The 576,716-nt window shown below is 39.7% G+C and overlaps 2 pseudogenes; both read right to left on the minus strand.

Annotated features, from left to right (window-relative positions):
• Positions 1-15,846: 15,846 nt before the first annotated feature.
• LOC148773172 (chromodomain Y-like protein pseudogene) lies at positions 15,847-17,485 on the minus strand (annotated as a pseudogene).
• Positions 17,486-524,467: 506,982 nt separating this feature from the next.
• Positions 524,468-526,240, minus strand: LOC129557935 (serine/threonine-protein phosphatase 2A 65 kDa regulatory subunit A beta isoform pseudogene; annotated as a pseudogene).
• Positions 526,241-576,716: the final 50,476 nt, after the last annotated feature.

The raw sequence follows: 576,716 nt of genomic DNA on the forward strand, positions 1-576,716 counted from the left end.
TGAGAAATTCTACTCAGCAGGCAGCATCAGCTTATGCTACAGAGCCATCAGGCTCCCAAACCTTACATAAAGGAAAGATATGCCTGGTCCTGTGGCTGAAAGAGTACTGCTGCATTTGAGAAAGACAGAAAGCTCTTTGTAGGGCCTCTGCATACCCCATCTCTTTGCTTTGTAATCTGGACCATTTTGTTTCTTGGCTGCTTTGCATCTCCCTCAATGGCCCTGAGTGCTCTCTTCTCACCACTCTGTCATCCTTGGGCTTGATTCCCTGGCTTCAAACTGCCAGCCAGGCCAGTTCTAGCAGTTTGCATGCACTTTTGGGCCAGTGACTGCAGACACAGAAACAGATACACCCAACACTAAAAGGAAATTTTCACAGATGCAGAACTATACCTTTACTTGTCCAGGATAATGGACTTGGGTAAGGACATCTCATTTTCTCTGGTGGTTTTCTTCCATTTACTTGTAAATCAAGTTAGTGTCCACTTCTATCTATACCATTCATTCTGGAAGGTTAAAAAATGTTGGGATATGTTCATGAGGAGGACTGACCTGCAAAGAGTTGGGTGGGCTAGAAGTGCTCGTGGTGAATAGCTGAATGAGTGGTGTTATTCTGTATTCCTCCATCATATTGACTTGTTCACAGTGCCAGTCACACTGGCATGATTCCATTCCATGCACTTACCTTCCAGCAATCACACCAGTATACCATGGGTCTTCGGACTGCACTGACTTTGAGCACCCCATCTCAGCAAGCTCTCTAAAAATCATTGTTTGTCAACGCCATGCACTTATGGCTGGCCCAGTACCCATTCAGGCCTAAGACCTTCTGAGAGAGGTGCCCCTGTGCCACCTAATTGTGTAATAGTCTGTTTGGAGATATTTTTACTCCCCCTCCCCCTATGGTTATCTCCCTGTAGCAGGGAAAGGCCAAATTGGGGCCTTCAAAAGGCCAAAGAGAATGTGACAGGACTGTGTCTGAAGCAATATCATGAAGAAGGTACATATGGATAAAAAGGACATCTGCTGAAACAAGTCACCGAACATGAAGCCCAAAAGGTCAGGTGGCTTCCCTTTTTGGCAACACCATAGTTTACTTCTACCCACACATACACAGAATCCCCACACAGACCACACCCTGGGGAGCCTACCTGCCCTGGGCCCACAACTCATGGCTTCATTGTGCAGAAATTGTCATTCCTCTCCCAAATGTTCCAAGAGGGCATGATTCCAGACCAGGCTTCCCTAACTTGCTAAATGCCAAGACTCTCTTTCTGTTGCCCTCATGAGGCTGTGGTAGATCTTGCTATAGCTCAGGATCCCTTCCAGGCTACTAGCCTATGGAGTTCATGAACCATGAATTCAGCTAAAGTTTTGGCTGGGGGACAACCAGATGCCCGCTTAAATTCCAGTGTCCTTGTGAGTCTCATGTTGCACTCAGGATTACCGTAACAAAATCAGAGATTGTCCTCCAGTGAGACTTTCAGAACCATCCCTCAAGTGTAGAGAGACATTTTCCCTCTCTGCCATCCACAGCCAAGGATGAGATCCCAGAGAAAGAAAGGAATATATGTCAGGATTTTTGGCCAAGAAGTGGAACATCTTTGTGACGACTGCTATTCCCTTCTCCCTAAGCCTGAAAACGTGAAGGCTCAGAACTGCTTTCAGGGACATCAAAGTCTCCCACTGTCCTAGGATCCCTTGATGCAAACAGCCCACAAACATTCAGTTCAAGTTATTTCTGTCCCTCATTCATCCTACATTTTGTGACCCCATCAACTGAAGCATGCCAGGCTTACCTGTGCATCAAAAACTCCCAGAGCTTGCTCAAATACATCTCCATCAAGTGGTGATGCAATATCTCTCTTGCTATTCTTTGGAAAACGGTGATGCCATCCAACCTTCCCATTTTTTGCCATACAATTCTCCCTCTGTCATCAGTCTTTCCAAGTATCAGAGTGTTTTACAGTGTCTGTTCTTCACATCAAGTGGCTAAAATACTGAATACTGTCCGAATACTCATGACCAAGTTCTTTTAGGATTCACTCGTTTCTTCTACATGCAGTGCAAATCTCAATCGTCTTTTCCAATACAATCGATCAAAATATCAGTTCTTTGGTAGTCAGCTTTAAGGTCCAAATCTCACATTGATACCTGACTGCTGGGAAAACCATAGCTTTGAATAGATGGACTTTTTTCAGCAAAGTAATATCTCTGCTTTTTAATACGCTGTCTATATATGTCATAGCTTTTATGGCCGCAGTCACCATCTACAGTGATTTTGAAGTCCAGGATAGGAAAGTCTGTCATGGTTTCCACTGTTTCCCCATCTATTTGCCGTGAAAAATTGGGACCAAATGCCATGAACTTCATTCACTGAATGTTCAGGTTGAAACCAAAATTTTCACTCTCCAAATTCACTTTCATTAAGAGATTTCTTAGTTTCTCTTCACTTTCTGTCGTAATGGTGGTGTCGGCGTATATCTGTGTTTGTTGCTCTTTCCCCTGGCAAACTGGATCCCAGTTTGTTCTTCATGCAGCTTGGCATTTCACATGACGCAGTCTGAAAAACTAAACAGGTTGACAACATACAGCCTTGAGTTATTACTTTGCCCAACTATGGAACCAGTCCATTGTTCCCCGGCCATGATAACTGTTGCTTCATTATCTTCACAGAAGTTTCTCAGGAGTCAGGTCAGGTGGTATGATATTCCCATCTCTTGAAGAATTTTCCACACTTTTTGTGTTCCACAAGCCAGGTTTTCACATAGTCAATAAAACAGTGGATGTTTTTCTGGAAATTGCTTGCTTTTTTGAGCATACAGTGGGTATGGGCAATTTGATCTCCAGTTCCTCTGCCTTTTCTAAATGCAGCTTTAACCTCTGGAAATTCTTCTTTTATATATTGTTGAAAAATTCCTTGGAGAATTCCATGAATTACTTTTTGCTTTATGTGAAATGAGTGCAATTGTGTGTTAGTTCAAAGACTCTGACATTGTCTTTCTTTGGGAATGCGATGAAAAGTGATCATTTTCAGTCCTGTGGCCACTGCTGAGTTCTCCAAATTTGCCTTCATATTGAGTGCAGCACTTTCACAGCATCATATTTTAGGATTTTAAATATCTCAACGGGATAGACATCACCTCCACCAGATTTGTTCTCACTAGTTTCCTAAAGCCTTCTTGACTATGCATTCTAGGATATCTGGGTCTAGGTGAGTAATGATACCATTGTGCTTTTCAGGGTTGAACATTTTTTTGTGTAGTTCTTCTGTGTATTTTTGTCACCTCTTCTCATATTTCTGCTTGTCTTTGTTCTCTAATATGTGTGCCCTTTATTATGCCCTTCATTGCATAAAACATTCCCCTGGTATATTTAATTTTCTTGAGGAGATCTCTAGTCTTTCTTATTCTATTGTTTCCTCTATTTCTTGGCATAGATCAATGAGGAAGATTTTCTTATAAGCCATAGCTATTCTTCAAAACTCTGCATTTAGCTGGGTGTAACTTTCCTGTTATTGTTTTCCTTCAACTTCTTTCTCTCTTTCTCTCTCTCTCTTTTTTTTTTCCTTATCCTCAGCTGTTTTTAAGGCTTCTTCAGGTAACCATTTTCCCTTTTGCATTTCTTTCTTCTGGGGATATTCTTCATTGTTTCATTTTGTACAATGTCACAAACTTCTGTACAAAGTTCTTTCTCAGATCCAATTCCTTGAATCAATTCGCATTTCAATTACAATCAAATGAGATTTTATTTAGGTTATACCTGAATGATCAAGGGGTTTTCCCTACTTTCTTCAGTATAAGTATGATTTTTTTCAATGTGTGTTGCTGATCTGAGCCACAGTCAACTCCAAGTATTGTATTGACTGACTGTATAGAGACTTCAGCAATAAGTGAACTGTGAACTTCCAGATGTTCAAGCTTCTTTTGGAAAAGACAGAGGAAACAGAGGTCATATTGCCAACATCCTCTCAATCATCAAAAAAACAAGAGTGTTCCAGAAAACAAATCTATTTCTGCTTTATTGACTATGCCAAAGCATTTGACTCTGTGGATCACAATAAATTGTGGAAAATTCTGAAAGAGATGGGAATTGCAGACCACCTGACCTAACTCTTGAGAAACATATATACAGGTCAGGAATCAACAGTTAAAACTGGACATGGAACAACAGACTGGTTCCACATAGGGAAAAGAGTGTGTCAGAGCTGTATATTTTCACCCTTCTTATTTAACTTAAATGCAGAGTACATCATGAGAAACACTGGGCTGGAAGAAGAAGCTGGAATCAAGATTGCTGGGAGAAATATCAATAACCTGATGTATGCAAATGACACCACCCAAATGGCACAGAGTGAAGAGGAACTGAAAATCCTCTTGATGAAAGTGAAAGAGGAGAGTGAAAAAGTTGGCTTAAAGCTCAACTTTCAGAGAACTAAGATTATGGTATTTGGTCCCATCACTTCATGTAAATGGATGTGGAAACAGTGGAAACAGTGTCAGGCTTTACTTTGGCGGGCTCCAAAATCACTGAAGATGGTGATTATGGGCATGAACGTAAAAGACGTTTACTCCTTATAAGGAAAGTGATGACTAACCTAGATATTATATTAAAAAGCAAAGACATCACTTTGCCAACAAAGGTCCATCTAGTCAGGGCTATTGTTTTTCTGGTGGTCATGTATGGATGTGAGAGTTAGATGGTGAAGAATGTTGACTGCCAAACTATTGATGCTTTTGAACTGTGGTTTTGGAGAAGACTCTTGAGAGTCCCTTGGACTGTAAGGAAATCCAACCAGTCCTAAGGAATGATTCTAAAGGAGATCAGTGTTTTGTGATCTTTGAAAGGACTGATGCTAAAGATGAAGCTCTAACACTTTGGCCACTTCATGAGAAGAGTTGACTCGATAGACAATACCCTGATGCTGGGAGGGATTGGGGGTAGGAGGAGAAGGGGACGATAGAGGATGAAATGGTTGGATGGCATCACCCACGCAATGGACATGAGTTTGAGTAACTCTAGGAGCTGGTGATTGATAGGGAGGCCTGTTATGCTTCAGTTCATGGTGTGGTAAAGAGTTGGGCACAACTCAGAAACTGAACTGAACTGAACTGAACTGAAAGAGATTCTGTATCCTCAGATACATAGTATATTATCAGTTTGAATTCGGTATTGATCATCTGATGATGTATATGTGGAGTCACGTCTTGTGTTGTTGGAAGAGGATGTATCCAATGACCGTTACTTGTCTTGGGAAAACTGTTAGGTTTTGCCCTGGTTTATTTTGTACCCGAAGGCCAAACATGTCTGTTACTTTAGGTAGTTCTTAATTTCCTACTTTTCCATTCCAGTCCCGTATGATGAAAATAGTGCCTTATTTTGTGTGTGTAAGTCCTACAATGTCCTACTGGTAATCACAGACCTACTCAACCTCAGCTTCACCCTGGCCTTCAGCTCAACTTCCACTTTAACATTCCTGGTCATGACATAGACTTGGATTACAGTACTACTGAATGGTTAGCTTTGAAAATAAGCAGAGATATTTCATTTTTATATTGAAATCAAGTACTACATTTCACTCTTTTTATTGATGAGGGTACCTTCTTCCATTTCTTCTCTAGGGATTCTTGCCCACTTTAGAAGATAAAATGGTCATCTGAATTAAATTTGTCCATTCCACTCAATGAACAAATGGATTGCTGAAACTTTGATCTTCACATTTGTCATCTCCTGTTTGACCACTTAAATTTTACCTTCATCATGGACCTTACTTTGTAGGTTCCTATGAAATATCATTCTTTAGAGCATCAAATTTTACTTTTATCACCACTTATATCCACAACTTGGTGTTGTTCCTCCTTTGGCTCCATCTCTTCATTTTCTCTGGAGTTACTTCCTCACTGAGTTCCAGAAGTATATAGGACACCTACCCACCTGGAGAGTTCATCTTTCCGTGTCCTATCTTGTTGGCTTTCCATATCATTCATGGGGTTTTCAAAGCAAGGATACTTAAGTGGTTTTCCATTCCCTTCTCAAGCTGACCACATTTTGCCAGAATTCTCCACCATGTCCAATCCATTCTGGGTGGCCCTACATGGCATGTCTCATAGTTTCATTGAGGTAGACAAGGCTGTGATCATTTGAACAGTTTGATTTGTTTTCTGTGATTGTGCTTTTCATTCTCTCTGCCCTCTGATGGATAAAGATAAGAGGCTTATGAAAACTTCCTGATGGGAGAAACAGACTGAGTGAGCCTCGATCTGGCTCTGATATATGGGGTCATATTCAGTGAATCTTTAATCCAATTTACTCTTGATGGGTGTGACTGTGTTCAGGCCTTGTTGTTTGAACTGAGCCCAAACTAACTTATGGGAAACGAAAATCATTAGGACCTCCTTCAAAAGGATTTGAGCAAGCAATCTTGTATTCAGTGCCCGTGACCCCTCTGCATCCCACTCTCTGCCGGAGACTCCTGGACACTCACAAGCAAGTCTGGCTCAGTCTCTTTTGGGGACACTGCTCCTTATTATTGACTCCTCGTGCATGCAAGGTTTTGTGTATGACCTCCAACAGTCTATTTCATTCCCGTGGAAGTTGTATATTCAAATCCCACTGGCCTCCAAAGTCAAATTCCCTGGGGTTCTCAGTCCGTTTGCCAGATCCCCAGGTTGAGAAAACTGTAGGAGTCCTAGAACTTCCTTAAATGTACAAAACTTTCTTTGGAAATATTATCCTTCAACTTGTGCATTGTGTGCTACGTGGCTTTATGTTAGCTTGAAAGGTGACCTCGTCTGAGAGAGCTTATGTCACAAACTGCATGACCAGGTCTGTAGCAGCCAGAGCCTCTCTTCCCTGTCAGGCCATTGCTGACCCATGCTCTTCAGGAGATCCTCAGTCACCCAAATGCAGTTCTGAATCTGTCTCTGTGCGGTCCTTCGGTATAGGTGCACAAAATATTTTATTGATCACATGAGGCATCGCTGGTATGTATTGATTCTAAATGCAAAATCACTGCTCCTACATTCTTGTTAGGAGTCTTCCTTTGCCCTTGGACATCTGTTGTTGTTGTTGTTGATTGTGGGACCCAACATTCTCCTGTTAAAGGCCCTTCAGAAACGAGCTGTAATTCTGGAGTTCTCACAGGGAAACTTGCGTTCACATCGTTCTACTTTCCCATCTTCTCTCCCTCACGGGCACACACTGCCAAAGGGGTAAATGCCTCCATCCCACGTCTGCACTTTCTTCACCTTTCTGAGCTTTCAGATAGGCTGGAAGTGACTGGACAGGGCCAAGGTCACCCTGTGTTTTCTAGGATGTGTGTGGTTTCACAATGAAGGATCTTACCTTTTCATGTCATTTGTCTCACATAATGCTATTGTTGGTCACTCATAAACAGAGAGTGTGATACCTCATTGGCTGAACGGAGGCAGCACTCTCCCAGGGCTTTCCTCTAATTTGAAAAAAATTCTGCAGTGCACTAGGTTTTCTTTCTGTTCCTCCTCCTTTCAGTTCCTACTATTTTCTGAAGGGTCTTCACCTCTTCATACTCTTATTTCAAGGTACAGCCGTGTCCACCATTTCCACAGGCCAGTCCACTTCCCCCAGACTGAAGAGACCACAGGCTATTTTTTCCAAGCCCCACACCACTGGAGTTATACTGGATGAATCTTCAAGCGTTCCACATCCTCTTCCTGGTACAAACACACATGACCACAGCAGAAACTGTGAGATTCTTGATGTCTCTTGATGTAAACTCAGATTTGTGAACGCACAGTCCTGAGTTGTCACTGGTCATCCTTTCCTCAGTCCTGTCTTGAGCAGGCAGGACCACCTCAGAGATGCATGGACCAGTCTCTCCCAGTCTGTGGATGCCTGGTGCCTCTTTCCGTTTGCTCCATATCATGTGGTCTGTAAATTTCATCTCTGTGTCAACTGTGATTGGATGAACATCCACACAGGAAAACACACAAACACGGGAAACAAGCCTACGTGGCTAGACACAAACAAATGTGCAAGGCACGTTGAATCATAGGCAAACAGGGTACATAAGTGTTTCTGCAACTGAGGAACCAGTGCTTCATATGAAATATAGAGATTTCCTTATTTCTTATAAGAAAATATCCATTCTGAACTAAAATATAAAGTGTTCAGTTCAGTTCAGTTGCTCAGTCTTGTCCGACTCTCTGCGACCCCATGAATCACAGCACGCCAGGCCTCCCTGTCTATCAGCAACTCCCGGAGTTCACTCAAACTCATGTCCTCAGAGTCGGTGATGAAATTCAGCCATCTCATTCTTGGTCGTCCCCTTCTCCTCCCGCCCCCAACCTTTCCCAGCATCAGAGTCTTTCCCAGTGAGTCAACTCGTCGCATAACGTAGCCAAAGTATTGCAGTTTCAGCTTCAGCATCTGTCCTTCCAATGAACACCCACATTTGATCTCCTTCAGAACAGACTGGTTGGATTTCCTTGCAGTCCAAGGGACTCTCAAGAGTCTTCTCCAGCACCACAGTTCAAAAGCATCAATTCTTTGGCAAACAGCTTTCTTCACAGTCCAACTCTCACATCCATACATGACCACAGGTAAAACCATAGCCTTGACTAGACGGATCTTTGTTGGTAAAGTAATGTCTCTGCTTTTTAATATAATATCTAGGTTTGTCATAACTTTCCTTCCAAGGAGTAAGCCTCTTTTAATTTCCTGGCTTCAATCAGCATCTGCAGTGATTTTGGAGCCCCAAAAAATAAAGTCTGACACTGTTTCCACTGTTTTTCCATTTATTTCACATGAAGTGATGGAACCAGGTGCCATGATCTTTGTTTTCTGAATGTTCAGCTTCAAGCCAACCTTTTCACTCTCCTCTTTCACTTTCATCAAGAGGCTTTTGAGTTCCTCTTCATTTTCTGCCATAAGGGTGGTGTCATCTGCATATCTCGGGTTATTGATATTTCTCCCGGCAATCTTGATTCCAGCTTGTGCTTCTTCCAGCCCAGCGTTCCTCATGATATACTCTGCATAGAAGATAAATAAGCATGGTGACAATATACAGTCTTGATGGACTCCTGTTCCTATTTGGAACCAGTCTGTTTTTCCATGTACGGTTCTGACTCTTGCTTCCTGACCTCCATACATATTTCTCAAGAGGCAGGTCAGGTGGCCTGGTATTCCCATCTCTTTCAGAACTTTCCACAGTTTGAAGTGTAGAGAAGTCCAAATTCCATGACGGAGTCTTCTCCCCAGGTTTTGATACAGTAAATACAAGCCATTTCCCACTTCAGGGAATCCATTCTTTGTTTTGGGATAAGCTTTCAAAAATACAACAAACTCTCTACTTCATGAAGAAACAGTGGTGCCCATATTTTCACTTGTGCACTAGAGATAGTTCCAATTTAATACTGGTTTTCCATGTCTTCAAAAAGCAGTGCTAAGATTTTCATGTGTGAAATTTCCAGAACTTCACACTTAATAGTAGAGAACCACCACCCATATTCATGTATGAGGTGTAGACTAGTCTACATTTCACACTAAAAAAAAAAAAAAAAAAGCTTCCAGATTTTCTTAAAATGAAGAACAAAATTCAGTATATCATGGAGTAAAACAAGCATCACCATATTTGCACGTTAAAATGTAGGTAATTCTCCATTTGAGTTCAATTCAGTCCAGTCTCCTAGTCATGTTCAACTTTTGCGACCCCATGAACTACAGCTTGTCTTGCTTCCCTGTCAATCACCAACTCCCAGAGATTACTCAAACTCATGTCCATCGAGTCGGTGACGCCATCTAACCATCTCATCTTCTGTCATCCTCTTCTCTTATTGCCTTCAATGTTTCCCAGAATCAGGGTCTTTTCCAATGAGTCAGTTCTTTGCATCAGGGATCCGGATTATTGGAATTTGTGCTTCAGCATCAGTGCTTCCAATGTATATTCTGGACTGCTTTCCTTTAGCCTCCTTGCAGTCCAAGAGACTTTCAAGGGTCATCATCAATGCCTCATTTTAAAGGCATCAATTATTCCATGCTCAGTTGTCTTTACAGTCTAAATCTCATATCCATACATTACTGCAGGAGAAAACATCGTTTTGACCAGGTGGACTTTTGCTGACAAGCAATGTCTCTGCTTTTCAATAGGCTGTCTAGGTAGTTCATAGCTATTAATCTAAGTACCAAGTGCCTTTTAATTTTATGGCTGAAGTCACTATCTGCAAATATTTTGTAGCCCCCCAAAATAAAGTCTATCAGTATTTGCGTTGTTTCTCCACCCATATTTTAAGCAGGGATGGGACCATATATCATGATCTTAGTTTTCTGAATGTTGAACATTAATTGAAAAATTTCACTCTCCTCTTTCATTTTCATCAAGAGGTTCTTTATATCTACTTTATTTTCTGCCATAAGAGTGATTTCATTTGAGGCTGTTGATATTTCTTGTAGCAATTTTTATTCATGCTTGTGCTTCTTAAAGTCTGGCATTTGGCATGTTGTACACTACATATGAACTGTGGATGGAGGTTTGTGACATTCTACAGGAGACAGGAACCAAGACCATCCCCAAGAAAATGAAAAGCAAAAAAGGAAATAGCTGTCTGAGAAAACCTTACAATGTTCTGTGAAAAAAAAGGAAGCCAAAAGCAAAGGAGAAAAGGAATGATTTATCCATTTGAATCTGAGGTGCAAAGAATAGCAAGGAGAGTTAATAAAGTCTTCCTGAGTGATCAATACAAAGAAATAGATAGGAAAAATACAATGAGAAAGACGAGAGACACTTTAAGAAAATTTGAGATACCAAGGGACTTTTTCATGCAAAGAAGGGCTCAATAAAGAACTGAAATGGTATGGAGATAATGAAGCGGAAATACTAAGAAGAGCTGCAACAAATACTCAGAACTGTTCAGAAAAGATCTTTTCCACCTATATAATCACAACGGTGTGATCACTTAACGCTCACCTAGGGCCAGACATCCTGGAACGGGAATTCAAGTGGGCTTTAGGAAATATCACTATGAACAAAGCCAGTGGAAGTGACAGATTTTCAGTTGAGCTATTTCAAATCCTAAAAGATGATGCTGTGAAAATGTTGCCCTCCACATGTCAGCAAACTGGGAAAACTCAGCAGTGACAACAGGACTGGAAATGGTCAGCTTTCATTCCAATCCCAAAGAAAGGCAATGTCAAAGAATGCTCCAAACTACCGCAAAATTCCACTCATCTCACGCGCTAGAAAATAATGTTCAATATTCTCCAAGCCAGGATTCAAAAAATGGGTGAGCTGTGGACTTCCAGAAGTTCAAGGTGATTTTAGAAAAGGCAGAGGAACCAGAGATCAAACAGCTAATATCTTCTGGATCATCGAAGAAGCAAAAGAGTTTCATAAAAACATCTCTTTCTTCTTTATTCCCTATGCAAAAACCTTTGACTGTGTGGATCTCAATAAATTATGGAAAATTCTGAAAGAGATCGGAATACCAGACCACCTGACTTGTCCCTTGAGAAACTTGTAAGAGGTCAGGAATCAATAGATAGTACTGGACATGGAACAACGTCCTGGTTCCAAATAGGAAAATGAGTATGTCAAGGCTGTATTTTCACCCCCCTTATTTAACTTTTATGCAGAGTACATCATGAGAAACGCTGGGCTGAAGGAAGCACAAACTGGAATCAAGATAGCTAGGAGAAATATCAACAACCTCAGATATGCAGGTGACACCACAATTATGACAGAAAGTGAAGAACAACTAAAGAGTTTCTTGATTAACATAATGAGTAGAATAAAAACCTTGGCTTAAAGTTCAACTTTTATCAACTCAGATTATGGCCTCCAGTCCCATCACTTCTGGCAAATAGGTGGGGAAAGACTGGCTGTCAATATTTTTTTTTTTTCAGGGGGAGGCTCAAAAATCATTGCAGATGGTGATTGTAGCCATGAAATTAAAAATGCCTACTCCTTGGAAGGAAAGCTGTGATCATCCTAGACAGCATAATAATAAGCAGAGACCTGATTTGCCAATAAAGCTCTGTTTAGTCAAGCTGTTGTTTTTCCAGTAGTCATATTTGGATGTGTTATTTGGACTATAAAGAAAGCTGGGTGCCAAGAATTGATGATTTTGAACCATGGTGTTGGAGAAGACTCTTGAGTGTCCATTGGAATCCAAGGTTATCCAAGCAGCCAATCCTAAAGGAGATCAGTCCTGGATGTTCACTGGAATGACTGATGTTGAAGTTGAAACTCCAATACTTTGGCCACCCGATGCAAACAACTGATTCAATGGAAAAGATCCTCACAATGTGAAAGATTGAGGGTAGGAAGAGAAAGGGATGACAGAGAATGAGGTGATTGGACAGTATCACCAATTCAATGAACATGAGTTTGGGTATACTCAAGGGGTTGATAACGGACAAGCAGGTCTGGCGTTCTTCAGTTCATGGGGTCACAAATAGTCGGACATGACTGAATGACTGAAGTGATTATTCCATTTACAATTTAAATAAGCACGGTGACAATATGGACAGCACGATGTGGGTGAAGCTGTCCTGCTTCCAAACCACGGTATCTCGGTACCTGTAGGGGCTCTCAGTCTGCTACACGCTGAAGCACAGCTACTTGTCAAAGGGCTGGTCTTGCCTGTCCTTGATGAACTTCCTCTTGCAGGTTGTGACGCCCCTGACAAACGTCTGCAGGGTGGTGGTCCCAATGGCCGTCAGCGTGTCCATGAACAGGGAATTGCCTTTCCTGTTCACATTCAGCCCCATACTCATGCCTGAATTTAAGGGCCAGAAACCTGTGGCACCAGTCGGTGTATCAGGGGCTGGTGCCCCCATCTGCGCCCGTTCATCCCCTGGACCCAGGAGGTCCCCGACCAGATTCTTGGATGATGCCTCCAGGGCCGGGGAGTTCTCCCGTCCCTACTCCACGGGGTCCGGCTTCTCAGGGCTCTCGTCCTGAAAGCCGTCCACCCAACTCCTGCTCTTGATGGAGCACTTGGGCACGAGCATCTTGATGCCTGACCGGGCCGGGTTCATGTTTTTCTCAGGGGTCCAGGCCCTGCACGGGGATCTTTTGAACATCAGGCTGGCGGCAAACAGGGGTCTACTCTTGGCCTCATGCCCCTTGCCGACAACTAGTGCTCTGGGGGTGACCTTGAGAAGCTGCTCTTGCTGCATCTGGAGATATGCTTCTGGGCATGGTTCAGGGAGGTCTGGTTACTTCTGCCGAAACTGCCCTACTTCTGTTTCTTGATGTGGCACCATTTGAGGTCATGAATGTGATACTTGCAGTACACCAGGTGCTGCTCAAGAGGCCCTGAGCAACCCTATATGTCCCCCTCCCCACGGAGCCACACCCTTATTCTTTTTTCTTTTTTGAAAGAGTTAAAAAATCTTAGTATTATGAAACCTGTTTTCACAGCTGAGTACTTATTCTATAAAAAGTTAACAGATTGTTCAGTTTACATATATATTTGAAACTACAGAACGAAAAAAGTGGGCCCGACAGGTCCAAAAATACTGCATTGACCAAGCCACATAAAGGCAGATTTGCACTCTGTAAGATCTCCAAGAGGCCAGGAGGTGGTCGGTTCAAAGTAGAAACTTCAAAACTGTACAAAAATATGGTTTTGATTTCATTTCACTCTTCATACATTCAATATGATTGCAAGCTCAGAAGCCTGCCAGGGGGACAAGCTTCTGGAATCGTCTCCACCCCTGGCAGCAATGCGGATGTCTAGGTACACAGGACAATCTTGGACAGCATCCACTACTTGGTATATTATGGAGACGTGAAAGCTGAGACCAAGAATATGAAATACTGATATAATATGGCAGTTCTCTTAAAAAGGAGGTTCTGCATTTAACAGTGTGCCAACAGAATTTTAACTTATTAAATAAAATATATTCTAAGTGAACCTAAATGTAACACTTTATACACATAAAAGTACATCTTATTTGTGGTGCAAGTAGGAAACCAAAACTGTATATAAAGTAGGAGTTTTCACACAGCAACCAGAAGTACTTAAATAGTTATTTTTCAAAGGGTCAGAAAAACTCATGATAAACCTGCTAACTTGTAACTTAAGATACCATACTGAAGCTAGCCGGTGATTCACTGATACTGCAAAACAAGCTTTGCCCTGGAGAGAGTGGTTTCCTCCTGCTAACTGGGTAAGAATCAGACCTTTCCAAAAGAGCGAAGAATCAGTTGATATCTCAGCATAAATCCTAGGCTTCCTTTATTTTGGGGATATGTCCATCAGTGGCTGTTTAGCCAGAAATATTTATCATAAAAGATAATTCTTCCATTCGATTTAGAATTTTCTATCTCTGAGGCTTTGGATCTCTTAGAGATAAGGCACACCACAGATCTTACCATTTGTCTCTGTTTGGGGCGGGGATGTCGAGGTTCACTAACACCTCTTTTTTTTCTTCTAGAAGGAAATGAAACAAGGGAAACAAACATTATGTGAGACTCTTCTCACATCAAATCTAAGAAACGACAATTTTCTCTAGAGTACTAGCCGGAAATAACCAAAATCTCGAGCTTCAAAGAACAGCCCAGAGCTCACTGTTACACTTTTGTGTGTATTAAGAATAAAATAATGATGCTTGGACAGAGAACTTTTGTACTTATTTATTTTAAGGTTACAGTACTTAAGAACGACTGTGTCGATCACAATAAACTGTGGAACATTCTGATAGAGATGGGAATCCCAGACCACCTGACCTGCCTCTTGAGAAGCCTGTATGCAGGTCAGGAAGCAACAGTTAGAACTGGACATGGAACAACAGACTGGTTCCAAAAAGGAAAAGGTGTACGTCAAGGGTGTATATTGTCACCTTGCTTATTTAACTTATATGCAGAGTAAATCATGAGGAACGCTGGGCTGGAAGAAGCACAAGCTGGAATCAAAATTGCTGGGAGAAATATCAATAACCTCAGATATGCAGATGACACTACCCTTATGGCAGAAAGTGAAGAGGAACTCAAAAGCCTCTTGATGAAAGTGAAAGAGGAAAGTGGAAAGGTTGGCTTGAAGCTCAACATTCAGAAAACAAAGATCATGGCATCTGGTCCCATCACTTCATGGGAAAAGATGGAAAAACAGTGGAAACAGTGTCAGACTTTGTTTTTTGGGGCTCCAAAATCACTGCAGATGCTGATCGCAGCCATGAAATTAAAAGACGCTTGCTCCTTGGAAGGAAAGTTATGACCAACCTTGATAGTATATTAAAAAGCAGAGACATTACTTTGCCAACCAAGGTCCGTCTAGTCAAGACAATGGTTTTTCCCATGGTCATGTATGGATGTGAGAGTTGGACTGTGAAGAAGGCTGATCTCTGAAGAATCGATGCTTTTGAACTGTGGTGTTGGAGAAGACTCTTGAGAGTCCTTTATACTGCAAGGAGATCCAACCAGTCCATTCTAAAGGAGATTGATCCTGGATGTTCATTGGAGGGACTGATGCTAAAGCTGAAGCTGCAATACTTTGGCCACCTCATGCGACGAGTTGACTCACTGGAAAAGACTCTGATGCTGGGAAAGGTTGGCGGCGGGAGGAGAAGGGGATGACGGAGAATGAGATGGCTGGATGGCATCACCGACTCTGTGGACATGAGTTTGAGTGTACTCCGGGAATTGGTGATGGACAGGGAGGGCTGGTGTGCTGTGGTTCATGGGGTCGCGGAGAGTCGGACACGACTGAGCGACTGAACTGAACTGAACTGAACTTAAAAACGGCTTGACAATAAATAGCTTGGCTGTTCTCAATTCCTGCTTCCCAGCGGGAGCTCCGGGAAAGCCTGGCCCAGGCTGTGAGGTCTGGCACGGTGCAGGCCTGGGGAGGTCGTGCGGCCCAGACATCAGAACTCATCGATCTTCCTCTGCAGACACTTGAGCATGGAATCCATGCCATGTGCCAAGCCCCAGATCTTCTTCACCACTTCGCATTCCCGTTTGTTGGCCTGCTCCAGCTCCAGCCTGATGTGGCAGCGCACAAGGGCCTTGGATTCCTCAAGCACGACGGGGTTGCAGGAGGCGAGCTCTTTGATGCGGACCGTGACCTCCTGGGGGAAAGTCACAGGCCTGAACACCTGGGAGACCAGTCCTTTGCCGCAGGCCTCCTGGGACTTTAGCTTCCACCTACTGAGCAGCATTTCATTCGCGGATGCTCCTCCCATAATCTTGGGGAACGTGACCGTGGATCAGCCACCTGGACTCTGTCCGAGGGTGGTATAGGGCGTCTGGAACCACACCTTGTCGTTGGCCCAGGCCATATCACAGAGAGGCAGGATGGATGCTCGTAGCCCAATGGCCGGGCCATTCACAGCTATGATAATTGGTTTCTTGAACTGAATGATGGTGTTCACGAAATTTCTGATGGCCTGGACCATCCTGGTGCTCTCCCTCTTGTGGTCATCCGTCAGGCACCATTTGAAGTAGCTGAAGTCCAGGCTGCAGCAGAAGACGCTTCCCATGGCGCTGAGCAGTACCAGCTTGCTGTCTTCCGCCATGGCCCTTCTCAGCGCGCACTGCAGCTGCTGCATCACCTATGGGTTGAGCGAGTTGTTTGCGGACGACTTGGTGGACAGCACAATGTGGGTGAAGCCGTCCTGCTTCCGCTCCAGGATATCCCGGTACCTGTAGGCGCTCTCCCTCTGCCACATGCTGAAGCGCAGCCGCTTGTCAAAGGGCTGGTCTCGGCTGTCCTCGCTGAACTCCCTCTTTCTGGCCGTCATGCCCCTGGCCGATGTCTGCAGGGTGGTGGTCCTGTTGGCCATCATCGCGTCCCTGAATGGGGAGGTGCCTTTGCCATTCACGGCCAGCCCCTTGACCATGGCCTCCATCACGGGCCGGACTCCTGCGGCAACAGCCAGTGTATCAGGGGTCGGCTCCCAATCCGCACCCACTCAGCCCCTGGGTCCAGTAGGGCCCTGACCGGCTTCTTGGCAGCTGCCTCCACCGCAGGAGAGTCCTCCGTCCCCTGCTCACGGGGTCCGGCTTCTCGGAGCTCTGGTCCTGAAAGCCGTCCACTGCGCTCCTGCTCTTGATGGGGCTCTTGGGCACAAGCATCTTGATGCCCGACAGGGCCAGGTCCATGTTCTTGCGGGGGGCCAGGCCCTGCACGGAGCTCTTCCGGAATTTCTTGCTGGTGGCAAACAGTGGGCTGCTCTTGGCCTCGTGCTCCTTGCCCGCTAATAGTGCTCAGGTGGGGGAGGGGGGCTTGGAGAAACTGTTCTTGTTGCATCTGGACATCTGCTTCCGGGCACTGTTTGGGGAGGTCCCATTGGTTCTGGTGAAGCTGCCCTCCTTCAGTTTCTCCCTGTGGCGCCAGTTGAAATGGTGGATGTACTCTTTGCAGTTCACCAGGTGCTGCTCTGGCTCCCAGGTGTCGTCCTCGCTGTCTTACCGTATACACCGAACCAAGTATTCTGTCTTCCCTTTTTTGGTTTTCCTTTTGTCAAGGATGCTTTCAGCATCTTACTGCTCCTCTGAGGCCATGGCGGGGAGCGGGGAGCGCAGTGTGGTGCAGGGCCGGCGGCGAGGCGCTGGTCAGACGGTGGCCCATACTTTGCTCCAGTCGGGTCCGGGGAAGCTGCTCTTCCTGCTCTGCACGCCGCTGCGCAGGGTGGGTGGGCTGGCGGGCGCTCATTCCCGCCATTGCGGGATGCTGCCCACATCGGTGCAGGCGCAGCTACAGGGCAGCGCCCTCCGAGGCACACTCTTCAAAGAACCTTGAAGACCATTTCATTCTGGACCACCTATCAGTAGACTTCCATCCCACATCTTTTTCTCAGTGTTCATGTAGCTCTCATCAGTGTTCTAGGTTCCAGTGTGCAACACCTGTCTTCAGACATTGAGAATAAACTGTATAAACGTGTCCTTGTTCCACTTGGAGCTAACTTTTTCGAATTTTTAGACACACTGTGATTTGCTTCAGAGGCCCTGAGCAGCCCTATATATCCTCCTCCCCAGGGGGACATACCCTTATGATTTATGATGTCGGCAAGTCACTTCCCCAGGCAGTGGTGGCCCAGGTGGAGCATTGACAGCAAACAGCCCTAACCTGACACCTCTAGGAGATGATGGGTAGAAATTCAGATGGTTGGGTGGGATCAAAGAGGCATTTTGATACCGCTGATGAGACCTGAAAGCTCACCTGCCATCCGCACCACCCCCGCACTCACTCAACACGGACGTGTCACATGTCGGGGGTAGTGCATCTCCTCCAAACCTGGCTTCACAGCCACGTTATTCAGGCTTTTATTCTTTTCTCTATCACAATTCACCATTATCTCATTTTTAAAATCTCACCTAAACTCCCTCTTTGCAAAGCAGGATGTACAAAGTGTCTGTGAAAATGAGAATCATTTCTCTTTCTTTGGAAAATCTGGTATTAAGGGACATTTTCAACCATTTAATTCCTTGCCACCTACACGAAAACTTCCATCCCATCACATTTTGGCAATCTTCAGGTAGCTCGCCTCAGTATTTTCATTTCTAGTCTGAAATCCCTGTCTTTGGGCTGTGAGAATGCACTGTATACATTTGTCCTTGCTCCACTTGGAGCTGTCTTTTCTCATTTTGATAAGGTGCAGTGTTCTGCTCCAGAGGCCCTGAGCACTCCTATATATATAGCTCTCCAGGGAGCCACGCTGTATGAGGTCAATAAGACAGGTCCAAAGCCAGTGGTGGCCCTGGCTGAGGCTTGACATCAAAAATCCCTATGGTGACAACACTATGGGAGGTTGTGGAGAATTTCAGATTGTTTGCTGGGATGAGGCATTTTCCATGTCCCTTTAGAGCCTGCCTTCCTCATCTCTCTCTAACTCCACACTGTTGTGTCACATGGCAGGTGTAGTGTGTCTCCTCAAGCCTGGGTTCACAGCCACACTAGTCAGGCTTTCATTCTGTTCTCACTAACCATTCACTACTATCTAGATTTTAAGAACTTGCCTAAAATCCCACCTTGATAGTATGTTGTACTCAAGTTTCTGTGGAAAGCTACACTTGGAGCAGGATTTTGCCAGTTTGAAGGTTCCAGAGTTCTGCTCAAGAGGCCCTGAGCAATCCTATATATGCCCCTCCCCACGGGGCCACACCTTTTTTCTTTTTACTTTTCTGAAAGAGTTAAAAAATCTTAGTTTTATTCAAGATGCTTTCACAGCTGAGTATTTATTCTAAAGGTTACAGATTGTAGTTTCCATATATTTGAAACCACAGAATGAAAAAAGTGGGCCCCACAGGTCCAAAAGTACTGCATCGACCAAGGCAAGTAAAGGCAGATTTGAACTCTGTAAGCTTTCCGTGAGGCCAGGAGGTGGTCGGTTCGAAGTAGAAACTTCAAAACTGTACTAAAGTACGGTTTGGATTTTATTTCACTCTTCATAAATCCAATATGATTGCAAGCTCAGAAGCCTGCCAGGGGGACAGGCTTCTGGAATCGTCCCCACCCCTGGCCGCAATGCATTCGTCTAGGTACACAGGGCACTCTCGGACAGCACCTGCTACTGAGTATATTGTGGAGACGTGAAAGCTGAGACCAAGAATATGAAACGTCGATATAACATGGTAGTTCTCTTAAAAAGGATGTTCTGCATTTAACAGTGTGCCAACAGAATTTTAACTTATTAAATAAAATATATTCTAAGTGAACCTAAAAATTATACTTTATAGACATAAAAATACTTCTTATTTGTGGTGTAATACATTGATCATATCTGCAAGTAGGAAATCGAAACTGTACATAAAGTAGAAATCTCACCTAGCAACAAGAAGTACTTATATAGTTATTTTTCAAATGGTCAGAAAAACTGATTATAAACCTACTAACTTATAACTTAAGATACCATACTGAAGCTAGCCGGTAATTCACTGATACTTCAAAACAAGTTTTGCCCTAGAGAGAGTGGTTTCCTCCTGCTAACTGGGTAAGAATCAGACATTTCCAAAAGAGCAAAGAATCAGTTGATATCTCAGCATGTATCCTAGGCGTCGTTTACTTTGGGGGTATGTCCATCAGTAGCTGATTAGCCAGAAATATTTACCCTAAAAGATAAGTCTTCCATTTGATTTAGTATTTTCTATCTCTGAGGCTTTGGACCTCTTAGAGATAAGGCATACCACAGATCTTACCATTTGTCTCTGTTCGGGGCAGGGATGCCGAGGTTCACTAACACCGCCTTCTTTTCTTCTAGAAGGAAACGAAACAAGGAAAACAAACATTATGTGAGACGTTTCTGACATCCAATCTAAGAAAAGACACTTTTCTCTAGAGTACTAGCCAAAGACAACAAAATTCTCGAGACTCGAAGAGCAGCCCAGAGCTCACCTTTATACTTTTATACTTTTGGGTGTATTAGGTATAAAATAATGATGCTTGGACAAAGGAGTTTTGTACTTATTTATTTTAAGGTTACAGTACTTAAAAACTGCTTGGCAATAAATAACTTGGCTGTTCTCAGTCATGCTTTCCAGCGGGAGCTCCGGGCGAGACTGGCCCGGGCTGTGAGGTCTGGCACCATGCAGCCCTGATGAGGTCGGGCGGCCCCGCCATCAAAACTGTTAGCCTTTGATTGGATTCCTTTTTTATTTGAATCCCAAGTTTATTTGTTACTCAGGTATCTCTTGACTCTAAATTTGCATTCCATTCCTCTATTATGAAAAGGACATCTTTTTGGGGGTGTTAATTCTAAACCATCTTGTAAGTCTTCATGGAAATATTCCTCTTCAGCTTCTTCAGCATAACTGGTCAGGATACAGACTTGGATTACTACCATTTTAAATGGCTTGTCTTGGAAATGAACAAAGATCCTTCTGCCTGTAAGCGGTCTCTTGATCTGTCACCTTCATCTCTTCATCAGCTGTGGAAATACAAACGCAAAAGCACAGGCCACAAACTCACACTTGTAGACACATGCAAATGTTCATGGCACAGGGAAACAGGAAAATTAGAAACACAGGTGTTCAGTAGCTCAAGAACCAGTGCTTCATATGAAATGGAGAGATTTCCATGTTTTTATAGGAAAATATCAATTCTGATAAAAATGCGAAATATAGAGAAGTCCAACATCCACCATGGAAAATGAGCACATAGCTTTTAATACAGTAAATACAGAACATTGCACATTTCTGGAAGAAACTCTTTCTTTTGCTATATGATTGAGAAATGTAAAGATTCTCTAAGTTATGAAGAAACAATGGTGTCCAGATTTTCATTTGTGCAATTCAGAAAATTGAAATTTCATACTGCTTCTCCTTATCTCCAGAAAGCCAGTGTCAAGATTTTCATACGCGAAGTATACATACTTCCACATTGAATGGTAAAGAAACACCACCCAGGTTTTCATACATGAGCTGTAGAAAATTCCATATTTCACCTAAAAAAAACTGCTTCCATATATTCATGAATGACCAAGAAATTGAAATATACCCTGTATTAAAACTAGCATCACTATATTCACATGTAAAAATGTAGGTGATTCTACCTTTAGTAGAATTTAGTTCAATTTAGTCTCTGGATCATGTCCAACTCTTTGCGACCCCATGGACTGCAGTACGCCACGCTTCCCTGTCCATCACCAACTCCCAGAGCATACACAAACTCATGTCCATCGAGTCGGTGATTCCTTCCACGCATCTCATCGTCTGTCGTCCTCTTCTGCTTCAGTCGTCAATGTTTCCAACCATTAAGGTCTTTTCAAATAAGTCAGTTATTCTCATCAGGTGGCCAAATTATTGGAGTTTCACCTTCAGAATCAGTCCTTCCAATGAATATTCATGATTGATTTCTTTTAGCCTCCTGAAGGCCAAGAGACACTTACAGTCTTCAGCAAAACAGTTTTAAAGCATCAATAATTCGGCACTCAGCTATCTTTAGAGTCCAACTCTCACATCCATACATGACGGCTGGAAAAAACATAGCTTTGACTATGTGGATATTTGTTGGCAAAGCAAAGTTTCCACTTTTCAATATGCTGTCTAGTTTGGCCATTGCTTTGTTCCAAAGAGTTCAACTTTTAATTTCGTGGTGCAGTCAACATCAGCAGTAATTTTAGAGCCCCCAAAAGAGTGTCTTTTGTCCTTTCCATTGTTTCTCCCTCTGCTAAGTATTGATTGGATTAGATGTCATGATGTTAGTTCTCTGAATGCTGAGCTTTTAAGCCAAAGTTTTCACTCTCCTCTTTCATTTTCATCAAGAGATTCTTTCGTTCTTCTTCAATTTCTACCATAAAAGATATGTAATTTACTTCACAGAGGTTATTTGTATTTCTGCCAGCAGTATTAATTCAAGGTTGTGCATCATCCAGCTTGGCATTTCGCAAGTTTTACACTGCATAAAGGTTAATTAAGCAGGCTGGAAATATGCAGCCTTGGCACAATCTTTTCCTGATTTGGAAGCAGCCTGTCGTCCCATATCCTGTTGCTTCTTGACCTGGATATAGATTTCTCAAGAGGCAGGTCAGGTGGTCTGGTTTTCCCACCATTTTATTATTATCATTTTTAGTTAGCCATTTGTTGTTATCCCCACAGTCACAGGTTTTGTCATAACAATGAAGCAGAAGTAGAGGTTTCAGTTTTTCTTTTTTTTGTAGATCTCTTGCTTTTCCGATGATTCCCATGGATGTTGGCAATTTGATCTTTCATTCCCTACCCTTGTCTAAATCCAACTTGAACATTTGGAAGTTCATAGTTCATGTACTGTTGAATCTGGAAGGGAGAATTTTGAGCATTACTTTTCTACCCCTTGACATGGGGGAAAATGTGTGGTATTGTGAACATTCTTTGGGATTTGGCCTTTCTTTGGGATTGGACTGAAAACGGAACTTTTCCAATCTTGTGGCAATTTCTGAGTTTTCAAATTTGCTGGCATATTGAGTGTATCACTTTCACAGAATCATCTTTTAGCATGTGAAATAACTCTACTGGAATTGCGTCAGCTCCACTAGTTTGCTCCATGTGATGCTTCATAAGGATTACTTGACTTCACATTCCAAGATGTCTGAGTCTAGGTGAATGATCTCATCATGGTTATCTGGGTATTGAAGATCTTTTCTGTATAGTTTCTCTGTGTATTCTTGACACCTCTTTTTGATATATTCTGCTTCTGTTAGGTCCGTACCATGTCTGTTCTTGATTTTGACCATCTTGGCATGAAATGTTCCCTTGGTGTCTTTAATTATCTTGAAGAGATCTCGTCTTTTCCATTCCATTTTCCCCCTCTATTTCTTTGCATGGTTCACTGAGGTAGACTTTCTTATCTCTCCTTCCTTTTTTTTGAACTCTGCATACACGAATATATCTTTCTTTTTCTCCTTTGTTTGAGCTTCTCTTCCTTTCTTAGCAATCTGTAAGGTATATCCAGATACCCCTTTTGCCTTTTTGCATTTCTTTTTCTTGAGGATGGTCTTGATCACTGCCTTTTGTACAATTTCACAAACCTCTGTCCGTAGGTAGTCAGGAACTCTTTCTATCAGATCTAATCTCTTGGATCTATTTGTCACTTTCACTGTCTAATCATAAGGGAAATGATTTAGGTCCCACCTGAATAGTTTAGTGGTTTCCCTACTATTTGAAATTTAAATCTGAATTTGGCAATAAGGAGTTCATGATCTGAGCCACAATAGATCCCAGTCTTATTTTTACTTACTGTATATAATTTCTCCATCTTTGGCTGCAAAGAAAAGAATCAATCTGGTTTCAGTTTTGACCATCTGGTGATGTCCATGCATAGAGTCTTGCCTTGTGTTGCTGGAAATGAGTGCTTTCTGTGAGCAGTGCGTTCCCTTGGCAAAGCTCTGTTTCTTTAGACTGGCTTCGTTTTGTCCTCCAAAGTCAAATTTGCCTGTTACATCAGGTATCTCTGGATTTCCTAATTTTGCATTCCATTCCCCTATGATGAAAAGGATATCTTTTATGGGTGTAAGTTCTAAAAGTTCTTGTAGGTCTTCACAAAGCTGTCAACCTAACCTTCCAGGTTCCTATGCAATATTACTCTTTACAGCATCAGAATTCATTCCATCACCAGTCACATCTGCAACTGGCTTCTGTTTTTACTCTGGCTCCATGTCTTCATTCTTTCTGTCGTTTCCTTTCCACTGATCTTCCATAGCATATTTGTCAATGACCAACCATGGGAGTTCCTCTTTCTGTATGCTATATTTTGGATTACATGTTGCTCATGGGTTTCTCAAGGCCGAAATACTGAAGCGGTTTTCTATTCCCTTCTCCAAGGACCACATTTTGTTAGAAACTTTCACTATGACCCATCCATCTTGGGTGGACCTACATGCCTGGCTCATAATTTCATTGATTTAGACAAGGCTATGGACCAGGTGATCAGTTTGGTGAGTTTTCTGTTATTATGATTCTCATTCTGTCTTCCCTCTGATGGACAAAGATAAGAGGCTTGTGGAAGCTCCCTGATGGGAGAGACTAACTGAGGGGAAAACTGGTTCTTATTCAGATGGACAGGACCATATTCAGTTGATGTCAGTTTTGTGGCTCAGTCATGTTCAAATCTTTGAATCTTTGTAAACTGCAGCATGTCAGGCCTCCTTATCCATCACCAACTCACTGAGTTCACTCAAACTCATTTCCATTTATTCGGTATGCCCTCCAACTATATTGTTGCCCTTCTTGCAAGGAATATTCAGGACTGATATCCTTTAGGATAGTCTGGTTGGATTTCTCCTAGGCATCCAAGAGACTCTCAAGTGTCTTCTCCAACACCACAGTTCAAAAGCATTAATTTTCCTGCTCAGCTTTCTTTATAGTCCAACTTTCACATCCATACATAATTTCTGTATAAACAGCTTTAACTAGATGCAAATTTCATGTAACATTTTCATATCTGAAATAAGTACAGTTCATCACTTCTAAGACAATGTGTATCCTGGTTTTCACGTGTGAAAAAACAAAAATCCCACCTTTCCATGTCCAAAATTCCTCAGCACTTTTTCTTATGTCAAATATAGAGAATTCATTACCGCATATCAGAGACTCTGCTTACAAATTTAAATATATGAGCTATACAGTATTCCCTACTTCAGTTCGAAACATCTACATCTAGATGATGAAATATAAAATATACAGAATACCATGCTTTGAGCAATTTTCTTAGTTTATTTATATTTAACTTAGGAATAATTATTTTACAGAATTTTGCTTTCTATTAAACTTTAGCTTTCACTTGAGAATACTGTATTTCATGGAAGAAAATATGTGCCTTGATTTTTACACATGAAATAACATGCATTCCATAATTTATGTAAGATTTTCTAGTACCCACCTTATGTATGAGTTCTACATATTCTGTCTATTATACTGGAAAATCTAAAACCAGATTTCCAAAAGGGAAATAAAAACAATTACATATTTCATGTAACAAATACTGTGCTCAGGTTTAGGTCTCGGAAATACTGAGAATGTCATATTTAATGTAGGAAATAGACACCCAGATTTTCTAATGACATGTTTACAGAATTTCAGAACATCATGTAGTAAAATCTGCATGCAGAAATTCATAAGTGAACTCCCTGTTTCACGGAGGTAAAAATGGCATCCAGATTTCCATATGTGAAATATGCAGATCTTATATTTCATGTGGGAACATCGCAACCTAGACATCCAGATTTTACTGCAGTGATTTACCTGTTTCATGTGGAAATATTGGCACCCACATTTTCAAAAGTAAACAGATTTTTTTTCATATATCATGTAGGGATATCTTCACCCAGCCTTTCAAAATTTGATATAGAGAATACTAAATTTAAGTAGGGAATTATGTGGCCACATTTTCTTACAGGAAACATACATGTATGTACATTGCCTGTTTGGCACAGATCTAAATTTCCGAATCATGGAATATTGCAAAAAATTATGTATGAAAATCTGACACAAATTTCCTTATGTGAATAAGAGAATTCATATTCCATATTAGACTCTTGTCCCAAATTTTCAAATCCAAAATATACAGTATTCCATATTTCACGGAAGAAGGTCTTTCTTCAAATTATCTTTGCTGAAATAAAAAGAAATTCATAGCTTAAGCGATTTTTCTATATAATACATAAAATTCCATATATATTGTAGGGAAATAGATGCCTGATTTACATTTATTTATGTTACCTATTTATTGAAGGAATGTTAGCACACAGATTTTCAAATGAGAAATATAAAAATTTCCACTACTCAGGTTGAAAATCGGTGACGGTACTTTGAGACATGAAATAGAAATTTTCATATTTCCCGAATACAACTGTGCATTCAGAATTTCATAACTGCAATATAAAAAATTGTATATTTCATTCAACAAAATCTTCATATATGACACACCAAGAATTCTCATGTTGGAAACTTGGTCCCCAGATTTTCAAATATGAATTATAAAGACTTTCATAATTCATGTCTTAAAATCTGCACCTAGACTTTCATATGTGAAACTGAGAATTTCCTCTTTGCTGAAAGACTGTCTGCTGTCAAACTTCAACAACAAGAAACAGAAAATTCAACAGTGTGCCCATAATCATATGTGAAATATATCACATAAGTACATACATACTCTGATTTTCACATTTGAAATGGAAATACTACATATTATATGTAAACATACTTTTATTAAAATTTGGGTGCCTCAGAAATTGAATCCCTCATAGTTTAAGAAGTAAAATATCCTACCAGACTTTCATAAATGAAATAGAGAGACGTCCATCATTCATAAAGAAGCATGTAATTTTTCTAAAGGCATATACAGAATTCCATATTTCAGGTTCGAAAATCTATTGATTGACAAATGTGAAACCGAGTTGTTGCTGTTTTTCAGTTGATCAGTCATATCCAACTCTGCAACACCGTGGACAGCAGTACACCAGTGTTCCCTGACCTTCCGTGTCTCCAATACTTTGCACAGACTCATGTTTGTTGGATCGAGATATTACCATCTCTTGAAGAATTTTCCACAGTTTACTGTGATCCAGAGAGTCAAAGGCTTTGGCATAGTAAATAAAGCACAAATAGATGTTTTCTGGAACTCTCTTGTATTTTCAGAGATCCAGCGGATATTTGCAATTTGATATCTGATTCCTTTGCCCTTTTCCAAAACCAGCTTGAATATCTGGAAGTTCACGGTTTACATATTGTTGAATCCTGCCTCGGAGAATTTTGAGCATTATTTTACCAGCACGTGAGATGAAGCTCTTTGTTTAGTAGTTTGAGTATTCTTTGGTATTGCCTTTCACTGGAATTGGAATGAAAACTGACCTTTTCCATTCCTTGGCCATTGCGGAATTTTCCAAATTTGTTGGAGCTGCGAGTTGTGGCTGTGTGGCACCGGAACAGCCAGCAGTCAAGAGGAGATATCCGACACCCAATGTAAGAAGCAGAGGTTGTGTTTTGCTGTAGGAGCAGTGAAGAGATACTCCCTGTCCAAAGGAAAAGAAACCCCAGTAAGATGGTACGTGCTGAGAGAGGGCTTTTGAGGGCAAAAGACTGAAACCACCATCACAGGAACCTAACAGATCCATCATATGGACCACCACCTTGTCTTACTCAGTGAAAATAAGACATGCTGTGTAGGGCCACACATGAGAGGCAAACATACATATCCACTGGGAAAGAACCTAGCTTTACCTATATGGACCTTTGTTGACAAAGTGATGTCTCTGCTTCTCAGTACATTGTGTTTAGGTTTGTCATAGCTTTTCTTCCTGGGGGCAAGAGTCTTATATTTTCATGGCTGTAATCTGTCCCCAGTGATTTTGGAGCCCAAGAACACTGTCTGTCACTGTTTTCATTTTTAACCTTTCTATTTGGAAAATTCTGCCTTTAACCTTTGTTCTGCATAATTTTTTACCCCAAGTCCAAACTTGCCTGTTACTCCACGTATCGCTTGACTTCCTGTTTTTACGTCGCAGAGTACATCATGAGGAACGCTGGGCTGGAAGAAGCACAAGCTGGAATCAAGATTGCTGGGAGAAATATCAATAACCTCAGATATGCAGATGACACTACCCTTATGGCAGAAAGTGAAGAGGAACTCAAAAGCCTCTTGAGGAAAGTGAAAGAGGAGAGTGAAAAGGTTGGCTTGAAGCTCAACATTCAGAAAACAAAGATCATGGCATCTGGTCCCATCACTTCATGGGAAATAGATGGAAAAACAGTGGAAACAGTGTCAGACTTTGTTTTTTTGGGCTCCAAAATCACTGCAGATGCTGATTGCAGCCATGAAATTAAAAGACGCTTGCTCCTTGGAAGGAAAGTTATGACCAACCTTGATAGTATATTAAAAAGCAGAGACATTACTTTGCCGACCAAGGTCCGTCTAGTCAAGACAATGGTTTTTCCCGTGGTCATGTATGGATGTGAGAGTTGGACTGTGAAGAAAGCTGATCGCCGAAGAATCGATGCTTTTGAACTGTGGTGTTGGAGAAGACTCTTGAGAGTCCCTTATACTGCAAGGAGATCCAACCAGTCCATTCTAAAGGAGATCAATCCTGGATGTTCATTGGAGGGACTGATGCTAAAGCTGAAACTCCAATACTTTGGCCACCTCATGAGACGAGTTGACTCACTGGAAAAGACTCTGATGCTGGGAAAGGTTGGGGGCGGGAGGAGAAGGGGACGACGGAGAATGAGATAGCTGGATGGCATCACCGACTCTGTGGACATGAGTTTGAGTGTACTCCGGGAGTTGGTGATGGACAGGGAGGCCTGGCGTGCTGTGATTCATGGGGTCGCGGAGAGTCGGACACGACTGAGCGACTGAACTGAACTGAAGTGAACTAGCTATGATGAAATGGACATCCCTTTTTGGTTTTAATTTTATAAAATCTTGGAGGTTTTCCTTAATCTATTAAAGTTCCCTGGTAGCTTTGATGATAAAGAATTGAAATAAAGAAACTTGCATTCTTCTTTTACAAAGATCTACACCCAGATTTTCATACAAAATAAGTGAATTTCACATTAGCAGTACGAAATATAACCATCCTGCATTTCAAATGTGAATTATAGAGAATTCCAACTTTCAAAAAGAACTGACACCTAGATTTTCATATGTGAAATTTAAGAGAATCATATAGGAAAATATACACCAAGATACTTATATGTGAAATATTGAAAATTTATATTTTGTTTGGAAATACTGCCCTTGATTTTCATATTTGAAATACAAGAATTCCATATTTCAAGTAGTAAGTCAACACCTGGATAATCAGTGAAATACAAAATTTCGTATTACATGGAAGAAATTTATGTATCTAGATTTCATTTATTCATAATTTTTAGTATTTATTAATCAGCTGCACTGAGTCTTCATTGCTGTGCATAAAGTTTTTCTAGTTGCAGCAGTTGGGGACTACTCTTCATTGCAATGAGCTAGCTTCTCATGGCAGTGTCTTCTCTTCCGGCACACAAGCTCTAGGGCTCTCAGGTTCAGCATTTGGGGGCACACAGGTTTATCTACTTTGGTAGTATGTGTGGTCTCCTCAGACCAAGGATCAAACCCATGTCCCCTGCATTGACAAGCAAATTCTTAAGCCACTGGATCACTGGTGAAGACCCACAGGCTTTTTTTTTTTTTGGTACATTTTTTTAAAAACTTTTATTTAATTGGGGGCTAGTTGTAATATTGAGTGGGATTTCCATACATTGACATGAATCAGCCATGTGTTTACAATTGTTCTTCATGTGAACATTCCTTCCACCTCACTCCCATCCCAAACCTCCAGGTCATCCCAGGGCACCAGCCCTGAGCACCTTGTCTCATGTATCGAACCTGAACTGGTTATCTGTTTCACATATGATCATACACATGTTTCAATGCTATCCTCTCAAATCCACCCACTCTCACCTTCTCCCACAGAGTCCTAAAGACTGTTCTATACATTTGTGTCTCTATTGCCATCTCGTTATAGTGTCATTGATATCATATTTTGAAATTCCATTATATGCATTAGTGTACTGTAGTGGTGTTTTTTGTTCTGACTTATTTCTGTCTGTGTAATAGGCTTCAGTTTCATCCACCTCATTAGAACTGATTCAAATTAAATCTTTTTATGACTGGATAATATTCCTTTGTGTATATGTACCAAAGATTTCTTATCCATTCTTCTGCCAGTGGACATCTAGTTTACTTCCATATCCTGGCAATTATAAACAGTGCTGTGATGAACATTGGGGTACACGTGTCTCGTTCAGTTCTGGTTTCCGTGGTGTTTATGTCAGGCAGTGGGATCACTAGGTCATATAGCAGTACTGTTGCCAATTTTTTACCTAATCTCCATAATGTTCTCCATAGTGCCTGTACTAGTTTGCTGTTCCACCAACAGTGTAAGGGGGTTCTCCTTTCCCCACACCACTCCAGAATTTCTTTTGTGTAGACTTTTGGGTAGTATCCATTCTGTCCAGCATGAGGTGTTACCTCTTTGCTGGTGTCATTCTTTTACATGTGGATGACCAGTTTTCCTAGCGCCACTTGTTTAAGAGACTTTTTTTTTTTTTTTTTCCGTTGTAGATACTTGCCTCCCTTTTCAAAGAGAAGTTGTCCATAGGTGTGTGGCTTCATTCCTGGGCTTTCTATTTGTTCCAATGATCTATATTTTATCTTTGTGTCAGTATCATACTGTCTTGATGATTACAGCTTCGTAGTATAGCCTGAAGTCAAGCAGGTTCATTCCTCCAGGTCCATTCTTCCTTCTCAAGATTGCTTTGGTTATTCGAGGTTTTTGGTATTTCCATACAAATTGTGACATTACTTGTTTATAATTCTATGAAAACTACCGTTTGTAGCTTGATAAGGATTGCATTGAATCAATAGATTGCTTTAGGTGGTATACTCATTTTCACTATTTTGATACTTCCAATCCATAAACATGATATATTTATCCATCTATTTATGTCCTTTTTGATTTCTTTCATCAGTGTTTTTTTTTTTTTTTTTAGTTTTTTATATATAGGTCTTTTGTTTCTTTAGGTAGATTTATTTTTAAGTATTTTATAATTTTAATTTCATTGGTGAATGATAATGTTTCCTTAATTTGTCTTTCTGTTTTCTAATTGTTAGTAAATAGGCATATAGGGAATTTCTGGGTGTTAACTTCACATCCTGCAACTTTACTATATTTATTGCTTCAGTTCAGTTCAGTTCAGTTCAGCCACTCACTCGTGTCTGACTCCTTGCAACCCCATGAATCACAGCACTCCAGGCCTCCGTGTCCAACACCAACTCCCGGAGTTCACTCAAACTCATGTCCATCAAGTCGGTGATGCCATCCATCCATCTGATTCTCTGTCGTTCCCTTCTCCTTCCGCTCCCAATTCTTCCCAGCATCAGAGTCTTTTCCCTTGAGTCAACTCATCACATGCAGTGGCCAAAGTATTGAAGTTTCATCTTTAGCGTCAGTCCTTCCAATGAACACCGAGGATTTATCTCCTTTAGAATGGATGGTTGGATATCCTTGCAGTCTAAGGGACTCTCAGCGCTAGTCATTTTCTGGTGGCGTCTTCAGTGTTTTCTACGTAGAGGATGATGATATAGGCCAAGAGCCACAGTTTTAATTCTTCTTTTCCAATAGGGATTCCATTTATTTCCTTTTCCTCTCTGATTGCCTGGTTAAAACTTCTAAATCTGTGTTTAATAGTAGCAGTGAGAGTGGGCATTCTTGTCTTCTTCCTTACTTTAGGGGGAATGCTTTCAATTTTTCACCATTGAGTATTGTCTTTGCTGTGGGTTTGTCATATATAGCTTTTATTATGTTGTGGTATGTTCCTTCTAGTCCTTCTTTCTGGAGCTTTTATATTTTTTGTCATAAATGAATGTTGAATTAGGTCGAAGACCTCTATATCTATTGAGATAATCATATGCTTTTTTTCATTCAATTTTTATCGTGGTGTATTACATTGATTGATTTGCAGATATTAAAGAATCCTTGGATCCCTGAAATAAAGCCCACTTGGTCATGATGTATGATCTTTTTGAAATGCTGTTGGATTCTGTTTGTTAGGATTTTGTTAAGGATTTTTGCATCTATGTCCATCAGTGTTATTGGCGTGTAGTTTTCTTTTCTTGTGGCATATTTGTCAGAGTGAGAGTGGCCTCATAGAATGAGTTTGGAAATTTTACTTACTCTGCAAATTTCTGGAAGAATTTGAGTAGAATAAGTGTTCAGTTCAGTTCAGTTCTGTTCATTTCAGTCACTCAGTCGTGTTCGACTCTTTGTGACCCAATGAATCACAGCACTGCAGGCCTCCCTGTCCATCACCAACTCTCGGAGTTCACTCAAACTCACCCCTATCAAGTGGTTGAGGCCATTCAGCAATCTTTCTTTGTCATCCCCGTTTCCTTGGCCCCCAGTCCCTCCCAGCATCAGAGTCATTTCCAGTGAGTCAACTTGCCGCATGAGGTGGCCAAAGTATTGGAGTTTCAGCTTTAGCATCAGTCCATCCAATGAACACCCAGGATTGATCTCCTTTAAAATGGACTGGTTGGATCTCCTTACAGTCCAATGGACTCTCAAGAGTCTTCTGCAACACCACAGATCAAAAGCATCAATTCTTCAGCGATCAGCTTTCTTCACAGTCTAATTCTCACATCCATACATGACCACTGGAAAAAGCATAGCCTTGACTAGAAAGACCTTGGATGGCAAAGTACTCTCCCTGCTTTTTAATATGCTATCTAGTTAAGTCATGACTTTGCTCCCAAGGAGTAATCATCTTTTAATTTCATGGCTGCAGTCAATATCCGCAGTGATTTTGGAGCCCAAAAAATGAAGTCCGACACTGTTTCCACTGTTTCCCAATCTGTTTCCCATTAAGGGATGGAACCAGATTCCATGATCTTTGTTTTCTGAAAGTTGAGGTTCAAGCCAACTTTTTTCACTCTCCTCTTTCACTTTAATCAAGAGGCTTTTGAGTTCCTCTTCACTTTCTGCCATAAGGGTGGTGTCATCTGCATATCTGAGGTTATTGATATTTCTCCCGGCAATCTTGATTCCAGTTTGTGCTTCTTCCAGCTTAGTGTTCCTCATGATGTACTCTGTATATAACGTCAATAAGCAGGGTGTCAATATACAACCTTGACGTACTCCTTTTCCTATTTGGAACCAGTCTGTTTTTCCATGTCCAGTTCTAACCGTTGCTTCCTGACCTGCATACCAGTTTCTCAAGAGGCAGGTCAGGTGGCCTGGTATTTCCATTTCTTTCAGAATTTTCCACAGTTTGATGTGATCCACAGAGTCAAAGGCTTTCACATAATCAATGAAGAATAAATGTTAGCTCTTGTCAAATTTTTTTTTTTTTTTTTTTTTTTTAAGAATTCAACTGTGAAGCCACCTGGTTCTGGTCTTTTGTTTGCTGGAAGAATTATGGCTACAGTTTCTATTTCCGTGCTTGTGACATGTCTGTTGAGTGCTTCTATTTCCTCCTGCTTCAGTTTTGGAAAGTTATACTGCACTAAAAGTTTGTTCATTTCTTCACAGATATACATTTTATTGGCATATAGTTACTAATAGTAGTCTCTTATGATCCTTTGTATTTTTGTATTGTTTGTTGTAGTTTCTCGAGTTTCATTTCTAATTCCTTGATTGATTTTTCTTCCTTTGTTTCTTGATGACTCTGGATAATGTTTTGATTTTTTTTTCCAATTTTATTTTTCGTCTCATTGATCCAGCTTTTATATTTGTTGATTTCTGCTATGTTCTCGTTTGTTTCTTTTGAATTTGCTTCTCTCCTAATTTTTGCAATTTCTTTCCTTCTACTAGCCATGGCCTTTGTCATTTCCTCCTCCAGGTGGGGAAACATTCCTGTTTATTTTGTCACCCTAACCCTGTGGGGTCAGGTGCAACAGGAGAATAAACCAAAACCATCCTTTGTAGAATCCTGATACCCAAGCCAAGATTTAATAGACTAGTTCTGGAAGGCAGAGAGCCTGATGAACTATGAATGTAGGTTCGTGACATTATACAGGACAGAGATCAAGACTATCTCCAAGATAAAGAAATTCAAAACAGTTAAATGCATGTAGGGAGTGTTTACAAATTGTTGTGAAAAGACGGGAAGTAAAAAGCAAAGGTGAAAAGGAAATGTATACCCATTTGAATGCAGAGTTGTAAAGAATTGCTGTGAGAGATTAGATAGCCTTCCTCAGCGATCAATGGAAAGAAAGAGAGGAAAATAATAGAATGGGAAAGGCTAGAGATCCCTTCAAGCAAATTAGAAAACCCAAGGAAACATTTCATGCAAAGAAGGGCTCAGTAAAAGACAGAAATGGTAGAGACACATCAGAAGCAGAAGATAATAAGAAGAGGTGGCAAGAATACACAGAAGAACTGTACAAAAAAGATCTTCATGACACAGATAATCACGAAGGTGTGATCACTCACTTAGAACCAGACATCCTGGAAATTGAAGTCAAGTGGGTCTCAGTAAGCATCACTATGAACAAAGCTAGTGGATGCGATGGAATTCCAGTTGAGCTATTTCAAATCCTGTAAGATGATGCTGTGAAAGTTCTACATTCAGTATGCTAGCAGATATGGAAAATTCAGCCATGGTCACAGGACTGGAAAAGGTCAGTTTTCATTCCAATCCCAAAGAGAGTCAATGCCAAATAATTCTGCTCTCTATGGGGTCTCAAAGAATCACCCCAAGGACATGACTTGGTGACTGAACCACAAAACTCATCTGATTTTAAAAGCCGTTCCAAATTTCCACAGGATGTGTTTTCATCCATGCAGAGACCCTTGAATGAGACCTTTCAGGCAGTGATGCCAGTATCCACACTATCCACTCTTCTTGCATTTTGTGGAGTCATCTGTGGCCAGCAACTTTAGAATGAAAAGTATTCGTGTCATTTATGAGCAGCAACACTCTCATTATAAGCAATGTAATGTCGCTGGAGGTTTGCTTCATTCTCCTTGCCCTCAGGCTTCTCTCTTGTTAAGGATAGTACTTTAGGCTCACCCAATTGGCTGAAATTGCCTTTGTTCACCTAGTCCTTAGGGATGCCACAACAAAATGGGTTCTTAAAAAATCTACACATTCACAGATTCCTATGCTGTGGCCAATGCCCGCCCCCCGTCACCCTCCACCCCCCGTAGATTGATTTCACCGGCCCACTGCTCCTTTCTCCTGGGGATTCAGACACTGCTGCCACAATCACTAATACTCACACAAGATTCCTACCCAAGACAGGTAATTGCTTCCCTTAATTAATTTATTCTTGATTCCTTGGAATCAATAGATATCACGGACTCTGGTCAGTGAAACCACTCCAACTCTCAGAAAACTCAACAGCGGACACTTCAACAAATTTTTTTTTTCATATTTTCAATGCAAAGGACTTTGCTTATTGAATGCCATAGGAAGCTTCTTAAAGAGACACTCCGAAAAGTGATTCCAGCCGTGAATTCCCAGAAATGGATAGAAAAGAAGCTCTTCGTCCTCATCTTGTTGAACTCTTACACCTTGAGTCTTCTTCCGCACATAGACATTCTTATATTCTCCCCAGAATCCACGTTAGGTCTTTTTCAGGCAATAATCAAGTTTTTACACTATATGACAATGTTATAATTTGTCCTATGATTCTACTTCCCCAGTTCAGTTCATCTGAGTTCAGTCACTCAGTCCTGTCCGAATCTCCGCGACCCCATGAATCATAGAACGCCAGGACTCCCTGTCCATCACCAACTCCCGGAACTCACTCAAACTCATGTCCACAGAGTCGGTGATGCCATCCAGCCATCTCATTCTCGGTCGTCCCCTTTTTCTGCTGCCCCCAACTCTTCCCAGCATCAGAGTCTTTTCCAGTGAGTCAACTCGTCGCATGAGGTGGCCAAAGCATTGCAGTTTCAGCTTCAGCATCAGTCCCTCCAATGAACACCCAGGATCGATCTCCCCTAGAATGGACTGGTTGGATCTCCCTGCGGTACAAGGGACTCTCAAGAGTCTTCTCCAATACCACAGTTCAGAAGCATAAATTCTTCGGGGCTCAGCTTTCTTCACAGTCCAACTCTCATATCCATACATGACAAAGGGAAAAACCATAGCCTTGACTAGAAGGACCTTGGTTGGCAAAGTAATGTCTCTGCTTTTGAATATACAAGCAAGGTTGGTCAAAACTTTCCTTCCAAGGAGTAAGCGTCTTTTAATTTCATGGCTACAATCAGCATCCGCAATGATTTTGGAGCCCAAAAAAATAAAGTCTGACACTGTTCCCACTGTTTTTCCATCTTTTCCCATGAAGTGATGGGACCAGATGCCATGATCTTTGTTTTCTGAATGTTCAGCTTCAAGCCAACCTTTTCACGCTCCTATTTCACTTTCCTCAAGAGGCTTTTGAGTTCTTCTTCACTTTCTGCCATAAGGGTAGTGTCATCTGCATATCTGAGATTATTGATATTTCTCCGAGAAATCTTGATTTCAGCTTGTGCTTCGTCCAGCCCAGTGTTCCTCATAATGTACTCTGCATATAAGTTAAATAAGCAAGGTGACAATATACAGCCTTGACGCACTCTTTTTCCTATTTGGAACCAGTCTGTTGTTCCATGTAAAGTTCTGACTGTTACTTCCTGACCTGCATACAGGTTTCTCAAGAGGCAGGTCAGGTGGTCTGGTATTCCCGTCTCTTTCAGAATGTTCCACAGTTTATTGTGATCCACGCAGTCAAAGGCTTTGGCACAGTCAATGAATAAGAAATAGATGCTCTTCTGGAACTCTCTTGCTTTCTCCATGATCCAGCGGATGTTGGCAATTTGATCCCTGGTGCCTCTGCCTTTTCTAAAACCTGCTTGAGCATCTGGGAGTTCACGGTTCACATATTGCTGACGCCTGGCTTGGAGAATTTTGAGCATGACTTTACTAGCATGTGAGATGAGTGCAATTGTGCTTTAGTTTGAGCATTCTTTGGCATTCCCTTTCTTTGGGATTGGAATGAAGACTGACCTTTTCCAGTCCTGTGGCCATTGCTGAGTTTTCCAAATTTGCTGGCATATTGAGTGCAGCACTGTCACAGCATCATCTTTCAAGATTTGAAATAGCTCAACTGAAATTCCATCACCTCCACTAGCTTGGTTCCTAGTAATGCTTTATAAGGCCCACTTGACTTCACATTCTAAGATGTCTGGCTCTAGGTCAGTGATCATATTATCGTAACTATCTTGGTTGTGAAGATCTTTTTTGTACAATTCTTCTCTGTATTCTTGCCACGTCTTCTTAATATTTTTTGCTTCTGTTAGGTCCATACCATTTCTGCCCTTTATCGAGCCCATCTTTGCATGAAATGTTCCCTTGATATCTCTAATTTTCTTGAAGAGATCTCTTGTTTTTTTCCATTCTGTTGTTTTCCTCTATTTCTTTGCATTGATCACTGAGGAAGGCTTTCTTATCTCTCCTTACTATTCTCTGGAACTCTGCATTCAGATACTTATGTCTTTCCTTTTCTCCTTTGCTTTTTGCTTCTCTTTTCACAGCTATTTGTAAGGCCTCCTCAGAGAGCCATTTTGCTTTTTTTGCATTTCTTTTCCATGGGCATGGTCTTGGTCCCTGTCTCCTGTACAATGTCACGAACCTCCATCCAGAATTCATCAGGCACTCTATCAGATCTAGTCCCTTCAATCTATTTCTCACTTCCACTGTATAATCATAAGGGATTTGATTTAGATCATATCTGAATGGTCTAGTGGTTTTCCCTACTTTCTTTAATTTCAGTCTGAATTTGGCAATAAGGAGTTCATGATCTGAGCCACAGTCAGCTCCTGGTCTTGTTTTTGCTAACTGTATAGAGCTTCTCCATCTTTGACTGCAAATAATATAATCAATCTGATTTCTGTGTTCTACTTCCCCAGTCTGCTATAATTTTGGAATCACTTCACTATGCACTACTTGGGTACACCCTCAAAAATGACAGAATGACCTTAGTTCATTTCCAAGGCAAGCCACTCAAAATCACAGTAATGTTAGTCTCTGCCCTGAATTCTGATCCTGAAGAAGTTTAGATTCATCAGTTCTGTGAAGACCAAGAACACCTCCTTAAATTAACACCAAGTGAAAGATGTCCTTATCATTGTAAGGGATTGGAATGTGAAAGGAGAAACTCGAGAGATACCTGGAATAGCAGACAAGTTTGGCCTTGGAATAAAAGATTAAGCAGAAAAAATACTAATCAAACTCTGTCAAGAGAATGTACTGGTAACAGCAAAGATCCTTTGACAACAACACAAGAGATGGCTTTACACATGGACATCACCAAATGTTTCCTAATGGTATCAGCCTGACTATATAATCAGAGGGAGAAGTGTATAAGGTTAGGGGAAAAAAAATCTGGAGCCCACAATGGATCAGATCATCAGTAACAATCTGCCAAATTCAGAAATTAAGGTGCACAACTACTAGGCCAGCCAAGGACTAAAAAATCAAACCCTCTATGAATATGTAGTGAAGATTGCAAAGAGATTCCAGGGTTTATATCTAGTAAACAGAGTGCCTCAAAAACTACGGAAGGAGGTGCAAAATATTGTACAGCAAACAGTTAGTGAAGCAATGCCAAATAAAAAGAAAATCATGGAGGAGGACGTACGAATAGCCGAGGAAAGAAGAGCAGCAGAAAACAAGTGGAAAAGACAAAGGTACCCAAACAAAGTTCAGATTTCCAGAGAAGAGAAAGGAGATGTAAAGCATTCCTGCAGTACACAGTGCAAATATATAGAATAAATTAAAAGTAGGGGAAAGAATAGTGATCTCTTAAAAAAATCTGAATAATAAATGCAACATTTCATCCACAGGTGGGCTCAGTAAAGGACAGAAAGTTTAAAGGCCTAAAAGAAGGGAAAGAGATCAAGACAAGATGGAAAGCATTCAAAGAACTTTAGGAAAAAAAGATCTTACTGACCCAGATAACCAGGACACTGTGATGAATCCCACAGAGCCAGCCATTCTGGAGTGTGAAGTCAAGTGGGCCTTACAAAGCACTTCTGTCAACAAAGCTAATGTAGGTGATGGAATTATGTCAATGCTGCATAAAATTCCAAAAGTTTATGCTATGAAAGTGAGACACTCAATATGTCAGCAAATGTGGAAAACTTAGCAGTGGTCACAGGACTAGATAAAGGAAATCCTTACCCCAGGCCTCAAGAAAGACAGTACTAAAGAATGATAAAAAACCACTGCACAACTTCACTTGTCTTCCAAGCAGGTAAAGTTGTGCTCAAAATATGCTAAGCTTCTCTTCATCATTACATGAACTGAGGACCTCCAGATGTTCAAGCTGAGTCAGACACATCAAAGGAATAAGAATTGAAATGGTCACCATTTGTTGGATTTTAGAAGTCATAGAAGTACTAAATTTCGTTGATCACTCTCACCAAATTTGGAAACTCAGCAGTGGCCACAGGAGTGGAAATGGTCAACATTCATTTCAATTCCAAAAAAAAGGCAATGCCAAAGAATTCGGAAACTACCACACAAATGCACTCATCTCACACGCTAGTAAAGCAATGCTTAAAATTCTCTTAGCCAAGCTTCAGCAATATGTGAACCATGAACTTCTAGACGTTCAAGCTGGTTTTAGAAGAGGTAGATGAACCAGAGATGAAATTGCTAATATCTGCTCGTTCATCAAAAAAGAAAGAGACTTCCATAGAAACATCTATTTCTGCTTTACTGACTATGCCAAAGCTTCTGACTGTGTGGATCACAATAAACTATGGAAAATTCTAAAGGGAATGGGAATACGAGGCCACCTGATCTGCCCCTTGAGAAATCTGTGTGAAGGTCAGGAAGCAACATGTTAGAACAGGACATGAACAACAGTCTGCTTCCAAATAGGAAACGGGGTACATCAAGGCTGTATGTTGTCACCCTACTTATTTAACTTATAGGCAGAGTACATCATGAGAAATGCTGGGATAGAGGAAGCACAAAATGGAAGCAACAATCCTGGGAGATATTTCACTAACCTCAGATATGTACATGACACCACCTTTATGACAGAAAGTGAAGAAGAAGTAAACAACCTCTTGATGAAAGTGAAAGAGGAGAGTGAAAAAGTTGGCTTAAAGCTAAACATTCTGAAAACTAAGATCATGGCATCCGGTCCTATAACTTCATGGCAAATAGAAGGGAAAAAATGGAGATCAGTGACGTATTTTATCTTCTTGGGCTCTAAAATCACTCCAGATGGTGACTTTGGCCTTCATATTAGAGAACAATTATTTCTTGTCAGAAAAGCTGTGGGAAATAGAGACATGTGTGAAAAAGAAAAGATACTAGTTCGTTCACAGACTTTCGTATAGTCAAGTCTATGGTCTTTGTGGTATTCACATAGAGTTGATTGAGCAGGACCACAAAAGTGGCAAAATCCTGAAGAATTGATGCTTTTGATTTCTGGTATTGGAGAAGATTCTTGAGTTCCTTGGACAGCAAGGAGATCAAATTAGTCAATCATCAAGAAAATCAGCCCAAAATAGCCATTGGATGAACTGCTAGTGAAGCTGAAGCTCTAATACTTTGTTCATCTAATGCAAAGAGCCAACACATTGGAAAAGACCCTGATAATGGGAAGGACTGAAGGTAGAAGGAGAAGGGTGTGACAAGAATGAGTGTGTTGGATGGCATCACTGCCAATGTAATAGATATGAACTTGGGCAAGTTCTGGGAGATGGTGGTGCATATTGAGGCTTGCCTGATGCAGTCCATGACATCACAAGGAGTCAGATATGACTTGGCCACTAAACAACAAAAGGGAGAGTCCTAATTGCACTTTCATCTTTATCTCTTAAGATATTCCAGCAGCACCTATAAAGGATAATATATCTCTCCATTGTATATTGTTGCCTCCTTTGCATAGATTAGGTAAGCATTTGGACAAGAGATTATTTCAGGGTCTTCTATCTGTTCCATTGGCCTGTATTCCTTTTTCTTTTTTCTTTTTTGAAAGTTTCATGCTTTGTGGATTACTACAGCTTTGTATTACAGGCTGAAAGCAGGAAATCTGATTCCTCCAGGTCTGTTTATTTTTCTCATGATAGCATGGCTATTCAAGGTCTTTTACATTTCCCAACAAGTTTTAAAAAAAATTATCTAGTTCTGTGAAAAATGTCATTGGTTATTTCAAAGCAATTGCTTTGAACATGTAAACTGCTTTTTGTCGCACAGCCATTTTCACAGTATTGATTCTCCAAGTCAAAGAGAATGTAATATCTCTCCATTTATTTTGTCACCCTTGATTTATTTCTTTCATGTCTTTGTCTATTAGCACACAAATCTTCTCCCAGGTTTATTTTCGGGAATATTATTCTTCTTGCAGTGGTGACTGGGATTTCTTTCTTAGTTTGTTTTTGATGTCAGTGTTTAGGAATGCCAGAGATATCTTTGTGTTAATTTTATAGCCAGACATGTCCCTGAATTCATGGAGTACTGCTAGCAATTATCTGGTTGTATGGTAGGATTCTCTGTGCATAGTATCATATCATCAGCAAACAGTGACAGTTTTACCTCTTCCTTTTCATTTGAAACTTTTTTTCCTTCTTCCTCTTCTCTGATTGCAGTAACTAGGTGTCCCAAGACTGTTGAGTAGCCATGGTGAATAGGAAGCATCTTTCTCTTATTCATGAATTAGGAGTCATGGTTTCAGATTTTTACTATAGAGAACGCTGTTTGTGGTGAGTTTACCCATAAATGGCTTTTATTAGGTTAAAGAAGATTCCCTTTATTCCCTCTTCGTCTACAGGTTTAATCATCAGTTCAGTTCAGTTCAGTAGCTCAGTCGTGTCCAACTCTCCGCTACCCCATGAATCACATCACGCCAGGCCTCCCTGTCCATCACCAACTCCCGGAGTTCACTCAAACTCATGTCCACAGAGTCGGTGATGTCATCCAGCCATCAAATTCTCGGTTGTCCCCTTCTCCTCCTGCCCCCAACCTTTCCCAGCATCAGAGTCTTTCCCAGTGAGTTAACTCATCGCATGAAGTGGCCAAAGTATTGCAGGTTCAGCTTTAGCATCAGTCCTTCCAATGAACACCCAGTATTAATGGTTTAATCATAAATAGGTGTTAAATTTTGTCAGAAGCTTTTTCTGAATTTATATCCTAAACAGATTCAACACCTCTCCTTGGAATACTTAAGTATCTTTCTGTTTCTTTGTTTGTTTTTCCTCCTTTGGCCACATGATACAAGGAGCTGACACATTAGATAGTGTCCTGATGCTTGGAATGATTGAAGGTAAAGGAGAAGTGGGTAGCCAATGATGGGATGGTTAGATAATATTACTGATTCTATGGACGGAAATCTGAACAAATTGTGGGAGACAGTGAAGGGAAGCCTGGCAAGCTAAAAGTGCCAGAGCTGACTTACTGACTGAATAACAACAAATATTCTCCTTTTGTTCTTGACAGGAGTAATTTTTTTTTTTTTTAACTTCTTCAGTTTCTATCCCACCTCACTCTGTCTAGATTCTACTTATGTTACATTGGCTCCTTATCATGTTGATATTCAACCACATTTTGCTGTTTCTATTGCTACCCACTTGGCTCAACAGTTGTGTGATTTTTAACTCCACATGTTTCAGTCGTTTCCTAACCACCAGCATCCTGATATTTTCCTCAGACACACTTATGTTCTGTTCATCTCCGTCTCACTCTGTGTGCATATGCCATTTTTCTGTTTCCCTTGATTTTTCTTTGCTGTGAATGTATATGAGACCTTATTTTGAATTCCTAATAAAGATTCTTTTTCCTTTTTTTTTGCACATTCTTATGTGATTACTATTCCAGATTGACCTGTTTGATGTTATTTGATATGATATGTTCTCCAGTTGAAATAAACAATCATATCATATGACTATTTCTATTTATGATTTACTCATTGCTGTTCAGGATTAGAGGCCTGTATTTGAAAAATACAGCTTAAATAATGAAACGAATAAGAAACAAAACTTAAAAATAGAAATCTTAATAAATTCTAGATTTGAAAAGAAAATTATCTCCAAGAAAGGAGTATATTATTTTCAAGTTAAACCTGCCAACTTTGTATATTCACCCCTAGATGAGCCAAATGGAGATTCCTTAAAAAATAAAATTGTAATAGAACTGCCATATGACCCAGATTACACTGACTGGCATACACACCAAGGAAACCAGAATTGAAAGAGAAAGGTGTACTCCAATCTTCATTGCATCACTGTTTATCATAGACAGGGTATGCAAGCAACCTAGATGTCCAGTCATTGAAGACGAATCGATAAGAAAGCTGTGATGCATATACACACTGGAATATTCACTTCAGTTCAGTTCAGTAGTTCAGTAGTATCCGACTCTTTGCACCCCATGAGTCTCACCACGCCAGGCATCCCTGTCCATCACCAACTCCCAGAATTTTCACAAACTCATGTCCATAGAGTCAGTGATGCTATCCATCCATCTCATCCTCTGTCGTCCCCTTCTCCTCCTGCCCCCAATCTCTCCCAGCATCAGAGTCTTTTGCAATGAATCAACTCTTCATAGGACGTGCTCAAAATATGGGAGTTTCAGATTCAGCATCAGTCCTTTCAATGAACACCCAGAACTGATCTCCTTTACGATGGACTGGTTGGATCTCCTTGCAGTCCAAGGGACTCTCAAGAGTCTTCTCCAACACCGCACTTCAAAAGCATCAATTCTTCAGCACTCAGCTTTCTTCAAGTTTAACTCTCACATCCATACCTGACCACTGGTAAAACCAGAGCCTTGACTGGACAGAAATTTGTTGGCCAATTAATGTCTCATTTTTTAATATATGCTGTCTAGGATGATCATCACTTTCCTTTCAAGTAGTAAGTGTCTTAATTTCATGCTGCAATCCCCATCTGCAGTGATTTTGGAGCCCAGAAAAATTAAGTCCGACACTGTTTCCACTGTTTCCCCATCTATTTCCCATGAAGTGATGGGACCAGATGCCATTATCTTAGTTATTTGAATGTTGAGCTTTCAGCCAACTTTTCCACTCTCCTCTTTCGCTTGCATCAAGAGGCTTTTTAGTTCTTCTTCACTTTCGGCCATAAGCGTGATGTCATCTGCATATCTGAGGTTATTGATATTTCTACCAGGAATCGTGATCCCAGCTTGTACTTCTTTCCGCCCAGTGTTTCTCATGATGTACTCTGCATAACTTAAATAAGCAGGCTGACAATATATAGCCTTGACGTACTCTTTTTCGTATTTGGAACCAGGCTGTTGTTCCAGTAGTAGAATATTACTCAGCCATTAAAATCAGTTCTAATGAGGTGGGTGAAACCAGAGCCTTACTTACAGAGTGAAGTAAGCCAGAAAAAAAAACACCAATAGCGTGTACTAATGCATATTTGTGGAATTTAGAAAAATGGTAATGGTAACTCTGTATGCGAGACAGCAAAAGAGACACAGATGTAAAGAACAGTCTTAGGACACTGTGGGAGAGGGCAAGAGATGATATGGGAAAATGACATTGAAACATTTAAATTATCACATGTGAAAGAAATTTCCAGTCCATTTTCCATGCATGATACTGAGTGCTCAGGGCTGGTGCACGGGGATAACCCAGAGAGATGGGATGGGAAGGAAGGTGGGAAGGAATTTAAGGATGGGGAACTCATGTACACTCATGGGGGATTCATGTCAATACATGGCAAAACCAATACACTACTGTAAAATTAAAAAGAAAAAAGAAAACTGCAAATAAAAAAGGATAAGAACATATAAAAGCAAACAAACAAAACGAAATTCAGAATTCTACATCAGGAGTGCTAAATAACAACAGACAGGGGCATTTCTACTTTAGAGAAATTGTGGTTAGAATAAAAATATTTTTCACTTTCCTTTTCTTGGTGAATGGTATTTGCTCCTCTCTAGTGGGAATGTTTTCATCAATATCCCTTAAATCAAGGTACATGATTGCTTCTCAAGTGATTTATTGCTGAGGATTTCAGGGAGAAATGGAAAGAAGAGGGAACCAAGATATATCAGATGGAGTACAAAATCTAATATTAAGTGTAGAACAAATTGCAGTACTTTGTATATAAATTTTTCAAAAGTTTTTCTCACTTTAAATTAAGCCATTTGCTTCCAAGTCACTCACTGTTTAAGTTTTACCCATGGAAATGAGATCTTCTCCTATTACACGAGGAGTCTTTCATGTGAACAAAGGAAATTCCTTTCAGACTAGGGAGCTTTTTAAACAGATTAGTGGCCAGGGCTTGTAGAACTTGAAGGGTGCCTATGAAAGAGACCTAGGTGGGGCAATGTAAAAGACGGATAGTCTGGACACAGTCTCCCCAGCTTGCCACACTTCATATCTCTTTAAAAATTGGTCTTTTTATTTATTGTACCCCTGAAATAGAGGATACCACTGATCTTTGGACCACTACATATGGGAAGAAAGCCTGGTAAGGAGCAAAATAACCAAGTGGTTGGTATTGAAAATACCTAAATATTAAAGAGCTTAGCAGTTCCAAGGAAATGGCTTGATTATGAAGATTATGAGAAAAATAAAAATTAGAAGACAGAGCTTTGCAGGCCCACATTCATTCCATAGTTCCACCTCAAACAGTTTACATTTTATCTACTCTATGCAACATACTCTGAGGAAGAAATTGTTAAAGTTTAGAGTTTGGCGGCTGCTAATCTGAAAAATATCTTAAGTATTTAGAAGACATAGACATATAAGGGGAGTTGCTTTTTCAAGTCCAGAAAGTTCTTAGTATGAGGTTTCCTCAGGAACTCTCCACTTGATGAAATTGTAGTAGATTCTCAAGTTACTGTTAGACTCACATTTCCCTAAGGTTGGACAAGGGACTACACCGAGCAACCTGATACTCTGTGCAAGCCACTATTAAGAGTATCATCATTTCCCATATTTCCATGGTATTGTTCTAATCAACCTTCGGAGAAGGCAACGGCAACCCACTGCAGTACTCTTGCCTGGACAATCCCATCGACAGAGGTGCCTGGTAGTCTGTAACCCATGCGGTCGCGAAGAGTCGACATGACTGAGCGAATTCACTTTCGCTCTTCACTTTCATACATTGGAAAAGGAAATGGTAACCCACTCCAGTGTCCTTGCCTGGAGAATCCCTGGGATGGAGTTGCCTGGTAGTTTGCCATCTGTGGGGTCACACAGAGTAGGACACGATTAAAGTGACTTAGCAGCAGTAGCTCTAGTGCAAATGTTTCTGCTCATGTTAAGTTTTGAAGGAGAAATTTCTTTTATATATTATTCTAGAGCTATAAAAATCTAGCTGTGACTCTCTTTGATGAGTGTCTTAACGATGAGCAATATTAAAGCTATCTGTCATGCTTGTGGCCCTGTCTATGGCTATTCATCAGAAAGTGTCTGTGTTTAACTATGTTAGGAATTTATAAGCTATATGTATAGATGTGCTAAAGCGCAACTTATATTATTTAAACCTTAGTCTAAAGAGAAGATAGAGCCAAAAATGATGGTATTGAATGTGAGGAATTCATATTAATGCATAGACTTTGGACAGACTAGAGGTACTGATATATTTGTGGAAGCTTCTTGGTGTTTCTGGGAGCTTTTGAAGATTAAAATACGTCTGATCTAGGCCTTCAAATAATGACGAGGTTTCGGTAGGAGACATTTGGAAAGAAGGGAAGGACACCTCTGGCAAAAGGAACATTGACAAGACCCTGAATAGGAAAATAATAAAGCAAGGAGTTTAAGTGTACCTGAATGACAGATTTGCCTGTTACTCCAGGTGTTTCCTGACTTCCTACTTTTGCATTCCAGTCCCATATAATGAAAAGGACATCGTTTTTGGCTGTTCTAAAAGGTCTTGTAAGTCTTCATAGAACCGTTGAACTTCAGCTTCTTCAGTGTTACTGGTTGGGGCATAGGCTTGGATTACTGTAATATTGAATGGTTTGCCTTGGAAACAAACAGAGATCATTCTGTCTTAGATTGCATACAAGTATTGCATTTCAGACTCTTTTGTTGACCATGATAGCTACTCCATTTCTTTTAAGGGATTCCTGTCCACAGTAGTGGATATAATGGTCATCTGAGTTAAATTCACCCATTCCAGTCCATTTGAGTTCATTGATTCCCAGAATGTCGATGTTCACACTTTCCATCTCCTATTTGACCACTTCCAATTTGTCATGATTCATGGACCTAACATTCCAGGTACCTAAGCAATATTGCTCTTTACAGCACTGGATCTTGCTTCTATCACTAGCCACATCCACAAGACTGTTTTGTTTTGCTTTGGCTCCATCCCTTCAGTCTTTCTGGATTTATTTCTCCATGATCTCCAGTAGCATATTGGGCACCTACCAACCTGGAGAGTTCCTCATTCAGTATCCTATCATTGTGCCTTTTGATATTGTTCATGGGGTTCTCAAGGCAAGTATACTGAAGTGGTTTGCCATTCCCTTCTGCAGTGAACCACACTGAGTTAGACAAGGCTGTGGTCTGTGTGATCAGATCGACAGGTTTTATGTGATTATGATTTCACTGTGTCTGCCTTCTGATGCCGTCTCGCAATACCTACCATCTTACTTGGGTTTCTCTTACCTTGGTTGTGGGGTATCTCTTCAAGGTTGCTCCAGCAAAGCACAGCCACTGCTCCTTACCATGGACAAGGGGTATCTCTTAAATACCGCCCATCCTGACCTTGAACGTGGAGTAGCTCGTCTCGGTCCTTCTGCACCTGCCAGTCGCCTCCAGTTAGACATGGGGTTTCTCCTCGCAGCCACAACCCAGAGCTCGTGCGAGGGGTAGCTCCTCTCAGCCATGCTTCTAGGCGGTCCGTCGCACAGCCAGCATTGCTTCTGCATGGTCTGTCATGCAGTTTTGCCAAGAAAACGCACTGGTCATAGCAAAAACCCTCTTTCAACACCATAAGAGAAGACTCTACACAAGGACATCACCAAATGGTCAACACCGAAATCAGGTTGATTATATTCTTTGCAGCCAAAGATGGAGAAGCTCTATACAGTTAGCAAAAACAAGACCAGGAGCTGACTGTGGCTCAGATCATGAATGCCTTATTGCCAAATTCAGACTTAAATTGAAGAAAATAAGGAAAACCACTAGATCATTCAGATATGACCTAAGTCAAATTCCTTATGATTATACAGACGAAGTTAGAAATAGATTTAAGGGAATAGATCTGATTGACAGAGAGCCTGACGATCTATAGACCAAAGTTCGTGACACTGTACAGGAGACAGGGATCAAGACCATCCCCATGGAAAAGAAATGCACAAAAGCTAAATCACTGTCTGGGGAGGCCTTACAAATAGCTGTTAAAAGAGGAGAAGTAAAAAGCAAAGGGGAAAAGGAAACATATAAGCATGTGAATGTAGAGTTCCAAAGAATAACAAGGAGAGAAAAGAAAGCCTTGCTCAGGGACCAATGCAAAGAAATAGAGAAAAACAACAGAATAGGAAAGACTAGAGATATCTTCAAGAAAATTAGAGATACCAAGGGAACATTTCATGCAAAGATGGACTCGATAAAGAACAGAAATATTATGTGTTTAATAGAAGCAGGAGAAATGAAGAAGTGGCAAGAACACATAACTGTTTAAAAAAAAAAAAATGTTTTCTCCGACCAAGAGAATCATGATGGTGTGATCACTCACCTAGAGCCAGACATCTTGGACTGTGAAGTCAAGTAGGCCTTAGAAAACATCACTAGGAACAAAGCGAGTGGAGGTGATAGAATTCCAATTGAGCTGTTTCAAATCCTGAAAAATTATGCTGTGACAGTGCTGCCCTCAATATGCCAGTAAATTTGGAAAACTCAGCAGTGGCCACAGGACTGGAAAAGGTCCATTTTCATTCCAGTCCCAAAGAAAGGCAATGGCAAAGAATGATCAAACGACCGCACAATTGCTCTCATCTCACACGCTAGTAAAGTCATGCTCAAAATACTCCAAGCCATTCTTCAGCAATACGTGAACCGTGAAGTCCCAGATGTTCAAGCTGGTTTTAGAATAGGCAGAGGAACCAGAGATCAAATTGCCAACGTCCCCTGGATCATGGAAAAAGCAAGAGAGTTCCATAAAAACATGTATTTCTGCTTTATTAGCCCATTTCTTTTTTCAGTCATTTGTTACTTAGGCATTGAACTTCATGAGCTGCTTCTGTAGTGTAGGGATTAATTATTTGTCAGTGACTTTTTTTCCTGTTATTTTCTCCATTTCATAAGGTGCCTTTTCATGTTGCTTATAGTCTCCTACTGATAGCTATAGTAAAAGAGCGGATATCAAACGAAGTCATAAGTAATCCTGTCAGTCAAGTAAGGAAGAAGTTGTAATGTGCGGTTTAAATATCAGAGGAAGCTGGTTCATCACCTGTAAGCAGTGTATGTGATGAGGGGAGAGACTTGATGAGACTTCAGTGGGAGAAAAATGGATTTCTTGATATCTACGACAAATAAGATATGTATAAGGATTGCCGATTTCTCATCAGAGCTTCTTCCACACTATTATGTCAATCAGTAGTCTAATGGTCTATTTTCCATGGTCTTTCTTTATTTCTAACACTTCTCAGGAGCTTGGCTTCATTTGCTGTTATTTTCTCCCTTTCAAAGGGTGCCTTTTCACATTTCTTATAGGTTTCTTCATTGTACAAAAGCTTTTAAATTCAATTATATCCCATATGTTTGTTTGAGCTTTATTTCCATTTCTCTGGGAGGTGGGTCAGAGAGCCTCTTGCTGTGATTTATGTCAAAGTGTGTCCTGACTACGTTTTCCTCTAAGAGTTTTATAGTTTCTAGTCTTATATTTAGATCTTTAATCCACTTTGAGTTTAGTTTTGCATATGGTGTTAGGAAAGGTTATGGTTTCATTCTTTTACAACTGGTTGATCATTTTTCCCTCAGCACCACTTGTTAAAGAGATGATCATTTCTCCATTGTATATTATTTCCTCCTTCGTCAAAATTAAGATGCCCATGGATGTGTGGACTTATGTCTAGGCTTTCTATTTTGTTCCACTGATCTAGATCTCTGTCTTTGTGCTACTGTCTGATAACTGTAATTTTGTAGTATAGTCTGAAGTCAAGCAGGTTGATTTCTCCATTTCCATTCTTTCTCAGGATTGCTTGTGCTTTTAGAGGTTTCCCTGTGTTTCTATATTTACTGTGAAAGTATAAATACTGTGAAAATATTTGTTCTAGTTTTGTGAAGACTACTATTCCTTACTTGATAAGAGTTGCATTGAACCTATAGATGGCTTTGCTTTGTGTACTTATTTTCACTATATTATTTCTTCAAGTCCATTAACCTGGTATAATTCTCTGTCTCATCTTTCTTTCATCATTGTTTTATAGTTTTCTATATATGCATTTGTCTTTTTGTTTCTTTATGTAAATTTACCTCTAAGTATGTACGTCAAGGTTGTATATTGTCACCTTGCTTATTTAACTTATATGCAGAGTACATCATGAGGAACGCTGGGCTGGAAGAAGCACAAGCTGGAATCAAGATTGGCGGGAGAAATATCAATAACCTCAGATATGCAGATGACACTACCCTTATGGCAGAAAGTGAAGAGGAACTCAAAAGCCTCTTGATGAAAGTGAAAGAGGAGAGTGAAAAGGTTGGCTTGAAGCTCAACATTCAGAAAACTAAGATCATGGCATCTGGTCCCATCACTTCATGGGAAATAGATGGAAAAACAGTGGAAACAGTGTCAGACTTTGTTTTTTTGGGCTCCAAAATCACTGCAGATGCTGATTGCAGCCATGAAATTAAAAGACGCTTGCTCCTTGGAAGGAAAGTTATGACCAACCTTGATAGTATATTAAAAAGCAGAGACATTACTTTGCCAACCAAGGTCCGTCTAGTCAAGGCAATGGTTTTTCCCGTGGTCATGTATGGATGTGAGAGTTGGACTGTGAAGAAGGCTGACCGCCGAAGAATCGATGCTTTTGAACTGTGGTGTTGGAGAAGACTCTTGAGAGTCCCTTATACTGCAAGGAGATCCAACCAGTCCATTCTAGAGGAGATCAATCCTGGATGTTCATTGGAGGGACTGATGCTAAAGCTGAAACTGCAGTACCTTGGCCACCTCATGTGGCGATTGACTCACTGGAAAAGACTCTGATGCTGGGAAAGGTTGGGGGCGGGAGGAGAAGGGGACGACGGAGAATGAGATGGCTGGATGGCATCACCGACTCTGTGGACATGAGTTTGAGTGAACTCCGGGAGTTGGTGATGGACAGGGAGGCCTGGCGTGCTGTAATTCATGGGGTCGCGGAGAGTCGGACACGACTGAGCGACTGAACTGAACTGAACTAATGATATTTTTTTCACTGCAATGCTGAACAGGATTATTTCTTTTTCTATTTATTCATTGTTCATATATAGCAATGCAAGGGGCTTCTGGGTAATAATTTATAACCTGCAACATTTTGATATTCATCAGTTAGCTCTAGTAATAGTCTTGTGGTGTCTTTAGGGCTTTCTATGTAGAGGATCATGTCATCTGCAAATTGTGAGAGTTCCCTTTTTTTTTTTTCTTTTTTTAACCAACCTGGATTCCTTTTTATTTCATTTTCTTCTCTGACTGTTGTAGCTAGCACTTCCAAATCAATGTTGAATAGTTGTGGTGAGAGTGAGCACCCTTGGCTTGCTCCTGATTTTATAGGAGATCCTTTCAATTTTTCACCATTGAGGATACTGTTTGTCGTGGGTTTCTCATATATGGCTTTTATTTTGTTGAGATATGTTCCTCTTACACTTGCTTTCTGGAGAGTTATCATAAGGAGATGTTGACTTTTGTGAAAGAATTTCTCTACATCTATTGAGATAATCATATTGTTTTTAATCTTTCAGTTTAATATGGTGTATCAGATTGATTTGCAAATATTAAGGAATCCTTGCATCCCTGGGATGATGCTCACGTGCTTCTAAGGTAATGATGTATGACCTTTGTGATATGTTTTTGGATTCTGTTTGCTAGAAGTTGCAGGAAAATTTCTGCACCTATGTTTACCAATATGTTTAGTGACATTAGCCTGTAGTTTTCTTTCTTTGTTGCATCTTTGTCTGGTTTCGGTATTAGGGTGATGGTGGCCTCATAGAATGAGTTGGGGAGTTTATCAGCCTCTGCAATTTTCTGAAACAGTTTGAGTTGGTTAAAGCTTTGTTCTTCCATAAACCATTTTTTGATAAATTCAAATAAAAATGTATTATTCACCTGTGAAACCATCTGGTCCTGGTCTTTTGATCGTTGAAAGATTTTTGATTACAGGTTTTATTTCCGTGATTCTGATTCTTCTATAAGATTTTCTACTTGCTCGTCCATTTATGGACAGTTATTCTTTTCTAAGATTTTTTTTTTTCCATTTCTTCAATGTTGTTCATTTTTGTGACATATAATTTGTCACAGCAATCTCTTATGACCTTTGGTATGTCTGTGTTTTCTGTTGTGATTGCTCTATTTTCATTTCTAATTTTATTATTTGAATTCTTCTTCACCACCCCACCACCACGACCCTTTTTTTTTTTTCCTTTTTTCCTTGATCACTCTGGCTAATGCTTTGTCTTTGATTTATGTTCTCAAAGAACAAGATTTTCATTTTATTGAGTTTTGGCGTAGTCACCTTTGTTTCTTTTTCACTTTTTCTGCTCTAATTTTTACGATTCTATTCATTCTACTAACTTGGGGATTCTTCTTTTCGTGTTTGCTTTAGTAAAGGTAGCCTCTTTCTTTGATGTTCCTCTTCTTCCTTGAGGCAGATTTACATGCTATGAAACTCCTTCTTAACTCTGCTTGTTAATGAATCCCAAAGATTTGGGGTTGTCGTGTTTTAATTTTCTTTTTGTAATTTTATTTATTTTATGGAGGCTAATTAGTTTACATTATTGTATTGGTTTTACCATACATTAACATGAATCTGCCCCAGGTGTACATGTGTTTTAATTTTCATTTGATTGAATTTAAATTTGATTTTCTTTTTGATTCTTTTCTGTGATCTGTTGCTTATTCAGATGTCTGTTATTTAGCCTCCATATGTTTGGAGATTTATTTAATTTTTCTTCTGTGTTTGACACCTATTCTTACTTCATTGTGATTGTAATAGATGCGCGAAATTCTTTCACTTTTCTTTTCTCTCTTTCTTTTATTTTTTTGGTTTGAATTTGACAAGGGTAGGTTTATGGACCGGGATTGATCTTTCCAGGAAACTGTTCCATGTGCACTTGAGGAAAGGTGTATCCATTACTAATGAGTTTAATGCAATTAGGTGTAATTAGACCATTGTGCCCTTTAGGAGAACCTCAATATGTAAGGTAAATGGAAGCAGGTAGAAAAGTGGAAATTAACAGTAACACAATTATAATGGGGGCTTTTATATCCCACTCACACCTATGAACACTTCAACTGAAAAGAAAATAAGCAAATAATCATGAGCTGTAAATGTGCTTTTGTAGGTTGTCTGTTTTTACACTTATTGTAGTGCCTTCGGTACAGGAGGAGGAAATACTCTAAAGCTGGCAATATTTAGAAGTGGCAGGAAGTTACCCAGCACAATTGGTAGAGTTGGAAAATTAATAGAAAAGTCCTAATACAAAGATGTGACTTCCAAGCTGGTGTTATCTTCCATTTTTATGAGTCAAGAAGTACTCACCAAGAAAGTGAAATCCCTCATATGAGGGTATATGATCTCAAAATTGAAATATGCCTAAGAGAACAGTCTACATGCATATAAATGAGTCCTGGCTCGAGCCCTATTAATTATGCTAAGTGTTAGAACATGTCTGATAGACCACATCTCCTGCAAGTCTCACACAACCTCCCCTAAATTACTATCTGCTGCATTTCTAAGCTATGGCACTGTACTTGGTATAGTATCATAGGCTGAGGCTTTAAGATTGTAAAAGCTCTTTGAGGACAGAGACCACATTAATTTATTACATTCGGAAATATCTCCCCAAGGCCTGAAGACAAGTCTGGTATAGCTGCCACCACCTAAAATGCCAGATGCTAACTCTGAAATCTGCCCTTCATTCTCCTCTCTAACTTCCTCCATCTTATCACCATCCAGTGGTGTCTTTTGTCCCTTGCCCTGGAAAGATTCTTTGTTCTTACAGTCTTCATCATCGTCCAGGGGTGACTACCCATTGTCTGTCATTGCAAATTCTCTGCTGATTGAATGAACGTAATTTAGGAATGGAAACCAGAGGCTGCAGACAGTCCTGTACAGAAGCTTCTGAAGTTACACAGCGGGAATCTGCACTGACATGTAGCTACGTTGAATGTTATTAGTGACTGGAATACTATCAACTGGGTTATCTGGGAGATGTACATTTTCTCTGTGAAACTGTACAAAAGGATTTCTGTATGACTTCCTTTGGGTGCGTGCCTTCTCTCTAGTCTCCTATACCTGGTACTGTTCCCTCCAAATATTCCCAGTTGAACATACCTTGGCCTGATGTGCACACAGTCTGTCCTTTAGGCTTGGCTAAGACAGGAGGTTCAGAGGTCTTGTTGGCCCAATTTCTCAAGTTGATAGAGGACTTACAATCTACACTCTTTATCAATAACTGGGGCATGTCCCTTGAAGGGCTGCAGGTGTTAACAATGAGCTTGCCTGGAGCTGTGGTTTTGCTGTTCTAATGGCCCTTCTTAGGGCTGAGGAACATGTGATTATCCATAGGCCCTTCAGTTTGGACTGGTATTATTTTTTTGTTTATTTATTTTTATCAGTTGTGCACTTTGCAAACTAGAATCGTGGTCTTTTGGGGTTCTCACAAATCCAGAGCACTGGCAGTAGGACTGGGGGGGCCATAGAGGAGAACTTTTAAAAAGGGACTTCATCACACCTGGCAAACTCTCTGTGGGAAAGGCCCAGGTGGGTCCAACAAATCGTGGGAGATCTTGTGAACCTCTAATCTCCCCAAAGGCTACTGTCACCTATTGTCTTGGTTAGGGGAGGTTAAGCACTCATCTCACACGCTAGTAAAGTCATGCTCAAAATTCTCCAAGCCAGGCGTCAGCGATATGTGAACCGTGAACTCCCAGATGTTCAAGCAGGGTTTAGAAAAGGCAGAGGTACCAGAGATCAAATTGCCAACATTCACTGGATCATGGAGTAAGCAAGAGAGTTTCAGAAAAACATCTATTTCTGCTTCATTGACTATGCCAAAGCCTTTGACTGTGTGGATCACAATAAATTGTGGAACATTCTGAAAGAGATGGGAATACCAGACCACCTGACCTGCCTCTTGAGAAACCTGTATGCAGGTCAGGAAGCAACAGTCAGAACTTTACATGGAACAACAGACTGATTCCAAATAGGAAAGGGAGTGCGTCAAGGCTGTATATTGCCACCTTGTTTATTTAAATTATATGCAAAGTACATCATGAGGAACGCTGGGCTGGAAGAAGCACAAGCTGGAATCAAGATTGCTGGGAGAAATATCAATAATCTCAGATATGCAGATGACACTACCCTTATGGCAGAAAGTGAAGAGGAACTCAAAAGTCTCTTGATGAAAGTAAAAGAGGAGAGTGAAAAGGTTGGCTTGAAGCTGAACATTCAGAAAACAAAGATCATGGCATCTGGTCCAATCACTTCATGGGAAATAAATGGGAAAACAGTGGAAACAGTGTCAGACTTTATTATTTTGGGCTCCAAAATCACTGCAGATGCTGATTGCAGCCATAAAATTAAAAGACGCTTGCTCCTTGGAAGGAAAGTTATGATCAACCTTGATAATATATTAAAAAGCAGAGACACTACTTTGCCAACCAAGGTTCGTCTAGTCAAGGCTATAGTTTTTCCCTTTGTCATGTATGGATATGAGAGTTGGACTGTGAAGAAAGCTGATTTCCAAAGAATTGATGCTTTTGAACTGAGGTGTTGGAGAAGACTCTTGAGAGTCCCTTGAACCGCAAGGAGATCCAACCAGTCCATTCTAAGGGGGATCGATCCTGGGTGTTCATTGGAAGGACTGATGCTAAAGCTGAAACTGCAATTCTTTGTCCACCTCATGCGATGAGTTGACTCACTTGAAAAGCCTCTGATGCTGGGAAGGATTGGGGGCGGGAGGAGAAGGGGACGACCGAGAATTAGATGGCTGGATGGCATCACCGACTCTGTGGACATGAGTTTGAGTGAACTCCGTGAGTTGGTGATGGACAGGGAGGCCTCTCGTGCTGTGATCCATGGGGTCGTGGAGAGTCGGACACGACTGAGGGACTGAACTGAACTGAACTGAACTGAACGGAAGTGTGATTACCATGATGGGCTTGCTTAGTGTCATCACTAAAGCAATAGACAGCAATGCCTTGGTCACTGCCATTTGCAATGACCAGTCTTCAGGATTGGTCAGGTCTTATCCTCGGGATTTAGAAGGGAATCAGTGGGAAGGATTAAAGGAGAGTTCTATATGTTGTTGACCAGGTCATGCTGCCTTCCTGATGTACTTACTTTCTTCTATCACTTTCTCTAAATTATGCCCCTTCTATTGTTTCCTAGGAGATCTTACCCATTTAATAGAATGTTCATCCCAGCTGAATCTCTGAAGAAACAGTGAAAACACTTAGGGAGCATTAGAAATCTTTGAGGATTATCAGTTGATGTGTAAGAGAGTTCTTTACCACTTTCCTTTCCCTGAGAACCTAAGTAAGTAAGGTGAATCATGTCCAGCTCTTTCTGACCCCATGGATTGCAGCCTGCCAAGCTTCCCCATTCATCAGCAACACATAGAGCCTGATCAAACCCATGCCCATTGAGTCAGTGATTCCATCCGAGCATTTCGTCTTCTGTCTTCGCCCTCTCCTCCAGCTTTCAATCTTTCTCACCATCAGGGTCTTTTCCAGTGAGTCAGTCCTTCACCTAAGGTGGCCAACAAATTCAAGTTCCAGTTTCAGCATCAAGCCTTCCAATCAATATCCAGGACTGCTTTCCCTTAGAATTGACCTCTTTTGATCTCCTTGCACTCAAAGGGACTCTCAAGAGTTTTCTCCAACACCACAATTCAATAGCATCGATTCTTTGGAGGTCAACTTTCTTTTTAGTCCAATTCTCACTGCTACCTGACTCTGTACATAGATTTGACTAGACCGACCTTTGTCTGCTTTATGATATGTTGTCTAGCCTGGTCATAACTTTCCTTCTAAGGAGAAAGTGTATTTTAATTTCATGGCCAGAGTCACCATCTGCAGTGATTTTGGAGCCCCCCCCCCCACACACACACTCACAAATAAACTTTCTTATTGTTTCCATTGTTTCCCCATCTTTATGACATGAAGTGAAGAGACCAGATGCTATGATTCTCATTTTGGATGTGGAGTTTTAAGTCATCTTTTTCACTCTCTTTCACTTTCCTCAAGAGACTCTTTAGTTCTTTTCAAGTTGTGCCATGTGAATCGTGTCATCTGCATATCTGAGGTTATTGATATTTCTCCAGCAACCTTGATTTCAAAAACTGTTTTATCCAGCCTGGCCTTTTGTATGATGAACTCTACATGTAAGTTCAATAAAGAGGGTGACAATATACAGCTTTGACATGCTCCTTTCCCAACTCAGAATCATTCTGTTTTTCCATGTCCTGTTCTAACTGTTGCTTCTAGTCCTCCATACAGTTTACTAGGGAGGCATATAACATGGTCTAGTAGTCCCATCTTTTGTCGAATTTCCCATTTTGCTATGATCTACCCAATCAAAGTCTTTAGCATCATCAAATAAGAGTAGATGCTTTCCTGATGTTCTCTTGCTTTTTACATTCCCAGCAGGTGTTGGCAATTTGTTCTCGGGTTCGTTTGTCCTTTTTAAATCCAGCTTGAACATGTGGAAGCTCATGGTTCACATTCTGTTGAAGCCTGGTTGGGGAATTTAGAGCAGTACTTTGCGAGCGTGTGAAATGTGTGCAATTAAGCCATAACATGAACATTCTTTGGATTGCCTTTTTTGCAGTTGGAATGAAAACTGACATTTTCCAGTCCTCTGGCCAGAGTTGAGTCTTCCAAATTTGCTAGTATATGGATGGCAGCACATTCCTAGCATCATCTTTGAGAATTTGAAACAGCTCAACTGAATTCTATCACCTCCACGAGCTTTTCTTGTAATTATGTTTCCTAAATCCCACTTGACTTCACATTCCATGATGTCTGACTCTAGGTGAGTGATCACAGCATTGTGCTTAACTAGGTCGTGAAGAACTTTTGTGTATTGTTCATCTGTGTATTCTTGCCACCTCTTCTAAATAGCTTCTGCTTCTGTTACATCTGTACCATTTCTGTCCTTTAATGTGCCCCTCTTTGAATGCAATTTTCCCTTGGTATCTCTGATTTTATTGGAGGGATCTGAAGTCTTTTCCATTCTCTTTATTTCCTCTGTTTATTGGTATTGATAACCGAGGAAAGTTTTATCTCTCTTTGCTATTCTTTGGGACTCTGCATTCAAATGTGTATAGTTTTCCTTTTCTCATTTTCGTTTAGCTTGACTACTCTTCTCAGCTCTTTGTAAGGCCACATCACTTTGTCTTTTTGCATTTCTTTTTCATGGGGATTGTCTCGATCCCTGCTTCCTGTATAATGTCACAAATCTCCACCCATAGGTCTTCAGGCAATCGATCAGATATAATCCCCTGATTCTCTTTAACACCTCCACTGTATAATCATAAGGGCTTTGATTTTACATGTGTAAAATATATTAATTCCCTGTTTCATGTAGGGACATCTTCACCCAGGCTTTCATCTAAGAAATACAGAGAACTCTATATGGTAATAGGGAAATACATGAAATATAGCTGTTCAATGTTTGACTGTTTAGCACAGGTGGTAGTTTCTGAATCATTGAAACTTCTCTATTTTAAGTTTACAAATCTGGGAAAAGTTTTCATAAGTGAATAATTGAGATTTCATATGAGAACCTTTCTCCCCATATTTTCAAATGTGAAATACACAGAATTCCAAATCTCCTATAAGAAGACCTTCATTCAAAATTTCTGGATGGAAATACAGATAATTTCATAGCTCAAGCATCAAAATCTGTGGGCAAATTCTATATGTTAAGTAGGAAAATTAGTGCAAGTTTTTCACATATTAAATAGACAGTATTCAGTATTTCATGAAGGAAAGGCAACACAAAGATTTTCAAATGAGAAATATGAAAATAATCCCATATTTCATGTTAGAAAATCTGTGACCATGTTTTGATATGTGAAATGGACATTTTCATATCTCCTTTAAAAGAATCTGCATCCAGATTTTCATAGCTCTAACGTGAAGAATTCCAGATTTTATGCAGAAAATTCTGTGTCCATACTTTCATGTGTGATGTACAGAGAATTCCATGATTCAAATTGGAAAAACTGTCCCCAGATTTGTTTATGTGAATAATAGATAATTCTTTATTTCATATACTGAAAACTGCATCTAGACTTTCATATGTGAAACTTAGAATTTCATCTTTTATGTAGGACTATCTCCTTTCAGATGTCTATGCTTGAAACAGAAAATGCCTTCATCAAGAGGCTCCTTGGTTCCTATTGTTCTGTCATTTGGGTGTTGTCACTGGGATAACTAAGGTTATTCGTATCTCCCACATACATTTTGTTTCTAGCTTGAGCTTCATCTAGGATTTTATTTTTCATGATGTTCTCAGAAACAGAAGTTAAATAAGTACGGTAACAATAAACAGCTTTGACATAGTCCTTTCCTGATTTTGAACGAGTTTATTGTCCCGTGTCCAGTTCTAACTGTTGCACCTTTACTAGCACGCACATTTCCCAGGAAACAGGTAAGAAGTTCTGGTATTCTTATCGCTAGGAATTTTCCACATTTTTCCTTTGTTTAGGTTTGTGTGTGATTCACAGTGTCCTAGTCATGAGCAGAGACAATTAAGCAGATATAGATGATTGTATGGTATCCCCTTTCTTTTTCTATGATCTAAATATCAAGTAATGTATACCTCTTATGATTAAATCACTAACTACACATTCCTGTTTTGCTTGTTTAGTATTTTAATTTTATTTTTTGGTCATTGTTGCTATTGTGGTTTTCTCTCTTTTGCAAGTATTCAAGTAGGAACTGGTAATTCCCTGTGTTTGCCTTCTTCTTCTGCATGAATTAAGTTATGACCACAGCAGTCTCTGACCTTTGACACCCAGTGCATGGAGTTAAGTTTTGAGATCCAAAGTCAGATATCTGTGCTATGGGAAAACTTCAGGAATGTTAAAAAAAAAAAAAAGGTAGATATATTCAAGTGCTGACTTTTTGAGCTCAATTTTGCTGTTGTATTTTACGTGGAAAGTTCTGAATTTCATCATGCTGATGAAAATTTTTCATTAAGAGTAATTTCCAAGGGGGAAAGAAAAGCAGTACCAACAACAAAATGCACTTGATTGCATTTGGAAATCAAAGTAGTACCAGTTATGTGTGTATGTATGCAACCTCCCACCAAACAGAGTAATTCATGTTAAGTAACGTTTCATGTTTTGCTGTAAAGGATAAAAGAATAATAGAGCTTGCCAGGAAAAACAGAAGTTCCAAGAAGACAAAAATGTAGCTGGAAGTGAAATGCAACTCTCTCAAAGAATGGATCACAAATACTACTTCTACAATGACAACAGTTCTCCCAGGGCATCCGATAAATACTAGCAGAAGACCCTGGTCACCAGAGTGGGTTTCAGACATACCGGGGTGGAAAGGAATTAAGATGGAAGAAGGAGGGTAAGAGGAAGCAAGACAAAACCTTTGCCTTGGGGTGGGAGATGGAGAAGCAGGGAGGAGATTTCCAGAACGAGGCAAGCCCCTTCACTAAAGTGTACATTACTTGGGCTGAAAGGAAGCAAGGAGGAACAGCTAATGAAATATAAATTGTATAGAGCAAGAGTCACACAGACAATGTGTGTCATGGCCCTAAAGGGCCCAAACTGCAATGCAGCTCAACCAATGTGCATGGGGCCTGGCAGCTGGAACACTGGATTTAGAGAGCCATCCTGGGAGAGGACTGCTGTTGACTATGTGGAGATGGCCTTATGGAGCAGGTACGAGTAGTTATGTATCAGGGAATGCATTTTGAGTATTCCCAAACTATCAAAGAGGCAGGACCTTACTGCTGTGTCACACTCAGCAGGTAGAGACACTTTTGTAGCCCCTCCTCTTCCCACCTGTTAACACCGACTGCAAGGCAATAGAGAAAGACCAGCCAGAAGTACCACTCATTCCAAATCTCTTATGCCCATGGCTGCTGACTCCTATTCATAATTAGTAACAACAGGGTTCCAGCATTCCAAGCAGCTGTACCACCTCCTGTGCTCACCAAGGCAGACCCCAGTGCTCCAAAAGTGTCTCAGGGAAGACTCCTTTGGTGACCACAGGAGAAGGAAAGATGGAATTTACATCTTAGACCCAGGGACAGAGACACTAAGGAAGAAGATTGGAAATCTTCCAACCAGTTGAGCATGCCACAGATTAAATACACGCTATTAATGACATAGACCCTGTATCTACAGAATAGATCAAAAGATGATAAGACCTCAAGCAAAAGAAAATGACCAGACTCAGGCAGCTGTAAGAATGCACAGGAATTATAGCAGTTTTAAGTATGAGCTGTCCTTGGAGAGATTCAGAGTCCAGTTTCCTCCATCGTTGGACAGCTTCCCAAAGACGTATAGTTGTCCTCTGACTCATCTTGGGGACTAGGACACTGACAGATGAGACACTAGGAAATATGCATCATTTTGATGCATTGCATTGTTGTGTTGTTGGTGCACTATTTTGCTCAGTTGTAGGCTTCTTTGTTATTGCACATTTCTTTGGCCCTTTAAGATTATTTCAACCATATTTTTATTTCTTCTATAGCTATTTCTACTTTTACTTTGGCTACCTATTTTCTGTGTCTTTAGTTGCTGTTGCATCTCTTCCTTTTTAAAATGTATGCATTTCTATATTAATTTTGATTTTCTGTTATTCTGTGAGGGCTGTATCTGATCTTGTCAGATTTGCTTTCTTTATTCTTTAGTTAACACTGTTCTGGTGTTGTTTTTTGGCTTGAGATTTATTCGATTGGTTTCCTTTATGAATCTGTTTTCTTCTCTGTTGTGTTTATTGCTTGTTCTCCTTTTAATTTTTTTTTCTTTTTGCCATTTACCTGTGTTACTTTTTTAAATCTCCTCAATCTCTTCCTATGGTATCATGCTTCTCTGAGCATAAGTTGGGCCTGATCTTCTTGGGTGTCAGCACTGAAACCTGGATCATGGGACACCAGAGAATTCCTGTCTACAGTGAATATTAACTGGTGACAGTCTCCATGAAGGCCTCCTTCTTAATCTAAGGTGCACTCCAACCAACGACCTGTGCAACCCAGGGCTGATGCCTCACACCACACAACAAGCAAGACAGAAACACAAACCAAATCATCAGCAGATAGACTGGCTAATGTCAGAATAATCCCATAGACACCTGCAAATGACATGAACAGACATGGTCCCACCATTAGTGAGAGAAGTCTCAGCTGCAGACTCAAGAACATAGTAACCAGTCACTCCCACTCCAAATCCCACACTAGTCACCCAACCATCTTTATCGACTTGGAGTGGGGATGAGGAGCAAAAACTATAACCCAGCAGTCTGAGAAGAAATGACCATTAATACAGAAAGTAGGGAAATATGAAGACAGAGAAATATGTTGTGGGCAAAGGAATGTGGTAAAAACTCAAAACACAATGAAAGAAAAAACTGGCGGCTCCCTACAAAATACTTGGAAGTAATGATAGTAAAGGTGAGAAAAGCATTCCTGAGACAGAATGGAGAAAAGACGAGAAACATTTTTGAAGGGCCTAGAAAAACGAATAAGTAAAATGGACAGGGAAGCCTGGCATGCCGTGATTCATGGGGTCGTGGAGAGTCGGACACGACTGAGCCACTGAACTGAACTGAACTGAACTGAACAACAAATAATTAACAACGGACGTTAATGAAAACGGACATTGGTCTCCTATAGGCTAACACACACTGTTGTACTGCTGAAGCCAACACAACTTTGGGAAGCAATTATCCTCCAATTAAAAAAATGAAGTTTAAAAAGAAACACAACCGTTCAATGGCTAAAGACACCTGACAAAGTTAAATGATACATATAGGACATTTCCACCAAACAGAGAAGAATATGCATTTTTATAAAGTGAAATGAAATGTCTCCAGGATACATCACAAACTGACTCTCAAATCAAGCCTCAGTAATTTTAAGGTAATGGTAATTGTATCATTTTTTTTAAAAACCACAATGCTATGATTTACATACCAGATATGTGGGCAGAGAACGTAAAAATCACGAATCCATGTAGTTCAACAAATACACCTCTACATGGCCAAGAGATCACTGATGAAATCAGAGAGAAATTAAAAGAAACAATTTTAGAAGAAACTAATATTAAAAGCATGATTGAGATGCGAGAGGAGACGCCCGGCTCCAGCGGTGCAGACGTGAGAGGAGACGCCCGGCTCCAGCAGTGCATACACGAGAGGAGACGCCCGGCTCGGGCGGCGCAGATCCGAGAGATGCCCGGCTCCGGCACAACTGACCACGTGCAGATTCGTGGCTGAGAATAGCTGCCCCACGCCCAGGGTTCGGGCGGTGGCTAAGAGGAGCTGTACCACGTCCAGGAGGCGGTGGCAGCTTGGGCACTGGAGGGCCGAGAGGAGCTGATCCACATTCAAAGCAGGAGGGGTGGCCTTGAGGTGATACCCCTCGTCCAAGGTACAGCGGTTGCACCATGCTGGAGCAGCTGTGAAGAGATACTCCACGACCAAGGGGGATATAAGAATCCAGTGTTCTGGGGAGGAAGGAACAAGATGGCGGAGGGATAAGACGGCGAGACCACTCTCTCCCTCACAAATTCATCAAAAGAACATTTGAACACGGAGTAAAGTCCACAAAACAACTTCTGAATACTGGCAGAGGACATCAGGCACCCAGAAAAGCAGCCCATTGTCTTCTAAAGGAGAGAGAAGAAATCCAGCTCCACCCACCAGAACACCAACACATGCTTCCCTAACCAGGGAACCCGAACAAGTCACCTGTCCAACCCCACACACACTGAAGAAACTACATAATAAACAGAACTCCACAAACTGCAAGAAGAGGGAAAGGCCACCCCAAGCAAAGGAATATAAACAAGATGAAGAGGCAGAGAAATACCCAGCAAGTAAAGGAACAAGATAATTGCCCACCAACACAAACAAAAGAAGAAGATATAGAGAATTAACCTGATAAAGAATTTCAAATTTTGATGGTGAAAATGATTCAAAATTTTGAAAGCAAAATGGAGTTACAGACAAATAACCTGGAGAAAAGGATTGAGAAGATGGAAGAAAGATTTAATAAGGACTTAGAAGAAATAAAAAAAGAGTCAATATACAATGAATAATGCAATAGATGAGATTAGAAACACTCTGGAGGGAACAAACAGTAGAATAACAGAGGCAGAAGACAGGATAAGCGAACTAGAAGATAGAACTGTAGAAATAAATGAAACAGAGAGGAAAAAAGAAAAACGAATTAAAAGAAATGAGGACAATATTAGAGACCACTGGGACAATGTTAAACGCTCCAACATTTGAATCATAGGAGTCCCAGAAAAAGAGGACAAAAAGAAAGACCACGAGAGAATACTTGAGGAGATAATAGTTGAAAACTTCCCTAAAATAGGGAAAGAAATAATCACCCAAGTCCAAGAAATCCAGAGAGTCCCCAACAGGATAAACCCAAGGCGAAATACTCCAAGACACATTTTAATCAAATTAACAAAGATCAAACACAAAGAACAAATATTAAAAGCGGCAAGGGAAAAGCAGCAAATAACACATAAGGGGATTCCCATAAGGATAACAGCTGATCTTTCAACAGAAACTCTTCAGGCCAGAAGGGAGTGGCAAGACATACTTAAAGTGATGAAAGAAAATAACCTACAGCCCAGATTACTATCCCTAGCAAGGATCTCATTCAAATAGGAAGGAGAAATCAAAAGCTTTACAGACAAGCAAAAGCTGAGGGAATTCAGCATCACCAAACCAGCTCTCTAACAAATGCTAAAGGATCTTCTATAGACAGGAAACACAGAAAGAGTGTATAAACTTGAACCCAAAGCAATAAAGAAAATGGCTACGGGATCGTACTTATCAATAATTACCTTAAACGTAAATGGGTTGAATGCCCCAACCAAAAGACAAAGGCTGGCTGAATGGATACAAAAACAAAACCCCCATATATGTTGTCTACAAGAGACCCACCTCAAAACGAGGGACGCATACAGACTGAAAGTGAAGGGCTGGAAAAAGATATTCCATGCAAATAGAGACCAAAAGAAAGCAGGAGTAGCAATACTCATATCAGATAAAATAGACTTAAAACAAAGGCTGTGAAAAGAGACAAAGAAAGAAACTATATAATGATCAAAGGATCAATCCAAGATGAAGATATAACAATTATAAATATTTATGCACCCAACATAGAAGCACCGCAATATGTAAGAAAATTACTAACAAGTATGACAGGGGAAATTAACAATAACACAATAATAGTGGGAGATTTTAACACCCCACTTACATCTATGGATAAATCAACTAAACAGAAAATTAACAAGGAAACACAATCTTTAAATGATACAATAGCCCAGTTAGACCTAGTAGATATCTATAGGACCTTTCACCCCAAAACAATGAATTTCACCTTTTTCTCAAGTGCACACAGAACCTTTTCCAGGAAAGATCACATCCTGCATCACAAATCTAGCCTAGGTAATTTCAAAAAAAATTGAAATCATTCCAAGCATCTTTTCTGACCACAATGCAGTAAGATTAGATCTCCATTTTAGGAGAATAATTATTAAAAATGCCAACATATGGAGACTGAACAACACGCTGCTGAATAATGAACAAATAAGAGAAGAAATCAAAAGAGACATCAAAATATGCATAGAAATGAATGAAAATGAAAACACAACCACCCAAAACCTCTGGAACACTGTAAAAACAGTGCTAAGGGGGAAGTTCATAGCAATAAAGGCACACCTCAAGAAACAAGAAAATAGTCAGCTAAATAACCTAACTCTACATCTAAAGCAACTAGAAAAGGAAGAAATGAAGAACCCCAGGGTCAGTAGAAGGAAAGAAATCATAAAAATTAGGGCAGAGATAAATGCAAAAGAAACAAAAGAGACCATAGCAAAAATCAACAAAGCAAAAAGCTGGTTCTTTGAGAAGGTAAATAAAATTGACAAACCACTAGCCAGACTCATCAGGAAACAAAGGGAGAAGAACCAAATCAATAAAATTAGAAATGAAAATGGAGAGATCACAACTAACAGCACAGAAATACAAAGGATTATTAGAGAATACCATCAGCAATCATATGGCAATAAAATGAATAACCTGGAAGAAATGGACAAATTCCTAGAAAAGCACAACTTTCTAAAACTGAACCAGGAAGAAATAGAAAATCTGAACAAACTCATCACAAGAACGGAAATTGAAACTGTAATAAAAAATCTCCCAGCAAACAAAAGCCCAGGTCCAGACGGCTTCACAGCTGAATTCTACCAAAAATTTAGAGAAGAGCTAACACCTATTCTACTCAAACTCTTCAAAAAATAGCTGAGGAAGGGAAACTTCCAAACGCATCCTATGAGGCCACCATCACCTTAATCCCAAAACCTGGTAAAGACCCCACAAAAAAACAAAACTACAGGCCAATATCACTGATGAACATAGATGCAAAAACCCTTAACAAAATTCTAGCAATCAGAATGCAAGAACACATTAAGAAGATCATACATCATGACCAAGTGGGCTTTATCCCAGGAATGCAAGGATTCTTCAATATCCGCAAATCAATCAATATAATACACCACATTAACAAACTGAAAAATAAAAATCATATGATTATCTCAATAGATGCAGAGAAAGCCTTCGACAAAATTCAACATCCATTTATGATAAAAACCCTCCAGAAAGTTGGAATAGAAGGGACATACCTCAACATAATAAATGCCATACATGACAAACCCACAGCAAACATTATCCTCAATGGTGAAAAACTGAAAGCATTTCCCCTAAAATCAGGAACAAGACAAGGGTGCCCACTCTCACTACTACTATTCAACATAGTTTTGGAAGTTTTGGCCACAGCAATCAGAGCAGAAAAAGACATAAAAGGAATACAAATTGGAAAAGAAGAAGTAAAACTTTCACTCTTCGCTGATGACATGATCCTCTGCACAGAAAACCCTAAAGAATCTACCAGAAAACTACTAGAGCTAATCAATGATTACAGTAAAGTTGCAGGATATAAAATCAACACCCAGAAATCCCTTGCATTCCTATACACTAATAATGAGAAAATAAAAAGAGAAATTAAGGAAATTATTCCATTCACTGTTGCAACGAAAAGAATTAAATACTTAGGAATATATCCACCTAAGGAAACAAAAGACTTGTACATAGAAAACTATAAAACACTAGTGAAAGTAATCAAAGAGGACAATAATAGATGGAGAAATATACCGTGTTCGTGGATTGGAAGAATAACTATTGTAAAAATGAGTATACTAACCAAAGTAATTTATACATTCAATGCAATCCCTATCAAGCTACCAACAATATTTTTCACAGAACTAGAACAAATCTCACAATTTCTATGGAAATACAAAAAACCTTGAATAGCCAAAGCAATCTTGAGGAAGAAGAATGGAACTGGCGGAATTAACCAGCCAGACTTCAGGCTCTACTACAAAGCCACAGTCATCAAGACAGTATGGTACTGGCATAAAGACAGAAATATAGATCAATGGAACAAAATAGAAAGCCCAGAGATAAATCCACTCACCTATGGACACCTTATCTTTGAAAAAGGAGGCAAGAATGTACAATGGAGAAAAGACAGTCTCTTTAACAAGTGGTGCTGGGAAAACTGGTCAGCCACTTATAAAAGAATGAAACTAGAACACTTCTTAGCAGCATCCACCAAAATAAACTCAAAATGGATTAGAGAGCTAAATGTAATACCAGAAACTATAAAACTCCTAGAGGAGAACGTAGGCAAAACACTCTCCGACATAAATCACATCAGGATCCTCCAAGACCCACCTCCCAGAATATTGGAAATAAAAGCAAAAATAAACGAATGGGACCTAATTAAAATCAAAAGCTTCTGCACAGCAAAGGAAACTATAAGTAAGGTGAAAAGACAGCCTTCAGAATGGGAGAAAATAATAACAAATGAAGCAACTGATAAAGGATTAATCTCCAAAATATATAAGCAGTTATTGCAGCTCAATTCCAGAAAAATAAATGACCCAATCAAAAAATGGGCCAAAGAACTAAGCAGACATTTCTCCAAAGAAGACATAAAGATGGCTAATAAACACAGGAAAAAATTCTCAACATCCCTCATAATCAGAGAAATGCAAATCAAAACCACAATGAGATACCATTTCACACCAGTCAGAATAGCTGCTATCCAAAAGTCTACATGCAGTAAATGCTGGAGAGGGTGTGGAGAGAAGGGAACCCTCTTACACTGTTGCTGGGAATGCAAACTAGAACAGCCACTATGGAGAACAGTGTGGATATTCCTCAAAAACCTGTAAATAGAACTGCCATAAGATCCAGCAATCGCACTTCTGGGCATACATACCGAGGAAACCAGAATTGAAAGAGACACATGTACTCCAATGTTCATCGCAGCACTGTTTATAATAGCCAGGACATGGAAGCAACCTAGATGTCCAACTGCAGACGAATGGATAAGAAAACTTTGGTACATATACACAATGGAGTATTACTCAGCCATTAAAAAGAATGCATTTGAATGAGGTCTCATGAGGTGGATGAAACTGGAGCCTATTATACAGAGTGAAGTAAGACAGAGAGAAACGCACCAATACAGTATACTAACACATATATATGGAATTTAGGAAGATGGAAATATAACCCTGTATACGAGACAGCAAAAGAGATACAGTTGTATCGAACAGTTTTTGGGACTTTGTGGGAGAGGGTGAGGGTGGGATGATTTGAGAGAATGACATTGAAACATGTATGTTGACATATGTGAAACGAATCACTAGTTCAGGGTCAATGCATGTTACAGGATACTCGGGGCTTGTATGCGGGGATGACCCAGAGGGAGGATAAAGGGAGGAGGGAGTTGAGAGGGGGGTTCAGGAGGGGGAACTCATGTACACGTGGGGCGAATTCATGTCAATGTAGGGCAAAACCAATCAATATAATATTGTAAAATAAATAAATTAAAAAAATAAAAGCATGATTATCTGAAAGTTGTGGAGCATGCTAAAGCAGTGAGAGTGAAGTTGATAAATACTACACATCTAAAGTAATTAACATAATCTTAAATCTAAAGCATTTAGAGAAAGAAGAAAAAGGAGACAAAATTCCCCAAAATGAATTCAAGGGGCAAAAATGATAAAAATCAGAGCAGAAATTAAAGAAAATACATGATGAAAAAATAGCCAAAATCAATATCTTTAAAAGGGTTCTCTTGGAGAGGAGAGACAAAATAGATAACTCATGGTCTACACTTATCAAGAAAAAAGGGACAAACACTTAAATCAATCAAATTTGACAGGACAAAGGATGGCATTATAACGGATACGACAAAAATAACAAAGAATCGTAAGAGACTACAGCAAACTACTGTAAGTCAACAAAATTGAGGGTCTTGAATCCATGGATAAATGCTCAGAAATTTAACGAAGAAGAAACAGAGAATATTAACCCAACAATGATAAGCACTAATATTGAAACTGTGATGAAAATTTTCCAGTTGATAAAATTAAGGCAGATGGCTTCACATGGAAATTTTACAAACCAGTCAGAAAACTGCTAACACATGGACTTCTGAAACATTTCTAAAATTCTAGAGTGGAAGAAAACCCCACAAACTCTCCTACAAGTTCACCATCACTCCGATGCCAACACCAACATAACAGAGAAAAAGAGACCTATATCACATAGATGAACAGAGGAAAATATCCTTAGATATATACTAGCAAAAAAATCCACCAATACCTTAAAATGACTGAACACCATTACTAATTGGGGGGGGTATATCACAGATACAGAAACATCTTCAGAAACTGCATATCAATGGATCAGTTCAGTTCACTTCAGTCTCTCATTCATATCCGACTCTTTGCTACGCTATGAATGAGAGCCTGCTAGGCTTCCCTGTCCATCACAGCTCCCGGAGATCACCCAACTCATGTCCATGGAGTTGATGATGCCATCCAGTCATCTCATTCTCTGTCTCCCCTTATCCCCTGGACCCCAACCCCTCACAGCATCAGGGTCTTTTTCTATGAGTCAGCTCTTCCCAGCAGGTGGCCAAAGCATTGGAGTTTCAGCTTCAGCATCAGTCCTTCCAATGAACACCGAGGATTGATCTCTTTTAGAATATGTACTGCAAGGAGATCCAACCTTTCCACTCTAAAGGAGATCGATCCTGGGTGTTCATTGGAAGGATTAATGCTAAAGCTGAAACTGCAATACTTTGGCCACCTCATATGATGAGTTGACTCACTGGACAAGACTCTGATGCTGGGAAAGATTGGAGGCGGGAGGAGACGGAGACGACAGAGAACGAGATGGCTGGATGTCATCACCGACTCTGTGGACATGAGTTTGAGTGAACTCTGGGAGTCGGTGATGGACAGGGAGGCCTCACGTGCGTGATTCATGGGGTCGCGGAGAGTCGGACAGGACTGAGCGACTGAACTGAACTGAACTGAACCTATATACATCAGGATAATAAATGTAAACTTTCGACATATACATATGCATGTATATGTTTAGCTATATATATATGGCTGTCTAGGTTGCACTAGTAGTAAGTACCCTGCCTTCTAACGCAGAAGTCATAAGAGATTCAGGTTCGATCCAAGTGTTGGGACAATCTCCTGGAACTAAGCGTGAAAACCCTTTCCTATTTCCTCACCTTGAGAATTCAGTGGATTGAGAATACATGATGGGCGACAGTCTGTGTGATGCAGAGTGTCGGACAGGAATGTAGTGATTTAATTCAGGAACTATCACTTTAACGTGTTACAATATATATAAACAATTATGTTAATAATGCATAATAGTATATATTGTATGTTATTATATCATTTATATATATTATATATGATATAATAGTATAATATAATATATATATGTGTGTGTGTACATGTATAGTACACGTGTTCCTTTCATTTACAACGAATGACACGCTCAGGTTCTCCGGGCTTATTTAGAAACAGTCGGGTAACCAATTCTCCCTCTTTTTTTAATGAATCTGTTTATTTCTTTCAAGTTTTTAAAATTGTTTTAGTATCTTAGTTATTCTAGCAATTTGATTGCTTCACATAGTTTGAAAATTTGTTGACAGAAATACCTGTCCTAAATTCCTAAAATTCCTGTTTATTTAGTATGTTTAATAGAACTGACATCTTATTCACCCTCATTCCAGTACTTAAATCTTCTCTTTTTGTTTGTTTAGTTTACCCATTATTCTTTTTACTAATTTTGTTTTTTGTTCAATTTTCTCTATTGTTTTATTATCTATATTATCTTATTCCCCTACCAATATTTGCTGATTTCCTCTTTCTCCTTAATTAAGATTTTTGTTTTCAGCTTCTGAAGAAGGCATCAGCTTCTTCCCAGGATGGGAGAGCTTTCATTTTATGTAAGCTTAAATAAATGTGGGTTTCCATTTAGATGACCAGCTACCTTTTGTTTCATTTTGAATCACCTCAGAATATGTTCTTATTTCCCTGTGAGTTATTCTTTGCCTCATCGAGCCCTTCGGAATGTGTTGTTTAATTTTCCTCACATTACATTTCTCAAATTTTCCTCCCATTGTTGATTTCAATTTACATGTTTGGGATGCCAGATACTATATTTGGTATGATTTACATAATTAATGGAAATTCCATGGCTTAATATAAACCCAATTATCAGGAATGTTCTGGAGATTATTCCATGTGCAGTTGAGACAGATGTGTATTTTTCTGTTCTTTTGGAAAGGAATGCTCTGCACATCTGTGTTGAGTCCACTTGTTTGTATTGTCGTTTAGGTTTTCTCTTCCCTTAGGGTTCTTATCTTCTTCTTGAATGATTTGAATATTTATTGCTGGATGTTTATTCTTGGACTATAATCCTTGCTCATGTTTTGCAAGTTTTACACTTCATGTTAGCCTAAAGGATTCAAATATTAGGTAACTGTAACTCTTTGATGATGTGAACTTATGAGTGTGTGTGTGTGATATACCAATATATCATTAATATAAAGATAATATGAAAATATAAAATTAGAAGTAGTAGAAGATGGCAGAGGAATAAGATGGGGCGACCACTTTCTCCCCTGAAAAATCAGCAAAAGAACATTTGAACGCTGAGTAAATCCCACAAAACAACTTCTGAATACTGGCAGAGTACATCAGGCACCCAGGAAAACAGCCCATAGTCTTCTAAAGGAGGTGGGAAATAGTATAAAATATAAAAAGAGAGGCAAAAGAGGGAGGGACGGGGCTCCGTTCCAGGAAGGGAGGCCTAAAAAAGAAAGAGAGAGAGAGAGAGAAGTTTCCAAACACCTGGAAACACTCACGGGCGAGTCTGTGGTGAGCTTTGGAACCACAGAGGCCACATAACTGGGAGAAAAAGAAATAAATAATTAAAACCCACAGACTAAGTTCCCAGATGAAACTCTCAGTGGAGAGGCAGCACAGACGCCTGCACCCCCAGTAGCAGGCAGGGGCTGCGCAGGGAGGTGCGGCGGCGATGCTTAGAGAGAGGACTGGGCCTGAACACCCCAAGGGCACTCTGAGGGCACCTACAGGAAATAGCTAAGTGACTGTGCAGCTAAAAGGCGAAAAGCCTGTGAAAAGGCAAGAAGCCCCAACATAAGACTCCGACAGCCCCACTAACAGAACAAAGGACTGAACAGAGCAAGCTGGCTGTGGTTGGCCCATCCCCCATCCCCCACGGGGTCTGGCAGGGAGGGCTGCCAACACCGGAAGGGGCAGCCGCATCCCCAGATAGGCACCCATATCAAGCTGCAGGCAGGCTTCATTGCTAACCAAGACTTCTTGGGTTTGTGTCGATCGATATCCAGCTGAGAAGGTGTGCCAGTTGTACACCCAGAAAACTGAGAGGCAGGGACTGTGGAGGCGATAAGTTACAGTGACTGCGCTCGCCAAACACCTGGTCACCTGAACTGCTCGGACCAGGGAAGGCACAAAATGCAGGCCCAAACAAGTCTGCGACTTTGTGGAGTACCTGAGGACCTGAACCTGAGCTGCTCTGACTGTGAAGTGCATGCAACCCAGTGCCTGCCGTGGACAGCTCGTGGCATAGCAACCTAGAGCCTGAGCAGCATAGACAGGGAAAACACACATGCCACAAGCAGGAGCAATCCCATTGTAGCTGAGACACTACAAGCACTCACCACAGATGCCAGTGATATTTGTTAGCAGTGTTCCTCCCTCCCCACAGCAGGGCTGGACAGGTGCGCTGGAAAAAAAGTGTCCACCACTGCCCCCTGGTGTCAGGACGGGAATTAGACACTGAAGAGACAAGCAAACAGAAGAGCTTTAACATAAGGAACTGCCTTGCAAGTCTTGAGCTTACTGCAAGAATAAGACTGAAAACCAGAGGGAGAGGCTTAAGTCCAAATCCTGAAAACACCAGAGATCTCCTGTTCCAGGGAACATTAATTGATAGGTGCTCATCAAATGCCTCCATGCATACACTGAAACCAGGCACTACCGAAGGGTCAACAATTTTCAGTGAAAGACATACGACGTAAATTCTCCAGCAACATAAGAGAATAGCCCTGAGCTTAAATATACAGGCTGCCCAAAGCCACTCCAAAAGCACTGACATCTCAAACTCATTGCTGCTGCAGCTGCTAAGTCACTTCAGTCGTGTCCGACTCTGTGCGACCCCATAGATGGCAGCCGACCAGGCTCCGCTGTCCCTGGGATTCTCCAGGCAAGAACACTGGAGTGGGTTGCCATTTCCTTCTCCAATGTGTGAAAGTGAAAAGTGAAAATTCAATCGCTCGGTCGTGTCCGAAATAGTAGACACCTCATGAACTGCATCCCACCAGGCTCCTCTGTCCATGCGATTTTCTAGGCAAGATTATTGGAGTGGCTTGCCATTGTCTTCTCCACTCAAACTCATTACTGGACACTTTATTGCACTCCAGAGAGAAGAAATCTGGTTCCACCCACCAGAACACCGATACAAGCTTCCCTAAAGAGGGAACCTTGACAAGTCACCCGTCCAACCCCACAAACAATGAGGTAACTACATAATACAGAGAACTCCACAAACTGCCAGAAGATGGAAAGGTCACCCCAAGCACAGCAATATAAGCAAAATGAAGAGGCAGAGAAATACCGAGTAAGTAAAGGAACACGATAAATGTCCACCAACACAAACAAAAGAGGAAGATATAGGGAACCTACCTGATAAAGAATTTCAAATTTTAATTGTGAAAATGACTCAAAATCTGGAAAGCAAAATGGAGCTACACATAAATAACCTGGAGAAAAGGATTGAGAAGATGCAAGAAATGTTCAATAAGGAATTAGAGGAAATAAAAAAGAGTCAATATACAATGAAAAATGCAATAGATGAGATCAGAAACACTCTGGAGGGAACAAACAGTAGAATAATGAAGGCGGACGACAGGATAAGCGAGCTAGAAGATAGAATTGTAGAAATGAATGAAACAGAGACAGAAATTGAAAAACGAATTAAAAGAAATGAGGAAAATATTAGAGACATCTGGGACAATGTGAAATGCCCCAACATTCGAATCATATGAGTCCCCGAAGAAGAAGACAAAAATAAAGACCATGAGAGAATACTTGAGGAGATAATAGTTGAAAATTTCCCTTAAATGGGGAAGGAAAAATCACCCAAGTCCAAGAAACCCAGAGAGTCCCCAACAGGATAAACCCAAGGCGAAATACTCCAAGACACATATTAGTCAAATTAACAAAGATCAAACACAAAGAACAAATATTAAAAGCAGCAAGGGAAAAACAACAAATAACACACAAGGGGATTCCCATAAGGATAACAGCTGATCTTTCAACAGAAACTCTTCAGGCCAGAAGGGAGTGGCAAGACATACTTAAAGTGATGAAAGAAAATAACCTACAGCCCAGATTACTGCAGCCAGCAAGGATCTCATTCAAATATGAAGGAGGAATAAAAAGCTTTACAGACAAGTAAAAGATGAAAGAATTCAGCATCACCAAACCAGCTCTCCGATAAATAGTAAAGGATCTTCTCTAGACAGGAAACACAGAAAGGGTGTATAAACTCGAACCCATAATAATAAAGAAAATGGCAACGGGATCATACTTATCATTAATTATTTTAAACGTAAATGGGTTGAATGCCCCAACCAAAAGACAAAGGCTAGTTAAATGGATACAAAAACAAGACACCCATATATGTTGTCGACAAGAGACCCACCTCAAAACGAGGGACACACACAGACTGAAAGTGAGGCCTGGAAAAAGATATTCCACACAAAAAGAAACCAAAAGAAAGCAGGTGTAGCAATACTCATATCAGATAAAATAGACTAAAACAAAGGCTGTGAAAAGAGACAAAGATGGAAACTACATTATGTTCAAAGGATCAATCCAAGAAGAAGATATAAAAATTATAAATATTTATGCACCCAACATAGGAGAACCGCAATATGTAAGACAATTACTAACAAGTATGCAAGGGGAAATTAACAACAACACAATAATAGTGGGAGACATTAACACCCCACTCACACATATGGATAGATCAACTAAACAGAAAATTAACAAGGAAACACAAACTTTAAATGATACAATAGACCAGTTAGACCTAATAGACCTCTATAGGACATTTCACACCAAAACAATGAATTTCACTTTTTTCTCAAGCACACTTGGAAACTTTTTCAGGATCGATTACCTCCTGGGCCATAGATCTAGCCTGAGTAAATTCAAAAAAATTGAAATCATATCAAGCATCTTTTCTGACCACAATGCAGTAATAGTAGATCTCAATGGCAGGAGAAAAACTATTAAAAATGCCAACTTATGGAGGTTGAACAATGCACTGCTGAATAATGATTAAATCATAGAAAAAATCAAAAGAGAAATAATAATATGCATAGAAATGAATGAAAATGAAAACAAAACAACCCAAAACCTCTGGGACACTGTAAAAACAGTGCTAAGGAGAAAGTTCTTAGCAATAAAGGCACACCTCAAGAAACAGGAAAAGAGACAACTAAATAACCTAAATCTACATCTAAAGAAACTAGAAAAGGAAGAAATGAAGAACCCCAGGGTTAGTAGAAGGAAAGAAATTGTAAAAATTGGGGCAGAAGTAAATGCAAAAGAAACAAAAAAGAGACCATAGCAAAAATCAACAAAGCCAAAAGCTGGTTCTTTGAGAAGGTCAATAAAATTGACATACCACTAGCCAGACTCATGAAGAAACAAAGGAAGGAGGACCAAATCAATAAAATTAGAAATGAAAATGGAGGGATCACGACTGACAACACAGAAATACAAAGGATTATAAGAGAATACTATCAGCAATCATATGGCAATAAAATGAATTAATTGGAAGAAATGGACAAATTCTTAGAAAAGTACAACTTTCCAGACTGAACCAGGAAGAAATAGAAAATCTTAATAGACCCATCACGACCATGGAAATAGAGTCTGTAATCAGAAATCTTCCAGAAAAAAAAAAAAAAAAGCCAAGGTCGAGACGGATTCAAAGCTGAATTCTACCAAAAATTTAGAGGAGAGCTAACACCTATCCTACTCAAACTCTTCCAGAAAATTCCTGAGGAAGGGAAACTTCCAAACTCATTCTATGAGACCACCATCACCCTAATTCAAAACCTGGTAAAGATCCCACAGGAAAAAAAAAAAAAAGAAAGAAAGAAACAACAGGCCAATATCACTGATGAACATAGATGCAAAAATCCTTAACAAAGGTCTAGCAATCAGAATCCAACAACATATTAAGAAGATCATATATCATGACCAAGTGGGCTTTATCCCAGGAATGCAAGGATTCTTCAATAACCACAGATCAACATAATATACCACATTAAAAAACTGAAAGATAAAAATCATATGACTATCTCAATAGTCGCAGAGAAAGCCTTCGACAAAATTCAACATGCATTTATGATAAAAACCCTTCAGGAAGTGGGAATAGAAGGGACGTACCTCAACATAATAAATCTATATATGACAAACCCACAGCAAACATTATCCTCAATGGTGAAAAACTGAAAGCATTTCCCCTAAAGTCAGGAAAAAGACAAGGGTGCCCACTCTCACTACTACTATTCAACTTAGTTCTGGAAATTTTGGCCACAGCAATCAGAGCAGAAAACGACATAAAATGAATCAGTTCAGTTCAGTTCAGTTCAGTCGCTCAGTCGTGTCCGACTCTCCGCGACCCCATGAATCACAGCACGCCAGGCCTCCCTGTCCATCACCAACTCCCGGAGTACACTCAAACACATGTCCACAGAGTCGGTGATGCCATCCAGCCATCTCATTCTCCGTCGTCCCCTTCTCCTCCCGCCCCCAACCTTTCCCAGCATCAGAGTCTTTTCCAGTGAGTCAACTCGTCTCATGAGGTGGCCAAAGTATTGGAGTTTCAGCTTTAGCATCAGTCCCTCCAATGAACATCCAGGATTGATCTCCTTTAGAATGGACTGGTTGGATCTCCTTGCAGTATAAGGGACTCTCAAGAGTCTTCTCCAACACCACAGTTCAAAAGCATCGATTCTTCGGCGATCAGCTTTCTTCACAGTCCAACTCTCACATCCATACATGACCACGGGAAAAACCATTGCCTTGACTAGACGGACCTTGGTCGGCAAAGTAATGTCTCTGCTTTTAATATACTATCAAGGTTGGTCATAACTTTCCTTCCAAGGAGCAAGCGTCTTTTAATTTCATGGCTGCAATCAGCATCTGCAGTGATTTTGGAGCCCAAAAAAACAAAGTCTGACACTGTTTCCACTGTTTTTCCATCTATTTCCCATGAAGTGATGGGACCAGATGCCATGATCTTTGTTTTCTGAATGTTGAGCTTCAAGCCAACCTTTTCACTCTCCTCTTTCACTTTCATCAAGAGGCTTTTGAGTTCCTCTTCACTTTCTGCCATAAGGGTAGTGTCATCTGCATATCTGAGGCCGCACAATTGCACTCATCTCACACGCGAGTAAAGTCATGCTCAAAATTCTCCAAGCCAGGCTTCAGCAGTATGTAAACCGTGAACTCCCAGATGTTCAAGCAGGTTTTAGAAAAGGCAGAGGCACCAGAGATCAAATTGCCAACATCCGCTGGATCATAGAGAAAGCAAGAGAGTTTCAGAAAAACATCTATTTCTGCTTCATTGACTATGCCAAAGCCTTTGACTGTGTGGATCACAATAAACTGTGGAACATTCTGAAAGAGATGGGAATCCCAGACCACCTGACCTGCCTCTTGAGAAACCTGTATGCAGGTCAGGAAGCAACAGTTAGAACCGGTCATGGAACAACAGACTGGTTCCAAATAGGAAAAGGAGTGCGTCAAGGTTGTATATTGTCACCTTGCTTATTTAACTTATATGCAGAGTACATCATGAGGAACGCTGGGCTGGAAGAAGCACAAGCTGGAATCAAGATTGCTGGGAGAAATATCAATAAAATGAATACATATTGGAAAATAAGTAAAACATTCACTGTTCGCTGATGACATGATCCTCTACACAGAAAACCCTAAAGACTCTACCAGAAAACTACTAGAGTTAATCAATGAATACAGAAAAGTTGCAGGATATAAAATCAACACCCAGAAATCCCTTGCATTCCTATACACTAATAATGGGAAAATAGAAAGAGAAATTAAGGAAACTATTCCATTCACTGTTGCAACGAAAAGAATTAAATACTTAGGAATATATCCACCTAAGGAAACAAAAGACTTGTACATAGAAAACTATAAAACACTAGTGAAAGTAATCAAAGAGGACACTAATAGATGGAGAAATATACCGTGTTCGTGGATTGGAAGATTAAATATTGTGAAAAAGAGTATACTACCCAAAGTAATTTATACATTCAATGCAACTCCCATCAAGCTACCAACGATATTTTTCAGAGAACTAGAACAAATAATCTCATAATTTGTATGAAAATACAAAAAACCTCGAATAGCCAAAGCAATCTTGAGGAAGAAGAATGGAACTGGGTGAATTAACCTGCTGGATTTCAGGCTCTACTGCAAAGCCACAGTGATCAAGACAGTATGGTACTGGCATAAAGGCAGAAATATAGATCAATGAAACAAAATAGAAAGCCTAGAGATGAACCCATGCAGCTATGGATACCTTATCTTTGACAAAGGAGACAAGAATATTCAGTGGAGAAAAGACAATCTCTTTAACAAGTGGTGCTGGGAAAATTGTAAGCCACTTGTAAAAGAATGGAGCTAGAACACTTCCTAACCGCATACACCAAAATAAACTCAAAATGGATTAGAAAGCTAAATGTAAGACCAGAAACTATAAAACTCCTAGAGGAGAAGATAGGCAAAGCAATCTCTGACATAAATCACAGCAGGATCCTCCAAGACCCATCTCCCAGAATATTGGAAATAAAAGCGAAAATAAACGAATGGGACCTAATTAAAATCAAAAGCTTCTGCAAACCAAAGGAAACTGTAAGCAAGGTGAAAAGACAGCCTTCAGAATGGGAGAAAATAATAGCAAATGAAAAAACTGACAAAGAATTAATCTCCAAAATATACAAGCAGCTCCTGCAGCTCAATTCCAGAAAAATAAACGACCTAATCAATGGGCCAACGAACTAAACAGATATTTCTCCAAAGAAGACATACCGATGGCTAACAAACACATGAAAAAATGCTCAACATCCCTCATAATCAGAGAAATGCAAATCAAAACCACAATGAGATACCATTTCACACCAGTCAGAATGGCTGCTATCCAAAAGTCTACATGCAGTAAATGCTGGAGAGGGTATGGAGAAAAGGGAACCCTCTTACACTGTTGGTGGGAATGCAAACTAGTACAGCCACTATGGAGAACAGTGTGGATATTCCTCAAAAAACTGGAAATAGAACTGCCATATGATCCGGCAATCGCACTCCTGGGCATATGCACCGAGGAAACCAGAATTGAAAGAAACACATGTACTCCAATGTTCATTGCAGCACTGTTTATAATAGTGAGTTCATGGAAGAAACCTAGACGTCCATCTGCAGATGAACGGATAAGAAAGCTTTGGTACATATACACAATGGAGTATTTTTCAGCCATCAAAAAGAATGCATTTGAGTCAGTTAAAATGAGGTGGATGAAACTGGAGCTTATTATGCAGAGTGAAGTAAGCCAGAAAGAAAAATATCAATACAGTATACTAACGTATATATATGGAATTTAGAAAGACGGTAACCTTAACCCAGTATACGAAACAGCAAGAGAGACATAGGTATATAGAGCAGTCTATGCGACTCTGTGGGAGAGGTTGAAAGTGGGATGATTTGGGGAATAGCATTGAAGAATGTATATTGTCATATGTGAAACGAATCACCAGTCCATGTTCGACGTATGATTCAGGATGCTCGGGGCTGGTCCACGGGGATGACCTGGAGGGAGCGTATGGGGAGGAGGGAGATGGGAGAATTGTTCAAGAAGGGGAACACATATACACCCAGGGCGGATTCTTGTTGATCTATGGCAAAACCAACCAATATATTAATGTAAAAAATAATGTAAAATAATTAGCCTCCAATAAAATAATAAAAAAATGCAATATCCAAGGAAAAAAAGATAGAAAATGCATAATTAATATAATCATTGGAATGACTGATGCTGAAGCTGCGACTCTGATATTTGGCTACCTGATGTGAAGAACTGACTCATTTGGAAAATCTCTGTTGCTGGGAAAGTTTGAAAGCAAGAGGAGAAGGGGGCAACAGAGGATGTATGGTTGGATGGCATTACCAACTTAATGGACAGGAGTTTGAGAAAACACCGAGAGTTGGTTTTGGACAGGGAGGCCTGGGATGCTGCAATCCGTGGGGCGGCAGAATCAGATATGACTGTGTTACTAAGCTTGAACATATGTAATGCCATTTGTTTCATATTAGTTTTTATTTAAAGTCTGTTTTGTCTACTATTAGTACAGTAACTATGTAAGATTTGTCTCTTTGACAAACTCTGACTTCAATCCTGAACTAGAGAAGTGAATGTATTTTCAGCCTGCAGAAGTTTAAGTGTGACATTCATACTAAAGCGTTCTACCATCCAAATAGTTGCTGATACAAGTGTCCTAACTTGAAATTATTTCTCTTCTCCATCATTAATGTCAGTTAGACCACAGGAGCATACTGTGATACATCAACCTGCTGTTTCACTCATTGTTTTTTTGTTTTTTTTTTTTTAATTGAAGGGTAACTGTTTCACAGAATTTTGCTGTATTCTGTCAGAACTCAAATCAGGCATAAATATACATATATCCCGTCCAGTTTGGAACACCCTCCCATCTCCCTCTCCATCCCACAATCTAGGTGGAGCGAGCATTGTTCACGGGGTTTCACCTAGCAGCTGCTCTAAATCAAATGGCTCCAATGAAAAATTGGCAGCTATGTCTACTTCTATTTTGCAGTACCACATCGTGTCTCCATTATGCGACAGCTATTTTGGACTAGGGGTCGACCCTTCTACCTTTGCAGGAGTGTATGGTAATGTGTCAGCCCATGTACAAACCTTTTCCTAAACTAAAACAGGCAGGCCATTCATGTTTCCCAGTGCCAAAGGTCCCTGATACATTGTTGTCTCTCTTTCTAGGTCAATACGTCGATCATCTTCATTATTTGAAAATCATCCTAATACAACTGGTGTACCAAATAGGTGTCAGATTATGCAGGATACTGAAGATTAAAATTAATGTTGGGAGATGTCAACAAATTCCTACATTTCTCTCCTTTGAAGAATAAAGGTATATGTTCATTTTCATAATGTCAATTTCGATTTTGAAATAATTAACGGTAAAATGAGTATTTCAGTTCCTGGATATTTTGCTCTGCTTTAATATAAAATCTTCTGTTCAAGGAAACATTCAATATGCATCCTAGGTACATTACACCTAATGAATTGTTTGAAAAAATAGAAAATATGAACAAAGTGAAAAGGCAAAATGTAAATAAATTGACTTCTGAAATTATCCAGGCTGAACTGATTAGGTGTCTAAGTTAGGATGGTATGGGAGAAGGAACAGATACAAATCAAATTTAGAAAAAGCAAATGAACAGTATTTACTTTAAAGCTTTCTCAGTTTTATTACATTATGCCAGTTATTGGAAAGAAAGCTAAGAGGTTAGACAGAAGGTTGTCTTCATTAACATATATATGTGTGTGTGTGTGTGTGTGTGTGAGTGTGTGTGTGCGTTTCACTTGAAAATGTAGATGTAGGATCACTATCATACCATGACTGGGATATCAATGATAACATGACATATTCAAAGATTGCACCACAGTCAGCAAAAAAAATAGGCATTTTACAAGTGGCATTATAAAGGTTCATTCTTGCTCTGCTCTCTTTATGACACATCTTTATTTCCTCCTGCCAAGACACCACCCTATACTTCCTAATGAATATTTTGATGTTCCTTTCCTGTTCCTACAAAGAGAGACTTAAATTCTTGTGGTGAATGCAGCATCTCAGCAAGGTAATCGGTTCTTGGAAGACATGATATGTCTTTTCCTTAGTAGCTTCATTATCTATCTGTTTCACAGAATTACTAGAGCTACAGTCAGGCAACATGTTTTCAATCACAATAAGCCACATTTCACAACTTTCCTAAACACTTGCTTGGGATTGGAAAGAACCTATCTTCCTTCCTACCAAGTTAACCACAGATATCCAATTCTTCTGTATGTTCCATGTCTCCCGAAGTTACCTTATGTATCTTGCACATCAGCTAAGACATAGTGCCTACCAAATGAAGCATTTTAAGTATTTTGAATTAGCAATAAAAAGATGCTAAATAAATTAGCAGTCAGAAGTTATATACATTACTCAACAACATCCCAAGGCCTACACTATTTCCGTCATTGACGTTTATTTTTTATGGAGAATTTAGTAAGGTGGTGTGTTTTCTTTTTAATGCAATGTCTAGGTTTTACATAGCTTTTCCATCCAAAAGCAAGTGATATTTAACTTGATGTCTGCAGTCACTATTCTTAGTAATTTTGGAGCCAAAAATATGAAGCTGGTCACTGTTTCCACATATTTCAGTTTAGGTCAGTACAGTGTCTCAGTCGTGTCCTACTCTTTGCTATCCCATGAATTACAGCACTTCAGACCTCCCTGTCCATCACCAACTCCCACAGTTCACTCAACCTCATATCCGTTGTATCAGTGATGCCATCCAGCCATCTCATTCTCTGTCGCCCCCTTCTCCTCCTGCCCCCAATCCCTCCCAGAATCAGAGTCTTTTCCAGTGAGTCAACTCTTCGCATCACGTGGCCAAAGTATCAGAGTTTCAGCCTCAGCATCAGTCCTTTCAATGAACACCCAGGACTGATCTCCTGTAGAATGGATTGGTTGAATCTCCTTGAAGTCCAAGGGACTCTAAGGGTCTTCTCCAATTCCACAGTTCAGAAGCATCAATTCTTCCACGCTCAACTTTCTTCACAGTCCAACTCTCACATCCATACATGACCACTGGAATATACATAGTCTTGACCAGACCGACCTTGGTTGGCAAAGTGATGTCTCTAGTTTTTAATATACTATCTAAGTTGGTCATAATTTTCCTTCCAAGACGTAAGCGTCTTTTAATTTAATGGCTGCAATCAGCATCTACAGTGATTTTGGAGCTGAAAGAAACAAAATCTGACACTGTTTCCCATGTTTCTCCATCTAGTTCTCATGAAGTGATGAGAACAGATGCCATGATCTTAGTTTTCTGAATGTTGAACTTTAAGCCAACATTTTCACTCTCCTCTTTCCCTTTCATCAAGAGGTTTTTAAATTCTTCTTCCCTCTCTGCCATAAGGGTGGTGTCATCTGCGTATTTGAGGTTATTGATATTTCTCCCAGCAATCTTGAATCCTGCTTGTGCTTCTTCCAGTCCAGCCTTTATCATAATATGCTCATCATATAAGGTAAATAAGCAGGGTGACAATATACAGCCTTGACTTACTCCTCTTCCTATTTGGAACCAGTCTGTTGTTCCATGTCCAGCACTAACTGCTGCTTCCTGACCTGCATACAGTTTTCTCAAGAGACAGGTCAGACCGTCTTGTATTCCCATCTCTTCCAAAATTTTCCACCATTTATTTTGATCCACACAGTCAAAGGCTTTGCATAGTCAGTAGAGGAGAAATAAATGTTTTTCTGGAACTCTCTTGCTTTTTCCATGATCCATCGAATGTTGGCAATTTGTTCTTTCTTTCCTCTGCCTTTTGTAAAACCAACTGGAACATCTGGAAGTTCACATGTTTACCCCTTCTATTTGCAGAAAAGTGATGGGACCAGATGTCCTTATCTTTGTTTTTATGAATGTTGAGTTGTCAGCATGGTTTTGCACTCTTCTCATTCACCCTCATCGAAAGACTCTTTATTTCCTCTTCACTTTCTATTTGTTTCAGTGTTGCCATCTGTATATCTGAGGTTGTTGCTGTTGCTCCCAAACCTTAATGCCAGCTTGTGATATACTCATCTGGTATTTTAATAGTATACTCTTCTTAAGATTCACATAAGCAGAGTGACAATATAGAGATCTGTCACTCTTTTTTCCCAGTTTTGAACATTCAATTGTTCCATGTCTGGTCCCAATTCTTGCGTCTTGACTCTTTTAAGGGTGATTTCAGTTTTTACTTCCTCAAGAATTTTCCAAGTACCCCAGCCCTTTTTGTTTTGGTGTTCTCCATTGAGACACCTATGATTTTGATCGTCTTTACTCTCATTAGTCTGAATTCGTTTCCAGGAAAATTCCTAACTCCTCTTCTTTTCTTTGTTTTTGTGGGTTTTATCATTTACCTTCAACAGCTGCATATTTCTTTCCCTTTTCATTTTGTTTCGATTACTGTGATTTGGGTCCCCTTTCTGCAGGCCTGAGGGTTACAGCTCCACTATGTTGTGGAACCTACCTTTTGTGGGTGGGATTGGACCAATGACTTCTCAAAGTTTAATGCTTTGGATAATTTGTGTCTGTGCACTGGCAGGCAGATCTGTATCTCTTCTCTCTGAAGTGCAATGAATTGTCCATGGACTGTGCTTTGGGGTGTTTGTGGGTTTGGTATGGCTTAGTGCACCCCCGTTTTATAATATTCACTGATGTGTTTCTGTTTTGCTGGAAAATAGCTGTGGGTTCTCTTGTACTGAACTTACTGACTCAAGTGTGGAGATTGCTTTCCATGTAGACACGGAAATTCTGGGATGTGAGCTTGTCCTTTAATGTTCCTTGAGGTAAGGAGTTCGATGTTGATGTAAAGTTCTGGAATTGACGTCCTGGCCTCTGGATTTCTGTCCCCAGGGTACAGTAGCATCAAAAATTGACATCCACACAATACACAAAATAAAACCCCAGGTTAATGGTGACACAACTCTCCTCATTCAGAAAGAATCAAAGGGATTCACAGAATTTCAGACAGCAAAGGGAGGAGGGAGAAAGAGGTGCCTAGGAGGAGACAGGGGAGAGTGGTGCTGGAGAAGACTCTTTGATTACTTTCACAAGTGTTTTATAGTTTTCTACGTAAAAGTCTTTTGTTTCCTTAGGTAGATATATTCCTAAGTATTTAATTATTTTCATTGCAACAGTGAATGGAATAGTTTCCTTAATTTCTCTTTCTATTTTCTCATTATTAGTGTATAGGAATGCACTAATGCAAGGGATTTCTTGGTGTTGATTTTATATCCTGAAACTTTACTGTATTCATTGATTAGCTCTAGCAGTCTTTAGGTTTTTCTGTGTTGAGGATCAGGTCATCAGCAAATAGTGAAAGTTTTACTTTTTCTTTTCCAATTTGTATTCCTTTCATGTCTTTTTCTGCTCTGATTCCTGTAGCCAAAACTTCCAGAACTATGTTCAATAGTAGTGGTGAGAGTGGATACCCTAGATACGTAAATGTATTCCTATATTTCAAATATGAAAATCAAGGGCAATATTTCTAAACATATAAGAACCTAGTTGTAGATTTTCCTACATAATTCTCTAAATTTCACATATGAAAACCTAGGTGTCAATTCTCTTTGAAAGTTGGAATTCTCTATAATTCTCATTTGAAATTCAGGATGGTTATGTTTGCTACTGCGAATGTGGAATTCCCTAATTTTGTATGAAAATCTGGGTGTAGATTTTGTAGAGGAAGAATACAAGTTTCTGTGTTTCAATTCTTTAGCCACAAAGCCACCAGAGAACTTTCATACATTTAGGAAAACCTCCAATAATTTATAAAATTAACACCAAAAATAGATGTCCTTTTCATTATAGCTGACTGTGATGTAAAAACAGGAAGTCAAGCTATATGTGGAGTAACAGAGAAGTTTGGATTTGGGGTACAAAATGATGCAGAACAAAGGCTAAAGGTAGAGTTTTAAAAATAGAAAGCTTAAAAATGGAAACAGCGACAGTGTTCTTGGTCTCCAAAATCACTGGGGACAGTGATTACAGCCATGAAAATAAAAGACTCTCACTCCCAGGAAGAAAAGCTTTGACAAACCTAGACACAATATATTTAGAAGCAGAGACATCACTTTGTCGACAAAGGTCCATATACACAAAACAGGTTTTTTCCGCAGTGAATATGTATGGATGCCTTTCATGTGTGGCTCTACACAGCATGTCTTAATTTCACTGAGTTAGACAAGGCAGTGGTCCATGTGATGGAATGGTTAGGTTTCTGTGATGGTGTTTTCCGTCCTTCTGACCTTGAATGCCCTCTCTCAGCACCTACCATCTACTGGGGATTATCTTACTTTGGTCGTGGAATATCTCTTCACTGCTCCTACAGCAAAGAACAGCCTCTGCTCCTTATGTTGGATGTGGGGTATCTCCTCTTGACAGCTGGCTGCTCCAGTGCCACACAGCCACAGCTCGCTGTTCCAGCAAATTTGGAAAACTCAGCAATGGCCAAGGATTGGAAAAGGTCAATTTTCATTCCAATCCCAATGAGAGGAAATGTCAAAGTACACTCAAACTATTACACAATTGCCTTCATCTCAGTGCTAATAAAGTAATGCTCAAAATTCTCCAAGGCAGGGTTCAACAATATGTGAACTGTGAACTTATAGATGTTCAAGCTGGTTTTGGAAAAGGCAGAGGAATCAGAGAACTGCAGACATCTGCTAGATCTCTGAGAAAACTAGAGAGCTCCAGAAATCATCTATTTCTGCTTTATTGACTATGCCAAAGCCTTTGACACTCTGGATCACAATAAACTGTGGAAAATTCTTCAAGAGATGAGAATATGAGACCACCTGACTTGTCTCTTAAGAAACCTGTATGCAGGTCAGAAAACAACAGTTAGAACAAGGCATGGAAGTAGGTCAAAGCTGTATTGTCACCCTACTTATTTAACTATATGCAGAACACATCACGGAGAATATGAGTTGTATGAAGCAGAAGCTGGAATCAAGATTGCACGGAAAATATCAATAACAGCAAAGATGCAGATGATACCATTTTCTCTCTTAAGATGAGGAAAATCTAAAGCCTCTTATTTCACATAGGAAAATCAATGCCTATATGCCTATTTGAAATATCAATTCTCTACTGTTTACATATGAAAACTTGGTGAAATTTTTTTCCTACATTGCATATAGAATTTTCTACACTTCAGAGATGAAAATCAGGAGAGTTATTTTTCCTACAAGGAATGAGGAGTTCTCCTTCTTGAACATGAACATCTGGGTGCAGAATTTCCTACCTGAAAAATGGAAGTCTCTGCTTTTCAATCCTTCATCATCTAAGTTACCACGGAGCTTGAATGGATTTAGGAAGACCTGCAAGTCTTTCTAGAAATAACACCGAGTAAAGATGTCCATTTAATTATAGGGTTCTGGAATGTAAAACAGAGAATCAAGAGATACCTGGTGCAATGTGGATGGTTGGCCTTGGTGAATGACATGAGGCAGGACAAAACTAGTAGTGTTTTGGCAAATAGAAAGGGTAAACATTAAAATAGTGACAGACAGTTTTCTTCAGCTGCAAAATCTCTGGGGCAGTGATTACAACCATGAAATTAAAAACCCCTGCTCCTGGGAAGAAAAGCTATCATAAGCCTAGACATAATGCACTGAAAAGCAGAGGCATCTCTGTCAGAGCTATGGTTTTACCCGTAGACATGTACGGATGTACTAGTTTCACTATAAAGAAGGCTGAGTACGAAATAATCAAGATTTTGCAACTGGGTGCTAAAGATGGATCTTGAAAGACCTTTGTCCAGCAAGGAGATCGATCTCATCAATCCTAAAGGAAGCTAACCCTAAACATCCATTGGAAAGATTGATGTTTAAGCTGAAATTCCAATACTTTGGCTACCCTGGTGTGAAGAAATATTACATGGGAAAAGATTGAGGTTATGCCTTGTCACTAAAAAATAATAATTATTATTGGCTCTGATATGAGTAGATGGAGGACAGGAGGAGAAGTGGGCGACAGGGCGTGAGATCGTTGGACAGCATCACTTGACTCAGTGAACATGAGTCTTGGCAAAGTGTTGGAGACAGTAAAGTATAGGGAAGTCTGGAGCACTGCTGTCCATGGTATTGCAACGTGTTGGACGTGACTGAGTGACAGAATATCACCAGTAACTGTATTTCACATATATCAATTGGAATAAAATTTTTGAACTTGAAACATTGAAATCTGTTTATGTCTATAGAAAAATTAGATATTCCTGCATAAACTATGGAATTTTCTCTAGTTCATTAATGAAACTCTTGGTACAGAATTTTCCTCTGAAACTTTGACAGTTTCAATATTTAATGCATCCAAATCTGTACTAAAATATTTTGACCTAGGATATGGACATGAAAAATGACATGAAATATTTTATGTTTCAAATATTAAAATCTAGGGATACATTTTCTTATGTGAAATAACATGTGATTATTGAAGCACTATCGAAATTTCTGTTTCATATATTAAAATCACATCAGATAGTCCTACTTGAACGATAAAATTCTGTTTCACATATGAAAATCTAGGTGAAGATTTTAGGACATGAAATATGAAGCTGTCTATAATTCACATATGAAAATCTGGGGACAGATTTTTCAATTAAAAGTAGTGAATTTTCTATATATCTTATGAAAGTATGGACACAGAATTTTCTGCATGAAATAGGAAAATCTTGATTTTAATTTCAAATTTCACATTTGAAAATCCATGTGCCGCTTTCCTTCATGAAATACAGAATGCTGTATATTTCGTATTTGAAAAATGGCATTGATTTTGCTACAAGAAATATGGAATCTTCTATTTCATTTAAGAAAATATGAGTTTCATGATTGAGCAATAGACTTCTCTATATTTCACTGAAACAATCTTCCGGAACGAAATATGGAATCTGATATATTTCACATTTGAAAACCTGAGGACAGTTTTGCTCATATGAATTACAAAGCCTCTATTATTCATATTTGAAAACCTGTGTCCTATTTTTCGCACATATAACATGGAATTGTCCGTGATTCAGAACTGAGTCATTTGAAAAGAACCTGATGTTGGGAAAGATTGAAGGCAGGAGAAGGGGATGACAGAGAATGAGATGGTTAGATGGCATCACGGACTCAATGGACATAAGTCTAGTTAGACTCTGGGAGTTGGTGATGGACAGGGAGGCCTGGCGTTCTGTGGATCATGGGGTCGCTAAGAGTCGGACACAACTAAGCAACCAAATTGAACTGATGATTCAGAAACTAAGATCTGGGTTGAGCAGTCAAGCAAAGAATCGACTTATTTCTTGTCTGACTGTCTGGTACCTTACTTCCCTATTGAAATTTAGAATTCTCTGTATTTCATTTATGAAAGTCCATGTGAAGTTTTCCAGACATGAAATACAGAATAAATTTTGTCACATGAATGTCTGGGTGCCAATATTTCTACATGGAAATGTGTACATCTCTACAGTAACATGTGAATTTCTAGATTTTGGATTTCCCACAAGAACTATGGAAATATGTATATTTCAGATATCAAAATCTGGATATCATTGTCTCTGCATGTCCCTATTTCTTTTATGGATAAAGTGGGTGAAAATTTTCACACATGGAATACGGAACCTCAGCAATTAATTCATGAACATACGAGTGCAGATAGTCTCACGTGCACTTTGGACTTCTCTAAATTTCACATATAAAACCAAGGCACATTCTTTCTGACATAAAATATAGTATTTTACATATATTGTTTTCAACCATCTAGGTGAAATATTTCCAGCTGATATATGGAGTTCTCTGTATATCACTATTTAGAACTGATAGCAGATTAACCTGCATGTAGTATGGAATTCTCTATATCTGACATATAAAAATCTGATGAGTACATTTTGATATGAAATAAGGATTTTTGTTCAAGCAAGTTTTAAAAAGACAGAGGCAACAGAGATCAAATTGCCAACGTCCGCTGGATCATGGAGAAAACACGAGAGTTCCAGAAAAACATCTACTTCTGCTTCATTGACTATGCCATAGCCTTTGATTGTGTGGATCACAATAAACTGTGGAAAATTCTGAAAGAGATGGGAATACCAGACCACCTGACATGCCTCTTGAGAAACCTGTATGCAGGTCAGGAAGCAACAGTCAGAACTAGACATGGAACAACAGACTGGTTCCAAATAGGAAAAGGAGTACGTCAAGGCTGTATATTGTCACCCTGCTTATTTAACTTATATACAGAGTACATCATGAGGAACGCTGGGCTGGAGGAAGCACAAGCTGGAATCAAGATTGCTGGGAGAAATATCAGTAATCGCAGATATGCAGATGACACCACCCTTATGGCAGAAAGTGAAGAGGAACTAAAAAGTCTCTTGATGAAAGTGAAAGAGGAGAGTGAAAAGGTTGGCTTGAAACTCAACATTCAGAAAACAAAGATCATGGCATCTGGTCCCATCACTTCATGGAAAAAGATGGAAAAACAGTGGAAATAGTGTCAGACTTTATAATTTTGGACTCCAAAATCATTGCAGATGCTGATTGCAGCCATGAAATTAAAAGACGCTTACTCTTTGGAAGGAAAATTATGACCAACCTTGATAGTATATTTAAAAGCAGAGACATCACTTTGCCAACAAAAGTCCATCTAGTCAAGGCTATGGTTTTTCCCGTGGTCATGTATGGATGTGAGAGTTAGACTATGAAGAAAGCTGATTGCTGACAAATTGATGCTTTTGAACTGTGGTGTTGGAGGAGACTCTTGAGAGTCCCTTGTACTCCAAGGAGAGCCAACCAGTCCATTCTAAAGGAGATCAATCCTGGGTGTTCATTGGAAGGACTGATGCTAAAGGTGAAACTGCAATACTTTGGCCACCTCATGCGATGAGTTGATTCACTGGAAAAGACTCTGATGCTGGGAAAGGTTGGGGGAAGGAGGAGAAGGGGACGACCGAGAATGAGATGGCTGGATGACATCACCGACTCTGTGGACATGAGTTTGAGTGAAGTCCGGGAGGTGGTGATGGACAGGGAGGCCTGGCGTGCTGTGATTCATGGGATCACAGAGAGTCAGACACGACTGAGCGACCTAACTGAACTGGAATGAACTGAAGGATTTCTTTTCATTTCACATGAAAAACCAGTGTGCAGATTTTCTGACAAGACATATGAACTGTATATAATTCAGATGTTGTCAAGTTGATTTCTGATTCCTCTGCCTTTACTAAAATTCTGAAAGAGATGGAAATACCAGACAACCTGACCTGCCTCTTGAGAAACCGATATGCAGGTCAGGAAGCAACAGTTAGAACTGGACATGGACAGACAGACTGGTTCCAAATAGAAAAAGGCGGAATACTTGTCACCTGGCTTATTTAACTTATATGTGGAGCAGGTCATGAGAAATACTGGGCTGGAGGAAACACAAGCTGGAATCAAGATTGCAGGGAGAAATTTCAATAACCTCATATATGCAGATGGCAGAACCCTTATGGCAGATAGTGAAGAGGAACTAAAAAACCTCTTGATGAAAGTGAAAGAGGAGAGTGAAATAGTTGGCTTAAAGCTCAAATTTCAGAGAATTAAGATAATGGCTTCTGGTCCCATCACTTCATGGAAACAAATGAGGAAACACTGTCAGACTTTACTTTTCTGGGATCCAAAATCACTACAGATCGTGATTGCAGGCATGAAATTAAAAGAGGCTTACTCCTTGGAAGAAACGTTATGACCAACCTAAGTAGCATATTAAAAAGCAGAGTCATTACTTTGCCAACAAAGGTTCGTCCAGTCAAGGCTATTTTTTATCCAATAGTCATGAATGGACGGAGAAGGCACTGGCAAGCCACTCCAGTACTCTTGCCTAGAAAATCCCATGGATGGAGGAGCCTGGTAGGCTGAGTCCATGGGGTCACTCAGTCGGACACGACTAAGAGACCTCACTTTCACTTTTCACTTTCACGCATTGGAGAAGGAAATGGCAACCCACTCCAGTGTTCTTGCCTGGAGAATCCCAGGGACGGGGGAACCTGGTGGGCTGCCGTCTTTGGGGTCGCACAGAGTCGGACACAACTGAAGCGACTTAGCAGCAGCAGCAGCAGCATGAATGGATGTGACAATTGGACTATGAAGAAAGCTGAGTGCTGAAGAATTGATGCTTTTGAACTGTGTTGTTTGATAAGACTCTTGAAAGTTCATCCAGTCCATCCTAGAGGAAATCAGTCCTGGGTATTCATTGGAAGGACTAATGTGGAAGCTGAAACTCCAATATTTTTGCCACTTCATGCGAAAAGTTGACTCATTAGAACAGACCCAGAAGCTGGAAGGGATAGAGGAGGAGGAGAAGGGGATGAAAGGATCAGATGGCTGAACGGCATCACCAACTTAATGGACATGAGTTTCGGCTAACTCCAGGAATTGTTGACGGACAGGGAGCCTTGGCCTGTTGCATTTCATGGGGTCACAAAGAGTCAGACACCACTGAGTGAATGAACTGAACTGATAGCTCAGATATGTAAACTTGAGTGCAGCTTTTATGCATGATATGGGATTTTCTATGTTTCAAATAGAGAAATCTTAGCTCAGATATTCTTATATAAAATCTTTATATTTCATTTATGAAATCTGGATACTGATCTTTCTCCACCATTTGCTACATGTCACCTATGAAAAGCTGGTGTAGATTTTCCTACATTAAAAAAGGATTTCTCTGTACTACCCTTATCAAAATACGAGCACGTTTACTTTCTGAAATATGAGGTTATTTATGGTTCACATTTGAAATTATGAGTGCTGTTATTTTAAGTAAAAATGTAATGAGATGGAATTCTCTAAATATCTTATTTGAAATTCCAGGTACAAATTTTCTTGCATGAAATGTGGAATTAGGTACATAGTGGAAAGAAACACTGGACTGCTTACGTTACATTTTGAATATTTCTGTGCCTATTTTCATACATGATATACGTAAATATTTGTGTTGCTGTTGGAAATAGGGGCATTCATATTTCTACATACAATATTGAATTCCCTATACTTCACATAATTAAATATTAGCAAGTGTTTTCTAGGCATATATTTTCAAATGCTAAATATGGAACTCGATATGTTTCACATGTGGAAATCAAAGTTCAGATTTTCGTAAAATATGTGCGGAAAGATGTATATTTTACAGATGACAATCAGAATATACATATATATATATATATATATATATATATATATACAATCATACATATATATATATTCACATATATATATACACAATATTTATACACATATATATTTATATATATAAATATTTATTTATATATATAATATAAATATATATATTTCTTGACTGAATATTTATATTTATATTTAAATATATATAAAAATAAATGTAAATGTATAAAATAAATATAAATATTTAAATATTTATATATATATAAATATAAATAAATAACAGTTCGATTCAGTTCAGTCATTCAGTCGTGTCCAACTCTTTGTGATCCCATGAATCACAGCACGCCAGGCCTTCCTGTCCATCACCAACTCCCAGAGTTCACTCAAACGCGTGTCCATCAAGTCGGTGATACCATCCAGCTATCTCATTCTCTGCCGTCCCCGTCTCCTCCCACCCCCAATCCCTCCCATCATCAGACTCTTTTCCAGTGAGTCAACTCGTCTCATGAGGTGGCCAAAGTATTGGAGTTTCAGCTTTAGCATCAGTCCTTCCAAAGAACACCCAGGACTGATCTCCTTTACAATGGACTGGTTGGATCTCCTTATATATATTTAAATATATCTATAAATATATTTAAATAAATATAAATATTTATATATATTATATATATTTATTTTAATATATTATATATATATATTTCTTGACTTAACTGAACTGATATGAAATTCTGAATGTTTCATTATCAAAAATCTGTATTAATTTTTTCCAACATATATATGCAATTTTCTGGAAATCACATATAGACATGTGGGAACAGGTTCTCCTAATGAAATAGAAAATGTCTCCTTAGAGAAATATAGAAATCTGTGAATAGCTTTTCCTATGCTATATGAAAATTTTCATGTATCATATATGAAAATCGTGGCCAAGATATTTTGTAACAAATATGGAAAATGTTATCTCTATTTCATATACTAAAAAACCCACAAAATACGGAAATCTCTACATTTCTCATTTAAAATCTGGTCACACATTATCACATGAAATATAGCACACTCTCAATATCACAATCAAAAATTCCTGCTGAAATTTTCATACATCAAGTACTGAAACTTATATGCATCACCTATGAAAGCATTCCCCACACAAAATCTTTGATTTGGTATATTTGAGACACCAAAATATGTTCAGCGATAACATTACATAAAATATGGAATTCTGTTTATTTCAGATCTGATTATTTTAGTGCATTAAATATCAAACTCTGTATGTATTACTTATGAAAATCTCCTTGTTGATTTTAACCCATGATAAATTGAATTTGGGTTATTTCACTTTATAAGAATCATGAAAATCTGAGTGGTAACTTTCTTCAATGAAATACGGAATTTTCTATATTTCACATACGAAAATGTTGGCATTGGTTTTCTTAAGATACAGAAAATAGTTATGGAATTGGGATCATCTCTGTTTTAAAAAAAAAATCTGTGTAATGCACTGCAGTTTCATCCACCCCTTTAGAACTGATTCAAATGTATTCTTTGTATTTGCTGAGTAATACTCCTTTGTGTAAATGTACCACAGCATTCTTATCCATTTGTCTGAAGATGGACATCTATGTTGCTTCCATGTTCCCAGGAGTGGGATTCCTGCGTCATATGGCCGTTCTATTTCCACTTTTTCAAGGAATCTCCACACTGTTCTCCATAGTGGTTGTACTAGTTTGCATTCCCACCAATAGTGTAAGAGGGTTCCCTTTCCTCCACACCCTCTTCAGCATTGATTGCTTGTAGACGGTTGTATAGCAGACATTCTGACTGGAATGAAATGGTACCTCATTCTGGTTTTGATTTACATTTCTCTGATTATGAGTGATGTTGAGCATTTTTTCACGTGTTTGTTAGCCATCTGTATGTCTTCGTTGGAGAAATGTCTGTTTAGTTCTTTGGCCCATTTTTTGATTGCGTCATTTGTCTTTCTAGAATTGAGCTGCAGGAGCTGCTTGTATATTTTTGAGATTAACTCTTTGTCAGTTGCTTCATTTGCTATTATTTTCTCCCAATCTGAAGGCTGTCTTTTCACCTTGCTTATAGTTTCCTTTGATGTACAGTAGCTTTTGATTTTAATTAGGTCCCATTTGTTTATTTTTCCTTTTATTTACAATATTGTGCGATGTGGGTCATGGAGGATCCTGCTGTGATTTATGTCGGAGAGTGTTTTGCCTATGTTTTCCTCTAGGAGTTTTATAGTTTCTGGTCTTACATTTATTTTTTTTTTCACATTAGCCATCATTTCATCTTTATTCCAGTTCTGTCCAGATAAAAATACTATTCTCTTCAATATACATATCTTTAATAAAAATTATATTTTACATTAAAAATATGTAAAAGATTTCACATGTAAGATAATTTTTTAAATCTTTTTTTAAAAAATTTTAGTGGAGGCAAATTATTTACATTAATATATTGGTTGGTTTTGCCATACATTGACACAAATTAGCCCCGGATATACACATATTCCCCCTCTTGAATGCCTCTCCCACCTCCCTTGTCCCCATATCCTCCGTCCAGTTCATCCCCATGCACCAGCCCCAAGCATCCTGTATCATGTCTCGAATCTGGACTAGAGATTCAGTTCACATATGATAATATACATGCTATTCTGCCATTCTCCCATATCATCCCACCTTCACCCTCTCCCACAGAGTCCCAAAGACTGTTCTAAATACTACACCTATGACTCTTTTGCTGTCTCAAATACAGGGTTATCATTACTGTCTTTCTAAATTCCATATACATGCGTTAGTATACTGTATTGATATTTTTCTTTCAGGCTGACTTCACTCTGTATAATAGGCTCCAATTTCATCCACCTCATTAGAACTGACTCAAATGCCGTCTTTTTGATGGCTGAAAAATACTCCATTGTGTATATGTACCAAAGCTTTCTTATCCATTCATCTGCATATGGACATCTAGGTTGCTTCCACGTCCTCATTATTATAAGGAGTGCTGCAATGAACATTGGAGTACATGTGTTTCTTTCAATTCTAGTTTCCTCGTTGTGAATGCCCAGGAGTTCGATTGCTGGATCATATGACAGTTCTATTTCCAATTTTTTGAGGAATCTCCACACTGTTCTATATAGTGACTGTACTAGTTTGTATTTCCACCAAGAGTGTAAGAGGGTTCCCTTCTCTTCACACCCTCTCCAGCATTTATTGCATGGAGGCTTGTGGATAGCAGCCTTTCTGACTGGTGTGAAATGGTATCTCATTGTGGTTTTGATGTGCATTTCTCTGATTATGAGGGATGTTGAGCATTTTTCATGGGTTTTTAGCCATCTGTATGTCTTCTTTTGAGAAATGTCTGTTTAACTCTTTTGCCCATTTTTTTTATTGGGTCGTTTATTTTTCTGGAATGGAGCTGCAGGAGCTGCTTATATATTTTGGAGATTAAATCTTTGTCATTTGTTTCATTTGCTATTAATATCTCCCATTCTGAAGACTGTCTTTTCACATTGCTTATAGTTTCCTTTGCTGTGCAGAAGCTTTTCATTTTAATTAGGTCCCATTTGTTTACTTTTGCTTTTATTTCCAATATTATGGGAGGTGGATCTTGGAGGATCCTGCTGTGATTTATGTCTGTGAGTCTTTTGCCTATGTTCTCCTCTAGGAGTTTTATAGTTTCTGGTTTTACATTTAGCTCTCTAATCCATTTTGAGTTTATTTTGGTTCATGGTGTTAGGTAGTGTTCTAGTTTCATTCTTTTACAAGTGGCTGACCAGTTTTCCCAGCACCACTTGTTGAAGAGACTGTCTTTTCTCCATTTTATATTCTTGCATTCTTTGTCAAAGATAAGGTGTCCATAGGTGCGTGAATTTATCTCTAGGCTTTCTATTTTGTTACCTTGATCTATATTTCTGTGTTTAAGCCAGTACCATACTGTCTTGATGACTCTGGTAGTAGAGCCTGAAGTCCGGCAGGTTAATTCCGCCAGTTCCATTCTTCTTCCTCAAGATTGCTTTGGCTATTCAAGGTTTTTTGTATTTCCATACAAATTGTGAGATTATTCTAGTTCTTTGAAAAAATATCGTTGGTAGCTTGATAGGAATTGCATTGAATGTATAAATTACTTTGGATAGTATACACATTTTTACAATATTTATTCTTCCAATCCACAAACAAGGTATATTTCCCCATCTATGAATGTCCTCTTTGATTACTTTCAGTAGTGCTTTATAGTTTCCTACGTTCAAGTCTTTTGTTTCCTTCAGTTCAGTTCAGTTCAGTCGCACAGTCGTGTCTGACTCTCCGCGACCCCATGAATCACAGCACGCCAGGCCTCCCTGTCCATCACCAACTGCTGGAGTTCACTCAAACTCATGTCCATAGAGTCAGTGATGCCATCCAGCCACCTCATTCTCTGTCGTCCCCATCTCCTCCTACCCCCAATCGCTCCCAGAATCAGAGTCTTTTCCAGTGAGTCAACTCGTCGCATGAGGTGGCCAAAGTATTGGAGTTTCAGCTTTAGCATCAATGCTTCCAATGAACACCCAGGATCGATCTCCCTTAGAATGGACTGGTTGGATCTCCTTGCAGTCCAAGGGACTCTCAAGAGTCTTCTCCAGCACCACAGTTCAAAAGCGTCAATTCTTTGGTGATCAGCTTTCTTCACAGTCCAACTCTCACATCCATACATGACCACAGGAGAAACCATAGCCTTGACTAGACGGACCTTGGTTGGCAAAGTAATGTCTCTGCTTTTTAATATGCTATCTAGGCTGGTCATAACTTTCCTTCCAAGGAGTAAGCGTCTTTTAATTTCATGGCTGCAATCAGCATCCGAAGTGATTTTGGAGCCCCCCAAAATAAAGTCTGACACTGTTTTGACTGTTTCCCCATCTATTTCCCAAGAATTGATGGGACCAGATGCCATGATCTTCGTTTTCTGAATGTTAAGCTTCAAGCCTTAGGTAGATATATTCCTTAGTATTTAATTCTTTTCATTGCAACAGTGAATGGAATAGTTTCCTTAATTTCTCTTTCCATTTTCTCATTATTAGTGTATAGGAATGCAAGGGATTTCTGGGTGTTGATTTTATATCCTGCAACTTTACTGTATTCATTGATTATCTCTATTAGTTTTCTGGTAGAGTCTTTAGGGTTTTCTGTGTAGAGGATCAGGTCATCAGCGAACAGTGAAAGTTTTACTTCTTTTCCAATTTGTATTCCTTTTATATCTTTTCTGCTCTGATTGCTGTGGCCAAAACTTGGCCACCCATGTCTTGTTCCTGACTTTAGGGGAAATGTTTTCAGTTTTTCACCATTGAGAATAATGTTTGCTGTGGGTTAGTCATATACAGCTTTCATTACGCTGAGATATGTCCCTTCTATTCTCACTTTATGGAGAGTTTTTATCATAAATGGATGTTGAATTTTGTCGAAGGCTTTCTCTGCATCTATTGAGATAATCATATGATTTTTATTTTTCAGTTTGTTAATGTGGTCTATTACGTTGATTGAATTGTGGATATTGAAGAGTCCTTGCATTACTGGGATAAAGCCCACGTGGTCATGATGTATGCGGTTAATGTGTTGTTGGATTCTGATTTCTAGAATTTTGTTAAGGATTTTTGCATCTATGTTCATCAGTGATATTGGCCTGTAGTTTTCATTTTTTGTGGGATCTTTACCAGGTTTTGGGATAGGGTGATGGTAGCCTTATAGAATGTGTTTGGAATTTTCCCTTCCTAAGCGATTTTCTGGAAGAGTTTGAGTAGAATAGGTGGTAGTTCTTCTCTAAATTTTTTGTAGAATTCAGCTGTGAAGCTGTCTGGACCGGGGTGTTTTTTTCCTGGAAGATTTCTAATTACAGTCTCTAATTCTGTGATTGTGATGGGTCTGTTACGATTTTCTCTTTTTTCTGGTTCAATTTGGGAAAGTTCTACTTTTCTAAGGATTTTTCCATTTCTTCCAAGTTATTCATTTTATTTTATTGCCATATAATTGCTGATAGTATTCTCTAATAATCCTTTGTATTTCTGTGTTTTCGGTTGTGATCCCTCCATTTTCATTTCTAATTTTATTGATTTGTTTCTTCTTCCTTTGTTTCTTGATAAGTCTGGCTAGTGGCTTGTCAATTTTATTTACCTTCTCAAAGTACCAGCTTTTGGCTTTGTTGATTTTTGCTATGGTTTCTTTTGTTTCTTTTGCATTTATATCTGCCCTAATTTTTATGATTTCTTTCCTTCTACTAACCCTGGGGTTTCACATTTCTTCCTTTTATAGTTTCTTTAGATGTAGATTTAGGTTATTTAGTTGATTTTTTCTTGTTTCTTGAGGTGTGCCTGTATTGCTCTGAACTTTCCCCTTAACACTCATTTTACAATGTCCCAGAGGTCTTGGGTTGTTTTGTTTTCATTTTCATTCATTTCTATGCCTTTTTTTATTTCTCTTTTGATTTCTTCTATGATTTGTTCATTATTCAGCAACGTGTTTGTCAGCCTCCATATGTTGGCATTTTTAATAGTTTTTCTCCCATAATTGAGACCTAGTCTTACCTCATTGTTGTCAGAAAAGATGCTTGGGATTATTTCATCTTTTTGAATTTACCCAGGCTAGATTTATGGCCCAGGATGTGATCTATCCTGGAAAAGGTTCAGTGTGCACTTGAGAAATAGGTGAAATTCATTGTTTTGGGATGAAATGGCCTATAGAGATCTATTAGTTCTAACTGGTCTACTGTATCATTTAAAGTTTTTGTTTCCTTGTTCATTTTCTGTTTAGTTGGTGTGAATGGGGTATTAAAGTCTTCCACTATTATTGTGTTGTTGTTAATTTCCCGTTTCATACTTGTTAGTAATTGTCTTACATATTGTGGTGCTCCTATGTTGGATGGATAAATATTTATAATTGTTATATATTCTTCTTTGATTGATCCTTTTTCATTATGTAGTTTCCTTCTTTGTCTCTTTTCACAGCCTTTGTTTTGAAATCTACTTTATCTGATATGAGTATTGCTACTCCTGCTATCTTTAGGTCTCTATTTTCATGGAATGTCTTTTTCACTTCCAGTTTGTATGTGTCACTCGTTTTGAAGTGGGTCTCTTGTAGACAACATATATAGGGGTCTTGTTTTTGTATCCATTCAGCCAGCCTTGGTCTTTTGGTTGGGACATTCAACCCATTTACGTTTAAGGTGATTATTGATAAGTATGATCCCGTTGCCATTTTCTTTATTGTTTGGGTTCGAGTTTATATACCCTTTCTGTGTTTCTTGTCTAGAGAAGATCCTTTTTTACTTGTGGAGAGCTGGTTTGGTGATGCTGAATTCCCTCAGCTTTTGCTTGTCTGTAAAGCTTTTGATTTCTCCTTCATATTTGAATGAGATCCTTGCTCAGTATAGTAATCTGGGCTGTAGGTTATTTTCTTTCATCATTTTAAGTATGTCTTGCCATTCCATCCTGGCCTGAAGAGTTTCTGTTGAAAGATCAGCTGTTATCATTATGGGGATCCCCTTGTGTGTTATTTGTTGGTTTTCCATTGCTGCTTTTAATATTTGTTCTTTGTGTTTGATCTTTGCTAGTTTGACTAATGTTTGTCTTGGAGTATTTCGCCTTGGGTTTATCCTGTTAGGAACTTTCTTGGTTTCTTGGACTAGGGTGATTATTTCCTTCCCCATTTTAGGGAAAATTTCAGCTATTATCTCCTCCAGTATTCTCTCATGATCTTTCTTTTGGTCTTCTTCTTCTGGGACTCCTATGATTCGAATGTTGGGGCTTTTCACATTGTCCCAGAGGTCTCTAATATTGTCCTTATTTCTTTTAATTCGTTTTTCTTTTCCATCTCTGTTTCATTTATTTCTACAATTCTATCTTCTAGCTCGCTTATCCTGTCTTCTGCCTCTGTTATTCTACTCTTTGTTCCCTCGACAGTGTTTCTGATCTCATCTATTGCATTATTCATTGTATATTGACTCTTTTTTATTTCCTCTAAATTCTTATTGAACATTTCTCGCATCTTCTCAATCCTTTTCTCTACTTTATTTATCTGTAACTCCATTTTGTTTCCAGATTTTGAATCATTTTCACAATTAAAATTGGAAATTCTTTATCAGGTAGGTTCCCTATATCTTCCTCTTTTGTTTGTGTTGGTGGGCATTTATCCTGTTCCTTTACTTGCTGGGTATTTCTTTGCCTCTTCATCTTGCTTATATTGCTCTGCTTGGGGTGGCCTTTCTGTCCTCTGGCAGTTTGTGGAGTTCTCTTTATTATGTAGTTACTTCATTGTGTGTGGGGTTGGATGGGTGACTTGTCCAATTTCCCTGGTTTGGAAAGCTTTTGTCGGTGTTCTAGTGGGTGGAGCTGGATTTCTTCTTTCTGGAGTGCAGTTAAGTGTCCAATAATGAGTTTGAGATGTCAATGGTTTGGGGTGGCTTTGGGCAGCCTGTATGTTGAAGGTCAGGGCTATTCTCCTGTGTTGCTGGAGAATTTGCGTGGTATGTCTTTCACTGAAACTTGTTGACCCTTGGGTGTTGCCTGGTTTCAGTGTATGTATGAAGGCATTTGATGAGCACCTATCAATTAATGTTCCCTGGAACAGGGGATCTCTGGTGTTCTCAGGGTTTGGACTTAAGCGTCTGCTTGTTCTTTTCTGTCTTATTCTTGCAGTAGTCTCAAGACTTCTCCCTCTGTTACTTCCAAGGCAGTTTCTTCTTTTGTAAAAGCACTTCCATTTGCTGATCTCTTCAGTGTCTAATTTCCATCCTGACACCGGGGTGGGGGGGAGGGGTGGTGGACAGTTTTTTGTTTTTGTTTTTTGTCTTTTTTCGCAGGCTCACCTGTTCATTCGAGCTGTGGGAAGGGAGGAACGCTGGTAACAAATATCACTGGCATCTGTGGGGAGTGCTCACAGTGTCTCGACTACTCTGGGAATGCTCCCGCTCATGGCGTGTGTGTTTTCCCTGTTTATGCTGCTCAAATTCTGGGTTGCTCTGCAGGGAGCTGTCTGTGGCTGGTGCTGGTTTGCATGCACTTCCCAGGTATAAGCAGCTCCGGTTCAGGTCCTGGAATACTCCACAAAGGTGCAGACTTGGCCTGGGCCTGCTTTTTGTGCCTTCCCCGGCCCGAGCAGCTCAGTTGACCAGACGTTTGGTGAGCACAGTCGCTGCCACTTATTGCCTCCCCGGTCCCTGGCTGCTCGGTTTTCTTGGTGTACAACTGACACACATTCTAAGGTGGATATCAACTGTCCTGAACAAGAGAAGTCTTTGTTAGCAAGGAAGCCTGCCTGCAGCTTGGTATGGGAAGCCTCTCTGGGATCTAGGCTGCCCCTTCTGGTGCTGGCAGCCCTCCCTGCTAGTCCCGGTGGGGGTTGGGGGCTTGGCCACCCGCAGACGGCTCTCTCTGTTCTGTCCTTTGTTCTGTGAGTGGGGTTGGCAGAGTCTTAAGTTGGGACTTTTCGCTGCACAGTCTGGTTAGCTGCCTCCCGTTTGCGCCCTCAACTTGCCCTCAGGGTGATCATGCCCAGCCCCTTCTCTAAGCTGTGCTGCTCTACCTCCCTACCCAGCCCCCACCTGCTAGTGGGGGATGCTGGCATCTGCACTGCTTCTCCGCTGAGAGTTTCCTCTGGGCACTTAGTCTGTGGGTTTTAATTATTTATGTCTTTTTTCTCCCAGTTATGTGGCCCTCTGAGATTCCAAGACTGTCCACCACAGACTCACCCGTGTTTCCAGGTGTTTGGAAAATTCTCCCCCCCCCTTTTTTTTTTTAAGCCTCCCTTCCCGGAATGGAGATCCGTCCCTCCCTCTTTTGTGTCTCTTTTTATCTTTTATACTATTTTCTACCTCCTTTCGAAGATTATGGGCTGCTTTTCTGGATGCCTGATGTCCTCTGCCGGTATTTAGAAGTTGTTTTGTGGGATTTACTCAGCGTTCAACTGTTCTTTAGCTGATTTTGTGGGGGAGAACGTGGTCACCCCATCCTATTCCTCCGCCTTCTTCAAGTGCTTCCTCCTACAGTTAGATCTTTATTCCATTTTGAGTTTATTTTCATGTATGGTGATAGGGAGTGTTGTAGATTCATTCTTTTGCAAGTTTGCCCAGCACCACTTTTTAAGGAGATTGTCTTTTCTCCATTGAATATTCTTGCCTCCCTTGTCAAAGATAAGGTGTCCATAGGTGCATGGATTTATCTCTTGGCTTTGAATTTTGTTCCATTGATCTATATTTCTGTCTCTAGGGCAGTACCATACTGTTTTGATGACTGTGGCTTTGTAGTAGAGCCTGCAGTCCGGCAGGTTGATTCCCCCAGTTCCATTCTTCTATCTCAATTTTGCTTTGGCTATTCAAGGAATTTTGTATTTCCATACTAACTGTGAAATTATTTGTTCTAGCTCTGTGAAAAACACCGTTGGTAGACTGATAGGGATTGCATTGAACTTATAAATTACTTTGGGTAATATATTTATTTTCTAAATATTTATTCTTCCAATCCATGAACACGGTATATTTCTCCAACTATTAGTGTCCTCTCTCATTTTTTTCAACAGTGTTTTATAGTTTTCTATATATAGGTCTTTTGTTTCTTAAGGTAGATATAGACCTAAGTATTTTATTCTTTTTGTTGCAAAGGTGAATAGAATTGTTTCCATAATTTCTCTTTCTATTTTCTCATTATTAGTGTATAGGAATGTAAGGAGTTTCTGTGTGTTGATTTTATATCCTACAACTTTACTATATTCATTGATTAGCTCTATAATTTTCTGGTAGAGTCTTTATGGTTTTCTGTAGATGATCATGTCATCTGAAAACATGAGAGTCTTACTTCTTCTTTTCCAGTTTGAATTCCTTTTTTGTCTTTTTCTGCTCTGATTGCTGTGGCCAAAACTTCCAAAGCTATGTTGAATAGTAGTGGTGAGAGTGGGCACCCTTGACTTGCTCCTGACTTTAGGGGAAACACTTTCAATTTTTCATCATTGAGGATAATATTTGCTGTTGGTTTGCCATATATAGTTTTTATTATGTTGAGGAATCTTCCTTCTATTCCCGCCTTCTGGAGGGATTTGATCATAAATGAATGTTGAATTTTGTCAAAGGCTTTCTCTGCATCTATTGAGATAATCATATGGTTTTTATTTTTCATTTTGTTACTGTGGTGTATTACATTGATTGATTTGTAGATATTGAAGAATTCTTGCATCCCTGGGATGAAGTCCACTTGGTCATGATGTATAATCTTTTTAATGTATTGTTGGATTCTGAATGCTAGAATTTTGTTAAGGATTTTTACATCTACGTTCATCAGTGATATTGGTCTGTAGTTCTCTTTTTGTGGCATCTTTGACGGGTTTTGGTATTAGGGTGATGGTGGCCTCATAGAATGAGTTTGGAAATTTACCTTCCTCTACAATTTTCTGTAAGAGTTTGAGTAGGATAGGTGTTAGTTCTTCTCTAAATTTTTGGTAAAATTCAGCTGTGAAACCGTCTGGACCTGGGCTTTTTTTTTTTTTTTTCCCCCACTGGAAGATTTCTGATTACAGTTATAATTTCTGTGCTTGTGATGGGTTTGTTAAGATTTTCTATTTCTTTCTGGTTCAGTTTTGAAAGTTGCACTTTTCTAAGAATTTGTCCATTTCTTCCATGTTGTCCATTTTATTTGCATATAATTGCTGATATCAGTCTTATGATCCTTTTTATTTCTGTGTTGTCTATTGTGATCTCTCCCTTTTCATTTCTAATTTTATTGATTTGGTTTTTCTCCCTTTGTTTCTTGATGAGTTTGGCATTTTTTTGTCAATTTTATTTATCGTCTCAAAGAACTAGCTTTTGGCTTTGTTGATATTTGCTATTGTCTCTTTTGTTTCTTTTGCATTTATTACTGCCATAATTTTTAAGATTTCTTTTCTTCTACTAACCCTGGGGTTCTTCATTTCTTCCTTTTCTAGTTTCTTTTGGGGTAGAGTTAGGTTACTTAGTTGACTTTTTTCTTATTTCTTGAGATACGCCTGTATTGCTATGAAACTTCCCCTTAGCACTGATTTTACAGTGTCCCACAGGTTTTGGGTTGTTGTGCTTTTATTTTCACTCATTTCTATGCATATTTTGATTTCTTTATTGATTTCTTCTATGATTTGTTGGTTATTCAGCAGGGTGTTGTTCAGCCTCCATATGTTGGAATTTTTAAGAGGTTTTCTCCTGTAATTGAAATCTACTATTACTGCATTGTGGTCAGAAAAGTTCTTGGAATGGTTTCAATTTTTTTTTTTTTTTTTGAATTTACTAAGGCTAGATTTATGACCTATTATACACAGTGAAGTCAGCCTGAAAGAAAAACACCAATACAGTATGCTAACTCATATATATCGAATTTAGAAAGATGATAACAATAACCCTGTATTGAGACAGCAAAACAGAGACAGATGTATAGAACAGTCTTTTGGACTCTGTGAGAGAGGGCGAGGGTGGGATGGCTTGGAAGAATGGCATCAAAACATGTACATTATCATATGTGAAACGAATCGCCACTCCAAGTTCAATGCATCAAACAGATTGCTCAGGGCTGGTGTACTGGGATGACCCAGAGGGATGGGATGGGGAGGGAGATGGGAGGGGCTTTCAAGACGGGGACCATATGTACACCCAGGGCAGATTAATGTCATGGCAAAACCAATACAATAATGTAAAGAAATTAGCCCTCAATTAAAATAAATAAAAAAAGAAAATCTGTCCACCGCTCTTTCTTCAAGAAATATGATTCTTTGTATTTCTCAAACATATATCAAGAGAACCATTTTCCACCATGAAATACTGTATTTTCTGTATTTCCTGTATCAAAATCTTGATCTTAATTCTCCTTCATGGAAGTAGGGCTTCTCTAGATTTCACATTTGGAGATCATCATGGAGGTTTTCCTGTAAGAAATATGGAAACCTCTTATATTTCAAAAGAACCACTGATTCTTCAGGTACTGAGAGACCTGCTTCCACCAATGCACTTTTGCACTGTTGCTTTTGAAAATAGCTTCCATAGAGGGCAGACATTGTGTTGATCAGTGATTGACAGCTGGTTCACTGCTGTCAGAGTGCTCCGAATTCCAAGGGGCATGCCCCCGAGGAAATGCCTTTAGACTCCATGATTGGTTCCTGATATATTTTGAAAGTCAGCATGTAGAATTCAAGCCTCCTGCCCCCCACCAAAGTACTACACTTAGGTGACTAGACAAGGATCCGCATGTGTGTCTCAACTTCCCCTCTCCTAGACTGTAGGCAATCAACCAGTTTGTGGAGGGTGACTGAAACCTGTGCGCCGCTGTGCCAGTCAGCGGCTTTGCGTTGGGGTCCACTTCGTTTGTGAACTTGGGCCATGGCCAGGGCCACAAGGAAAGGGAGACTGGAGAAAGGCTGGAGTGCCCCTGGCTCCCTGCATCTTCTTAGTTGTGAGGCTGGCTTTCAGGTCGCAGGGGCCCTGTGACCTGCCAGCACAGTGGGACCATCGTGGCAGTTATGGACAGCAGGTGGCGGGGGTTACCAGGCAAGGAGGGCACCCTCTTCAGGATGGAGGCATTGGAGGAAGGCAACGCTCTGCACGAAGGATAGGTGGTGGGATTCCGGCAAGACTTCCATCTGCTGGTGGAAGACATCATGGAAGAGATGGCGGTGGTGGAGACAGAGGAGGAATAGGAGCTGGTGTCCTCACAAGAGTGGCAGGAGAAACCTGAGGCGCAGGATCAGGGACACCCAAGGCCTGGAGCCCCGAATGATTGGCCTCCACTACCCTCACTTTGGACTCTGGAGGCTTGGCTGCGCTGCATGTGGAATGGGGCTACGGGAATGAACAATAACACGGGGGCTACTTTTGCCTCAGGTGGAAGAACCATCAAAGGAGAAACATCATCACTTGTCTCAGAGAAGCACCATCATCCAGGGCATTCTTGGCTTCTGGGGTGAAGTTCTTATCCTTTCTACTGCTTCTTAGGATCAGTTGTTCAGAAGTATAGAAAGAGCAGGAACAGAATGACAGGTGTGCAAGAGGGCACAGGCAAGTCCATGGGCCCAGGGGAAGTGAGGGCTGGGAGAAGGGGCTAGCTCCAAAGGAACAGTGCCAGTATGCCCTGGGCATGGCTCCATTTGTGTTGTTTGAGCAATAATTCTGGGTGACTCATTTTGGCCTGCCTCTGAACGGAAGCGGTATGCTGGGGGTGGAACTCTACTTTACCAAAGACAGTAGGCCAGAATAGCATTCTCAAAGACGTACTATTGTAATTGTAAATTATTTGGGAAAGCGTCAGAGATATTTGGAGTCCCATAACCATCTCAGTCAGTCAGGTCCCTGTCATTGTTCTACTAGTGCAGTGTAAATGCAGGACGTTATACACTCACCTAAGGGGGAGTTGGAAGAGGTGACAGCTTTCGTCCCTAGTTAGAGTCAGACTGCTCCAGACACATCCATAATGCCCTTTCAGGAGCAGTTCAGACTCTCAGGGATGTCTAAACACACACACACACACACACACACACACACACACAGTAACACACAGCACACACTTGCTTGCAAGAACACATGCCACAGGGACTGCAGATTCTGACGGTTTAAGAAGTGACATGCCACTACCCTGAACACAGAGATGAGGCAGAGAGCAGAATATGTAAGAAACCAAACCTCCATTGGTGGATACAGAGAGGGGACCTAGAGGACCATGGGGGACCGTGAGGCATGAGAATGTTTGATAGTATGTATGGTCTGGGGATGTCAGTGGGATGGCCCAGCAAGCAGGAATGCCCATATCCCTTGAAGATGCCTGTTTCAGTGTCCTTGTTCTTGTACTTTCACTGGCTCCTTGGCCTACGGCTGATTATGAACCACCCACAAATGTGTCTCAGGATCAGTGACTAAGGTAGAGACTTGCTTATGTACTTGATTGATTTGATGTGAGTGAGGAGGCTGAGGACAAGTGGATGGGGGAAATGGGCAGGGAAGTTGGGAGGGGGGTGTATGATATTATCCATGCATGTGCATTGTGAGTGTTTGGAGAATAGAAGTAGAGGTTGTTGCTGCCTACCTAGCATGCAAGCTGAGGAATCTAGAAGCTTACACCTTTTCCCTCCTCCTGGTCCTGGCAGGTGCAATAAGTAGGCCATGCCTGGTCCAACTGTAAGTTGACATTTTCCTTTCATGACAACCCCTACTTCTGGAACACAGTCATCACGAAGGAGTACTACCATGACACCACTGGTGTGATCTGGCTCCCTGTCACTGTAGGTGGGTGCTGTAGGGAGTGCACACTCCTTCTTCGTGATCCTTCACTATCCCCCTGGTCTTCCTCCAGGGAATATAGAAAATCGTTCCACTCGAGTCCACTGGCTCTGGGAATATAAATGGTGTGCCATTAATTTATTTGTTGTAAATTATTTTATTTATTTTAGTTGGTGACTAATTACTTTAAGTATTGTAGTGGTTTTTGCCACGCAGTCACATGAATCAGTCATGTGTGTACATATGTCCCCATCCTGAACCCACATTCAACCTCCATCCCAAACCTATCTCTCAGGTTTTTCCGAGTGCACCAGTCATGAGCGCCCTGTTTCATCATCAAACCTGGATTGACAATCTGTTTCACATATGGTGATATACAGTGTTTGATGCTATTATCTCAATCATCCCTCCCTCATCTTTTTCCATAGAGTCCAAAAGTCTATTTTTGTACATCTGTGTCTCTTTGACTGCCTCACATACAGGGTAATTGTTTCCATCTTCCTTAATTACATTTTTATGTGTTTTTATACTGTATTGATGCTTTACTCTCTGACTCACTGCACTGCATATAATAGGCCCCATTTTCATTCGCCTCATTAGACATGATTTAAATGAGTTCTTTTTAATACATGAATAATATTCCATTTTGTATATATATCACTGCTTTCTTATCAATTCATCTGCTGATGGTCATCTAGGTTGCGTCCATGTCCTGGCTATTGTAAACAGTGCTGCGATGAACATTGGCATAAATGTGTCTCTTTGAATTCTGGTTTCCTTGCTGTGTATGAACAGCAGTGAAATTGCTGGGTTGTACAGCAGTTCTATTTCAAGTTTCTTTAAGGAATTTCCACACCATCATCCATAGTGGATATGCTAGTTTGCATTCCCCTCAACAGTGTAAGAAGATTCCATTTTCTCTCCACCATCTCTGGCATCTATTGTTTGTAGACATTTTGAGAGGAGCCATTCTGACTGGCATGAGATGGTACCTCATTGTGATTTTGATTTACATTTTCCTGATAGTAAGAGATGTTGAGCACCTTATGTTTGTTAGCCATCTGTATGTTTTCTTTGGCGAAATGACTGTTTAGTTCTTTGGCCCATTTTTTTTATTGGGTTGTTTATTTTTCTAGACTTGAGCTGCATGAACTGCTAATATGTTTTTCAGATTAATTATTTGTCAGTTGCTTTGCTTTCTTTTCTCCCACTCAGGGCTGTCTTTGCAAGTTGCTTATAGTCTCCTTCATTCTGTGAAAGCTTTAAATGTTAATTAGATCCCATTTGTTTACATTTGCTTTTATTTCCATTACTCTGTGTGATGAATCATAGATTCACATTCTGTAATTTATGTCAAAGAGTGATTTTCCTATGATTTCCTCTAGGAGTTTTGCCGTTTCTGGTCTTACATTGAGTTTTTAATCCATTTTGAGTTCATTTTTGTGTGTGGTGTTAGAAAGTGCCCGAGTTCATTTTTCTGCAAGTGATTGAGTAGATTTCCCAGCACCACTTGTTAAAGAGATTTTGTTATATCCATTGTGTATTCTTGCCTTCTTGTCAAAGATAAGGTGTCCATAGATGTGTGGATTTATCTCCGGACATTCTCTTTGGTTCCATTGATCAATATTTCTGTCTTTGTGCCAGTACCATACTATCTTGATGACTGTAGCTTTGTGGTATAGTCTGAAGTCAGGCAGGTTGATTCCCCCAGTTCCATTCCTCTTTCTCAAGACTTCTTTGGCTATTGTATGGAAATTGTATGGAAATACAAAATGTGTCCTTTGACTATTTGAGGTTATTTGTATTTCTATACAAATTGTGAAATAATTTGTTCTAGGTCTCTGAAAAATGCTGTTCATAGCTTGATAGAGACTGCACTGAATCCATAGATTGCATTAGGTACTATACTTATTTTCACTAAATTGATTCTCCTGATCCATGAACATGGTATATTTCTCAATCTATTTGTGTCATCTTTGATTTCTTTCAAGGAAATCCAACCAGTCCATCGTAAAGGAGATCAGTCCCGGGTGTTCTTTGGAAGGACTGATGCTAAAGCTGAAACTACAGTACTTTGGCCATCTCATGAGAAGAGTTGACTTATTGGAAAAACCCTGATGCTGGGAGGGATTGGTGGCAGGAGAAGGGGACGACAGAGGATGAGATGGCTGGTTGGCATCACCGATTCAATGGACGTGAGTTTGGGTAAATTCTGGGAATTGGTGATGGAGAGGGAGGCCTGGTGTGCTGTGGTTAATAGGGTGGCAAAGAGTCTAACATGACCTAGTGACTGAACTGATGGAATTTGGCATGCAGTAACGACGAGTCTTTAGCAAAAAGAGACACAGATGTAAAACAGCTTTTTGATTATGAGGGAGTAGGCGAGGGTAAGACAATATGAGGGAACCGCGTTGAAACATGTTTATTTCCATATGTCAAATAGATGATCAGTGCAAACTCAATACATGCAGCAAGACATTCAATACTACTTTTCGTAAACTGTGCAGAGGAACGGGTGAGGATTGAGGTGGAAATGGAGTCAGGTGTTGTGGGATATATACACCCAAGGCTGATTCATATCAATATAAGGCAGAAAAACCCAACAAAATTGTAAAGTAAGTAGCCACCGATTAAAACAAATTAATTAAATTAATGAAAATAACATATTATTCATATTTTATACATGAACAGTAGGCAAGTAATGTAGACTGTGTAAAACTGATTTCTGGCACCTTGGTTCATCAAGAGGAAAGAAAAAAATTAGTCCATTTAGGCATAAGCAAGCTTCCGATGTTAACTACGCAAATATTTTAGGAGATCATTTATCTCACACAGTCCGAGTGTGTACCACACTATGTGAGTGAGTGTACTGACTGATGGACTGATGCTAGGCAACACACTAGGCAAAATGTTCCCCTGTATGTTTCTCACATATGTGGAATGTTTCTCCAGTGCAGCAGGCTCACCGTCTGGCCTTCCTTCTCCTAGACTGTACACTTTTTCAAAGAACTTTGGCCTCTTCTAAACCGTAGATCCTACTACCATGACCTCCATTTCCACAGGCCAGTACATGTCTCAAAGACTGATGGGCCCACAAGTAGTGGTTTAAAAGCCCCACCATACTTGACTTACATTGGGTGACGCTTCAAACTCTCCAACCCCATTTCCAAGTACAAACACATCCCACAACAGAGCAGTGATGTTGAGCATTTTTATGTCTCTTAGGTAATTACAGATTTGTGGAGCCATCTTCCACTTATCAATGACCATCATTTCCTCATTCCTCTCTGGAACTGTGGTACCACAGAGATACATTGACCATTCTCCCCAAGTCTGTGGCCATCTCCTTTTTTAGTTGCTTCACATCTCACATCCTTGGTCTTCATCTATGTGTCTTAAGTGGACTGGACATTCACACACAGATAAGCAGGCACAAATACAGTTGACACAAACACATGCAACACATCTACACAACATATGCAATGCACAGGGACACAAAAGTAAACAGGAAACGCTCACGTTTCAGGAGTTGAAGATGCTGTGTCCTGCAATGTGGGAGATAACATCAGCAGGCACAAAGGCTTGCCCTTTTGAGATACCTGTCCATTTCCTCCAACATCTGTTCAGTAGTATCTCCAACCAGCCTGAATCCAGGTCAACAATGCCTGTGTGGCGGTAGAGAAAGGTTAAGAAGTGAATATGAAAATTAGCAGAATACACAAGCGTCAACATAAAAGAGCAGTGGGACACCAGAGAGAAACCCCTTCCAACTGACAGGACTTCCCAGGATGAGGGTTGGGAGTGAGGAGCCCAGGTGATTTCAAACTGATTGAGCAGCAGGATGTCTGGTGACGGCAGGACTCAGGGAAGGATGATTACAACAAATGTGTCTTTGCCTTCCTCAGAGTCACCAAGGACTCTCAGGGTGTAACCACAGCTCCTTTGAGTGAGGCTTGGACACATTAAGTCCCCAAGACTCAAGTCTCAACCTGTCAGCTGCTAGCTGCATGACCCGAATCCAAGCTCTTCAGTCGGCCTGCATGAGCCTGAGTTTTCCCATTTAGGAAAGGAGAGTGTCCTGGCCTCCATTCTTCAGGTCTCACCTCCTGACCCCCTTACAACCCGTGATTCTCTCAGTTACCTTGAGGTAGTACTGCAAGGAATCAAACCACAGATCTTCACCAATGGACTTCTTGCAACACGAGCATGGTCATCATGGGCCTGGTCAGACCCCAAAGTCTTCCAGGAGTAGCCAACAATTCCAACATCAATTGTCAATTCTACGGAGTCCCTGTGCAACCCCACCTCAGAAATCGTGAGTCAACTGATAACCTTTTGGAATTCCCTTATGTACTTTCTTTTCCCTTATTCCATTCCATTTTCTTTTCAACTTTCCATTTAATTTGGATGTGTCTTAATTTCAGTCTCTGTTCAACTTTCTGGAACTCTCTGTTCTTTATCTCACTAGATTTCTAAGTTTCTTTCTTTCTTCAGGTTTTGGAACCTATCAGCCATAATTTTATGTATATAATATCAACTGCTTTCTATTTCTTCCTTTCTGAAACCCGAAATATCGCAATGCTGCTATTTTTTATATTGTCAAAGAGATTCTTTAGACTGGTCTTTATTTGTAAATTGGCTCATCTATTTGCAGTTCTGCTTTGGTGTTTTTCATTAAAGAATCTTCCAGATAATATACACATTCTTCTGTGTCAATTTTTCTCTATTATTTCCTTCTAATGTGTTTTCTATTTCATTATTTTATTCTTCATGAGCGTTTTTTTCCCCTATTATTTCTCATTTCTTGTTAAAATGTTTACTTTGTCCATCCACTTCTTTCCCTATCTGATTTTGCAGTCTTGTTACTCAGGCTTCAAACTGTATCTGTTAAATGATTTCTCTATTTCATGTGTGATATATTCCTTTTTTTGTTTGTTTGTTTGTTTTTCTTTCTCTTTTTCTTTCATTGGAATCAAACACACAAGACTTCTCAATTTATCTTTCTCCTTGTGAAAAAGGTGAAATGAAACAATGACTGTCATGGTAAAGGTGGTGTCCTTATGTGTGGCCAGTCTGTGTAATATACATTTGCCTGTGGCTTTGGTTTGAGAGCTGGACATGATAAGAGGGGCGTCCTGTGACACCCCAGTGTGTTCTGGCACTGTTCACATAGGTAGGACACGGGGTTGGAGATGGAGGGCGTAGTTCCACTGACAGGTTTTATGGTGCTATTCTTCTCTGTGTCCAATAACACGACTTGAGGTTGGGATTTTCTCCCAGGTTTCAGGAACGGAACTCAAGAAGGCTGACTCTGAACTGATTCTGTTTGTCCTGAGTTCATTCTCTTCCCTGCCTCAGGAATGGCAAATTTACCCCAGATGGGAGCAGCTATAGAGTAAGAAGAACTTGAGTATGTGTTGAGTGCTGTTTGGGGTATGGGATACACATTGTGATGGTCCTGGGAACTGGCCATCATTCTGAGGAGATTCACTCCGATTCTTCTGCCTTGTTTCAGAAACAAATAGATGTGTTCAAGTTCTTCACTAGTGGAATTCAAGTTTCTTAGAGTCCTACCCTTCATTATAAACCAGCTTCATTCCAAGCTTTCAAACCAGCTGAGTGGACTCATCTTCCTGATGTCAGACCCCAGGCATAGGGTCCCATTATACACTCTGAATGTGTCACACTGTGGTGATTCTCTAACTCCATAATATCCATTTCCTTATATGTGTTCTTTCTTTTGGCTCAGGTAGCAACCTGATTGCTTATCCTCCCTTGTTTCCTGACTCTATGCACATGTTTATTACAGCATTTGTTGTACGGTGTCTTTCAGCTAAAAATTTAGCTATGTCCTGTTAGTTTTCAGTCAGTGGCTCTAAATGTACAGGCAGTTTTAATGGTGCTGATTGGGCCTTCGCCTATTCCACCAGCTTCTACTTTCCAAAGAATTTGGCTGTTCTAGACAGCACTTCTAAGTATTCTATTAAGGGAGAGCAGCATTTTAGAGGTTCTTCCATTATAAAGCCTCATTGTTTTTGAGGGTTTCGAAAGAATGATCTTGCACTAAAATGGAAAGCTTTTGGCCAGTTGTTCTATGCACTTCCCTTGTCAAATGGAATCATGAAGCAATCATAATGGACTGTCATTCTATGATTTGGTGAGCAGGTGGTAGTAGTTAGTGCAATGATTCCTAGGAGAAAATAGAAAGAAAACTGTCTTAGAGTGTAAAAGCTTGAGGACTGCCAAAGAGAACCAGAATGAATTTTGAGGCTAGGGTAATAATTTGTATATGAGGATTAAGACTCAGTATGTGAGAGTTCAGCCATGGGAGGGCATGGAGCTTTATTCCCATCCATTTTGGAGACTCCTTGGCTGGTAGCACTTTAAACTGTATCTCTATGAGAAGGTGATTATAATACTCTTGTAATCTAGCTGCATTGGATTGAAATCTCCAAAGAGTATTTGTTAAAGAGGCCCCAGTTGAGTTTTCTGAGAGTTAAAGAGCTTTCACAGTTCAGAATCATTGATATCTGTTAATTGCAGGGAAATGGTGTTTATGTGTCTTGAAGAGGAATCGTGTAAAGGTCAATGATTATGGCGTTAGAGTTGGAAGGCCCAGCAGAAGGGAGCAGTGGGCAGATGAAGGCATTCTAAAAGGGTGATCATTAGAAACAACCTAGGAATCTGTCAATGAGCATATATTTGCAAGACCCCTTTTTGTCACCTTCTTAAGGACTAAGAGCTTCTTGACGTGAACATGCTTAGCCAATTAGATTGTACTGTCTTTTACTACAGAGATGCCTGAGTCCAGGTAGAATACAATAAACCTCCAGGAAGATTGCAATGTTTATCATGATGGTGCTGCTATTTGCAAATGACGTTGGTACGTGTCATTCTGAATCTGTTGGTCCCAAATGACTCAACAAAGCACAAGAAACGGGGGAAGTAAGTTATTCTTCCTTTCTAAGTAAGGGAACCTAAAGATCCTCCAGGGTCTGAGCATGGGGGAAAACATGTCAGGCTGAATTTTTCAAAGGCTTTTACTGTCAGGTAGTTGTTGTGTCTCAGCTGCCAAGTCATGTCCTTGTCATCACAGTTTGCCTCCCTAGGGACTACAGCATGCTATATTTCCCTTTCCCACACTATCTCCTGTAGTTTGTTCAAAATATGAGTTTAGGCTTCTCCTAAAGCTACCATTTCAATTTTTTCAGCATAGTATTCCAGTCGGTCTGGGCATCTATACCACTTGACTTTGTAGGAGTGGTGTACAGAGAAATAGTACTGGGTGTGGGCTGGTTAGTGCCTTGAAGTCTGGATAAAACGGAGAAACACACAGAATGCCTCTATTGCCTTTTTCTTTACATGGAGACATTGTATTCTTAACACAATGGTATTTCACTTGTCCTGTTTAATCTTGGCACTGCACATTGACTTTGTTTTTACCACTAGAGATCTCTGTTTTCCTTATATGAAAATATATTTTCCTCATATTTACAGCTTATACCATGACAGCGATATGAAGAAGAGGTGGCAAGAATACCAAGAACTGTACCAAAAAGATCTTCACGATTCAGATAATCACGATGGTGTGATAACTCACCTAGACACTGACACCCTAGAATGTGAATTCAAGTGTGCCTTAGGAAGTCTCATTAGATACCAAGCTAGTGGGCATGATGGAATTTCACTTGAGCTGTTCTAAATCTTAAAAGATGATGCTGTGAAAGTGCTACATTCAATGTAAAAGCAAATTTGGAAAAATCAGCAGTGGCCATAGGACTGGAAAATGTCAGTTTTAATTCCAATTCCAAAGAAAAGCAATGCCAAAGAATGTTCAAACTACCACACAATTGCATTCATCTCACAAGCCAGTAAAGTAATGCTCAAAAATCTCCAAGCCAGACTTCAACAATACATGAACTGTGAACTTCAACTTGGTTTTAGAAAAGGTAGGGGAACAAGAGATCAAATTGCCAACATCTTCTGGATCATTGAAACAGAAAGCGATTTCAGAAAAAAAAAAAAAAAAAGGAAAGAAAAAAAAAAAAACGTATTTCAGCTTTATTAACTGTGCCAAAGCCTTTGTGTATATCACAATAAACTGTGGTCAACTGTTCAAGAGATGGAAATACCAGGTCACCTTACCTACCTTTTGAGAAATCTGTATGCTGCTCAGGAATTAACAGTTAGAACTGGACATGGAAAAACAGACTGGTTCAAAGTAGGAAAAGGAGCATGTCAACGCGGTATTGTCACCCTGATTATTTAACTTATATGCAGAGAACATCAAGAGAAATGCTGGACTGGATGAAGAACTAGCTGGAATCAAGATTGTTGAGAGAAATATTGATAACCTCAGAGATGCAGATGACACTACCCTTATGGCAGAAAGTGAAGAAGATCTAAAAACTCTCTTGATGAAAATGATAAAGAAGAGTGAATGTGCTGGCTTAAAGCTAAACATTCAGAAAACTAAGATCATGGCACATGATCCCATATCTTCACGAAGATAGATGTGGAAACAGTGGAGACAGTAGATGAGTTAATTTTGGAGGGTCTCCAAATTCACTACAGATGGTGACTGCAGCCATGAATCTATTTATTTATTTAATTTATTTATTTTACCTGGAGGCTTATTATGTATATGGTTTTTGTCCTACACTTTCATGAATCAGCCGTCGGTGTACATGTGTTCCTAATGCTGAAACCCCTTCACCTCCTTTCCCATTCACCCCTCAGGTTCCTCCCAGTACAGGAGCCCTGAGCACCCTGTCTCATGCATCACACCTGGACTGTTGATCTCTTCCAAATATGATAATATGTATGTTTCAATGTTGTTTTCTCAATTGATCCCACCCTCACCTTCTCCCACAGAGTTCAAAAGACTGTTCTATACATCTGTGTCTCTTTTGCTGTCTTGCATATAGGGTCATTGTTACCATCTTTCTAAATTCCATAACACGCATCAGTATACTCTGTTATTTTTTTTCGTTCTGACATACCTCACTGTGTATAATATACTCCAGTTTCATTCACCTCATTATAACTGGTTCAAATGTATTCTTTTTAATGGCTGAATGATATTCCATTGTATATGTGTACTACAGGTCTCTTATCCATTCATCTGCTAATGGACATCTAGGTTGCTTCCATGTCCTGGCTTTTATAGACATGGGCAGCCAAGAAATTAAGAGACACTCCATGGGAGGAAAGTTATGGCCAACCAAGAAAGCATCTTTAAAAGCAGAGATATTACTCTGCCAACAAAGGTCCACCTAGTCAAGGCTATGGTTATTTCGGTAGTCATGTGTGGATGTGAGAGTTGGACTATAAAGAAAGCTGAGTGAAGAAGAATTGATGCTTTTGAACTGTGGTGTTGGTGCGGACGCTTGGGAATCCCTTGGATGCAAGGAGATCCAACCAATACATCCTAAAGGAGATCAGTCCTGAGTGTGCATTTTAAGGACTAATGCTGAAGCTGAAACTCAAATACTTTGGCCATCTGATGAGAAGAGCTTACTCATTTGAAAAGACTTTGATACTGAGAATGACTTAAGGCAGGTGATAAGGGTACACAGGATGAAGTTTTTGGATGGCTTCACCGACTCAATGGACATGAGTTTGAGTAAACTTAAAGAGTTGGTGACGGACACGGAGGCTTGGTTTGCTGCAGTTCATGGTGTCACAAAAAGTCAGACACGACTGACAAACTGAACTGAACATAACTGACAGCCTTTCCTTAGGGAGTAATGTTAGCCTTGGGACCCAATCCACTCTTCTTAAAAATCATTTGCCTTGAAGTGTGGAGAGACATCACACACACACACACACACACACACACACTAATAGGCCATTTAGACCTTTATAACTATCTGTCCAACCCTCTCATTCAACAATATGGCTCTCAGACTGCTACTCTGTGGAACACATTGACTTGTTATTGCCCTAGTGTCACCCATAGCAGTGACATTAGTCCTGCAGCACCATGCTCGCTTCCTGGTCATTGTTACCACCTGAGAAAGCTAAATACTTAGTCAATTTCACTTAAAGCATATTCTCCTGGGGTTATTTCTAGGATGTCATGAAGTCTTCTTGATTATCCATTGTTTAGGATCATTCCTAGCCCTTTCACTGAGGGAATACTTGCTCGAATCCTGAGGCATTAACTTTTCCTCTACTTCTTGCTTTAAGTTTTCACAACGTTTTCCCAGCAGAGACAGTGGAGCATTCCTTGTCATTTTTATTATAATTTCGAGACATACCTTATTATCAAACAGTAACAAGCACTTCAAAACCAAGCTTTCTTACTCTCAGATACTAGAGAATATCACAGCACATCTATGAGTATAAGCAAACTTGACAGAAAAGAAATAACATGGACCTGGAGTTCAGCATTTTCTTTGTCCTGATGTGGAGTACCACAGGTTATGATGTTTTCCATTCTGTTACTGAATTAAAAAAAAAAAAGAGGCAAATTAAAATAATAGAATTAAAATGAGGGGAGAAAGGAGCATGTTCCTTCAAAATGTTCCTTACCTAGGTCAGCCAGGACTTTCTAAACAGGGTAATTGATGAGTGAGGTGACATGGCTGTTTTACCAAGTTGTATAGTTTATTCGTATAGTTGTATATTTGACATCACCAGTTAGTCGACGCCAAAATCAGATTGATTGTATTCAGTTCAGTTCAGTTCAGTTCAGTTTATTTCAATCACTCAATCGTGTCCGACTCTTTGCGACCCCATGAATCACAGCATGCCAGGCCTCCCTGTCCATCACCAACTCCCATAGTTCACTCAAACTCATGTCCATCGAGTCGGTGATGCCATCCAGCCCTCTCATTCTCTGTCGTTCCCGTCTCCTCCCACCCCCAATCCCTCCCAGCATCAGACTCTTTTCCAGTGAGTCAACTTGTCGCATGAGGTGGTTAAAGTATTGTCGACGTTCACTCTTATCATCTCCTATTTGACCACTTCTAATTTGCCTTGATTCATGGACCTAAATTTCCAGGTTCCTGTGCAATATTGCTCTTTACAGCATCAAACTTTGCTTCTATCACCAGTCACATCCACAACTGGGTATCTGTTTCGCTTTGGCTCCGTCCCTTCATTCTTTCTGGAGTTATTTCTCCTCTTATCTACAGTATTATTTGCAGCCAAAGATGGAGAAGTACTATACAGTCAGCAAAAACAAGACTGGGAGTTGACATGGCTCATATAATGAACTCCTTATTGCCAAATTCAGTCTGAAACTGAAGAAAGTGGAGAAAACAACAAGACCATTCTGGTATGACCTAAGTCATATCCCTTATGACTATACAGTGGAAGTGAGAAACAGGTTTAAGGGACTAGATCTGACAGAAAGTTTACCTTATGATCTATGGACAGAGTTTCATGACAGTGTATTGGAGACAGAGTTAAAGACTATCTGCAAGAAAAAGAAATCAAAAAAAGCAAAATGGCTGTATATGGAGGCCTTAAAAATAGCTGTGAAAAGACAGGAAGCAAAAAGCAAGTGGGAAAAGGAAAGATAGACCTATTTCAATTCAGAGTTCCAAAGAAAAACAAGGAGAGATAAGAAAGCCTTCCAGATTGATTAGTGAAAAGAAAGAGAAAAAACAATAGAATGGGAAAGAATAGAGATACCTTCAAGAAAACTAGAGATAACTAGGGAAATTTTATGCAAAGATGGTCTCAAGAAAAGACAGGAATGGTAGGGACCTAACAGAGCAGAAGAGATTAAGAAGAGCTGTCAAGAATACACAGAAGGGCTGTACAAAAACAAACAAACAAACAAACACTTCATGACCCAGATAATCACGAAATTACTCGAATTCCGTTTGAACTATTTCAATTCCGGAAAAATGAAGCTGTGAAAGTGATGAATGCAATATGCTGGCAAACTTTCAAAACTCATCAGTGGATACAGTGCTGGAAAAGATCAGATTTCACTCCAATCTCAAAGAAAAGCAATGGCAAAAAATGCTGAACTACAACACAATTGCACTCAATTCACACTCTACTAAAGTGTTCCTTAAAATTTTCCAAGCCAGGAATCAGTAACATGGGAACCATGAACTTCCAGATGTTCAAGGTGGATTTAGAAAAGGCAGAGGAACTAGAGATCAAATGGCCAACATCTACTCGGTTTTCAGAAAAACAAGAGAATTCCAGGAAATCATCTCTTTCTGCTTTATTGACTATGCCAAAGCCTTTGAATTGTGGATCACAATGAACTGTGGAAATCTGTTTAAAATATGGGAATATCTGACCAACTGATCTGTATATGGAGAAACTTGTATGAAGGTCAGGAAGCAATTTATAGAACTGGACATGGAAGAACAGATTGGTTCCAAATAGGAAAAGGAGTAAGTCAAAGCTATTTACTGTCATCCTGCTTATTTAACTTATATGCAAATTACATAATGAGAAACATTGGGCTGTAGGAAACACAAGCTTGAGTCAAGATTGCAGGGAGAAATATCAATAACCTCAGATATGCAGATGACACCACCCTTAAGGCAGAAAGTGAAGAATTAATAACCTCTTAATGAAAGTGAAAAGGAGAATGAAAAAGTTGGCTTAAAGCACAACATTCAGAAACTTGTCCCATCACTTCATGGCAAATAGATGAGGAAACAGTGGAAACAGAGGCTTACTTTAGTTTTCTGGGCTCCAAAATCACTGCAGAAGGTGATTACACTCATGAAATTAAAAGACGCTTACTCCTTGGAAGGAAAGTTATGACCAAACTAGACAGAATATTAAAAAGCAGAGAATTACTTTGCCAACAAAGGTCTGTCTAGTCAAGGCTATGGTTTTTCCAGTATTCATGCATGGATCTCAGAGTTGGAATATAAAGAAAGCTGAGTGAAGAAGAATTGATGCTTTCGAACTGTGTTGTTAGAGAAGATTATTGAGAGTCCCTTGGACTTCAAGGAAATCCAGCCAGTCCTTCCTAAAGGAGATCTGTCCTGATTGTGCATTTTAAGGACTGATGTTAAAGCGTTAATTTAACTGCAGTACTTTCGCCTTCAGATGCGAAGAGCTGACTCATTTGAAAAGCCCCAGATGCTGGGGAAGATTGAGAGCAGGAAGAGAAGGGGACGACAGAGGGTTAGATGGTGGAATAGATGGTTGGAGAGGATCATCGACTCGGTGGACATCGGTTTGGGTGGACTGCAGGTGTTGGTGATTGACAGGGAGGCTAGGCGTGCTTCCATTCATGGGGTCGCAAAGAGTCGGACACGATTAAGCGACTGAACTGAACTCAAGTGATAGTTGATTGGAGAAAGATACCTTTAAACTGGATGCCTTAAAAAAATTCCGATTTTCTTGTACCTACAGCCATCATGGGAATGTAATTCAACATATCAATATAATCAATTAAAGATTTTGTAAAGCTTAAATTCCTGTGAATGAAGAACTATTGTTTTTAAAATAAATAAGTAAAGGAGATTTAAAAGAGCACGTAGACTGACATTCAACCATAATATATGATAACATGTAAAAGACGTTGTGTGACAAATATAATGAACATTTTAAAGAATAATACAATAGAATTAAATACAAAAAAATATTAAAACACTATAATATATAAAATGCACAAGTACATCGCATGGGTCAAATAGACAGAGTTGTTCATAGTTCTGTCCCAACTCTTTTAAGGTAATTTTTCTTTCGGGGAAAATTTTTCAACCTTTAGACATGCACATATGCAGCAAAGTATAATGTACACTCAGTTTTATTTTTATTGCTGCTTTCTTAATAAGTGTGTTATGAATTTGGATGTAGTAGTCCATTCACATTTCATTTGTCATTAAAGTGTACACATTTACAGTTCTACTTTTCACTTCCAAGATAATGTGAGATTCATTAAGAATAATGATGTTTATAAAAAAGTTAATATGCTTTTTTAAATTTATTTTTTATTGGAGGATAATTATTTTACAATATCATATTGGTTGGTTTTGCCATACATTGACATGAATCCTCCCTAGGTGTACATGAGTTTCCCCTCCTGAACCCCCTTCCCACCTCCCTCCTCCCTTTATGCTCCCTCTGTGTCATCCCCCCTCACCAGCCCCGAGCATCCTGTAACATCCATCGACCCTGAACTGGTGATTCCTTTCACATATGACAATATACATGTTTCAATGCCATTCTCCCAAATCATCCCACCCTCATCCTCTCCCACAGAGTCCCAAAGACTGTTCTATACATCTGTGTCTCTCTTGCTGTCTCATATACAGGATTATCATTTGCATCTTTCTAAATTCCATATATATGGGTTAGTATACTGTATTGGTGTTTTTCTTTCTGGCTTACTTCACTCTGTATAATAGGCTCCAGTTTCATCCACCTCATTAGAACTGATTCAAATGTATTCTATTTAATGGCTGAATAATACTCCATTGTGTATATGTACCAAAGCTTTCTTATCCATTCATCTACAGATGGACAACTAGGTTGCTTCCATGTCCTGGCTAATATAAACCGTGCTACAATGAACATTGGAGTACATGTGTCTCTTTCAATTATGGTTTCCTCAGTGTGTATGCCCAGGAGTGCGATTGCTGGATCATATGGCAGTTTTATTTCCAGTTTTTTGAGGAATCTCCACACTGAAATCCATAGTGGCTGTACTAGTTTGCATTCCCACCAACAGTGTAAGAGAGTTCCCCTCTCTCCACACCATCTCCAGCATTTATTGCATGTAGACTTTTGGATAGCATCCATTCTGACTGGTGTGAAATGGTATCTCACTGTGGTTTTGATTTGCATTTCCCTGATTATGAGGGATGTTGAGCACTTTTTCCTATATTTGTTAGCCATCTGTATGTCTTCTTTGGAGAAATGTCTGTTTATTTCTTTGGCCCATTTTTTGATTGGGTCATTTATCTTTCTGGAATGGAGCTGCAGTACCTGCTTGTATATTTTGGAGATTAATGCTTTATCTGTTGCTTCATTTGCTATTATTTTCTCCCATTCTGAAGGCTATCTTTTCACCTTGCTTAAGTTTCCTCTGCTGTGCAGAAGCTTTTGATTTTAATTATGTCCCATTTGTTTATTTTTGCTTTTATTTCCAATATTCTGGGAGGTGGGTCTTGGAGGATCCTGCTGTGATTTATGTCACAGAGTGTTTTGCCTACATTCTTCTCTAGGAGTTTTATAGTTTCTGGTCTTACATTTAGCTCTCTAACTCCTTTTGAGTTTATTTTTGTGTATGGTGTTAGGAAGTGTTCTAGTTTCATTCTTTTACAAGTGGCTGACCAGTTTTTCCAGCACCACTTGTTGAAGAGACTGTTTTTCTCCATTTTATATTCTTGCGTCCTTTATCAAAGATAAGGTGTCCATAGGTGCGTGAATTTATCTCTGGGCTTTCTATTTTGTTCCCTTGATCTATATTTCTGTCTTTATGCCAGTATCATACTGTCTTGATGACTGTGGCTTTGTAGAAGAGCCTGAAGTCCAGCAGGTTAATTCCGCCAGTTCCATTCTTCTTCCTCAAGATTGCTTTGGCTATTCGAGGTTTTTTGTATTTCCATACAAATTGTGAGATTATTTGTTCTAGTTCTGTGAAAAATATCGTTGGTAGCTTGATAGGGATTGCATTGAATGTATAAATTACTTTGGGTAGTATACTTATTTTTACAATATTTATTCTTTCAATCCATGAACACGGTATATTTCTCCATCTATTAGTGTCCTCTTTGATTACTTTCAGTAGTGTTTTATTGTTTCCTACGTACAAGTCTTTTGTTTAATTAGGTAGATATATTCCTAGTATTTAATACTTTTCGTTGCAACAGTGAATATAATAGTTTCCTTAATTTCTCTTTCTATATTCTCATTATTAGTGTATAGGAATGCGAGGGATTTCTGGGTGTTGATTTTATATCCTGCAACTTTACTGTAATTATTGATTAGCTTTAGTAGTTTTCTGCTAGAGTCTTTAGGGTTTTCTGTGTAGAGGATCATGTCATCAGCGAACAGTGAAAGTTTTACTTCTTCTTTTCCAATTTGTATTCCTTTTATGTCTTTTTCTGCTATGATTGCTGTGGCCAAAACTTCCAGAACTATGTTGAATAGTAGTGGTGAGAGTGGGCACCCTTGTCTTGTTCCAGACTTTAGGGGAAATGCTTTCAGTTTTTCACCATTGAGGATAATGTTTGCTGTGGGTTAGTCATATATAGCTTTTATTATTTTGAGGTATGCCCCTTCTATTCCCACTTTCTGGAGGATTCTTATAATAAATGGATGTTGAATTATGTTGAAGGCTTTCTCTGCATTTATTGAGATAATCATATGATTTTTATTTTTCAGTTTGTTAATGTGGTGTATTATGTTGATTGATTTTCAGATATTGAAGAATCCTTGCATTCCTGGGATAAAGCCCACTTGGTCATGATGTATGATCTTCTTAATATGTTGTTGGATTCTGATTGCTAGAATTTTGTTAAGGATTTTTGCATCTATGTTCATCAGTGATATTGGCCTGTAGTTTTCTTTTTTTGTGGGGTCTTTACCAGGTTTTGGGATTAGGGTGATGGTGGCTTCATAGAATGAGTCTGGAAGTTTCAATTCCTCAGCAATTTTCTAGACGTGTTTGAGTAGAATAGGTGTTAGCTCTTCTCTAAATTTTTGGCAGAATTCAGCTGTGAAGCCATCTGGACCTGGGCTTTTGTTTGCTGGAAGATTCTTGATTACAGCCTCTAGTTCCGTGCTTGTGATGGGTCTGTTCAATATTTCTATTTCTTCCTGGTTTAGTTTTGGAAAGTTGTACTTTTCTAGGAATTTGTCCATTTATTCCAGGTTATTCATTTTATTGCCATATAATTGCTGATAGTATTCTCTAATAATCCTTTGTATTTCTGTGTTGTATTTGTGATCTCTCCATTTTCATTTCTAATTTTATTGATTTGGTTCTTCTCGCTTTGTTTCTTGATGAGTCTGGCTAGTGGTTTGTCAATTTTATTTGCCTTCTCAAAGAACCAGCTTTGGTTTTGTTGATTTTTGCTATGGTCTCTTTTCTTTCTTTTGCATTTATTTCTGCCCTAATTTTTACTATTTCTTTCCTTCTACTGACCCTGGGGTTCTTCATTTCTTCCTTTTCTAGTTGCCTTAGATGTAGAGTTAGATTATTTAGTTGACTTTTTCTTATTTCTTGAGGTGTGCCTGTATTGTTATGAACTTCCCCCTTAACACTGCTTTTACAGTGTCCCAGAGGATTTGGGTTGTTGTGTTTTCATTTTCATTCATTTCTATGCATATTTTGACTTCTCTTTTGATTTCTTCTATGATTTGTTCATTATTCAGCAGCGTGTTGTTCAGTCTCCATATATTGGCATTTTTAAAAGTTTTTCTCCCGTAATTGAGATCTAATCTTTCTGCATTGTGGCTGGAAAAAATGTTTGGAATTATTTCAATTTTTTTGAAATTACCAAGGCTAGATTTATGGCCCAGTATGTGATCAATCCTGGAAAAGGTTCCTTTTGCGCTTGAGACAAAGGTGAAATTCATTGTTTTGGGATGAAATGTCCTATGGAGATATATTAGGTCCACCTGGTCTATTGTATCATTTAAAGTTTGTGTTTCCTTGTTAATTTTCTGTTTTGTTGATGTATCCATCGATGAAAGTGGGGTATTAAAATCTCCCACTATTATTGCATTGTTGTTAATTTCCCCTTTCATACTTGTTAGTAATTATCTTACATATTGCGGTTCTCCTATGTTGGGTGCATACATATTTATAATTGTAATATCTTCATCTTGGATTGATACTTTGATCATTATGTAGTTTCCTTCTTTGTCTCTTTTCACAGCCTTTGTTTTAAAGTCTATTTTATCTGATATGAGTATTTCTACTCCTGCCCTCTTTTGGTCTCTATTTGCATAGAATATATTTTCCAGCACTTCACTTTCATTTTGTATGTGTCTTTTAAAACTTAATTTTTTTGGAGTATACGATTATTTTGTTAGTTTCTCCCCTAAAGCAAAATTAGGGAATGCTGCAGTCCTTCACGTCATAAAGACTAGTAAACGAGATAGTGACTAAACAGCAACCATACATCTATATCCATGTTTTTTGCTTCTTTGTAAATATGGTCACCACAGTGCATTAAGACTTCCCTGTGCTGTGCATACAGATCAGAAGTATATGTGTGTCTGTTGTAATCTCCTAATTCCTACCACCACCAGGCATTACATCCTTGATAACCGTATATTTCTTCTTCATTCCTGTGTTCCTATTTATGCTTCTCATAGAGAATCATCTATTCCAGTTTTACCTAGATCTGATATATTTGTGTTAATATGTGATATTTATTTTCCTCTTTTGTCTTAACTTCATTGTATCTGACACTGTCTCTGTCCTTCTACATCTATGAAATTTACCTGATTTCATTCCATCTTAAGACTCTGGTATGTATGTACCAATTCATTTTATCCATTCCTCTCTAGATGAATGGATATTTCTGTTGCTTCCATGTACTGCTATTGAAAATATTGCTGCCATCAATATTGAGGTTGTACATTTTTTGGAAGTATGATTTTCCTCATGAAAATTGTTGACAATTATTGGGATTTCTTGAACATATGGTAGCTTTATTCTTATTTTTAAATATCCCCTATATTCTTATCCTTCGTAATCTATCAATGTGCATTCCTAACATCAGTACAGGATTGTTCTGTTTACTTAGAACCCTCTCTTAGCACTTTTTGTGTGGATTTTTTTTATTTTGATAATGGTTATTCAGACATATGTGAGTTGATACCACCACTGAAGATTTATTTCCCTTTCTCTCACAGTTAGTGATGCTGAACATTTTTACAAATATTATTGGTCATCTTTTAGGAAACGTGTCTATTTCATCACCTATTCATTTGTTCCAGTTGGGTTGTTCATTTGGCTGTTATTGAGCCACATGAGTTGCTTCCATATTTTGGAGATTCTTCTGTTGTCATTATCTTCAGTTGCAAAAGTTTTTCGCATAATGAGACTTTATTTCTGTCTTGCTTATTGGTTTCCTGTGCAAAATATTTAAGTTTAATTAAGTCTCTTATTGTATTTTTGGTTTTATTTTCATTTCACAAGGAGGTAGTTCAAATAAAAATGTTGCTACTGCATTTTATGTCACAATGTATTCTACCTATGCTTTCCTCAAATATCATTGATTTACAGTTTCTGGCCTTATAAGTAGGTCTTTAATTCATCTTGAATTTGTCTTTTTCTATGGTGCTAAGAAGTGACTAAATGTGATCTACTGGAGCAGGGAATGGCACACCACACCATTATACTTGCTATGGCACCTCTATAAACTGTATAAAAAGGCAACAAGGTGTGATACCAAAAAATGAGTCTCCCAGGATGGTAGGTGCCTAATATGCTACTTGAGAGGAGCAGAGGTTAATAACTAACGTTTACAGAAAGCGGTAAGTGGTTGCCCCCAAATGGAAATAAGTCTCATTGTATATATGCCTGGAGATGAAAGTAAAATGGAATGCTGTAAAGAACATTATTGCAGAGCAACCTAGAATGTTAAATTCATGAACAATTTAAATTGAATGAGGTATAACAGGAGATGGCAACAGCCAATTCGTTGAAAAAGACCCTGGTTCTGGGAAAGATTGAAGGGAGCAGGAGAAGGGGGAAACAAAAATGAGATGATTGGATGGCATCACCTATGCAATTGATATGAACTCGGGCAGACTCCAAGAAGTCGTGAGGGAAGGGAAAGACTGGCATGCTGCAGTTCATGGCATCCTGAAAAGTCAGACACAATTTGGCCACAGAAGAATAACCAGGATGTGTTCTAACTGTATTCTAATACGTTTAGCTGTCCGGATTTTCCAGCTTAACTTGTCAAATATATTATCTTCTTGCCATTGAATATTGTTGCCTCCTTAGTCAAAGTTTAGGTGATCATTTTCAAAAGAGATTATCTTAGGGTTTTTTATCTGTTCCATTGGCTTTAATCCCAATATTGTGTTAATTACATGCCATTTTCAAAACTATACGTTTTTTGTATAGACTGAAGTGAGTAAACCTGAGTCCTGTAGCTCAATTTTTCTTTCTCAAGTTTGCATGTTTATTCAAATCTTTGTGTTTCCATCAAGTTGTAAAGAATTTTTTTGGTTCTATTCTGTAAAATATGTCATTGGTAATTTAATAGGGATGACACTGAATTTGTAAACTGATTTTTGTAGCGTAGCCATTTTCACATATTGATTTTTAAAGCCGCAAAAATAGTATAGCTCTTATTCCATTTCTGTCACCTTTCTTAAAAAAATTATTTTAATTGGAGGCTAATTACAATATTTTAGTGGTTTTTGCCATACATTGACATGAATCAACCATGGGTGTACATGTGTTCCCCATCCTGAACCCCCTCCCACTTCCCTCTTTATTCCATCCCTCAGGGTCATTCCAGTACACCAGCCCTGAGAACCCTGTCTCATGCATCAAACTTGGACTTGTAATCTATTTCACGTATGGTAATATACATATTTCAATGATATTCTCTCAAATGATCCCACCCTCGCTGCTCCCACAGAGTCTAAAAGTCTGTTTTTTACATCTGTGTCTCTTTTGCAGTTTCAAATACAGGGTCATTGCTACCATTTTTCTAAATTCTATTTGTGTTAATATTCTGTATTGTTGTTTTCCTCTCTGACTTAATTCACTCTGTATAATATGCTCTAGTTTCATTCACCTCATTAGAACTGATTCAAACGCATTGTTTTTAATAGCTGAGTAATATTTCTTTTTTTTTTTCAAGTGAGTCAACTCGTTGCATGAGGTGGCCAAAGTATTCCAGTTTCAGCTTTAGCATCAGTCCTTCCAATGTACACCCAGGATTGCTCTCCTTTAGAATGGACTGGTTGGATCTCCTTTCAGTAGAAGGGAATCTCAAGAGTCTTCTCCAACACCACAGTTCAAAAGCATCAGTTCTTCGGCGATCAGTTTTCTTCACAGTCCAACTTTCACATCCATACATGACCACAGGAAAAACCATAGCCTTGACTAGATGGGCCTTGAGTGAACTCCGGGAGTTGGTGATGGACAGGGAGGCCTGGCGCGCTGTGATTCATGGGGTTGCGGACAGTCGGACACGACTTAGCAGCTGAACTGAACTGAACTGAATATTCCATTGTGTATATGTACCGCGGCTTTCTTATTCATTTGTCTTCCGATGGCTATCTCAGTTGTTTCCATGTCCTGGCGGTTGTAAGCAGTGTTGCAATGAACATTGGGGTACACATCTCTTTCTTAATTCTGGTTTCCTCAGTGTGTATCCCCAGCAGTGAGATTGCTCTGCCATATGGCAGTCCTACTTTTCAGTTTTCAAAGAATCTCCACCCTGTTCTCCACAGTGGCTGTACTAGTTTGCATTCCCACCAACAGTGTAAGAGGGTTCCCTTTTCTCTGCACCCTCTCCAAAGGGCTTATCATCTTTTATTTGTCTCATCCATACCTTATTGTTTCTGGCACGAAAGTCATTTTTCAGGTTAGGCAGGATTATTCCCAAGTATTTCATTTTTCCTGTTACAATGGTGAATAAGATTATTTCCTTAAATTTTGTTTTTGGTTTTCTCTTGTTATTTATAGGAATGCAGGGGATTTCTTCCTGGTTATTTATTTTTTTTTATCCAACAACTTTCCTAAAGTCACTGTTATTAATTTTCTGGTGCCATCTTAGGATTCTCTGACATAATAACTTATGTCAAAAAACAGTGACAATTTTATCTTTTCTTTTTCAGTTTGCTGTTAATTTTTTTTCTTCTTCTTCTTCAAACTTGATCTTTCTCATGACCTTAGGGAACATATATTCAGTTTTCACCTAGCAGAAGCATTTTAGTGGTGCGTTTATCCATACATGGCCTTTATTAAATTGAAGATGATCCTCTCTGTTCCCACTTCCTGTACAGGGTTTTTCATAAATAACTTTAATTTTGTCCAAGGTGCTTTCTGCATCTGTGTCTTAGATATGTTCAAGACCTCTCCTTGGAAACATTTATTATCTTTAATTGTTCTTTTCTCCCCTGGCCACCTGATGCAAAGTGCTGTCACATTAGCGAATGCTCTGATACTGGGAATCAGTTCAGTTCAGTTCAGTCGCTCAGTCGTGTCTGACTCTCCACGACCCCATGAATCACAGCATGCCAGGCCTCCCTGTCCATCACCAACTCCAGGAGTTCACATAAACTCATGTCCACAGAGTCGGCAATGCCATCCAGCCATCTCATTCTCTGTCGTCCCCTTCTCCTCACGCCCCCAAACTTTCCGAGCATCAGAGTCTTTTCCAGTGAATCAACTTGTCGCGTGAGGTGGCCAAAGTATTGCTATAGTTTCAGCTTTAGCATCAGTCCTTCCAATGAAAACCTAGGATTGATCTCCTTTAGAATGGACAGGTTGGATCTCCTTGCAGTCCAAGGGACTCCCAAGAGTCTTCTCCAGCACCACACTTCAAAAGCATGAATTCTTCAGCGATCAGTTTTCTTCACAGTCCAAATCTCATATCCATACATGATCATGGGAAAAGCCATAGCCTTGACTAGACGGACCTTTGTGGGCATAGTAATGTCTCTGCTTTTTAATATACTATCTAGGTTCGTCATAACTTTCCTTCAAAGGAGTAATTCCATGGCTGCAATCAGCATCTACAGTGATTTTGGAGCCCAAAAATATAGTCTGACACTGTTTCCACTGTTTTTCCATCTATTTCCCATGAAGTGATGGAATTGAAGGTTAAAAGAGAAGTGGGTAGCAGATAATGAGAGGGTTAGATAGCATCATAAACCCTATGGACATGAGTCTGAACAAATTCTGGGAGATAGGGAAGGTCAGACTGATGGGACGCATTCCATCGGGTGGCAAAGGATGGGCATGAATAACTGACTTAACAACAATAGCAAAACATTCTTTCCCTTTATTGACAGTAATAGTTATCCGTGACTACTTCATTTTCTATCCCACTATACACTACCTATACCTCAGTTGTACTAATTTTACCACGTATCATGGAAAGATTCAGCCATGTTTGCTGTCATTATTGTCCCCATGTGGTCCAAAATTTATGCGATTTTTCAACTACACATGATCCAATGGTCTCCTAACCATTCTCCAGCATCCATTTATTTTCCTTAGAAATCTCTACCTTGCTATAGACAGAGAAAATTGTCTCTCACTAGCGAAGCTATGGGATAGAAAGCAAGTTCTTGAGAATAAATACCCTTTCAGGATTCTGTATTCTAACTTTGTCTCAGTCTTCACATTGTTCTTTTAAGTCTCATTTCCTCAGTCATGCTGAAGTTTCAGTCTGTGTTCTCTTCTTCTCAGTCTCACTGTCTGTGCAGACACTGTTCTGTTTTCCTTGATTTTCCTTTTTCATTAATGTCTATGAGATGTTATTTTAAATTCCTCTGGAAAATTTTTTTTTTTAATTTGCAGATAATTTTGAGATTTTAATTTTCAGTTCAGTTCAGTTCAGTTCAGTCGCTCAGTCGTGTCCGACTCTCCGCGACCCCATGAATCACAGCACGCCAGGCCTCCCTGTCCATCACCAACTCCCGGAGTACGCTCAAACTCATGTCCACAGAGTCGGTGATGCCATCCAGCCATCTCATTCTCCGTCGTCCCCTTCTCCTCCCGCCCCCAACCTTTCCCAGCATCAGAGTCTTTTCCAGTGAGTCAACTCGTCGCATGAGGTGGCCAAAGTATTGCAGTTTCAGCTTTAGCATCAGTCCCTCCAATGAACATCCAGGATTGATCTCCTTTAGAATGGACTGGTTGGATCTCCTTGCAGTATAAGGGACTCTCAAGAGTCTTCTCCAACACCACAGTTCAAAAGCATCGATTCTTCGGCGATCAGCTTTCTTCACAGTCCAACTCTCACATCCATACATGACCATGGGAAAAACCATAGCCTTGACTAGACGGACCTTGGTTGGCAAAGTAATGTCTCTGCTTTTTAATATACTATCAAGGTTGGTCATAACTTTCCTTCCAAGGAGCAAGCGTCTTTTAATTTCATGGCTGCAATCAACATCTGCAGTGATTTTGGAGCCCAAAAAAACAAAGTCTGACACTGTTTCCACTGTTTTTCCATCTATTTCCCATGAAGTGATGGGACCAGATGCCATGATCTTTGTTTTCTCAATGTTGAGCTTCAAGCCAACCTTTTCACTCTCCTCTTTAACTTTCATCAATAGGCCTTTGAGTTCTTAGATTAACCTAATTGATGTGTTTTGATAGACTGTCTTCTCCAAAAGAATAAATTTTGATAACCCACATCTATTTCAGTTTGTGATTTACTCACCTGTATTCAGGAGTAAATGACTGTATTTGAATAATATAACCTGAATGGGTGTGCAACTTAGTCGCTGAGTCATGCCCAACTCTGCAACCTCATGGACTGCAGCCCAAATGAATCTTCAATCCATGGGCTTTTCCAGTAAAGATACTGGAGTGGTTTGCATTTCCTTCTCCAGGACAACATGAACAGTGGAAATAAGAGATGAAAATTTTAACGTATAAAATTTAATAAATTCTGAACTTGAAGAGTTAATTCCCTCTAAAGAATAAAAGTATTTTGATTGCAAGTTAAAATCACCAACTTTTGTTGTCTATCCCTCAATCAGGTATGGAAAAAATCATCAGCTTCTCTGAAAGGCATATTTTTCAATCATTAATATGGCTAAGGTATATAAAAAAAGGCAAAAAGAAATCTCAGAGATCTATATTATAGATAGTAAATAAAGGCAAATAATGGCATTTCTATTCAAGAGAAATTGAGGCTATAATATGAATCTTTCTCACTTTCTTTTTCTTGGTGAATGTTATTTGGCATTCCTAGTGGTAAATTTTCATCAAGCTCCCTTAAATCAGGGTCCATACTTGCCTTTCAGGTGAATTATTGGTGAGGATTTCTGGGAGAAATGGAATGAGGGAAGCAAGACACAGCAGAGTGAAACTAAATCTAATCTCAAGTGAAGGCAAAATTGCACTGGGTGTAGAATTTCTACTTCAAATGTGTCAGTTCAGTTCAGGTCAGTTCAGTCGCTCAGTCATGTCCGACTCTTTGTGACCCCATGAATCACAGCTCGACAGGCCTCCTGGTCCATCACCAACATATGTGGAATTATGTATATTTTACGTATGAGCATACTAGTGAAGATTTTCATCTTCATTATGAAATTCTTGAAATATCAAAAATGAAAATCTGAATGAATGTTTTCTGACAATACATGAAACTTTGCATAATTGGAATAAGAAAGGCTGGTGATCTTTTTTACCTGAAATATGAACTGTGAATTTCACATATAGCATTATAGGTTCAATGTTGGGACTTGAAATACAGTTTTGTGGTTTGTTTTTTTTTTTTTAAATAGAACATGTGGATACATTTTCAAAAATGCAATTAGAAAGTCTGAATGCTTATAAGCAGGACTGCACAAAGATATTCATACGGATGTTATGGACCTTTGATATTTTGTATATGAAAATATCACTTCATATTTTCAAGCTTGAAGTGTGACTTTCCTATATTTTTAATTTGGTAATCTGAGTGTAGAGGGCATGTTATTCTAAAGAATTATTGAATAAACACTATTTCACATTTGAAAAACTGAACACAACATTTAATTATAGAAATTTGGAATTTTCTGTGCTTGATATATGAACAACTGAGCTGCAATTTTAACACGGGATACTGAATTCTCTACATTTCAAATATGAATAACTGGCTACCAGACATACTACCTGAGACGTAGAATACTGTATATTTCAAATATGAAATTTTGAACACATTTTTGCTTACATGAAATATGCAGACTTTTCAACATGACAGATGAAAAGCTGCACTCTGATTTTCCTACATGAAATATGGAAATTTCCGTGTTCAGCATGAAAAAACCTGGACACAAATTACCTTATAAAAAATAGAGACTTCTCTATGCTTTGCATGAGAAAATCTGGAGACAGATTCTCAACTGAAACATGACATTTTCTACATTTAATATATTAATTTCTGGGCATAGTATTTTTGTTGAACAAGAAATATAGCATCCTTGTGTGTAACTAACATGTGGGAATCTGGACACACCTTATCCTACATGAAAAATGGAATACTCTTTCACATTTAAAAAGTGGGTTAGATTTTCTTTTCCTCCATGACCTATAACATTCTTGGTATTTCACACATGAAAATTTAGGCAAAAAATAAAAATTTAGATGAAATTTGGAAATGTTTATATTTCACAGGCAAAACTCTAAAATCAGTCATCCCAAATGCAATTCTGTGTATTTTACATATAGCATGACATTTTTTTCTATATTTTTACTTACAAAATTTTATGTTGATATTCACATAAGAAAAGCAACCAACTTGTTCTCCTGTATGATGTTGTGTAAAAATATTCCATTATGAAATGTATAAATTTTTGTAATCCACAGAAGAAAATCTTGGTGCTGATTTTCCGAAATGAAAGGAAGAATCCTTATATTTCACACTTGGAAACCTGGGAATGATTAGTGGTCCCTGGATAATGGAATTTTCTATGTTAATGTATGTTAATCTAAGTTCAATAATTCCTATATGAAATACGATATTCTTTCTGCTACACAGATGAAGATCTTGGTGTGGCATGTTATGAAAAATGGTTTTCTCTGAATATCACATATGGCAATGCAATCACAGATTTTCTTAAGTGAAATTGGGAAGCATCTACATTTCATATTGAAAATGGAGTCTCATAATTTCCATAATGAATTATAGAATAGTCTGTATTTCACATATGAAAATCTGCGAGCATATATTCCAACATGTAATGTGGAATTTTGTATATTTCATAGGCCCACATCTTGGCACCAATTTTCTAACGTGAAATATGGATTTTTCATTATTACACATTTGGAAATATGACTATTGGAATACACTACATTTCTTTTTTTTAAATTTTTTGCTTTATATTATTGTATTGGTTTTGCCATATATTGCCTTGAATCTGCCCCTGGTGTGCATGTATTCCCCATCTTGAACCCTCCTCCCACATCCCTCCACATCCCATCCCTCTGGTTCATCCCAGTGTACCAGCCCTGAGCATCCTGTATCATTCATCGAACCTGGATTGAAGATTCATTTCACATATGATAATATACATGTTTCAATGTAATTCCCCCAAATCATCCCACCATTGCCTTCTCCCACAGAGTCCAAAAGACTGTTCTATGTATCTGTGTCTTTTTTGCTGTCTTGTATACAGGGTTATCATTATCATTTTTATAAATTCCATATATATGCCTTAGTATACTGTAATGATGCTTTTCATTCTGGTTTACTTCGCTGTGTATAATAGGCTCCAGTTTCATCCACTTCATTAGAACTCATTCAAATGCATTCTATTTAATGGCTGAGTAATATTTCATAGTGTATATGTACCACAGCTTTCTGATCCATTCGTCTGCAGATGGATATCCAGGTTGCCTCCATGTTCTGGCTTTTATAAACAGTACTGCGATCAACATTGGAGTGCATGTGTCTCTTTCAATTCTGGTTTCCTCGGTGTATATTCCCAGCAGTGGGATTGCTGGGTCGTATGGCAGTTCTATTTCCAATTTTTAAGGAATCTCCACACTGTTCTCCATAGTGGTTGTACGAGTTCGCGTTCCCACCAACAGTGTAAGGTGGTTCCCTTTTCTCCACACCCTCTGCAGAATTTTTTGCTTGTAGACTTTTGGATAGCAGCCATTCTGACTGGTGTGAAATGGTACCTCACTGTTGTTTTGAATTGCATTTTTCTGAGCGATGTTGAGCAACTTTTCATGTGTTTGTTAGCCATCTGTATGTCTTCTTTGGCGAAATCTCTGTTTAGTTCTCTGGCCCATATTTTGTTTGGGTAATTTATTTTTTCTGAAATTGAGTTCAGGACCTGCTTGTATATGTTTCAGATTAATTCTTTGTCAGTTGCTTCATTTGCTATTATTTTCTTCCATTCTGAAGGCTGTCATTTCACCTTGCTTATAGTTTTCTTTGTTGTGAAGAAGCTTTTAATTTTAATTAGGTCCCATTTGTTTATTTTTACTTTTATTTCCAATATTCTGGGAGGTGGATAATGGAGGATCCTGCTGTGATTTACGTTAGAGAGGGTTTTGCCTATGTTCTCCTCTAAGAGTGTTATAGTTTCTGGTCTTACATTTAGATCTTTATTCCATTTTGAGTTTATTTTTGTATATGGTGTTAGGGAGTGTTCTAGTTTTATTCTTTTACAAGTGGTTGACCTGTATTCCAAGCAACACTTGTTAGGGAGATTGTCTTTTCTCCTTTGAATGTTCTTGCCTCCTTTGTCAAAGATAAGGTGTCATAGGTGCATAGATTTATCTCTGGGCTTTCTATTTTGTTCCATTAATCTATATTTCTGTCTTTATACCGGTACCAAACTGTCTTGATGACTGTGGCTTTGTAGTAGAGCCTGAAGTCCAGCTTGTTGATTCCGCCAGTTCCATTCTTCTTTCTCAATATTGCTTTGGCTATTCGAGGTTTTTTTTTGTTTTTCCATACTAATTGTGAAATTATTTTTTCTAGCTCTGTGAAAAATACTATTGGTAGCTTGATAGGGATTGCATTAAACCTATAAATTACTTTGGGTAATATATTCATTTTCACAATATTTATTCTTCCAATCCATGAACAGGAAATATTTCTCCATCTATTAGTGTCCTGTCTGATTTCTTTCACCAGTGTTTTATAGTTCTCTATATATAGTTTTTTCTGTTTGTTTGTTTGTTTCTTTAGGTAGACACATTCCTAAGTGTTTTATTCTTTCCATTGCAATGGTGAAAGGAATTATCTCCTTAATTTCTCTATTATCTCATTATTAGTGTATAGGAATACAAGAGATTTCTGTGTGTTGAATTTATATCCTCAACTTTACTGTATTCATTGATTACTTCTAATGATTTTCTGGTAAAGATTTTAGGGTTTTCTGTGTAGAGGATCATGTCTTCTGCAGACAGTGAGAGTTTTATTTCTTTTCCAATTTGGATTCCTTTTATGTCTTTTACTGCCCTGATTGCTGTGGCCAAAACTTCAAAAATTATGCTGAATAGTAGTGGTGAGAGTGGTACCCTTGTCTTGTTCCTGACTTTAGAGGAAACGATTTCAATTTTTCACCATTGAGGATAATGTTTGCTGTGGGTTTCTCGTATGTAGCTTTTATAGTGTTGAGGAATGTTCCTTCTATTCCCGCCTTCTGGAAGTTTTTTTTACCATAAATGGATGCTGAATTTTGTCAAAAGCTTTCTCTGCATCTATTGAGATAATCATATGATTTTTATTTTTCATTTTTTTAATGTAGGTATTCAGTTCAGTTCAGTTCAGTTCATTTCGGTTGCTCAGTCGTGTCCGACTCTCCGCGACCCCATGAATCACAGCACGCCAGGCCTCCCTGTCCATCACCAACTCCCAGAGTTCACTCAAACTCATGTCCACAGAGTCGGTGATGCCATCCAGCCATCTCATTCTCCGTCGTCCCCTTCTCCTCCCGCCCCCAACCTTTCCCAGCATCAGAGTCTTTTCCAGTGAGTCAACTCGTCGCATGAGGTGGCCAAAGTATTGCAGTTTCAGCTTTAGCATCAGTCCCTCCAATGAACATCCAGGATTGATCTCCTTTAGAATGGACTGGTTGGATCTCCTTGCAGTATAAGGGACTCTCAAGAGTCTTCTCCAACACCACAGTTCAAAAGCATCGATTATTCGGCGGTCAGCCTTCTTCACAGTCCAACTCTCACATCCATACATGCCCACGGGAAAAACCATTGCCTTGACTAGACGGACCTTGGTTGGCAAAGTAATGTCTCTGCTTTTTAATATACTATCAAGGTTGGTCATAACTTTCCTTCCAAGGAGCAAGCGTCTTTTAATTTCATGGCTGCAATCAGCATCTGTAGTGATTTTGGAGCCCAAAAAAATAAAATCTGACACTGTTTCCACTGTTTTTCCATCTATTTCCCATGAAGTGATGGGACCAGATGCCATGATCTTTGTTTTCTGAATGTTGAGCTTCAAGCCAACCTTTTCACTCTCCTCTTTCACTTTCATCAAGAGGCTTTTGAGTTCCTCTTCACTTTCTGCCATAAGGGTAGTGTCATCTGCATATCTGAGGTTATTGATATTTCTCCCAGCAATCTTGATTCCAGCTTGTGCTTCTTCCAGCCCAGCGTTCCTCATGATGTACTCTGCATAGAAGTTAAATAAGCAAGGTGACAATATACAACCTTGACGTACACCTTTTCCTATTTGGAACCAGTCTGTTGTTCCATGTCCAGTTCTAACAGTTGCTTCCTGACCTGCATACAGGTTTCTCAAGAGGCAGATCAGGTGGTCTGGGATTCCCATCTCTTTCAGAAAAAGCCTTTGACTGTGTGGATCACAATAAACTGTGGATCACAATGTAGGTATTACATTGATTAATTTGTGAATATTGAAGAATCCTTGCATTCCAAATATGCAAAGTTTCAGATGTTGTCAGAAAACTTTCACTCAGATTTTCATACATAATATATTGAGATTTCCATATATGAGGATGAAAATCTGCACTAAGACATTCATATGTAAAATATACACAATTACACATTTGATGTAGAAAATTCTGCACCCAGTGGGATTTCGCATCCACTTGAGATTGGATTCAGTTTCACTCTGCTGTATCTTGCTTCCCTCATTTCATTTTTCCTGAAAGTCCTCACCAATAATTCCCTAGAAAAACAAGTATGGACCCTGACTGAAGGGATCCTGATGAAAAACTACGACCGGGAATGCCAAATAACATTGACCAAGAAAAAGAAAGTGAGAAATATTCATATTCTAGCCTCAATTTCTCTTGAAGAGAAATGCCATTTATGCCTGTATTTACTAACCATGATATAGATCTCTGAGATTTCTTTTTGCTTTTTAAAAAAATATTCCTTAGTCATATTAATAATTGAAAAATATGCTTTTCAGATATGCTAATGATTTTTTAACCTGATTGTGGTTAAACAACTTTTGACAACAAAAGTTGATGATTTTAACTTGCAATCAAGATACTCTTTTTCTTTGGTGTGAATTCTCTCTGTAAATTCAGAATTTATTAAGATTTATAAGCTGAAAAAAATTATATTTCTTAATAGTTCCACTATTCTTGCTGCCCTGGAGAAGGAAATGGCAATCCACTCCAATATCTTTGCCTGGAATGTCCATGGGCAGACGAGTTTGTTGGGCTGCAGTCCATGAGCTTGCAGAGTTGGGCATAACTCAGTGACTATGATGCACACCCATTCAGGTTGTATTACTCAAATAAAATCCTTTAATCCTGAATAGAGGCGAGTAGAATCACAAGCTAAAATAGGTGTGGGTTGTCATAATTTATTTCTTTTGGAGAGGACATTCTATCAAAGCTCATCAAAAAGGTTAATCTAAAATTAAAATCTCAAAATGATCTGTAAAGTGAAAAATAGTTTCCTGAGGAATTTAAAATAAGATCTCATAGACATTAATTAAAAAGAAAAATCAAGGAAAACGGAACAGTGTCTGCACAGACAGTGAGACTGAGAAGAACAGAACACAATGAAACTTCAGTGTGATTGAAGAAATGAGACTTAAGCGAACAATGTGAAGACCGACACAAAGGTAGAAAACAGAATCCTAAAAGGGTATTTATTCTCAAGAACTTGCTTTCTATCGCATGGCTTAGCTAATGAGTGACAATTTTCTCTGTCTATAGCAAGGTAGAGAGATTCTGAGGAACATAAATGGATGCTGGAGAATGGTTAGGAGACCATTGGATCATGTGTAGTTGAGAAATCCCATATATTTTGGTCCATTTGGGGGACAGTAATGACAACAAACATGGCTGAATCTTTGCAAGACACATGGTGAAATTAGTGCAACTGAGTTATAGATGGGGTATGGTGGGATAGAAAATGAAGTAGCCATGGATAACTACTACTGTCAATAACAGGAAAGAATGTTTTGCTATCGTTGTTCAGTCAGTTATTCATGCCCATCCCTTTGCCACCCCGTGGACTGTGTCCCATCAGTCTGACCTTCCCTGTCTCCCAAATTTGTTCAGACTCATGTCCATAGGGTTTGTGATTCTATCTAACCCTCTCATCATCGGTTACCCACTTCTCTTTTTACCTTCAATTATTCCCAGTATCAGAGCATTCTCTAATGAGACAGCACTTTGCATCAGGTGGTCAGAGAAGAAAAGACCAATGAAAGATAATAAACGTTTCCAAGGAGAGGTCTTGAACACATCTAAGATACAATGCAGAAAACACTTTTGACAAAATTAAAGACTCATTTATGATAAAAGCTGTACAGGAAGTAGGAACAGAGAGGATCATCTTCAATTTAATAAAGGCCATGTATGAATAAACCCAGCACTACGATGTTTCTCAGAGGTGGAATCTGAAAGCATGTTGCCTAAGGTTGTGAAAAAGACAAAGTTTACCAGTCTCACCGCTGTTATTCAACATAATCTTGGGACTCCTAGCTACATCAATTAGTGAAGTAAAAAAAAAAAAAAATACCAGCAAACTGATACACAAGACTTAAAAATGTCACTGTTTGCTGAAAAATGTTACATTTCAGAGACTTCTAAGATTGCACCAGAAAATTAATATGGAAGTTGTTGGGTAAAGAAATAAACAGGAAGAAATCACCTGCATTCCTATAAATAACAAGAGAAAACAAAAAACAAAAATTAAGGAAACAATCTGATTCACCATTGTAACAAGAAAAATAAAATCCTTGAGAATGAGGCTGCCTAGCCAGAGAAAAGACTTGTGGCCCAAAAAGAGTAAGGTATGCATGAGACAAATCAGGGATGACACAAATGGAATGAGAGATATACTATTATTTGGACTATCAAAATCAATATGTGAAAATAGCTACTCCATAAAAACGAGTTTACAGATTCAATATCATCCGTATTAAATTACCAATGACATTTTTCACAGAAATAGAACAACAACAACAAAAAAACTCTTCACTACTTGATGGAAACACAAAGACTTTGAATAACCATGCAAACTGAACAGAGAAAAATTGATCTGCAGGCTCAGGTTTCCTCACTTCAGTCTAAACAAAAACCTATAGTTTTCAACCTGGTATGCAATTGGCACAATATTGTGATTAAAGCCAATGGAACAGATAGAAAACCCTAAGATAATCTCTTTCCCAAATGATCACCTAATCTATGACAAAGAAGGCAACAATATGTAATGGCAAGAAGATAATATATCTGACAAGTTAAGCTGGAAAATCTGGACAGCTAAAAGTAAAAGATTACAGTTAGAACAGTACCTGGTTATTCTTCTGTGACCTAGTTGTGTCTGACTTTTTGGGATGCCATGAACTGTAGCGTGCCAGTCCTTCCTTTCCCTCACCACCTCTTGGAGTTTGCCCGAGTTCATATGCATTGCATAGGTGATGCCATCCAATCATTTCATCCTTCTTTTCCCCTTCTCCTGTTGCCTTCGATCTTTCCCAGAATCAGGGTCTTTTGTAATGTGTTGGCTATTGCTGTCTCCTATTATACCACATTCAAATTGTTCATGGATCTAACATTCCCGGTTGCCCTGAAATAATGTTCTTTACAGCTTTCCGTTTTACTTTCATTTCCAGACACATAAACAATGAGGTTTATTACCACTTTGGGGCAACCATTTATTGCTTTCTGATAACATTAGTTATTATCCTCTGCTCCTCCCAAGCAGCATATTTGACACCTACCATCCTGCGAGACTCATGGTTCGCCCTTCACTCCTCCAGTGGATCAACTTTAGTCACTCCTTTCAGTGCAGTTCAGTTCAGTCACTCCTTAGAACTGTAGAAAAAGACAAATTCAAGATGGATTAAAGACCTACATATAAAGCCAGAAACTGTAAATCAATAATATTTGAGGAAAGAATAGGTAGAATACATTGTGACATGAAACGCAGCAGCAACATTTTTTTTTTTTTTACCTACCTCCTTGGGAAATGAAAATAAAACCAAAATTAAATAAAGAGACCTAATTAAACTTAAACATTTTGCATAGCCAACCCATAAGCAAGATAAAAATGAAGTCTCATTATGGGAAAAACATTTGCAACTGTAGATAATGACAACAGATGAATCACCAAAATATGGAAACATCTAATGTGGCTCAATAATAGCAAAACAAACAACCGAATTGGAACAAATGAATAGATGATAAAATAGACATTTCTCGTGAGAAGACATACACATGTCCAGCAATATTGGAAAAGATGCTCAGCATCACTAATTGTAAGAGTTAGTGAAATAAAGTCTTCAATGAGGGTATCAACTTACATTTGTCTGAATATTCACATAAAAAAAATCCACACAAAACAAATTCTGGAGAGGGTGTGGAGTAAACAGAACAACCCTGGTCTGTTGCTAGGAAGGCACAATGATCAATTAAAATGGAGAATAGAACAGGGTTCATTTAGAAATAAGAATGAAGCTTATGATCAAGAAATCCCAATAATTGCCAACAATTTTCATGAGGAAAATCATAATTCCAAAGATGCACAACCTCAATATTGATGGCAGCAATATTTGCAATATCAGGACATGGAAGCAACAGAAATATCCTTCCATCTAGAGAGGAATGGATAAAATGAGTTGGTACATACATATCAGAGTCTTAAGATGGAATGAAATCAGGTAAATTGCATAGATGTAGAAGAATAGAGACAATGTCAGATACAGTGAAGCTAAGACAAAAGAGGAAAGAAATATCACATATTAACACAAATATATGGGATCTAGGTAAAACTGGAATAGATGATTCTCTATGAGAAGCATAGATAGGGACACAGCAACGAAGAAATATATGGTTATCAAGGATGTAATGCCTGGTGGTGGTTGCAATGAGGAGATTGCAACAGAAACATATATATTTTTGATCTATATGTACAGCACAGGGAAGTCTACTTAAGGCACAGTGGTGACCAGATTTGCTCAAACTACCGCACAGTTGCACTCATCTCACACGCTAGTAAAGTCATGCTCAAAATTCTCCAAGCCAGGCTTCAGCAGTATGTAAACCATGAACTCCCAGATGTTCAAGCAGGTTTTAGAAAAGGCAGAGGCACCAGAGATCAAATTGCCAACATCCGCTGGATCATGGAGAAAGCAAGAGAGTTCCAGAAAAACATCTATTTCTGCTTCATTGACTATGCCAAAGCCTTTGACTGTGTCGATCACAATAAACTGTGGAACATTCTGAAAGAGATGGGAATCCCAGACCACCTGACCTGCCTCTTGAGAAACCTGTATGCAGGTCAGGAAGCAACAGTTAGAACTGGACATGGAACAACAGACTGGTTCCAAACAGGAAAAGGAGTACGTCAAGGTTGCATATTGTCACCTTGCTTACTTAACTTATATGCAGAGTACATCATGAGGAACGCTGGGCTGGAAGAAGCACAAGCTGGAATCAAGATTGGCGGGAGAAATATCAATAACCTCAGATATGCAGATGACACTACCCTTATGGCAGAAAGTGAAGAGGAACTCAAAAGCCTCTTGATGAGAGTGAAAGAGGAGAGTGAAAAGGTTGGCTTGAAGCTCAACATTCAGAAAACAAAGATCATGGCATCTGGTCCCATCACTTCATGGGAAATAGATGGAAAGACAGTGGAAACAGTGTCAGACTTTATATTTTTGGGCTCCAAAATCACTACGGATGCTTATTGCAGCCATGCAATTAAAAGACGCTTGCTCCTTGGAAGGAAATTTATGACCAACCTTGATAGTATATTAAAAAGCAGAGACATTACTTTGTCAACCAAAGTCCGTCTAGTCAAGGCAATGGTTTTTCCCGTGGTCATGTATGGATGTGAGAGTTGGACTGTGAAGAAAGCTGATCGCCGAAGAATCGATGCTTTTGAACTGTGGTGTTGGAGAAGACTCTTGAGAGTCCCTTATACTGCAAGGAGATCCAACCAGTCCATTCTAAAGGAGATTAATCCTGGATGTTCATTGGAAGGACTGATGCTAAAGCTGAAACTGCAATACTTTGGCCACCTCATGCGACGAGTTGACTCACTGGAAAAGACTCTGATGCTGGGAAAGGTTGGGGGCGGGAGGAGAAGGGGACGACAGAGAATGAAATGGCTGGATGGCATCACCGACTCTGTGGACATGAGTTTGAGTGTACTCCGGGAGTTGGTGATGGACAGGGAGGGCTGGCGTGCTGTGATTCATGGGGTCGGGGAGAGTCGGACACGACTGAGCGACTGAACTGAACTGAACTGAACTGAAAAAACATAGAGATAGATGTGTGGTTGCTGTTTAGTCACTATCTCGTTTACTAGTGTTCATGACCCGAAGGACTGCAGCATTCCCTACTTTTGCTTTAGGGGAGAAACTAACCAAATAATGGAAAACAAATATACTCCAAAAAAATTTAAGTTTTAAAAATATAATAACCTTTTTAAACATCATTATTTTTAATGAATCTCACATTATCTTGGAAGTCAAAAGTAGAACTGAAAATGTGTACACCTTAATGAGAAATGCAATGCAAATCTCAGAATACTATATCTAAATTCATAACACACTGATTAAGAAAACAGCAATAAAAATTAAAGTGACTGTACATTATATTTTACTGCATATGTGCATGTCTAAAGATTGAAAAAATTTCCCCAAAAGAAAAATTACCATAAAAGAGTTGCAACAGAACCATCAACAATCAACTCTGTCTAGTACTTGTGCATTTTATATATTTTGTGTTTTTAATTTGTTGTATTTAATTATATTGCATTGCTTCTTTGAGATGTTCATTATATTTGTCACACAACGTCTTTTACCTATCTGTTATGGATGAATGGAAATCTGTGTGCTCTTTTAAATCCCCTTTATTATTTATTTCAAAAACAATAGTCTTCATTCACAGGAATTTAGGCTTTACAAAAATCTTTAACCAGTTATATTGATATGTTGAATTTTATTCCCATAATGGCTGTAGGTACAAGAAAATCTGATATTTATTAAGGCATCCAGTTCTCAAATCAACTATCAGTCCAGTCGCTCAGTCGTATCCAACTCTTTGTGACCCCGTGAAACACATCACCCCAGGCCTTCCTGTGAATCACCAACTCCCGGAGTTTACTCAAACTCATGTCGATTAAGTCAGTGATGCCGTCCAGCCAACTCATCCTCTGTCATCCCCTTATCCTCCTGCCCTCAATCTCTCCCAGCATCAGGGTCTTTCCCAGTGAGTCAGCTCTTCTCATGAAGTGGCAAAATATTGGAGTTTCAGCTTCAACATTAGTCTTTCCAATGAATACCCAGGACTGATCTCTTTAGGATACACTGGTTGCATTTTCTTGCAGTCGAAGGGACTCTCAAGACCCTTCTCCAAAACCACAGTTCAAGAGCATCAATTCTTCAGCACTCAGCCTTTTTCACAGTCCAGATCTCACATCCATTCATGACCACTGGAAAAACCATACCCTTGACTAGACAGACCTCTGTTGGCAACGTAATGTCTCTGCTTTTTAATATGCTATCTAGGTTGGTCATAACTTTCCCTCCAAGGAGTAAGCGTCTTTTAGTTTCATGCTCGCAATCACCATCTTCAGTGATTTTGGAGCCCTCCCCCCAAAGTAAAGCCTGATGCTGTTCCCACTGTTTCTCCATTTATTCCATGAAGTGATGGTACCAGATGCCACGATATTAGTTTTCTGAAAGTTGAGCTGTAAGCCAACTTTTCCACTCTCCTCTTTCATTTTCAACAAGAGGCTTTTCAGTTCCTCTTCACTCTTTGCCATAAGGGTGGTGTCATCAACATATCTCCGGTTATTGATATTTCTTCCGGCAATTTGAATCTAGCTTGTGCTTCTTCCTGCCCAGAGTTTCTCATGATGTACACTGCATATAAGTTTAATAAGCAGGGTGACAATATACAACCTTGATGTACTCCTTTTTCTATTTGGAACCACTCTGTGGTTCCATGTCCAGTTCTAACTGTTGCTTCCTGAACTGCATATAGGTTTCTGAAAAACAGGTCAGGTGGTCTAGTATTCCCATTTCTTTCAGAATTTTCCACAGAATAAACTGTGATCCACACAGTGAAAGGCTTTGGCATAGTCAATAAAGCAGAAATAGATGTCTTTCTGGAACGCTCTTGCTCTTCCAATGATCCAGCAGATGTTGGCAATTTGATCTCTCTTTCCTCTGTCTTTTCAAGCTGGTTTTAGAACAGGCAGAGTAACCCAGATCAAATTACCAACATCTGAACTATATACGGATCACATGTCTTGTCAGAAAATCTTCACCCTGGTTTTTTATGTGAAATGAACAAAAATCCTTATTTCATGTTTAAACGTCATCATTTTTATATGTGAAACATACAGAATTCCATATTGCATGCAGGAACATCTGCTAGCAGATCTAAATAGGGATATACAGAGAATTCCATATATCAGCTAGAAATAGCTACACCTAAATGGTGAAATACAAAATATAAATACTACCATATTTCATGTCAGAAAGTAAGTGCCTTGGTTTTATATGTGAAATGCACATGAAACTATCTACACACATATTTTCATGAATTAATTGCTGAGTTTCCATATTTCATGTTTGAATTTTTTTGCCCAGGTTTTCAAAACAGGAAATAGGGGTCATTCCGTATTTCATTCAGAGAAAATGGCATCAAAATATTTATATGTGAAATATACAGATTTCCACTGGTCATGTGGGGAATCCAAAATCTAAAAATTCACATGTTACAATAGAGATGTACACATTTCCCTGTAGAAATATTTGCACCCAGACTTTCATGTGACACATAGAGTTTATTCCATATTTCATTTTGGGAAAATTTCACATGGACTTTCATCAATGCAATACAGAGAATTATAACTGTAAATTGGGAAATCAGATATCAGTCAGACTAGAAATAACTCGATTCTATATTTTTTTGCTCGTCCAAGATCTTAATTTTTGAATCATCAGTTCAGTTTATTTGCTCAGTCGTGTCTGACTCTTAGTGACCCCATGGACCACAGCACGCCAGGCCTCCCTGTCTATCATCAACTCTCAGAGTTTAACCAGACTCATGTCCATTTAAACCATGATGCCATCTAACCATCTCATTCTCTGTCGTCCCCTTCTCCTGCCTTAAATCTTTCCCAACCTCAGGTTCTTTTCAAATGAGTCAACTCTTCTGAATCATGGACAAGTCTGTATTTTATGTGCGAAAAATCTGACTCAGGTTTTCAAATGTGAATAATATAGTAATTCATGTGATCAAATCTGTCCTCAGATTTTCAAATGTGAAGTATACCAGATTCCATACTTCTTGTCAATCGGGGATCAGCCTCGATATGACCCAGGGTATCCTCGGGATGAACGGCGTCGGCGTCAGAGAGAGAGAGAGAGAAAGAGAGAGAGACAGGGGCTGATGATTCCTTGGTTTACGCTGGAAACCAATAAAACCCCAGCACGGGGCTTGCTCTGTTTACATAGGCCGCAGGCCCCCTCTCGAATCACTGGAGGCACCCCAACAAGGCACCCCCTCGAGTGGGTCTTAGAAGCCCAGGCAGATAAGTAAACTCAGAGGGCCCAGAGCGCCAAGGATCTCAACCAGAAAAAGGAGAATAGAGAAAAGGATGGAAAAAGAGAAAGAACGACACGGGGAGACCAAGCTTCAGTGAGCAAGGCCCAAAACTATATTTTCCAGTGTTGCTTTTATACCCTAAGTTATGCGCATAAGAAACAGAGAAAGGGAGGTATAGAGTCACGCCAAAATCGCGTGGGGTCAGCAGTCTTAACCCGTATCAGGATCAGGGCTTATTTTTGTGTGTCTTGTGATAAAAGTTTTAGGTGATTTACATCATCTTCTGGCCAGGGGGCCTGCTAACAGTTTATGGCCCTCTCTCCTAACAATAGGTTAGTTAGCAAGTAAAAGGCTTATATTCTTTTAAGGTGACTTTTCTAGAGTCAGGTGCTAGACACATAACAAAATTACATTCCTATAAGGCACCGGTGTAGTGAGCTGCAAGAAAGGAATTTATTAACTTAAGATCTGATATGGTTAAATCAAAGGCTACTACTTATATTCTCTATATGTGATTAATATATTTCCAAGGATACAATAGATAGAGGAAACTGCAGCAAGCATTGATTCAACAATGAAATCTTTTTTAGTACTACTCTAATGATTTTAACTTCTTCAACAGATTCCTGTATTTTAGAATATTAGGGTTTCTGTCCTTGCATGGCTGGGAGGCTATAAACAGTCACACTCATAGTTGTAAGAGCCCGGACAAACTTGTCATGCATGTTAGAAAGCTATCAGAGGGGCTTGGATTGGAACACTCCTATTAAGCCGAGGAGAACTTTTAAATTACAGCTCTGAAGTAATGTTTTCAGAGAAAGGTGGTTGGGGGGACCTTGTAAGTGTTAGAGGACTTGGTAAGAGGCGTAAGATAGTAAAGCAGTCAGACTCCGGTTTTCTTTGGGGTAGATGCTCAAGTAAGTCCAGGGGGTTCCTCGAGCCCTGATTAGCCTTTGCCCATCAGGCCTCTTCCCCAATTGACCTTTGCCATGGGTAGGATTTCCCTCGCTGGCTCCCGGCACTTGTCGGAAGATTGTTTCGGTGAAATATAGAGAATTTTATTGCTCAATCATGAAAATCACAGTGTCTTATATGAAATAGAAGATTCCATATTTTTTTGTAGCAATAGCGATGCCATTTTTCAAATATGAAATGCAGAGCAATCTGTATTTCATGACGGAAAGCAGCACACAGATTTTCAAATGAGAAATCTGAAAAATTGCATCAAAATTTCCTATTTCATGAAGAAAATTCTGTGTCCATACTTTCAAATAATATACAGAAAACTCCCTACTTTTAATTGAAAAGTCTGTCCCCAGATTTTCATTTGTGAATTTTAAAGAGTTTCATAGTCCATGTCCTAAAACCTGTACGTAGTGGTTCTTATGTGAAACTGAGAATCTTATCTTTCATGTAGGACTATCTCGTGTGATTTCAATATAAGAAACAGAAAATTCGGTAATGCATCCATAATCACACTGTTATTTCACATATGAAAATTTATCCTTAGATTTTCATATTTGAAATGTCAAATATTTCATGTCATTTTTCATGTTCATATTCCATTTCAAAATATTTTAATTCAGATTTTGGTGCATGATATATTCAAACTGTCATAGTTTAGGAGGTAAGTTCCGTACCAAGACATTCATTAATGAAGTAGAGAAAGCAGGAATATCTAATTTTTCGATGGACATATAGAGAATTCCATGTTTCAAGGTTGAAAATGTCATCCCGATTGATACATGTGAAATACGGTTGTTAGTGATATTCTGTCACTCAGTCATGTCCAAATGTTTGCAAGACAGGACAGCAGCATTCCAGACCTCCGTATTCTTACTGTCTCCAACACTTTGCTGAGACTCATGTTCACGGAGTCAAGTGATGCTGTCAAACGATCTCACCCCCGTCGACCCCTTTTCCTCCTGTCCTCCATCTACCCATATCAGAGCCGATAATAATTATTATTTTTTTCAGTGACAAGGCAGAACCTCAATCTTTTTTCCATGTATTATTTCTTCACACCAGGGTAGCCAAAGGATTGGAATTTCAGCTTCAACCTCAGTCTTTCCAATGGATATTTAGGGTTAGTTTCCTTTAGGATTGGTGGGGTTGATCTCCTTGCTGGACAAGGATCTCTCAAGAGTCATCTTTCTCACCCAGTTGCAAAGCCTCAATTCTTTGGCAATCAGCCTTCCTTATAGTGAAACTAGCACATCCGTACATGTCTACTGGTAAAACCATAGCTCTGACTATATGGACCTTTATTGCCAAAGAGATGTCTCTCCTTTTCATTACATTGTGTCTATGTCTAGGCTTATCATAGTTTTCTTCCCAGGAGCAGGGGTCTTTTATTTTTGTGGATGTAGTCACTGTCCCCAGAGATTTTGGAGGCGAAGAAAACTGTCTGTCACTTTTTTCATTTTCATCCTTTCTATTTGCAAAAACATTGCTAGTCTTTGTCCCACCTCATTTCATACACCAAGGCCAAACATGCACATGGCACCAGGTATCTTCTGACTCTCTGTTTTCACATTCCAGAACCCTATAATTAAGTGGAAATCTATTCTCAGTGTTAATTTTAGGAAGAGCTTGCAAGTCTTCCTAAAAACCATTCAAGTTCCCTAGTGGCATAGATGGAAAATAATTGAAAAGCAGAGACTTCCATTTTTCATGCAGGAAAATCTGCACCCAGATGTTCTTATTCAAGAAAAAGAACTCCTCGTTCCTTGTAGGTAAAATAACTATCCTGATTTTTAGCTGTGAAGTGTAGAAAATTCTATATGTAATATAGGGAAAAAAATCATCACCAAATATTCATATGTAAATTGTAGAGAACTGATATTTCAAATATCAAATATCAATTGATTTGCCTATGTGAAATAAGTAATTCCATATTTCTGTAGGAAATTTGGCAACTGTATAGGTGATGTGAAACAAAATAATTTCATACTTCATGGAAAAAAGCACCATGCCTAGAGTTTCAAATACGGAAAATAGAGAAATCCATATTTCATGTAGGAAAATCAGAGCAAGATTTTCATTTGTGAAATACAGACAATTGGAATTTGGGCTCATATTTTGCTAAATGGAATATAGGAAATTCATTTTTTACTGGAGTCCAACTGCGACTGGGTTTTTATGTGTGAAATATAGAGAATTCCATATTTAAAGGAAGAAAATCTGTGCCCAGATGGACATATGTGAAAGAATCAAAATTCCTTATTTTCTATACTAAAATCAATGGCTAGCATTTAATAAGCGAAATACACAAAATTCCAGATGTCATGTAAGAAATTTAGCATCCAGTTATGTATGGGTGAAATACATTTAATTCCCATTTTCATGTAGAAAAATATGCATATAGATTTTCATATGAAATAAAGAGATTTTCATTTTTTTTCTTTTCTCTCTCTCTCTCTCTCTTTTTTTTTTTTTTTTTTGTTTTAACGGCAAAGACTGTTATTTTTACTCAAAATGATACAGAAAATCACTGAGGGGTACTAACAGTGGAATAAAATGAGTTGACAGGATAGAGTGACAGAACTGAGGCTTTCAAACTCTGCTGGTAGAGTAGACGCTTGAGAGTTTCTTGGACTGCAAGGAGATCAAACCAGCCAATCCTAAAGGAAATTAGTCCTAAAATTTCATTAGAAGGACTGACGCTGAAGCTTAGCTCCAATACTTTGACCACCTGAAGCAAAGAGCCAACTCACTGGAAAAGACCCTGATGCTGGGAAAGATTGAAGGCAGGAGGAGAAGGGGATGCTAGAGGATGGGCTGGATGATATCACCCATCGGATGGACATGATTTTGAGCAAGCTCTGGGAGCTGGTAATGGACAGGGAAGCCTGGTGTGCTGCAGTCCATGGGGTCACAAAGAGTCAGACATTACTTAATGACGGAACAACAAAAAATAAAGAAGGTTAGCAGTAATGATGGCGTGAAACTCTTCAGTATAAGTGAAGATGATGAGAAGTGTTCAAATGCTAGATTTGCCAAAGACTGAAATGTGGCCTGTGAAGGAAGAAAGTCAATGATGACTGTGACATTTTTTTTTTTTTTAACAATTGGAACTGAGTTCCCATTTTTTGAGAAAAATACTAAAGCAGTTTTGGGAGTCAGGCAAGAGATGTACTAAATTGGAGACAATTATTGGTCAATTATGTAGAAATATCTAGAAAATTAGAAGTTTCTTTTTTAGAAGAAAGAACTATCTTTTAACAGTTTCTTTTAAATTACTATGAGAGTTTTCCAGTTTCTGTCATTTGAATAAATCCTTGGTGGGATCTAGAATGCTGACCTTCTTCTAGATATGCTCAGTATACTTAAAACCCAGACTGAAAAAGCCTACTTTGTCAAGTTGAGGCCCTGATTCCACATCTCTTGGGGTGTTACTTTGTTCCCTCTTGTTCAAGAAAGTGAATTGCCTTCTGCATTAAACTGAATTGTATGCAGTACTTGTACCAGTCTGAAATGGACCACATTAAGAAAGAAAAGACTGGATATAATGAATGTTCAAACTCTATTCTCAATAAAAAATGCCCTATTCGCCTGGGTTTTAGCATTGTAATTCCTACAGTGGTGTTTTCCCAGTGGTCCTGTTTGACACACTTAGCTCTCAGGGTTTCTTGATGGACTTGTGACATGAATTAGATTTGTGACATGAATTAGAAAATTTGATGGAACAGGAGTTCCTCTGGGTGTATGCAATGGCCTGTAGGTACTTGATCAGCCCCTACTTACAATGTCTGAGCCGATTTTTGGGTTAAGGGATTAACTAGAGATTGAGTAAGGTATTCACAGATGTTAAAGTTTAGCTAGAAGGGCTCTCAGTACCACGTTTGTCAAGTGCTGGGATGAAATAAGAGCTATACTTCAATTTTGACATTTAAATGATTATTTCAAATAGGGAAATCCTCCCTAAAATCTCCAAGCTAACTTTATTTGTCCTTCCTAAAATGTCTATTACCTGACTAGGTATTGAGATCCAATTGAAGGTATACAATGTTAGCTATGCACGTTGTTAAGTATAGTGTACTGGTGACATTCAGCAGTGTTCAGTAATTAGCTTAATGAACAGATGTAAAATTATATTAGTTATCCAGATGCTAATTTGCAGTAACATGTGCTGCCTGATTTGGGAGGGTTCTTGTCTGAACTACAACCAGTAAGATTTGTTACTTAATTAGGAAATTATTGTGTGTGTGTGTGTGTGTGATTCCCACCATTAGAACCATTAGTCTTGTTTAATGTGCTCTAAACTTTGGGAACACTCTTGGTAATGCCATTCTTACGGCTTTAAATACTATACAGGTGACAGGATGAAATCTACCTTTCTGTGGGATGCGTTAGTTATTGCACAGCTGTAGGCAATGCAGAAAGGGGAAGATTCACAGCTGTAATATGCAGCTTATAAAAGGAGATAGAAATTCACTCTCCCACTGCAAATTGCATCAGCCATTCCTTCCAAGGTTTGGTAAACAAATGTGTTATCCCTTACCGAATGGATTCACAAACAATTGAAAATGAAACTGTGAACCCCTTTGGCTAAGATCAAATAAGATCTCCATTTTCATTGTGGAAATTGAGGGTTGAGAAATTCACATATACAGTATAGAGAATTCCATATTTCATACATGGCATTTACATGCATACATTCATATTTGAAACACTGAGTTCTGTGCTTCACTTAGAAACATTTTGCCCGTACACCAACATGCAAACTACAGAGAATTCCCTATTTAGAGACAGAATTCTCTCTATATGAAGAGAATTACAGATGAAGAATCTCTAATTAAGGGATATCAAGGTCAGCATCCCGCTAAGGGACATGACTCATCAGTGCCAGGGGCATTGAAGTCAGCTCATTTACTGTACAGGGGCCCTTTCAAAGTGGTTCTGTTTTCTTCCGGCCTCCAAGTGAGAACACATGCCAGCTAACCCTATCACCTCAGCTCTTTGGTGCTGGAAGCAGCAGGAGGATCATCCTAAACCATCCACTACAAAGCACTGATGCTTAAAAATTTTGCGAAGACTTCAGTGATGTTGCAAACTGGCAAATTCTGCAGGTTCGTTCAGTTCAGGTGCTCAGTCGTGTCCTACTATTCATGAGTCCATGGCCTTCAGTATGCCATACCTCCCTGTATATCATCAACTACAAGAGTGTGCTCAAACTGATCTCCATTGAGTAGATGATGCCATCAAGCTATCTCATCCTCTGTCATCCCATTCTCCTATTGTCTTCAATCTTTCCAAACACCAGAGTCTTCTCGAGTGAGTCAGTTCTTCACATAAGGTGGCCAAATTACTGGAGTTTCAGCTTCAACATCAGTCCTTACAAAGAACACTTAGGACTGCTCTCTTTGAGGATGTACTGTTTGAATCTCCTTGAAGTCCAAGGGATTCTCATGAGTCTTCTTCAACACCACAGTTGGAAAGCATCAGTGCTTCAGTGCTCAGTTTTCTTTATAGTCCAAATCTCACATTCATACATGTCTAGTGGAGAAACCATAGCCTTCATAAGATGGACCTTTGTTAATAAAGTAATGTCTCTGTTTTTTACTATGCTGTTTACATTGGTCATAAGTTTCCTTCTGAGGAGGACGTGTCTCTTAATTTCATGGCTGCAGTCACCATCTGCAGTGATTTTTGAGATAGAACAAATAAAGGCAGCCACTTCTTCAATTCTTTCCCCATTTATTTGTCATGAAGCGATGGGATCAGAGGCCATGATCTTAGTTTTCTGAATGATGAACTTTAAGCCAGCATTTTCACTCTTTTCTTTCACTTTCCTCAAGCGGATCTTTAGTTCTTTTTCACTTTCAGCGATAAGGGTGGTATGATCTTCATATCTGAGGTTATTGATATTTCTCTCGGCAATCTTGTCTCCAGCTTGTGCTTCATCCAGCCCAGTGTTTCTCATGATATATTCCGCAAATGAGCAGGGTGACAATATACAGCCTGACGTACTCCTTTTCCTAATTGGAAATAGTCTGTTGTTCCACATCCAGTTTTCACTGATGCTTCCTGACCTGCATGAAGATTTTTCAGGACGTAAGTCAGGTGGTCTGGTATTCCCATCTCTTTCAGTATTTTCCACAGTTTATTGTGATCCACACAGTCAAAGGTTTTGACATAGTTAATAAAGCAGAAATAGATGTTTTTCTGAAACTCTCTAGCTTTTGCGATGATCCAGAGAATGTTGGCAATCTGATCTCTAGTTACTCTGCCTTTTCTAAAGCCAGGTTAAACATCTGGAAGTCCATGATTCACCTATTGGTGAAGTCTGGTTGGAGAATTTTCAGCATTATTTTACTCATATGTGAGTTTAGTGTAACGGAGTGGTAGCTTGAGGTCCTTTGTCATTGCCTTTCTTGGGCAATTCTACTCAGCAGACAGCATCACCTTATGCTACAGAGCCATCAGGCTCCCAAACCTTACATGAAAGAAATATGTGCCTGGCACTGTGGCTGAAAGAATACTACTGCACTTGAGAAAGACAGAAAACTCTTTGTAGGGGTTCTGCATACACCATCACTTTGCTTTGTAATCTGGGCCATTCTGTTTTTTGGCTGCTTTGCATCTCCTTGAATGGCCTTGAGTGCTCTCTTCCCGTCACTCTGATACCCTTCGGCTTGGTTGCCTGGCTTCAATCTGCCAGCCAGGACACTTCTGTCAGTTTGCATGCAGTTTTGGACCAGTGAGTGGACACACAGACACAGTTACACCCAATGCTAAGAGGAAATTTTCACAGATGCAGAACCATACCTTTGCTTGTCCAGGATAATGGACTTGGGTAAGCACCTCTCATTTTCTCAGGTGGTTTTCTTCCATTTACTTGTCAATCAAGTTAGTGTCCTCTTCTATCTATATTGTTTATTCTGGAAGGTTACTAAGTGTTGGGATAGGCTCATCAGGAGGACTGACCTGCAAAGAGTTGTGTGGGCTGGAAGTGCTCATGGTGGACAACTGATTGAGTGGTGCTATTCTGTATTCCTCCATTACATTGACTGGTTCACAGTGCCAGTCACACTGGCATGATTCCATTAGATGCACTTTCCTTCCAGCAGCCACACCAGAAATAGCATGGGGCTTTGGACCGCACTGACTTTGAGCACCCCATCTCAGCAAGCTCTCTCAAAATCATTGTTGGTCAATGCCATGCATTTATGGCAGGCCCAGTACCCACTCAGGCCCAAGACCTTCTGAGAGAGGTGCCCTTGTGCCTCCTAATGGTGGTCTGTTTGGAGATGTTTTCCCTTCCCCTCCCCCTATGGTTGTCTCCTTGTAGAAGGGAAAGGCCAAATCGAGGCCTCCGAAAGGCCAAAGAGAATGTAACAGGACTGTGTCTGAACCAATATCATGAAGAAGGTACACATGGATCCAAAGCACCTCTGCTGAAACAAGTCACTGAATGTGAAATCCAAACGGTCAGGTGGCTTCCTTCTGGCAACACCACAGTTTACTTCTACCCACACATACACAGAACCCCCACACAGATCACACTCTGGAGAGCCTGCCTGCCCTGGGCCCACAATTCATGGCTCTATTGTTCAGAATGTGGCATTCCTCTCCCAAATGTTCCAAGAGGGCAAGATTCCAGACCAGGCCTCCTTAACATGCTAAATGCCAAGGCTCTCTTTCTCTTGCCCTCATAAGGCTGTGGTAGAGAGTCTCATGGTGCACATTTCACTCAGGATTACCACCAAAAAATAAGACATTGTCCTTCAGTGAGACTTTCAGAACCATCCCTCAAGTGCAGAGAGACATTTTGTCTCTCTGCCATTCACAGCCAAAGATGAGATCCCAGAGAAAGAAAGGACTTTATGTCAGGATTTTTGGCTCAAGAAGCAATACATCTTTGTGATGACTGCTATTCCTTTCACCCTAAGACTGAAAAGTTGAAGGCTCTGAACTGTTCTCAGGAACATCATTGTCCTAGGATTCCTTGATGAAAACAGCCCACCACCATTCAGTTCAAGTTATTTCTGTCCCTCATTCATCATACACTTTATGACCCCATCAACTGAAGCATGCCAGGCTTACCTGGTCATCAAAAACTCCCAGAGCTTGCTCAAATACATCTCCATCAAGTGGTGATGTAATATCTCTTTTGCTGTTCTTTGGAAAATGAGGATGCCATCCAAACTTCTCAATTTCTGTCGTCCAATTCTCCTTCTGTTGTCAGTCTTTCCCAGTACCAGAGTGTTTTACAGTGTCTTTCATCACCTCAAGTGGCCAAAATACTGCAGTTTCAGCTTCAGCATCTCTCCTAATACTCATAAACAAGTTCTTTTAGGATTCACTCGTTTGTTCTACATGCAGTGCAAATCTCAATTGTCTTCTCCAATACGATCGATCAAAATATCAGTTCTTTGGTAGTCAGCTTTAAGGTCCAAATCTCACGTCCATACATGACTACTGGAAAAACCATAGCTTTGACTAGATGATCTTAATGTCTCTGCTTTTTTAAAATGCTGTCTATATTTGTCTAGATTTTATGGCCGCAGTCACCATCTACAGTGATTCTGAAGTCCAAGAAAGCAAAGCCTGTCATGGTTTCCACTGTTTCCCTGTCTCTTTGCCATGAAGAGTTGGCACCAGATGTCATGAACTTTAGTCATTGAATGTTCAGGTTGAAACAAAAATTTTCACTCTCCAATTTCACTTTCATTAAGAGATTTCTTAGTTTCTCTTCACTTTCTCCCATAATGGTGGTGTCATCCTATATCTGTGTTTGTTTCTATTTCTCCTGGCAAACTGGATCCCAGCTTGTGCTTCATCCAGATTCGCATTTCACATGATGCAGTCTACATAAGTAAATAGCGTGGCAATATATAGCCTTGAGTTGCTACTTTGCCCAACTTGGAACCTGTCCAGTGTTCCCCATCCATGATAACTGTTGTTTCATTATCTGCATAGAAGTTTCTGAGGAGGAATGTCAGGTGGTATGGTCTTCCCATCTCTTGAAGAATTTTCGACACTTTTTGTGTTCCACAAGCCGAAGGTTTTGACATAATCAATAAAGTAGTGGATGTTTTTCTGGAACTTGCTCGTTTTTTTGAGCATACAACGGGTTTGGGCAATTTGATCTCTGGTTCTCTGCCTTTTCTAAATGCAGCTTGAACCTCTGGAAATTCTTCCTTTGCATACTGTTGAAAGCTTCCTGGAGAATTCCGTGCATTACTTTTTGCTTTATGTGAGATGAATGCAATTGTGTGTTAGTTCAAAGAGTCTGACATTGTCTTTCTTTGGGAATGCGATGAAAAGTGATCATTTTCAGTCTTCTGGCTACTACTGAGTTCTCCAAATTTGCCTTCATATTGAGTGCAGCACTTTCACAGCATCATATTTTAGGATTTGAAATATCTCAACTGGATAGCCATCACCCCCACCAGGTTTGTTCTCACTAATGTTTCCTAATGTTAAAGCCTTTTTGACTATGCATTCTACGGTATCTGGAACTAGTTGAGTGATGATACCATCGTGCTTTTCAGGGTTGAACATTTTCTTTGTGTTTTTGCCACCTCTTCTAATATTTCTGCTTCTCTTTGTTCCCTAATATGTGTGTCCTTTATTGTGCCCTTCATTGCATAAAATGTTCCCCTGGTATATTTAATTTTCTTGAGGAGATCTCTAGTCTTTCTTATTTTATTGTCTTCCTCTATTTCTTGGCATAGATCAATGAGGACGGTTTTCTTATAATCCATAGCTATTCTTCAAAACTCTGCATTTAGATGGGTGCAAATTTCCTGTTCTTTTTTCCCTTCCACTTCTCTCTCTCTTTCTCTCTCTTCTTGTTCCATTTTCCTCAGCTGTTTTTAAGGCTTCTTCAGGTAACCATTTTGCCTTTTGCATTTCTTTCTGTTGGGGATATTTTTCATTGCTTCATTTTGTAAATTATCACAAACTTCTATACAACGTTCTCTTTCAGATCTAATTCCTGGAATCAATTTGACATTTGCTATTGCATTCAAAAGAGATTTTATTTAGGTTATACCTGAATGATCAAGGGGTCTTCCCTACTTTCTTCAATATAAGTACAATTTTTTTCAATATGCGTTGTTGATCTGAGCCACAGTCAACTCCCAGTATTGTTTTGGCTGACTGTATAGAGACTTCATCAATACATGAACTGTGAACTTCGAGATGTTCAAGCTGCTTTTAGAAAAGGCAGAGGAACCAGAGATCACATTGCCAACATCTGCTCAATCACCAAAAAACAAGAGAGTTCTAGAAAACACATCTATTTCTGCTTTATTGACTATGCTACAGAGCTTGTCTGTGTGGATCACAATAAATTGTGGAAAATTTTGAAAGAGATGGGGTTACCAGGTCACCTGACCTACCTCTTGAGAAACCTATATACAGGTCAGGAATCATCAGTTAAAACCGGACATGAAACAACAGACTGATTCCAAATAGGGAAAGAAGTATTTCAAGGCTATATATTGTCACCCTTCTTATTTAACTTCTATGCAGAGTACATCATGAGAAACGCTGGGCTGGAAGAAGCTGGAATCAAGATTGCCGGGAATAATATCAATAACCTGAGGTATGCAGATGGCACCCCCCAAATGGCAGAGGGTGAAGAGGAACTGAAAATTCTCTTGATGAAAGTGAAAGAGGAGAGTAGCAAAGCTGACTTAGAGCTCAACTTTCAGAAAACTAAGATCATGGAATCTGGTCCCATCGCTTCATGGAAATAGATGGGGAAACAGTGTCAGGCTTTTGTTGGGGGGGCTCCAAAGTCCCTGAAGATGATGATTGTGGGCATGTAAGTAAAACTCGTTTACTCCTCAAAAGGAAAGTGATGACTAACCTAGATATTATATTTAAAAGCAAAGACATCACTTTGCCAACAAAGGTCCATCTAGTCAAGTCTATTGTTTTTCCAGTGGTCATGTATGGATGTGAGAGTTAGATGGTGAAGAATGTTGAGTACCAAACAATTGATGCTTTTGAACTGTGGTTTTGGAGAGACTCTTGAGAGTCCCTTGGCTTGCAAGGAAATTAAACCAGTCCTAAAGGACTGATTTTAAAGGAGATCAGTGTTGGTTGACCTTTGCAAAGACTGATGCTCAAGCTGAAACTCTAATACTTTGGTTACCTCATACAAAGAATGACTATTGACTATTGTCTATTGACTCAATAAACAATACCCTGATGCTGGGAGGGATGGGGCCAGGAGGAGAAGGGGACGATAGAGGATGAGATGGTTGGATAGCATCCCCCAAGCATTGGACATGAGTTTGAGTAACTTAGGAGTTGGTGATTGACAGGAAGGCCTGTTGTGCTTGTGCTGCGGTTCATGGGGTCACAAAGACTTAGACATGACTCCGACTGAACTGAACTGATTTGAACTGAAAAAGATTCTCTATCCGCAACTCCATAGTATATTATCAGTTAGATTTTGGTATTGATCATCTGATGATGTGCATGACTGGAGTCACATCTCATGTTGGAAGAGGGTGTATCCAATGACAGTAACTTGTCTTGGCAAAACTGTGTTAGATTTTGCCCTGGTTTATTTTGTACCCGAAGGCCAAACATGTCTGTTTCTTTAGGTAGTTCTCAATTTCCTACTTTTCCATTCCAGTCCCATATGATGAAAATAGCATCTTATTTTTGTGTGTAAGTCCTAGAATGTCCTACTGGTAATCACAGACCCACTCAACCTCAACTTCATCTTGGCCTACAGCTCAATTTCCACTTTAGCATTACTGGTCATGACACAGACTTGGATTACAGTGCTACTTAATGGTTAGCCTTGAAAACAAGCAGAGATGTTTCATTTTTGTATTGCAATCAAGTACTGAAATTCACACTCTTTTTATTGATGAGGGCAGCTTCTTCCATTTCTTCTCTAGGGATTCTTGCCCACTTTAGAAAATAAAATGGTCATCTGGATTAAATTTGTCCATTCCATTTAATTTTAATTCACTGATGGCTGAAACTTTGATCTTAACTCTTGTCATCTCCTGTTTGACCACCTAAATTTTACCTTCATCACGGACCTCACATTGTAGGTTCCTATGAAGTATCATTCGTTACAGCATCAAACTTTACTTTTATCACCACTCACATCCACAACTCGGTGTTGTTTCTCCTTTGGCTCCATCTCTTCATTTTCTCTGGAGTTACTTCCTGACTGAGTTCCAGAAGTATAGAGGGCACTTACCAATCTGGAGAGTTCATCTTTCAGTGTTTTATCTTTTGGGCTTTTCAGATCGTTCATGGGGTTTTCAAAGCAAGGATACTTAAGTGGTTTTCCATTCCCTTCTCCAGTTGACCACATTTTTCCAGAATTCTCCACTATGTCCAATCTGTCATGGGTAGCCCTACACGGCAGGTCTCATAGTTTCATTGAGGTAGACAAGGCTGTGATCCATTTGAACAGTTTGGTTAGTTTTCTGTGATTGTGGTTTTCATTCTTTCTGCCCCGTGATGGATAAAGATAAGAGTCTTATGAAAACTTCCTGATAGGAGAAACTGACTGTGAGTGAGCCTCAGTCCGCTCTGATATATGGAGCCATATTCAGTGAATCTTTAATCCAATTTACTCTTGATGGTTGTGGCTGTGTTCAGACCTTGTTGTTTGAACTGAGCCCAAATTATCATATTGGAAACGAAAGTTATTGGGAGCACCTTCAAAATGATTTGAGCAAGCACTCTTGTGTTCAGGGCCCGAGACCCCTCTGCATCCCAATTTCTGCTGGAGACTCCTGGACACTCACAAGCAAGTCTGTCTCAGTCTCTTTTGGGGACACTGCTCCTTATTCTTGACTCCTCATGCACACAAGGTTTTTGTGTGCCCTCCAACAGTCTGTTTCACTCCTGTGGAAGTTGTATAATCAAATCCCACTGGCCTCCAGAGTCAAATTCCCTGCGGTTCCCAGTCCCTTGGCCAGATCCCCGGATTGACAAAACTGTAGGAGTCCTAGAGCGTCCTTAAATGTACGAAACTTTCTTTGGAATCATTATCCTGCAACTTGTGGTTTGTGTGCTAGACGGCTTTATGTTAGGTTGAAAGGTGACTTTCTCTGAGAGAGCTTATGTCACAAACTGCATGACCCAGTCCTGTAGCAGCTGGAGCCTCTCTTCCCTGTCAGGCCATTGCTGACCCATGCCTCTGCAGGAGACACTTAATCACTCAAATGCAGTTCTGACTCTGTCTCTGGGTGGTCTCTGGGTATAGGTGCACAAAATGTTTTATTGAGCACTTTAGGCATCGCTGGTATTTATTGATTCTAAATGTAAATTCACCACTGTTTTGGGGCTTTTCCTTTGCTCTTGGACATCTGTTGTTGTTGTTGCTGTTTTTGGTGGGACCCAACATTCTCGTGTCAGTGGTCCTTCCGAAGCAAGCTGTAATTTTGGAGTTCTCACAGGAAAAGTTGGATTCACACCCTTCTACTTTCCCATCTTCACTCCCTCACGGGCACACACTGCCAAAGGGGGAAATGCCTCCATCCCACATCTGCACTTTCTTCACCTTTCTGAGCTGTCAGATAGGCTTGAAGTGCCTGGACAGAGCCAAGATCACCCTGTGTTTTCTAGGATGCGTGTGGTTTTAAAATGAAGGATCCTACCTTTTCATGTCATTTGTCTCACATATTGCTATTGTTGGTCACTCGTAAAGAGAGAGTGTGTTTCTTGATTGGCTGATCCGAGGCAGCACTCTCCCAGGGCCTTCCTCTAATTTGGAAAAATTCTCCAGTGCAATAGGTTTTCTTTCTGTTCCTCCTTTCAATTTCTACTCTTTTCTGAAAGACTTTCACCTCTCCACGCTCATATTTCCAGTTATAGCCATGTTCACCGTTTCCTCAGGCCTACTTCCCACAGAGTGAGGGGTCCACAGGCTATGTTTTAAAAGCCCCACACCCCTGGAGTTATACTGGATGAATCTCTAAGCATTCCACATCCTATTCCTGGTACAAACACACATCACCACAGCAGAAACTGTGAGCTTCTTCATGTCTCTTGATGTAAACCCAGATTTGTGAATTCACAGTCCTGAGTTGTCACTGGTCATCCTCTCCTCATTCCATGTCTCAGAGATGCATGGAGCAGTCTCTCCCAGTCTGTGGATGCCTGGTGACTCCTACTGCTTGCTCCGTATCTCGTGGTCTGTAACTTTCATCTCTGTGTCAGCTTTGATTCGATGCACATCCACAGAGAAAAACACACAAATATGGGAAACAAGCCTACGTGGCTAAGGTGTTTCTGCAGCTGAAGAACCAGTGCCTCATGTTAAATATAGAGTTTTCCATATTTCTTATAGGATAATATACATTCTGAACTCAAATATGAAGTGTAGAGAAGTTAAAATTCCATGACGGAGATGTCCCCCCAGGTTTTGATACAGTAAATACAAGTCATTTCCCACTTCATGGAATCAAGTCTTTGTTTTGATATATGTTTTCAGAAATACAACAAACTATTTACTTCATGAAGAAACAGTGGTGACCATATTTTCACTTGTGCAATAAAGATAGTTCCAATTTCATACTGGTTTTCCATGTCTTCAAAAAGCAGTGACAATATTTTCATATGTGAAATTTCCAGAACTTCACCCTTGATGGTAGAGAACCACCACGCATATTCATGTGTGATGTGTAGACTGGTCCACATTTCACATTAAAAAAAAAAAGAAAACATATTCCATATTTTCTTAAAATGAAGAAAAATATTCAATATATCATGGAGTAAAACAAGCATCGCCATATTTGCACGTAAAAATGTAGGTTATTCTCCATTTGAGTTCGATCCAGTTCAGTCTTTCAGTCATGTTCAACTTTTCCTACCCCATGAACTGCAGCTTGTCATGCTTCCCTGTCCATCACTAACTCCCAGAGATTACTCAAACTCATGTCTGTTGTGTCGGTGATGCCATCTAACCATGTCATCCTCTGTCGTCCTCTTCTCTTATTGCCTTCAATGTTTCCCAGCATCAGGGTTTTTTCCAATGAGTCAGTTCTTTGCATCAGGGGTCGGGAATATTGGAGTTTGTGTTTCAGCATCTGTGCTTCCAATGTATATTCAGGACTGATTTTCTTCAGCCTCCTTGACGTCCTAGAGCCTCTCAAGGGTCGTCCCCAATGCCACATTTTAAAGGCATCAATTCTTCCATGCTCAGCTGTCTTTACAGTGTAAATCTCACATCCGTACATTACTGCAGGAGAAACCATTGCTTTGACCAGGTGGACCTTCGCTGGCAAAGCAATGTCTCTGCTTTTCAATATGCTATCTAGGTAGTTCATAGCTATTAATGCAAGTACCAAGTGCCTTTTAATTTTATGGCTGCAGTCACAATCTGCAATTAGTTTGGAGCCACCCAGAAAAAAGTCTATCAGTATTTCCGTTGTTTCTCCATCCATATTTTAAGCATGAATGGGAGCATATGTCATGACATTAGTTTTCTGAATGTTGAATTTTAACTCAAAATTTTCACTCTCCTCTCTCATTGTCATCAAGAGGTTCTGTATATCTACTTCGTCTTCCACCACAAGAGTGATTTCATCAAGTATTTGAGGCTGTTGATATTTCTCTAAGCAATTTTTACTCATGCATGTGCTTCTAAAGCCTGGCATTTAGCATGTTGTACACAATATATGAAGTATGGACGGAGGTTTGTGACATTGTACAGGAGACAGGAACCAAGACCATCCCCAAGAAAATGAAAAGCAAAAAAGAAAAACGGCTGTCTGAGTAGACCTTACAAAGATCTGTGAGAAAAATTGAAGCCAAAAGCAAAGGAGAAAAGGAAAGATTTATCCATTTGAATGCAGAGTTGCAAAGAATAGCAAGGAGAGTTAAGAAAGCCTTCCTGAGTGATCAACGAAAAGAAATAGATTGGAACAATAGAATGGGAAAGACTAGAGCCCCCTCAAGAAAATTTGAGATACCAAGGGAATATTTCATGAAAAGAATGGCTCAATAAAGAACAGAAATGGTATGGACCTAATGAAGCAGAAGATATTAAGAAGAGGTGCAACAAATAGAAGAACTGTACAAAACAGTTCTTTACCACCTATATAATCATGATGCTCTGATCACTTGCCCTCCCCTAAGGCCAAACATCCTGGAATGGGAAGTCAAATGGGCCTTAGAAAAAATCACTATGAACAAAGCCAGTGGAAGTGACAGAATTTCAGTTGAGGTATTTCAAATCCTAAAAGATGATGTTGTGAAAGTGCTGCACTCAATATGTCAGCAAACGTGGAAAACTCAGCAGAGAGCACAGGACTGGAAAAGGTCAGCTTTCATTACAATCCCAAAGAAAGTCAATGCCAAAGAATACTCAAACCTACCACACAATTGCAGCCATCTCACACTCTAGTAAAAAATGTTCAATATTTTCCAAGCCAGGATTCAAAAGTGGGTGAACCGTGAACTTCCAGAAATTCAAGGTGGTTTTAGAAAAGGTAGAGGAACCAAAGATCAAGCAGTCAACATCTGCTGGATCAGCGAAAAAGGAAGAGAGTTCCAGAAAAACATCTCTTTCTGCTTTATTCACCATGAAAAAACCTTTGACTGTGTAGATCTCAAAGAACTATGGAAAATTCTGAAAGAGATTGGAATACCAGACCACCTGGCTTGCCTCTTGAGAAACTTGTATGCAAGTCAGGAATGAATAGTTAGTACTGGATATGGAACAACATCCTGGTTCCAAATAGGAAAATGAGCATATCAAGGCTGTACTGTCACCCTGCTTATTTAACTTATTTGCAAAGTACATCATGAAATGCGCAGGGCTGAAAGAAGTACAGCTGGAATCAAGATTGCTGGGAGAAATATCAATAACCTCAGATATACAGGTGACACCACTCATATGGCAGAAAGTAAAGAAAAATTAAAGAGTTTCTTGATTAACGTAATGAGGAGAGTGAACACGTTGGCTTAAATTTCAACTTTTCAGAACTCAGATTATGGCCTCCAGTCCCATCATTTCTGGCAAACAAATGGGGAAAGAGTGGAAAGAGTGGCTGCCAATATTATTTTTTATTGAGGAGGGGGTCGGGGTTCCAAAATCACCGTAGATGTTGATTGTAGCCATGAAACTAAAAATGCTTACTCCTTGGAAGGAAAGTTATGACCATCCTAGACAGAATATTAAAAAGCAGAGACCTGATTTTGCCAAAAAAGCTCTGCTTATTCAAGCCGTAATTTTTGCAGTAGTCATGTATGGATGTCTTATTTGGACTATAAAGAGTGCCAAGAATTGATGCTTTTGAACTGTGGTGTTGGAGAAGACTCTTGAGCGTCCATTGGACTGCAAGGATATGCAACCAGCCAATCCTAAAGGAGATGAGTTCATTGGAATGACTGTTGTTGAAGTTGAAACTCCAATACTTTGTCCAGCCGATGAGAACAACTGACGCAAAGGAAAAGATCCTCACGCTGTGAAAGATTGAGGGTAGGAAGAGAAAGGGATGACAGAGGATGAAATGGTTGGATAGCATCACCGACTCAATGGACATGAGTTTGGGTACACTCAAGGAGTTGGTAATGGACAAGCAGGTCTGGCGTTCTGTGGTTCATGGGGTCACAAAGAGTCGGACATGACTGAGCGACTGAAGTGGACATTAAATAAAATTTAAATAAGCAGGGTGAAAATATGCAGCCTTGTCATAATTCTTTCCTTATTTGGAAGCAGTCCATTGCTTTACATCCAGTTGTAACAATTTCTTTTGAGTTGCATACAGATTTCCTAGGAGGCAGGTCAAGTGATCTGGTATTCCTATCACATTAAGAGTTTTCCGTAGTGTCTTGTGATCCACACAGTCAAAACCTTTGATATAAACATGAAGTAGAAGTAGATTTTTGTTTGTTTGCTTGTTCCTGTAGCTCTCTTGTTATTTTGATGATCCCACAGATGTTGGATATTTAATTTCTAGTTCTTCTGCCTTTACGAAATCCAGTTCGAACATGTGGAATTTCATGGTTCATGTACTGTTGAGGCCTGGCTTGTAGAATTTTGAACATTACTTTGTTTCCGTTTGAGATGAGGGCAACTGTATGTTTGCATGCAGTCTTTGGCATTATCTTTCTATGGGATAAGAATGAACTTTTCAAGGCCTGTGTCCATTGCTGAGTTTTCCAAATTTGCTGGCATATTGAGTGAAGCACTTAATAGTTGTTAAATAACACAACTAGAATTCCATCAATTCCACTAGCTTTGTTCATATGGATGCTCCATAAGGACTGCTTGAATTCACATTCTAAGATGTCTGGCTCTAGGTGAGATATCAAAACATCTTGGTTATCTGGGTAATGAACACTTTTTTTTGTATACACCTTCAGTGTATTGTTGCCACCTCTTAGCATCTTCTGCTTCCATTACGTCCATGAAAATTCTGTACATTATTTTGACCATCTTTGCATGAAATATTCCTTCAGTTCAGTCAGTTCAGTCACTCAGTGGGTCCGACTCTTAGCGACCCCATGAACCACAGAACGCCAGGCCTCCCTGTCCATCACCAACTCCCGGAGTTCACTCAAACTCATCTCCATCGAGTCGGTGATGCCATCCAGCTATCTCATTCTCTGTCATCCCTGTCTCCTCCCACCCCCAATCCCTCCCAGCATCAGACTCTTTTCCAGTGAGTCAACTCGTTGCATGAGGTGGCCAAAGTATTTCAGTTTCAGCTTTAGCATCAGTCTCTCCAATGAACACCCAGGATTGATCTACTCTAGAATGGACTGGTTGGATCTCCTTGCAGTCCAAGGGACTCTCAAGAGTCTTCTCCAGCACCACAGTTCAAAAGCATCAATTCTTCGGCAATCAGCTTTCCTCACAGTCCAACTTTCACATCCATACATGACCACAGGAAAAACCATAGCCTTGACTAGACGGACCTTTGTTGGCAAAGTAATGTCTCTGCTGTTTAATATGCTATCTAGGCTGGTCATAACTTTCCTTCCAACGAGTAAACGTTTTTTAATTTCCTGGCTGCAATCAGCATCCGCAGTTATTTTGGAGCCCAAAAAAATAAAGTCTGACACTCTTTCAACTGTTTCCCCATCTATTTCCCAAGAAGTGATGGGACCAGATGCCATGATCTTCGTTTTCTGAATGTTAAGCTTCAGACCAACCTTTTCACTCTCCTCTTTCACTTTCAGCAAGAGGCCTTTGAGTTCCTCTTCACTTTCTGCCATAAGGGTGGTGTCATCTGCCTATCTGAGGTTATTGATATTTCTCCCAGCAAACTTGATTCCATCTTGAACTTCTTCCAGCCCAGCGTTCCTCATGATGATTCCTTAGGTATCTCTAATTTTCTTGAAGGGATCTCTGGTCTTGCCCATCTTATTATTTTCCTCTATTTCTTCACTTTAATCACTGAGGAAGCCTCTCTTATCTTTCCTTCCTATACTTTGGAACTCTGTCTTAAAATGGGTGTATCTTTCCTTTTCTCCTTTGCTTTCAGCTTCTATTCTTCTCATCTATTTATAAGGCATCTTTAGAAAACCATTATGCCTTTTTGTATTTCTTTTTCTTGAGGATGATTTTGTCACTACTTCTTATACAGAGCCACAAACCTCTGTCTGTATTTCCTCAACCACACGTTCGATCAGATCTAATCCCTTGAAACTGTTTGTCACTTTCATGTTTAATCCTAAAGGATTTGATTTAGATCATATCTGAATAGTCTAGTAGTTTTCCCTCCTTTTTTAATTTAAGTCTGAATTTGGTAACAAGAAGTTCATGACCTGAGCCTCAGTTAGCTCTCAGTCCTCTTTTTGTTGATTATGTATAGCTTTTCCATTTTCGGCTGCAAAGAAAAGAATCAACCTGATTTCAGTATTGCACATCTGATGATTCCATGTGTAGAGTCTTCTCTTGTGCTGTCAACCAGGGTGCTTTCTATAAGCTGTGTGCTTTCTTGGCAGAGCTCTGTTAAACTTTGACTGGATTCCTTTGGTACTCGAATGCCAAGTTTGTCTGTTACTCAGGTATCTCTTGACTTTCTACATTTGCGTTCCATTCCTCTATGATGAAAAGGACATCTTTTTTGGGGTGTTCATTCTAGACCGTCTAGTAAGTCTTCATATAACTGTTCCACTTCAACTACTTCAGCATAACTGGTCACGACACAGAGTTAGATTACTAAACTATTGAATGGTTTCTCTTGGAAATGAGCAAAGATCCTTCTGCTTGTTAGACATCTTGTGATCTGTCACCTTCATCTCTTCATCAGTTGTGGAAATACACATATCCACACAGAAAAAACAGAAAAACACAGCTCACAAACTCACACGTGTAGACACACACAAATGTTCAAGGCACAGGGAAACAGGAAAACTGGGAACATAGGTGTTTCTGTAGCTGAAGAACCGGTGCATCATATGAAATATAGAGATTTCCATAGTTTTTATAGGAAAATATCCATTCTGATCACAAATACGAAATATAGAGAAGTCCACCATCCAAGATGGAAAATTAACACCTAGCATTTAATACAGTAAATACAGGACATCACACATTTCATGGAAGAAACTCTTTCTTTTGCTATATGTTTGAGAAATGCAAAGATTTTTTACTTTATGAAATAACAGTGGTGTCCAGATTTTCACTTGTGTAATAGAGAAAATTGAAATTTCATACTGGTTCTCCTTATCTTCAGAAAGTCAGTGACAAGATTTTCGTATGTGAAATGTACATATTTCCTCATTTAATGGCAGATAATCACTAACTGGATTTTCATACATGAAGTGTAGAGAATTCCACATTTCACCTAAGAAAAACAGCTTCCATATTTCCATGAATGAAATTAAAAAAAAAAAAAAAGGCAAGTATCATGTAGTATAACCAGCGTCACTATATTTGCATGTAAAAATGTAGGTGATTCTACATTTGATTTTAGTTCAGTTCAATCTCTGGATCATGTTCAGCACTTTGCCACACCATGGACTGAAGCACCCCATGCTTCCCTGTCCATCACCAACTCCCGGAGCACACACCAACTCACATCCATTGAGTCGGTGATTCCTCCCTACCATCTCATACTCTGTTGTCCTCTTCTGCTTCAGTCGTCAATGTTTCAAACCATCAAGGTCTTTTCAAATGAGTCAGTTATTCTCATCAGGTGGCCAAATTATTGGAACTTCACCTTCAAAATCAGTCCTTCCAATGAAGATTCAGGATTGATTTCCTTTAGCTGCCTTAAGGCCAAGAGACACTTAGACTCTTCAGCAAAACTAGTGAAAAGCATCAAGGATTCTGCACTCGGCTCTCTTTAGAGTCCAAATCTCACATGCATACATGACTGCTTAAAAAACCATAGCTTTGGCTGTGTGGAACTTGGCAAAGCAATGTTTCTGCTTTCCAATATGCTGTCTAGTTTGGTCATAGCTTTCTTCCCAGGAGTACATATTTTAATTTCGTGGCACAGTCAATTTCAGCAGTAATTTTACAGCCCCCAAAATAGTGTCTTTTGCTCTTTCCACTGTTTCTCCCTTTCCTGAGCATTGATTGGATTGAATGTCATGATGTTAGTTCTCTGAAAGTTGAGTTTTTAAGCCAAATTTTTCACTCCCCTCTTTCATTTTCATCAAAAGTCTCTTTAGTTACTCTTCACTTTCTGCCATAAGGGTGATGTCATTTACTTCACAGAGTTTATTTGTATGTCTCCCAGGAGTATTAATTCAAGTTTGTGCATCTTCCAGCTTAGCATTTCACAAGTTTTACACTGCATAGAGGTTAATTAAGCAGGGTGACAATATGCAGCCTTGGCACAATCTTTTCCTGATTTGGAAGCAGCCTGTTATCCCGTATCCTGTTTCTTCGTGACCTGGATATAGATTTCTCAAGAAGCAGGTCAGATGGTCTGGTTTTCCCATCACTTTATAATTATTATTTTTTCACAATTTGTTGTCATCCACACAGTCACAGTCTTCGGCGTAAAGAATGAAGCAGAAGTAGAGGTTTTGGTTTTACTTTCACTTTCTGGAGATCTCTTGCTATTCTGATGATCCTATGGATATTGGAAATTTGATCTTTCATTCCCCATCGTTGTCTAAATCCAGCTTGAACATGTGGAAGTTCATTGTTCATGTACACTTGAATCTGGATTGGAGAATATTGAGCATTACTTTTCTACCGCTTGACATGGGGGCAAATGTGTGGTAGTGTGAACATTCCTTGGGATTTGGCCTTTCTCTGGGATTGGACTGAAAACTGAACTTTTCCAGTCCTGTGGCAATTGCTGAGTTTTTCAAATTTGCTGGCATATTGAATGTAGCACTTTCATAGAATCATTTTTAGCTGTGAAATAACTCTACTGATATTCCATCAGCTCCACTAGATTTCTCCATATGATGCTTCATAAGGATTACTTGACTTCACATTCCAAGGTGTCTGGGTCTAGGTGAATGATCATATCATCGAGGTTATCTGGGTTTTGAAGATCCTTTTTCTATAGTTCTTCTGTGTATTCTTGACACCTCTTCTTGATATATTCTACTTCTGTTACGTCCGCACCATTTCTGTTTTTATTTTGAACATTTTGGCATGAAATGTTCCCTTGGTATCTCTAATTATCTTGAAGAGATCTCGCCTTTTACATGCCATTTTCCCCTTTGTTTCTTTGGGTTGTGCACTGAGGTAGACTTTCTTATCTCTCCTTCCTCTTCTTTGGAATTCTAAACACTTGGATATATCTGTCCTTTTCTCCTTTGTTTTAGCTTCTCTTCATTTCTCAGCAACTTGTAAGGTATATTCAGACACCCATTTTGCCTTTTTGCATTTCTTTTTCTTGAGGATGGTCTTAATCACTGGCTTTTGCACAATTTCACAAAACTCTGTCTGTAGTTTGTCAGGAACTCTATCAGATCTAATCCCATGGATCTATTTGTCATTTTCACTGTGCAATAATAAGAGATATCGTTTAGGTCTTACATGAATAGTGGTTTCCCTACTTTTTAAAATTTAAATCTGAATTTGGCAATAAAGAGTTCATGATCTGAGTCACAATAGACCACAGTCTTATTTTTGCTGATTGTATATAGTTTCTCCATCTTTGGCTGCAAAGAAAATAATCAATCTGGTTTCAGTTTTGACCAGCTGATAATGTCCATGTATAGAATCTTGTCGTTTGTTGCTGGAAGTGAGTGCTTTCTATGAGCAGTGTGTTCCCTTGGCAAAGCTCTATTTCTTTTCACTGGCTTCGTTTTGTCATCCAAAGCCAAATTTTTCTGTTACACCAGGTATCTCTGGACTTCCTACTTTTGAATTCCATTCCCCTATGATGAAAAGGACATCTTTTATGGGTGTAAGTTCTAGAATTTCTTGTAGGTCTTCACAATGCTGCATTACATCAGCTTCTTCAGCATTACTATTTGTTGCACAGGCATGGATTACTGTGATATTGACTGGTTTGATTTGGAAACGAACAGAATTCATTCTGCCGTCTTTGAGATTGGCTCCAAGGCTACATTTTGAACTCTTTATTAACTATGACAGCTACTCCATTTTCTGTAAGGGCTTCTTGCCCACAATAGTAGACATAATGATCATCTGAGTTAAATTCACCCCTTCCAGTCCATTTTAATTCACTGATTCCTAAAATGTAGATACTCACTCCTGCCATCACCTGTTTGATCCCTTCTGAATGACCTTAATTCACGGACCTAACCTTTCAGGTTCCTATGCAATATTACTCTTTGCAGCATCAGAATTCATTCCATCTCCAGTCACATCTGCAACTGGGTTCTGTTTTTACTCTGGCTCCATACCTTCATTCTTTCTGTCGTTTCCTCTCCACTGATCTGTCGTAGCATGTTTGTCAACTACCAACCTTGGGAGTTCCTCTTTCTGTATACTATATTTTGCCATTACATGCTGCTAATGGGTTTCTCAAGGCAGGAATACTGAAGAGGTTTTCCATTCCCTTCTCCAAGGAACACATTTTGTCAGAACCCATCGCTATGACCCGAACATCTTGTGTGGTCCTACATGCCTGGCATATAGTTTCATTGAGTTAGACAAGGCTATGGACCAGGTGATCAGTTTGGTTAGTTTTCTGTGATTATGATTTTCATTCTGTCTTCCCTCTGATGGACAAAGATAAGAGGCTTGTAGAAGCTTCCTGATGGGAGAGACTAACTGAGGGGAAAACTGGTTCTTATTCAGATGGACAGGTCCATGTTCAGTTGAGTTCAGTTTTGTGGCTCAGTCACGTTCAAATCTTTGCATCCCCGTAAACTGCAGCATGTCAGGCCTCCTTATCCATCACCAACTCACTGAGTTTACTCAAACTCATGTCCATTGATTCGGTATGCTATCCAACTATATTCTGTTGCCCCTCCTCCTTCCACCTTGTACCTTTCCCAGCAGCAGGGTTTTTTCCAATGAGCCCATTTTTCACATCAGGTGGCCAAAATATTGAAGTTTCACCTTTACCCCCGGTTCTTGCAAGGAATATTCAGGACTGATATCCTTTAGGACCGTCTGGTTGGATTTCGCCTAGGCATCCAAGAGACTCTCAAGAGTCTTCTCCAATACCACAGTTCAAAAGCATTAATTTTCCTGCTCAGATTTCTTTATAGTCCACCTCTCACATGCATACATAACTTCTGGATCAACAACAGCTTTGACTAGATGCATATTTCATGTAAAATTTCTACACTAATTTTTCATATCTGAAATAAGCATAGTTCATGGCTTATAAGACAATGTGTTCCCTGGTTTTCACATTTGAAAGAGCAAAAATCCCACATGTCCATGTCCAAAATTCCTCAGCAGTTTTTCATACGTCAATTTTAGAGAATTCATTACCGCATAACGGAGACTCTGCTTACAATTTCAATATGGGAGATATAGAGTATTCCCTATTTCAGTTAGAAACATCTGCACCTAGATGTTGAAATATGAAATATACAGAATTCCATGCTTTGAGGAATTACTTTAGTTTGTTTATATTTAACTTAAGGATAATTATTTTACAGAATTTTGTTCAAAAGCATCAATTCTTCCCCGCTCAGATTTCTTTACAGTCCAACTCTCACATCCATACATGACCACTGGAAAATCCATAGCTCTGACTAGACAGACTTTTGTTGGCAAAGTAATGTCTCTGCTTTTTAATATGTTATCTAAGTTGGTCATAACTTTACTTCCAAGGAGTAAGTGTCTTATAATTTCATGGCTGCAATAAGCATCTACAGTGATTTTGGAGCCCAAATTATTAAAGTCTGACACTCTTTCTCCTGTTCCTCCATCTATTTATCATGAAGTGAAGGGACCAGATGCCACGATTGTAGTTTTCTGAATTTTGCGCTTTAAGCCAAAATTTTCACTCTCCTCTTTCAATTTCATCAAGAGGATTTTTAATTCCTCTTCATTTTCTGACTTAAGGGTGGTGTCATCTTCATATCTGAGGTTTTTATATTTCTCCCGGCAGTCTTGATTCCCGCTTGTGCTTCTTCCAGCCCAGTGTTTCTCATGATGTATTCTGCATATAAGTTAAATAAGCACGGTGACAATATACAGCCTTGACATACTCCTTTTCCTATTTGGAACCGGTCTGTTGTTTCATGTCTAGCAGTAAATGTTCTTTCCTTACCTTCATATAATTCTCTCAATGGACAGGTCAGGTTGTCTGCTATTGCCATCTCTTCCAAAATTTTCCACAGTTTATTGTGATCCACACAGTCAAAGGCTTTGCATAGTCAATAAGGCAGAAAGAGATGTTTTTTTCTAGAACTCTCTTGCTTTTTCCATGATCCAACGGATGTTGACAATTTGATCTCTCTTTCCTCTGCCTTTTCTGAAACCACTTTGAACATCTGGAAGTTCACATGTTTACCCCTTCTATTTGCAGAGTAGTGATGGGACCAGATGCCCTCATCTTTGCTTTTCCGAATGTTGAATTGTCAGCATGGTTTTACAGTCTTCTCATTCACTCTCATCAAAAGACTCTTTGTTTCCTCTTCATTTTATATTTGTTTCAGAGTTGCCATCTATATATCTGACGCTGTTAATGTTTCTCCCAAAACTTGATGTCAGCTTGTGATTTACTCATTTGTTATTTTAATAGTATACTTAAGATTCTCAAAAGCAGAGTGACAAATTAGAGATTTGTCACTCTCTTTTCCCAGTTTTGAACATTCAATTGTTCCATGTCTGGTCCCAATTCTTGCGGCTTGACTCATTTAAGGATGCTTTCAACTTTTACTTCCTCAATCATTTTCCAAGTACCCCACCCCTTTTTGTTTTTGGTGTTCTCCATCTAGACACCTAAGTTTCTCATTGTGGGACATTTATCATTGCCCCAGTCAGAGCTTTGCCTGTTTAACTTGTTGTTGTTTTTTTTGTTGCACACCTCACGGTGCTTCATTTATTTCCTCCTTTCTACCTCCTCCTAACTAGTTCTTTCTCTGTCTCAGTTATTCTACTGTTGTTTCCTTCCAGGGTGTTGTTAATCTCAGTTACAACATTGACTATTGCTGTTTGACTCTTCTTTATTTCTTCTAGATCCATGGTAAGCATGTTTATTTCTTCTCATTCCGGTCCTCCATTGTATTTACTGGCAACTCTACGTATTTTTCAAGATTTTCATCATCTTTGCTCTCATTATTCTGAATACTTTTTCAGGAAACCTTCCTAAGTCCTCTTCTTTTCTTTGTCTTTGTGGGTTTTTATCATTTACCTTGAGCAGCTGCATATTTCTCTCCCTTTTCATTTTTCATTGATTGCTGTGATTTGGGTCCCCTTTCTTCAGGCCAGAGGGTTATAGCTCCAATATGTTGTGGATCCTGTCCTTTGTGGCTGGGATTGGACCAGTGACTTCTCAAGGTTTAATGCTTCTGATCATTTGTGTCTGTGCACTGGCAGGCAGATCTTTGTCTCTTCTCTCTGAAATTCAATAAATTGTCCATGGACAGTGCTTTGGGGTGTGTGTGTGTTTGGTATGGCTTAGTGCACCCCCTTTTATAATATTCACCATTTTGTTTCTGTTTTCTGGAGAACAGGTGTGGTTTATCTTGTATTGAACTTACTGACTCAAGTGTGGAAATTGTTTTTCATGTAGACATTGAAATTCTGGGGTGTGTGCTTGTCCTTTAATGTTCCTTGAGGTAAGGAGTTCGATGTTGCTCTAAAGTTCTGGAATTGACATCCTGGCCTCTGAGTTTCTTTTCCCAGGTTGAAGTAACATCAAAAATCCACATCCACACAATACAGAAGATAAACCCCAGGTTAATGGTGGCACAACTCGCCTCATCCAGAAAGTATCAACAGGATGCACAGAATTTCAGACAGCAAAGAAAAGGGAGGAGAGTGAAAGAGGTGCCTAGGAGGAGATACAGGAGTGTTAAAATGTGAAAGAGCAATCAATTCAGGAAACGAATCCATAAGTGAAATAAGATAATAAAGATTTTGCTACTAAAGTTACAACATTGATATCAAGTTTGGGAAAGTAAAAGTTAAGAAACAAGATAAATAATGTAAGAAAAGAAAACGGAGTCTAAATTCATTCTCTCATATATATAAATTGTGTTTAAAAATAGATTTATGTGTACTTTGTTTGAAAGATAATAATAGTTAGTAGAAATAAAAGTTTAGGGTATAATTAAGGACTAAAGTATTTTAAAGTTAAAGAAATCATATGGAAATAGATCGCAGAATTTCAAAGCAGTTGTGTGATTTTTGGTGTCAATAGAGTGTCAGACAGTCTCTTGTTGAAGCTTGTACTTGTCAGAGGTGACTGTTGTTCCTCAGTTGAACAATCTGGGCATATATTTTAGACTTATTCCATTGAACCTGTCACTTCTGGGTTGGTTTATGTTTCTTTGTTTATATTTCCTTCTTTTATTTGAAAGTCTCTCCATATCTGGTTTTCACCATGAAATGAGTGTGCAGTAACCTCATATTCGACCTCGCTCGTTCAGTGTTTTGGGGGTGAGAGGTGGAACACAGAAAACAAACACCATTGGGATATTGGGGGTGCTTGAGTTGGATTGATCACATCGGGCTTTTGAATGACAAATTTGACACGTACTTTCTGGGTCCACCCTGATCAGACCCTTGGTTGATACATGAGGGCTCAGTCCCAAGTGGGGCCCTGTGTTATATGCACTTCCCAGCCAATCAGGCAGTCAGGTGCTTGGCAAGGGCCATGACCACGATTGGCTATGTGCTTTGTGGTCTTCCCAAGTCCAAAAGCTCGGATGACTGGTTTTAGTCAAGGCACAGTCCCAGGTTGGCCGTTCATCTTATGCTGCTGTCTGGTCTCAGCCACTCAGTTTGCTGCCTGTGCCAGAGGACAAAGACTCAAGTGTGCCATGTGTCTCCTCAGGCTAACTGACCCCAGGCTGTCATGTTCCTGGCCTATGTGAACTGTCCATGAAGTGAGGAATTCATCATTAGCAACTGTCAGCCAGCTTAGAGCTTGGTAGGGGATGTCTCTGGGGCCAAGATACTAGTAGCCTATTTCCTTCTGCCTCTGGCAGTCGTACACATTCCTCTCTCAATCTGTGGAGGAAAGGGTCTTAAATGGACACTGGCTTGGTCTCCTTTGGTATTTTCTAGTGCACAATCTTCTGTTCTGTGAGTATGCCATGGTTCAATGTGGCCTTAGAGCCTTCTAACAGGAAAGGTCCTTTCTAAAATTTCTGTCTCCAGTGTCCCTATGGTTTAGGTTTGCGTGTTACCTTAGCTTCGTCACAATGTCCTCAGGGCACTAATGCCTGATTGTGTGTTTGATACATCCCAGACCTGCCTTCAATGTCCCATGTATGACAGTGGATGCGAGCATCTGAGTCACTCCTTGGCTAGCGATTGTATTTATTGACATAATCTGTGTTTTTGTTCTTGCTCTCTCCAGTTGTATTTCTTCCCCGACTGAAAAACATGAGAGAGGGTTTCCTATTTTGTGCAAATTTCTCCTCCTTTAAGATTCCTTCTCCAAGGCGAGTCTCGATCCCTAAAAACATTTCCTCCCTTTCATTACTTATTTTTTCTTACCTACTTTTAAAGAGACTGGTTCTCCTTTATCGGTTTCCAGGGCCCATCAACATCGGTCACAAATTGGTTTCTGGAAAATGTTCCACGTGCAATCTATTCTTTGATGGATTTGTGTGGGAGAAAGTGGATTCAGGCTCCTATTCCTCTAATATGATGAGACCCCACCGTGACCCTGGAAGATCCATTTTATTAACTGAAATCTTGTTGTTCAGTCACAAAGCCATGTCAGACTCTTTGTGACCCCTTGGACTGCAGCACACAAGGACTCTCTGGCCCTCACCATCGTCCAGGGTCTGCCTGAGATCATGTCCATGAATGGGTGAAACGATACGGCCTTCTCCTCCTTTCTAACATATTTGTCCTCCTGATTTCATTATTTCCTAAGAATCAGGGTCTTTTCTCCTGAGTTAGTTCCTTGCTCGGGTGGTCAAAGCTTTGGAGACTCAGCTTCCACATCAGTGATTCTAATGCATCTTCAGAGTTGATTTCCTTTATGTTTGACTGGCTTGATCTCCTTGCAATCCAATGGACACTCACAAGTCATCCCCAGCAGAGCACTTTGATGTTCTCACATCCGTACATGTCTACTGGAAAGACCATTAGTGTTACTCAATGTGATTCCTTTGGTCAAGTCAAATCTTCACTTTTAAACACGTTTACTAAATTTGTGAGCACTTTTCTTCCAAGAAGCAACTGTCTTCTAATTTTATTGCTGTCATCACCATCACAGTGAATATAGAGCCACAAAAGAGTAATTTTGTCACTGCTTCTGCTTTTCCCACCTTTATTTCCCATGAAGCAGTGGGACCAGATGCAATGATCTTACTTTGTGTAATACTGAGAATTCAAGGGTACTGTTTACCCTGTTTTCCTATCAACACTGAGAGTTATTGTATTCTTGTACCATTGTTTTCCCCTCAGTGTTTGGGATAAGAAATTATTTTTTCTAAGAGTATTCTAAGATGATCGCTACTCATTATATACAATATTGTTGGTTTTAAGTTTCCTATTGGAGCATTTGTGTCATGCTTCTGTGACAACTCTGTAAAATGTTGACAAAATGCACAGCCTATAATACATTTCTCTATTAAAATATATTGAGCTTGTTCATGTTAGCTAGTTAGGTTTTCTCTAATGTGGTAACTACAAAAATACAAAGGAGGAAAAGAAATAAGGATATGATGTGGAAGGCAGCAGGAAGCTGAACCCCTGTGGCATGAAGGGAGATAAATTCTGATCATCTATGATTTCTATTGAAATATTTGGTACCAGAAGTTTAAAAGAATGAAAGAAAAGTGTACACACTGAATTATGGAGAAGTGATTTTAATGTACACATCATATAATTTCAAAGAACAGCCGTTCAGTTTAGTTCAGAAGCTCAGTCGTAACCGACTCTTTGCGAACCCAAGAATCTCAGCATGCCAGGCCTCTCTGTCCATCACCAACTTCCGGAGTTCACTCAAACTCATGTCTATTGAGACGGTGATGCCATTCAGCCATCTCATTCTCTGTCGTCCCCTTCTCCTCCCACCCCCAATCCTTCCCAGTATCAGAGTCTTTTCCAGTGAGTCAACTCTTCACATGAGGTGGCCAAAGTATTGGAGTTTCAGCTTTAGTATCAGTCCTTCCAATGAACACCCAGGATCAATCTCCTTTAGAATGACCTGGTTGGATCACCTTACAGTCCAAGGGACTCTCAAGAGTCTTCTCCAGCACCACAGTTCAAAAGCATCAATTCTTTCTTCACAGTACAAATCTCATATCCATACATGACCATTGGAAAAACTATAGCCTTGACTAGACGGAACTTGTTTGGTAAAGTATTGTCTCTGCTCTTTAATATGCTATCTAGGTTGGTCGTAACTTTCCGCCCAAGGAGTAAACGTCTTTTAATTTCATGTCTACAATCAGCATCCACAGTGATTTTGGATCTGACACTCTTTCCACTGTAACCCCTTTTATTTCCCATGAATTATGGGACCAGATGCCATGACATTTGTTTTCTGAATGTTGAGCTTCAAGCCAAAATTTTCACTCTCCTCTTTTGCTTTCATCAAGAGGCTTTTTGGTTCCTCTTCACTTTCTGCCATAAAGGTGGTGTCATCTGCATACCTGAGGTTATTGATATTTCTCCTGGCAATCTTGATTCCAGCTTGTGCTTCTTCAAGCCCAACGTTCCTTATGATGTACTCTGCATAGAAGTTAAATAATCAGGGTGACAATATACAACCTTGAAGTACTCCTTTTCCTATTTGGAACCAGTCTGTATATCTAAGTAAATGAGAGTTGCGGTTTTATGGGCTCAAGGTTTCCTCATTTGTATGAACCCCATCTCTATTACAGAGAGAATAGTGGAAGATTAGCTCGATTAAGGGATTGTCTTTCAGCATTAGGATCTGTATTATTCAGCCAGAAAGTTATTAAGTAGTGTTGGGGTTCCCAAACAGTTCATTTAAGATCTTGGCAGCAAGCAAAGGCTTTGACCACATAAATAATGTTGTCTAAAATTATATTTTGACATATACACATATATACACATATTGCATGTTTGTATGTATGGGTGTGTGTAAAGAAAAATGTACAATGGCTTTTAATTCCTGTTAGGCAAAGCAGCAATGGAAAAAAATTAAAACCCAAAGGTAGAATGATTCAAAAGTCTACTCAGTTATTGAATATATGTAAGGGGAAATACTTCCAAATATGTTTCTTTGGCTGCATCTAAAATATGAGGACTCCTTTATATCACTCCCCTCTCTCCTTTTAATAAATATCTACCAATTTTCAAATGTTTTTCAAGGTTTATTGACAAAAATAAACAGTTATATAAATATATATTCATATATATATACACATCATAGATATACAAATATCTATATAAAATAGACAGATATGTTTGTATAACAGAAAATATTGATACCAAGTTTAGATGTCAGAATTATTTCCAACTACATGCTCCATCTCATCATGAAAGAGCAAAAGTTGTTGTTGAGTCAAACACTCCAAGAGCTGGGGAACCCGAATAAAAATCGAACCTGCAACTGGGATTCTCAATCACGTATGATCATGCTCTAAATCCAACACTTTATTTCCTTTCTTGTTCTAAGAAGTCCCTTCTTAAGATTGAAAAGTATGAAAATAGAGAGAAATAGGAGATTCTAGACTTCTTCGTGTTCCAAAAGTAACTTTAATCATAGAAACTAGAAAAGCCAGAAACAAAGGAAAATAATCAAGCGATATAGAATAATAATGATTTAGCCATTAAGCAAAGTCAAGGATCTTTAGTTCCTCCTCAAGGGCCATAGATGACATTTTGAGCAATATCCTGTCAACAGTTTTAGAGATACTAAAGCCCCAATAAGGCTGAAATGTAAGTACCTAGACCACAGAGTAGTTGGAACCAGATAGGCAATGATGTTGACTCCCAATTTCCTCAGTAACAGGCCACTAGTAGAGTGTCCCAAAACTATATCACACACCCCAAGCCCAACCTCAATCTGTCATTAAAATTGTTCCCTTAAAGTTTTCGGGGAGTGTGGTTCTTTGAAGGACCACCTGCTAGAACACCTTGCTTGGTTCTACAATAAACTATTGCACAGAAGTGAGTAATTAAAGTTTGGTTGGGTTCAGTTCAGTTCAGTCACTCAATGGAGTCCGACTCTTTGCGACCCCATGTATCAAAGCATGCCAGGCCTCCCTGTCCATCAGTAACTCCTAGAGTTCACTCAGACCCGCCTCCATCGAGTCTGTGATGCCATCCAGCCATCTCATTCTCTGTCGTCCCCTTCTCCTTCTGCCCTCAATCCCTCCCAGCATCAGAGAATTTTCCAGCGAGTCAACTCGTCGCATGGGATGGGCAAAGAACTGGAGGTTCAGATTGTGCATCTGTCCTTCCAATGAACATCCAGGACTGATCTCCTTTATAATGGACTGGTTGGATCTCCTTGCAGTTCAAGGGACTCTCAAGATTCTTCTCCAACAAACACAGTTCAAAAGCATCAGTTCTTCGGCGATCAGCTTTCTTCACAGTCCAACTCTCACATCCATATATGACCATTGGAAAAGCCATACCCTTGATTAGACGGACCTTTATTGGAAAAGTAATGTCTCTAATCTTTAATATGCTATCTAGGTTGATCATAACTTTTCTCCCAAGAAGTAAGCATATTTTAATTTCAGAGCTACAATCAGCATCCACAGTGATAAAATCTGACACTGTTTCCCCATCTATTTCCCATGAAGTGATGGGACCAGATGCAATGATCTTAGTTTTCTGAATGTTGGCTTCAAGCCAACTTTTTACTCTCCTCTTTCACTTTCATCAAGAGGCTTTTTAGTTACTCTTCACTTTCTGAGTGAAGAGTGGTGTGATATGCATATCTGAGGTTATTAATATTTCTTGTGGCAATCTTGATTCCAACATGTGCTTCTTCCAGCCCAGCGTTCTTCATGATGTACTCTGCATAGAAGTTAAATAAGCAGGGTGACAGTATACAAACTTGATGTATTCCTTATTTGGAAGCTGCCTGTTGTTCCATGTCCAGTTTTAACTGTTGCTTCCTGACCTGAAAACAGGTTTCTCAAGAGGCAGGGCAGGTGGTCTAGTATTTCCATCTCTATAAGAATTTTACACATTTTATTGTGATCCACACAGTCAAAGACTTTGGCATAGTCAATGAAGCAGAAATAGATGTTTCTCTGCAACTCTTGTTATTTTTCATTGATCCAGAGGATGTTGGCAATTTGATCTCTGGTTCCTCTGCCTTTTCTAAAAGCAGCTTGAACATCTGGAAGTTCACAGTTCACGTATTGCTGAAGCCTGGCTTGGAGAATTTTGAGCATGATTTTACTAGTGTGTCAGATGAGTGCAATTGTGCGGTCATTTAAGCATTCTTTGGCATTGCCTTTCTTTGGGATTGGAATGAAGACTGATCTTTTCCCGTCCTGTGGCCACTGATGACTTTTCCAAGTTTGCTGGCATATGGAGTGCAGCACTTTTACAGCATCATCTTTCAGGATTTGAAATAGCTCAACTGGAATTCTGTCACCTCCACTAGCTTTGTTCGTAGTTATGCTTTCTAAGACCCACTTGACTTCATATTCACTTGAGTTCACATTCCAAGATGTCTGGCTTGAAGTCATTGATCACACCATCATTATTATCTTGGTTGTGAAGGTCTGTTTTGTACAGTTCTTCTGTGTATTCTTTCCACCTCTTCTTAATATCTGCTGCTTCTCTTAGGTCCATACCATTTCTGTCCTTTATCGAACCCATCATTGCATGAAATGTTCCCTTGGTATCTCTAATATTCTTGAAGAGATCTCTTTTCTTTCCCCTTCTGTTGTTTTCATATAGTTCTTTGAATTGGTTGTTGAGGAAGGCTTTCTTATTTCTCCTTGTTATTCTTTGGAACTCTGTATTGAGATGCTTATTCCTTTTTATTTTTCCTTTCCTTTTCACTTCTTTTCTTTTCACAGCCATTTGTAAGGCCTCCTTAGACAGCCATTTTGCTTTTTAGCATTTCTTTTCCATGGGAATGGTCTTGATCCCTATTTCCTGTACAATGTCATGAACCTCCGTCCATAGTTCATCAGGCATTCTATCTATCAGATCTAGTCCTTAAAATCTATTTCTCCTTTCCACAGTATAATCATAAGCGATTTGATTTAAGTCATATCTGAATGGTTTAGTGGTTTTCCCTACTTTCTTCAATTTAAGTCTGAATTTGACAATAAGGGGTTTATGATCTGAGCCACAGTCAGCTCTGGTCTTGTATTTGCTAACTTTATAGAATTTCTCCATCTTTGACTGAAAAGAATACAATCAATCTGATTTCAGTGTTGACCATCTGGTGATGTCGATGTATCAAGGCTTCTCTTCTGTTGATGAAAGAACTTGCTTGCTATGACTAGTGTGTTCTCATGGCAAAACTCTATTAGCCTTAGCTCTGTTTCATTCTGTGTTCCCAGCCCAGATTTCCCGGTTACACCAGGTGATTCTTAATTCCTACTTTTGCATTCCAGTCCCCTAAAATGAAAAGGACATCTTTTTAAGTGTTAGTTCTAAAAGGTCTTGTAGGTCTTCACAGAGCCATTCAACTTTGGCTTTTTAAGAGTTACTGGTTGGGGCATAGGCTTGGATTACTGTAATATTGAATGGTTTGCCTTGGAAATGAACGAGCTCATTCTTTTTGTATGGAGATTGCATCCAAGTACAGCATTTCGGTCTCTTGTTCTCCATGATGGCTACTCCATTTCTTCTAAGGGATTCCTACCCAGAGTAGTAGATATAATGGTCATCTGAGTTAAATTCACCCATTCCAGACTATTTTGGTTCACTGATTGCTAGAATGTCTACGATCAATCTTGCCATCTTCTGTTTGACCACTTCCAATTTGTCTTCATTCATGGACCTAACGTTCCAGATTCCTATTCAATATTGTTTTTTACAGCATCAGACCTTGCTTCTATCACCAGTCACATCCACAACTGGGTATTGCTTTTGCGTTGGCTCCATCCCTTCATTTTTTCTAAAGTTATTTCGCCACTGATCTCCAGTAGCATACTGGACACCTACCGACCTGGGGAGCTCCTCATTCATTATCCTATTATTTTGCCTTCTCATATTGTTCTTGGGGTTCTCGATGCAAGTGTAATGAAGTGGCTTGCCATTCCCTTCTCCAGTAGACCACATTCTGTTAGACCTCTCCACCATGACCCGCCCATCTTGGGTGGTCCCACACAGCATGGCTTAGATTCATTGAGTTAGAGAAAGCTGTGGTCCATGTGATCAGATCGACTAGCTTTCTATGATCACGATTTCAGTGGGTCTGTCTTCTGACACACTCTCGCAACTCCTACCATCATATTTGGGTTACTTTTACCTTGGTTGTGGGGTATCTCCTCACGGCTGCCCCTCCTGATCTTAAACATGGAGTAGTTCTTTTCGGCCCTTCTGTGCCCGCGCAACCAGCGCCACTTGGATGTGGGATAGCTCCTTTCGGCTGCTGCCCCTGGCCTCGGGCGTGGGGTAGCTCCTCTTGCCCGCCAACCCTGGCCTCAAGCTTGGGTAGCTCCTCTTGGCCGCTGCCAAGAATCACTTTTATTTCAGAAACGAAATGGAATTACTGATGTGATTTATACATATAAAAATTCTTCAGGAATGAGATTTAGCAGGCTCATGGTTTTGGTTCCTATTTGTGTAAGGAGCCTGTATTTTAAATTGATGCTGAAGTATAAACACTGGTTGAACATTGCCCTTCAATTTCTAGGAGACCAGTGACATTGTAATGTCACAGCTACTATTCACTTGCTAGGAGACCAGTGCCTTTTGGAACCATTGTGATGGTCTAGGGAGTTTCCCCCTTAGGTGAGCCAAGCAGCATTTGAATTTGCTGTGTGTAAAATCAGAAAAATGAGAAAAGTGTCTGAAGAATGATTTTTCTGAGATGGCACATATTTCTCCAGAAATTCAAGATGTGCCTCCTAACGATGAATCCACTGGTTCAGAAACCTCCGTCAGACCTTTGTATGATTACAAAATTGCTGGGGACTCGGTTTTGCGATCTCTTATTGAAGAATATGCTTTTCAGGCTTTGTCTGAGGAATTTCTGATGAAAAGGCCACGTTACACATGTTCTGTCTCTGAAACAGGTGAGCGGAATGATTTTCTTTCACTCACTTTTCCACAAAAATTGTGGAATATGGTTGAAAACGATCAATTTGAATCTATTAGGTGGAATGAGAGTGGCAACTGTATAGTGATCAATGAAGAACTTGTCAAGAAAGGATTCTTGGAAAGAAAAGAGCCTTTCAGAATATTTGAAACCAATAATATGAAAAGTTTAGTTCGACAGCTGAACCTTTATGTGTTTAGTAAAAAGCGACAACCTGTTCAAAGATCTGCTTCACTATCGTACTTTCTGGAAGAAGAAAACAACATCTCTCTATTGAGCAAGTATCCCAAAATTTTCACTTATTAGCAATATGTAAGATTAAATTTTGTGACCTAGAAAGCATGTTACCATATGTAGCTAAAACGGAATTCAAAATTGACATAACAATTTGTTGAAAAAGCTTTATTTTTTGAACTTGAGAACAGCTGGAGGATATAATATTTGATGTTTAACAAACTTTCCAATCAACTTGAAACAAGATACGAGTCTTGAAGCTACTTATGGTATTTACTATACATATACAACATATTTTTAGTTGAGGAGCATATTTGTTTCTAACATGTTAGCTTTTGAAACTATTCTGGAGGCATTTAATTTGATGGAATTTAATTGATATCATTCAAGGAATTATTTTTTTCTTTTCAAATGTTATTTATTTTAATTGGAGGCTAATTGCTTTACATTATTGTATTGGTTTTTCCATACATTGACATGAATCTGCCGAAGGTGTACATGTGTTCCCCATCTTGAACCCCCTCCCACCTCCCTCCCCATCCCATCTCTCTGGTTCATCCCAGTACACCAGCCCTGCACATCCTGTATCATACATTGAACCTGGAATTGTGATTCGTTGCACATATGATAATATACATGTTTCAAAGCCATTCTTCCAAAGCATCCCACCCTCGCCCTCTCCCACAGAGTCCAAAAGACTGTTCTATACATCTGTGTCTCTCTTGCTGTCTCATTTACAGGGTTATCATTATCACCTTTCTAAATTCCATATATATGTGTTAGTATACTGTTTTGGTGTTTATCTTTCTGCGATAATTCACTCTGTATAATAGGCTCCAGTTTCTTCCACCTCATTGGGACTGATTCAAATGTATTTTTAATGGCTGAGTAATACTGCATTGTGTATATGCACCACAGCTTTCTTATCCATTTGTCTGCAGACGGACATGTAGGTTACCTCCATGTTCTGGCTATTATAAACTGTGCTGGGATAAACATTGGAGTACATGTGTCTCTTTCAATTCTGGTTTCCTTGGTGTGTATGCCCAGGAGTGTGATTGCTGGGACCTATGGCAGCTCTATTTCCAGTTTTTGAAGGAATCTCCACACTGTTCTCCATAGTGGTTTTGCTGTTTGCATTCTCACCAAGAGTGTAAGAAGGTTTCCTTTTCTCCACACCCTCTACAGCATTTATTGCTTGTAGACTTTGGGATATAAGCCATTCTGACGCGCGAAATGGTACCTCATTGTGGTTATGATTTGCATTTTTCTGATTATGAGTGATGTTGAGCATCTTTTCATGTGTTTGTTAGCCATCTGTATGAAGCAATAAACTTTTATAGATTAGCTTTTATGGCAGTTTTACTTTGGCCACCTCATGCGACGAGTTGACTCACTGGAAACGACTCTGATGTTGGGAAAGGTTGGGGGCGGGAGGAGAAGGGGACGACTGAGGGTGAGATGGCTGGATGGCATCACCAACTCTGTGGACATGAGTTTGAGTGAACTCCGGGAGTTGGTGATGGACAGGGAGGCCTGGCGTGCTGTGATTCATGGGGTCGCAGAGAGTCGGACACGACTGAGTGACTGAACTGAATTGAACTGACTGATAAAGAAACTAAATAATTGTATCCTTTGACTTTAGTTACAGATCTACTATAATCCAAATTTAAAAAGAGGCTATCCTCAACTTTTAGTAAGAATAGAAAGAAGAGTTGGGATTAACAATGTATCTGCAATGTCTTCATTAGTTCGAGATTGCAAGAAAAAGCATTTTAAAACAATTGACAACATAGATGATCATAACTCTGATTTTCTTCCTGAAACTAGTGGAGAGAATACATTTTCAGCCTCCACCCGTTTAACTGGGCCTTTCATACAAAAGCCTCACACCAGCCAGATAGCCGCTAATAAAAGAGCTCTAACTCTGTGTGACTTACCTTCCCCATCATCAATATCAGTTAGCCAAACAAAACAGATTGTGGGAGATCAACCTTCTCTTTTAAATCAGTTGAGCATTTTTAAGTGGAACTCACATAGAAGCTACACTCAGGTAAATGGCCACATTGAAGACTTGCCTACCACAACTACATCGACTTCTGAGAACCATCGTATCTCCATTACAGAGCAGTTATTCTGGACTGATGGTGGAGCTTTCTAAGTTTCCAGATAGATATAGTGATATGTCAGTCCATGACTGTCCTTTCCGTGACCTTCAAAGGAGAGGCAACTCATGGCCCTCAGTGCCAAAGATTACTTATACATCTGCATCCTCTTTTTCAAGTCAACTCATCAAGAATCATCGTTATGTGAAAACCATGCTAATTAAAACGGACCTATCAAATAAATGTCATATTATGGAGCCTAATGAAGATTGAAATTTTTGTTGGGAGATGTCAACAAATACCTACAATTCTTGTATTTGAACAATAAAGTTGCATGTTCATCTTCATAGTTTCATTTTCTTTTTTCAAACAATGAAGAGAAAAATGAGGTTTTAGTTTAATGTCTGGCTAATTTACTGCATTGTTTTATAAACTCTTCAGAACAAGAAAACATTCATTATGCATCCTAAGTCAATGACACCTGATCTAATATATGTAAGCAAGAAAATGAGAACAAAGGGAAAAGAGGTAATGGATGTAATGTGATTTCTGAAATCATCCCTGCTGAAATGAACAGATCTCTACATTAGGAGTATACGGGTGAAGGAAGAGATACAAATGAAATTTAAAAAATGGAAATGCGCAGTATGTAACTTAGTGAATTCACAGTTACATTATATTCTATTAGATACTGGTAGCGTCCTAAAAGTGTAGACAGCAGGTTATCTTCAGTATAGAAATTCATTATGTACTTGAAAATATAAAATCATGATCACCACTGTACTGTCACTGTGATACCAAGATAACATGACATAATCAGTGACTGAGCCATGTTCAGCACAAGATATGTATTTTACAAGTGATATTGTATAGGGTCATTTTTGTTCTGCTGTCCTTAAGTGAAAGCGAAAGTGACATAGCTCACTCGTGTCTGACTCTTTGTGACCCCTGTGGACTGTAGCCTATCATGTTCCTCCATCCATGGGATTTTCCATTTAAGGATACTGGAGTCGGTTGCAATTTCCTTCTTCACAGATCTTCCCTACCCAGGGATTGAACCCGGGTCTCCCACATTGCAGGCAGACGATTTACTGTCTGAGCTACCAGGGAAGATGCTGTCCTTAAGGCACGCCTTTATTTCCTGCCACCAAGATTCCACCCTATATTTCCTAATGCATGTTTAGATGTTGCTTATCGGTTCCCACAGAGAGAGAATAATTTCCTGGTGGTGACTGCAGCACATCAGTGTGATTAACAAGTTCTGTGAAGACATGATATATTTTTTCCTTAATAATTTCATTATTTTTCTCTTATACTGTGCTTCCGGAGCTACAATCTCTCAACCTAATTTCAGTCATGCTAAGCTCCTTCTCACAATTTTGTCTCAACACTTTCTTGGGGTTGGAAGGAACTGCCATTCAGGTCTTCCGTGTGTTTTGGGTCTACTCTCTTTATGTATCTTCCACATCAGCTAAAATTAGAGCCTGAAAATGATACACTTTAAGTGCTTACTAAGTTATCAATAAAGAAATGTCATAACAAATTAAATGCTATATACATTACTCAACATATTCCTATAATCTTCAGTATTATCATAATTGGCCTTTCCTCTTTACTGATAACTTTTTCCAAGATGATAAATAGTTATATATTTTCACGAGTGTTAAATGTGGGAATTCAAATTATAAAATGACTGCTGCTCTCATGAAGTTTACAGTCTATAAGAACCCATTCTAAGCATGTAGTTTCAGGCCCCAGTTCAGTTCAGTTCAGTTCTAAAATTCAATAGTAGTTTCGGAGAAATGTATATAAAAAAAGAATCATTAATTTTAATAATCTAGAAAAGTCATGGAGTAAGCAGGGATCAATATCAATGGTTGATTCCTAATATATTTCACAATGAAATACTCTGAACAAAGTGTCTGCTTGTTGGACTATCCAGACAGATATCATGAAAGCTACCTAGAAATATTTACAATCTCAAATTTGGGATCATTCCTTTAGGTGATGGTGGCAACATCAAGTCAGATCCCTGTTTTGGGATGGTTACCCACATAGGACAACACCAAGTTAAGTTCACCACTTTCATTCTTGCAGCTAATGAACAGTGAAATCTGTGGAATATCTGTGTAGATAAGGGAGTGGTCCACAAACACACTTTTTCTTTCACTGGAAAATCACATTCAATGTAGGTGAGAATGCCATGTTTATAGAGGTAAGCATTTTGAAGCAATGGTAAGTGTTATTGAAATTGGTGTCCTTAGTTATGATTTCAAGCCCAAAGTTCAATGCTCTTGTTTTAGAGTTCAGGTTTTTTATGAAACTAAAAGACCCCTACTGCTTGGACGGAAAGTTATGATGAACCTAGACAGCATATAAAAAACAGAGACACTACTTTGCCAAAAAATGTCCGTCTAGTCAAGGCTATGGTTTTTCCCATGGATCGCCACATAATTGATGCTTTTGAACTGTTGTGTTGGAGAAGACTCTTGAGAGTCCCTTTTACCACAAGGCAATCCAACCAGTCCATTGTAAAGGAGATCGATCCTGGGTGTTCATTGGAAGGACTGATGCTAAAGCTGAAACTGCAATACTCTGGCCACCTCATGTGACGAGTTGACTCACTGGAAAAGACTCTGATGCTGGGAAAGGTTGGGGGCGGGAGGAGAAGGGGACGACAGAGAATGAGATGGCTGGATGGCATCACCGACTCTGTGGATATGAGTTTGAGTGAACTCCGGGTGTTGGTGATGGTCAGGGAGGGTTGACATGCTGTGATTCATGGGGTCGCGGAGAGTCGGACACGACTGAGTGACTGAACTGAACTGAACTTAATTCTCCAAAGCTTATAGAGAAAATAGCTCAATACCTTAGGGAAGCATTGTACATGAATTCATTTTTTTTTCTTTATGTGTTTACTTTATAATTGGTGTCTAAAATTATAAAACTGAAAACAAAATATTAAGTGAGGTAAATACAGAAGTTTGGGGAAAAAGTAGAAAAATTGATGGGAGAAGGTCAGGGGATGAAATTAGATGTTTAAAATATAACAAGCAATTGTGTCACTGAAGGGCCTAAAGAGGTCAATATGGCTTAAATATTGTTACACTACAACTTTATTTTCATCAAATCACAGAATAGTTTTTCATGCAAAATATTATAAGATCCCATGGGTTGTAGATCAATGTTCTATCTTTTGAAACATTCTGATTTAAACTGTCTCTAGAGTGAAATCATTTAACTACAAAATAACTTCCAACATTAGGCCTAGAAACCGATAACAGGGAACTCTGTGAAATCATAGGTGTCCTTCAGTGAGTCCTCCGGTTTTCTTTTCCTTTCATAATTGTGTTTTGGGCATGTAAGATTGTGACTCTCTGTTTGTGTGTATCAGATTAAGAATGTGATTGTGAGTGTACGTCTGGGTTCTCTTTTGGTCTTTTACGTTAGAGATTTTGGCTGAAGAAACAGCTAATTCAATACTATAAAGAGGCACAAATTAAAATGCCCATTCAAAAGTCTGCTTTAGTATTTCAAAGTACAAGACAAATGGATGAGTCTCAGAGATTGAAAGCATTTCAATAATAACCAAGCTACTCCACCCTAACATATTTAAAATCTATGGCATCGTCTCAATCAGCCCACCAAATCTGGGAGGAGCCTTAGTAGTCTGTAATGTCTGGCAATAACAAAAACACTCACCCACTAATTTGGCAATACCAGAGAAGCTAAGTAGATGCGTGGAGTTTCAACCAGGCCTTCCTATAATATGATACTACCTTCCTATAGGAGGTGGCACACTCACCAATATGAATGACATACTTAAGGATCAAAGAAACTAATGATGAAATCTGTAATTCTGTTCCCACATGGTAGAAGTGAACTTCCTCCTTCACAAGGGTATCAGTTAAAATAGACAATTAAATAGAAGAAAGTGATAACATGGCCCACATTCTTCTTAGATAAAATTTTAACTCTCCAAACCCTACCACACTGATAAGATGAGGACTATACAGGAATTCTGGTTTCATCTCTGTGTGACAATCATCATATAATGGCATTGAAACATGTATATTATAATATGTGCAACGAATCACCAGTCCAGGTTTGATGCATGATACAGGATGCTCAGGGCTGGTGTATTGGGATAAAACAGAGGAATTGGATGGGGAGGGAGGTGGGAGTTTGGTTCAAGATGGGGAACACATGTGCACCAGGGGCAGATTCATGTCAATGTATGCCAAAACCAATACAATAATGCAAAGTAATTAGCCTCCAATTAAAATAAATAAATAAATATAAAGAATGCATGAATATTTGAGATGCACTGATAGGGCAAATCGATTAAGGCAAAAGTCTTGAGATCTGATTCAAAGAGGAAAACTGTGTACTCACTGTCTTCAGTTTCATGAGACTTCACATACATTCACAAAGTTCCACAATTCTCAAACCTCATCTGAAGACAAAAACTGTGACATTAAGAGAAGAGGAATGGTCTATGTACAGAGAAAGCAAGTAGCAAAGTTTAAATGGATCCAGTCTCCTACCTACATCCATGCTCAGTAATGTAACCCCTTGCAAGCTTTCCTAAGGGTAACTAGAATACACAAGTCAAAGATGCTTCTCCCAGGAGTTTCATTAAAGATATGAGTTTGCTTAACTCTCACCTCATCCTTAAGATCAAATATCATGCCTGTTAACACATCAGAAGATGGGCAGCTCTAGCAGATACTTACAGACTATTCCAGCTTCTGCCTAAGACCAAGGCTGTAGATCCAAGTGGCAGATGTGGTAAGGTTTCTGTCTCAGGATACCACATGACTCCGCAGGAGTTCTCCTTTTCTGGGAAGCTCTCCAAAAACACTGTGAGAAGTACAATGTGAGGGAGGAAATGAAGGAAACTGACAAGAGCTTTGTTCTTTCTAACTGTCCTGAATATCACTTATCATCCCAGGTACAATGACAGGCTTAACATGCTATCTGAACTATCTCCCAGCACTGCCAAGACTACTTTTCTGATGTAGTTCAGTCACTCAGTCTTGTCTGACTCTTTGTGACTACATGTACAGAAAGAACCTGGGGATCGCCTGCTCTTCAAATCTCCCAGAGCTTTCTCAAATTCTTGACCTTTGAGTCAGCGATGCTTTGTGCCATCTCGCCCTCTGCCGTTCCCTTCTTATCCTGTGCTCAATCTTTCCCAGCATTGCTTTCTTCCCAGTGATTTTGCTCTAGGCCTCATGTGGCCGATATATTGGCTCTTCATGTTCAGCATCATTCCTTCTGAGACAGTTAGAGATGGTTTCCTTCATGCTTTTCCAGTTTGAATTCCATGCTCACCACGGAACTCTCATACATCTTCTCCAGGCGTTGTTGCAAAGCATCAATATTATGGCACTCAGTTCTTGTGGTTCTGCTCATTCCTCCACAAGTTCCTGCTGAAAATCAACTTTGACTAGTCGGGTCTTTTTCAGTACTCTCTCAGCTTTTTAACATGGTGGCTAGATTGGTCACAGCTTTTCATCAAAGTGCAAGTTCCTTTAAATTTCATGGCTGCAGTCAATTCGGCAGTGATATCGGGGGTCAAGAAAGGGAAACCTGTCACTAATCAAGTGTATCCCATCAATATATCACAAAATGATGGGACCAAATTCCATGAACTTATTTTTTGTGAGTGTTTGTTTTTATATTGAGTTTTAATCCAGCTTTTCCACTCTCCCCTTTCACCTTCATCAGAAGGCTCTTTACTTCCTGGTATATTTCAGCCATTTGTGTGTTGTCATCTTATAACTAAGGTTATTCATTCTTCTCACAGTAATTTTGTTTCCAGCTTCAGATTCTTTCAGCAAATTTCTTTCCATGATGCACTCTGCACAGAAGTCAAATGAGCTGGGTGACTATATATAGCCTTGATGTATTTCCTTCCCTATTATGTACAGTTCATTGTTCCTTGTCCAATTCCAACTGTTGTGTCTTCACCTGCATGTACGTTTCCCAGGAAACCGGTAAGGTGGTCCCATATTCTTATCTCTTTAAGAATGTTCCACAATTTGTTGTGATCCACACAGTCAAAGGGCTTCCCTGGTGGCTCAGATGCTAAAGCATCTGCCTGCAATGGGGCAGACCCAGTTTTTATCTCTGTGTCTAGAAGATCCCCAGGAAAAGGAAATGGTAGGCTACTGTCCATGGGGTCACAAAGAGTCAAACACACCTGAATGACCTCATTTTCACATGCAGTCTATGCCAGTAACAGAAACAATAAAGTAAATGTAGATAACTTTATGAAATCCCCTTGTTTTTTCTATGATCCAAACTCTAATTAAGTTTAACCTTAAGATTAAATGACTAACTACACCTCTCTGTTCCGTTTTGTTTTGTTCTGCACTTTTTTTCTCTGTCTCTCTCTTTCAAGCTATCATCTACCAATTGTCACATTCCTGGGCCCTTGACATCTTCCTATACAAGAATTAAATTATGCCCATGCCACTCTCTGACCTTTGACACCCACTTAAAACAGTTAAGTTTCCAGAGCTGAAATAAGGAATCTGTGCTCTGGGAAAATGTCAGGACAGCTTGACAAATAGCTGGATATTTTCAGGGACTGACTTTTTGAGCCCAATTCCTGTACCACCTCTCATCCTGAAAAGAGCTATAGTTCCTTAGTGAAGTGAGTCACTCAGTCATGTTCGACTCTTTGCTACCCCGTGGAGTATAGCCCACCAGGCTCCTCTGTCCGTGGGATTTTCCAGGCAAGAATATTGGAGTGGTTTGCCATTTACTTCTCCAGGGGATCTTCCCAACCCAGGGATCAAAACCAGGTCTCCCACCTTGTAGGCAGATGCTTTAACCTCTGAGCCACTAAGCAGATGAAAATTCCTCATTAACAGAAATTTCAGGAAAAATAAATGTGTTTATTTCCGTGTTCAAAATCAATGATGTACCAATTATGTATATATGTATGTAAACTCCCATCAAACTGATTAATTCATGTCAGCTAAAGTTTGTTGTTTCACCGGCATGCATAAAGGAATTACAGAGCTTGCCTAGAAATAAGATCAGAATTTCTGATTTTGCAGAAAATAAGAGGACATTGAGTGCAACTCTCTCCATGGAGACATCACAAATAATGCTTCTATAAAGGCAACACTTCCTCCATAGAATCAAATGAATATTAGCAGACGATCTTGCTCATCAGTGAGGTCTATATGGAAACTTGACATAACTGGGAAGAATGGAGGGAAGATGGGTGGAGGACGAGAGGAATAGAACCAAGTCTGTGTCTTGGGGTGGGAGATGGAGAATCAGGGAATAGATTGAGGATTCAGGCAATCACCTCACTAAACTTAAATTAATTTTGACTGAAAGGAAGCAAGGTGAAGAAGCTGATGAAATGTAGTTTGCCTAGAGTGAAAATCAAATAGAGAATGTGTGGTTTGGTCCTGCATGCCCCATATGGCAGGGCAGGTCAACTAGTGTACAAGGGCCTGGAAGATCAAACATGGGGTTAGATAGACATCTTGTGAGGGAACTGCTTGATTATGTGGAGACGGAGTTATGCAACGAGGATGACAAATTGTGTAGAAAGGAATGCCTTTTGAAAAATTCCAAACTGACAAAAAGTGGAACCTTAGTACGCAGTCACACAGAGGAGGTGGTGACAGCATTGAATTTCCCCCTCGTGCCACATGCTGAGACCTACTATCTGGCAATAGAAAAAGACTAACTAGAATTATCACACATGTTTCTGCCACCACATGCTAGAAAACTATCCCATTAGGACCGTAATTTTTCTGCCCATGGTCGCTGGCTCCTCTGCAAAACTGACACCACCAGGGTTCCTACAGTCCTAGCAGCTGTACCTCTTGCTCCTGTGCTCACCAAGGAAGGCCCAAGTGTTCCACAAGGGTCTTGGTGCAGCCTTCTCTGGTGAACACATGGAGAAGATGTTATCAAATTACATCTGAGACTCAGGATCAGGGAAATGAAGGAAAAGGATTGAACACTTTCCCACCAGCTGAGCAAGCTGCAGATTAAATACATGCAATCAATTGTGCAGATGCTTTCCCTATGGGATAAAAAAGGACAATAGATTTCCAACGAATGAAAATACCCAGGCTGTTGCAGCTCTCAGAACAAATAGGAGTAATCCCAGTTTAGAGTCTGATCTGTCCTTACTGAAGATCCAGAGTTACGTTCTGCTCACATTGGGCACGTTTTCTAGAGATGTGAATTTGTGCTGTGGCTCATGTTCAGGACCAAAACCCTGACAGCAGGGACCCTAGGTAGCATTCATTGTATTCCGATGTCTTGCTATGGCTCGTGGTGGTTCACTCTTTGTCTCACTTAAAAGCTTTCTTATTATTCTTGCTTATTTGGTGTTTTAAGATTGTTTATATCATATATATATATTTATATATAATATAAATATTTGGTATGTATCTATTGTGCATTTTCGTTTCCTGCTCTCTGTGCCTTTTGTTAATGTTGTCTCTTGTCATTTTTGTTTTATTAAACATATATTTCCTTATTAACTGTATTTTCTTTCGTTCTTTGGGAAAGCTCTTATCATTTTGTCAGAGTTTTTTCCTTTATTCTTCAGTTGGTACTCTGCTCTGGTGTTGTTTTTTGTCTTACAAGATATTTCCTTAGTTTTCTTGTTGATTCTGTGTTCTTCCCTATTTTCATTTCTGCTTCTATTATTTTACTTGTGGTTTGATTTTGATTTCTTACCATTTGTCTGTCTTCCTTTACTCCCTCTGTCTAATCTTTTACTATGTGATCTTGGTTCTCTGACTGGAAGCTGAGCCTGATCACCTAGGGCTTCAGCAATGTATCATATACCATCAGATAATTCCCAGCTCCAATGAATATTAATTGGTGAGAGTCTCTATGAAGGCCTCCATCTGAAATGAAGAACCATTCCACCCAAAAGCCTATACTACCCAGAGATGCTGCCTCACACCACACAAAATGAAAGACAGAAACACAAGCCAAATCATCCCCAGATGGACTGTTTAAAGTACACTAAACCCATACACACCTGAAAAAGACCCCTCTGACACGGTCCCACCATGAGAGAGAGAAGCATCAGCTGTGGCTACAAGAATGTAGTTGCCAGTCCCTTCTCCTCCATGGACACACAAACCACTGGACCAAACTTATACATTCACGATACAGACTGGAAGCAGGTACTGCCATCCTGTACCCTGGGTTGAAAAGACTAGTTACATAGTAAGCTAAGCAAATATGAAGACAGTAAAGTATTTTGCATGCAAAGAAACAAGGTAAAAATACATACGTCATAATTAAAGAGGAAATAGAAATTGTCACTTAAAAAAATGAGAGTAAAGATAGGAAAGATGATCAAACCTTTCAGGAAATAAATGGAGATCATGCAAGAAACACTTACGAAGGTCATGGAACAACTAAACCACAAGAAATGGATGATAGCACAATAACTGTCATATGTATACTGTAGGCTGTCCCATGCCTTTGTACAGCAGAGGCCAGAACAACATTGGAAAACAATTATCTCCCAATTTTTAAATGAAGTAGTAAAAGAAAACAAATATAAATAACAAGCAGACCTGACGATTCAATTGATACTGTAGATTTCACCCAAAACCAGCAGAATGCAGTTTCTTCTCAAGGCCAAAAGAAATATTTCTGAATAAATAAAAAACTGGATCACTACTCAGGACTTGGTAAATTTAAAATCAAAATTGTATCAGACCTTTTTTTTTTTTTTTTTTTTAACCACAGTGTTATGATTTATATGTCATTCATGGGTCGGGGAGAAAAAAAACAACAACAAAGAATAAATAACAAAGAAAAAATTGAAAAGCATGAATACATTGAGGTTCATGTATACACCTCTTCATGACCAAGAAATCATTGAAGAATCAGAGAGGAAAAAATATATGTGTGTGTGTGCGTGTGTGTGTGTGTGTGCGTGTGTGTGTGTGTGTGCGTGTGTGTGTGTGTATCAGTTCAGCCCAGTCGCTCAGTCGTGTCCGACTCATTTAGACCTCATGAATCAGAGCATGCAAGGCCTCCCTGTCCTTCACCAACTCGCAGAGTTCACTCAAACTGACGTCCATCGAGTCAGTGGTGTTATCAGGCCATCTCATTCTCTTCCTTCCTCTTCTCTTCCTGTCCCCAGTTCCCAGCATCAGAGACTTTTTCAGTGAGTCAACTCTTTGCATGAGTTGGCCAAATTATTGGAGTTTCAGCTTTAGCATCAGTCCTTCCAATGAACAACCAGGACTGATCTCCTTTAGAATGAACTGGTTGGAAATACATGCAGTCCAAGGGATTCTCAAGAGTCTTCTCCAAAACAACAATTCAAAAGCATCAATTCTTTGGCGATCGACTTTCTTCATAGTCCAACTCTCACATCTGTACATTACCACTGGAAAAACCATAGCCTTGACTAGACCGACCTTTGTTGGCAAAGAAATGGCTCTCCTTCTATTATGCTATCTAGGTTGGTCATAACTTCCCTTCCAAGGAGTAAGCGTCTTTTAATTTCAAAGCTACAATCAGCATCTACAGTGATTTTGGAGACCCAAAAAATAAAGTCTGAAACGGTTTCCACTGTTTCCCCATCTTTTTCCCATGAAGTACATATTCATACATTGACATGAATGTGCCTCGGGTGTACATATGTTCCCCATCTTGACCCCCCTCCCACCTTTCTCCCCATCCCATCCCTCTGGTTCATCCCAGTGCACCAGCTAATTTGTTTTTTACAGGAAAAGGGTAAACTTCTCATGTACACATGAGAGAATGTGGTTTTGAAATAAGTCACCCTCTCATCCACAGAACTGAGACATAAGATGCTACTGCTAAAAATATCCAATATTATTAGGCTAAGTTATTTCCAAAGATTGGCGTTTAAATACTAGAGGTTATCATTGCAGAACAATGCAAGATGTGTGGCTTATGTCTTTAATTACATCAAACTTCTCAAAACTTTCAACACAACTCACTTAGAGGAAAGGTAAGTGAGGGTTATGACTAGGTGTTGCAAATATCTTGCTGTCAGATCCTCTGTTATTGAAGTAGGGTCACAGTCAGGTAATACTGTTTCTGTAAACCGGTACTGAAGCAAACATCAATTCACATCCTAAAAGGAAATATCCTAAAATAACTTTCTTCATCCAACATCCTGGTTACAAGGAGGGTTTCCCTCCGAAGTCTGGTTATCCTCTCTGGGCTCAGGCTAGATCTCAAAGTCTGGTCTTGGTTCTCCCATCAGTGCCCAGTCCCAGCTGAAGGGGAAGCTGTCTGTTCTCTGTGTCCTTCTCTTTCCAAGGTTCTCATATATTGTCCAGTCACTTTAATGAGGGAGTCAGGTGCCCGAAGTACAGTTGGGCCCTGGTCTTCTCATAATATCCAGAAAGGGGATGGGTGTGTTAGACTGTTACCCCTACAGTTTGCCACAACCATTAGGTCATGAAAGTAAGCATCGGAAATGTTGGCTCCTTCTTCGAACCCTGGTGAAGGCCAGTGAACGGCTCCATCAAGGGATCTGGGCCTCTGTAATACACAGCCTTTTGCCTGTCCCAAAGTTGTGCCTTTCACTACCCAGCCCTAGGGTAGAAGGCTTAGAAGGCCCTGAGCAATGGGAACAATATATAATCTACTACACACCATTGAGAATGTGACTGTGGTTGCATTTGTATTTCCAACTTCACTAATAATCTTGAGCTAAGATCTGCAGATTATGTCCGTCCTGTCTCTATTAGAACATCTTCTTTGAAGAAATATTTGACCTACGATACAAGTTGGTAACTTAAACTATCGTGGTCGATTTTGCATTAGCTCAGATAACCATTTTCAACTCACTTTTCCTAAATTCACATATTTTAACTAACACTATCAGGTGATTAAAATTTCTGTCATCTTGTAGCTGAAATATTTCCCTTACCATCATGTTCTCAAGGACCAAAATATTGCAAATGGTGGAACCATTTGTTCAATGATTGATGTACAGTACGGATGTGAGAGTTGGACTGTGAAGAAAGCTGATTGCCGAAGAACTGATGATTTTGAACTATGGTGCTGGAGAAGACTCTTGAGAGTCCCTTGTACTGCAAGGAGATTTAACTAGTCCCTTCTAAAGGAGATCAATCCTGGGTGTTCATTGGAAGGACTGATTCTAAAGCTGAAACTACAATACTTTGGCCACCTCATGCGACGAGTTGACTCACTGGAAAAGACTCTGATGCTAGGAAAGGTTGGGGGCGGGAGGAGAAGGGGAAGACAGAGAATGAGATGGCTAGATGGCATCACCAACTCTGTGGATATGAGTTTGAGTGAACTCCAGGAGTTGGTGATGGACAGGGAGGCCTGGCGTGCTGTGATTCATGGGGTCGCACAGAGTCGGACACGACTGAGCGACTGAACTGAACTGAACTGAGGTACAGTTGACTTGTAATATTGCTTTAAGCAATTTTATTTTATAAAAAGTATACAATATTCTCTTTTTTTTTTTTTGGTAATATATCAAATGAATGGCAATTATGTGTACATAAATCCCTGAAATTTTAGACTTCCTTCACATTTAGGTCATCAGAGAGCACCAAGTAGAATTCTTTTATTTTCTTTACGCCTTTTTCATAATTTAGTTTAAAAAAAAATTAAGTGGACAATAATCATAATCGAATATTGGGATGGTTTTTGTAATATACAGATATTAATGACACATAATTATACAAGGAGAAGGTCAGTTTGCATTAAAGAAAGCCAGTGCCAAAGAATGTTCACACTACCACACAATTGCAATCATCTTACACACTAGCAAAATAATGATCGAAATTCTCCAGACCAGGCTTCAAAGTACATAAACTATGAACTACCAGGTGTTCAAGTTTGATTTTTAAAAGGCAGATGAACCAGAGATCAAATTATCAATAGCTTTTTGATCAGCAACACAGGAAGAGAGTTCCAGAAGAAAAAAACCTACTTCTGCATCGTTGACTACACCAAAGTCTTTGACTACGCGTCACAACAAACTATGGAAAATTCCTCAGGAGATAACACCAGACCACCTGACCTGCCTCCTGAAAAATCTGTATGCAGGTCAAGACGCAAGTTAGAACTGGAAATGGAATGACAATCTGAATCCAAAGGGAAAGGAGTATGTCAAGGCTGTATACTGATATGCTGCTTATATAAATTATATGCAGATAACATCATGCGAAATTCCAGGTTGTATAAGCACACGCTGGAATCAAGGTAGCCAGGTGAAATATCAATAATCTCTTATCTGGAGATGGCACCAAGTTTAAGGCAGAAAGAGAAGACAAACTAAAGAGCCCCTTGATGAAAGTGAAAGTGGAGAGTGAAATAGATGACATAAAACTCAAAATTCAGAAAACAACCAGTCCCATCACTTCATGGCAAATAAAGGGGAAACAATGGAAAGAATGAGAGATTTTTTTTTTTGGGGGGGGCAGGGTTGTGGTTTGGAGAGTGGAGGTGTATTCAAAATCACAGCAGATTGGGAATGCAGCCGTAACATTAAAATATGCTTTCTCTTTGGAAGAAAAATATGACCAAACTAGACAGCATATCAAACATCAGAGAGATTACTTTCCAAAATATTTCTGTCTAGTCAAAATTATGGTTTTTCCAGTAGTCATGTATGGATAGGAGATGTGGACTATAAAGAAAGTCAAAGAATTGGTGTTTTTGAACTGTGATGATGGAGAAGTGGTTTGAGAGTATTTTGGATGGCAAGGAGATCCAAGCAGTCCATCCTAAAGGAAGTCAGTCCAGAACATTCACTGGAAAGACTGATGTTGAAGCTGACAAGGCTTCAACATCCAATATTTGGGCCACGTGGTGTGAAGAACTGACTCATTGGAAAAGACCTTGATGCTGGGAAAGGTTCAAGGTGGGAGGATAACAGTAGACAGAAGATGAGATGATGGGAGAGCATTGCTGACTTAATGAACATGAACTTGAGTAAACTCGATGAGTTGGTGTTGGACAGGGAGGACTGGCATGCTGTAGTGCATAGGGTCACAAAAATTTGTCAGTGACTGAGCCACTGAACTGCACTGAACTGAGCATGGCTCTACCCATCAGAACAAGAACCAGTTTCTCTTAGTCCGTCGTTCCCATCAGGAAGCTTCCATAACCTCTTGACCTTATCCATCAGAAGGCAGATCGCATGAAAAAACATAATCTCAGAAAGCTAACCAAACTGATCACATGGGACACAGCCTTGTCTAACTCACTCAATGAAACTATGTGCCATGCTTGTAGGGCCACCCGAGATGCACGGGTCATGGTAATAGGTTCTGACAAATCGTGGTCCTTGGAGAAAGGAATGGAAAACCTCGTCAGTATTGCTGCCTGAATAACTCCATGAGCAGCATGTAATGGCAAAATATAGCATACTGAAAGACAAACTCCAAGGGTGGTAGCTGCCTAATATGATATGGGAGATCAGTGCAGAAGAAACTCCAAAAAGAATGAAGTGATGGAGCCAAAGCCAAAACAGCACCCAGTTGCAAATGTAACTAGTGATGGAAGAATACCCCGATGCTGTAAAGAGCAAGATTGCATAGGAATTTTAAAGGTTAGGTCCATGAATCAAGGTAAATAAGAAGGGGTCAAAACGGCGATGTCAAGAGTGAACATTGACATTTTAGGGATCAGTGAAATAAAATGGACGGGAATGGATGAATTTAACTCAGGTGGCCATTATGTCTACTACAGTGGGAAAGAATTCCTCAGAAGAAACGAAGTAGCCATTATAGTCAACAAAAGAGTCTGGAATGTAGTATTTTGTGGCAATCTGGAAAAGAACAGAGTGATCTCTGTTTCTTTCCAAGGGAACCCATTCAATAGCACAGTAATCCAAGTCTGCCCTGACCAGTCATGCTGAAATAGCTGAATTAGAACGATTCTATGAAGACCTACAAGACTTTCTAGAAGTGACAGACAAGAAAAATGACCTTTCCATCGCAGGGAATGGAAAGCAAAAGTAGGAAGTAAAGAGATACCTGGGGTATCAGGCAAATTTGGCCTTAGATTACAAAATGAAGTCTTCCAAAGGTTAACAGAGATTTGCTAAGCGAACACACTGATTAAGGCAAGCACCCTCTTCTGGGAACATGAGAGAATACAACAAATGTACCACACCATATGGTTAATATTGAAGTCAGACTGATTTTTTTATTCACAGCCAAAGATGCAGGAGATCTGTAGAGTCAGCAAAGCAAGACGGAGTGGACAATGGCTCAGGACATGAGTTCCTTATTGCCAAAGCAAGAGTTAAATTGAAAAACGTAGGGAAAACTACTATACCATTCAGGTATGTCCTATATGAAATCCCTTATGATTACACGGTGAAAGTGACAAATAGATTCAAGGGATTAGATCTGATACAAAGAATGCCTGATGAACTACTGACAGAGGATTGTGACATTGTACAATAGGCAGTGATCAAGACCCTTCACAAGAAAAATGCATAAAGGCTAAATGGTTTGCTGAAGATGCCTTACAAGAAGATGAGAAAAGAAGCTAAATCAAAGGAGAAAATTAAGGGTATAACAATCTGAATGCAAAGATCCAAGCAATAGGAAGGAGTGATAAGAAAGCCTTCTTCAGTGATTAATGGTAAGAAATAGAGGAAAATAATGGAATGGGAAAGACTAGAGACCTCTGCAAGGAAATTAGAGATACCAAGGAAGCATTTCATGCAGAGATGTTCAACATAAAGGACAGAAATTGCATGGACCTCAGTGAAGGGGAAGATATTAAAAGGTGGCAAGGTTACACAGAAGAACTATATTGACAGAATCTTCATGACCCAGATAACCTCGCTGATGTGATCACTCACCTAGAGCCAGTCCTCTTGGAATGTGAAATCAAGCCATACTTATGAAACTTCACTATGAACAAAACTAGTGGAACTGTGGAATTTCAGTTCAGCTATTTCATAGCCTGAAAAATGATCGTTTCTAAGTGCTGCACTCAGTATGCAAGGAATTTGGACAACTAAGCAGTGGCGACAGGACAGGAAGCATTCAGTTTTTATTCCATTCCAAAGAAAGGCAATTCCACAAACTGTTCACACTGGGAAATAGATGAGGAAACAGTGGAAACAGTATCAGACTTTATTTTTTGTGCTCCAAAATCACTGTGGATGCTGATGGCAGCCATGAAATTAAAAGACTCTTACTCCTTGGAAGGAAAGTTATGACCAACCTTGATAGTATATTAAAAAGCAGAGACATTACTTTGCCAAAAAAGGTTCGTCTATTCAAGGCTATGGTTTTTCCAGTGGTCATGTATGGATGTGAGAGTTGGACTGTGAAGAAATCTGATTGCCAAAGAATTGATGTTTTTGAACTGTGGTGTTGGAGAAGACTCTTGAGAGTCCCTTGTACCGCAAGGAGATCCAACCAGTCCATTCTAAGCGAGATCGATCCTGAGTGTTCATTGGAAGGACTGATGATAAAGCTGAAACTGCAATACTTTGGCCAATTCATGCGACGAGTTGACTCACTGGAAAAGACTCTGATGCTGGGAAAGGTTTGGGGCAGGAGGAGAAGGGGACGACCGAGAATGAGATGGCTGGATGGAATCACCGACTCCTTGGACATGAGTTTAGTGAACTCCGGGAGTTGGTGATGGACAGAGAGGCCTGGTGTGCTGTGATTCATGGGGTCGCGGAGAGTCAGACACGACTGAGCGACTGAACTGAACTGAACTGAGAATTTTGGACAGCAGCAATTCTGACTGGTGTAAAACTGTATCTCATTGTGGTTTTGATTTGCATTTCTCTGATTTTGAGAGATGTTGTGTATTTTTACATGTGTTTGTTAGCCATCTGTATGTCTTCTTTAGAGAAATGTCTGTTTAGTTCTTTGGCCCATTGTTTGATTGGGTCATTTATTTTTCTGGAATTGAGCTGCAGGAGCTGCTTGTATATTTTGGAGATTAATTCCTTGTCAGTTGTTTCATTTGCTATTAGTTTCTCCCATTCTGAAGGCTGTCTTTTCACCTTGCTTATAGTTTACTTTTCTTTGCAGAAGCTTTTCATTTTAATTAGGTCCCATTTATTTATTTTTGCTTTTATTTCCAATATTGTGGGAGGTGGGTCATGGCGGATCCTGCTGTGACTTATGTAGGAGTATGTTTTGCCTACGTTCTCCTCTAGGAGTTTTATAGTTTCTGGTCTTACATTTAGCTCTTAATCTGTTGTGAGTTTATTTTGTTGTATGTTGTTAGGAAGTGTTCTAGTTTCATTCTTTTACAAGTGGCTGACCAGTTTTCCCAAAATCACTTGTTGAAGAGATTGTCTTTTCTCCATTTTATATTCTTCGCTCCTTTGTCAAAGATAAGGTGTCCATAGGTGCGTGGGTTTATCTCTGGGCTTTCTATTTTGTTCCATTGGTCTATATTTCTGTCTTTATGCCAGTACCATACTGTCTTGATGACTGTGGCTTTGTAGTAGAGCCTGAAGTCTGGCAGGTTAATTCCCCCAGTTCCATTCTTCTTCCTCAAGATTTCTTTGCTATTAGAGGTTTTTTGTATTTCCATACAAATTGTGAGATTATTTGTTCTAGTTCTGTGAAAAATATCGTTGGTAGCTTGATAGGGATTGCATTGCATGTATAAATTATTTTGGGGAGTATACACATTTTTACAATATTTATTCTTCCAAAACAAGAACACGGTATATTTCTCCATCTATTAGTTTCCTCTTTGATTATTTTCACTAGTGTTTTATAGTTTTCTGTGTACAAGTCTTTTATTTCCTTAGGTAGATATATTTCTAAGTATTTAATTCTTATCGTTGCAACAGTGAATGGAATAGTTCCCTTAATTTCTGTTTCTATTTCCTCATTATTAGTGTATTGGAATGAAAGGGATTTATGTGTGTTGATTTTGCAACTTTAATGTATTCATTGATTAGCTCTAGTACTTTTCTGGTAGAGTCTTTAGGGTTTTCTGTGTAGAGGATCATTTCATCAGCAAATAGTGAAAGTTTTACTTCTTCTTTTCATTTTGTATTTCTTTTATGTCTTTTTCTGCTCTGATTGCTGTAACCAAATTTTCCAGAACTATGTTTAATAGTAGTGGTGAGAGTGGGCACCCTTGTCTTGTTCCTGATTTTAGGGGAAATGCTTTCAGTTTTTCACCATTGAGGATAATGTTTGCTGTGGGTTTGTCACATATAGCTTTTATTATGTTGAGATATGTACCTTCTATCCCCACTTTCTGGTGGGTTTTTATCATAAATGGATGTTGAATTTTGTGGAAGGCTTTCTTTACATCTATTGGAATAATCACATGATTTTTATTTTTCAATTTGTTAATGGGGTGTTTTACGTTGATTGATTTGCGAATATTGAAGAATCCTTGCATTTCTGGAATAAAGCCCACTTGGTCATGATGCATGATTTTCTTAATGTGTTGTTCGATTCTGATTGCTAGAAGTTTGTTAAGGATTTTTGCCTCTATGTTCATCAGTGATATTGGCCTGTTTTTCTTTTTGTGTGTGGTCTTCACCAGGTTTTGTGATTAGGGTGGTGGTGGCCTCATAGAATGAGTTTGAAAGTTTCCATTCCTCAGCAATTTTCTGGAAGAGTTTGAGTAGAATAGGCGTTAGCTCTTCTCTAAATTTTTGGTAGAATTCAGCTGTGAAGCTGTCTGGACCTGGGCTTTTGTTTGCTGGAAGATTTCTAATTACAGCCTCTAATTTTGTGCTTGTGATGGGTCAGTTAATATTTTCTATTTCTTCCTGGTTCAGTTTTGGAAGATTGTACTTTTCTAAGAATTTGTCCTTTTCTTCCAAGTTATTCATTTTATTGCTATATAATTGCTGATTGTATTCTCTAATAATCCTTTGTATTTCTCTGTTGTTGGTTGTGATCTCTCCATTTTAATTTCTAATTTTATTCAGTTGATATATCCATAGGTGTGAGTGGGTAATAAAGTCTCCCATTATAATTGTGTTATTATTAATTTACCCTTTCTGACTTACTTGCATTTGCCTTACATATCGTGGTGCTCCTAATCGTCCCAATGGACTAATTACACCTAATTTTTATATATAGGTATTACACTCATTCGCAATATAATCACCTTTTCTCAATTGCCCATGGAACATCCTCCAGGATAGATCTAATCCTAGCCCATAAACCTACGTTTTGTAAATTAAAAAAGAAAAAAATAAAAAAGAAAAGGAAAGAGAAATGAAAGAATTTCAAGCATCTTTTCCAATCACAATGATGTAAGATTAAGTGTCAACTTCAGAAAAAAAAAATATATATATATATTCATTGCAGCATCGTTTCAAGAGGTGGGACATGCAAGCAACCTAGATGTCTGCTGGGAGGTGATTGGATAAGTAATCATGATATATATACACACTGGGATACATATACACAATGGAATAATCAGGTGTGTCCGACCCCATGAATTGCAGCATGTCAGTCATCCCTGTCCATCACCAATTCCCGGAGAATACCCAAACTCATGTCCATCAAGTCAGTGATGTCATCCAGCCATCTTACCCTCTGCCATTGCCTTCTCCTCCTGCCCCCAATCTCTCCCAGCACCAGGGTCTTTCCCAATGAGTCAGCTCTTCGCACGCGGTGGCCAACGTTTGGAGTTTCAGCTCAGCTATTAAAAAGAATACATTTATGTCAGTTCTAATGAGATGCATGAAACTGGAGCCTATTATACAGAGTGATGTAAGGCAACAAAGAAACACCGATGCAATTTATTAATGCATATATATGGCATTTAGAAAGACGGTATGTTAACCCTACATGCAAGAAAGCAAAAGTGGCAGAGATGTGAAGAACAGAATTTGGGATTGTATGGGATAAGGTGAGAGTGGAAAATATGGGAGGATAGATTGAAACCTGTATAGTGCCATATAAAGTAGTTGAGCAATGCACTTTTGATGAGTGAATCAGGGCATTCAGAATCGGTTTTCTGGAACAACCCAGGAGGAAGTGGTGGGCAGGGAGGTTGGAGAGGGATTCAGGATGCTGTTATACATGTACAGCCCTGACTGATTCATGTCAATGTATGTCAAAATCCACCATGATAGTGGAAAGCAATTAGCCTCCAATTAAACCTAATTAATTAATTAATTAAAATGCAAAAGCACAGAGAAGCCAAGCTCTGAGGAGTGTTAGATATAAAGAAAAACCATGGGAAAGTAGACCATCAGATGGCTGCTTGACGGAATAGTGTGGGAGAAGCTCTGACGAGAAATCAGAAAAACTTGTACATACTATTTGCCATGGACATCAATAAGTCCATTATTTTCCACTGAGTTCTCATCAAGTCTGTCCCCTCATTGCATACACTGCTTACAGGTGATGAACCAGCTTCCTCTGGTATTTAAACCACACGTTTCAACTTCTTCCTTACTCGATTGACAGGATTACTTATGACCTCGTTTGCCGTCCCCACTTCTTTTACTATAGCAAACAGTAGTCTAGACCATTGCTTCTGACACCTTCAAATATGTCATGGTGGAGGTCATCTTCCGTCTTCCTGACACCACCTCTATCTTTCCTTGAGCATCCTGATCCCTCTGTCACTTCTTCTGATATGGTTCTCATGGGGACAATTGTGAGCACCCCCATGACTTCTTATCAATATTATTAAAGTATGATATAGACAAATGTTTAAAAATGCAGGGAAAAGTTCACAAATACATGAGAACTCCTTCAGAAAAGGGACTCTCAGCCTTCCTGATGCATATTTGGAAAAGGTCTTTTAGCTTGGTGGGAAGGATAATTGTGGAATACAATGGAATCTATAGCCTCTTTCACGTGTGACATAAAAATTGGCGAGAAAGCTTAGGAAAGGAGAGGAAAAGAGACACATAAACTTGGGGGAATGGTTCTTGGAGTACTCTAATTCTATGACAGATGTGGTCAAGTGCTAAAGTAGCAAGTGCCTAAGTAAGGAAGAGATATATGAGGCTCTCAAAGTTATCATTGCCTCTGAGTTCCAGAGTCTTCAGTGATGCTCATTAAGATCCAGACAAAAGAACATTGAAGAAGGAGGTTATTAATCACAAACAGAAAAATAATATCCCATGGACCAGACTCTCTAGATCCAAGATAATATGGAAAACCTTATTTCAGGTAACAGGAAAGAAGTTGCAAATTGTGGATAGAGAGAAGATAGTACACCACTTTCCACATAGGAGACAGTCATCTTTAAGAGATGCATAGAGAAGTTTTTAAAATGATGTAGACCTTCAGTGTGAACAACATGAAGTAAATCAGAAAAGAAAGAACATTTTTCATTCTGACCCTAAATTAGACGTATGCTTGTGTGCTCAGTCTCTTCCAACTCTTTGCAACCCCATGGAGTGTAGACCACAAGGCTCCTTTCTCCATGGATTTCACAGGCAAGGAAATTGGAGTGGGTTGCCATTTTTATTTCATTATATTCAATGTTTTGAGCTGAAGAAAACATTGCACATGTATTTTCTTGCATCTCTTTCAAAAAAAAAAAAAAACATATAAGCTTTTTGCTGCAGAGAGTCTTTCTGAAATACCTAAGTTGAACTTGTGTAGGAGGCAGGTTTATAATATAGTGGATGGTGATAATTCAAGTCATAGAAGAGACAAATTAAAGAAAAAAGATAAACTTTAAGAAATCTGACTTACCTTAAAATTCATTGAGGCCATTTTTTAAAGTAAACTACCTAAACACAGAATCAGTTCAGTTCAGTCACTCAGTCGTGTCTGACTCTTCGCGACCCCATGAATCACAGCACGCCAAGCCTCCCTGTCCATCACCAAATCCCAGAGTTCACTCAAACTCATGTCCATAGAGTCGGTGATGCCATCCAGCCATCTCATTCTCTGTCGTTCCTGTCTCCTCCTACCCCCAATCCCTCCCAGCGTCAGAATCTTTCCCAGTGAGTCAAATCGTCACATGAGGTGTCCAAAGTATTGGAGTTTCAGCTTTAGCATCAGTCCTTCCAATGTACACCCAGGATTGATCTCCTTTAGAATGGACTGGTTGGATCTCCTTGCAGTCCAAGGGACTCTCAAGAGTCTTCTCCAGCACCACAGATCAAAAGCATCAATTCTTCGGCGATCAGCTTTCTTCACAGTCCAATTCTCACATCCATACATGACCACGGGAAAAACCATAGCCTTGACTAGATGGACATTGGTTGGCAAAGTAATGTCTCTGCTTTTTAATACAGAATAGCCCTTCTTTACTGACAGGAGAAATAGGTTAGATAGATGGAGGAGAGTGCAGAGAAGTGGAACATAAATCTCTGTTTCTGAACCACAAGTTTCTTTATTTTTTCCCCTAAATCTCATCTCCCACAAGTTCCTTGTAATTCTAATGATGCTGCAGATCATCTGTTGCCTTGATGTTAGCACTAAACAGGCCTATGAGCTAGTGGCATTCATTTTGTCTGAGACCTCCAGGAATAAGTCAAAATATCACTTCTTTGTATTAGTTTCAAGAGAAGAGGTAATAAAGTCCTAAATGGACCCAGAACACACTGGAATGCAAAACCAGATGAAGAGGAGGAACTTCTAACCAATTATCCCTCCTGCTTGGTTTGTGACAAGATCAATAAGTATTAGGCACGGTGTTAATCTTTGTACCTACCATTAATGTATGAAGTATAGTTTGGTGCTGATTTGAAGAGACCCTAGGTGTATATCTAGAATCTTCAGTGCACATGGGGAAATTATACAGGGGCTGGTTAGTGTCAAATTCCAATAATATATAGCTGAAGAAAATTAAATACGTTTTGGATCATGTTTCTAGTTTACGAGGAACTGTGACTGCTGATGCTGTATTTCAACAATGGCTCCAACCTATTTGATCCTACCACCTATTCCATCTTTCATCCTATGTCTACAGGAAATGCTCAGGGAGGTGAAAATGTCACCAGTTCATTTCCCTGAAGTTAGAGTTACTAGATGTGCTGGAAAAGAAATAGGCCAAGCATCAGTCTCTTCCACTCATGTTACTAATCCCAGGCAAGTTGAAAAAACAGCATTCCAAGACACTAAGGCCGACATGGTCCTCGAAAGTCTGTTCATTAACATCTTTACTCCACAGAAGATATCAGAACATATCACTCCTACATGGAAATATATCCTATGATTTCCCTTACCTATAAAGTTGAGGTTTTGATCTCTTCTGTCATACCTGCCCAGTGAATGTGTCCACAAATAATCTGTCATTTAGGTACACGTAAATTCGATGTTTTTTTTTTTTTTTCTTTTCCTATTCCGAGTCTTGTCAGCGTTCCTTCTGCCAGAAGTGTCCTTCCCTTCTTTCCCAGTGTCTCCTACTGAAACGTAGTCATTACGTGAAGGCCTAGATAAGACGTATTTTAATCTTCAAAAGCTCCCAGAAACATCAAAAATTTTCCACAGATACGTCAGTATCTGTAGTCTGTCCAAAGTCTGTTCATTAATATAAATTCCTACTATTCAATAACATCATTTTTGGTTCTTTCTTCTTTTTAGACTATGGTTTAAATAGAGTAAATTGAACTTAAGCATATATATTCATACAGTTTATAAAATCCTAACATAGTTAAACACAGACACGTTCTGATGAATAATCAGAGACAGGGCCACAAGAATGACAGATAACCTTAATATTTCTTATCATTAAGACATTCATCAAAGAGATTTCAGTCAGTTCAGTTCATTTCAGTCGCTCAGTCATGTCCGACTCTCCGCGACCCCATGAATCACAGCACGCCAGGCCTCCCTGTCAATTACCAACTCCCGGAGGTCACTCAAAGTCATGTCCACAGAGTCGGTGATGCCATCCAGCCATCTCATTCTTGGCTGTCCACTTCTCCTCCTGCCCCCAACCTTTCCCAACATCAGAGTCATTTCCAGTGAGTCAACTCTTCGCATGAGGTGGCCAGAGTATTGCAGTTTCAGCTTTATCATCAGTCCTTCCAATGAACACCCAGGATCTATCTCCCTTAGAATGGGCTGGTTGGATCTCCTTGCGGTACAAGGAACTCTCAAGAGTCTTCTCCAACACCACAGTTCAAAAGCATCAATTCTTCGGGGATCAGCTTTCTTCACAGTCCAACTCTCACATACATACATGACCACGGGAAAAACCATAGCCTTGACTAGACAGACCTTTGTTGGCAAAGTAATGTCTCTGTTTTTTAATATATTATCAAAGTTGGTCATAACTTTCCTTCCAAGGAGTAAGCGTCTTTCAATTTCCTGGCTGCAATCAACATCTGCAGTGATTTTGGAGCCCCCAAAAATAAAGTCTGACACTATTTCCACTGTTTTTCCGTCTATTTCCCATGAAGTGATGGGACCAGATGCCATGATCTTTGTTTTCTGAATGTTGACATTCAAGGCAACCTTTTCACTCTCCTCTTTCACTTTCATCAAGAGGCTTTGAGTTCCTCTTCACTTTCCCATAAGGGTAGTGTCATCTGCATATGTGAGGTTATTGATTTTTCTCCCAGCAATCTTGATTCCAGCTTGTGCTCCTCACAGCTATATTTTTATAGCTCTAGAAAAATATATAAAAATTCTCTCTCAAACCTGAACATGATCAATGTTCACAGTTACACTATGGCTACTGCTGCTATTGCTGCTGCTGCTAAGTCACTTCAGTCGTGTCCGACTCTGTGTGACCCCATAGATGGCAGCCTACCAAGCGCTTCTATCCCCGGGATTCTACAGGCAAGAACACTGTAGTGGCTTGCCATTTCCTTTTCCAATGTACGAAAGTGAAAATCAAAAATGAATTCTCTGTTGTGTGGACTCTTGGCAACCACATGGATTGCAGCCTACCAGGTGGTTCTGTCCATACGATTTTCCAGGCAAGAGTATTGGAGTGGGTTGCCATTGTCTTCTCCTACTGCTGATGAGAACAATACAATGGGAATATGGGAAATGATGATATTGATAATACTAGCTTGCACAGAGTATCAGGTTGCTTGGTCCAGTCCCTTGTCCAACCTTAGGGAAATGTGAACATAAGAGTAGCTTGAGAATGTACTACAATTTCATCAAGTGGATAGTGCCTGAGGAAACCTCATACTAATAACTTTCTGGACTTGAACAAGCAACTCCCTTTATGTGTCTATGTCTTCTATACACTAAGATATATATCATATTAGCAACCGCCAAACTCTAAAATTTAATGATGTCTCCCTAAGATTATGTTGCATAAAATAGATAAAACATGAACAGTTTAAGGTGGAACTATGGAATGAATGTGAACCTGCAAAACTCTCTCTTCTAATTTTTATTTTTCCCCAGAATCTTCCTTGGAACTGCTAAGCTCTTTCATACTTAGTTATTTTCAATACCAACCACTAGGTTATTTTTCTCCTTTGCATCCTTTCTGCCCATATGTAGTGGTCCAAAGATCACAGGTAGCCTTTTCTCAGGCGTACAATAAGAGTAATGATGAATTTTTAAAGAGAGATGAGAATGACAATGGTCATAGCAAACACCCTCTTCAAACAAAACAAGAGAAGACTATACATATGGACATCACCAGATGGTCAACACAGAAATCAGATTGATTATATTCTTTGCAGCCAAAGATGGAGAAGCTCTGTACAGTTAGCAAAAATAAGACCAGGAGCCGACTGTGGCTCAGATCATGAACTCCTTATTGCCAAATTCAGACTGAAATTGAAGAAAGATTTGTACATAGAAAACTATAAAACACTAGTGAAAGTAATCAAAGAGGACATGAATAGATGGAGAAATATACCATGTTCGTGGATTGGAAGAATAAATATTGTAAAAATGAGTATACTACCCAAAGTAATTTATACATTCAATGCAATCCCTATCAAGCTACCAACAATATTTTTCACAGAACTAGAACAAATAATCTCACAATTTGTATGGAAATACAATAAACCTCCAATAGCCAAAGCAATCTTGAGGAAGAAGAATGGAACTGGGGGAATTAACCTGCCGGACTTCAGGCTCTATTACAAAGCCACAGTCATCAAGACAGTATGGTACTGGCATAAAGACAGAAATATAGATCAAGGGAACAAAATAGAAAGCCCAGAGATAAACCCACGCTCCTATGGACACATTATCTTCGACAAAGGAGGCAAGAATATAAAATGGAGAAAAGACAGTCTCTTTAACAAGTGGTGCTGGGAAAACTGGTCAGCCACTTGTAAAAGAATGAAACTAGAATACTTCCTAACACCATACACCAAAATAAACTCAAAATGGATTAAAGATCTAAATGTAAGACCAGAAACTATAAAACTCCTAGAGGAGAACGTAGGCAAAACACTCTCCGACATAAATCACAGCAGGATCCTCCAAGACCCACCTCCCAGAATATTGGAAATAAAAGCAAAAATAAACAAATGGGACCTAATTAAAATCAAAAGCTTCTGCACAGCAAAGGAAACTCTAAGTAAGGTGAGAAGACAACCTTCAGAATGGGAGACAATAATAGCAAATGAAGCAACTGATAAAGGATTAATCTCCAAATTATACAAGCAGCTCCTGCAGCTTAATTCCAGAAAACTAAGTGACCCAATCAAAAAATGGGCCAAAGAACTAAACAGACATTTCTCCAAAGAAGACATAAAGATGGCTAATAAACACATGAAAAAATGCTCAACATCCCTCATCATCAGAGAAATGCAAATCAAAACCACAATGAGATACCATTTCACACCAGTCAGAATGGCTGCTATCCAAAAGTCTACATGCAATAAGTGCTGGAGAGGGTGTGGAGAGAAGGGAACCCTCTTACACTGTTGGTGGGAATGCAAACTAGTACAGCCACTATGGAGAACAGTGTGGAGATTCCTCAGAAAACTGGAAATAGAACTGCCATATGATCCAGCGATGGCACTCCTGGGCATACACACCGAGGAAACCAGAATTGAAAGAGACACATGTACTCCAATGTTCATTGCAGCACTGTTTATAATAGCCAGGACATGGAAGCAACCTAGATGTCCATCTGCAGATGAATGGATAAGAAAGCTTTGGTACATATACACAATGAAGTATTTCTCAGCCATCAAAAAGAATGCATTTGAATCAGTTTTAATGAGGTGGATGAAATTGGAGCCAATTATACAGAGTGAAGTAACCCAGAAAGAAGAACATCAATACCGTATATTAACGCATATATATGGAATTTAGAAAAATGGTAACCTAAACCCTGTATAAGAGACTGCAAAAGAGACATAGGCATTTAGAACAGTCTTTGGGACTCTGTGGGAGAGGGTGAAGGTGGAATGATTGGAGAGAATGGAATTGTAGCATGTATATTATCATAAGTGACCAGTCCAGGTTCGACGCATAAATTTTCCTCTGTTCATTTCTTTGCATTTGTGCTTTTTTAATAAAATTCTTTTTTAGAAATAAAAAAAAAAAAGAAAGTAGGGAAAACCACTACAGCATTCAGATATGACCTAAGTCAAATCCCTTATGATTATACAGAGGAAGTGAGAAATAGATTAATGGGACTACATTTGACAGATAGAATGCCTGATGAATTATGGATGGAGGTTCGTGACATTCTACAGGAGACAGTGTTCTAGACCATCACCAGAGAAAAGGAATGCAAAAAAACAAAATGGCTGTCTGGGGAGGCCTTACAAATAGCTGTGAAAAGAAGAGAATCAAAAAGCAAAGGAGAAAAGAAAAGATACAAGCATCTGAAATCACAGTTCCAAAGAATAGCAAGGAGAGATAAGAAATCCTTCCTCAGCAATCAATGCAAAGAAATAGAGAAAAACAATAGAATGAGAAAGACTAGAGAAGGCAATGACACCCCATGTCAGTACTCTTGCCTGGAAAATCCTATGGGCAGAGGAGCCTGGTGGGCTGAAGTCCATGGGGTCATTAAGAGTCAGACATGACTGAACGACTTCACTTTCACTTTTCACTTTCAGGCATTGGAGAAGAAAATGGCAAGCCACTCTAGTGTTCTTGCCTGGAGAATCCCATGGACAGGGGAGCCTGATGGGATGCCGTCTATTGGGACGCACAGAATCAGATAAGGCTGAAGTGACTTAGCAGCGGCAGCAGAGATCTCTTCAAGAAAATTAGAGATATCAAGGGAAAATTTCATGCAAAGATGGGCTCGATAAAGGACAGAAATCATGTGGACCTAATAGAAGCAAAAGATATTAAGAAGAGGTGGCAAGAATACACAGAAAAACTGAACAGAAAAGACCTTCACGACCAAGATAATAATGGTGGTGTGATCACTTACCTAGAGCCAGATATCTTGGAATGTGAAGTCAAGTGGGCCTTAGAAAGTATCACTGCGAACAAAGATGATGGAATTCCAATTGACCTATATCAAACCCTGAAAGATGATGCTAAGAAAGTGCTGCACTCAATATGCCAGTACATTTGGAAAACTCAGCAGCGGCCACAGGACTGGAAAAAATCAGCCTTCATTCCAATCCCAAAGAAAGGCAGTGCTAAAGATTATTCAAACTACTGCACAATTGCAGTCATCTCACATGCTAGTAAAGTAATGCTTAAATTTCTCCAAGCCAGACTTCAGTAATATGTGAAATTACAGATGTTCAATCTCGTTTTAGAAAAGGCAGAGGAACCAGAGATCAAATTGCCAACATCCGCTGGATCATGGAAACGCAAGAGAGTTCCAGGAAAACGTCTATTTCTGCTGTATTGCCTATGCCAAAGCCTTTGACTGTGTGGATGACAATAAATGGTGCAAAATTCTGAAAGAGATAGGAATACCAGACCACCTGACCTGCCTATTGAGAAAGCTGTATGCAGGTCAGGAAGCAACAGTTAGAACTGGACATGGAACAACAGACTGGTTCCAAATAGGAAAAGGAGCACAGCAAGGCTGTATAATGTGACCCTGCTTTTTTGACTTATATGCAGTGTACATCATGAGGAACGCTGGACTGGGAGAAGCACAAGCTGGAATCAAGATTGCCAGGAGGAATATCAATAACCTCAGGTATACAGATGACACAAACCTCATGGTAGAAAGTGAAGAGGAACTAAAAAGCATCTTGATGAAAGTAAAAGAGGAGAGTGTGAAAAAAAATCGTCTTTAAGCTTCAAATTCAGAAAGTTAAGATCATGGCATCTGGTCCCATCACTTCATGGGAAATAGATGAAGAAATAGTGTCAGACTTTATGTTGGGGGTCCCCAAAATGACTGCAGATGGTGATGGCAGCCATGAAATTAAAAGACGCTTACTCCTTGGAAAGAAAGTTATGACCAACCTAGATGGCATATTAAAAAGCAGAGACATTACTTTGCCAACATAGGTCCGTTTTGTCAAGGCTATTTCCCCCCCCCCCCCCAGTGGTCATGTATGGACATGAGAGTTGGAATGTAAAGAAAGCTGAGCACCGAATAATTGATGCTTTTGAACCGTGGTGCTGGAGAAGACTCTTGAGAGTCCCTTGGACTGCAGGAGCTCCAACCAGTCCATTCCAAATGAGATCAGCAGGGCTGATGCTAAAGCTGAAACTCCAATACTTTGGCCACCTCATGCGAAGAGTTGACTCACTGGAAAAGACTCTGATGCTCGGAGGGATTTTGGGCAGGAGGAGGAGGGGATAACAGAGAATGAGATGGCTGGATGGCATTACCAACTCGATGGACCTGAATTTAAGTGAACTAGGTAGTTGGTGATGGACAGGGAGGCCTGGCGTGCTGTGATTCACGGGGTCGCAAAGAGTCAGACAGGGCTGACCAAGTGAACTGAACTGAACTGAAGTGTGGCAAGCTTGGGAGACTGCGTCCAGACTCTCCCTCTTTTAAAGGGCACCACCCAGGTCTCTTTCATTAGGCACCCATCCACTTTCACAAGCCCTGGCCACTAATTTATTTCATAAGCTCCCTAGTCTGAAAATAATTTCCTTTGGTCACATTAAAGCATCCTCCTGTGAGAGGTGATAATCCCATTTCCATGAATAAACTGTTGACAGTGAGTGACTTGGAAGTAAATATCTTAATTCAAAGTGACATACAATTTGAAAGGTTTATCTTCAAAGTGGAGCAATTTGCTCTCCAATTGATATTAGATTTTGTCTTCCTTCTGATATATCTTGCTTCCCTCTTTCCATTCCGCCATGAAATCCCCAATAATAAGTCACTTGAAGAGCAATCATGGACACTATTTAAGGGATCCTGATGAAAACATTCCCACTACAGAATAGCAAATACCATTCACCAAGAAAAGGAAAGTGAAAAATAATTTTACTCTAACCACAATTTCTCTAAAGGAGAAATGCCCATGTCTGCTGTTATTTACTATTCCTGATGCAGTCTTCTGAGATTTAAAAAAAATTTTTTTTGGCTTTCTTATGTTCTTTGCCTTTATTTTCAGTGTCTTTTTTTGTTTGTTTGTTTGTTTTTTTACTTTACAGTAGTGTATTGGTTTTGCCATATATTGAAATCAATCCGCCATGTGTGTTCATGTGTTCCCCATCCTGAACCCTACTCCCACCTCCCTCCCCATCCCATCTCTCTGGGTCATCCCAGTGCACTGGCCCCGAGCAGCCTATATCATGCATCAAACACGGACCAGAAATTGTTTCACATGTGATAATTTACATGCTTCAATGCCATTCTCCCATATCATACCCCACCAACAGAATCTAAAGAATATTCTAAACATCTATGTCTCTTTTGCTGTCTTGCTTACAGGATCATCATTATCATTTTTCTAAATTCCATAAATATGTGTTAGTATACTGTATTGGTGTTTTTCTTTCTGTCTTATTTCACTCTGCATAATAGCCTCTGGTTTTATCCACCTCATTAGAACTGATTTAAATGTATTATTTTTAATGGCTGAGTAATAGTCTACCACTGGAAGAACAGACTGGTTCCAAATAGGAAAAGGAGTACTCAAGGTTATATATTGTCACCTTGCTTATTTAACTTATATGCAGAGTACGTCATGAGGGACGCTGGGCTGGAAGAAACACAAGGCGGAATCATGATTCCTGGGAGAAATATCAATAGCCTCTGATATGCAGATGACACCACCCTTATGGCAGAAAGTGAAGAGGAATTTAAAAGCCTCTTGATGAAAGTGAAAGAGGAGATTTAAAAAGTTGGCTTAAAGCTCAACATTCAGAAAATGTTAATGATAGCTGGACCCATTACGTTGGGCAAATAAAGGGGGAAACACTGGAAACAGTGTCATATTTTATTTTCCTGGGTTCCTAAATCACTGCAGATGGTGATTGCAGCCATGAAATTAAAAGAAGTTTACTCCTTAAAGGAAAGTCATGACCATCCTAGACAGCATATTAAAAACAGAGATATTGCTTTGCCAACAAAGGTCTGTCCGGTCAAGGCTCTGGTTTTTCCAGTGACAATGTATGGATGTGAGCCTTGGACTGTGAAGAAAGTTGAGCACTGATGAATTGATGCTTTTGAACATTGTTGTTGGAGAAGATTCCTGGGAATCCTTTCACTGCAAGGAGATCCAACCAGTCCATCCTAAAGGAGATCAGTCCTGGATGTTCATTGAAAGGACTGATGCTGAAGCTGAAACTCCAATATTTTGGCCACCTCTCGTGAAATGTTGACTCATTGAAAAAGACCCTGATGCTGGGAGGAATTGAGGGCAGGAGGAGAAGGGGACAACAGAGGATGAAATGGCTGGATGGCATCACCGACTCGATGGACATGAGTTTGAGTGAACTCCGGGAGTTAGTGTTGAACAGGGAGTCCTGGAGTACTGTGACTCATTCGGTCACAAAGAGTTGGACACGATTGAGCGACTAAACTGAATTTTACTGAATATTCCATTGTGTATAGGTATCACAACTTTCTTATCCGTTCATCTGCTGATGGACACGTAGCTTGCTTCTATGTCCTGGCTATTATAAATAGTGCTGCGACGAACATTGGGGTACATGAGTCTCTTTCAATTCTGGTTTCCTCTGGGTATATGCCGAGCAGTGAAATTGCTTGGTCATATGGCAGTTCTATTCCAGTTTTTTTTTAAGGAATCTGAACACTGTTTTCCATAGTTGCTGCACTAGTTTGCATTCTTTCCACAACTTCTCCAGCATTTATTGCTTGTAGATTTTGAATAGCAGGCATTCTGACTGGCATGAAATAGTACCTCATTTGATTTTGATTTGCATCTCTGATAATGAGTGTTGTTGAGCATTTTTTCCTATGTTTGTTAGCCAACTGTATGTCTTCTTTGGATAAATCTTTGTTTAGTTCTTTGGCCCACTTTTTGATTGGGTCATTAATTTTTCTGGAATTGAACTGCAGTAGTTGCTTTTATATGTTTCAGATTAATTCTTTGTCTGTTTCTTTTTTGCATTTGCCTTAATAGTCATTTTAAAATATGCTTTGCAAATAAACTGATGATAATTTTTGGCTGATCTTGGGATGGATATACAAAGTTGGAACTTTTAGCTTGCAAACAATGTACTTATTTCTAGGAGGTAATTTTCTTTTTAAATCTATAATTTATTAAGATTTATATTTTCAAAATTTTGTTTCTTATTTGTTCCATCATTTAGGCTGTACTTTTCAAATATAGACCTCTAGTCCTGAGGAGAGGTGAGTAAAGTCATAAGCAGAAAGAGATATAAGATATGATAGTTTACTTCATCTTGAGAACACATCATATCAAAGAACATATTACAAGTCAATCTGGAATAGTCATCACATAACAATGTGTAAAACAAAGAAAGTTAAATCTTCATTAGGAATTTAAAATAAGATCTCATATATATTAGCAGCAAAGAAATATCAAGGGAAGCAGAAGAATGGCATATGCACACAATGTGAGACCGAGATGAACAGAACATAATGAAACATCAGTGTGTCTGAAGAAAGGAGAGTTAAAGGAACAATTAGAAGATTGTGAATAAGGTAGAATTGAGAATCCTTAAAGTCAGTTCTGAAGATCCTGCTTTTTATCACACAACTTAGCTGGCGAGTGATAATTTTATCTGACTGTAGCAAAACAAAGACTGTCTGAGGAAAATATGAGGATGCTGGAGAATGGTTAGGAGACCACTGAATGATGTGGAGTTGCAAAATCAGACAAATGTTTGGCCAGGTTGGTGGCAATAAAGACAGAAAAATGTGGCTGATTCTCAACATGATAAGGAGAAGAAGTAGCGTAACTTAGAATCTGGACAGAGTGAGGTGGGATAGAAAATGAAGTAGTCAAAAATAACTACTCCTGTCAAGAACAGAAGGAGAACATTTTTTGTTATTCAGTCAGTAAGTCAGCTCTGGCTCTTTGCCACCCCATGGACTTTAGCCTGCCAGGCTTCCCTTCACTGTCTCCCACAGTTTGTTCAGATTTCCATCCACAGAATTGGTGATGTTATATAACCAACCCATCATCTGCTACACACTTCTCCTTTTACCTTCAATCCTTCCCAGCATCAGGACATTTTCTAATGGGTCAGCTCTTTGTATCATGTGGCCAAAGGAGGAAAAACAAACAAGCAGAAAGTTACCTAAGTGTTCCAAGGAGAGGGGTTGAGTCTTTTTAGGATATAGATGCAGAAAAAAGTTTCGACAAAATTTAACACCCACTTATGATCAAATCTGTAGAGAGAGTGGGGACAGAGGGAATCTTCTTTGACTTTATGAAGGCCATATATGGATAAACCCACCAGGAACAGAGTTCTTTATGGTTAAAATCTGAAACCATGACCACTAATTCATGAATAAGAGAAAGATGCTCCCTATTCACCACTGTTATTCAACATAGTCTTGGGACACCTAGTTACTGCAATCAGAGAGGAAGAAGAAGAAGTTTAAAAAAAGTTTCAAATAAAAGGGAAAATAAGAGATAAAACTGCCACTGTTTGCAGATGATATGATACTATGCACAGAGAATCCTAACATGAAACCAGAATATTACTAGCACTACTCAATGATTTTAGGGAAGTGTCTGACTATAAAATTAACACACAAATCTCTTGCATTCCTATATATTGACATCAAAAACAGAAATTAAGAAAGAAATCCCATTTGCCACTTCAACAAGAATAATATTCCTGAGAATAAACCTAGGAAAATATTTGTGTGCTGAATTGAATAAGGCATGAAGGAAACAAATCAAGGGTGACAAAATAAATGGAGAGATGCACGGTGAAATGGCTGTGAGACCAAAAGCAGATTACAGATTCAAAGCAATTGCTTTGAAATTACCAATGACATTTTTCAAAGAACTAGGCAACCTTTTTTTTTTTTTTTCCACAACTTGTTTAGAAATGTAAAAGATCTTGAATAGCCATGCTATCATGGGAAAGAATAAACAGTCCTGGAGGAATCAAGTTTCCTGATTTGTCTGTAATACAAAGGTGTTATAACCACACAACATGAAACTTGCACACACACGCACAAAGGCAATACAGGCCAATGGAACACATAGAAGACCCTGAAATAATCTCTTGTCCAAATTCTTACCTAATCTATGACAAAGGAGGCAACAATATACAATGGAGACACTATATCATCCTTTATAGGTGCTGCTGAAAAATCTTGAGAAATAAAGATGAAAGAATGAAATTAGGGCACTCCCTTTTGTTGTTTAGTGGCCAAGTCATATCTGACTCCTTGTGATGTCATGGACTGCATCAAGCAAGCCTCACTATGCACCACCATCTCCCAGAGTTGCCCAAGTTCGTATCCATTGCATTGGCGGTGATGCCATCCAACACACTCAATCTTGTCACACTCTTGTCCTTCTCCCTTCAATATTTCCCATCATCAGAGTCTTTTCCAGTGAATTGGCTCTTTGCATTAGATGGACAAAGTTTTAGAGCTTCAGCTTCAGTAGCAGTTTTTAAAACGGGTATTTTGGGCTGATTTCCTTGAAGACTGACTAATTTGATCTCCTTACTGTCCAAGGAACTCTCAAGAATCTTCTCCAGCACCACAAATCAAAAGCATCAGTTCACCAGTGTTCTGCCACCTTTATGGTCCTGCTCAATCAAGTCTATGTGAATACCATAAAGACCATAGGCATGACTATACGAAAGTTTGTGAGCTGTCTTTGCTTATTCACTCATGTCTAGATTTCTCACAGTTTTTCTGCCGGTAATATGTGTTTTCTAATTTGATGGCAGAAGTCACTGTCTGGAGTGATTTTAGAGCACAAGAAGATAATATGTGTCACTACTTTCCACATTTCCCCTTTCTATTTGCCATGAAGTGATAGGAGTAGATGCCATGATCTTAGTTTTCAGAATGTTTAGCTTTAAGCCAACTTTTTCACTCTCCTCTTTCACTTCCAACAAGAGGCTCTTTAGTATTTCTTCACTTTCTCCCATAAGGGTGGTGTCATCTACATATCTGAGTTTAGTGACATTTCTCCCAGTAATCTTGATTCCATCTTGTGCTTCCTCTAATCCAGCGTTTCTCATGATGTACTCTGCATATAAGTTAAGTAGGGTGGCAATATGCAGCCTTGGTGTACACCTTTTCCTCTTTTTAAGCAGTCTGTTTTTCATGTCTTGTTCTAACTGCTGCTTCCTGGCCTTCACAGAGATTTCTCAAGGGACAGGTTGGGGGTTTTGATATTCTCATCCCTTTTAGAATTTTCACAGTTTATTATGATCCTCACATCAAAAAGCTTGGCATTGTCAATAAAGCAGAAATAGATGTTTCTCTGGAAGTCTCTTTCTTTTTTGATGATTAAGCAGATATTAACAATGATCTGTGGTTCCTCTGCCGCTTCTAAAACCAGCTTGAACATCTGGAAGTTCTTGGTTCACATATTGCTAAAGCCTAGCTTGGAGAATTTTAAGTGTTACTTTACTAGCATGTTAGATGAGTGCATTTGTGCGGTAGTTTTAAAATTCTTTGGCATTGCCTTTCTTTGGGATTGAAATCAATGCTGACATTTCCGGTCCTATGGCTATGGTTGAGTTTCCAAATTTGCTGAGAGTGATCAATGAAATTTGGCATTTCTCTGGCTTCTAAGATCCGACAAAAGTGACCATTTCAGCTCTTATTCCTCTGATGTGTCTGAACCCGGATTGAACAACTGGAGTTCCTTCAGTTCAGTTCAGTTCAGTTCAGTCTCTCAGTCGTGCCCGACTCTCCGCGACCACATGAATCACAGCACGCCAGGCCTCCCTGTCCATCACCAACTCCCGGAGTACACTCAAACTCATGTCCACAGAGTCGGTGATGGCATCCAGCCATCTCATTCTCCGTCGTCCCCTTCTCCTCCCGCCCCCAACCTTTCCCAGCATCAGAGTCTTTTCCAGTGAGTCAACTCGTTGCATGAGGTGGCCAAAGTATTGGAGTTTCAGCTTTAGCATCAGTCCCTCCAATGAACACCCAGGATTGATCTCCTTTAGAATGGACTGGTTGGATCTCCTTGCAGTATAAGGGACTCTCAAGAGTCTTCTCCAACACCACAGTTCAAAAGCATCGATTCTTCGGCGATCAGCTTTCTTCACAGTCCAACTCTCACATCCATACATGACCACGGAAAAAACCATTGCCTTGACTAGACGGACCTTGGTTGGCAAAGTAATGTCTCTGCTTTTTAATATACTATCAAGGTTGGTCATAACTTTCATTCCAAGGATCAAGCGTCTTTTAATTTCATGGCTGCAATCAGCATCCGCAGTGATTTTGGAGCCCCAAAAAATAGTCTGACACTGTTTCCACTGTTTTTCCATCTATTTCCCATGAAGTGATGGGACCAGATGCCATGATCTTTGTTTTCTGAATGTTGAGCTTCAAGCCAACCTTTTCACTCTCCTCTTTCACTTTCCTCAAGAGGCTTTTGAGTTCCTCTTCACTTTCTGCCATGAGGGTAGTGTCATCTGCATATCTGAGGTTATTGATATTTCTCCCAGCAATCTTGATTCCAGCTTGTGCTTCTTCCAACCCAGCGTTCCTCATGATGTACTCTGCATATAAGTTAAATAAGCAAGGTGACAATATACAACCTTGACGTACACCTTTTCCTACTTGGAACCAGTCTGTTGTTCCATGTCCAGTTCTAACTGTTGCTTGAGCCAGACATCTTGGAATGTGAAGTCAAGTGGGCCTTAGAAAGCATCACTACTAGCAAAGCTAGTGGAGGTGATGGAATTCCAGTTGAGCTATTTCAAGTCTTGAAAGATGATGCTATGAAAGTGCTGCACTCAATATGCCAGCAGATTTGGAAAACTCAGCGCTGGCCACAGGACTGGAAGAGGTCAGTCTTCATTCCAATCCCAAAGAAAGGCAATGCCAAAGAATGCTCAAACTACCGCACAATTGCACTCATCTTACACGCTAGTAAAGTCATGCTCAAAATTCTCCAAGCCAGGCTTCAGCAGTATGTAAACCGTGAACTCCCTGATGTTCAAGCAGGTTTTAGAAAAGGCAGAGGCACCAGAGATCAAATTGCCAACATCCGCTGGATCATGGAGAAAGCAAGAGAGTTCCAGAAAAACATCTATTTCTGCTTCATTGAATATGCCAAAGCCTTTGACTGTGTGGGAGTTCCTTAGTTCACGTAATGTTGAAGAGAAGCTTTTGTGGTTTTTTTTTTTTATGATTTTGATCATTACTTTACTTGCTTAGATGGTGAGTGAAGTGTGCAGTGGTTTTAACAGTCTTTAGTTCTGTCTTTCTTAGCAACTGAGATAAGGATTGCCTTTTTCTACTCTTGTGGCCACTGCTAGGTTTTCCACATTTGTTGACATAGTGAGTGTAGCACTTTCATAACATCATCTTTTGGAATTTTATGTAGCACTGACAGAATCCCATCACGTGCATTAGCTTTCTAGACAGCAGTGCTTTGTAAGGCCCACTTGAATTCACACTCCAGAATGGCTGGCTCTGTGTGAATGATCACAATGTCCTGGCCGTCTCGGTCAGTAAGATCTTCTTTTCCTACAGTGCTTTGCATTCTTTCCATAATCTCTTGTTCTCTTTTGCTTCTTTTAGGTCTTTCAAGACTCTGTCTGTTACTGAGCCCGCCTTTGGATGACATGTTGCATTTACAAATTCAAATTTCTTAAGAGATCACTAATCTTTCCCCTTCTCTTGTGTACTTCTATATCTTTGCATTGTGTAATGCAGGAGTGCTTTACATCCCATTCTCTTCTCTGGAATTCTGAAATTTGTTGGGGTACCTTTGTCTTTTCCACTTGCTTTCTGCTGCTCTTCTTTCCTCAGCTATTTTTATGTCCTTCTCCATGCTTTTCGTTTTCTTTGGCATTGTTTCATTCACTGCTTGCTGTACAATATATTGGACCTCTTTCCCTAGTTATTGAGGCTGTCTGTTTACTAGATATAAACGCTGGAATCTCTTTGCCATCTGCACTGCATATTCATTTAAGATTTGAGTTTTTAGTTCCTGGTTGACCTAGTAGTTGTGCACCTGGTCTCCTGAATTTTGCCATGTGTTGGTGATGATCTGATCCACAGTAAGCTCCAGATTTCCCCCCCTCCCCCGATGTTATACACTTCTCCCTCTTGATTATATAGTCAGGTTGATACCATTAGGAACCATTTGGTAATGCTCATGTGTAAAGCCACTTCTTGTGTGGATGTCAAATGATCTTTGCTATCACCTGTGCATTCTTTTGGCACAGTTTGATTACTTTTTGTTCTGCTTCATTTTGTATTCCAAGGTCAAACTTGCCTGATACTCCAGGTATCTCTTGTCTTTCTCCTATTGCATTCCAATCCCTTATGGTAGTAAGGACATCTTTCACTTGATGCTACCTCTAGGAGGTCTTCTTGGTCTTCACAGAACTGATGAATCTGAACTTCTTCAGGATGAGGATTCAGTGCAGAGACTAGTATTACTGTGATTTTGAGTGGTTTGCCTTGGAAATGAACTAAGGTCATTCTTTCATTTTTGAGGTTGCACCCAAGTAGTGCATAGTGAAGTGATTCTAAAATTATAGCATACTGAGGAAGTAGAATCGTAGAACAAAATAGAAGTGTAAAAGCTTGATTATTGCGTAAAAAAGACTCAACGTGGAATTTGTGGAGAATATAAGAATTTCTCTCTGAGGAAGACTCATTCTGTGAGAGTTCAGCAAGATGAGGACAAAGAGCTTTTTTTTTCTATCCATTTTTGGGAACTCATGACTAGAAGCACTTTTAGGGGTGTCTCTTTAAGTTTGCTATAAAATTCAATACGCAAGGTCCTTTGCATTGAAAATATGAAAGAATATTTTGTTGAAGAGTCCGTTGTTTAGTTTTCCATATTTGCTGACATATTGAGTGCAGAACTTTCACATTATCTTTCAGGGTTTGAAATAGCTCAACTGGAATTCCATCACCTCCACTAGCTTTGTTCGTAGTGATGCTTCCTTAGGCCCACTTGACTTCACATTCCAGGGTGTCTGGCTCTAGGTGAGTGATCACACCATCGTGATTATCTGGGTCATGAAGATCATTTGCACAGTTCTTCTGTGTATTCTTGTCCCCTCTTCTTTTTATCTTCTGCTTCTGTGACATCGCTACCATTTCTATCCTTTATTGAGACCATCTTTGCATGAAATGTTCCAGTGGGTTCTCTAATTTCCTTGAAGAGATCTCTAGTCTTTCCCATTCTATAGTTTTCCTCTATTTCTTTGCAATAATCACTGAGGAAGGCTTATCTCTACTTGCTATTCTTTGGAAATCTGCATTCAAATGGGTATATATTTCCTTTTCACCTTTGCTTTTCACTTTCTGTCTTTTCACAACTATTTGTAAGGCCTCCCCAGACAGTCATTTTGTTTTTTTGTTATTGTTGTTGTTGTATTTTTTTTATCTTGGGGTTGGTCTTAATTCCTGTCTCCTGTACAGGGTCATGAACCTACTTCGATAGTTCATCAGGCCAGATTTAATCCCTTAAATCTTGGCTTGGGTATCAGGATTCTACAAAGAATAACTTCGGTTGGTCCTTTCGCTGTTGCTGGCCCCACAGTGTTAGGATGAGAGGATAAGCTGGGATATGTTCTCATCTGGAGGAGGAAATGAAGAATGCCATGGCCAGTAGAGGGAAAAAAAATTATAAAAATCAGTAACTAAATAAATTAAAAAGAAACAAATGTGACCATAGCAAAAATCAACAAACGTAAAAGGTGGTTCATTGAGATGATAAATAAAATTGAAAAACCATTAATCAGAGTCATCAAGAAACAAAGGAAGAAGAATCAAGTCAATAAAATTAGAAATGAAAATGAAGAAATCACAACAAGCAACACAGAAATGCAAAGGATCAAAAAACAACAGATATTTCACATGCATGGAAATTGAAATGGTAAATCTTCCAGCAAACAAAAGCCCAGAACCAGATGGCTTCACTGCTGAATTCTAAAAAAAAAAATTGAGCAGAGCTAACATCTATTCTACTCAAATTCTTCCAGAAATTTCAGAGTAAGGGAAACTTCCAAACTCATTCTATGAGGCCTCCATCACCCTAACACCAAAACCAAAAAAGGGTGACACATAAAAAGACACTAAGGCCAATAACACTGATGAACATAGATGCAAAAATCCGTAACAAAATCAAAGCAAACAGAATCCAACAGCATAGTAAAAACATCATATATCATGAACAAGTGGTCTTTATCTCAGGGATACAAGCTTTCTTTAATATTCTTAAGTCAATCAATATAATAAAGCACATTAACATGTCAACACCACATTAAATTGAAAAATAAAAACCATATGATTATCTCAAGAGATGCAGAAAAGGCCTTTGACAAAATTCAAAATCCATTTAAGATAAAAAGCCTCCGGAAGGAAGGAATAAAAGGAACATAGTGCAACATAATAAAAGATATACATGAAAAACCTACAGCAGAGATGATCCTCAATGGTGAAAAATTGAAAACAATCCCCCTAAAGTCAGAAGCAAGACAAGGTTGCCCACTCTCACCACTACTATTAAACACAGATTTGGAAGTTTTAGCCACAGAAATTAGAGAGTAAAAGGAAATAAAATGAATCCAGATTGGAAAAGAAGAATTAAAACTCTCACTCCTTGCTGATATCATGATCCTCTACATAGAAAACCCTAAAGACTCCAGCAGAGAATGACTAGAGCTAAGCAATGAGTACAGTAAAGTTTCAGGATATAAAATTCACACCCAGAAATCCCTTGTATATCAATACACTAAAAATTAGAAAGCAGAAAAATAAATTAAGGAACATTCCCATTCACCATTGAAATGAAAAGAATACAATACTTAGGAATAAATCGACCTAAAGTAAAAAAATACCTCCATGTAGAAAACTATAAAACACTGATGAAAGAAATCAGAGATGACATAATGAGTTGGAAAAATATTCCATGTTTATGGATTTGAAGTATCAAAACAGTGAAAATGAGTATATTATGTAAAGCAATCTATAGATTCAATGTGTTCCCTATCAAACTACCAACAGTATTTTTCACAGAACTATAAAAGCATAATGCCACAATTTGTATGGACATGCCAAAAACCTCAAATAACCAAAGCAATCTTGAGAAAGAAGAATGGACCTGGAGGAATGATCCTGCTTGACTTCAGGCTATACTACAAAGCTGTAATCAAAATGACAGTATGGTACTGACCCAAAGACAGAAATATAGATCAAAGAAACAAAATAGAAAGCCCAGATATAAAATCACACACCTATGGACAACTTCTCTTTGACAAGGGAGGCACGTATGTACAATGGGAAAAAGACAATCTCTTAAACAAGTGGCCCTGGGAAAACTGGTTATCCACATGTAAAAGAATGAAGCTAGAAATGAGATACCATCTCATGCCGGTCAGAATGTATACTACCCAAAAGTCTATACAAAATAAATTCTGGAGACGGTGTGGAGAAAAGGGATCCCTCTTACACTGTTGGTGGGAGTGCGGACTAGTACAGGCACTATAGAGAACAGTGTGGAGATTAGTTAAAAAACTGTAAACAGAACTTCCATACGACCTAGCAATCCCACTTCTGGACAATCACAACAAGGAAACCAGAATTGAAACAGACACATGTACCCTAATGTTCATCACAACACTGTTTATAATAGCCAGGACATGGAAACAACCTAGATGTCCACTGGCAGAAGAATGGATGAAAAATCCTTGGTACATATACACAAAGGCATATTACTCAGTCATTAAAAAGAATTAATTTGAATTAGTTTTAACGAGGTGAATGAAACTGTATCCTATTATACACAAAGAAGTAAGTAAGAACAAAAAACATCACTATATATTTCATGCATATATATGGATTTTCAAAACATGATATCAATGACCCTACATGTGAGACAGCAATAGAGACAAAAATGTATAGAACAGTCTTTTGGTCTCTGTGGGAAAAGGCCGGGATGGGATGATCACATTGATACATGTATTGAGAGCATCGCATTGAAACATGTATATTCTCATATGTGAAACAGATCACCAGTTTCGATTCACCCTGAGACAAGTTGCTCAGGGTTAGTGTACTGAAATGATCCGGAGGTTTGGGCTGGGGAGGGAGGTGGAAGGAATGTTCAGCATCAAGAATAAATGTGAACAATGGCTGATTCATGTCAATGTACAGAAAACCCACTTCAATATTATAAAGTAATTAGCCCCCAATTAAAATAAATAAATTTTTAAAGATGTACTAAAAAAAAATAAAAGCCTGCTGGACTTCGCCAGTGATCTAGTGGCTTAAGAATTTGCCTGTCAATGCAGCGGACATGGGTTTGATTCTTGGTCTGAGGAGACCTCACACGCTACCAAAGTAGATAATCCTGTGTGCTTAAACTACTGAACCTGAGCACTTTAGAGCTTGTGCTCCACAAGACAAGGCTCTGCCATGAGAAGCTGGCTCACTGCAATAAAGAGTAGACACCAATTACCGCAAATAGAGAAACTTTGTGCACAGCAATGAATATTCAGTGCAGTCATAAGTAATAAATAAATGATAAAAAATTATGAATAAATGAACCCTAGATACATAAATGTATTCCATGTGATATGAAATTCTTGTATCACATTGAATATCCAGATGTTGATTTACTATTTGAAATATGGAATTCCTATATTTCAAATATGAAAATCAACGGCAATGTTTCTAAACAAAATATAAATTCTCTATATTTCACATATAAGAATCTACGTGTAGTTTTTCCTATATGATTTTCTAGATTTCAGATATGAAAATCTAGGTGTCATTTCTATTTGAAAGTTGGAATTCTCTATAATTCTCATTTGAAATTCAGGGTGGTTATATTTGCTACTGCGAATGTGGAATTCCCTAATTTTGTATAAAATCTGGGTGTAGATTTTGTAGATGAAGAATACAAGTTTCTGTATTTCAATTCTTTACCATCAAAGCCATCATGGAACTATCATACATTTAGGAAATCCTCCAAGAATTTATAAAATTAACACCAAAAATAGATGTCCTTTTCACCATAGCTGACTGTGATGTAAATACAGGAAGTCAAGCTCTATGTGGAGTAACAGAGAAGTTTGGATTTGGGGTACAAAATGATGCAGAACAAAGGCTAAAGGTAGAGTTTTGCAAATAGAAAGCTTAAAAATGGAAACAGCGACAGTGTTCTTGGGCAAAAAAATCACTGGGGACAGTGATTACAGCCATGAAAATAAAAGACTCTCACTCCCAGGAAGAAAAGCTTTGACAAACCTAGACACAATATACTTAAAAGCAGAGACATCACTTTGTCAACAAAGGTCCATATACGCAAAGCAGGTTTTTTTCCCCAGTGAATATGTATGGATGCCTCTCATGTGTGGCCCTACACAGCATGTCTTAGTTTCACTGAGTTAGACAAGGCAGTGGTCCATGTGATGGACTGGTTAGGTTTCTGTGATGGTGGTTTCTGTCTTTCTACCCTTGAATGCCGTCTCTCAGCACCTACCATCTACTGGGGATTATCTTACTTTCATCGTGGAGTATCTCTTCACTGCTCCTACAGCAGAGGACAGCCTCTGCTCCTTATGTTGGATGTGGGATATCTTCTTTTGACAGCTGGCTGCTCCAGTGCCACACAGCCACAGCTCGCTGCTCCAACAAATTTGGAAAACTCAGCAATGGCCAAAGAATGGAAAAGATCAGTTTTCATTCCAATCCCAAATGGAGGCAATGCCAAAGAACACTCAAACTATTACACAATTGCCTTCATCTCAGTGCTAATAAAATAATGCTCAAAATTCTCCAAGGCAGCGTTCAACAATATGTGCACCGTGAACTTCTAGATGTTCAAGCTGGTTTTGGAAAAGGCAGAACAATCAGAGATCAAATTGCAGATATCTGCTGGATCTCTGAGAAAACTAGAGAGTTCCAGATCATTTATTTCTGCTTTATTGACTATGCCAAAGCCTTCGACACTCTGGATCACAATAAATTGTGGAAAATTCTCCAAGAGATGGGAATGTCAGACCACCTGACTTGTCTCTTGAGAAACCTGTATACAGGTCAGAAAACAACAGTTAGAACAAGGCATGGAAGTAGGTCAAGGCTGTATTGTCACCCTACTTATTTAACTATATGCAGAACACATCATGAGAAATATGAGTTGCATGAAGCAGAAGCTGGAATCAAGATTGCACGGAAAAATCAATAACTGCAAAGATGCAGATGACACCACCCTTATGAGAGAAAATGAGTAAAATCGAAAAGCCTTTTATTTCACATAGCAAATCAAAGTCTATATGCCTAGCTGAAATATCAGTTCTCTACAGTTTACATATGAAAATTTGGTGAAGATTTTTTTTCTACATTACATATGGAATTTTCTACACTTCACAGATGAAAATCAGGAGTTATTTTTCCTACAAGGAATGAGGAGTTCTCCTTCTTGAATATGAACATCTGGGTGCAGTGTTTCCTACCTGAAAAATGGAAGTCTCTGCTTCTCAATCCTTCACGATCTATGTTACCAGGGATCTTAAATGGTTTTAGGAAGACCTGCAAGTCTTTCTAGAAATAACACAGAGTAAAGAAGTCCATTTAATTATAGGGTTCTAGAATGTAAAAACAGAGAATCAGGACATACCTGATGCAACGGGGATGGTGGAACTTGTTGTATGACATGAGGCTGGACAAAACTAGTATTGTTTTGGCAAATAGAAAGGGTAAAAATTACAAAAGGGATAGTTTACTTCAGCTCCAAAATCTCTGGGGCAGTGATTACAGCCATGAAATTAAAAACCCCTGCTCCTGGGAAGAAAAGCTATGATAAGCCTAGACACAATGTACTGAGAAGCAGAGACATCTCTTTGGCAACAGAGGTCCATATGGCCACAGCTATGGTTTTACCTGTAGACATGTACAGATGTACTCGTTTCACAATAATGAAGGCTGAGTGCCAAATAATTGAGACTTTGCAACTGGGTGCTAAAGATGGCTCTTGAGAGACCCTTGTCCAGCAAGGAGATCAACCCCATCAATCCTAAAGGAAATTAACCCTCAACATCCATTGGAAAGACTGATGGTGAAGCTGAAATTCCAATACTTTGGCTACCCTGTTGTGAAGAAATAATACATTTGAAAAGATTGAGGTTATGCCTTGTCACTAAAAAAATAATAATAATTATTGACTCTGATATGAGTAGATGGAGGACAGGAGGAGAAGTGGGCCACAGGGTGTGAGATCGTTGGACAGCATCACTTGACTCGATGAACATAGGTCTAAGCAAAATGTTGGAGACAGTAAAGGATAAGAACGTCTGGAGCGCTGCCGTCCATGGTATTGCAAAGTGTTGGACATGACTGACAGAATATCACCAGCAACTGTATTTCACATATATCAATTGGGATAAAATTTTCGAACTTGAAACATTGAAATCTATTTATGTCTATAGAACAATTAGATATTCCTGCATTAACTATGGAACTTTGTCTACTTCTTTAATGAAAGTATTGGTACAGAACTTTCCTCTGAAACTTTGACAGTTTCAATATTTCATGCATCAAAATCTGTATAAAAATATTTTTACCTGGGATATGGACATGAAAAATGACATGAAATATTTTATGTTTCAAATATGAAATTCTAGGGATACATTTTCTTATGTGAAATAACATGTGATTATTGATGCACTATCGAAATTTCTGTTTCATATATTGAAATCACACCAGATAGTCCTACTTGAAAGATAAACTTCTGTTTCACATATGAAAATCTAGGTGCAGATTTTAGGACATGAAATATGAAACTGTCTATAATTCACATATGAAAATCTGGGGACAAATTTTTAAATTAAAAGTAGGGAATTTTCCGTATATCATATGAAACTATGGACACAGAAATTTCTGCATGAAGTAGGAAAAGCTTGATGTTTCTTTCAGATTTCACATTTGAAAATCCATGTGCCGCTTTCCTTCATGAAATACAGAATGCTGTATATTTCGTATTTGAAAAATGGCATATATATACGTATATTTGTATGCATATGTATATATATATATATGTATACATATGTATATATGTATATGTATATAATATATATATGTATATGTATATAATATATATATGTATATTTCTTGACTGAACTGAACTGATATGAAATTCTGAATGTTTTGTTATCAAAAATCTGCATTAATTTTTTTCCGACATAAATATGCAATTTTCTGTGATTCACATAAAGAAAACTGGGAACAGGTTTTCCTAATGAAATATAAAATGTCTCCATATCTCATATAGAAATCTCTGAATTGCTTTTCCAATGAAATATTAAAATTTTCATGTATCATATATGGAAATCATGGCCAAGATATTCTGTAACAAATATGGAAAATGTTATCTCTATTTCATATACTAAAATACCCACAAAATATGGAAATCTCTACATTTTTCATTTAAAATCTGGTCACAGATTATCACATGAAATATAGCACACTTTCAATATCACAATAAAAATTCTCTGCTGAAATTTTCATACATGAAGGACTGAAATGTATGTGCATCACATGTGAACACATTCCCCACACAAAATCTTTGATTTGGTATATTTCAGATATCAAAATATGTGCAGTATTAACACTACATAATATATGGAATTCTATTTCAGATCTGATAAAATCATGGTGACTATTTTAGTCAATTAAATATCAAACTCTGTATATGTTACTTATGAAAATCTCCTTGTTGATTTTAACCCATGATGCATTGAATTTTGGGTTATTTCACAAATGAAAACTTTGGCATTGTTTTTCTTAAGATACAGAAAATAGTTATGGAATTGGGATCATCTCTATTTTACAAAAGAAAATCTGTATAATAAGCTCCAGTTTCATCCACCTCATTAGAACTGATTCTAATGCCTTCTTTGTAATTACTGAGTAATATTCCATTGTGTAAATGTACCTCAGCTTTCTTATACATTCGTCTGCAGACGGACATCTAGGTTGCTTCCATGTTCTGGCTATTATAAACAGTGCTGAGATAAACATTGGAGTACATGTGTCTCTTTCCATTTTGGTTACCTCAATGTGTATGCCCAGTAGTGGGACTGCTGAATCATATGGCCGTTCTAATTCCAGTTTTAAGGAATCTCCACACTGTTCTCCATAGTGGTTGTACTAGTTTGTATTCCCACCAACAGTGTAAGAGGGTTCCCTTTCCTCCACACCCTCTCAAGCATTGATTGCTTATAGACGCTTGGATAGCAGCCATTCTGACTGGCGTAAAATGGTAACTTATTCTGGTATTAATTTGCATTTCTCTGATTGTGAGGGTGTTGAGCATTTTTTCATGTGTTTGTTAGCCATCTGTATGTCTTCTTTGGATAAATGTCTGTTTAGTTCTTTGGCCCATTTTTCGATTGGATCATTTATTTTTCTGGAATTGAGCTGCAGGATTTGCTTATATATTTTTGAGATTAATCCTTTTTCAGTTGCTTCATTTGCTATTATTTTATCCCATTCTGAATGCTGTCTTTTCACCTTGCTTAGAGTTTCCTTTGCTGTGCAGAAGCTTTTAATTTTAATTAGGTACCATTTGTTTATTTTACTTTTATTTCCAATATTCTGGGAGGTGGGTCATGGAGGATCCTACTGTGATTTATGTCGGAGAGTGGTTTTCCTACGTTCTCCTTTAGGAGTTTTACAGTTTCCGGTCTTTATTTTTTTCTTTTTTCACATTGGTCATGATTTCATCTTTATTCCAGTTCTGTCCAGATAAAAATACTACTATCTTCACTACACATATCTTTAATAAAAATTATATTTTACAAATACAAATATGTAAAGCATTTAACATGTAAGATAACCTTTTTTAATCATTTTTTTTCAATTTCATTGAAATCAAAATACTTTACGTTAATATATTGGTTGGTTTTGCCATACTTTGACACGAATCCGCCCCTGGTGTACATGTATTCCCCCTCTTGAACCCCTCTTCCACCTCCCTCTTCTCCATATCCTCCCTCCGGTCATCCCCGTGCACCAGCCCCAAGCATCGTGTATCATGATTTGAACCTGGACTGGTGATTCATTTCACATATGATAATACACACGCTACAATGCCATTCTCCAAAATCATCCACCTGAACCCTCTCCCACGGAGTCCCAAAGACTGTTCTATACACCTATGTCTCTTTTGCTGTCTTGTATACAGGGTTATCATTATTGTTTTTCTAAATTCCATATATGTGCGTTAGTATAGTATATTGAAGTTTTTCTTTCAGGCTGACTTCTCTCTGTATAATAGGTTCCAATTTCACCCACCTCATTAGAACTGATTCAAATGCATTCTTTTTGATGGCTGAAAAATACTCCATTGTGTATATGTACCAAAGCTTTCTTATCCGTTCATCTGCATATGGACATCTAGGTTGCTTCCATGTCCTCGCTATTATAAACAGTGCTGCAATGAACATTGGAGTACATGTGTTTCTTTCAGTTCTGGTGTCCTTGGTGTGAATGCCCAGGAGTGTGAATGCTGGATCATATGGCAGTTCTATTTCCAGTTTTTTTGAGGAATCTCCACACTGTTCTCCATAGTGGGTGTACTAGTTTGCATTCCCACCAACAGTGTAAGAAGGTTCCCTTTTATCCACACTCTCTCCAGCACTTATTGCATGTAGACTTTTGGATAGCAGCCATTCTGACTGGTGTGAAATGGTATCTCATTGTGGTTTTGATTTGCATTTCTCTGATTATGAGGGATGTTGAGCATTTTTTCATGTGTTTGTTAGCCATCTGTATGTCTTCTTTGGAGAAATGTCTGTTTAGTTCTTTGGCCCATTTTTTGATTGGGTCGTTTATTTTTCTGGAATTGGGCTGCAGGAGCTGTTGTATATTTTGGAGATTAATTCTTTATCCGTTGCTTCATTTGCTATTAATTTCTCCCATTCTAAAGGCTGTCTTTCCATGTTGCTTATAGTTTCCTTTGCTGTGCAGAAGCTTTTGATTTTAATTAGGTCCCATTTGCTTATTTTGGCAATATTCTGGGTGGTGGGTCTTGGAGAATCCTGATGTAATTTATTTTGGAGAGTGTGTTGCCTATGTTTCCCCTAGGATTTTTATAGTTTCTGGTCTTACACTTAGCTCTCTAATCCATTTTGAGTTTATTTTGGTGTATGGTGTTAGGTAGTGTTCTAGTTTCATTCTTTTTACAAGTAGCTGACCAGTTTTCCCAGCACCACTTGTTGAAGACACTGTCTTTTCTCCATTTTATATTCTTGCCTCCTTTGTCAAAGATAAGGTGTCCATAGGTGTCTGGGTTTATCTCTGGGCTTTCTATTTTGTTCCGTTGATCTACATTTCTGTCTTTATGCCAGTACCATACTGTCATGATGACTGTGGCTTTGTAGTAGAACCTGAAGTCCGGCAGGTTAATTCCCCCAGTTCCATTCTTCTTCCTCAAGATTGCTTTGGCTATTCGAGGTTATTTGTATTTCCATACAAATTGTGAGATTATTTGTTCTAGTTCTGTGAAAAATATCGTTGGTAACTTGATAGGGATTGCATTGAATATATAAATTACTTTGGGTAGTATACTCATTTTCACAATATTTATTCTTGCAATCCACGAACACGGTATATTTCTCAATCTATGAGTGTCCTCTTCGATTACTTTCACTAGTGTTGTATAGTTTTCTACGTACAAGTCTTTTGTTTCCTTAGGTAGATATATTCCTAAGTATTTAATTCTTTTCGTTGCAGCAGTGAATGGAATAGTTTCCTTAATTTCTCCTTCTATTTTCTCATTATTAGTGTATAGGAATGCAAGTGATTTCTGTGTGTTGATTTTATATCCTGCAACTTTATTGTAATCATTGATTTGCTCTAGTAGTTTTCTGGTAGAGTCTTTAGGGTTTTCTCTGCAGAGGATCAATTCATCAGCGAACACTGAAAGTTTTACTTCTTCTTTTCCAATTTGTATTCCTTTTATGTCTTTTTCTCCTCTGATTGCTGTAGCCAAAATTTCCAGAACTATGTTGAATAGTAGTGGTGAGAGTGGGCACCCTTGTCTTATTCCTGATTTTACGGGAAATGCTTTCAGTTTTTCACCATTGAGGATAATGTTTGCTGTGGGTTTGTCATACATAGCTTTTATTATGTTGAGATATGTCCTTTCTATTCCCACTTTCTGGAGGGTTTTTATCATAAATGGATGTTGAAATTTGTCGAAGGCTTTCTCCGCATCTATTGAGATAATCATATGATTTTTATTTTTCATTTTGTAATGTTGTGTATTACGTTGATTGATTTGCGGATATTGAAAAATCCTTGCATTCCTGGAATAAAGCCCACTTAGTCATGGTGTATAATCTTCTTAATGTGTTGTTGGATTCTGATTGCTAGAATTTTGTTCAGTATTTTTGCATCTATGTTCATCTATGATATTGGCCTGTAGTTTTCTTTTATTGTCGGGTCTTTACCAGGTTTTGGGATGGGTGATGGTGACCTCATAGAATGAGTTTGGAAGTTTCCCTTCCTCAGCGATTTTCCGGAACAGTTTGAGTAGAATAGGTTTTAGCTCTTCTCTAAATTTTTGGTAGAATTCAGCTGTAAAGCCATCTGGCCATGGGCTTTTGTTTGCTGGAAGCTCTCCGATTACTTCCTCTATTTCCGTGCTTGTGATGGGTCTGTTCAGATTTTCTATTTCTTCCCGGTTCAGTTTTAGCAAGGTGTATTTTTCTAGGAATTTGTCCTTTTCTTCCAAGTTATTCATTTTATTGCCATATATTTGCTGATAGTATTCTCTAATAATCCTTTGTATTTCTGTGTTGTCGGTGGCAATCTCTCCATTTTCATTTTGAATTTTATTGATTTGGTTTTTCTCCCTTTGTTTCTTGGTGAGTCTGGATAGTGGTTTGTCAATTTTATTTACCTTCTCAAGAACCAGCTTTTGGTTTTGTTGATTTTTGCTATGGTCTCTTTTGTTTCTTTTGCTTTTATTTCTGCCTTAAATTTTACGATTTCTTTCCTTTTGCTAACCCTGGGGTTCTTCATGTCTTCCTTTTCTAGTTTCTTTAGATGTCGAGTTAGGTTATTTAGTTGACTTTTTTCTTGTTTCTTGAGGTGTGCATGTATTGCTATGAACTTTCCCCTTAACACTGCTTTTACAGTGTCCAAGAGGTTTTGGGTTGTTGTGTTTTCATTTTCTTTCATTTCTATGCATACGTTGATTTTTCTTTTGATTTATTCTATGATTTGTTATTTATTCAGTAGCGTGTTGTTCAGCCTCCATATGTTGGCATTTTTAATAGGTATTCTCCTGTAATTGAGATCTAATCTTACTGCATTGTGATCAGAAAAGATGCTTGGAATGATTTCAATTTTTTTAAATTTACCAAGGCTAGATTTATGGCCCAGGATGTGATCTATCCTGGAAAATGTTCCGTGTGCGCTTGAGGAAAATGTGAAATTCATTGTTTTAGGGTGAAATGTCCTATAGAGATCTATTGGGTCTAACTGGTCTATTGTATCATTTAAAGCTTGTGTTTCCTTGTTAATTTTCTGTTTAGTTGATATATCCACAGATGTAAGTAGGGTATTAAAGTCTCCCAATATTATTGTTTTATTGTTAATTTCCCCTTTCATACTTGTTAGTAATTTTCTTACATATTGTGGTGCCCCTATGTTGGGTGCATAAATATTTATAATTGTTATATCTTCTTCTTGGATTGATCCTTTGATCATTATGTAGTTTCCTTCTTTGTCTCTTTTCACAGCCTTTGTTTTAAAATCTATTTTATCTTATATGAGTGTTGCTACTCCTGCTTTCTTTTGGTCTCTATTTGCATGGAATGTCTTTTTCCAGCCCTTCACTTTCAGTCTGTATGTGTCCCTCGATTTGAGGTGGGTCTCTTGTAGACAGCATATATGGGGGTTTTGTTTTTGTATCCATTCATCCAGACTTTGTCTTTTGGTTGGGGCATTCAACACATTTACGTTTAAGGTGATTATTGATAAGTATGATTCCGTTGCCATTTTCTTTATTGTTTTGGGTTCGAGTTTATATACCCTTTCTGTGTTTCCAGTCTAGAGAAGATTCTTTAGTATTTGTTGGAGAGCTGTTTGGGTGATGCTGAATTCTCTCAGCTTTTGCTTGTCTGTAAAGCTTTTGATTTCTCCTTCATATTTGAATGAGACCCTTGCTGTGTACAATAATCTGGGCTGTAGGGTACTTTCTTTCATCACTTTAAGTATGTCTTGCCATTCCCTCCTGGCCTGAAGAATTTCTGTTGAAAGATCAGCTGTTATCCTTTTGGAGATCCCCTTGTGTTTTATTTGTTGTTTTTCCCTTGCTGCTTTTAATATCTGTTCTTTGTGTTTGATCTTTGTTAGTTTGATTAATGTTTGTCTTTGAGTATTTCGCCTTGGGTTTATCCTGTTAGGAACTCTCTGGGTTTCTTGGACTTAGGTGATTATTTCCTTCCCCATTTTAGGGAAATTTTCAACTATTATCTCCTCAAGTATTCTCTCATGATCTTTCTTTTTGTCTTCTTCTTCTGGGACTTCTATGATTCGAATATAGGGTGTTTAACTTTGTCCCAGAGGTGTCTAATATTGTCCTCATTTCTTTTATTTTTTTTTTCCTTTTTCTGTCTCTGTTTCATTTGTTTCTACAATTCTGTCTTCTAGCTCACTTATCCTGTCTTCTGCCTCCATTATTCTACTGTTTGCTCCCTCGGGAGTGTTTCTGATCTCATCTGTTGCATTATTCATTGTATATTGACACTTTATTTCCTCTAATTCCTTATTAAACCTTTCTTGCATCTTCTCAATCCTTTTCTCCAGGTTATTTATCTATAGCTCCATTTTGCTTTCCATATTTTGAATCATTTTCACAATTAAAATTCAAAATTATTTATCAGGTAATTTCCCTATGTCTTCCTCTTTTGTTTGTGTTGGTGGGCATTTATCCTGTTCCTTTACTTGCTGGGCATTTCTCTTCCTCTTCATCTTGCTTATATTTCTGTGCTTTGGGTGGACTTTACATGCTCTGGTAGTTTGTGGAGTTCTCTTAATTATGTAGTTTCCTCGCTGTGTGTGGGTGTGTACAAGTGGCTTGTCAAGGTTCCCTGGTTAAGAAAGCTTGTGTCAGTGTTGTGATGGGTGGAGCTGTATTTCTTCTCTCTGGAGTGCCATGAAGTGTCCAGTAATGAGTTTGAGATGTCAGTCATTTGGGGTGGCTTTGGGCAGCCTGTATGTTGAAGCTCAGGGCTATTCTCCTGTGTTGCTGGAGAATTTCCGTGGTATGTCTTTCACTGAAACATGTTGACACTTGGGTGGTGCCTGGTTTCAGTGTATGTATGGAGGCATTTGATAAGCACCTAGCAATCAATGTTTCCTGGAACAGGAGATCTCTGGTGTTCTCAGAATTTGGCCTTAAATCTCTGCCTCTGGTTTTCAGTCTTATTCTTGCAGTTCATGCTGGTCTCTTCAGTGTCTAATTCCCATCCTGACACCAGGGGGCGGTGGTGGAGGGTTTTTTTGTGTTTTTTTTTTTTTTTTCCTCGGGCTCACCTCTTCAGTCATGCTGTGGGGAGGGAGGAATGCTGCTAACAAATATCACTTGCAGTGATATTTGCTCGCAGTGTCTCAACTACCCTGGGAATGCTCCCTCTTGTGGTGTGTGTTCTTTCCCTGTTTATGCTGCTCAGGCTCTGGGTTGCTCTGCCGGGAGCTGTCTGTGGCCAGCGCTGGGTTGCGTGCATTTCCCAGGTCTGAGCGGCTCCAGTTCAGGTCGTCGGTTATTCCACAAAGGCGCAGACTTGGCTGGGCCTGGGTTTTGTGCCTTCCCTGGTCTGAGCAACTCAGGTGACCAGGAGTTTGGCGAGTGCAGTCACTGCAACTTATCGTGCCCCCCACCCCGACCCTGCCGCTCAGTTTTCTGGGTGTACAACTGGTGCACTTTCTCAGGCAGATATTGACAGGCCCAAACCCGAGAAGTCTTGGTTAGTAAGGAAGCCTGCCTGCAGCTTGATATGGGAAGCCTCTCTGGGGCCGCAGCTGCCCCTTCCAGCACTGGCCGCCCTCCTTGCCAGTCTCACTGGGGACTGGGGAATGGGCTGCCGGCAGCCAGCTCGCTCTGCTCCGTTCTTTGTTCTGTGAATGTGACTGGTGGAGACTTAGGTTGGGGCTTTTTGCGGTACAACCTGGTTAGCTGCCTCCCGTTAGCGCCCTCAACTTGCCCTCGGGGCGTTCTTGCCCGGCCCTTTCTCTAAGCACTGTCACTGCGCCTTCCTGCCCAGCCCCCACCTGCTAGTAGGGGGTTCAGGCGTCTGCGCCACTTCTCTGCTGAGAGTTTCCTCTGGGCACTTAGTCTGTGGGTTTTAATTATTTATGTCTTTTTTTCTCCCAGTTATGTGGCTCTCTGAGGTTCCAAGGCTATCGGCAGACTCACCCATGTTTCCAGGTGTTTGGAAACGTTTCTCTGTCTCTTTTTTTGTTTGTTTGTTTTAAGCCTCCATTCCTGGGACAGAGCTCCATCCCTCCTTCTTTTGTCTCTCTTTTTATCTTTTATACTATTTCCTACCACCTTTTGAAGACTATGTGCTGCTTTTCTGGGTGCCTGATGTTCTCTGCTGGTATTCAGAAGTTGTTCTGTGGGATTTACTCAGCGTTCAAATTTTCTTTTGCTGATTTTGTGGGGGAGAACTTGGGTGCCCCATCCTTTTATTCCTCTTCCTTCTTCCCGTGCTCCCTCCTACATTTAGATCTTTAATCCATTTTGAGTTTATTTTCTTGTATGGTGATAGGGAGTGTTCTAGATTCATTCTTTTACCAATTTTCCCTGGTGGCACAGACACGACACGAGAGACGCCAGCCCTGGCGGCGCACATGCAACGCGAGAGACGCCGGCCCCGGCGCAATGAACCACCACGTTGAGAGGCGTGGCCGTGAGGAGCTACCCCACGCCTGAGGCCAGTCCTAGCAGCCGAGAGGAGGTACCCCACGTCCAACAGGCGGTGGCTGCGGGGGTGCAGGAGGGCCAAGAGGAGCTACTCCGCGTTCAAGGTCAGGAGGGGCGGCCTTAAGGTGTTACCCCTCCTCCAAGGTAAGGTACAGTGGCTGCACTTTGCTGGAGCGGCTGTGAAGAGATTTTACACGACCAAGGTAAGAGAAACCCAAACAAGATGGTAGGTATGGCTAGGGGGCATCAGAGGGCGGACAAACTGAAATCATAATCACAGGAAACTAGCCGATCTGATCACATGGACCACAGCCGAATGTGGTTCACTGGAGAAGGGAATGGCAAACCACTTCAGTATGCTTGCCTTGAGAACCCCATGAAGAGTAATAAAGGGCAAAGTGATAGGATACTGAATGAGGGATTCCCCAGGTCGGTAGGTGCCCAGTATGCTACTGGAGCTTAGTGGAGAAATAACTATAGAAGGAATAAAGGGATGGAGCAAAAGCAAAACCAATACTCAGTTGTGGATGTGACCAGTGATAAAAGCAAGGTCCGATGCTGTAAAGAGCAATATTGCAAAGGAACCTGGAATGTTAGATCCATGAATCAAGGCAAATTGGAAGTGGTCAAACAGGAGATGGCAAGAGTGAACGTCAACATTCTAGGAATCAGTCAATTAAAATGGACTGGAATGGGTGAATTTAACTCAGATGACCATTATATCTACTACTGTGGGCAGGAATCCCTTAGAAGAAATGGAGTAGCCATCATGGTCAACAAAAGAGTCTGAAATGCAGTACTTGGATGCAATCTTAAAAATGACAGAATGATTTCTGTTCGTTTCCAAGGCAAACCATTCAATATTACAGTAATCCAGGCCTATGCCCCAACCAGTAATGCTGAAGAAGCCAAAGTTAATCGGTCCTATGAAGACCTACAAGACCTTTTAGAACTAACACCCAAAAAAGATGTTCTTTTCATTATAGGGGACTGGAATGCAAAAGGAGGAAGTCAAGAAACACCTGGAGTAACAGCCAAATTTGGCCTAGGAACACGGAATGAAGCAGGGCAAAGGCTAATAGAGTTTTGTCAAAAGAACGCACTGGTCATAGCAAACACCCACTTCCAACAACACAAGAGAAGACTTTACACATGGACACCACCAGATGGTCAACACCGAAATCAGATTGGTTATATTCTTTGCAATCAAAGATGGAAAAGCTGTATACAGTTAGCAAAAGCAAGACCAGGAGCTGACTGTGGCTCAGATCATGAACTCCTTATTTCGAAATTCAGACTTAAAATGAAGAAAGTAGGGAAAACCACTACACCATTCAGATATGACCTGAATCAAATCCCTTATGATTATAGAGTGGAAGTGAGAAATAGATTGAAGGGACTAGATCTGATTGATAGAGTGCCTGATGAACTCTGGACGGAGGTTCTTGACATTGTACAGGTGAGAGGGACGAAGACCATCCGCATGGAAAAGAAATGCAAAAGATCGAATTGGCTGTCTGAGGAGGCCTTACAAATAGCTGTGAAAAGAAGAGAGGAGAAAAGCAAAGGAGAAAAAGAAAGATATAAGCATCTGAAGGCAGAGTTCCAAAGAATAACAAGGAGAGATAAGAAAGACTTCCTCAGTGATCAATGCAAAGAAATGGAGAAAAACAACAGAATAGGAAAAACAAGAGACTTTTCAAGAAAACTAGAGATTCCAAGGGAGCATTTCATGCAAAGATGGGCTCGTTAAAGGACAGAAATGGTATGGACCTAACAGAAGCAGAAGATATTAAGAAGAGGTGGCAGGAATACACAGAAGTACTGTACAAAAAAGATCTTCACGACCAGGATAGTCACGATAACGTGATCACTGACCTAGAGCCAGACATCTTGGAATGTGAAGTCAAGTGGGCCTTAGAAAGCATCACTACTAACAAAGCTAATGGAGGTGATGGAATTCCAGTTGAGCTATTTCAAGTCTTGAAAGATGATGCTGTGAAAGTGCTACACTCAATATGCCAGCAGATTTGGAAAACTCAGTAGTGGCCCCAGGACTGGAAGAGGTCCGTCTTCATTCCAATCCCAAAGAAAGGCAATGCCCAAGAATGCTCAAACTACCGCACAATTGCACTCATCTCACATGCTGGTAAAGTCATGCTCAAAATTCTCCAAGCCAGGCTTCAGCAGAATGTAAACTGTGAACTCCCAGATATTCAAGCAGGTTTTAGAAAAGGCAGAGGCACCAGAGATCAAATTGCCAATATCCGCTGGATCATGGAGAAAGCAAGAGAGTTTCAGAAAAACATTTATTTCTGCTTCATTGACTATGCCAAAGCCTTTGACTGTGTGGATCACAATAAACTGTGGAACATTCTGAAAGAGATGGGAATCCCAGACCACCTGACCTGCCTCTTGAGAAACCTGTATGCAGGTCAGGAAGCAACAGTTAGAACTGGACATGGAACAACAGACTGGTTCCAAATAGGAAAAGGAGTACGTCAAGGTTGTATATTGTCACCTTGCTTATTTAACTTATATGCAGAGTACATCATGAGGAACGCTGGGTTGGAAGAAGCACAAGCTGGAATCAAGATTGCTGGGAGAAATATCAATAACCTCAGATATGCAGATGACACTACCCTTATGGCAGAAAGTGAAGAGGAACTCAAAAGCCTCTTGATGAAAGTGAAAGAGGAGAGTGAAAAGGTTGGTTTGAAGCTCAACATTCAGAAAACAAAGATCATGGCATCTGGTCCCATCACTTCATGGGAAATAGATGGATAAAGAGTGGAAACAGTGTCAGACTTTATTTTTGGGGGCTCCAAAATCACTGCGGATGCTGATTGCAGCCCATGAAATTAAAAGACGCTTGCTCCTTGGAAGGAAATTTATGACCAAACTTGATAGTATCCTAAAAAGCAGAGACATTACTTTGCCAACCAAGGTCGGTCTAGTCAAGGCAATGGTTTTTTCTGTGGTCATGTATGGATGTGAGAGTTGGACTGTGAAGAAAGCTGATCACCGAAGAATCGATGCTTTTGAACTGTGGTGTTGGAGAAGACTCTTGAGAGTCCCTTGGACTGCAAGGAGATCCCACCAGTCCATTCTAAAGGAGATCAATCCTGGATGTTCATTGGAGGGACTGATGCTAAATCTGAAACTGCAATACTTTGGCCACCTGATGAGACGAGTTGACTCACTGGAAAAGACTCTGATGCTGGGAAAGGTTGGGGGTGGGAGGAGAAGGGGACGACGGAGAATGAGGTGGCTGGATGGCATCACCGAATCTGTGGACATGAGTTTGAGTGACCTCCGGGAGTTGGTGATGGACAGGGAGGCCTGGCGTGCTGTGATTCATGGGGTCGTGGAGAGTTGGACACGACTGAGAGACTGAACTGAACTGAACTGAACTGTCTTTTCTCCATTGAATATCCTTGCCTCCCTTGTCAAAAATAAGGTGTCCATAGGTGCATGGATTTATCTCCTGGCTTTATATTTTTTTTTTCAATTGATCTATATTTCTCTTTAGGGAACTACCATACTGTCTTGATGACTGTGGCTTTGTAGTAGAGCCTGAAGTCCGGCAGTTTGATTCCCCCATTTCCATTCTTCTACCTCAAGATTGCTTTGGTTATTCAAGGTTTTTTGTATTTCTATACTAATTGTGACATTATTTGTTCTAGCTCTGTGAAAAACACCGTTGGTAGATTGATAGGGATTTCACTGAACTTTTAAATTACTTTGGGTAATATATTCATTTCCACAATATTTATTCTTCCAATCAATGAACACTGTATATTTCTCTATCTATTAGTGTCCTCTCTCATTTCTTTCACCAGTGTTTTATAGGTTTCTATATAGAGGTCTTTAGTTTCTTAAGGTAGATATAGTCCTAAGTATTTTGTTCTTTTCATTGCAAAGGTGAGTAGAATTTTTTCCTTAGTTTCTCTTTCTATTTTCTCATTATTAGTGTATAGGAATGCAAAGAATTTCTGTGTGTTGATTTTATATCCTGCAACTTTACTATATTCATTGATTAGGTCTAGTAATTTTCCGGTAGAATCTTTATGGTTTTCTGTGTAGAGGATCATGTCATCTGCAAACATGAGAGTTTTACTTCTTCTTTTCCGGTTTGGATTCCTTTTATGTCTTTTTCTGCTCTGATTGCTGTGGCCAAAACTTCCAAAACTATGTTGAATAGTAGTGGTGAGAGTGGGCACCCTTGACTAGTTCCTGACTTTAGCGGAAACGCTTGCAATTTTTCACCATTGAGGATAATATTTTCTGTGGGTTTATCATATATAGTTTTTATTATGTTGAGGAATCTTCCTTCTATTCCCGCCTTCTGGAGGGATTTGATCATAAATGGATGTTGAATTTTGTCAAAGGCTTTCTCTGCATCTATTGAGATAATCGTATGGTTTTTATTTTTCATTTTGTTACTGTGGTGTATTACATTGATTGATTTGCGGATATTGAAGAATCCTTGCATTCCTGGGATGAAGCCCACTTAGTCATGATGTATGATCTTTTTATTGTGTTGTTGGATTATGATTGCTAGAATTTTGTTAAGGATTTTTGCATCTATGTTCATCAGTGTTATTGGTCTGTAGTTTTGTTTTCGAGGCATTTTTGTCAGGTTTTGGGATTAGGGTGATGGTGGCCTCATAGAATAGTTTGTAAGTTTAACTTCCTCAGCAATTTTCTGGAAGAGTTTGAGTAGGATATGTGCTAGTTCTTCTCTAAATTTTTGGTAGAATTCAGCTGTGAAGCCTTCTGGACCTGGCCTTTTTTTTTTTTTTTGCTGGAAGATTTCTGATTACTGTTTCAATTTCCATGCTTGTGATTCGTCTGTTAAGATTTTCTATGTGGTCCTGGTTCAGTTTTGAAAGTTATACTTTTCTAAGAATTTGTCCATTTCTTCCAAGTTGTCCATTTTATTGGCATAAAATTGCTGAAAGCAGTCTTATGATCCTTTGTATTTAACTGTTGTCTGTTTTGATCTCTCCTTTTTCATTTCTAATTTTATTGATTTGGTTTTCCTCCCTTTGTCTCTTGATGAGTCTGGCAATTTTTTTTTCGGTCAATTTTTATTTATCCTTTCAAAGAACTAGTTTTTGGCCTTTTTGATTTGTAATATGGTCTCTTTTGTTTCTTTTACATTTATTGCTCTCCTAATTTTTAAGATTTCTTTTGTTCTACTAACGCTGGGGTACTTTATTTCTCCCTTTTCTAGTTTCTTTAGGGGTAGAGTTAGGTTATTTAGTTGACTTTTTTCTTGTTTCTTGAGGTATGCCTGCATTGCTATGAACTTTCCCATTAACACTGCTTTTACAGTGTCCCACAGGTTTTGGGTTGTTGTGTTTTCAATTTCATTTATTTCCATGCATATTTTGATTTCTTCTATGATTTGTTGGTTATTCAGCAGCGTGTTGTTCAGCCTCCATTCGTTGGAATTTTTAATCGGTTTTCTCTTGTAATTGAGATCTAATCTTACTGCGTTGTGGTCAGACAAGATGCTTGGAATTATTTCATTTTTTTTTTTTTTTAATTTACCAAGGTTAGATTTATGGCCTATTATTGACCAACCTAGATAGTATATTAAAAAGCAGAGACATTACTTTGCCAACCAAGGTCCGTCTAGTCAAGGCAATGGTTTTTCCTGTGGTCATGTATGGATGTGAGAGTTGGACTGTGAAGAAGGCTGATCGCCGAAGAATCGATGCTTTTGAACTGTGGTGTTGGAGAAGACTCTTGAGAGTCCCTTATACTGCAAGGAGATCCAACCAGTTCATTCTAAAGGAGATCAATCCTGGATGTTCATTGGAGGCACTGATGCTAAAGCTGAAACTGCAATACTTTGGCCACCTGATGCGACGAGTTGACTCACTGGAAAAGACTCTGATGCTGGGAAAGGTTGGGGGCGGGAGGAGAAGGGGACGACCGAGAATGAGATGGCTGGATGGCATCACCGACTCTATGGACATGAGTTTGAGTGTACTCCGGGAGTTGGTGATGGACAGGGAGGCCTTGCGTGCTGTGATTCATGGGGTCGCGGAGAGTCGGACACGACTGAGCGACTGAACTGAACTGAACTGAACTGATACAGAGTGAAGTCAGCCTGAAAGAAAAACACCAATACAATATACTAACACATATATATGGAATTTAGAAAGATGATAGCAGTAACAGTGTATACGAGACAGCAAAACATAGACAGATGTATAGAAATGTCTTTTGGACTCTGTGGGAGAGGGTAAGGGTGGGATGGCTTGAGAGAATGGCATTAAAACATGTACATTCTAATATGTGAAACGAATCACCAGTCCAAGTTCAATGCATGATACATGGTGCTCGGGGGTGGTGTTCTGGGATAACCCAGAGGGATGGGATGGGGAGGGAGATGGGAGGGCGTTTCACGATGGGGAACATATGTATACCCAGGGCAGATTCTTGTCAATGTATGGCAAAACCAATACAATAATGTAAAGTAACTAGCCCTCAATTAAAGTAAATAAATAAATAAAAAGAAAAATCTGGCTACCACTCTTTCTTCAACAAGCATGGATTCTTTGTATTTCTCAAACATATATCAAGAGAACTATTTTCCACCATGAAATACTGTATTCTTTGTATTTCCTGTATCAAAATCTTGGTCCTAATCCTGATTCATGGAAGTCGGGCTTCTCTACATTTCACATTTTGAGATCATCATGGAGATTTTCCTGTAAGAAATATGGAAACCTCTTATATTTCAAAAGAACCACTGATTCTTCAGGTACTGAGAGACCTGCCTCCCCAAATGCACTTTTGCATCGTTGCTTATGAAAATAGCTTCCATGGAGGGCAACAATTGTGTTAATCAGTGATTGGCAGCTTGTTCACTGCTGCCAGAGTGCTCCTAATTCCAAGGGGCATCCCCCCGAGGAAATGCCTTTAGACTCCATGATTGGTTCCTGATGTATTCTGAAAGTCAGCGTGTAGAAGTCAAGTCTCCCGCCCCCCACCAACGTAATACACATAGGTGACTAGATAAGGATCCGCATGTGTGTCTCACCTTCCCCTCTCCTACACTGTAGGCAATTAACCAGTTTGTGGAGGGTGACTGAAACCTGGGCGCCACTGTGCCAGTCAGTGGCTTTGCGTTGGGGTCCACTTCGTTTGTGAACCTGGGCCATGGTCAGGGCCACAAGGAAAGGGAGACCAGAGGAAGGCTGGAGTGCCCCTGGCTCCCTGCATCTTCTTAGCTGTGAGGCTGGCTTTCAGGCCGCAGGGCCCTGTGATCTGTCGGCACAGTTGGGCCATCGGGGAAGTTACAGACAGCAGGTGGCAGGGGGTACCAGGCGAGGAGGGCACCCTCTTTAGGATGGAGGCGGTGGAGGAAGGCAAGGCTCTGCAGGAAGGAGAAGTGGTGGGATTCCGGCAAGATTTCCAGCAGCTGGTGGAAGACATCATGGAAGAGATGGGGGTGGTGGAGGTGTAGGAGGAGCAGGAGCTGGTGTCCTCACAAGAATGTGAGGAGAAACCTGAGGCGCAGGATCAGGGACACCCAAGGCCTGGAGCCCCGAATGATTGGCCCCCACTACCCTCACTTGGGGCTCTGAAGGTTTGCCTGTGCTACAGGTAGAGCTGAGCTATGGGAATGAACAATAATACGGGGGCTACTTTTGCCTCAGGTGGAAGAACCATCAAAGGAGAAACATCAACACTTGTCTCAGAGAAGCGACATCATCCAGGCATTCCTGGTTTCTGGGGTGAAGTCTTATCCTTGATACCACTTCTTAGGATCAGTTGTTCAAAAGCAGAGAAAGAGCAGGAGCAGAATGACGGTGTGTGTGAGGGTACAGGCAAGTCCATGGGACCAAGGAAGTGAGGGCTGGGAGAAGGGGCGAGCTCCAAAGGAACAGTGCCAGTATCCCCTGGGCATGGCTCCACTTGTGTTGTCTGAGCCATAATTCTGGGTGACTCATTTTGGCCTGCCTCTGAACGGAAGCGGTATGCTGTGGGGTGGAACTCTACCTTACCAGAGACAGTAGGCCAGAATAGCATTCTCAAAGATGTATTATTGTAATTGTGGATCATCTAGGAAAGCGTCAGAGATATTTGGAGTCCCATAACCCATCCCAGTCAGTCAGGTCCCTGTCACTGTTCTACTAGTGCAGTGTAAATGCAGGACGTTGTGCATTGGAGTTGGAAGGGGTGACTGCTTTCTTCCCTCGTTAGAGTCAGACTGCTCCAGACACATGCATAATGCCCTTTCGGGAGCAGGTCAGACTCTCAGGGATGTCCTTCTAAACACACACACACACACACGCACACACACACACAACACACACACAGTAACACACTTGCTTGCAAGAACACATGCCACAGGGACTGAAGATTCTGACGGTTTAAGAAGTGACATGCCACTACCCTGCACACAGAGATGAGGCAGAGAGCAGATCTGTAAGAAACCAAAGCTCCATTGGTGGGTGCAGAGAGAGGACCTAGAGGACCACGGGGGACCATGAGCCATGAGAATGTTTGATAGCATGTATGGTCTGGGGATGTCAGTGGGATGGCCCAGCAAGCAGGAATGCCCATATCCCCTGAAGATGCCTGTTTCAGTGTCCTTGTTCTTGTACTTTCACTGGCTCCTTGGCCTACGGCTGATTATGAACCACCCCCAAATGTGTCTCAGGATCAGTGACTAAGATAGAGACTTGCTTATATACTTGATTGATTTGATGTGAGTGAGGAGGCTGAGGACAAGTGGATGGGGGAAATGGACAGGGAAGTTGGGAGGAGGGTGTATGATATTATCCATGCATGTGCATTGTGAGTGTTTGGAGAATAGAAGTGGAGGTTGTTGCTGCCTACCTAGCATGCAAGCTGAGGAATCTAGAAGCTTACATCTTTTCCCTCCTCCTGGTCCTGGCAGGTGCAATATGTAGGCCGTGCCTGGTCCAACTGCAAGCTGATATTTTCCTTTCATGACAACCCCTACTTCTGGAACACAGTCATCACGAAGGAGTACTACCATGACACCACTGGTGTGATCTGGCTCCCTGTCACTGTAGGTGGGTGCTGTAGGGAGTGCACACTCCTTCTTCGTGATCCTTCACTATCCCCATGGTCTTCCTCCAGGAAATATGGAATATAGTTTCACTCGAGTCCACTGGTTCTGGGAATATAGATGGGGAACTCCAAGCCTAGTCTGGACACCAGTAACCTTCAATTCCTCAAGCAGGTTGTCAAACCTGGTTGCCCTGGATCAATAAGGATTGCAGAGGTGGTGTGATTCTGAGCATGCCCCAGAATTTGAGATGGATATTGATGCTCTTGTCTACACAAGGGAGGTTTTGGGTACTCATCAGGCATGTTCTGACCTTACTCATGTTGCCAGCAGATCATCTCCAAAGAGAGATGCCAATCCTCTGCTACCCTACACCTGGGAGGAAGGTGCTTCAATAAGACGTACCTACAGGAACACAGATTTTGAGGGGAACAGCAGTTGGGTCCTGAAGTCACATCCGTGTAGAGTATAGGACACTCTCCTTTCCCAAAGGGGTAAGCCACGCTCATGTAGGATGGCTGTAGAGTCTGGATTCAGGTCTTGAAGGTAGATGGTGAAAGGTTGAGTTGGGAAGCTTGAGGACTTCATGTGTCCAAGTCCCACCCAAAGCATCTGTAGTTATAACATGAGAGTCCTAGATTCTTCTGATGCAGATAGAGTGAATTAATCACCTTTGTCAGAATTGGGATTTTCCAGGTTCTTCTAATCTACGGCCTTGTGCTGCTCATTGTGTTTGAGATTACCTTGGCCCTTCTCTCCCACCCGTCCTCCTGGTAATGCCTGCCAGTCAGAAGTGATCCCTCACTGGTGTGCCATTAATTTATTTGTTGTGAATTATTTTATTTATTTTAGTTGGTGGCTAATTACATTACAATATTGTAGTGGTTTTTTTCATGCAGTAACATGAATCATTCATGGGTGTACATATGTCCCCATCCTAAACCCCCATCCAACTTCTGTCCCCAAACTATCTCTCAGGTCCTAGTGCACCAGCCCTGAGAGCCCTGTTTCATGCATCAAACCTTGATTGGCAATCTGTCTCACATATGGTGATATATAGGGTTTGATGCTATTATCTCAATCATCGCACCCTCACTTTTTTCCACAGAGTCCAAAAGTCTATTTTTTACATCTGTGTCTCTTTTACTGCCTCACATATAGGGTCATTGTTTCCATCTTCCTTAATTCCATATATATGTGTTTTTATACTGTATTGCTGCTTTTCTCTCTGACTTACTGCACTGTGTATAATAGGCCCCAGTTTCATTCGCCTCATTAGACATGATTTAAATGAGTTCTTTTTAATACCTGAATAATATTCCATTTGGTATATATATATCACTGCTTTCTTTTTTTATTTTTTATTTAAAAAAAAAAACAATTTTAGGAATCTTTACTTAAAAACAACCTTATCTTAAAACGGAGTAACTTGGTTTTACGAGCAGCAAGCAAAATACACAAGCAAACATGCATTACAGGAGCATTAAGTTCTACACTAGGTCACAGCGTCTCATCTGAAATCACACCCATAATATCATTTTTCAGAATATCTGGGAAATAGTTATTTCCCCGGATGTTGTAACCATAGCTACTCTATTTTGACTTTTAACTGTAAAAAAAAAGAAAAAACATTAATAGCCAAAGCAGATTTCAGCAAAACATCAGTGTTTTTCTAGGTATGAGAAGATGCAAGAATTGAAATTCATTAAACCTTTTTCTTAAAAGATCTAACTATCTGAAGGACTGTTCTCCCAGTTTGTTTGTTTGTTTTTTACAGCACAGAGTGCCTCATTCCTGATTTTCACCCTGAACTTCTTTCAGGGGGTGTTGAAGGTCAGCAGCTTGCAATGGTCATGATGTAATCTTTGTAGAGGCAGCTGGCAAGGACCAACTTCCAGTCAGCAGGGCCCTTCATAGCCACATATCTGACCATGTGACACCATCTCATGGCCATTGTGTCCACGGTGCTGGGAAGGCTCACTCCCAGGTCTAGAGTAGTGATGGGCCACTCAGTGTGCTAAAATTGGACCAGGCCTTGTAAGTAGCAAAAGTCTGTGTACCACTGTCTTACTAGCCTCCTGGTCCAGGAAAATATTTCCTCTTATTGCTTTTTCCCATACCCAGCGTCACATTATTACAATGATTGATCTCATATGGAACTGTCAGTTCAGCATTATATCGCAGGCTCAGTGAAACAAGTGACGTCGAAAATCATATAGCCATAGCTAGAAGTTATTAGTAAAATAAGAATTATAAGTCAAGAACTTTCATTAGATAAAGCCTGGTATACCCCAAGTCACCTGACTTCTTTCGTTAAATGATCACAGTCTGGTGTTAATCTCCTTGTTGTACATTATGGAGCATCTGATCTTTATCTGAAGACTGGTTACTGAGATAAGCCTTAGAAAGTCACCTAGAGTGTCCTTTTTATTAACTTAATTAAATCTTTTAGCAGTATCACGTAACAGGGATCTGTCTCAGCAGAGAGTCTTAGTAAACACTAGACATTAACAAAACTAGAAACTTAATTTAACAATTTACAAAACTTAATATTCCGTGATTTTTCATTATGGAGGCCCTGTAGCCAGGGAGGCTTTAACCCATCAAATAAAAAATGAGGTTTGTCAGCGAGCTCGGAAAAGCCAAGCACCATCTTGGATTTCCCATAGCCCTGACTCTGATTTCCAGATATTGCTTTTAATTTTCCAATTTAGACGCAGACTGTTGCCATGGTTTAAGGACATTAGGATGGCACAAGTCTAACAGAGTTTTTGTATAAGCAGCATGAGCTTTTACATGTCTACAAACCCGACAATGGGATTAATTTCTAAAACTAGCATAGGATCAGGCCTATGGTAGAAAAGCACTTGATTTATATGCAGAGGGCTAAGAAGTCAAGAAAACATTATAAATGATCATACGAATCAGGTCCAGCATCTTGGGCAAGCTGTCTTCTCTGATGTCGTCGTCTTCTCAACCTGGTGTAGTGTAGTTTCTTCTGTAAAACGTCCTTCCATCTAGGTTGGAGACAGTCCTTTAAATTAGGTTTTTTGTGCTTTTTTTTTTTTTTAGTCCTGGTTGCAGGTCGCATGGCGTCTGATCTTTATCCAAAGATAGATCACTGAGATAAGCTTTAGAAAGAAACTTAGGGTGTTCTTTAAGAATTCAATTAAATTTTACATTAATATCACATAACAGCAAGGAACTGTCTAAGAAATGAGTCTTACTACCTCCATTGGTAGACCGCCATTAACAAACTGTGATTTAACATTTATTGAAACATCTTTTTCTCCCTAAAATCACCCTCATTTTTTACCAAATTAAGACTTGCTTAAAAAAAATAGATCTGTTCTCAATAAACTTGACCTGATCATTTATACAACCATAGACCCTTTTATTTATTTATTTATTTTCTGCTGAGACTTTTATGGAGTCTCAAACTTAACTTTATTTTTTTTTAATTGGAGGTTAATTATTTTACAATATTATATTGCTTGTTTTTGCCATATATTGACATGAATCCGCCCCGGGTGTACATGAGTTCCGCATCCTGAACCCCCCGCCCCCTACCTCCCTCTTCCCTTTATCCTCCCTCTGGATCATCCCCACACACCAGCCCCGAGCATTCTGTAACATGCATTGACCCTGAACTGGTGATTCGTTTCACATCTGACAACATACACGTCTCAATGCCATTCTCCCAAATCATCCCACCCTCACCCTCTCCCACAGAGGCCCAAAGACTGTTCTATACATCTGTGTCTCTACTGCTGTCTGGTATACAGGGTTATCATTTGCATCTTTCTAAATTCCATATATATGTGTTAGTACACTGTATTGGTGTTTTTCTTCCTGGCTTACTTCAATCTGTATAATAGGCTCCAGTTTCATCCACCTCATTAGAACTGATTCAAATGCATTCTTTTTAATGGCTGAGTTTAATACTCCATTGTGCTTTCTTATCAGTTCATCTGCTGATGGTCATCTAGGTTGCTTCCATGTCCTGGCTATTGAAAACAGTGCTGAGATGAACATTGGTGTAAATGTGTCTCTTTGAATTCTGGTTTCCTTTCTGTGTATGAAAGGCAGTGAAATTGCTGGGTTGTACATCAGTTTTATTTCAAATTTCTTTAAGGAATTTCCACACCATTCTCCATAGTGGCTATGCTAGTTTGCATTCCCCTCAACAGTGTAAGAAGATTCCATTTTCTCGCCACCATCTCTGGCATTTATTGTTTGTAGACATTTTGAGAGGAGCGATTCTGACTGGCATGAGATGGTACCTCATTGTGGTATTGATTTACATTTCTCTAATAGTAAGAGATGTTGAGCATCTTGTGTTTGTTAGCCATCTGTATGTCTTCTTTGGAGAAATGACTGTTTAGTTCTTTAGCCCATTTTTTGATTGGGTGGTTATTTTTCTAGACTTGAGTTGCATGAACTGCTTATATGTTTTTTAGATTAATTATTTGTCTGTTGCTTTGTTTGCTTTATTTTCTCCCACTCTGAGGGCTGTCTTTGCAAGTTGCTTATAGCCTCCTTCATTCTGTGAAGGCTTTTAATGTTAATTTGGTCCCATTTGTTTATCTTTGCTTTGATTTCCATTACTCCGTGTGGTGAATCATAGATTCACCTTCTGTGATTTATGTCAGAGTGATTTTCCTATGTTTTCCTCTAGGAATTTTGTCGTTTCTGGTCTTACATTGAGTTTTTAATCCATTTTGAGTTCATTTTTGTGTATGATGTTAGAAAGAGTTCGAGTTCATTCTTCTGTAAATGATTGAGTAGATTACCCATCATCACTTGATAAAGAGATTTTGTTATATCCATTGTGTATTCTTGCCTCCTTGTCAAAGATAACGTGCCCATAGTTGTGTGGATTTATCTCTGGACACTCTCTTTGGTTCCACTGATCAATATTTCTGTCTTTGTGCCAGTACCATACTATCTTGATGACTGTAGCTTTGTGGGATAGTCTGAAGTCAGGGAAGTTGATTCCCCCAGTTCCATTCCTCTCTCTCAATATTTCTTTGTCTATTTGTATGGAATTTATATGGAAATACAAAAAGTGTCCTTTGGCTATTTGAGGTTATTTGTATTTCCATACAGATTGTGAAATTATTTGTTCTAGGTCTCTGAAAAATACTGTTCGTAGCTTGATAGAGACTACATTGCATCCATAAATTGCATAGTGAAAATTATACTTATTTTCACTAAATTGATTCTCCTGATCCATGAACATGGTATATTTCTCCATCTCTTTGTGACATCTTTGATTTCTTTTAAGGAAATCTAACCAGTCAATCATAAAGGAGATCAGTCCTGGGTGTTCATTGGAAGGACTGATGCTAAAGCTGAAACTACAGTACTTTGGCCACCTCATGCGAAGAGTTGACTTATTAGAAAAAACCTGATGCTGGGAGGGATTGGTGAGAGAGAAGGGGATGACAGAGGATTAGATGGCTGGTTGACATCACCGACTCAATGGACATAAGTTTGGGTAAATTCTGGGAGTTGGTGATGGAGAGCGAGGCCTGGCGTGCTGTGGTTCATGGGGTTGCAAAGAGTCCAACATGACTTAGGGACTGAACTGATGGAATTTGGCATGCAGTAACGACGAGTCTTTAGCAAAAAGAGACACAGATGTAAAACAGCTTTTGGATTATGATTGAGTAGGCGAGGGTGGGACAATATGAAGGAACTGCATTAAAACATGTTTATTACCATATGTCAAATAGATGATCAGTGCAAACTCAATACATGAAGCAGGACATTCAATACTACTTTTCTTAAATTGTGCAGAGGAACAGGTGAGGATTGAGGTGGAAATGGATTCAGGTGTTGTGGGATATATACACCCAAGGCTGATTCATATCAGTATAAGGCATAAAAACCCAACAAAATTGTAAAGTAAATAGCCACCGATTAAAACAAATTAATTAAATCAAAGAAAATAATATATATTTCATATTTTATACATGAACGGTAGGCAAGTAATGTAGACTGCGTAAAAGTGATTTGTGGCACTTTGGTTCATCAAGAGGAAAGAAAAAATCAGTCCATTTAGGCATAATCAAGCTTCCGCTGTTAACTATGCAAATATTTTAGGAGATCATTTATCTCACACAGTCCCAGTGTGTACCACCCTATGTGAGGGAGTGTCCTGGCTGATGGCCTGATGCTAGGCAACACACTAGCCAGGACGTTCCCCTGTATGTTTCTCACATGTGTGGAATGTTTCTCCAGTGCAGCTGGCTCACCGTCTGGGCTTCCTTCTCCAAGACTCTACACTTTTTCAAAGAAACTTGGCCTCTTCTAAATCGTAGGTCCTAATTCCATGACCTCCATTTCCACAGGCCAGTACATGTCTCAAAGACTGATGGGTCCACAAGCAGTGGTTTAAAATCCCCACCATTCTTGACTTACTCTGGGTGACTCTTCAAACTCTCCAATCCCATTTCCAAGTACAAACACACCCCACGACAGAACAGAGATGTTAAGCATTTTTATGTCTCTTAGGTAATTTCAGATATGTGGAGCCATCTTCCACTTATCAATGACCATCATTTTCTCATTCCTCTCCGAGACTGTGGTACCACAGACATACATTAATCATTCTCCCCAAGTCTGTGGACATCCCCTTTTCTAGTTGCTTCACATCTCACATCCTTGGTCTTCATCTATGTGTCTTCAGTGGGCTGGACATACACACATATATAAGCAGCACAAATACAGTTGACAAAAACACATGCAACACATCTACACACATATGCAAAGCACAGGGACACAAAAGTAAACAGGAAACACTCACGTTTCAGGAGTTGAAGATGCTGTGTCCTGCAATGTGGGAGATAACACCAGCAGGCACAAAGGCTTGCCCTTTTGAGATACCTGTCCATTTCCTCCAACATCTGTTCAGTAGTATCTCCAACCAGCCTGAATCCAGGTCAACAATGCCTGTGTGGCGGTAGAGAAAGGTTAAGAAGTGAATATGAAAATTCGCAGAATACACCAAAGTCAACACAAAAGAGCAGTGGGACACCAGAGAGAAACCCCTTCCAACTGACAGGCCTTCCCAGGATGAGGGTTGGGAGTGAAAAGCCCAGGTGATTTCAAACTGATTGAGCAGCAGGATGTCTGGTGACGGCAGAACTCAGGGAAGGATGATTACAACAAGGTGTCTTTGCCTTCATCAGAGTCACCAAGGACTCTCAGGGTGTAACCACAGCTCCTTTGAGTGAGGCTTGGACACATTAAGTCCCCAAGCCTCAAGTCTCAGCCTGTCAGCTGCTAGCTGCATGACCCAAATCCAGGCTCTGCAGTCGGCCTGCATGAGCCTGAGTTTTCCCTTTTGGAAAAGGAGAGTGTCCTGGTCTCCATTCTTCAGTCTCACCTGCTGACCTCCCTCACAACCCTTGATTCTCTCAGTTACCTTGAGGCAGTACTGCAAGGGATCAAACCACAGATCTTCACCAGTGGACTTCTGGCAACACTAGCATGGTTAGCATGGGCCTAGTCAGACCCCAAAGTCTTCCATGAGTAGCCAACAATTCCAACATCAATTGCCGATTCTACGAAGGCCCAGTACAACCCCATCACAGAAATCGTGAGTCAGCTGATAACCTTGTGGATTTCTCTTATGTACTTTCTTTTCCCTTATTCCATTTCATTTTCTTTTCAACTTTACATTTAATTTTGATGTGTTTTCATTTCAATCTCTGTTCAACTTTCTGGAACTCTCTGTTCTTTATCTCACTAGATTTCTAAGTCTCTTTCTTTCTTCAGGTTTTGGAACTGATCAGCCATAATTTTATCTCTATCATATCAACTGCTTTCTATCTCTTCCTTTCTGAGACCCCAAATATCTCAATGCTGCTATTTTTATATTGTCAAAGAGATTATTTAAAATGGTCTTTATTTGTAAATTTGCTCATCTATTTGCAATTCTGCTTCGGTGTTTTTCATTAAAGAATCTTCCAGATCACATACACATTCTTCTGTGTCACTTTTTCTCTATTATTTCCTTCTAATGTGTTTTCTATTTCATTATTTTATTCTTCATGAGCGCTTTTTTCCCTATTAATTCTCATATCTTGTTAAAATGTTTACCTTGTCCATCCATATTTTTCGCTATTTGATTTTGCATTCTTGTTACTCAGGCTTCAAACTGTATCTGTTAAATGATTTCTCTATTTCATTTGTGATGTATTCCGTTTTTTGTTTTTCTTTCTCTTTTTCTTTCATTGGAATCAAAGCCACATGACTTCTCAATTTATCTTTCTCCTTGTGAAAAAGGTGAAATGAAACAATGTCTGTTATGGTAAAGGCGGTGGCCTTATCTGTGACCAGTCTGTGTAATATACATTTGCCCTGTGGCTTTGGTTTGAGAGTTGGACATTACAAGAGTGGGCATCCTGTGACACCCCAGTGTGTTCTGGCAGTATTCACATAGGTAGGACATGGGGTTGGAGATGGAGGGCGTAGTTGCACTGACAGATATTATGGGGCTATTCTTCTCTGTGTCCAATAACATGACTTGAGGTTGGGATTTTCTCCCAGGTTTTGGGAACAGAACTCAAGAGGGCTGAGTCTGAACTGATTCTATTTTTCCTGAGTTCATTCTCTTCCCTGACTCAGGAATGGCAAATTTACCCCAGATGGGAGCAGCTATAGAGCAAGAGAAACTTGAGTACGTATTGAGTGTGGTTTGGAGTATGGGATACACATTGTGATGGTCCTGGAAACTGGCCGTCATTCTGAGTAGATTCACTCTGATTCTTCTGCCTTGTTTCAGAAACAAATAGATGTGTACATGTTCTTCACTGGCCCATGGTAGGACTTGCCTCCCGGTTACTCTCTAAATTACTCCAATGATCTAAGCAATTCATTGGATGGCTAATTCTTGGCATTTTGGGACTAATACCCTTTTACATCACTGCCGGTGTTGCAGGCATTGCTTTACAAACCTCAATTCAAACCCAAAACTTCATTCAAATTTTTACTAAAGATACTGATACTATGTGGGCTACCCAGGCTCAGATGGATGAGGACGTTCAGGATAAAATACAAGAATTAAAAACAGGCATCCAGTGGGTCAGAGAACAATTAATAGATTTTAAAAAGCAAGTATTATTAAAATGTGACTGGAATTCTACACAATTTTGCATTACTCCTGTTTGGTTAAACAATAGTGCTTACAACTGGGAACAAATCAAATTTCATTTACAAGATACACATAATAATGCTCCTTAGATATACAATTGTTGCAAAACAAAATCTTTGAAATCTTCTCTAAGAGTCTATCCTCTTCCAAAAATTTGGAAACCTTAGCTGAACAGCTAATTGATCAATTATCTGGGCTAGTCACTTGAGGATGATTTCAAAGCATTACACTTCATATTGGATCTGGAGCTATAAAGCTGATAATTATCATGGTGACTATATCTGTAGTATACTGATGCCTTTCAACTAAAATGTTCAAACTAAACATACTCAGTTGGTCAGTGCCTTTTTCACAGAAGTATATGCAGTCACTCCCAATTATGAAAAAATAAAACAGGGAGAATAGTCAGGGGACGTTCAAATTTAAGGGATCCAATAGGTTTTCTTCCTTTGTGTACCATTTCTCAAGGACTCTGTTCATTCTCAGTTCCTGCAAAACAGGGACGAGCAGAGCTGCATTCAGTCCTCAGGACTGAGATCATTGGAGAGGACACCTGCCTGGAGTCCCTTCAGTGTCTCCCTTCAGTGACCTTGAACGTAAAGGATTATCCATTTTATTGCAACTGGTGGAATTTCATTATTTTTAATGACAGAATAATAATTTTATTATAGATATATAAGCATCCCTTTCTGCAAAAAAAAAAAAAAAGTACGCTTTTTTCAATCGAGTCTTCTTTCCCCTGCATCCTTCTTCTTATCAATTCCAGTCACCAGATCCGGGTTTACGAAGACTGTAACATGGGTCTAGTTGAGTGATGACACCATGATGATTATCTGGTCATGAAGAGTTTCTTTGTCGAGTTCTTCTGTGTATTCTTGACACGTTTTAATAGTTTCTGTTTCTGTTAGGTACCCAATATTTCTGAATTTTATGGTGCACTTCTTTGTATGAAATCTTCCCATGGTATCTTTAATTTTCTTGAAGTGATCTCCAGTCAATCTGATTCTACTGTTAGCCTCTATTTCTTGGCATTGATCAACGAGGAAGCTTTTCTTATCTGCCATATCTATTCTTCAATATTCTACATTCAAATAGGTATATCTTTCCCATTCTCATTTCACTTCCACTTCTCTCTCCTTTTTCTTTTTTTCTTCTTCTCAGCTAGTGTGAGGTGTCTTCGAAAACCTTTTTGCCTTCGTGCATTTGTTTGTCTTGGAGATAGTCTTCATTGCTGCTCCTGTACAATGTCACGAACCACTGCCCTTAGTTCTACAAGAACTCTATTAGATTTCCAATTATAATCAAAAGGGCTTTTATTTAGATCACACCGGAATGTCTAGGGATTTTCCCTACTTTTGTTGAAATAAGTCTGAATGTTTCAGTATAAGCTGATGATCTGAGCTACAGTCACCTCCCGGTTTGTTTTGGATGGCTACATTAAGCTTCTTCAACTTCAGCTGTAAATCATATAATCAGTTTGACTTTGGTATTAACCATCTTCTTGTGTGCATGTGTAGAGTCGTCTCATGTGTTGTTGGAAAAAGTTTCCTATTACAGTCCCTTGTCTTGGCAAAACTGTGTTAGACATTGTCCTGGTTCATTTTGTAGCCAAAGGGCAAACTTCATTGTGACTCTACCTATCTCTTGATGTACTACTTTTGCATTCCAGTCCACAATGATGCAAATGATATCTTTATGTGTGCGTGTGTGTGTGTTAGTTCTAGAAGATCCAATAGGTAAACATAGAACCACTCAACTTCAGCTTCTCACCGACCTTCAGCTCAATTTCTACTTCAACATTGCTGGTCAGGACATAGATTCTGATTGTTGTGCTATTGCATAGTTTGCCTTGAGAATCAGCAGAGATCTTTCTGCCATCCTTGAGAATGCACCCAGGAACTGCATTTCACACACTTTTGTTGACTGTGAGTGCTACACCATTTCTTCCCTAGGGATAGGGATACTTCCCCACCGTGGTAGATAAAACGGTCATCTCAATTAAATTTCCCCTTTCCAGTCAATTTTAATTCACTGATTCCTGAAAGGTTGATGTTCACTGTTGACATCTCCTGTATGACGAATTCCAAGTTAACCTGAATCATGGGCCTAACTTTCCAGTCCATTCTAAAGGAAATCAATCCTGTGTGTTCACTGGAAGGACGGATGCTAAAGCTGAAACTGCAATATTTTGGCCACCACATGACAGAAGTTGACTCACTGGAAAAGACTCTGATGCTAGGAAAGGTTGGGGGCGGGAGGAGAAGGGGACCACCGAGAATGAGATGGCTGGATGGCATCACCAACTCTGTGAACATGAGTTTGAGTGAACTCCGGGAGTTGGTGTTGGACAGGGAGGCCTGGTGTGCTGTGATTCATGGGGTTACGGAGAGTCCGACACGATTAAGTGACTGAACTGAACTGAACTGATGCACTATTGTTCTTTACAGAATGAGACTTTACTTCCTTCACGTCACTACCACAGCTCGGTGTTTTGTTTTGTTTTGTTTTTTGCTCTGTCTTCATCTCTTCATTACTTTTGGTGTTACTTCTCCACTGATTTCCAGAAGCATATTAGGACACCTAACAACCTGGGGAGTTCATCTTTCAGTGTCTGTTCTGTTTGCCTTTTCATATTGTTCATGGGGTTTCAAGGCAAAATACTGAAGCTGTGCCATTCACTTCTCCATTGGCCTACGTTTTCTCAGAACCCTCAATCATGACCCATATATCCTGGATGGCCCTACAGAGCATGACTCATAGTTTCATTGCATTAGACAAGACTGTGATCCACTGCATCAGTTTTATTAGTTTTCTGTCATTGTGTTTTCCATTACCTCTGCCCTCTAATGTATAAGCATAAAAGGGTTATAGAAGCTTTCTGATGGGAGGGACAGACTGTGAATGAACCTAAGTCCTGTTTAGATAGGTGGGGCCATGTTCAGTAAGACTTTAATACGAATTTCTGTTGCGGGGGGGGGGGGGAGGGCTGGGGAGGGCTGTGTTCCAGCCCTGTTGTTTGAACTGAGGACAAAGTTTGGCATGAGCAAGGTACTTGTGATAGTCTTCAAAAGGGCTTGTGCAAGTACTGTTGCATTCAGTGCCTCTCATCCACCTGCAGCCCACTCTTGGCCCACACCTCTACCGGAGACTCCTAGACACTCACAGGCAAATCTGGTTCAGTCTCTTGTGGTGACACTTCTCCTTATGCTTGGCCCCTGGTGCACACAAGATTTTGTTTGTGCCCTCCAACTGCTTCAGTTCTGTGGAAGTTCTGTAATCAAATCCTCCAAAGTCAAATTTCCTGTGGGGTTCTCAATCCCTTTGCCAGACCCCCAGGTGAGGAAGTGTGCAGCGCTCCTAGAACAATAAAGCCAGTTAGCACACATTCACAAATTGAAAAATAATTATGCCGAAGAAATTCTCATCCTTAACAGTACGAGAATTTCTTCGGCATAATTATTTTTCAATTTGTGGATGTCTGCTAGCTGGCTTTATTGTGCATTGAATGGCATACTCCTCCAAGAGGGCATATGCCAAAAACTGCATGATCCAGGTCTGTAGGAGCCAAAGACCCTCTCCCCTGTCAGGCCACTACTGGCCCATGCCTCTGCAGGAGACACTCAATCACTGAAAGACAGGTCTGACTCTGTGTCTGCCAGTCTCTGTGTATTGGTGTACAAAATGTTTTCTATAAGCCCTCTGAGTGTGTCTGGAAGGGATTGATTCTAAACACAAAGTCCTACAGTCTTCTTGGGACCTCTCCTTCCCCACCGGACATGGTGTACATCTATTTGGTGGGACCAGACATTCTCTTGTCCATCATCATTCAGTAGCAAGCTGTAGTTTTGGGGCTCTCTCAGGAAAAGATAAGTAAACATCCTTCTACTTGGCTATCTTTGCTCCCTCACAGGCACACACTGGTAAAGGGGAAAAATCATATACCCCACAGCTGCACTTTCTTCACCTTTCTACACTGCCAGTTATGCATGAGCACCTGGATGGATTACATGCTCACACACGGTATCCTAGGATGCCTGTGGTTTCACAATGAAGGAGTCTTTCTGATCATGTAATTTTTCTCATACGATGCTATTATTGGCCGCACCAGAGAGGGAGTTTGCTGCCTGATGGACTGGTCTGAGGCAGCAGTAGGCCAGGGCCTTCCTCTAATGTGTAAAATTTCTCCAGTGCAGTAGGCTATCTTTCTGTTCCTCCTCCTTCCAGTCTCTGTTCATTTCGGAAGGACCTTGACCTCTTCACTGTCATGGATCCTGTTATAGCCATGCTCACCATTTCCACAGGATACCCCACTTCCCATAGACTAAAGGGTCCAAAGGCTATGCTTTAAAATACCCACACCATTGAATTTACACTGGGTGAGTTCTCAAAACTTCCCCATCTGCTTCCTGGTGGAAATACACACATCAACGTGGCACCAACTGTGAGCTTCTTTATGTCTCTTGAGGTAAACCCAGATTTATTGACCCACTTTCCTGAATTGTCACTGGCCATCCTTTCCTCATCCCTGTGCTGAACAGGAGCACCTCAGAGATGCATGCGCCAGTCTTCCCCAGTCTGTGGACGCCTAGTGCCTCCTTCTGCTTGCTGCATGTCTCGTGATCTCTCACCTTCATCTCTACTTCGGCTGTGGTTGGACACACATCCACATACAGAAACACACACAAACACCACCATGTCTACCCACGCAAGTACACACAAATGTTCAAAGGCACAGGGAAACATAACAAACAGGGACCAAAGGTGTTTCTGTAGCTGAAGAACTAGTGCCTCATATCAAATTTAGAGATCTCCATATTTCTCCAAGGGAAGTTTCCATTCTGATCTCCAATATGAAATACAGAGCAGTCCAACTTCCAAAGTGGAGAATTAACACCTAGAACTGAATATAGTCAATACAGAGCATTTATCATTTCATGGAAGAAATTCTATTTTGATATCGATTTGAGAAATTTGACAAACTCTAAACTTGATGAAGAAAGAGTGGGCCCTGATTTTCATCTGTGCAAGAGAGATCATTCCAAATCCGTACTGGTTCTCGATATCTTCAGAAACCAGTGCCAAGATTTTCATATGGGAAATATACAGAATTCCACATTAAATGCTTGAAAACCACATGTAGATTTTCATACATGAGTAACAGAGAATACCACATTTCATGTAAGAAAGATAGAATCCAGATTTTCATAGAGTGAAATAAAAAATACAATTTTCATGGAGTAATACTAATATCACTATATTTGCATGTAAAAGTATAGGTAATGCTATGCTTGAGTTCTTATAAGTTCAGTCTCGGTCATGTCCAACTGTTTGTGATCCCATGGGCTGCAAATTACGACACTTCACTCTCCAACAGCAATTCCTGGAGCACGCTCAAACTCATGTCCATTGAGTCGGTGATGCCCTTCAACCATATTTTTCTTTTTTTAATTTTTTTCCAGTTTTATTTATTTATTTTTTTCAAGTTGAACAGACTAAATTTCTTTAAACAAACTTACTTATACTCCAGAGTCCTTTAAAAACTTAATAGCATTTATACACTGAAGGTATTTGATTTTCTTGTAACTAGCACTTCAAATGCAACAAGCATTTGACCCAACAAGTAAAACTTTCTACAGTTCATAACTTTTATAAATAAAGTAAATTAAATGTACAGTGAATAAGTTCTCTGAAATATTTCAATATTTCTGCAGGTTTAGTAACATCGTAAAATACATTTCAATTAAAATTCACAAATCTAAAAACCTGTTAGGCATTTTTAGGCGTTTTAAGATGGAAATGAAGACCAATGTTACATCGTAATATGCCAATCACAAATAGTACTTAAATAGCAAATACTACAGTTTGTCCCAAACTTTAAAAACTATTCATGAACTCAACACTGAACTATTGATGGCTATGAGAATTGTTTCCTAGCCTTTTTGAAAATTTCAACCCATTTACGTTGAAGGTAATTATTGATAAGTACGATCCCGTAGCCATTTTCTTTATCACTTTGGGTTCAAGTTTATACACTCTTTCTGTGTATCCTGTCTATAGAAGATCCTTTAGCATTTGTTGGAGAGCTGGTTTGGTGATGTTGAATTCTCTCAGCTTTTGCTTGTCTGTAAAGCTTTTGATTTCTCCTTCATATTTGAATGAGATCCTTGCTGGGTATAGTAATCTGGGCTGTAGGGTATTTTCTTTCATCACTTTAAGTATGTCTTGCCACTCCCTTCTGGCCTGAAGAGTTTCTGTTGAAAGATCAGCTGTTATCCTTATGGGAATCCCCTTATGTGTTATTTGCTGCTTTTCCCTTGCTGCTTTTAATATTTGTTCTTTGTGTTTGATCTTTGTTAATTTGATTAATATGTGTCTTGGAGTATTTCGCCTTGGGTTTATCCTGTTGGGGACTCTCTGGGTTTCTTGGACTTGGGTGATTATTTCTTTCCCCATTTTAGGGAAGTTTTCAACTATTATCTCCTCAAGTATTCTCTCATGGTCTTTCTTTTTGTCTTCTTCTTCTGGGACTCCTATGATTCGAATGTTGGAGCGTTTAACATTGTCCCAGAGGTCTCTAATATTGTCCTCATTTCTTTTAATTCGTTTTTCTTTTTTCCTCTCTGTTTCATTTATTTCTACAATTCTATCTTCTAGTACGCTTATCCTGTCTTCTGCCTCTGTTATTCTACTGTTTGTTCCCTCCAGAGTGTTTCTGATCTCATCTATTGCATGATTCATTGTATATTGACTCTTTTTTATTTCTTCTAAGTCCTTATTAAATCTTTCTTCCATCTTCTCAATCCTTTTCTCCAGGTTATTTATCTGTAACTCCATTTTGCTTTCAAGATTTTGAATCATTTTCACCATCAAAATTTGAAATTCTTTATCAGGTAAATTCCCTATATCTTCTTCTTTTGTTTGTGTTGGTGGGCAATTATCTTGTTCCTTTACTTGCTGGGTATTTCTCTGCCTCTTCATCTTGCTTATATTGCTTTGCTTGGGGTGGCCTTTCCCTCTTCTTGCTGTTTGTGGAGTTCTCTTTATTACGTAGTTTCTAAGCTGTGTTTGGTGTTGGGCGGGTGACTTGTCCGGGTTCCCTGGTTAGGGAAGCATGTGTTGGTGTTCTGGTGGGTGGAGCTGGATTTCTTCTCTCTCCTTTAGAAGACAATGGGCTGCTTTTCTGGGAGCCTGATGTCCTCTGCCAGTATTCAGAAGTTCTTTTGTGGACTTTACTCTGCATTCAAATGTTCTTTTGATGAATTTGTGGGGGAGAAAGTGGTCTTGCCATCTTATCCCTCCGCCATCTTGTTTCTTCCTCCCCAGAACACTGGATTCTTATATTCCACTTGGTCGTGGAGTATCTCTTCCCAGCGGCTCCAGCAAGGCGCAGCCGCTGTACCTTACCTTGGACGAGGGGTATCTCCTCAAGGCCGCCCCTCCTGCTTTGAATGTAGATCAGCTCCTCTCGGCCCTCCGGTGCCCAAGCAGCCACCGCCTCCTGAACGTGGTACAGCTCCTCTCGGCCACCGCCCTAACCCTGGGCGTGGGGTAGCTCATCTCAGCCACGATTCTGCACGTGGTCGGTTGCGCCGGAGCCGGGCGTCTCCCGCGTCTGCGCCGCCGGAGCCTGGCGTCTCCCCTTCAATGATCTTTTCCACTGTCATCCTCTTCTCCTCCCTGATTCAATGTTTCCCAGGGTCTTTCACGATGAGTCAATTATTTGCATTAGGTGGACAAAGTTGGAGTTTAAGCTTCAGAATAAATCCTTCCAATGAATATTCAGTACTGATTTTGTTTAACCTCCTTGCTGTCCAAGAGACACAAAAGAATCTTCACCAACAGCATAGTTTTAAAGCATCAATTCTACTGCCCTCAGTTATCTTTAGAGTCCAAATCTCACATCTGTACATGACTACCAAAAAAATCATAGCTTTGATTAGGAGGATATTTGCTCAAAAAGCAATGTCTCTGCCTTTCAATATGTTGACTTGGCAGGTCATACCGTTCCTTCCAAGGAGCAAGTATCTTTTAATTTCATGGCTGCAGTCACCATCTGCAGTCATTTTGGAGCCCCACAACAAAATAAGGTCTTTCTCTGTTTCCATTTTTGCTCCACCAGTTTCCCAAGCAGAGATGGAACCAGTTGTAATGATTTTAGTTTTCTGAATGTTGAGTTTTAAGTGAACACTGAATTCCTCTTTCTCTTTCACCCAGAGACTCTTTAGTTCTTCTTCACTTTTGCCGCAAATGTGGTGTCACCTACCTTTCTGAGGTTATTGATATTTCTCCCAGAAACCTTGATTCAAGCTTTGCCTCATGCAGGCTGGAATTTCACATGTTGCACACCAACTAGAAGGTAACTAAGCAGGGTGACAATATGCAGCCTTGGCATAATCCTTTACTGATTTGAAAACACCCTATTGTCCATGTCCAGTTCTAATTGTTGCTTCTTGACCTGGATACAGACTTCTCAGAAGGCAGGTCAAGTAGTCTAGTATTCCCATCCCTTTAAGAATTTTCCACAATTTACTGTGATCCACACTGTCAAAGGCTTTTGTATAAACAATGAAACAGACATACATGGTTTTATTTTTTTTTCCTGGAGATCTCTTGATCTTTTGATGAGACCTCGGATGTTGGCAATTTGATATCTGTTTCCTTTGACTGTCCTAAATCCTGTTTGAAGTTCATGGTTCACATACTGTTCAAGACTGGAGTGGGGATTTTTTAGTATTACTTTACTACTGTTTGAGTTAAGGCCATTGTGAGTTAGTGTGAACAATTTGTGGCATTGCCTTTCTTTGGAATGGAATAAAAACTGAATGTTTCCAGTCCTGTGGCCACTGCTTCGTTTTCCATATTCCTTGCATACTGAGTGCAGCACTTTGAGACAAGCATTTTTCAGGCTATGAAATAGCTGAACTGGCATTCCCTTAGTTCTACTAGTTTTGTTCATAGTGAAGTTTCATAAGGATGGCTTGACATCACATTGCAAGAGGATTGGCTCTAGGTGAGTAATCACATCATCCAGATTATCTGACTCATGAATATCCTGTTAAAATAGTTCTTCTGTGTAACCTTGCCACCTCTTCTTAATATCTTCCGCTTCATTGAGGTCCATGCAATTTCTGTCCTTTATTTTGAACATCTCTTCATGAAATGATTCCTTTGTATCTCTAATTTTCTTAACGAGGTCTCTAGTCTTTCCCTTTCCATTATTTGTCTCTATTTCTTTCCATTGATCACTGAAGAAGGCTTTCTTATCACTCCTTCCTATTCCTTGGAACTTTGCATTTTGTAAGTCATCTATAGCAAACCATTTTGCATTTTTGTATTTTTTTTTTGAGGAGGGTTTTGATCACTGCCTATTGTACAATGTCACAATCCTCTGTCAGTAGTTCATCAGGCATTCTTTGTATCAGATATAATCGCAAGAATCTATTTGTCACTTTCACAGTGTCATGATAAGGGATTTGATGTAGGACATACCTGAATGGTCTAGTGATTTTCCTTATTTTCTTCAATTTAACTCTTGCTTTGACAATAAGGAGTTCATGATCTGAGCCACTGTCCACTCCCAGTCTTGCTTTGCTGACTACAGATCTTCTGCATCTTTGGCTGTGAAGAAAAAGTCCATCTGATTTCAGTTTTAACCATATGATGACAAACATTTGTAGTATCCTCTCGTGTTCCCAGAAGAGGGTGTTTGCTATGAGCAGTGTGTTCTCTTGGCAAATCTCTGTTAGACTTTGGAAGACTTCACTTTGTACTTCAAGGCCAAATTTGCTTGTTACCCCCAGGTATCTCTTGACTTCCTACTTTTGCATTCCATTCCCCTGTGATGGAAAGGTCATTTTTCTTGCCTGTTAGTTCTACTAATTCTTGTAGGTCTTCGTAGAATTGTTCCATTTTAGCTACTTCAGCATTACAGGTCAGGGCACAGACTTGGATTACTGTGCTATGAATGGGTTCCCTTGGAAAGAAACAGAGATCATTCTGTCATTTTTCAGATTGTTACCAAATACTACATTCCAGACTCTTTTTTTGACTATGATGGTTACTCCATTCCTTCTGAGGGATTCTTTCCCACTGTAGTAAACATAATGGTCATATGAGTTAAATTCATCCATTCCCATCCATTTTAGTTTACTGATTCCTAAAATGTCAATGTCCATTCACTCTTGACATTGCCGTTTTGACTCCTTCCTATTTACCTTGATTCATGGACCTAACCTTTAAAGTTCCTATGCAATCTTGCTCTTTACAGCCTCGGGGTGTTCTTCCATCACTAGTCACATCTGCAAGTAGGAATTTGTTTTTGCTTTGGCTCCGTCGCTTCATTCTTTTTGGTGTTTCTTCTGCACTTACCTCCTGTATCATATTGGGCAGCTATCAACCTGGGAATTTGTCTTTCAGTACGCTATATTTTGCCTTTACATGCTGCTCATGGAGTTCTTCAGGCAGGAATATTGACAAGGTTTTCCATTCCCTTCCCCAAGGATCACGATTCGTCAGAGCCCATTACCATCACCTGTCCATCATGGGTGGCCCTACAAGCATGACGCATAGTTTCACTGAGTGAGTTAGACAAGACTGTGTCCCATATGAATAGTTTGGTTAGCTTTCTGAGATTATGCCTTTCATTCGATCTGCCTTCTGATGGATAAGGTCAAGAGGCTGTGGAAGCTTCCTGATGGGACGACTGACTAAGGGAAACTGGTTCTTGTTCTGATGGGTAGGGCCATGCTCAGTTCAGTGGCTCAGTCATTGACAAATCTTTGTGGCCTGGTATGCACTGCAGCATGCCAGTCCTCCCTGTCCATCACTAAGTCATCCAGTTTACACAAACTCATGTTCATTAAGTTGGTGATGCTCTCCAATCATCCCATCTTCTGTCTACTGTTATCCTCCCACCTTGAAATTTTCCGAGCATCGGGGTCTTTTCCAATGAGTCAGTTCTTTACACTCCAAAGTATTGGAGTTTCAGCTTCAGCATCAGTCCTTCCAATGAATATGATGGACTGATTTCCTTTAGGATGTACTGCTTGGATCTCTTTGCCCTCCAAAAGAATCTCAAGCCTCTTCTCCAACATCATAGTTCAAAAGTATCAATTATTTGGTGCTCAGCTTTCTTTATAGTCCAAATCTCCCATCCATACATGACTACTGGAAAAAATATAACTTTGACTAGACAGAAATATTTTGGAAAGTAATCTCTCTGATGTGTGATATGCTGTCTAGTGTGGTCATATTTTTCTTCCAAAGAGAAAGCATCTTTTATTTTTATGGCTGCATTCCCAATCTGCTGTGATTTTGATTACAGCTCCATTCAGAAAGAAACACCCCTTGCCAGAAAAAAAAAAAAAAAGTCTCTCATTCTTTCCATTGTTTCCCCTTTATTTGCCATGAAGTGATGGGACCGGTTGACATCATCATTGTTTTCTGAATTTTGATTTTTATGTCATCTATTTCAATCTCCACTTTCACTTTCATCAAGGGGCTCTTTAGTTCGTCTTCCCTTTCTGTCATAAATATGGTGCCATCACCAGTTAAGAGACTATTGATATTTCACCTGTCTATCTTGATTCCAGCGTATGCTTATGCAACCAGGCATTTCACATGATGTAATCTGCACATAATTTACATAAGCAGCATGTCAACATACAGCCTTGACATACTCCTTTCCCACTGGATTCAGATTGCTGTTCCATTTCCAGTTCTAACTGTTGCACCTTGACCTGCATACAGATTTTTCAGGAGGCAGGGCAGGTTGTCTGGTATTATCATCTCTCGAGGAATTTTCCACAGTTTGTTGTGACCCCATTGTCAAAGTCTTTGGTGTAGTCAATGATGCAGAAGTAAACTTTTTTCTTATGGAACTCGCTTCCTGTGTTGCTGATCCAAAAGTTGTTGATAATTTGATCTCTGGATTCTCTGCCTTTTAAAAAATGAAGCTTAAACACCTGGAAGTTCATGGTTTATGTACTGTTGAAGCCTGGTTTGGAAAATTTCGATCATTATTGTGCTAGTGTGTAAGATGATTGCAATTGTGTGGAGTGTGAAAATTATTTGTCACTGGCTTTCTTTAAGGTTGAAATGAAAACTGACCTTTTTATGGTTTGTTAATATGTGTTTATTACAAAAATCATCCCAATATTCGATTATGCTTATCGTCCACTTATCTTTTTAAACTAAATTATGAAAAAGGAGTAAAGAAGAAAAAAGAATTCTACTTGGTGTTCTCTAATGACCTAAATGTGAAGGAAGTCTAAAAAATCTGGGATTTATGTACACATAAGTGTCCTTCATTTTGACATAGTACAAAAAACTAAGATAAGATTGTATAATTTTTATAAAACAAGATTGCTTAATGCAATATTACAAATCAAATGTACCTCAAGCAGTGAACAAATAAATGGTTCCACCATTTGCAATGTTTTTGTCCTTGAGAATATGATGGTAAATAAAATATTTCAGTTACAATGTGACAGAAACTTTAATCACGTGATGGTGTTTGTAAAAATATCTGAATTTAGAAAAAGTGAGTTAAAAGTGGTTATCAGAGACTATTCAAAATGGAACATGACTGTTCAAGTTACCAACTTGTATAGTAGGTCAAATATTTCTTTAAGAAAGGTGTCTAATAGAGACAGGATGGACATAAATCTGCAGATCTTAGCTCAATATTATTAGTGAAGTTGGAAATATAACTGCAACCACAGTCACACTTTCAATGGAGTGCAGTAGAATATATATTGCTCACATTGCTCAGGGCCCTCTAGGCCTTCTACCCTAGGGCTGGGTAGTGAAAGGCAGAGTTTCAGGACAGGCAAAAGGCTATGTATTGCAGAGGCACAGTTCCCTTGATGGAGCCATTCACTGGCCTCCACCAGGGTATGAAGAAGTAGCCACATGTCCGATGCTCACCTCCATGATCTAATGGTTGTGGCAAACTGTAGGGGTAACAGTCTATGACACCCAGCCCCCTTTTGGATAGAATAAGGAGACCGAGGGCCAACAGTGTTTCGGGCACCTGATTTCCTCATTAAAATGACTGGACAATGTATAAGAACCTTGGAAATAGAAGGATACAGAGAACAGAGGGCTTCCCCTTTAGCTGGGACTGGGCATTGATGGGGGAACCAAGACCAGACGTTCAAATCTAGCCTGCGCCCAGACAGGATAACCAACCTTCAGAGGGAAACCTTCCTTCTAACCAGGATGTTGGATGATGAAAGTTGTTTTAGGATATTTCCTTTCAGAATACGGATTGATATTTGCTTCAGTACAGGTTTACAGAGACAGTATTACTTGACTGTGACCTTACCTCTATAACTGAAATAAGAGCACCTGACAGCAAGATATTTGCAACACCTTATAACAACCCTCACTTCCCTTTCCTCTAAGTGAGCTGGGTTGGAAGCTTTGAGGAGTTTGGTGTAATTAAAGTAATAAGCCACATATCTTACATTGTTGTGCAGTGAAAAACTCTAGTATTTAAACGTCAATCTTTGGAAATAGCTTAGCCTAATAATATTGTTTATTTTTAGCAATAGCATCTTATGTCTCACTTCTGTGGATGAGAGAGTGCCTCATTTCAAAACCACATTCTCTTATATGTACATGAGAAGTTTATCCTTTTCCAGTATAAAACAAATTAACTGGTGCACTGGGATGAACTAGAGGGATGGGATGGGGAGGGTGGTGGAGGGGGGTCAAGATGGGGAACATATGTACACCTGGGGTGGATTCATGTCAATGTATGGCAAAACCAATATATTGTAAAGTAATCAGCCTCCAATTAAAATAAATACATTTTAAATAATAATAGTAATAAAAACATATTAGCAAACACTGATGACTACTCCAATGATCAAGTTAATTAAGGACCAAATTGCTGTGATAGATGTCATCAGGTCTATTTGAAGAATACTTATAACTTTGAAAATATTGTAATGAACTGATTTACAAGTATACATATATAATATATATGTATTTTGACTTTACAACAATTTTGTAGTTTGTATATGTGCATCACAGTTTGGTTTAATACTTATACAAAATAAATATTCTTCTTTCCCTAATGTTTTATGTAGAGGATATGGAGGTTGGCAAGAAACTCTGAATCTTGTTTACAGTTGTATTAGTCCCCCAAAACCCATTTTTCTTGATAATCTGCTTTCTCAGTTGGGTAGATCTGATTAGTGGGGTGAACACTCAGAGACAGATTAGTATACAGCACTAACAAGTGAAAAGAAGAAAACCAATATTGAGAATAATTTTGTCCTCTCAAAATGTGTACTTTGAAGCTGATGGCGTCACTGATTCGATGGACATGAGTTTGAGTGAACTCTGGGAGTTGGTGATGGGCAGGGAAGCCTGGCGTTCTGTGATTCATGGGGTCACAGATAGTCGGACATGACTGAGCGACTGAACTGAACTCACTGTACCTTGTACAGAGTCAAAATTGGGAGCAATGTATAATTTCTTTCCGAACCTTTTTGCCAATAGGGTTTTTAGGTAGATATTTTGTTATACAGGACTGGGTTTCTACAAGGAAAGGAGAGCAGACACAGAAGACACAGAGACATTTATATGTGGAGACAAAGTCATGTGAAGATATTTCACCATCCAAAAGAGGCCTCAGAAGAAATAAAATCTGGTAACCCTTTGATTACTGGCTAGATCCCTGGAAGTATGAGAAAACATCTATTGAAGCTACCTGCTATATGGCATGCTGTTACAGCAAACCTTGAAAAGACATACACCACTACCTCTTGAAAATAAACTTTAAAGTTCAAAAGAAGCCTACTGTTCTTACCTAGCTTCTCAAGGAAAGGAAACTGTTAAAGAACTCTCTGACCCATAAACTGATAATGTTTTCAGAATTTTAACATGAAAAATCCCATTCTCCGTTGCAAAGAGAAATACAAAGTACTTAGGAATGAATTTACCTAAAGAAACAAAAGACCTGTACTTATATATAGAAAACTAAAACACTGCAGAAATAAAGATAATAGAAACAGACCGAGAAATATGTCAGCTTCTTAGATCAGAAGAATTAATATGTGAAAATGAGTACACTAGCCAAAACACAATAGGTTCACCGTTATCCACCAGTGTTCTTGCTGTTGTCGTTGTTGTTTCCACAGAACAAGAACAAACAATTTCAACCTCTAATAGCCAAAGCAATCTTGAAAAAGAAGAATGGAAATAGTGGATCAACCTGCCTGACTTCAGCTTATACTACAAAGTCATCAAGAAAGAAAGGTACAGGCACAAGACAAATATATAGATTAATGAAAAATATAGAAAGCTCAGAGATATATCCCCACACATATGGACACTATCTTAGACAAAGGAGGCAGAAATATATAATGGAGGAGAGGAACCACTTTTAAAAACAGTGCTGGGGAAAATGGTCAAAAAGTGTAAAAGAATGTGCTAAAACACATTCTACCACCCTATACAACAATATACTAAAACGGATTAAAGATATAAACATAAGTCTGCTGCTGCTGCTGCTGAGTCACTTCAGTCGTGTCCGACTCTGTGTGACCCCATAGACAGAAGCCCACCAGGCTCCCCCGTCCCTGGGATTCTCCAGGCAAGAACACTGGAGTGGGTTGCCATTTCCTTCTCCAAAACATAAGTCTAGAAACTATATAACTCTGAGAGGAAAATGTAGGCAGAACAGACTGCAAAACAAATCACAGCATGATTCTCTGTGTCCCACCTGAGTGATGGAAATAAAAACTAAAACAAACATGGGACCTCATTAAACTTGAAAGTTTTACACAAGGAAGGAAGCAATACACAAGTGAAAAGGCAGCCTTGCAAATGGGAAAAAATGAGAGTAAACAAAGTAACTGACAACAAAGTAATCTCCAAAATATACAAGCAGCTCATGCAGTTCAATATCAGAAAAATAAGCAATCCATCAAAAAGTGGCACAAAGAACTAAGGAGATTTGTCCAAAGGAGACATACAGATGTATAACAAACACAGGAAAATTTGCTCAACATCACTCACTATAAGAGAAATGCAAATCAATACTTCAATGAGGTACCATTTCACACAGGTCTAAAGCTTCCATCAAAAACTACCATCAAAAAACTCTACAAGCCAGCAATGCTGGAAAGGGAGCAGAGAAAGGGAACCTTCTTACATTGTTGGTAGGAAGGCACACTAGTATGAGCACTATGGAGGACAGTGTGGAGGGACATTTCTTAAAAAAAAAAAAAAAAAAAAAGGAAATAGAATTACCATGAGACCCAGTGATCCGACTTCTGGGCAAACACACCAGGAAAACTAGAATTCAGTGAGACATATGAACTACAATGTTCGTTGGAGCACTATTTACAATAGCTTGGACTTTGAAACAACCTTGATGTCTGGTTCGAAGATGAATGGTTAAGGATGATGCTGTCTATATACACAATGGAATATTCAGCTATTAAAAAAGGGACACGTTTGAGTCAATGCTATGAGTTGGATGAAACTGGAGCCTATTATACAGAGGGAAGCAAGCCAGAATGGGAAACACCAACACAGTATATGAAACCTTATATATGAAATTTAGAAAGAGGTAACAACGATGCTATAAGCGAGACAATGAAAGTGATACCTATATAAAGAAAAGAATTTGGGACTCTGTGGGAGAAGGCGAGGGTGGGATGCTAGGAAAGAATAGCATTGAAACATGAAACACTGAAATGTATATATTATCATAGGGAGAACAGACAACCAGTTGAAGGTCGTTGAATGAAGCAAGGCATGCAAAACTGGTGCTGCGGGACAACAGAGAAGGATGAGTCCATGAGATAGATGACTGACATAATAGTGTGGAGGAAGCTCTGATGAGAATTCAGGAACTATGAAAGAAGTTCACTTTTATTACAGGAAAAGAAAAAGTCTCTTTTTCTCCCTGTTAGCTCTCATTAACTCTATCCACTCGTCAATACCCAGCCTAGCGGGGATGAACCAGTTTGATCTCAAATCTAAACCGAACATTCCAACTTCTACCTTAGGTTCATGACATGAATGCTTATGACTTCATCGTCATCCACTTTTCTATTACTGTAGCAATGAATAGTCTAACCCACTGTGACTGAGGCCTTCAAGTATGTCACTGTGGAGCCCATTCTTTCTTCTTCCTAACATCATCTCCATGTTCCCCTGAGCATCAGGTACCTCCATAAGTACTTCTTAGCTGTTGCTCGTGAAGGCAATTGAACAACCCTCATGACCTCTTATCAATCTCATTAAAGTGTGAAATAGATAAATATGCTAAAAAGACCTGGAAAACTTCCCTAACACTGAGAACGCCTTCAGAAAAGGGAGTCCCAGTCTTCCTGATAAATTCTTGGTAAAGGTCATGTAACTTGTGGGAAAGAATATAAAGAATATGCTCACTCTTGCTATGTAAAGAAGTGGGTAATACGATGGAATTAATAAGTCCTTTCACATGTGACATAAAAAATGATGAGACAGCATGGGAAAGACAGGACACAAAGCCACATATATGTGGGGTGAAAGTTCTTGGGTTTTTTTGCTCTATGACAGACCTGTTAAATGCAAAAAGCAGCCTGTTCCTAGAAAGGAAGAGGTATATGTTGGTATCAAGATTAACATTTCCTCTCAGTTCCAGATCTTTCTGTTGTGATCCTTACTAGTCCAGACAAGTAAAACTTAAATTAGAGTTTATCATTAAAAAAAATGAAATGAAACATCCCAGGGGACCAGATTCTCTAAAATCAAAACAGTGTCTTTATTCGTATACTAGGAAAGAAGTTTCAAATCTTGAATTGTAAAAAAGTAGCATAAGACTCTCCTCATAGGGTATATTTTTGTATTTTTGTTTCCTTCTTGGTCTTTTTTTTTTTCTTTTTTCTTTGAAGGTAAAAGACAGCCAGTGAACTTTAATACAGTCACAGAGATAATTTAGAAAAATGTTAAGCCCTTCAGTGTGAGCGACACAAAGTCCTACGAGATAATAAATAGAACACAATTGCATCTCACACTAAGATACGTGTTTGTTTGTATGTTCAGTCTTGTCCAACTCTTTGCAACCAAATGGAATATAGAACACCAGGCTCCTCTGCTCATGGGATTTACCAGGCAAAATAGTTGCTTCCTGTGGTCATTTCCCACTTCACTGTTAGATGTATGGAATGAATAAAAATATTACCCATGAATTTTCTTGCATCTCTTTCAAGACAAAATAAATTATATAGGCTCTTTGCTCCAGTGTATCTTTCTGAAATTCCAAAGTTGCAATTGGGAATGAGAAACGGTTAAAATATTGTGGACGCTCGTGATCACAACAAGGCTGATACAAATTAAAGGAAAAGGTAAACCTCGAAACATGACCTACCTTATATTTTAGTGAAGCTCAATTTTTGTTAAACATATACCAACAAAATTCCCTTCTTTATGTCCTTTTAACAGCTAAAGATGGAGAAATAGGTAGATAGACGGTGTAGAGCTCAGAGAAGTGGGACAGAAATCTCTGTATATGACCCAGACAGTTTTCAAGGGTTTCACACCTTTGTTTGCTTGCCTGTTTGCTTGTTTGTTTTTAAAAAACTCATTTCCCAGAACTTCATAGAAACTGAAAATCTTGTGTCACCTTGGTGTTGGTGGGAACCATGACCCCGAGCAAGTGGCACTGATTTTCCCTCAGGGCTCCAGCTATAAATCAGTATGTCCAGTGTTTAAGTTCTCCATAAGAGGAGCCACAAATCAAATATCCAAAATCTGTGGAATCATGAAAATAACGAGAGTTCCAGGAACAAACAAACAAATAAACATATTCTTTTACTTCGTTGTTTATAACAAAGGTTTTGACTGTGTGGATCACAACAAACGGTGGAAAATTCTTAAAGTGATAGGAACACCAGATCACCTGACCTGACTCCTAGAAAATTTGTATGCAGATCAAGAAGCACCAGTTAGAACCGGCTGTAAAACAACAGACTGTTTCCAATTAGAGAAAGGATTATGACAAGGCTGCTTATTTAAATTATATGTATTGTTCACTTCAGTCACTCAGTCATATCCGACTCTGTGCAACCCATTAACCCCAGCACGCCAAGCCTCCTTGTCCATTACCAGCTCCTTAAGTTTATGCAAACTCTTGTCTATTGAGTTGGTGATGCTATCCAATCATCTCATCCTCTGTCATCCCTTTCTCTTCCTGCCTTCAATATTTCGTAGCAACAGGAAATTCCCCAGTGAGTCACTTTATCACATCAGGGGGTCAAAGTATTGCAATTTCATCTTCAACATCAATCACTCCAATGAACGCCCAGTACTGATCTCCATTAGGATGGACTGGTTGGAGCTCCCTGCAGTCCAAGGGACTCTCAAGAGTCTTCGCCTACACTACAATTCAAAAGCATCAATTCTTCAGCATTCAGATTTCTTTATAGTCCAACTCTCACATCCATACATGCACACTGGAGAAACTATAGGCTTTACTAGACGGACCTTTGTTGGCAAAGTAATGCCTCTGCTTTTTAATATGCTGACTAGGCTGGTCATAACTTTCCTCCGAAGTAGTAAGTGTCTTAAATTTATGACTGCAATCACCATCTGCAGCAATCTTGGAGCCTAAGAAATAGTCAGCGACGGTTTTCACTGTTTCCCCACCTATTTGCCATAGAGCAATGGGACCAGATACCATGATCTTAGTTATCTGAATGTTGAGCTTTAAGCGAACTTTTTCACTATCCTCTTTCACTGTCAAGTGGTTCTTTAGTTATTTTTCACTTTCTGCCAAAAGGGAGGTGTCATTGGCATATCTAACGTTATTGATATTTCTCCCAGAAACCTTGATTCCCGCTTATGTTTCCTCCAGCACAGCACTTCTCTTGATGTAATCTGCATATAAGTTAAATAAGCAAGGTGATAATATACAGCCTTGACTTACTCCTTTTCCTATTTTGAAACAGTCTGTTGTTCCATGACCAGTTCTAACTGTTGTTTCGTGACCTGCATATAGGTTTCTCAAGAGGCAGGTCAGGTGGTCCAGTATTCCCATCTCTTTCAAATTTTCCGCAATTTATACTGATCCACCCAGTCAAAGGCTTTGGTATAGTCAGTAAAGAAGAGATGCTTTTCTGCAGCTCTCTTCTTTTTTTGATGATCCATCGGATGTTGGCAATTTGATTTCCGGTTCCTCTTCTGTTTTTAAAACCAGCTTGAACATCTGGAAGTTCACAGTTCACGTATTACTGAAGCTTAGCTTGGAGAATATAGAGCATTATTTTACTGGCATTTGAGATGAGTGCAATTGCGCGGTAGCTTGCACATTCTATGGCATTGCCTTTCTTTGGGATTGAAATGAATATTTCTCTTTTCCACTCCTGTGGCCACTGCTGAGTTTTCCAAATTAGCTGGCATATTGAGTGCAGCACTTTTAAAGCATCTTTCAGGATTTGAAAAAGCTCAACTGAAATCCAAACACCTACACAAGCTTAGTTCGTAGTAATGCTTCCTAAGGCCCACTTGACTTCACTTTCCAAGATGTCTGGCTCTAGGTGAGTGATCACACCACCGTGATTATCTGGGTCGTGAAGATCTTTTTTCTACCGTTCTTCTGTGTATTTTTACCACCTTTTCTTTATATTTTCTCTTTCGGTTAGATACCTATCGTTTCTGTGCTTTAATAAGTCCATCTTTGCATGAAATGTTCTCTTGGGATCTCCAGTGTTCTTGAAGAGATCTCTCGTCTTTCACATTCTATTCTTTCCCTTATTTTTTTGCACTGATCCCTGAGGAAGGCTTTCTTTTCTCTCCTTGCTTTTCTTTAGAAATCTGCATTCAAATGGATATATCTTTCTTTTTCTCTTTTGCTTTTTATTTCCCTTGTTTTCAAAGCTATTTGTAAGGCCTCCTCAGAGAGCCATTCTTTTTTTTTTTTTTTTACATTTCTTTACCTGGGGATGGTCATGATCCCTGTCTCCTGTACAATGTCAGGTTTCTCCATCCATGGCTCATCAGGCACTCTGTCAATCAAATCTAGTCCCTTAAATGTATTTTGCACTTCCAGTGTATAGTCATAAGGGATTAGATTAAGGTCATACCTGAATGATATAGTGGTTTCCTCCAGTCTTCAACTTCTGTCTGAATTTGGCAATAAGCATCTGAGCCACAGTCAGCTTTCTGTCTTCTTTTTGCTAAATGTATAGAGTTTCTCTATTTCGGCTGCCAAGAACATACTCAATCTGATTTCAGTGTCGACCAACTGGTGATGTCCATGTGTAGAGTCTTCTCTTGTGTTGTTGGAAGAGGGTGTTTGCTTGACCCATGCGTTCTCTTGGCAAAACTCAATTAGCCGTTACCCTGCTTCATTATGTATTCCAAGGCCAATTTGCCTGGTACTCCACGTGTTTCTTGACGTCCTACTTCTGCTTTCCAGTCCCCTATAATGAAGAGGACATCATTTTTGGGTGTTAGTTTTAGAAGGTCTTGTAGGTCTTCATAGAACTTTCAACTTCAGTGTCTTCAGTGTTACTGACCAGAGCAGAGATTTGGATTACCATGATATTAAATCTTTTTCCTTGGAAAAGAACAGAGATCATTCTGTCATTTTTGAGATTGCACCCGAGTACTGAATTTTGGACTCTTTTGTTGACTATGATGGCTACTCCGTTTCTTCAAAGGGATTCCTGCCCACAGTAACAGATATAATGGTCATGTGAGTTAAATTCTCCCATTCCAGTCCAACTTAGTTCACTGATTGCTAGAATGTCAATGTTCACTCTTGTCATCTCCTGTTTGACACTTCCAATTTTCCTTGATTCATTGACCTAACATTCCAGGTTTCTATGCAATATTGCTCTTAACAACATCAAACCCTGCTTCCAGCACCAGTCCCATTCACAACTGGTTATTGATTTTGCTTTGGCTCCATTCACAACTGGTTATTGATTTTGCTTTGGCTCAATTGCTTCATTATTTCTGGTGTTATTTCTCTACTGATCTCTAGAAGCATATTGGGCAACTACCAAAATCTTTCAATATCCTATCTTTTTGTTTTCATGGTTATCATGGGGTAATCAAGGCAAAATACTGAAGTGGTTTGCCATTCCGTTCTACACTGGACTATATTCTTCCACTAAAGTGAAGGGTTGTCATCAGGTAAAAGGAAATTTCTTCTTGGAGAAACTCTATTGTAAACCTAGACATTGTATTTAGAAGAGACTTTCACCTTGGTAACAAAGGCCTCCAATTCACATGCCCCTGTTGTTTATCCAGTAGTCATGTACAGATGTGAGAGCTGGAATATAAAGAAAACTGAGAGAAGGAGAACTGTTGTCTTTCAACTGTGCTGCTTCTGAAGACTCTTCAGTTCAGTTCAGTTGCTCAGTCGTGTCTGACTCCTTGCCACCCCTTGAATCACAGCACGCCAGGCCTCCCTGTCCATCACTAACTCCCAGAGTTCACTCAAACTCATGTCCATCGAGTTGGTGATGCCATCCAGCTATCTCATTCTCTGTCGTCCCCTTCTCCTCCCGTCCCCAAACTTTCCCAGAATCAGAGTCTTTTCCAGTGAGTCAACTCGTCGCATGAGGTGGCCAAAGTATTGGAGTTTCAGCTTTAGCATATAAGTCCTTCCAATGAACACCCAGGATTGATCTCCTTTAGAATGGACTGGTTGGATCTCCTTGCAGTCCAAGGGACTCTCAAGAGTCTTCTCCAACACCACAGTTCAAAAGCATCAATTCGGCGATCAGCTTTCTTCACAGTCCAACTCACATCCATAAATGACCACAGAAAACCCATAGCCTTGACTAGACGGAACTTGGTTGGCAAAGTATTGTCTCTGCTTTCTAATATACTATCAAGGTAGGTCGTAACATTCCTTCCAAGGAGTAAGTGTCTTAATTTCATGGCTGCAATCAGCATCTGCAGTGATTTTGGAGCCCAAAATATAAAGTCTGACACTGTTTCCACTATTTTTCCATCTTTTTCCCATGAAGCGATGGGACCAGATGCCATGATCTTTGTTTTCTGAATGTTGAGCTTCAAGCCAACCTTTTCACTCTCCTCTTTCACTTTCATCAAGAGGCTTTTTAGATCCTCTTCACTTTCTTCCAGAAGGTTAGTGTCATCTGCATATCTGAGGTTTTTGATATTTCTCCCAGAAATTTTGATCCTAGCTTTTGCTTCTTCCAGCCCAACATTCCTCATGATGTACTCTGCATATAAGTTAAATAAGCAAGGTGACAATATACAGGCTTGACGTCCTACTTTTCCTATTTGGAATCAGTCTGTTCCATATATAGTTCTGACTGTTGCTTCCTGACCCGCATACAGGTTTCTCAAGAGGCAGGTCAGGTGGTGTGGTATTCCCATCTCTTTATGAATTTTCCACAGTTTATTTGATCCACAGAGCCGAATGTGGTCCACTGGAGAAGGGAATGGAAAATAACTTCAGTATGCTTGCCTTGAGTGCCCCATGAACAGTATCAAAGGGCAAAATGATAGGATACTAAATGACACATTCCCCAGGTTGGTAAATGCCCAGAATGTTACTGGAGATAAGAGGGAAATAACTCTAGAAGGAATAAAGGGATGGAGCAAAAGCAAAACCAATACCCAGTTGTGGTGTGACCGGTGATAGAATCTAGTTCCGGTGGTGCAAAGAGCAATATTGCATGGAAACCTGGAATGTTAGGTCCGTGAATCAAGGCAACTTGGAAGTGGTCAAGCAGGAGACGGCAAGATTGAACATAGAAATTCTAGGAATCAGTGAATTTAAATGGACTGGAATGGGTGAATTAAACTCAGATGACCATTATATCTACTACTGTGGTCAGGAATCCTTTAGAAGAAATAGAGTAGCCATCATAGTCAACAAAAGAGTCCTAAATGCAGTACTTGGATGAAATCTTAAAAACAACAGAATGATTTCTGTTCGTTTCCAAGGCGAACCATCCAATATTACAGTCATCCAGGCCTATGCCCTAACCAGTAACGCTGAAGAAGCTGAAGTTGAACGGTTCTATGAAGACCTACAAGACCTTTAGAACTAACAACCATAAAAGATGTCCTTTTCATTATAGGGGACTGGAATGCAAAAATAGGAAGTCAAGAAACACCTGGAGTTACAGCCAACTTTGGCCTTGGAGCACGGAATGAAACAGGGCAAAGGTTAATAGAGTTTGGTCAAGAGAACACACTGGTCATAGCAAACACCCTCTTCCAACAACACAAGAGAAGACTCTACACATGGACACATGGACATCATCAGATGGTCAACACCGAAATCAGATTGATTATATTCTTTACAGCCAAAGATGGAGAAGCTGTATAGAGTTAGCAAAAACAAACCAGGAGCTGCCTGTGGCTCTGATCATGAACTCCCCTACTGACAAATTCAGACTGAAATTGAAGAAAGTAGGGCACACCACTAGGCTATTCAGATATGACCTCAATCAAATCCCTTATGATTATAGAGTGGAAGTGAGAAATAGATTTAAGGGACTAGATCTGACAGAGTGCCTGATGAACTCTGGACGGAGGTTCGCGACATTGTACAGGAGACAGGGACCAAGACCATCCAAATGGAAAAGAAATGCAAAAAAGCAAAATGACTGTCTGAGGAGGCCTTACAAATTCCTGTGAAAAGACGAAAAGCGAAAAGCAAGGGAGAAAAGGAAAGATATAAGCATCTGAATGCAGAGTTCCAAAGAATAAGCAAGGAGAGATAAGAAAGCCTTCCTCAGTGATCAATGCAAAGAGATAGAGGAAAACAACAGAATAGGAAACACAAGAGATCTCTTCAAGAAAATTAGAGATTCCAAAGGAGCATTTCATGCAAAGATGGGCTCGATAAAGGACAGAAATGGTATGGGCCTAACAGAAGCAGATGATATTAAGAAGAGGTGGCAAGAGTACACAGAAGAACTGTACAAAAATATCTTCACGACCAAGCTAGTCATGATAACGTGATCACTGAGCTCCAGCCAGACATCTTGGAATGTGAAGTCAAATGGGCCTTAGAAGGCATCACGATGAACAAAGCTAGTAGAGGTGATGGAATTCCAATTGAGCTATTTCAAATATTGAAAGATGATGCTGTGAAAGTGCTTCACTCAATATGCCAGCAAATTTTCAAAATTCAGCAGTGGCCACAGGACTGGAAAAGATCAGTTTTCATTCCAATCCCAAAGAAAGGCAATGCCAAAGAATGCTCAAACTACTGCACAATTGCTCTCATCTCACACGCTAGAAAGTCATGTCCAAAATTCTCCAAGCCAGGCTTCAGCATTATGTGAACCGTGAACTCCAAGATGTTCAAGCAGGTTTTCGAAAAGGCAGAGGCACCGGAGATCAAATAACCAACATCCGCTGGATCATGGAGAAAGCAAGAGAGTTCCAGAAAACATCTATTTCTGCTTCATCGACTATGCCAACTCCCAGAGACCACCCCATCTTGTGTCCCCTGACCAGCAATGCCATCCAAACATGTCATCCTCTTCCATCCCCTTCTCCTCCTGCCCTCAATCTTACCCAACATTAGGGTATTTTCCAATGAGTCATCTCTTCACATCAGGTGTCAAACTACTGGAGTTTCACCTTCACCATGACATATTCCAATGAATACCCAGGGCTCATCTCCTTTAGGATGGACTGGTTGGATCTCCTTGCAGTTCAAGGGTCTCTCAAGAGTCTTTTCCAACACCACATTTCGAAAGCATCCATTTTTCAGCACTAAGCTTTCCTTACAGTCCAACTCTCAAATTCATATATGACCACTGAATAAATCATAGCCTTGACTAGATGGACCTTTGATGGCAAAGGAATGTCCCTTCTTTTTAATATGCTATCTAGGTTTGTCATAACTTTCCTTCCAAGGACAAAGCGTCTTTTAATTTCATAGCTGTCATCACCATCTGCAGTGATTTTGAATCCCGAAAAGATAAAGACTCTTATGGGGCCCTTGGACTGCAAGGAGATTAAGCCAATTCATCCTAAATGAAATCAACCATAGTATTCATTCAAAGGATTAATGATGAAGTTCAAAGTTCAGTTTTGGCCAGCTGACGCAAAGTGTCAATTCACTGGAAAATTCATGATGGTTTTAAAGTTTGATGACAGGAGAAGAGGGAGTAATAGAGGATGAGATGGTTGGACGGTATCAGAAAAATAATGGACATGCATTTGCACAAACTCTGGGAGATACTGAAAGATAGAGAGGCCTGTTTTGCAACAGTCCATGGCATCACAAAATAGTTGAAGACAACTAGTTGAGTGAAAAATAACACTCAATGTCTCTAGCGTTACTTCTTCAAATCACTCTATGATTAAATACTTAATGAAAGTAGTAACAAATAACAACTAAGGTGGTATAATAGCAGATGGTGCAATTCATTTTCTGTAAACAATTATGGGACCTGTAGGGTCTGAAAGAAACAACTCTTAGGATTAAATAAATTTTAAGTATTACTCTGAGGGAGGAGATAGGAAGATGGGAAGATGGAGGAGGAATAGGACGGGGTGACAACTTTCTCCCCCAGAAATTCATCAAAAGAAAAATTGAACGCTGAGTAAATCCAACAAAACAACTTCTGAATGCTGGCAGAGGATAGCAGGCACCCAGAAAAGCAGGCCATTGTCTTTGAAAGGTGGTAGGAAATAATATAAAAGATAAAAAGAGAGGCAAAACAGGGAGGAATGGAGGTCCATCCCGGGAAGAGAGGCTTAATAAAACAGAGAAGTTTCCAAACACCTGGAAACACTCACTGGCGAATCTGTGGCAACTCTTGGAACCTTAAAGGGCAACATAACTGGGAGGAACAGTAAATAAATAATTAAAACCTACAGACTACGTGCCTAGTGGCAAGTACCAGCAGAGAAGAAGTGCAGCTGCCCGCACCCCCCACTAGCAAGCAGGGGCTTGGCAAGGAGGGGCGGGCTGCATCCCTTAGAGTCAGGACAGAGCCTGAATGCCATGAGTGCAATCTGAGGGTGCTAACTTAAGATAGATAAGCAGATTGTGGGATAGCTACCCCATAAAAAGGCTAAAAGCCCCAAGATAAGACACCACCAGACCCACTCACAGAACAAAGGACTAAATAGAGCTAGATAGCTGTGGTCAGCCCATCCACCATTCCCCACTGAGACAGGCAGGGAAGTACAGCCAGAGACAGAAGCGGACAATCCCAGTCCCAGTGAGGCATCCAATACCAAGCTGCATGCAGGCTTCGTTACTAACCAAGACTTCTTGGGTTCTGGCCGGTCGATATCCGTTGGAAGTTGCGCTGGTTTTACACCCAGAAAACTGAGCAGCAGTTACTGGGGAGGCAATAAGTCGCAGAGACCCCGCTGGCCAAACACCTGCTCACCTGAGCTGCTCAGACTGGAGAAGGGAACAAAACGCAGGCCCAACCAAGTCTGCGCCTTTGTGAAGTACCCAAGTACCAGAACCTAAGCGGTTTAGACCAGGGATGTACATCCAACCCAGAGCAGTCCTTGGATGGTTTCCAACAGAGCAACCTAGAGCCTGTGCAGTGTAGACTGGGACAGCACACATGTCGTGAGTGGGGGCAAACCCAGTGTGGCTGAGACACTGCAAGCAGTCCGCACAGATGCCATTGATATTTGTCTGCAGCTAACCTCCCACCCCACAGCACGACTGAACGGGTGAGCCTAAAAAAGTGTCTACCACAGCCCCCTTGTGTCAGGGCGGGAATTAAACACTGAAGAGACCAGCAAACAGAAGAAGCTTAAGCAGAAGGAACTGAGTTGGAAGAGATAGATGGGGAAGTCTTGAGCCTACTGCAAGAATAAGACTGAAAATCAGAGCCAGAGGCTTAAGTCCAAATCCTTAGAACACCAGAGAACTCTTGTTCCAGGGAACAATAATTGATAGGTGCTCATCAAATGCCTCCAAACCTACACTGAAACCAGGCAACACCCAAGGGCCAACAAGTTCCAGAGAACGACATACCACGCAAATTCCCCAGCAACACAGGAGAAAAGACCTGAGCTACAATATACAGGCTGCCCAAAGCCACTCCAAACCGACTGACATCTCATAACTCATTACTGGACACTTCATTGCACTCCAGAGAGAAGAAATTCAGTTCCACTCACCAGAACACCAACACAAGCTTCCCTAACCAGGGAATCTTGACAAGCCACCCGTCCAAGGCCACACACAGCAATGAAACTACACAATAAAGAAAACTCCACAGATTGCCAGAAGATGGAAAGGCCACCCCCAAACACAGCAATATAAGCAAGAATAAGAGGCAAAGAATTACAAAGCAAGTAAAGGAACAGGATAAATGCCCACCAAAAAAGAAAACAAAAGAATAAAGTATAGGGAAACTATCTGACAAAGAATTTAGAATACTGATAGTGAAAATGATTCAAAATCTTGAAAACAAACTGCAGTTACAGATAAACAACCTGGAGACAAGGATCGATAAAATGCAAGAAACGTTTAATAAGGATCTAGAGAAATGAAAAAGAGTCAATGAATAATGCAATAGATGAGATCAGAAACACTCTGGAGGGAACCAACAGAAGAATAAAGGAGGCAGAAGACAATTGTTAAGTGAGCTAGAAGATAGAATTGTAGAGATAAATGAAACAGAGCAGAAAAAAGGAAAACGAATTAAAACAATTAAGGACAATGTCAGAGACCTCTGGGAAAATGTCAAATGCCCCAACACACGAAACATAGAAGTCCCAGAAGAAGAAGACACAAGGAAAGACCATGAGCGAATACTTGAGATAATAGTTGAAAACTTCCTTAAAATGGGAAGGGAATTAAACACCCAAGTCCAAGAAACACAGAGAGTCCCTAACAGGATAAACCCAAGGGGAAATACTACAATACAACATTAATCAAATTAACAAAGATCAAACACAAGAACAAATATTAAAAGGAGTAAGGGAACACCAACAAATAACACACAAGGCGATTCCCATAAGGATAACAGCTGATCTTTCAACAGAAACTCTTCAGGCCAGGAGGCCATGGCAAGACATACTTAAAGTGATGATGAAAAAAAAAAAAATCTACAGCCAAGATTACTATTCCTAGAAAGGATCTCATTCAAATATGAAGGAGAAACCAAAAGCTCTACAGACAATCAAAGGCTGAGAGAATTCAGCATCACCAAACCAGCTCTCCAACAATTGCGAAAGGATCTTCTCTAGATAGGAAACATAGAAATGATGTAGAAACTTGAATCCAAAACAATAAAGAAAATGGCAACAGGATCATACTTACCAATAATTACCTTAAATGTAAATGGGTTAAATGCCCCACCCAAAATACAAAGACTGGCTGAATGGATACAAAAACAAGACCCCTATATATGTTGTCTGCAAGAGACCCACCTCAAAATAAGGGACACACATACAGACTGAAAGTGAAGTGCTGGAAAAAGATATTCCACGGAAATAGAGACCAAAAGAAAGCAGGAGTAGCAATACCCATATCAGAAAAAAATAGACTTTAAAACAAAGGCTGTGGAAAGAGACAAAAAAAGACACTACATAATGATCAAAGGATCAATCCAAGAAGAAGATATAACAATTATAAATATATGCCCCCAACATAGGAGCACCGCAATATGTAATACAGTTACTAACAAGTATGAAAGGGGAAATTAACAATAACGAAATAATAGTGGAAGACTTTAATACCCCATTCACACATATGAATAGATCATCTAAAGAGAAAATTAACAAGGAAACACAAACTTTATGATACAATAGATCAGTTAGACCTAATAGATATCTACAGGACATTTCACCCCAAAACAATGAATTTCTCCTTTTCTAAAGCACACACAAGGGTGCCCACTCTCACCACTACTGTTCAACATAGTTCTGGAAGTTTTGGCCACAGCAATCAGAGCAGAAAAAGACATTAAAGGAATTTAAACTGGAAAAAAAGAAATAAAACTCTCAGTGTTCGCCAATGACATGATCCTCTACACAGAAAACTCTAAAGACCACCAGAAAACTACTAGGGCTAATCAATGAATAGGGTAAAGTTGCATGATCTAAAATCAACAAACAGTAATGCCTTTCATTCCTATACACTAATAATGAAAAAATAGAAAAAGAAATTAAGGAAACTATTCCATTCACTGTTGCAACGAAAAGAATAAAATACTTAGGGATATATCTACCTAAAGAAACCAAAGACTTCTATATAGAAAACTATAAGACACTGGTGAAAGAAATCAAATAGGACACTAATAGATGGAGATATATACCGTGTTAGTGGATTAGAAGAAAAAATATTGTGAAAATGTGTATAATACATAAAGTAATTCATACATTACATGTAATCCCTACCAAGCTACCAAGGATATTTTTCACAGTGTTAGAACAAATAATCTCACAATTTGTTTGGAAATTAAAAAAACCTCGAATAGCCAAAGTGATCTTGGAGAAGAATGGAAATGAAAGGCTCAACCTGCTGGACTTCAAGCTCTACTACAAAGCCACAGTTATCAAGACAGTATGGTACTGGCATTAACTCAGAAATATAGATCAGTGGAACAAAGTAGAAAGCCCAGAGATAAATCCATGCACCTATGGACAACTTATCTTTTACAAAGGAGGCAAGAATATAAAATGGAAAAAAGACAGTCTCTTTAACAAGTAGTGTTGGAAAAACTGGTAAAAGAATGAAACTTGAACACTCCCTAACACCATACACAAAAATAAACACAAAATGGATTAAAGATCTAAATGTAGGTCCAGAAACTATAAAACTCATAGAGGAGAACATAGGCAAAACTCTCTCTGACATAAATCACAGCAGGAGCCTCCATGACCCACCACCCAGAATATTGGAACTAAAAGCAAAATAAGCAAATGCGACCTAATTCAAATGATAAGCTTCTGAACAGCAAAGGAAACTATAAACAATGTGAAAAGACAGCCTTCAGAATGGGAGAAAATAATAACAATGAAAAAACTGACAAAGAATTAATTTCCAAAATATACAAGGAGCTCCTGAAGCTCAATTCTAGAAAATTAAATGACCCAATCAAAAATTGGGCCAATGAACTAAACAGATATTTCTCCAAAGACGACATACAGATGGCTAACAAAGCACAGGAAAAATTGCTTAATATCCCTTATAATCAGAGAAATGCAAATCAAAAGCAAAATGAGATATCATTTCACACCAGTCAGAATGGATGCTATTTAAAAGTTGATATGTGATAGATGCTAGAGAGGGTGTGGCGAAAAGGAACCCTCTTACACTGTTGGTGGGAATGCAAAGTAGTACAGCCACTATGGAGAACAGTGTGGAGATTCCTTAGAAAACTGGAAATAGGACAACAATATGATCCAGGAATTGCACTCCTGGGCATACACACCGAGGAAACCAGAAATGAAAGAGAAACATGTACCACAATATTCATTTCATCACTGTTTATAAGAGCGAGGATATGGAAGTAACATAGATGTGCATCTGCAGACGAATGGATAAAAAAGCTTTGGTACATATACACAATGAAGTATTACTCAGGCATTAAAAAGAGTACGTTTGAATCAGTTCTAATGAGGTAGATGAAACTGGAGACTATTACACAGAATGAAGTAAGGCAGAAAGAAAAACATCAATACATTATACTAACGCATATATATGGACTTTAGAATGGTGATAACGATAACCCTGTATACGAGACAGCAAAAGAGACACAGATGTATAGAACAGTCTTTTGGTCTCTGTGGGAGAGGGCGAGGGTGGGATGATTTGGGAGAATGGCATCGATGCATGCATCTTATCATTTGTGCAATGAATCGACAGTCCAGGATTGATGCATGATACAATGCTAGGGCTGTTATACTGGGATGAACCAGAGGGATGGGATGGAGAGGAAAGTGGGAGGGGGTTTACAGATGGGGAACACATGTACACCTGGGGCAGATTCATGTCAATGTATGGCAAAACGAATACAATAATATAAAGTAATTAGCATCTAATTAAATAAATTTAAAGAAGAAAAAAAATATTCCTTTACCGATACCAGTTAAATTGCATCAAATAAAACACCTCCACATTAGTTTTAACAGCTAACATGGTAGAAAAAATTATGCTTCTCAACTAAAAATATGTTGTATATATACAGTAAATACCACTTTAAGTAGCTTCAAGACTCGTATCTTGTTTCAAGTTGATTGGAGAGTTTGTTAAACGTCAAATACTATATCCTCCAGCTGTTCTCAACTTCAAAAAATAAAGCTTTTTCAACAATTTGATATCTCAATTTTAAATTCTGTTTTAGCTGCATATGGTAATATGCTTTCTAGGTCACATGATTTAATCTTACATATTGCCAATAAGTGAAAAATTTGGAATACCTGGCTCAAAAGAAAAATGTTGTTTTCTTCTTCCAGAAAGTCAGCCAGTGAAACAGATCTTTGAAGAGGTTGTTGCTTCTTACTAAACCCATAAACGTTCAGCTGTCAAACTAAACTTTTCATATTATTGGTTTCAAATATTCTGAAAGGTGCCTTTCTTTCCAAGAATTCTTTCTTGACGAGTTCTTTATTGATCACTATACAAGTGCGACTCTCATCCCACTAAATAGATTCAAATTGATCACTTTCCACTATATTCCATAATTTTTTGTGGAAAAGTGAGTGAAAGAAAATCATTCAGCTCTCCTGTTTCAGAGACAGAAAATGTGTAACGTGGCCTTTTCATAAGAACTTCCTCAGACAAAGCCTGAAAAGCATATTCTTCACTAATAGATCGCAAAACCGAGTCCCCAGAAAGTGTATATTCATACAAAGGTCTGATGGAGGTTTCTAAACAAGTGGATTAATCATTGGGAGGCACATCTTGAATTTCTGAAGAAATATATGCCATCTCAGAAAAATTTTTCTTCAAACACTTTTCTCATTTGTCTGATTTTACACACTGAAAATTCAAATGCTGCTTGGCTGGCCTACAGAGAGAAACTCCCAGACCATTGCAGTGTTTCAAATAGTCACTGGTTTCCTGGCAATGGACCGGTCACTGTGACATCACAGAGTCACTGGTCTCCCAGCAATTGAAACGTAAAGTTCAACCAGTGTTTACTTCAGCATAAACATAAAATACAGGCTCCTTACCCAAATAGCAACCAAAACCATGAGCCTGCAAAATCTCATTCCTAAAGAATTTTTATATGGATAAATCACATCAGTAAATCTATTTGGTTTCTGAAATAAAAGTGTTTCTCGGCGGTGGCCGAGAGCAGCTACCCACTCCTGAGGCCAGGAGTGGCGGCAGAGAGGACCTACTGCACGTTCAAAATCAGGAGGGTGTGGCCATGAGGAGATACCCCTCATCCAAGGTAAGGTGCAATGGCTGTGCTTTGCTGGAGTAGCCGTGAAGAGATACCCCACAACCAAGGAAAGAGAAACCCGAATATGATGTTAGGTATTGAGAGAGGGCGTCAGAGGGCAGACACACTGAAATCGTGATCACAGAAAACCAGTCGATCTGATCACACGGACCATAGCCTTGTCTAACGCAATGAAACTAAGCCATGCTGTGTGGCGCCACCCAAAATGGGCGGGTCATGGTGTAGAGGTCTGAAAGAAAGTGGTCCACTGGAGAAGCAAATGGCAAACCAATTCAGTATACTTGCCTCGAGAACCCCAAGAACAGTATGAAAAGGCAAAAAAATAGGATAGTGAATGAGGAAATCCCCACGTCGGTAGGTGCTCAATATGCTACTGGAGATCAGTGGAGAAATAACTTCAGAAAAGATGAAGGGATGGAGCCAAAGCAGAAACAGTACCCAGTTGTGGATGTGCCTGGTGATAGAAGCAAGGTCCTATGCTGCAAAGAGCAATATTGCATAGGAACCTGGAATGTGATGTCCATGAATCAAGGCAAATTGGACATGGTCAAACAGGAGATGGCAAGAGTGAATGTAGACACTCTAGGAATCAGTGAACTAAAATGGACTGTAATGGGTGAATTTAACTCAGATGACCATTATATCTACTACTGTAGACAGGAATCCCTTAGAAGAAATGGAGTAGTCATCATGGTCAACAAAAGAGTCCGAAATTCTGTAATTGGATGCAATCTCCAAACGGACAGAATGAACTCTGTTCATTTCCAAGGCAAACCATTAAATATTACAGTAATCCAAGCCTATGCCCCAACCGGTAATGCTTAAAAAGTCAAACTTTAATAGTTCTATGAAGACCTACAAGACCTTTTAGAACGAACACTTAAAAAAGATATCCTTTTCATTATAGGGGACTGGAATGCAAATGTAGGAAGTCAAGAAACACCTGGAGTAACAGCCAAATTTGGCCTTGGAGCACGGAATGAAGAGGGGCAAAGACTAATAAAGTTTTTCCAAGAGACCACATTGGTCATAGTAAACAACCTCTTTCAGCAACAGAAGAGAAGACTCTACACAGGGACATCACCAGATGGTCAACACCAAAAACAGATCGATTATATTCTTTGCAGCCAAAGTGGAGAAATTCTATAAAGTTAGCAAAAGCAAGACCAGAGCTAACTGAGGCTCTGATCATAAACTCCTTTTGCCAAATTCAGACTTAAATTGAAGAAAGTAGGGAAAATCACTAAACCATTCAAATATGACCTAAATCAAATCCCTTATAATTATACAGTGGAAATGAGAAATAGATTTAAGGGACTAGATCTGATAGAGTGTCTGATGAACTACGGATGGAGGTTCATGACATTGTAAAGAAGACAGGGACCAAGACCATGCCCATGGAAAAGCAATGCAAAAAAGCAAAATGGTTGTCTGAGGAGGCCTTACAAATACCTGTGAAAAGAAGAGAAGCAAAAGGCTGAGGAGAAAAGAAGATATAATCACCTGAATGCAGAGTTCCAAAGAATAGCAAGGAGAAATAAGAAAGCCTTCCTCAGTGATCAATGCAACGAAATAGAGGAAAACAACAGAATGGGAATGACAAGAGATCTCTTGAAGAAAATTAGAGATTCCAAGGGAACATTTCATGGAAAGATGGGATCGATAAAGGACAGAAATAGTATGGACCTAAGAGAAGCAGAAGGTATTAAGAATAGGTGACAAGAATACACAGAAGAAGTGTACAAAAAAGATCTTCACAACCAAGATAGTCACGATGGTCTGATCACTGACCTAGAGCCAGACATCTTGGAATGTGAAGTGAAGTGGGCCTTAGAAAGCATCACTAAGAACAAAGCTAGTGGAGGTGATGGAATTCCAGTTAAGCTTTTTCAAATCCTGAAAGATGATGTTGGGAAAGTGCTGCACTCAATTTGGAACAAATTTGGGAAACTCAGCAATGACCACAGGATTGGAAAATGTCAGTTTTCATCCCATTTTCAAAGAAGGGCAATGTCAAAGAATGATCAAACTACCACACAATTGCACTCATCTCACACGCTAATAACGTCACGCTCAAAATTCTCCAAGCCAGGCTTCAGCAATATGTGAACTTCCAGATGTTCAAGCTGGGTTTAGAAAAGGCAGAGGCACCAGAGATCAAATTGCCAACATCCTCTGGATCATGGAGAAATCAAGAGAGTTCCAGAGTAACATCTATTTCTGCTTTATTGACTATGCCAAAGCCTTTGACTGTAGGGATAACAACAAACTGTGGAAAATTCTGAAAGAGATGGGAACAGCAGACTGTATGCAGGTCAGAAAGCCTGTATGCAGGTCAGAAAGCCTGTATGCAGCAGACTGTATGCAACAGAAGCCTGTATGCAGGTCAGAAAGAAATAGTTAGAACTGGACATGGAACAACAGACAGGTTCCAAATAGGAAAAGGAGTACGTCAAGGCTGTATATTGTCACCCTGCTTATTTAACTTCTATGCAGACTACATCATGAGGAACAATGGGCTGGAAGAATTACCGGCTGGAATCTTATGTCAGAAAGTGAAGAGTAACTAAAAAGGCTCTGGACGAAAATGAAAAAGGAGAGTGAAAAAGTTGGCTTGAAGCCAACATTCAGAAAACTAACTAAGATCATGGCATTTGGTCCCATCACTTCATGGGGAATAGATAGGGTAACAGTGTCAGACTATATTTTTTTGGCTCCAAAATCACTGTGGATGTTGATTGCAGCCATGAAATTAAAAGACGCTTACTCCTTGGAAGGAAAGTTATGACCAACCTAGATAATATATTAAAAAGTAGAGACATTACTTTTCCAACAAAGGTCCGTCTAGTCAAGGGTACGGCTTTTCCAGGGATCATAATGGATTTGAGTGTTGGACTGTAAAGAAAGCTGATCGGCAAAAATTGATGCTTTTGAACTGTGGTGTTGGAGAAGAGTCTTGAGAGTATTGGACTTCAAGAAGATCCAACCAGTCCATTCTAAAGGATATCAGTCCTGGATGTTCATTGGAAGGACTGATGTTAAATATGAAGCTCCGATACTTTGGCCACCTCATGAGAAGGGTTTACTCACTGGTAATTATTCTGATGCTTGGAGGGATTGAGGGCAAGAGGAGAAGTGGACGACAGAGAATGAGATGATTGGATGCCATCACCGACTCGATGGAGGTGGATTTGAGTGAACTCCTTGAGTTGGTGATGGATAGGTAGGCCTGGCGTGCTGTGATTCATGGGGTCACAAAGAGTTGCATTCGACTGACCGACTGAACTGAACAGAACTGAACTCTTACCCAACCAAACTTGGGTTACTCACTTCTGTGCAATAGTTTATTGTGGAACCAAGCAAGGTGTCCTAGCAGCTGGTGCTTCAAAGACCCACACTCACCAAATACTTTCAGGGGAACTATCTTATTGACAGAGTGAGATTAGGCATGGGGTGTGTGATTAGTTTTGGAACATTCTTCTAGTGGCCTGTTCCTGAGGATATTGGGAATCAACATCATTGACCATCTGGTTCCAACTACTCTGTGGTCTATGAACTTACATTTCAGCCTGGTTGGGGCTTTAGTATCTCTAAAACTGTTCACAGGATATTGCTCAGAATGCTGTCTATGGCCCTTGAGGAGGAACTAAAGATCCTTGACTTTGCTTAATGTTCAATCATTATTATTCTATATTGCTTTGTTATTTTCCTTTGTTTCTGGATTTTCTAGTTTCTCTAATTAAAATTACTCTTGCAACACGAGGAAGTCTAGAATCTCCTACTCCTCTCTCTCGGTTTTCCTAGTTTTCAATCTTAGGACGGGACTGCTTAGAACAAGAAATGAGATAAAGTGTTGGATTTAGAGTGTGATCATAACTGACTGAAAATCTCAGTTGCAGGTTCAATTTCTGTCCCAGTTCTTGGAGTGTTTGAGTCAACTACAACTTTGGCTATTTCATGATGAGATTGAGCATGGAACTGGAAATAAATCTGACATCTAAGCTTGGTATCAATATTTTCTTTTATGCAAACATATCTGTCTACATCATGTATATCTATTATATACTTTATACTTTTAAAAGTATACTTTTTAAAGTATATATTATATATACTTTATATAGATATAGGTATATCTATTATATACATATGTATATATTTCTATATCTTTATTTTTGTCATTAAACCTGGACAAACATGTGAAAATTGGTAGCTATTTACTAAAAGGAAAAAGGGGAGTGATATAAAGGAGTTCTCATATTTTTTCCACTTACGTATATTCAATAACCTAGTAGATTTTTGAATCATTCTATTTTGGGTTTTAATTATTTTTCCATTGCTGCTTTGCCTAACAGGAATTAAAAGCCATTGTACATTTTCTTTATACACACACATATGCACATATGTGTATATATGTGTATATGTCAAAATATCATTTTAGACAACTTTATTTAGGTGGTCAAAGTCTTTGCTTGTTCCCAAGATCTTAAATGAACTGTTTGGGAAGCCCAATGTTACTTAATAATTTTCTGGCTGAATAATATAGATCCTACTCTGAAAGGCTGTCCCTTAATGGAGCTGATCATCCACTATGCTTTCTGTAATAGAGATAGGGTTCATACACATGAGGACAACTTGAGCCCATAAAACTGCAACTCTCATTTACTTAGAGATATTGTTCTAAGACTGCTGTTGCTCTCCTCATGTTGGATATAATTTTAAACATTAAACTTAATGGGTGAAATTGATGAACCAAGCACTGTGCATAGATCATAATCAGGCTCTCTGGCTACCTGAACACTGAAATTGTGTGATGTGTACATTAAAATAACTTTTCCATAATTCAGTGTGTACTTTTTTATTTCATCACTTTAAACTTCTGGTACCAAATATTTCAATAGAAATCATTGATGATCAAAACTTCTCTCCCATCATGACACAGGGGTTCGGATTCCTGTCCCCCTCCACATCATATCATTATTTCTTGTCCTCCTTTGTATTTTTGTAGTTGACCCATTAGCGATAACATGAAGAGGCTCAATATAGTATGTTAATAGAGAAATATGTTATAGGCTGTGTATTTTGTCAACATTTTACAGTTGTCACAGAAGCATGGCACAAATGCTCCAACAGGAAACTTAAAACCAGCAGTATTATATACGATGAGTAACGATCATCTTAGAATAGTCTTAGAAAACAATTTCTTATCCAAAACACTGAGAGGAAAAAATGGTAAAAGAATAAAATAATTCTCAATGTTGATAGGAAAACATAGGATAAACAGTACACTTGAATTCTCAATATTACGCAAAGTAAGATCATAGCATCTGGTCCCAGTGCTTCATGGGAAATAAAGGTGGAAAAGGCAGAAGTAATAACAGATTTCCTCTTTTGTGGCTCTATATTCACTATGAATGTGATGGCAGCTATAAAATTAGAATACAGGTGCTTCCTGGAAGAACGGCACTCACATATTTAGTAAGCGTGTTAAAAAGTGAATAGTTGACTTGACCAAAGGAGGCACATTGAGTGCACTAATGGTCTTTCCAGTAGACATGTACAGATGTGAGAACACCAAACTGCTCTGCTGGGGATGACTTGTGAGTGTCCATTAGATTGCAAGGACATCAAGCCATTCAAACTTAAAGGAAATCAATTCATTAGAATCACTGATGTTGAAGCTGAGTCTCCAAAGCTTTGACCACCTGAGCAAAGAACTGACTCATGAGAAAAGACCCTGATTCTTAGGAACCAATTAAATCTTGTTTCATGATTTGGATGAGAGAGGAGGAGGAGAGTGTATAGCTTCACTCATTCAATGGACATGATCTCAGGCAGACTCTGGGAGATGGTGAGGGGCAGAGAGGCCTTGTGTTCTGCAGTCCAAGGGGACACAAAGAGTCTGACATGACTTTGTAACTGAACAACAACAAGATTTCAGTTAATAAAATGGATCATCCAGGGTCGCGGTGGGGTCTCATCATGTTAGAGGAATAGGAGCCTGAGTTCACATTCTCCCACACAAATCCATCAAAGGATAGATTGCACATGGAACAACTTCCAGAAACAAATTTGTGACCGATGTTGATGGGCCCTAGAAACTGATAAAGGAAAACCAGTCTCTTAAAAAGTAGGTAAGAAAAAATAAGTAATGAAAGGGAGGAAATGTTTTTAGGGATCGAAACTCGCCTTGGAGAAGGAGTCTTAAAGGAGGAGAACTTTGCACAAAATAGGAAACCCTTTCTCATAGGTGTCAGTCGGGGAAGAAATAGAACGGGAAAGAGGAAGAATAAAAACAGAGATTATGCCAATAAATGCAATCACTAGCCAAGAAATGACTCAGATGTTCCCGTCCACTCTCATACATGGGTCATCGAAGGGATGTCTGGGAAGTATCAAACACACTATGGTTAGAATCAGGCATTAGTGCCCTGAGGACAATGTGACGAAGTTAAGGTAACACGCAAACCTAAACTATGGGGACACTAGAGACAGAAATTTTAGAAAGGACCTTTCCTGTGAGAAGGCTCTGAGGCCACATCTTGAACCATGGCATACTCCCAGAACAGAAGATTGTGCACTAGAAAATACCAAAGAAGACCAAGCCAGTGTCCATTTAAGAGCCATTCCTCCACGGAGGGAGAAAGGAACGTGTACGACTGCCAGAGGAAGAAGGAAATAGGCTAATAGAATCTTGGCCCCAGACACATCCCCTGCCAAGCTCTAAACTGGCTGACAGTTGCTCATGATGAATTCTTCCCTTCATAGACAGTTCACATAGGCCAGAAAAATGACAGCCTGGGGTCCGTTAGGCTGATGAGATGCATGGCACACTTGAAACTGTGCCCTCTGAAGACACAGGCAGCAAACTGAGTGGCTGAGACGAGAGAGCTGCATAAGATGAATGGCCCACCTGGGACTGTGCTTTCCTTCCAACTAGTCACCCGAGGTTTTGGACTTGGGAAGAGCACAAAGCACATAACCAATAGTGGTCATGGCCCTTGCCAAGCACCTAACTGCCTGATTGGCTGAGAGGTGCATGTAACACAAGGCCCACTTGGTACTGTGCCCTCATGTATCAACCAGGAGTCTGAGCAGGCTGGACCCAGAAAGTACATGTCACATTTGTCATTGACAAGCCGGATGTGGTCAATAGATATCCCAATGGCATTTGTTTTCTGTGTCCCACCTCTCACCCCCGAAACACTGAACAGGTGAGGTCGAATAAGAGGCTACTACACCCTCGTTTCATGGTGAAAACCAGATATGGAGAGGCTTTCAAATAAAACAAGGAAATATAAACAAAGAAGCATAAACCAACCCAGAAGTGACAGGTTAAACGTAATAAGTCTGCAATATATGGCCAGACTGTTCAAGTGAGGAACAACAGTCACCTTTGACAAGTACAAGCTTCAACAAGAGACTAACACTATATTGACACCAAAAAGCACACAACTACTTTAAAATTCTAGATCTATTTCCTCTCTTTTTCTAAAATTTATATATTTTATTGGGAGGCTAATTACATTATATTATTGTATTGGTTTTGCCGTACATTGGCATGAATCTGCCCCATGTGTTCATATGTTCCCCATCTTGAACCCGCCTCCCACGTCCCTCCCCATCCCATCCATCTAGTTCATCCCAGTACACCATCCCCGAGCATCCTGTATCGTGCATCGAACCTGGACTTGCGATTCGTTTCACATATGATAATATAAATGTTTCAATGCTATTATCCTATCATCCCACCCTCGCCCTCTCCCACAGAGTCCAAAAGACTGTTCTATACATCTGTGTCTCTTTTGCTGTCTCGTATACAGGGTTATCCTTATCACCTTTCTAAATTCCATATATATGTCTCAATGTACTGTATTGGTGTTTTTCTTTCTGGCTTACTTCACTCTGTATAATAGGCTCCAGTTTCTATATGATTTCTTTAACTTTAAACTATTTTGATCCTTTATTATAACCTAAACGTTTATTTCTATTAACTATTATTAACTTTCAAGCAAAACACACGTAAATCTATTTTTCAAACACTTTTTATATATGAGAGAATGAATTTGCACTCCGTTTTCTTGTTTTACACTATTTAAACAAGTCTATATTTTATTTTTGATTCTTAACTTTTACTTTCCAAAAATTGATATCAATGTTGTGACTTTAGTAACAAAATCTTTACGATCTGATTTCACTTATGGATTCGTTTTCCCAAATTGATTGCTCTCTCCCCTTTCAACTCTCCCATATCTCCTCCTAGGTACCGCTTTCTTCCTCTTCCCTTTTCTCTGCTGTCTGAAATTCTGTGAAACCCTTTGATTTTTTCTTGATGAGGAGAGTTGTGCCACCATTAACCTCGGGTTTTATCTTCTGTATTGTGTGGATATGAATTTTTTATCTTACTGCAACCTGGGAACAGAAACCCAGAAGCCAGGATGTCGATTCCAGAACTTTACATCCACATTGAACTCCTTACCTCCCGGAATATTAAAGGACAAGCACACACCCCAGAGTTTCCGTGTCTACATGGAAAGCAATCACCACACGTGAGTCAGTAAATTCAGTACAAGAGAACCCACAGCTATTGTCCAGTAAAACAGAAACACAACTATGAATATTATAAAAGCCATACCAGACCCACAAACACCCCAAAGCACAGTCAATGGAAAATTCATTGCACTTCAGAAGAAGAGATACAGATCTGCCTGTCAGTGCACACACACAAATGATCCAAAGCATTAAAACTTGAGAAGTCACTGGTCCAATCCCAAACATGAAAGACAGGTTCCACAACATAGTGGAGCTACAATCCTCCAGCCTGCAGAAAGGGGACCCAATTCACAGTAATGGAAACAAAATGAAAAGGGAGAGAAATATGCAGCTGCTGAAGGTAAATGATAAAAACCCAAAAAATAAAGAAAAGAAGAGGAGTTAGGAAGTTTTCCTGAAAAATAATGAAAGTAGAGATCAAAATATTGAAAGAGACTTAGAATTGCCAGTAAGTACACTGGGGGACCAGAATGCGTAGAAATAAACATGTTTACCATGGATCTAGAAGAAATAAAGAGGAGTCAAGCAGTAAAAATCAATACAATAACTGAGATTAACAACACCCTGGAAGGAACCAATAGTTGAATAATTGAGACAGAGAAAGAACTAATTAGGTGGAGGTAGAAAGGAGGAAATAAATGAAGCACAGTGAGGTGTGCAACAAAAACAACAAGTTAAACACATAAAGCTCTGATTGGGGCAGTGATAAATGTCCCACAATGAGAACCTTAGGTGTCTAGATGGACAACACCAAAACAAAAAGGGGTGGGGTACTTGGAAGATTCTTGAGGAAGTAAAAGTTGAAAGCACCCTTTAATGAGTCAAGCCGCAAGAATTGGGACCAGATATGAAACAACTGAATGTTCAAAATCGGGAAAAGAAAGTGACAAATCTCTGTATTGTCACTCAGCTTATGTGAATCTACATTAGAGTATACTATTAAAATACCAGATGAGTAAATCACAAGCTTGCATCAAGGATTGGGAGAAACTTCAACAGCTTCAGATTATATAGATGGCAACACTAAAACAAATAGAAAGTGAAGAAAAAATAAAGAGTCTTTTGATGAGGGTGAATGAGAAGAGTGCAAAACCATGCTGACAACAAAACATTCATAAAAACAAAGAAAAAGGCATCTGGTCCCATCACTACTCTGCAAACAGAAGGGGTAAACATGTGAACTTCCAGATTTCCAATTGGGTATCAGAAAAGGCAGAGGAAAGAGAGATCAAATTGCCAACATCCGATGGATCATGGAAAAAAAAAAGAGAGTTCCAGAAAAACATCTCTTTCTGCTTTATTGATTATGCAAATCCGTTGACTGTGTGGATCACAATAAACTGTGGAAACTTTTGGAAGAGATGGGAATACCAGACGAACTGACCTGTCTCTTGAGAAAACTATATGTAGGTAAGGAAGCAACAGTTAGTGCTGGACATGAAACAACAGACTGGTTCCAAATAGGAAAAGGAGTATGTCAAGGCTGTATATTGTCATCCTGTTTATTTAACTTATATTCAGAGTACATCATGAGAAACACTGGGCTGGAAGAAGCACAAACGGGAATCAAGATTGTCGGGAGAAATATCAATAACCTCAAATATGCAGATGACAGCACCTTTACGGCAGAAAGTGAAGAGGAATTTAAAAACTTCTTGATGAAAGTGGAAGAGGAGAGTGAAAAAGTTGGACTAAAGCTCAACATTCAGAAAGCTAAGATCATGGCATCTGGTCCCATCACTTCATAAGAAATAGATGGAGAAACAGGGGAAACAGTGTCAGACTTTTTTTAGGGGGCTCCAAAATCACTGCAGAAGGTGATCACATCCATGAAATTAAAAGACGATTACTCCTTGGAAGAAAAGTTAAGAACAAATTAGATAGCATATTTAAAACCAGAGACATAACTTTGCCAACCAAGGTCGGTCTAGTTAAGGCTGTGTATTTTCCAGTGGTCAATATGGATGTGAGAGTTGGACTGTGAAGAATGTTGAGCGCAGAAGATTTGATGCTTTCAAACTGTGGTGTTGGAGAAAATTATTGACAGTCCCTCCAAGGAGATCCAACCAATCCATTCTACAGGAGATCAGTCCTGGGTGTTCATTGGAAGGACTGATGTTGAGGCTCAAGCTCCAATACTTTGGCCATGTGATGCGAAGAGCTGATTCATTGGAAAAGACTCTGATGCTGGGAGAATTGGGGGCAGGTGGAGAAGGGGATGACAGAGGATGAGATGTCTGGATGGCATCACCGATTCTTTGGACATGAGGTTAATTGAACCCCAGGAGTTGGTGATGGACAGGGAGGCCTGACATACTGTAATTCAAGGGGTAGCAAACAGTAGGACACGACAGAGACTGTTCTGAACTAATCTGAAATATGTGGAAACAGTGACAGGCTTCATTTTCTTTGGTTCGAAAATTACTAAAAATAGTGATTGCAGTCATCAAATTAAATGTCATTTGCTTTTGGATGTAAAAGCTTTGACAAACCTAGACATTGCATTAAAATGAAGACACACCACCTTAATAACTTCTCAGTTATAAATAAATGTCAATGATGGTTAGCCTTGTCTAACTCAAAGAAACTAAGCCATGACATGTGGGGCCACCCAAGACAGGCAGGACATGGTGGACAGGTCTGACAGAATGTGGTCCACTGGAGAAGGGAATGGCAAACCACTTGAGTATACCTGCCTTGAGAACCCCATGAACAGCATGAAAAGGCAAAATAATAGGATAATGAATGAGGAATTCCCCAGGGTGGTAGGTGCCCAGTATGCTCCTGTTGATCAGTGGATAAAAAACTCCAGAAAGAGTGAAGGGATGGAGCCAAAGCAAAAACAGTACACAGTTATGGATGTTACTGGTGATAGAAGCAAGGTCCGATGCTGCAAAAAGCAATATTTCATAAACCTGGAATGTAAGGTCCGTGAATCAAGGCAAACTGGAAGTGGTCAAATGAGATGGCAAGAGTGAATGTAGACATTCTAGGAAACCATGAACTAAAATGAACTGGAATGGGTGAATTTAACTCAGATGACTCAGATGATTATATCTGCTACTGTGGGCAGGAATCCCTTAGAAGAAAGGGAGGAGCCATTGAAACACCCCCTCCCCCCCCTTGAGAACGTTAACCCAAAGAAAGGCCCACACCCAGGCATTCCTGGAACTTGAGCAACCGAAAAGCGCCTTGCGGAAAGAAAAACAGCCCCACCCCGGAGGCTCATATTTCGCAAGGAAAGTCCCTGAGCTGCATTCCCCAGACCTTTAAACGAGCCAATCATGTACCTACCCGTGTGATATGTTAATTACGTGGTTTTTGTCTTTAAAACCTGTCTGTAACTGTTGCTAGGGGTCCTCTGCTCACTTCAGGTGCGGAGGGCCCGTTTGCGCAAACGCTCAATAAAAATCCTCTTACTGATTGCATCTGTTAGCGTGGTGCTTGGGTCCCAGGGTCGCCCACCCAGACGTTGGTCCGGTCTAAGGCCCGCCCAACATTTTGGGGGCTCGTCCGGGATCGGGACGACCCACGGGCTCAATCACAGGACCGGCAGGAGGTAAGACTGTGCCCCTTAATGTTCTTTTGTCTACGTCGTATGTCGTGTGTTTAATTGAATCTGAATTGCACCTGCAGGACCTGAATCTGTTTCTGTTCGGGCCGGTGGGGGAGGCAGACGTGCCCTGAGACCCCCGGTCCCACTCTGGAGCCTAACTCTCGAGTGATCTGGGAGAGGGAGGGAGACCAGGTCACCCTCCTCTCCAGGGACGGCCCACGGCCGCTCCCATATGATATTGCATTCTCGTTTTGGTACCAATTTTCCGGTGCGCGCCCGGTATTGTCATTTGTGTTTATTTGTGTGATCTGTATTGTCTTCGTCGTTCTCCTTTCTACGGTGCACCAACCCCCTGCCCCCATGGGACAAACTATAACTACCCCTCTCAGCCTCACTCTAAGACAGTGGAAAGAAGTCATTGGCCGAGCCTGCAACCTGTCGGTCGAAGTGAAAAAACGAAAGTGGACCACCTTATGCTTCTCAGAATGGCCAACCTACAATGTCGGGTGGCCACAAGAGGGGACTTTTAATATTGATATTATCTTTCAGGTCAAAGCCTTGGTATTTCAACCGGGGCCCCATGGACATCCTGACCAGGTACCCTACATCGTGGTTTGGGAAGATCTTACTCAGAACCCACCCCCTTGGATAAAATATTTAATCCCTCTTCAAGAAGCTCTGAACCCTAAACCCCCCCTCTCCCCTCCTACCACTCCTGTTATCCCCCTCCCTTCCCCCGCTTCCACCCTTTGCCCTTTAAAATTTCCCGAAACAAAACCAAAACCTCCCGTCCTCCCGGGAGACCAAGACAGCCTATTTCTCCTAGACTCCCCCGCCCCTTACGCTCAGCCCCAACTGGCCAATCCGGAACCACAACCCCCACCTACCGCTCCCCAGCTCCCGTCCCCCGATTCCACGCAGGCGGAGGGAGAAATCCTTACTATCCCTCCGCTCTCCAGCCGACTCCGCCTCCGGCGAGAGCGCGGAAAAGAGTCGTAAGATCTCTGGACCACCCAGGCGCTCCCCCTCTGATCGGTGGGTGACCAGATGCAGTACTGACCGTTCTCTGCATCTGACTTCTATAACTGGAAGACTCACAACCCCTCCTTCTCCCAAGACCCCCAGGAATTAACAGGATTAATTAAATCAATTCTGTTGACCCACCAGCCAACCTCGGATGACTGCCAACAACTCCTGCAGACTCTCCTCACGACAGAGGAGAGGCAACGCGTCTACCTCGAAGCCCGCAAAAACGTCCCCAGGGCAGATGGTAGACCAATCCAACTGCCTAATGAGATTGAGGACGTGTTCCCCTTGACCCGCCCGACCTGGGACTACAGTACTGCTGCTGGTAGGGAGCGGCTCCATCTCTATCGCCAGGTACTCCTCAGTTCAGTTCAGTTCAGTCGCTCAGTCGTGTCCGACTCTCCGCGACCCCATGAATCACAGCACGCCAGGCCTCCCTGTCCATCACCAACTCCCGGAGTACACTCAAACTCATGTCCACAGAGTCGGTGATGCCATACAGCCATCTCATTCTCCGTCGTCCCCTTCTCCTCCCGCCCCCAACCTTTCCCAGCATCAGAGTCTTTTCCAGTGAGTCAACTCGTCGCATGATGTGGCCAAAGTATTGGAGTTTCAGCTTTAGCATCAGTCCCTCCAATGAACATCCAGGATTGATCTCCTTTAGAATGGACTGGTTGGATCTCCTTGCAGTATAAGGGACTCTCAAGAGTCTTCTCCAACACCACAGTTCAAAAGCATCGATTCTTTGGCGATCAGCCTTCTTCACAGTCCAACTCTCACATCCATACATGACCACGGGAAAAACCATTGCCTTGACTAGACGGACCTTGGTTGGCAAAGTAATGTCTCTGCTTTTTAATATACTATCAAGGTTGGTCATAACTTTCCTTCCAAGGAGCAAGCGTCTTTTAATTTCATGGCTGCAATCAGCATCTGCAGTGATTTTGGAGCCCAGAAAAACAAAGTCTGACACTGTTTCCACTGTTTTTCCATCTATTTCCCATGAAGTGATGGGACCAGACGCCATGATCTTTGTTTTCTGAATGTTGAGCTTCAAACCAACCTTTTCACTCTCCTCTTTCACTTTCATTAAGAGGCTTTTGAGTTCCTCTTCACTTTCTGCCATAAAGGTAGTGACATCTGCATATCTGAGGTTATTGATATTTCTCCCAGCAATCTTGATTCCAGCTTGTGCTTCTTCCAGCCCAGCGTTCCTCATGATGTACTCTGCATATAAGTTAAATAAGCAAGGTGACAATATACAACCTTGACGTACACCTTTTCCTATTTGGAACCAGTCTGTTGTTCCATGTCCAGTTCTAACTGTTACTCCTAGCAGGTCTCAAAGGGGCGGGGAGATACCCAACCAATTTGGCACCCCTATAATGCAGGGAAAGGATGAGAAGCCTGGGGGGTTTCTAGAGAGACTAATTGAGAGTTACCGTATGTATGCCCCATTTGACCCCCTAGCTGAAGACAGACAGCCAGACATAATTATGTCTTTCATGGGGCAGTCGGCCTCAGATATTCATAACAAGTTACAGTGGCTAGAGGGGTTACAGGGATATACTCTTCAAGACTTGGTAAAAGAGGCAGAGAAAATTTACAAGAGAGAAACTCCTGAAGAAAGAGAAGAGAGGTTCCATAGAGAACAGGAAGAAAGAGAGGATAAAAGAAATTAAAAACGCAGTAAAGAGTTGACTAAGATATTGGCCACCGTAGTACAGAGTTCAGGGCAGAATAGGTCAGGACAGATTAGGGACCTGGGAGACAAAAGAAAGCCCCGGGTCGACAGAGATCAATGTGCATATTGCAAAGAGAGAGGACATTGGGTTAAAGATTGCCCAAAGAAGACCCAACCTCAGGGGCCCAAGAAAAAGCCCATCCCTGTCTTGTCCCTAGAAGATGAAGACTAGGGGCATCAGGACCAGGAGCCCCCCCTGAGCCCCGGATAACCCTTGATGTGGGGGGCCAACCAGTAACCTTTCTGGTTGACACGGGAGCCCAACATTCGGTTCTGACAGAGGCAAAAGGACCCCTGAGCTCTAAAATGTCATGGGTTCAAGGAGCAACAGGGGGCAAACTGTACCGATGGACGACTGAGCTGAAAGTCCACATGAGTACCAGACAGGTTAAGCCCTCAGAGCCAGCCCGTTTTTGCCTTTGAATGGAAAGAACCCAAAGCAGGGATTTCAGGGCAGCTCACATGGACAAGATTGTCACAGGGGTTCAAAAATTCCCCCACCTTGTTCGATTAGGCCCTACACCACCACCTGGCTGACTTCCGGACGGACCATCCAGATCTCCTCCTCCTACAATACGTGGATGATCTGCTTCTGGCCAGCAAAACCAAACAGGACTGTATGGCAGATACAGGGGCCCTGCTTCAGAGGTTGGGAGAGCTGGGGTACCGAGCCTCTGCTAAAAAGGCTCAGATATGCCAGCAGCGAGTGACCTACTTGGGGTACCTCCTGGAGGGGGGTCAAAGATGGCTAAGTGAGGGACGAAAAAAGGCCGTGGCTCTAATCCCGACGCCGACCAATGCCAGAGGGCTACAGGAATTCCTCGGGAGTGCTGGGTTCTGTCGCCCCTGGATACCGGGGTTTGCGGAATTGGTGGCCCCCTTATATCCTCTCACCAAGGCAAATGTGCCCTATCACTGGGGAGAAAAACAACTGGCATTCGACCAGATGAAAAGGGCCCTACTGACTGCTCCCGCGTTAAGCCTCCCGGACGTGACTAAGCCCTTCACCCTCTATGTTGATGAACAAGAGGGAATAGCTAAGGGAGTTTTGACTCAAACCCTTGGGCCATGGAAAAGACCTGTGGCCTATTTCTTAAAAAAACTGAACAATGTGGCGTCAAGATGGCCTCCATGCCGCCGCATGATAGCCGCGGTGGCGGTTCTAATAAAAGACTCTGACAAATTAACTTTTGGCCAGCCCCTCACGGTGGTGGCCCCCCATGCCATAGAGACTGTCATCCCCCAGCCCCCTGACCGATGGCTCTCTAACGCCCGAGTCACTCATTATCAGGCCATGCTTCTAAACCCGGAGCGAGTGCAGTTTGGGACATCCACCTCTCTAAACCCAGCCACTCTGCTTCCTGATTCTGACTCCCCGTCCCCGGTCGCACATGACTGTCACCAGATCCTTGCAGAAGTCCACAGTACCCGGGAAGACTTAAAAGACCAGCCCTTGCCGGATGCCGAGATGACCTGGTATACCGACGGCAGCAGTTTCCTACAAGACGTGCCCGAGGCCACCCAGATGCCGCAACAGTTCATCCTCGAATATTCAGACAATGACCTGCAAACCGCCCAGCAATTGGGGGCCAGATACGATGAGCAACTGAAGGCCTGGAAACTTCAAGAAAAGACAATCCTGCCCGAACGGCAGGCAAAAGAACTGGTGACCCTTCTCCACCAATGGACCCACCTCGGACACAAAAAGCTAAAGACACTGATCCAAAAAAAGGAGCAGACTTACTATATTCCTAAACTCAACTCCTTGGTCCAGCAGGTAACTGAGGCCTGTGTCCCTTGTGCTAAGGTAAATGCCAAACACCTTAAAATGCCGGAAGGGACCCGAATAAGGGGAGAACGCCCCAGGACAAATTGGGAAATAGATTTCACCGAAATCAAACCAGGCAAATACAATAACAAATACCTCCTAGTGTTCGTCAACACCGTTTTAGGATGGACAGAAGCCTTCCCTACCAGATGAGAAACTGCCCAGGTGGTTGTCAAAAAAATCCTGGAAGACATCTTTCCCTGATTCGGCTTGCCCAAGGTAATAGGGTCAGATCATGGCCCGGCCTTTGTCTCCCAGGTAAGTCAGTTGGTGGCCAAGATACTGGGGATAAATTGGAAATTACATTGTGCTTACAGGCCCCAGAGCTCAGGACAGGTAAAACGGATGAATAGAACACTTAAAGAGACCTTGACAAAATTAGCTTTGGAGACTGGCACTAGAGACTGGGTCCAACTCCTTCCTATGGCTCTGTTCCGGGTCCGGAATACCCCGGCCTGGCATGAATTAACCCCCTTCGAGATCCTCTATGGTAGCCCCCCGCCATAACGACCTTGCTAGAACCCGCTATTGACTCCCTGGCTAATACTCCCGGTTTGCAGGACCGGATAAAAGTGCTCCAGATCGTCCAGCGCCAAGTCTGGAAGACCCTTGCCGAGGTCTACCGCCCCGGGGACATCGTCATCCCCCATCAGTTCCAGACCGGGGACTCTGTCTACGTCCGGAGACACCAGTCTAAAACTCTTGAACCCCGCTGGAAAGGACCATTCACCGTGCTTTGACCACCCCAACGGCCCTAAAATTAGACGGAATCGCTGCTTGGATCCATTCCTCACGCGTTAAGCATGCCCCTCCATCACACTCTGCCGACGACGGCCCGGACAGCCCAGACAGACCGCCCCGATGGAAACTCCAGCGCTCTCAAAATCCACTCAAGATAAGACTCTCAAAGATTGCATAACTGTAGTTTTTACAATTTTGAGTTTCCTGTCCCCTGTGTCCCTCACTAATCCCCATGCCCCAAAACTACTAACCTGGCAGGTGCTGACCTCTGGGGGTGATGTAATCTGGTCAAAAACTAAGACTGCCCCCGCAGGGACATGGTGGCCCAACTTGTACCCTGATTTGTGCAGACTGGCTATAGGAAACCCTGACCCATGGGACCTAGAAGGTCACGACCCCAATGCTCAGACCCCGACCGAGCAAAACGGGTGGGCCCGTAGGGCAGGATGAAACTCCCCCGACAGAAGAGCCATGCTGAGTACTCTCCCCTTCTACGTCTGCCCTGGGTATCACAGAGATCGCGGGCTTAATCCCCAATGCGGAGGAGGAGAATACTTCTATTGTAAGAGCTGGGGATGCGAGACCATGGGGGACACATATTGGAATCCCTCCTCCACCTGGGATTATATTACTGTCAAAGCCAACTACACCCATCCTCCCCCTCCCGAGGGCACAGACGAACCACTAGACCACGACCCCTCAAGCTGAAAGACATGGTGCCACCCCCTATAGGTATCATTTACAGAAAAGGGACATGTGTAGGAAAGCCTCCCCCAAGATATCAGGGGCTCTGTAACACTACAGCAGGCCCGATAGGTTCCTCCTCCTACCTTGTACCCTCGCCCGGAATGTGGTGGGCTTGTAACAAGGGCCTCACCCCTTGTATATCAACCCAGGTTTTAAACCAATCAAATGATTTCTGTATCATGGTACAGATCATGCCCCGAATATTTTACCACCCTGCCGGGACTCTAGAAAACCAATATGACAGCCATCCCTCTTGTTCTCCACTCGAACCTATCTCTTTGACCCTTGTTGTCATGTTGGGACTGGGAGTTGCAGCTGGGGTAGGTACCGGGGCTACTGCCCTGGTACAGGGATCCCAACGCTATTTACAGCTTCAGGCCACTGTAGACGAAGACCTCCGGACCCTAGAACAGTCTGTCTCTAAATTAGAACACCTCTCTCTCCGAAGTAGTTCTGCAGAATAGAAGGGGTTTAGACCTATTGTTCCTAAAAGAAGGGGGACTGTGCGCAGCCTTGGGAAAAGAATGCTGCTTTTACGCAGACCACTCCGGGATAGTTAGAGACTCCCTGGCCAAACTTAGAACTTAGGAGCAGGCTCGACAAACGGCAGACAGAAAGAGAAGCCCAGCAGAATTGGTTTGAAGGCTGGAAAAAACCGATCCCCTTGGATGACCACATTGATCTCCGCCGTGTTAGGCCCTTTAGCTATCCTGCTACTGTTACTAACCTTCGGTCCCTGCATCCTTAACCGACTTCTAGGGTTTATCCGGGACAGGCTGTCTGTTACCCAAACCTTGGTACTAATCCAGCAATACCAAGCCTTAAAAGCCACAGAATCAGAAATTCTCTGAGATTTTAAGGTTAAAATCTGTCCACACCAAGAGGAGGGAATGAAATACCCCCTTCCCCCGCTTGAGAACATTAACCCAAAGAAAGACCCACACCCAGGCATTCCTGGAACTTGAGCAACTGAAAAGCGCCTTGCGGAAAGAAAAACAGCCCCACCATGGAGGCTCATATTTCGCAAGGAAAGTCCCTGAGCTGCATTCCCCAGACCTTTAAACGAGCCAATCATGTACCTACCCGTGTGATATGTTAATTACGTGGTTTTTGTCTTTAAAACCTGTCTGTAACTGTTGCTAGGGGTCCTCTGCTCACTTCAGGTGCGGAGGGCCCGTTTGCGCGAACGCTCAATAAAAATCCTCTTACTGATTGCATCTGTCAGCGTGGTGCTTGGGTCCCAGGGTCGCCCACCCAGACGTTGGTCTGGGCTAAGGCCGGCCCAACACCATCATGGTCAACAAAAGAGTCCGAAATGCTGTACATGGAAGCAGTCTCCAAAACAACAGAATGAACTCTGTTCATTTCCAAGAAAAACTATTCAATATTACAGTAATCCAAGTCTATGTACCAACCAGTAACGCTGAAGAAGCCGAAGTTGAACAGTTCCATAAAGACCTACAGGACCTTTTAGAACTAATACACAAAAAGTTACCCTTTTCATTATAGAAGCCTGGAATGTAAAAGTAGGAAGTCAAGAAACACCTGGAGTAACAGGCAAACTTGGCCTTGGAGCAGGGTATGAAGCAGGACAAAGGCTAATAGAGTTTTGCCAAGAGAACGGATTGGTCATAGAAAACACCCTTTTTCAACAACACAAGAGAAGACTGTACACATGGACATCACCAGATGGTCAACACCGAAATCAGATTGATAATATTCTTTTCAACCAAAGATGGAAAAATTCTATACAGTTAGCAAAAATAAGACCAGGAACTGCCTGTGACTCAGATCATGAACTCCTTGTTACCAAATTCAGACTTACAATGAAGAAAGTAGGGAAAACCACTAGACCATTCAGATATGACCTAAACCAAATCCCTTATGATTATACAGTGGAAGTGAGAAGCAGATTTAAGGGACTAGATATGGTAGATAGAGTGCCTAATGAACTCTGGATGGAGGTTCTTGACATTGTACAGGAGACAGGAACCAAGACCATCCCCATGGAAAAGAAATGCAAAAAAGCAAAATGGCTGTCTGAGAAGGCCTTACAAATAGCTGTGAAAAGAAGAAAAGCAAAAAAGAAAAGAGAAAGGGAAAGATATAAGCATCTGAATGCAGAGTTCCAAAGAATAGTAAGGAGAAATCAGAAAGCCTTCCTCAGTGATCAATGCAACGAAATAGAGGAAAACAACAAAATAGGAAAGACAAGAGATCTCCTCAAGAAAATTAGAGATACCAAGGGAACGTTTAATGTAAAGATGGGCTCGATAAAGGACAGATATATTATGGACCTAAGAGAAGCAGAAGATATTAAGAAGAGATGACAAGAATACACAGAAGAACTGTACAAAAAAGATCTTCACAACCAAGATAGTCACGATGGTTTAATAACTGACCAAGAGCCAGACATCTTGGAATATGAAGTCAAGTGGGCCTTAGAAAGCATCACTATGAACAAAGCTAGTGGAGGTGATGGAATTCCAGTTGAGCTATTTCAAATCCGGAAAGATGATACTGTGAAAGTGCTGCATTCAATATGACAGCTAATTTGGAAAACTCAGCAGTGGCCACAGGACTGGAAAAGGTCAGTCTTCATTCCAATCCCAAAGAAAGGCAATGCTAAAGAATATTCAATTGACCGCACAATTGCACTCATCGCACACACTAGTAAAGTCATGCTCAAAATTCTCCAAGCCAAGCTTCAGCAATACGTGAACCGTGATCTTTGAGATGTTTTTAGAAAAGGCAGAGAAATCAGAGATCAAATTGCCAACATCCTCTGGGTCATGGAAAAACTAAGAGAGTTCCAGAAAAACATCAATTTCTGCTTCATTGACTATGCCAAATCCTTTTACTGTGGGGATCACAACAAACTGTGGAAAATTCTGAAAGAGATGGGAATACCAGACCACCTGACCTGCCTCTTGAGAAACCTGTATGCAGGTGAGGAGGAAATTGTTAGAACTGGACATGGTAAAACGGACTGTTTCCAAATAGGAAAAGGAGTGTGTCAAAGTGGTATATTGTCACCCTGCCTATTTAACTTCTATGCAGAGTACATCATGAGGAATGCTGGGCTGGAAGAAGCACAGGCTGGAATCAAGATTGCCAGGAGAAGTATCAATACCCTCAGATATGAAGATGACATCACCCTTATGGCAGAAAGTGAAGAGGAACTCAAAACCCTCTTGATGAAAGTGAAAGAGCAGAGTGAAAATGTTGGTTTGAAGCTCCACATTCAGAAAACTAAGATCATGGCATCTGGTCCCATCACGTCATGGGAAATAGATGGGGAAGCAGTGGAAACAGTGTCAGACTTTATTTTTTGGGCTCCAAAATCACTGCAGATATTGAGTGCGGCCATGAAATTAAAAGATTACTCCTTGAAAGGAAATTTCTGACCAACCTAGACAGCACATAAAAGAGCAGAAACATTAGTCAACAAAGGACCATCTACCCAGGGCTATATTTTTTCCAGGGATCATGTATGGATGTGAAAGTTGGACTGTGAAGAAAGCTGATAGCCGAAGAATTGATGCTTTTGAACTGTGGTGTTGGAGAAGATCTTGAGAGTCCCTTGGACTGCAAGGAGTTCCAACTAGTCCATTCTAAAGGAGATCAGTCCCGGATGTTCATAAGAAAGACTGATGCTGAAGCTGAAGTTCCAATACTTTGGCCACCTCATGCGAAGAGCTGTCTCACTGGAATAGACTCTGATGCTGGGAGATACTGGGGGCAGGAGGAGAAGGGGACGGCAGAGAATGAGATGGCTGGATGTCATCACCGACTCGATGGAGGTGGGTTTGATTAAACTCCGGGAGTTGGTGATGGACACGGAAGCCTGGCATGGTGTGATTCAGGGGGTTTCAAAGAGTTGGGCACTACTGAGGGACCGAAATCAACCTGAACTGAACTGAATGATGGTAATGTTGGAGGCTATGGGATGTTGTTGAGTAATATATATAGCTTTTGACTACTAATTTATTTAGCACCTTTTATTGCTAATTCAGGAAATACTTAAAATACTTCATTTGGCAGGCACTATGTCTTAGCTGATGTGAAAGATACATAAGGCAGTTTGGGTACAGATACAACACATAGAAGAATTGGATATCTGTGGTTAACTTGGAAGGAAGGAAGACGGTTTCTTTCCATTCCCAAGCAAGTGTTTAGGAAAAGTTGTGAAATGTGGCTTATTATGACTGAATAGTATATTAAAAAGCAGGGACATTACTTTGCCAACCAAGGTCCATCTAGTCAAGGCTATTGTTTTTCCCGTGGTCATGTATGGATGTGAGAGTTGGACTATGAAGAAAGTTCGCCGCAGAACTGATGCTTTTGAACTGTGGTGCTGGAGAAGACTCTTGAGAGTCCCTTGGACTGCAAGGAGATCCAACCAGTCCATTCTAAAGGAGATAAATCCTGGGTTTTCATTGGAAGGACTGATGCTAAAGCTGAAACTGCAATACTTTGGCCACCTCATGTGACGAGTTGATTCACTGGAAGAGACTCTGATGTTGGGAAAGGTTGGGGACGGGAGGAGAAGGGGACGATGGAGAATGAGATGGCTGGATGGCATCACCGACTCTGTGTACATGAGTTTGGGTGAACTCCGGGAGTTGGTGATGGACAGGGAGGCCTGGCGTGCTGTGGTTCGTGGGGTCGCACAGAGTCGGACACGACTGAGCGACTGAACTGAACTGAAATGAATGACTGAAAATATGTTGCCTGATTGGAGCTCTAGAAATTCTGTGAAACAGATAGATAATGAAGCTAGTAAGGGAAAGAAATATCGTGTGTTCCAAGAAGTGATTACCTTGCTGAGATGGTGCATTCACCACAAGGATTTAAGTCTATCTTCGTAGGAACAGCAAAGCAACATCAAAATATACATTAGGAAATATAGGGTGGTGTGTTGGTGGGAGGAAATAAAGGTATGACATAAGCAGAGCAGAGCAAGAATGCCCCTTTTTAATATAACCTGTAAAATACCTATCTTTTGCTAACTGTGGTGTAATCTTTGACTATGTCATGTTATCATTGGCATCCCATCACGATATGATAATGATCATGATCATCGAGTAGGCTACATCTACATTTTCAAGTGAAACACTTTTTTTTTTTAAATGAAGAAAACCTTCTGTCTAACCTCTTAGCTTTCTTTGCAATGACTGGCATAATATAATAAAACTGAGAAAGTATTAAAATGTATACGCTCATTTGTTGTTTCTAAATTTTATTTGTGTCTGATCCTTCCCCCCATACCATCCTAGCTTAGACATCCAGGCAGAACTGACTTCAGAAGTCAATTTATTTACATTTTGCCTCTTCACATTGTTTACATTTGATATTTTTTCAAACAATTCATTAGGAGTAAATACCTATGATGCATACTGAATGTTTCCTTGAACAGAAATTTTATATTAAAGCAAAGCAAAATATCCAGGAACTGAAATGCTCATTTACTCTTAATTATTTCAAAGTAAAATTGACACTATGAAAATGAACATATAACTTTTTCTTCAAATAAAAGAATTGTAGGAATTTGTTGACATCTCCCAACATTAATTTTAATCTTCAATATCGTGCAAAATCTGACACCTAATTGGTACACCAGTTGTATTAGGATGATTTTTAAATAATGAAGACGGTTGATGTATTGACCTAGAAAGAGAGGCAACAATGTATCAGAGATCTCTGGTACTGAGAAAGATGAATGGCCTGGGTGTTTTAGTTTAGAAAAAGGTTTGTCATGGGCTGCCACATGACGGTACAGACCTGGAAAAGTAGAAGTTTCCACCCTCAGTCCAAAATCTCTGTTGCATAACGGAGATACAATGTGGTACTGCAAAATAGAAGTAGACATAAATGCAACAGTATGTCAAATAGACACTGCAGCTATTTGGTCTAGAGCAGCTGCTAGGTGAAACCCCGTGAACAATGCTCTACCTAGATTGTGGGATGGTGAGGGAGATGGGAGGGCGTTCCGAAAGGGAGGGGATATATGTATATCTATGTCTGATTTATTTTGAATTCTGACACAATACAGCAAAATTCGGTAAAACAATTACACTTCCATTAAAAAAACAAACAAACAAACAATAAGTGAAACAGCAGGGTGATGTATCACAATATGCTCCTGTGGTCTAACTGATATTGATGATGGAGAAGAGAAATAATTTCAAGTTAGGGCACTTGTATCAGCAACTATCTGGATGGCAGAACGCTTTAGTATGAATGGTACACTTAAACTTCTGCAGGCTGAAAATACATTCGCTTCTCTAGTTCCAGGATTGAGGTCAGAGTTATGACCATCCATATTAACTGTTACTTTAACATGCTTCTTCTTCTTATCTCAGATTAATGAAGACACTGTAGAGAAATTTTTCTGATCAACTCTTCTTTTGATTCTTACTAAATGTGAGGATAACCTCGTTCAAAATATGGTTATGATAGAACTGAAACTAAAATCAAAGGGGGAAAAATATTTCGTAACACTTTCAACTAAGGTAAATCAGAAAAACAAAGAAAAATGGATTCCTTTAATCATAAAATGTAAATAGTATCAAATAATCCCCTTCCATTCGTAATTTTAAAAACTTCTATAGTCGTAGAAATTATGATCCTCAAATAAAATATGTTATAACTCTATGGTAAATATAATTTAAACAGCTTTAGGATTTGAAATTTTCCCAATTTTGGGGGGGGGGGTCAAAATATAATTTAAGCCGGTTTTATTAATCTGAACAAACAAATGACAGAGAGAAGACATCACCAAATACTCAACACTGAAATCAGATTGATTTTATTCTTTCAGTCAAAGATGGAGAATCTCTATACAGACAGCAAAAACAAGACCAGAAGCTGACTGTGGCACAGATCCGGAACTCCTTGTTGCAAATTCAGACTGAAATTGAAGGAAGTGGAGAGAACCCCTATACCATTCATCTATGACATAAGTCAATTCACTTATGACTATACAGTGGAAGTGAGAAATAGTTTTAAGGGACTAGATCTGACAGAGATGGTGCCTGATAAATTATAGGTGGAGGTTCATGACATTTTACAGGAGACAGGAATCAAGATCATCCCCAAGAAAAAGAAATGCAAAAAAGCAAAATGGCTGTCTGAGGAGGCCTTACAAAGGGCTGTGAAAGAAGGGAAGTGTAAAGCACAGAAGAAAAGGAAACTTATACCCATTTGAATGCAGAGTTCCAATGAATAGCAAGGAGAAATAAGAAAGACTTCCTCAGTGATCAATGCAAAGAAATGGAGGAAAGCAAGAGAATGGGAAAAACTAGAGATATCTGGAGGATAATTGGAAATACTGAGGGAACATTTCATGCAAAGGTATGCTCAATAAAGGACACAAATGTTAGAAACCAAAGAGAAGCAGAAGATATTAAGAAGAGGTGGCAAGAATACACAGAATAAAGGTACATAGAAGATCTTCAGGACCCAGAAAATCACGATGGTGTGATAATTCACCTAGAGTCAGACATCCTGGAATGTGAAGACAAGTGATGCGTCTTAAGGACGACTTGTCTACTGCAGGTGATGGAATTCCAGTTGAGCTATTTCAAATCCTGGAAGATGATGCTGTGAAAGTGCTGCACTCAATACGCCATAAAATTTGGAAAACTCAGCAGTGGCCACCGGACTGGAAAAGATCAGTCTTCATTACAATCCCAAAGAAAGGCAATATGAAAGAATGCTTAAACTACAGCATAACTGCTCTCATCTCAAATGCTAATCATGTGGTGCTAGAAAGTGTCTTTAAAAACTAAATCGTGATTTGACCTACAGAGGCCCATAGAGTCATATCTCTGGTCTTTCCAAAGGTATGTACAGATATGAGAACACCAAGGGATTACTGATTGTGAACTGCTCTGCTGGGGAAGACTTGTGAGATTACTTTAAACTGCAGGAATACCAAACAAATGAATTGTAAAGAAAATCAACTTTGAAGACTCATTGGAAGGACTGATGCTGAAAATAAAACCCCTAAGCTTTGGCAAATTGAGGCAAAGAGCTGACTTATTAGAAAAGACCGTGATCTTTAGAAACTATTGAAAGCAGGAGGATCAGTACATGAGAGAGGGTAAGACATCTGGAGAGCATCAGCGATTCAAGAGACATGACCTCGGAGAAACTATGAGAGACAGTGAGGGACAGAGAGGCCTCTTGTGCTAGAGTCCAAGGGGATACAAAGAGTAAAACATGGCTTAGTGGCTGAAGAACAATAGCATTTCAGTTAATAAGATGGGTCTTGCAGGATGGCAGTTGGTCCCAAATTATCAGAGGAATAGCAGGACAAGACCACTCCCTCCCCAACAGATTCATCTAAGCATCGACTGCACGTGGAAGAACTTCCAGAAAACAAATTGTTAACATTATTGAATGCCCCAAGATACCCAGAAATCAAATATGTTTTCCTTTGAAAATGAGGTAGGAAAAAATAAAAGAGACACAAAGAGAGAAAAAGTATTTAGGGGCTGAGACTGGTCTTGGAGAGGAAGTTGTAAATGAGGAGAAGTTTGCAGACAATTGTAAACCCTTTCAGCACAGTGACACTGGAGAACTCTGGGATCGCTTAGAACAACATAACCAAGGGAAAGAAAAACAAAAGCAAATGTGTCTAACTGTAATTTCCAACAGAGAAAAAAATTAGATACTCCTGTCCACCATCATTGAGGTGGACCTAGGAGGGATGTTCGGACTGTATCATCTGCCCTATGATAAGGACCCAGCTTTAATGCTCTGAGGATGATCTGAGGTCTAAGGTGACTTAGCAACCTAATCCATGGGAACATCAGAGACAAAAATGCAAAAAAGTATTTTCTTGAGATAATTCCCTATGGCCATATAGTGAAAACAGACACTCACAGAACCAGAGACTGAACAAACAGTTCAGTTCACTTCAGTTCAGTCGTGTCCGACTTTTTGCGACCCCATGAATCACAGCACGCCAGACTTCGCTGTCCATCTCCAACTCCCGGACTTCACTCAAACTCATGTCCATCGAGTCGGTGATGCCATTCAGACACTTAATTCTTTGTCGTCCCCTTCTCCTTCTGCCCTTAGTCCTACCAGCATCAGAGTCTTGTAGTGAGTCAACACTTCGCATGAGGTGGACAAATTATTGAAGTTTCAGTTTTAGCATCAGTCCTTCCAATGAACACCCAGGATTGAGCTCCTTTAGAATGAACTGGTTTGATCTCCTTGCAGTCCAATTGACTCTCAAGAGTGTTTTACCAAATATCAAAGATGTGTAAACAGGCTGTAATTTATGGCCCTGTCCTCCACGGAGGCAGACAGGAATGTTTGCATCAGACAGAGGCAGAAGGCACGAGGCTGCTGTTATATCAGCCCCAGAGACCAAATCTCCCACCAAGCTCTGAGCAGGCTGCCAGTTGCTAACCATGTCTTCCTGGGTTCATGCTCAGTTCACATAGGTCAGGAAGGTCAAAACATGAGTTCAGCATCCCTCTGGAGACACAAGGAATTCTTGCAAAATTCTGGGAAATATGAAGGGCCTGCCTGTTGTAGTTTGGGAAAAGGTTTATCATGGGCTAGCACATTACCCTACACACCTGGAAAGGTAGAATATTCCACCCTCAGTCCAAAATCACTGTTGCATAAGGGAGTTATGATGTGGAACTGCAAAATAGAAGTAGGCATAGCTGCCAAAGTATGTCAAGTAGACATTGCAGCCATTTGATTTACAGCAGCTGCTAAATTACACCCAGTGAAAATGCTCAACTTGGATTGTGAGATGGAGAGGGAGATATGAGGGTGTTACGAAAGGGAAGGGATATATGTATATCTATGCCTGATTTATTTTGAGTTCTGACAGAATACAGCAAAATTCGGTAAAAAAAAATCAGTTCAGTTCAGTTCAGTCGCTCAGTCGTGTCTGACTCTCCGCGACCCCATGAATCACACCACCCCAGGCCTTCCCGTCCATCACCAACTCCCAGAGTTCACCCAAACTCATGTCCACAGAGTCGGTGATGCCATCCAGCCATCTCATGCTCTGTTGTCCCTTTCTCCTCCCGACCCCAAACTTTCCCAGGATCAGAGTCTTATCCAGTGAGTCAGCTCGTCGCATGAGGTGGCCAAAGTATTGCAGTTTCAGCTTTAGCATCAGTCCTTCCAATGAACATCCAGGATTGATCTCCTTTAGAATGGACTGGTTAGATCTCCTTGCAGTCCAAGGGACTCCCAAGAGTCTTCTCCAGGACTACAGTTCAAAAGCATCAATTCTTCGGTGAACAGCCTTCTTCACAGTCCAACTCTCATATCCATACATGACCACGGGAAAAACCATTGCCTTGACTAGATGGTCCTTGGTTGGCAAAGTAATGTCTCTGCTTTTTAATATACTATCAAGGTTGGTCATAACTTTCCTTCCAAGGAATAAGCCTCTTTTAATTTCCTGGCTGCATTCAGCATCTGCAGTGATTTTGGAACCCCCCAAAATAAAGTCTGACACTGTTTCCACTGTTTCCCCATCTATTTCCCATGACGTGATGGGATCAGATGCCATGATCTTTGTTTTCTGAATGTTGAGCTTCAAGCCAACTTTTCACTTTCCTCTTTCACGTTCATCAAGAGGCGTTTGAGTTCCTCTCACTTTCTGCCATAAGGGTGGTGTCATCTGCATATCTGAGGTTATTGATATTTCTCCCAGCAATCTTAATTCCAGCTTGTGCTTCTTTCAACCCAGCGTTCCTCATGGTGTACTCTGCATATAAGTTAAATAAGCAAGGTGACAATATACAGCCTTGATGTACTCCTTTTCCTATTTGGAATCAGTCTGTTGTCCCATGTACAGTTCTGACTGTTGCTTCCTGACCGGCATACAGGTTTCTCAAGAGGCAGGTCAGGTGTCTGTTATTCCCATCTCTTTCAGAATTTTCCACATTTTATTGTGATCCACACAGTCAAAGGCTTTAAAACAATTACCCTTTCATTAAAAAATCAATAAGAGAAATAGCAGGTTGATGTATCACAATATTTTTATGTGGTCTAACTGATATTGATGATGGAGAAGAGAAATAATTTCAAATTAGGGCACTTGTAAAAGCAACTATCTGAATGGTAGAACGCTTTAGTATGAATGGCACAGTTAAACTTCTATGGGCTGAAAATACATTCGCTCCTTTTTTTTCAGAATGGAAGTCATAGTTATGATCACCCATATTACCCGTTGCTTTAACATGCTCTTCTTCTTATCTCGGAATAATGAAGATACTGTAGAGACATTTTTATGATCAAGTCTTCTTTTGATTCTTACTAAATGTGAGAATAACCTCGTTCAAAATATGGTTATGATAGAACTGAGACTAAGTGTAGCATGGGCAGATGGCAGAGGAATAGGACAAGGTGACCATTTTCTACCTCAGAAAATCAGCAAAAGAACATTTGCACGCTGAGTAAATCCCACAAAACAACTTCTGTATACTGGCAGAGGACATCAGGCACCCAGAAAAGCGACCCATAGACTTTGAAACGAGGTACGAAACAGCATAAAAGATAAAGAGATACAAAGGAGGGAGGAAGGGAGCTCGATCCCGGGAAGGGAGGCTTAAAAAAAAAAAGAGAGAGAGAGAGAGAAGTTTCCAAACACCTGGAAACACAGGCGAGTCTGTTGATAGGCTTGGAACCTCAGAAGGCCACATAACTAGGAGAAAAGACATAAATAATTAAAACCCACAGACTAAGTTCCCAGAGGAAACTCTCAGTGGAGAGGTGGTGCAGACGCCCGTATCCGCCACTAGCAGGCAGGGGCCAGGCAGGGAGACCCGGCGGCAGCATTTAGAGAGAGGACCGGGCCTAAACACCCTGATCGCAAGCTGAACACTCTAACGGGTGTGAAGCAGACTGTGCAGTGAAAAGCCCCAACCTAAGACTCTGCCAGTCCCTCTCACAGAACAAAGAACTGAGCAGAGCAATTCAGCTTCAGGCAGCTCATCCCCCCGCTCCCGCCGGGACAGTTAGGGAGGGCGACCAGCGCTGGAAGGAGCAGCCGTGGCCCCAGAGAGGCTTCCCATACAAAGCTGCAGGCAGGCTTCCCTGCTAACCAAGACTTCTCGGGTTCGGGCCGGTCAACATCCGCCTGAGAAAGTGCTCCAGTTGTACACCCAGAAAACTGAACAGCGGAGATCAGGGAGGCGATAAGCCGCAGCAACCACGCTTGCCAAACGCCTGGTCACCTGAGCTGCTCAGACCGGGGAAGGCACAAAACACAGGCCCAGCAAAGTCTGCGCTTTTGTGCAATACCTGAGGACCTGAACCTGAGTCGCTCAGACCTGGGAAGTGCATGCAACCCAGCGCCGGCTATGGACAGCACCTGGCAGAGCAACCCAGAGCCTGAGCAGCATAAACAGGAAAAACACACACGCTGTGAGCGGGAGCATTCCCACAGTAGTAGAGACAATGCAAGCACTCCCCACAGATGCCAATGATATTTGTTAGCAGCATTCCTCCCTCCCCACAGCAGGACTGAACAGGTGAACCTGTGTCCACCACCGCCCCCTGGTGTCAGGACAGGAATTAGACACTGAAGAGACCAGCAAACAGAAGAAATTTTACAATAGAAGGAACTGCCTTGGAGGTAATAGAGGGAGAAGTCTTGAGCCTACTGCAAGAATAAGACTGAAACCCAGAGGCAGAGGCTTAAGGCCAAATCCTGAGAACACCAGAGACTTCCTGTTCCTGGTAACATTAATTGATATGTGTCCATCAAATGCCTCCATACATAAACTGAAACCAGGCACAACCCAAGGGTTAACAAGTTTCAGTAAAATAAGTATCATGCAAATTCTCCAGCAACACAGGAGAATAGCCCTGAGCTTCAATATACAGGCTGCCCAAAACCACACCAAACCATTGACATCTCAAACTCATTACTGGACACTCCATTGCAATCCAGAGAGAAATCCAGCTTCACCCACCAGAACACCAACACAAGCAAACCAAACCAGGGAACCTTGACAAGTCACCCATCCAACCCCACACACAACGAGGTAAGTACAAAATAAAGAGAACTCCACAAACTGCCAGAGGACGGAAAGGTCATCCCAAGCACAGCAATAGGAGCAAGATGAAGAGGCAGAGAAATACCCCGCAAGTAAAGGAACAGAATAAATGCCCACCAACACAAACAACAGAGGAAGACATAGGGAACCTACCTGAAAAAGAATTTCGAATTTTAATTGTGAAAATGGTTCAAAATCTGGAAAGCAAAATGGAGTTACATATAAATAAAATGGAGAAAGGATTGAGAAGATGCAAGAAATATTTAATAAGGAATTAGAAGGAAAAATAGAGTCCATATACAATGAACAATGCAATAGATGAGATCAGAAACACTTTCGAGGGAACAAACAGTAGAATAACGGAGACAGAAGACAGGATAAGTGAGCTAGAAGATAGAATTGTACAAATAAACAGAGAAGGAAAAAGAAAAATGAATTAAAAGAAATGAGGACAATATTAGAGACCACTGGGACAATGTTAAACGCCCCAACATTCGAATCATAGGAGTCCCAGAAGAAGAAGGAAAAAAGAAAGACCATGAGAGAATACTTCAGGAGATAATAATTGAAAATTTCCCTAAAATGGGGAAGGAAATAATCACCCAAGTCCAAGAAACCCAGAGAGTTCCTAACAGGATAAACCCAAGGTGAAATAACCCAAGTCACATGTTAATCAAATTAACAAAGCTCAAACACAAAGAGAAGGCAATGGCAAGCCACTCCAGTACTCTTGCCTAGAAAATCCCATGGATGGAGGAGCCTGGTAGGCTGCAGTCCTTGGGGTCGCAAAGGGTCAGACACGACTGAGCGACTTAACTTTCACTTTTCACTTTCACACATTGGAGAAGGAAATGGCAACCCACTCCAGTGTTCTTGCCTGGAGAATCCCAGGGACGGGGGAGCCTGGTGGGCTTCCGTCTATGGGGTCACACAGAGTCGGACAAGACTGAAGTGACTTAGCAGCAGCAAACACAAAGAACAAATATTAAAAGCAGCAAGGGAAAACCAACAAATAAAACACAAGGGGATCCCCATAAGGATAATAGCTGATTTTTCAATAGAAACTCTTCAGGCCAGGAGAGAATGGCAAGGCATATTAAAGTGATGAAAGAAAGCAACCTACAGCCCAGATGACTGTACCCAGCAAGGATCTCATTCAAATATGAAGGAGAAATCAAAATATTTAGACAACCAAAGCTGAGAGATTTCAGCATCACCAAACCAGCTCTCCAACAAATACTAAAGGATCTTCTCTAGACGGGAAACACCAAAAGGGTATATAAACTCCAACCCAAAACAATAAAAAAAAAAGATAATGGGATCATACTCATCAATAATAACCTTAAAAGTAAATGGGTTGAATGTCCCAACCAAAAGACAAAGGCTGGTTGAATGGACACAAAAACAAGATCCCTGGATATGTTCTCTACAAGAGAACCACCTCAAACAAGGGACACATACAGACTGAAAGTGAAGGGCTGGAAAAAGACATTCCAGGCAATAGAGACCAAAAGAAAGCAGGAGTAGCAGTACTCATATCAGATAAAATAGACTTTAAAACAAAGGCTGTGAAAAGAGACAAAGAAGGAAAGTACATAATGATCAAAGGATCAATCCAAGATGAAGATATAACAATTATAAATATTTATGCACCCAACATAGGAGCAATGCAATGTGTAAGAGAATTACTAACAAGTATGAAAGGGGAAATTAACAATAGCACAGTAATAGTGGGAGACGTTAATAGCCCACTCACACCTATGGATAGGTCAACTAAATAGAAAATTAACAAGAAAACACAAATTTTAAATGACACAATAGACCAGTTAGTCATAATAGATCTCTATAGGATATTTCACCCCAAAACAATGAATTTCAACTTTTTCTCAAGTGCACACAGAACCTTTCCCAGGTTGGATCACATCCTGGGCCATAATTCTAGCCTTGATAAATTCAAAAAACCTGAAACCATTCCAAGTATCTTTTCTGACCACAATGCAATAAGATTAGATATCAATTACAGGAGAAAAACTATTAAAAATGCCAACAAATGGAGGCTGAACAACACGCTGCTGAATAATGAAGAAATCATAGAAGAAATCAAAAGAGAAATGAAAATGTGCATAGAAATGAAGGAAAATGAAAACAGAACAACCCCAAACCTCTGGGACACTGTAAAAGCAGTGTTAAGGGGAAAGTTCACAGCAATACAGGCACACCTCAACAAACAAGAAAAAAGTCAACTAAATAACCTAACTCTATATCTTAAAAAACTAGAAAAGGAAGAAATGAGGATCCCCAGGATTAGTAGAAGGAAATAAATCGTAACAATTAGGGCAGAAATAAATGCAAAAGAAACAAAAGAGACCACAGCAAAAATCAACAAAGCCAATAGCTGGTTCTTCGGGAAGGTAAATAAAATTGACAAACCACTAGCCAGCCTCATCAAGAAACAAAGGGAGAAGGAACAAATCAATAAAATTAGAAATGAAAATGGAGAGATCACAACCGACAACACAGAAATAAAAAAGATTATTAGAGAATACTATCAGCAATTATATGGCAATAAAATGAATAACTTGGAAGAAATGGACAAATTCTTAGAAAAGTAAAACCTTCTAAAACTGAACCAGGAAGAAATAGAAATTCTTAACAGACCCATCACAAGCACGGAATTAGAGGCTGCTATTACAAATCTTCCAGCAAACAAAAGCCCAGGTCCAGATGGCTTCACAGCTAAATTCTACCAAAAATGTAGTAAAGAGCTAACGCCTATTCTACTCAAATTCTTTCAGAAAATTGCTGAGGAAGGGAAACTTCCAAACACATTCTAGGAGGCCACCATTACCCTAATCCCAAAACCTGGTAAAGATCCCACAAAAAAAGAAAACTACAGGCCAATATCAATGATGAACATAGATGAAAAAATCCGTAACAAAATTCTCGCAATCAAAATCCAACAAAACATTAAGAAGAACATACATCATGACCAAGTGGGCTTTATCCCAGGAATGCAAGGATTCTTCAATATCCGCAAATCAATCAATGTAATACACCATGTTAACAAACTGAAAAATAAAAATCATACTATTATCTCAAAAGATGCAGAGAAAGCCTTTGACAAAATTCAACATCAATATGATAAAAAAAAACCCGAGAAAGTGAGAATAGAAGGGACATATCTCAACATAATAAAAGCTATATATGGCAAATCCACAGCAAACATTATCCTCAATGGTGAAAACCTGAAAACATTTCCCCTAAAGTCAGAAACAAGACAAGGGTGCCAACTCTCACCACTGCTATTCAACATAGTTCTGGAAGTTTTGTCTACAGCAATCAGAGCAGAAAAAGACATAAAAGGAATACAAATTGAAAGAGAAGAAGTAAAACTTTCAGTATTTGCTGTTGACATGATCCTCTACACAGAAAACCCTAACGATTCTACCAGAAAACTCCTAGAGCTAACCAATGAATACAGTAAAGTTGCAGGATATAAAATCAACACACAGAAATCCCTTATATTTCTATACACTAATAATGAGAAAATAGAAAAAGAAATTAAGGAAACTATTCCATTCACTGTTGCAATGAAAAGAATTAAATACTTAGAAATATATCTACCCAAGGAATCAAAAGACTTGTACATAAAATCTATCAAAGAGGACACTAATAGATGGAGAAATATACCGTGTTGGTGGATTGGAAGAATAAATATAGTAAAAATGAGTATATTACCCAAAGTAATTTATACATTCAGTGCAATCCCTATCAAGCTACCAACGATATTTTTCCCAAATCTAGAATAAATAATCTCACAATTTTATGGAAATACAGAAAACTTTGAAAAGCCAAAGCAATTTTGAGGAGGAAGAATGGAAGTGGGGGAATTAACCTGCCGGACTTCAGGCTCTACTACAAAACCACAGTCATAAAGACAGTACGGTACTGGCATAAAGACAGAAATATAGATCAATGGAACAAAATAGAAAGCCCAGAAATAAGCCCACGCACCTATGGACACCTTATCTTTCACAAAGGAGGCAAGAATATAAAATGGAGAAAAAACAATCTCTTTAACAAGTGGTGCTGGGAAAATTGGTCAGCCACTTGTAAAGGAATGATATTAGACCACTTCCTAACACCACACACAAAAATAAACTCAAAATGGATTAGAGATCTAAATGTAAGGCCAGAAACTATAAACTCCTAGAGAAGAAGATAGAAAAAACACTCTCTGACATAAATCACATCAGGATCCTCCATGACCCACCTCCCAGAATATTGGAAATAAAAGCAAAAATAAATAAATGGAACCTAATTAAAATCAAAAGCTTCTGCACAACAAAGGAAACTCTAAGCAAGGTGAAAAGACAGCCTTCAGAATGGGAGAAATTAATAGCAAATGAAGCAAATGACAGGATTAATCTCCAAAATATACAAGCAGCTCCTGCAGCTCAATTCCAGTAAAATAAGTGACCCAATCAAAAAATGGGCCAAAGAACTAAACAAACATTTCTCCAAAGAAGACATACAGATGGCTAACAAACACATGAAAAAATGCTCAATATCCCTCATAATCAGAGAAATGCAAATCGAAGCCAAAATGAGATACCATTTCACACCAGTCAGAATGGCTGCTATCCAAAAGTCTACATGCAATAAACGCTGGAGAGGGTGTGGAGAAAATGGAACCCTCTTACACTGTTGGTGGGAATGCAAACTAGTAGAGTCACTATGGAGAACACTGGTGATTCCTCAAAAAACTGGAAATAGAACTGCGATATGATCCAGCAATCGAACTCCTGGGCATACACACCGAGGAAACCAGAATTGAAAGAAAGACACGTACTCCAATATTCATTGAAGCACTTGTTATAATAGCGAGGACATGGAAGCAACCTAGCTGTCCATCTGCAGATGAATGGATAAGAAAGCTTTGGTACATATACACAATGGAGTATTTTTAGCCATCAAAAAAATGTATCTGAGTAAGTTCTAATGAGGTCTATGAAACTGCAGCCTATTATACAGAGTGAAGTCAGCCTGAAAGAAAAACATCAATACAGCATACTAACGCATATATATGGAATTTGGAATTATGGTAGCCTTAACCCTGTATACGAGACATCAAGGGAGACATAGGTGTATAGAACAGTCTTTGGGACTCTGTGGGAGAGGGTGAAGGTGTGATGATTTGAGAGAATGGCATTGTAGTATGTACATTATCATATGTGAAATGAATCGCCAGTTCAGTTTCGACGAATGATACAGGATGCTTGGGGCTGGTGCCCGGGGATGACCTGGAGGGAGGACATGGGGAAGAGAGAGGTGGGCTGGGGGTTCAAGAGGGTGAACACATGTACACCCGTGGCAGATTCGTGTCAATGTATGCAAAACCAACCAATATATTAATGTAAAGTAATTTGCCTCCAATACAAAAAATAAAATAAAATAAAATGAAAAAAATTGAAATAAAATAAAAGTAGAACTATTAAAAAAAAAGAACTGAAATTAAAACCAAAGTGGGAAAAATGTTTCGTAACTCTTTCAACCAAGATAGATCAGAAAAATGAAGAAAAATGGATCCCTTCGTTCATAAAATGTAAATAGTATCAAATAATCCCTTTCCATTAGTAGTTTTAAAAACTTACATAGTCATAGAAATTATGACCCTTAAGTAAAATATGCTATAATTCTATGGTAAATGTCATTTAAATGGCTTTAGGATTTGAAATTTTCCCCGTTTTTTTTTTTTTTTGTCTAAAGAAATTTAAGCCATTTTTATTAATCTGGCCAAAAAATGACACAGAGAAGACATCACCAAATGCTCAACACTGAAAACAGATTGATTTTATTCTTTCAGTCAAAGATGGAGAATCTCTATACATACAGCAAAAACAAAACCAGGAGCTGACTGTGGCACAGATCATGAACTCCTTGTTGCAAAATTCAGACTGAAATTGAAGCAAGTGGAGAAAAGCATTATACCATTCATGTATGACATAAGTCAAATCCCTTATGACTATACAGTGGAAGTGAGAAATAGATTTAAGGGACTATATCTGACAGAGAGTGTGCCTGATAAACTATGGATGGAGGTTCATGACATTGTACAGAGGACAGGAATCAAGATCATCCCCAAGAAAAAGAAATGCAAAAAAGCAAAATGGCTGTCTGAGGAGTCCTTACAAATAGCTGTGGAAAGAAGGGAAGTGTAAAGCAAAGGAGAAAAGGAAATTTATACCCATTTGAATGTAGAGTTCCAAAGAGTAGCAAGGAGAAATAAGAAAGACTTCTTCAGTGATCAATGCAAGGAAACAGAGGAAAGCAATAGAATGGGAAAGACTATACATAAAAGATCTTCAGGACCCAAAAAATCACGAAGGTGTGATCACTCACCTAGCGCCAGACATCCTGGAATGTGAAGACAAGTGGGCCTTAGGAAGCATCACTACAACAAAGTTAGTGTAGGTGATGGAATTCCAGGTAAGCTATTTCAAATCCTGCAAGATGATGCTGTGAAAGTGCTACACTTGATATGTCAGTAAATCTGAAAAACTCAGTGGTGGCCAAAGGACTGGAAAAGTTCAGTTTTCATTCTAATCTCTAAGAAAGGTAATGCCAAAGAATGCTCAAACTACACCATAATTGCTCTCATCTCACATGCTAATCAAGCGATGCTAGACAGTGTCTTTAAATAGAACATGACGTGGCCCACAGAGGCCGATAGAGTCATATCTCTGTTCTTTCCAAAGGTATGTACAGATGTGAGAACACCAAGGGATTACTGATTGTGAACTGCTCTGCTGGGGAGGACTTGTGAGCTTCTTTTGAACTGTAGGAATACCAAAAAAAATGAATTGTAAAGAAAATCAGCCTTGAAGACTCATTGGAAGGGCTGATGGCGAAAAGAAAGCCCCAAAGCTTCGTCCACCTGAGGCAAAGAGTTGACTCATTAGAAAAGACCCTGATCTTTAGAAAATGTTGAAAGCAGGAAGATCAGTGGGTGAGAGAGGATGAGACGTTTGGATAGCATCAGAAATTCATAGGACATGAAACTATGGGAGACAGTGAGGGGCAGAGAGGACTAATGTACTAGAGTCCAAGGGGATACAAAGAATCAAATATGGCTTAGTCGATGAAGAACAACAGCATTTCAGTTAATAAAATGGGTCTTGCAGGATGACAGTCGGTTCCAAATATCAGATCAATAGGAGGACAAGACCACTGTCTCCCCAGCAAATCATATAAGCATCGACTGCACATGGAAGAACTTTCAGAAAACAAACTGGGAACACTGTTGACTGGTCCAAGATATCCAGAAGTCAACATGTTTTTTCCAAAGAAGGTAGGGAAAAATAAAAGAGACACAAGAGAGACAAAATATTTAGGGGATGAGGTTGGTCTTGGAGAGGAAGTTTTAAATGAGGAGAGCTTGCAGACAATTGTAAACCCTCTCAGGACAGTGACAGTGGAGAACTCTGGTATCGCTTAGAACAACATAACCAAGGGGGAAAAAAAAAAGCAAATGTGCCTAACTGTAATTACCAGCGGAGAAACATCTCAGATACTCCTGTCCACCATCATTGAGGTATACCTGCGAGGGATGCCTGGGCTCTATAATTTGCCCTATGATAAGGACCCAGCTTTAATGCTCTGAGGATGATCTGACAGACCTAAGGTGATGTAGCAACCTAAACCATGGGAACACCAGAGACAAAAATTCAAAAAAAGGACTTTTCTTGAGAGAAGTCTCTATGGCCACATAGTTTAAACAGACACTCACAGAACAAAACATTGCAGATTACAAAATATCAATGATGTGCAAACAGGTGCCATTTATGGCCCTTTCCTCCACGGAGTCAGAGAGGAATGTTTGCATCAGACAGAGGCAGAAGGCCCGAGGCTGCTGTTATATCAGCCCCAGAGACCAAATCTCCCACCAAGCTCCGAGCAGACTGCCAGTTGCTAACCATGTGTTCCTGGGTTCATGCTCAGTTCACATAGGCCAGGAGGGTCAAAATATGAGTTCATCACCCCTCTGGAGACACACGGAATTCTTGCAAATTTTCCTTCTGGAAAAGCCAACAATGAAGGAAATTTACATGGCTGAAAACAGCCTGAAGTTAAAACTCCCCTCCAGGTCATCCCCACAATTCTATGCAAAGCAAAGAACTCTCTCACCTGAAGAAAAAAAATGGACATTAAGGCTGATTACACCCAGCTTCTCCAAAATTCCTTGCCTTAGCCATTTAAGTGATAACTACTCCAAAAAACCTTGGAGAAGAACAGGTTCCCTTAAGACAGTGACTTTCCACATATTTGCCTGTATATATGCATACTATTTTATTGGGTTTGTGCAGCAGCTCATTAATCTGACTGCTGCCCTTTCTTGGCTAATTAAAGGTGATCTGTTCCTGAAAAGTGCCAGTCTCATTCTTTTTCTGAATCTTGACTTCTCTAACTCCCTTACTCTACAAAAAACCAAGTGACTGGGACCTGATAGGTACATAAGATGCATGGCCTACCTTGGGCTGTACCTTGCCTGCCACACAGTTGCCTGAGCAATTTGGATCTGGGAAGGAAACAAAGCACATATCCAATCATGTTCAGTTCCCTTGCAGAGCACCTGAGAGCCTGAGTGGCGTAGACATGGGAAGGGCATGAAACACAAGGCCCACTTTGGGCAGTGCCCTCACGGGTCACCCAGGACCCTGAGCAGTGTGAAGCGAGAAAGTCCATGTCACCTACTGCAGTGGCAGGCCCACTGTGGTCCATCTACCTTAAGCACCCTGACCCATATATCGCATCAGTCTTTATTTTCAATGTCCTCCCCCTCACCACTGCACCACTGAGCAAGTGAGGTCATATAAAGGCCTGCTGCCCTCTAGTGTTATGGTGCAAACTAGTCATGTGTAAACTTGTAACGGAAGAAAATTTCAAATGAGAAAGTAAAAAATAAGCAAGAAGTGTGAACTAGCCCAGAAATGACAGGTGCAATAAATTGAAAATCTGAAGTTAATGCAGAAAATGTGCAATTCAGGGCAACAATAGCTTTTGATAACAAGTCAGTTAGTCTGTCCTTCAGTCCAGTTGGTTAGTAGTATCTGACTCTATGTGACCCAATGAATCACAGCATGCCAGGCCTCCCTGTCCATCACCAATTACCGGGGTTTACTCACACTCATGTCCATTGAGTCAGTGATGCCATCCAGGCATCTCATCCTCTGTCATTCCCTCCTCCTCCTGCCCCCAATCTCTCTAAGCATCAGATCCTTTTCCATTGAGTCAACTCTTAGCATGATGTGGCCAAAGTATTGGAATTTCAGCTTTAGCATCAGTTCTTCCAATGAAAACCCAGGACTAATCTCCTTTAAGATGGACTGGTTGGACCTCCTTGCAGTCCAAGAGTTGGAAAAAGAGATCATCTGACACTGATCTGACACCACCAAGCTCACAGTAACTCTAGAGAAATTGTTAGATTATTTTTTATTTTATTCATGTTTTTATTAGTGAAAGTTTTTATCTATTCCTTATCATTCCCTTACATTCTTTTCTATATACTGCATTACAAGTTTGAGAATTATTTTGGCTTCTAGCATTTTCAAGTATTTATAGTACTTTATATAGATATAGATAGCATGTTAAAAAGCAGAGACATTACTTTGCCAACCAAGGTCCGTCTAGTCAAAGCTATGGTTTTTCCAGTGATCATGTATGGATGTGAAGAAAGCTGATGGCCGAAGAATTGATGCTCTTGATATGTGGTGTTGGAGAAGACTCTTGAGTGTCCCTTGGACTGCAAAGAGATTCAACCAGTCCATTCTAAAGGAGATCAGTCCTGGGTGTTCATTGGAAGGACTGATGATAAAGCTTAAACTCCAATACTTTGGCCACCTCATGCGAACAGTTCACTCTCTGGAAGAGACTCTGTTGCTGGGAGGGATTGTGGGCAGGAGAAGCAGGGGATGACAGAGAATGAGATGGCTTGATGGCATCACCAACTCAAGGACATGAGTTTCAGTGAACTCTGGGTGTTAGTGATGGACAGGGAGGCCTGGCGTGCTGTGCTTCATGGGGGCACAGAGTCAGACATGACTGAGTGACTGAACTGAACTGAATTGAACACTTATTCTACTCAAATTCTTCCAGAAATTTGCAGAGTAAAGGAAATTTCCAAAATTATTCTATGAGGCCACCAACACCTTAACACCAAAACCAAAGATGCCTTAGGAAAAGAAAACTACAGGCCACTAACACTGATGGACATAGATGCAAAAATCCTTAATAAAATCCTAACAAACAGAATCGAAAACCATTTTAGAAGATCATACTTTTTTACCAAGTGGGCTTTATCTCAGGGATCCAAGGATTCTTTAATATCTGCAAGGTAAACAATGTAATACACCATGTTAACAAATTAAATGGTAAAAACCATATGATAATCTCAAGATGCAGTGAGGTCTTTGACAAAATTCACCATTCATTTATGACCAAAAAAAAAAAAAAAAAAAACAACCCTCCAGAAAGAAGGAATATAAGGAATATACCTCAACTTAATAAAAGCTACATATGACAAACCCACAACAAAGATGATCCTCAATGGTGAAAAATTGACAGCATTCCCCCTAAATTTAGGAACAAGACAAGAATGCACTCCTTCATCCTACTATTAAACACATATTTGGAAATTTTAGCCACAGCAATCAGAGAGGAAAAAGAAATCAAAGGACTCCCTATTGGAAAAGAAGAATGAAAAATCTCCCTCTTTGAAGATATCATGATCTACTTAGAAAACCCTAAAGACTCCAGCAGAAAATGACTAGAGCTAAGCAATAAAAAAAGTAAAGTTGCAGGATGTAAAAGTAACACCCAGAAATTCCCTGCATAGCTATACACTAACAATTAGAAAACAGAAAGATAAATAAAGGAAACATTTCCATTCACCATTGAAATTAAAAGAATAAAATTCTTAGGAGTAAATCTACCTAAAGAAACCAAAGTCCTATATATAGAAAGCTAAAAAACACTGATGAAAGAAATCAAAGAGGAAATAAATAGGTGTTAGAAATATACCATATTTATGGATAAGAAGTGTCAAAATAGTGAAAATGATTGTACCACCTAAAGCAATCTATAGGTTCAATGCAATCCCTATCAAGCTACCCACAGTATTTTTCACAGAACTATTAGCAAATAATGTCACAATTTGTATGGAAATACCAAAAACCTAGAATATCCAAAGCAATCTGGAGAAGGAAGAATTGACCTGGAGGAATGAACCTGTTTGACTTCAGGCTATACAACAAAGCTGTAATCATCATGACTGTATGGTACTGGCACAAAGATAAAGTATAGATGATTGAAACAAATAGAAAGCCCAGAAATGAAGCCACACACCCATGGACAACTTCTTTTTGACGAGGGAGGCAAGTATATACACTGGAAAAAAAGTCTCTGAAACAACTGGCGCTAGGAAAACTGGTCATCCACATGTAAAAGAATGACACCAGCAATGAGGAACCATCTCAGGCTGATCAGAATGGATGCTACCCATAAATCTACACAAAATAAATTCTGGAGCGGTGTGGAGAAAGGAGAACCCTCTTACACTGTTAGTGGGACTGCAAACTAGTACAGACACTATGGAGAACATTGTGGAGATTAGTTAAAAAATTGAGAACAGTACTGCCATACGGTCTAGCGGTACCACGACCTGACATAGACACCAATGAAACCATAATTGAAAGAGACACGTGTACCCCAATGTTCATCACAGCATTGTTTGTAATAACCAGGGCATGGAAGCAACATAGATGTCCACTGGCAGAAGAATGGATAAGAAATCTTTGGTACATATACACAAAGGAATATTACTCAGTCATTAAAAATATTTAATTTGAATCAGTTCTAATGATGTGGATAAAACTGAAGCCTATTACACAGACAGAAGTAAGTCAGAACAAAAATCACCACTACGGTACACTAATGCATATAATGGAATTTCGAAATATGATATCAATGACACTATAGGCGAGATGGCAATAGAGACACAAATGTATAGAACAGTTTTTAAGAAATTGTGGGAGAAGGCGAGAGTGGGTTGATTTGAGAGGACAGCATGGAAACATGTACATGATCATATGTGAAACAGATCACCAGTTCAGGTTCGATACATGAGACAAGGTGCTCAGGGCTGGTGCACTGGGATTACCTGGAGGTTTGGGATGGGAGTGAGGCAGAAGGAATGTTCACATGAAGAACAAATGTAAACACATGGCTAATTCATGTCAATGTGTGGAAAACCACTTCAATATTTTAATTAGCCCCCAATGATTGGGGAGAATGGAATTGTAGCATGTATATTATCATAAGTGACCAGTCCAGGTTCGACGCATAAATTTTCCTCTGTTCATTTCTTTGCATTTGTGCTTTTTTAATAAAATTCTTTTTTAGAAATAAAAATAAAATAAAAAAAATAAAAATAAATAAATAAATAAATATATTTTATAATGTACTAAAAAAAAAAAAAAAAGCCTGTTGGACTTCCTCAGGGATCCAGTGGCTTAAGAATTTGCCTGTCAATGCAGGGGACATGGGTTTGAATCTTGGTCTGAGGAGACCTTACATATTCCCAAAGTAGATAAGCCTGTGTGCCCCAAACTACTGAAGCTGAGAGCCCTAGAGTTTGTGCTCCCAAAGAGAAGGCATTGCCATGAGAAGCTAGCTCATTGTAATGAAGATTAACCCAAATTACTGCAACTAGAGAAACTTTGTGCACAGCAATGAAGACTCAGTGCAGCTCTAAATAAATAAATAAATACTAAAAATTGTGAATAAATGAACTGTAGATACATAAAATTCTTCCATGTAATATGAATTTTTTGTATTTCATTGAATATCAGGATGTTGATTTACTACGAAATATGGAATCCTGTATTTCAAATATGGAAACCAAGGGCAATATTTCTAAACAAAATATAAATTGTTTATATTTCATATATAAGTATCTTGGTGTAGATTTTCCTATATGATTCCCTAAATTTCACATGTGAAAATCTAGGTGTCAATTCTATTTGAAAGTTGGAATTCTCTATAATTAACATTTGAAATTCAGGATGGTTATGTTTGCTATTGCAAATGTGGAATTCCGTAATTTTGTATGAAAATCTGGGTGTAGATTTTATAGATGAAGAATGCAAGTTTCTGTATTTCAATTCTTTACCATAAAAGTCACCAGGGAACATTCATAATTTAGGAAAACCTCCAAGAATTTATAAAATTAACACCAAAAATAGATGTCCTTTCATCATAGCTGACTGTGATGTAAAAACAGGTAATTAAGCTATACGTGGAGTAACTGAGAAGTTTGGATTTGGGCTACAAAGTGATGAAGAACAAAGGGTACAGGTAGAGTTTTGTAAAGAGAAAGGTTAAAAATGGAAACAGAGACAGTGTTCTTGGGCTCCAAAATCACTGGGGACAGTGATTACAGCCATGAAAATAAAAGACTCACTCCCAGGAAGAAAAGCTATGACAAACCTAGACACAACATACTTAGAAGCAGAAATAACATTTTATCGACAAAGGTTCATATAGGCAAAGCAGGTTTTTCCCCAGTGGATATGTATGAATGCCTCTCATGTGTAGCCCTACACAGCATGTGTTTGTTTCACTGAGTTACGCAAGGCAGTGGTCCTTGTGATAGGTTGATTAGGTTTCTGTGATGGTGGTTTCCATCTTTCTGCCCTCGAATGCCATCTACCATCTACTGGGGGTTCTCTTACTTTGGTTGTGGAGTATCTCTTCACTGCTCCTACAGCAAAGAACAGCCTCTGCTCCTTATGTTGGATGTGGGATATCTCCTCTTGACACCTGGCTGCTGAAGTGCCACATAGCCATAGCTCGCTGCTCCAGGAATTTTGGGAAACTCAGCAATGGCCAAGGATTGGAAAAGGTCAGTTTTCATTCCAATCCCAAAGAAAGGCAATGCCAACGAAAACTCAAACTATTACACAATTGCCTTTATCTCAAGTGCTAATAAAGTAATGCTCAAAATTCTCCATGGCAGGGTTCAACAATATGTGAACTGTCAACTTCCAGATGTTCAAGTTGGTTTTGGAAAAGGCAGAGGAATCAGAGATCAAATTTCAGACATCTGCTGGATCTCTGAAAAAACAAGAGAGTTCCAGAAATCATCTATTTCTGCTTTATTGACTATGCCAAAGCCTCTGACTCTCTGGATCACAATAAACTGTGGAAAATTCTTCAAGAGATGTGAATATCAGACCACCTGACTTGTCTCTTGAGAAACCTGTATGCATGTCAGAAAACAACAGTTAGAACAAGGCATGGAAGTAGGCCAAGTCTATATTGTCACCCTACTTATTTAACTACAGACAGAACACATCATGAGAAATATGGGTTGTATGAAGCAGAAGCTGGAATCAAGATTGCACGGAAAATATCAATAACTGCAAAGATGCAGATGACACCACACTTAAGACAGAAAATGAGGAAAATCTAAAAACCTCTTAAGGAAAGTAAAAGAAGAGAATGAAACTGTGTCTTTTTGTATTACATCACCTGTACAGTTGCCACCTTTACTACTTGAAATATGGAGTTTCTTATTTCACATAGGCAAATCAATGCCTATATTCCAATTTGAAATATCAATTCTGTACAATTTACATATGAATATTTGGTGAAGGTTTTTTTACTACATTACATATAGAATTTTCTACACTTCACAGCTGAAAATCAGGAGAGTTAGTTTTCCTACAAGGAATAAGGAGTTCTCGTTCTTGAAAATGAACCCCTGGGTGCAGAATTTCCGACATGAAAAATGGAAATCTATGCTTTTCAATTCTTCACCTTCTAAGTTACCAGGGAACTTTAATGGTTTTGGGAAGACCTGCAAGTCTTTCTAGAAATAGCACTGAGAAAAGATGTCTATTTAATTATAGGGTTCTGGAACATAAAAACAGAGAGTCAAGAGATACCTGTTGCAATGGGCATGGTTGGCCTTGGTGTATGAAATGAGGCAGGACAAAGAATAGCAATTGTTATGTTCTGAGTCTGGTCCCCCCATAGTGGTAGAATAAGACACTCGTAGCAATGCAAACGCAAGAATGGGGTTTATTTCTAGCTCGAGCTAGGGCTCATGCCTCCTCCAGCGCAGTGGAGTGGGACAAGAGCCCGGAGCACAGGTCACAGCAGTTTTTATAGTATCAGATTACATAAGCATGTATTTTTGTTCAAAAGATCAAGCTGGCAGAAGCTCATTGGCCCATTCATGCATGCGCAGAAGTTCATTGGCCAGTTTATACGCCCGCGTGTGCGCGGGCTGGGTTTTTCTGGGGGATTTCCCTTTTTCCTCTGATTGGCCTGATTTTTGGCGCTTTCAGGACTTTTCTAGGGAGGAGTTTCTTATTTTTGGCGCTGTCGGGATCTTTTTAGGGAGGAGTTTCTGTGAACTTAGCCTCCACCCTGTTTCCAGGAAATCGTTACTTAGGCCTAAGCAAGGTCTCAGGCCTATCCTGGCTACTCAGATGTTAGGGATCCTAACACAATGTTTTGGCAAGTAGGGTAAAAATGAAAATAGAGACACACACTTTTCTTTGGCTCCAAAATCTCTGGGGACAGTGATCACATCCATGAAAATTAAAACCCCTGCTCCTGGGAAGAAAAGCTATGATAAGCCTAGACACAATGTACTGAAAAGGAGAGACATCTCCTTGGCAACAAAGGTCCATATATTCAGAGTTATGGTTTTACCCGTAGACATGTACGGATGTGCTAGATTCACTATAAAGAAGGCTGAGTGCCAAAGAACTGAGGCTTTGCAACTGGGTGCGAAAGATGGGTCTTGAGAGACCCTTGTCCAGCAAGGAGATCAACCCCATCAATCTTAAAGGAAACTAACCCTAAATATCCATTGTAAAGACTGATGTTGAAACTGAAATTCCAATATATTGGCTATCAACGGAATGGACGGAACGGAACCTGGTGTGAAGAAATAATACATGGGAAAAGATTGAGGTTATGCCTTGTCACTAAAAAAATAATAATTATTATTGACTCTGATATGAGTAGATGGAGGACAGGAGGAGAAGGGGACAACAGAGGATGAGATGGCTGGTTGGCATCACCGACTCAATGGACATGAGTTTGGATAAACTCCGGGAGTTGGTGATGGACAGGGAGGCCTGGCGTGCTGCGGTTCATTGGACTGCAAGGGGTCCAACATGAATTAGCAACTAAACTAGTGGAATTTGGAATGCAGTAACGACAAGTCTTTAGCAAAAAGAGAAACAGAGGTAAAACAATTTTTAGACTGAGGGAGTAGGCGAGGGTGGGACAATATAAGGGAACCACATTGAAACATGTTCATTTAGTTCAGTTCAGTTCAGTTCAGTCGCTCAGTCATGTCCGACTCTCCGCGACCCCATGAATCACATGTTCATTACCATATGTCAAATAGATGATCAGTGCAAACTCAATACATTAGGCAGGACATTCAACACTGTTTTCTTAAATTGTGCAGAGGAATGGGTGAGGATTGAGGTGGAAATGGATTCAGGTGTTGTGGGCTATATACACCCCAGGCTGATTCATAACAATGTAAGGCAGAAAAACAGAACAAAATTGTAAAGTGAGGAGCCACAGATTAAAACAAATTAATTAAATCAAAGAAAATAATATATATTTCATATTTTATACATGAACGGTAGGCAAGTAATGTAGACTGTGTAAAACTGATTTCTGGCACCTCGGTTCATCAAGAGGAAAGAAAAAATCAGTCCATTTGGGCATAATCAAGCTTCCGATGTTAACTATGCAAATATTTTAGGAGATCATTTTTCTCACACAGTCCCAGTGTGTACCACCCTATGTGAGGGAGTGTCCTGGCTGATGGTAGGCAACACACTAGCCAGGATATTCCCCTGTATGTTTCTCACATGTGTTTAATGTTTCTCCAGTGCAGCTGGCTCACCATCTGTGCTTCCTTCTCCCAGACTCTGCACTTTTTCAAAGAACCTTGGCCTCTTCTAAATCGTAGGTCCTACTACCATGACCTCTATTTCCACAGGCCAGTACATATCCCAAAGACTGATGGGTCCACAAGCAGTGGTTTAAAATCCCCACCATTCTTGACTTACTCTGGGTGACTCTTCAAACTCTCTAATCCCATTTCCAAGTACAAACACACCCCACGACAGAGCAGAGATGTTGAGCATTTTTTATGTCTCTTAGATAATTCCAGATTTGTGGAGCCATCTTCCAGTTATCAATGACCATCATTTCCTCATTCCTCTCCGAGACTGTGGTACCACAGAGATACATTGACCATTCTCCCCAAGTCTGTGGACATCTCCTTTTCTAGTTGCTTCACATTTCACGTCTTTGGTCTTCACCTATGTGTCTTTAGTGGCCTTGACATACACACACAGATAAGCAGGCACAAATACGGTTGACACAAACACATGCAACACATCTACACACATATGCAAAGCACAGAGACACAAAAGTAAACACAGAACACTCACGTTTCAGGAGCCGAAGATGCTGTGTCCTGCAATGTGGGAGATAACATCAACAGGCACAATGGCTTGCCCTTTTGAGACACCTGTCCATTTCCTCCAACATCTCCTCAGTAGTATCCCCAACCAGCCTGAAGCCACTTCTAGCATTGCCTGTGTGGCGCTGGAGAAAGGCTAAACAGTGAATATGTAAATTCACAGAATATGCCAAAGTCAACACAAAAATGCAGTGGGACACCAGAGAGAAACCACTACCAACTGATAATGCTTCCCAGGATGAGGGTTGGGAGTGAAGAACTCAGGTGATTTCAAAGTGATTGAGCAGCAGGATGTCTGGTGGCAGCAGGACTCAGGGAAGGATGATTCCAACAAAGGTGCCTTTGCCTCCATCAGAGTCACCAAGGACTCTCAGTGTGTAACCACAGCTGCTTTGAGTGAGGCTTAAACACATTAAGTCGCCAAGTCTCAAGTCTCAGTCTGCCAGTTGCTACCTGCATGACCCGAATCCAGGCTCTGAGGTCGGCCTGCATGAGTCTGAGTTTTCCCATTTTGGAAAGGAGAGTGTCCTGGCCTCCATATTTCAGGTCTCATCTCGTGACCCCCTCACAACCCGTGATTCTCTCAGTTACCTTGAGGTAGTACTGCAAGGGATCAAACCGCAGATCTTCACCAATGGATTCTGGCAACATGAGCATGGTCAGCATGGGCCTGGTAAGGCCCCAGAGTCTTCCATGAGTAGCCAACAAATCCAACATCAATTGCCAATTCTAAGAAGGACCACTGCAACCCCACTTCAGAAATCGTGAGACAGCTGATAACCTTGTGGATTTCTTTTGTGTACTTTCTTTTCCCTTATTCCATTTCACTTTCTTTTCAACTTTCCATTTAATTTTGATGTGTCTTCATTTCAGTCTCCATTCAACTTTCTGGAACTCTCTGTTCTTTATCTCCCTATATTTCTGAGTTTCTTTCTTTCTTCAGGTTTTGGAACCTATCAGCCATAATTTTATCTATAACATATCAACTGCTTTATATTTCTTCCTGTCTGAGACCCCAAATATCACATGCTGCTATTTTTATATTGTCAAAGAGATTATTTAAAATGGTCTTTTATTTGTAAATTTGCTCATCTATTTGCAATTCTGCTTCGGTGTTTTTCATTATAGAATCTTCCAGGGCACAAACTAATTCTTCTGTGTCACTTTTTCTCTATTATTTCCTTCTAATATGATTTCTATTTCATTATTTTATTCTTCGTGAATGCTTTTTCCCCCTATTATTTCTCATTTGTTGTTAAAATGTTTACTTTGTCCATCCACATTTTTCCTTATCTGATTTTGCATTCTTGTTACTCAGGGTTCAAACTGTATCTGTTAAATGATTTCTCTATTTCATGTGTGATATATTCCATTTTTTGTTTTTCTTTCTCTTTTTCTTTCATTGGAATCAAACACACAAGACTTCTCTATTTATCTTTCTCCTTGTGAAAAAGGTGAATTGAAACAATGACTGTTATTGTAAAGGTGGTGGCCTTATATATGTCGCCAGTCTGTGTAATATACATTTGCCCTGTGGCTTTGGTTTGAGAGCTGGACATGACAACAGTGGGCATCCTGTGACACCCCAGTGTGTTCTGGCAGTGTTCATATAGGTAGGACACGGGGTTGGAGATAGTGGGCCTAATTCCACTGACAGGTATTATGGGGCTCTTCTTCTCAGTGTCCAATAATACGACTTGAAGTTTGGATTTTCTCCCAGGTTTCGGGAGCGGAACTCTTGAGGGCTAAGTCTGAACTGATTCTGTTTGTCCTGAGTTCATTCTCTTCCGTGTCTCAAGAACGGCAAATTCACCCCTCTATGGGAGCACCAATAGAACAAGAATAACTAGAGTATGTGTTGAGTGTGGTTTGGCGTATGGGATACACATTGTGATGGTCCTGGAAACTGGCCATCATTCTGAGCAGATTCACTCCAATTCTCCTGTCTTGTTTCAAAAACAAATAGATGTGTACATGTTCTTCAGGAGTGAAATTCAAGTTTCTTAGAGCCCTACTGTTCATTACAAACCAGCTTCATTCCAAGTTTTCAAACCAGCTGTGTGGACTCATCTTCCTGATGTCAAATCCAAGGTATAGGGTCCCATTATACACAATGAATGTGTCACGCTGTGATGATTCTCCAAGCCCATAATATCCATTTCCTTATATGTGTCCTTTCTTGGGGCTCAGGTACCAACCTGCTTTCTTATCCTCCCTTGTTTCCTGACTCTATGCACAGGCTTATACAGCATTGGTTGTATAGTGTCTTTTGGCTATAAAGTTAGCTGTGTCTTGTTAGTTTTCAGTCAGTGTCTCTAAAGGTACAGGCAGTTTTAATGGTGCTGATTGGGCCTTCGCCTATTCCACCAGCTTCTACTTTCCCAAGAATTTGGCTGTTCTAGCCAGCACTTCTAAGTATTATATTAAGGGAGAGCATCATTGTAGAGGTTGTTCCATTATAACGCCTCATTGTTTTTCAGGGTTTTGAAAGAATGATCTTGCACTAAAATGGTTAGCTTTTGGCCAGGTGTTCTATGCATTTCCCTTACCAAATGGAATCATGAAGCAATCATATTGGACTGTCATTCTATGATTTGGTGAGCCAGCTGGAAGTAGAGAGTGAAATGATTCATAGGAGAAAATAGAAAGAACACTGTCTTAGATTGTAAAAGCTTGAGAACTGCCAAAGAGAACCACCATGAAATTTGAGGCTGGGATAATAATTTGCATATGAGGATGAATACTCAGTGTGTGAGAGTTCAGCCAGGGGAGGGCATCGAGCTTTTTTCCCCATCCATTTTGCAGACTCCTTGGCTGGTAGCACTTGAAACAGTGTCTCCATGAGAAGGCTGCTATAATACTCACATAATCTAGCTGCGTTGGGTTGAAATCGCCAAAGAATATTTGTTAAAGAGACCACTGTTGAGTATTCTGAGAGTTACATAGCTTTCACTGATCTGAATCATTGAAATATATTAATTGCAGGGAAACGAGGATAAATTTATGAGTAATGTGTTATGTGTCTTGAAGAGGAATCGTGTAAAGGTCAATGATTATGGTGTTAGAGTTGGAAGGCCCAAACAGAAGAGAGCAGTGGGCAGATGAAGTAATTCTAAAAGGGTGATCATCAGAAACAACCTAGGAATCTGTCAATGAGCATATATTTGCAAGATCCCTTTTTGTCACCTTCTTAAGGAGTAAGAGATTCTTACTGTGAACACGCTCAGCCAATTGGGTCATACTGTCTTTTACTAGAGAGATGCCAGATTCCACGTAGAATACAACAAACCTCCAGGAAGATTGCATTATTTATCATGATGGTGCTGCTACTTTCAAATGACACTGGTACATGTCATTCTGAATCCACTGGACCCAAGTGACTCCACAAAGCCCAAGAAAAGGTTGAAGTAATTATCCTTCCCTCCTAAGTATGGGAAGCTAAAGTACCTCCAGGGTCTTAGCATGGGGGAAACATGTCAGGCTGAATTTTTCAAAGGCTTTTACTGTCAGGCAATTGTTGTGTCTCAGCTGCCAAGTAATGACCTTGTCATCACCATTTGCCACCCTAGGTACTGCAGCATGCTACATTTCCTTTCCCATACTTTATCCTGCAGCTTGTCCAAAATATGAGTTTAGGCTTCTCCTAAAGCTACCATTTCAATTTTATCAGCAAAGAATTCTAGTCGGCCTGCACTTGACTTTGTAGACGTGGTGTACAGAGAAATAGTACAGAGTGTGGGCTGGTTAGGGCCTTGAAGTCTGGATAAAAAGGAGAAACACACAGAATACCTCTATTGCCTTTTTCCTTGCATGGAGACATTGTATTCCTAACACAATGGTATTTCACTTGTCCTGTCTAAGTCTTGGCACTACACATTGACTTTGTTTTTACCAGTAGAAATCTCTATTTTCCTTATATGAGAATATATTTTCCTCATACTTACAGCTTATACCATGACAAAGATATTAAGAAGAGGTGGCAAGAACACCGAGAAGAACTGTACCAAACAGATCTTCACGATTCAGATATTCCACGATGGTGTGATAACTCACATAGACACTGACTTCCTAGAATGTGAATTCAAGTGTGCCTTAGGAAGTCTCATTAAGTACCAAGCTAATGGGCATGATGGAATTTCACTTGAGCTGATCCAAAGCTTAAAAGATGATGCTGTGAAAGTGTTGCACTCAATGTAAAAGCAAATTTGGAAAACTCAGCAGTGGCCATAGGAATGGAAAATGTCAGTTTTAATTCCAATTTCAAAGAAAAGCAATGCCAAATAATGTTCAAATTACCACACAATTGCATTCATCTCACAAGCTAGTAAAATAATGCTCAAAGTTCTCCAAGCCAGACTTCAACAATACATGAACTGTGAACTTCCGGATGTTCAAGCTGGTTTTAATAAAAGTCAGAGCAACCAGAGATCAAATTGCCAACATCTTCTGGATCATTGAAACAGAAAGTGATTTCAGGAAGATAAAAAAACATAAACATATTTCATCTTTATTAACTGTGCCAAAACCTTTGTGTATATCACAATAAACTGTGGTCACCTGTTCAAGAGATGGAAATACCAGGCCACCTTACCTGCCTTTTGAGAAATTTGTATGCTCTTCAGGAAGTAACAGTTAGAACTGTACATGGAAAAACAGACTGGTTCAAAGTAGGAAAAGGAGCATGCCAACGCTGATTATTTAACTTATATGCAGAGAACATCAAGAGAAATGCTGGACTGGATGAAGAACTAGCTGGAATCAAGATTGCTGAGAGAAATATTGATAACCTCAGAGATGCAGATGACACCACCCTTATGGCAGAAAGTGAAGAAGATCTAAAAACTCTCTTGATGAAAATGATAAAGAAGAGTGAAAATGTCGGCTTAAAGCTAAACATTCAGAAAACTAAGATCATGACATACGATTCCATATCTTCATGAAGATAGATGTGGAAAAAGTGGAGAAAGTAGTTGACTTTATTTTGGGGGATTCTAAGTTCACTACAGATGGTGCCTGCAGCCATGAATCTATCTTTTTTTTTTTTTAATTATTTTATCTGGAGGCTAATTATGTATACGGTTTTTGCCCTATATTTTCATGAATCAGCCATGGGTGTACATGTCTTCCTAATGCTGAAACCCCTTAACCCCTTTCCCATTCACCCCTCAAATTCATCCCAGCACAGGAGCCCTGAGCACCCTGTCTCATGCATCACACCTGGACTGTTGATCTCTTCCAAATATGATAATATACATGTTTCAATGCTATGCTCTCAAATCATCCCACCCTCACCTTCTCCCACAGAGTCCAAAATACTGTTCTATACATACGTGTCTCTTTTGCTGTCTTGCATATAGGGTCATTGTTGCCATTTTTCTAAATTCCGTTACATGCATCATTACAGTGTATTGGTGTTTTTCGTTCTGATTTGATTCACTTTGTATAATAGGCTCCAGTTTCATCCACCTCATTAGAACTGGTTCAAATGTACATTTTAATGGCTGACTGATACTCCATTGTATATATGTACTACAAGTCTCTTTTCCATTCATCTGCTGATGGACATCTTTGTTGCTTCCATGTCCTGGCTATTATAGACATGTACAGCCAAAAAATTAAAAGATACTCCTTGGGAGGGAAGTTATGCCTAACCTAGACAGCATCTTTAAAAGCAGAGATAATACTTTGCCAAGAAAGGTCCATCTTGTCAAGGCTATGGTTATTTCGGTAGTCATGTATGGATGTGAGAGTTGGACTATAAAGAAAGCTGAGTGCAGAAGAATTGATGCTTTTGAACAGTGGTGTTGGTGAAGACACTTGGGAGTCCGTTGGATGCGAGGAGATCCAACCTGTCCATCCTAAAAGAGATCATACCTGAGTGTGCATTAAAGGAGTAATACTGAAGCTAAGGAGTAATACAGGAAGCAACAGTCAGAACTGTACATGGAACAACAGACTGGTTCCAAATAGGAAAAGGTGTACGTCAAGGTTGTATATTGTCACCTTGCTTATTTAACTTATATGAAGAGTACATCATGAGGAACGCTGGGCTGGAAGAAGCAAAAGCTAGAATCAAGATTGCCGGGAGAAATATCAATAACCTCAGATAGGCAGATGACACTACCCTAATGGCAGAAAGTGAAGAGGAACTCAAAAACCTCTTGATGAAAGTGAAAGAGGAGAGTGAAAAGGTTGGCTTGAAGCTCAACATTCAGAAAACAAAGATCATGGCATCTGGTCCCATCACTTCATGGGAAATAGATGGGAAAACAGTGGAAACAGTATCATACTTTATTTTTTTGGCCTCCAAGATCACTGCAGATGCTGATTGCAGCCATGAAATTAAAAGACGCTTCCTCCTTAGAAGGAAAGTAATGACCAACCTTGATAGTATATTAAAAAGCAGAGACATTACTTTGCCAACCAAGGTCCATCTAGTAAAGGCTATGGTTTTTCCCGTGGTCGTGTATGGATGTAAGACTTGGACTGTGAAGAAAGCTGATTGCCGAAGTATCGATGCTTTTGAACTGTGGTGTTGGAGAAGACTCTTGAGAGTCCCTTGGACTGCAAGGAGATTCAACCAGTCCATTCTAAAGGAGATCAATCCTGGGTGTTCATTGGAAGGACTGATGCTAAAGCTGAAACTGCAATACTTTGGCCACCTCATGCAACGAGTTGACTCACTAGAAAAGACTCTGATGCTGGGAAAGTTTAGGGGCGGGAGGAGAAGGGGACGACAGAGAATGAGATGGCTGGATGGCATGACCGACTCTGTGGACATGAGTTTGAGTGTACTCCGGGAGTTGGTGATGGACAGGGAGGCCTGGCTTGCTGTAATTCATGGGGTCGCGGAGAGTCGGACACGACTGAGCAACTGAACTGAACTGAAGCTAAAGTCAAATAGTTTGGACATCTGATGTGAAGAGCTAACTCATTTGAAAATACTTTGATACTGAGAATGACTTAAGGCAGGAGATAAGGGTACACAGGATGAAGTTGTTGGATGGCTTCACTGACTCAGTGGACATGAGTTTGAGTAACCTCCAGGAGTTGGTGACGGACACGGAGGCCTGGTGTGCTGCAGTTCATGGTGTCACAAAACGTCAGACACGACTGACAAACTGAACCGAACTAAACAGAACTGACAGACTTTCTTTAGGCAGTAATGTTAGCCTTGGGACCCAATACACCCTCCTTAAAAATCCTTTGCCTTGAAGTGTGGAGAGACATCACACACACACACACACACACACACACACACACACACACACACACTAATAGGCCAGCAGTTCAGTTCAGTTCAGGCGCTCATTGGTGTCCGACTCTTTGCCACCCCATGAATCACAGGACACCAGTCCTCCCTGTCCATCACCAATGCCCGGAGTTCACTCAGACTCATGTCCATCGAGTCGGTGATGCCATGCAGCCATCTCATTTTCTGTCGTCCCCATCTCCTCCCACTCCCCATTTTTTTAAAGACCTTTATAACTATCTGTCCAACCAACTCATTAAATTATATGGCTCTCAGATTGCTACTCTGTGGATCACATTGACTTGTTATTTCCCTAGTGTCACCCATAGTAGTGACAGTAGTACTCCAGCACCATGCTCGCTTCCTGGTCATTATTACCACCTTAGAAAGCTAAGTATTTGGTCAATTTCACATAAAGGATATTCTCCTGGGCTTATTTCAAGGACAACCATGCAGACTTCTTGATTATCCATTGCTTTGGATCATTCCTAGCCCATTTACTGAGGTACTATTGGCTCGAATCCCGAGACATTAACTTTTCCTCTACTCCTTGCTTTAAGTTTTCATAACATTTTCCCAACAGAGACAGCGGGGCAGTCCTTGTCATTTTTATTATAATTTCGAGACATACCTTATTATCAAACTGTAACAAACACTTCAAAACCAAGCTTTCTTACTCTCAGATCTTAGAGAATATCACAACACATCTATGAGCATAAGCAAACTTGACAGAAAAGAAATAACATGGCCGTGGAGTTCTGCATTTTCTTTGTCCTGACGTGCAGGTTATGATGTTTTCCATTCTGTTACTGAATTCAAAGAATAAAAAGGAAAATTAACATAATAACAAGAATTAAAGTTAGGGGAGAAAGGAGCATGCTCCTTCAAAATGTTCCTTATCTAGGTCAGCCAGGACTTTCTAAACTGGGTACTTGATGGGTGAGGTGACATGGCGGTTTTTTCAAGTTGTAGAGTTGATTTGTATATCCGTATATTTGACATTACCAGTTGGTTGATGCTGAAATCAGATAGCTTGTATTCAGTTCAGTCGCAGAGTTGTGTCCGACTCTTTGCGACCCCATGAATCACAGGACACCACGCCTCCCTGTCCATCACCAACTCCCGGACTTCACACAAAGTCATGTCCATCAAGTCGGTGATGCCATTCAGCCATCTCATTCTCGGTTGTCCTCTTCTCCTCCAGCCTCCAATCCTTCCCAGCATGAGAGTCTTTTCCAGTGAGTCAATGCATCGCATGAGGTAGTCAAAGTATTAGAGTTTCACCTTTAGCATCAGTCCTTCCAATGAACACCCAGGACTGATCTCTTTAGAATGGACTGGTTGGATCTCCTTGCAGTACAAGGGACTCTCGAGAGTCTTCTCCAGCACCACAGTTCAAAAGCATCACTTCTATGGCGATCAGCTTTCTTCACAGTCCAACTCTTACATCCATACATGACCACTGGAAAAACCATAGCCTTGACTAGACGGACCTTGGTTGGCAAAGTAATGTCTCAGCTTTTTAATGTGCTATCTAGTTTGATCATAACTTTCCTTCCAAGGAGTAAGCGTCTTTTAATTTCATGGCTGAAATCAGCATCCGCAGTGATTTTGAAGCCCCAAAAAATAAAGTCTGACACTGTTTCCACTGTTTTTCTATTTCCCATGAAGTGATGGGACCAGATGCCATGATCTTTCTTTTCTGAATGTTGAACTTCAAGCCGACCTTTTCACTCTCCTCTTTCACTTTCATCAAGAGGCTTTTGTATTACTTGCAGCCAAAGATGTAGAAGTACTATACAGTCAGAAAAACAAGACTGGGAGATGACGTGGCTCATATCGTGAACTCTTTATTGCCAAATTCCGTCTGAAATTGAAGAAAGTGGAGAAAACCATAAGAACATTCTATTATGACATAAATCAAATACCTTATGACTATACAGTGGAAGTGGGAAACAGGTTTAAGGGACTTGATCTGACACAAAGATTGACCAATGATCTAAGGACAGAGTTTCATGACAGTGTATTGGAGACAGAATTCAAGACCATCTGCAAGAAAAGGAAATAAAAAAAAAATCAATATGGCTATATACAGAGGCCTTAAACTGGCTGTGAAAAGACAGGAAGCGAAAAGCAAATGGGAAAAGGAAAGACAGACCCTTTTGAATGCAGAGTTTCAAAGAAAAGCAAGGAGAGATAAGAAATGCTTCCACAGTGATCAGTGAAAAGAAATGGAAGAAAACAATAGAATAGGAAAGAATAGAGATCCCTTCAAGAAAACTAGAGATAACTTGGGAATATTTTATGCAAAAATGGTCTTAAGAAAAGACAGAAATGGTAGGAACCTAATAGAAGCAGAAGATATTAAGAAGAGGTGGCAAGAATGCACAGAAAGAATGTACAAGAAAAAAAAATACACACACACACACTTCATGACCAAGATAATCACAATGGTGCTATTACTAACCTAGAGCCAGACATCCTGGAAAGTGAAGTCAAATGGGCCTTAGGAAGCATCATTAAAACAAAGATATTGGAGATGATGGAATTCCAGTTGAACTATTTCAAATCCTGAAAAATGATGCTATGAAATTGATGCACGCAATATGCTGGCAAACTTTCAAAACTAAGCAGTGGACACAGGGCTGGAAAAGGTCAGATTTCACTCCAGTCTCAAAGAAAGGCAATGGCAAAAAATACTGTAGTACAACACAATTGCAGTCATCTAACACGCTACAGCCAGGCATCAGTAACATGGGAACTGTGAACTTCCAGATGTTCAAGGTGGAATTAGAAAAGGCAGAGGAACTAGAGATCAAATGACCAACATCCACTCGGTTTTTGGAAAAGCAAAAGAATTCCAGGAAATCATCTATTTTTGCTTTATTGACTATGCCAAAGCCTTTGAATTGCGGATGACAATGAACCGTGGAAAATTCTTTAAAAGATGGGAATACCAGACAACCTGACCTGCATATGGAGAAACTTGTATGAAGGTCAGGAAGTAATATAGAAAACTGAACATGGAACAACAGATTGGTTCCAAATAGGAAAAGGAGTAAATCAAAGCTGTATATTATCACCCTGCTTATTTAACTTATATGCGGATTACATCATGAGGAACACTGGGCTGTAGGAAACACAAGCTGGCATCAAGATTGCAAGGGAGAAAAATCAATAACCTCAGATATGGAGATGACACCACCCTTATGGCAGAAAGTAAAGAATTAATAACCTCTTAATGAAAGAGAAAAGGAGAATGAAAAAGTTTTCTTAAAGCACAATATTCAGAAACTAGTCCCATCACTTCATGGCAAATAGATGGGAAAACAGTGGAAACAGAGGCTGACTTTAGTTTTCTAGGCTCCAAAATCACTGCAGAAGGTGATTGTAGCCATGAAATTAAAAGACGCTTACTCCTTGGAAGGAAAGTTATGACCAATCTAGACAGGATATTATAAAGCAGAGAATTACTTTGCCAACCAAGGTCTGCCTAGTCAAGGCTATGGTTTTTCCAGTAGTCATGCATGGATCTGAGAGTTGGACTATAAAGAAACCTGAGCGCAGAAAAATAGATGATTTTGAACTGTGTTGTTGGAGAAGATTATTAAGAGTCCCTTGGACTGCCAGGAAATTCAACCAGTCCATCCTAAAGGAGATCTGTCCTAGTTGTGCATTTTGAGGACTGATGTTAAAGATGAAACTGTAGTACTTTGGCCATCAGATGCGAAGAGCTGACTCATTTGAAAAGACCGTGATGCTGGGGAAGATTGAGTGCAAGAGAAGAATGGGATGACAGAGGATTAGATGGTTAGAGGGTATCATCGACTCAGTGGACATGGGTTTGTTTGGACTGAAGGTATTGGTGATTGAAAAGGAGGCCAGGCGTGCTACCATTCATGGGGGTCGAAAAGAGTCACACACAGCTAAGCGACTGAACTGAACTAAGCTGATAGTTGATTTGAGAAAGATACATTTAAACTGGATGCCTTAATAAAATTCAGATTTTCTTGTACCTACAGCCATCATGGGAATGTAATTCAACATATCAATATAACCGGATAAAGACTATGTAAAGTTTGAATTCCTGTGAATGAAGAGCTATTGCTTTTTTAAATAAATTAAGTAAAGGAGATTTAAAAGAGCACATAGATTGCCATTCATCCTTAATATATGGAAACAGGTAAAGGATGTTGTGTGACAAATATAATGAATATTTTAAAGAGAAATACAATATAATTAAATACAAAAAAAAAAATAAAGCACTGTAATTTAAAAAATGTACAAGTACATAGCATGGGTCAACTAGACAGAGTTAATTGTTGATGGTTCTGCCCCAGCTCTTTTCAGGTAATTTTTTTGGGGGGGAAATTTTTCAACCTTTAGACATGCACATATGCAGCAAAATATAATGTACACTCATTTTTAGTTTTATTGCTGTTTTCTTCATAAATGTGTTATGAATTTGAATGTAATATTCTGAGATTTGCATTGCATTTGTCATTAAGATGTACACATTTACAGTTCTACTTTTGACTTCTAAGGTAATGTGAGCTTCATTAGGAATAATGATGTTTATAAAAAAGTTAATATACTTTTAAAGCTTTTTTTTTTTTTTGAGTATACTTGCTTTCCATTATATTGTTAATTTCTCCCCTAAAGAAAAATTAGGGAATGCTGCAGTCCTTCACGTCATAAAGACTAGTAAATGAGATAATGACTAAATAGTAAACATATATCTCTCTCCATGTTTTTGACTTCTATCTAAATCTGGTCACAACAGTGCATTAAGATTTCCCTGTCCAGTGGTCATGTATGGATGTGAGAGTTGGACTGTGAAGAAAGCTGATCGCTGAAGAATTGATGCTTTTGAACGATGGTGCTGGAGAAGACTCTTGAGAGTCCCTTGGACTGCAAGGAGATCCAGCCATTCCATTCTAAAGGAGATCAATCCTGGGTGTTCATTGGAAGGACTGATGCTAAAGCTGAAACTCCAATACTTTGGCCACCTCATGCAAAGAGTTGACTCACTGGAAAAGACTCTGATGCTGGGAGGGATTGGGGGTGGGAGGAGAAGGAAACGACAGAGAATGAGATGGCTAGATGGCATCACCGACTCGATGGACATGAGTTTGAGTGAACTCTGGGAGTTGGTAATAGACAGGGAGACCTGGCGTGCTGTGATTCATGGGGTCACAAGTAGTCAGACATGACTGAGCGACTGAACTGTACTAAACAGTGCTTTACGTATAGATCAGAAGTATATATGTCTCTGTTGTAATCTCCTAATTCCTACCACCACCAGGCATTTAATCCTTGATAACCGTATATTTCTTCTCCATTGTTGTCTCCTTATATGCTTTTCATAATCATCTATTACAGTTTTACCTAGATCCCATATAATTGTGTTAATATGTGATATTTATTTTCCTCTTTTGACATAGCTTCATTGTATCTGACACTGTCTCTGTCCTTCTATATCTATACAATTTACCTGATTTCATTCCATCTTAAGACTCGGGGATGTATGTACCAACTCATTTTATCCTTTCCTCTCTAGATGAATGGATATTTCTGTTGCTTCCATGTCCTGATATTGCAAAATTGCTGCCATCAATATTGTGGTTGTGCATCTTTTGGAATTTTTATTTTCCTCATGAAAATTATTGTCAATTATTGGGATTTCTTGATCATATGGTAGCTTCATTTTATTTTTAAACAATCCCTATAGTCTTCTCCATTTTAATCTGTCAATGTGCATTCCTAACAACAGTACAGGATTGTTCTGTTTACTCAGCACCCTCTACAGCATTTTTTGTGTGGATATTTTTTCTTTGATAATGGTTATTCAGACAAATTTGAGTTGATACAACCATTGAAGACTTTATTTCCCTTTCTCTCACAGTTAGTGATGCTGATCTTTACAAATGCTATTGGACATCTGTATGTCTTTTAGGAGAAATATCTATTCATTTGTTCCAATTGGGTTGTTCATTTTGTTGTTATTGAGCCACATGAGCTGCCTCCATATGTTGGAGATTCTTCTATTGTCATTATCTTCAGTTGCAAATGTTTTTCCCATAACGAGATTTCATTTTTGTCTTGCTAATTGGTTTCCTGTGCAAAAAGTCTATGTTTAATTACATTTGTTTATATATTTTTGGTTTTATTTTCATTACCCAAGGAGGTAGGTCAAAGAAAAAAAAAAAAAAGATGCTCCTACATTTCATTTCACAATGTATTTTACCTATGCTTTCCTCAAATATTATTGATTTACAGTTTCTGGGCTTCTATGTAAGTCTTTAAACCATCTGGAATTTGTCTTATCCTATGGTGCTAAGGAGAGACTAAATGTGATCCACTGGAGGAGGGAATGCAAATCACCCCATTATACTTGCTACGGGACCTCTATAAACTGTATAAAAAGGCAACAAGGTGTGATACCAAAAAATTAGTCTCCCAGGATGGTTCAGTTCAGTTCAGTTCAGTTCAGTTGATTCACCCAGTCGTTTCCGACTCTTTGCCACCCCATTAATCACAGCACGCCAGGCCTCCCTGTCCATCACCAACTCCCGGAGTACACTCAAACTCATGTCCATCGAGTCGGTGATGCCATCCAGCCATCTCACTTTCTGTCATCCACATCTCTTCACACCCCTAATCCCTCCCAGCATCAGAGTCTTTTCCAGTGAGTCAACCCGTCGCATGAGGTGGCCAAAGTATTGGAGTTTCAGCTTTAGCATCAGTCCTTCCAATGAACACCCAGGATTGATCTCCTTTAGAATTGATGGCTGGATCTCCTTGCAGTCCAAGGGACACTCAAGAGTCTTCTCCGACACCACAGTTCAAAAGCATCAATTCTTCAGCGACCAGCTTTCTTCACAGTCCAACTTTCACATCCATACATGGCCACGGGGAAAACCATAGCCTTGACTAGATGTACCTTGGTTGGCAAACTAATGTCTCTGCTTTTTAATATGCTATCTAGGTAGGTCATAACTTTCCTTCCAAGGAGTAAGCGTCTTTTAATTTCCTGGCTGCAATCAGCATCTGCAGTGACTTTGGAGTCCCCCAAGATAAAGTCTGACACTGTTTCCGCTGTTTCCCCATGTATTTCCCATTAAGTGATGTGACCAGATCTCATGATCTTCGTTTTCTGAATGTTGAGCTTCAAGCCAATCATTTCACTCTCCTCTTTCATTTTCATCAAGGGGCTTTTGTGTTCCTCTTCACTTTCTGCCATAAAGGTGGTGTCATCTGCATATATGTGTTTATTGATATTTCCCCTGGCAATCTTGATTCCAGCACAGCATTCCTCATGATATACTCTGCATATAATTTCAAGAAGCAGGGTGACAATATACAACCTTGATGTACTCACTTTTCCTATTTGGAACCAGTGTGTTTTTCCATGTCCAATTCTAACTGTTGCTTCCTGACCTGAATAAAGTTTTCTCAAGAGTCAGGTCAGGTGGTCTGGTATAACTATCTCTTTCTGAATGTTCCACAGTTTATTGTGATCTACACAGTCAAAGGCTTTGGCATAGTCAATGAAGCAGAAATAGATGATTTTCTGGAACCCCCCTGTGTCCTCCATGATCCAGCGGATGTTGGCAATTTGATCTCTGGTGCCTCTGCCTTTTCTAAAACCTGCTTGAACATCTGGAAGTTCATGGTTCACATATTGCTGAAGCCTGGCTTGGAGAATTTTGAGCATCACTTTACTAGCGTGTGAGATGAGTGCAATTGTGCGGTAGTTTGAGCATTCATTGGCATTCCCTTTCTTTGAGATTGGAATGAAGACTCAACTTTTCCAGTCTTGTGGCCACTGCTGAGTTTTCCAAATTTGCTGGCATATTGAGTGCAGCACTTTCACAGCATCATATTTCAGGACTTGAAATAGCTCAATTGGAATTCCATCACCGCCACTAGCTTTGTTTGTAGTGATGCTCTATAAGGCCCACTTGCCTTCACATTCCAAGATGTCTGGCTCCAGGTGAGTGATCGTGCCATCGTGATTATCTTGGTTGTGAAGATCATTTTTGTACAGTTCTTCTGTGTATTCTTGCCACCTCCTCTTAATATCTTCTGCTTCTGTTAGGTCCATACCATTTCTGTCCTTTATCGAGCCCAATTTTGCATGCAATGTTCCCTTGATATCTCTAATTTTCTTGAAAAGGTCTCTTGTTTTTCCTATTCTGTTGTTTTCCTCTTCCTCTATTACTTTGCTTTAATCGCTGAGGAAGGATTTCTTATCTCTCTTTGCTACTCTTTGGAACACTGCATTCAGATGCTTATATCTTTCCTTTCCTCCTTTGATTTTCGCTTCTCTTCTTTTCACAGCTATTTGAAAGTCCTCCTCAGACAGCCAGTTTTCTTAATTGCATTTCTTTTCCATGGGGATGGTCTTGGTCCCTGTCTCCTGTACAATGTCACGAACCTTCGTCCAGAGTTCATCAGGCACTCTATCTATCAGATCTAGTCCCTTAAATCTATTTCTCACTTCCACTGTATAATCATAAGGGATTTGATTTAAGTCATATCTGAATAATCTAGTGGTGTGCCCTACTTTCTTCAATTTCAGCCTGAATTTGGCAATAAGGAGTTCATGATTGGAGCCACAGGCAGCTCCTAGTCTTATTTTTGCTAACCCTATACAACTTCTCCATCTTTGGCTGCAAAGAATATAATCAATCTGATTTCGGTGTTGACCACCTGGTGATGTCCATGTGTAGAGTCTTCTCTTGTGTTGTTGGAAGAGGGTGTTTGTGATGACCAGGGCGTTCTCTTGGCAAAATTCTATTAGCCTTTGCCCTGCTTCATTTTGTGCTCCAAGGCCAAATTTGCTGTTACTTTAGGTGTTGCTTGGCTTCTTACTTTTGCATTCCAGTCCTCTATAATGAAAAGGACATCTTTTTTGGGTAGGTGCCTAATATGCTAGTTGGGAGGAGCAGAGGGTAATAACTAACTTTTCCAGAAAGCAATAAGTGGTTGCCCCAAAGTGGAAATAAGCCTCATTTTATATGTGTCTAGCGAGGAAAGTAAAACGGAATGCTGTAAAGAACAGTATTGCATGGTAACCTAGAATGTTAGATTCATGAACAATTTAAATTGAATCAGGTATAACAGGAGATGGCAACAGCTCATTGGAAAATAGCCTGATTCTGGGAAAGATTGGAAGCAACAGGAGAAGGGGGAAACAAGGATGAGATGATTGGATGGCATTACCTATGTAATGGGTATGAACTCGGGAAAACTTCAAGAGGTGGTGAGGGACAGGAAGGACTGGCATGGTGCAGTTCATGGCATCCCAAAAACTCAGACACGACTCGGCCACAGAAGAATAAGCAGGTTATGTTCTAACTGTATTCTAATACTTTTAGCTGTCCGGATTTTCCAGCTTAACTTGCCAAATATATTATCTTCTTTCCTTGCATATTGTTCCCTTCTTTGTCAAAGATTAGGTGATCATTTGGGCAAGAGATTAGTTTAGGGTTTTCTGTATGTTCCATTGGCTATAAGCCCAATATTGTGCTAATTGCACGCCATGTTCAAAACTATATAATTTTGTATAGACTGAAGTGAGGAAACCTGAGTATTGCAACTCAGTTTTTCTCAAGTTTGCATGGTTATTCAAAATCTTTGTGTTTCCATCAAGTTGTAAAGATTTTTTGTTGTTGTTGTTCTATTCTGTGAAAAATGTCATTGGTAATTTAATAGGGATGACACTGACTTTGTAAACTCGTTTTTGTAGTGTAGTCACGTTCACATATTGATTTTTACAATCGAAAGAATGATATAGCTCTCATTCCATTTCTGTCACCTTTAAAAAAATTAATTTATCTATTTTGTTTGGAGGTTGATTACTTTAAAATATTGTACTGTTTTAGCCATACATTTACATGAATCAACCATGGGTGTACATGTGTTCCCCATCCTGAACCCCTTCCCACTTCCCTCGCCATCCCATCCCTCAGGGTCATTCCAGTACACCAGCCCTGAGCCCCCTGTCTCATGCATCAAACCTGGACTGGTGATCTATTTCATGTATGGTAACATACACATTTCAATGCTATTCTCTCAAATCATCCCACCTTTGCCTACTCCCACAGAGTCCAAAAGCCTGTTTTTACATCTGTGTATCTTGTGCAGTCTCAAATACAGGGCCATTGTTACCATTTTTCTAAATTCTATATGTGTTAATATTCTGTATTGGTATTTTTCTCTCTGACTTAGTTCACTCTGTATAATAGGCTCCAGTTTCATCCACCTCATTAGAACTGATTCAAATGCATTATTTTTAATAGCTGAATAATATTCCATTTTGTGTATGTACCAAAACTTTCTTATCCATTCATCTGCCAATGGTTATCTCGGTTGCTTCCAAGTCCTGGTTGTTGTAAGTAGTGCTGCAATGAACATTGGGGTACACATCTTTTTCTCAATTCTCGTTTTCTCAGTATATCCCCAGCAGTGGGATTGCTCTGTCGTATGGCAGCACTATTTTTCCAGTTTTTTAAGGATTCTCCTCCCTGTTCTCCATAGTGACTGTACTAGTTAGAATTCCCACCAACAGTGTAAGAGGGTTCCCTTTTCTCTGCATCCTCTCCAAAGGATGTGTCATCTTTTATTGGCTCATCCATACTATATTCTTTCCGGCACAAAACTCCTTTTTCTACTTAGGCAGGTTTATTCCCAAGTATATTATTTTTCCTGTTAAAATGGTTAATCAAATTATTTCCTTAATTTTTGTTTTTCGTTTTCTCTTGTTATTTATAGTCATGCAGGAGATTTCTTCCTGTTTATTTTTTTTTTCCCAACAACTTCCGTAAAGTCATTGTCTATTAATTTTTTGGTGCAATATTAGGAGTCTCTGAAACAGTAACTTCTGTCAGTAAACAGTGCCAGTATTACCCCTTGTTTTTCAGTTTGCTGGTAATTTTTTTCCTTCACTGATTTCTGTAGCTAGGAGTCCCAAGATTATGTTGAATAACAGTGGTGAGAGTGGCAAATTTTGTCTTTTTCACAACCTTAGGAAACATGCTTTCAGGTTCCACCTCTGAAAAACATCGTAGTGATGGGTTTATTCATACATGGCCTTTATTAAGTTGAAGATGATCCTCTCTGTTCCCACTTCCTGTACAGCTTTTATCATAAATGAGTCTTTAATTTTGTCAAAAGTGTTTTCTGCATCAGTATTTTAGATGTGTTCAAGACCTCTCCTTGGAAACATTTATTATCTTTCATTGTACTTTTCTCCTCTGGCCACCTGATGCAAAGTGCTGTCTCATTAGAGAATGCTCTGATACTGGGAAAATTTGAAGTAAAAAGAGAAGTGGGTAGCAGATGATAAGAGGGTTAGATAGCATCACAAACCCTATGGACATGAGTCTGAACAAATTCTGGGAGATAGGGAAGGTAAGACTGATGGGACACAGTCCATGGGGTGACAAAGGCATGGGCATGAATAACTGACTGAACAACAATAGCAAAACATTCTTTCCTGTTATTGACAGTAGTAGTTATTCGTGACTACTTCATTTTCTATCCCACCATACCCTATCTATCTCAGTCGCACTAATTTCACCACGTACCACGCAAAGATTCAGCCACATTGCTGTCATTATTGTCCCCCAAATGGTCCAAAATTTATGTGATTTCTCAACTACACATGATCCAGTGGTCTCCGAACCATTCTCCAGCATCCATTTATGTTCTTCAGAAACTCTCTACCTTGCTATAGCCAGATAAAATTGTCACTCCCTAGCTAAGTCATGCGCTAGAAAGCAAGTTCTTGAGAATAAATACCCTTTCAGAATTCTGTATTCTAACTTTGTCTCAGTCTTCACATTGTTCGTTTTTCCCATTTCTTCAATCACACTGAAGTTTCAGGCTCTGTTCTGTTCTTCTCAGTCTCACTGTCTGTGCAGACACGGTTCTTCTGTCTTATTTGATTTTCCTTTTTTGATTAATGTCAGTGAGATCTTATTTTAAATTCCTCTGAAACTTTTTTCCACTTTACAAATCATCTTGTGATTTTAACTTTAGATTAACCTGATTGATGAACTTTGATAGACTGTCCTCTCCTAAAGAAATAAATTATGACAACCCTCATCTATTTTAGATTGTGATTTACTCACCTGTATTCAGACATAAAATATTATATTTGAATAATACAACCTGAATGGGTGTGCAAATTAGTCACTGAGTCTTGCCCAACTCTGAAACCTCATGGACTGCAGCCCATCAGGCTCCTCTATCCATGGACTTTTCCAGGCAAAGATACTGGGGTGGGTTGCATTTCCTTCTTCTGGAAAACATGAACAGTGGAACTAATAAGAAATCAAAATTTTAACTGATAAAATTTAATAAATTCTGAACTTGAAGAGCTAATTCCCTCCAAAGGAAGAAAAAAAAGTATCTTGATTGCAAGCTAAAGTCACCAACTTTTGTTGTCTATCCCAAAATCAGGCAAAGAAAAAATTATCAGCTTCTCTGAAAAGCATATTTTTCAATTATTAATATGACTAAGGAATATTTAAGAAAAGTAAAAAGAAATCTCAGAGATCTATAGCATAGATAGTAAATAGAGGCAAATAATGGCATTTCTCTTCAAGACAAATTGAGGCTAGAATATGAATCTTTCTCAGTTTCTTTTTCTTGGTGAATATTATTTGGCATTCCTAGTGGTAAATTTTCTTCAAGATCCCTTAAATCCGGGTCCATACTTGTTTTTCAAGTGAATTATTGGTGAGGATTTTCAGGAGAAACGGAATGAGGGAAGCAAGATACAGCAGAGTGAAACTAAATCCAATCTCAGTTGGAGGCAAAATGGCACTGGGTGTAGAATTTCTACATCAAATGTGTCAGTTCAGTTCAGGTCAGTTCAGTCGCTCAGTCGTGTCTGACTCTTTGCGACCCCATGAATCACAGCACGCCAGGCCTCCCGGTCCATCACCAGCTCATGTGTAAATATGTATATTTTACAAACGAGCATACTAGTGCAGGTTTTCATCTTCATATATGGAATTCTCAATGTATCAAATATGAAAAACCTGAATGAATGTTTTCTGACAACACATGAAACTTTGCATATTTGGAAAAAGAAAGGCTGGTGATTTTTTATCTGAAATATTAACTGTGAATTTCACATGTAGCATTATAGGTTCAGTGTTGAGACCTGATAGAGTTTTGTGTGTGTGTGTGTGTTTTAATAGGAGAACAGGTGGATACATTCTCAAACATGTAATTAGAAAGTCTAAATGCTTATAAACGACTCCGCAAAGATATTCATACATATATTATGGACCTTTGTTATTTTGCGTATGAAAATATCACTTCATATTTTCAAGCATGAAGTGTGACATTCCTATATTTTTAATTTGGTAATCTAAGTGCAGAGGGCATATTATTCTAATGAATTATGGAATAAACACTATTTCACATTTGAAAAATTGAACACATTTAATTATAGAAATTTGGAATTTTCTGTGCATGATATATGAACAACGGAGCTGCAATTTTAACCTGGAATATTGAATTCTCTACATTTCAAATATGAATAACTGGGTATCAGATATACTCCTTGAAATATGGAATACTGTATATTTCACATATGAAATTTTGAGCATATCTTATCTTACATGAATTATGCAGACTTTTCAATGTGACACATGAAATGCTGCACTCTGATTTTCCTACATGAAATACGGAAATCTCTGTGTTTAGCATAAGAAAACCTGGACACAAATTTTCTTTCAGTTCAGTTCAGTTCAGTTGCTCAGTCATGTCTGACTCTTTGCGACCCCATGAACCACAGCATGCCAGGCCTCCCTGTCCATCAACTCCCAGAGTTCACTCAAACTCATGTCCATCGAGTCGGTGATGCCATCCAGCCATCTCATTCTCTGTCGTCCCAGTCTCCTCCTAACCCCAATCTCTCCCAGGATCAGACTTTTTTCCAGAGAGTCAATGCGTCACATGAGGTGGCCAAACGTTTAAGAAATTAGAAGCAGTCTGTATTTTAAATATTTCTAGGTAATTATTGTGGGGCATTGTCTTATAGTGTTGTGGTGTGGTGTTTTGTGTGTGTGTATGTATGTGTGTATTTCACTGAAACATTTGAGGTGACCAACTTCATTTCATTCTGCCTGTGATACATTAATTTCTTTAATAAACCGATCACCCAAATTGGCAATATATATATTTAAAAAAAATGCATAGACTTCTCTGTTATGCATGAGAAAATCTGGGGACAGATTCTCTACTGAAACATGACATTTTCTATATTCAAAATATAAAATTCTGGGCATATTATTTTTGTTGAACAAGAAATATAACATCCTTGTGTATAACTAACATGTGAGAATCTGGACACACCTTATCGTATATGAAAAATGGAATATTCTTTCACATTTAAAACGTGGGTTGGATTTTCTTTTCCTCCGTTACCTATAATATTCTCTGTATTTCATATATAAAAATTTAGGCAAAAAAAAAAAAAAATTAGGTGAAATTTGGAGATGTTTATATTTCCCAGGCAAAACTCTAAAGTAAGTCATCCCAAATGCAACTCTGTGTATTTTACATATAGTATGACATTTTTTCTATATTTTACATACAAAATATTATGTTGATATTCACATAAGAAAAGAAACTAACTGGTTCTCCTGTATGATGAACGTTATGTAAAAATTTTCCATCATGAAATGTAGAAATTGTTACATTCCACATAAAAAAATCTTGGTGCTGATTTTCCAACGTGAAAGGTAAAATCCTTATATTTCACACTTGGAAACCTGGGAGTGACTGGAGGTCTCTGGATAATGGAATTTTCTATGTTCATGTGTGTTAATCTAAGGTCAATAATTCCTATATGAAATATGATATGCTCTCTGTACACATATGAAAATCTTGGTGCAGAATGTTATGAAATATGGTTTTCTCTGCATATGATATAGGGCAATGTAATCACAGATTTTCTTAAGTGAAATTGGGAATCATCTACATTTTATATTGAAAAGGAGTCTCATAATTTCCATAATGAAATATGGAATACTCTGTATTTCACATATGAACATCTGCTCGCGTATATTCCAACATGTAATGTGGAATTTTCTATATTTCATATGCCAAATCAGGGCAATAATTTTCTAACGAGAAATATGGATTTTTCATTATTATACATGTGAAAACCTGACTATCTGGAATACACTACATTTCTTTCTTTTTTTTTAATTTACTTTATATTATTGTATTGGTTTTGCCATACTTTGACTTGAATCTGCCCCTGGTGTGCATGTGTTCCTCATCTTGAACCCTCCTCCCACATTCCTCCTGATCTCATTTCTCTGGTTCATCTCAGTGCACCAGGCCCGAGCATCCTGTATCATGCATCGAACCTGGACTGGCAATTCGTTTCACATATGATAATATACATGATTCAATGCCATTCTTCCAAATCGTCCCACCCTCGCCCTCTCCCACAGAGTCCAAAAGACTGTTCTATACATCTGTGTCTCTTTTGCTGTCTCGTATACAGGGTTATCATTATCATCTTTCTGAATGCCATATATATGCATTAGTATACTGTAATGATGTTTTTCATTCTGGCTTACTTCACTGTGCATAATAGGCTCCAGTTTCATCCACCTCATTAGAACTCATTCAAATGCATTCTTTTTAATGGCTGAGTAATACTTCATAGTGTATATTTGCCACAGCTTTCTTATTCATTCATCTGCAGATGGACATCGAGGATGCCTCCATATCCTGGCTTTTATAAACAGTGCTGCGATCAACATTGGAGTACATGTGTCTCTTTCAATTCTGGGTTCCTCAGTGTAAATGCCCAGGAGTGCAATTGCTGGGTCGTATGGAAGTTCTATTTCCAGTTTGTTAAGGAATCCCCACACTGTTCTCCGTAGTGGTTGCACTAGTTTGCATTCCCACAACAGTGTAAGAGGGTTCCCTTTTCTCCACATTCTCTGCAGCATTTTTTGCTTGTAGACACTTGGATAGAAGCCCTTCTGACTGGCATGAAATGGTAACTCATTGTGGTTTTGATTTGCATTTCTCTGATTATGAGTGATGTTCAGCATCTTTTCATATGATTGTTAGCCATCTGTGTGTCTTCGTTGGAGAAATGTCTCTTTAGTTCTTTGGCTCGTGTTTTGATTAAGCCATTTATTTTCTGGAATTGAGCTCAGGATTTCCTTGTATATGTTTCAGATTAATTCTTTGTCAGTTGCTTCATTTGCTATTATTTTCTCCCATTCTGAAGGCTGTCTTTTCATCTTGTTTATAGTTTCCTTTGCTGTGCAGACGCTTTTAATTTTCATTAGGTCCCATTTGTTAATTTTTGCTTTTATTTCCAATACTCTGGGAAGTGGGTCATCGAGGATCCTGATGTGATTTATGTCAGAGAGTGTTTTACCTATGTTCTCCTCTAAAAGTTTTATAGTTTCTGGACTTACATTTAGATCTTTCATCCATCTTGAGTTTATTTTTGTGCATAGTGTTAGGGAGTGTTCTAGTTTAATTCTTTTACAAGTCGTTGAACAGTTTTCCCAGTACCACTTGTTAAGGAGATTGTCTTTCCTCCATTGAATATTCCTGCCTCCTTTGTCAAAGATAAGGTGTCCCTAGGTGCAGAGATTTATCTCTGGGTTTTCTATTTTGTTCCATTGATCTATATTTCTGTCTTTATGCCAGTACCATACTGTCTTGATGACTGTGGCTTTGTAGAAGAGCCTGAAGTCCAGCAGGTTGATTCCCCCAGTTCCAATCTTCTTTCTCAAGATTTCACTGGCTATTTGAGTTTTTTTTTTTGTATTTCCATACAAACAGTGAATTCATTTGTCCTAGCTCTGTGAAAATTACTGTCGGTAGTTTGATAGGGATTCAATTCAGTTCAGTTCAGTCACTCAGTCGTGACCAACTCTCCACGACCCCATGAATCACAGCACGCCAGGCCTCCCTGTCCATCACTAACTCCCGCAGTTCACTCAAACTCATGTCCATCGAGTCAGTGATGCCATCCAGCCATCTCATTCTCTGTCATCCCCTTCTCCTCCCTACCCCAACCTTTCCTATCATCAGAGTCTCTTCCAGTGAGTCAACTCGTCGCATGAGGTGGCCAAAGTATTGCAGTTTCAGCTTTAGCATCAGTCCTTCCAATGAACACCCAGGATTGATCTCCTTTAGAATGGACTGGTGGGATCTCCTTGCAGTACAAGGGACTCTCAAGAGTCTTCTCCAACACCACAGTTCAAAAATATCAATTCTTCAGCGATTAGCTTTCTTCACAGTCCAACTCTTACATCCATACATGACAACGGGAAAAACCATAGCTTTGACTAGACGGATTTTTGTTGGCAAAGTAATGTCTCTGCTTTTCAATATACTATCAAGGTTGGTCATAACTTTCCTTCCAAAGAGCAAGCATCTTTTAATTTCATGGGTGCAATCAGCATCTTCAGTGATTTTGGAGCCCAGAAAAATAAAGTCTGACACTGTTTTCCACTGTTTTTCCATCTATTTCCCATGAAATGATGGGACCAGATGCCATGATCTTTGTTTTCTGAATGTTGAGCTTCAAGCCAACATTTTCACTCTCCTCCTGCACTTTCATCAAGAGGTTTTTGAGTTCCTCTTCACTTTCTGCCGTAAGGGTGGTGTCATCTGCATATCTGAGGTTATTGATATTTCTCCCAGCAATCTTGATTCCAGCTTGTGCTTCTTCCAGCCCAGCGTTCCTCATGATGTACTCTGCATATAAGTTAAATAAGCAAGGTGACAATATACAGCCTTGACGTACTCCTTTTCCTATTTGGAACCAGTCTGTTGTTCCATGTACAGTTCTGACTGTTGCTTCCTGACCTGCATACAGGTTTCTCAAGAGGCAGGTCAGGTGGTCTGGTAATCCCATCTCTTTCAGAATATTCCACAGTTTATTGTGATCCACACAGTCAAAGGCTTTGGCATAGTCAATGAAGCAGAAATAGATGTTATTTCTGGAATTCCTTTGCTTTCTGCATGATCCAGCAGATGCTGGCAATTTGATCCCTGGTGCCTGTACCTTTTGTAAAACCTGCTTGAACATCTGGGAGTTCACGGTTCACATATTGCTGAAGCCTGGCTTGAAGAATTTTGAGCATCACTTTACTAGCGTGTGAGATGAGTGCAATTGTGCGGTAGTTTGAGCATTCTTTGGCATTGCGTTTCTTTGGGATTGGGATGAAGACTGACCTTTTCCAGTCCTGTGGCCACTGCTGAGTTTTCCAAATTTGCTGGCACATTGAGTGCAGCATTTTCACAGCATCAACTTTCAAGATTTGAAATAGCTCAATTGGAATTCCATCACCTCCACTAGCTTTGTTCCTACTGATGCTTTCTAAGGCCCACATGACTTCACTTTCCAAGATGTCTGGCTCTAGGTCAGTGATCACGTTATCGTGACTATCTTGGTCGTGTAGATCTTTGTTGTACAGTTCTTCTGTGTATTCTTGCCACCTCTTCTTAATATCTTCTGCTTCTTTTAGGTCCATACAATTTCTATCCTTTATCGAGCCCATTTTTGCATGAAATGTTCCCTTGGAATCTCCAATTTTCTTCAATGGAACCTATAAGTTACTTTGGGTAATATATTCATTTTCACAATATTTATTCTTAAAATCCATGAACAGGGTTTATTTCTCCATCTATTAGTGTCCTCTCTGATTTCTTTCACCACTGTTTTTAAGTTTTCTATATATAGGTTTTTTTTTTGTTTTGTTTCTTTAGGTAGATATATTCCTAAGTATGTTATTTTTTCTGTTGCAATGGTGAATGGAATTATTTCCTTTTTTTTCTCTTTCTATTTTCTCATTATTAGTATATAGGAATACAAGGGGTTTCCCTGGTGGCTCAGAGGTTAAAGCGTCTGCCTCCAATGCAGGAGACCCGGGTTCGATCCCTGGGTCGGGAAGATCCCCTGGAGAAGGAAACGGTAACCCACTCCAGTATTCTTGCCTGGAGAATCCCATGGACAGAGAAGCCTGGTAGACTACAGTCCACGGGGTCACAAAGAGTCGGACACGACTGAGTGACAGAACGGAACGGAACGGAACGGAGGAATACAAGATATTTCTGTGTGTTGATTTTATACCCTGCAACTTTACTGTATTCTTTGATTAGCTCTAGTAATTTTCTGGTAGATTCTTAAGGGTTTTCTGTGTACAGGATCAGGTCTTCTGCAAACACTGAGAGTTTTACGTCTTTTCAAATTTGGATTACTTTTATGTCTTTTTCTGCCCTGATTGCTTTGGCAAAAACTTCCAGAGCTATGTCGAAGAGTAGAAGTGAGAGTGGGCACCCTTGGCTTTTTCCTGACTTCAGGGGAAGCGCTTGCAGTTTTTCACCATTGATGATAATGTTTGCTGTGGCTTTGTCGTATATAGCTTTTATTATGTTGAGGAATGTTCCTTCTATCCCCGCCTCCTGGAGGGATTTGATCATCAATGGATGTTGAATTTTGTCAAAAGCTTTCTCTGAATCTATTGAGATAATTATATGGTTTTATTTTTCATTTTGTTAATGTGGTGTATTACATTGTTTGATTTGCAGATATTGAAGAATCCTTGCATTTCAAGTATGCAGTTTCACATGTTGTCAGGAAACATTCATTCAGATTTTAATATATGAAGTATCAAGAATTCTATATGAAAGATGAAAATCTGCACTAGGACTTTCATATGTAAAATATACACAATTACACATTTGATGTAGAAAATTCTGCACTCAGTACAATTTCGCCTCCACTTGAGATTAGATTTCTAGATTTAGTTTCACCTGCTGTATCTTGCTTACCTCATTTCGTTTCTCCTGAAAATCCTCGCCAATAATTCACTTGAAAAACAAGTATGGACCATGATGTAAGGGACCTTGATGAAAAATTACCACTGGGAATGCCAAATAACATTCACCAAGAAAAAGAAAGTGAGAAAGATTGATATTCTAGCCTCAATTTCTCTTGAAGAGAAATGCCATTATTTGCTATTTCTTTTTACTTTTCTTTATATATTCTTAGCCATATTAATAATTGAAAAAATATGCTTTTCAGATAAGCTAATGATTTTTATTTTAACCTGATTGTGTAATAGACAACAAAATTTGGTGATTTTAAGATACTTTTTTTCTTTGGGATGAATTCTCTATGCAAATTCAGAATTTATAAGCTGAAAAATTATATTTAATAGTTCCAGTATTCTTGTTGCCCTGGAGAAGGAAATGGCAATCCACTCCAATATCTTTGCCTGGAAATGTCCATGGGCAGACGAGTTTGTTGGGCTGCAGTCCATGAGTTTGCAGAGTTGGGCATGACTCAGTGACTAAGATGCACAATAATTCATGTTATATTATTCAAATACAATGCTTTACGCCTCAATAGAGGTGAGTAGAATCACAGCAAAAATAGATGCGGGTTGTCATAATTTATTTCTTTTGGAGAGGACAGTCTGTCAAAGCTCATCAAAAAGGTCAATCTAAAGTTAAAATCACAAGATGATTTGTAAAGTGGAAAAAAGTTTCAGAGGAATTTAAAATAAGATCTCACTGACATTAATCAAAAAAGGAAAATCAAATAAGACAGAAGAACCGTGTCTGCACAGACAGTGAGACTGAGAAGAACAGAACAGAGCCTGAAACTTCAGTGTGATTGAAGAAATGGGAAAAACGAACAATGTGAAGACTGAGACAAAGTTAGAATACAGAATTCTGAAAGGGTATTTATTCTCAAGAACTTGCTTTCTAGCGCATGACTTAGCTAGGGAGTGACAATTTTATCTGGCTATAGCAAGGTAGAGAGTTTCTGAAGAACATAAATGGATGCTGGAGAATGGTTCGGAGACCACTGGATCATGTGTAGTTGAGAAATCACATAAATTTTGGACCATTTGGGGGACAATAATGACAGCAATGTGGCTGAATCTTTGCGTGGTACGTGGTGAAATTAGTGCGACTGAGATAGATAGGGTATGGTGGGATAGAAAATGAAGTAGTCACGAATAACTACTACTGTCAGTAACAGGAAAGAATGTTTTGCTATTGTTGTTCAGTCAGTTATTCATGCCCATGCCTTTGTCACCCCATGGACTGTGTCCCATCAGTCTTACCTTCCCTATCTCCCAGAATTTGTTCAGACTCATGTCCATAGGGTTTGTGATGCTATCTAACCCTCTTATCATCTGCTACCCACTTCTCTTTTTACTTCAAATTTTCCCAGTATCAGAGCATTCTCTAATGAGACAGCACTTTGCATCAGGTGGCCAGAGGAGAAAAGTACAATGAAAGATAATAAATGTTTCCAAGGAGAGGTCTTGAACACATCTAAAATACTGATGCAGAAAACACTTTTGACAAAATTAAAGACTCATTTATGATAAAAGCTGTACAGGAAGTGGGAACAGAGAGGATCATCTTCAACTTAATAAAGGCCATGTATGAATAAACCCATCACTACGATGTTTTTCAGAGGTGGAACCTGAAAGCATGTTTCCTAAGGTTGTGAAAAAGACAAAATTTGCCACTCTCACCACTGTTATTCAACATAATCTTGGGACTCCTAGCTACAGAAATCAGTGAAGGAAAAAAATTACCAGCAAACTGAAAAACAAGGGGTAATACTGGCACTGTTTGCTGACAGAAGTTACTGTTTCAGAGACTCCTAATATTGCATCAAAAAATTAATAGACAATGACTTTACGGAAGTTGTTGGGAAAAAAAAAAATAAACAGGAAGAAATCTCCTGCATGACTATAAATAACAAGAGAAAACCAATTCCAAAAATTAAGGAAACAATCCGATTCACCATTGTAACAAGAATAATAAAATCCTTGGGAATCAGCCTGCCTAACCAAAGACTCATAGCCCGAAAAGCATAAGGTATGGATGAGACAAACCAGAGATGACACAAATGGAATGAGAGATATACTATTCTTTTGACTGTAAAAATCAATATGTGAAAATGGTTACACCTTAAAGAAGAGGTTACAGATGCAACGTCGTCACAATTAAATTACCAATGACATTTTCCACACAAATAGAACAACAACAAGAAGAAAATCTTTATAACTTGATGGAAACACAAAGACTGATTAACCAGGAAAACTGAAAATAGAAAAACTGAGCTGCAGATCTCAGGTTTCCTCACTTCAGTCTATAAAAATATCTATAGTTTTAAACATGGCAAGCAATTGGCACAATATTTGGATTAAAGGCAATGGAACAGATAGTAAACCCTACGATAAGCTTTTAACCACATGATCACCTAATCTATGACAAAGGAGGCAACAATATGCAGTGGAAAGAAGAAACTATATTTGACAAGTTAAGCTGGAAAATCTGGACAGATAAAAGTAAAAGAATACAGTTAGAACAGTACCTTGTTATTCTGTGGCCGAGTTGTGTCTGACTTTTGGGATGCCATGAACTGCAGTGTGCCAGTCCTTCCTGTCCCTCACCACCTCTTGGAGTTTGCCCGAGTTCATACGCATTGCATAGGTGATGCCATCCAATCATCTCATCCTTGTTTTCCCCTTCTCCTGTGTCCCTCGATCTTTCCCAGATTCAGGGTCTTTTCCAATGTGTTGGCTGTTGCCATCTCTTATTATACCCCATTCAATTTAAATTGTTCATGGATCTAACATACCAGGTTGCCCTGCAATATCTTCCTTTACATCATTTCATTTATTTTCATCTCCAGACACATAAAAAATGAGGTTTATTTCCATTTTGGGGCAACCACTTATTGCTTTCTGGAAACATTAGTTATTAACCTCTGCTCCTCCCAAGCAGTATATTTAACACCTACCATCCTGAGAGACTCATCTTTTGGAGTCATACCTTGCTGCCTTTTTATATAGTTCATGGAAGTCGCGTAGCAAGTATAATGGGGTGGTTAGCCATTCACTCCTCCAGTGGATCACATTTGGTCAATCCTTTCAGTTCAGTTCAGTTCAGTCACTCCTTAGCACCATAGAAAAGACAAATTCAAGACGGATTAAAGACCTACATATAAGGCCAGAAACTGTAAATCAATAATATTTGAGGAAAGAATAGGTAGAATGCATTGTGATATGAAATGCAGCAGCAACTGTTTTTTTTTGACCTACCTCCTTGGGAAATTAAAATAAAACCAAAATTAAATAAAGAGACCTAATTAAACTAAAATAGTTTGCACAACCAACCAAGAAGCAAGAACAAAATGAAGTCTCGTTATGGGAAAAACATTTGCAACTGAAGATAATGACAACAGAAGAATCTCCAAAATATGGAAGCATCTAATGTGCTCAATAATAACAAAACAAACAACCCAATTGGAACAAATGAATAGATGATAAAATAGACATTTCTCCTAAGGAGACATACAGATGTCCAATATATTGGAAAATATGCTCAGCATTCCTAACTGTGAGAGAAATGGAAATAAAATCTTCAATGGGGGTATCAACTCACATTTGTCTGAATACTGATATATCAGTATTCCACACAAAACAAATGCTGGAGACATTTGTGGAGATGGTGTGCAGTAAACAGAACAGTCCTGTTCTGTTGCTAGGAATGCACATTGATCGATTAAAATGGAGAATAGAACAGGGTTCGTTTAGGAATTAGAATAAAGCTACCATGTGATCAAGAAATTCCAATAATTGTCAATAATTTTCAAGAGGAAAATCAGAATTCCAAAACATGCACAACCTCAATATTGATGGCAACAATATTTGCAATAGCAGGCCATAGAAGCAACAGAAATATCCATCTAAAGAGGAATGGATAAAATGAGTTGGTACATACATACCAGAGTCTTAAGATGGAATGAAATCAGGTAAGTTGCATACATGTAGAATGACAGGGACAGTGTCAGATACAATGAAGCTAAGTCAAAAGAGGAAAGGAAATATCACACATTAACACAAACATATGGGATCTAGGTAAAACTGGAATAGATGATTCTCTATGAGAAGCATAAATAGGTACACAGCAACGGAGAAGAAATATACGCTTATCAAGGATGAAATACCTGGTGGTGGTAGCAACTGGGAAATTACAACAGAAAAATATATACTTTTGATCTATACGTTCAGCACAGGGAATTCTACTTAATGCACTGTGGTGACCAGATTTAGAAATGAGTTAAAAACATGGAGAGAGATATGTGGTGGCTGTTTAATCACTATCTTGTTTACTTGTTTATGATCTGAAGGACTGCAGCATTCCCTAATTTTGGTTTAGGGGAGAAACTAACCAAATAATGTAAAGCAAGTATACTCCAAAAAAAAAAAAAAAATTAAGTTTTAAAGGTATAATAACATTTCTTAAATATCAATATTTTTAATGAATCTCACATTATCTTGGAAGTCAAAGGTAGAACTGAAAATGTGTACACCTTAATGACAAATGCAATGCAAATCTCAGAAAGCTATATCTAACTTCATAACATACTTATTAAGAAAACATCAACAAAAATTAAAGTGAGTGTACGTTATATTTTGCTATATATGTGCACCTCTAAAGATAGAAAAATTTGCCCCAAAAGAAAAGTTACCATAAAAGAGGTGGGACAGAACCATAAACAATCAACTCTGTCTAGTTGACCCATGCTATGTATTTGTGCATTTTATATATTCTGTTTTTAATTTGTTGTATTTAATTCTATTGCATTACTTCTTTGAGATGTTCATTGTATTTATCACACAACGTCTTTTACCTATCTGTTATGCCGTGAAACACACCAGACCTTCCTGTGAATCACCAGCTCCCGGAGTTTACACAACAAACTCATGTCGATTGAGTCAGTGATGCTGTCCAGCCATCTCATCCTCTGTCAGCCCCTTCTCCTCCTGGCCTCAATCCCTGCCAGCAGCAGGGTCTTTTCCAATGAGTCATTTCGCATGAAGTGGCAACATACTGGAGTTTCAGCTTCAACATTAGTCCTTCCAATGGATACCCAGGACTGATCTACTTTAGGATGGACTGGTTGGATCTCCTTGCAGTTGAAGGGACACTCTCAAGAGTCTTCTCTAAAACCACAGTTCAAAAGCATCAGTTCTTCAGCACTCAGCATTTTCCACAGTCCAAATCTCACATCCATTCATGACCACTGGAAAAACCATAGCCTTGACTAGACGGACCTCTGTTGGCAGTGTCATGTCTCTGCTTTTTAATATGCTATCTAAGTTGGTCATAACTCTCCCTCCAAGTAGTAAGCGTCTTTTAATTTCATGACTGCAGTCACCATTTGTCGTGATTTTAGAGCCCCACCAAAATAAAGTCTGACACTGTTTCCCCTGTTTCCCCATGTATTTCCCATGAAGTGATGGGACCAGAAGCCATGATGTTAATTCTTTGAATGTTGATCTTTAAACCAACTATTTCACTCTCCTCTATCACTTTCATCAAGAGGCTTTTTAGTTCCTCTTCACTCTCTGCCATAAGGGTGGTGTCATCAGCATACCTCAGGTTATTGATATTTCTGGCAATTTGAATCCAGCTTGTGCTTCTTCCTGCTAAGCGTTTCTCATGATGTACTCTGCATGTAAGTTTTATAAGCAGGGTGACAATTTACAACCTTTACGTACTCTTTTTTCTATTTGGAACCATTCTGTTGTTTCATGTCCACTTCTAACTGTTGCTTTCTGAACTGCATACAGGTTTCTGAAAAACAGGCCAGGTGGTCTAGTATTCCCATTTCTTTCAGAATTTTCCACAGAATAAACTGTGATCCACACAGTGAAAGGCTTTGGCATAGTCAATAAAGCAGGAATAGATGTTTTTCTGAAATGCTCTTGCTCTTCCAATGATCCAGCAGATGTTGGCAATTTGATCTCTCGTTCCTCTGTCTTTTCAAGCTGGTTTAAGAAAAGGTAGAGGAACCAAGATCAAATTACCAACATCTGAAATGTATACAGATCTTATGTCTTGCCAGAAAATCTGCACCCTGGTTTTTTTATGTGAAATGAACAAAAATCCTTATTTCATGTCAAAACGTCATCATTTTTATATGTGAAATATAGAGAATTCCATATTGCATGGAGGTATATCTGCTAGCAGATCTATATAGTGATATACAGAGAATTCCATATATCAGCTAGAAATAACTACACCTAAATGGTGAAATAACAAATATATAGAATACCATATTTCATGTCAGAAAGTAAGTGCCTTGGTTTTATATGTGAAATTTAGAGGATTCCAAAATGCACATGAGACTATCTGCACCCATATTTTCGTGATTTAGTTGCTGAGGTTTCATATTTCATGTGCAAATTTTTTTTGCCCAGGTTTTAGAAAGAAGAAATAGGGATCATTTCGTATTTCATGCAAGAAACTGGCATCAAAATTTTTACATATGAAATATACAGATTTCCATAGGTCATGTGGGGAGTCCAAAATCTAGAAGTTCACATGTTATGTTACTATAGAGATGTACACATTTCCTTGTAGAAATATTTGCACCCAGACTTTCAGGTGACTTTTCAGAGTGTATTACGTCATTCAAATTGGGAAAACTTCACATGGACTTTCTTCAGTGAAATACCGAAAATTATATATTTAAATAGGGGAAGCAGGTATCAGACAGTCAGACAAGAAATAAGTCGATTCTTTATTTTTCTGCAAGTCCAAGATCTTAAATTCTGAATCATCAGTTCAGTTCAGGTGCTCAGTCATGTCTGACTCAGCGACCCCAAGGACCACAGCACGCCAGGCCTCCCTGTCCATCACCAACTCTCAGAGTTTAAGCAAACTTATGTCCATTTAAGCCATGATGTCATATAACCATCTCATTAACTGTCATCCCCTTTTCCTGCTTTCAATCTTTCCAAACATCAGGTTCTTTTCAAATGAGTCAGCTCTTCTGAATCATGGACACTTCCATATTTTATGTGTGAAATATCTGACACAGGTTTTCCAGTGTGAATAATAGAGGCTTTGTAATTCATATGAGCAAATCTTTCCTCAGATTTTCAAATGTGAAATATACCAGATTCCATATATCTTGTCAGAAGATTCTTTCGGTGAAATATAGAGAATTTTATTGCTCAATCATGAAAATCACATTGTCTTATATGAAATACAAGATTCCATTTTTTTGTAGCAAAATCGATGCCATTTTTCAAATATGAAATGCACAGCAATCTGTATTTCATGAAGGAAAGCAGCACACAGATTTTCAAATGGGAAATCTGAAAATCACATCAAGATTTTCCCATATCATGCAGAAAACTCTATGCCCATACTTTCATATGATATACAGAAAGTTCCCTACTTTTAATTGAAAAATCTGTCCCCAGATTTTCATATGTGAATTATAGAGAGTTTCATAGTTCATGTCCTAAAACCTGCAGGTAGTGGTTCTAATGTGAAACTGAGAATTTTATCTTTCATGTAGGACTATCTGGTGTGATTTCAATTTATGAAACAGAAAATTCGGTAATACATCCATAATCACATGTTATTTCACATAAGAAAATGTATCCCTAGATTTTCAGAGTTGAAATGTAAAATATTTCATGTCATTTTTCAAGGCCATATTCCATGTCAAGATATTTTAATTCAGATTTTGGTGCATGAAATATTGAAACTGTCATAGCTGAAGAGGAAAGTTCTGTATCAAGACATCCACTTATGAAGCAGAGAAAATTCCATATTTCATGCAGGAATATCTAATTTTTCTATGGACAAAAAAGGATTTCCATGTTTCAAGTTCGACAATCTCATCCCGATTGATATATGTGAAATAAAGTTGTTGGTGATCTTCTGTCACTCAGTCACGTCCCACACTTTGCAACAACATGGATGGCAACACTCCCGACCTCTCTATCCTTTACTGTCTCCAACACTTTGGTGAGACACATGTTCATCGACTTAAGTGATGCTGTCCAACGATTTCACCCCCTGTCGCCCCATTCTCCTCCTGTCTGCCATCTACCCATATCAGAGCCGATAATAATTATTATTTTTTTCAGTGACAAGGCAGAACCTCAATCTTTTCCCATGTATTATTTCTTTACACCAGGGTAGCCAAAGTATTGGAATTTCAGCTTCAACATCAGTCTTTCCAATGGATGTTTAGGGTTAGTTTCCTTTAGGATTAGTGGGGTTGAACTCCTTGCTAGACAAGGGTCTCTCAAGAGTCATGTTTAGCACTCAGCTGCAAAGCCTCAATGCTTTGGCACTCAGCCTTCTTTATAGTGAAGCTAGCACATCCGTACATGTCTTCTGCTAACACCATAGCCCTGACAAAATGGACCTTTATTGCCAAAGAGATATCTCTGCTTTTCAGTACATTGTGTCTATGTCTAGGCTTATCATAGCTTTTCTTCCCAGAAGAAGGGATCTTTTATTCTCATGGATGTGATCACTGTCCCCAGAGATTTTGGAGCAAAAGAAACCTGTCTGTCACTATTTTCATTTTTACCCTTTCTGTTTACCAAATCATTGCTCGTCTTTGTCCCACCTCATTTCATACACCAAGGTTAAACAAGACCATTGCACCAGGTATCCTTTGAATCTCTGTTTTTACACTCCAGAACCTTATTATGAAATGGACATCTTTTCTCAGCTTTAATTTTAGAAAGAGCTTACAAGTCTTCCTAAAGCCATTCAAGTTCCCAGTTAGCATAGATGGTAAAGAATTGAAAAGCAGAGATTTCCATTTATCATGCAGGAAAATCTGCACCCATATGTTCTTGCTCAAGAAAAGGAACTCCTCATTCCTTGTAGGAAAAACAACTATCCTGATTTTCATCTGTGAAGTGTAGAAAATTCTATTTGTAATGTAGGGAAAAAATCTTCACCAAATATTCCTATGTAAATTGTAGAGAACTGATATTTCAAATAGGAATATAGACATTGATTTGCCTATGTTAAATAAGTAATTCCATATTTCTAGTAAGAAATGTGGCACTTGTATAGGTGATGGGAAACAAAATGATTTCATACTTCATGGAAAAAAGCACCATACCTAGAGTTTCAAATACGGAAAATATAGTAATCCATATTTCATGTAGGAAAATCAGAGCGAGATTTTCATTTGTGAAATACAGACAATTGAAAATTTGGGCCCATATTTTGAAAAATAGAATATAGGAAATTCATTTTTTCATGGATTCCATCTGCGATAGGGTTTTAATGTGTGAAATAAAGAGAATTCCATACTTAAAGGAAGAAAATCAGTGCCCAGATTTACATATATGAAATAATCAAAATCTTTATTTTGTGTACTAAAATCGATGGTTAGCATTTAAGAAGTGAAATACACAAAATTCCAGATGTCATGTAGGAAATTTAGCATCCAGTTATGTATATGTGAAATACATTAATTTCCCATTTTCATTTAAAATACGCACACAGATTTTCACATTAAATAAAGAGATTTTCATTTTTTTGTCTTTTCTTCTTCTTCTTCTTCTTTTTTTTTTTTTTTACTGCAAAGACTTATTTTTACTCAAAATGATACAGAGAATCATTGAGGGGTACTGAATGGTGGAATAAAATGAATTGACAGGATACAGTGACAGAACTGATGCTTTCTCACTCTGCTGGTAGAGTAGATGCTTGAGAGTTCCTTGGACTGCAAGGAGATCAAACCAGCCAATCCTGAAGGAAATCAGTCCAGACATTTCATTGGAAAGACTGATGCTGAATCTGAAGCTCCAATACTTTGACCACCTGAAGCAAAGAGCCAACTCATTGGAAAAGATGCTGGGAAAGACTGAAGGCAGGAGGAGAAGCGGATGACAGAAGATGAGAAGGTGGGATGGTATCACCGATTGGATGGACATGATTTTGAGCAAGCTCTGGAAGTTCGTGATGGACAGGGAAGCCTGGTGTACTGCAGTCCATGGAGTCACAAAGAGTCAGACATGACTTAATGATGGAACAACAATAAATAAAGAAGGTTATCAGTAATGATGGCTTGAAACCCTTCAGTATAAGTGAAGATGATAAGTATTCAAATGCAAGATTTACCAAAGACTGAAATGTGGCCTGTGAAGGAGGAAAGTCAATGATGACTGTGCCGATTTTTTTTTTTGACAATTAAAATTGAGTTGCCATTTTTTGAGAAAAAGACTAAAGCAGGTTTTGGAGTCAGGCAAGAGATGTGGTAAATTGGAGACACTTATTGGTCAATTATGTAGAAATATCTGGGCGATTAGAAGTTTCTTTTTTAGAAGAAAGAGCTATCTTTTGAAAGTTTCTTTTAAATTATTATGAGAGCTTCCCAGTTTCTGTCACTTGAATAAGTCCTTGATGAGATCTAGAATGCTGAAGTTCTTCTAGACAAGCTCAGTATACTTAAAACCCAGACTGAAAAAACTTACATTGTCAAGTTGAGGCCCTGTTTCCACATCTCTTGGGGTGTTATTTTGTTCTCTCTTGTTCAAAATAGCTAATTGCCTTCTGCATTAAACTGAATTGTATGCAGTACTTGTACCAGTCTGAAAGAAAAAACTGGATATGAGGAATATTCAAACTCTATTCTCAATAAAAAATGCCCTATTCGCCTTGCAGCACTGGGTCTTAGCATTGTAATTCCTACAGTGACGTTTTCCCAGTGGTCCTGTTTGACACACTTAGCTCTCGGGGTTTCTTGCTGGACTTACTGATTTGTGACATGAATTAGAAAATTTTATAGAACAGGAGTTCCTCTGGGTGTATGCAATGGCCTTAAGGTGCTTGATCAGTCCCTACTTACAAAGTCTGAGCTGATTTGCGGGTAAAGGGATTAACTAGAGATTGAGTAAGGTATTCACAGAGGTTAAAGTTTAGCCAGAAGGGCTCCCAGCACAACGTTTGTCATGTACTGGGATGAAGTAAGAACTATAGTTCAATTCTGACATTTAAATGATTATTTCAAACGAGGGAACCCTCCCTAAATCTTCCAAGCCAACTGTATGTTTTCTTCCTAAATTATCTATTAAATGACTAGGTATTGAGATACAATTGAAGATATACAGTGTTAGCTACACAGGTTGTTAAGCATAGTGTTCTGGTGACATTCAGCAGTGTTCAGTAATTAGCTTAATGAACATGTGTAAAAGTATATTAGTTATCCAGATGTTAATTTGCAGTAACATGTGCTGCCTGATTTGGGAGTGTTCTTTTCTGAACTACAACCAGTAAGATCTGTTACTTAATTAGGAAATCATGTGTGTGTGTGTGTGTGTGATTCCCACCATTAGAACAATTAGTCTTGTTTAATGAGTTCTAAACTTTGCGGACACTCTTGGAAACGTCATGTTTATGACTTTAGGCACTATACAGGAGACAGGAAGAAATCTACCTTTCTGTGGGATGTCTTAGTGCACAGTTGAAGGCAATGCAGAGAGGGGAAGATTCACAGTTGTAATATGAAGCTTATAAAAGGAGATGGAAATGCACTCTCCCACTGCATATTGCATCAGCCATTCCTTCCAAGGTTTGGTAAACAAATATGTTATCCCTCACCGAATGGATTCACAAACAATTGAAAATGAAACTGTGCACCCAAGTGAGATTTCCATTTTCATTCTGGAAATTGAGGGTTGAGAAATTCACGTATGCAATATAGAGAATTCCATATTTCATACAGGGAATTTAAATGCATACATTCGTATTTGAAACACTGAGTTCTGTGCTTCACGTAGAAACATTTTGCCCTACGCCAATATGTGACCTACAGAGAATTCCATATTTAGAGATGGAATTCTCTCTAAAGAGAATTACAGATGAAGAATCTCTAATTAAGGTATATCAAGGTCAGCATTCCGCTACAGGACATGACTCATCAGTGCAGAGGCATTGAAGTCAGCTCATTTACTGTACAGAGGCCCTTTCAAAGTGGTTCTGTTTTCTTCCTGCTTCCATGTGAGAACACGTGCCAGCTAACCCTATGACCTCAGCCCTGTGGGGATGGGAGCAGCAGAAGGATCATCCAAGCCATCCACTGCAAAGCGCTGATGCTTAAAAATTTTGTGAAGACTTGAGTGATGTTGGAAAATGGCAAATTCTGCAGGTTCAGTTCAGGTCAGGCCCTCAGTCATGTCCTACTCTTCATGAACCCATGGCCTTCAGTATGCCATACCTCCCTGTATAACATCAACTACAGGAGTGGGCTCAAACTGATCTCCATTGAGTCTGTGATGCTATCAAACCATCTCATCCTCTGTCATCCTGTTCTCCTCCTGCCTTCAATCTTTCCCAGCATCAGTGTCTTCTCCAGTGATTCAGTTCTTTGTATAAGGTGGCCAAATTACTGGAGTTTCAGCTTCAACATCAGTCTTTACAAACAACATTTAGGACTGCTCTCTTTTAGGATGGACTGGTTGGATCTCCTTGAAGTCCAAGGGATTCTCAAGTGTCTTCTTCACCACCACAGTTAGAAAGCATCAATGTTTCAGTGCTCAGCTTTCTTTATAGTCCAAACCTCACATTCATACCTGACTAGTGGAGAAGCCATAGCCTTCATAAGATGGACCTGTGTTGACAAATTATATCTCTGCTTTTTACTATGCTGTCTACATTGGTCATATGTTTCCTTCCATGGAAGAAATGTCCTTTAATTTCATGGCTGCAGTCACCATCTGCAGTGATTTTGGAGCCCAAATAATTAAAGGCAGCTGCTTTTTCGCTTCTTTCCCCATTTATTTGTCATGAAGCGATGGGACCAGAGGCCATGATCTTAGTTTTCTGAATGATGAACTTTAAGCCAGCGTTTTCACTCTCCTCTTTCACTTTCATCAGAGGCTCTTTAGTTCACTTTCAGGAATAAGGGTGGTATGATCTTCATATCTGAAGTGATTGATATTTCTCTCGGCAATCTTTTCTCCAGCTTGTGTTTCATCCAGTCCAGTGTTTCTCATGATGTATTCTGCATATAAGTTAAATGAGCAGGGTGACAATATACAGCCTTTTCCTATTTTGAACCAGTCTGTTGTTCCATGTCCAGTTTTCAATGATGATTCCTGACCTGCCGGCAGATTTTCAGGAGGTAAGTCAGGTGGTCTGGTATTCCCATCTCTTTCAGAGTTTTCCACAATTTATTGTGATCTACACACTCAAAGACTTTGACATAGTCAATAAAGCAGAAATAGATATTTTTCTGGAACTCTCTTGCATTTTTTATGAGCCAGAGGATGTTGGTAATCTGACCTCTAGTTCCTCTGCCTTTTGTAAAGCCAGCTTGAACATCTGGAAGTTCATGATTCACGTATTGCTGAAGTCTGGTTAGAAAATTTTCAACATCTCTTTACTCATGTGTCAGTTGAGTGTAACAGAGCGGTAGTTAGAGCTTCTTTGGGATTGCCTTTATTGGGCAATTCTATTCAGTAGGCAGCATCAGCTTATGCTACAGAGCGATCACGCTCCCAAACTTTACATAAAAGAAAGATGTGCCTGGTCCTGGGGCTGAAAGAGTACTGCTGTATTTGAGAAAGACAGAAAGCTCTTTGTAGGGGCTCTGCATACCCCATCTCTTTGCTTTGTAATCTGGGCCATTCTGTTTCTTGGCTGCTTTGCATCTCCCTCAGTGACCCTGAGTACTCTCTTCCCGCCACTCTGACATCTTTGGGCTTGATTCCCTGGCTTCAAACTGCCAGCCAGGCCAGTTCTGGCAGTTCGCATGCATGTTTGGGCCAGTGAGTGAAGACACAGACACAGATACACCCAACACTAAAAGGAAATTTTCACAGATGCAGAACTATACCTTTGCTTGTCCAGGACAATGGACTTGGGTAAGCACCTCTCATTTTCTCTTGTGGTTTTCTTTCATTTAATTGTCAATCAAGTTAGTGTCCTCTTCTATCTATACTGTTTATTCTGGAAGGTTACAAAATGTCGGGACATGTTCATGAGGAGGACTGACCTGCACAGAGCTGGGTGGGCTGGAAGTGTTCGTGGTGAACAGCTGAATGAGTGGTGCTATTCTGTATTCCTCCATCATATTGACTTGTTCACAGTGCCAGTCACACTGGCATAATTCCATTCCATGCACTTTCGTTCCAGCAACCACACCAGAATAACATGGGTCTTCGGACTGCACTGACTTTGAGCACCCCATCTCAGCAAGCCCTCTCAAAATCATTGTTTGTCATTGTCATGAACTTATGGCAGGCCCAGTACCCACTCAGGCCCAAGTCCTTCTGAGAGAGGTGCCTCTTAATAGTGTAATAGTCTGTTTGGAGATATTTTCACTCCCCCTTCCCCTATGGTTCTCTCCCTGTAGCAGGGAAAGGCCACATCGGGGCCTTCAAAAGGTCAAAGAGAATGTGACAGGACTGTGTCTGAAGCACTATCCTGAAGAAGGTACATATGGATCCAAAGGACCTCTGCTGAAACAAGTCACTGAACGTGAAGCCCAAAAGGTCAGGTGGCGTCCATTTTTGGTAACACCATAGTTTACTTTTACCCACACATACACAGAATCACCACACAGATCACACCCTGGGGAGCCTGCCTACCCTGGGCCCACAACTCATGGCTTCATTGTGCAGAAAGTGGCATTCCTCTCCCAAGAAGGCATGATTCCAGGCCAGGCCTCCCTAACTTGCTAAATGCCAAGGCTCTCTTTCTGTTGCCCTCATGAGGCTGTGGTAGATATTCCTAAGGCTCAGGATCCCTGACAGGCTATTAGCCTATGTAGTTCATGAACCATGAATTCAGGTAAAGTTTTGGCTGGGGGACAACCAGATGCCTGCTTAAATTCCAGTGTCCTTGTGAGTCTCATGGTGCACATTTCACTCAGCATTACCGTAACAAAATCAGAGGTTGTCCTCCAGTGAGACTTTCAGAACAATCCCTCAAGTGCAGAGAGACTTTTCCCTCTCTGCCATCCACAGTCAAGGGTGATATCCCAGAGAAAGAAAGGAATTTCTGTCAGGATTTTTGGCCAAGAAGTGGAACATCTTTGTGATGACTGATATTCCCTTCTCCCTAAGCCTGAAAACCTGAAGGCTCTGAACTGCTTTCAGTGGCATCAAAGTCTCCCACTGTCCTAGGATCCCTTGATGCAAACAGCCCACAACCATTCAGTTCAAGTTATCTCCGTCCCTCATTCATCCTACACTTTGTGACCCCATCAACTGAAGCATGCCAGGCTTGCCTGTTCATCAAAAACTCCCAGAGCTTGCTCAAATACATCTCCATCAAATAGTGATGCAATATCTCTCTTGCTATTCTTTGAAAAATGGTGATGCCTTCCGACCTTCTCATTTTTTTGTTGTCTAATTCTCATTCTGTCATCAGTCTTTCCAAGTATCAGAGTGTTTTACAGTGTCTGTTTGTCACATAAAGTGGCCAAAATACTGAAGTTTCAGCTTCAGTATCTGTCTGAATACTCATGACCAGTTTCTTTTAGGATTCACTCGTTGCTTCTATATGCAGTGCAAATCTCAATCGTCTTTTCCAATACGATCGATCAAAATATCAGTTCTTTGTTAGTCAGCTTTAAGGTCCAAATCTCACATCCATACCTGACTGCTGGGAAAACCATAGCTTTCACTAGATGGACCTTTTTCAGCAAAGTAATATCTCTGCTTTTTAATATGCTGTCTATATATGTCATAGCTTTTATGGCCGCAGTCACCATCTACAGTGATTTTGAAGTCCAAGATAGGAAAGCCTGTCAAGGTTTCCACTGTTTCTCCATCTCTTTGCCATGAAGAATTGGGACTAGATGCCATGAACTTCAGTCACTGAATGTGCAGGTTGAACCCAAAATTTTCACTCTCCAATTTCACTTTCATTAAGAGATTTCTTAGCTTCTCTTCACTTTCTGCCGTAATGGTGGTGTCGTCATATATCTGTGCTTGTTGCTATTTCCCCTGGCAAACTGGATCCTAAGTTGTTCTTCATGCAGCTTGGCATTTCATATGATGCAGTCTACAAAACTAAACAGGGTGACAATATGCAGCCTTGAGTTGCTACTTTCCCCAACTTTGGAACCAGTCCATTGTTCCCCATCCATGATAACTGTTGTTTCATTATCTTCATAGAAGTTTCTCAGCAGGCAGGACAGGTGGTATGATATTCCCATCTCTTGAGGAATTTTCCACACTTTTTATGTTCCACAAGCCAGGTTTTGACATAGTCAATAATGCAGTGGATATTTTTCTGGAAATTGCTTGCTTTTTTGAGCATACAGTGTGTATTGGAAATTTGATCTCCTGTTCCTCTGCCTTTTGTAAATGCAGCTTGAACCTCTGGAAATTCTTCTTTTATATACTGCTGAAAACTTCCTTGGAGAATTGCATGCATTACTTTTTGCTTTATGTGAAATGAGTGCAATTGTTTGTTAGTTCAAAGACTCTGACATTGTCTTTCTTTGGGAATGCGATGAAAAGTGATCATTTTCAGTCCTGTGGCCACTGCTGAGTTCTCCAAATTTGCCTTCATATTGAGTGCAGCACTTTCACAGAATCATATTTTAGGATTTGAAATATCTCAACTGGATAGCCATCACCTCCACCAGATTTTTTCTCAATAATGTTTCCTAAAGCCTTTTTGACTATGCATTCTAGGATACCTGGGTCTAGGTGAGTGATGATACCATCGTGCTTTTCAGCGTTGAACATTTTCTTTGTGTAGTTCTTCTGTGTATTTTTGCCACCTCTTCCTATATTTCTGCTTGTCTTTGTTCCCTAATATGTGTGTCCTTTATTGTGTCCTTCATTGCGTAAAATGTTCCCCTGGTATATTTAATTTTCTTGAGAAGATCTCTAGTCTTTCTTATTATATTGTTTTCCTCTATTTCTTGGCATAGATCAATGAGGAAGATTTTCTTATAAGCCATAGCTATTCTTCAAAACTCTGCATTTAGGTAGGTGTAACTTTCCTGTTCTTGTTTTCCTTCCACTTCTCTCTCTCTCACTTTCTCTCTCTTTTTGTTTCCTTTTCCTCAGCTGTTTTTAAGGCTTCTTCAGGTAACCATTTTTCCTTTTGTATTTCTTTCTTCTGGGGATATTCTTCATTGCTTCATTTTGTACAATGTCACAAACTTCTGTACAAAGTTCTCTCTCAGATCTAATTCCTTGAATCAATTTGCATTTGCAATTACAATCAAAAGATATTTTATTTAGGTTATACCTGAATGATCAAGGGGTTTTCCCTACTTTCTTCAATATTAAGAATGATTTTTTCAACGTGTGTTGCTGATCTGAGCCACAGTCACAATACTCCCAGTATTGTATTGACTGACTGTATAGAGACTTCAGCAATACGTGAATTGTGAACTTCCAGATGTTCAAGCTTCTTTTAGAAAAGACAGAGGAATCAGAGATCACATTGCCAACATCCGCTCAATCATCAAAAAAGCAAGAGCATTCCAGAAAACAAATCTATTTCTGCTTTATTGACTATGCCAAAGCCTTTGATTATGTGGATCACAGTAAATTGTGGAAAATTCTGAAAGAGATGAGAAGCCCCTGACCTACCTCTTGAGAACCCTATATACAGGTCAGGAATCAACAGTTAAAACTGGACATGGAACAAAAGACTGTTTCCAAATAAGGAAAGGAGTGTGTCAGAGCTGTATATTTCCACCCTGCTTATTTAACTTATATGCAGAGTACATCATGAGAAACGCTGTGCTGGAAGAAGAAGCTGGAATCAAGATTGCTGGGAGAAATATCAATAACCGGAGATATGCAGATGACACTACCCAAATGGCAGAGGGTGAAGAGGAACTGAAAAGCCTCTTGATGAACGTGAAAGAGGAGAGTGAAAAAGTTGGCTTAAAGCTCAACTTTCAGAGAACTAAGATCATGGCATCTGGTCCCATCACTTCAAGAATATGGATGGGGAAACAGTGGAAACAGTGTCAGGCTTTACTTTGACGGGCTCCAAAATCACTGAAGACGGTGATTATGGGCATGAAAGTAAAAGACGTTTACTACTCAGAAGGAAAGTGATGACTAAACTAGATATTATATTAAAAAACAAAGACACCACTTTGCCAACAAAGGTCCATCTAGTCAAGGCTATTGTTTTTCCAGTGGTCATGTATGGATGTGAGAGTTAGATGGTGAAGAATGTTGACTGCCAAAGAATTGATGCTTTTGAACTGTGGTTTTTTAGAAGACTCTGGAGAGTCCCTTGGACTGCAAGGAAATCCAACCAGTCCTAAAGGAATTATTCTAAAGGAGATCAGTGTTTTGTGATCTTTGAAAGGACTGATGCTAAAGCTAAAACTCTAATACTTTGGCCATCTCATGCGAAGAGTTGACTCAATAGACAATACCCTGATGCTGGGAGGGATTGGGGGCAGGAGGAGAAGGGGACGATAAAGGATGAGATGGTTGGATGGCATCACCCACGCAATTTGTTGTGATCCACAGAGTCAAAACGTTTGTTATAAATAATGAAGTAGAAGAATATGTTTATTTGTTTGTTTGTTCCAGGAACTGTCTTGTTATTTTCATGATCCCACAGATTTTGGATATTTGATTTGTGGTTCCACTTGCCGAGAACATAAACACTGGACATATTGATTTATACCTGGAGCCCTGAGGGAAAATCAGTGCCACTTGCTCGTGGTCATGTTTCCCACCGACGCGAAGATGACACAAGATCTTCAGCATCATTAACGTTTCTATGAAGTTCTTGGAAATGAGTTCTTTACAAACAAACAAGCAAACAGGCAAGCAAACAAAGGGGAAACCCTTGAAAACTGACTGGGTCATATACAGAGATTTCTGTCCCACTTCTCTGAGCTCTACTCCGTCTATCTATTTCTCCATATTTAGCTGTTAAAAGGAGATAAAGAAGGGACCTTCTGTTGTTATTTGTTTAACAAAAAATGAGCTTCACTGAATTATAAGGTAAGCCAGGTTTCGAGGTTTACCTTTTCCTTTAAATTGTATCTGCCTTGCTGTGATCATGAGAGTCCACAATATTTTAATCATTTCTAATTCACAATGGCATCTTTGGAATTTCAGAAAGATTCGCTGGAGCAAAGAACCTGTATAATTTATTTTGTATTGAAAGAGATGCAAGAAAATCATGGATAATGTTTTTATTCATTCTATACATCTAACAGTGGAGTAGGAAATGGCCACAGAAAGCAACTATCTTGCCTGGTAAATCCCATGAGCAGAGGACACTGGTGTTCTACATTCCATTTCGTTGCAGAGTTGGACAAGACTGAACTTACAAACAAACATGTAACTTAGTGTCAGATGCAATTGTGTTCTATATATTATCTCATAAGACTTTGTGTGGCTCACACTGAAGGGCTTATCAGTTTTCTAAATTATCTCTGTGACTTTATTAAAGTCCACTGGCTGTTTCTTTACCTTCAAAAAAAGAAAAAAGAAGAAGAAGAAATAAACGAAAATGTATCCTATGTGGAGAGTCTTATGTTTCTTTTTCTCCATCCAAGATTCGAAACTTCTTTCCTAGTATATGAAATAAAGACACAGTTTTGACTTGATAGAAATTGGTCCACTGGGACATTTCTTTCCTATTTGGGAATGATAAATTCTAATTTAAGTTTTCCCTTGTCTAGACCAGTAAGGAGCACAAAGGAAAGATCTGGCACTGAGAGGAAATGATAATCTTGATACCCATATATATCTCTTCCTTTCTAGAAACAGGCTGCTTTATGCATTGAACAGGTCTGTCGTAGAACAAAAGAACCCCAAGAACTTTCCCCCACATATGTGTGGCTTTGTGTGCTGTCTTTCCCATGCTGTCTCATCATTTTTAAAGTCATATGTGAAAGGGCTTATTAGTTCCATCGTATTACCCACTTCTTTCCATAGCAAGAGTGAGCATATTCCTCATATTCTTTCCCACGAGTTACATGACATTTACCAAGCATTTATCAGGAAGGCTGGGACTCCCTTTTCTGAAGGCGTTGTCAGTATTAGTGAAGTTTTCCAGGCCTTTTTAGCATATTTGTCTATTTCACACTTTAATGAGATTGATAAGACGTCATGAGGGTTGTTCAATTGCCTTCATAAGCAACAGATAAGAAGTACTTATGGAGACACCTGATGCTCAGGGGAACATAGAGATGATGTTAAGAAGAAGAAAGGATGGGCTCCACAGTGACATATTTGAAGGCCTCAGTCACAGTGGGTTAGACTACTTATTGCTACAGTAAAAGAAAAGTGGATGGCAATGAAGTTATAAGCACTCATCTCATGAGCCTAAGGCAGAAGTTTGAATGTCCGGTTTAGATTTGAGATCAAACTGATTCATCCCCGCTAGGCTGGGTATCGAAGAGTGGATAGAGTCAATGAGAGATAGCTGAGAGGAAAAGATATATATATTTTTAACTGTATGGACTCATCCTTCTGGGTTGTACCACAGCACCAGTTTTGCATGCCTTCCTTCATGCAATGAGCTTCAACTGGTTATCTCTTCTCCATATGATAATATACATGCTTCAGTGTTTCATGTTTCAATGCTATTCTTTCCTAACCCACCCTCGCCTTATCCCACATAGTCCCAAATTCTTTTCTTTGTATAAGTATCACTTTTATTGTCTCGCTTATAGCATCGTTGTTACCTCTTTCTAAATTTCATATAGAAGATTTCATATACTGCGTTGGTGTTTCTCTTTCTGGCTTGCTTCCCTCTGTATAATAGGCTGCAGTTTCATCCACCTCATAGCACTGACTCAAACGTGTCCCTTTTTTAATAGCTGAATATTCATTGTGTATATGACAGCATCATCCTTAACCATTGATCTTCGAACTGGACATCAAGGTTGTTTCAATGTTCAAGCTATAGTTAATAGTGCTGCAATGAACATTGGAGAACATATGTTTTATTGAATTCTAGTTGTCTTGGTCTGTATGCCCAGAAGTGGGATCGCTGGGTCATATGGTAATTCTAATTCCGTGTTATTTTTTTGTTTTTGTTTTTTGTAAGGAATCTCCACACTGTCCTCCATAGTGCCAATACTAGTGTGCCTTCCCACCAACAACGTAAGAAGATTCCCTTTCTCTGCTCCCTTTCCAGCATTGCTGGATTGTAGAGTTTTTTGATTGTAGTATTGATGGTAGTTTTTTGACCAGTGTGAAATGGTACTTCACTGTAGTACTGATTTGAGTTTCTCTGATAATGAGTGATGTTGAGCAGATTTTCTGGTATTTCTTAGACATCTGTATGTATCCTTTGGAGAAATATCTTTAGTTCTTTGCCCCACTTTTTGATTGGATTGCTTATTTTTCTGGTATTAAACTTTATGAGCTGCTTGTATATTTTGGAGATTAATTTGATGTCAGTTACTTTGTTTACTATTATTTTCTCCCATTTGGAAGCCTGCCATTTTACCTTGCTTATTGTTTCCTTCATTGTGTAAAACTTTTATGTTTAATGAGGTCCCATGTTTGTTTTTGTTTTTATTTCTGTCACTCAGGAGGGTCACAGAGAATGATACTGTGATTTGTGTTAGAGCCTATGTTTTCCTCTGAGAGTTGTATAGTTTCTAGACTTATGTTTATATGTTTAATCTATTTTAATAGTATTTTGGATTAGGGTGGTAGAATGTTTTTTATCATCATTCTTTTACAGTTGTTGACCATTTTCCCCAGCAGCGCTTTTTAAAGTGGTTGTCTCTCCTCCTTTATATATTTTTGCCTCCTTTGTCAAAGATAAAGTGTCCATATGTGTGTGGATATATCTCTGGGCTTTCTATATTGTTCCATTGATTTGTATTTTTGTCTTGTGCTGGTACCTTTCTTTCTTGATGACTGTAGCTCTTTAGTATAACCTGAAGTCATGAAGGTTGATCCCACTATATCCATTCTTCATTTTCAAGATTGCTTTGGCTATTAGAGGCTGAAATTGTTTGTTCTTGTTCTGTGGAAACAACAACAACAGCAACAACACTGGTAGATAGTGGTGAACCTATTGTGTTTTGGCTAGTGTACTCATTTTCACATATTGATTCTTCTGATCTAAGAGCCTGACATATTTCTATGTCTGTTTCTAATATCTTTATTTCTGCAGTGTTTTAGGTTTTGATATATAAATACCGGTCTTTTGTTTCTTTAGGTAAATTTATTCCTAAGTACTATATAATTCTTTTTGCAATGGAGAATGGGATTTTTCATGTTAAAATTCTGAAAACATTATCAGTTTATGGGTCAGAGAGTTCTTTAACAGTTTCCTTTCCGTGAGAACCTGGGTATGAACAGTAGTCTTCTTTTGAACTTGAAAGCTTATTTTCGAGAGGTAGTGGTGTATATCTTTTCAAGGTTTGCTGTAACAGCATGCCATAACGCAGGTAGCTTCAGTAAATGTTTTCTCATACTTCTGGGGATCTAGCCAGTAATCAAAGGGTTACCAGATTTGCTTTCTTCTAAGGCCTCTTTTGGATGGTGACACATCATCACACGGCTTTGTCTTCACATATAAATGTCTCTTTGTTTTTTGTGTCTTCTCTCCTTTTCTGATAAAAACCTGGTCCTGTATATCAAAATATCTTCCTCAAAACCCTATTGGCAAAAAGATTCAGAAATAAATTACACATTGCTCACAATTTTGACTCTGTACAAAATACAGTAAGTTCAGTTCAGTCGCTTAGTCATGTCCGACTCTCTGTGACCCCGTGAATCACAGCATGCCAGGCCTCCCTGTCCATCACCAACTCCTGGAGTTCACTCAAACTCATGTCCATCGAGTCGGTGATGCCATCGGCTTCAAAATACACATTTTGAGAGGACAACATTATTCTACAATATTGATTTCTTCTTTTCACTTGTTACTGCTCTATACTAACCTGTCTCTGAGTGTTCACCCCACTAATCAGATCTACCCAATTGAGAATGCAGATTCTTAAGAAAAATGGGTTGTTTGGGACTAATACAATTGTAAACAAGATTCAGAGTTTCTTGCCAACCTCCGTATCCTCTCCATTAAGGCATTAGGTAAAGAAAATTTTATTTTGTATAAGTATTAAACCAAACTGTGATGCACATATACAAATGACACAATTGTTGTAAAGTCAAAATACTATATATTATATATGTATACTAGCAAAATATAATATATGTATACTAGCAAATCAGTTCATTACAATATTTTCAAAGTTATAAGTATTCTTCAAATAGACCTGATTACATCTGCCACAGTAATTTGGTCCTTAATTAACTTGATAATCGGGGTAGCCATCAGATTTTGCTATTTGTTTTTATTATTATCATTATTTTAAATGTATTTATTTTAATTGGAGGCTGATTAGTTTACAATGTTGTTTTGGTTTTGTTCATACATTGACATGAATCCGCCCCGGGTGTACATATGTTCCCCATTTGACCCCACTCCCACCTCGCTCCCCATCCCATCCCTCTGGTTCATCCCAGTGCACCAGCTAATTTGTTTCATACTGGAAAAGGATAAACTTCTCATGTACACATGAGAGAATGTGGTTTTGAAATAAGGCACTCTCTCATCCACAGAACTGAGACATAAGATGCTACTGCTAAAAAATACCCAATATTATTAGGCTAAGTTATTTCCAAAGATTGGCATTTAAATACTAGACGTTCTCATTGCAGAACAAGGCAAGATGTGTGGATTATGTCTTTAATTATACCAAATTCTTAAAACTTTCAACACAGCTCACTTAGAGAAAGGGTAAGTGAGGGTTGTGATTCAGTTCAGTACAGTTCAGCCGGTCAGACGTGTCCGACTCTCCGTGACCCCATGAATCACAGCACGACAGGCCTCCCTGTCCATCACCAACTCACGGAGTTCACACAAACTCATGTCCACATAGTTGGTGATGCCATTAAACCATCTCATTCTCTGTCGTCCCCTTCTCCTCCCACCCCCAACATTTCCCAGCATCAGAGTCTTTTCCAGTGAGTCAATTCGTGGCATGAGGTGGCCAAAGAATTGCAGTTTCATCTTTAGCATCAGTCCTTCCAATGAACACCCAGGATTGATCTCCTTTAGAATGGACTGGTTGGATCTCCTTTCAGTCCAAGGGACTCTCAAGAGTCTTCTCCAGCACCACAGTTCAAAAGCATCAATTCTTCAGCGATCAGTTTTCTTCACAGTCCAACTCTCACATCCATACATGACCACGGGAAAAATCATAACTTTGACTAGACGGACCTTTGTTGGCAAAGTAATGTCTCTGCTTTTTAATATATTATCAAGCTTGGCCACAACTTTCCTTCCAAGGAGTAAGCGACTATTAATTCCATGGCTGCAATCAGCATCCGCAGTGATTTTGGAGCCCAGAAAAATAAAGTCTGACATTGTTTCCACTGTTTTTCTATCTATTTCCCGTGAAGTGATGGGACCAGATGCCATGATCTTTGTTTTCTAAATGTTGAGCTTCAAACCAACCTTTTCACTCTCCTCTTTCACTTTCATCAAGAGGCCTTTTAGTTCCTCTTCACTTTCTGCCATAAGGGTAGTGTCATCTGCATATCTGAGGTTATTGATATTTCTCCCAGCAATCTTGATTCCAGCTTTTGCTTCTTCCAGCCCAACGTTCCTCATGATGTACTCTGCATATAAGTTAAATAAGAAAGGTGACAATATACAGCCTTGACGTACTCCTTTTCCTATTTGGAACCAGTCTGTTGTTCTATATACAGTTCTGACTGTTGCTTCCTGACCTGCATACAGGTTTCTCAAGAGGCAGGTCAGGTGGTTTGGTATTCCCATCTCTTTCAGAAGGCTCCACAGTTTATTGTGTTCCACACAGTCAAAGGCTTTGGCGTAGTCAATGAAGCAGAAATAAATGTTTTTCTGGAACTCTCATGCTTTCTCCATGATCCAGCGGATGTTGGCAATTTGATCTCTCATGCCCCTACCTTTTCTAAAACCTGCTTGAACATCTTGGAGCTCTCGATTCACGTATTGCTAAAGCCTGGCTTGGAGAATTTTGAGCATGATTTTACTAGCGTGTGCGATGAGTGCAATTGTGCGGTAGTTTGAGCATTCTTTGGCATTGCCTCTCTTTGGGATTGGAATGAATACTGACCTTTTTCAGTCCCGTGGCCACTGCTGAGTTTTCCAAATCTCTTGGGATATTGAGTGTAGCACTTTCACAACATCATCTTTCAAGATTTTAAATAGCTCAACTGGAATTTCATCCCCTCCGCTAGGTTTATTCGTAGTGATGCTTTCTAAGGCCCACTTGACTTCATATTCCAAGATGTCTGGTTCTAGGTCAGTGATCACGTTATCGTGACTATCTTGGTCGTGAAGATCTTTTTTGTACAGTTTTTCTGTGTATTCTTGACACCTCTTCTTAATATCTTCTGCTTCTGTTAGGTCCATACCATTTCTGTCCTTTATCTAGCCCATCTTTGCATGAAATGTTCCCTTGGAATCTCTAATTTTCTTGAAGAGGTCTCTTGTTTTTCCTATTCTGTTGTTTTCCTCTATTTGTTTGCATTGATCACTGAGCAAGGCTTTCTTATCTCTCCTTACTATTCTTTGGAACTCTGAATTCAGATGCTTATATCTTTTCTTTTCTCCTTTGCTTTTCGCTTCTCTTCTTTTCACAGGGTTGTGATTATGTGTTGAAAATATCTTGCTGTCAGGTCCTCTGTTATTGAGGTAGGGTCACAGTCAGGTAATCCTATTTCTGTAAACCGTTACCGAAGCAAACATCAATCCATATCCTAAAAGGAAATATCCTAAAATGATTTTCATCATCCAACATCCTGGTTACAAGGAGGGTTTCCCTCCAAATGCTGCTTGTCCTTTCTGGGCTCAGGCTAGATCTCAACGTCTGGTCTTGGTTCTCCCATCAATGCCCAATTCCAGATGAAGGGGAAGCTTTCTGTTCTCTGTGTCTTTCTCTTTCCAAGGTTCTCATACATTGTCCAGTCAGTTTAATGAGGGAGTCAGGTGCCCGAAACATAGTTGGCCCACCATCTCCTCACACTATCCAAAAGGGGGCTAGGTGTCGTAGACTGTTACCCCTACAGTTTGCCACAACCATTAGGTCATGGAGGTGAGCATCAGAGAGGTTAGTTACTTCTTCGAATCCTGGTGAAGGCCAGTGAATGGCTCCATCAAGCAATCTGGGCCTCTGTAATACACAGCCTTTTGCCTGTCCTGAAGTTCTGCCTTTCACTACCCAACCCTAGGGTAGAAGGCCTAGAAGGTCCTGAGCAATGGGAGCCATATATATTCTACTACACACCATTGAGAGTGTGACTGTGGTGCAGTTGCATTTCCAACTTCAGTAATAATCTTGAGCTAAGATCTGCAGATCTATGTCAGTCCTGTCTCTATTAGAATATCTTCCTTGAAAAAATATTTGACCTACGATACAAGTTGGTAACTTGAACAATCATTGTCCATTTTGAATAGGCTCTGATAACCAGTTTTAACTCACTTTTTCTAAATTCATATAGTTTTACAGACACCATCACGTGATTAAAGTTTCTCTCATATTTTAACTGAAATATTTTGTTTACCATCATGTTCTCAAAGACCAAAATATTGCAAATGGTGGAACCATTTATTTGTTCACTGCTTGAGGTACAGTTGACTTGTAGTATTGCATCAAGCAATCTTGTATTATAAAAATTATACAGTCTTCTCTTATTTTTTGTAATATATCAAAATGAATGACACTTATGTGTACATAAATCCCTGAATTTTTAGAATTCCTTCACATTTAGGTCATCAGAGAGCACCAAGTATAATTCATTTATTTTCTTTACTCCTTTTTCATAATTTCGTTTAAAAAATTAAGTGGACGATAATCATAATCAAATATTGGGATGATTTGGTAATATACACATATTAATGACCCATAATATGGGTCAGTTTGCATTAAAGAAAGCCAGTGCCAAAGAATGTTCACACTGCCACACAATTGCAGTCTTACACACTAGCAAAATAATGATCAAAATTCTCCAGACCAGGCTTCAACATTGCATGAACCATGAACTTCCAGGTGTTCAAGTTTGATTTTTAAAAGGCAGAGGAACCAGAAATCAAATTATCAGTAGCTTTTGGATCAGCAAAACAAGAAGAGAGTTCCAGAAGAAAAAAGTCTACTTCTGCATCGTTGACTACACCAAAGCCTTTGACTACAGGTCACAACAAACTATGGAAAATTCCTCAAGAGAGTATAATACCAGACCACCTGACCTGCCTCCTGAAAAATCTGTATGCAGGTCAAGACGCAAGTTAGAACTGGAAATGAAATGACAATCTGAATCCAAAGGGAAAGGAGTACGTCAAGGCTATATACGGATATGCTGCTTATGTAAATTATATGCAGATTAAATCATGGGAAATGCCAGGTTTCATAAGCACACGCTGGAATCAAGATAGAGAAGTGAAATATCAATAATCTCTTATCTGGAGATGGCACCAAGTTTATGGCAGAAAGGGAAGACAAACTAAAGGGCCCCTTGATGAAAGTGAAAGTGGACAGTGAAATAGATGACATAAAACTCAAAATTCAGAAAACAATGATCATGGCAACTGGTCCCATCACTTCATGGCAAATAGAAGGGGAAACAATGGAAAGAATGAGATATTTTTTATTTTTTTTGGCCAGGGGTGGGGTTTATTCAAAATCCCCATCCATTTTAGTTCACTTATCCCTAAAATGTCAATGTTCACTCTTGACATCACCGTTGGTGTATTCAAAATCAAAGTAGATTGGGCATGCAGCCGTAACATTAAAATATGCTTTCTCTTTGGAAGAAAAATATGACCCAACTAGACAGCATATCAAACATCAGAGAGATTACTTTCCAAAATATTTCTGTCTAGCCAAAGTTATGGTTTTTCCAGTAGTCATGTATGGATGGGAGATTTGAACTATAAAGAAAGCCAAAGAATTGATGCTTTTGAATTGTGATGATGGAGAAGTGGCTTGAGTGTCTTTTGGATGGCAAGGAGATCCAAGCAGTCCATCCTAAAGGAAATCAGTCCAGAACATTCATTGGAAGGCCTGATGTTGAAGCTGAAACTCCAATATTTTGGCCACGTGGTGTGAAGAACTGATTCATTGGAAATGACCTTGATGCTGGGAAAGGTCCAAGGTGGGAGAACAACAGTGGACAGAAGATGAGATGATTGGAGAGCATCGCCGACTTAATGAACACTCATGAATAAACTCAATGAGTTGGTGATGGACAGGGAGGACTGGCATGCTGCAGTGCGTAGGGTCACAAAGATTTGTCAATGACTGAGCCACTGATCTGCACTGAATTGAGCATGTTTCTACCCATCAGAACAAGAACCAGTTTCCCTTAGTCAGTCGTTCCCATCAAGAAGCTTCCACAACCTCTTGAATTATCCATCAGAAGGCAGATCGCATGAAAAACATAATCTCAGAAAGCTAACCAAACTGATCACATGGGACACAGTCTTGTCTAACTCACTCAATGAAACTATATGCCATGCTTGTAGGGCCACCCAAGATGGACGGGTCATGGTAATGGGTTCTGAAAAATCGTGGTCCTTGGAGAAGGGAATGGAAAACCTCATCAGTATTGCTGCCTGAAGAACTCGATGAGCAGCATGTAAAGGCAAAATATAGCATACTGAAAGACAAACTCCAAGGTTGGTAGCTGCCCAATATGATATGGGAGATTAGTGCAGAAGAAACTCCAAAAAGAATGACACAATGGAGCCAAAGCCAAACAGTACCCAGTTGCAGATATAACTAGTGATAGAAGAACACCCCGATGCTGTAAAGTACAAGATTGCATAGGAACTTCAAAGGTTAGGTCCATGCATCAAGGAAAATAGGAAAGGGTCAAAACGGTGATGTCAAGAGTGAACATTGACATTTTAGGGATAAGTGAACTAAAATGGATGGGAATGGATGAATTTAACTCAGATGACCATTTTGTCTACTACAGTGGGGAAGAATCCCTCATAAGAAATGGAGTAGCCATTCTAGTCAACAAAAGAGTCTGGAATGTAGTATTTGGTGGCAATCTGATAAACGACAGAATGATTTCTGTTTCTTTCCAAAGGAACCCATTCAATAGCACAGTAATCCATGTCTGCCCTGACCAGTCATGCTGAAGTAGATGAATTAGAACGATTTTATGAAGACCTACAAGATTTTCTAGAAGTAACAGACAAGAAAAATGACCTTTCCATCACAGGGAATGGAATGGAAAAGTAGGAAGTCAAGAGATACCTGGGGTAACAGGCAAATTTGGCCTTAGATTACAAAATGAAGTCTTCCAAAGGTTGACATAGGTTTGCCAAGAGAACACACTGCTCATGGTAAGCACCCTCTTCTGGGAACATGAGAGAATATTACAAATGTACCTCATCATATGGTTAATACTGAAGTCAGATTGATTTTTTCTTCACAGCCAAAGATGGAGAAGATCCTAGAGTCAGCAAAGCAAGACTGGGAGTGGACAGTGGCTCAGGACATGGATTCCTTATTGCCAAAGCAAGAGTTAAATTGAAGAAAGTGGGGAAAACCACTAGACCATTGAGGTATGTCCTACGTGAAATCCCTTATGATTACACGGTGAAAGTGACAAATATATTCAAGGGATTAGATCTGATACAAAGAATGCCTGATGAACTACTGACAGAGGATTATGACATTATACAATAGGTAGTGATCAAGAACCTCCTCAAGAAAAATACATAAAGGCAAAATGGTTTGCTGAAGATGTCTTACAAGTAGATGAGAAAAGAGGCTAAATCAAAGGAGAAAATTAAAAAAGATATAGCAATCCGAATGCAAAGAACCAAGGAATCGGAAGGAGTGATAAGAAAACCTTCTTCAGTGATTAATGGTAAGAAATAGAGGAAAATAATGGAATGGGAAAGACTAGAGACCTCTTCAAGAAAATTAGAGATACCAAGGAAGCATTTCATGCAGAGATGTTCAACATAAAGAATAGAAATTTCATGGACCTCAGTGAAGCGGAAGATATTAAGAAGAGGTGCAAGGTTATACAGAAGAACAATATTAACAGAATCTTCATGACCCAGATAACCTCGATGATGTGATCACGCACCTAGAGCCAGTCCTCTTGGAATGTGAAGTCAAGCTATCCTTATGAAACTTCACTATGAACAAAACTAGTGGAACTGATGGAATTCAAGTTCAACTAATTCATAGCCTGAAAAATGATCATCTCTAAGTGCTGCACTCAGTATGCAAGGAATTTGGAAAACTAAGCAGTGGTCACAGGACAGGAAACGTTCAGTTTTTATTCCATTCCAAAGAAAGGCAATTCCACAAACTGTTCCCACTGGGAAATAGATGGGGATAGAGTGGAAACTCTCAGACTTTATTTTTTGGGCTCCTAAATCACTGTGGATGCTGATTTCAGACAGGAAATTAAAAGACACTTTCTCATTGGAAGTAAAGTTATGACCAACCTAGATAGCATATTAAAAAGCAGAGACATTACTTTGCCAACCAAGGTCCGTCTAGTCAAGGCTATGGTTTTTCCCGTGGTCATGTATGGATGTGAGAGTTGGACTATGTAGAAACCTGATTGCCAAAGAATTGATGCTTTTGACCTGTGGTGTTGGAGAAGACTCTTGTGTGTCCCTTGAACTGCAAGGAGATCCAACCAGTTCATTCTAAAGGAGATCAATCCTAGGTGTTCACTGGAAGGACTGATACTAAAGCTGAAACTGCAATACTTTGGCCACCTCATGCAACGAGTTGACTCAATGGAAAATACACGGATGCTGGGAGGAATTGGGGCAGGAGAAGACGGGAACGACAGAGAATGAGATGTCTGGATGGCATCACTGACTCGATGGACATGAGTTTGAGTGAAATCCGGGAGTTGGTGATGGACAGAGTATTGGCGTCCTGTGATTCATGGGGTCACAAATGTCGGACAAGACTGAGCGACTGAACTGAACTGATACTTTTATATTGGAGAAGGAAACGGCAACACATTCCAGCCTTCTTGCCTGGAGAATCCCCGAGATGGTGGAGCCTGGTGGACTGCCGTTTATGGGGTCGCACTGAGTCCAACACGACTGAAGCAACTTAGCAGCAGCAACATAGTTTTACATGCAAATATAGTGATACCAGTATTACTCCATATACTTGTATTTTTTATTTTACTCTGTAAAAATATGGATCCTATTTTTCTTACGTGAAATGTGGAATTCTGTATTACTCATGTATGAAAATCTGCACGGTGGTTTTCTGGCATTTAATGTGGAATTCTGTATATTTCCCGTATAGAAATCTTGGCACTGGTTTTCTGAAGATATGGAGAACCAGTATGGATTTGGAATGATCTCTCTTGCACAAATGAAATTAGGGCCCCACTGTTTCTTCATTAAGTTTAGAGTTTGTTGTATTTCTCAAATATATATCAAAACAGAATGTTGTCCATGAAATGTGAAATGCTCCTTGTTGACTCTATTCAATCCTAGGTGACAGTTCTCCACTTTGGAATTTGCACACCTATATATTTCATATTGGAGATCAGAATGGAGACTTCCCTTGGAGAAAAATGGAAATCTCTTAATTTTATATGAAGCACTGGTTTTTCAGCTACAGAAACACCTATGTTCCCTGTTTTCTATGTTTCCCTGTGCCTCTGAACATTTGTGTGTACATGCGTGGGTAGACATGGCTGTGTTTGTGTATGTTTCTGTATGTGGCTGTGTGTCCAACCACAGCCGAAGTAGAGATGAAGGTGAGAGATCAGGAGACATGCAGCAAGCAGAAGGAGGCACGAGGTGTCCACAGACTGGGGAAGACTGGCCCATGCATCTCTGAGGTGCTCCTGTTCAGCACATGAATGAGGAATGGATGGCCAGTGACAATTCAGGAAAGTGGGTCCACAAATCTGGGTTTACCTCAAGAGACATAAAGAAACTCACAGTTTGTGCCACGTTGATGTGTGTATTTCTATCAGGAAGCAGATGGGGAAGCTTTGAGAACTCACCCAGTGTAAATTCAATGGTGTGGGTATTTTAAAGCATAGCCTTTGGACCCTTTAGTCTATGGGAATTGAGGTATCCTGTGGAAAAGGTGGGCATGGCTATAACAGGATCCAAGACTTTGAAGAGGTCAAGGTCCTTCCAAAACGAACAGAGACTGGAAGGAGGAGGAAAAGAAAGATAGCCTACTACACTGGAGAATTTTTACACATTAGAGGAAGGCCCTGGCCTACTGCTGTTTCAGACCTATCCATCAGGCAGCATATTCCCTCTCTGATGCGGCCAACGATAGCATCGTGTGAGACAAATAACATGATCAGGTAGACTCCTTCATCGTGAAACCACAGGCATCCTCGGATACAGTGTGTGAGCATGCAATCCATCCAGGTGCTCCCTGCATAAATGGTGGTGTAGAAAGGTGAAGAAAGTGCAGCTGTGGCGTATATGATTTTTCCCCTTTGCTAGTGCGTGCCTGTGAGGGAGAAAAGATGGCCAAGTAGAAGGGTGTTCACTTATCTTTTCCTGAGAAAGCTCCAAAATTGCACATTGCTACTGCATGTTGATGGACAAGAGAATGTCAACTCGCAGCAAAAAGATGTACACAGTATCCAGGGGGGACAGAGAAGTCCCAAGAAGACTGTAGGAGGCGTAAAATTGTGTTTAGAAGCAATACCATCCTGCCACACTCAGAGGGCGCACAGAAAACATTTGGTGCACCAATACACAGAGACTGGCAGACCCAGAGTCAGACCTGTCTTTCAGTGATTGAGTATCTCCTGCAGAGGCATGGGTCAGCAGTGGCCTGTCAAGGGAAAGGGTCTCTGGCTGCTACAGACCTGGGTCAGGCAGTTTATGCCATACGCCCTCTTGGAGGCGTTTGCCATTCAATCCACAATAAAGCCAGCTAGCAGACATCCACAAATTGAAAAATAATTATTCCGAAGAAAGTCTCGTACTGTTAAGGAAGTTCTAGGAGCACTGCACACTTCCTCACCTGGGGATCTGGCAAAGGGATTGAGAACCCCACAGGAAATTTGACTTTGGAGGTCAGTGGGATTTGATTACAGAACTTCCACAGAACTGAAGCAGACTAATGGAGGGCATGAACAAAACCTTGTGTGCACCAGGAGACAAGAATAACGAACAGCGTCCCCACAAGAGACTGAGCCAGATTTGCCTGTGAGTGTCCAGGAGTCTCCGGCAGAGGTGTGGGCAGAGAGTGGGCTGCAGCAGGATGAGGCACTGAATACAACTGTGCTTGCACAAGTCCTTTTGAAGAAGATCACAATTACTTTCATTACTCATACCGGAGTTTATCCTCAGTTCAAACAACAGGGCTGGAACACATCCACCCGCACCCCACCCCACTGCCGCTGCAAAAAGAAAATCGAATTAAAGATTTACTGAACATGGCCCCACCTATATAAAAAGGACTCAGGTTCACTCACAGTCTGTCCCTCCCATCAGAAAGCTTCTATAAGCCTTTTATGCTTATACATTAGAGGGCAGACAGAATGGAAACCACAATCACAGAAAACTAATCAAACTGATGCAGTGGATCACAGTTTTGTCTAATGCAATGAAACTATGAGTCATGCTGTGTAGGAGCATCCAGGATGGATGGGTCATGATGGAGAGTTCTGAAAAAACTTGGGCCAATGGAGAAGTGAATTGCAAATAGCTTCAGTATTTTGCCTTGAAACACCATGAACAGTATGAAAGGCAAACAGATGGGACACTGAAAAATGTACTTCCCTGGTTGGTAGGTGCTAATATGCTTCTGGAAATCAGTGGAGAAATAATTCCAAAAATAATGAAGAGATGAAGTCAGAGCAAAAACAACGCCCAGCTGTGGTAGTGATTGGTGATGGAAGGAAAGCTTCACTCTGTAAAAAACAATAGTGCATAGGAACTTAGAAAGTTAGGTCCATGACTCAAGTAAACTTGGAATTCGTCAAACAGGATAATTCAATGGTGAACATCAACCTTTCAGGAATCAGTGAATTAAAATTGACTGGAATGGGTAAATTTAATTGAGATGACCCTTTTATCTACTACGGTGGGCAAGAATCCCTAGAGAAGAAATGGTGTAGCACTCATAGTCAACAAAAGTGTGTGAAGTGCAGTTCTTGGGTGCATTCTTAAGAATGGCAGAAAGATCTCTGCTGATTCTCAAGCAAACTAGGCAATAGCACAATAATCTAGATCTATGTCCTGACCAGCAATGTTCAAGTAGAAATTGAGCTAAAGGACAGTGAGAAGCTGAAGTTGAATAGTTCTATGTTTACCAACAGGATCTTCTAGAACTAATACACACACACACACACACAAAGATATCATTTGCATCATAGGGGACTGGAATGCAAAAGTAGGACATCAAGAGATACCTAGAGTCACAGGCAAGTTTAACCTTTGGGTACAAAATTAATCAGGACAATTTCTAACAGAGTTTTGCCAAGACAAAGCACTGTCATAGGAAACTTTTTTCCAACAACAAATGCGACGACTCTACACATGCACACAAGAAGATGGTTAATACCGAAATCAAACTGATTATATGCTTTACAGCTGAAGATGGAGAAGCTCGATGCAGCCATCCAAAACAAAACTGTGAGCTGACTGTGGCTCAGATCATCAGCTCATACTGAAACATTCAGACTTATTTCAATAAAAGTAGGGAAAATCCCTATATCATTCAGGCATGACCTAAGTAAAAGCCCTTTTGATTATCATTGGAAATCTAATAGAGTTCCTGGAGAACTAAGGGCAGAGGTTCGTGATATTGTACACGAGCAGCAGTGAAAACTATCCCCAAGACAAAGAAATGCACAAAGGCAAAACGGTTTTCTGAAGACACCTTACACTAGCTGAGAAGAAGGAAAAAAAAAAGGAGAGAGAGAGAAGTGGAAGTGAAACGAAAATGGCAAATATACCTATTTGAATGTAGAATTTTGAAGAATAGCTAGGGCAGATAAGAAAACCTTCCTCATTGATCAATGCCAAGGAATAGAGGTTAACAGTAGAATCAGATAGACTAGAGTCCGCTTCAAGAAAATTAAAGATACCTTGGGAAGATTTCATGCAAAGAAGTGCACAATAAAGGTCAGAAATATTAGGAACCTAACAGAAGCAGAAACTATTAAAATGTGCCAAGAATAGAGAGAACTCTACAAAGAAACTCTTCATGACCAGATAACCATGATGGTGTCATCACTCAACTAGACCCATGTCACGATCTTCGTAGACCTGGACCTGGTGACTGGAGTTGACAGAAAAGGATGCATGGGAAAGAAGTCTCGAGTGAAACAAGGGTACTATTTTTGCAGAAATGCATGCCTATATATCGTCAATAAAATTATTATTCTGCCATTAAAAATAATGAAATTCCACCAGTTGCAACAGAATGGTTAATCCTTTACATCCAAGGTCATTGAAGTGAGACACTGAAGGGAATCCAAGCAGGTGTACTCTCCCATGATCCCAGTCCTGAGAACTGCGTGCAGATCTGCTCATCCCTCTTTTGCAGGAACTGAGAATGAACAGATAGTCCTTGAGAAACAGTACATAAAGGAAGAAAACGTATTTGATCCCTTAAAGTTGAACGTCCCCTGACTATTCTCCCTGTTTTATTTTTTCATAATTGGGGGTGACTGCATATGTTTCTGTGAAAAAGGCACTGACCAATTGAGTTTGTTTAGTTTGAACATTTTAGTTGAAAGGCATCAGTATACTACAAATATAATCACCAAGATAATTATCAGCATTATGGCTCCAGATCCAATACGATGTGTAATGCTTTGACGTCTTCCTCAAGTGACTGGAGAAGACTCTTGAGAGTCCCTTGGACTGCAAGGAGATCCAACCGGTCCATTCTAAGGGAAATCAATCCTGGGTGTTCATTGGAAGGACTAATGCTAAAGCTGAGACTGCAATACTTTGGCCACCTCATGAGACGAGTTGACTCACTGGAAAAGACTCTGATGCTGGGAAGGGTTGGGGGCGGGAGGAGAAGGGGACGACCGAAGATGAGATGGCTGAATGGCATCACCGACTCTGTGGACTTGAGTCTGAGTGAACTCCGGGAGTTGGTGACGGACAGGGAGGCCTGGAGTGCTGTGATTCATGAGGTAGCAGAGAGTCGGACACGACTGAGCGACTGAACTGAACTGAACTGAACTGAACTGAACTGTTCAGCTAAGGCTTCCAAATTTTTGGAAGAGGATAGACTCTTAGAGAAGATTTCAAAGATTTTCTTTTGCAACAATTGTACATTTAAGGAAGCATTATTATGGATATCTTGTAAATGAAACTTGGTTTGTTCGCAGTTGTAAGCATTATTGTTGAACCAAACAGGAGTAATGCAAAACTGTGTAGCATTCCAATCACATTTTAATAATATTTGCATTTTTTAAATCTATTAATTGTTCTCTGACCAATTGGCTGCCTGTTTTTAATTCTTGTATTTTATCCTGAACGTCCTCATCCGGCTGAGCCTGCGTGGCCTACACAGTATCAGCATCTTTAGTCCAAATTTGAATAAAGTTTTGGGTTTGAATTGAGGTTTGTAAAACAATGCCTGAAACTCCGGCAGTGATGCAAATGGCTATTAGTCCCAAAATGCCAAGAATTAGCCATTCAATGAATCACTTAGATCGTTGGCGTAATTTAGAGAGTAACCGGAGGCAAATCCTACCATGGGACCTTCTTCCCATGGCCGTCAGAGATCTACTTGGCAATCACAGACTATACTGAGAATGAAGAATCAAAAGGGATTCATTTTTTTTTTTAGAGAGAAATAGAGGAATTTAGACAAGTATACAATTTGCAATCTATACAAGTCACAGAACATAAAGTCTTATTACATTGTGAGTTCCCTATGGCTATAACAAAAAGAAGGGGGATGAAAACTTGTATAAAATATAAATGATTATAATGGAAGGGTTACTTTGACAACGACTGGTCCCTGTGAAATGTTCAGTGCAATTTCCAAGTTTTCAGGACATACATCAAGTATCCAGATGTCCCATTGTTCAGGTCCAATTCATTTATTGAGGATGATTCGAGATCGAGGAGTTGTCATTTTGCTGTCAAGCCAGCCAAAGAGTCCTTTGACCTGGAAGTTTTCCATTGAACTGTTGGTAATCTTTCATTCTACTTGAGTAACATAATCACACATTGTATTATTAAGATCATATGAGCAGTGAGATAGGCACATTCCATGGGTTCCCCAATCAACAATGGTGTAATTGGCCAAAAATATTAATTTCCATGATTTAGCTTGACATCTATCCCAGTAAAGAGGAATATATGTAAAGTCCTTATATGTACACCCCTTATATTTTAACTTTTGTCCTTTTCCGAAAGTTTGGGTAGTATTCACATGGTTTTCATAAAAGGACAGGGCAGGAAACAGTCCAAGCAATGTACGGAAATTCTTTTTTGGAGGAAGGATGAAAGCCCAATTTTGTTGACTAATATTAATAGATAATTCTGCTGGGACCATGCATAAAGGAAGGATTTTATAGCCTAGAGAAATGTTTATTAGTCTTTCATCTTCCTCAGGAAGAGAGGGCATCTGCAATCTCCAAGGAGGAGGCATATATGATTGGTTCTATATCTGTCCATTCTACAACTTGCAATGAAGGAGGCCTAGGTATGTAAGCTTAATCAGTTCAGTTCAGTAGAGTTCAGTTCAGTCACTCAGTAGTGTCTGACTCTCTGCGACCCCATGAATCACAGCACTCCAGGCCTCCCTGTCCATCACCAACTCCCGGAGTTCACTTAGACTCAAGTCCACAGAGTCGGTGATGCCATCCAGCCATCTCATCTTCGGTCGTCCCCTTCTCCTCCCGCCCCCAACCCTTCCCAGCATCAGAGTCTTTTCCAGTGAGTCAACTCGTCGCATGAGGTGGCCAAAGTATTGCAGTCTCAGCTTTAGCATCAGTCCTTCCATTGAACATCCAGAGTTGATCTCCTCTAGAATGGACTGGTTGGATCTCCTTGTACTCCAAGGGCCTCTCAAGAGTCTTCTCCAGCACCACAGTTCAAAAGCATCAATTCTTTGGCAATCAGCTTTCTTCACAGTCCAACTCTCACATCCATACATGACCATGGGAAAAACCATAGCCTTGACTAGATGGACCTTGGTTGGCAAAGTAATGTCTCTGCTTTTTAATATACTATCTAGTTTGGACATAATTTTCCTTCCAAGGAGCAAGCGTCTTTTAAATTCATGGCTGCAATCAGCATCTGCAGTGATTTTGGAGCCCCCAAAAAATAAAGTCTGACACTATTTCCACTGTTTTTCCATCTATTTCCCATGACGTGATGGGACCAGATGCCATGATCTTTGTTTTCTGAATATTCAGCTTCAAGATAAACTTTTGACTCTCTTCTTTCACTTTCATCAAGAGGTTTTTGAGTTCCTTTTCACTTTCTGCCATAAGAGTGGTGTCATCTGCATATCTGATGTTATTTATATTTCTCCCAGCAATCTTGATTACAGCTTTTGCTTCTTCCAACCCAGTGTTCCTCATGATGTATTGTGCATATAAATTAAATAAGCAAGGTGACAATATACAGGCTTGACGTACTCTTTTTCCTATTTGGAACCACTCTGTTGTTCCACGAACAGTTCTGACTGTTGCTTCCTGACCTGCATAGAGATTTCTCAAGAGGAAGGTCAAGTGGTCTGGTATTCCCATCTCTTTCAGAATGTTCCACAGTTTCTCGTGATCCACACAGTCAAAGGCTTTGGCATAGTCAATGAAGCATAAATAGATGTTTTTCTGGAACTCTCTTGCTTTTTCCATGATCCAGCAGATTCTGGCAATTTGATCTCTGGTGAATCAGGCTTTTCTAAAACCTGCTTGAACATCTTGGAGTTCTCGGTTCACATATTGCTGAAGCCTGGCTTGGAGAATCTTGAGCATGACTTTACTAGCGTGTGAGATGAGTGCAATTTTGTGGTAGTTTGAGCATTCTTTGACATTGCCTCTCTTTGGGATTGGAATGAAGACTGACCTTTTCCAGTCCTGTGGCCACTGCTGAGTTTTCCAAATTTGCTGGCATATTAAGTGCAGCTCTTTCACAGAATCGTCTTTCAAAATTTGAAGCAGCTCAACTGAAAATCCATCCCCTCCACTAGCTTTGTTCGTAGTGATGCTTTCTAAGGCCCACTTGACTTCACATTCCAAGATGTCTGGCTCTAGGTCAATGATCACATTATCGTGACTCTGTTTCTCATGAAGATCTTTTTTGTACAGTTCTTCTGTGTATTCTTGCCACCTCTTCTTAATATCTTCTGCTTCTGTTTGGTCCATACCATTTCTGTCCTTTATCGAGCCTATCTTTTCATGAGATTTCCCTAGGAATCTCTAATTTTCTTGAAGAGATCTCTTGTTTTTCCTATTCTGTTGTTTTCCTCTATTTCTTTGCATTGATCACTGAGGAAGTCTTTCTTATCTCTCCTTGCTATTCTTTGGAACTCTGCATTCAGATGCTTATATCTTTCCTTTTCTCTTTGCTTTTCTCTTCTCTTCTTTTCACAGCTTTTTTAAGGCCTCCTCAGACAGCCATTTTGCTTTTTTGCATTTCTTTTCTATTGGGATGATCTTGGTCCCTGTCTCCTGTAAAATGTCACCAACCTCGGTCCAGAGTTCATCAATCACTCTATCTATCAGATCTAGTCCCTTAAATCTATTTCTCACTTCCACAGCATAATCATATGGGATTTTATTGAGGTCATATCTGAATGGTCTAGTGGTTTTCCCTACTTTCTTCAATTTCAGTCTGAATTTGGCAACAAGGAGTTCATGATCTGAGCCACAGTCAGCTCCTGGTCTTGTTTTGCTAACTGTATAGAAACTTCTCCATCTTTGGCTGCAGAGAATATAATCAATCTGATTTCGGTTTGACAATCTGGTGATGTCCATGTGTAGAGTCTTCTCTTGTGTTGTTGGGAGAGGGTGTTTTCTATGACCAGGGCATTCTCTTGGCAAAACTCTATTAGCCTTTGCCCTGCTTCATTCCGTGCTCCAAGGCCAAATTTGCCTGTTACTCCAGGTGTTTCTTGACTTCCTCCTTTTGCATTCCAGTCCCCTGTGATGAAAAGTACATATTTTTTCGGTGTTAGTTCTAAAAGATCTTGTAGGTTTTCATAGAACCGTTCAACTTCGGCTTTTTCAGCGTTACTGTTTGGGGCATAAGCTTGGATTATTATAATATTGAATGACTTGCCTTGGAAATGAATAGAAATCATTCTGTCATTTTTAAGATTGATTCCAAGAACTGCATTTCGGACTCATTTGTTGACTATGATGGCTACTCCATTTCTTCTAAGGGACTCCTGCCCACAGTGGTAAATATAATGGTCATCTGAGTTAAATTCACACATTGCAGTCCATTTTAGTTCACTGATTCCTAGATTGTCTATGTTCACCCTTGCCATCTACTGTTTGACCACTACCAATTTGCCTTAGTTCATGGACCTAAAATTCCATGTTCCTATGCAATATTGCTCTTTACAGCACCGGACCTCGCTTCTATCACCAGTCACATCTACAACTGTGTATTTGTTTTGCTTTTGCTCTATCGCTTCCTTCCTTCTAGAGTTATTTCTCCACTGATCCCCAGTAACATACTGGGCACCTACCGACCTGGGGAATTCATCATTCAGTATCCTATCATTTTGCCATTTGATACTGTTCATGGGGCCCAATAAGTGTGATTAATCAAGTCAGCCTCAGAGGGCAAAGCCAAAGCAAGGAAAGCAAGCGTAGGGACAAAAATATTCTCAGAATTCCAGGGCATTTCCTGTTCAAAAGCCAGATTTTCAGCGTGATTAGTAAGAGGTTTTATCTGTCTCCAAGTAGGGAGATCATGAGGTCAATGACGTCGAGTGTGGCATTTCTTGGAAATTTTTAAAGCTGCCATGGCTTATACTGGAATGTCCTCCTTCCGGGGATTTCACCTTTTCCTCTCTATCTTAGCTCCTTTGGAGTGGATATTCTGAAGTGGGAGCAAAATGACTTTGTTGGTCCATCTGGGAAATACAAGCCTGCCCCTTCCCGGTAATATTGATTTTCCACATCCGTTGTTTATTCATCCTGATACAAAACAGGCATAGGAAGAAAAGTGTCCTTCAGTTCCTAGAAATGGTTTTCTGCTTTTTTCACATTATCTCCTTGCAGTAAGTTTAAAAAAATTTAAAACAAACAGCTGTATTAACGATAGATATACAATTAGAGAATGCATTGCATTAGATTCTAGATAGCATATTAAAAAGCATAGAAATTACTTTGCCAACCAAGGTCCGTTAAATCAAGGCTATGGTTATTTCAGTGGTCATGTATGGATGTGAGAGTGGACCGTGAAGAAAGCTGATAGTTGAAGAATTGATGCTTTTGAACTGCGATGTTGGAGAAAAGGCTTGAGAGTCTTTTGGATGGCAAGGAGTTCCAAGCAGTCCATCCTAAAGGAGATCAATTCTGAGTGTTCATTTTAAGTGCTGATGCTGAAGCTGAATCTCCAATATTTGGCCACCTCATGGGAAGAGTTGATTCACTGGAAAAGACTCTGGTGCTGGGAGGGATTGTAGGCAGGAGGAGAAGGGGATGACAGAGAATGAGATGGCTGAATGGCATCACCAACTCGATGGACATGGGTTTGAGTGAACCAGTGTACCCCTTTACAACATCGAGGGCAGACTCCTGGAGACTTTTTAGTAGTTTGATTTTTTTCTGTGTGTTTTTTAGGACAATCAAATTTTTTTTTTTTAATAGCTCTTATCCCCGCAAACAAAACACACTTCATTCCCCTTTTTAAAGCAAGTAGCTATTGCGTCAGCTAAAATTTGCATTTTCTGAGTTTCTGACCCTAAGTTACGACAAGAGCATTCCTGATCTCATGAATGAGAGTGACGGTTCTCTGACATTCCTTATTTTCATTCTCCATATACAAGCAGTTTTTCAAATTGTATTTTGGCCTCCTTTCCAACAACACTACAGGAGAGAGCAACTCCCAGTCTATCGAAAGAATAAAATAAAATTTCCAATAGAAGATGCCATAATGTTTAGAAGTTCTTTAGTAAACGGAGAAGGAGAGCTGTACACAGGTACAGCCTTTTTCACTTGTTGTATGTGAGAAAAATCAATGCCTTTGTATTGAGGCATTAGTTACCCTTGAGCATTACCATTTCTTAACACAGAATAGAGAAAAAGATCATCGGCCTCAGAGACTCGAGATTGCAAATCCAGTAAATCAGAAAGCTTTGTTATAAAAGAGAATGAGGGGAGAGTCTGTTTTCATACACATGAGTGCATTTTAGGAGCTTATTATTGACACCAATCTATCTATGTATCTATATCATCTATATCTATATCTATCTATCTATCTATCTATACACATATAGTTGGCTTTAGTGTCAAAGAGCATCAGAAGTATCAACATCAGATTCATCTTGTCCTCAAATCGGGGGATCTTCGGATTCACTTCCATTAGAAGAGGAGGACGAGCACTAGGGACAACCGGAACAGGGAAGGTAGGAAAGTTTTGAAACATTGTATGTTGCTCTAATTGGGCTTTTTGTAAAGTCTCATCATCTAATTCATATTCGTATAATATGAGCGTTAGCTTGATGAGGAATATGGGGGTTGCAGTTAGGATTGCCTTGAAATGAAAAGATCAAGGCTTTAATGAGGGCCCACAAGGGTCAGAAATTTGTTGCAATATTTATTCCCCATACTGTGGCTCGTTCAACATATTCTTTAACCCGCTTTCAAATTTCTAAATCCAAACTGCCTTCATCAGGAAACCAGGGATTCTCTTCAGCCACTGTTTGGAGATGAGCCTTTATCTGCTGATGTGAAACCAAAATCCGTTGAACCTTAAAGAAATGATGAAGTAAAGTAGAAAGGTGGTGGCGTTTTCCAGCCGTTTCTCCCATAACCCCGCAATTACCGACCTCCACAGGTGCTAACAGTCACTCCGTCTGCTTGCCAAGGGTGCTCACCATGTCCCTATTCTGGCAACAGTTGTCACGGTCAGCATAGACTGGGACCTAGGGACTGGACTTGATGAGAAGGATGCAGGGGACCCAAGTGTTGAGGGAAACAAGGGTACTTTATTTGAGGAAACACATGCATATATATCTTCAGTAAAATGATTACTCAGCCATGAAAAAGAATGAAATTCCACCAGTTGCAACAAAATGGATAGTCCTTTCAGTACAATGTCACTGAAGAGAGTCACCGAAGGGAATCCAAGCAGGTGTCTTTTCCCATGATCTCAGTCCTGAGAATTGCGTGCAGCTCAGATTGTTCCTGTTTTTCAGGAACTGATAAGGAACAGAGAGTCCTTGAGAAACAGTACACAAAGAAGACAACATATTGGATCCCTTAAAGTTGAATGCATCCTGACAGACCCAGACAGCCTGGAATGAAAAATCAAGTAGGCCTTAGGAAGTATCAGCAAGAACAAAGCTGTTGGAAGTGATGAATATCCACTTGAGTTATGTATAATTCTAACAGACGATGCTGTGAAAATGCTGCACTCAATATGCAGGCAAATTTGGAAAACTCAGCAGTGGACAAAGAACTGGAAAAGATCAGTTCATTCCAATCCCAAAAAGGCAATGCCAAAGACTGTTTGAGCTAATGCACAATTGCACTCATCTCACACAGAGCAAAAAGTAATGCCTGAATTCTCCAAGGAAGGTTTCAAAAAATGAAGAATTTCCAGAGGTTCATGCTGGATTAGGAAAGGCAGAGCAACCAGCGACTGAATTTCTAACACCAACTGTGTGACTGAAAAAGCAAGCCAGTTCCAGAAAAACATCTATTTTTGCTTTAATGACTATGACATGAAAAACTGGAACGTTCTTCAAGAGATGGGAATGCTAGGCCAACTGACCTGCTTCCTGAGAAATCTGTACGCAGATCAAGGAGCAACAGTACCATGGACTTGGAAAAATGAACTGGTTCCAGAGTTGGGGAAAGTGGTACCACAAGGCTCTATATTGTCACCAGTTTATTCAAACGCAGACTACATCATGTGAAATGCCGGGCAGGATGAAGCACAAGCTGGAATCAAGTTTGCTGGGAGAATTGTCAATAATCACAGATATGTAGATGATACCACTCTCATCACAGAAAGTGAAGAGAAAGTAAAAAGCCTCTTGATGAAAGTGAAAGAGAAGATTTGAAAAGGTGGTTTAAAACTGACCATTCAAAAATGAATATCATGGAATCTGGTCCCTTCACTTTATGGCAAATAGATGGCAAAACAGTGGAAACAGTGAGAGGCTTTGCTTCCTTGGGCTCCAAAATCACTGTAGATGATGACTGCAGCGCTGAAATTAAAAGACGCTTGCTCCTTGGAAGGAAATCTGTGACAAATGTAGACATTATTGAAAATCCACAGAAAATATTTTGCTGACAAATGGCCATCTAATCAAAGCTATGGTTTTTCCAGGAGTCATGTATGGCTGTGAATTTTGGACCATAAAGCTGAGCACTGGAAGAACTGATATTTTTGAACTATAGTATTGGAGAAGACTCATTAGAGTACTGCACTGCATGGAGATTAAGCCAGTCAATCCTAAAGGAAATTGTTCATGAGTATTTAATGCAAGGACGGATGCTGAAACTGAAAACTCAATATTTTGTACACTTTTGTGAACAACTGACACTGTAAAAGACCCTGATCCTGGGCAAGATTGAAGACAGGAGAACTGGATGACAGAGAATCAGATGGTTGGACGGCATCACAATTTTTCAAATAATAGCAAGAGAGATATTGAATCACCACTTGATGGACATGTGTTTGAGCAAGCTCTGGGAGTATTAGATGACCAGTGAAGACTGGCATGCTGTAGTCCATGGGGTCACAAAGTGTCAGATAAATGAGGGATGGAAGTGAAGTGAAGTGAACTGATTTGTGGTGGGCTGTTTGCATGAAGTGACCCTGGGCCAGCGGGAGTACTGATGCCCATGACAGCAGTTCAGGCTTAGGGACTAGGGAATAGCTGTCCTGATGAAGACATCCCATTACTCATGTCCAAAATCCTGACATGAATTCTTTCCTTTCTTTTTGTATTATCCTTGGTTGTAGATAGCAAAGGAAAAATGTGGGTCTGTCTGCACATGAGTGATGGTTCTCACAATCTCCTCGGAATAGAATATCTGATTTTGTCATGGTAAACTTTAAGGAGATATGCACCATGAGACATTCAGAGGTACCATTGATTTGAAGTGGGCAATCTTGGATATTCCCCAATCCAACTTTTAGCTGCATTTGTGGTATGCCAACTTCTCAGGCTAACAGGGATCCTGAACTATAGGCAGATCTACCACAGTCTGATGAGGGAAGCAGAAAGAGAGCGCTGACATTTAGCAAGTTAGTGAGTCCTGGCCTGAAATCAAGCCCTCTTGAAGCATTTGGGAGAGGAATGATGCTTTTTGCACAATGGAGGCATGAGCTGTGGGTCCAGGGCAGGCAGTCTCCTCAGGGTGTAATCCGTGTGGGAGCTATGGGTATGAGTGGGCAGAAATAAAGTGCAGTGGTGACAAAAAGGGAGGCCACTCGAACTTTTTGACCTCACCTTCAGTGCCTTGTTTCAGCAGAGGTCCTTTGGCTCTGCGTGCACCTTCGTCATGATATTGTTTCAGACACAGGCATGTCACATTTTCTTTGCCCTTTTGGAGGTCCAGACATCCGATTGGTCTTTCCCAGCTACAGGGAGACAACCTTTGGGGGAAAAATGGAAACAGTTACAAACAGCCTATTACACAGTTGGGAGAAGCAGGATCACCTTGATCAGAGTGTTTTGGGCCTGATTGGACACTGGGCCTGCCACAAGAGCCCAGCATCGACTAGGAATGGTTTTGAGAGGTGTAGGCTGAGATTGGTAGTTCCAAGTCAGTGCAGTCCCAATCCATTTGCTACTTCTTGTGTCGTTCCTTGAAGGAAAGCACGTGAAATGGAATCATGCCAAAATGATTGACACTGTGAAACAGTCAATATGATGAGAGAATACATGACATGAGCACCCATCAATCAGCTGTTCGCCACGAGCACTTCAAGCCCACCGAAGGTCTTTCCAAGTCAGTCCTTCTCACAAGTAAATCCCCAAATTTGTAATCTTCCAGAATAAAGAATAGAGATAGAACAGGACACAAACTTGAATGACAAGTTAGCGAAAGAAAACAACCAGAGAATATAGAGGTACTTACCAAAGTCCATTACCCTGGAAAACAAAGCTATGACAATTTGCATATTATCATATGCAAATGTGAAAATTTCCTTTTAGGGTTGTATGTATGTATTGTGTGTGCCCACCAGCAGAAATGTGCATATGAGCTGTCAGAACTGGCCTGACTGAGAGGATAAGGAATACCGAAAAAATGAACAAACTTGTGTAAAGTACATTAACCGTGGGGCAGCCAAAGCACTGACGCCAGGGAATTAAGCCCAGCGATGTCATCGAGAAAGGATGCTGTAAGGGGAGACAAGCTGCTGCACCCTGGATCAGTAAGCAGAAAGGAGCGGCAGGAAGAAAACATTCAGGGCTATACAGGGAATTGAAAAGAAGCAAGAAACAGAATGGGCAAGATTACCAGGCTCAGAGATGGGATATGCACAGCCCCTACAAAGAGTTTTCTGTCCTTCTCCAGTACAGCAGTATTCTTTCTCCCACAGGACATGTGCACATCTTGCCGTTTTTGTAAGATTTTAGAGACTGACGGCACTATAGCCAAGCAGCTGCTACCTGCAGAGTATGCCGGTTTCAAACATCCTTCTTTAAGGTCTTGGCAGAATGCCTGAGTTATCAGGACTCTGCAAAGCATGGCTTAGGATGATCCTTTAACTACTCGCAGCCCCGCAGCCCTGGGGTGACGGGGTAGGATGGCAAGTGTTCTCACCAGGAGGCAGGATGAGAACAGAACCACTTTGAAATGGCCTCTGTACAGGAAATGAACGGACTTCAATTCCTTTGACAATTATGAGTCAAGTCCCTTAGGGGGATGCTGACCATAGCATCTCTTATTTACAGATGTTTTATCTGTAAATCTTTTTATATAGAGAGAATTTCATCTCTAAAAATGGAATTCTCTGTATGTCACATCACCTATCCAGATGACAAATTGACTACTAGAAATATGGAATTCCTATATTTCACATAGGAAATCAGTGTCAGTATTCATATCTGAAATATTAATTCTCTACAATTTACATATGAATATTTGCTGAAAATTTTCCTTCATGACATATAGAATTATTTGTATTTCAAAGCTGACATTCAGGATGTTTTTTTTCCTACAAGGAATGTGGAGTTCTCTCTCTTGAACATGACCATCTGGTTGCAGATCTTCCTACATGAACAATGGCAGTCTCTGCGTTTCACTTCTTTACCATAAGCTTCCCGGGAACTTGACCAGTTGTTGGAAGACTTTCAGAGCTTTCTAGAATTAATACTGAAAAAAAAAAAAAGATGTCCATTTCATCATCATCATTTACTGTTCTGGAATGTAAAAGCATGAAGTTAAGAGATACATGGAGTAACAGGCGTATTTGGCTGTGGTGTTCAAAAAGAGTTGGCGCAAACAATAGCAATGCTTTGGCAAATAGAAAGGGTAAAAATGGAAAGAGTGACAGTTTTCTAGGGCTCTAATATGACTGGGAACAGTGATTACAGCCATGAATATAAAAGACACCTTCTCCTGGGGAGAAATGTTCAGAGAATCCTAGACACAGGTACTGTAAAGAAGAGATATATCTTTGCCAACAAAGGTCCACATAGTCAGGGCGATGGTTTAACCAGTACACATTTACGGATGTGCTAGTATCACTAGAAAGAAGGCTGAGTGCCAAAGAATTGAGGCTTTGAAACTGTGGTGATGAACATGGCTCTTGAGAGAACCTTGGGCAGGAAGGAGAACAACCCCCTCAATTCTAAAAGAAACTAACCCCAAATATTCATTGGAAGGACTGATGCTGAAGCTGAAGTTCCAATACTTTGGCTACCTGGTGTGATGAAGTGATTCATGGGGGGAAAAAAAAATGAGGTTCTGCCTTGTCTTTAAAAAAAAAGAAAAAGAAAATCATTGGCTTGATGTGGGTAGATGGAGGGCAGGAGAAATTTGGGGCGACAGAGGGTGAGATGGTTGGACAGCATCACTTGACTCAATGAACATGAGTCTCAGCAAAGTGTTGGAGGCAGTAAAGGATAGGGAGGCCTGGAGTGATACAGTCCACAGTGTTGCAAAGGGTTGGGCATGACTGAGTGACTGAATGTCAACAACTTTATTTCACATATATCAATCAAGATGATATTTTTGAACCTGGAACATGGAACTTTCTATATGTCCATAGAAATATTAGATATTCCTACATGAAATAAGGAATTTTCTCTGTTTCATTAATGAAATCTGCATGCAGAACTTCCCTGTGATACTATAAGAGTTTCAACATTTCATGCATCAAAATATGAATAAAAATACACTGACAAGAAATACGGATAGGAAAAATGGCATGAAATATTTTACATTTCAAATGTGAAAATATAGGGGTACATTTTCTAATACCAGAACACCTGACCTGCCTCTTGAGAAACCTGTATACAGGCCAGGAAGCAACTGTTAGAACTGGACATGGAACAACAGACTGGTTCCAAATAGGAAAAGGAGTACGTCAAGGTTGTATATTGTCACACTGCTTATTTAACTTCTATGCAGAGTACATCATGAGGAATGCTGGGCTGGAAGAAGCACAAGCTGTAATCAAGATTGCTGGGAGACATATCAATAACTTCAGATATGTAGATGACATCACCCTTATGGCAGAGAGTGAAGAGGAACTAAAAAGCCTTTTGATGAAAGTGAAAGAGGAGAGTGAAAAGGTTGGCTTGAAGCTCAACATTCAGAAAACAAAGATCATGGTAGCTGGTCCCATCAATTCATGGGAAATAGATGGGAAAACAGTGGAATCAGTGTCAGACTTTATTTTTGGGGGCTCCAAAATCGCTGTAGATGTTGATTGCAGCCATGAAATTAAAAGACACTTACTCCTTGGAAGGAAATTTATGACCAACCTAGATAGCATATTAAAAAGCAGACACATTACTTTGCCAACCAAAGTCCATCTAGTCAATGCTGTGGTTTTCCCTGTGGTCATGTATGGATGTGAGAGGTGGACTGTGAAGAAAGCTGATAGCCAAAGAATTGATGCTTTTGAACTGTGGTGTTGGAGAAGACTTTTGAGAGTCCCTTGGACTGCAAGGAGATCCAACTAGTCCATTCTTAAGGAGATCAATCCTGGGTGTTCATTGTAGGGACTTACGCTAAAGCTGAAACTCCAATACTTTGGCCGCCTCATGCAAAGTGTTGACTCATTGGAAAAAACTCTGATGCTGGGAAATATTGCAGGTAGGAGGAGAAAAAGGCGATAGAGTGTGAGATGGCTGGATGGTATTATCGACTCGATTGACATGAGTTTTAGTGAACGCCAGGAGTTGGTGATGGACAGGGCGGCCTGGCGTGCTGTGATTCATGGGGTCACAAAGAGTGGGACACGACTGAGCAATTGAACTGAACTGATGGATGCACTATCGATTTTATGTTTCATATATTGAAATCTAGGGTTACGTGAAAGACGGAATTCTGTTTCACATATGAAACTCTACATGCAGATTTTATTACATGAAATATGAAATTACATATTTCACATATAAAAATCTGGGGATATCTGTATATCATATGAAAGTATGCACACAGAACTTTTGGCATAAAATATGAAAATATTGACATTGCAATTATCTTAATGTTGTTCAGTTCAGTTAGGCTCAGTTCAGTCGCTCATTCATGTCCGACTCTTTGCGACACATGAATCACAGCAGGCCAGGCTTCCCTGTCCATCACCACCTCCCAGAGTTCAATCACAAACTGTAATTATAATGTAATTTTCATATTTCTCATTTGAAAATCTATGTGTGGCTTTCATTCATGAATACAGAATGCTGTGGATTTCATATTTGAAAAACGACATTCATTTTGCTACAAGATATACAGAATCTTCTATCTGATTTGAGAAAATATGATTTACATTCTGAGCTATAAAATTCTATATATTTCACAGTAAAGTTCTTCCAACATGAAATATGGAATTCAGTATATTTCATCTTTGAAAATATGAGGATTGATTTGCTCATATGAATACAGAGCCTCTATTATTAATATTTGAAAACCTGTGTCAGGATTTTCACACATAAACTGGAATTGTCTGTGATTCAGAAATTAAGATCTGGGACACGCAATCAAATATAGGATCAGCTTATTTCTTGTATCACTCTCTGGTCCCTGATTTCCCTATTGAAATTTACAATTACTCTTGTAAAAGTCCATGTGAATATTTCACAACCTGAAATATGTATAATTTATTTATTTTTAATTCACTTATTTTAATTGGAGCCCGATTACTTTACATTTAAAAAAATAATAAAGCAGAAAAAAAAAAGAAATATGTAATCAACTATGTTTCACACCTAAAAATCTGGGTGCCATAGTTTTACATGAAAATGTGTACATTGCTATAGTAACAATTGGATTTCTAGATTTTTGATTTCCCACATGCACTATGGAAATCTGTATATTTCACATACGAAAAAGTGGATGTCATTTTCCCTGCATGAAATATGGAATTATCCCTATTTCTCATTTGAAAATTTGAGCGAAAGATTTCTCACATGGAATATGGAATCCCTGCAATTCATTCAGGAAAATATGGGTGCAGATAGTCTCATGTGCATTTTGGAATCCTCTAAATCTCACATATAAAATCAAGGCACATACTTTCCTACATGATATTCTTTATATTTCGTATTTCACCATTTAGGTGCAGCTATCTCTAGCTGATATATGGAATTCTCTGTATCTCACTAATTAGATCTGAAAGCAGATTTACCTGCATGCAATATGGAATTCTCTATATTTCAAATATAAAAACCTGTTGAGCAAGTTTTGACACAGAAATATGGATTGTTGTTCATTTCACATAAGAAAACCAGGGTGCAAGTTTTCTGACAAGACACATAGGCTATATATCATACAGATATGAAAACTTGAGTGCAGCTTTTCTACATGATATGGAATTTTCTATATTTCAAATATGGAAATAACTCAGATATAATGACATGAAATATAAAATCTTTATAATTTCATTTATGAAATCTGGACACTGATTTTTCTCCACAATTTGCTACATGTTACATATGAAACGATGAGTGTAGAATTCCCTGCATGAAATAAGGAATTCTTCATATGAATCTTATCAAAATATGAGCATAGGTTTACTTTCTGAAATATGTAGTTCTTTACAGTTCACACTTGAAAATATGGGTGATGTTATTTTAAGGAAAATAAATAATGAGATGGAATTCTCTAAATATCTCTTGAAAATCCAGGCACAGATTTTCCTGCATAAAACATGGAGTTATGGTATGGTATTTAGTGGATATGATATATAGTGGAATTAAACACTGAATTCTTTACAATACATTTATGAATATCTGTGTGCATATATCCCTACATGATATATGTAATTCTTTGTGTTACCATTGGAAATATGGGCATTCATATTTCTTGCATTCAATATTGAATTCTCTATACTTCACAGAATTAAATATTAGCAAGCATTTTCTAGGCATTCAATTTCAAATGTGAAATATGGAATTCGATATGTTTCACATGTGGATATCAAAGTATAGATTTTCCTAAAGGAAACATGGAATGAGGTCTATTTTACAGATGATATTCAGAATATAAAGATATATATATGTATGTATGTATGTATCTTTCCAGCTATATGAAATTCTGAATATTTCATAATAAAAAAACTGTATTACAATTTTCCAACATAAATATGTAATTTTCTGTAATTCTCATATAGAAGTCTGGGGATAGCCTTTCCTAATGAAATATGAAAAGTCTCCATGTCTCATATAGAATTGTGTGAACTGATTATCAGGCATGAAATAAGAAATTTTTCATGTATAACATATGGCAATCATGGCCCAGTTATTACTGCAAAAACCATGAAAAACTTTCTCTTTATTTCTTATATGAAAATGCCCACCTGAAATATGGAATTCTCTATATTTCACATTTGAAATCTGTCCACGCATTATCTACATGAAGTATAACATACTCTCTATATCACATACAAAAGTATCTGCTGAAATTTTCCTAGATGAAGACTGAAATTGATGTACATCACATATGAAAAACCATTTCCACATGAAATCTAGGATTCTGTACATTTCAGACACCAAAATCAGTGCAGTCATAGTCTTACATAAAATATGGAATTCTGTATATTTCACATCTGAAAAAATAATGGTGACAATTTTACTCAATTAAATATCAAACTCTCTATATGTTACATATGAAAATCTTGATGCTGATTTTAGTACACAATTCAGTGAATTTTCTAGCATTTCACATTATAAGCATCCGGATGCTATTTTTCTTACCCGAAATGTGGATTTCTCGTATATCAAATATGAAAATCTGGGTGGTGATTCTCTTAGATTAAACATGGCATTAATTATATTTCACATATGAAAAAAATGGCATTGGTTTTCTCCCTTTTTTATACATGTTTTGTCATATTCTTTATTTTTTATTTTCATTTTTAATTTTAGTCATTTCAGTTCAGTCGTTCAGTTGTGTCCGACCCTGCGACCCCATGAATCACAGCACACCAGGCCTCCCTGTCCATCACCAAATCCCGGAATTCACACAAACTCACGTCCATCGAGTCGGTGATGCCATCCAGTCATCTCATTCTCTGTCGTCCCTGTATCCTCCTGCCCCCAGTGCCTCCCAGCATAAGAGTCTTTTCCACTGAGTCAGCTCGTCGCTTGAGGTGGCCAAAGTATTGGAGTTTCAGCTTTAGCCTCAGTCCTTCCAATCAACACCCAGGATTGATCTCCTTTAGAATGGACTGGTTGGATCTCCTTGCAGTCCAAGGGACTCTCAAGAGTCTTCTCCAGCACCACAGTTCAAAACATCAATTCTTCAACAATCAGCTTTCTTCACAATCCAACTCCCACATCTACATAAGACCACTAGTTCCTTTACATTGCTGTATTGATTTTGCCATATAATGACATGCATCTGCCCTGGGTCTACATGTGTTCCCCATTTTGAACTCTCTCCTACATCCCTCCCCAAGTCATCCCTCTCTGTCATCCCAGTGAACCAGCCCCGAGCATCATGTATCATGCTATTTTTCTTACCCAAAATGTGTAGTTCCCTATATATCATATACGAAAATCTGGGTGATGATTTTCTTAAATGAAATATGGAATTATCTATATTTCACAGATGAAAACCTTGGCATTGGTTTTCTTAAGATACAGCGAATCGTTATGGAATTGAAATCATCTCTATTTTGCAAATGAAAATCTGGCCACCACTATTTCTTCAACAAGAGATATGGAATTCTTAGTATTTCTCAAACATATATCAAGAGAACGAATTTTCACCCTGAAATATGGAATTCTCTGTATTTCCTGTGTCAAAATCTTGGTTAGTCCTCCTTCATGGAAGTAAGGCTTCTCTATATTTCACAGTTGAAGATCAGAAATGAGATTTTCCTGTAAGAAATATGGAAATCTCTATATTTCATAAGAACCGCTGGGTCTTCAGCTACTGAAACACCTGCCTCCCCTATTTGCACTTTGACACTGTTGCTCATGAAAACAGCTTCCATGTAGGGTATGCTTGTGTTGATCAGAGATGGGCACCTGGCTCACTGCAGCCAGAGTGCCCCTGAGGAAATGCCTTTAGACTCCATTTGACTGGCTCTTGAAGTGTTTGGAAGGTTAGCGTGTAGAAGCCAGGCCCTTCCCACCAACATACTTTGCATGGGTGATGACACAAGGATCTGCCTGTGTCCCTCACCTTCCCTTCTGTTAGTGTTGGCAAGTAATCAATTGTTGTGGAGTGACTGAAGCCAGTGGGCCCGCTGTGACAGCCAGTTGCTTTGATTCCAGGCCCACCTCCTTCACAAACCTGAAACATGGCCAGGACTACAAGGAGAGAAAGACCAGAGGAAGTCTGGAGTGCCCCTGCGAGCTTGAATCTTCTTACTTGTGAGACTGGTTTTCAGGCCACATGAGTCATGAGAACTACTGGCTCAGTGGGGCCATCAGGGACGTTAGAGGGAGCGAGGGGAGGGCAAGGAGGGCACGCTCTTCAGGTTAGAGGTGCTGGAGGAAGGCGAAACATTGCTGGAAGGAGAGATGGCAGAGTTCCGGAAAGACCTCCAACCGCTAGTGGAAGACATGATGGAGGAGGTGAAGCTGGTGTCGGTTTTGGAGGAACAGGAGATGCTGTCCTTTCAAGAATGTGAGGAGAACCCAGAGGAACAGGACATGGAGCCCCGAGAAATTAGCCCACTCTGCCCCACTTTGGGCGCTGTAGGCATTGGCTTTCCCACAGGTAGAGCTGAGCTGTGGGAGTGAAAATTACCGGAGGGCCTACTTTCCGCTCAGGTGGAAGAACCTTCAGAGGAAAAGGGTCGCTTGTCTTGGAGAAGTGGCATCATCCAGGGCATTCCTGGCTCCTGGGGCAAAATCATATCCTTACTACCGGTTCTTAGGGTCGGTTGTTCAGGAGGCGATAAGGAGCAGGAGGAGGAATGTGGGTGACGGCACAGGCAAACCCAAGGGGTGGAGGGAAGTGTGGGCTGGGAGGAGTGGTGTGCTCCATAGTCAAGTGCCAGCAAATCCAGGGAATGTCTCCACTTGTGTGTGTCTGATCCATGACTCTGGGTGACTCCTTTTGGCCTGCATCTGAATGGAAGTGGTGACCTGGAGCTGAAACGTTGTGTGACCAGAGACAGTATGCCAGAACATCATTCTCAAAGACTTATTATTGCAATTGTATATTATCTGGGAAAGCAGAAGAGACATTCGGAGTCCCATAACCCATCCTGGTCATTCAGAGCCCCTGTAGTTGTTCCAGCTAGTGCAGTGTAAAAGTAGGACATTGTCCACTCACCTAAGGTGGAGCAGGAAGGAGCCACTCTTTTCAACCCTAGTTGGGGCCACACCACTCCAGACATATCCAAATGCCCTATGGTGAAGACAGGGAGCAGGTCAGAGTCCTAGGGATCTCTTGCCAAACACACTAACTCACACACACACACTTTTGCACAAACACACAGGATACACGTGCCTGCAGACAAGGTATGCAGATACTGATACAGAGACTGCAGATACTGACGTTTTAAGCAGTGACGTGCCACTCCCCAGCACACACAGACCAGGCAGATCAGAGACTGTAAGACACAGACCGTCCCTTAGTGGATGTAGAGAAGGGACCTAGAGAACCATGGGGAACACAGAACTATGAGCATATTTGATGATATGCCAGGGGATGGAGATGTCAGTGGCACAGTCTAGCAAGCAGGAATGCCCACATCCTTTGATGATGCCTGTTCCACTGTACTTGCTTTCGTACTTGTACTCGCTCCTTGACCTAAAGCAGTTTATGAACCACCCCCAGATGTATCTCTTGATCAGTGACCAAGATAAAGACTTCCTTATGGATATGATTGATTTGAAGGTGAGGGAGGAAGGTTGAAGACAGGTGGATGAGGGTGCTGGGCAGGGATGGTGGGGGAAGGGGCGTATCATATCTGTGCATGTGCAGTGTGAGTGTTTGGAGAAGAGAAGCAGAATGCTTTGATGTTTTCCTGGCATACAAGCCGAGGACGCTAGAAGCTTGCACCTTTTCCCTCCTCCTGGTCCTGGCATATGCAGGAACTAGTCCATCCCCAGTCCAACTGCAACCTGATATTTTCCTTTTGTGACAACCCTTACTTCTGGAATGCAGTCATCTTGAAGGAGTACTACCATGACATCACCGGTTCATGATTTGGCTCCCAGTCATTGTGGGTGGGTGGTGGAAGGAGTGGATGCTCCTCAAGTGTAATCCTTCACTGTCCCACTTGTCCACTCCCAGGGTATAGGGTATATCATTCCAATTCAGTTCACTTTTTCTGGGATTATGGATGGGGAGCACCTAGCCTCAGTCTGCACACCAGCAGCCTTTACTTCCTCAACTGGTTGTCAAACCACAACTGACCAGGATTGATCAGGATTGCAAAGGTGGTATCACTCTGGGCCTTCTCCAGAATTTCAGATGGATATTGGAGTTCTTGGATACAGATGAGAGCGTTTGGGGCCTCTTCAGACGTGTTATGACCTTGTTCATGTTGCCAGCAGTATATCTCCATTGACTGTTGGTCGATCCCCTGCAGTACTACCCCTGGGAGGAAAGCCCTACCATTACAGGTACCTAATAGGAAAAAAGGTTTTGAGGGAAACAGGAGGTGGTCCCTGAAGTCCCAGACTTGTAGAGTCTGGGACACTCTCCTTTCCCAAATGGGGACGCTAGGCTCATGCAGGATGACTGCTGAGCCTGGATTCGGATTATGAAGGTAGATGGTGACAGTCTGAGTTGGGGGTCTTGGGGACTTCCTGTGTCCAAATCTCACTCAAAGCATCTGTAAGTATACCATGAGAGACCTAGGTGATCCTGATGCAGGCAGGGTGAATTAAGCACATTTGTCAGAATCAGTATTCCCCAGATCCTGCCAACCTATGGCCTCCTGCCACTCATTGAGTTTGAGATTACCTTGGCTCTTGTCTCCTGCCCCTCCTCCTTGGAAAGCCTAGCTGTCAGAAGCGGTTCCTCTCTGGTGTCCCATTAAATTTTGTTTTGTTCTGTTTTAATTAATTTATTTAAGTGGAGGCTAATTGTTTTACAATATTGTAGTGCTTATTTCCATACATTCACATAAATCTGCCGTGGGTGCACATGTGTCCCACATCCTGAATCCCCCAAACACCTTCCTCCCCATCCCACCCACAAGCGTTGTCCCAGTGCACCGGTGCAGGTAACCCTGTCTCATGAATCAAACAGAGACAGGAAAGCTGTTTCACATATGGTAATATACATGTTTCAATGTGATCCTCTCCCTCAGAATCCAAAAGTCTGTCTTTAACTTTGAGTCCCTTTTGCTGTCTCACACATAGGGTCATTGTTATCACCTTTCTAAATTCCATTTATAGGCATTAGTATACTGTAGTGGTGTTTTTCATTTTGACTTACTTCACTGTATAATAGGCTCTGGTTTCATCCACCTCATTAGACCTGATTCAAATGTTTTTAACAGCTGAGTAATATTCCATTGTGTATATGTATCATGTTTCCTTACCCATTCATGTAGTGATGGACATTTAGGTTGGTTCCATATCCTAGCTATTGTAAACAGTGCTGCAATGAACATTGGGGTGAACATGTCTCTTTCCAATCTGATTTCCTCGGTGCGTATTATGCACAGCGGTGGGATTGCTGAGTCTTATGGCAGGTTTATTTCCAGGGTTTTAAGGAATCACCACACCATTCTCCATACTGGCTGTGCTAGTTTGCATTCCCTCCAACAGTGTAAGAGGATTCCCTTTTCTCTGTACCCTCTCCAGCGTTTATTGTTTGTAGATTTTTTGATAGCAGGCATTGTGACTGGTGTGAGATGGTACCTCATTGTGGTTTAGATTTGCATTTCTCTGGTAATGAGGGATATTGAGCATCTTTACATGTGTTTATTAGCTTTCTGTATGTCTTCTTTGGAGAACAATCTGTTTAGCTCTTTGGCCCCCTTTTTGAGTGAGTCGTTTATTTTTCGAGAATTGAGCCGAATGTGTTGCGTGTATATTTTTGAAGTTAATTCTTTGTCAGTTGTTTAGATTCCTATATTTTCTCCCATTCTGAAGGCTGTCTTTTCACATTGCTTATAGGTGTCTTCATTGTGAAAAAGCTTTTAAGTTTACTTAGTTCCTATTTGTTTATTTTTGCTTTTATTTACATTACTTTGGGAGGTTGTTGATAGACTATCCTGCTGTGATTTATGTCAGAAAGTGTTTTCCTTTGTTTTCCTCTAGCGGTTTTGGATTTTCTCGTCTTACATGTAGATCCTTAATCCATTCGGAGTTTATTTTTTAATGTAGTGCTAGAAAGTGTTCGATTTTCATTCTTTTACAAGTGGTTGACCAGTTTTCCTAGCACCATTTGTTAAAGAGATTGTCATTTCTTGATTGTATATTCTTGCCTCCTTTGTCAGAGAGAAAGTGTCCACAGCTGTGCGAATTTATCTCTTGGCTTTCTGCTTTCTCTTATTGATCAAAGAACAATATTTCTGTCTTTGTCCAGTAGCATACTGTCTTGAGGACTGTAGCTTTATGGTATAGTCTGAAGTCAGGCAGGGATATTCCTCCAGGTCCATTCTTGTTTCTCAAGATTGCTTTGGCTAGTCAAGGTTTTTCTGTTTCTTTGTTTTTTTTCCCCCATACAAATTGTGAAATTATTTTTCAATTCTCTTAAAATATACCGTTGGTTTCTTGATAGGGATTGCATGAATCGATAGATTGCTTTGGGTATTATACTCATTTTCACTATATTGATTCTTCCAATCCATGAACATGGTATATTTCTCCATCTACTTGTGTTATCCTTGATTTCTTTCAGTGTTTTATAGTTCTCTATGTAGAGATCTTTTGTTTCTTTAGGTAGATATATTCCTAAGTATGTTATTATATTCCCTGCATTGTTGAATGAAATGGGTTCCTGAATTTCTTTCTGTTTTCTCATTGTTCATATATAGGAATGCAAGGGATTTCTGAATGCTACTATTATATGCTGCCACTTTACAATATAAATTGATTAGCTGTAGTAATTTTCTGCTGGTGTCTTTATGTATTTATTTTTTTGATGTAGATCATGTTCTTTACAAACAGGGAGAGTGTTATTTGCTCTTTCTCAATCTGTATTCTTTTTATATATTTTTCTTCTCTGTTGTGGCAAAAACTTAAACAATTATGTTGAATAGTAGTGGTGAGAGTGGGCACACGTCTTATTCCTGACTTTGGGAAATGCTTTCAATTATTTACCACTGAGGATATTGTTTGCTGTGAGTTTATCATAGATGGATTTTATTATATCCAGGTATGTGTGTTCTATGCCTGCTTTCAAGAGATTTCATCATAAATTAATGTTGAATTTTGTCAAAGGCTTCCTCTGCATTTATTGAGAAAATCATTTTTTTTTAATCTTTCAATGTGTTAACGTGGTATATCCCATTGGTTGATATGCAAATATTGACAAATCCTTGCATCACTGCTATAAAGCCCCCTTGGTCATGATGCATAATCTTTTTAATATACTGTTGGATTCTGTTTGCTAGAAATTTGTTGAAGATTTTTACATCTGTGTTCACCACTGATATTGTCCTGTAGATTTCTTTCTTTCTGGCATCTTTGTCTGGTTTTTGTATTAGGGTGTACCATTAAATCTTGGCTGATGTGGAGGTCTTCTCTCAATTTCCACACTCACTATGTGACCTTTCACCACCACTGCACAGGCAAAGCTTGTAATGGCTTAAGTCTGGTTCAGGTCAATACTGAAGGGTTGTGGAAAGAAATGGAAAAGGATACCAAAAGGGCAGGATACAGTGCCTAGAGACTCCATTTCCCACATTCCTGGGCAGCGGCATTTTCAACTACTGAAACACCTGTGCCCTACATGTGTATGTTTCCATGCACATGCTTGTGTTGCCTCTGTTTGTGTGTGTGTTTGTGTGTATCCAGCCCACTGCAGATGCCGACAAGAAGACAGCAGTACATGAGATTTGGAGCAACCCGAAGAGGAGGCACAAGGCATCCACAGAAAGCAGGAGACTGGTTAATATATTTCCATAGTACCTCTGTTCAGGACTTGAAATTGGAAAGAATGGTTGATGATAACTCAGGACAGTGGATCCACAAATCTGAAATGACCTTAAGAGACATAAACATGCTCAAAATGTCTTCTGTGTTGTTATGTTTTGTACTGGGAGGAAAGTGTTGAGGTTTTGAGGAGTCACCCAGAGGAAATCAAGTGGCATGGGGCTTTTAAGCCACAATCCTTGGACACACTGAAGGGCCTACTGTGAGCTGAAACACACGATCTTTCAGAGGCGGAATCTCCATCAGAACAAAGAAGCTCCGTCATCTGGGGAATCCATAGTTTCTGGCTCAGAATTGTATTCCTTGTGTGGAGCTTGTGGAATTCACAACAAAAATTACTGCAAATGGTGGCTACAGCCAGGAAGTTCAAAGATGCTGGCTTTTTGTCAGAAAAGTTATGAACAACTAAGACAACATGTTAAAAAGAGGGACATTACTTTGCCAGGAGATGGCCATCTAGTAAAACTATGGTTTTCCCAATAGTCATGTAGGGATGTGAATATTGGTCTTGAAAGGAAGCTGATTGTGGAAGATCGGATGCTTTTGAATTGTCCTGTTGGAGAAGATTCTTGAGAGTCTCTGGGAAAGCAAAGAGATCCAAGTGGTCCATTCGAAAGGAAATCAGTCCTGAATATACATTGGAAGGACTCAGGTTGAAGCTGAAACTCCAAAAATTTGGCCATCTGATGCAAAGAACCGACTAACAAGAAAGGTCCGTGAGGCTGGGAAAGTTGAAGGCGGGAGGAGAAGGGAATGACAGAAGATGAGATGGTTGCAGAGCATCACAGACCCAATGGACATGAGTTTGCATGAACTCTGGAAATTGGTGATGGACAGGGAGGCCTGGCCTGCTGCAGTCCATGGGTTCTCAAAGAGTCAGACAGGACTGAGTGACTGAACTGAACAGAACTGACAGAGAATTTAGTATTGAATGGAGGACAAATGAATGTCCATATTTTCAAAGATAACATACAGAGGATTCCATATATAGTGTAGGAAAGTGTGCACAGAGAAATGACTTTATGTAATATAAAGAATTCAAAATTTCATTCCCTGTACGTTGATTTTCATATTGCCTGCAGGCAAATGTATGCCAAGCTTTTCAAATGACATATATAGGTTATTCCATCTCATTACATATAAAATGTAGCCATATTTTCAAATGTAGAATATAAAGCATTCCCTATTTCAGATATTAAACCTGGGCTCATACTTTAATAAGGATAATAACAGAGAATTCCACAGAGCACTCAAGAGAAGAAAATCTACACATAGCTATGCACATGTTACATGTCACATCTGTCCTGCCTTAGGGAGAAAAATCAGTGTTCAGATTTCTTATATGGAATAGAAGGATTCTATATTTCACATAAGAATATCTGAGGTAAGATTTCCATATTTGAAATATGAGAAAAACATATATCATGGTCAATATCTGTAATCAAATTTTCATATCTGAAATATGTGCACTTCATATGTACTCTTACATATTCTATAGCCTTGTTTCCATATGAGAAATGAAGAAAACCTCAATTTTCCATATCACAAATTCCTCATCAGGTGAATTAAAAATAATATATATGCAATAGAGAGAATTCTATATTGCATGTAGGAAACACAGCATGCAGATTTAAGTATGTGAGATATGTAGCCTTCCATATTTCCTTTAGAAACTTTGACACCTAGATGGAGAAATTGGTACATAAAACATAAAGTATTTCATGTAAAAAAATATGTACCTTGATTTTTATATATGACATTTAGATAATGGAAAAATTCAGGGGAGATGATCTCCATCCAGGTTCATGAATGAATTACGGAGGCTTCACATTTCATGGTGGAAAAATCTGCACACAAATTGTCATAAGTGAAATAAAAATAATGACATGATATATGATAAAGTCTGGGCTCAGAGTTAGATCTTGGATGGACTGAGAGTTTCATATTTAATATAGGAAATGGGTGACCTGATTTTCAACAGAATTTCAAAACATCGTGTAGTAAAACCTGCACACAGAGGCAGATGAATGGGAAAAGAATTTATGGTGCCTATGCTGGGAGGGATTGGGGGTGGGAGGAGACGGGGACGACAGAGAATGAGATCGCTGGATGGCATCATCGACTCGGTGGACATGAGTTTGAGTGAACTCCGGGAGTTGGTGATAGACAGGGAGGCCTGGCGTGCTGTGATTCATGGTGTCGCAAAGAGTCGGACATGACTGAGCAACTGAACTGAACTGAACTGAACTGATACACAAAATAGCAGTATTACTCACCTATATAAGAGAATGCATTTGACTCACTTTGAACGAAGTGGATGAACATGGAGTTCTTATATAAAGTCAGACAGAGAAAAAACAATAGTGAATATCAATTCATGTATTTGAAATTTAAAAAGATGGAACTGACAATCCTACATACTGGGCATCGAATAAGATACGGACATAAAAAGAGACTTGTGGACTGAGTGGGATAAGGCGAGGGTAGGATGATTTGAGAAAATAGCACTGTAACTTATATATTGCCATGAAAATGTAAAATAAATGACCAGTGGGAATTTGGTAGAGGACACAGGACACACAAAGTCGTGCTCTGGAAAACCCAGAGAGAGTGAGTTGGGAGGAAGGTGGGAGGGGGATTAAGGAAGGGGTGTGTGTGAGGAAAACATGTATAGCTTGGTCTGATTCATCTTATTAATGGCAAAAACCTTCACAATATTGGAACCTAGCTACCGTTCATTACAATGAATCAATGAATGAAAAGATTATTCATCATACTATTGCACAAAGGCCAGGAACCTCGGAAAGATTCTGGGAGGAGAGAGAAATGTCAAAGCACATCCAAAGTAAGTGTGATGATGAAAAGGAAAACGAATGATGGATAGTGAGGCACAGCTCTGTACAAAGGAGACTTACTGATTTCTTCGCAAGAATGACAGAAGTTGAGACCAAAATGAGGAAGCACCTGTAGTTGGGGTCTTGGTCATGGAATGAGAGTTCAGAGGCGGAGTGAACTGAGTCATTTGTAACTCTGAGTAGTGACTTTTGTATGTTCAGGATGCTTTATGTACCTCAAGATTCCCTAGTGAGAACTTGTTTTTCAGTAGTTGTAGACACATGCTGTCTCATCTAGCTGCCCTCATGCCCTGGTGTCACTCTGTGGTACACAGATGCTCAGTCTCTCCACAAGGAAATAAATGATCCAGTTTCCTGAGAACATGCCTGTCAGTGGCCATTCCCTAGTCTCCTCGCTTGGCCTCCTCTCAGTTACCTTTCGTGATGTGGTCTTCTACCTGAACTAGTACTGAATATTTTGGCCCCAGAACCTGAATGATTATATGCCAGGGAAACCAGCAAGGTCAGCACAAGGTTGGTCAGACCCTGAGCTCACCAAGTACTCTGAAGTGAACTGTCAATTCTGTGAAGGCGCAGAGGGAGCCCATGTCTACAATCCTGCTAGATCCTGCTAAATTTTGGTCACAGAACAACCTGAAGAAGTTCACGCTATTGCTGTAATTGTGGTGCCTGTGGGACTATATGTCTTACATTAAAATCCCTCATGCCACTGAATTGGAGGGATGATTTGCTGATTCAGGATCCTCTAGGACAGAAAAAGTATGGGGGAAGGACCTAAATCACCTACCAAGGCTAACCTATCCCTTTCTATCCCCACTCTCCATATCCAGGGTGCTGCCTCATACCAGTGATGCTGACTACTCCTTCACAATCAGTTCACTGTCACGGCTTCTTGCGAAAGAACAGTGTGCTGTTTCATCAATCTGTGGGTTGCCTGAGCTCCTCCATTTGACAGGACAAACTCAAGGTAGGAGGGGTGTGAAACCTTTTTACAGGAAAGCTGTCCTTTCCTCTTTTCGGGGGCAAAATGTGTACCACCCCCTTGATGCTCACCATCCTGTCGCATGACATTGTCTCCAGTCTGACATTCAAGTTCATCATGTAGAAGCAAATCATGTCTTCTTCATGGTATCTCATCAAGGCTGTCATCTGGGAATGGTTTACAAACTGCTTTGGGTCAAGGAGCCTCTAGATGATAGAGGTGACAGGGCTGGAAGACAAAATCTAGTCTAGCTTCTTCCAACATCATCTGAATTTAATTTGTGACTTGCAACGTGTCATCTTCTGCTAACCCAGAATGTACGAAAGCCAAAAAACCCCAGTCTGTGCATATCGAAGTATTCCCAAAAGGAGGTGCTGTTCTAACCAGAAGGCCCTGAAATCCATCTTCAGTTCAGAACAGTTCAGTGGCTCAATCATGTCTGACTCTTTCTGACCCCATGTATCACAGCACTGCAGGCCCCCAGTCCATCACCAACTACCGGAGTTCACTCAAACTCATATCCACCGAGTCGGTGATGCCATCCAGCCATCTCATTCTCTGGCGTCCCCTCCTCCTCCTGACCCCAATCCCTCCCAGCATCAGAGTCTTTTCCATTGAGTCAACTCTTCTCATGAGGTGGCCAAAGTACAGGAGTTTCAGATTTAGCATCAGTCCTTCCAATGAACACCCAGGACTGATCTCCTTTAGAATGGACATTCATCTTGGACTCCTGAAAATTAGCTTATTACTGGAAAACACAGCCTGCTAGCTAGGACTAGCATGAACACTTAGAAATCCCAACAACCTCACCCCCAAATTCACTCAGTGTTTTGGACAGGAACTGCGTAGCACACAACCCATTTTTCTGAAGAGTCCGTCCCTGGTGCTAATGACAATTCTGATTAAGACAGACCTTAATCGGCAAGACCTTCTGCAAGGAAAGACCAAGTATCAATTTGTACTCATCAGAACAACAGGGACATCACCCATAAATCAGGAACTGATTGGCAGGATTGCAGCCTACACCTATTATTCAGTAAATATATTTTGTACCCATGACTCCAGATCTGCAAGTCTTTTTCTCATAGCCCAGATAAAATAGATGCCACAAGCACCCACTGAGTCCACAACTTTGACCCAGAAGTGGCAGATTCCCCGGGCATGGAATTTTTGTGTTCTAGACAGGTCTTCCATTTCTGACCGATCGTGTGTTTCATCAGAGATCAGGCCCCTTGGCATCCAAAGGGAGGGCTTTGAGAGCCTCATATCAATTGATTTACTGTTAATGACTCCTCAAACCCTCCACACCTGCTTCCCAGTATAAACATACAAAACAACACAGCAGAAATTGTGAGCTTCTTTATTTTTCTTGATGTAATCCCCGATTTGTGGACCTGAGTTTTCACTGGCCATCCAGGAAAGAGCACACAAAGTAATTCATAAATGTAATATAAAATATTCAGTATTTCCTTCCACTGTGTTGAATTCCATATTTCATGCAGGAAAATCCATGCCTAATATTTCAACTATTATACATAGAATATTCCTTCTCATTGCATATTTAATTTATGAATAGCAGCACCCATATTTTCAAATGTAGACTATAAACCATTCCCAATTCAGAAATTACACCTGGGCTCATATTTTAATAAGGGAAGTACAGATAATTCCACATTTCAGGAAGGAATATCAACACCCAGCTATTTATATGGGAAATAGAGCATCTGGCACAGCAAGAGGTGAAAAGTTGGTGCCCAGATTTCGTTTATCAAATACAAGGGTTCTCGTTCTCTACTTCATATAAGTATACCTGATGCAAGATTTCCATATTGAAACATAGAATGTTCCATATTTCATGGACAAACCTGCACTCAAAGTGTATGTCTTATTGCACACTCTGTAGTTTGGTTTTCATATGAGAAAGGAACAAAATTCCAAAATTTCCATGTCAAAATCTCCTTGTCATGTGAATTAAAGTGAATATGTGTGAAATATAGAGAATTCCGTATTGCATGTAGGAAACTCTGCTTGCAGAATTAAGTATGTGAGATACAGAGAACCCCATATTTAAGTTAGATACATCAACACTTAGATGAAAATATATGATATATAAAGCATACCATATTTCTTGAAACGGTTAGATGAAACTAGAGCCTATTATACAGGGTGAAGTAAGCCACAAAGAAAATAAACAATACAGTATACTGACACATATATATGGAATTTAGAAAAATGATAATGATAATCCTGTATACGAGACAGCAAAAGAGACACAGAATTATAAAAGAGTCTTTGGATTCTGTGGGACAGGGTGGGAGGAAGGTTAATTTGGGAGAATGGCATTGAAACATGTATATTATCATATGGAAATGAATCGCCAGTCTAGGACCGATACATGATGCTAGGGGCTGGTGTACTGGGATGAACCAGAGGGATGAGATGGGGAGGGAGGTGGGAGGGGGGTTCACGATGGAGAACACATGTACACTCGGGGCAGAAACATGTCAATGTATGGCAAAATCAGTACAATGAAGTAAAGGAATTAGGCTCCAATTAAAATAAATAAATTTAGAAAAATCAAATAGCTAATTAAGAAAATAAAGAAAAGGTGTACCTTAATATTATATGTGAAATTTAGATGATTCCAAAATTCTGATAAGATTATCTGCACCCATTTGCACAAATGAACCTCAGAGTTTCCATATTTCATGAGGAAAAAACTACATCCAGTTTGTCAGAGGTGAATTAGAAATGATTTTATATTATATGTGAATATGTGATAAAATCTGGACTCAGAGTTAGATCTAGGAAATACTGAGAATATCATATTTAATGTAGGAGAAAGGACATATTGATTTTCTACAGAATTTCAAAACTTCATGCCGCAAAATGTAGACATAATAGTAGATGAATGGATAAGGAAGATGTGGTCTACATACTCAGCTCCTATATTTCACTCAGCTATAACAGTGAAAGCGTTTGACTCATTTTTAATGAGGTGGATGAACATGGAGTCTCATTTACAGAGTAAAGTCAGAAAGAGAAAGATGAATACTTAATATCAATGTATGTATTTGGAATTTAAAAAGATGGTACTGACAATCCTATATGCAAGGCATCCTATAGGAGTCGGACCTAAAGAACAGATTTCTGGACTGAGAGGGATAAAGCGAGGGTGGGATAAGAATTGAGAGACTAGCGCAGAAATATAGACATTACCATACAAACATGAAATAAATGACTAGTGTGAGTTTGACACAGGAAGTTGGAGACCCAACTTCGTGCTCTGGGATAACCCAGAGAGAGAGAGTGGGCAAGAAGTTGGGAGGGGATTCAGGAAGTGTGTGTGTGTGTGGAATACCTGTATGCCTAGGGCTAAATCTTGATACATGGCAAAAAACCGTTACAATATTGTAAAGTAATTACCCTCCAATTGCATGAAATAAATTAATAAAAAGGTTATTCACCATAGTGTTGCACAAAGGCCAGTAATCTCAGAAGGATTGGGGATGTGAGAGAGAGGCAAAGGAAATTACAGGTTAAATGCGATCAAAAAAGAGAAACCAACGGTGGATTGTGGGTCATATGTTTGTACAAACTGAAACACTAACTTTTGTGAAAAGGGGCTTTCAAGAGGAATAGTAGCTGAGCCCAAATTTAAGTCGAGACTCTGAGTGGGGTTGTTGGCCATTGAATGACAGCCAAGATCCTCAGTGCAACTGAGTCATTTTGCAATCTGAGTACTAAATTTGGTCGGTTAAGGTGCTTAATCTATCTCAGTCTTCCCTAGTGCATAGTTCTTCACACTTCTGGCTCATCCTGATTCCCTTATGCACTGGTGTCACTCTGTGGTCAATGGAGGATCAGTTTCTACATAAGGTTAATAAATGACCCACATTCCTGTAAACAAATATGTCATTGCCCAGCCTCCAGTCTCCTCACTTGGCCTCCTCCCAGTTACCTCTCATCAAGGAGCCTTCTCCCTCAATTAGTACTGAAATGGTTTGAGACATAGATTCTTAATGATGATCTTCCAGGAAATGAGCAAAGTCCGCACAGTGCTCTTGGGACGCTGAGCCACTCTGTTCACTGGCAATTTCTCCACATTAATTGCCAATTCTGTGGAGGCTCAGTTTGATTCCACAACTGCACTCCAGATAGATCCTTCAATTTTTGCCTGAGAACCATTCGAAAAATTTTCGGCTGCTCTAGCAATGACAATGGCTGTTTGCATTATCATCAAACCATAGAGGGTAACAGGCAAGAAGACCAGTGGTCTTCAAACGGGAGAAATAGGCCACAAGTATCAGACAATTTTTATCTCTCTCTTAAGTGGCATGAGGAAACAAACCAAAAATTTCAGATTGTTTCCCCTTGTGTATACAGATTTAAAGGAGGTTTCTTTTACAATTCTGTGCTGCCATGAAGACACCTGATTAGAACTGAACTGAACTTTTCTCAGGTCTTAATCCAACCAATGCCTTTTTCATAAGGAAAAGTTTTTCTTAAGCTATGTTAATGAACTATGCACTTTCCCTTTGCTCTTTTTCAAGACAGTTCTGCCTAAGATTCATAACCTACTTGACAAAACAGAATATTTGTCTAACATAAATTTTCTCTTAAGTTATGGTAATGAGATGATGCGTCTGCTGGGAAAGCTAAGCCAGTTTATGGCGCAGAAGAAAACACATTGTGTCAATGTTATCCCAAAATGTATGTTGTGGGTAAGGATCTCTGAGTTTTGAGACACTTTATTTCTCTAATTAGCATCCTGCTAGTACTTATGTAAACTTTGACTAAAGAGAGGCAAGGGGCCACTCTTTCTGCCCCCTTCTAATGTCTATGTCAGAAGCTTTCATTATCTCTTTTTTTACTCTTATTACACAAAATAAAACCTTATTACACAAATGCACTGCATGATGAAGCATCCTATGTGGCCACAGATTGAATTCCTGTACTCCCCAGGCCACGAATCCCAGTATCTTACACTGCAGCTCATAAGCAACTTTTCAAATCCTGGGTAAAGCTGAGTTGTAGTGGAATGAGATGCTCGGTATCATGCAGGAAAAGGAGTATGAAAGATGGACCAAAATCATCTGCCAAATTAAACCCACACCTTTCTGCCCCTACCCTTGACATCCAAGGAACTTTCTCTTACAACTGATGCTAATGAGATAATCCTTAACAGTCACCACATTTTGGAGTTGTCAGTTGTTTTAACAGGACTATCTGACCTTGCAACACCATACTACTTTCCTGGATAACCCAGAATTTCAATAATAACTCCCTGGAAACGCTACTCTGGTACACTGTCTCTAGTCACTGATGACATACATTTCCTGCCAAACTGTATGGCTTCTATTCAAATGTGAGCCGAAAGAACTCTCCTGTAGTTATTTTCTCAGACATACAGGTAGAGTGATTTCCAGGCTGTGCTGGCACTGTGCCTTTGGAGATCGCAATTCCCAGAGCCCCCATTTCCCTTGGCCCCGGTCTCCTGACCAGTGCCGTCACCCCCGGCCCTCTCCTGCTCCTGTTCTTTCTACTACTCCTGAGCAACTGACACCCAAGAAGTGGCAGTGAATACACGACATTGGCCCAGAAGCCAGCGATGCCCTGGATAATGACACTTCTCTGATTAAAGGGGTGCCTTCTCCTCTGATGGTCCTTCCTCTGAAGCCAAAGATAGGCTTTGGGGTCTTTCTCATTCTCGGAGCTCAGCTCCACCTGTAGGGCCACCAACACCTTCTGTAATTCCAGTGGGGGCTGGTCACTCTAGACTCCTGTCCTTGGATTTTCCTGGCCCTACTCCTCCAGGTTCTGCTCATATGCCTGGGAGGACTCCTGCTCCTGCTCCCCCTCTACCATCACTCGGACCACCTCAATGCAAGGTCTTCAACCAGAAGCTGCAACTCTTACCCAATTACCGACACTTCTCGCTCTTTCAGGGCCCTGCTTTCCTCCACCGCCTCGCCACTGATAAGATTGGCCTCCTTACCCTGTGTGCCACCTTGTCTGTGAAACATTCCCAGATGTATACACCATACCAGCGGGTCCAGAGCCCCATGCGCCTTGCAGACCCACACTCACAACTAAGCAGATTCAGGTTGGTCCAGGTTGCTCCCACCTTCCTCTGGTCTCACTCTCCATGTGGCACTGGTATTGGCCCAGAACTGCAAAGAAACTGGACACCAAAGCACAGCAGGTTCCCCTAAGCTCAGCCATTCCCCACTAATTGGTTTCTTGCCTACAACCTATGAGCAGGGAATGTGAAACATGCTTGTCCCAGAGCCTTGTGACATCACACATGCATAATATGTAGGTGAGAGGGGACTCAATTGTACACCCTGACCTCCACACCCTATCATGAACCAATCAAATGGAATCTACAGGCCTTTTCTCACAGGAATAACCCCCTTGTAATAATGGGCAATCTGGCAGCAGTGACCCCATTGCCAAAACTGGCTCAAGATAAAGTTGTGGTGAGTCCTCAGAAACTGTTTCAGTGAGCAACAATGGAGAAGAGCCTGAGCAGTGAGTGGGACAGCAGGGCCCGTAACAACCAAATCAAGGAAAAGGAACCTGATGCTGCAACCCTCCTCAAGCCTGAAATTGCCTCTGGGGCAGTGGGTGACTGCCTGTACCGAGGAGTCCACTCTGGTGAGACAAGGTAGCCCTGAGGGTCAGGGGTCCTCACCTTGAATTCACACTGCAAGTCCTGGGCAGGAAGTGGCGTTGGGTGGCACACACACTGACCTCACTTTCGGTCAGCTGCTGCAGAGTCCATCCAAAAACTTGTACCTTGTGTTACAGCAGTGTCAGGAATTCGGTCAATCTCTGAGGAAGGAGTATATCACTTTCCTTGGCTCTCTGTCTGGTCCTCACATGTAACCCCTAACCAAATCATCCTGGGAAACCTGGCCCAAAATCTGCTAGCTCCAGGCAAATGGACATCAATGCAAAGAGGGAACACAGGTGTTTCCTTAGCTGAAATACCAGTGGGTTATATAAATAGGAAGATTTCCTTATATCCTCGGAAATTCTCCATTCTGATCTTCAGATGTAAATGTAGAGAATTCCAACTTCCATGAAGAAGGATTACTTCCTAAATTTTTATATGGGACATATAGAGAATTTGATAGGGGGAAATCGTTGTCTAGACATACATGAGAAATACAAATATGTTCGTACTTCATGGGGAAAAAATTGTTGTTTTGATATAAATGAGCAATATAAAGACTTTCATATTTCATGAAGAAACAGTGGTGGCCAGAATTTCATTTTTGAAATAGAGCTAATTCCGAACCCATATTGCTTTCCCATGTCTTAATTACATCTTTCATGACAGTAAAACTTGATTGAGATGTTTATATAGGATATATACAATTTTACAATTCAACCAGGAAAATGTAGGCACAATTTTCACATATGAAGTATCTAGAGTTCCATATTGAGGAAGGAAAAATGTGTGTACCTTTATCCATATGTGAAACATAAAAGATTCAATATATGATAAAAGACATGAAACACAGATTTCTTATTTCACATAGAGGAATCTATACACACCCATATTTTCTCATGTGAAATATAGAATATTACATATATAATGCAGGAAAATTATCGTTTAGGTTTTCTGAAGCTTGAAGTAGATCATCCAAAGCTAGTGTTCTGGAACAACCAAGAATAGGGTAGAGATGGATGTGGGAGGGCTTGACGATGGAAAGGACACACTGATAACTGTGACACATTAATGTTAATAAGTGGCAGAAATCATCACAGTATTATATAGCATTTATACTCCCGATAAAATGAAAATTACAGTTTGAAAAAAATGCAAAATAAGAAAGGACTATATTCATTGATTTATCATGATGTAAATGGAAAATGAATCAAAAAATGAATATGTACAGATGAAATTGATTCACTTTGACTTACTTAAAGAAAAAAATTTTAATGTGACTATAGTTCAATAAAACTGGTGAAAAATAGTGTATCAACTGTACCTCCATCAAAGAATAAATAAATGATTGCCCTGTTTGCACTATATATGTTATTGAGGACATTATGCTAGGTAAAGTGCTTAAGTTAAAAGAATCAAAATTTTGATAATCCCATGGTGTTGTTAAAATTCCTGAATTATAGAAACATAGAGTGGAGTGTGGTTTCTGAGCTAGTAGAAATGGACCACGATGATACAGGTTACCAACTTTTAGTCACAGGTTGAATGATCTCAACACAGAAGACTGTAATAGAGGCAGGATGGACATGGAATGGCAGCCCTTAGGACAGGAGCAAAAGTGAAGTTTGAAGTCCAACACCACCAACAGCAAACCTCTCAGCAGAGTGTAGTGAAAGATGTATTGCAACCCTCCATGTTCTCTGGCCTTGGGCTGAGTAGCGAGCAGCAGAGTTTCAAAACAGACTGTGTCTTGTAGAGGCTCAGAGTCCTTGCTAGAGCCACTCACGGACTTGGTCCAGGTTTCAAAGTAATAGGTTTCAATGTAACAGGTTTCAATGTGTCCCTTACCCACATTCATGACCTACGATAGTGGCAATTTGCATGGGTCACTGTCTGTGGGGTCCGGTGCCCCATATGAATAAACTGAGAAGCCTGAAGGCCAACTGCATACTGGGCACATCTTTTCCTTATTGAAGATGCGTGGGTATATTATGAGGATCTTGATAAGAGGAAAGCAGAGAGAACTGAGAGATACCTCCTCAACTGGAAGTGGGCACTTGTGGCAGGACCAAGAATGGGTGATGGATACATTTTCCCAGACAGGAGAGCCAGCATGCAGAGGGACACCCTCCTCCTTTCCAGGACCTTGGAAGGTGAAAGTCAAAAGTGGGCCCCTTTCCTTTCAGGATAGGAAATTATATTTATTTCTGTGGAGGTTTACAGGGACACTGTTACCTGACCCTGACTTTACCTCAAGAACAGAGGGTCTACAGGAAGATGGTTGCAACAGCTAATCACACCCTTACCTCATCTTTCCTATACATGGGCTTTGTTGAAAGTTGTGGGGACGGGTTCTGTTCAGTTCAGTTCAGTCGGTCAGTCGTGTACAACTCTTTGCGACCTCATGAATCACAGCACACCAGGCCTGTTAGCCTTTTTCAAAGGTATAACCCACCCAGTTTCTTACAACAAAAATAGCCCTGCAATAAAAACACCTTGGTTTTAAACACTTGTGTTCTGATATTGCTTAGCCTAACTATGTTGGGCACATGGCTTTTGGTAATATTAGCATCTTATCTCTCAAGTTTTTGGGAAGTAGTTGACTATCTGAAACCACATTCAAACCCACACTCTTTCATGAAAGTATGAGAAGATGTATTCTTTTATGCAAAACAAACTATGAAAGGTTGATGGTTACCCCAATTACCAGGTGAATCTAGACAAACTGAAAAAATGTTGTCATTAAGTCTATCTGTTAGTTTCAAAATTCTATAATGAACTGATTTGCTAACATAAATATATAGAGTATATGGTTCTGTCTTCACACATTTTTAGAAGTTTCCTTATCATGAGCATCATCTTATGGCTTAGTATTCATTCACAAACAGATTTTTTTTCCTTCCCTTATGTCTTTGTGGTGAGGATTTCTAGATTGGTTAACAAGCAAACAAACAAAAACTTAAATTTGGTTTCTATATTATCCTTGCACAACCCATTTTTCTTAACCAGCTGCTTTCTGCGTTCAGGAGTCCTGTCTACTGGGGTGAACATGTTAAACAGATGCATATACAGCAGTACCAATGGAAAGAAGAGACTCAATATGATACAATGAGTTGTTTTCTCTCGAAGTTTGTATGTTGAAGCTCTAACTCTCTGTACTTTATATTTAGTGAAACTGTGAGGAAATTATAGTTCTTTCTGACCCTTTTTGGAAATAAAGCCTTTAGATTGGTAATTGAGTTAATACGATTGGCACTTTATAAGAAAAGCAGATCAGTCAGGGACAAAACAGAAACATTACTATGTGAAGACAAAGCCAGAAAATGACTGATAAAAATCCAAAAGAGGTCTCAGATGAAAACAAATCAGCTGACTTTAATTGCTGCTTTGAACCTCAGAAGTTTGGAATACATTTCTTGACGCTCCCTGGTATAGGACACTTTGTTATGGCAGCTTTAGCAAACTGATATATGTGCTTCTCTTGAAAAGCATCTGTCAATACCAAAAGAAGTCTCCTTTTCTTACATAAGTTTTCAGGGAATGGAAACTGGCAAAGAACTCACTTATCCATCGATTGGTTACCCCCACAAAGTCCTAGTTCTCCCTAAGAGTTTCATTCTTTGTTTAGAATTCAGCTGTGTTAATACTTATTCCTACTCATGGTTAAAGATGACCTAGGAAATATTACAATGATCATAATTTACAGGAACTGGTAGAAGGAAATAAGCACAAGGGACACCAGGCTGGCATTGAAAATACACAACCCTCTCCACTTATCTTTTCCATACATCATGTTTAATTCCTTAGGAGAAAAGTAGTAGTGGCCAAGGTTTTGCTTCATGTTGCTTTGGGGAAATCACAAAGTTGTGAAGTTGCGGTAACCATGCCAACCTAAACATTCCCAAACCAAAACACTAGGCTGCAGTAGCCATGGGGCAGTCTAGAGGATAACAAATCCTCCCAAACTGTTGGAGCCACCTGGCCTTTTACACCAGAAAATTGTCCGGGGATGTTTGTGTCAGCATCTCTATGGCAGGATTTGTGGTTTATGACTGCCACTCTTATCTTCAACCCTCTCGATGTCTGAGAAGCCCAAGAGACAACAGTTCTAGGTTTTAGACTAAATATCTTAAATATATAGGAAAAAAATCCAATCCAAACTGAAGGGCTCCAACCAATGGAGATGCATAGATGGTCCTCAACCACACGAAGGGCTGTTATGAGCAGCAATACCACAGCTCGAAGCAAGCTCATCATTAACACCTACAGCCCATGCCAGACACATATCCCCAGTATCGATAGAGAGGGTACATTTGAAGTCCACTATCAACTAGAGGCCACATCCCTGGTGGTTCAGATAGTAAAGCATCTGCCTATAATGCGGGAGACCAGGGTTCAATCCCTGGGTAAGGAAGATCTCCTGGAGAAGGAAATGGCAACCCACTCCAGTACTCTTGCCTGGCAAATCCCATGGATCGAGGAGCCTGATAGGCTACAGTCCCTGGGGTCGCAAAGAGTCATACACGACTGAGCAACTTCACTTTCACGTTCACCAACTAGAGGGACAAAAGCAAAACAAAAACAAGAAAAACCTCTTGACCTTCTGTTTTAGTCAAATCTAAAAGACAGAGTCTGTACTCCAGTATGTCATGCCCATGACATATATAACTGTTAATATTTGCAAGTAACAGTACCAGGTAGAGGACACCTTGGATCTGACGTACAACCAAAATGAAGTAATATAGAAGACTTTAGTGTCAGTTTCAGAGAAAAAATGGTCATCTCCCAGATGACACAGTCAATAGGACTCAAATCACTAATAAGGCAGTGCAGGTTGCTCTATGGAACTTAATCAAGAAGTTTTAGTTCAGGCCTGTTTGCAGGCTCAGATTTACATTTCTCAAATATTTTCATTCAATCTTCCAACAGCTAAAAATATGGACAATGTACATGTACCGCAAGGAGATCCAACCAATCCATTCTAAGGGACATCTATCCTGGGTGTTCATTGGAAGGACTGATGCTAAAGCTGAAACTACAATACTTTGGCCACCTCATGAGATGAGTTGACTCACTGGAAAAGACTCTGATGCTGGGAAAGGTTGGGGGCGGGAGGAGAAGGGGCCAACCGAGAATAAGATGGCTGGATGGCATCACCGGCTCTGTGGACATGAGTTTGAGTGAACTCCGGGAGTTGGTGATGGACAGGGAGGCCTGGCTTGCTGGGATTCATGGGGTCGCGGAGAGTCGGACACGACTGAGCGACTGAACTGAACTGACATGCACTCTTGGAAGATGATTAAGACTGCAAGAACACAGAACATTTCCTGGGCAAGCGACAAAGAGTGCTACAAGTCATTGATTAGATGGAAGAAGATGGAAAGCAGAATCAAACGGAGATTTCAGAGCTTGGATCTGGCTGTTTGATTTGGTGGGAACAATGCCAAACCTGCCTGCAGACCTAGAGGATGCTTTTCAAATATTTAACAAACTAACGTGATATTTGGCCTCAGCCAAGTTTAGCAATCTTCAGACTTCAGAATACTGTATTAGACCAAGTGTAGTGCCACCACTTAGAAATTCAGGAGATAGTATTTTTTTGGGTGGGGGACTTGTAGGAGACTTCTCTATCAGATTTGTTCCAACACATAGCATATTTAATAGAGTTGGAGCCATGATTCACCTATAGATAGCACGTTATTTCACAAATATTTCAATGGAGTTATCTTCAGTGGATCTCTCATATCGAATCTTTGTGATCCCCATGGACTGCAACATGACTGGTTTCCCTTTCATCACAAACTCCTGGAGTTTCTCAGACTCACGTTTATTGAGTCGGTGATGCCATCCAACCTTCTCCTCTAGCCTGCAATATATTCCTGGCATCAAGGTCTTTTCCAGTGAATTTGAAATTTGCGTCAGCTGGCTAATTTTTGGAGCTTCAGTATCAATCCATCCAATGCATAGTCATGGCTGATCTCCGTTAGGATTTACTGGCTTCTTGCAATCCAAGGGATTTTCAAGAGACTTCTCCAAGACCACTGTTCAAAAGCATCAGTTCTGCACTCAGTTTTTTTTGTGGTCTAACACTCACATACATGCATACATGACTACAGGAAAAACCATAGCTTAGATTCCATAGACATTTTTTGGTAAAGTACTGTATCTGTTTTCTTATGCACTTTCTAGGCTTTTCACAGTTTTTCTTCAAAGGAAGAGGCTCTTTTAAATCATTACTACAGTCATTATCTGCAGTGATTTTGGATCCCAAGAAAATTAAGTCTCTCACTATTCTCATTGTTTCCTTATCTATTTGCAATGAAGTAATGGGAGTATGTGCCACCATCTTCATTTATTGAAGACTGGATTTTAAGACAGATTTTTCAATCTTGCCTGGAGGTTCTTTAGTTACATTTCATTTTCTGCCTGAAGAGTTGTGTTATCCGTATATTTGAGGTTATTGCTGTTTCTACCAGCAGTCTTGATTCCATCCAGTTCGACATTACGCATCATGTACTCTGCATATAATTTAAATAATCAGGGTGACAATATACAGCCTCGGTCAAATGCTTTCTTGCAAGTTGGAACCGGTGTATTGCTCCTTGTCTCATTCTAACTGTTGCTGTTTGACCTATATACAGATTTCTCACAAGGCAGGCAAAGTAGTCTGGTATTTCTGTTTTCTTAAGAATTTTCCAGTTCTGATGTACACTATCAAAGGGCCTAGTGTAATCAATGAAGTAGAAGTAGATTTGTTTTTTCTGGAATTTTCTTGTCTTTTCTATGATCCAGTGGGTGTTGCAATTTTTTTTCCTGTTCTTCTGCCTTGTCTAAATTCAGCTTGAACATCTGGAAGTTATCAGTGTACTTACTCTTGTAGACTAGCTTGGTGAATCTGAGCATTACTTTGATAGCATGTGAGATGAGTGCAACTGTGTGAAAATTTCAATAGTTTTTCTAGGACGTTTCTTTGAAACATGAATGAAACTGATGTTTTCTTGTCCTGTGGTCACTGCTAATTTTTCCAAATTGGCTAGCTTATCATGTACAGAACTTTCACATTCTCATTATTTTGGGTTTGAAATAGTTTAGCTGGAATTTCATCATCTCCAATAGCTTTGTTTGTAGTGATGCTTCATAAGGGCCTCTTGACTTCACATTCCATGATAGCTAGCTCATGGTGAGTGATCACAACACTGTGGTTAGAATCAGATCTTTTTTCTAAAGTTCCTCTGTGAATCCTTGCAACCTCTTCTTAATATTTTCTGCTACCTTTAGGTCCATACCCTTTTGTCTTATTCTGCCCATCTTTATATGGACTATTCCCTTGGTATGTCTAATTTTGGGGAAGAGATCTATAGCCCTTCTCAATCTGTTGTTTTTCTGCGGCTCTGCATTTATCACTTAGGAAAGTTTTCTCAGCTCTCCTTGCTATTCTTTGTAACTCTGCATTCAGATGGACATATCTTTTCATTTTGCCTATCGCCTTTCCCTTCTCTTCTTTGATAGAAAGAAATTTGAAAGTCCTCCTCAGACAACCATTTTGCCTTTTTGTGCATCTTCTTCTTGGCGATGATTCTGATCACCACTTCCTGTGCAGTGTTATGAACCTCCATCCATCAGTACATCATATTGGGCACCTAGCAGCCTTGGGAATTCATCGTTCAGTGACCTTTCTTTTTACCTTTTCATTCGGTTCATGGGGTTCTCAAGACAAGAATACTGAAGTGGTTTGATGTTAATTTCTCCAGTAGACCATGTTTCATGAGAATTCCCATCATGACCTGAATATCTTGGGTGGCCCTACACAGTATGATTCATAGCTTGATTGAGTTAGACAAGACTCTGTCCAAGTGATCACTTTAGTAAGTTTTCTACAATTGTGGCTTCCATTTTGTCTGTCCCCTGATTTGTAAGGATGAGAGGCTTATGGGAGTTTCCTCATAATATTTCAATTATAAAATCATAAACAACTGACCTGGAAATTTTTTTCTCTTTGAATATTTCTCTACTGATACAAAACGAAGAAAGTACACACTTGTAAGTCCCATTTTTTGTATTAGACTTTTTTTCTAATTTTCCCAGCTGTACCAATGTTGCTGAATGACTTTCTGCTACTTAATATAGCATATTTTATAGAAACTCCTCCTGACATACCAGAAGCACTCAGATAAATGAAAGGAAGATGAAATGCAAAAGAACAGACAAGTCAACTTCTGATGAGTGTTGCAAATAAAGAAAAGCCATGGGAAAGTGAGCCATAAGTTTGCAGACTGACACAGTAGTGTGGGGAAAACTCTGGAGAGAAATCAGTAAAACTCGTAAACAGGTCATTTGTCATCAGTCCAGTTCAGTTCAGGCTCTCAGTCGCGTGTGACTCTTTGTGACCCCATAGATTGCAACATGCCAGGCTTCCCTGCCTATCAGCAACTCCCAGAGATTTCTGAAACTCTTATCCATTGAATCCATGATGCCATCCAACCATCTCATCCTGTGTTGTCCTCTTCCTCTTCTGCCTTCAATCTTTCCCAGTATCAGGGTCTTCTCCAGTGAATCAGTTCTTCACATTAGGTGGCCGAAGGATTGGAATTTCAGCTTCAGCATCAGTCCTTCCAAAGAGTAATCAGGACTGATTTCTTTTAGGATGCACAGTTAGAGTCTTCTGAAACGAACATTTCAATTCTTCAGCACTCAGTTTTTCTTATAGTCCAACTCTCACACCCATACAAGACTACTGTCACTATCATAGGTATCAGTAAGTTCCTCTTTCTCCCATCTACTTCTCATTAAGTACCTCCCTTCATAATTATCCTGCCTCATATTAAGACCCTGCTTGAATCCCAATCTAAATGACACATTCAATTTCTTCCTTAGTCTCATGACAGGATTACTTACGACCTTATTAGCCATCTTCATTTGTTTTATTCTAGTCATCAGTTTATCGATTTCCTTCTGACACCAGGAAATATAGGAAAGTGAGGACCATCCTTTCATCTTCTTCATGTCATATCCATCTTCTCCTGAGCCTCCAGATACCCCAATCAGTACTTCTTGTATGTTATTTATTGAGACAATTGTGACCACACTTGATGTATCTTATGAAACTTATTATAGTAAGAAAATGGGAAATAGGCTAAAACTCTGGGGAAACTTCACTAATGCTTAAAAACTCCCTCAGAAACGGCACTCTCAGCCTTCCTGGTACGTTCTCTGGCAAGGTCTAGAGGTTCAGAGGAAAAGAATATTATAGAGATTCTCCTTCTTTTATGGATGGATTGTGGAATACAGTTAAATCTAAAACCGCTTTAACTTGTGACATAAAAGTAAGCATGACAGCATTCCAAAGACAAAAATCAGAGCGACACACACATGGAAAATTAGTTCTAGTGGCCCTCTAGTGATATGACAGATCTGTTCATGTCTGTCATTAAGGAGTCTGGTCCGAGATAAGGAAGATATATATGTGGGTCTCAAAGTTGTCATTTCCTCTCAGTTCCATAGATTTCCATTGCTCTAGAAAAGGGAAAATATGTTCGAGGTTGTTATTCCCAAATCAAAGAACCAATATCCCAGTTTACCAGATCCCATATAGCCAAAGCAAGATAGAAATCCATATTTCTGGAATAGGAAAGAAATTGCAAAACATCAGTGGAGAAAAGGACGCAAGCCTCTTGCCAAAAGGAAGGTAATTTGTTTGTTTTTGTTTTGTTTTAGGAAAAGAAACAGACAGTAGTTTATAAAATTTAACAAATATAATTTAGAGAAAAATTTTTACTAACTTCAGTGTGCATCACATGGAGACCTATTTAAAAGAAAGACAATTTGTATCCGAACATAAGTAAATGTGCAAGTGTGTGTGACTCTAAAAAACAATGAGTGTAACCTACCTGGCTCTTCTGTCAATGGGATTTTCCAGGCACGAAACCAGGAGTGGGTTGCCATTCTCTACTCCATTAAGTTAGACGTGTAAAGCTGAAGAAAAACATTACTCAAGCATTTTATTGCATCTCTTTCAAGACAAAGCAAACTGTATAAGCTCTTTGCTCCAGAGAGTCTCTCTGAAATTACGAAGTTGTGCTTGTGAAAGAAGCAGTTTTACACACTTGTGGACTGCGATGAATCAAGATATAAAAGAGGCCAACTAAACATAAAAGGGAAATGTTTAGCAATCTGGATTACTTCAAAATGTCTTGAGTTCCTTTTTTTTTTTCTAAGCCCCAAAACAAAATACATTGCTTCCTTTACTGTTTCAACACTTCAAGCAGGAGAAAAAGGTAAAAAGATGGGGTACAGTGCCAGGAAATGGGTCATAAATCTGTATATCTGACTCAGTAACTTTACTACATTTTCATTTATTTTTCTAGAACTCATCTCCAAGAACTTCCTTCTAACTCTAATAATGCTGCAGACCTTGTGTAGCCTTCGTGATGGCAGTAAAGGTGCCAAAGAGATAGTGACAATGATTATCCCTCAGGTCTCCAGGAAGAAGACAATACATCCAGTTTTAATCTTTGTTGTAGGAGATTCTAGAGATCAGGCATTGGCAAGTCCCAAACGGGCACAGAAATCATAGGCATGCAGAACCAGTTGCAGATTAATAAGTATAATCACTTATTCCTCCTGGAAATGGTTTACAACAAGATCAATAAGTATTAGGCACAGTATTAGTCTTCGTATCTATAACTGAAGTATGAAGTACATGTTGGTGCTGGTTTATAGAGGGGCTGGGTGTACACAGAAGCATCAGTAACCATGAGGTAGTCATGCAGGGGCTGGCTGGTGTCAAATTCAACTAATGTGTAGCTGAGGAAAATACATCCATATTGTAGCATGCTGCTAGAACTATGCAGAACTATGGCTGCTGGTGCTGTAGTTCAAGGATGGCTTCAACATATCCCCCACTAGGTCCTATCACCCATTCCATATTTTATGCTATCCCTACAAGAAATGTTCAGCGAGGAGAAAATACCACTAATTCGCTGCCATGAAGCTAGAGCTAATGTATGTGCTGGAGTATGGACTCAGCCAAGAAACAGTCTTTGCCAATGGTACTACAAATTCCAGGTAACCTGAAAATAGAGCGTTCCAAGACTAAAGCAGATAGGGTTCTCAAATCTGTGTTTATTAGCATCTTAACTGTACAGAAGAGACATCAGAACGTAATACTACTCCACGTAAACATTTCTGATGAATTTCACTACCTATATGATAAGACATTTCTAATCATTTCTGTCATTCCTGCTCACTGCTCAGGTCCACACATGACCAGTGATTCAGATACCTTTAAGCTCCAAATTTTGTTCTTCTCATATTCTGTGCCTTGTCAATGTCCTTCATTTTGCCTGAATTTTCCTTCCCTTCTTTTACGATTTTTCCTACCAAACGTTGATTTTTTTTTTAAAGTGGAGAGTTGAAAAGAGGTAAAGAGGATAAAAAGATGAAGAGGAGTATGAAAAAGCTATCTTAAAACTCATCTTTCAAGAAATGAAGATATATTATCTGGTCCCATCACTTCATGGCAAACAGATGGGATTCAATGGAAACAATGAAAGACTTAATTTCCTTAGTCTCCAAATCGCTGCAGATGTTGACTGCATCAGTGAAATTAAAACATTTGCTCCTTGGAAGAAAAGCTATGATCAACCTAAATAGCATATTATAAAGCAGAGACATTAATTTCCGACTAAACTACCTCTGGATAGAGCTATGGTTTTCCCAGCAGTCATGTACGAATGTGAGGGTTGACTATAACAAAAGCTGAGCACAGAAGAACTGATGCTTTTGAACTATGGTGTTGGAGAAGACTCTTGAGAGTCCCTTGGACTGCAAGGAGATCCAACCAGCCCATTCTAAAGAAGATCAGTCCTGGGTGTTCATTGGAAGAACTGAAGCTAAAGCTGAAACTCCAATCCTTTGGCCACCTGATGTGAAGAGGTGTCTCACTGGAAAAGACTCTGATGCTGGGAGGGATTGTGGGCAGGAGGAGAAGGGGACGACAGAGAATGAGATGGCTGGATGGCATCACAGACTCGATGGACATGAGTTTGAGTGAACTCCAGGAGTTGTTGATGGACAGGGAGGACTGGCATGCTGTGATTCATAGGTTCGCAAAGAGTTGGACACGACTGAGCGACTGTAGTGAATTGAGCCGAACATAATAGAGTTTGGCTCATCCTGACAGCTCCAATAAAATAGCGGATAGGAGGAAAGTGGACCAGAGGCATCAGTGAGCACAGAGAAAATTGCCCTGGTTTCCGAAAGGTATCAACTGATTAGCCCCCACAGAGTGCTTAATACCTGGTGTTCCTCAGATGTTATTAAGATGGGGGCTTATGTGTAGTGGCAATTCTCTTGAGAGTCTGATGACTGGGGCCTGTACCTCAGAGATAAGTCTCTTCTCAAGCATGGTTCTTTGCAGACAAGACAGGGAGCCAGAGGTGAATTAGATGTCTGAGGGGAAAACCTCTTGAAATGTTCCTCCTTTCCTAAGTAATAGTAAACCCATCCTTTTTCACCTGTGTCCCTCTCGTTATTTTTCTCAGGCTGCTTCAGAGCAGTTCTAACAAATATTGTTTTGGCTTCAGGTTTTTGCTGGATTCTCCCCCCTATTTTTCTCCTCTTATTGTCTACTATAATATACCATCTGAAATATCTGCAACAATTTTTCTAAGGTTTAATTTGGCCCAAATACCAGTTTGCATAACTAATGGCAGACATCTGGAGTCAAATGAGTGAGAAATCTATTTTTAGAATTATTTCTTCCTCTGTAATATTAAGTTGAATGTCAGCAAAATTATGGAGAGCCTCCCATAGTCTATCTAGGAATGTACCAGAATTTCCTTCTCTCCATATTCTCTGCCAACCAACTTGGCATAATTTAAAGTCAGTGGGCGGGGCAGGGGTGTCATCCTAAGATGGCAGAGGAATAGGACTGGGAGACCAATTTCTCCCCCAAAAATCCAGCAAAAGTAAATTCGAACGCTGAACAAATTCCACAAAATAATTTCTGAACGCTTGCAGAGGACATCAGACTCCCAGAAATGCAGCCAGTTTTCTTCAAAAGGAGGTAGGACAGAATATAAAATAAAAGGAGAGTTAGTGAGAGTTAGCTGTCCTGGGAAGGGAGTCTTAAAGAGGAAGAAGTTTCCAAACACAGGAAACCCTCTCTCCTGCGGGTCTGTGGGTTGATTTGGTATCTCAGAGAGCAATGTGCCTAGGAAAAAAATACATACAGACATACATAAAACCCAAAGATTATGTGCCTAATGAAAACTCTCAGCAGAGAAGTACCCAAGACACTTGCATCCACTACCAGGAAGAGGAGGCTGAACAGGGAGGAGTGGGTTGAATTGCTTAGGTAAGGACCAGGCCTGAATGCCCTGAGAGAAATCTGAGGGGGTGGGCAGAGAGAGAGAGAGGGAATGAGAACTATCCTAGAAAAGCCTTAAACTGAGGTACTGCCGGGCCACCCACAGAACAAAGGACTGAGCCAATACTAGAGGAGAGTGTGCTGGATGTGGACCAGCCCATCCAGCGCAGGAGGAGGGGTAAGGCGGGTGGCAGCCAGAGCAAGAAAGCGGCAAACTTGGCCCCAGAGACGACATCCCCTATCAAACTGTGAACAGGCTTCCAGTTGCTAACCAAGACTTCCTGGAATTCTAGACAGTTGACATCCACCGGGAGTGTCGCAGCGAGAGATCAGTTCCCCAGTAGAGACACAAAAGAGATGGCGCACACTGTCACCCAGTAAACCAAGCGGCTGGGACTGGGGAGGAGATAAGGCGAACTCACTGCCAGGGAGAGGACACTAGCCAAGCACCTGGTTATCTGAGCTGTTCAGAACTTGGAAGGGTACAAAAAAAGCCAAACTGAGTCTGCATCTTTGGGGAGTACCTGAGAACCTGGACCTGAGTGGCCTAGATCAGGAAAGAGCATGCAATTCAGGGTCTGCTCCCTGCAGGATAATCTGGAGCCTGAGGAGTGTAGACTGGGAAAGCACACAACCAAAAGCAGGGGCAAACCCATGGTGTCCAAGACACTGCGAGCACTCCCCACACACCCCAGTGATATTTGTTTTCAGTTTTCCTCCCTCCTCACAGCACGATTGAAAAAGTGAGACTGAATAAGAGACCACTTCTCTCTCTTATGTTAGGGTGGAAATTAGACACTGAAGAGAGCAGCGAAAAGAAGAAACCAAACAGAAGGAACCACTTTGGAAGTGACAGGTGAAACAGAATAAATGCTGTAGATAACACCAACTTCACTGGAGGGGCCTTTAGATCGTGAGAACAAGATCTAAGCTGGAACAAGGAACTATCTGAAACTGAACTGAGCCCACACTGTCTGCAACAACTCCAGAGAAATTCCTAGATGCATTGTTACTACATCATTTTTTTTAATTTTTATTTTTTATGTCTTCTATACATGCGACGAGCTGACTCACTGGAAAAGACTCTGATGATGGGAAAGGTTGGGGGCGGGAGGAGAAGGGGACGACGGAGAATGAGATGGCTGGATGGCATCACCGACTCTGTGGACATGAGTTTGAGTGAACTCCGGGAGTTGGTGATGGACAGGGAGGCCTGGCGTGCTGTGATTCATGGGGTCGCGGAGAGTCGGACACGACTGAGCGACTGAACTGAACTGAACTGATACTGCCTTTAATTTTCGTTTTTATAACATATTATTACCTTACCCTGGCCAAAAAAGTAGAGGTTAGACCATCAAAACTACAATATTAAACAAAAACAAAATCCTCCAAATTACACTTTTTTTTTTCTTTAGTTTTGTTTTCAAATATTGTAGTTTTGTGAGTCCAACTTCTACTTTAGATTTTTAATCTTTGCTTTCTGGTAGTTGTTATCAATATTTTACCTTTACAAATCTAAACTTAAGTACCCATTTTTATCTAGGAGTGAGATTACTGGCTTGATTACTCTCTCCCCCTTTTAATTATCCTCTTTCTCCACTAGGTCGCCTCTATTTCCTCCCTCCACCTTATCTTCTGTTCCCAAATATGCAAATTTCTATGTGTGTTTTGGGCTGTGGAGAAGATAGTACTACCTTGATTTATTGTTCTTTTTTTCATTCCCCTTTTTCTCCCCCATTTCACTTCTATTTCTCTCCTCCTTCTTCTCTTCTCCATATAACTCTATGAGCCTCTCCGAGGGTTCCAGACTGTGGCGAGCACATAGAGAATCGTTTACTGGCTCGATTGCTCTCTCCCCTTGTGATTCCCCCTTTCCACCTTCTGGTCACCTCTATCTCCCTCTTCCTTCTTCTCCTCTCCATGTAATTCTGCAAACCTCTCTGGGTGTCCCTCACTGTGGAGAGTCTTTTCATCATTAACCTAGAAGTTTTATAATTGGTGCTGTATGGATGTAGAAGTCCGGAGGCTACTGTGAAGATAAGACTCTAAACCAGAAGGAGGCTTAAGCCCAAAACCTGGAAACACCAGAGAACACCTGACTTCAGGGAATATTAACTGGTAAGAGATTATCTGAAAGACTCCATACCTACACTGAATGCAAGGATCACCCAAGAGTCAATAAGTTCCAGACTAAGACATACCACACAAATTCTCCAGCAACACAGGAACATAGTGCTGAGCTTCAATATACAGGCTTCCCAAAGTCACACCAATCCCATAGATATCTCAAATCTCACTACTGAGCACTTCATTGCAATCCAGAGAGAAGAAACACAAAGAACAGATATTAAAAGCTCCATGGGAAAAAACAAACAAACAAATAACACATGAGGGGATTTCCATAAGAATAACAAGTGATCTTTCAGTAGAAACTCTTCAGGTCAGAAGGGAATGACAAGACATATTCAAAGTGATGGAAGAGAAAACCTACAACCCAGATTACTGTACCCACGTAGGATCACATTCAAATATGAAGGAGAAAGCAAAAGCATTACGGAGAAGTAAAAGCTAAGAGAATTCAGCACCACCAAACAAGCTCTTCAACAAATGCTAGAGGATCTTCCTTAGACAGGAAACACAGAAAGAGTATATACACTCGAACCCCAAAAAACAAAGCAAATGACAATGGGATACTAACATCAATAATTACCTTAAATGTAAATGGGTTGAATTTCTCAAACAAAAGACCATGACTAGAAGAATGGATACAAAAGCAATACCACGTTATATGCTCTCTATAAGAGACCCACTTCAAAACAAGGGACACAAAAAAGTGATCGAAAGTGAAGGGCTGGAAAAAGATATTACAAGAAAATGGAGACCAAATATATAAAAAAGCAAGAGTAGCAATACTCATATCAGATGTAATAGACTTTAATATAAAGGCTGTGAACAAAGACAAAGAAGGACACTACATGATGATCAAAGTATCACCCCAAGAAGAAGATATAACAATGATAAATACATATGGACCCAACATAGGGCACTGCAATAATGTAAGGCAAATGCTAACAAGTATGAAAGGGGAAATTAAGAATGACACAATAGATCAACTAAACAGAAATTAACAAGGAAGCACAAACTTTAAATGACACAACGGACCAGTTAAACCTAGTTGATATCTATAGAACATTTCACTGCAAAACAATCAATTTCACCTTTATCTCAAGTGCACATGGAATCTTCTCCAGGATGGATCATATCCTGGGCCATAAATTTAGCCTTGGTAAATTCAAAAACAATTAAAAGCATTCCAATTATCATTCTGACCTCAATGCAGTAAGATTAGATCTCAATTACAGGGGGAAAAAAGCTATTAAAAATGCCAACATATGGAGGCTTTTGAATAACCAAAAATCATAGGGGAAATAAAAAAGAAAAATATGCATAGAAAGGAGTGAAAAATGAAAGCGCAACAACTCAAAACCTATAGGACACTGTAAACCTGTGCTAAGGGAAGGTTCATAACACTACAGGCTTACCTCAAGAAACAAGACAAAAGTCAAATGAATAACCTAACTCTACACCTAAAACAACTAGAAAAGGAATAAATGAACAACCCCAGGGTTAATAGACGGAAAGAAACCTTAAAAGTTAGGGCAGAAATAAATACAAAAGAAAGAAAAGAGAACATAGAAATGAAAAAGAAGAAGGAAAAGTTGGTTGTTTGAGAAGATAAATAAAACTGATAAACCATTAGCCAAGCTCATCAAGAAACAAAGGGGAAGAATGAAATCAACAAAATTAGAAACGAAATGGAGAAATCACAAAAGACAACACAGAAATGCAAAGAATCATAAGCGACTATCAGCAATTATATACCAAAAAAAAAAAAACCGGAAAACTTATAAGAAAAATGGATAAATTCTTAGAAAAGTCTAACTTTCCAAACATGAACCAGGAATAAATAGAAAATCTTAACAGATCACTACAAACAAGGGAATTGAAACTGTAATAAAAAATCTTCCAGCAAACAAAAGCCAAGGACAGACGGTATCACAGATGAATTCTCCCAAAAATGTAGATAAGAGCTAACACCTATCTTATTCACACTCTTCCAGAAAATTGAAGAGGAAGGTAAATTTCCAAACTCATTCTATAAAGCCACAATCATCCTAATTACAAAACCAGACAAAATGAATAGTGAAGGCACTTAGTCGTATCCGACTCTTTACAATCCCATTGACTGTAGACAACCAGACTCCTCCTTCCTTGGGAATGTCCAAGCATGAGTACCAGAGTGGCTTAACCATTTCCTTCTCCAAAACCAGACAAAGATGCCACACACAAAAAAGAAAACTACAGGCCAATATAACTGATGAACACTGATGCATCTATCGTTAACAAAATTCTAACAAGCAGAATCCAACAACATATTAAAAAGTTCATACATCATAACCAAGTGGGATTTATTCCAGGAATGCAAGGATTCTTTAATATTTGCAAATCAGTCAATGTAACACAGCACATGAACACATTGAAAGATAAAAACCATACGATTAACTTCATAGATGCAAAAAAAGTCTTTGGTAAAATTCAACATCCATTTATGATAAAAAAAAAAAACCCTCCAGAAAGCAGGGATAGAAGGAACATACCTCAACATAATAACAGCTATATATGACAAACCCACAGTAAATATCAATGGTGAAAAATTGAATGCTTTTTCCTGAAGTCAGGAACAAGGCAAGGGTTCTTCACCACTACTATTCACCATAGTTTTTTTAAAGATTTGGCCACAACAATCAGATCAGAAAAAGAAATACAAGGAATGCAGACTGGGAAACAAGAAATAAAACACTCACTCTTTGCAGATGACATGAGCCTTTCTATAGAAAACCCTAAAGACTTTCCCAGAAAATTACAATTGTTAATCAATGAATATAGTAAAATTGTAGGATATCAAATTAACATACAGTAATCCCTTGGCTCAGAGGTTAAAGCATCTGCTTCCAATGCGGGAGACCCGGGTTCGATCCCTGGGTCGGGAAGATCCCCTGGAGAAGGAAACAGTAACCCACTCCAGTTTTCTTGCCTGTAGAATCCCATGGACGGAGAAGACTGGTAGGCTACAGTCCATGGGGTCGCAAAGAGTCGGACATGACTGAGCGATGGAACGGAACGGAACGGAATCCCTTTAATTCCTATACACTAATAATGAGAAAACACAAAGAAAAATTAAGGAAACAATTCCATTCACCATTGCAACAAAAAGAAAAAAAAATCAACTTAGGAACATACCTACCTAAAGAAACAAAGTCCCATCACTTCATGGGAAGTAGATGGAAAAACAGTGGAAACAGTGTCAGACTTTATTTTTCAGGGCTCCAAAATCACTGTGGATGCTAACTGCAGCCAGGAAATTAAAAGACACTTATTCCTTGGAAGGAAAGTTATGACCAACCTAGATAGCATATTAAAAAGCGGAGACATTACTTTGCCAACCAAGGTCCGTCTAGTCAAGGCTATGGTTTTCCCAGTTGTAATGAATGGATCTGAGAGTTGGACTGTGAAGAAACCTGATCGCCGAAGGATTAATGCTCTTGAACTTTGGTGCTGGAGAAGACTCTTGAGAGTCCCTTGTGCTGCAAGGAGATCCAACCAGTCTATTCTAAAGGAGATCAATCCTGGGTGTTCATTGGAAGGACTGATGCTAAAGCTTAAATTGCAATACATCGGCCATCTCATGCAACGAGTTGACTTATTGGAAAAGACTCTGCTTCTGGGAAGGATTGGGGGCGGGTGGAGAAGGGACGACAGAGAATGAGATGGCTGGATGGCATCACCGACTCGACGGACATGAGTTTGAGTGAACTTCGGGAGTTGGTGATGGACAGGGAGGACTTGTGTGCTGTGATTCATGGGATTGCAAAGAGTTGGACACGACTGAGAGACTGAACTGAACTGAACTGAAAGAAACAAAATAACTATATATAGAAAACTATAAAACTCGGATAAACTGTGTTTTAGCTTCCCATCTTCCAAACAGTACCTTGTCAATTCAGTTTCACCAAAGAAGATCAGGCATGGGGTTCAAACCTGCCGTAGCCTTTTTTTTTTTTTTTAATACATTTTATTTATTTACTTTATTTATTTTAATTAGAGGCTAATTACAGTATTGCTTTGATTTTGCCATAGATTGACATGAATCAACCCCGGGTGTTCATGTGTTCCCTATCTTGAACCCCGCTCCCACGTCCCTCCCCATATCATTCCTCTGGGTCATCCCAGTGCACAAGGCCCAAGCAGCATGTATCATGCATCAAAACTGGACTGGAGATTCGTTTCACATATGACAATGTACATGTTTCAGTGCCATTCTCCCAAATCATGCCACCCTCTCCCTCTCCCACAGAGTACAAAACACTGTTATATACTAACGTGTCTCTTTTTCTGTCTTGCATATCGGGTTATTGTTACCATCGTTCTAAATTCCATATTTATTTGTTAGTACACTGTATTGGTGTTTTTTTTCTGGCTTACTTTACTCTGTATAATAGGCTCCAGTTTCTTCCACCTCATTACAACTGATTCACATGTATTCTTTTTAATGGTTGAGTAATGCTCCATTGTGTACCACAGCTTCCTTATCCATCCATCTGCTGTTGGAAATCTAGGCTGCTTCCATGTCCTGGCTATTATAAACAGTTCTGCAATGAACATTGTGGTACATGTGTCTCTTTCAATTCTGGTTTCCTTGGTCTGTATGAAGAGCCCTGGGATTGCTGGGTGGTATGGCAGTTCTATTTCCAGGTTTTTAAAGAATCTCCAGTGTGACTGTGCTAGTTTGCATTCCCACCAACAGTGTAAGAGAGTTCCCCTTTGTCCAAACCTTCTTCAACATTTAATGCTTGTAGACTTTTGGATAGCAACCATTCTAACTGGTGTGAAATGGTACCTCATTGTTGATTTGATTTACATTTCTTTGATTAAGAGTGATGTTGAGCATATTTTCATGTGTTTGTTAGCCATCTGCATTTTTCTTTCTTTTTTTTTTTTTTTGGAAAAATGTCTGTTTAGTTCTTTGGCCCATTTTTTGATTAGGTTATTTATTTTTCTGGAATTGAGCTGCAGGAGCTGCTTGTATATTTTTGAGATTAATTGTCACTTGCTTCATTTGCTATAATTTCCTCATATTCTGAAGTCTGTCTGTGCACCTCTGCTCTGCAGAAGCTTTTATTTTTAATTAGGTCACATTTGTTTATTTTTGCTTTTATTTCCATTATTCAGGGAGGTCGGTCATTGAGGATCCTGCTGTGATTTATGTCGGAGAGTGTTTTGCCTATGTTCTCCTCTAGAAGTTTTATAGTTTCTAGTCTTACATTTAGATCTTTAATCCATTTTGAGTTTAGTTTTTTTGTATGGTAGTAGGGAGTGTGCTAGTTTCATTCTTTGACAAGGTGTTGACCAGTTTTCCCACCACTTGTTAAAGGGATTGTCTTCTCCATTGAATATTCTTGCCTTTTTTTTTCAAAGATAATGTGTCCATTGATACAGGGCTTTATCTCTGAGCTTTCTATTTTGTTCTATTGATCTATATATATATATTTTTTTTTTTGAGAGAGAAAAATATTTTATTCGTACTAATCTGTCAGTAGCTAAATTTTCACTAGTCACTATAAAACAGGCTATCAACAAATCAAACATGCTTCATATACTTCACCAATTTTATTTTTTATTGAAATGTAGCTGATTTACAGTATTCTCTTCAATTCTTTGTCATCTGGAATTTATGGACAAAAATAGTGGTTTGAGATATTTCTTTGGCTTTGAGCAAAATGAAACAGTGAAACTGAGGACTTCTTACTTTGTAGTTTGCTATTCATGAGATATGTCAGTACCATACTGTCTTGATGACTGTGGCTTTGTAGTAGACCCTGAAGTCCGGCAGGTTGATTCCCCAAGTTCCATTCTTCTTTCTCAAGATTGCTTTAACTATTTGAGGTTTTTTTATTTCTATTCAAATTGTGAAATTATTTGCATTAGGTCTGTGAAAATACCATCAGTAGCTTTATAGGGATTGCATTGAATCTATAAATAATTTTGGGTAGTATACTCATTTTCACAATATTTATTCTTCCAGTCCATGAACACAATATATTTATCCATCTATCAGTGTTCTATTTGATTTCTTTCACCAGTATTTTAAAGTCTTCTATATATAGGTCTTTTGTTTCTTTAGGTAGATATATTCCTAAGTATTTTATTCTTTTATTTGCAACAGTGAATGGAATTGTTCCCTTAATTTCTCTATTTTCCCTTTATTGATGTATAGGAATGCAAGGGATTTCTGTGTGTTGATTTTATATCCTGCAACTTTACTTTATTCATTGATTAGCTCTAATAATTTTCTGCTAGAATGTTTAGGGTTTTCTATATAGAGGATCACGTCATCTGCAAACAATGAGAGTTTTACTTCTCTTTTTCCAATTTGGATTCGCTTTATACCTTATTCTGCTCTGATTGCTGTGGTCAAAAAGTACAAATTGATGGTGAATATTAGTGGTTATAGTGGGCAACCATGTCTTATTCCTGAATTTAGGGAAATGCTTTCAATTATTCATTATTGAGGATAATGTTTGCTATGTGTTTGTCATATATAGCTTTTATTATGTTGAAGTATATTCCTTCTATTCCAGGCTTCTGGAGGGTTTTTTATCATAAATTGATTGAATTTTCTCAAAGGCTTTCTATGCATCTATTGAGATAATCATATGGTTTTTATTTTTCACTTTGTTAATGTGGTGTATTACATTGATTGTTGGATATTGAAGAATCCTTGCATCCCTGGGATTAAGTCCAATTGGTCATGATGTATGCTCTATTTAATGTGTTTTTGGATTCTGATTGCTAGAAATATTTTAAGATTTTTGCATCTATATTCATCAGTGATATTGGCCTGTAGTTTTCTGTTTTTGTGGCATCTTTGTCAGGTTTTGTTAATAGGGTGATGCTGGCCTCATAGAATGAGTTGAAAATTTACCTTCTGCAATTTTCTGGAAGAGCTTGTGTATGATAGTTGTTAGCTCTTCTCTAAAATATAGAGAATAGAGCTGTGAAGCCGTCTGGATTTGGGCTTTTGTTTGTTGGAAGATTTCTGATTCCTGTTTCAATTTCCGTGCCTGTGATGGGTCTGTTAAGATTTTCTATATCTTCCTGGTTCACTTTTGGAAAGTTGTACTTTTCTAAAAATTTATCCATTTCTTCCAGGTTGTCCATATTATTGGCATATAATTGCTGGTAGTAGTCTCTTCTGATCCTTTGTCTTTCTGTGTTGTCTGTTATGATCTCTCCGTTTTCATTTCTAATTTTATTGATTTGGTGTCTCTCCCTTTACTTCATGATGAGTCTGGCTAGTGGTTTATCAATTTTATTTACCCTCTCAAAGAATCAGATTTTGGCTTTGTTGATTTTTGCTATGGTCTCTTGTTTCTTTTGCATTTACTACTGGTCTAATTTTAAAGATTTATTTCCTTCTAAGAACCCTGGGTTTCTTTATTTCTTCTTTTCATAGTTGCTTTAGGTGTAGAGTTAGGTTATATAGCTCACTTTTCTCTTGTTTCTTGTGGTATGCCTGTATTGCTATGAAACTTCCCCTTAGCAGTGCCTTTACAGTGTCCCAAAGGTTTGGGGTTTTTGTGTTTTCATTTTTATTCCTTTCTATGCATTTTTTGATTTCTTATTTTATTTCTTCTATGATTTGTTGGCTATTCAGCACCGTGTTGTTCAGCCTCCATATGTTGGAATTTTTAATAGTTTTTCTCCTGTAATTCAGATCTAATCTTTCTGCATTGTGGTCAGAAAAGATGCTGGGAATTATTTCTTTTTTTTTTTTTTTTAATTTACCCTGGTAAGGTTCCATGTGCACTTGAGAAATGGGTGAAATTCATTGTTTTGGTGTGAAATATCCTACAGATATCAACTAGGTCTATGTGGTCTATTGTATCATTTAACGTTTGTGTTTCCTTGTTAATTTTCTGTTTAGTTGATCTATCCATAGGTGTGAGTGCGGTATTCAAGTCTCCCACTATTATTCTGTTTCTGTTAACTTCCCCTTTCATACTTGTTAGTATTTGCCTTATGTATTGTGGTGCTCCTATGTTGGGTGCATATTTATTTATAATTATCTTTTTCTTGGATTGATCCTTTGCTCATCATGTAGTGTCCTTCTTTGTCTCTTTTCACAGCCTGTGTTTTAAAGTCTGTTTTACCTGATATGAGTATTGCTACTCCTCCTTTCTTTTTGCCTCTATTTGCATAAAGTATCTTTTTCCAGCACTTCATTTTCAGTCGGTATGTGTCTCTTGTTTCGAGGTGGGTCCCTTGTAGACAACATATATAAGGGTCTTGTTTTTGTATCCATTCAGCCAGGATTTGTCTTTTGGTTGTGGTATTCAGCCCATTTACATTTAAGGTAATTATTGATAAGTATGATCCCATTGTCATTTACTTTTTTGTTTTAGGTTCGAGTTTATACACCCTTTCTGTGTTTCATATCTAGAGAAGGTCCTTTTGCTTGAGAGTTGATGTGGTGATGCTGAATTCTCTCAGGTTTGCTTGTCTGTAAAGCTTTTGATTTCTCCTTCATATTTGAATGAGATCATTGCTGGGTTCAGTCATCTGGGCTGTAGTTTATTTTCTTTCAACACTTCAAGTATATCCTGCCATTCCCTCCTGTCCTGAAGAGTTTCTATGGAAAGATCAGCTATTATACTTATGGGAATTCCCTTGAGTGTTATTTGTTGTTTTTCCCTTGCTGCTTTTAATATTTATTCTTTGCGTTGATCTTTGTTAATTGGATTAATATATGCCTTGGCATTTTTCGCCTTGGGTTTATCCTGTTTGGTACTCTCTGGCTTTCTTGAACTTGGGTGATTATTTCCTTCCACATTTTAGGGAAGTTTTCAACTATTATCTCCTCAAGTATCTCCTCATGGTCTTTCTTTTTGTCTTCTTCTTCTGAGAGTCACATGATTCGAATGTTCGGGCATTTAACATTGTCCCAGAGGTCTCTGAGATTGTCCTCATTTCTTTTAATTCGCTATTCTTTATTCCTCTGTTTATTTCTACCACTCTATCTTCTATCTCACTTTTCCTATCTTCTGCCTTCGTTAATCTATTGTGGTTCCCTCCAGAGTTGTTTTTTTTTTTTTTTTTATCTCATCTATCGCATTATTCTTTGTATATTGACTCTTTTTATTTCTTCTCGATCCTTGTTAAACCTTTCTTCCATCTTCTCGATTCTTGTCTCCAGGTTTTTTATCTGTAACTCCAATTTGTTTTCAAGATTTTGGATCATTTTCACTATCATTATTGGTAATTCCTTATCAGGTAGATTCCCTATCTCTTCCTCTTTTATTTGGGTTGGTGAGCATTTATCCTGTTCCTTTACTTGCTGGGCATTTCTCTGCTTCTTCATGGTGCTTATATTGCTGTGTTTGGGGTAGCTTTTCCGTCTTCTGGTAGTTTGTGGATTTCTCTTTATTGTGGAGTTTCCTCGCTGTGGGTGGCATTGGACAGATGGCTTGTCAAGGTTCCCTGGTTAGTAACGCTTACGTTGGTGTTCTGGTGGGTGAAGCTGTATTTCTTCTCTCTGGAGTGCAAGGAAGTGTCCAGTAATGATTTATTAGATGTCGATGGGTTTGGAGTCACTTTGAGCAACCTGTATATTGAACTCAGGGCTATTTTCCTGTGTTGCTGGAGAATTTTTTTGGTATCTTTTGCTCTGGAACTTGTTGACCCTTGGGTAGTGCTTGGTTTCAGTGTAGGTATGGAGGTGCTCGATGAGCTCCTATGGATTAATATTCCCTGAAGTCAGGAGTTCTCTGCTGTTCTCAGGATTTGGACTTAAGCCTCCTGCCTCTAGTTTTCAGTCTTATTCTTGCAGTAGCCTCAAAACTTCTCCATCTGTCACTTCCAAGGCAGTTCCCTCTGTTTTAGCTTCTTCAGTTTGCTGGTCTTTTCAATGTCTAATTTCCGACATGACACAAGGGGCCGGTGGTGGACACCTTTTTGACTCACTTGTTCAGTCATGCTGTGGGGAGGGAGGAACACTGCAAACAAATATCACTGACGTCTGTGGGGAGTGCTTGCAGTGTCTCAGCCACAGTGTGTTTGTCCCCGCTCACAGTGTGTGTGCTTTCCCTGTTTATACTGCTTAGGCTCTAGGTTGCTCTGCCAGCAAGGGTCTGAAGCCTTCCCTGGGTTGTATGCACTTCCCAGATCTAAGCCACTCAGGTTCAGGTACTCGGGCACTCCTCAAAGGCTCAGACTTGGTTGGGCCTGCGTTTTGTGCCCTTCTCTGAGCAGCTCAGGTGGCCAGTTGTTTGGCGAGCATGGTCACTGTGACTTATCTCCTCCCCAGTCCCTGCCCCTGTGTTTTCTGAGTGTAAAACCAGCGTACCTTCTCAGATGGATGTCGACTGGCCTGAATCCCAAGAAGTCTTGGTTAGCAATGAAGCCTGCCTGCAGTTTGGTATCAGATGCCTCTCTGATGGCACGATTGTCCCATTCTGGCTGTGGCTGCCCTACTCTGCCTGTCTTGGCAGGGATAGACCATCCATAGCTGGCTAGCTCTTCTCAGTCCTTTGTTCAGTGAGCATGTCTAGCAGTGTCTTAAATTAGGGCTTTTCGCCTTTTCACAGGGTAGGTATCCCACAGTCTGCTTTGGTATTTAAAGTTAGTTCACTGAGATTGCCTTTGGGGCATTCAGGCCCGATCTTAACTCTAAGCAATGCAGCCCGTGCCACCCTGCCCAGCCCCTGTTTTCTAGTGGGGGATGCGGGTGTCTGTGCTGCTTCTCCACTGGCAGTTACCATTGGAAACATAATCTGTGGGTTTAAATTTTGTATTTATTTTTCCTCCTGGTTATGTTGCCCTCTGAGGTTCCATGGCTTGCCACAGACTTGCCAGTGACTGTTTCCTGGTGTATGGAAACTTCTCTCCTTTTTTTTTTAAGCCTACCTTCCCCAGACAGATCTCCATCCCTACCTCTTTTGTTTCTCTTTTTATATTTTATTTTACTTCCTACCTCCTTTTGAAGACAATGAGCTGCTTTTCTGGGTCCCTGATGTCTCTGCCAACATTCTAAAGTTATTTTGTGGAATTTACTCAGCGTTCAAATGTTCTTTTGATGAATTGGGTTGGGGGGAGTGGTCTCCCCATCCTGTTCCTCTGCCATCTTCCTCCCTCTGCTGTTTTAACACATTTTAAAGGAGTGGTTCCGGAACGTCAATCTCCCTTCTGTAAAAGAGAAAAAAGCAGCATCCACGGTCATGGCTTCTTTCACCAGGATGTGTCCCTCCATATTCTAGAACTGGGTGGAGACAGACTTTCCACCAACGCTTTCCTTCCCTGGTTGGACTTAGTCTGTTCGTTAACAACAAAGGCGTGTTACTGGTCCCTCCCGGTTATACCACTGAGGCAGGGTGGAGATACACCAGGGGTAGACCTGATGGCATCCCAGACTGTTTTCTAGTTACTTATCACCAAGACCTTTGTCTGATTTGCACTTTACTCAGATACCACCCAGAGTGTAACAGAGTAGCTTTCTCAGAATGTTTCTCAAACTAGGACTACTAGGGGAGGCATCCATCTAATGTGTACCTGTGTACATTCATGAGTAGTCGTGACCACAATAGAAGCAGTGAGTCACAAAGGAATGATCAAGAACCAAGATGTCCCATCTGAGTTTCACCACCCTAGTATGTTTGAAATCAAAAGAGGTGGTGGTTGGCCAGCAAGGAAAAGTGAATTTTCTCCTCCAGTTACAAGGGCCAACACTTTCAGTTCATTTCCACAGATTCTACAAAACAACTATCTATATAATAGAAACTGAAGCCACTGAGGAGCTTTGTCTGGTTTGTTAAGAGCTAGCACTACCAAAGGAAGAAGTCCATTGCTCTTCCAATTCACATAGATCTATCAATCAGAGGCACAGCCATGACAAAGCCTCATTTCCAGGTCACTAGCCCCTGAGGCAGGTAGCGAAGTGGGTTGGTGCTGAAGCTAGAGTTCCAAATCATTTCCAAAAGTGTTTCTGTAACTTTTGGCCCCTAACAAGGCTAGGTGTTTACATACATGGGGTCTAAGTAAAAATACACAGCAACAGCATGGCTTGCAAGTCCATTGAAAGTGGATAATCTGACAGATTAGGTTAGTAGTTATATATCCTGATGCGATTATGAAATGGTCAAAGAGATCATGAAAAGGTGACCTAGAAAGGAAAGTTCAGTCCACACACTTCACCAATTTCTAGCCATTCCCTTCACAGGGATGTTGTGTGCCTCTTGGTATTGACAGTTTGGTATAAACCCCTGAGAAGGCACCCCTTTTGGGGACTACTTTCAGTCATTATGAGGCACTGAGAAACCACAGAGCAGGGCTCAAGGTTCATTTCTGCAAGTTGTCATTCATTCACACAATCACACTGAAAAGTTAGTAAAGTAAAGCAGAAAACATGTATATTGTGAAAGCAGAGAGGCTAGAGCTCTTGAATGTTACTGACTTGTCCTGAAGATCCTGTTTGAGTGATAGATTACGGTGAAAGATAAGCCAACTAAAAATGACTAGAGTTAAGAGTGAGTTTAGGGAAATTACTGGATACAAAATTAACCTAAAGAAATCTCTTGCCTTCTTATACACTAACAGCAAAAGGACAAAAATTTAAATTTAGGAAGCAGTACCATTCCCCACAGCAACAAGTGGAATGAAATTCCTGGGAATATGTCTACTTAGGTAGGGATAATTCTGGTGTGCAGCAAAGAATAAGGCAGAAATTAAATGAATCAAAATAACACAAAGAAATGGAGAGATATACTGTTATCTTGCAGTGGAATAATCAATATTGGGGAATGCCTACACTACAAATAGGAGTTTACAGGTTCAATGTAATTTCTATGCAATTACTAACAGCACATTTCACAAAAGTAGAACAAAAACAGTTTACACACCTCAGCAGACAAATCCATAAATGAGCTTCATTTCAGCTTTGGTCAAACCACGTCATGCTATCTACAACCATTAGTAATTGTCATCTGCTTTTCCTTAGTAGCATACTGAACACATGCTGAACTGGAGGACTCAACATTCAGTGTCTTTTTTTTTTTTTTTACCTTTTTACACTTTCATGAGGGAATCAGGGCAAGTGTACTGGGGTGTTTTGCCATGCCATTCATCAGCAGATAACTGGAGTCACTACTTAACAACATGTAAAAAGATAACCTCAAGATGGATGAAACACCCAAATATAATCCCAGCCAGTTTAAATCTATAACATTAGAAGGAAGTATAAGTACCCTCTTTGATATAAATTATATCAACTTATCTTTTTTATCTTTTACCTGCCTCCTACTTTAATGAAAATAAAACAAAAATCAACCAAACAAATGCAACCTAATTAAACTTAAATGGCTTGCACAGCAAAACGACAAATAAGACAGAAAAGGATTCACACTATGGGAGAAAATATTTTCCACTGAAGGAAATTACAAGAGGTTAAATTCCAAAATATGCAAGAAGCTCTTGTTGCCTAATAACAGAAAAATGAACAACCCAATTGATAAAAAATGGACTGAAGACGAAATACACATTTCTGTCAAGAAGATATAGAGATGGCCAATATGTATGAGGAGATGCTCAAAATCACTAACTGTTAGAGACAAGAAAATAAAAACTTCAATGAGATATCAACTCACATTGGCCCTAATGGCAAGTATCTAAAAATCTACCAAAAAATAAATCCTAGAGAAGGTGTGAAGAAAAGAGAATCTTTGTCTCCTCCTGCTTGGTATATACGTTGAAGGAGTCACTATGGAGAGCAATATGGAGGGTCCTTTAAAAAATAATAATGCAACTACATTATGATCCACAATCCCCCTACTGGTCATATACCTGAAGAAAATCTAAACTCCAAAAGATACATATCCCCAAATTGATGATGGCGATAATTACAATAGCTAGCACCTGGAAAAAAACAAGTGTCCACCTACGGAGAAATATATAAAAACAATTTGGCACATGATCACCAAAGAATTGATGCATTTGAATTGTGCTGCTGGAGAAGACTCTTGAAAGTCCCTTGGACTGCAAGGAGATCCAACTATTCCATTCTAAAGTAGATCAATCCTGGGTGTTCATTGGAAGGACTGATGCTAAAGCTGAAACTCCGATACTTTGGCCACCTCATGCGACGACTTGACTCAATGGAAAAGAATCTGATGCAAGGAGGGGTTGGGGGTGGGAGGAGACGAGGACAACAGAGAATGAGATGGCTGTATGGCATAACCGACTCGATGGACATGAGTTTGAGTGAACTCCGGGAGTTGGTGATGGACAGGGAGGCCTGGCGTGCTGTGATTCATGGGGTCACAAAGAGTCGGACGCGACTGAGCGACTGAAATGAAATGAACTGAACGGAACTGATATATTAGACTACCACTCAGTCTTTTATTTTTTATTTTATTCATTTATTTATTTTTACTGGGGGCTAATTACTTTACAACATTATGTTGGTTTAGCCATACATTGACATGAATCCGTCCCTGGTGTATATGTGTTCCATTTCTTGAACCCCGCCTCCCTCCTCTCCTTATCCTCCCTCTAGATCATCCCTGTGCACCAGTCCTGAGCATCCTGTATCATGTGTCGAACCTGGAATGGTGATTCGTTTCACATATGATAATATAAATGTTTCAATGCCATTCTCCCAAAACATCCCACCCTCACCCTCTGCCACAGAGTCCAGTCGTAAAGAGGAAAAAAATCAGGTCAATTGTAGAGATGTCTGTGGATTCAGAAAAGGTCATATCAGTTCAGTTCAGTTCAGTCTCTCAGTCGTGTCTGACCCTTTGCGACCCCAAGAACCACATCACACCAGGTCTCCCTGTCCAACATCAACGCCCGGAATTTACGAAAATTCATTTCCATCGAGTTGGTGATGCCATCCAGGCGTCTCATCATCTGTCATCCCCTTCTCTTGCCTCCAACCTTCCTAGAATCAGGGTCTTTTCCAGTGATTCAACTCTTCGCACGAGGTATTCAAAGTATTGGAGTTTCAGCTTCAACATCAGTCCTTCCAATGAATACCCAGACTGATCTCATTTAGGATGGAGAGGTTGGATCTCCTGGCAGTCCAAGGGACTCTCAAGAGTCTTCTCAAATACCACAGTTCAAAAGTATCAGTTCTTCTTTGCTCAGCTTTCTTCACAGTCCAACTCTCACATGCGTACATGACTACTGGAAAAACCATTGTCTTGACTAGATGGACATTTGTTGGCAAAGTAATGTCTCTGGTTTTTTAGTGTGTTATCTAGGTTGGTGATGTATTTCCTTCCAAGGAGTATGTGTCTTTTAATTTTATGGCTACAGTTACCATCTCCAGTGATTTTGAAACCCCCCAAAATAAAGTCTGACACTGTTTCCACCTTTCCCTCATCTATCTGCTATGAAGTGATGGGACCAGGTGTCATGATCTTAGTTTTCTGAATGTTGAGCTTTAAGCCAAAATTTTCACTCTCTTTCATTTTTACCAAGAGGCTTTTGAGTTCCTCTTCAATTTCTGCGATAAGGCTGGTGTCATCGGCACACCTGAGTTTATTGATATTTCTCCCAGCAATTTTGATACCAGGTTGGGCTTCTTCTGGCCAGCGTTTCTCATGATGCACTTTGCATATAAGTTAAATATTCAGGGTGAGAATATACAGCCTTGATGTACTCCTTTTCTTATTGGGTACTAGTCTGTTGTTGCATGTTCGGTTCTAACTGTTGCTTCCTGACCTGCATATAGGTTTCTCAAAAGGCAGGTCAGGTGGCCTGTTATTCCCACCTCTTTCAGAATTTTCCACAGTTTATAGTGATCCACATAGCCAAAGGCTTATGCAGAGTCAATAAAGCAGAAATAGACTTTTTTTTCTGGAACCCTCTTGTTTTTTCAATGATCCATCAGACGTTGGCAATTTGATCTCTGCTTATCTGAATGGTCACAGTTTGCATATGGCTGAAGCCTGGCTTGGAGAATTTCATTACTAAAATGTGAGATGAGTGCAATTTTGTGTTAGTTTGAGCATTCTTTGGCATTGGAATGAAAACTGACTTTTTCCAGTCCTGTATCCATTGCAAAGTTGTCCATATTTGGTGACAGGTTGAGTGCAGCATTTTCACAGCATCATCTTTCAGGATTTGAAATAGCTTAAATGGAATTCCATCACTTCCACTAGCTTTGTTCGTCTTGATGTTTTCTAAGGCCCACTTGACTTCACATTCCAGGATGTCTGACTCCAGGTCAGTGATCAAACCATCGTGATTATCTTGGTTGTGAAGGTATTTTTTGTGCAGTTTTTCTGTGTATTCTTGCCACCTCTTCTTGATATCTTCTGCTTCTCTAAGGTCCATACCATTTCTGTCCTTTATTGTGCCCATCTTTGCATGAAATGTTCCCTTGATATCTCTAATTTTCTTGAAGACATCTTTTGTCTTTCCCATTCTGTTGTTTTCCTCTATTTCTTTACACTGATGGCTGAGGAAGGCTTTCTCATCTCTCCTTGCTATTCTTTGAAACTCTGCATTCAAATGAGAATATCTTTCCTTTTCTCCTTTGTTTTTCACTTCTCTTCTTTCCACAGCTATTTGTAAAGCTTCCTCAGATAGTCATTTTGCTTTTTTTCATTTCTTTTCCATGGGGATGGTTTTGATCCCTGTCTCCTATACAATGTCATGAACCTCCATCCATATTTCATCCTGCAGTCTGTCTATTAGATCTAGTCCCTTAAACCTATTTCTCATTTTCACTGTAAAATCATAAAGAACTAATTTGCAAAAAGTAAAACAAATATTACAGATTAACACATATATGGACTCTAAGAAACTGGTAGAGACAATCTTATTTGAGAAGCAGGGATAGGGACACAGATATAGAGAAGAAATATAAGGATGCAGGGAGGAAACGGTTTGTGGTGGAAGTTATTGGGAGATTGTAACTGACACACCTATGCTTATGATGCCTATATGCAACATAGGGAACTCTAACTAATGCACTGTGGCGACCTAAATTGGGAGGAAGTCTAAAATTGAAGGTTTAGATATATGGTTATTGTTCCATCGCTAAGGCATTTCTGAGTCTTTTCTACCCCACAGAATGCAATATGCAAGCATTTTCGTTTAGAGTAGAAATTAGCAAAGTATTCTTAATCAGTTATACACCAATAAAATTAACTGTTCAATGTATATTAATGTTTTTACCAAAATAGTATAAGTCTTGGTGGATCTCACGTCAATTTGGAAGTCAGAATAAGAAATCTAAAAGTCAGTATCTTACTGAAAAATTCAATTGTTATCCAACTATATAATACACTTACGAAGAAAATAGTAAAACCAAGCTGAATGTGTTGTACATATATTAGTGTATCAGTTCAGTTCAGTTCAGTCGCTCAGTCGTGTCCGACTCTCCGCGACCCCATGAATCACAGCACGCCAGGCCTCCCTGTCCATCACCAACTCCCGGAGTACACTCAAACTCATGTCCACAGAGTCGGTGATGCCATCCAGCCATCTCATTCTCCGTCGTCCCCTTCTCCTCCCGCCCCCAACCTTTCCCAGCATCAGAGTCTTTTCCAGTGAGTCAACTCGTCTCATGAGGTGGCCAAAGTATTGGAGTTTCAGCTTTAGCATCAGTCCCTCCAATGAACATCCAGGATTGATCTCCTTTAGAATGGACTGGTTGGATCTCCTTGCAGTATAAGGGACTCTCAAGAGTCTTCTCCAACACCACAGTTCAAAAGCATCGATTCTTCGGCGATCAGCTTTCTTCACAGTCCAACTCTCACATCCATACATGACCACGGGAAAAACCATTGCCTTGACTAGACGGACCTTGGTCGGCAAAGTAATGTCTCTGCTTTTTAATATACTATCAAGGTTGGTCATAACTTTCCTTCCAAGGAGCAAGCGTCTTTTAATTTCATGGCTGCAATCAGCATCTGCAGTGATTTTGGAGCCCAAAAAAACAAAGTCTGACACTGTATCCACTGTTTTTCCATCTATTTCCCATGAAGTGATGGGACCAGATGCCATGATCTTTGTTTTCTGAATGTTGAGCTTCAAGCCAACCTTTTCACTCTCCTCTTTCACTTTCCTCAAGAGGCTTTTGAGTTCCTCTTCACTTTCTGCCATAAGGGTAGTGTCATCTGCATATCTGAGGTTATTGATATTTCTCCCAGCAATCTTGATTCCAGCTTGTGCTTCTTCCAGCCCAGCGTTCCTCATGATGTACTCTGCATATAAGTTAAATAAGCAAGGTGACAATATACAACCTTGACGCACTCCTTTTCCTATTTGGAACCAGTCTGTTGTTCCATGACCGGTTCTAACTGTTGCTTCCTGACCTGCATACAGGTTTCTCAAGAGGCAGGTCAGGTGGTCTGGGATTCCCATCTCTTTCAGAATGTTCCACAGTTTATTGTGATCCACACAGTCAAAGGCTTTGGCATACGTGCATGTTAAAAGACTAAAAGTTTTTTTTTTGCGCCCAAAAGAAAATCTACTTTAAAAGTGGTGGCAACAGAACCACTCTCAGTAACCTGGATATAATCGAAACAGGTTACCTTTGGGTCTATTTGTTATGTTTTAATTTTTTATGTACTTAATTCTATTCATAATCTTCTTTAATACGTGTATTCTATGTCTCACAAAATATTTTACTAAGCACTTGTGAAAATCTGGATGCAAACTTTTGTGCAAGAATATGGTTTTCTCTCTACTTTATATTTGAGAACTTGGCACAGATAATCCCAAATGAAATATGGAATGCTCAGTATTAGACATTTGAAACTCTATGTGTAGATTTTCCTACAAAAGTAGGGACCTTTGTATATTTCACAAAGAAAAAAGGATGGCATAATTTTCTGTTCAAACCTTTGGTTCTCTATATACTCACATTGGAAATCAGAATGGAGATTTTCTGAAAATAATATGAAATTTTATACATTTTATATATGGTAACATGAAACAAGAAATTCAAACATGAAATATGAAGTTTCTATATTTCATATATGGATACTAGAATGTTGATTTAAATACATGATATATAGATTCTCTAAGTGCCATATATTGAATTCTGGTCCTGCCTATTCTGAAATGTGTATTTCATCTTTAATTCCATGTATCAGTTGAAAACCTGTGCTCAAAATTTATGCATGTAATATAGAAAAATAAATATCATATATTCATTTATCAAATGAAAAAAAATCAAATTTCATGGAGGGAAATCTGTCCCGAGATTTTCATATGTGAAATTCAGAGATTTCCCAATTTCATAAAGGAAAATCCAAATCCAGATTTTGATATGTAAAGTAAAGAATTCAGTATTATGGGTAGGAAAATCTTTGACAAACTTACACATGTGAAATCAAGAGAAATTAATATTGTGTGTACAAATTCTGCACACAGAATTTTACAGGAGAAATACAGATTTCCATAAATTATGTGTGTGTATATTCATTTCCATATATTATGTGTAAAATAATAAACTCTTGGAGTTTCATATGCTAAATACAGAGAATGGTATTTTGTTTGTAGAAATCTGTGCACATATTTTCCCTATGGAAAATACAGTATTTCATATTTTATTAAAAATATACACTGAGACATTACCAATTAAAATATAAAATTCAACATTTCATCTGAGAGTATCTATGCCCAGATGTTCACATGTGAAATACAGGAAAGTCAATATTTCATACTGTGAAATATATAAAATTCCAAGTTTATGTGGGAAAATCTGTACCTACATTCTTATGAGAAATATAGAGATTTCAGACAGAAAATTCTCCTCTGTACAAATTTTCATTGAGATATAGAGAATCCCATATTTCATCCAGGAAAACCAGGATTTATGTTTTCATATGTCATATATAAAGAATTCCATATTTTATTTAGGATCATCTGCACTCTAATCTGCTAATGTTCAACATAGATTGTTCCATATTTTAGACAGAAAAATAGACAGCAATATTTTTCCTATGTGAAATATAGCGGATTCCACATTTCATGTAGAAAATCTGCGCTCAAATGTTCAGATATGAAATACAGCAAATTCTACATTTCATTTTGGAACATCCTCATCCATTTCCAAATACAACATACAGAGGCTTTCATGTACTTCACATCGAAACAACATTGTCCAGATTTTCTTATACAATATATAAAGGATTTCATATTTCATGTTTGGAAATCCAAAACATTATCACATATAAAATTCTTGAATTTTCATATTTCACATATGAAAAGCTTTCTGTAGATGTTCATATACATGTGGGAACATTGTAAATATTGTATATGTAAATAGTCAACCAGATTTGAATACACGAAACAGAAATATCCATATTTAGTATATTAAGAACTGAACACAAATTCTCAATAAGACGAATAGAAATTTTCATATTACATCTCAGTAAAGTGCTCGCGAATTTTCACATGTATGATCACTTGAAATGTATTCTAAGTAGGAATATTTGCACCCATACATCTCTCTGTGAAATATAGAGAAACCCAAGTTTCTCTGAGAAAATCTGCATTCAACTTTTCAAATATGAACTGCAGAGAATTTCGTATTCTCACACTTATACATGTGTAATATTGAGAAATCCATATTCACATGGAAAATATCACCTGGATATTCATGTATGAACTATAGATAATTCCACATTTTCTGTTGGAAAATCTGCAGCTAGATATTCATATGTGAAATACAGAGAATTCCATACTTCAGTATGGAAATTCTGGGGCTACATTTTCAATGTTAAACACATTGGATTCCCACTTTCATTTGAGAAAATGTGTGATTAAGTTGTCATATGTGATACGTAGATAAATAGGGACCCATACGATCATATATGCAGGTATCATAATTCCATGCCCTATATCAGAAAACTGAGCCCAAAATTTCCTATGTGATGTGAAGGGAATTTTATGTTTCTGAACCAGATTTTTGATAGGTGAAATACAGTAGAGAATTCCATACTTCACATAAACACTTGTAGATCTTAATATTCATAAGTGACATCTAGAGAAATACATAAGGGCAATTGCCACTCAGACTATATGCATAAATGGTATCTAGAGAATTTCATATGGAAAAATTGCCACCCACAATTTGATATGCAAACCTTAGAGAATTCCATATTTCATGTAGGAAAATCTGTGATAAAATTTTCATATGAGAAATATACAGAATCTATATTTTATGTAGGGATATCTACTCCAAGTGTTGATATGTGAAATAAAGAGTACCATAAGTATCATATAGAAAAATCACCCCTCTGATGCTCATAAGTGAAATAGAAAGAAAGGCGTACTTCACTTAGGAATATCTTCATCCTAAATTGATACATGAAGCCTAGAGAATACTTTACTGCATGAAAATAATCTGTGTCAAGAATTTCATATGTGAAAACATATGATTCCATATTGGATATAAGAATATTTTCAAATATGAGTGTGTATTTCAAGTTAACCTTGTATATTGTGTGGAAAAATCTATGTTTGGATTTTATTTTCGTAATATAGAGAAACCCATATTCACTTAAGAAAAAATATCTATCCCAGATTTTCCTATGTGAAATAATGAAATTTCCTAATTTCATGTAGGAGAATCAACATCCAGATTTTCATAGGTAAAATAAATAATTCAGTAAGTCATGGAGGAAAAATTTTGATAAGATTTTCATATGTGAAATATGGAGAATTCAATTTTGAATGTACAAAATTCCGCACAGAGAATTTTAAAGGAGACATACAGATTCCGTATGTCATGTGCGATAATAAGCTCTTGGATTATCATACGTTAAACACAGAGAATTCAGTACTGCATGTGGAAACTTTGCACAAACTTCTATATGAAAAATATACAGTATTTTATATTGCAGTTAAATATCCTATTCAACATTTCTTCTGAGAAAATTCTGTCGCGATGCTCACAAGTGAAATGTATGGAATTAAACATTTCATATTCAGGTTAACTGGCTCCCATACAATCATCTATGTAATAAGGAAAATTCTAAATTTCATATATGAAAAAATGTGGGAAAATGTTCAGATGTGAAAGTATAGAGAAATCACTTTTTTACATAGGATCATCTCTACCATTTCATAATTGAAAATAGAAAATTCCATGTTTTATGGGAATCTAATGGACAGAGAATCCTGAAAACTACAATCCAAGGTCACAAAGAGTCTAACGCGAATGCAGCAACTGAGCATGAATAATTCGCGTAGGCAAAAAAATTAGTTTAGTATATTAAATTCAGAGAATTCCATATTTAATTAGGAAAACCTGTGTCCAGATATTCATAAATGAAATATATCTAATTCAGTTCATGATCTAGGAAAACCTTATAGCTTATAAGTGACCAATAGAGGGTTTCAAGTGTCATGCATGGAAATTGCACACCTGGATTTAGACACTTTCACATATCTTATTGGAGAATTTACATCCGTATTTGCTCATGTGAAATAGAGAGATTATGAAATTTTCTCTAAATGTGTACTCCAGAGTCCAGATTTTTGAATGATAAATTGAAGAATTCCATATTTCATGGGAGATAATTGACATGCAGATTTTCATATGTAAAATGGGGACTTCAGTACTATATTTAGAAAATCTTTTAGAAGTTTCACATATGTGAAATATACAGAAGTCGATATTTTATGCAGACAATACACTCATTCAGCTGAAATTGACCCCGAAGTATGCAGAATTTCATGGGTTATGATGAAAGTGAAAGAGGAGAGTGAAAAGGTTGGCTTGAAGCTCAACATTCAGAAAACAAAGATCATGGCATCTGGTCCCATCACTTCATGGGAAATAGATGGAAAAATAGTGGAAACAGTGTCAGACTTTATTTTTTTGGGCTCCAAAATCACTGCAGATACTGATTGCAGCCATGAAATTAAAAGACGCTTACTCCTTGGAAGGAAAGTTATGACCAACCTTGATAGTATATTAAAATGCAGAGACATTACTTTGCCAACCAAGGTCCGTCTAGTCAAGGCAATGGTTTTTCCCGTGGTCATGTATGGATGTGAGAGTTGGACTGTAAAGAAAGCTGATCACCGAAGAATCGATGCTTTTGAACTGTGGTGTTGGAGAAGACTCTTGAGAGTCCCTTATACTGCAAGGAGATCCAACCAGTCCATTCTAAAGGAGATCAATCCTGGATGTTCATTGGAAGGACTAAAGCTGAAACTGCAATACTTTGGCCACCTCATGCGATGAGTTGACTCACTGGAAAATACTCTGATGCTGGGAAAGGTTGGGAGCGGGAGGAGAAGGAGACGATGGAGAATGAGATGGCTGGATGGCATCACCAACTCTGTGGACATGAGTTTGAGTGAACTCCGGGAGTTGGTGATGGACAGGGAGGCCCGGCGTGCTGGGATTCATGGGGTCACGGAGAGTCGGACACGACTGAGCGACTGAACTGAACTGAACTGATGGAAGAATATCTGGGCCCAGATTTTCCTATGGGCAATACAGAGAATTCTATATTTCATGTAGGAAAATCAGTGATCATATTTTACATTTTAAATATAGAGTATTCTGTTTATATGTGGGAAAATAGACACCCATAAGGGAAAGAAAGAAAATTCCATACTTCATGTGGAGTAATCTGTGCTTCGATTTTTCTATGTAAGAATAGAAAATTCCAAAATTCCTCATGGAAAATCAGTGCCCAAGGTTTAATATGTGAAGCATGCAAAATTCCACATTTCATGAAGGATATTGATGATGAAATTTTCATGTTTCCTAAAGTTATTTATTGTGATATATTGCATAAAATATATACTTAATAGTGGAAATATGTCCTTAGATGTTTAGATATGAAATATAGACTATCCCATATGTTTTGGATGATTACCTGGGCACAGATTTTCACATGTGGAAGAGAAAATTTCTTTGCAATCATAGAACTTTTGCCTAGAGTTTTGTCTAGAGTTTTATACACTAAATACAGGAAATTCCATATTTTATGCATTAAATTCTATCCATACTTTCACACATGAAATATTTTGGAATTCAGTAATTCATTTTAAAAAACCTCCACACAGGTTTTCATATACAAAATCTGAAAAGTGACATTTTTCATGTAAGAAAATCTCTGGTTTTCATACTTATATCATATTGAGAATTCCATACTTCATGTAGAAAAATCTACCATCTGATAAACCTATGTAAAATAAGGAGGATCCCATAACTCATAGAGTAATTTTGGTGTGTAGAATTGATAGGTGAAACAAAGTTAATTGCATAGTAAATTCAAGAGGAAAACCTGGACCCATATTTTCATGCATGAAATATAGATAGGAAATATTTAACATGAAAATAAGTCAAGATTTCATATGTAAAACATATCATTCCATATGTTATACATAAAATCTGGGCATGTTTTAAATTTATGAAATATAAAATATTCCCAATTACATGGAGAAAAGTCTGGATCTGCATTCTTATGTGAAATATAGAGAATTCATATGTAAAATTCTCCTGTGAAAATGTTTTCATACAAATAATAAAAATACCACATTTCATTTAAGAAAAACAGTGCTTAGGTTTTTCCGATGTGAAATATAGAGAATTTCAAATGTCATTTTGGATGATCTGCACCGTAATCTGCTAATAGCAAATAGACAGTGTTTCCTATTTTAGATAGACACTGATATTTTCACATGTGAAATTTAGAGGATTCCACGTTTCATGTAGAAAACATCACCCAGATGTTCAGATATGAAACATACAAATCTCAAATTTCATTTTGGAACATCTGCATGTCAAACTCCAAATGTAACATAAAGAGGCTTTCATGTCTTCACATTAGACAAACGTTGCCCAGATTTTCATATACAAAATGTACAAACTCCATGGTTCATGTTTGAAAGTCTGAAGCTATTTTAACATATATAATGTTAGAAATATTATATTTCATATGTGAAAAACTGTAAGTAGATTCCATATAAATTCAGTAAAATGACAAACATTTTATATGGAAATCATTTATATTTTACATGGAATCACAGTTTGCATATAAAAAACAGGGAAATTTACATATTTTACTCTATATATCATGCTAAAAAACCTGTGCCCAGATTTACATATATTAAATGTAGGGAATTTCATGTTTCATACAGGAGAAGGTGTATGCAGATTTCCGTCGGCAAAACATAGAGAACCCTACTGTAAGATGATTTGTTCACAAGATTCCTGTGTTAAACACAGAGAATTCCATATTTCTTAGAGGGAAATCAGAGTCCAGGCTTTCATATGAAGAGTAGAAAACTTTTCATGTTTCATGTAAGATAAGATGAGCCCAAATTTCCTATGTGAAATACACAGCATCCTATATTTCAGGTAGATGGATGCCATCTGGATTTTCATTAAAGAAAAAGAGAGAATTCCATTTTTCCAGTAAAAACTGGAGCACATATATTCATATATGATATACAGAAAATCTGATATTTTGTGTAAGAATTTTGTGTCCAGAGTTTCAAATGTGAAATAGAGCTTATTCTGTTTCATATGAGAAAATATGCACTCAGTTTTCCATATTAACAATATAGGAAATTCCACATGTCATCCCTGAAAGCCTAAGTGATTCCTTTATATTTAAAATATCAAATACTCCTACCTTACACATGAAAATTTGGGTTTAGGACTGCATATAAATCTTTTACTTTCCAAATATATTTATGAAAATGTACCCACATTTTCCTATGAATGATAACGCAATCCATATTTCATCTATCAAAACTGTATCCTAATTTTCATATGTGAAATATACACCTAATATTTCATGTAAGAAAATCTTATGTGTAACATACAACTTTCATAAGTCATGTCAAAAAAGCTTTATTCAGATATCCATATATGATACAGATAATTCCATATATTAAATTGAAAAATTATACGCTCATATGTAAAATATACACAATTATATATTTTATGTAGTGAATTCTATCTGCAGAATTTCATATAAATAATATAGATTAATCCATATTTCACCACACCTAGGATGAATATATTAATTATATGAAATGTCATTTTTCATGTCAGAAAATCAAGTCATTTCTCATATGTTAATTACAGAGAACACAAAATTCCCTGTTGGAATATCTATGTACAAATTTTTGTGATATATGGAGATTCGTATACTGCTGTAGAATAATCAGTGCAAGTGTTAGATATTTGTTCATAGAGAACTCTGTATTTCATATAAGCAAACCGGCACATTGATTTCCATACAAAAATTTGGAGAAAGAAATGACTCATATATAAAAATTGCACACACAGAATCATACATGAACTAATAATAGAGAGAGTTCTAATTATCACTTAGGAAAAGATGTGTTCAACTTTTCATGTGCAAAATTGATGACAAAACCTATTTCATGGAGGAAAATCTAAAATTTCCATAGATGATTTTTCCATCTTCATGTAGGAAAATCAGTGCAAAGTTCATTAAACATTTACAAAATTTCCGATTATCTTGTGAAATATACCCACCCAGATTTTAAAATATAAAATTGGAAAATTCCATGTTTCACTTCGAATTTTATTGTTTCAACTCACCATCAATATTTTCACACAGGGACAATTAGGAGTTATTTAATTTAATTTAGGAAAACATGTGTGCAGGTCTTCATGTCAGCAAGAAAGAGAAATCTATGTTTCATATAGAAATATCCTGGGGTTGATTTCCATTTTATGTGAAACATAAAAACTTCCAAAATGTATTCACAAAAATCAAGACCAATATAGTTTCATATGGGAAATTCAGAGATTTTATATTTCATGTAGAAAATTCCATATTTTAAGAAAAAATATTAGGACTTCATTTTATATTGGTAACATATAAAATTCTATAGCTCATGTGTGAGAAGCTACACCTACATTTTTACATGTGAAATACAGAGATTTCACGTTAGTTGTAAGACTATGTTCCCCCAGTTTTCAAATGTGAAGCACACAAAATTCAGTATTTCATGCAAGCAACATCCCCCCTTTTTATTTTGACCCATTTTTTTTTTCTCTTTTTCACTCCCTCTTCAATCAAGTCAAGCACCTCTTCCACTTCTGCTAATTATCCTGGAAGGATCCTAACCTGGGGCTTTGCTCCTGAGGAGGACAGCCTTACAAAGAGGTGGGCAGGTTTGGAAGTGCAAACTATGGAGAGATGAGAAATAAACAGTGTTCTGTATTCTCGCATCACCTTGGACAGATTCACAGTGCTATTCACGTTGGCATGATTCTATCCTCTGTGCTTTCTTTCCAGAAACAACAGACAAATAGCATAGGACTTTGTGCTCAGCTGACTTGGAAAAACCCCATCTCTGCCTGCACCTCTCAATATCATTATTTGTCAACGCCATGTCCTCATCACATATAAGTCATGTGCAGTTGAGATATCACACAAATTTGGGGCCAGGTCGGTGATAATAAAGTCAAACAAATGTAACTGATTCTAAACATTATAATGAGTAAAATTAAGATACCTGAGATATGGAGAGGGTGAGGTGGATAGAAAATGAAGCAGTTGAGAATAAGTAATGGTCTCAATCACAGAGGAGAGAATTTTTTGCTCTTCGAGGAAATCATGTCCAACTTTGTGACCCCATGGGCTAGAGCCTGTCAGGCTTCCTTTCACTATCTCCCAGAATTTTTTCAGATTCATGTCTATAGAGTTGGTGAAGTTATCTAACTGTCTCAACACCTGCTACCGACCTCTCCTTTGATCTTCAATATTATCCACCATCTGAGCCTTTTCTAATGAGTCAGTTCTTTGCATTAGGTGGACAAAGGAAGAGAGAACACTAAAAGACAACTAACTTTTAAGAGGAAAGATCTTGAAACAGTTTAGGATAGAGATGTAGTAAAAGTTTTTGACGAAATGCAAGACCCATTCATAATAAAACCTGTATATAACTTGTGGGAATAGCCGGAACCATCTGCAAACTAATAAAGGCCACATATGGATAAACTCATTGCAAACATGATTCTCAATGGTGAAAACCTGTAATTGACCCCTAATTCATGAATAAGACAAAAATACCCACTATCATCTCTGGTATTCAGCATAGACTTTGGACACATCATTATCTCAATCAGATTAGAAGAAATACAATTTCAAACAAACGGGAAAAGGAGTAAAACTGCCACTGTTTACACGTGCTATGCTACTATGCCTGGAGATCCAAAGATGTCGCCAGAAAATTACTAGAGCTGATTGAAGAGTTTAGGGGAGTTGCTAGATATAAAATTAATACGCAGAAATCTCTTCCATTCCTACACACTCACAACAAAATATCAAAAATAGAAATGAAGGAAACAATCCCATTCACCATGGAAACAAGAAGAGTAAAATTCCTGGTAATAAACCTACCGAGGCAGGGGAAAGACTGGTGTGCAGAAAATAATAAATCATGGAAGAAACAAAGCAAAGCTGACACAAAGAGATGGAGAAATATACCATTCACATGCACTGGAAGGAACAATATTGTGAAAATGGCTACACTACAAAAAGCAGTTTACAGTTTCAGTGCAGTTGCTATCAAGATACCAATGGCATTTTTAACAGAACTAGAACAAAATCTTTTTGCAACTAGTAAGGAAATGCGAAAGACCTTGAATAGCCATGCAAGCTTGAGAAAGAAAACAGAGCTGAAGGAGTCAAGTTTCCTGACATAAGTCAATACTACAAAGCTACAGTAATCAGTACAGCATGGAATGGGCCCAAAGCAGAAATATAAGCCATTGGGATGGGTAGAAACCCAGATCATCACTTGCCCAAGTGGTCACCTAATCTCTGACAAATGAGACAACACTATACAATGGAGACTACATAATCTCTTTTATACATGATGTTGGAATATCTGGACAGCTAAAAGTAAAAGAATGAAATTAGGACACTGGCTTGCTGTGACACCGTGGAGTGTGGCATGCCAGGCTTCCCTGTCCCACACCATCTCCTGAAGGTTACCCAAGTTCATGTCCATTGCATCACTGATGCAACCCAATCTTCTAATCCTTCGTGCCCCCTTCTCCTTTTATTTTCAATCTTTCCCAGCATCAGGTCTTTTCCAATGTGTTGTCTCTTCACATAAGGTGGGCAAAGTATTAGAGCATCAACTTCAGTAGCAATCCTTCCAATGGGTATTTCAGGGTGATTTTTTAAGATTGACTGATTTCATCTCTTTGTTGTCCAAGAGACTCTCAAGAGTCTTCTCCAGCACCATGGTTGAAAAGCATCAGTTCTTCAGTTGTCCTGCCTCCTTTATGGTCCCTCACACAACAGTATATGACTACGGGAAAGACCATAGCTTTGACTGTAACGGACCTTTGCCAGCAAAGTGATTTCTTTCATTTTAACACTTTATCTAATTGTGTCATACATTTTCCATAAAGAAGCATTTATTTTCTAATTTCATTGCTGCAGACACAATCTGCCTTGATGTCAGAGCCCATGAAGAGGAAACCTGCCATTGTTTTTTCCTTTTACCCCTTCTCTTTGAGATGAAGTGGTGGGACTGGAGATTCTGATCTGTTTTTATACCATTGAGTTTTATGCCTGCTCTGGCGGGACAAATGGTAAAGCGTCTGTTTGCAAGGCGAGGGAGCAGAGTTAGACCGTGGGTTACGAAAATTCCCTGGAGAAGAAAATGACAACCCACTCCAGTACTCTTGCCTTACAAATTACAGGGACAGAAGAGCCTGTTAGGCTATAATCCATAGGCCTGTTAGGCTATAATCTCAAAGAGTGGGACACGACTAAATGACTTCACTTTCACTTTGCACTCTTCAAAACTTGTGCTTACTTCACTCTGTACAATAGGGGGTTTCAAGATGGAGAACACATGTACACCCGGGTCAAATTCATGTCAATTGGCAAAACAAATACAATAATGTAAATAATTAGCCTCCAATTAAAATAAATAAATTTAAGAAAAGAAAATTTTAAAAAAAATGATTAATAAAATAAACCACCCTGTCACCACTGCCAAAAACAAAAACAAAAACAAACTTTTGGACTCCTTAACCTTCATTAAGAGGTTCTTTAGTTCATCTTCTTTTTCTATCATTAGGAGAAGACAATGGCAAGCCACTCCAGCACCCTTACTTGGAGAATCCCATGGGTGGAGGAGCCTGGTGGGCTGCAGTCCATGGGGTCGCGAAGGGTTGGACACGACTGAATGACTTCACTTTCACTTTTCACTTTCACACATTGGAGAAGGAAATGGCAACACACTCCAGTGTTCTTGCCTGGAGAATCCCAGGGATGGGGGAGCCTGGTGGGCTTCCATCTATGGGGTCACACAAAGTAGGACAGGACTGAAGTGACTTAGCAGCAGTAGCAGTAGCAGCAGAGTGATAGTCACACACATATTTGAGGTTGGTGACATTGTCCCCAGCAATCTTGATTCAGCTTGTAAGTCATCCACCCTGGCATTTTTCATGCTTTGCTATGCGTACAAGTTAAATGAACGAGGTGACAATCAACAGCCTTATCATATTCCTTTCTCAACCCCGAGCTAGTCAGTCATTGCATACTTGACCCTATTGCTGGGTCAAGTATGAAGGAGACAGGTAAAATGTTCTGCTATTCCCATCTCTTTAAGAGTTTTCCACAATTTATACGTTGCCCAGACTATGATTTTACAGTGGTCAATGAAAAACAAACAGAGATTTTCTGGAATTCATTTGGTATTTCTATGATCCAGTAAACGGTTATCATTTGATCTGTGGTTCCTCTGATGTTTCTAATCCCAGCTCAAACTTCTGGAAGTTCTCACTTCATGTAATGCTGAAGACTAGCTTGAAGGAATTTGAGTGTAACTTTACTAGCATGGGAGATGAGTGAAATTGAGTGGTGGTTTGAACTTCATTTAGTACTGTCCTTCTTGGAAATTTGGATAAGGATTAACCGACTGATCACTGCTATGTTTTCCACATTTCCCACCATTTTGATTGCAGCACTTTGAGAGCATTTAGGATTTCAACAGTTCTGCTGGAAGTCCAACACCTCCACTAGCTCGATGGTCAGAAATACTTCATAAGACTTGACTTTACATTCCAGAATGAGTGTCTGTGGGTGAATGCTCAAACCTTTGTGGTTATCGGGGTTATTATGGTCTTTTTTTTTTTTTTTCCTACAGTTTTTCTTTGTATTCTTTCTATCCTGCCTTGATCTCTTCTGTTTCTTTAGTCCTTTACTGTTTCTGACTTTTATTGTGTCCATCTTTGGAGGAAATGATCTTTTGATCTTTTTAATTTTCTTGAATAGATCACTGGTATTTCCCTATCTGCTTGCTTTCTTCTATTTATCTCCGTTGTTTATTGAAGATACCTTCTTGTCTCTTCAATTTCTCTGGAATTCTGCATTTAGTTGGGCTATCTTTATATTTTTCAGTTGTTTTTTGCTTCTCATCTTTCCACAGCTATATATAAACCCTCCTCAGAAAATCAATTTGTCTTTGAGATTTTCTTTTTTTTTTAGGATGGTTTTGTTCACTGCTCCCTGTACAACATTTTGAAGCTCCTTCTGTAGTTCTTGGGGAATTGTTTACTAGATTTAAGCCCTTGAAATCGTTTGCGATTTCCACTGCATTTTGCAGAGGCAGTTTGATTTTTGTTGTACATGGTTAACCTAGCGGTTCCAACCCAATCAACACTTTCTTTATTTTAAAGATGAACTTTGTTATGAGAAGCTGATGATCTGAGCCACAATCAACTCTGATGACTCTATACAGCTTCTCCATCTTGATTGCTACCGAGAATAACCAAGCTGATAGTCCTTACAGACCTTTTGGTGAGATTCATGTGTAAAGTCTGTTCTTGTGACATAAAGAATGTTTGCTCTGACCAGTGCATTCTCTGTGTGTAATTCTATTTGTCTTTGTGCTGCTTCATTTTGTACTTCAAGGTCAAATTTGCTCCAGTTTGGTCCAGGTATTTATTGACTTCATTCGTTTGCATTGTACTCCCCTATGGTGATGGGGACAGCTTTCATTCAGTCTTATTTCTAGGAGTTCTTGCAGTCTTCATAGAACTGATCAATTTCAATTTCTTTAGATCAGCTTTTGAGACCTAGACTTGGATTACAGTGATGTTGAATCTTTTGCCTTGGAAACGAACTGAGATCATTCTGTCGCTTTTGAGGCTGCTCCCAAATACTGCATTTAAGACTCTTTGGTTGATTATGAGGACTACTCCTTTACTACTATGAGATTCTTGCCCACTGTAATAGACAAAATAGTCATCTGAATTAACCCATTCCTCTCCATTTTAGTTCCATGAATCCTAGTTGATATTTACTCTTGCTTTTCCCATTTGAGCCCATCCAATGTACCTTGATTCATGGGCCTATCATTCCTTGTTCTTATGCATTATTGTTCTTTGCACTTCAGATTTTACTTTCATCATCAGATATATCCATAACTGAGCTTCGTTTCCTCTTTCATCTCACCACTTTATGTATCCTACAGCCATTAGAAATCGCCCTCTGCCCTTCCCCAGTATCATTTTGGACAGCTTCTGTACAAGGAGAGACACCTTTCAGGGTAATATATATTTGCCTTTTTATAGAGTTCATGGATGTATTGGAGTGATTTGCCATTCACTTCTTCAGTGGATCACCTTTAGTCACTTCTTAACATCATGCAAAAAGATAAACTCAAACTGGATTAAATACCTAAATATAAGGTCAGTCACTCTAAATCTATATTATTAGAGGAAATCATAGGTAGAACACATTTTGACATAAAATGGAGAATGTCAATTTTTTATTTTTTTAAATCTAGCTCCTAAAGCAATGAAGATAAAGTTAAGAATAACCAAGTAGGACCTAATTAAACTTAATAACTTTCAGACAGCAACACCATAAGCAAGACAGAAAACAATTTTCATTGTGGAAGAAAACATTTGCAAATGAAGAAAATGAAAACAGATTAATCTCCAAAATAAGCAAATAGCACATGTGGCTGAATAGCAGAGAAACGAACAACCCCGTTGGGAAAAAAATGTACCCAGATGAAATAGACGTTACCCCCAAGAAGACTAACAGGTTTTCAATATCATAAGAGAAGATGCTCAACATCACTATTAGAAAAAGGGACATAAAATCTTCAATGAGGTAGCACCTAACACTTTCCTGAGTGACCCTTATCAACAACAACAAAAATCTACAAATAAATAAATTCTGCAGAGGGTGTGGGAAAAAGGTAACCCTCCCAAGTGGCTTGAATGGAATGAATCCAGCAGTAATGCAGGGGACTTGGATTCAATCTCGTGGTTAGGAAAATTACCCTGGAGAAGGGAATTGACCTGAATATTTTAATTCAGATTCTGAATTCAGGAACTCAGATTCCTCAGAAGAAGCATTCTGGACTAGAGAATTCCAGTCTGTCACAAATAATTGTCCATGGCTACGTGAGGTTCACTTTCACTTTCTTTCCAGTCCTGCTGGAAGGAATATACATTGATACAGCCACTATGTATGCAGATCAGTATGAAGAGTCTTTAAAAATCTAGGAATGAAGAAACTATATGATCTAGCAATTCCACTGCTGGGATTGTTGGGAATTACCTCAAGAACATCATAATTACAAAAGATGCATAACAACAGTATTGATGGCTCAAGGATTTACAACAGCAGAACTCTGAAGCAACAGAAATGTCCATTTACAAAGGAATGGATAAAGATAATTTGGTATATATATAAAATAGAACATTACACAATCAAAAAAGGAATGAAATCGGGTTATCTGTAGAGAGGTGGATGGATTGAGAAAGAGTCCTGTATAATGAAATAAATTAGAAAAAGAAAAACAAATATCACTTATTAACATATATATAAACTGTTAATACATTATATAACATATTTTATCATATTATATCATATATATATAACTGTTATATATATATATGTAAAACTGAATGTTCATGGAAAGGACTGATGTTGAAGCTCAAATTCCAATACTTTGGCACTTGATGTGAAGAACTGACTCTTTTGAGAAGACCCTGATGCTGGGAAAGAGAGATGGAAAGCAGGAGGAGAATGGGATGTCAGAGGATGAGATGATTGTATGACATCACCTACCCAATGGACATGAGTTAAAGTAAACTCCAGGATTTGGCGACGGACAGGGAGACCTGGTGTGCTGCAGTTTATGGGGACACAAATAAGCCGACACGACTGCAAAGGCTTTCATATGTTAAATATAGATATTTCATTTAAGAAAATCACCACCCAGATTTTTGTATATGATATATGGAGAACTCCACATTTGGGGTAAAAAAATAGCATGATACATGATGCTCAGGGCTGGTGCACTGGGGTGACACATGGGATGACATGCGGAAGGAGGTAGGAGAAGGATTCAAGATGGGGAACACATTTAGACCCGGGGCAGATTCATGTCAATGTATGGCAAACCCAATAAAATAATGTAATTAGCCTCCAATTAAAATTTAAGAAACTTAAAAGAGAATATGATAAAACATGATTAAAAAAGGAAGAAAACCAATGCCAAGGTTTTCATATGTGAAATATAAAGGATTCCATATTTCATTTAAGAATATCGCCACCCAGATTTTCATATATGTTATACAGAGAAATCCACATTTTGGGTACAAAAAATAGCATCCAGATGCTTATAACGTGAAATGCCAGAGCATTCAATGTATTGTGGACTAAAATCAGCATCAAGATTTTCACATGTAACATATACAGAGTTTGATATTTAATTGAGTAAAATTGTCACCATGATTTTTTCAGATGTGAAATATACAGAATTCCATATTTTATGTAGGACTATGACTGCACTGATTTTGGTGTCTGAAATGTTTGGAATTCTAGATTTCGTATGGAAATGATTTTTCATATGTGATGTACATAAATTTCAGTCTTCATCTATGAAAATTTTAGCAGATATTTTTGTATGTGATATAGAGAGTATTTATATCTTATGTAGATTCTATGTGGTCATATTTCAAATGTGAAATATAGAGAATTCCATATTTCATGTGGGCATTTTCCTATAGGAAATATAGAGAATAGTTTCCATGGTTTTTGCAGTAATAACTGGCCCATGATTTCCATGTCATACATGAAAAAATTCATATTTCTTGCCTGATAATCAGTTCACACATTTCTATAGGAGACAGGGAGACTTTTCATATTTCAGTATGAAAGGCTATCTCCAGATTTCCATATAAGAATTATAGAAAATTACATATTTATGTCAGAAAATAATAATACAGATTTTTTATTAAGAAATATTCAGAATTTCATATGGCAAGGAAATATATATATGTATATATATATTCTAACTGTCATCTGTAAAATAGACCTCATCCCATGTTTCCTTTAGGAAAATCTATACTATGATTTCCACATGTAAACATATTGAATTCCATATTTCACATTTGAAATTGAATGCCTCGAAAACGCTTGCTAATATTTAATTGTGTGAAGTATAGAGAATTCAATATTGAATGCAAAAAATATGAATCCCCATATTTCCAATGGTAGCACAAAGAATTACACACATCATATAGGGAAATATGCACACAGACATACATAAATGTAAAGAATTCAGTGTTAAATGCCTGTATATAACATATCCACTAAATACCATACCATAACTCCATGTTTTATGCAGGAAAATCTGTGCCTGGATTTTCAAGAGATATTTAGAGAATTCCATCTCATTTTCTATTTTCCTTAAAGTAACATCACCCATATGTTCGAGTGTGAACTTTAAAGAACCACATATTTCAGAAAGTAAACCTGTGCTCATATTTTGATAAGGGTCATACAGAGAATTCCTTATTTCATGCAGGGAAGTCTACACCCATTGTTTCATATGTCACATGTAGCAAATTTTGGAGAAAAATCAGTGTCCAGATTTCATAAATAAAATTATAAAGATTTTATTTTTCATGTCATTGTATCTGAGATATTTCCATATTTGATAAATAGAAAATTCCATATCATGTACAAAAGCTGCACTCAAGTTTTCATATCTGTATGATACACAGCTTCTGTGCTTTTCAGAAAATCTGCACCCTGGTTTTCTTATGTGAAATGAACAACAATCCATATTTCTGTGTCAAAACTTGCTCAACAGGTTTTTATATTTGAAATATAGAGAATTCCATATTGCACGCAGGTAAATCTGCTTACAGATCTAAATAGTCAGATACAGAAAATTCCATATATCAGCTAGATAGAGCTGCACCTAAATGGTGAAATATGAAATAAAAAGAATACCATATTTCATGTAGGAAAGTAGGTGTCTTGATTTTATATGTGAGATTTAGAGGATTCCAAAATGCACATGAAACTATCTACACCCATATTTTCCTGAATGAATTATAGAGATTCTATATTTCATGTGAGAAATCTTCGCTCAGATTTTCAAATTAGAAATAGGAATGATTCCATATTTCATGCAGGGAAAGTGACATCCACATTTTCGTATGTGAATTATACAGGTTTCCATAGTGCATGTGGGAAATCCAAAACCTAGAAATCCAATTGTTACTATAGCAATGTACACATTTTCATGTAGAAATATGGCACCCAGATTTTCATGTGTGAAATATAGTTGATTACATATTTCTTTTTTGCTGCTTTATTTCTTTTTATTAATGTAATTAGGCTCCAATTAAACTAAATAAATTTAATAAATAAATAAATATTACATATTTCATGTTGTGAAATCTTCACAAGGACTTTCATAAGAGAAATCCAGAGAATTGTAAATTTCAATAGGGAAATCAGGGACCAGACAGTGATATAGGAAATAAGTTGATCCTATATTTGATTGCATGTCCCAGATCTTATTTCCTGAATCATGGACAATTCCAGTTTTAGTGTGAAAATCCTGACACAGGTTTTCAAATGTTAATAATAGAGGCTCTATAATTCATATGAGCAAACGTATCCTCAGATTTTCAAATGTGAAAAATACTGAATTACACATTTCATGTTGGAAGACCTTTACGGTGAAATATAGAGAATTTTATAGCTCAAGCATGAAAATCATATTTTCTCAAATCAGACAGAGAATTCTGTATTTCTTGTAGCAAAATCGATGTCGTTTTTCAAATATGAAATCGACAGCATTCTATATTCATGAAAGAAAGTAATACACAGATTTTCAAATGAGAAATATGAAAATTACATTATAATTACATTATGTGATTGAACTCTGGGAGTTGGTGATGGACAGGGAGGCCTGGCCTGCTGTGATCCATGGGTCGCAAAGAGTTGGACACGACTGAGTGACTGAACTGAAACTAATTGAACTGAATTACATTTAGATAATTGCAATGTCAGTATTTTCATATTTCATGCCAAAAGTTCTGTATGCGTACTTTCATATGATATAAAGATATATCCAGATTTTCATATGTGAAATGTAGAATTTCATATTTCATGTAATAAAATCAGCACGTAGAGGGTCCTATGTGAACCTGAGAATTTCATCTTTTATGTAGTACTATGGCAACCCACTCCAGTGTTCTTACCTGGAGAATCGCAGGGACGGGGGAGCCTGGTAGGCTGCCGTCTATGGGATCACACAGAGTCGGACATGACTGAAGCGACTTAGCAGCAGCAGCAGCAGCAGATTTCAATATATGAAACATAAAATTCGATAGAGCATCCATAATCATATGATATTTCATATAAGAAAATGTACCCCTAGATTTTCAAATTTGAAATGTAAAATGTTTCATGTCATTTTTCATATAAATTTTCATGTCAATATATTTTTATTCAGATTTTGATGCATGAAGTGTTGAAACTCTTTTAGTTTAAGAGGGAAGTTCTGCATGTAGATGTTCATTAATGAAACAGAGAAAATTCCTTGTTTCAAGCAGGAATATCTAATTTTTCTACGGAAAATTCCATGTTTCAAGTTCGACTGATATATGTGAAATAAAGTCGTTGATGTTCAGTCATTCAGTCATGCCTAACTCTTTGCAACACTGTGGACTGTAGCACACCAGGCCTCCCTGTACTTTACTGTCTCCAACCTTTTGCTGAGACTCATGTTCACTGAGTCAAGTGATGCCATCCAATCATCTGATTCTCTGTCATCAAGTTCTCCTGTCTTCAGTCTTTCCCAGGATTAGGGTCTTTTACAGTGTCAGCTGTTCATATCAAGTGTCCAAAATATTGAATTTTCAGATTCAGCCTCCGTCCTTGCATTGAATACTCATGATCAATTTCCTTTAGGATTGACTGGTTTAATCTCCAGGCAGTGCAGAACTGCTGAGTCTTCTCAACACTATAGTTCAAAAATGTCAGTTCTTCCAGTGTTCAGCTTTCTGGTCCAAAATCCACAGCCATACATGATTCCTGGAAACACCATAGCTTTGACTAGATGGACATTTGTCAGCAAAATATTTTCTGTGGTTTTTCAATAATGTCTATATTTGTCACAAATTTTCTTCCAAGGAGCAAGCATCTTTAATTTCACCGGTGCAGTCACCATCTACAGTGATTTTGGAGCCCAAGAAAGCAAAGCTTGACACTCTTTCCAGTGTTTCCCCATTTATTTAACATAAAGTGGTGGGACTAGGTGCCATGATCTTCATTTTTCGAATAGTCAGTTTTAAGCCACCTTTTCAACTCGTCTCTTTCTCTTTCATCAAGAGACTTTTTAGTACCTCTTCACTTTCTGCCATGAGAGTGGTATCATCTGCATATCTGTGACTATTGACATTTCTCCTAGCAAACTTGATTCCAGCTTGTGCTTCATCCAGCTTGGCATTTCACATGATGTAGTCTGCGTTTGAATAAACTGGTGACAATATAGAGACTTGAGGTACCACTTTGCCCAACTCTGGAACCAGTCCATTTTTCCAAGTCCATGATACTGTTGATCCTTGATCTGCGTACAGATTTCTCAGGAAGCAGGTCACGTGGCCTGGGATTCCCATCTCTTGAAGAATGTTCCAGTTTTTCATGTTCCACAAGTCAAAGACTTTGGCATAGTCATTAAAGCAAAAAAAAAAAAAAAAGATTTTTTTCCGGAACTGTCTTGCTTTTTTAATCACACAATGTGTGTTGGCAATTTAGTTTCTGGTTGCTCTGCCTTTCCTAATCCAGCTTGAACCTCTGGAAATTGTTCATTTGTTGAAACCTTCCTTGGAGAATGTCATGCATTACATTTTTTTTCTGTATGAGATGAGTGCAATTGTGCATTAGCTCAAACAGTCTTTGGCATTGCCTTTTTTGGGATTGGAATGAACTGATATTTTGCAGTTCTTTGGCCACTGCTGAGTTTTCCAAATTTGCCTGCATAATGAGTGCAGCATTTTCACAGCATCATCTGTTAGAATTTTACATAACTCAAGTATTCATCGCTTCCAACAACTTTGTTCTTGCTGATGTTTCCTAAGGCCTACTTGATTTTGTATTCCAGGATGTCTGGGTCTGTCAAGATGTACTCAACTTTAAGGAATCCAATATATTGTCTTCTCTGTGTGCTGTTTCTCAAGACTCTATGTTCTTTATCAGTTCCTGTAATGCAGGAAAGATCAGAGCTGCACGCAGTTCTCAGGACTGAGATCATGGGAAAAGACACCTGCTTGGATTCCCTTCAGTGACTCACTTCAGTGACTTTGTACTGAAACGACTATCCATTTTGTTGCAACTGGTGGAATTTCATTCTTTTTCATGGCTGAGTAATCATTTTACTGAAGATATATAAGCATGTGTTTCTTCAAATAAAGTACCCTTGTTTCACTCAACACTTGGGTCCCCTGCATCATTCTCATCAACTCCTGTCCCCAGGTCCTGGTCTACGCTGTGACAACTGGCGCCCGGACAGGGACCAGGGGAACACCCTTGGTAAGCAGACTGAGTGACGTTAGGACCTATGGAGTTTGGTAAGTGCGTGGTTATGAGAGAAACGGCTGGAAATCGCCACCACCTTTCTACTTTGCTTCATCATTTATTTAAGGTTCAACGACTTTTGGTTTTGCATCAGCAGATAAAGGCTTATCTCCAAACATTGGTTGAATAGAATCCCTGGTTTCCTGATGAAGACAGCTTGGATTTACAAATTTGAAACCTGGTTAAAGAAAATGTTGAATGAGACAAAAGATGGGGAGTAAATAGTCCAACAAATTTCTGAGCCTTGTAGGCCCACATTAAAGCCATGATCTTTTCATTCCAAGGCAATTCTAACCATAACTCCTATATTTATCAAGAAGTTAATGCTCATTACACTTATACAAATTAAATGATGAGATTTTACAAAAAGCCCAATTAGAGCAACATAGAATATTTCAAAACTTTCTCACCATCTCTTTACCAGCTGTCCCAAGCGCTCCTCTTCCTCTTTTAATGGACACGAAACCGAAGGTCCCCCGATTCGAGGACAAGATGAATCTGATGTTGGTATTTCTGATGCTGTCTTTGACACTAAAGCCAACTATATATGTATATGTATGTATATGGGTATGTGTATGTGAATGTGTATATGTGTATGTATATATAGCAATGATAACCCCCTAACACGACCTCATATTTATGAAAGCAGACGATCCACTCATTCTCCTTCATGACAAAGGCTTTCTGAATTACTGGATTTGCAATTTCGAGTCTCTGAAGCCGGTGATTTTTTCTCTATCCTGTGTTAAGAAATGGTAATGCTCAAGGGTAACAAATGCCTCAATACAAAGGCATTGATTTTTCTCACATACAGCAAGTGAAAAAGGCTGTAAATATGTACAGCCCTCCTTCACATTTTACTAAAGAACTTCTAAACACTATGGCATCTTCTACTGGAAATTTTATTTTTTTCTTTAGACAGAATGGGAGTTGTTATCTCTTGTTGAGTTGTCCAAAATGAGGTCAAAATGCAATTTGAAAAACTGCTTGTATTTGGAAAATGAAAATCAGGAATGTGAGCGAGACTGATTGTCACGAATCACTCTGATTTGTGAGACCAGGAATGTTCTTGATTATTTGAAGTCTTGTTGCAACTTAGGGTCAGAAACTCAGAAAACACAAATGTTAGCTGAAGCAATGGCTACCTCCTTTAAAAAGGGGAATGAAGGGCGTTTTTTATGTGGGGATAAGAGCTATTAAAAACAAAACAAAACAAACTGATTGCCCTAAAAAACACACAGAAAAAAATAAAACTACTAAACAGCCTCAAGGAGTCTGCCCTCGATGTTTTAAAGGGGTACATTGGATTAAAACCTTGATATAAATATGATGTTGAAGGGAACCCTATTTTGGGAAACTCAAAGATGGGGACTCCCCAGGTCCCCATCAACAAAAATCAAGGGCAAATTCCATCCTTTCCCTCAAACCTTCAACATGTGGCAGGGCTGTTTTTGATAGACAAGCTTTGAATAATTTTCTTCTTTTTTCCTCAAACAGTCCCTTCTAGAATACCTACCACACTTTATGGACACATAACTCCCACGAATCTTTGGCCTTATATTTGACTGATATAGTCTGAATTCTAAGGGAAATTCTATTCATTCCGGAAGAATTGATTCAGATTATAAGGGAGAAATTAAAATTATATCATCTCAGAAACTATGGAAATTCAAAAAGGGGAACAAATTACCCAATTACTTATTTTAACTTACATTTCTATTAACTCGGTTACTGCATCCAGTTCAATCACCTAATGCAAATACATAGGGAAACAGTGGAAACGGTGGCTGACTTTATTTTTCTGGGTTCCATAATCACTGAAGATGGTGATTGCAGCCATAAAATAAAAAGACGATTCCTCCTTGGTGGGAAAATTATGACCAACCTAGAAGGCATATTAAAAAGCAGAGACACTACTTTGCCAACAAGTCGCTCTAGTCAAGGCTGTGCTTTTTCCACTGGTCATGGATGAATATGTGATTTGGACTATAAGCAATGTTCAGCGTTGAACAATTGGTACTTTTGAACTGTGGTGTTGGAGACGACTTGAACACCACTTGGACAGCAAGGAGATCCAACCAGTCAATCCTAAAGGAGATCACTCCTGGGTGTTGATTGCAAGGACTGATGTTTATGCTGAAACTCAAGTATTTCAACTACCTGATGTGAAGGGCTGACTCATTTGAAAAGTCCCTGATGATGGGAAAGATTGAGGGCAGGAGGAGAAGGGGACGACAGAGGATGAGACTGTTGGATGGCATCACTGACTCGATGGATATGGTGGGTTTACTCTGGGAGCTGGTGATGGATAGGGAGGCCTGGTGTGCTTCAGTTCATTGGGTCTCAAAGAGTTGGACATGACTGAGCGACTGAACTAAACTGAACTGAATGATATACAGACAGAAGAATTAGGTAATAGAGATCAAAAGCAATCCTTGTGGACATCAACAGTATCTGAATATGCACGACCAAATATAAGTATCAAAATTAATTGCAAAAGGTTTTCTGGTCTTCTTGCTACTGGATCCGATATTACTATTATTACAAAGCATTTATTGCCCAAACCTGCGTCTTTAAAATACATCCTTGCCAAATTACAGGAGTACCTCAAATTAAAGTACAGGTGGTTTATTAAAAAGTCCAAATATATCCATGTAAGGAAACAGAATGCCAACCTGCAACTTTACTGCCTTATATGATAGATGCGCCACTTAATTTAATAAGAAGCGATTTACTTATGCAAAGACAAACTCAAGTATATATTCTACATTTTTCCTAGCGGCCACTGCTCTTTTAATAAACAATAATTAAAATAACTTTGAAATATGATGAGCCTATTTGGAGAGAACAGTGGCCCCTTACAAAAGTTGGACTGTGAAAAAAACTGATCGCCTAAGAATTGATGCTTTTGAACTGTGGAGCTGGAGAAGACTCTTGAGAGTCCCTTGGACTGCAAGGAGATCCAACCAGTCTATTAAAAAGGAGATCAGTCTTGGGTGTTCATTGGAAGGGCTAATGCTAAAGCTGAAACTCCAATACTTTGGCCCCCTTATGCGACGAGTTGACTCACTGGAAAAGACTCTGATGCTGGGAGGGATTGGGCGCAGAAGGATAAGGGGACGACAAAGAATGAGATGGCTGGATGGCATCACCGACTCGATGGACATGAGTTTGAGTGGACTCCGGTGATGGACAGAGAGGTCTGGAAGCTGAGATTCATGGGGTCGCAAAGAGTCAGACATGACTGAGCGACTGAACTGAACTGAAGGAACTACAATGGAGAATACACAATTGAAATTAAAACATATTGAGGAATCATGTTCCCCTTGGAATAGTCCCATTTTTGTGATAAAGAAGAAATCTAACAGATGGCATATTTTAACTGACATTCAAAAGTTTAATGCATCCATGAAACATATCAGTGCATTGCAATCATGAATTCCATCACCTGCCACTATTCGTCAAAACTAGCATATTATTATCATAGGCTTGGAGGATTGATTTTTTACTATCCTTTTACCAACCTTCTAGACCGAGAAAGATTTACTTTCTCCCTTATTGTAATCATATCGGGCCTCAGAAACAGTATCAATGGACTATATTGCCGCAAGAAATGATAAATTCTCGCACCAAGTTTCAATATTGTGTAGCCAAAGCTTTTGAACCTGTGTGAAAGCAATTTCGTAACTTTGTTACTGTTCACTATACAGATGATATATTGTTTTCAGCTCCTTCTCTTTTAGAAAGTCAGCAGATATTTGATGTAGCTCAATATTTAAAAGATTCGCGATTAATCATTTCCCCTGAAAAGATTCAAACCACTGCACCTTACCGTTCAGTTCGGTTCAGTTACTCAGTAATTCCCGTTTCTTTGCGACCCCATGAATCACAGAACGCCAGGCCTCCCTGTCCATCACCACTCCCAGAGTTCACTGAAACTCATGTCCATCGAATCAGTGATGCCATCCAGCCATCTCATTCTCTGTCGTCCTCGTCTCCTCCTGTCCCCAGTCCCTCCCAGCATCAGAGTCTTTTCCAGTGAGTCAATGAGTCACATGAGGTGGCCAAAGTATTGGAGTTTCAGTTTCAGCATCAGTCCTTCCAATGAACACCCAGGCTTGATGTACTCTAGAATGGACTGTTTGGACCTCCTTGCAGTGATTTAATGCTAAGAGACAATGTATCACTCCCCAGCTTGCACAGATTCGTGTCGATGACTTATCCACCTTGTCTGATTTTAAAAAGTTTAGGCATATAAACTGGAATAGACCAGCTTTGAGTATTGCAGGTTTTCAACTGACTTATTTAGCACTTTAAAAGGAGATGCTGATTTAAATAGCCCTCGTTCACTCTCCCAAGAGGCACGAGAAGAAATCTGCTTAATGCAAAATAAATTGCAAAAACAATTTCTTTCTCCTATCAGATTTGAGTTACCTCTAGAGTTATTTATCCTTCCCTCTCTTCAGTCCCCTACAGGACTCCTTGCCCAACAAGAATACACGAAATAATGGATATATACCCTTTTCTACAGGGACAAGGTCACTTACACTCTCTCTTGCTTTGATTACTCTAATAATTTTCAGTGGGAGAATAGAACTGGAGATCTAATTGGCTCTGATTCTTATAAAATTGTAGTTCAGTTCAGTTCAGTCGTTCAGTCGTGACCGACTCTTTGCGACCCCATGAATCACAGCTTCCAGGCCTCCCTGTCCATCAACAACTCCCGGAGTTCACTCAAACTCATGTCCATCAAGGTGGTGATGCCATCCAGCTATCTCATTCTCTGTCGTCCCCTTCTCCTCCTGCGCCCAATCCTTAAATTGTAGTACCTATTAGTAAATCTCAATTTGAGAATGGTTTGCAAACTTCTACTGACTTCCACATAGATTTTTTGAAATTAATCTTATTTCAGTATTAACCATATGATGACATGCACTTGTAGTATTCTCTCATGTTCCCAGAAGAGGGTGCTTGCTATGAGCAGTGTGTTCTCTTGGCAAACCTCTGTTAGCCTTTGGAAGACTTCATTTTGTACTCTAAGGCCAAATTTGCCTGTTACCCCGGGTATCTCTTGACTTCCTACTTTTGCATTCCATTCCCCTATGATGGAAAGTTCATCGTTCTTGTCTGTTAGTTCTAGAAAGTCTTGTAGGTCTTCATAGAATTGTTCTAATTCAGCTACATCAGCATGTCTCGTCAGGGCACAGACTTGGATTACTGTGTTATTGAATGGGTTCCCTTGGAAAGAAACAGAGATCATTCTGTCGTTTTTCAGATTGCCACCAAATACTACATTCCAGACTCTTTTGTTGACTATGATGGCTACTCCAATTCTTCTGAGGGATTCTTTCCCACTGTAGTAGACATAATGGTCATCTGAGATGAATTCATCCATTCCCGTCCATTTTAGTTCAGTTCAGTTCAGTTCAGTTCAGTCGCTCAGTCGTGTCCGACTCTCCGCGACCCCATGAATCACAGCACGCCAGGCCTCCCTGCATGATGCCTAAAATCTCAATGTTCACTCTTGACATCGCCGTTTTGACCCCTTCCTATTTAAATACCTTGATTCATGGACCTAACCTTTAAAGTTCCTATGCAATCTTGCTCTTTAGAGCATTGGGGTGTTCTTTCATCACTAGTCACATATGCAACTGGGTACTATTTTGGCTTTGGCTCCATCACTTCATTCTTTTTGGAATTTCTTCTGCACTGATCTCCCATATGATATGGGGCAGCTACCAACCCTGAAGTTTGTCTTTCAGTATGCTATATTTTGCCTTTACATGCTGCCCATGGATTTATTCAGGCAGGAATAGTGACAAGGTTTTGCATTCCCTTCTCCAAGGACCATGATTTGTCAGAACCCATTACCATGATCCGTCCATCTTGGGTGGCCCTACAAGCATGGCACATAGTTTCATTGAGTGAGTTAGACAAGGCTCTGTCCCATGTGATCAGTGTGGTTAGTTTTCTGAGGTTATGGTTTTCATTCGATCTGACTTCTGATGGATAAGGTCAAGAGGTTGTGGAAGCTTTCTGATGGGAACGACTGACTAAGGGAAACTGGTTCTTGTTCTGATGTGTAGAGCCATGCTCAGTTCAGTGCAGTTCAGTGGCTCAGTCATTGACAAATCTTTGTGACCCTATGCACTGCAGCATGCCAGTCCTCGCCGTCCATCACCAACTCATCGAGTTTAATCAAACTCATGTTCATTAAGTCGGTGATGCCCTCCAATCATCTCATCTTCTGTCCACTGTTATCCTCCTACTCTGAACCTTTCCCAGCGTCAGAGTCTTTTCCAATGAGTCAGTTCTTCGTACCACATGGCCAAAGAATTGGAGTTTCAGCTTCAGCATCATTCCTTCCATTGAATATTCCGGACTGATTTCCTTTAGGGTGGACTGCTTGGATCTCCTTGCCATCCAAAAGACTCTCAAGCCTCTTCTCCAACATCACACTTCAAAAGCATCAATTCTTTGACTTTCTTTATAGTCCAAATAGCTCAGCTTTCTTTATAGTCCAAATCTTCCATCCATACATGACTACTGGTAAAACTATAACTTTGACTAGACAGAAATATTTTGGAAAGTAATCTCTCTGATGTTTGATATGCTGTCTAGTTTGGTCATATTTTTCTATCAAAGAGAAAGCATCTTTTAATTTTATGGCTGCATTTCCAATCTGCTGTGATTTTCAATACATCTCCACACACCAAACCCCACACCTGGCCAAAAAGAAAAAAAGGTCTCTCATACTTCCCATTGTTTCCTCTTCTCTTTGCCATGAAGTGATGAAACCGGTTGACATCATCATTGTTTTCTGAGTTTTGAGTTTTATGTCATCTATTTCACTCTCCCCTTTCACTTTCATCAGGGGCTATTTAGTTCGTCTTCCCTTTCTGCCATAAAAATGGTGCCATCTTCAGATAAGAGATTATTGGTATTTCACATAGCTATCTAGATTCCAGCATGTGCTTATGCAACCAGGCATTTTGCATGATGTTATCTGCATTTAATTTATATCATCAGCATGTCAGTATACAGCCTTGACGTACTCCTTTCCCATTGGATTCAGACTGTTGTTCCATTTCCAGTTCTAACTGTGGCGTCTTGACCTGCATACAGATTTTTTCAGGAGGCAGGTCAGGTGGTCTGGTATTATCATCTCTTGAGGAATTTTCCATAGCTTGTTGTGATTCAGAGTCAATGGCTTTGGTGTAGTCATTGATGCAGAAGTAGACTTTTTTCTTCTGGTACTCTCTTCCTGTGTTGTTGATCCAAAAGTTATTGACAATTTGATCTCTGGTTCCTCTGACTTGTAAAAATCAAACTTAAACACCTGAAATTTCATGGTCTATGTACTGTTGAAGCCTATTTTGGAGAATTTCGATCATTATTTTGCTAGTGTGTAAGAAGGCAATGGCAACCCACTACAGTTCTCTTTCCTGGAAAATCTCATGGACAGAGGAGCCTTGTAGGCTGCAGTCCATGGGGTCGCTAAGAGTTGGACACGGCTGAGTAACTTTACTTTCACTTTTCACTTTTATGCATTGGAAAAGGAAATGGCAACTACTCCAGTGTTCTTGCCTGGAGAATCCTGGGGACAGGGAAGCCCGGTGGGCTGCCATCTATAGGGTCGCACAGAGTCAGACATGACTGAAGTGATTTAGTAGTAGTAGTAAGATGATTGCAATTGTGTGGTAGTGTGAACATAATTTGGCAGTGGCTTTCTTTAAGGTTGAACTAAAACTCACCTTCTCCTTCATAATTATGGGTTATTAATATGTGTATATTACAAAACCCATCCCAATATTCAATTATGCTTACTTATCGTCCACTTAATTTTTTTAAACTAATTCATGAAAAAGGAGCGAAGATGATAAAATAATTATACTTGGTGCTCTCTGTTGACCTAAATGTGAAGGAAGTCTAAAAATGCAGGGATTTATGTACACATAAGTGTCATTCATTTTGATATACTACAAGAAAATAAGAGAAGATTGTATAATTTTTATAAAATAAAATTGCTTAAAGCAATATTACAAGTCAATTGTACCTCAAGCAGTGAGCAAATAAATGGTTCCACCATTTACAATATTTCGTCCTTGAGAACATGATGACAAGTAAAATATTTCAGTTACAAGGTGACAGAAACTTTAATCAGGTGATGGTGTAAGTAATAATATATGAATTTAGAAAAAGTGAGTTGAACTAGTTTGCATTCCCACCAACAGTGTAAGTTTCCTTAAAAAACTGGAAATAGAACCGCCATATGATACAGCAATCACACTCCTGGGCATACACACTGAGGAAACCAGAATTGAAAGAGACACATGTACTCCAATGTTCATCGCAGCACTGTTTATAATATCCAGGACACGGAAGCAACCTAGATGTCCATCTGCAGATGAATGGATAAGAAAGCTTTGGTACATATACACAATGGAGTATTACTGAGCCATTAAAAAGAATGCATTGGAATCAGTTCTAATGAGGTGGATGAAACTAGAGCCTATTATACAGAGTGAAATAAGCCAGAAAGAAAAACACCAATGCGGTATACTAACGCATATATATGGAATTTAGAAAGATGGAAATGATAAACCTATACACGAGACCGCAAAAGAGACACAGATGGATAGTCTTTGGGACTCTGTGGGAGAGGGTGAGGGTTGAATGATTTGGAAGAATGGTATTGAAATATGTATATTATCATATGTGAAATGAATCGCCAGTTCAGGGTCAATGAATGCTACAGGATGCTCGAGTCTGCTGTGCGGGGGTGAATCAGAGGGAGGATAAGGGGAGGAGGGAAGTGGGAAAGGGGTTCAGGAAGGGGAACTCATGTACACCCAGGGTGGATTATGTCAATGTATGTCAAAACCAACCAATATAATATTGTAAATAATCCAGTTCAGATCAGTACGGTTCAGTCGCTCAGTCATGTTCGACTCTTTCAGATCCCATGAATCACAGCAAGCCAGGCCTCCCTGTCCATCACCAACTCCCAGAGTTCACTCAAACTCATGTCCATCCAGTCGGTAATGCCATCCAGCCATCTCATTCTCTGTCGTCCCCTTCTCCTGCCACCCCCAATCCCTCCCAGTGTCAGACTCTTTTCCAGTGAGTCAACTCGTCGCATGAGGTGGCCAAAGTATTGCAGTTTCAGCTTTAATATCAGTCCTTCAATGAACACCTAGGACTGATCTCCTTTAGAATGGACTGGTTGGATCTCCTTGCAGTCCAAGGGACTCTCAAGAGTCTTCTCCAGCACCACAGTTCAAAAGCATCGATTCTTCAGCGATCAGCTTTCTTCACAGTCCAAATTTCACATCCATACATGACAACGGGAAAAACCATAGTTTTGACTAGACGGACCTTGGTTGGCAAAGTAATGTCTCTGCTTTTTAATATGCTATCTAGGTTGGTCATAACTTTCCTTCCAAGGAGTAAGCGTCTTCTAAATTGCTGGCTGCAATCAGCATCTGCAGTGATTTTTGAGCAGTAAATAATAAAGCCTGACACTGTTTCCACTGTTTCCCCATCTATTTCCCATTAAGTGATGGGGCCAGATGCCATGATCTTCGTTTTCTGAATGTTGAGCTTCAAGCCAAAGTTTTCACTCTCTTCTTTCACTTTCATCAAGAGGCTTTTGAGTTCTTCTTCACTTTCTGCCACAAGGGTGGTGTCATCTGCATATCTGAGATTATTGATATTTCTCCCGGCAATCTTGATTCCAGCTCGTGCTTCTTCCAGCCCAGTGTTCCTCATGATGTACTCTGGATAGAACTTAAATAAGCAGGGTGACAATGTACAACCTTGCTGTACTACTTTTCCTTTTTTGGAACCAGTCTGTTGTTGCATGACCAGCTCTAACTGTTGCTTCCTGACCAGCATACAGGTTTCTCAAGAGGCAGGTCAGGTGGTCTGGTATTCCCAATTTTTTCGGAATGTTCCACAGTCTACTGTGATCCACACAGTCAAAGGCTTTGGCATAGTCAATGAAGAAGAAATAGATGTTTTATGGAACTCTCTTCCTTTCTCCATGATCTAGCCGATGTTTGCAATTTAATCTCTTGTTCTTCTGCCTTTTCTAAAACCTGCTTGAACATCTATGAGTTCGTGGTTCACATATTGCTGAAGCCTGGCTTGGAGAATTTTGAGCGTGACTTTAGTAGAGTGTGAGTAAAATAATTAGCCTCCAATAAAAATAACAAAAATAAAAGAAAATGTGAGTTGAAAGTCGTTATCTGAGCCTATTCAAAATGGACCATGATTGTTCAAGTTACCAACTTGTATCGTAGGTCAAATATTTATTCAAGGAAGATGTTCTAATAGAGACATGACGGACATAGATCTGCAGATCTTAGCTCAAGATTATTAGTGAAGTTGGAAATACAACTCCTATCACAGTTACACGTTCAATGGCGTGTACTAGAATATATGTTGCTTCCATTGATTAGGGCTTTCTAGGCCTTCTACCCTAGGACCATGTAGTGAAAGGCAGAACTTCAGGATAGGCAAAAGTCTATGTATTGCAGAGGCACAGTTCCCTTGATGGAGCCATTCACTGAGGACTTACCACGCTTCGAAAAAGTAGTAAACATGTCCGATGCTCACCTCCATGATCTAATGGTTGTGGCAAACTGTAGGGGTAACAGTCTACGACACCCAGCCCTCTTCTGGATAGTATGAGAAGACAGAGGCCCAACTGTCCTTTGGGCACCTGACTCCCTCATTAAAATAACTGGCCAATGTATGAGAACCTTCGAAAGAGAAGGACACAGAGAAGAGACAGCTTCCCCTTCAGCTGGGACTGGGCACTGATGGGAGACCCAAGACCAGACATTGAGATCTAGCCTGATCCCAGACAAGATAACCAGCCTTCAGAAAGAAACCCTCCTCTTAACCAGGATGTTGGATGATGAAAGTCATTTTAGCATACTTCTTTTCAGGATACGGATTGATATTTGCTTCAGTACAGGTTTACAGAAGCAGTATTACCTGACCGTGACTTTACCTCAATAACAGAGGGTCTGACAACAAGATAGCTTCAACACCTAATCACAACCCTCGCTTACGTTTCCTCTAAGTGTGCTGTGTTGAAAGCTTTGAGGAGTTTGGTGTAATTAAAGGCATAAGCCACACATCTTGCATTGTTCTGCAAAGAAAACCTCTAGTATTAAACGCCAATCTTTGGAAATAACGTAGCCTAATAATATTGCGTATTTTTAGCAGTAGCATCTTATGTCTCAGTTATGTGGATCAGAGAGTGCCTCATTTCAAAACCACATTCTCTCAGGTGTACATGAGAAGATTACCCTTTTCCAGTATAAAGCAAATTAGCTGGTGCACTGGGATGAAACAGAGGGATGGAGTGGGGAGGGAGTGGGTGGGCGGTCTAGATGGGGATGGGGGTGGATTCATATCAATATATGGCAAACCAAATACAATATTGTAAAGTAATTAGTCTCCAATTAAAATAAATACATTTAAAATAATAATAATAATAAAATCAAATTAGCAAACACTTATGGCTATCCCGATTATCAAGTTAATTAAGGACCAAATTACTGTGACAGATGTCATCAGGTCTGTTTGAAGAATACTTATAAATTTGGAAATATTGTAATGAACTGATTTGCTAGTATACATATATACTATAAATGTATTTTGACTTTACAAACTTTTTGTCGTTTGTATATGTGCATCACAGTTTGGTTTAATACTTATACAGAATAAATATTCTTCTTTCCCTAATGTCTTTATGTATAGGATATCAACGTTGGCGAGAAATTGAATCTTGTTTACAGTTGTATGAGTCCCAAACAACCCATTTTTCTTAACAATCTTCATTCTGAATTGGGTAGATCTGATTAGTGGAGTGAACACTCAGAGACAGATTAGTATACAACAGTCACAAGTCAAAAGAGGGAAATTAATATTGTAGAATAATTTTGTCCTCTCAAAATGTATATTTTGAAGCCGACGGCATCACCGACTCGATGGACATGAGTTTGAGTGAACTCCGGGAGTTGGTGATGGACAGGGAGGCCTGGCATGCTGTGATTCATGGGGTCACAGAGTGTCGGACATGACTGAGCTACTGAACTGAACTTACTTTACTTTGTACAGAGTCAAAATTGTGAGCAATGTATAATTTCTTTCTGAACCTTTTTGCGAATAGGGTTTTTAGGTAGATATTTTGATACACAGAACTGGGTTTTTATAAGGAAAGGAGAGCAGACACACAAAAAAACAGAGACATTTATATGGGAAGACAAAGCCGTGTGATAATGTGCCACCATCCAAAAAAGGCCTCAGAAGAAAGCAAATCTGGTAACCGTTTTATTACTGGCTAGGTCCCTGGAAGTATGAGAAAACATTTATTGAAGATACCTGCTTTATGGCATGCCTTTACAGCAAACCTTGAAAAGACTTACACCACTACCTCTTGAAAATAAGCTTTCAAGTTCAAAAGAAGACTACAGTTCATACCCAGGTTCTCACAGAAAGGAAACTGTTAAATAACTCTCTGACCCATTAACTGATAATGCTTCAGAATTTTAAAGGAAAAAATTCCATTCTCCATTTAAAAGAGAAGTACAAAGTATTTAGGAATAAATTTACCTAAAGAAACCAAAGACCTGAATCTATATATCGAAACCTAAAACACTGCAGAAATAAAGATAATAGAAACAGACAAAGAAATATGTCAGGTTCTTAGATCAGAAGAATAAATATATGAAAATGAATACAACAGCCAAAACACCATAGGTTCACCGCTATCTCCCAGTGTTGTTGCTGTTGTTGTTGTTTTCTCCACAGAACAAGAACAATCAATTTCAACCTCTGATACCCAAAGCAATCTTGAAAAAGAAGAATGGAAATAGTGGGATCAACCTGCCTGACTTCAGGTTTGCTACAGTCATCAAGAAAGAAAGGTACCGTCACAAGACAAAAATATAGATCAATGGAACAATATAGAAAGCCCAGGGACATATCCACACACGTATGGACACTTTATCTTTGACAAAGGAGGCAAAAATGTGTAATCGAGAAGAGACAACGACTTTAAAAAGCGCTGCTGGTGAAAATGGTCAACAACTGTAAAACAATGGCGCTAAAACACATTCTACCACCCTATACAACAATACACTTAAAATGGATTAAAGAAATAAACGTAAGTCTAGAAACTATATAACTCTCAGAGGAAAACATAGGCAGAACAGACTCTAACACAAATCACAGCATGATTCTCTGTGACACACTTGAGTGATGGAAATAAAAACTAAAACAAATATGGGAGCTCATTAAACTTAAAAGTTTTACACAATGAAGGAAACAATACTCAAGGTGAAAAGGCAGCCTTCCAAATGGGAGAAAATAATAGTAAACAACGTAACTGACAACAAACTAATCTCCGAAATAAACAAGCAGCTCATGCATTTCAATACCAGAAAAATAAGCAATCCAGTCAAAACGAGGGACAAAGAACTAAAGAGATTTCTCAGAAGGAGACATAAAGATGTCTAACAAACACTCGAAAATCTTCTCAACATCACTCATTATCAGAGAAACTCTAATCAATAGTACAGTGAGGTACCATCTCACACTGGTCAAAAATCTACCATCAAAAACATCTACAAGCCAACAATGCTGGAAAGGGGGGGGAGAAAGGGAACCCTCTGACATTGTTGGTGGGAAGGTACACTAGTATGGGCACTATGGAGGACAGTGTGGAGATTCCTTAAAAAAAAAAGAAAAGAAAATAGAATTACCATATGACCCAGCGACCCCACTTCTGGGTATACACACCAAAACAACTAGAATTCAATGAAACATATGTACTCCAATGTTCATTGCATGAAACAACCTTGATGTCTGGTTCGAAGATGAATGGTTAAGGATGATGCTATCCATATACACGGTAGAATATTCAGCTATTAAAAAAGGGACACGTTTGAGTCAGTGCTATGAGGTGGATTAAACTGGAGCCTATTATACAGAGGGAAGCAAGCCAGAAAGAGAAACACCAACACAATACATGAAACCTTATACAGGAAATTTAGAAAGAGGTAACAACGATGCTATAAGCGAGACAATGAAAGTGACACACATATAAAGAAAAGAATTTGAGACTAGGTGGGAGAAAGTGAGGGTGGGATGCTAGGAAAGAATAGCATTGAAACATGAGACACTGAAACATGTATATTATCATGTACATCTGGAGAACAGATAACCAGTTGAAGCTCATTACATGAAGCAAGGCATGCAAAACTGGTGCTGTGGGACAACCCAGAAGGATGAGTCCATGAGATGGCTGACTGATATAGTAGTGTGGAGGAAGCTCTGATGAGAATTCAGTAGTCACAAAAGTAGTTCAATTGTATTACAGTAAAAGAAAATATATATATACATATATATATTTATGGTTCCATAAATATATATGTTTGTGACTTCATTGCCATCCACATTTCTTTTACTGTAGCAATGAGTAGTCTAAACCACTGTGACTGAGGCCTTCAGATATGTCACTGTGAAGCCCATCCTTTCTTCTTTCTAAGATCATCTCCATATTCCCCTGAGCATCAGGTGTCTCCATAAGTACTTCTTATCTGTTGCTCGTGAAGACAATTGAACAACCCTCATGACCTCTTATCAATCTCATTAAAGTGTGAAATAGACAAATATGCTAAAAAGGCCTGGAAATCTTCACTAATACTGAGAACTCCTTCAGAAGAGGGAGTCTCAGCCTTCCTGAAAAATTCTTGGTAAAGGTCATGTAACTCGTGGGAAAGAATATGAGGAATATGGTCACTCTTGCCATGGAAAGAAGTATGTAATACAATGGAACTAATAAGCCCTTTCATATGTGACATAAAAACTGATGAGACAGCATAGGAAAGACAGGACTCAAAGCCACACATATGTGGGGGAAAGTTCTTGGGGTTCTTTTTTTCTACAACAGACCTGTTCAATGCATAAAGCAGCCTGTTTCTAGAAAGGAAGAGATATATATGGGTATCAAGATTATCATTTCCTCTCAGTGCCAGACCTTTCCATTGTGCTCCTTACTGGTCTAGACAAGGGAAAACTTAAATTAGAGTTTATCATTCCCAAATAGGAAAAGAAACGTCCCAGTGGACCAATTTCTATCAAGTCAAAACAGTGTCTTTATTTCATATACTAGGAAAGCAGTTTCAAATCTTGGATGGAGAAAAAGAAGCATAAGACACTCCGCATAGGATACATTTTCGTTTATTTCTTCTTCTTCTTTTTTGAAGGGACAGAAACAGCCAGTGGACTTTAATAAAGTCACAGAGATAATTTAGAAAAATGTTAAGCCCTTCAGTGTGAGTGACACAATGTCCTAGGAGACAATAAATGGAACACAATTGCATCTGACACTAAGTTACATGTATGTTTGTATGTTCAGTCTTGTCCAACTCTGCAACGAAATGGAATGTAGAACACCAGGGTCCTCTGCTCATGGGATTTACCAGGCAAGAGTGTTGCTTTCAGTGGCCATTTCCTACTCCACTGTTAGATGTGTAGAATGAATAAAAACATTATCCATGATTTTCTTGCATCTCTTTCAATACAAAATAAATTATAAAGGCTCTTTGTTCCAGCGAATCTTTCTGAAATTCCAAAGATGCCGTTGTGAATGAGAAACGGTTAAAATATTGTGGACTCTCATGATCACAGCAAGGCAGATACAAATTGAAGGAAAAGGTAAACCTCAAAACCTGGCCTACCTTATAATTCAGTGAAGCTCATTTTTCATTAAACAAATAACAAAAGTTCCCTTCTTTATGTCCTTTTAACAGCTAAAGATGGAGAGATAGGTAGATAGACGGAGTAGAGCTCAGAGTAGTGGGACAGAAATCTCTGTATATGACCCAGTCAGTTTTCAAGGGTTTCACCTTTGTTTGCTTGCCTGTTTGCTTGTTTGTTTTTAAAGAACTCATTTCCCAGAACTTCATAGCAACGTTAGTGATGCTGAAGATCTAGTGTCACCTTGGTGTTGGCGGGAACCATGACCACGAGCAAGTGGAACTGATTTTCCTTAGGGCTCCAGGTATAAATCAGTATGTCCAGTGTTTTTGTTCTCCGTAAGAGGAGCCACAAATCAAATATCCAAAATCTGTGGGATCATGAAAATAACAAAAGAGATCCAGGAACAAACAAACAAATAAACATATTCTTCTACTTCATTGTTTATAACAAAGGTTTTGACTGTGTGGATCACAACAAACGATGGCAAAGTCCTAAATTGATAGGAACACCAGGTCACCTGACCTGCCTCCTAAAATATCTGTATTCAGATGAAGAAACATCAGTTAGAGCCGGATGGAAAATAACAGACTGCTTTCAATTAGGGTAAGGATTATGACACGGTTGAATTTTGTCACTCTGCTTATTTAAATTATATGTAATGTTCACTTCAGTCGCTCAGTCATATCCCACTCTTTGCGACCCATTAACCACAGCACGCCAGGCCTCCTTGTCCATTAACAACTCCTTTGGTTTATGCAAACTCGTTTCCATTGAGTTGGTGATGCTATCCAATCATCTCATCCTCTGTCATCCCTTTCTTTTCGTGCCCTCAATATTTTGTAGCATCAGGAAATTTCCCAGTGAGTCCCTTAATGGCCAAAGTATTGCAATTTCGTCTTCAAGATCAATCACTCCAATGAACACCCAGGACTGATCTCCATTAGGATGGACTGGTTGGATCTCCCTGCAGTCCAAGGGACTCTCAAGAGTCTTGGCCTACACAACAATTCAAAAGCATCAATTCTTCAACGCTCAGATTTCTTTATAGTCCAACTCTCACATCCATACCTGGCCACTGGGGAAACCATAGTCTTTACTAGATGGACCTTTGTTGGCAAAGTAATGCCTCTGCTTTATAATATTCTGACCTGGCTGGTCATAACTTTCCTTCCAAAGAGTAAGCGTCTTTTAATTTTAATGGCTGCAATCACCACCTGTAGCAATCTTGGCGCCTAAGAAATAGTCAGTGACGGTTACAACTGTTTCCCCACCTATTTGCCATGAAGCGATGGGACCGGATACCATAATCTTAATTTTCTGAATGTTGAGTTTCAAGTGAACTTTTTCACTATCCACTTTCACTGTCATCAAGTGGTTCTTTAGTTATTTTTCACTTTCTGCCAAAAGGGAGGTGTCATTGGCATATCTGACCTTATTGATATTTCTCCCAGAAACCTTGATACCAGCTTGTGTTTCCTCCAGCCCAGCACTTGTCATGATGTACTCTGCATATTAGTTAAATAAACAGGGTGACAATATACAGCCTTGACGTACTCCTTTTCTTATTCGGAACCAGTCTATTGTTCCATGACCAATTCTAACTGTTGCTTCGTGACCTGCATATAGGTTTCTCAAGAGGCAGCTCAGGTGGTCAGGTATTCCAATCTCTTTCAAATTTTCCACAATTTATAGTGATCCACACACTCAAAGGCTTTGCCATAGCCGGTAAAGAAGATATAGATGCTTTTCTGGAGCTCTCTTCCTTTTTCGATGATCCATCGGATGTTGGCAATTTGATCTCCGGTTCCTCTGCCATTTTTAAAACCAGCTTGAACATCTGGAAGTTCACAGTTCACGTATTGCTGAAGCTTGGCTTGGAGAATATAGAGCATTACTTTACTAGCATGTAAGATGAGATTTGGTGATGGGCAGGAAGGCCTGGCGTGCTGTGATTCATGGGGTCGTGGAGAGTCGGACAATTGTTCGGTAGTTTACATATTCTATGGCATTGTCTTTCTTTGGGATTGAAATGAATATTGCCCTTTTCCAGTCCTGTGGCCACTGCTGAATTTTCCAAATTAGCTGGCCTATTGAGTGCAGCATTTTTAAAGCATCATCTTTCAGGGTTTAAAATAGCTCAACTGAAATTCCAAAAGCTACACTAGCTCAGTTCGTAGTGATGCTTCCTAAGGCCAGCTTGACTTCACATTCTAAGATGTCTGGCTCTAGGTGAGTGATCACACCATCGTGATTATCTGGGTTGTAAAGATATGTTTTGTACAGTTCTTCTGTGTATTACCACCTCTACTCAATAGTTTCTGCTTCGGCTAGATCCCTACCGTTTCTGTGCTTTATTGAGACCATCGTTGCATGAGATGCTCTCTTAGGATCACCAATGTTCTTGAGGAGATCTCTAGTCTTTCCCATTCTATTGGTTCTATTATTTTTTCGCATTGATCCCTGAGGCTTTCTTTTCTCTCCTTGCCTTTCTTTAGAAATCTGCATTCAGATGGATATATCTTTCCTCTTCTCCCTCGCTTTCTGTTTCCCTTGTTTTCAAAGCTTTTTGTAAAGCCTCCTCAGACATCATTTCATTTTTTGCATTTCTTTACCTGGGGATGGTCATGATCCCTGTCTCCTGTACAATGGCAGGTACATCCATCCATAGCTCATTAGGCACTCTGTCAATCGAATCTAGTCCCTTACATGTATTTTGCACTTCCAGTGTATAGTCATAAGGAATGGTCTAGTAGTTTCCTCCAATTTCTTTAACTTTTGTCTGAATTTGGCAATAAGAAATTCACAATCTGAGCCATAGTCAGCTTCCTGTTTTGGTTTTGCTGACTGTATAGAGCTTCTCTATTTTGGCTACAAAGAGTATGATCAATCTGATTTCAATGTCGACCATCTGGCGATGTCCATGTGTAGAGTCTTCACTTGTGTTGCTGGAAGAGGGTGTTTGCTTGACCAGTGCGTTCTCTTGGCAGAACTCTACTAGCCTTTTACCCTGCTACATTCTGTACTCCAAGGGCAACTTGCCTGGTACTCTAGGTGTTTCTTGACTTCCTACTTCTGTTTTCCATTCCCCTATAATGAAAAGGACATCTTTTTTGGGTGTTAGTTTTAGAAGGTCTTGCAGGTCTTCACAGAACTTTCAGGTTCAGCTTCTTCAGCATTACTGATCAGAGCATAGATTTGGATTACCATGATATTGAATGGTTTGCCTTGGAAAAGAACAGAGATCATTCTGTCGTTTTTGAGATTGCTCTCTAGTACTGCATTTTGGACTCTTTTGTGGCCTATGGTGTCTACTCAATTTCTTCAAAGGGATTCCTGCCCACAGTTACAGATATAATGGCCCTGTGAGTTAAATTCTCCCATCCCAATCCATCTTAGTTCACTCATTCCTAGAATGTCAATGTTTAATCTGGCCATCTCCTGTTTGGCCACTTCAAATTTGCCTTGATTCATGGACCTAACATTCCAGGTTCCTATGCAATATTGCCCTTTACAGCATCAAACCCTGATTCCATCACGAGTCCCATTCACAACAGGTTCTTGATTCTGCTTTGGCTCAATTGCTTCATTATTTCTGGAGTTATTTCTCCACGGATCTCTAGAAGCATATTGGGAACTTACCGATGGTTCATCTTTCAATGTCCTATCTTTTTGTTTTCATGGGGTTCTCAAGGCTAGAATACTAAGTGGTTTGCCATTCCCTTCTCCAGTGGGCCACATTCTTTCCACTTTGGTGAAGGGCTGTCATCAAAGTGAAAGACAATTTCTTCTTGGAGAAAGCTCTATTGCAAACCTAGACATTGTATTTAGAAGAGACATTCACTTTGGTAACAAAGGTCTCCACTTCACAAGCCCCTGTTGTTTAACCAGTAGTCATGTGCAGATGTGAGAGCTGGAATATCAACAAGACTGAGAGAAGGAGATTCGATGGCTTTCAACTGTGCTGCTGCCGAAGACGCTTCATTTCAGTTCAGTCGCTCAGTCATGTTCAACTCTTTGCGACCCCATCAACCGCAGCACGCCAGGCCTCCCCCTCCAAAACCAACTCCCAGAGACCACCCCAACACATGTCCATTGATTAGCAATGCCATCCAAGCATCTCATCCTCTACCATCCCCTTCTCCTCCTGCCCTCAGTCTTACCCAGCATCAGGGTCTTTTCCAATGAGTCAGCTCTCCGCATCAGGTGTCCAAACTATTGGAGTTTCAGCTTCACCATGAGACATTCCAATGGATACCCAGGGCTCATCTCCTTTAGGGTGGACTGGTTAGATCTTGCAGTGCAAGGTGCTCACAAGAATCTTCTACAGCACCACAGTTAAAAGCATCAATTTTCCGGTGCTCAGCTTTTCTTACAGTCCAACTCTCACATTCATACATGACCACTGAATAAGCCTTAGCCTTGACTTGATGGACCTTTGTTGGCAAAGGAATATCCCTGCTTTTTAGTATGCTATCTAGGTTGGTTGTAACTTTCCTTCCAAGGAGAAAGTGTCTTTTAATTTCATGGCTGCAATCACAATCTGTAGTGATTTTGAATCCTCCAAAAATAAAGACTTGTAGGGGTCTCTTTGACTACATTGAGATTAAGCCAATTCATCCTAAAGGAAATCAACCCCTAAGAATTCATTCAAAGGACTAATGAAGTTGAAACTTCAGTTTTGGCCAGCTGATGCAAAGTGTCAATTCACTGGAAAAGTCCATGATGCTTTTAAAATTGATGACAGGAGAAGAAGGGAGAAACAGAGGACGAGATGGTTGGACCGTATGAGAAATACAATGGGCATGCATTTGAACAAACTCTGTGAGATAGTGAAAGATAGAGAGGCATGTTGTGCAACTGTCCATGGCGTCACAAGAGTTGAAGACAACTTGTTGACTGAACAACGACACTCGATGTCTCTAGAGTTACTTTTTCAAATCACTCTAAAATATACTTAATGAAAGTAGTAAAAAATAGCATCTAAGACTGTATAATAGAAGATGGCGTAATGCATTTAAATATATATATATATGTATATAGGAACGGTGGGCTCTGAAAGAAAAGAATCTTAGAATGGAATAAATTTTAAGTATTAGTGTGAGTGACGAGACATGAAACTGGAGGAGGAAAAGGATGCGGAGACAACTTTCTCCCCCACAAATTCATCAAAAGGACATTTGAACGCTGAGTAATTCCCACAAAACAACTCTGAATGCCGGTAGAGGACATCAGCCACCCAGAAAAGCAGCCCATTGTCTTGGAAAGAGGTAGGAAATAATATAAAAGATAAAAAGAGAGACAAAAGTGGGAGGGATGGAGGTCCATCCCGGGAAGGGATGCTTAAAAAACGAGAGAAGTTTCCAAACACCTGTAAACACTCACTGGTGAATCTGTGGCAACCTTTGGAACCTCAGAGGGCAACAGAACCAGGAGGAAACATAGAAAATTATTAAAACCTACAGACTATGTGCCTAGCAGTAACCCCAGGGGAGAAGCAGTGCAGGTGCCCACACTCCCCACTAGCAAGTGGTGGCTGAGCAGGGAGGAACGGGCTGCATCCCTTAGAGTAAGGACCGGGCCTGAATGACCTTAAGGCAATCTGAGAGAGCTAAATTAAGATAGCTAAGCAGACTGTGTGATAGCTAACCCGCGAAAAGGCAAAAAGCCCCAAGTTAAGACACCGCCAGACCCACTCACAGAACAAAGGACTGAACAGAGCTAGCCAGCTGTGGTCAGCGCATCCACCATCCCCCGCCGAGACAGATAGGGGAGGGCAGCCAGAGCTGGAAGTAGGCAATCGCGACTCCAGAGAGGTATCCAATACCAAGCTGAAAGCAGGCTTCTTTGTTAACCAAGACTTCTTGGGTTCTGGCCGGTCGATATCTGCCTGAGAAGGTGTGCTGGTTGTACACCCAGAAAACCGAGCAGCAGGGAAGGGGGAGGCAATAAGTCGCAGCGACAGTGCTGGCCAAACACCCTGTCACCTGAGCTGCTTGGACCAGGGAAAGGCACACAATGAAGGTCCAACCAAGTCTGCACCTTTGTGTAGTACCCGAGAACCAGAACCTGAGTGACTTAGGCCAGGGATGTACATCCAACCCAGGGCCGGCCTCAGACGGTTCCTAGCAGAGCAACCTAAAGCCTGTACAGTGTAGACTGGGACAGCACACACGCCGTGAGCGGGGGAAATCCCAGGGTGGCCGAGAGACTGCAACCACTCTCCACAGATGCTACTCATATTTGTCTGCAGCTTATCTCCCTCCCCACAGCACGACTGTACAGGTGAGCCTAAAAAGGGTTCTACCACCGCCCCTTGTGTCAGGACGGGAATTAGACATTGAAGAGACCAGCAAACAGAAGAAGCTTAAACAGAAGGAACTGCCTTGGAAGAGACAGATGGAGAAGTCTTGAGCCTACTGCAAGAATAAGACTGAAAACCAGAGGCAGAGGCTTAAGTCCAAATCCTGAGAACACCAAAGAACTACTGTTCCAAGGAACATTAATTGAAAGGAGCTCATCAAATACCTCCATACCTACACTGAAACCAGGCAACACCCAAGGGTCCACAAGTTCCAGAGAAAGACATACCACACAAAATCTACAGCAACACAGGAAAATAGACATGAGCTTCAATATACAGGCTGCCGAAAGCCACTCCAAACCGAATGACATCTCATAATTCATTACTGGACACTTCATTGCACCCAGAGAGAAGAAATCCAGCTCCACCCACCAAAACACCGACACAAGCTTCCCTAACCAGGGAACCTTGACAAGCCACCCGCCAAAGGCCACACAGAGCAATGAAACTACACAATAAAGAAAACTCCACAAACTGCCAGAAGACGGAAAGGCCACCACAAACAGAGCAATATAAGCAAGACGAAGAGGCAGAGAAATATCCAGCAAGTAAAGGAACAGGATAAATGCCTTACAAAAAAATGAGTAAGATATAGGGAATCTACCTGATAGAGAATTTTGAATATGGATAGTGAAAATGATTCAAAATCTTGAAAACTAACTGGAGTTACAGATAAATTACCTGGAGACAAGGATCGAGAAGATGCAAGAAAGGTTTAATAAGGATCTAGAAGAAATAAAAAAGAGTCGATATACAATGAATAATGCAATAGATGAGATCAGATACACTCTGGCGGGAAGCAACAGTAGAATAACAGAGGCAGAAAGCAGTTGATAATTGAGATAGAAGATAGAATTGTAGAAATAAATGATTCAGAGAAGAAAAAAGAAAAACTAATTAAAAGAAATGAGGACCATCTCTGAGACCTCTGAGACAGTGTTAAATGCCCCAACATTAGAATCATAGAAGTCCCAGAAGAAATGACAAAAAGAAAGACCATGAGAGAACACTTGAGGAGATAATAGTTGAAAACTTCCCTAAAATAGGAAAGGAAATAATCACCCAAGTCCAATAAATACAGAGAGTCCCCAACAGGATAAACCGAGGGGAAATACTCCAACACAAAAATTAATCAAACTATCAAAGGTCAAACACAAAGAACAAATATTAAAAGCAGAAGGGAAAAACCAACAAATAACACACAAGGGGATTCCCATAAGGATAACAGCTCATCATTCAACAGAAACTCTTCAGGCCAGGAGTCCATGGCAAGACATATTTAAAGGGATGAAAGAAAATATCCTACAGCCAAGATTACTATACCCATCAAGGATCTCATTCAAGTATGAAGGAGAAATCAAAAGATTTAAAGACAAGGAAAAGCAGAGAGAATTCAGCATCACCAATCCAGCTCTCCAACAAATGCTAAAGGATCTTCTTTAGAAAGGAAACACAGAAAGGGTGTATAAACTCGAACACAAAACAATAAACAAAATGGCAACGGGATCACACTTATCAATAATTATCTAAAATGTAAGTGGGTTGAATGTCCCAACCAAAAGACAGAGGCTGGCTGAATGGATACAAAAACAAGACCCCTATATATATTGTCTGCAAGAGACCCACCTCAAAATAAAGGACACATACAGACTGAAAATGAAGGGCTGGAAAAATATATTCCACGCAAAGAGAGACCAAAAGGAAGCAGGAGGAGCAATACTCGTATCAGATTAAATAGACTTTAAAACAAAGGCTGTGAAAAGAGACAAAAAAGGACATTACATAATGATCAAAGGATCAATCCAAGAAGAAGATATGACAATTATAAATACATGCACCCAACATAGGAGCACCGCAATATGTAAGACATTTTCTAACAATATGAAAGGTGAAACTAGCAACAATGCAATAATAGAGGAAGACTTTAACACCCCACTCAAACCTATGGACAGATCAACTAAACAGAAAATTAACAACGAAACACAAACTTTAAAAGATACAATAGACCAGATGGACCTAATAGATATCTATAGGGCATTTCACAGCAAAACAAAGAATTTCTCCTTTTTCTAAAGTGCACACAAAACCTTTTCCAGGATACATCGCATCCTGGGCCATAAATATTGACTTGGTAAATACAAAAAAATTGAAATTTTTTAAGCATCTTTTCTGCCCACAGTGCAGAAAGATTTGATCTCAACTACAGGAGAAAAACTATTAAAAATTCCAGCATATGGAGGCTGAACAACACGCTGCTGAATAGCCAACAAATCATAGAAGAAATCAAAAAAGAAATCAAAATGTGCATAAAAATGAATGAAAATAGAAACACAACAAACCAAATCTTATGGAACACTGTGAAAGCCATGCTAAGGGGAAAGTTCATAGAAATATAGGCATACCTCAAGAAACAAGAAAATAGTCAACTAAATAACCTAACTCTACATCTAAAGAAATTAGAAAAGGAAGAAATGAAGAACCCCAGGGTTAGCAGAAGGAAAGAAATCTTAAAACTAAGGCAGAAATAAATGCAAAAGAAACAAAAGAGACCATAGCAAAAATCAGCAAAACCAAAAGCTGGCTCTTTGAGAGAGTAAATAAAATTTACAAACCACTAGCCAGACTCAAAGACTCTGATGCTGGGAAAGGTTGGGGGCGGGAGGAGAAGGGGACGACGGATAATGAGATGGCTGGATGGCATCACCGACTCTGTGGACATGAGTTTGAGTGTACTCCGGGAGTTGGTGATGGAGAGGGAGGCCTGGCGTGCTGTGATTCATGGGGTCGCGGAGAGTCGGACACGACTGAGCGACTGAACTGAACTGAACTGAACTGAGCCAGACTCATCAAGAAACAAAGGGAGAAAATCCAAATCAATAAAACCAGAAAAGAAAAAGGAGAGATCACAATAGACAACACAGAAATATAAAGGATCATAAGAGACTGCTATCAGAAATTATATGGCCATAAAATTGAAAACTTGGAAGAAATGGACAAATTCTTAGAAAAATACAACTTTTCAAAACTGAACCAGGAAGACATACAAAATCTTAATAGACCCATCACAAGCACGGAAATAGAATCTGTAATCAGAAATCTCCCAGCAAACAAAAGCCCAGGGCCAGAAAGCATAACAGCTGAATTCTACCAAAAATTTAGAGAAAAGGTAACACCTATTCTACTCAAACTATTCCAGAAAATTGCTGAGGAAGGGAAACTTCCAAACTCATTCTTTGAGGCCACCATCACCCTAATCACAAAACCTGTCAAAGATCTCACAAAAACAGAAAACTACAGCCCAATATCACTGATGAACATAGATGCAAAAATCCTTCACAAAATCCTGACAATCAGAATGCAACAACACACTAAGAAGATCATACATGATGACCAAGTGGGCTTTATCCCAGGAATGCAATGATTCTTCAATATCAGTATATCAATCAATGTAATACAGCACATTAACAAACTGAACAAAATGAATACCTCAATAGATTCAGAGAAAGCCTTTGACAAAATTCAACATGGATTTATGATAAAAACCCTCCAGAAGATGGGAATAGAAGGAACATACCTCAACATAATAAAAGTTATATATGACAAACCCACTGCTGTTGCTGCTGCTAAGTCACTTCAGTCGTGTCCGACTCTGTGTGACCCCATAGACGGAAGCCCACCAGGCTCCCCCTTCCCTTGGATTCTGCAGGCAAGAACACTGGAGTGGATTGCCATTTCCTTCTCCACTTCCCTCTGCAAAATCCCATTCGTGAAGACCTGTGTAAAACATCTCAAACAAGGGCAATGTATGATCAGACAAAACACCACAAGTTAACAGGCAGTATATGTCATCTTAACCTTTAAAATATTAAAAATTACATATTAACTGGTCTTACTTGTGATATGACATGACTGAGCGACTTAACTGAACTGAATTGAACTGACAGGAAGAAACCTCATATGGTTTACAATGCTGTTCTTAATTCCTAGGGATTTAAATCTACATGATACTAAAAATATCCCAGTATTTTGGTGAGATTTTGGTACCTAATCGCTCAGTTTCTTATATATTATTTCTGGTATGGGAGTAGTAAGCTAAAGAGGCTCTAATTTTGTCATGCTTGTGGGCTTTTCAGTATTCCTATGGGAGGCTTCATTAGACTTGTCCCTCATTAAGCCTATGCTAATATGGCAAACCCACAGCAAACATTATCCTCAATGGTGAAAGATTGAAAGCATTTCCCCTAAAGTCAGGAACAAGACAATGGTGGCCACTCTTACCACTACTGTTCAACATAGTTCTGGAAGTTTTGGGCACAACAATCAGAGCAGAAAAAGACATAAAAGGAATCCAAACTGGAAAAGAGGTAAAACCCTCACTGTTTGCCAATGACATGATCCTCTACTCAGAAAACCCTAAAGACTCTACCAGAAAACTACTAGAGCTAATCAATGAATACAGTAAAGTTGTAGGATATAAAATCAACACACAGAAATCCCTTGCATTCCTATATACTAATAATGAGAAAATAGAAGGAGAAATTAAGGAAACTATTTCATTCACTGTTGCAAAGAAAATAATAAAATACTTAGAGATATAACTACCTAAAGCAACAAAAGGCTTCTTTTTTTTAATTTCTAGACATTTATTTCTCTGTGAAAAGGTGGGAAAGGGGATAAAATAAAAACGGCACAACTGACACGTAAAACCACCAGGAGGAAGGGAGGGAGGCAGAGGAGATGGGGGAGGGACCCCCATGCAGCAGCACTGGCTGGCGACCGGGGTGCTCGCGCCACTGCTCACCTGGCGGGTGCGGCCCCGTCCTCCCAGGTCTCTGCTCCGTCCCACACTGTGCGCCCCCAGCCCTGTGAGGGCTGGACGTGAGGAGTCGGAGTCCCGGTCTGAGGGAGGAACCGTGCTGGGGGAGGGAACTGGGGTCAGACCATGCACGGGGAGTGACAGCCAAAGGACCCCCACTGTCCCCCCAGGGAGGGGCCTGGCGGGGGAGGGTGGACACCGTACGCCGGCGGTGGGTCTTCTTCCAGCATCAGGCGAGAGACAGAACAGTCAGAGCCTCCTGGGCCAAATACTTGACGTCCACGTCCTGGTCCTGGGTCAGCTTCTCAAGGACGAGCTTGACCTCGCTCTGCAGCGTGCTGTTGTCCAGGATGGGCCCGATCTTCTACAGGGACTTGGCCACATTGAAACGGACGTTGGCAACAGGTCCCCGGCCATGTGCAGCATGGTGGGCAGCATGTGCTTGGTGGTGATGTCCTGCCCGCAGATCTCAGACAGCACATTGATATAGAAGAGTGTGGTCATGCGGTGCAGGTACTTGGGGTCCCCAGACATGGCCAAGACCTTGGGGATGATAGTCGCATGGGCCCACTTCTTCCCGAACCTCTCCACCAGCTTCTTGAGGTTGCTGGTGGCCACCTTGCGGATGGCATAGACATGATCCACAAACCAAGCCATGCCCAAGGGGTTGAATTTCTCATCAAAGAACTCCACCTCCAGTTGTCCCGCCAGCAGAGGGATATACTCGATGATAGCCAGCCGCACCCGCCACTTGGCATCCTCCGCAAGCTCCACGATGGCAGGGAGTAGGGACTTCAACAGCTGCCTGATGCCGATCACCTCGTTCATGCAGTCCAGGTTGGAGATGATGTTCAGCCGCACCTCCGGGCACTCGTCCTTCAATTGGGCCAGGAAGAGGTGCAGGAGGTGCTTGATCATGCTGTCTTTGCCCAGGATGGGAAAGAGGCCCATGATGATGGAGGCCAGGGCTGACTTGACGAGATGGTTGGCATCAGACACCAGCTCCTTGATGCAGGGCAAGATCTGGGTCATGATCACATTCTCCCGACAGTCAGCGGAGAGATTTTCACAGAATTCTTTGACCTTGTGGGAGGCGGCAGCCCTCACCTCAGTCAGCCTCACAGTCTTTCATCAGGTTCTGGAAGGAAGGACCCAGGTTCTTCTGGGTGATTTCAGGCCCCACTGCTTTCTGGAGCCTTGTGAACTTGTCGGCCACCATGTAACGGATGCTCCAGGACTTGTCCTCAGCAACCTGGCACAGGGTGGGCATCACCAGGTCCTCCAGGGCCTCCTGTGACAGGAGTTGGGGGATGTTGACGCATGCCTCCACTGATAGCAGCCGCACCGAGTCCTGCTCGTCAGAGGCCAGGTTGGAGAACATGGGGATGATCTTGCTCTTGATGTTGTCCAGCTCCAGCACCTTGGCGAACTCCCCAACCTTGGAGGCTGTGGGTCACCGCACCATGGGGGTGTCATCTGAGCATAGGTTCTGGAAGTACTGTTGAAGTTCTGCCTTGATGGCACTGGACACATGGGGGTAGCAGACAGAGAAGAGGCTGTAGGCTGAAGGGTGGGAGGTGAACCAGGCTCCACCCGCCAGCCACTTCACCAGGGGCACGAAGTGGACCTCAAGGTCGGAGGGGGAGTGCTCATGAGAGATGTCCCGCAGGGATTCCATTTCCTTATCCAGCACCACCGTCTCCTCCACTGCGGCCAGCAACTTCAGGGACAGCAACAGGCAGTGCATGTACTCGAGGCCACCCACCACAGTGGTAAAGGTGCCCAACTGCTCTGCCAGGTCCAAAAGGACCTCATCCTCATCGTAGACTGTGTCTGTAAGGAAGGGCAGAAGTTTACTGTGGGCCCTTTCGACCCCAAGGGTCAAAGCAATGGTGGACAGCTTCTAGATGCTGTTGGGGCAAAGCTGAACATCCTCGTTGCGGAGCTCGTCTATGAGCACTGTGATGGGGTAGAACGAGTGGTTGCTGTCAGCTGCCGCCATCTTGGGCCCGTCCCCTTCCTGTCAAGACTGAGGCCAGTGCCAAGCTAAAACTGGGATAGGGAGGGGTTGGGCTGGGAGGAGGAAAGGAACAAAAGACTTCTATAGAAAACTATAAGACACTGGTGAAAGAAATCAAATAGGACACTAATAGATGGAGAAATATACCGTGTTCATGGATTAGAAGAATAAATATTGTGTGCCGGGAGCCAGCGAGGGAAATCCTACCCGTGGCAATGGTCAATTGGGGAAGAGGCCTGACGGGCAAAGGCTAATCAGGACTCGAGGAACCCCCTGGACTTACCCGAGCATCTACCCCAAAGAAAACCGGAGTCTGACTGTCTTACTATCTTACACCTCTTATCAAGTCCTCTAATACTTACGGGGGCTTCCCCCCAACCACCTATCTCTGAAAACGTTAATTCAGAGCTGTAGTTAAAAGTTCTCCTCGGCTTAATAGGAGTGTTCCAATCCAAGCCCCTCTGATAGCTTTCTAACTTGCATGACAACTTTGTCCGGGCTTTTACAACTATGAATGTGACTGTTTACAGCCTCCCAGCCATGCAAGGACAGAAAGCCTAATATTCTAAAATACAGGAATTTGTTGAAGAAGTAAAAATCATTAGAATACTACTAAAAAAAGATTTCATTGTTGAATCAATGCTTGCTGCAAAGTTTATCTATTGTATCCTTGGAAATATATTAATCACATGTAGAGAATATAAGTAGTAGCCTTTGATTTAACCACATCAGATCTTAAGTTAAAAGTTCCTTTCTTGTAGCTCACTACACTTTTGCCTTATAGGAATGTAACTTTGTCATGTGTCTAGCACCTGACTTTATGAAAATCACTTTAAAAGAATATAAGACTTTTTCTAGCTAACTAACCTTTGTTAGGAGAGAGGGCCATAAACTGTCAGCAGGCCTCCTGGCCAGAAAATGATGTAAATCACCTAAAACTTTTGTGCATCATGAGATATACAAAAATAAACCCTGATCCTGATAAAGGTCAAGACTGCAGACCCCGCATGATTTTGGAGTGACTCTATACCTCCTTTTCTCTAGTTTTTATGTGCACAACTTAGGGTATAAAAGCAGCACTGGAAAATAAAGTTTTGGGCCTTGCTCACTGAAGCTTGGTCTCCCCATGTCGTTCTTTCTCTTTTTCCGTCCTTTTCTCTATTCTCCTTTTTCTGGTTGAGATCCTTGGAGTGCTTGGCCCTCTGCTTTTATTTATCTGCCTGGGCTTCTAAGACCCACTCGAGGTGGTGCCCTGGTGGGCTGCCTGCGGTGATTCAAGAGGGCGTCTGCGGCCTATGTAAACAGAGCAAACCCCGTGCTTGGGTTTCTCTCTCTCTCTCTCACTGACGCCGACGCCTTTCATCCCGAGGATATCCTGGGCCATATCGAGGCTGGTCCCCGATAATTGTGAAAATGCGTATACTACCTAAAGTAACATACATTCAATGCAATCCCTATCAAGCTACCAACAGTATTTTTCACATAGCTACAACAAGTAATCTCACAGTTTGTATGGAAATACAAAAAACCGCGAATAGCCAAAGCAATCTTGAAGAAGAATGGAACTGAGGGAATCAACCTGCTGAACTTCAGGCTCTACTACAAAGCCACAATCATCAAGACAGTATGGTACTGGCATAAAGACAGATATATAGATCCATGAAACAAAATAGAAACTCCAGAGATATATCGATGCACCTATGGACACCTTCACTTTCACAAAGGAGGCAAGAATATAAAATGGAGAAAAGATAGATTCTTTAACAAGTGGTGTTGGGGAAACTGGTAAATGAATGAAACTAGAACACTCCCTAACATCATACCCAAAAACAATCTCTAAATGGATTAAAGATCTAAATGTAAGACCAGAAACTATAAAACTCCTAGAGGAGAACATAGGCAAAACACTCTCTGACATAAATCACAGCAGGATCCTCCATGAGCCACCTCTCAGAATATTGGAACTAAAAGCAAAATAAACAAATGGGACCTAATGAAAATTAAAAGCTTCTGCACAGCAAAGGAAACTATAAACAAGGTGAAAAGACAGCTTTCAGAATGGGAGAAAATAATAGCCACTGAAACAACTGACAAAGAATTATTCTCCAAAATATACAAGCAGCTCCTACAGCTCAATTCCAGAAAAATAAACGACCCAATAAAAAATTGGGCCAAAGATCTAAACAGATATTTATCCAAAGAAGACATACAGATGGCTAACAAGCACATGAAAAACTGCTCAACATCCCTCATAATCAGAGAAATGCAAATCAAGATGACAAAGATGTACCATTTCACACAAGTCAGAATGGCTGCTATCCAAAAGTCTACAAGCAATAAATGCTGGAGAGGGTTTGGAGAAAAGGGAACCCTGTTACACTGTTGGTGGGAATGAAAACTACTACAGCCACTATGGAGAACAGTGTGGAAATTCCTTTAAAAAACTGGAAATAGAACTGCCATACAATCCAGCAGTCGCACTCCTGGGCATAAACACTGAAGAAACCAGATTTGAAAGAAACACGTATATTCGATTGTTCATTGCAGCACTGTTTGTAATAGCAAGAACATTGAAGCAACCTATATGTCCATCTGCAGAAGAATTGATAAGGAAGCTTTGGTACCTATACATAATGGAGTTTTACTCAGCCATTAAAAAGAATGCATTTGAATCATTTCTAATGAGGTGAATGAAACTGGAGCCTATTATACAGAGTGAAGTAAGCCAGGAAGAAAAAGAACAATACAGTATACTAACGCAAACAATTTTGAAAGATGGTAACGATGACCCTGTATATGAGACAGCAAAAGAGACACAGGTGTATAGAACAGTCTTTTGGACTCTGTGGGAGAGGGATGATTTAGGAGAATGGCATTGAAACATGTATATTATCACATGTGAAGCGAATCACCAGTCCAGGTTCGACAAATGATGCAGGACGTTTGGGGCTGGTGCACATGGATGACCTGGGAGTAGGATAAAGGGAGGAGGGATGTGGGAGGGGGGTTCAAGAAGGGGAGCACGTGTGCACCTGGGGAGGATTAATGTCAATGTATTGCAAAACCAATATAATATTGTAAAATAATTAGCCACCAATAAAAAATAATAATTAAAAATTTAAAAATAGAATTAGTGTGCAAGTAAAATTTCATCCAAGCAATAAACAATAAAGGAACCCTAATAGTAGACAAGTCTTTTAATCAAAAATGTTTTGAGACAAATCACATTCATTATGATTGTACAACATTTTTAATATTTATTTATTTTAGCTGGAGCAGTTAAATAATTACAGTATTGTAGTGGTTTTTGCCATTCATTGCTATGAATAAGCCATGGGTTTACATGTGTTCCCCATGCAGCTCTCCCCTCAGGATTAAAGTCTGGCTGAAGAAAATACGATTCTCAAAATTTTTGCTGTGCATTTTTCCCAGTCAGTAGCACAATTTCCCGGAGAAGGCAACGGCAAACCACTCCAGTACTCTTGCCTAGAAAATCCTATGGATGGAGGAGCTGGATAGGCTGCAGTCTGTGGGGTCGCTAAGGGTCGGACACGACTGAGAGACTTCACTTTCAATTTTCACTTTCACACATTGGAGAAGGAAATGGCAACCCACTCCGGTGTTCTTGCCTGGAGAATCCCAGGGACGGGGGAGCCTGGTGGGCTTCTGTCTATGGGGTCACACAGAGTCGGACACGACTGAAGTGACTTAGCAGCAGTAGCAGCAGGAGCAGCAGCACAAATTCCAGGATTTTAAAATAAATGATCCTTGTACAGACCTCAGCTTTCAAACTACATTTATAATTTCCTACTTAGGATACTTCTGAATATCAGAGGCTTACTATTCAGTTCAGTTCAGTTCAGTCGCTCAGTCGTGTCCGACTCTCCGCGACCCCATGAATCACAGCACGCCAGGCCTCCCTGTCCATCACCAACTCCCGGAGTACACTCAAACTCATGTCCACAGAGTCGGTGATGCCATCCAGCCATCTCATTCTCCGTCGTCCCCTTCTCCTCCCGCCCCCAACCTTTCCCAGCATCAGAGTCTTTTCCAGTGAGTCAACTCGTCTCATGAGGTGGCCAAAGTATTGGAGTTTCAGCTTTAGCATCAGTCCCTCCAATGAACATCCAGGATTGATCTCCTTTAGAATGGACTGGTTGGATCTCCTTGCAGTATAAGGGACTCTCAAGAGTCTTCTCCAACACCACAGTTCAAAAGCATCGATTCTTCGGCGATCAGCTTTCTTCACAGTCCAACTCTCACATCCATACATGACCACGGGAAAAACCATTGCCTTGACTAGACGGACCTTGGTCGGCAAAGTAATGTTTCTGCTTTTTAATATACTATCAAGGTTGGTCATAACTTTCCTTCCAAGGAGCAAGCGTCTTTTAATTAGGTACTAAAATATGAAAGAATTCATGTTTCTATAAATCGGTGACATCAACTGATAATCCTTCTTTACTTTTAGAAATAAACAAATGGAGGGAGGGAAGGAGATGGTGCAGGAAAATGATGGGGAGACCACTTTCTCTTCCTCAAATTCATCAAAAGAACCTTTGAACACTGAGTAAATTCCATGAAACAACTGAATGCCAGCTGAGGACATCAGGCACCCAGAAAAGCAGCCCATTGGCTTCAAAAGGAGATAGGAAAAAACATAAAAGATACAAAGAGAGACAAAAGAGGTAGGGATGGAACTCTGTCCTGGGAAGGGAGGCATAAAAAAGGGAGAAGTTTAAAAAGTTCCGAACACCAGGAAACACTCTCACTTGTGAGTTCATGGCGAGTTTCGACCTCAGAGGGCAACATAAGTGGGAAGAAAATGAGAGAAATAATCAAAACCCACAGATTACTCTCCCAATGGTAACTCCCAGCAGAGAAGCAGCGCAGACACCCGCATCCACCATTAGCAAGTTGGGGCTGGGCAGGGAGGTGCAGGCTTCATTGAGGACCCAGCCTGAATTCCTCGAGGGCAATCTGAAAGAGCTAACTGAAGATAGCAAAGCAGACTGTGGCATAGCTATCCCGCCAAAAGGCAAAAAACCCTAACCTAAGACTTTGCGAGACCGGCTCACAGAAGAAAGGACTGAGCAGAACTAGCCAGCTGCGAAGGCCCATCCCCCACAGAGACAGAAAGGGGAGGTCAGGCAGGGCCAGTAGGGGCCAATCACAGCCCCAGAAAGTCATCCGATACCAAAATGCAGGCAGACTTCTTTGCTGGCCAGGACTTCTTATGTTTCTGGCCAGTTGACATCTGCCTGAGAAGGTGCTTTGTTTGTATGCCCTGAAAACCAAGCAGCAGGGACTGGGGAGGCGATGAGTCACAGCTACCCTGCTGGCCAAACACCTGGTCACCTGAGCTGCTTAGACCGAGGAAGGACACAAAACGAAGGCCCAAACAAGTCTGTGTCTTTGTGGAGTACCTGAGTACCTGAACCCGAGTGGCTCAGACCAGGGATGTGCATCCATCCCAGCGCCTCTGTGAGAGAGGGTGAGGGTGGAATGATTTCCGAGAATGGAATTTAAACATATATATTATCATATGTGAAATGAATTCCCAGTCCACGTTCGATGCATGATGTAGTATATTCGGGGCTAGTGTATTGGGATGAACCAGAGGGATGGCATTGGGAGGGATGTGGGAGGGAGTTCAAGATGGGGAACACATGTGCACCCGGGGCAGATTCATGTCAATGTATGACAAAACCAAAAAAATAATGTAAAGTAATTAGCCTCCAATTAAAATGAATAAATTTTTAAAATATTAAATAACAAAAAAGAAAAAAAAATGGCAGTCAAACGAAGTGAGGAATACTTATGTCTAGAGTCTGAATTGATTCTGGCTATTTTAGCTCTGAATTTGAAGTTTTTGCTTTATGCTTTGTTTATACATACTAAAGCAGTCCTTGGTGCAGATTTTACTTGACAAACGCACCAGTATATATTTTACTTGACATATGCACTGTGATGCATTTCTTGTTATTTCCCCAAATTGGCCAAGGAGTGACTATCATTTTTCAATTTAAGAAACAATTTGAAATTGGAGAATAATAGCTTTACAATGTTTGTTACTTTCTGCTGTACCACAATGTAAATGGGCTATCAGTATATATACATGAGATTCCCTTTTGAGCAGCCCTCTCACCTGCTCTTGAGCCTCCTCTATTACCCCACAGTCCACTCGTCTAGGGCACACCAGAGCCCTGAGGAGGAGCTTCTCACCAGCTAACTACTTCATACTTGGTATTGTACATATGTCAGAGTATCTTGCTGAAATCGTGCCACTCTATACTTACCCTTCTGTGTCCAAGTCTGTTCTTTACCTCTGCATTTCTTTTCCCACCTTTCAGACAGATTCTTCAGAACCAGGATTCTAGATTCCACATATATGCATTAATCTACAATATTGGAGTTTCTCTCTAAATTACTTCATTCTATATAATAGGCTCTAGATACATTCATATCTCAAGAAATAATGCAAGGTTTTCCTTTTTCTGGATGAGAAATTTTCCATCCTATGGATGTACAACAGCTTCTTTATCCATTCATCAGTAGAGGAAACCTAGATTGTTACATAACTTATTTAATGTAAATGGTATTGCAGTGGATGCTGGGATACACATGCTTTTTCTTTTTTTGTCCTAATGGTGGTTTCATATGTGTATATGTCAAATAGTGGAATTTGGACATATGATAGTTTTATTAATACTTTTCTAAAGAACATTCATACTCTGCTCTATCTCGGTGGGAGTTGGTGATGTACAGGGTGGCGTGGAGTGCTGTAATTCATTGGGTCTCAAAGAGTAGGACACGGCTGAACAACTGAACTGAACTGAACTGCAAAACACTAGAGAATGTTCCCTTTCCTCCACATCATCTCCTTCATTCATTGCTTTAAGGTTTATATGTGTGTGAGTGTATATATATATAATATATATACATATATATAATATTTGTTATTTATAATATAAATGTTGATATATTATATTTATACAATAAATTTGTATTTTATTTTAATCATATTTTATATATTTTATTTTATTTATATATTTTAATTGTATTTGTATTATATTTTAAAATTGTATTATATATATGTACACACATACACACACACATTTGCTTCATTATTTGGTTACATTAAACCTTAAATGCTGCATATGGAGTTTAATTCCCTGACCAAGAATCAAACATGGAACCCCTGATTTGGAATCATGGTGTCTTAGACACTGGATCACCAAGGAAGTGCCCTACTGTCGATTTCTATGATGATCACCACACAGAATAGTGTGAAATTATACCTCATTGTAGTTTGGATTTGCATGCCTTTACTATGTTGAGGTGATGTTTGCTGGGCTCAGTTTCTGGAAAGATTGTTTATCACACATGCTTGTTGAATTTTATCAAAGTTTTTTTTTTTTTTTTGCATCTATTGAGGTGATGATTAAAAGGGGTGGCAAGAATACACAGAAGAACTGTACAAAATCTATCTTCAAGACCAAGATAATCACGATGGTATGATCAATCACATAGAGGCAGATTTCTTCGAATGTGAAGTCAAGCATCGCTATGAACAAAGCTAGTGGAGGTGATGACATTCCAGTGAAGCTATTTCAAATCCTGAAAGATCGTGCTGTGAAAGTGCTGCACTTAATATACCAGCAAATTTGGAAAACTCAGCAGTGGCCACAGGACTGGAAAAGATCAGTTTTCACTCCAATCTCAAAGAAAAACAACGCCAAGGAATGCTCAAACTACCGCACAATTGCATTCATCTCACACGCTAATAAAGACATGCTCAAAATTCTCCAAGCCAGGCTCCAGCATCCGTGAACCCTGAATTTCCAGATGTTCAAGCTGGTTTTAGAAAAAACAGAGGGACCAGAGGTCAAATTGCCAAAATCCTCTGGATCATGGAAAAAGTAAGAGAGTTCCAGAAAAACATCTATTTCTGCTTTATTGACTATGACAGTCTTTGACTGTGTGGATCACAATAAACTGTGGAAAATTCTGAAAGAGATGGGAACCCCAGACCACCTGATTTTCCTCTCGAGAAACCTGTATGCAGGTCAGGAAGCAGCAGTGAGAACTGGACATGGAAAAACAGACTGGTTCTAAATAGGAAAAGGAGTACATCAAGGCTGTATATTGTCACCTTGCTTATTTAACATACATGCAAAATAAATCATGTGGGACGTTGGGCTGTAGAAGCACAAATGGGAATCAAGATTGCTCGGAGAGGTATTAATAACCTCAGATACTCATATGACACTTTCTGACACTTATGTCAGAAAGTGAAGAGGAACTATAAAACCCCTTGATGAGCGTGTAATAGGAGAGTGAAAAAGTTGTCTTAAAGCTAAACATTCAGAAAACTAAGATCATGGACACTGCTCCCAACACTGCATGGCAAATTGATGGGGAAACAGTGGAAACATTGTCAGACTTTATTTTTTTGGGCTACCAAATCACTGTGGATGCTGATTGCAGCCATGAAATTAAAGGACACTTACTCAACGAGTCCATTGTAAAGGAGATCAATCCTAGGTGTTCATTGGAAGGACAGATGCTAAAGCTGAAACTCCAATATTTTGGCCACCTCATGTGACGAGTTAACTTACTGGAAAATACTCTGATGATGGGAGGGATTGGGGACAGGAGGAGAAGGGGACGAAAGAGAATGAGATGGCTGGATGGCACCACCAACTCGATGGACATGAGTTTGAGTGAAATCCGGGAGTTGGTGATGGACAGGGAGGCCTGATGTGCTGTGAATCATGGGGTCGTAAAGAGTCGGACACGACTGAGCGACTGAACTGAACTGAACTGACTCCTTGGGATGAAAGTTACCACCAAACTAGATAGCATATTAAAAGGGTAGAGACATTACTGTTCCAACAAGGTCCATCTAATCAAGGCTATGGTTTTTCCAGTGGTCATGTACAGATATGAGAGTTGGACTGTGAAGAAAGCTGAAGGCTGAGGAATTGATGCGTTTGAACTGTGATGTTGGAGAAGACTCGTGAGAGTCCCTTGGACTGCAAGGTGATCCAACCAGTCTATTCTAAAGGAGATCAGTCCTGGGTGTTCACTGGAAGGACAGATGCTAAAGCTGAAACTCCAATACTTTGGCCATCTCATGCGAAGAGTTGACTCACTGGAAAATACTTTGATGCTGGGAGGCATTTGGGGCAGTAGGAGAGGGGGATGACAGAGGATGAGATGGCTGGATGGCATCACCGACTGGGTGAATATGAGTTGAGTGAACTCTGGGAGTTGGTGATGGACAGGGAGGCCTGGCATGCTGTGATTCATGGGGTTGCAAATAGTCAGACAGACTGAGAGACTGAACTGAACTGAACTCAACTGAACTGAGGTGATCATATGGTTTTAATCCTGAAAATTGTTATGATGTATCTCATGGATTGATACACAGCTACCAGAGAATGTATGTATATCTGGGGAAAACCACACATATTAAATCTGTTCGATACTTTTAATGTGTTTTTGGATTTTTCTTGGGATTATTTTGTTGAGGATGTTTGCCTCTATGTTTGTCTATGTGATACTAGTTAACTTTTCGGTGTAAACTTTGTCTTTGCTATCAGGTGATGCTGTACTCGTAGGATGAGTTTGTGGGTTTTCCTACTGTTGTAGTATTTTGGAAAAGTTTTAGAAGTGCATATGTTAACATTTAACTTAATGGTTCATAAAACACCTGTGACATCATCTGGACCTTTAATGTCGTCAGTTGGCAAATTTTTCATAGCAGTGTTAATATTAGTGGTTGTAATGTTGTGTTCATATTTTGTTTCCTTTTAGTTGAGTTTCTAAGAATTAGTCTGTGACTTTCAAATTCTGCATTTTATTGGGTTAAAGTTGGTTGTTGTAGTCTATCATGATCCTTTGATATTTCTGTGTTTTTGGTTATACTGTCTCCTTTCTCATGTATAACTGTATTGATTTGAGTGTTCTCCGTTTTTTGTTGATGAGTCTGCCTCATGATTTATGTATTTTCTTTATTCTCTCAAAGAGCCCACTATTAGTATTATTGATCTTTGCTATTATTTTCATCTTTTATTTTTCCTGTTCTGTTCTCTATGTTTTTATTTTTTTTCCAAAACCTAATTTTGGCATTTTGTTTATTCTTTCTCTAATTGCTTTAGTTGTAAGTTTAGTTAGTCCTTTACCCTGTTTCATGGGTTTTATGCAATCACATTTTCATTGTCATTAGTTTGTATGAATATATACTTCATGGAAAACAGATGTGGAAACAGTGCCAGACTTTATTTTTGGGGGCTCCAGAATCACTGCAGATGCTGATTGCAGCCATGAAATTAAAAGACGCTTACTCCTTGGAAGGAAAGTTATGACCAACCTAGATAGCATAATAAAAAGCAGAGACATTATTTTGCCAACAAAGGTCCATCTAGTCAAGAATATGGTTTTCCAGTGATCATGTACAGATGTGAGTGTTGGACTGTGAGGAAATCTGATCGCCGAAGAATTGATGCTTTAGAACTGTGGTGTTGGAGAAGATTCTTGAGAGTCCTTTGGACTGCAAGGAGATCCAACCAGTCCACTCTAAAGGTGTCCTGGGTGTCCATTGGAAGGACTGGTGCTAAAGCTGAAACTCCAATACTTTGGCCACCTCATGCAAAGAGTTGACTCACTGAAAAGACTCTGATGCTGGGAATTGGGAACAGGAGGAGAGGGGGACGGCAGAGAATGCGATGGCTGGATGGCATCACTGACTCGATGGAGGTGGGTTTGAGTGATCTCTGGGAGCTGGTGATGGACAGGGAGGCCTGGTGTGCTGTGATTCATAGGTCGCAATTATTCGGACACGGCTGAGCGAGTGAACTGAACTGTACTTATACACACACACACACACACATATATTTTCCTCTTTGATTTCTTCATTAATTTCTTGGTAATGAAGAGGTGTATATATGAACCTCAATGTATTCATGCTTTTCAGTTTTTATTTTGTTATTTATGTCATGTTTATTTGTTTTTGTTTTTCTCCCGCACCTATGAATGACATATAAATCATAACACTGTGGTTAAAAAGAAAAATGTTTGACACAATTTTGATTATCTTAAATTTACCAAGTCCTGATTAGTGATGCAGTTTGTGACTTATTCAGAAATATTTCATTTAACCTTGTGGAGATACTGCATTCTTCTGGTTTTGGGTGAAATCTATTTTAGTATCAGTTGAATTGTCAGGTCTGCTTGTTATTTAAGGTTTGTTTTCTTTTAATACTTCATTTAAAAGTTGGAAGATAATTATTTTCCAATGTTGTTCTGGTTTCTGCTTTCCAAAGGAATGGAACAGCCTACAGTAGACATATGGCGGTTATTGTGCTATCATCCATTTCTTGTTGTTTAGTTGTTCCATGCCCTTCTTAAATATTTCTTGCATGATCTCCATTTATTTCCTGAGAGGTTTGATCATCTTCAATATCGTTACTCTCAATTATTTTTCTGCAACAATTTCTATTTCCTCTTTAATTATGTCTTATGTGTTTTTACCTTGTTTCATTGCCTGCAAAATACTTTACTGTTTTCAGATTTGTTTAGCTTACTATGTAACTGGTCTTTTCTTCCCAGGATTCAGGATGGTAGTATTTGCTTCCAGTCTGTACCATGAGTGGATAGCTTGGTCAAGTGGTTTGTGTGTCCTTGGAGGAGGAGGGACTGGCAATTACATTTGCCGCTGATGATGTTTCTCTCTCTTTCATGGTGGGACCATGTCAGAGGGGTCTTTTGCAGGTGTGTATGGGTTTAGTGTACTTTAGACAGTCCATCTGGGAATGATTTGAATTGTGTTTCTGTCTTGCATTTTGTGTGGTGTGAGTCAGCAGCTCTGGATAGTATAGGCTTTTGGGTGGAATGGTTCTTCGTTTCAGATGGAGGTCTTCTTAGAGACTCTCACTAATTAATATTAATTTGAGCTGGAAATATTTTGGTGGTCTATGATACAATGCTGAAGCCCTCGATGATCAGGCCCAACTTCCGGTCAGAGAACCAAGATCACATAGTAAAAGATTAGACAGAGGGAACAACTGAAGACAGGCAAATGGTAAGAAATAAAAAGCAAACCACAGGTAATATAACAGAAGCAGTAATGGCAATAGGGAAGAACACAGAATCAACAATAGAACTAAATAAATAACTTGTAAGACATAAATCAACACCAGAGCTGAGTGACACCTGAAGAATAAAGGGAAAAAAAAAAAAACTCTGACAAAATGATAAGAGCTTTCCCACAGAACATGAGAAAATCACAGTTAATATGGAAATATATATTTATTAACACAAAAATGAGAAGAAACAACATCAACAAAAGGCACAGAAAGCACGAAAAGAAAGTGCCAAATAGATACATACCAGAAAATATACAGGATATTCAGTTCAGTTCAGTTCAGTTCAGTCGCTCAGTCGTGTCCGACTCTCCGAGACCCCATGAATCACAGCACACCAGGCCTCCCATCATAAACCACCAATTAAGCAAGAATAATAAGAAAGCTTTCAAGTGAGACAAAGAGTGAACCACCACACGGCATAGCAAAACAGTAAGTACAATGAATGTTACCTCGGGTCCCTGCTGTCAGGGTTCTGGTCCTGAACATGAGCCACAGCACAAATCCACCTCTCTAGAAAACTCACCCAAATGTGGGCAGAACTTAACTCTGGATCTTCAGTAAGGACAGGTCAGACTCTAAACTGGGATAACTCCTATTGGTTCTGAGAGCTGCAAGAGCCTGGGTATTTTCATTCGTTGGAAATCTATTGTTCTTTTTTATCCCATAGAGAAAGCATCTGCCGAGTTGATTGCATGTATTTAATCTGCGGCTTGCTCAGCTGGTGGGAAACTTTTCAATCCTTTTCCTTCATTTCCCTGATCCTGAGTCTCAGATGTAGTTTGATAACAACTTCTTTGTGTGGTCACCAGAGAAGGCTACCCTCTAGACCCTTGTGGAACACTTGGGCCTGCCTTGGTGAGCACAGGAGCAAGAGGTACAGCTGCTGGGACTTTAGAAACCCTGGTGGTATCAGTTTTTCGGAGAAGCCAGCGACCATGGGCAATAAAATCATGGCCCTAATGGGATAGGTGTCTAGCCTGTGGTGGCAGAAGCATGCATGATAGTTCTAGCTAGTCTTTTCCTATTGCCTGATAGTAAGTCTTAGCATGTGGTATGAGGGGGAAATTTAATGCTGTCACCACCTCCTCTGTTTGACTGAGCCCTAAGTTCCCACTTCTTTGTCAGTTTGGGGTTTTTCAAAATGCATTCCTTTCTACACAATTTATCATCCCAGATGCATACCTCCATCTTCACAGTCAAAAGCACCTCCGTCCCAGGTTGTCTTTCTAACCCCATGTTTGATCTTCCAGGCCCTTTTACACTAGTTGACCTGCACTGCCATATGGGGCATGCAGGACCACATCACACATTCTCTGTTCGATTTTCACTCTAGGCAAACTATGTTTCATCAGCTTCTTCACCTTGCTTCATTTCAGTCAAAATTAAATTAAGTTTAGTCAGGTGACTTGCCTGAATCCTCAATCTATTCCCTGCTTCTCCATCTCACACCCCAAAACACAGACTTGGTTTTATTCCTCTCATCCTCTTCCCATCTTCCCTCCATTCTTCCCAGTTATGTCTAGTTTCCATATAAACCTCACTGTTGAGCAAGGTTTTCTGTTAATATTCATTTGATGCTCTGGAGGAAGTATTGTCTTTATAGAAGGATTATTTGTAATGCCTCCATGAAGAGATTTTCACTCAATGTCCTCTTATTTTTGCGAAATCAAACTTCTGTTCTTATTTCTAGGCTAGCTCTATAATTCCTTTAAGCATGCCGATTAAGGAACAAACTTTAGTTGACATGAATTAATCAGTTTGATGGGATAGGTTACATACATACATATGTAATTCATTGATTGTGGACATGCAAATAAGCACATTTATGTTTCCTCAAATTTCTGCTAATTAAGAATTGTCATCAGCTTGAGCAACTATAGTTCTTTCCCAGATAAGAGGTGCTACATTAATTCAGCTAAAAAATTCACTCCTTGAAAATATCTAGCTATTTGTCAAACTGTCCTGACATTTTCACAGAACAGAGATTCCTTATTTCAGCTCTGGAAACTTAACTATTTTAAGTGGGTGTCAAAGGTCAGAGAGTGGCATGGGCATAATTTAATTCTTGTATAGGTAGATGCAAGGGCCCAGGAATGTAACAACTGGTAGATGATAGCTTGAAATGGAGACACAGAGAAAAAAAATGGTGTAAAACAAAACAAAGCAAAACAGGCAGGTGAAGTTAGTCATTTAATATAAAGGTAAACCTTAATTGGAGTTTGAATCTTAGAAGCAAGGGGATTTCATAAAGTTATCTACATTTACCTTATTATCTCTTTTACTGGCATAGACTGCATGTGAAAATGAGGTCATTCAGTACTGTCTGACTCTATGTGACCTCATGGACTGAAACCTACCATTTTCTTTTCCTGGGGATCTTCTAGACCCAGAGATTAAAACTGGGTCTGCCCCATTGCAGGCAAATACTTTAGCATCTCAGCCACCAGGGAAGCCCTTAGACTGTGTGGGTCATAACAAATTGTGGAATATTCTTAAAGAGAGAAGAATACAGGACCACCTTACTGGTTTCCTGGGAAAGTGCATGCAGGTGAAGACACAGCAGTGGGAATTGCAAAAGGAATCATGAACTGGTACATAATAGGGAAAGAAAAACATCAAGGCTATATATCGTCACCCAGCTCATTTGACTTCTGTGCAGAGTGCATCATGGAAAGTAATTTGCTGAAAGAATCTGAAGCTGGAAACAAAATTACTGTGAGAAGAATGAATAACCTGATTTATAAGATGACAACACATAAATGGCTGAAATACACCATGAAGTAAAGAGTCTTCTGATGAAGGTAAAAGGGGAGAATGGAAAAGCTGGATTAAAACTCAATATAAAAAACAAACACTCACAAAAAATAAGCTCATGGAATTTGGTCCCATCATTTTGAGATATATTGATGGGATTTGATTGAATTAGTGACAGGTTTCCCTTTCTTGACCTCCGATATCACTGTTAAATTGACTGCAGCCATGAAATTTAAAGGAACTTGCACTTTGATGAAAAGCTGTGACCAATCTAGACACCATGTTAAAAAGCTGAGAGATTACTGAAAAAGACCTGACTAGTCAACGTTGATTTTCAGGAGGAACGAGTGGAGTAATGAACAGAACCACAAGAACTGAGTGCCATAACATTGATGCTTTTCAACAACGCCTGGAGAAGATGTGTGAGAGTTCCGTGGTGAGCGTGGAGTTCAAACTGGAAAAGCGTGAAGGAAACCATCTCTGACTGTCTCAGAAGGACCAATGTTGAACATGAAGAGCCAATATATTGGCCACATGAGTCCTAGAGCAAAATCACTGGGAAGAAACCGATGCTGGGAAAGAGTGGGCACAGGACAAGAAGGGAACGGCAGAGGGCCAGATGGCCTCAAAGCATCACTGACTCAAAGCTCAAGAATTTCAGAAAGCTCTAGGAGGTTTGAAGGGCAGGTGAGCCCAGGGTTCTTGCTGTACATGTAGTCAGAAAGAGTCAGACAAGACTGAGTGACTGAACTACATCAAAAAATGAGTCTTGGCAGTGCTGGGAGATAGTTTAGATAGCATGTTATGCCTGTCATTTTACCTGGGATGATAAGTGATATTCAGGACATTTAGAAAGAACAAAGCTCTTGTCAGTTTCCTTCTTTTCCTCCCTCACATTGTACTTCTCACAATGTTTTTGGAGAGCTTCCCAGAAAAGGAGAACTCCTATGGAGTCATGTGGTATCCTAAGATGGAAACCTCATTCCACCTGCCACTTGTATCTACAACCTGGGTCTTAGACAGAAGGAGGTATTGTCTGTAAAAGTATCTGCTAGAGCTTCCCATATTCTGATGTGTTAAAAGGCTGATATTTGATTTTAAGGATGAGGTGAGAGTTAAGTAAACTTATATCTTCTCAACCAAACTCTGTAATCCTGGGAGAAGCATCTTTGACTTGTGTATCCTAGTTGCCCTTAGGAAGGTTTACATGGGGTTACATTGAGAAGCATGGATGTAGGTAGGAGAATTTATCTATTTAAACTTTGCTACTTGCCTTCTCTGTAAATAGACCATTCTTCTTTTCTTAATGTCACATTTTTTGTCTTCAGATGAATTTAAGGATTGTGGAACTGTGTGAATGCATGTGAAGTCCCATAAAAGTGAAGACAGGGAATACACAGTCTTCCTCTTTGAATCAGATCTGAAGACTTTTGCCTTAATAGATTTGCACTATCAGTGCCTCTTAAGTATACATATTTTTTTTTAATTTATTTTAATTGGAGGCTAATTACTTTGCACTATTGTATACATTTTGTCATACATTGACCTGAATCTGCCCCGGATATACATGGGTTCCCTATTTTGAACCCAGTTCCCACCTCCCTCCCCATTCCATATCTCTGATTCATCTCAGTACACCAGCCTGAGCATCTTATATCATGCATCAAACATGGATTGGTGATTCCTTGCCAATTTCAATACCATTATATGATGATTGCCACAAAGAGCTGAAACCAGAATTCCTGTATAGTCATCGTCTTATCAGTGTGGTAGGGCTTGGATATTGAAGATTTTATCTAAGAAGTATGTGGACCATGTTATCACTTCCTTCTATTTGTCTACTTTAACTGATACCCTTTTGAAGGGGGAAGGCCACTCTACCATGTAGGAATGGAATTACAGACTTCATCATTAGTTTCTTTGATCCCTAAGAATGTTATTCATATTCATGAGTGTGCCACCTCCTATAGGAAGATAGTATCCTATTATACGAAGGCCTGGTTGAAACTCCACGCATCTACTTAGCTTCTCTGGTATTGCCCAATTAGTAGGTGGGTGTTTTGTTATTGGCAGGCATCGCAGACTTCAAAGGCCCCTCTCAACTTTTGGTGGGCTGATTTTGACAGTGCCATAGATTTTAAGTATCTTAGGGTGGAGTCACTTGGTTATTGTCGAAATACTTTCAATTTTTGAGACTCATCCATTTGTCTTGTAATTTGAAATACTAAAGCAGGCTTGACATGGAAGCAACTTAGATGTCCATCTGCAGATAAATGGATAAGAAAGCCTTGGTACATATACACAATGGAGTATTCAGATCAGATCAGATCAGTCGCTCAGTCGTGTCCGACTCACCGCGACTCCATGAATCACAGCACGCCAGGCCTCCCTGTCCATCAGCAACTCCCGGAGTACACTCAAATTCATGTCCACAGAATCGGCGATGACATCCAGCCATCTCATTCTCCGTCGTCCCCTTCTCCTCCCGCCCCCAACCTTTCCCAGCATCAGAGTCTTTTCCAGTGAGTCAACTCGTCGCATGAGGTGGCCAAAGTATTGCAGTTTCAGCTTTAGCATCAGTCCCTCCAATGAACATCCAGGATTGATCTCCTTTAGAATGGACTGGTTGGATCTCCTTGCAGTATAAGGGACTCTCAAGAGTCTTCTCCAGCACCACAGTTCAAAAGCATCGATTCTTTGGCGATCAGCCTTCTTCACAGTCCAACTCTCACATCCATACATGACCACGGGAAAAACCATTGCCTTGACTAGACGGACCTTGGTTGGCAAAGTAATGTCTCTGCTTATTAACATACTATCTAGGTTGGTCATAACTTTCCTTCCAAGGAGCAAGCGTCTTTTAATTTCATGGCTGCAATCAGCATCTGCAGTGATTTTGGAGCCCAAAAAAATAAAGTTTGACACTGTTTCCACTGTTTCCCCATCTATTTCCCATGAAGTGATGGGACCAGATGCCACGATCTTTGTTTTCTGAATGTTGAGCTTCAAGCCAACCTTTTCACTCTCCTCTTTCACTTTCATCAAGAGGCTTTTGAGTTCCTCTGCACTTTCTGCCATAAGGGTAGTGTCATCTGCATATCTGAGGTTATTGATATTTCTCCCAGCAATCTTGATTCCAGCTTGTGCTTCTTCCAGCCCAGCGTTCCTCATGATGTACTCTGCATAGAAGTTAAATAAGCAAGGTGACAATATACAACCTTGACGTACACCTTTTCCTATTTGGAACCAGTCTGTTGTTCCATGTCCAGTTCTAACAGTTGCTTCCTGACCTGCATACAGGTTTCTCAAGAGGCAGGTCTGGTCGTCTGGGATTCCCATCTCTTTCAGAATGTTCCACAGTTTATTGTGATCTACACAGTCAAAGGCTTTGGCATAGTCAATGAAGCAGAAATAGATGTTTTTCTGGAACTCTCTTGCTTTCTCCATGATCCAGCGGATGTTGGCAATTTGATCTCTGGTGCCTCTGCCTTTTCTAAAACCTGCTTGAACATCTGGGAGTTCACAGTTCACGTATTGCTGAAGCCTGGCTTGGAGAATTTTGAGCATGACTTTACTAGCGTGTGAGATGAGTGTAATTGTGCAGTAGTTAGAGCATTCTTTGGCATTGGCTTTTGGTGGGATTCGAATGAAGACTGACCTTTTACAGTCCTATGGCCACTGGAAGGACTGATGCTAAAGCTGAAACTGCAATACTTTGGCCACCTCATGCGACGAGTTGACTCACTGGAAAAGACTCTGATGCTGGGAAAGGTTGGGGGCGGGAGGAGAAGGGGACGACGGAGAATGAGATGGCTGGATGGCATCACCGACTCTGTGGACATGAGTTTGAGTGTACTCCGGGAGTTGCTGATGGACAGGGAGGCCTGGCGTGCTGTGATTCATGGGGTCGCGGAGAGTCGGACACGACTTAGCGACTGATCTGATCTGATCTGATCTGATGGTATTGAATTAGCCATTTCTTCAGCCAAAATCTCTAACATAAAAGTCCAAAAGAGAACCCAGACGTGCAGTCACAATCACATTCTTAATCTGATACAAACACACACACACACACACACACACACAAAAGCAGAGTCACAATCTTACATGCCCCAAACACAATTTTGAAAGGAAAATAAAACAAGACTCATGAAGGACACCTATGAAATGCACAGAGTTCTCTGCTATCTGTTTCTAGGCCTAATGTTGGAAGCTATTTTGTAGTTAAATGATTTCACTCTAGTGACATTTTAAATCAGAATGTTTCAAAAGATAGAACTTTGTTCTACATCCCATGGGATCTTAGAGTATTTTGCATCAAAAAATATTCTGTGATTTGATAAAATGAAAGTAATATTGTACTGTAACAATATTGAAGTCATATTGACCTCTTTAGGCCCTTCAGTGAGACATTTGCTTTTTATATTTTAAGCATCCAATTTCATCCACTGACCTTGTCCCATTAATTTTTCTACTTTTTGCCCCAATATTCTGTATTTACCTCACTTAATTTTTCTTTTCAGTTTTACAATTTCAGGCAATAATTATAAAGTAAATACAATAAAGGAAAGAAAATTGAATTCATGTAAAATGTTTCCCTAAGGTATTGAGCTATTTTCTCTATAAGCTTTGGAGAGTGACAGGGACTGATATTTTAAAGCCATATGAGAATTGATAGCAAAGGTAATGGACCATGTAACCAGGTTTCCCTTGGTAGGACAATTGAAGTACAGGTTAATACTGTTAGTACAAGTTAGTACTGTTTTTGTTTCAGGAGGGAACAAAAACAGTAGATTTTCAGTATGATATATTGAATGTCTTTGTCCATGTCTTTTCCAAGTTATCACAGAGGACTAAGTGGATCATTTCTGTACTTTTTGAAAAGGACCTGCCACTCAAAGCAGAGCATGAAAAAAGGTAAAGGGACTGAGAACGAATAATCAGTACATGGCAACAAAATAGCAAATGGAATCACCTTTAAGGTGATACTATACAAAGGAAGCAAATTTGACTATATCGTCAGTCAGTTAGGCAGTTCAGTCACTCATTCTTGTCTGACTCTTTGCGACCCCATGAATTTGCGAACATGCCAGGCCTCCCTGTCCATCACCAACACGTGGAGTTCACTCAAACTCATGTCCATCGAGTCGGTGATGCCATTCAGCCACCTCATTCTCTGTCTTCCCCTTCTCCTCCTGTCCCAAATCCCTCCCAGCATCAGAGTCTTTTCCAGCGAGTCAACTCTTCGCATGAGGAGGCCAAAGGACTGGAGTTTCAGCTTTAGCACCAGTCATTCCAATGAAGAGCAAGAACTAATCTCCTTTAGAATGAACTGGTTGGATCTCCTTGCAATCCAAGGGACTCTCGAGAGTCTTCTCCAACACCACAGTTCAAAATCATCAATTCTTTGGTGATCAGTTTTCTTCACAGTCCAACTCTCACATCCATACACGACCACTGAAAAAACCATAGCCTTGACTAGCTAGACTTTGGTTGGCAAAGTAATGTCTCTGCTTTTTATATGCTATCTAGGTTCGTCATAAGTTTCCTTCCAAGGAGTAGGAGTCTTTTAGTTTCATAAAAATCCTGAAATCTAAAACAAGAGCATTGAACTTTGGGCTGAAATCATAACTAAGGACACCAGTTTCAATAACACTTAGCATTGTTTCAAAATGCTCACCTCTCTAAACATGGCATTCTCACCTACATTGACTGTAATTTTTCAGTGAAAGAAAAAGTGTGTTTGTGGATCAATCACTTATTTACACAAATATTCCACGGATTTCACTGTTCATTAGTTGCAAGAATGAGAATGGTGAACTTAACTTGGTGATGTCCTATGTGGGTAACCATCCCAAAACAGGGATCTGGCTTGATGGTGCCACCATCATCTAAAGGAATGACCCCAAATTTGAGATTGCAAAGATTTCTAGGTAGTGTTCATGATATCTGGATAGTTCAAAAAGCAGACACTTTGTTTAGAGTATGTCATTGTGAAATATATTAGGGAACAACCATTGATATTAATCCCTGCTTACTCCATGACTTTTCTAGATTATTAAAATTAATGTTTCTTTCTTTCTTTTTTTTTTTTTTTCATACATGTCTCCACAACTACTCTTGAATGTTAGGGCACTGGGGCCTGAAACTACATGCTTAGAATGGGTTCTTATAAACTTCATGAGAGCGCAGTCATTTTATGATTTGAATTCCCACATTTAACATTCGTGTAAATATAACAAATATTTATCAACTTGGAAAAATTTATCAGTAAAGAGGAAAGGACCAATTACAGTAATAACGAAGGTTATAGGAATACGTTGAGTTATGTGTATATCATTTGATTGGTTATGACATTTCTTTATTGATAACTAGTAAGTACTTAAAATGTATCATTTGCAGGCTTTAATTTTAGCTGATATGAAAGATACAGAGAGTAGACCCAAAAGACACTGAGGATCTGATATCCGGTCTCAACTTGGTAGGAGGGCAAATGACAGTTCCTTCCAACCCAAAAAAAGAGTTGAGACAAAATTGTGAGACGGGGCTTAGCATTACTGAAATTAGGTTGAGTGATTGTAGCTCCGGACGCACAGTATAAAAGAAAGATAATGAAATTATTAAGGGAAAAAATACCATGTCTTCACAGAACTTGTTAATCACACTGATGTGCTACAATCACCACCAGGAATTTATTCTGTCTCTGTGGGAACCGATAAGCAACATCTAAACATGCATTAGGAAATACAGGGTGGATTCCTGGTGTCAGCAAATAAAGGCGTGCTTTAAGGACAGCATCTTCCCTGGTGGCTCAGACAGTAAAGCGTCTGCCTGCAATGTGGGAGACCCGGCTTCAATCCCTGGGTCGGGAAGGTCCCTGAAGAAGGAAATGGCAACCCACTCCAGTATCCTTGTCTGGAGAATCCCATGGATGGAGGAGCATGGTAGGCTACAGTCCACGGGGGTCGCAAAGCGTCGGACACGAGTGAGCCCCTTCACTTTCACTTTCATTTAAGGACAGTAGAGCAAAAATGACCTTATACAATATCACTTGTAAAATACATATCTTGTGCTGACCATGTGCCAATCACTGAATATGTCATGCTATCTTTGGTATCACAGTGACAGTACAGTGGTGATCATGATTTTGATGATCAAGATTTCATATTTTCAGTTACATAATGAATTTCTATACTGAAGCTGTCTACTCTTTTAAGCCTATACCAGTATCTAATAGAATATAATGTAACTATGAAGGCACTAAGGAACATGCCATGCATTTCCATTGTTTTAATTTTATTTGTATCTCTTCCTTCACCCATACACTCCTTATGTACAAACCCATTCATTTCAGCAGGGATGATTTCAGAAATCCCATTACATCCATTACCTATTTTCCCTTTGTTCTCGTTTTCTTGCTTACAAATATTAGATCAGGTGTCATTGACCTATGATGCATAACAAATGTTTTCTTGTTGTGAAGAATTTATAAAACAGTGCAGTAAAATAGTCAGACATTAAATTGAAGCCTCATTTTTCTGTTCATCGTTTGAAAAAAGAAAATGAAACTATGAAGATGAACATATAACTTTCTTGTTCAAATACAAGAATTGTAGGTATTTGTGGACATCTCCCCCCCAAAATTTCAATGTTCATTCAGTTCAGGTCAGTCTCTCAGTCGTGTCCGACTCTTTGCGGCCCCATGAATCACAGCACGCCTGGGCTTCCTGTCCATCACCAACTCCCGGAGTTCACTCAAACTCATGTCCATCCAGTCGGTGATGCCATCCAGCCATCTCATTCTTGGTTGTCCCCTTCTCCTTCTGCCCACAATCGTTCCCAACATCAGAGTCTTTTCCAGTGAGTCAATTCATCCCATGAAGTGGCAAAAGTATTGGAGTTTCAGTTTTAGCATTAGTCCTTCCAATGAACACCCAGGACTGATCTCCTTTAGAATGGACTTGTTGTATCTCCTTGCAGTCCAAGGGACTCTCAAGAGTGTTCTCCAGCACCACACTTCAAAATCATCAATTATTTGGTGATCAGCTTTCTTCACAGTCCAACTCTCACATCCATACATGACAACGGGAAAAACCAAAGCCTTGACTAGACGAACCCTGGTTGACAAAGTCATGTCTCTGCTTTTCAATGTTATCTAGGCCGGTCACAACTTTCCTTCCTAGGAGCAAGCGTCTTTCAATCATGTCTGCAATCAGCACCTGCAGTGATTTTGGAGCCCCCAAAAATAAAGTCTGACACTGCTTCCACTGTTTTCCCATCTATTTCCCATGAAGTGATGGGACCAAATGCCATGATCTTTGCTCTCTGAATGCTGAGCTTCAAGACAACCGTTTCACTCTCCTCTTTCACTTTCAACAAGAGGCTTTTTAGTTCTTCATTAGGCTCCATAATCTGACATTTATTAGATAGGTCTGTTTTAATTAGCATGGTTTTCACATAACGATGATTCTTGATGAGTTGACTTGAACCAGAGGAGGCAGATATACAAGTGATCGTTGGCACTGAGGGTCATGATTTGCCTCGCTTTTGAAGGTTACGAAAAAGACTATTATGGGCTGACATATCAAAATATCTAATCTGGAAACAGAATACTCCACCCTCAGTTCATAAAAACTGCTCTGTAATGGAGATACGATGTGGTCTGAGAAGCAGATGTAGTTATAGTAGGCAAATCCTGAACGTGTCCACTTACCTGAGTGTAGCTGCTATGTGAGTGCCACTGAAAAATGCTCAACTGATTTAAAACAGCAGGTTGATCTCCCAAAATCTGTTCTGTTTGGCTAACTGATATTGATTATGGGGAATGTAAGTCACACAGAGCTAGATCTCTTGTATTAGTGACCATCTGGCTGGTGTGAGGCTTTTGTATGAAAGGCACACTTAAACTGGTGGAGGCTGAAAATGTACTCTCTCCACTAGTTTCAGGAAGAAAATCAGAGTTACGACCATTTATGTTTACTCTTGCTTTAACATGCTTCTTGCAATCTCGAACTAATGAAGATATTGCAGACACATTGTTAATCCCAATTTTTATTTTTATTCTTACTAAAAGTTGAGGATCACCTCTTCTGAAATTTGGATTATAGTAGATCAGTAACTAAAGTCAAAGGAAACAATTATTTAGTTTCTTTATAAACCAAGGTAAAACTGCCATAAAAGCTAAACTATAAAAGTTTATTCCTTCATACAGATGGCTAACAAACACATGAAAAGATGCTCGACATCACTCATAATCAGAGAAATGCAAATCAAAACCACAGTGAGGTACTATTTCACGCCAGTCAGAATGGCTTTTATCCAAAATCTACAAGCAATAAATGCTGGAGAGGGTGTGGAGAAAAGGGAACCCTCTTACACTGTTGGTGGGAAAGCAAAAAGCACAACCACTATGGAGAACAGTGTGGAGATTCCTTAAAAATCTACAAATAGAGTTTCCATACGACCCAGCATACGCACTCTTGGGCATACACACCGAGGAAACCAGAATTGAAAGAAACACATGTACTCCAAAATTTCTCGCAGCATTCTTTATAATAGCCAGGACATGGAGGCAACCTAGATGTCCATCTGCAGCCGAATGAATAAAATAGCTATGGTGCATATAAACAAAGGTGTATATTAAAAAGGATACATTTGAATCAGTTCCAATGATGTGGATGAAACTGGAGCCTATTTTACAGAATGAAGTAAGGCAGAAAGAAAAACACCAATGCACTATACTAACACATATATATGGAAATTAGAAAGGTGATAACGATAACCCTGTACACGAGAAAGCAAGAGAGACACAGATGTATAGAACAATCTTTTGGACTCTGTGGGAGAGGGCGAGGGTGGGATGATTTGGGAGAATGGCATTGAAACATGTATATTATCATATGTGAAACGAATCACAAGTCCAGGTTTGATGCATGATACAGGATGCACGGGGCTGGTGTCATGGGATAAACCAGAGGGATGGGATGGGGAGGGAGGTGGGAGGGGGTTCAAGAAGGGGAACACATGTTCACCCAGAGCAGATTCATGTCAATGTATGGCAAAACCAATACAATATTGTAAAGTAATCAGCCTCTAATTAAATAAATTTAAAAAAGAAAAAAAAAAATTCCTTTAATGATGCCAATTAAATTGCATCAAATAAAATGCCTCCAGATTAGTTTTAGCAACTAACATGGTAGAAAAAATTATGCTTTTAAACGAAAAATATGTTGTATATATAGAGTAAATGCCACTTTAAATTTCTTGAAGACTCATATCTTGTTTCAAGTTGACTGGAAAATTTGTTAAACATCAAATACTATATCCTCCACCTGTTCTCAACTTCAAAAAATAAAGCTTTTTCAACAATTTGCTATCTCAATTTTAAATTCTGTTTTACCTACATATGGTAACATGTTTTCTAGGTTACATGATTTAATCTTACATATTGCCAATAAGTGAAAATTTTGGAATACCTTGCTCAAAAGAGAGATGTTGTTTTCTTCTTCCAGAAAGTCAGATAGTGAAGCAGATCTTTGAAGAGGTTGTCGCTTTTTACAGAACCCATAAAGGTTAAGCTGTCGAACTAAACTATTCATTTTATTGGTTTCAAGTATTCTGAAAGGCGCCTTTCTTTTCAAGACTTTTTTTTAGAAGTGTTCTTCATTGATCAAAATACAAGTGCCACTCTCATCCCACCAAATAGATTCAAATTGAACACTTTCAACAATATTATACAACTTTTGTGGAAAAGTGAGTGAAAGAAAATCATTCAGCTCACCTGTTTCAGAGACAGAAAATGTGTAACGTGGCCTTTTCATCAGAACTTCATCATACAAAGCCTGAAAAGCATATTCTTCAATAAGAGACCGCAAAACCGAGTCTCTGGCAAGTGCATAATCATACAAAGGTCTTATGGAGGTTTCTGAACCAGGGCATTCATCGTTAGGAGGCACATCTTGAATTTCTGAAGAAAAATGTGCCATCTCAGAAAAATCTTTATTCAGACAAGTTTCTCACTTTTTTGATTTTACACACTGCAAATTCAAATGCTGCTTGGCTGTCCTACAGAGAGAAACTCCCTAGACCATCACAGTGGTTCAAAAAGTCACTGGTCTGCTAGCGATTGACGGGTGCCTGTTACATCACAAAGTTACTCTTCTCCTAGCAAATGAAGCATAATGTTCAATCAGTGTTTACTTCAGCATAATCTTAAAATACAGTCTCCTTACATAAATAGCAACCAAAACCATAAGCCTGCAAAATCTCATTCCTAATGAATTTTTATGTAGATAAATCACATCAGTAAATCTATTTGGTTTCTGAAATAAAAGTGTTTCTCAGCGGTGGCTGAGATGAGCTACCCACTCCTGAGGCCAGGAGTGTCGGCCAAGAGGAGCTATCCCATGTCCAAGTGGCACTGGCTGTGCGGGCACAGGAAGGCCGAGAGAATCTACTCCACATTCAAAATAAGGATGGGGCGGCCATGAGGAGACACCCCTCGTCCAAGGTAAGGTGCAATGGCTGTGCTTTGCTGGAGCAGACATGAAGTGATACCCACAACCAAATTAAGAGTAACCCAAATAAAATGATACATATTGTGAGAGGGTGTCAGAGGGCAGACACACTAAAATCGGGATCACAGAAAAACAGTCAATCTGATCACACAGACCATAGCCTTGTCTAACTCAATGAAACTAAGCCATGCTGTGTGGGGCCACCCGATATTGGCAGGTCATGGTGGAGAGGTCTGACAGAATGTTGTCCACTGGAGAAGGGAATGGCAAACCACTTCAGTATACTTACCTCGAGAACCCCAAGAACGGTATGAAAAGGCAAAATATTGGATATTGAATTAGGAAATCCCCACGTCAGTAGGGGCCCAATATGATACTGGAGATCAGTTGACAAATAACTTCAGAAAAAATGAAAGGATGGAGCCAAAGCAGAAACACTATCAAGTTGTGGATGTGACAGGTGAGAGAAGCAAGGTCCGATGCTGCAAAGAGCAATATTGCATAGGAACATGGAATGTGAGGTCCATGAATCAATGCAAATTGGAAGTGGTCAAACAGGAGATGGCAAGAGTGAACGTAGACATTCTAGGAATCAGTGAACTAAAATGTACTGGATGGGTAAATTTAACTCGGATGACCATTATATCTACTACTGTGGGCAGGAATCCCATAGAAGAAATGGAGTAATTATCATTGTCAACAGAAGAGTCTGAAATGCTGTACTTGGATGCAATCTCCAAACGAACAGAATGATCTCTGTTCATTTCAAGACAAACCATTCAATATTACAGTAATCCAAGCCTATGCCCCAACCAGTAACACATAAAAAGCCGAGGTTTAATGGTTCTATGAAGGCCTACAAGACCGTTTAGAATTAACACTTAAAGATGATGCCCTTTTCATTATAGGGGACTGGAATGCAAATGTAGGAAGTCAAAAACCACCCGGAGTTACAGCCAAATTTGGCCTTGGAGCACGGAATGCAGCAGGGCAAAGACTAATAGAATTTTGCGGAGAGAACACACTGGTCATAGCAAACAACCCCTTTCAGCAACAGAAGAGAAGACTCTACACATGGACATCACCACATGGTCAACACCAAAAACAGATTGATTATATTCTTTGCAGCCAAAGTGAAGAAATTCTATAAAGTTAGCAAAAACAAAACCAGAGCTGAGTGTGTGTTTCAGATCATAAACTCCTTATTGCCAAATTCAAACTTAAATTGAAGAAAGTAGGGAAAATCACTAAACCATTAAAATATGACCTAATTCAAATCCCTTATGATTATACAGTGGAAATGAGAAACAGATTTAAGGGACTAGTTCTGATAGAGTGACTGATGAACTATGGATGATGGTTCAAGACATTGTACAGGAGACAGGGACCAAGACAATCCTCATGGAAAAGAAATGCAAAAAAGCTAAATGTCTGTCAGAGGAGGCCTTACAAATAGTTGTGACAAGAAGAGAAGGGAAAAGCTGAGGAGAAAAAAGATATAAGCATCTGAATGCAGAGTTCCAAAGAATAGCAACACGAGATAAGAAAAGCTTTCTCAGTGATCAGTGCAAAGAAATAGAGGAAAACAACAGAGTGTGAAAGACGAGAGATCTCTTGAAGAAAATTAGAGATAACAAGGGAATATTTCATGCAAAATGGGCTCCATAAAGGACAGAAATGGTATGGACCTATGAGAAGCAGAAGAAATTAAAGAGGTGGCAAGAAAACACAGAAGAACTGTAGAAAAAACATCTTCACAACCAAGATAATCACGATGGTGTGATCACTGACCTAGAGCCAATCATCTTGGAATGTGAAGTCAAGTGGGCCTTAGAAAGCATCACAAAGAACAAAGCTAGTGGAGATGATGGAATTCCTGTTAAGCTTTTTCAAATGCTGAAATATGACGCGGTGAAAGAGCTGCACTCAATTTGGAGCAAATTTGAGAAACTCGGTAATGACCACAGGACTGGAAAATGTCATTCTTCATCCCAATCCCAAAGAAAGGCAATGCCAAAGAATGCTCAAACTACCACACAATTGCACACACATTACACGCTAGCAAAATTATGATCAAAATTCTCCAAGCCAGGCTTCAGCAATATGTGAACCTCCAGATGGTCAAGCTGATTTTAGAAAAGGCCGGGGAACCAGAGATCTAATTGCCAACATCCTCTGGATCATGAAAAAAGCAAGAGAGTTTCAGAGTAACATCTATTTCTGCTTCATTGACTATGCCAAAGCCTTTGACTGTGTGGATCACAATAAAATCTGGAAAATTCTGAAAGAGATGGGAATACCAGACCACCTGCCCTGCCTCTTGAGAAACCTGTATTCAGATCAGGAAGCAACAGTTAAAACTGGAAATGGAACAAAAGACAGGTTCCAAATAGGATAAGGAGTACATCAAGGTTGTATATTGTCACCCTGCCTATTTAACTTCTATGCAGAGTACATCATGAGTAACGCTGGACTGGAAGAAGTACAGGCTGGAATCAAGATTGCTGGGAAAAATACCAATAACCTCAGATATGCAGATGACATCACCCTTATGGCAGAAAGTAAAGAGGAAGCGCAGAAGAACTGATGCATTTGAACTGTGGTGCTGGAGAAGATTATTGAGAGTCCCTGCAAGGAGATCCAACAAATCCATTCTATAGGAGATCAGTTCTAGGAGTTCATTGGAAGGACAGAGGCTGAGGCTCAAACTCCAATACTTTGGCCACGTGATGTGAAGAGTTGACTCATTGGAAAAGCTTCTGATGCTGGGATAATTAGGGGCAGGAGGAGAAGGGGATGGCAGAGGATGAGATGGCTGGATGGCATCACCCATTCGATGGACATGAGTTTGAGTGAACCCCAGGAGTTGGTGATGGACAGGGAGGCCTGACGTGGTGTAATTCATGGGGTAGCAAAGAGTAGGACACGACTAAGACTGTACTGAACTCAACTGAAATATGTGGAAACAGTGACAGGCTTCATTTTCTTTGGCTCGAAAATAACTAAGAAGAGTGATTGCAGTCATGAAATTAAATGTCACTTGCTTTTGGATGTAAAAGGTATGACAAACCTATACATTGCATTAAAATGAAGACACACCACCTTACTAAATTCTCAGTAAAAAATAAAAGTCAATGATTGTTAGCCTTGTCTAATTCAAAGAATCTAAGCCATGCCATGTGGGACCACCCAAGACGGGAGGGCATGCTGGAGAGGTCTGACAAAATGTGGTCCACTGGAGAAGGGAGTGGCAAACCACTTCAGTATACTTGCCTAGAGAACCCCATGAACAGTATGAAAAGGCAAAATAATAGGATACTGAATGAGGAATTCCCGAGGGTGGTATGTGCCCAGTATGCTCCTGTTGATCAGTGGAGAAACAACTCCAGAAAGAGTGAAGGGATGGAGCCAAAGCAATAACAGTACCCAGTTGTGTATGTTACTGGTGATAAAGCAAGGTCCGAAGCTGCAAAGAGCAACATTGCATAGGAACCTGGAATGTGAGGTCTATGAATCAAGGCAAATTGGAAGTGGTCAAACAGAAGATGGCAAAAGTGAATGCAGACATTCTAGGAATCAGTGAACTAAAATGGACTGGAATGGATGAATTTAAATCAGATGACCATTATACCTACTACTGTGGGTAGGAACCCTTTGAAGAAAGGGAGGAGCTATCATGGTCAACAAAAGAGTCCAAAATGCTGTACATGAATGCAGTCTCCAAAACGATAGAATGATCTCTGTTAATTTCCAATAAAAGCCATTTGCTATTACAGTAATCCAAGCCTATGCACCAACCAGTAATGCTGAAGAAGCCGAAGTTGAAAAGTTCTATGAAGACCTACAGGACCTTTTAGAACTAATACCCTAAAAAGATGTCCTTTTCATTATAGAACACTGGAATGAAAAAGTAGGAAGTCAAGAAACATCTTGAGTAACAGGCAAACTTGGCCTTGGAGCACGGAATGAAGCAGGACAATGGCTAATAGAGTTTTTCCAAGAGAACGCACTGGTCATAGCAAACAACATTTTTCAACAACACAAATCAAGACTCTACACATGGACATCACCAGATGGTCAACACCGAAATCAGATTGATTATATTCTTTGCATCCAAAGATGGAGAAATTCTATACAGTTAGCAAAAATAAGACCAAGGACAGACTGTGGCTCAGATCATGAACTCCTTGTTACCAAATTCAGACTTAAAATGAAGAAATTAGGGAAAACCTCGAGAACATTCAGGTATGACCTAAATCAAATTCCTTATGATTATACAGAGGAAGTGAGAAATAGATTTAAGGGACCATATCTGATAGATAGAGTGCCTGAGGAACTATGGACAGAGGTTCTTGACATTGTAAAGGAGACAGGGACCAAGATCATCCCCATGGAAAAGAAATACCAAAAAGAAAAATGGCTGTCTGAGGAGGCCTTACAAATATCTGTGAAAAGAAGAAAAGCAAAAAGCAAAGGGGAAAGGGAAATATATAACATCTGAATACAGAGTTCCAAAGAATAGCAAGGAGAGATAAGAAAGCCTTCCTCAGTGATCAATGAAAAGAAATAGATGAAAACAACAGAATAGGAAAGACAAGAGATCTCTTCAAGAAAACTAGAAATATCAAGGGAACGTTTCATGCCAAGGTGGACTCGAAAAAGGACAAAAAGAGGATGGACCTAAGAGAAGCAGGAGATATTAAGAAGAGGTGACAATAATACACAGAAGAACCGTACAAAAAAAAGGTCTTCACAACCAATATAGTTACGATGGTGTGATCATTGACCTAGAGCCAGACATCTTGGAATGTGAAGTCAAGTCGGCCGAAAGCATCACTACGAACAAAGCTAATGGACGTGACAGAATTCCAGTTGAGCTACTTCAAATCCGGAAAGGTGATACTGTGAAAGTGCTGCACTAAATATGCCAGCAAATTTGGAAAACTCAGCAGTGACCACAGGACTGCAAAAGGTCATTCTTCATTCCAATTCCAAAGAAAGGCCATGCCAAAGAGTATTCAAACGACCGCACAATTGTACTCATCTCACACACTAGTAAAATATGCTCAAAATTCTCCAAGCCAGGCTTCAGCAATACATGAACCATGAATTTCCAGATGTTCAAACTGGTCTTAGAAAAGGCAGAGGAACCAGAGATCAAATTGCCAACATTGGCTGGATCATGGAAAAAGTAAGAGAGTTCCAGAAAAACATCTATTTCTGCTTCATTGACTATGCCAAACCTTTGTGTGGATCACAACAAACTGTGGAATATTCTGAAAGAGATGGGAATACCAGACCACCTGACCTGCCTCTTGAGAAACCTGTATGCAGGTCAGGAGGCAACTGTTAGAACTGGACAATGTACAACGGACTCGTTCCAAATAGGAAAAGGAGTGTGTCAAAGTTGTATATTGTCACCCTGCCTATTTAACTTCTATGCAGAGTACATCATGAGGAAAGCTGGTCTGGAAGAAGCACAGGCTGGAATCAAGATTGCTGGGAGAAATATCAATAACCTCAGAGATGCAGATGACACCACGCTTATGGCAGAAAGTTAAGAGGAACTAAAAAGCCTCTCGATTAAAGTGAAAGAGGAGAGTAAAAAGTTGACTTGAAGCTCCACATTCAGAAAACTAAGATCATGGCATCTGGTCCCATCACGTCATGGGAAATAGATGGGGAAACATTGGAAACAGTGTCAAACGTTATTTTTGGCCTCCAAAATCACTGCAGATGCTGATTGCAGCCATGAATTTCAAAGAAGATTACTCCTTGGAAGGAAAGTTATGATCAACCTAGAGACCATATAAAAGAGCAGAGACATTACTTTGCGAACAAAGGTCCGTCTAGCCAGGACTATGTATTTTCCAGGGGTCATGTACGGATGTGAGAGTTAGACTGTGAAGAAAGCTGATAGATGAAGGATTGATGTTTTTGAACTGTGGTTTTGGAGAAGATCTTGAGAGTCCTTTGGACTGCAAGGAGAACCAACCAGTCCATTCTAAAGGAGATCAGTCCTGGGTATTCATTGGAAACACTGATGTCAATGCTGAAGCTCCAATACTTTGGCCACCTCACACGAAGAGTTGATTCAGTGGAAAAGACTCTGATGTTGGGAGAAATTGTGGGCAGGACGAGCAGGGGATGGCAGAGAATGAGATGGCTGAATGGCATCACCTACTCGAAGGAGGTGGGTTAAAATGAACTTTGCGAGTTGGTGATGGAAAGGGAAGCCTGGCATGCTGTGATTCATGGGGTTTCAAAGACTTAGACACGACTGAGGGTCTGAAGTGAACTGAATTGAACTGAACTGAATGATGGAAATGTTGGAGGCTATGGGATGTTGTTGAGTAATGTATATAGCTTTTGACTGCTAATTTATTTAGCATCTTTTATTGCTAATTCAGGAAATATTTAAAATACTTCATTTTGCAGGCACTATGTCTTAGCTGATGTGAAAGATACATAAGGCAACTTGGGTACAGATACAACACATAGAAGAATTGGATATCTGTGGTTAACTTGGTAGGAAGGAAGACAGGTTCTTTCCATTCCCAAACAAGTGTTTAGGAAAAGTTGTGAAATGCGGTTTATTACGACTGAAAATATGTTGCCTGATTGTAGCTCTAGAAATTCTGTGAAACAGATAGATAATGAAGCTAGTAAGGGAAAGAAATGTCATGTCTTCCAAGAACTGATTACCTTGCTGAGATGGTGAATTCACCACAAGGATTTAAGTATATCTTTGTAGGAGTAGCAAAGCAACATCAAAATATACATGAGGAAATATAGGGTGGTGTGTTGGTGGGAGGAAATAAAGGCATGACATATGGAGAGCAAAGCAAGAATGACCCTTTTTAATACAACTTGTAAAATGCCTATCTTTTGCTGACTGTGGTGCAATCTTTAACTATGTCATGTGATCATTGGTATCCCAGTCATGGTATGAGAATGATCATGACTATCGAGTAGGCTACATCTACATTTTCAAGTGAAACACATTTTTTTTTTTTTTGAGGAAGAAAAGCTTCTGTCTAACCTCTCAGCTTTCTTTGCAATGACTGGCATAATATAATAAAATTGAGAAAACATTAAGATATATATGCTTATTTGCTGTTTCTAAATTTGATTTGTATCTGTTCCTTCTCCCATACCATCCTAACTTAGACACCCAGTCAGTTCTGCCTGGATGATTTCAGCAGTCAATTTATTTACATTTTGCCTTTTCACTTTGTTTACATTTTCTCTTTTATCAAACAATTCATTAGGCGTAACCTACCTAGGATGCATACAGAATGTTTCCTTGAACAGAAAATTTTATATTAAAGCAGATCAAAATGTACAGGAACTGCAATACTCATTTACTCTTAATTATTTCAAAATGAAATTGACACTATGAAAATGAACATATAACTTTATTCTTCAAATAAGAGAACTGTAGGAATTTGTTGACATCTCCCAACTTTAATTTTAATCTTCAGTATCATGCATAATCTGACACCTATTTGTTATATCAGTTGTATTAGGATGATTTTTAAATAATGAAGATGGTTGATGTATTGACCTAGAATGAGAGGCAACAATGTATCAGAGATATCCGGTACTGGGAAACATGAATGGCCTGCCTGTTGTAGTTAAGGAAAATGTTGGTCATGGGCTACCACAAGACTGTACACACCTGGAAAGGTAGAAGGTCCTACCCTCAGTCCAAAATCACTGTTGCATAATGGAGGTACGATGTGGTACTGCAAAATAGAAGTAGACATAGCTGCCAAAGTATGACAAGTAGACACTGCAGCCATTAGATTTCGAGCAGCTGCTAGGTGAAACCCCGTGAACAATGCTCCACCTAGATTGTGGAATGGAGAGGGAGATGGGAGGCTGTTCAGAAAGGGAGAGGATATAGATATATCGAGAGTCTGATGCTGGGAGGGATTGGGGGTGGGAGGAGACGAGGACGACAGAGAATGAAACGGCTGGATGGCATCACCGACTCAATGGACATGAGTTTGAGTGAACTCCGGGAGTTGGTGATGGACAGGGAGGCCTGGCATGCTATGATTCCTGGGGTCGCAAAGAGTCAGTCACGACTGATTGACTGAACTGAACTGAACTGATGGCTGATTTATTTTGAGTTCTGACAGAATACAGCAAAATTCGGTAAAACAATTACCCTTCCATTAAAAAAAATAAATAAGAGAAACAGCAGGGTGATGTTTCACAATATGCTCCTGTGGTCTAACTGATATTGATGATGGAGAGGCACTTGTATCACACTTAAACTTCTGCAGGCTGAAAATACATTCTCTTCTCTAGTTCCAGGATTGAAGTCAGAGTTATGACCATCCATAATACCTGTTGTTTTAACATGCTTCTTCTTCTTGTCTCGGACTAATGAAGATACTTTAGAGACATGTTTATGATCAACTGTTCTTTTGATTCTTACTAAACGTGAGGATAACCTCGTTCAAAATATGATTATGATAGAACTGAAATGAAAACCAAAGGGGGGGGGGGTATTTCGTAACTCTTTCAACCAAGATAAATCAGAAAGACAAAGAAAAATGTATTCCTTTAATCATAAAATGTAAATAGTATCAAACAATTCCCTTCCATTAGTAGTTTTACAAACTTACATAGTCGTAGAAATTATGATCCTCAAGTAAAATATGTTATAAATCTATGGTAAATATCATTTAGGTGGCTTTAGGATTTGAACTCCACCCCCCCCTTCTTTTTTTTTTTTTTGGTCAAAATATAAGCCATTTTTTATTAATCTGGCCAAAAAAATGGCAGAGAGAAGACATCACCAAATGTTCAACACTGAAATCAGATTGATTTTATTCTTTCAGTCAAAGATGGAGAATCTCTATACAGACAGCAAAAACGACACTGGAGCTGACTGTGGCACATATCATGAAGTCCTTGATGCAAAGCTCAGACTGAAATTGAAGAAAGTGGAGAAAACCCCTATACCATTCATGTATGACATAAGTCAATTCATTTATGACTATACAGTGGAAGTGAGAAATTGTTTTAAGGGGCTAAATCTGACAGAGAGGGTGCCTGATAAATTATGGGTGGAGGTTCATGACATTGCACAGGAGACAGGAATCAAGATCATCCTCAAGAAAAAGAAATGCAAAAAAGAAAAATGGCTGTCTGAAGATGCCTTACAAATGGCTGTGAAAGAGGGGAAGTGTAAAGCACAGGAGAAAAGGAAATTTATACCCATTTGAATGTAGAGTTCCAAAGAAGAGCAAGGAGAAATAAGAAAGAGTTCCTCAGTTATCAATGCAAAGAAATGGAGGAAAGCAATAGAATGAGAAAGACTAGAGATATCTGCAGGATAATTAGAGATACTGAGGGAACATTTCATGCAAAGGTGGGCTCAATAAAGGACACGAATGTTAGGAACCAAAAAGAAGCAGAAGATATTGAGAAGTGGTGGCAAGAATACACAGAAGAACTGCACATAGAAGATATTCCGGACCCAGAAAATCACGATAGTGTGATTACTCACCTAGAGCCAGACATCCTGAAATGTGAACACAAGTGGGCCTTAGGAAGCATCACTATGAACAAAGCTAGTGTAGGTAATGGAATTCCAGTTGAGCTATTTCAAATCCTGGAAGATGATGCTGTGAACGTGCTACACTCAATATGTCAGCAAATCTGAAAAACTCAGCGGTGGCCACAGGACTGGAAAAGGTCAGTTTTCATTCCAATCCCTAGGAAAGGTAATGCCAAAGAATGCTCAAACTACAGCATAATTGCTCTCATCTCACATGCTAATCATGAGGTGCTAGAAAGTGTCTTTAAAAACTAAATCGTGACTTGGCCCACAGAGGCCCATAGAGTCATATCTATGGTCTTTCCAAAGGTATGTACAGATTTGAGAACACCAAGGGCTTGCTGATTGTGAACTGCTCTGCTGGGGAAGACTTGTGAGATTCTTTTGAACTGCAGGAACACCAAACAAATGAATTGTATAGAAAATTGACTTTGAAAACTCATTGGAAGGACTGATGCTGAAAATAAAGCCCCGAAGCTTTGTCCCCTGAGCCAAAGAACTGACTCATTAGAAAACACCCTGATCTTTAGGAAATGTTGAAAGCAGGAGGATCAGTGGGTGAGAGAGGATAAGACATTTGGAGAGCATCAATGATGCAAAGAACATGGCCTCGGGGAAACTATGCGAGACAGTGAGGGACAAACAGGCCTCTTGTGCTAGAGTCCAAGGGGATACAAAGAATCAAACATGGTTTAGTGGCTGAAGAACAATAGCATTTCAGTTTATAAAATGGATCTTACAGGTTGGCAGTTGGTCCCAATATATCAGAAGAATAGGAGGACAAGACCACTCTCTCCCCAACAAATTTATCTAAGGATCGACTGCACATGGAAGAACTTCCAGAAAACAAATTGTGAACACTGTTGAATGGCCCAAGATACTCAGAAGTCAAACACGTTTTCCTTTGAAAAGGAGGTAGGAAAAAATAAAAGAGACACAAAGAGAGAAAAAGTATTTAGGGGCTGAGGCTGGTCTTGGAGAGGAAGTTTTAAATGAGGAGACGCTTTCAGACAATTGTAAACCCTCTCAGGACAGTGACAGTGGAGAACTCTGGTATCGCTTAGTACAACATAACCAAGGGAAAGAAAAACAAAAGCAAATGTGCCTAACTGTAATTTCCAGCAGAGAAAAAACTCAGATACTCCTGTTCACCATCATTGAAGTGGATCTGCGAGAGATGACCCGAGTGTATCATCTGCTCTATGATGAGGACCCAGCCTTAATGCTCTGAGGATGATCTGATTGGTCTAAGGTGATGTACCAACCTAAACCGTGGGAATACCAGAGGCAAAAATGCAAAAATAAAACCTTTCTTGAGAGAATTCTCTATGTCCACATAGTGAAAACAAACACTCGCAGAATCAAAGATTGCACATTCAGTTCAGTTCAGTTCATTTCAATGGCTCAGTTGTGTCCGACTTTTTGCGACCCAATGAATCACAGCACGCCAGGCCTCCCTGTCCATCACCAACTCCCGGAGTTCACTCAAACTCATGTCCATAGAGTTGGTGATGAAATCCAGCCATCTCATTCTTTGACGTCCCCTTCTCCTTCTGCCCCCAATCCCTCCCAATATCAGAGACTACCAGTGAGTCAACACTTCGCATGAGGTGGGCAAAATATTGGAGTTTCAGCTTTAGCATCAGTCCTTCCAATGGACACCCATGATTGATTTCCTTTGGTTGGATCTCCTTGCAGTCCAAGGGACTCTCGAGAGTCTTTTACAAAATATCAAAGATGTGCAAACAGGCTGCCATTTATGGCCCTGGCCTCCACAGAAGCAGAGAGGAATGTTTGCATCAGACAGAGGCAGAAGGAAAGAGGCTGCTGTTATATCAGCCCCAGAGACCGCATCTTCCACCAAGCTCTGAGCAGGTTGCCGGTTGCTAAACATGTCTTCCTGGGTTCATGCTCAGTTCACATAGGTCAGGAGGGTCAAAATATGAGTTCAGCACCCCTCTGAAGACACACGGAATTGTTACAAAATTCTGGGAAACATGAATGGCCTGACTGTTGTAGTTAAGGAAAAGGTTGGTCATGGGCTGACACATTACCCTACACACCTGGAAAGGTAGACATTCCCAACCTCAGTCCAAAATCACTGTTGCCTAATGGAGATACGATGTGGTAATGCAAAATAGAAGTAGACATAGCTGCCAAAGTATGTCAAGAAGACATTGCAGCCATTTGATTTAGAGCAGTTGCTAAGTGAAACCCAGTGAAAAATGCTCAACTTGGATTGTGGGACGGAGAGGGAGATGGGAGAGTGTTTCGAAAGGGAGGGGATATATGTATATCTACGCCTGATTTATTTTGAGTTCTGACAGATTACAGCAAAATTCAGTAAAACAATTAACCTTCCATTAAAAAAACAGTAAGAGAAACAGTAGGGTAATGTATCACAATCTGCTTCTGTGGTCTAACTGATATTGATGATGGAGAAGAGAAATAATTCCAAGTTAGGGCATTTATATCATTAACTATATGGATGGCAGAACGCTTTAGTATGAATGGCACACTTAAACTTCTGCAGACTGAAAATACATTCTGTTCTCTAGTTTCAGAATGGAAGTCAGAGTTATGGTTATCCATATTACCCGTTGCTTTAACATGCTTCTTCTTCTTATCTCGGATTAATAAAGATGCTGTAGAGACATGTTTATGATCAACTCTTCTTTTGATTCTTACTAAATGTGAGGATAACCTAGTTCAAAATATGGTTATAATAGAACTTGAACTAAAACCAAAGGGAGGGAAATATTTCGTAACTCTTTCAACCAAAATAAATCAGAAAAAAAAAAGAAAAATGGATTCCTTTAATCATAAAATGTAAATAGTATCAAATAATCCCCTTCCATTCGTAGTTTTAAAAACTTACATAGTCACAGAAATTATGATCCTTGAGTAAAATATGTAATAATTCAATGGTAAATATCATTTACATGGCTTTAGGATTTGAAATTTTCCCAATTTTCTTTTTGGTCAAAATATAATTTAAGCCATTTTTAATTAATCTGGCCAAACAAATGACAGAGAGAAGACTGAAATCAGATTTATTTTATTCTTTCAGTCAAAGATGGAGAATCTCTATACAGACAGCAAAACAAGACCAGGAGCTGACTGTGACACAGATCATGAACTCCTTGTTGCAAAACTCAGACTGAAATTGAAGAAAGTGGAGAAAACCCCTATACCATTCATGTATGACATAAGGCAAATTGCTTATGACTATACATTGAAAGTGAGAAGTAGATTTAAGGGACTAGATCTGACAGAGTGGTGCCTGATAAACTATGGATGGAGGTTCATGACATTGTACAGGAGACAGGAATCAAAATCATCCCCAAGAAAAAGAAATGAAAAAAGCAAAATGGATTACTGAGGCCTTACAAATAGCTGTGAAAAGAAGTGACGTGAAAAGCACAGGAGGAAAGGACATTTATACCCATTTGAATGTAGAGTTTCAAAGAAGAGCAAGGAGAAATAAGAAAGAGTTCCTCAGTGATCAATGCAAAGAAATGGAGGAAAGCAATAGAATGGGAAAGACTAGAGATATCTGCAGGATAATTAGAGATAATGAGGGAAAACTTCATGCAAAGGTGGGTTCAATAAACGACACAAATATTAGGAACCAAAGAGAAGCAGAAGATATTAAGAAGAGGTGGCAAGAATACACAGAAGAACTGTACATAAAAGATCTTCAGGACCCAGAATATCACGATGGTGTGATCACTCACCTAGAGTCAGACATGCTGGAATGTGAAGACAAGTGGGCCTTAGGAAGCGTCAGTTCAGTTCAGTTCAGTTCAGTCGCACAGTCATGTCGACTCTTTGCGAACCCATGAACCACAGCACGACAGGATTCCATGTCCATCACTAACTCCTGGAGTTCACCCAAACTCATGTCGATCGAGTCGGTGACGCCATTCAGCAATCTCATTCTCTGTCGTCCCCATCTCCTCCCACCCCCAATCCCTCCCAGCATCAGACTCTTTGCAAGTGAGTCAACTCGTCACATGAGGTGGCCAAATTATTGCAGTTTGAGCTTTAGCATCAGTCCTTCCAATGAACACCCATGATTGATCTCCTTTAGAATGGACTGGTTGGATCTCCTTGCCGTCCAAGAGACTCTCAAGAGTCTTCCCCAGCACCACAGTTCAAAAGCATCAATTCTTCGGTGATCAGCTTTCTTCACAGTCCAGCGCTCACATCCATACATGACCACTGGGAAAATGCATAGCCTTGACTAGACGGACGATGGTTGGCAAAGTAATGTCTCTGCTTTTTAATATGCTATCTAGGCTGGTCATAACTTTCCTTCCAAGGAGTTAGCATCCTTTAATTTCCCGACTGCAATCAGCATCTGCAGTGATTTTGGAGCCGCCAAAAATAAAGTCTGACACTGTTTCCACTGTTTCTCCGTCTATTTCCCATGAAGTGATAGGACCAGACGCCATGATCTTCATTTTCTGAATGTTGAGTTTCAAGCCAAACTTTTCACTCTCCTCTTTCACTTTCATCAAGAGGCTTTGGAGTTCCTCTACACTTTCTGCCATAAGGGGGCTGTCATCTGCATATCTGAGGTTATTGATATTTCTCTCGGCAATCTTGATTCCAGCTTGTGCTTCTTCCAGACCAGCTTTCCTCATGATGTACTCTGCATAGAAGTTAAATAAGCAGGGTGATAATATACAGCCTTGACGTACTCCTTTTCCTATTTGGAACCAGTCTGTTGTTCCATGTCCAGTTCTAACTGTTGCTTCCTGACCTGCATACATGTTTCTCAAGAGGCAGGTCAGGTGATCTGGTATTTCCATCTCTTTCAGAATGTTCCACAATTTATTGTGATCCACAAAGTTAAAGGCTTTGTCATAGTCAATGAAGCAGAAATAGATGTTTTTCTGGAAATCTCTTGCTTTCTCCATGATCCAGCAGATGTTGGCAATTTGATCTTTAGTGCCTCTGCCTTTTCGAAAACCTGTTTGAATATCTGGCAGTTCACGGTTCACATATTGCTGAAGCCTGGCTTGGAGAATTTTGAGCATGACTTTACTAGCGTGTGAGATGAGTTCAATTGTGCAGTCGTTTGAGCATTCTTTGTCATTCCTTTTCTTTGGGATTGGAATGAAGACTGACCTTTTCCAGTCCTGTGGCCACTGCTGTGTTTTCCAAATTTGCTGGCAAATTGAGTGCAACACTTTTACAGCACCATCTTTCAGGGTTTGAGGTAGCTCAACTGGAATTCCATCACCTCCACTGGCTTTGTTCATATTGATGCTCTCTAAGGCCCACTTGACTTCACATTCCAAGATGTTTGGTTCCAGATGAGTGATCACACCATCGTGATTATATTGATCGTGAAGATCTTTTATATACAGTTCTTCTGTGTATTCCTGCAAACTCTTCTTAATATATTCTGCTTCTGCTAGGTCCATACCAATTCTGTCCTTTATTGAGCCAATCTTTGCATGAAATTTTCCCTTAATATCTCTGATTTTCTTGAAAAAAATCTCTTGTTTTTCCTATTCTGTTGTTTTCCTCTATTTCTTTGCCTTGATCGCTGAGGAAGGCTTTCTTATCTCTCCTTGCTATTCTTTGGAAGTCTTCATTCAGATGCTTATATCTTTCCTTTTCTCCCTTGCCTTTCGCTACTTTTCTTTTCACAGATATTTGCAAGGCTTCCTCAGACAGTCATTTTGCTTTTTTACATTTCTTTTCCATAGGGATTATCTTTGTCCCTGTCTCCTGTACAATGTCATGAACCTTCGTCCAGAGTTCACCAGGCACTCTATCTATGAGATCTAGTCCCTTAAATCTATTTATTACTTCCATTGTATAATCATAAGTGCTTTGATTTACGTCACATCTGACTGGTCTAGTGGTTTGCCCTACTTTCTTCAATTTAAGTCTGAATTTGGCAATAAGGACTTCGTGATCTGAGCCACAGTCAGCTCCTGGTTTTGTTTTTGCTAACTGTATAGAGCTTCTCCATCTTTGGCTGCAAAGGATATAATCAATCTGATTTCAGTGTTGACCATCTGGTGATGTTCATGTGTAGAGTGTTCTCTTCTGCTGTTGGAAGAGTTTGTTTGCTATGACCAGTGCGTTCTCTTGACAAAACTCTGTTAGACTTTGCCCTGATTCATTCCGTGCTCCAAGGCCAAATTTGCCTGTGACTCCAGGTGTTTCTTGACTTCCTACTTTTGCATTCCAGACCCTATATGAAAAGGACATCTTTTTTGGGTGTTAGTTCTAAAAGATCTTGTAGGTCTTCATAGAACTGTTCAACTTCGGTTTCTTCAGCATTACTGGTTGGGGAATAGACTTGGATTACGATAATATTGAATGGTTTGCCTTGGAAACGAACAGAAATCATTCTGTCGTTTTTAAGATTGCATCCAAGTACTGCATTTGGGACTCTTTTGTTGACCATGAGGGCTACTCTATTTCTTCTAAGGGATTCCTGCCCACAGTAGTAGATATAATAGTCATCTGAGTTAAATTCACCCATTCCAGTCCATTTTAGTTCACTGGTTCCTAGAATGTCAACGTTCATTCTTGTCATCTCCTGTTTCACCACTTCCAATTTGTCTTGATTCATGGACCTAACATTCCATGTTCCTATGCAATATTGCTCTTTGCAGCATCGGACCTTGCTTCTATCATCAGTCACATCCACAACTGGGTATTGTTTCACTTTGGCTCTATCGCTTCATTCTTTCTGGAGTTATTTCTCCACTGATCACCAGTAACACACTGGGCACCTACCAACCTGGGGAATTCCTCATTCGGTATCCTATCATTTTGCCTTTTGATACTGTTCATGGGCTTCTCAAGGCAAGTATACTGAAGTGGTTTGCCATTCCCTTCTCCAGTGGACCACATTCTGTCAGAGACCTCTCCACCATGACCTGTCCGTCGTGGGTGGCCCCACCTGGCATGGCTTAATATCATTGAGTTAGACAGGACTGTGGTCCATATGATCAGATCACCCAGTATTTTGTGATTACGTTTTCATTGTGTCTGCCCTCTAATGCCCCCTCCCAATACCTACCGTCTTATTTGGTTTTCACTTACCTTGGTCGTGGAATATCTCTTCACAGCTGCTCCAGCCAAGTGACGCTGTTGTACCTTACACTGGACGAGGGGTATCTCCTCAAGGCCACCCCTCCTGACCTTGAGTTTGGAGTAGCTCCTCTCGGCCCTCCTGTGCCAGCGCAGCCATCGCCTCCTGGGCGTGGGACAGCTGCTCTCCGCCACCCCCCTGACTTTGGGCGTGGGATAGCTCTTCTCGGCCACGCTTCTGCGTGTGGTCAGTTGTGCCAGAGCCAGCGTCTCTCGCGTCACTATGCACAAAGTTCGTGTAGGTGATGGAATTCCAGTTGAGCTATTTTCAAATCCTGGAAGATTGCTGTGAACGTGTTAAACTCGATATGTCAGCAAATCTGAAAAACTCAGCGGTGGCCACAGGACTGGAAAAGTTCAGTTTTCATTCCAATCCCTAGGTAAGGTAATGCCAAAGAATGCTCAAACTACAGCATAATTGCTTTCATCTCACATGCTAATCATGAGGTGCTAGAAAGTGTCTTTAAAAACTAAATCGTGACTTGGCCCACAGAGGCTCGTATAGTCATATCTACGGTCTTTTCAAAGGTATATACAGATTTGAGAACACCAAGGAATTACTGATTGTGAACTGCTCTGCTGGGGAAGACTTGTGAGATTCTTTTGAACTGCAGGAATACCAAAAAAATGAATTGTAAAGAAAATTGACTTTGAAGACTCATTGGAAGGACTGATGCTGAAAATAAAACCCCAAAGCTTTATCCACCTGAGTCAAAGAGCTGACTCATTAGAAAAGACCCTGATCTTTAGAAAATGTTGAAAGCAGGAGGATCAGTGGGTGAGAAAGGATGAGACATTTGCAGAGCATCAATGATGCAAAGAACATGGTCTCGGGAAAACTATGTGAGACAGTGAGGCACAGAGAGGCGTCTTGTGCTAGAGTCCAAGGGGATACAAAGAATCAAACATGGCTCAGTGGCTGAAGAGCAATAGCATTTCAATTAATTAATAAAATGGGTCTTGCAGGCTTGCAGTTGGTCCCAAATTATCAGAGGAATAGGAGGATAAGACCACTTTCTCCCCAGTAAATCATCTAAGCATCGACCGCACATGGAAGAACTTCCAGAAAACTATCTGGGAACACTGTTGACTGGTCCAAGATACCCAGAAGTCAACATGCTTGTTTTTTTTTTTTTTTCCAAAAAGAGCTAGGGAAAAATAAAAGAGACACAAAGACAAAGTATTTAGGGGCTGAGGCTGGTCTTGGAGAGGAAGTTGTAAATGAGAAGAAGCTTGCAGACAATTGTAAACCCTCTCAGATCAGTGACAGTGGAGAATTCAGGGATCGCATAGAGCAACATAACCAACGGAAAGAAAAACAAAAGCAAATGTGCCTAATTGTAATTACCAGTGGAGAAACATCTCAGATACTCCTGTCCACCATCACTGAGGTGGACCTGGGAAGGATGCCTGGGCTCTATAATATGACCTAAGATAAGGACCCAGTGTTAACGCTCTGAGGATGATCTGACAGAGCTAAGGTGATGTAGCAACCTAAACCATGGGAACACCAGAGACAAAAATGCAAAAAAAAAGACCTTTCTTGAGAGAAATCTCTATGGCCACATAGTGAAAACAGACACTCAGACCAAAAGATTGCAGATTACAAAATATCAAAGATGTGCAAACAGGCTGCCATTTATGGCCCTTTCCTCCAAGGAGGCAAAGAGGAGTGTTTGCATCAGATAGAGGCAGAAGGCACGTGGCTGCTGTTATATCAGCCCCAGAGACCACATCTCTCACCAAGCTCTGAGCAGGCTTCCAGATGCTAATTATGTTTTCCTGGGTTCATGCTCAGATCTCATAATCGAGGAGGGTCAAAACATGAGTTCAGCACCCCTCTGGAGACTCACGGAATTCTTGCAAATTGTCCTTCTGGCAAAGCCAACAATGAAGGAAATTTACATGGCTGAAAACAGCCTGGAGTTAAAACTCCCCTGCAGGTCCTGCCCACCATTCTATGCTAAGCAAAGAACTCTCTCACCTGAAGAAAAAATATGGACATTAAGGCTGATTACACCCAACTTCCAATGGGTCCAGCCTATGCCTGATCTCCAAAATTCCTTGCCCCAGACATTTAACAAGGTTGTTCTCCAAACAACCTAGGAGAAGAACAGGTTCCTTTAAGACAATGACTTTCCACATATATGCCTATATATAGGCATACTATTTTCTTGGGTTAGTTCAGCAGCTCATTAATCTGATTGCTGTCATTTCTTGCCTCATTAAAGGTGATCAGTTCCTGAAAAGTACCAGTCTTATTCTGTTAGGAGCCCTAACATCTGAGTAGCCAGGATAGGCCTAAGACCTTGCTTAGGCCTAAGTTTCAATTTCCTGGAGACAGGGTGGAGGCTAAGTTCACAGATACTCCTCCCTAAAAAGATCCCGCTGGTGCCAAAACTAAGAATCTCCTCCCTAGAAAAGTCCCGCCGGCGCCAAAAATCAGGCCAATCAGAGAAAAAAGGGAAATCCCCCAGAAAAACCCCGCGCACGCATAAACTGGCCAATGAGCTTCTGCCAGCTTGATTTTTTGAAGAAAAATAGGTGCTTATGTAATCTGAGACTATAAAAATCGCTGTGACCTGGGCTCAGGGCTCTTGTCCCACTCCACTGCGTTGGAGGAGGCATGAGCCCTAACTCGAGCTAGAAATAAACCCCATTCTTGCTTTTGCATTGCTGCCAGTGTCTTATTCTACCAGTATGGGGGGACCAGACTCAGTGCATAACAATTCCTTTTCTGAACCTTGACTTCTCTAACTCCCTTACCCTACAACAAACCAAGTGGCTGGGACCTGACAGGTACATAAGATGCATGGTCAGTACCTTTCCTGCCACACACTTGCCTGAGCAGTTTGAACCTGGGAAGGAAACAAAGCATATAACCCATCATGTTTAGTGCCCTTGCAGAGCATCTGAGAGCCTGAGTGGCTTAGACTTGGGAAGGGCATGAAACACAAGGCCCACTTTGGGCAGTGCCCTAGCTGATCACCCAGGAACCTGAGCAGGGTGAACTGAGAATGTCCATATCACCTATCGCAGTGGCAGGCCCACTGTGGTCCATTTACATTAAGCACCCCGACCCATATATCGCATCAGTCTTTATTTTCAATGTCCTCCCCCTCACCATTGCACCACTGAGCAAGTGAGGTCATTTAAGGGCCTGCTGCCCCCTAGTGTTAGGTGCAAACTAGTCACGTGTAAACTTGTCATGGAAGAAAATTGCAAACTGAGGAAATAAAAATAAGCAAAGAAGGGTGAACTAACCCAGAAATGACAGGTGCAATAAATTGAAAATGCAGAAAATGTGCAATTCAGGGAAACAATAGCTTTTGATAACAAGTCAGTTAGTTTGTCCTTCAGTCCAGTCGGTTAGTAGTATCTGACTCTATGTGACCCAGTGAATCACAGCATGCCAGGCCTCCCTGACCATCACCAACTCCTGAGGTTTACTCACACTTATGTCCATTGAGTCAGTGATGCCATCCAGGCATCACATCCTCTGTCATTCCCTCCTCCTCCTGCCCCCAATCTCTCTAAGCATCAGATCCTTTTCCATTGAGTCAACTCTTAGCATGATGTGGCCAAAGTATTGGAATTTCAGCTTTAGCATCAGTTCTTCCAATGAACACCCAGGACTGATCTCCTTTAAGATGGACTGGTTGGACCTCCTTGCAGTCCAAGGGTTGGAAAAAGAGACCATCTGACCCTGATCTGACACTACTAAGCTCACAGCAACTCTAGAGAAATTTTTAGATTATTTTTTGTTTTATTCATATTTTTATTAATGAAATTTTTATCTATTCCTTATCATTCCCTTAGATTCATTTCTATATACTACACTAAAAGTTTGAGAGTTATTTTGGCTTCTATCATTTTTTTGAGTATTTATAGTACTTTATATAGATATAGATAGCATATTAAAAAGCAGAGACATTACTTTGTCAACCAAGGTCTGTCTAGTCCAGGCTATGGTTGTTCCAGTGGTCATGGATGGATGTGAGAATTGGACTGTGAGGAAAGCTGATCACCGAAGAATTGATGCTTTTGATCTGTGGTGTTGGAAAAGACTCTTGAGTGTCCCTTGGACTGCAAGGAGATTCAACCAGTCCATTCTAAAGGGGATCAGTCCTGGGTTTTCATTGGAAGGACTGATGCTAAAGCTGAAACTCCAACACTTTGGCCACTTCATGCGAAGAGTTCACTTCCTGGAAAAATCTCCGATGATGGGAGGGGTTGTGGGCAGGAGAAGATGGGAACGACAGAGAATGAGATGCCTGGATGGCATCACTACCTCGATGGACATGAGTTTGAGTGAACTCCGGGAGTTAATGATGAACAGGGAAGCCTGAAGGAGAAGGCAATGGCAAGCCACTCCAGTACTCTTGCCTAGAAAACCGCATGGACAGAGAAGCCTAGTGAGCTGCAGTCTATGGGGTCGCTACTAGTCGGACACGACTGAGCGACTTCTTTTTCACTTTTCACTTTCACACATTGGAGAAGGAAATGGCAAACCACTTCAGTGTTCTTGCCTAGAGAATCCCAGGGATGGTGGAGCCTGGCCAGCTGCCGTCTATGGGGTCGCACAGAGTTGGACATGACTGAAATGACTTAGCAGCAGCAGCAGCGGGGAGGCCTGGCATGCTGTGATTCATGGGGTCGCAGAGAGTCAGACACGACTGAGTGACTGAACTGAACTGAACTGAACACTTATTCTACGCAAATTCTTCCAGAAATTTGAAGAGTAAGGGAAATTTTCAAACTCATTCTATGAGGCCACCAACACCCTATCAGACAAAGATGGCTTAAGAAAAGAAAACTACAGGCCACTAACACTGATGGACATAGATGCAAAAATCCTTAACAAAATCCTAACAAACAGAATCCAACACCATTTAAAAAGATCATACTTCATTACTAAGTGTTTTTTATCTCATGGATCCAAGGATTCTTTAATATCCAAAAGTCAATCAATGTAATACATCATGTTAACAAATTAAATAATAAAAACCATATAATTATCTTAAGATACAGGTAAGGTCTTTGACAAAATTCAGCATTCGTTTATGACAAAATGAATAAATAAATAAAACCCTCCAGAAAGAAGGAATATAAGGAACACACCTCAACATAAAAAAGCTACATATGTCAAACCCACAGCAAAGATGATCCTCAATGGTGAAAAATTGAAAGCATTTATCCTAAAGTCAGGAACAAGACAAGAATGCCCTCTCTCACCACTACTATTAAACACAGATTTGGAAATTTTAGCCACAGCAATGAGAGAGGAAAAAGAAAGCAAAGGAATCCCTGTTGGAAAAGAAGAATTAACAATCTCACTCTATGACGATATCATGATCTTCTATTAAGAAAACCCTTAAGACTCCACCAGAAAATGGCTAGAGCTAAGCAATAAACATAATAACACTGCAGGATGTAAAATTAACACCCAGAAATTCCCTGCATACCTACACACTAACAATTAGAAAACAGAAAGTCAAATTAAGGAAACATTCCCATTTACCATTGAAATGAAAAGAATAAAATACTTAGGAATAAATCTACCTAAAGAAACCAAGGTCCTATATATAGAAAACTAAAAAACACTGATGAAAGAAATCAAACAGGACACAAATAGATGGAGAAATATACCATGTTTATGGATTGGAAGTATCAAAATAGTGAAAATGAGTATACCACCTAAAGCAATCTATACGTTCAATGCAATCCCTATTAAGCTACCCATGGTATTTTTCACAGAAATATTAACAAATAATGTCACAATTTGTATGGAAATACAAAAAACCTAGAGTAACCAAAGCAATCTTGAGAAGGACGAATGTACCTAGAGGAATGAACCTGCTTGACTTCAGGCTATACTACAAAGCTGTAATCATCATGACCGTATGGTACTGGTACAAAGATAAATTATAGATCATTGGAACAAATAGAAAGCCCACTAATGAAGCCACACACCCATGGACAATTTCTCTTTGAAAAGGGAGGAAAGTATATACAACGGAAAAAAGTCTCTGAAACAACTGGCACTAGGAAAACTGGTCATTCCCCTGTAAAAGAATGACACCATCAATGAGAAACCATCTTAGACCGGTCAGAATGTATACTACCCAGAAGTCTACACAAAATAAATTCTGGAGTGGTGTGGAGAAAGGAGATCCCTCTTACACTGTTGTTGGGACTGCAAACTAGTACAGGAACTATGGAGAACATTGTGGAGATTAGTTAAAAAATTGGGAACAGTACTGCCCTATGATCCCACTGCCTGACATACCCAAAAAGGAAACCAGAATTGAAACGGACACGTGTATCCCAAAGTTCATCACAGCACTGTTTATAATAGCCAGGACATGGAAACAACATAGATATCCACTGGCAGAAGAATGGATAATAAATCTTTGGTACATATACACAAAGGAACATTACTTAGACATTAAAAAGATTTAATTTGAATCAGTTCTAATGAGGTAGATGAAACTGAAGCCTATTACACAGATAAAAGTAAGTCAGAACAAAACTATGGTACATTAATGTATGTAATGGAATTTCAAAATATGATATCAATGACACTATAGGCGAGATGGCAATAGAGAAACAAATGTATAGAACAGTCTTTTGGACTCTGTGGAGAAGGCGAGAGTGGGATGATTTGAGAGGACAGCATTGATACATACATATTATCATATGTGAAAAAGATCACCAGTTTGGGTTCGATACATGAAACAAGGTTCTCAGGGTTGGTGCACTGGGATGACTTGGAGGTTTGGGATGGGAGTGAGGTGGAAGGAATCTTCACATCAAGAACAAAAGTTAAAACATGGCTGATTCATGTCAATGTACGGAAAACCCACATCAATATTATAAGTAGACCCCACTTAAATAATTTTTTCAAATGTACTAAAAAAAAAAAAGCCTTTTGGACTTCTTCAGTGATCCAGGAGCTTAAGAATTTGCCTGTCAATGCAGGGGACATGGGTTTGAATCTTGGTCTGAGGAGACCTCACATACTACCAAAGTAGATAAGCCTGTGTGCCCCCAACTACTGAACCTGAGGGCCCCAGAGCTTGTGCTCCAGAAGAGAAGGCATTGTCATGAGAAGCTAGCTCACTGCAATGAAGATTAACCCAAATCACTGCAACTAGAGAAACATTGTGTACAGCAATGTAGATTCATTGTAACCGTAAATAAAAAAATAACTACTAAAAATTATGAATAAATGAACTCTAGATAGATAAAATTCTTCCATGTAATATGAAATTTTTGTATTTCATTGAATATCCATATGCTGATTTACTACTTGAAATATGGAATTCCTGTAT

This window comes from Moschus berezovskii, chromosome Y, assembly GCF_049115385.1.
Source record: "Moschus berezovskii isolate FMDL1 chromosome Y, NW_MosBer_1.0, whole genome shotgun sequence".
In the NCBI taxonomy this organism is placed as follows: Eukaryota; Metazoa; Chordata; class Mammalia; order Artiodactyla; family Moschidae; genus Moschus; species Moschus berezovskii.